We start from the raw sequence: 468,860 nt of genomic DNA, 5'->3' as shown, positions 1-468,860 counted from the left end.
AGGGGAAAAGCACATGTTTCCATCATTGCCTCTATACCAAAGCCCAAGCTCAGCCACAGGTGAGTAAGGATTCAGTTCCCAGGGACTCGGAGCAATTACAAAATGGTGTGTCCTGCATGTGGCCAGTGGCTAGTGGGGGCAGAACATTTACAATTTCAGAAGTGCTGTCCACTGTGTAAGTGATAATCTGTACTTGGTGTTATAAATCAAGATAACAGAGGGCCTAGTTCTTTCTCTGGATCCTAGATATTTCTCTTCCCCTAATCTAAACTAGTAAGTGTTGAGTGATGAAACACTTGACGAATATTCTTTAAATATTCATTTCTAATGTGCTAGCTTTTCTCTCCTTTTTTTTTTTTTTTGTTGTTGTTTTGTTATGTTACTGAGGACCGATACCAGCCCTTTGCATTGAGCTATATCCCCAGGTTTTTTTTTTTTTTTAAAGAGAATAAAACCAAGGAAAATGAAACAGGACAAAACCAATCAAAATAAATCAGTATAAGTGATACAGGACTTCAAAACCTTATGAAGTCAACAATAGTTACCATAATATCTTTGTTGTCTTCAAAATAGCTGCAGATACATTTGGAGATAGTAAAAATCGAACAGAACCGAATAGAATAGAAACAATAAAAACAAAGCAAGGAATGCAATAAAGGACTTCAAAACAAGCCAATAGTAAATACAAAATGACTACCATAACAAGTCTTGCTGTCTTTTAAATAGCTGCTCATGCCCTCAGATTTAACATAAACAAAACAAAAGAGTCTAAAACCCAACCCAACAAAACAATGAAAACGATATGGTTTTCTGGTGGGAATTGCTTCCTGGTGAGGCCTGGTTCTCTCCCTCCCTAGTCCGCAAATGGTGCTGACTCACTGAGGGAGGCTTGGCTCTGGTTGTCCCCACTCTGGCAGCAGCCTGAGCATGGCACTGGTTTCTAGGCTAGGACCACCTTCTGGTGAAGCCTAGTTCTCTCCCTCCACAGTTGTGAATGGCCAGTGTTTTTGTTTTTAATTTTAATTTTTTATTTTGAGATAGTTTTTTGCTAAGTCACTAACTTGTCGGCAGGTCTTGAACCTATGGTCTTCCTACCCCAACCTCCCATGGGGCTGGATTACAGACAAGTGCTCCTACACCTAGAGCTAATGTGCTGGGCTTGCAGAAACCTTGAATGAAGCTGATATGCAGAAATTTCAGCTGCTCCCTTCTGGCTACCAAGCAAGATGTATCACTAAATCTGAGGGCAGAAGCTGACATAATTTTGTCTTAGCCAATTGCATTTGATATGTTCCAGTTTAGTTTTACAGAAGTCATGCGGCACATGACATATCAACATATCATCGACATTCATAGGGACCTGTTTAATTGGCCAGATGTGAACTCTCCAACAGTTTCTGCACATTTGTTAGCTGTAATCCTGTAGATAGTACAGTATTCAAACCCCACCTAGAGCAAATGAAAGTTGAAAGTAAGAAGTCTAATACTGTCTGCTAATTTAAATGCCAGCGCCCAGTCTGTGTTACATTGGGAATGGAGAAGACAGAGCAGCACCTCCAGGGAAGGTGGGCAAACGGCCACAGGAAAGACAGAAATATCCAAAAGCATCTGTGGGCCTTCAGTATGTGTCATTTATTTACACAACTTGCATTTTAGAATGTGGAAAACCATAAAATCTGACAGACATCCCTAATAAGTATCAAAGCCAAAGATCTGTGGTCAGAGGGGGACTCCATGCGGGTGGTTTCACTCTTCCCCAGGTTCTGACTCACAAATTTAAAACACTCAGAGTGGAGCATTTTTTCAACACACAGGGTGTTCACTGAATAAAAGTTACTCATATGCTCCCCCAGATGTTCCACTGATGAATGCACTGCATAGAATGCCATGAGCCAAATACAATTTTACAATGTTAGTTTCATACTTAGTAGTCACTGGATCCTTTTGACTGGACTAATAATATTTTTAATACTTTTTCAGTCTTTTTTTTTTTTTTGTCTTTTTGAGACTGGGTCTCACTATGCAGTTCAGGCTGGCCTTGGGCTCAGGCTGGCTTTGTAGCCCAGGCTGGTCTCGGTTGGAACTTGCAATGATCCTCCTGAGTCAGCCTCCTGAGGGCTCAGATGACAGGAGTGCACCACCACACCCAGCTTTACTTTTTCAGTCTTTTAATCTACTAGAGCTGGGATTTATTTAGCATGGAAATATATGTATCTCATAATATTAATCAAAACTATTGGTTTTGTCTTTTTAAATTAGGTATAGTGTATATACAACAAAGTACAAAAGTCTTAACTGTGTAACAATGAAGTTTTAAGTGTACTATAGAACATTCCAGCCTTCCAAAGACTGTCATGCTTCTTCCTTGTCAGTGACCGCTCCCCACTCTCCGACATGAAATAGTTCACCAGGGGTTGCCTGGATTTGCTTTGCCCTCTGGCACATTCTCCACCTATGTACATACACGTGCCAACTTAGCCAAGGATTGAAAACAGTTTTTAACGATCGTGTCCGTACCAAACATGTACAGATTTTTCTTATCATTATTCTCTAAGTGACACAGTATACCAACGTTTTACATAGTGTTTCCATTGTATTAGGTATTAATATGAATAATTGAGAGATTATTTTTAGTACAGGAGAGGATATTCACAGGTTACATACAAATACTATACTATTAAGAGAACTTATCATCTGTGGATTCTGGTATCTGTTGAGACCTTGGAATCAATCTTTTATGGATACCAAGCAACAAATATATAGGCATCTACATGGATGTATATAGATACAGAAGCAATAATAGAATGGAAACTCTATGTTTGGCTTCCTTTGCTATACATTTTGTTAGTGCAATTCATCTATTTTATTGTATGCAAAAATGTGTACATTCATTCCTTTTTATTACGAATGGTATATCTCCTTGTATGAATAGACAATAGACTCCAACTTACTTGCCTGGTTTTTTTCTTTTTTGAGGGGAGCTGCTATTTTGTTGAGTCTGGCCTTGAACTAGAAGTGATTCCCCTGCCTCAGCCTCCCTGGTGTGTGCCTTTGATGGGCAAAACTTTGATTTTTTTTTCTTGCATATGTCTTTATGACACAAGGTAGGCCATGTGTAGCTTTAATAAATCCTGCCAAATAGGCTTTCAAAGTGGTCCAGTTTGGAGCCCCATTAGCAACACATGAAAATTCTAGTCGCTCCCTAGTGTCACATTTCCAGTAGGTGATGTCAGGTTTTGTGTTTCCTTCTTAATTAGTCATTTTACAAGTGTGTAATAGTATCTCAGTGTGCTTTGATAGGCATTTCCCTCATAACTGAGAGGTTTTGAACATCTTTTCATGTACTTATATCACTATAACCATTTGAGCATGGTCTCAGGAAATATTTCTTTCTTTTCTTTCTTTTTTTAGTACTGGGGATCAAACTCACAATTTTGCACTCGCCAGGCAAGTATTTCTTTACTTAAGTTGTATAACTGTATTTTATATAGAGCTTGTTAAATATAAACTTTACAAATATTTTCTCTCAAGCTGTGTCCTGTCTTCTCACTCTTTTTTGATGGATAGGTCTTAATTTTTTTTTTATCGGTACCGGGATCGAACTCAGGACTGCCTGCTTGCAAGGCAGGTGCTTATGCCGCTGAGCTAAATCCCCAGCCTAAATCCCCAGTCTTCATTTTTTAAAGGGAAAAAACAAAAATCAAGAAGCAAATAAAAACCAAGAATTTCACTTACGAGTATGGCTTCTAGTTACATCCATTTATCTATAAAAGCCTTTGAGATTATCATTCTTTATGGTTTAGTATTCCATTGTATAAAAATATCACATCTTTTTTTATCCATTTCTCAGTTGCTGTGTATTTACATTGTTTCTAAGATCTATTACAAACATGTATTGCTATAGTTTGATGTTTTCAATTCCTCTGGGAAAATACCCAGATGGGGAATAGCTGAATCAAATAGGACCTCTGGAGGCCCTGCGGCCTGGGCTAAGTGCCCCGCGCACTTTCCCCCAAGTCCAGCTTGTTTGGGACCCTCACGGCTTCCAGGTGCACTGGTACAGCTCGGTGGGTCTGGGGTGCCTGCATTGGTCTCCCCGTTCTCAGCTGTGCTTGGCAGACTGTGAAGTGCTAAGCGTGCAGGAGGGCGTCATCGGTTCCAGAGGCTGAGCTTGAGCCGGCCTGCTCCACTTTGAGTGACCCTCTATCAGTCCAGCAAACTGGGTGCCAGAGTCCCAGGAGCTGAGGGCATAGAAGAGGATTTCCAACAGACCCTGAGGAAGCCTTAGAATAACACTCGAAACACTTGAAACACAGAAATATAGGAAAATGACAAAACAAAAGACCAAACTACAATCTCAAATCTCCAGCCCATACAAAGAAACTTTAGGAGCAATGTGTATAGAAGAAAATATATGCAGTACACCTCAAATATTGGACATAATAGCAACTGAAATAAACAAGCAACTCTGGGAAGCTTTAAAGGAATTCAAACTCGAAATAATCTCCCAGGTAAAAGAAGAAATGATAAAAGAAATGAAAGAGATGCTGAATATATCTAAAGAAAACACAATTAAAAAATTGGAGGAACTAAACAAAAAGATAGAATGCCTAGATGAGCAATATAAGAAACAAACAGAATACATAAAGCAAATGCACAAAGATATACAGGAAATCAAAAATTCCACTGAAAGCTGCAAAAACCGCCTCAATGAAAGTGAAGATAGAATTTCAGACCTTGAAGACAGGATTGCAGCTAGTGAACAGGAAAGGAAAGATCTTTTACAAATAACAAAGAATCAGGAAATAACAATTCAACAACTGCAAGATGATGCAAAAAAAAGCAACATAAGATTGATAGGGATTAATGAAAAAGAAGAGGACAACCTAAAGGACGTCAAGAGGATACTTAGAGAAGTAATAGTTAAAAATTTCCCAAACATGAGATCGGAAACCGACAACAGGATTAGTGAAGCATATAGAACTCCAAATAGTCATAACCATCTTGTTTTGACTGATTTTACTCTGTTCTGTTCTGTTTGATAGTATCAAGTTTGAGGGTATAGGCAACTACTTTGAAAGCAATAAGATTCACTATGATGCCCATTCTGGTTTGACTAATATCTTCTTTGAAGTCCTGTAGTGTTTCCAATGTTTAGGTTTTATTGGTCTTGTTCTGTACTGTTTTGTTTGATTTTATGATACCTAATGATAGAGGCAATTCTTTTTTAGGTAGCAAGAGGCATTTATGGTAACCATTGTTGATTACCTTGTATTCTGTTTTTACATCATGTGCTATGTCTATCCTTCGTTTTGACTGACTGCTTTGTTTTGTCATACTTGATTTATTCTCTTCCAAAAAAAAAAGTAATAAGAACTATGGGAGTAGTAAAACCTAAAATGTGTAAATGTTGTTGTAAAAAAGAGAGGGAAAAAAAGTGCTCTAAAGGATACAACTGCAAGTGTGTTTAGGTGTGTTAAGATGGATGACCATATTACTGAGTTTTTTGTTGGATCATTGAACACAATTGTTTGCAGTCTCACTGTTTGAATGTCTACTTTGTATGCTTTAATACTGTAACTTGAACAACTACTTCTAAGATGACAATATGTAATCTATTAACCAGTGATTTCTTACTGTTTCTTTCTAAATTCTGTATTACTTGTACCCTTATACTGGTTTTTTTTTTCTTTAAATAAAAAACAATAGGACTTCTGATTTTAGTTTTGTTAAGAAATCTCCGCACTGATCTCCAAAGTGATTGCACCAGGCTACACTCCCACCAGTGGTGGAAAAGTGTTTCTTTTCCCCCACAGTCCCATCAGCATTTGGTATTGATTTCTTGATGTCAGCCTTTTTTTTTTCTGGAGTGAGATGATAATTCATTTTTAATTTGCATTTCTCAAATGGCCAATGATGTTGAACTTTATACATATATATATATATATATATATATTTGTTTTTCTTTTGTATTTCTTCATCTGAGAAGTGTATATTTATCTCAGATGACCATTTTTTGAATTGGGCCTTTGAATTTGGGGGGGCCTGATTTTTTTCAGTTCTTTATATGTTATAGATAGAAGTCCTTTGTCTGAGAGACAGTTGGCAAAAATCTTTTCCTAATTTGTGAGTTTTCTTTTTACTCTGCTGGTGATTTCTTTCAACGTGCAAAAGCTTTTTAACGAGATAAGATCCCAGGTGTTGATTCTTTGAAGTGCTTCCCGTGCAGTTTGGTTTTTGTTCATGAACTCTTTGTCTACCTCTATCTAGCTACTTTATCTTCCAGTATTTCTGTCTGAATATTTAGAACTTTCATCCATTTTGACTTTATTTTAGGGCATGGTGATAGGCATGGATCTAGTTTAAGTAGAAAGCCAGTTTTTCCAACATCACTTATTAAAGAGGCTATCTTTCTTCCAGTGAACATGTTTAACCCTTTTGTCAAAGATAAGGTGGCCGAGTGTGTTTGTAGTTGTGCCTGTATCTTCTATTTGAACAGGCCTTAATTGTGAATTCAATTTACCAATCTTGCTTTTGTAGTCAGTGTTTCCTGTAACCAGCTTAACAAAATCCTCATTTATCTTCAGAGGATAGGAATTTGTGACTGAATACAAGATATATAAAAGATAATCGTATCATTCTGAAGCTAGAGAGTTTGGTAGATTGTTTAGTGCTTCTGTTTCTACAAAAGAATTTTTTTGGAGACACAAGTGAGCTAATGAAATACTTCCTTCAGTTTTAGTTGGCTTAATGCTTAGGAATTATCTGACATTCTTTATAATTAGTTCTGTGTCTATTTTATACAAACATCTTCAACCATATTATAATGCTTGGGTGAAATTGCTCTTCTTTCTTATTGATTATTTGTATAATAAATATTTTTTGAATTATAGGATGGAGGCAGGTGTGGGGAGGAATGGATGGATAGACAGAGCCAAGAAAAATTTTAGGGCAGTAAAACTATTCTGTGTGGTATTATAATGACGGAAACATGTAACTGTTCGTTCATCTGAATTTAATGCACAAAATGAAACATGAGCTGGGCATGGTGGTACACACTTGTAATCCCAGCACTGGGACTCTGAAGAGAAGGATTCATAAGCTTGAGACCAGTCTGGGCAATTTAGTGACTTTGCAACATACTATCTCAGAAATAAATACAAGGATTGGAGATGTAACTCAAAGGACCTTGGGTGACCATGATGTGTCAATGTAGGTTCATTGATTACAATGAAACACAATCACTTAGTGGGAGATACTGATGATAGGGGAGGTTGGATCTAGGAAAAGGTATGTGGGAGTTCTCCATACTTTCCACTAAGTTTTGATGTGGATCTAAAACTTCTTTAGAAAATAAACTATTTTTAAAATTATACTAAAATTATTTTATACTTAATACTAAAATTATTTTATACTAAGATTATTTTAAAAATATACTAGAAAAGACTGTAATATACTCAATAAATCACTATTTATCTTTTGCAATAATAATATTACCTGCATTTAACACCTATGTACTGGTTCTCTTTAGAGCACTATGCTTTACATTTATTATATTTTGCTATCAGAGAAGTACATGTGTTTTCTCTGCATTTATAAAACCTTGCATTGGGGTAATGTATGTCACAGAACAGAACAAAAGTCCATTTATATGTCTGGTTCAACTTCTGGCTCCATCACTTAATGGCTGGATAAACCCAGATATGTTCCTTAAACTTTTCAAGCTTCACTTTCAGTTTCTGGAAAATGGGGATGACAATAGTACATATTTCATAGGATTATTGTGAAGAGTAAACAGTTAATGTATGTAAATTATATAGCACTGTTGAGCGAGGTAACACACACATGTAATCACAGCATTTTGGGAGGCTGAGGCAGGAGAATGGCAAATTTAAACCAGCTCTGGGCAATTTAGTGTCTTACTAAGACCCTTGATCAAAGTAAAAAGTAAAAAGTGACAAGGAATATACCTCAGTATGAAGGCCCTGGGTTCAGTCTCCAATCTGTCTGTCTGTCTCGCTTTTCAACAAATGTTAGATTTCATTACCACCTTAGAATGTCAAGGTTGGGTAGTTATAATGCTACTTAGTTTTAGGTAAAGAAATACTATGAAATAAATTAAACTTGTACAACCCTAGGAATAAGGCTCGTCTTTAAACTCACATCAATATTTTATGTGCTATCAATTTACAATTCCAAATTGTTTCCTATTCATTAGGCATTGACAGACCAGAGTGTGAGTAAAAGCTAATGAGAAATAAGCACAAAAAATCCTACAACTTATCACAAAGATTTTGAGTTCTATCTCCTGTGTGACTGAGTATCTGATAAACATGTAAGTGGATCATCTGTGCAAAAGAGTTGTTTCAACTTGATCCACAGCTTCTTCATGGCAGAGCAGCATTTTATACGTGATTGTATTATTCATAATAAATAGCACAGTGCACAGTGGGCATGGTGTTGATTTACTGATCTCCTCGAAGAGTGTATGAAATAATTCATTGAATTGTTACCTACAGATCCAATTCCATTTTAGATTCATAAAAATTTTGCTTATGTTTTTTATAGCCTGATAATTTTTGGCTTGCCATCCATTTTTATTTCACCTTAGAAGTGTTTTCTCATTCTAGTTTTAGAGCAACTGTGAGTCTTTACTGGTATAACAGTGGTTCTTAAATTTTGGGTCCCAGACGAATGGTGGCAGCATTATTTGAGAATCGGTTTGGTAGAAACATTCTTCAGCTCTGACTGGGACTCCAAGTCAGACAGTCTAGGGGAAGGCCGTGCAGTCTGTTTCTCACAAGCCCCCCTGTGACTCTGATACATGCTCAAGTTTGAGGGGAATGTGCTTCAGAAGGATCACTATTTTAGCTAGCCGAACATGGAATGTCAGTTGGCCTCCTTATTAATAAAGTGAACTTTAAACCTCTAGAAAATATGTCAAAGATAACCATTTTACTTCAAGTCATTAGATTTGACTATTTCATGGACTATGTATTTAGCTAATGAGAGTAATTTAAAAATACAAAATGCATGGCCCAATTAAATAATGGTCAACTGGAATGCACAGACACTTTTCAGAAGAAGTACAAATGACCAATAAATACATGAAAAAACATTCAACATCTCTGACCATAAAGAAATGTAAATTAAAGCAACACTGAGATTTTATCTTATTCCAGAACAGTGGCTACCATCAAGGAATAAAATAACAACAACCCTGGAGAGGCTGTGGTAGAAAACGGACCCTTCTCCGTTGCTGGTGGGACTGTGAATTGGTATAACCACCACAGAAATTAGTGTGGAGTCCTCAAAAAGCTGAAACTAGAAATTCTCTATGACCTGCCTATTTCCCTTCTAAGTACCTTCCCAAAAGAATTAAAGACATCATATTACAATGCTACATGCAGACCCATGTTTATAGCAGTACAACTCAGAACAGCTTAATCTAGGAAGTGGCCTGTATGTCCATCAACACGAAGAAAGGAAGTGTAGTGTTAATACACAGGGAGTGCCACTCTGCCATAACGAAAGGTAACTTTGAGTCACTAGGAGGAATAATAAATGCATAATGAGATTATATCATTAAGTGAAATAAATCAGACATACAAGCTTAAATATCACATGGTTTCTCTTTTTTTATTTAAGGAGAAGAACGAAAAAAACATAAAAAGGGTACAAGTAATACAAAATTTAAAAAAGTAAGAAATCACTAGTTAATAGATTACATATTCTCATCTTAGAAATAGTTGTTCAAGTTACATTATTGAAGCATATAAAGTGGACTTTCAAACAGTGAGAGTGCAAACAGTTTTGCTCAATGGTCCAAAAAACACTCAGTAATATGGTTATCTATCTTATACACTTAAACCTATATGCAGTTATAACCTTTAGAGCACTTTCTTTTCTTTTCTTTTGTACAATGACAATTGCACATTTTAGGTTTTATTACTCCCACAGTTCTTATTACTTTTTTTGAAGAGAGTAAAACCAAATGCAACATATCAGAACAGAGTCAGTCAAATCAAAAGGATGGACATAATAGATAATGTAAAAGCAAAATATAAGGTGATCAACAATGGTTACCACACTGCCTCTTGCTATTTTAAGAAGAATTGACAGTTATAATAAAATTGAACTAAACAGTAAAGAATAAAAGCAAAGCATTGGAGACATTACAGAATTTTAAAAGAAAATAATAGTCAACCGGAAGAAACCCAAAATGTAAATAGGGAGGGGAGGGGAAGGATATGAACAAGAATTAAGATGCATTATGTACATGTACCAACTCCCAATGAGGAATGTAATTATATAGTAAAATTATATATAATATATATATATAATATATTAAATATATATTTATTTCATGCCTGTTGGTCCAAATGTGGTCTCAGAACTCTGGAAGGCTGAGGCAGAAGGACTGCAAGTTCCAGCCCAGCTTGCCAATTTATTGACTTAGGGAGACCCCGCCTCAAAAACGAGAAGTTGGTTGGTAATATGCTCAGTGTGAAGGTCCAAGATTGAATTCCCAGTGTGAAAAAAAATATATATGGAAAAAATTTTTCCAATCCTATGTCCTTGAGGCAAACCAAGATTACTAGCTTCTTTTGTATCCTTCCAGGGCATTTTATGCAGGTCCTAGCAAATACACATATTCTTTCTTTATTATTTTTTTCTAAACAAATTGTGCCATATTGTATACACTGCCCAGATGACACCATCTTTAATTAGATTCAAATGTAGATGGTTTCAACATGTTTTTGGTGGTTTTTCCATGTGTTGCAAATGTGTATGCTTTCCAGAAACTTCTTTAAAAGCTTTGTTTTTCATTTACACACTTCAGTTTAACAAATCCTAAAGCTGCCTCCTGATAATGGCTTTAGCTGATTTTCAAATATCTCACATAAATGGCCAAATATGCAGAAATATGGTGATCACCAGGCACTATTTCCCAGGTCACACTTCCATTCTGTATAATCTACTTATTTCTCACATTAAGGTTTGAGTCATGTTAGCCATTCGATAATGGTGCCATTTATTCCAAATTATGCTGATGGCTGCTTGCTTTTGGTTTCCTATCAGATTTTGCTGAAAGTCTTTTTTGATCCAATTCCTTTTCTCCCACATCTGGCATCCTTCCAATTCACTTTTCACCCAAAAAATACAACCGTGTTCTCCTTTACTTTTTCAGCAATATTACCATGCTGACACTTATCTCTACAAAGAATCATCTAGCCTCTTCAAATCTTTCTTGAATGTTCTGTTAAGGAATTAAAGCATTTAAAATAGTCCTTTTTTGCATAGCAAAAATGTTCACAGTTATCTGGAAACATGAACCAAACGATATCAAGGGGCTTATCTTTTTTTTTTTTTTTGTCTTTTTCCTTTTTATCAGTACCGGGGATCGAACTCATGACTGCCTGCTTACAAGGCAGGTGCTTATGCCGCTGAGCTAAATCCCCAGCCCCAGAAACTTATCTTTTAAAAAGAATGCTTACTACAGTGATTCCAGATCCCTAGTTTAGCATTCAAGGTCCATGATATTTTGCTTTATTTGTACAGCTAAAATGACTATAATACTAATTGTATTAGTTCTTGGAAAAGAACAGCTAATACTCATATGATTAGATCAATTTTACATGTCTAATCTGGTAATCTAAGCAACCCTTTTGAAGATAACGATATGCAATATTATAACCACTGGGACTGGGGACTTAGCTCAGTAGCATAATACCTGCCTTGCAAGCAGGTGGTCATGAGTTCAATCCCCAGTTCCAATAAAAAAAAAATATTACAACCACTGTCAAATTCCTATCCTCTTGTGTTGTAAACCTACACAGTTATTGTTTTGGGTTTGTTGTTGTTGTCTGTTTGCCTGTTTTGTTTTTTGGTTTTTTTTCTGTGTCTTTTTTTCTCTTAAATAAAGAAATGGATGCTTTGAGCTTTCTGCTTATAACATTTTTTAAAAATTTTCTGTATCTTTGTAGTGTATTTTTCCTTCTGTAACTTCAAGGCCATTCTTAATGCTTCTCTGTCACCTTGTTTTGAACCCATACTGTGAGTTTCTACCATGTGACTGAAGAACTGATAACTTCTGATAACTTCATAAGACCGTTTCTTGTTTGCATGTGGGCATATTTTATTTTACAGAGTTTCATAACTTTGCAGTGAGATCAAAGGTTTAAGCATTGTTACCCCGTGTTACAGATGGGCTTAGAGGGCTTTACCCCCTGAATTCTTACAAGCTGCTTTTCTCACTTACCCTACGTTGCCTCCTAGTTTTATTTTCTGTGTGTGTATAGCTTAGCCCACTTCGGTTTCTTTTAAGGCAGACATTGTTCCTTGTGTTCACCTCTGAAGCTTAAACATGAAAAGAAGTCAGTAAATATTAGCTGTTTGATTTGTTAAAATCAAAGGTTCATAAAACACTGAGTTAAAAGGGAGCCTTGCAGATTATTTAATGAATACTTGTGCTTATCAGACAAGCTTGAAGTTTGCACAGCACTGGTAATCAGTACAATGTCATTCATTTTACCAGAAGATTTGATGTGAAGTTACTTTAGTATTAAATGCACTGATATATAATAGTATGGAATTTAAAATGCAGTTTTAAGGTGTGGCTAAGATATACGGTAACTAGTATTTAATATGGAACATGAAACTTCAAAGAAACCCCGGAGAAATGTCAAACCTGCAACTGACTGTTTCAGGCTATGCTAAATTTTGAGGAATGGGAGAGAGTAGAGTTGAACTGTTTTTCTTCTTTGTATTTGGTGCTATTTTTATTGACAGAGGAGAGAGGCTTGAGGTCTGGGGAGGTTAAACAAATTGCTCCAAATCACACCTTACTGTAATCAATACTGATACAGTGTCTGCTGCTAGTTATGCAAACCTCAGGGACAAACAATGAACGAAACAGATAAGACCTTGTGTGCAGGTGGAGGGGAGGGGACGATAATATTCAATACGTACAATCTGTATGAATCTGCCAATGTCTTGCTCAGCCAGCTCTCCAGAAAACACCCAGACACTGTGTTCTTACTGCACCCACAGAAGAGCTTTAACCTCCTTCCCTGTATCTTACATTCTCAGTATTTCTCTCAGCAGCTGTTTACTAATTTCTCTAGCTTTTCCTGGCTCTTTAGTCCCTTACTTTTACATTTTAACCTCCTTTTCTTCTTCTATCTACTGTAGCCTCAATGTTAGCAAAGCTAACTTCTGGTAAGAGACTTTTTAGAGGCTGTGGTAGTCAGAAAAAAAAAGAAAGAAAACTATTTCACAAACCGATTTTTGTTTCTGCCATGTTTTTGTTGGCACAGTATGATAGGCATAGAAGTGCAGAGTGCCAGGGCTGGGGCTACGGGAAACTTCTCTGATTAAGGGGCCTTTTAAGTTGAGTTCAGACAGGTAAATATGTACAGTACTGAAAGAGAGATAAGAACATTCTAGGGACAGGCATCCTAGCCGGTAAGGCCCCAGACAAGTAAGAAGCATGTGGCCAAGATACAGGGTGAGGCAGGACCCCCATTACGGAAGAAAGGCCCTGCAGACTGAGTTCAAGATGAGGCTTCACGGGGCTTCCACTAACCAAACGCAGGGACCAACTGAGAATTAATGTAAGAGTAACAGTGCGTTATAATCTACTGCGGGGCACAGTAGAATTCATTAGTCCACACTGATTTAAATAAATGAGAGGAAGGAAAGAAGACAGATGCAAAAGAGGGAAAGGGGAAAGTTGTTTAGTACACTACCAACATCAGGGAAGAAAGACTTGAGGCAAGGCACTGTGGCACATTCCTGTAATTTCAGCACTCTGGAAGGCTGAGGCAGGTGGACTGCAAGTTAAAACTTAAACCCGGACAATGTAAGGACTGAACAAGATCCTGTCTTAAAGCATTTTTTAAAAAGGGCTGTGAATGTAGATCAACGAGCCCTGAGTTGACTCTGAATATCACAAAATGAAAAAAATAAAATTTTGATATAGATTACATAGGGTTTTACAACCATATATACTCATTTTAATACCTATAGTGGTTTTTTTTTTAGCATTTGTTGTCTTGTGATTATATCTGCCATACTTATTTCTCTGTAGCTGTATTTTTGTGGAAGGAATTGAATCCAGCCTGTATATACCTGCTTTACCACCAAGCAACATTCCAACCTCATTCGGCATTTTTATTTAATTAATTAATCAATCTAATATTTATTTTTGAGACAATGTCTCACCATGTAGTTCAGGATGACCGTTGTGCAGCCCAGGCTGGCCTCAGACTTGTGGCAAATTGTTCTGCCTTAGCCTCCTGACTGCTAGGATTACAAGCAAATGCCACCAGGTCTGGCGTCATTTAGCATTTTTAATTCACATTATTTATTTCCTATTTATGTCCGCTGAAAAACATATGGCTTGGAATTATTTTTAATGCAAAATATTTTCTTTCCATTTCAGCATAGATATTTACACTTTCATTTCACAAGACAATCTATGAAATTCAGAATGATTTCTGCTTCTCATGTGACACTAGATACAGGCTGTTCTATGAATGTTAGTAAAAAATAGCCAGTTAAACTCAGTGCTTTACATGTGATTTTAGGTGTTTATTGGTGACATAAATGGATAAAAGGAAATAAGCAACAATTTAAAAAAACACTAAAGCTCAGGTGTTTTAAAACTTTTTTATATAAAGTTAAAATATATGAAAATAACATATCTTAAGTGCAGTATGATGATGCTGTTGTTAGCACGTGACTTGAGCGTTCCACAACACTTTGTGTGTTGAAATGTGATCCCCATTTTGAGTCCTGAGAGGATGAAAATTTAATGTGATATAGTGCTTAGAGACACGGTCTTTGGGAGATGATTAGGATTAGATAAATTCATCAGGATGGTTACCACGCTGGATCCTGGTGGCTGTATAAGAAGAGTGAAAGAGACCAGATACACACACACACACACACACACACACACACACACACACACACACACGGGCTTTCTGTCTCTTCCCATATAATACCTGAGACCACCTCCAGATTTTGGCAGCAGAAAGGCTACCACCAGATGTGCCACCTCAACCATGTACATCCAGAAATGTGAGCTAAAACAAATCCCTTTTCACGGTAAAGTAGTCCACCTCAGGTGTTTCCTGTAGTAATGAAAACTGCTAAGTGCTGACAAATGTGTACTTTCATGTAGCACAGACCTCCAACAATATTTAGAACATTTTTAACACTAAAAAATTCTCTTATTCATCTTCCTAATTATCACCCTTTTCAGAAGCAAATGCTCTTATTTTTAAAAATTTTATTTTAATGCAAATAAAACCAAGAAAAATAAAACACAAAAATGCCAATCAAAACAAGACAGTGTAAGTAACACAGGAGTTCAAATTAAGTTAATAGAAAATCAACTATGGCTACCATAATGCCTCTTGTCTTCAAAATAGCTGCCCATGCCTTTAGAAATAATAAAATCAAACAAAACAGAACAGAATAGAACCAATAAAAACAAAGCAATGAAAGCAATAAAGGACTTCAAAGCAAGATAATAGTAAATCCAAAATGGCTACCATAATAATGTTATCTTTGAAACAGCTGCCCAGGCCATCAGATATAATAAAATCAAACAAGACAAAATGAAATAAAACCCAACTCAACAAAACAATGAAAATGATGCAGGATTTCAAAACAAGATAATAGGGAATTAACAATGGCCACTACCTTCAGAAGGAGACCTCCCATGTATACTACACTGTATATTGTATCCTCTTAATTGATGATTAGACTACCGGCTTTGGGCCTTTAGTGTTAGTGAGACCCTAAACACTACAAGCATTAAGTTGTATTTTATCTCATTAGCTGTCATCACAGCCTGTGTTTCTCTGCAGCAGCTAGTTATTACAGGGATTGGGGGAGGAAACACTGGCTCTTCTTGCCTCCCTGGGTGCATGCTGAAAGCGGCTGGCACCTGGCTCTCCTCCAAGCAGCCCATGCATGGTGCTGACCCACAGGAGGTTTTAGTTTCTTGTTGACTTCTTGTTCTTCTCTCCTGCAGTCAGCGAATGGCGCCAACTCACAGGCAGTCCTCTATTTTTTGTTTGTTTTCATGTTACATTTATTTTTATATCATAGAATTTTAATATAGTTTTTTGAAATTTAGTCAGGAAATTTATACATATATATATATATATATATATACACATAAATCATGGAATGTGTTTATTACATCTAGCTTTTTCACTCAGCATAATAATAATAATGTCTATGAGGTTTATCCATATTATATCCATAGCCTTTTTTCAGGCGGATGGTTTTCATTGTTTCAATATGGAATGAATCCTCTACAAATTCTGAGCTGAAATAAACCTGCTCTCCTTTAATTTTCAGGTGTCAGGTATTTTTTTTTTTTGACAGCAACAAGAAATTGACTAACACAGACTTGGTGCCAGAAAAGTAAGGACGCTGCTGCAACATTACCTGACCATGTAGCTCAGAAGCCTTTGGAACTCATTCGCAGGAGGAGTTTGGGCACATTTAGAGGTGCCAGTTGGAGAAACAACCCGAGAATGCTGCAAGCCAAGCTTGATGGGAGATTATGGCCAGAGCTCAGCAGCCCAGGGTAATGAGAAAAAGACAGACAATACAAGTCCAGCTTAAGAGGTTTCAGCTGGCAACAAGGATTCCACTGGCAGTTGGACTCCAGGCTATGTGTGTTATTCTGTGGTAGAAAACATGTCTATATTTTGCTCATGTCCTCAGACATTTTGACAGTCTGAAATTAAGGGCAGTGAACTGATAAATCTAACAGAGAACATTTCCAGGCAGTTCAACGTTGAGGTTGTGGCATGGATACTGCCATGGAAAATCAGAAGCAAAAAACATTTGAAAAGATTTTAGTTTTACCAGAAACAAAATGCCTGCAAAGCAAAGGAAAGCATGCTTGTTGAAAAGACTTAATTTTAAAATAATTTTTCCATCTTACCTTGAGCAAGTGACATAAAGTTGAGTGTAATATTTCCCTATTTCCTTTTTGTTTTCTTTTAGGATGTTTATTAATATCCCTCTCTTTTTTTAGAGACAGGGTCTCACTATGTAGTTCAGGTGGTCCTGGACTCACTATGTAGCCCAGCCTGGCCTTGGTGATCTTACTGCCTCAGCCAAACCAGTGCTGGAATTACAGGCATGTGCCACCACACCTCAAAATAGCCCTCTTTAATTCTTGATATTGGCTATTTGTATTCTTTCTTGTTCTCACTGCTTAGCCTTATCTCAAGTCTATTAATCCAGTTTAGCTTTATTAATTTCCTCTATTGTGTCTGCTTTCTATATTGTCAACATTTAGTCTTATTTACACTATTCTCTGTTACTTGGATTTAACTTATCCTCCTTTTTATAGCAAACTTTCAAATCAGTGATTAATTGTAGTTACTTATACATTTTCTTCTAGTTCCACCAGCTTCTCTTTGAAAATAGAGATTTTTGGAAAGTACTTTCATTATTATTTTGTTCAGTATTTTCCTTATGATTTCTTCCTTAACTCATTCAATTTCCAAATACTTGAGAGTTCTTTTAGATATTTTCTTAATACAGATTTATAATTTAATGATAGTATGATCAGATTTCAATCTTTGAAACTTATTGAGATTATCTTAATGCCCAAATATTTAGTTCCTTCTCCAAAGAAGACAAAAATACACCTGAAGCCATTAGCCTCAGGCTACGCCAATGACTTCATGCTTCATTGATTGCATAATTTCCTTTGAAAGCAATTAAAATCATACCTGGTAAAAGCATGTATAGTTGGTGGAGTTCCAAGCAAGCAGGTGGGCGCACACTGTCCCCCGAGACCAGCCTATTTGGGACCCTTACACCATTTGGGTGCAGTGGAATGGCTGGGTGGGTCTGGGGCGCCTGCATCCGCCTATGTCTGGAGGACTGTGGATTTCTAAGCAAGCAGGCAAGCAGCACCAGTTCCAGAAGCCGGGCGGCCTGGGTTAAGTGCCCCGTGCATTCTCCCCCAAGCCCAGCCTGTTCGGGACCCTTGGGACCCTCGAGCCTTCTGGGTACATCGAAGTAGCTAGGCAGGTCAGAGGCACCTACATCCGTCTCCCCATTTGGGCTGCATTCGGAGAACTGTGGAGTTCCAAGCAAGCAGGCGGGCACACACTGTCCCCAGAGCCCAGCCTATCTGGGACTGCAGAGTTCTAAGCAGGCAGGTGAGTGCCACGGGTTCCAGAGGCCCAGCGGCCTGGGGGAACTGGGTGCCAGAGTCCCAGGAGCTTCGAACAAAGAAGTGGATTTCCAACAGACCCTGAGGAAGCTTTCGAATAACACTTGAAACACAGAAATATAGGAAAATGACAAAACGAAAGACCAAATTACAACCTCAAACCTCCAGCCCATCTCAAGAAACCCTAAGAGCGATGTATATAGAAGAAAATATATGCCATACACCTCAAATATCGGACATAATAGCTACTGAAATAAACAAGCAACTCCAGGAAGCTTTAAAGGAATTCAAACTCAAAATAATCTCCTAGGTAAAAGAAGAAATGATAAAAGAAATGAAAGAGATGCTGAATATATCTAAAGAAACACAGTTTAAAAATTGGAGGAATTAAACAAAAAGATAGAATCCCTAGATAAACAATATAAGAAACAAACAGAATACATAAAGCAGATGCACAGAGATATACAGGAAATCAAAAACTCCACTGAAAGCTGTAAAAACTGCCTCAATGAAAGTGAAGATAGAACTTCAGACCTTGAAGACAGGATTGCAGCTAGTGAACAGGAAAGGAAAGATCTTTTAAAAATGACAAGGAATCAGGAAATAACAATTCAACAACTGCAAGATGACGCAAAGAAAAACAACATAAGATTGATAGAGATTAATGAAAAATAAGGGGATAACATAAAGGATGTCAAGAGGATATTTAGAGAAGTAATAGCTGAAAATTTCCCAAGCATGAGATCAGAAATTGACATCAGGTTCAGTGAAGTCTATAGAACTCCAAATAGTCATAACCAAAATAAAACTACACCCAGACATATAATAATCACCATCCCAGAAATCCAACACAAGAATAGAATATTAAAAGCTGTCAGAGAGAAAAGACAGATCAGTTATAAAGGAAAACCTATCAGAATAACAGCAGACTTTTCAGCACAAACAATAAAGTCAAGAAGAGCATGGAGTGAAGTATTTCAGATCCTAAAGGAAAATGATTTCCAACCTAGACTGATGTACCCTGCAAAACTGTCCTTCAAAACTGATGGTGAAATAAGATACTTCCATGACAAAGAACAGCTGAAGAACTTCATGAACACCAAGCCAACCCTGTAAAAAATATTAAGAGACAGTTTAGATACACAAAGGAAAAAAACCACTAAGCAAAGCAGATAATTAAACAGAACAGAAAGATAAAGATGCAACAGCAGAAAGATAACATGTCAACAATAAACCAACATATAACAGTTATAACCATTAATGTAAATGGTCTCAATGCACTAATCAAAAGAAACAGACTGGCAGAATGGATCAAGAAACAAAATCCAAACATATGCTGTTTATAGGAAACCCATCTAACACAGAAGGATACTCACAGACTGAAAGTCAAAGGATGGAAAACAATACTTTGTGCAGCAGGAATCCAAAAAAAAGCAGGAGTAGCCATTCTGTTTGCAGACAACATGAAGTTTAAACCAACAATGACCATAAAGGATAAAGAAGGTCACTACATACTCGTAAGGGGAAAACTCCAAGAGGAAGAGATAACTACCTTAAATACATATGCACCAAATTCCACAGCACCCAGTTTTATAAAACAACTATTAACAGAAGTGAAAAATCAAATTATCAGTAACACAATTGTAACAGGAGACCTTAACACACCATTGACACCAAGGGACAGATCAACCAGATAGAAAATGAGCAAAGAAATAACAGAACTGAATCACACCTGTGAACAAATGGACTTGATAGACATATACAGAATGTTCCACCCAATAACATCACAATACACATTCTTTTCAGCAGTAAATGGGTCATTCTCTAAAATAGACCATATATTAGTTCACAGAACATATTTAAATAAATGCAAAAGAGTTGAAATCATCCCTTGCATGTTACCAGATCATAGGGCTTTGAAATTAGAAATTAATGATAAAAGATACTGCAAAAATCCCACAAATACATGGAAAAAATAACACACTCTTGAGTAATCAGTGGGTCACAGAGTAAATTAAAGAAGAAATTAAACGATACCTACAAGAAAATGAAAATACAGATACAACTTACTGGAATCTGTGGGATGCAATGAAAGCCGTTCTCAGAGGAAAATTTATTGCACTGAGTTCCCACATCAGGAAAACAGAATGAATACAAATAAATAACCTGATGCTACACCTCAAACAGCTAGAAAAAGAAGAGCAAGTCAAGCCCAAAGTCAAAAGAAGAGAGGAAATTATAAAAATCAGAGCAGAAATCAATGCAATAGAGGCTAAGAAAACAATCTAAAGAATCAATGAATCAAAGAGTTGGGTCTCTGAAAGAATAAATAAAATCAATAAGCCCCTAACCAACCTTATTTAAAAAGGGAAGAAAAAGCTCAAATTCATGCAATAAGAAATGAAAAAGTTGAAATCACTACAGACTCCATAGAAATACAGAAGATCATCAACACCTATTTCGAAAACCTCTACTCTCAAAAGTTTGATAACACAGAAGATATAGACAGATTCTTCGAAAAATATGAAGTACCAAAGCTAGATCAAGAGAATGTAAAACTGCTGAATAACCCAACCTCTATTAATGAAATTGAAAATGTAATTAAGTCCTTACCCACCAAGAAGAGCCCAGGCCCAGATGGATTCACTGCAGAATTCTACAAGAAATACAAAGAAGACCTAATGCCGACACTCCTCAAACTATTCAATGAAATTGAAAGGGAAGTAATCCTTCCTAAGTCATTCCTGGAAGCAAATATTACTCTAGTACCAAAACCTGAGAAAGACCCAACTAAAAAAGAGAACTATAGACCGATCTCCCTAATGAACATAGATGCAAAAATCCTCAATAAAATATTGGCAAATAGGATGCAGCAAATCATCAAGAAGATTATACACCATGACCAAGTGGGATTCATCCCAAGAATGCAAGGATGGTTCAACATACGTAAATCAATAAATGTAATCCACCATATCAATAAAGCCAAAAGTAAGAATTACATGATCATTTCTATAGATGCAGAAAAAGCTTTTCAATAAGGCCCAACATTTATTCATGATAAGAACTTTACAGAAAATTGGAATAGATGGTCTTTACCTCAATATAGTAAAGGCCATCTAGGGCAAACCAACAGCCAGTATCATACTAAATGGCCAAGAATTGAAAGCCTTTACTTTAAAATCAGGCACAAAACAAAGATGTCCTTTATCACCACTCCTATTTAATATAGTACTGGAAGTACTAGCCAGAGCAATTAGACAAGAGAGAGAAATAAAAGGGGTAAAGATAGGAAAAGAAGAAGTTAAATTATCATTGTTTGCAGTTGACATGATACTCTACATAGAAGACCCCCTAAACTCCATTGAAAGACTTTTAGATATAATAAATAAATTCAGTAATGTGGCTGGATACAAAATCATTACTCAAAAATCAATAGCATTCCTATACACTAACAACAAAATCACAGAGAGAGAAATAAGAGAAGCCACACTCTTCACACTAGCAACCAAAAAAATGAAATATTTAGGAATTACTCTTACAAAAGAAGTGAAAGACCTATACAGGGAAAATTATAATACACTGAAAAAAAATTGAAGATCTCAAAAAATGGAAAGACATCCCTTGCTCATGGATAGGAAGAATAAACACTGTGACAATGGCCATTCTCCCAAAACTTTTATACAGATTCAATGCAATCCCAATAAAAATACCATCAACATACCTTATAGATCTAGAGAAATCACTTCTAAAATTCATCTCAAATCAGAAGAGACCTAGAATAGCAAAGGTAATTCTAAGCAGCAAAGGCAAGGCAGGATGCATCACAATCCCTGACTTGAAGTTATACTGCAAAGCAACTGTAGTAAAATCAACATGGTACTGGAATCAAAACAGAGCCGAAGATCAATGGAATAGATTAGAAGATACAACCACAACTACAAACACTTTCAACCACCTTATCTTTGATAAAGGAGCCAAGCAGGTTCATTGGAAGAACGACAGTCTCTTTAATAAATGGTGTTGGAAAAACTAGCTGTCCATTTGCCGAAAACTAAAACTAGACCCATGCCTATCACCATGTGCTAAATTAAAATCTAAAGGGATCAAAGATCTGAATATTAAAACAGAAACACTAAATCTATTGGAAGACAAATTGGGTAGAAACCTTGTAGACATAGGGGTAGGTAGAGAATTTGTGAACAGGACTCAAACCGCATTGGGAAATACTTCCCAGAATCAATAACTGGGATCACCTCTTAATAAAATGTTTCTGCATGTCAAAAAAAATCTCCAGCATAGTGAAAAGAAAACCCACAAACTGGGAAAAGATCTTAGTGAACTCCCTCTCAGACGAGGGACTTTTGTCTAAAACATAAATAATTAAAAAAAATCAGACCCCCAAAATTCAAGGATCCAATCCAAAAATGGGCATCTGAGATGAATACACACTTCTCAGACGAAGAAATACAAATGGCAAATAAATACATGAAAAAATGTTCAACATCACTGGTCATTAGAGAAATGCAAATTAAAACCACACTGAGATTCCATCTCACTCCTGAAAGATTGGCCAGGATCAAGAAAACCAACAACAACAAATGTTGGAGAGGCTGTGGGGAAAAAGGAACTCTCCTGCACTATTGGTGGGAGTGTAGACTGGTACAACCTTTGTGGAGGTCAGTCTGGAGATTTCTCAGAAAGCTGGGATTGGAAGTCTCATTTGTTCCAGTTATTCCACTTCTAGGCATATTCCCAGAAGAACTGAAAGCATCATACCACAGTGATGTATGTACACCCATGTTTATAGCAGCACTATTTGTAACTGACAGATCTTGGAAAAACCTAAGTGTCCACCAACTGAGGAATGGATAAAAAAGTTGTGGTATTTTTATACAATGGAGTACTACTCAGCTATAAAGAATGATCACACAGAGATATTTATAAATAAATGGGTGCAGCTTGAGACCATACTCATAAGTGAAATAAATCAAACTCACATGTGTGAATACCAAATAGTTTCCCTAGTATAAGAAATGATTCAAATATATAAAAGTATGTGGTAATCATGATTCCCCATTACATGGCCTTAAAGCCTTACAAAGTTTTCACTTATTAATTGGAATGGCTTTATTCTGGGCTGCTTGATATTATTGCCTATGATGAAATGAACAGCTATTTTGAAGAAAACAAGACATCATAATAGCTAGTGCTGATTTAATATCATCTTGTTTTGAAGCCCCACCAAACTATGGCTCTTCTGTCTCCACTGGTTTTATCATGTTGTATCTTGCTGGATTTTATTATATGTGATTGTATAAACAAAAATTGGTATAGGCAAAGAGATAATATAGAAACCATTGTTCATTTTCTGTTAGCTGGTTCTAAACACCCTACAATACTTTCATCCACTTGAATGGCTTTACATTGTCTTGATATGTTTGGTGCTATAGCATACTAAGTTATATTCAAATATTTCAAGGAAGAAGACACTATGGTAACTACTATTAACTCGGGTTATTTGGTGGTGAAGCACTAGGTTGCTGAAATTGTCATGCTTTGACCTGTATTGTTATGTTGTTATGTCCTCTTTTATCTCAATCTCTCCCTTATTCATTAAAAAAATAGTTATTTTTTATTTTTTTAATTAAGGGGAAAAATCAAAAAAATTAGCAGGATATATTATAGTAACTTTTTTGATTTCCTATTAACTTGATTTGAAGTCCTGTGTTACTCCCACTATCTTGTTTTGACTGATTAGACTCTGTTCTGTTCTGTTTGATAGTATCAAGTTTGAGGGTATAGACAACTACTTTAAAGGCAGTAAGATTCACTATGATGTACATTCTGGTTTGACTATTATCTTCCTTTGAAGTCCTGTAATGTTTACAATGTTTAGGCTTTATTGGTCTTGTTCTGTACTGTTTTGTTCAACTTTATAATACCTAATGAAATAGGCGATTCTTTTTAAGGAAGCAAGAGGCATTATGGTAACCATTGTTGATAACCTTGTACTCTGTTTTTATATCATGTGCTACGTCTATCCTTCGTTTTGACTTACAGCTTTGTGTTGTCATATTTGGTTTTATTCTCTTCCAAAAAAATAATAAGAACTATAGGAGTAATAAAACCCAAAATGTGTAAACTTTGTTGTAAAAAAGAGAGGAAAAAAAGGATACAACTGCAAGTGTGTTTAGGTGTGTTAAGATAGATGACCATATTAATGTTTTTGGTTGGATCATTGAACACAACTGTTTGCAGTCTCACTGTTTGAATGTCCACTTTGTATGCTTTGATCCTGTGACTTGAGCAACCATCTCTAAGATGATAATGTGTAATCTATTAACTGGTGATTTCTTACTTTTTTTTTTTCCTTAGACTGTTTTGGTTTTTTTTTCTCTTTTTCCTTTTAAATAAATTTTTTTTAAAAAGCATGTATAGTTGTCTTATCTTCTATCTTAATATTCTCCTAAGTAGATCAGTTGCAGTTCAGAACAAGTGTCACTTGAGGCCTTTGTTAATAACGATAGCATAGACTACACTGAAAAAAACATAAAACAAATACAAACATACAACCTGATGTTATAAAGGAGAAGAAAGAAATACATTTTCTAATCATAAAGTAAACCTAAGTATCATGTAAAACTATTAAACTTCTTAAAAGCTTTTCCCAAGGACAACCCAGTAATCAATATAAAGGAGTAAAGTAATTGCTTTCCAAAAAGCACTGTAGACAATGAATATTTAATGATAGCTAAACCAATATGCTGACTGAAAGGAATAATGGCTTGGGAAAGTAGCTGGAAAGATTTGGTTACATTGGAGGATCAAGTGAATTATAATTAGACTAATGAGCTTTTAGATTTTTGCTTTAAGGCTGTTGTTCTAGTCACAGTATATTATAATCGCCAAGTGTATGGTCTATAGACCTTCCTCGCATGCATGTAGACACTACATATTCACAGTTATCAACACAGGGTTGATGAGCTTGAGGCTGAATTTCACTCTGTTTTTCTTTTTTACCTGGGGCACAAGACAAAAGGCATGTCAATAGTCTTCCTTGTTTCTAAAAAAGCATTTTAAATAGCTGCTGGCTTTGTGATCATTGGGTTCTCTGAATGAAACATATGGAATCAGATGAAGCATCAGTGAAGAGCTGCCCAGTTCAGCCTTACTTGAGATGGATTTCTTAGGAAGCTTTGCAGTCAATCTAATTGGGAACGTTTTCTTTCTTAAAATACAGTGCTAGCCAGGGATTTAGCTCCATGGCATAAGCACCTGCCTGGCAAGCGCAATGTTGTGAGTTCGATCCCTGGTACCACAAAAAAATAAATAAAATAAAATACAGGGCTAGTCCTTCCATTATTTGAGTACATTTCCAAATGGTTGTAAAATTTTATGAGAGGGATCCTATTGATTTACCTGAAACATTAACATTATTGGGGCCCAGCTGAATTCTATGAGATAGTGAGGTGTGTGTGTGTGTGTGTGTGTGTGTAATGGAGGAGGTAGCTGTGGAAAAGCAAATTTTAAATCCCAGAATATGTTTTTCTATTTCATTACTGCTTTTTCAGTTCACAGTAAAATAGAAAGGAAGACAGAGCTCTTCCATGTATGCCTACCCCCACTCTTGCGTATACCCCTCATGATCAACATTCTCATTATTATTGTTATTATTTTTAATTTTTTACCTGTTATTTTTACCTCCCTAAATTAACTTTTTAGAAAATATGACTCTATCTTCACCTTTAAAATTCTCTATTAAATAATTCATTATTTTGAAACCTTGGAACTCTCTTGAAATTTCTAGTTTTTCCTTTTTTCTTTTCAGAAGTACCTGGGGATACTGCATAGACAAGAGATACAGGCCTGGAATTTAGGGACCAATTAGAAAATAGTAAACATATAAGCTATTTTTAATTCTGTCACTCTGAAACAGTCAAACTAGGCTGTATAACTTGGAGCAACTTATTTAACTATGCTGTGCCTCAGTTTGTTCAGATGTACAACAAAGCCCCAAAATAATATAGTATTCAGTGCATGAGGTTGTTACAAAGATCAAATGAAATTAACACATGCAAAATCATTTAGGGAACATCACTCCTGTGAGCCACAGGAAGCCATGCAGGTTGAGGAAGAAGAAACAAGAAGCCAATTTGCCCTTTTCATGAGCCAACTGGAATGCGGGCTGGGAGGTAAGACCTCACCCCTGTGAGCAACTGGCTCATTAGGAAACACACAGGCTGACCTGTTAGCAACTGAGGAACAAAAACAACTCTGCTCGTATTGTTTGATTGACTCTGTGGGCCCAGAGCTGGTAGTTTGAGCATCTACTGAGAAGATAACAATATGCAGTATAGCAAATATGGGGGATTTCCTCCTGTCTTGTCTTTGAAATCCAGTATTGTTCTCAGTTTTGCTCTGTTCTATTATTTTATTTTATTCCATGTTCTGTTTTGATTGGTTTTATTTTGTTTTACTTTTTTGGTTTATTCTCTTTAAAATAAAAATTTTAAAAATCACTTAGAGGAAGATCTAGCATCTATAGTAGTAAGTGCTCTATCAGTATTGCATCTTATTGTATAATTATTTGTATTTCATATAAAATCTAATGAATATTATTACATTATTTATATAAGAAATCTTTTCTGATCTAGATCAACAAACATTGATATTTCCATATAATTTTCCATATAATATAAATTTCCATATAATATGGTCATGGGTCTAAGTTGTGCTGCTGCAACTGATATTATATAAATATATCCACATATTACATCTTTCACTTACCATTTTAATCTGTATACAGTAATGTTACTAGCTTTTGGCATCTTGTAGATTCTTTCCAGATTCTTGGTATCCTGAACAAAGAATTGGACAACAAACATGAAAAAAAAAGAGTCCTAAGAATTTGTATTTATTGAAGGTAAGAAAAGAAGTACTCTCCACAGAGTAAGAGCAGGTCACTGATGGAATTCACAGTGGCCACAAAGTTAATGGCGGGGGTGTTTTGTATCTCCTCTTCCTTGGCCTGATATCATATCTAGAGTGTCCTACCAAAAACCTGCTTGGTTCCATAACAGATGTAAATGAAAAATTGAAGATAATACTTTCTGATTAGTTCCAGATGCAGGATTGGGGAGCTGAGTTTTGTGCGTGTGTTCTGGGTGGTATCCATGAGTGTTGATACTCAAGAAACATATTTAATACAAGATATACAAATATATAAGAATTTACAAGGTTGGCTTACAATGACCACACAGGTGTGTTGAAGAATGAAAAAGGGCTGTCTGCGTGCTGAGATCCACAGAAGCCGGCTGGAATTCAGGGCAGCATCCTGTGTGGGTCCATATTGGGAGGCCACAGAGTCTGTGCTGGAGGCCAAAGGGTTTGCGATGAAAGATTATGTCTAAGGTGACTGTGAAGACTAGAGCTCCTCTAATGTAACAGACGCAAGCCTTCCTTCTTTGCTTCTCTTTTATTCTATTCAGGTAAGAAGCCTATTGGTTGGTGTAATTCACACTCCTCATGGGTCATCTGTCTTCATAAATCTCAAGTCATAGTTCCTGTTATAGTTGCTGCTACTTCTGTGTCCTAGAAACAACTGGTCACTGTGATGCATAGCTGTTCACTATAATGCATGTTATAAGAACCAATCCATAACCAGCAGTATTCTGCTTCTCTACTTCTTGCTTGCTTATCTTATGTAAGCCCCAAGTACCAAGGATCAGGGCCTGATATTTTGGAAATGATCCTAATCAGTGCCTATCAATGTAAAATAAATCTGCTTGCAAATCCTAGGTGTCATTTCAGTGTTTTTGTTTGCCAGAGCAGAGCACTATCTGAAGGCTTCAGTGGACAAACTTTACTGTTAGGTTGAGAAAACTGAGCCCAGATATAAAAAAGAGCAAGTCAGAATATTTTCTTGTCTGTTTTAAAGGGATTATGAAAGATCCAGCAATGAAAGACATTATTTTTCCATGCTATCATTTGGGAGAAATTTTCTACAGACTTTTATTTCCATAAAGCATGATGAATAAGGATATTAGGTAAACTACCAAGAGTCTGAGAGGTGTGGGCCAGCAAGATTACCCACAGTATGGATCCAGTTAAAACCAGGAGTCCTAATACAGGTTCGTAACTGAGCTGTAGTGGATCAGGGGTCATTAGTGACTCTACTTACGTGCACCCAGATCAGTACTGAAGTCTCATATTTTAAGAGAAGCCTCAGATCTTCCAGAAATTCACAGGAGTATCTTATTCCTTGAGGTGGTCCTTTCCCTCAGACAGTTCAGGTGGGGCTGGCTTTGTCTTACAAAGGTGAATCTAGCTATTTATCTGCACCACCTTTACTACAGTGGGTGTGGCAAGGATCACTGAAAAAGGGCCCTTCGATTTTGGTTTTAATTGGTCTGCAGGAAGCCCTTCTTTCCAAGTTTTAATGAGTGATTGGTTTCCAGGGAAGACACTAGGTGTTTTCCCTGGGCTAAGAGAACTTTTTCCTCTTACAGTTGGATAGCTTGTTGTACTCAGCCTGTAAGAATCTTGTGGCCTCAGAGTACACTACTGTATCAGAAGATAGGAAAGGCTTCCCGTTTGGCATCTCAAATTAATTCACGTTTAGCTCAGTTTGGGGGAGGGGTTGAAGTCTTCATGAGGACTATAGGCAATTATTAGAGCAAGACTCTGAAATTTCTTGGTAAAGTTTTGCCAGAATTCACTTTAGGGTCTGGTTGGCCTCTTTTGACCTTTCCAGAGGACTAACATCACCATATAGAGTATATTCCAGTGGTTTTTTTTTTTTTTTTTTGATAATGGGATTAAACTCAGGGCCTTGACTTGCCAGGCAGGCACTTGTGCCACTGAGCTACATCCCTGGTCTGTAGACTATATTCCTAATGACTTTGCCACCTCCTGAGTTATTTAGGAGGTAAAAGAAGGCCCAGTGTCACTCTGACAAGTGGCTGGGATAGTCCAAAACAGTGGATGGTTTCTTTGAGGTGCACCTTGACTACTTCCATAGCCCTTTCTGAATGGGTTAGGCAAGGCCTCAATCCAATCTGCAAACTGTCAATCAAGACCAATATCTGTTTAAATCTCTCACAGGGTAGCATGTGGGTAAAGTTAAATTTCCAGTCCTCCCCAGGGCATGTCCCGCTCCTCTGTGCAAGTTCTAGCAAAGGAGGTGGTCTGGGTTTGACTGGGTTGTTGTAGGCACAGAGTGGGCAAGTTATGCAAACCTGTCAAGTGGACACTGCTAGTCCTGGTCCTGTGAAAATTCAAGTGACCATTTCCCATGTAGCATCTCTTCCAAATGGTAAGAATCATGCAAGGTTTTTGTAGCTTTCCAATTCATCCCTTGAGGAAGAATTGGTTTGTTTTCCAAATACCACCAAAGCCCCATTTTGATTCCGCCTTGTCCTAAGGCTGGTTTATATTACTGGGGGATATACTGGTCTTAATGTTTACTTTGGAACTGGAACAAGGTAAGGATCTTGAGGACATACAAGGCTGCCCTTTTTGCCTATCAGCCTTTTGATTTCTCAAAGAGATTTAAGACATATCTCTTTGATATCCCTTGTAATAAATGATGGCCTCCTTCCTGAGATGATAGACTGCTGATAGCACTTACAGAATTTCTTGCTTGTGCCTAATAGATGATTATTAGTTACCAACCCCCTTTATTTCCAGGTTATTGCATGGACATTCATCATCGAAAAGCCAAATTTGGAATTTGTGTAAATCTTTAGCCTCAAACCTTTTTCCAGGATCAATGCCTAAGTAAGGGCTATGAGCTCTGCTTTTTTAGTGGAGGTCCCTGAAGGAATATGTTTGGCTTCAGTGATGTGTTATGAACTGACAACAACAACCTGCTCCTCGATGTCCTTCTTGGCCAAAGGTACTTTCATCAGTGAACCATACTTCCTCAGGGTCTTGGTGGGGCAAATCACTGATGTTTTGCATCTGTATATAACCTGTTCACAAGAGCGGTTAATCTCTAAGTCTGTAGGCATCACTGATGCAGGGGTAAGAGCAGTACAAGTCTTTGTGATCATCTCAAGGGTGTTTAGGAGCATGACTTAGTACTTGGTAAGCCCCTGCCAAATGTAAGTAAACTTTTCTCTCAAAGTTAGCTCTCAGCTAGTTTTTTCCTCAAAGTTACTTTTACATCATTTTCTGTTATTTGCTACAGCCCGTAGGTAGGGTGGCCATCCAGTGAGTCCACTCCAGGTAATTTTTTTGAAAAGTACGTAACTCGTGGGTTCCTTTCCCAACCTTTTTTAGTAATATTATGGTTTAATAGCTCTCTGAGTTCTAGGTTTCTTACATTGTTTCCCAAAGCCCAAGAAAAAAAAGAGGGTTATCCCTAAAGCCCTTTTGAAAATTGTCCAAGTATATTGTTGTTTTCCCTTTGAAATGAGATTTTCCTATTCAAGGGAAAACAATAACTGGGAATCTGGATGAATAAGAATACAAAAGATATCATTTTTGAGGTTTAAGACTGAAATCCAGTTGTGTCTTTTGGGAATTGGGAGAGGATTGCATATGGATCTGCCACTGGTGGGCGGATTAGGGTTATAACCTCATTAAAGAGGTGGAAGTCTTGTACATATTTGAGAAACCTGTCTATGGAAGGCTAGAGGCCTTTACAGACCTCTTCTATGATTGGATGTTAATTTGGGTTGGGAAATTGGCTGTGATCTTTTAATTTTACTTTAGCTCCTGGCATTCCTGAGTTTCCCCTCCCATGCATTTCATTATACTATAGCAGGATCCTCCTGTTGGCTAATTAGGTCAGATGTAGTCCCAACTGGTAAAATCCACTTTGGCTTTTGGTAGAATTGGAGAACTTTCCGCAATTTTACTGTTAAATTTCTTCCTACTAAGGGAGTAGGACACCATGGGACAATTAAAAACTCATAGTTGAGCAGCTGACTTTCAATTTGACATGTCAGAGCAGGTGTAAAGAAGCTGTCATTAAGGGTCCTCTCAACTCCAATTATGAGTATAGATCTAGAGCTGGGCCCTCTCGATCCTCTTTATCAGAGCAGGAGGTTAGGGTGTGGGCTGGCTTATATCCTCTATGGGAGCAGGGACAGTCAATCCTCCAGTTCACAAGTCAGGCACACTGGTCACCTGACACACACAGCAGGACATGAACAGTAGCTTGGTACAGTCGCGTGCCCAGTGTCCAACTTCCTTACATTTAAAGAAGTGATTCTTTCACCGATTGACCTGAGGTTTTTCCTTGGATGACTTGAGTGCGCTTAAAGCATTGCCAATTGTGGCATCCATAATTTTGGTCTTTTTTTAAAAGCCCTTCTTTTTATCTTCATTGAGATCACAATTGTTGAATACAGTAAATACCATGTCTAGCATGGGTCACGGAGGTCTGGGAGCCCATTTGAAATTTTTGTAATTGGTTTCAAATATCTGGAGGCTGATTGACTAATGAAAACCTATCCCATTAATGCTTATCCTTCCTTGCAAGATGAATTTAGGTTTGTATGTTTACAAAAAGTTGCTACTAATCAGCTATACAAGACAGCTGGATTTTCTTTTTTCCTCTGCTTCACATTTCTTATATTTTCGTAGTTAATAGGTTTCTTTTTATTGTTAATAGGTTTCTTAATGCATTCTTTTATTCTTATGATAAGAGCAGTTTATCATCTTAGACCTCATGTTTAATTCATCTCTAAAATTATAGTCCTAGTTTGGATCTGCTACAGGGACAATAACTTCCCCAGGGCAATTCTCTACTCTTGTCTGTGGCACATTATTTATCTGCATATTTCCTAACCCTTTCTAGGATTCTACTTTTCATCTGGGGTACAGCATCTGGCCAAGACAAATTGAATGTCTCACGAGAGGTCAAAAGCAAGGGTCAAAGGATTTGAAACCTATCTCCCGTCCTCTCAGTATCTTCCAAAATTTGGCCTAACTGTTGTTTGTATTTTTTTATATCAGCCACTAGCTAAAGTAACCTGGACTTGAGTTTTCTCCTCTAATCCTGGGACCTTTCTGAGGGGCAGAATGAACTCTGAGTTGGAAGAGTGAGAAGTCCCACTATGAGTGTGCTCTGTGGGACTAAAAGTTGTCTGGAAAGCATGAGGAAGGTGCAGGGGACTCTGGGTCTCTTTGGGGAGCTAGCTTCTGATGGAGTTTCTGAGTCACTTGAAGAGGATGGGGCTGATTTACTGACCTGAAGAGCCTCCTTATAAGCAGGATTTTGAGGAGAACTTACAGTGTGGTTGCTTTTGTTACACAGTGGGGAAGATCTATGTTCCTTGAAAAAGCCAGGGGGGATCTGAGGATGGGTTCATCAATGACATCCATCTCTTCCTTGGAGGTCTCTTTAATATCATATTTCTTAGACTTTCTTAGGGGAATGGTCTCTGATAAAGACCCATAACAGCCCAAACATAAAGGATTTCATACCACTTTCCTTGCCTTTTACAGAAAAGGTCTAGCTGAAGATTTGTATTATAATTTAGACTGCCATTTTGTGTCTCTCTCTTACCATTTCCTAGTTCACACTGGACTCAAACAATTTTGGACTAGAAGATAATTTTTTTCTCAGATTATCAGGGTCAATTTTTTTCCCAGTTTTTAAGGATTCAGTCTAATAGGGATGTCAGTGGGATCTGCAGGATGTTTCCCATGGTGCATCATGGGGTCAATAGAGAGAGGGGGGAAGACGAGGTCAGAGGCCCTTCTGAGGGCATTCTTTCAAAAGGACAGAGACCTGTTGAGACCCTGGGACATTCCTCATGAGTCTCAAATTGTATTACCAGATGTCCGTGGAAAAGAGAGAAGTACTTGTACCTTTTCTTTGAACCTCTCCATAAGCTAATGTCTGTTATAACTCCTTAAAGGCCAGCTAACCATTTGAGAAACAGTATCTGTCCTATTTATCCCAATGATGAAAAACTTAGGTAATTTTTTCTAGTAGAGCTAGAAATTTTTTTGAGCATTTAAGAGAGAGATAAAACAGTTTAGAACGTTCCAAGTATAAGGACAGGGTCTGAAGTCTATTGACTAAAATATTCCTGCATTGCTTTTGCATTCCCACAGCTGTTGAGTGGCCCTTCACTGCCCCCTTTGTTTTGCTCAAGCCCTCTCTAAATTAGCTGAATTTCTGTTAGAAGAAAAGAGATGGTCTTTAAGCACATTTAGAAGAGAAGAGAAGAATCTCATGTGTTTTCTGAAATTAGAGCCCACGGCTCTTATCTATAATAGTGAAATTTCCTTGTGTCCCTGAAGTCAGCTGGCAACAAAAATAGCAGACAAACATGACCAACAAACATGGAGAACATGGCCAACCCACATGGCCAAAAGGTCAATGCCTTGCCAAGGTCAGCCAGGAACTCGGCAGCCAGATGGTGGGAGGGTGGACAGGCATGGATCCCTGAGGTCTTAAACAGAACCCTGAGAAGGTGACTCACTAAGGTTACCTAGAGATAAAAGGCTGTCTAGGGAAAAATGCACAAATAAGATTTTGAGCAGGGAAAGAGGGAGTTTGAGGTAGGCGACTACTCTAGCAGATCATTTGTGGGTAGCTACTTCTCCCAAAGGAATGAGAAAATTGAACAAAGTATTGGGAAGAACAAAAATGTAGGCATGAATGAAGCATGTTAAACTTCAGCACACACACACACACACACACACACACACACACACACACACACACGAGTCTGCATGGTCTGTTTTGTGATTGGGCAGTGGCAGAAACCCTGTCAGCTCCCAGCCAACTCAGACCTGCAATGAGTGACCAAAACTGCCTGGGAAAACACAGAGACTGCGTGCTTCTCTCCCTCTTCCCACGTGGTGGGACACACCAGAGCACTGTGCCCAGGGGCCGTGAGAAAACTTTCTGAGTTTCCCAGCTTGCATTAATTTTTATCACCCTCTGGCTCTATTTCTCTCCCTGATAACTTGTAGTATCAGGAGAGAAAAAAGTTAAAGGATTTGGGTTTTCTGACAGATGAAAGCCTGAGTGGGAGAGAAGGGATAACAAGACTGGGGGTTTTCTAGTGAAGAGGGAGGAGAAAGAAAAATATTCTTCAGTTTGAATCCATAGACTTCACAGAAAGAGAAAGAAAACTGTGCCCAAACAGAACTATTATCTCCTGGCTCGCTCGCCAGGAAAATTATTGCCAGCTTTTGCAATCTAGCAAAGATTCTTTCCAGGTTCTTGGTGTTCCTGAACAATCAGGCAAGACATGTGAAAAAGGTAGAGAGGATTTACATTTATTAAGGACGGGAAGAGAAGTATGCTCTGCAGGGAGAGACCAAGCTGCAGTGGCCCTGAGGTCAATGGTGGAGGTCTTTCATATCTCTCATCCCTCAGCCTGATGATAGAGCTCAGCTGTCCTATCAAAACTCTGCTTGGCTTCGTTCATGTCAAATGTAAATAAAAAATTGAGGATAACACTTTCTGATTGGTCCCCGGTGCAAGACTCAGAAACTGTGTTCTGCACATATGTGCTGGGTCTCTGTGACTGACAGATCATGCCCACTGGCACGGTCAGTTTGCCCCACCCTAATCTCCTATTTCAGTAACAGATCACGGTTGACTTTGTGTGGTGTCCGTGACTGAACCCAAGACCTCATATATGCTTTCATTTTTTTTTTTTTTATTTTTTCTGGTACCAGGGATCGAACTCACGACCACATACTTGCAAGGCAGGCACTTATGCCGCTAAGCTAAATCCCCAGCCCTAAGACCTCATATATGCTGAACATGTGCTCTACTATGGAGCATACTTTCTGCCCATCTTAATTTTATTTATCTATTTTGTTAATCCTCTAGTTATTTTTTGTTTTGTTTAATGTGCTGCTCAGGATCAAACCAGAACTTCATGCATGCTAAGCTTGTCCTATACTCCAGTTCCTAAAATGTAAATATTGTTGGATATATGAATATTTGGCTAATTTTTCCTATTATAGGTAAAAGTGCAATAAAAATTGTCATATTTTAGTTTTCTTCATTCTGTGTGAGGAATGTATAAAGGATAAAAAAATAAAGATACAGGCAGGGTGTGCTGGTGTAATCCCAGCACTTGGGAGGCTGAGGCAGGAGGATTGCCACTTTGTTTAAGGCCAGCCCGGGCTACATAATGAGCTCGAAGCCAGCCTAAACTACATAGCAAGGCCCTGTCTCAAAAAAAAAAAAAAAAAAAAAAAAAAAAAAAATAGGGGATTTAGCTCAGCGGCATAAGCGCCTGCCTTGCAAGCAGGCAGTCGAGAGTTCAATCCCTGGTACCGATAAAAAGACAAAAAAAAAAAAAAAATTTAAAAAAGAAAACAGAAAAATAAGAAACAGAAAAAAAGGTAGACATTATACCCCCCAAACTATGTTACCATTTTATATTTCTCCTACTAATATATAAAATATATCTTCTCTCTCCCTAACCCTGACAAAGATATGTCAGGATTGGGTTTTACAATTTTTAATGTTTTCTACTTTAATATGAGTCTACATAACCTTCACATTGGTTGAATTTGTGTATATTTTCATTTGTAATAAAACTTTTATTTTTAAAAATGTGGACTTAATTTAAATTTTCTAGACTGTAAACATTTTGACCATTCAAATGGAAAGTAGTTATTGATTTACATAAGCATTGATTTCTTCATTGATTTTTGGGAGAAAACTCTTACAAGATTATGATAGTAATGTAGCTATTGTATACTATTTTTCTTTATAATTTTAATTTAAATCTTTTTGCATGGAAGTTAAAAATGTTAAATATATTTAATCCTTCTTACTTTCAGTAATGACCTCAGTTTCCTTCAGTTATTAGAAATGCTTTTTACTTCATGTCAGGAATAAATAAGTCATTTTTCAGTTTTTTAAAAAATGCTCTTACTTTTCAGCATAGTTGGAATTTATTGTAACATTTGGTCTCTTATATTTATGATTTTAAATTGATTTTTTTCAAACCTGTTAGCCAACTATTTTGCAGATAATTTGGTAAGTGGTTATCCCTTGCTATACATTTATTTTCTTTCTGTTGTAGGTCAAGATCTTATTTCAAACTGCTAACTCAAAATCATAGGATTTGATCATGCTGTAGTGTATTCAGTTTCCTAGACACGACGAATCCATCCCATTACCTGGGGTAAGTCTGATTATTGTCATCCATTTATTTTTCACAGGAATTTTAGTTGTTTCTGCAACAAATCTGTAGCCGCAGGGGACGTGTTTGGGGAAACATTTCAGAGTTTTTGTTGGTGTCAACCAGCAATAGAGTGGGTGTACACACACAAATTAAGATAGCTGCAATACCACTAGATGATGCATCTTACATATCTTATATATGTGCTCTACCAAAAGGTTTCATGACCAAGTTTTCATGGCACATGATTGTACTAAAATTTCTAAAAATTGATGTCTTTAGTCTCTTTGAGAAAATTGACATGTCATTCTTCTTCCATAAAGTTCTCATTTTTTTCTACTAAATTGTAATCATTTTAAAAACAAAATGTTTCAAGTTAAATTTATTCCAAAATAAAGCATTTTTTGATATGATGAATTCTGTCTTCAGTTGTGCATATTGATATTTTTGATTTCTTTGCTATTTTAAGTATATGGCTATGTACAATACAGAACATACTAAAATATTTAATATGTTTTAGTGTATATTCCCAGTTTACAGTGCTAGTAAAGTACCATTGCTATGGTTGTGTTTTCTCAAAGTAAATTGGTTCAGGTATTTCTGATTCTAGTTTTATTTTTACTCTTTGAGATTCTTGCTTGAATTCATGAGTTCAAGTGGTTCTCCTGCTTCTGCCTTCTGAGACCTGAGGACAACACGCTGGTGCCACTGTGCTTAGGGTCTTTTCATTGGGCAATTTGTAAACACAGATGGTGCATTTGTCTGGTCATTTTCTTCAAGTAATAATCTTTAATTTTAACATTGTATGTAATCATTGAGCTAGATATTAGAGAATAAAAATAATTCAAATGCAGAACTATAAAGAACAAAGTTATACAAGAGGAATGCTTTGGCTGGCTCAGAGTTCACACTGACATGGTTTTAATCCTAATCATGTTAATTATTAGCTATGTGATACCAGGCATATTTATAACCACACTGGGTTTCTACTTTACCATTTATAAAATGGATATAATATTACCATTGTTGTTATGAGTGCTTAAGTAATTAATACATTTAAAGTGTAAAATATCCTAAAATAGTGCATGGTGTACAATCAAGATTTAGTATTAAGTGAACTTTTAGTGGTGCAGGCCTCTAATCTCAGCACTTTGCCAGGCTGAAGCAGGAGGACTGCAAATTTAAGCTCAGGCAATTTAAGAAAGTGTGAAGGTCCAGGGTACTCAGCACTAGAAATTAAAACTTGTATCACTGTTTTCATCATCATCATAATTAACCATAATAACTCAGAATTTTAACCAAGCCATTTTTAAATTCATACTACCTGTCAAGCTACTACTTACTGCTGTCAAAATCAATAACTCCTCAGGGCTCTGTTTCTATAGCTTCTGAATTGCCTGACTTGATAATAACATCTTTATTATTAAATATACTCCTTTCACGTTTTGGTAAATACACATTTTCCTATGCTCTTATTTTTATCTTTGTCAAATTTTCAATTTTAATGATTTACCTGACCTTACTTCAAAGGTCCAACCAAAGATGATTTTTATAAAAACAAAGAACTCCATGAGGCTCACTACTGCTGAAGCAGCTGACAGCTCTGTTGCACTTTAACTGATTCCTATTGTTCCAGAGAGGGCAAATTCCAAGCTGAAAGAGCACAGGCCTTCCGATGATTTGGATCTAAATTCTAGGGTAGAAGCCTGCTGTGATTATTAGATTAAATCGAATCAAATAGTGCATGCAAAATCCACTTAAAAAGTATCTGGCACATACTAGATTTAAATAAGAAAAACGATTGCTGGGCTCAGTGTAGACAGCTTGCTGGCATGCACAAGGCCCTGGGTTTGTTCCCCACCACTGTAAAAAGAAAAAAATAAGTGGGAAATTGTTTCTTGACTTTGGCTCTTTTCTTTTCCTGCTCTGTGGCTCCTGTTTAACATCCAGGGAGAGTTCTGCCCATTTGTCTGAATGGTCACTCTCTGCATTGCTGAGGAGTGTGCAGCATTCATGGTGTGTGGCTACCAGAATCTTCTGTTTGCTGCTCACCTGTATCTGTGATAACAGATCAAAAATCTCTGCACAGCTGAGTGAAAGGACTAGCCCAACTATTTGGGAGGATAGTTGGAACCCAGCCAAGGCTTGGAAACCAGCCTGAGTAACATAGCAGGCTGTTTCGAAAACTCGGTGGACAACATCTATAACAAACTTATATGATAAGGTGTCTAGAGGACCGAAAACCACAAGTAATTGAGGATAGTTACAGACCGCTACCAGAGCAGTGTGGTATCAGCAGCTAAGCAGTACCAGTATGCAAGAACAAGTGACAATGAGGCACACTGATAGAACTGAGAATCTCAAAGCTGTCAACAAAGCTGGTCATGGTAGTGGACGCTTGTAATCCCTGCACTCAGAGGCTGAGAGAGGAGGATTGCTGTAAGTATGAAGCCAGCCTGGGCCACACAGTGAGTTCAAGGCTAAATTACAAGGATTTCTTGGAGTCTGAGGCCCAGCCTAGGGCACACAGTGAATTCCAGGCCAGCCTGCACTACATAGCAAGACTTTATGTCAAAACAAAACAAGAAAAAACAGCCAATAGGGACTTACTAGAAAGTTCCAAGGTTCAATCTGAGGACAGCAGCTAAAACTGGAAAAAGTTTTGTACATTCTACTGTCAGGGAACTTTGAAGTGTCTAGAGCGGCAGAGTATGTTCAAAACAAACCAACCAAATATTTCTGCTTTCAGAAAAGCACTACTCAGAGAAGGAACTATTAAGAAAATATTTGTTATGGTCTGTGTCTGAATATCCCCCCAAGGAATCACACAGTCTTGAGGGCAGGTTTCTAGAGTTTGTTATTGGATCATGGTCCATGGCATGAGTGCTACACCCACCCTAGGGGGGTATCATACACACGATGTAAGGGACAGAAAGTCTTCTCTCATGCTCCTCCATTGTTTTTCTCTTACTGCTTTTGTTGACTTCTGGCTGCCAGGAAATGTTGCTGCTATGCCACACCACCCTGCCTTGAAGCCAGCTGATTATGGACTGAATCCTTATAAACTGTGAGCAAACTATACCTTTCCTTCCTTCATTTTGGGCATCAGGTATTTTGTCTGAGCAATGAGAAAAAGTAACCAAGACAAGAATGATCAACAGAAGCAGGGACAGTAAAGGAGAGACAGAGAGAGAGAGAGAGAGAGAGAGAGAGAGAGAGAGAGAGAGAGAGAGAGAGAGAGAGAGAGAACATATAAAAATAAGCAAGGAGCTGGGTGTAGTGGCATACATCTGTAATCCCAGCACTCTGGAAGGCTGAGGCAGGAGGACTGCAAGTTCAGCCTGAGAAATTTAGTGTCTTAGTGTCAAAATAAAAATAAAGAGACTCAAAAAAAAAATAATTAAAAAGAACTGACGTTGTAGCTCAGTGCAAAGACTTTGAGTTCAATCCCTATATCCCTAGTATTGCAAAAAAAATCAGGAAGCTAAAAGAACCACAAAAGAGACAGGGATAAAATTGATAAGTTAGAGATGCAACTCCAGATACTGCCTGCTTCCAAAAATTTTAAGAAAATTATTTCACAGGCCAGGGCTCAGAGGCACAAGTGCCTGCCTGGCAAGTACAAGGTCGAGTTCGACTCTTGATACCAAAAAAAAGAAAAGAAAAGAAAAGAAAAAGAAAATTATTTCACATTAAATAAATGACCAAAAAATTACCAGAGTTAGATCCTAGACAAAATCACTAAATAAAAAAATGACAAGAAGCTGAATGGAATTCCTATGGACAATTGCAAAACTGTTCAAAACATCTACTTTCAGAATAGAGGAAAGTTATTATTTATTATTTTAGCATGAACTAAAAGGTATTACAGGAATCACATAAGATAGGAAAAGACCATGGGAATTGGAAAACTTCAAAACTGAAATGTTAGAATTCGAGAAAAAAGAGGTCAAAACAGAATCAATTCAGAAATGAAGAGTAATGTAAAAGTAATACGAAGAGAAACAAAATATCAGATAATTCCTTAAAAAGAACAGAAATAAAAGGGGAAAATCAGATGAAAAATTGAAGGAAAGATATAAAAAGGCTGGAGAGAAAAGGAAAAATGTATAAATAAGCAAAGATGACATAATATATTCTAGTGGATATTTCTAAAGGATGTAAAAATTCCAAAGCAAGACGCAGAATAACTACCAAAAAATCTATAGTCAAATACACATCTCTCTCTCTCTCTCTCTCTCTCTCTCTCTCTCTCTCTCTCCTCTCTCTCTCTTTCTTTCTTTCTTTGTACTGGGAATTGAGCTCAGGACCTTGTGCTTGTCAGGCAAGTGCTGTGCTGCTGAGCTGTATCACCGGCCCAGCCCTACACTTTCTTAAAATTACTAGTGTACTTGTAAGTAATTCAAAATACATATCAAAGTTTATAAGTTTACCTATAAATATTCATCCAGAATTAACTACACCAATACATAAATAAAGTTACTAGATTTTAAAGGAAAAAATTAAGATGTCCAGATATAAAGGGGAAAATACAGTTATCATGACACAGGATTCTCAATGTAGAAATTTATATAGCCTAGGCATTGATTCAGACAATAAATAACTGACAATAAATACCTAGCTCTTTCCTAAACAGCGTGAGCAACCCAGTATGAACTTCTTTAGTACTGCGTTGGGGTTTGTGAATACACTTTCCTACGGAAAGAAGCTAGAGTCTTAAAGAAATGGCTAATTCCAAGTTTGGAACAGGAAATATGCAAGATAATCCTGGAAATACCATGTTAGTCAGCTTTTCATCACTGTGACAAATACTGAGAAAATAAGCTTAATAAAAGAAAAGATTTACTTTGGCTCACGGTTTCAGGGAGCTCAGTCCATGGCTCTTTGGCTCTGTTGCCTACAGGCCATGGTAGTCCAGAACATCATGGCAGAAGCATGTATCGGAGGAGGCCGCTCACCTTAACTGCAGCCAGGAAGGGAGAGAAACAGGAAGGTGTTGGGCTTTTAATGCCTCCTACAGTGACACACTCAGTGACCTTCCATTATGCCACTTCTTAAAATTGCCACCACTTCCCAATAGCATCACAGGCTGGTGACCAAGCCTTCAGCACGTGGGCCACTGAGGAGCTGTTTAAGAAAGCTCTCAGTGGTTACTAGTAGCATGTGATAAGGACTCAGGAACCTCAACAGACAAAGGTAAGAAAAATTAACAAGTGTAATGGACTGAAACGCACACCCACATAATTTTTTATAAAACACTTATTTGGTTACTTTTGTAGCATTCTAGTACATTAGCTTTTCATTGACGTAAACAATTTAAAAGGCAAAAAGATTTATTTTGGCTCATGGTTTCAGTCTGGCCTTGCTGCTTCCACTGTTCTTAGGCCGTGGCAAGGCCAAACAGTATAGCAGCAAGCCACGGCAGAGGAAAGCAGCTTGCCTCATGGCAGCCAGAGAGTGGAGAGAAAGAAGACGGCTGTGGACAAAACATATTGTTTGAAGGCACAGCATAAGCGACCTACTTTCTTCAATTCAGCTCTGCGGCCTTGTGTTTCTACCATCTCCCAGTGGTGCCATCAGCTGGAGAGCAAACTTTCAACAGATGACCTTGGGCAGGGGGTTCGCACTGTATAAGAGCCAGACAATTGCATTCTGGGAAACAACGCAATGTTTTGTTACAGTTGGTAAATAACAGCCAGGCACACCTGTCATCTGAGCTACTCAGGAAACTGGGGCAGGAGGATCGCAAGTTCAAGGCTGGCCTGGGCAATTTAGTGAGATTCTGTCTGAGTAAAACACTGAAAAGGCTGGGGATGTAGCCAAGTGGTAGAGGACTCCTGTGTTCAGGCCTTAGCACTGAAAAACATTGGTAAATACCGGGTAAGAATTGGGCAGTTTATCTTATCTATTGGATAATTACATGTTATAAGAGGGAAAGTTTCTTTCTTTTTTTTCTTTCATTCTTTCTTTCTGGCAGGGGTAGGACGGAGGGGACAGGATCTTGCTGTGCTGCTCAGGCTGAGCCCAGACTTGTGATCTTTTAGCCTCAACCTTCAAGTAGCTGGGGTTTTAGGCACGCACCATCATGCCCAGCTTGGAAAGTCTCTTTTTGTAGATACATGTCAGCTAATAAGTGAAGAAGAAGTGATTCAGTTAGAATATCCTTGTTTCAAGCTTTCATAAATATAGGATTTACGCATCCTGTATTTTGCTGTTAGCAGCAAAAGTGAGACAGGTGGGCCTCCTGGAGAAAAAGCACAATATACCAGTGACACACTTTTCCCCGCACCAGAATCAAACCTGGATCTGTCAGGCGGGTAGGCCTAGCCACAGCACTGGAGAAAATGAGGTCAAATAATCTCTTGTACTCAACAAATTTATTACACAAAGATAAAAAAGAGAGAAAAATAGATAGATTTTTGAAAAATAACCCAAACTAGCCAGGCAAGGTGCCACGTGCTTCTCTAAGCCTACCACTCTGGGACACTGAAGCAGGAGAAGCTTAAGCTTGTGCCCAGTCTGAGCAACTCAGTGAGACCTTGTCTAAGAAAGGGCTGAGGATGCCAAGGCTCTGAGTTTAATCTCCAGTACTGCCAAAATAAATGAACAAATGGCAAAGCTGTATACTTATTATTTAGAGATGGACCTGTGGGTGACAGAATTCTAAAGACTGCAAGGAAGTTTACCAAACTACGAATTTATTTTATATGGTTTTCAGTATCTGTGTTATTTTTTACAATTAACAAGATTTCAAGAAAATTCACCCCTCTTTCTGGATGCCAGGATTAAATTAACATTTAAAGGGTGGCTTTTAGGAATGTGCATTTTAATGGAAGCCTATATGGAGTTGCCTAGAATGTCAAAACTGTTAAACCAAGCAACTCGGGGCATTTACACTAAAAGCAATATTTTTTATCTTTTACTTTTTCACTAATGAAAAATTTTGTGCACTTAAAGACCATTAAGAGAGAAATGGGATTATCTCTTGGCACTAGAGGATATCTGATGAAAAAAATATGAAATTTATCTGCCTACCAACCTACCACCTATCTGTTTTTAAATCTTATCCTTCTCTGTTTTCTGTTTTGAGATAGTTACTGTGTATATAGTGTACAACAATGTAGTGCTATATAAAATGTTAATGAATAATTAAGTATTGGGCACATGTACTCTCTCTGTATATAATTTTGGAGGCCACCAGTTTTCTTACTTGAGTCACAGGCCAGGGACAGAAGGCCCGAGATGAGGAAGGCAGGCAGGCTTTAGGGCTGGAGAAAATGTTGGTTGAAAAAGGCAAGACTTGCTTAGTCTCAGGTTTGCAGGCCAATGAGAGTAGGAGTAATAGAGTAATTCTAAACGTGAGATAATATACAAATCATAAATGCATGAACAGTAATCCCTTGTATTTTATTCTCCTGACAACACTATGAGATCCAAAGAAATAACTCTGTAACAGAAAGACTGAAATCTGGGCAGGTCAGATCCATGAACTCATATCTAGGTATCAAAACTGACCCTTTAGTTCCAGTTTCTGTGTTCTCAGTTTTAGGAGGATAATATTTTTGTGTTCGATATCTGTTAAAGATTTGCAGATAACTAATTTATAAATTTAAAGGGGTTAGCCATAATTTTCTAGGAGATAAAAAGAGATCAGAAGTAAAATTATCCAAAGTAGATAAATATTTGGTGCTGTTAACTTATTGTGATAAAGGCTGGGGATTTAGCTCCGTGCCATAAGTGCCTGCCTGGCAAGTGCAAAGTCATGAGTTTGATCCCTGGTACAAATAAATAAATAAATAAATAAATAAATAAATGTGTGTGTGTAAATAAATTACTGTCGTAGATTAGCAACTGGTCTCAGTGTTCTAGAGATCCAAAGGTAAGACTGTCTTATTTTTCTGGGAAGTCATCCAGCACTAATTGAAAATATTAGCATACTGCATGTGATTTAGACAAACATAGCCCATACTCTGTACAGAGAAAACAATGATGATAGTATTGTCTGTGGCTTTCCTAAATTGCAAGCCCATGTTTAGAAGAGTGATTGTATTTTGAAGAATGCTTATGTAATAACGCAAGGGCTAATTGCTATTTATATGGTTTATGGTTCTTCCTACATCATTACAAGTTGCAAAGGTTTGACACAGAACATTGTTCTACTTCCTTGCATACCACTTCCAAAGGGGGAAGATTTCATAGCCAACCATGAATCAGACCAAAAACCAAAAAGTGGAATGAATCAAACATTAATCAGTAGCGAGGGATGCATTCTGCCCGATCACAATAGGGCAAAACCACACCCATTGGAGGTCATGACTGCTTGCATTAGTTTCAGATAATCCCTGACAAATTAGCAAACCCTCTCAGGGTTTGCATGTGGTTAAGAGAACAAGGCCAGAGGAGTAAACTGAAAGCAAATTTAAAAAGTCTAGCTGGATTAGTATCTCAAAAGAATGAGACAATAAAAGTCAGAGATTTCTTATTGATACTTGCATGAAGCAGTAAACAGGTTGAAATCGAAAACACTTCCTCCTTTTAAGGAAAGACTCCAACTGCAGGCCTTTAGAGCAAAGCCTAACCAAGTTCAAGTGTGACACAGTTATGATTCATCGTCAAGAGTGTATTACGCAGACCACTAGTCTCTTTAGTCATACATTCTAAGCACTCAAAGTAGTCATATTCAAAGAGGTTGCATAACAAACTGGTAAGTGCTATATTTTTCTTAATTTCTTTCTAATATGAGGAGATCTGCAGCAGGATTACAGAATTTCTTTGTGTGTGTGTGAATTAAAATAACCTTGGCATAATACTACAAGAACGGTTCCTTCCACCGAGTCTATAAATGGATACTTCATGGTGTGTGGGGATGGGGGTAAAAGTTTCTTAGTTATTCTCAGGTCATTTTGATAAAAGGAAGCTACATTTCCTCACTACTGCTACTGCAATGTATTGCAATAAAAATATCCTTTTTGGAATTTTTCTTTTAGGCTGAATCCAGGACCTCTTGCTAGTGAGCCCAGGCCCAAGAAACTATTTTCTTGAGATGCCTTACTTACAAATTGGCACTTTTGCAAGAACTACCACTCTGATAGTTACTCAAGAGTCTTTTTAAGCCTCTCAGAACACTAAGAATTAAGTTTTCAGTAACCAGAGTTGTTTGTAAGTGAAGCACGGTCATGCTCTGCTCTCAAACTCGCAGTTCCTTGCTATATAGCCACTGCTACAGCTGGTCAGTTTGTGCATTTGGCCAAAATATATTCTACCATCATGGAATATGGAAAATAAAAGTTACGTGGTTATTTGTAATATACCTTTTCTTTTTACAAAAACAGGGAAAAAAGTCATTAACAGTATCACAGAACTCCAACACTCTTTGTCACAGATGACTACAACTTCTAACAATTGTTCATCAACTATGAAATGATTGGAAAATTTCTGGAATGTTGTGTGTAGCAGCTGGATCAACTTCTGAGATGAGATTTGTAGAGATGTTAGAAATTTGCCATAAGCATAGTTCACTTTCAGAGGTGTATGCAGAAGAACTGATGTCTGTAGTTACCTCTGTGGAAAGCCAGTTCCCTGATGTGCTACTCTTTTTTTTCTTTTTCTTGTCTTTTTGAGGCAGGGTCTCAGTATGCAGTTCAGGCTGATCTTGAGCTCCCTTTGTAGCCCATGCTGATATTGAACTCGCAACGACCCTCCTGCCTCAGCCTTCTGAGTGCTGGAATTACCTGCTACTCTTATAAGACTGGGATAATATTAGCTTAATCTCTGATTTGGTGAAAATCTTCCTCCAACTGAGTTTTATTTTTAATGCTTTTGGTTTGTGTTCAAAGCCATAATAAAAAAAAAGTCTAGATGAATTTTCTTATAGTATGTTTGCTTCCCCTTTGCCCCCACCTATTCAGCAGTCTTGATCTAAAATATGAGCAACAAAAATTTTTCTTGGAATTCAATAGTGAGGAAAAATCACCTTCTTTAGAAAGCCAGGGGTTGCTTTGGAAAATGGCAACTGTGTAATTAGTTGGAGCACTTTGTGACCAGGAAGCTCAGTGTTTTAATTTGTAGATCAACAGTGTGTTTATCACCTGTAATTTGCCATTCTCCCTTCTCAGCCTCTTGAGTAGCTGGGATTACAGGTGTGCACCACCTCACCCAGCTTCTTGGGACCCTATTGTACACTAAAAACATTATATTTATTTTAAAATTTACTGTCTCTATCTTTTAAAGTTATTCAAATCTTTGTTCAGTGAAACGATGGTAGAAGTCAATGTTAAAAACAAAAATCACAAAGGCATCTGGCTCAGGAACAAAAGCGAAAGTCTTCGTGCAATTCCTGCAGGATTACTTCCCTGCTACTGAAGTCAATGCGCTTGAATTTCCCCCTTGAGAATTAAGCCTGGGGTTCTTTTTCTTTCTTGACTAAATGTAACCTTGGGAAAGTTGGCTGGACTCTGCCCTGGGGAGATAAAATTCTAAGGAATTTGCTAATTCATCATTTCCACCACACTCACGGTATGTTCATTAGAGTTTTATGTATTAGACTTTTTCCCTTATAAATGAATGAGAGAAGAAATAGGGCTAAAAGCATCTTTTGAGTATTTTGCCTCCCTTCTCATTAACACATGAAAAATTTAGTCACTTTCTATTTATAAACAAAGTTAGTTGACAGAGAAACAGTCAATTCTGATGGCAAAACTTCAACTCTGAAAAATTTTGAAACACTGGTATTGATTTATTATTCACATGGTTCAAAATCCAAAAGTACAAAATTGTATGGAATAAAAAGTTTTTCTTTAAATTTTGCACACAGCTGTCCAGGTCCCTTTCCAAGATTAAGCCAATCTTACTAGTTTCTAGTAGTGTATCTTTTCAGATAGTGCATGCTAATACAAACAAAGTAAGTACACATATACACATAAATGTATATATGCACACGGATGTGTATAATTTTCTTCTATGTGATGGAAATTGAAGCATATTAGATAATTGTTTTGTATTTTAAAATTTTGCACATAAAGTATCTTGCAGATCATTTCTTAGTAGTATAAACAGCTTTCTTATTCAGTATTTAGTGTTCAAAGGGTTTCAACTTGTGATTGTATCATGATTTACCAGTCCTTTATTAATGAACATTTATACTGGTTTTCAATTTTTTGTGTGTGATAGTGGGGATTGAAGACTTACCTGCATCCTTTGCCTTTTTCTTTTCTTTTCTTTTTTTTTTTTTTGAGACAAAGTATCATTAAGTCACTAAATTGTCCAGGCTGAGCTTGAAATTGCAATCCTCTTATTTCAGTCTCTCAGTGTTGTGATTACAGGTATGGGCTACCACAACCAGCTTTCGATCCTTTTTTTTTTTCTTTCTTTTATTGTAAATGATGCTGAAATAAAACAGACTTTGAATGCATACCATTCATCATGTGTATTATAAGATTAAACTCTCATATGTACACTTACTGGCTTACTGGTAATTTTTTTGGATATTGTGAGTTGCCATCATTAGAGGTCAATATAATTTACATTCATATTTTCATTGTAACTGCCTGTCCATGCTTCCATGAACACTCAATGGTTACCCAACTTTCTACCCTTTGACAATATGACAAGTAAAAAAAATAAGTTTCTCAATGTAGTTTTTATTTTTTGTGTAGACAAAAATATGATTTGTTATTTTTAGGACCAAGAACCACAAAGTTATATGGAGTTATCATCTCATCCTTAGTATTGTTCCTGGAGTCTCTAGTAGGTCACTATTAGAGTTCAGAGAATGGGAACATGGCAACATGCCCAGAACCAAGATAGAAAGAAAAGCCAATAGGTCCCATTTCTTGAATATTTGCCTTAATATAGTCCCTGATGATGTCCCTAGAAGATAACTTCTGCTTTTATGTGGATGCAACTAGAAGCTAAGTTTCAGATTTCCCAATGCCCACAAAAGGAGTTCTAATTACTTGGCAGGTTTTTTTGTCTTTTGTTTTCTCAATTTGTATCATAGAAAAATGAAGTAAAACAGGTTCTATATTTATAGAGATAACTAAACCTCTCAATAGGACTGCGTGGAGTTGGGCCAAATCATCCAGGTCATGGGAAGGTTATAAAGATTAAATAATATGTTTAATACAAATAATATTCTGCTTAGAGAAGAGGCATGTTGCTAATAAACATAATTGTCTCATGACTTGCAGAAAAAACATCAGTGGCTTTTTTTTTAATTTTGGTGCCCGTATTTGTGTTTACTTTTGCATAAGGAACAATCATCCAATGGTGTTCATGCTGTATCTGTTTAAAATGAATCACATGCCCTTCTATAAAATCATAGATTATGTTAGTGATTGTCTTTGTAAGAGGGACTTGAGAAACAGGTGAGAGGTGTCATTACACTATGGAGCCAAAAAAAAGATTAGGAGTTAGACCTGCTGGGTTTGCACTTAGCCCTCACTGGTTGGGTGTGTGACCTTGTGCAAGTCACTGACCTTTCTAGCGTCAATTTCCTTACCTGAACGGAGATAATAATCTGACTATGTACACCTGGGTCTTATTATAGGAACTAGACCATTGTACATATAAAAAGGCTTTACTGTTATACATCTTAGTTCATCTAACATTCGTGATATAGACAAGTTTGTGAAATGCAGTGTCCTCTTTTTTTTCCCCTCAGAAAATGCTTTCTTAAAATGCTTTTTAGCAAAATCATGCCAGGTATTCAAAAAAAAAGTTGGACTCAGGTTGTGTGACATTGAATGATTCAGTGATGTTCCATCTCTCCTAGGCAGAATATCATGTTTTGAAAAACTTTCGTTAGAAATATGCCTTATTGAAGAAAATATTTTATTGGCCTAAAAGACAGCTTAGGATAAAACTTGCTGTTCAGCAAATAGCAAAGACTTTTGTGTTTGGAGAAAAGTGGGTCGGGCCTCGTTTCTCTAGTGTTCTAGTCTTCCACAATTTATTGGAAGAGCTAACAGCTGGAGGGCTCATTTCTTTAATCTTTACTAGGTGTTTGCCAATATCCCTCCAGAAGTAGCAGGAAGACAACTCAGGCCGCCAGCGAGACTCACTGTGAGACAATCACTGCTGCTTCCCGGTGAGCCCCGCCGGGCAGCTGTAAACTTTTTCGGCCGCCCACCCTTGGTGCGCCGGCCCCGCCGCTCGCCGAGGCCGCAGGGCTCCGAAGGACAAACAGGTGGCCAGAGGGCAGGAGGAGACCGCAGACCTCCCCTCGAGCCCGGGATGACCCGGGGCCCCGGCCGCGGGCGCAGCACAGCTCTGGACGCCGCGGGTGCAGCCAGGTGCGAGCGAGCAGCCCCGGCACGTGGCGCACGTGGCCGCAGGTGCAGCTGCTGCGCGGTGCTCGGGAGCGCGCGGGCGGGTGCGCGGGGCGGAGCGGAGCGCGGGGGTCTCCGGGCCGGCGTCGGGGCGCCCCGGCGGGGAGCGGCCCGGCCGCGGAGCGCTCTCCACTTACACGTTCCGGCTCCCCTCCCGGCTCCGCCCCCTGGCGGCGGGAGGCGGGGAGCCCGGGCGCTCGGCTCCGGGTTCCCTCAGGGCTGCAGCGCGCCCGGGAGCTCCGGAGGGTCGAGCCGCGCCAGGTGCGGACGCCGCCGGGGCGGCCGCAGTGGAGCGCGCCGGGACGCGGCTCCGGGCTCGGCTCCCCGCCCCGGGCGCGCGTGGCTCCAGGCGTCGCGGGTGAGCGCGGACGGGGTGCGGGCGGGGGATGCGGGGGCCGGCCGGGCGGCTGTGACGGGGTCTGGGTGACGACGTGGGCCGAGAAAGTGGGGGAGCAGCCCGGGGCGGAGCGGAGCGGAGGCAGGCTCACGTGGCTCAGCGCGGCTCCTGCGGAGGACGGATGCGGAGCTGGTGGCTGTCACCTTGAAAGTGACCCGGGGGCTCAGAAGGGGACGCAGCCGCCGGGCAGGCGGGCGCCGCCCTCAGCGGAGAGCTGCCCCCGCGCCCCCGAGCTCCCAGCACCCCGCAGCCCCCGCGTCCCAAAGCTGGGCGCTTTGCTCGGGCCCATTCGCTGCAGAAGTAATCGGGGCTGGAAACGTGGGGAAGTGTGCTTGCTGCAGGTCCGGGTCCTCGCTGTGTCTTGCTACTTCCTGCGCTTGTACTTCTTAAGTTCTGGAAAAATCCGCTTCCAACTAAGGTCACCTCACGCAGAACTCAGCAGTACTTACTGTACCTCACTGTACCCTTTTTATTCTCTTGTTCGAGATACCTGTATTTGGCCACATTATCGGTTTGATTTTGCACTCCTACTTGAGGGTGACAATGAAGAGGTTAATTTTTCATTTAGTCTTCGTAGCTGCGCGTACTCTTACCAAATACAATTTAAGTAATCAGTGTTCTGAGAAAGGAAATGTAGTGCATTTTGTTTGTTTGAATAAAACCGAAATCTTAGGCAAAACAGGAGGAAGACAACTTTTATGCTTTGCCAGGTGTTTGGAGTTCAGTCTTCCTTGTCCTGCCTCGGGAGGAGGTGGAGGATGGGAGGGGATTCCAGGGAGAGGGAGCCCACCTGGGAGGGAGGTGGTTAAAAAAAAGTCATTGCTCCCCGCCATCCAGCGCCTCTTTAAGGAGTTTAAATACAGCCAGATAGCAAACTGAATACTCTAAAAAGCCGCATAAATGGAATTGCAGTTCCTCACACTTTTCAGGGGTGCTTAATGCAGAAATAGGACAGACCTTTTAAACTAAAAGGAGGGTAATGCCCTGTTGTGTGCAGAGTTTTACAGTGTGGAAAAGTGCTTTCATACAATTTTAAAGTATTGTATTATGTAAAGAAAAAGTTCTGCCAAAAAACGTGGAGCTATTTGCTTATTCTTAGAAAATAAAACTTAGATATGCACTTCAGTTTAAAATAAGTCGTGTAATTTGCACCACCGTTTCCCATCTGTTTTCTCTGGGGCGCACCCCTCACCCAGTCATGATTGCTCCAGACCCTCTTGCATGCTAAGCACTGAGGAATGCATATCCCCTGGTCCCGCAGCCCATTGATTTTAGAACCAGGTTCATGGGAGTAAATAGTTCTTGGTAGAGATCTGCACCTTTTAATTAAATGTCAAAATTTAAGGCTAATCTTTGTAGTGTTTAATAGGATTATGAGACTGTAGCGAAATTTCTTATAGTACTCCTCGGAGACTGAAGCATGTAGAAAGTATATCACCTAGTGCCAGACGTGGTGCGCTTCTGTAATCCTAACACTCTGGGAGGCTGAGGCAGGAGGATTGCTATTTTGGAGCCAGCCTGAACAACTTAGCAAGACCCTGTCTCAAAAATAAAAGTTAAAGAACTAGGGATTTAGCTCAGTGAGACCCCTCTGGGTTCCATCTCTAGTACCACATACAAAATCTAGTTGTTTTGGCTTTATTCAGTTTTAATTCAATGTTATACCAAATTTCTCATTTTGCATATTAATACTTTTTGATTGATATGAACCTTTTATGAATTCTTAGCAAACATTCACCATTTACATTGCAAGTATTTTCATGTTGTCTTTGCCTGATAAACGTGTTTAGAATGGTGCTGGCTTACAGGAATAGTTTCAGTGTTGAATCTGTTGACTTTTCAGAAAAAATTTATACCACCTCTAAATCATAGTTTAAGAATTATACGTATATGTGGCTGTGGTAAAATACTTTTAAAAGAAATCTCATTCTTTTCAAATCCTTTACAAGTTTTGTGCCCTGGAGTAGAGATTTTTTGCAAAAGTTTGGCATTTGCTGATGAGAAATCCTTGTGTGTAGCATGTATCAAAAGGATCAACATTCTTTGAACTCAACAGCAGAAAGTTTTAAATTCCAGGGATTGTCACTCAGATTTGTTGTTCTGTGATTATATAAATTAGGCAAACAGTCCATTTATTTCCAATAATCCCTTACAGTGGGTTTTTGTTGTTGTTGTTTGTTCTGACTTTGGCACTTGCCAGGCAGGTGCTTTGCCTCTGAGCTATATCTCCAGCCCTTTTCTGCCTTTTTGAGGCACAGTTTCATTCTGCAGTTCAGGCTGGCCTAGAACTCACTTTGTAGTCCAGGCTGGTCTCAAATTTGTAGTGGTCATGCTGCCTCAGCCTCCTGAGGGCTGGGATCACAGGCATGCACTATCATGTCTGGCCTTTATAGTGGTATTCTTACAGACTTCTTTTAATGTTCATTGTTGTAATTTTGTATGCTGAATTGTTGATTTCTTTTTCTTTTCTTTTTTTTTTTTTTATCAGTACCAGGGATCGAACTCACGACTGACTGCTTGCAAGGCAAGCGCTTATGCCACTGAGCTAAATCCCCAGCCACGATTTTTTCTTGAAGTCCAGACAGATGCATGTGTAGTTTGAAGTTTTTCCCAAATTACGAATAAACTGTTTGAAGGAAACAAACCTCACTGATTTCCAAATTTGAGCTATCTTTCTATTCTCTGGACGTTTAAGTCTACCCTGTGGATTTTTAAAAAATCCTCATTGAACAAAATGAGTTTTCTATCAGAGTCCAAGTCCTTTTCTTTCATTCTGTCTTTGAAAAAGGATATATACTTTAGTTGTGAAGATGAGGGCTGTATTCAGGTGTTTGGGGCATTAAAAAATGGCCGTGAACTTTCTCTGAAGACAGGTGGGCCTACGACAAGGTAACCACTTAGCTGGCAGGTGCTTGGACAGTGGTAACTGAGACCTCCAGAGGACTTAAGCGGTAGTGACCAAGATGAGGATCCCATCCTACAAGAAAAACTGGACTAGATGGCATAGTACAACCTCAGCTTTCCTGAAATTTGGTACCAAAAAGGTGGTTCATTGTCTAGACATCTCCATACTTGGTTTAGGATATTAAATTTGTTTAGCAAATTGATTTCTAAAGTTTTATTAGAACACCCTGACAGTAGTGGGGGGGGGGGCGGGGTGAGTTGGGGATTAGACCCAGCCCCTTGCACCTGCCAGGGAAGTAGTCTAGCTTCAGGTGACTCCCCATCTCCTGACAGTTATGTTTTTAAAAATGACTTTAGTATGCTTTGAAATCAGTTATTAGTCTTTCATGGAGGCAGTTTCCTATGACACTCTTAAAGTCTGACTTTTTCTTGTTCACTTGGTTTAAACTGAAGAAAAAAGATTTCCCATTTTAGGACTGACCCATATGAAGGCAAATCTTTTTGTTTTTGTTTTTTTTTTTTTTTGGTCTTTTTCGTTTTTTATCGGTACCAGGGATCGAACTCACAACTGCCTGCTTGCAAGGCAGGCTCTTATGCCACTGAGCTAAATCCCCAGCCCCCTGAAGGCAAATCTTTACCATGTGGATAGGTACAATAAAACTGTTTTCATGTGTGCCATAAATTAATTAGCATTTTGTAAATGCCCTGCTGTGCAAGTACCATACAATCAAGGAAGAGAGGGGCTGGCTGGGGAGTGCTTGCCTGCAATTCCAGCACACTGGGAGGCCGAATGTATGTGGCTCAGTCTTCAGTACCACTAGGAAGGAAGGAAAGACGGGAGAGAAGAAGAGAAAAAGTATGCTCAGCAAATTGAGTGACGCTAGAAGTGCTTCTCTTAATAACTAGCTTTTAAGCACTTGAGGATTACATACTTTTCTATAAATCTTTGACTTAGAAACCCTAATTTGTTCATTGAAGCTAGTAGGTTTTCCTGACACTTAGTTTAAACTCTACATCAAATAGTATTGAAAGTGGTATTGGTTATTGCTTGTAGGCCCATCTATGAATTAAAAACATGTTAATTACATGTGTAAAAGTATGAAGCACAACTCATCTTGCCTTCATTGTAATTTAGAAATGGTAATTCATTCTAAAGTTGTAAAACAAGTAAATGTAATTTCTTTCTTCCCCCCCCCCCCCCCTTTCCAGTACTGGGAAAAGTAGCTTTTAAACTACACGCCCTGCCCTTTTTATTTTGAGGCAAGGTCTCACTAAGGTGCTAAATTGGCTGTTTCAGCCTCAGAGTGGTGGAATTATTACCGTGCCTGGCAAAGTAAAGGTAGCTTTAGTGCCGCTTTCTCTTGAGGAAACATGCTTGCTGTGTGATAGAGTTGACTAGACTCTTTTTGAGTGGTGACAGAGGTGCAGATCTGAATTTCTCACTAGCTGGGAAAGACAAAAGTTGCAAGGAAAGGACTTCTGGGGATACAGTTTCTCCTGAAGCATACTGATTTCATGTTTTACATGTACAGTTTCTCCTGAAGCATGCTGATTTCATGGGCTGGGTGAAGAGCAGGGCCAGTCAGTGTACCCCGAAGCCAGCCCAGTGAAGGGGAGGGACAGTTTGAGGACACATCAGCTTTCTAGGTATCCTGTCTTGGAAAGGGAATTTCAAATGATTATGTTACCTTGTTATCCTTTTTAAAAGTACAGACTTTTGTAGCTTGCAAATTAAGTGTATTTTAAGCTCCATGCAGAAGAAAATAAATCTGGTGCTTCAAGGGCAGTCATTTAAAGTGCCCTGATCTTCCACACTAACAAAAACGTTTCAGGACATTTTGTGTTCTAAATTGACACTGAGGAAGAAATCCTCTGGGACATGCATGTCTCTGTGAGACGAATAGGAAGAAGAGGTGTAAATACAGTCTATATTCTTATGCAAACAAACAATTTAAATAATATTTTTAACAGTATTCATTAAATCTTTACTACAGGAGTGTTCTATGCTTTTGCCATCTTGGAAACTTGGTAATATTTAACTCATATTATTTACGCATATAGCCATCCTGAAGGAAAAGTCAATATTTTATTTCTTTATTTTAGATAAGCAGCTCCTGTGAGTTTTTTTAGTAGTGTTTAGTGACAAAGGAGAAAGTAATTTTCTTTTATGTTTATCTTGTAGATTTCCTGATGATTGTTACAGATTAATGATACCAAGTTGAAACTACATGTCCTTTTTTTCATTGCTTTTTTTTTGAGACAGGTTTCACTATGAAGCACAGGTTGGCCTTGAACTCATTTACATAGTCTAGTCTCACTGTGGGCTCACAGCAGTCCTCCTGCTTCAGCCTCCTGAGTGCTGGATTACAGGCATATGCCACCATACCTAGCTTCACTACATGTCCTTTTAAAACTTATCTCAGTAGTTTCATGAACTCAAAATAGAACCAAACTAACAATTTGATAGCATTCAAACATAGACTACACATTTTCTCCGTTTCTCTGACAAGGTGACTGAGTTGTATTCACCAGAATATCAGTTAAATCACTGTGCTAGAAAGGTCTTATTCTTATTATATGGTAAACTATTGTAATTATTCCATTCTTAGGCACACTATGGAATTCAGTCATACTTGCCTTTACTAGTCACCTAACCCTGATACATTTCAACTGAAGTAAGGTTTGCAGAAGTCCTTGCTGGTGATAGGGTAAGAAGGATTAGGGAAATGGATTCAAAAGAATGAGTCATACCAGGAACTATTTGCCAAGAAAAATTACTTATTTTGTTAGATCCTCAGTCTAGACTCCATATGTGGAGCCAGTCCAACCATATGTGGACTTTGCTTTAATATTAAATGATGAATAAAAAGCATGTGGATAAAATCCTTGCTGTTAGGATATTATATTTGATTTTCATCAGCTCCAGCCCTGTACCTTTTATGGTTTGAATGCTGGGCGGTGTAGATGGACACAGGTGGAAAGAATTTGGCCCCAGTAGTAGGAGGCTATTAGAGTTTGTGTTGCTAGAAATATTCTCCCTAGGTTGTTAACATTGTGCCATAAATTGGAAATAGCACCTGGTGCATTGACCAAAAAAACACAGGCTGCACTGACATTGCTGGTTGTCTAAACAAACAATCACCATTACTTTTTCTTTCCTTACCAGAAATTGAGAAGCAAGACACTTAGCCCTGCAATCTGTGGCTTCACTTCACTTCTCTGGATATTCTATAATTGCATTTTGCAATCTTTCTTGTTACCTCTTGTAAACTTCCTGAGGATAGAGTTTAAACTTTATGATTCTTGGAATGTTTGTATTTTTGTAATTACTGTGACAAATGTAGCCTAGAACAAATCGAGAGCTCTGATGACATGAGAACTTGAAATTCTTTTTTTTCAGGGAATCACAGCTACTAGAAGTTATTTTTAGCCCCTATGCTTTGTCCAGTGTGTATTCACAGCACATAAAGAGGGCAAAGATGGCTCAGCCTGTCGTATGTCATTCAGAAAAGGATGCCAGTAGGAGCTGCGTAGCAGAGCTGCACGGTGCTGAGTCTCCTGCTCCTTCTGAGTTACTGCTTTGTCATGAACATCTGGCACACTCACGTGCATATACTTATACAGAATTAATTCCACTTGTGCTAACTGATTACATTCTCCATTTGTGCAGACAATCAGAAGTTGACAATTTCTCTTGGGCTGTTTTCCATTTAGAGAACCAAGTATTTACAGCTTACAGAGGAATCCAGATGGTTTTTCATTCTAAGATTGTTCTTTGTCATATTACATTTATTAAGACTTATGCCAAGGGTATGGTGTATGTTTGTAATTTTAGTGTCTGAGAGGCTAAGTGAGGCCGGAAGATTGTCTGAGGACTATTTGGGCCACATAAGGAGACCCAGTCTCCAACAATGTCAATAATAAACAAAAATTTTGTTTCACGTAGTTTTGCATTTCCATAAAACTCTTGTAGCTCACTGGAATTTCTGATTATGCAACTTGAGTTAATACCCTCATGTAGTATTGAATTTTTTGTTTTATATTTAAGAAATGTGTGTTTTGACTTCTGATGTTGCTTTGTGATGGTAATAATGCTAACTATAGAGAGGTTTTAATTCCCATCTGAAAATGAGAGTCCAGCCAGTCAAAAAAGAATGCAAGTAGGAAAAATCCTACATCGCTTTTTATGAAAAATTTTACATGATTTTATATTGCAGACTTGACTATTATTGGAAGTCCTGGGTATAGCTCACTAAGCAATGTTTAGTACAAACTTCTAACTTTGTAGATACATAATCAAGGGAAATTATCTTCTGCTTACATAGTGAGGGTTTTGATTTTGAGTGATTAGCTCTCTTCCTCATCTTTCAGTGCTAAATATTGCTTTTTTCCTCTCCTTCCTCCTGATTTTATTGAATTTGGAATAATGAAACATATTCTAGTACTTAGCTAAATTTTGCTCAACCTAATGTCAGTTATGAGACCTTGGAAACATACCTTGTTATAGAATTGGAGAAAAGGCTGTGGGTGGCAGGACACCTGGAAAAAGAATGTGATGGTGTACACACCGAGCCGTTCGACCAAGCTGGGCTCATGTGTGAGCAGTGTGAGTTGCTTTATGACCTCTATACCCAGTTACCCCATGGATACCTTAGGGATAGTACTTATCTCTTGGACTAATTTGCTAATAGGCACAATCTTCTTTTGTTTATTGTTGTAATTCTCTTTTGATTCACTGATTGGTGTTTAGGTGTTTCATGTAATTTCCGTGACTTATTTTTGGTGAAAAATGTTGCTTAAATCTGTTCCTGTTCTCTGTTGGGAATTAAAATCTAGGCACAGAAACCCGATAACTTTCCTACTTCCTTTCAAAGAGTTGGTTTTTACAGTAACATTTGGCAATATTTTAGACTTCAGTTTTGTCATCTCTTGGTTTTCTTTAGTATTTTGAAATTCGGGGGCTGCTGATATTTTGTTGTATTCAAACTATCTTTTAAAATCCAAGCAGATGCTTTCATCTTTGTGAAAGTCGATAAATTATGTTGCCAGTTTGCTCTCAGCACTTTCTAAAAGCACTTAGAGTTGAGTCATCACTTCCAACTAATGTACTGTGGATTTTAATCTATGGGAGGACTCCTAATTTCTAACCTGTAACTTAGTCCAAAATATTTATATTTAGAAGTTTCAACTGTAAAATGTTACAGTGTTACAGTGTTCATATAGTTAAATACTAAAGTGTTTCTGTGCTTTTGTCTTTCAGGCAAAGTCATATGTTTTCTGAAAGCACCTTGTAACACATTAAGAACATTCTCATTCAGTTAGCACATCAGCCCTGTGAGTGGAGAGCTCAGTTTTGTACTTAAGGACACTGAGACCAGAACTATTTGAATGCATGTTCAGTCTTATGGTGAATAAGTTAAGATACTAGTGCTATTACCCAGGTCTTATACCCATACATACATTCTCTACTCCCAATATGATGAATAATTTTAATGCCGGTAGGATCCTAAGTTATTGCTGCCAGGGTTTTCTGCGTATTGGTGCTAATGTAAAATCAAAGTCATAGAATAGTTAGGTTATATAAAAGTTTAGATGACATAGCTTAGGTTTTGTCTTTTATTTTCTAACCACGATACATAAAACAATGTTGAATGCCAGCCACTTAGCTTAGTGACACCAATGGAAAGTTGACAGCTAGTGAATTACATTATATGCAGTGCAGTCCATTTCTATAGAACGTTGTAGTTTTCAGACTTATTTTTCAAAAAAATGTAATAAAATTCTGTAAAAAAAATTATTTGAATCACTTAATTGTACAACATTTTACAGATCAGTAGTCCAAAGTCTTGTTTGTTGAATAAGGATTCATATTTATTTTTCTGAAACCTTTCATTTTTGTTTTTTGAGACAGGGTTTCACAATGTAGTTGAGGCTGGGCTTGAACTCAAGTTCTTCCTGCCTTGTCTCCTGGAGTACTGAGATTACAGGTGTCCACCATCATGGCTGATGTCTCCAAATAGTTTTTTCTATAAAATTCTTGAATTCTGCTTCCTTATTTTAAGCTGCACAGATGCAGGGAATTAGTGAGGGCAAATCTAGATGGAAAAAGAGATTGCCGGTGTCCATTGGAGCTGGGATGACACACGCCCTACAAAGGCACAGTTTCACCTGGGTCTTAACCAAATGCTTTCAAACCCACAGGCTTGTCAGTTGCCGATCAAGAAAGTGTCTTCTAAGGAATGTGCAACAGTAAGGTCTTATTTCAGGAGGTCAGCTCTGCCTTTGCTTGTGAGAGTTAGATGTGTACATACATTGTCCTTCTGTTTGAGAACTTTTATTGGCCAGTGGAAAGCCTGATCATTTTAAAGTAAATGGTACAGGAAGTTGGTGTTTAATAAAGGTTGGGAGGTACAAGGTAAGGTGCCAGTTTGCGTAACTATACACACAGAGTGACATTTCTCAATTGGTCTTGGCACGATTCAGATGGAAAATTATTTCCTTTTAGCCAAGTGGACTTTGAAGAGATGTCTGAAGGTTCCAAACAAGGAGTTGTTCTTGGTCATTTAACACTCTTGGGAAAAGATTTTTATTTAGCTTTAAACTTTGCCTTGCCACCCTGGTCTAGCCTTATTTCCTTCAAACAAACAGAGCCACCTTTTAGGCAATTTCCTTAATGAGCTGTATATAATTTATAACCAAAAAGTATGCGAAGGCTTTCCATACAATCATTTCTTTAGCCCAGTCCTTGACAGGGCCCTTGACAAGTACAGAATGTACGTGGTGGTGTGGTTTTAGTTATTTACTTTTATAAACATGATTCTTTTGTATGGCTTTATCCTGTCCTGGAACTTAGTTTTATTTTTTTGGCTTTCATAGATATTTACTGATTTTCATGAGAACAGGCTTTTTTTTTTTCAACTTTTTGAGACAAGGTCTTACTATGTGTCCAAGCTGGCAATGAACTCCTGGTCATCCTCCCTTGATCTCCTGAGTGCTGGGATTACAGATATGTAGAACCACACCCAGCTGAGAAAAAAACCGCTCACTTTTTGATGAAATTCCAATAATTATTTTTACTCTAACATAATGGCCAGTGAAACAATTTATTTGTGTTCACCTGTCAAGAGATTTTAGAATAGTACTTTAAATTTAGTCACTTAATACATTGTGGAGGGAATGCTGATTTAGATTGATAAATATGTTTTAGGTTCTTAAAAATCTGTTGATTTGAGTCTGTAGGAAACTAGTACAGGGCTTTGCCTTGATTTTCAAGGTGATTGTTTAGTTCGTGGCTACAGTGCCTTACAGGATTGTAGCCAGAGACCTACATTTGTAGGAAGGTCTGAGTGAATATATTTATGTTGTAACAGTAAAATGTAAAGATCTGAACAAATATACGAGAATGGCAGTTAATAGAACTTCAACTGGGTAGGAAAGATTAACTGGTGTCTCAATTACGTTTTCATTTCTGGGGTAAAATATCTGATAAGGGCAAGTTAAAGGAGGAGAGGCTTATTTTGGCTCACAGTTTCTAGAGGTTGCAGTCCATAGTTGGCTGGCTCCAAGGCAGAGAAACATGGCTGAGGAGCATGGCACAAGAGAGACCGTCCATAGCTGGGTAGGGAAGGAAGCAATAAGCAGCGAGCCTTCCTTTCCTTTTTTACTCCATTTAGGCCACATGCCTGTTGGTTGGTACCACACACATCCGGCGTGGGCCTTTCTGTTACCCATTATCTAGAACTCTGCTGAACCAATCAGTAGACTACATCAGTCCCACACTCATAATCTAGCATCACACTCCTGTAAACCATTGTCATTTACCCATGATCTAGTTTCCTCTCAGAAGCCCCATGTATTAGCACATTAGGCATTGGAGGAACGCCTACCATAGCTGTAAAGCCATAACAGTTGGAAAGTGGATTATAGAACAAGAACTAAGGGAAAAATATCTGTAGATTCCAACATAAAATAAGGTATATGGTCCAGAATACACACTGTTATTTACTGGTAACATGATCTCTGAAAAATAATTATGATAAAATTAGCACTATTAAATGAAATGCATCTAGTTTAAGTGTACAATTATGAGTTTTGGCAAATATCCTTTTGAATAATCACATCATTCAATATCTAGAACTTGCCCATCATCTCAGAAAGTTCTTGTGGCCAAAGGAACAAATTGTTGAGCTTCGGTTATCAGTAAATAAGGATAATTTTTAAAAACTATCATAAAAGATTGCCAACAGTTTCAACTAACAACGGTGCATGAGTTAGAAAATTTCTAAAAATTTCATTTAACTCTAAACCCTATGAGATGGATTATTATTGTTATATCAGTTTTCATAGGTGAGGAAAATGAGGTCAAGATTATTTTTGACTTACCAGTGTAACCCAGTTACTGAATCAGTTTGCAAGTTTCATGAATAATGTAGACCTTTCAGGTCTGGGTGGCTTACGACTATCTGGCTGTACAGGTACTGCCAAATGTTAGGAGATTTTTGTTGTTATGAGGAGGTAGACAGAGTTCACAATTACACATTGAGCTGTGCACAGTGGTACATACCTGTAGCTCTAGCAACATGGAGGATGAGGCTGGAGGATGCTTGAGCCCAGGAGTTCAAGGCCAGCCAGGGCACCATAGCAAGATTATGTCTCAAAAGAAAATACCCACATTTGAACTGTGCATACTGCGTTCAGTGCTGTTTATTAACTGTTTCTTGTGCAGGGATGCTTCTGGAAATATCAGGTGAAATATCTCTAAGAGGGGAGGAGGGGTGGAGGAGGGTGATTGACGTGAGCTGTCAGTGTGAGAATGCTTTGTGGACTTGAAGAGCTGTACACTGATGTTGTTATCTCTGTCTGTAGAAAAGGTAGCTGCTTACTCTCCCATCTTGGCCTCACACACTGCTAAGTGTGGGCAGAAGTGCAGTTGACGATGTGTCAGAGAGAGCGGGTCCTTGCTTGTCAGGCTTTGGTGTGCTGAACACTGTTTGTAGAGCCTTTTCTCTTGCAAGCTTCTCTGACATTCAAAAGCTTCAGATCATTTTTCGCCTCTTATGCCAGCCTCGCTGTGCAGTGCTTGTTGCCAGCTGTGTTAGAAGAGTCTTTTATTTTTTAAAATGGGAATGGTGGTGCAGGACTATGATCCCAGCACCCAGCACCTGTGCCTTGGGGAACACTGAGTAGCATCATGGCAGGGTGAGAGTTGTCTGGTCCAGGTGCTGCTTCCAGGAAGGCCTGTCTGCCTCCACTGAGCACACACTGCTCTTCCTGGGAGAGAAAAATCCTCACTCCCTTCCTACCTGCTTTAAACTCAGCTGAATTGCCATGTCACCAGGACCCACAGATCTGTGAGCTGGAACAAAGGCCCGGGTCAGGTCACTTTGGAATTTGTTGGCCACAACTGAGGTTGCCTTTGAGGTTGAAGCCAGCACGTTATTGCATTGTTTCTGTTGAGAATTTATTGCCAGGGATAATTACTAAGTTTCCGTCTTGACTGGTAATTGATTTTAAAGGTCCCCATGATTATAAAGGCTGTCATGATTAGGTTGTCTTACATATGGAACCACCCCAAAATTATTTTCATGGATAAAAGGTTTTGAGTGACACATTATCCATAGAAATATAAAACCAACAAAGCCCAATTTGTGAATTACTAAATTCTTCTCAGAACACAGCAATGTGTCTATTAAATTTTTTTTGTTTTATAAAATATTATAGCTTCTATTCCTTTATGTTTGTTAGGGAAAGATCTGGAGAGTCTTTCTTCCTGTACTCCCCTCCAAGAAAAACAAAAAGTAGCCATTATTGGAGCAGTGAGATTTTGTTCTGATCTTAAGGGAGGAGAGGGCACTTGGCTGGGTTTCTTACTTTCTGGGGTCCATGTTGTATTCCTTAGTTCTCCCAGACCACACTCACATTTAGCAATACTTGAGAAGTCTCAGCTCCAGAGTGATGCAGGGAGCATGTCTGGCAGGCAAAGATGTGTTCACCTTCAGAGCCAGGGAGACTCAGAAGCAGGTGCTCACTGCCAGAACCAAGATTCATGAGTGAATCTTTTTTATTTTTTAAACCTGCAGCTCTGAGACAAATATAAAAGCCAGTTTTGTTATCTTCAGCGTTTTTGTAAGATCTTGTATGTTATCAACAGAAATGGACAACATAAACTTGTTCCAAAGTGTCAATTCTTGTTAAGATTTGCAATGTCTTATAATTTGTAAAGAAAATAGATCAACTCTGTTATGTCAGCATGTCCTTAGAGAAAGAGTATGATGTGAATTATAAGCCCACTCACATTTTTGGAGACATTCTCTCAAAAATTTCAATTATTAAGACATTTAAGCCTAGTTTGAGGTGCTGATGCTCATTTTAGTAGTGAGATGGAAAAGCCAACCAAATATTTATCTTGAATTTATAGTTCTCAAAATTCACATTGCTACAGCATCTTTATAGAGATGCAGCAGTAGACAGATGCATTTTGTTTTCTGGAGAGCCTGTTTCAATTAGAAATGATATCATATATGCTTGTATTTATAAATAGCACAGGGAATGTTTACCTTACTGCATTCTTTGTAAGTGCTTCTTTTTTTAACGTTAGATTTTATTGGTATATTTTAAATGTACATAATGACATGTTCATGTACCTGTACATGATATGGTTTGCTCTCCCCCCAATTCCTGTACCCTCCCATCAATCCCTTCTCCCCTCTGCTCTTCTTTATTTGGAAGATGACTAAATTTTTCTTTGAATATTTTTAATATCTTTAAATATTTTATTAGTATATGTTTGTAGTATATAATTACACTTGTTTTGGAAATATATATATTATATATATTTATATGTATATTGTATATATGTATTTATATATGTATATGTAAAACTTCATATATCTATCTTATATTCAGAATCTCTTTCCAAGGCTGTTACAAAAACCTGAAATCTCAGCTTTGGTAATAGACATGCTATTTTAACAAAGAAAGTCTCATCAATGAGTTGTTTTAAGTTTTCTAGCATGTACCTCCAAGTCTCCACATATAGACAGTAAGATCTCTTTGAGCTTTGACATTTTAACCTGTTATAGTCACAAACATGATGTGTCGTATATGTGAAGTGGGAGATCAGCCTCACACATGGCCAGCTCAGGGCAGTGAGGTCAGACCTGGGTATCGTTCCTGTCTGGCTTATGGGGACGTTCTTGCTGTGTTCACAGGAGTGTACCTAACCTTTCTGGGACTTGCCTGGCTTCGAAAGACTGCCTCATTATATCTAGGGCCAAGTTAGGAATTGGAGAAGGGCTGCCAGCCTAAAAATAGTCATGGCTTGCAAAGAGGACCCGAATGGCACAGATCCACACAGCCTTCTGCTACCAGAGGACAGTCACGGAGAAGGGAAGGGTGGCCATGAGGGGAGGGTGAATTGTTCAGAGGGGTGTGAGGGCTGAGTGTTTTCTTTCTGACTTGTGTAGGGGGAGTAATGGTTTAATGACCAACTTTTAAAAAATTTAAAATAGTAAATATTGGGGTTAGTTTTTATAAATCTGGGCCACTGAATATATTTCTAGATGATTCTAATTTGCACGAAACTCTTTAATATGTAATGTTGATGACAGTCAGGAATTGAAACAGTAACATGCCTTGTTTCCTGTATACTGTCTTGAAACACAAAGTAAAGCAGTGTTTTAGAACTTACAGACAATAGGCCATTTTAACAAAGGCCTGTATGTTTAAAGCTAGCAGGTTATGGAAGAAACATTTAACATTCTTGCTGGAAACTGTTTGGATACAATATGGTACAGAATTTTTGTTGGAGTCAAATGGGCTGGAAGACTTCAAGTCATAAAGATTAAACCTGGTCAAAAGGCTAAAAGCAGCACCCATTTCCTCATAGCTTTCCAAGGACAATTGTAGAGCTCTGATTAGATAAGAGCAGGAAAGTACAATATTCTTTTGGAACTCCTTCACTTAGCAGTGAGCAGGCCCTGATTTTTCAGAGATTCAGCCATGGCGTCATTGCATCTCATGGCTGGCTGTTAAGTTTGGGCAGAGTGATACGATTTGAGAGTGGCAACAAGACCCCACGTTTCTTGTCACCTTTACACAGAGGTTAATCTGTTGCTAATTACTGTTTGCATTAGTCAGCTTTGTACCACTATAATGAAATACCCCAATTAATTTAGAGATTTGTTTTGGCTCATAGTTGTGGAAGTTCAGTCTGAGATTAGGTGGCCCCATTACCTTGGTCCTCTGGCAAGGGTGAGACATAGCAGGAGTGTGTCTGTGGAATAGTCTGGTTATATCATGAACCAGAAGCAAAGAGAAAGAGCAAACAAGCAGGGTCCCACAGTCCTCTTTGGGGGCACACCCCACAGTGACCAAGGACCTGTCACCTCCCAAAAGTGCACAGCAACTCCATCTTGTGTCCTTTGGGGGACACACATTTAAACATAATACTATGGTAGATCAATGGGTTCCTTTTTTATAGTAGCATGTTGAGAAGCTATAGATCATTTTACTTGCTAAAAGGAGATGATGCTGCATGGAGGTAAGGGAACTGATTTTCCCTGTTGGAGAGAGACAGTGGTGGCTTGAGCTAGGGGACAGTAGTGAAGGTGAGAAATGTTGCCGTTGGGATGCATTTTCAAAGGGATGCCTATTGGAATTTCTACTGGGGTGAAAGGGAAAGAGGTGAGTTAAGGGTGACCCCTGGGTTTTCCATCTGATCCACCTAGCTGCCCAGCAGTGCCTTTTGCTGAAAGTGAGAAATGTGAGAGAGTGTATGGAAAAAAAGATTTGAGTGCAGAGGAGAAAGGGAACCAGGGGCCAAGCCCGCCTCACCCTCGGCGCTCAGACGTTGGGTGGAGAAGAATCCCAGAGGCATTTACCATGGAGAGAAGGTCTGAGTTCTGGAGTGAATCTCAGGAAGGAGTAGAGCTTCTGAAGCCAAGTTTAGAGATAGATGCCCTTGAGTTTGATCCCCAGAACGTGAAGAGTTTTGCTTATCAATCACAGAACATTCTGGATAACATTTTGGTCCGTTTGTCTGTATAATCATTTAGAATCGTTGATGAGCTGCAGGAAACCTTGATAAATAAGTCATGGTAAATTCCACCAAAAGGAGTACAACAGAGTATCTTGGTCACCTTGTTGTGACTGTGACCAAAGTACCTGATGGGCATAACTTCAAAGAGGAAAGGTTTGTTTTGCCTCATGCTTTCGAGCTTCTGTTGGTGATGGGCTGGCACCATGGCAGGAGCATTGTGGTGGAGGCTGTGGTGGGCAAAGGCTGCTGGCTTGTGGCAGCCTGGAAGAGAGTGCTGGGAAAGCCTGGGAGGAAGAAGGTGGGGACCAGACGGAGTCCCAGAGATCACCCCTGAATGACCCCGCCCAGGCACGGCTGGGGCGGGCCTGCTTATTAGTAGGCAGCTTTCAGTTTAATCAGGTTCACGGTGGAGATTAACATCACACAAGCCTTTAAAAAATACCACAACATGAGCTGTAGTTATCCTTAGGTCTACCTCATTTGAAGGAAATAGGTATATACTGGTTAATAATTTTTCACAACTAACAATGGATGGATGAATCATTATACTCTAAAGATTTCTAAAATCCAAACACTTCCTTTCAGCTCCAGATACTGTCTGTAAGGTTAGCTTTTACAAGGATTTTTCTTTTGGAGGCTTCATTCTGTATCATACCAAAATATTAAAATATAACCACTTCTTATATTTAAACAGTTGAGTTGATGTTAGCTGTTGACATAATGGTATATTGGGAAACCTTAACCTGCTACTTTATACCTCAAGTCTAAACTAAAACTAGTGACTTTCAGAGATGCCTTCCCTGACCCCAACTCCTAGAAAGTGAGCAGTGTTTGTACTTGTATGTATTAACTACAATGTGTATAGCTATGCTTATTTTTTTCTGCTTAATTTTATAGTAACTCTTTGTGATGTGTCTGATATAAAGTGGATTCTTGATAGATTTGCTAGACAGTATTAGAAAATTAATTCTGAGCTGGGCGTGGTGGCTCACACCTGTAATCCCAGCACTCAGGAGGCTGAGGCAGGAGGATCGTTGTGAGTTCGGGACTAGCCTGGGCTACAAAGTGAGCTCAAGGCCAGCCTGAACTGCATGGCGAGACCCTGTCTCAAAAAGACAAAAAAAAAAAAAAAAGATTCTTAGAGATACCTTAATATTAATAGCTTTGGCTTGGTTTCCAAGCTCAGTGTCTCCTTTATTGAAATACAATTTACATATATCAAAATTTGTCCCTTTTTCATATATAACATAATTCATTGAGTTTTGACAATCACATATAGGTGTATAACTGCCAACAACAAAGAAGAGAAATTCCTGTCATACCAAAAAGTTTTCTTGTGCTTTCAATCATCTTCTCCTGTTCCCAAGAAGACATTAATCTTGTTCCTTTAGTTATGCCTTTCTGGAATATTGTATAGAGTTACCTACTATGTTTGTCTTTTTTATCTTTCATTTAGTATGTGTATTTGAGATACATGGGATCAGTTGTTTACCTTCTGGTTGCCGGGTGGTATTTCATTATATGGATTATTCTTTTTTCTTTTAGCATATCTGCCAGTAATGGACATTTGAGCTACTTCTAGCTTTCAGTAATTAGATTTTTCTTCCTAGTTATGATTAATAACAGACAAGAAATTAAAACAGCATTGATAACCCACTGTTCCCTATCCCCATCCCCATCTGCTTCTATTACTTTTTTTCAAAAAGTATTTTACATGAATATAACCATAAAACACAAATATTTTTCTTAGTTATTTGGTAAATTGCATAGTTTTTGGTGATTGTACTATATTTCATTGAGTTACTGTGTTATAATTTTCTAACTCTTTTTTGTTGATATTTAAATTGTTTCTCAGCCTTTACAGTTGTAGAGAATATGCTAAAAATTGTGATTTTTGCTATTGTTTGTTTTTGAGGTAGAATCTCACTAGTTCGGGCTGGCCTTGAACTCACTGCTGGTAGGTAGCCCAGGCTGACCTTGAACTTGCTGTGCTCCTCCTGCCTTAGCTTCCCAAGTGCTAGGATTACAGGCCTGTGCCACCACACTCAGTTTAAAAATCCTGTCTTAAAATATTCTGTTTTTGTAATAAAGTTTTGGCAATGATTTAAGGCTTGATAGGTAGGGCTGAGGATTTAGCTCAGCAGCAAAAGTGCCTGCCTTGCAAGTGCAAGGTTGTGAGTTCAGTCCCAGGTACAAAAATCAAAACAAAGCAGGACCAAACTGAAACAAGAAAGGACTTGATAGGTAATCTCAGCATTGCATAGGATAAGGCAGGAGGATCACAAATTCAAGGTCTTCTTAACTACCGAGTAAATCCCAGGACTCTGTCTCAGAAAGCAAAACAAAAACTTTGATTGAAAGTAATAGAAATCTGTTCAAGGGAATGGAACAAAATATGGAACAGTATTATACAGGTCCAGAGTAGTCATCAGAGTTTGGTGTCTGCAGACTGTCAGGAGCTAGCTCAGTTACCAGTCACCTTGTCCTGTCCTTTATTTCTACCTCCTTTGGTAAATCAGTCTCTTCCTTCTCTCGGTAGAGACCTGCTTGCCCTCTTCTGGTGCACAGAGCCTGGATTTATATGTGCTTCAGTTCCAGGCAGTTCCAGGACACAGTGTGCCTGACCAGCTGCTTCAGAGCCAAATGCTGGCAAAAGAGAATCTGATTCCATCTGAGGTAGGCATCTGTGCCAGGGTTTGTAGATCGGAGTTTACCTCAGCGAGTAGAAGGGTCTGTTCTCGGGGACAGGGGTGTATGCTGACCTGAACCCACACTCAAAGCTTTCCACTTAAAGGAGGATAACATAAAATGACATAAAACCCAATTATTTTCCAGAAGAGTGGGGTTTTTTTTGACATGGAGTCTTGCTATGTTGCACAGCAATTTGACCTCAAACTGCAGGGCTCAGGTAATCCTCCTGCCTTAACCTCTTGAGAAATTGAGACTATAGGTGTGTGCAGCACCTTACCCCACTATAATTAGGTTTTAGAAGAGGAGTGAGTCAGGGGAGTATTTACACGTCTATTTCTTTGTATTTAGGTACTGGAAAAGTTTTTTACTTCTTCACTGTGCTCTGTCACCCATGAGTGACATTTAATGGATAGCTATGGGAATCTAATTTACATTCAGTGTTTTGAGTTTTCCAACAAACTATATGATAGCTCCTTCCTTCAGAACCACGTAACCTGCCTGCGGCTTAATTACCCTGCACAAAGAACCCTTCATTGAATGGAACCCTTGAACAGAAATGTTCTGTGCAGATATAGTTGCATCGTCCTTTGACAATGAGATTAACAGTGAATGCTTTGGGACTTACTAGGCACCTTGATTTTACTCTAAAATGCCTACCCAAAATCTGCTCCTACATTGTGACTCACTGTTGTGTGTGTTGTGGTCACTTTGATTTTTAGGCCCTGGAGTCACCTGGGTTGGCTGCGTTCTTTCACCTGAACCTACACTTGAGTTCCACCTGAGCTCCCCCAGGACTTTCTGTGGACTGTGGATCTAGATGTTCCTTTTGGTAGTTTCCAAAATCTAACCAGCGATGTCTAAGAAAATCTTAGTTACCAAGCTTTCCCTGGGCCCCATGAAAGTTTACTCCTCTCTGAAGTCATTAGTTTGTTTTATGAGTCTTTTAGTGATTTTAAGAACAAAACTTGAAAATCTAAGGAACCTATCCTCCTGTGCAAATGGATTCTTGCTACGTGACTGTCCGGCTGAGAGAAGCTTCTAGCTGGCAGTGGTACAGTGCCACAGTAGTCAGTAGTGATGAGGAGTAGCCGAGGTTTCAGGTGTGCATCTTTGTCGCCTGCGCTTTGAGATACTGCAGATCCAACCTACGAGTGCTCTACTACTGAGTTTGTGGATGTGATATTTGAGACCTAAAATACTATTAATGAAGCAGACTAAAGTTCCAGGATGGGGGGTACAGTATTTTCACTTGTTCTGTAGATTGGGAAAATTGGTGTGTGAAGTCATTATTAGTTGTGGCTCTTAATTTTGCTGTGTTACCCACCTATGAATGATGTTTATTGAGTGCTTAGATCCCTGAGTGGGTCCCCCAGCTCTAATTCTACATCATGTGTTTTGGATCCCAGTCTCTACTCTGGGAATCCTAGCCAATCCATTTCTGTGGAGTTGGGTCAAAGCTATTTGTCATAAACAGAAGTAATTGAGGCAAATGAGACATCACGGATTTCTCCCTGGGTGGGCCCTGCCTGGTTTTGATCTTTCATTCACATGTAGTTTGCCCTTGTTATAGGAAGACCACTAATGCAGAAACCAGGTCCCTAACTTGCTTCAAAAAATCTCTGCACCTTTCCAGGCCATCTCTAATGACAGTGTGGCCAGTGGACTCATGAAGGTTTGCATCCCACACTGAGGTTTGCTCTTGGGACACTATAAAACAGTTTAGATGTTTGGTTCAGAGCTCAGTGGTAAAACATTTTCCTGGCACCCAACACCCTGAGTTCAACTTTCAGTACTAGTGTGTGTGTGTGTGTGTGTGTGTGTGTGTGTGTTGGGCAGGGGAAGCAGAGCATTCAGAGACATTACCTTTTCCCTAAGATTTTGTTCCTGATCTTCTTTTCACCATATATCTTGTGAAGAGAAACTAATAATTACTAAGCCTGATTAAACTCCTCAAACCCATGTAGGCAGAGGAGTGGGGTTCAGTATGTATACATATTTTGCACAGATTTAGAACTAGAAGGATAATGTTGTTCTCAGCAGATTTTTTTAAATGAACTTATCTTTGGCAATGTAATCTCTTTTTGATGCTCTAATATAGATAGTTTTGTTATGTAATTCCCAAGCAGTTTCCCTGCCAGAACTTTCTCAAGGGCACTCTTGTTCATTTTGTTTGTCTGCTTTTTATCGCTTTGAGCTTCTTTGTGATGAATCACAGGTGGCTGTGCAGTTTCAGAAGTTGGAAGAACTACTTTGGTTATTTACGCAGCAGTGGTCTGAACTGTTTTTGCTTAGTGGCTAGATCTTCTCTATCATTGAGTGATAGTGAATTATGAAAAAAAGGTTGAACGTACTGTGTCCAGTTTTTGTCCTAGTTTCTCTATGGATAAAAATTTAATCTGCTTTGTGTGACCCAGGAGAGTACTGAATGTACTGGATTCATATCTTAATTGACATCAAGGATTGTAGCCAAAAGTGTTTTCTTAGTATGACATCAGTACAGATGAAGTTGGCCTCTTCTCCTGGGAAGCAAGTCTAGGTAATTTAGTTTTAGCAGATATAACATGGCAGTCATAATTATGAATCCCTTTATCTAAATCCTCTGTTACAGTCAGTGTGGGATTATATCACAGTAGAGAGTCAGGTTTGGACAAGTGAAACTTTCACTCCTGTTTTTACCTGTAGCTTTTGATATGGACCATCTTTAGACTTTTTTCTTTAGATGTTTTGTTTTGGAGGCTTGTGTCTAGTTTGTAGATTTCCTTGGAATGTATATGATGTTCTTTGCTCAGGATTAGTGTAGGGATTCATGCCATTTCCCCAAAAGAATTATATATGGAGAGTTAAGGAGGATAAAAATTGGGGTTTTATCATAAATGCACTGTTAAATTTTGTTTTCTGTCATAGTTTTGTGAATCCAGATGATGGTGAACCAAAGAGGAGGAGGGAGATTATTTCAATCCTGATTCTGTCTCTGAATAGTTTTGTAAAGTTTTGTAAAGTTTGTAAAGTGGTGCTCACTTGGAGTTCCAGCTTCTCAGGAGGCTGAGGCAGGTATCTGACAACTTTTAGGTCAGCCTGGGCCACACAGTGATACTGTGTCTCAACAAAAAAATAAAACCTAGATAATTGTGCAGACATGAAAGCTATCAGGTTGGCTGCATTGCATAATGCTCAGGGCACCATCATCTTTGATATGAGTATGGTTTGTGAAAGGTGACTTCCCGAGTTAATGCAGCCTCCTCTGTGAAGCTTTGTCTTCTTCAGACCTGTTTTCTCATACAAAATGTGTAGACTGGATTAAATGAACTCATGTAGTCTGAACCCTGGAGGATGATTCATCAGTGTTAGTCATCCTCTGTTCCATGAGTGGGCCTTGCAGGATGGTAGAATTAGCTTTATTATGGTAGTATTCATTTCCAGCGTGTTTCTGTGTTTTAGTGTTTGTCTTCATGTGTAGACTTCTGCCTTCGAGACTCTTGGCATAAATTTCAAGTGTCTGAAACACACAGTCTGTTTTTGGACGTTGAAAGACAGCATCGACTGTGTTGTAAAGTAACAGCTTTGACAGCAGTTATTCATGTTGCAAAAAGCAGGATGCTCGCCCATAGTGCTGAGTAGATCTTTTAATTTCAGTCTCTTTGATCAGAAAAGCACACTTACATTGAATGTTTTATTCCACTGGAATATGAACATGTTTTTCATATTTTGATGTTTAAATAAAATTCTGAAGGCAGTAGAAATGTATAAAAATCCCTCTGCCTCCTTCCTCCCTCGAGGTGAGAACCATTGAGAGTGGTACAGTACATACTTTTCTTCCTTTTTCTTGTGTGTTTTATATTATTTGTTACTGAGACTAGTTGGAAATATAACTTCCTGAATTTAAGGACATGAAACTCTTTATTTGTATAGAAAAATAAAAGTTGTGGGCAGATTCATAAAGATTCTAAGTTCCAGCTGTGGTATATAGATCCTTAATATTTTTCTTTCAAAGTGTTTTCTTTTTAATTGTCCAAGTCATTGCAGTATTCTGGTTTCTTTAATTCAGAAGCAGTCATCTGGCACCAGTGATTGCTGATACAGTCTGACAAGCAAAGTCCCTCCAGTTTTCAGAGAATCTGGATAGAGAAGTAAGTTGCTTGCTTTTATACAGTTTGCCATTTTCATTTTGCTCTGAGCTCTACTGTAAGTGCTTTACAGTGTAACCAAGAAATGTCTGGATACCCTTTACTCCTATAAAAGCTTGGCAAAGTCTACAATGTTTCACTGCCAGAGAATCTAAGAAAAATTCTTTAGAGGGAAAGAAGTAATTTCACTCAGCTCTATTACTGCTGCAAGGCTGAGCTGGTCTTTGAGTGACTGGTCTCGGGAGAGGTTCATGCTGAGGTCCCTGGTGTTTGGATTTCTTTCTGTCTGGCTATAGTGTCTGCATTGTGGCATGAAAAAACAGTATCATAGGTGCAGCCAAAAGTCTGTCTTTTTTTTGTTTTGTTTTGTTTTGAAAAATAATTTGAATAAGACATCACTTTAAGCTCTGAATGCTGGTAGGATGAGGAACGTGAGTAAGCTGGGTAAAGTAGATTTTTGGTATTTGCATTACGCAGAAGCGCTGGAGTTAAGTTTTAAGTGATACTTAGTTATCTGGTCAGTTGCGCATTACGATTCCGGCTATAGTGGTGTGCGAATGTTGGTGCACACACGAGTGGACAAAGGCAATGAGGGAGCAAAGGAGGGCAAGACTGAAGAGACCAGGATTGTCCAGTGTTAAGACTTAAAGTGCTGCAGACATGAGTTTAATTTGGCAGTTGGGCTTTCATGTTATCTTAGCTGCTAGAGATGAGGGTTAGGGGAGCACAGCTTCGTTATTGACAGTGTTTTGAGATATGTTCAAAGAATGTAGAATGTTCTAAAGAGTAGTTATTTGAAAAAAGCCAATGGTAAAACATTTTACTTAGTAAGATTACTAAGTAAGTAAGATTACTAAGTAAGATTCCTAAGCTCTTAGGAATGCAGATTTTAAAAGTTTGTGAATGTGTGGGGTCTTCCTTATCCTGGTTTGAAAGTTTTAGAACGTTCTTGAGCCAGAATATTTTGGGGGGCTGGAGATTTAGCTCAGCGGCATAAGCGTCTGCCTTGCAAGCAGGCAGTCGTGAGTTCGATCCCTGGTACCGATAAAAAAAAAAAAAAAAAAAAGGAAAAAGACAGAATATTTTGGAATAAAAGCACATTTTTGGAATGAACTACAGGAATAAGAATTCTTAAACAGCAGTGGGCTAGTTAACTGACTTTCTGTTGATTCTGCATACTTAAAGCTTTTTATCAGTTGTAGTGTCCTTGGCGTAGTCTGCCAGGTGTCTTCCCAGCCTCCTCTAAGCCCAGGTCCCAGGAAGGCTTTTAGCTGCACACTGCTCACCAGGAGGACTGCCTTCACGGAAGTGGATCAGGTGTCAGCTTTCCATGCTCCGTGCTCATTACATTGTAACAAAAGGTTGAAAATCCTTACTCATGTGGCTTTAACAGTATCATTGAATTGTTAATCTCTACTAGTGTAAAGACCGTTGTTTTCCTTTGGATACTGCTTTTATATTTTAGCCATGTTTTACGTTTGCTTTAGAGGACTTTGCTGTGTTATCTATCACCAATCCCTATTTTTTTTTTTTTTTCTTTCTGTGTTTCATTTTTGTTTCCAGACAAGGTTTTCCTAAATTGCTCAGACTGGCCCTGAAGTCATGATCCTTCTGCCTCATTTTCCCAAGTAGCACCATGCCCAGCAAAACAATTTTTAAAAAATGACAACTGGGGTTGGAATGCAGGGCCTTGCAAGATTTTAGGCAAGTTCTCCACCACCGAGCTACAGAGCAGTCATCTCTCTACTTTTAAAATACTTGATCATATTTGATTAATCCTATAAAAATACTGAATTACTAAAATATAAGACCTTAATGATAAATACAAACTTAATCACTATGTGATATTGAGGGTGGGTGGAGGCGGAGGGATATAGTGTTATGAGGTAGACTTTTGTTTTCTGTTTTGCTGTGGCATAAACAGTTTCTACCTTAGCATTCTTTGTAAAGCAGTATTTTCTTTAAAAATTCTTTTTGAAAATAGGAGTCAAGGTCTCACTGTGTTCCTCACTCATGATTCTCCTGCCCCCCCCCCCAAACTAAAAGTTCGTAAATTAGGGTTTTACAAAGTGAATTGTTTTTCCTCGAATACTTAAACCGGATCTGTATTTATGTTTTCATACATTATTCATTTTAACCTAGATCTCTTGTTCATTCGTGGAGCCTCCTCTATTTGTTAGGAGAGCACAGCTTTCAGTTCCTAAACTCATGTAGTAGTATATTTAAAGAAAAGAAAAAACATAAAATTCTTCTAGTTTATACTAAAAACTTAAATCTTTTTTGTATCTAGCTAAACTGTGATACATTATTCATGCAGCTCTCTAACACTATCTGGTGTGACTCCCTTCTTTAAATATTAATACAAGTGAAGTAGACCTTTGAAATGTTTAATTGAACAGATATTTATTGGGCACTTAGTATGTATCATGCTTTCCGCTGCTCTGTGCAGATAACAGCAGTCAGCCTTGTAAGTCCCTCTGACATTTTGCCTCCATTCCCTTCCTCTGTCACCAGACTGGGTCCAAGGAGTCCCAACAAAGAGCAGGTAGGGCCCTCGACTCAGTCCACCAAGGCGGTTCTTGACAAGCCACAGAAAAGAATTTTGGGATGTGTCAGTTGAGAGACATGGGAAAGTGTTATTAGGGACAATTAAAGAAGAACGTACTTGGAGAAAATAGAGCGTGGGGCCCTCGAGGATATGGTTGGGGATCTATCTGTGTTCGTGAAGGTACGATTTTTCAGATGAGTGATCTCAGATGTTTTGCCTTAAACATGCTTTGAACCATTTGAATCTGGTTTTTGTTGTTGTTTTTTAAATCTTAAGGTCAGGTTTCTGCCCTTTATCACTGGAGTTAATTTATGGACTTCCAGTGTCCTTAAGGGATTTAAGAGGATGGGCCTGGAAGAAAACAAACAATTAAGCCTATGGCATAAAAGATATGGAACACAGATATAGATAACATGGATAACTTAGTGTCCTCAAGTTGCAGTCTTTTTAAAAGTAGTTTTAGAATTATTTTCATGGTGTCTGTTCTACCTATCTTTATTTCTTCTATCTCATCACCGCCACTATTTTTAAAGTTTGTATCCATCCCAGCAATTTCCTGCTACGTCTCCCCTCCCGAGGCTGGAGCACCTTCCTCACCTCAGCTGAGCCAGGCATCCCTGTCCACCGTCACAGCTGGCGGGTGGACTCACACAGCACACGGAACACGATCCAGACGTAGCCAGCAGACTGCTGTCCCTCACCCCGCCACGAGAGTGGAGCTTATGACTCTAGAAATTCCAGTCTCTTGGAATTCCTCTGGCTGCACTGCTGCACTCTCCATTTCTAGAGTCTTGTGTATTTTCTTCTGATTTCCCTCCGCAAACTTTAGGATCCCCTCATTTGTGGTCTGTGGTAGGTGGATCTTTCCTCTAGCAAGGGATAGCTTGCTGCTATCCTTTAAACTTTCTGCAGCAGCTCAAAAACGTAACCATGCCAAGTACATGATACACATCAAATACCTGTGTCAAATAGTATCCTTAACTAGATTCATTCTGATGCAATATTTCCAGTCCACAATTTTGATTGATTACAGATTGTAGTTCAAGATTCAAAAGCACAACAACCGCTTGTTACACTTACGGAGTGAACATTCAAGGGATTTTATTTAGAGAAAAGCAAAGCCAGACTGAAAATAAACTTGACTATTTTTTGTTAGAAGAAACTTAATTCAGTCTGGGGATATAAGTTGGTGGTAGAATATTTGCCTGGTATGTGCAAGACCCTGGGTTCAAACCCCAACATCACCACTGCCACCATGGCCACCACCAAAAGAAAAGCAGCCTCTGTGCAGCAGAATGGTTCAAAAATGATCCATGCACTTCTTCAGGGTGTAGAAGTCCAAGTTCTTCATCATCGTTGTCCTAACTTAGGCCTGAAAGACCTTCTCTTTCAAAGATCTTGTCCCCTGGCCCTGGCAGGGCACCTTCAAAATAGGGTGGGTTTGCTTCATCTCCAGGATTCTAGGAAACCTCCACTGAAATGGACATAGCCATGGGGCCGTGGGTATGAAACTCTTATTAGTGAACTGTTCAATGGAGTAGAGCATTGAGAGAGGTGAATGGCAGAGACAACTTTTTGTCCCTTGGTTCTCATTCTCCCCCTTCTATGGTGATGGAATTTTTAGCTGGGTACCAGGAGCTGCTCATACTGGCACTCGCTTCCCAGCTTCCGTTTAGGCGAGGGCGGCCGTGTGATTAAGCTGTGGCTGCTGGAGGTGCTGGTAGTGTTTTTAAAGGGAGTTACTGTGCTTGTTGCTTCTTTACTCTTTCCTGTTTAGTGAAACACAGATGGTGCTATTTTGGGCCACAGATTAAGGTCATGCATGGCAGAGGAATGTGAAAGGTGAGGCCTGAGTCCTTGATAGCTAGCTGGGGCCTTTAGTCCTACACAGCCTATGCAAGAGACAGAGATAAATGTTTGTCTTGTCTTTTGCCAGTCATTCAGGAATTTTCTGTCACATAATTAATTAGACTTTGAGTCTGAGTTCGGTAGTAAGCTTTGTACAGGATGCATCTAGATCAACAGCTTTAAGCGTTGAGCTTTGTTCTAATGAATTATCCTTTTAAAAATATCTTTTCAGTGCTGGGGTTATAGAGTGGTTGCTTAACATGTTTGAGGCTCTGTGTTTGAGTCCCAGCACCCTCCTCCCACCAACTCTATATTATGTATTTAAAAAATTTTTTTAAATTAAAAAAAATTTTTAACATCAAGTACATTATTGAAAAACAAAATTATGAAATATCTTCATGTCTTTCGTTAAGAAATTAAAAATAAAAGAATAAAACCAAAAATGAATAGAAGAAAATAAGATAACATAATCCCTTATAAAAATGTCAACATCATTTTTTATAAAGATTAAAATTTTGATTCTTATATTTCTGTAGAAATAGAAAAGACTCAGAATAGTCTAATCAACTTTGATAAAGGAACAAAATTAAAGCTCCAACCCTTCCCAATCCTATGACTTATCACAAAGTCACACCAATCATGACAACATCTCATTGACATCAAGTTTGACAAACCACCAGGATGCCAATATGAAGTCCCACAATGGACACACATGTAACAGACAACTGATTTTGGCAAAGATGCAAAAGCAAGTAAGTGGAGAAAGGATTGTACCTTTAATAATACACTGGAACAAATGGATATCCACATGCAAAAAACCCAAAATTTATAGCACATCAAAAATTTCTTAAGACATCCAAAAGTCAACTCAAAATGGCTCACAGTGGGTTAAAGTAAAGGTAGGTGTGGCCTGAGTCATTGCTTTGGCTGAAGTCATTCTCTGTGGGACAAAATACATGTTTTTTCTTTCAGCTTGTCATACTAATGAAACACAATGTTTATACATGTGAAATATATTCACTAGTATATTCTCAAGGCACATCCATTTACCTATTAAAATGTCCAGTTTATCATTCTTTATGGCTGAGTAGTACTCCATTATATAGACATACCACATCTTTCTTATCCATTCCTCAGTTGATGAGTGTTTAGGTTGTTCACAAGATCTGGATATTATAAACTGTGCTGCTATAAACACAAATGCACATATATCACTGTGGTATGATGTTTTTAATTCTGTTGGGAAGATACCCAGAAAGGAAATAGCTGGGTTGAATGGGACCTCCACTCCTAGTTTTTTGAGGAATCTCCACATTGATTTCCACAGTAGATGAACCAGTTTCCACTCTCACCAACAGTGGAGAATGGTTCCTTTTTCCCCACAGCTCCTCCAGCAGTGTGTAGGATAGATGACCATGTTACTAAGTTTCCATTAGATCAGTGAACACAGTGGTCTTCACTGTCAATGTTTGAGTGTCCACTTTTTTTTTTTTTACAGTGAAATTGGTACAGAACTTCACAACAGGTTACCGGGATGACAGTAATAGGTATCACAGTATATTTTGTTATCTTTGTAATAGTTCTTTTATTCACGTATATCAAATTGAGATGAAATATAGAACACTATAGAACTTATCAAAACAGAATATTGAATAGAGCAGTACCATTAATCAGAAAAGAGCAAAACAGTAATAAAAATATTTGCCTTCAAAGAGATGGTAGAAGGTAGTCCCCCTTATTTGCTATGGTCAACCTCCCAGGAGATGCTCAGATTTCTGGTTCCCATTTGCTAATGGGCAGTGGGGGCGGGGAAGGGGGGTAGGAAAAGTGGGATATGTGACTCTATGCCGTGCATCAGTAGGTTCACTATTGCTTAGCAGGGAGGCAGGCTGGTTTCACAGCGTCCTAAGTTCCAACATGGTGTGGATCTCAGGAGCTGCTGGTTCTCCCCCTGGAAGGGCCGCAGTCTGCCACACTGCCACCGATTACCAGGGAGGGGAGGTGCTTGCTTCGAGTGTCCACTTTTTATGCTTTGATTTTGTAACTTGAACAACTATTTCTAAGAAGACACTTAACTTATCAACTTGTAATTGTAACTTATCAACTAGTAATTTCATAGTGTTAAAATTTTTCTTTGAAATTCTGTATTCTATCCTTTTTTCTGTTTTGTCTTGTTTTTCTTTAAATAAAAACAGTTTGCATGCTATATTATTTCTAAGGCAACATTTTTTGATAATCTACAGAGTTAGGAAGGTGGTGCAGCATGAATACTGGCTCAAAACCAGTGGGTTGCAGTAGCCAGCCGAGAGGGGGATTGCCTGGAGCAGTAGCTGAGTCACTGGTTGTGGATTCAGAAAGACCCTGCTGGGTGATCGCAGCCTGAATTTCTTGATTTCTGCATGAAGTCCTTTTTTGTGTCACGTTTGGCTTTTGTTGTGGCTCAAGATTGGAAAAACTAAGCTGTTTGCAGTTTCAAAAGGGAGTCAAGGGCTGGGAATACAGCTTAGTGGTAGAGTACTTGCTGCCGAGCATGCGTGAGGCTCTAGATTTAATTCCCAGCATGAAGAAAACAAAACAAAATGAGAGCCAGCATAGGGGCTTCACTTGGTAGAGTGACTATAAATGGAAAGAGAAAATAGGATGGAGATTAGTAGTTCAGCATCCTAATTCCTTTGTTTTCTGTGGGGTGGTGGTGATGGCAGTGATAACAGGGGTTGAATCCAGTGGTCTCATCAAATTCCCAGACTGGTTCTGACTTGGAATCCTACTTGGCCTCCCAGGCCTTTTGCGATTGACGTGGAAGCCATGTTACACTCAGAATTTGTGCATTTTCCTTGCACCTAAAATCAGTGCCACGTGGATGCCACCAAGGTTTGCTGTTAGCTGGAGCAGTAGCCAGGCCTTTTGCTCTCTTGGCTGTAGGCTCAGGTGTCTGGGTCACTGGGCTCTGTGAACCTGATTGTGAGGAAAATTTGTCACTTTATGTCACCACTGTAATGGAAGCTGGTGTGGCTGCCGCCATTTTGGGAGCTCATGTGGCCTCTGTCGTCATTCTGAAGCACGGTGTTCTACAGCTTTCTCCTCTGAGCAGGCTTTCACTTTTGCAGTTTTGAGGCTGCAAAGGATGGAGACCTGTTGCTTCCTGGGATGCCCTCTGGTCATCTTTTTTCTCTGTTCCTTCTCAGCAATTGAAGTCTCAGGTCTAGCTTTACAATCCACAATTTTTTTGGAGTTTTCCTTATGGCCAAACTCACAGCGTTTTAAATTATCCTGCTGGACTCTGCGCTTGATTTGCAACATAAATGTGACTAGAAGTCCCCAACAATAGCCATGCCACTGACTGTAAATTCAACTGCCTTGAAATTTCCTTTGCCAGATTAATCAGTCCTCTGCCCTTAATGTCAGTCTCAGGCAAAGTCTCTGGACAGGAGCAAAATGTAGACAAACTTTCTGCCAAACTGTAACACACATGGTCTGGAGTCCAACAACCAATGCAGTCCTTTCCACAGAACCCTCCTGAACCTGGTTTTTACTGGCAGGCTTTTTATCAGCCTTCTGGCTTCCTGAGCTCTGACCAGAATCCCCTCTACAGAACAGCCTAAGCTATTCTAGCTCTATGCATGTAGACAATATCTCCAAACCTTTCCAAACACTGCCACAAGCCTTTTCCAAAGAGTCTCAAACTACATAGTCACACCAATGACTCCAATCCATTGGTACTAAATTCTTAGTTACATCATATCCTGGCTCTACCCCTAAGTGGGTGGAGCACTCACACCACCAATCCAAGTGCTAGATAACAGACCAATCACAAATGCATAATTGCATGAGGCTTGGGGGCCACTGACATCAACCATGACAGCATGCTTAAAAATTCCTTTAGTCACAGTTTTTTGTTTTTTTTGAGATGAAGTTTTACTCTTTTGCCCAGGCTGGCTCCAAATTCCTGGGTACTGAGTATTCTCCAAACCAGACTACTGAGGTTTTCCACCTCCTAGCTGGGTAAGTATGGCATATACTATCTCTGTGCTACAGCATCCTCATGTATAATCTGGATCTAGCACTTTATACCTCAGAGGAGTTGGTAGATTATTTGAGAATTCATAGCACATTGAATACTTGGTTTGCATAGTCATATATTGGCTATTACTAATTATTATAATCTTTTTATCTAGAAAGTTATAGTAACATGCAGTTGAGGCCTCCATAGTAGTTTAGATGAGTTTCAAGTGAATAGATTCTGTTCAAATGGAATCTAAGTAGGAACTTGGCCTTTTGACTTAACTAGATTTATACCCATTAAACTTATAAATTGAGATGCTAAAACATATTCTTACAAATGCCATAAGTCTAAGGACCTGGTTTTCTTTTGACTTAAACTCCATAGGAAACCAAGACCTCACGATTCACATCAATTAGAATTCATCCCTAAGCCAGAAATGGTACCTTTCCTACATCACATGGGACAGTGTGGACATCTGTACAGACTTAGGTTTCTGTTAGCAGGGAAGAAGGATGGATTGACTAATGAATTGCTCAGCATCTGCTCGTGTCTGACATAAGATTCAGAATTACAAAACCTTAGCTACACAGGGCATAGGAAAGGCTGGAAAAGCAGGAAGAGAGTGGTGGCTTTTGGGATGGGCCCGAAAGGGAAAGTTAGGCTTTCCCTTTTGTCAGTGTCTAATCAAGGATGGTGGTTAAGTTGGTGTATAGAGTGTACTCAGTGTGGTTCTTTGCAGACATTTAATTACTCATGAGTTGCCAAGTTTCTGTTCTTGCCTTATAACTGCATTGTACTGATAAGATTTGTTTTTGCTAATAGTGTGTACTTTCTGTTTTTTATCTTAAGATCTTTGGACAGCTGTGCCAAATTTGAACTTGTTAACAAAAATTCACCGAGTGTGTGTCAGTGTTAACTGTGCTTAAAATGACTACAGTCACAGTCATTTAGGCTTTTTATTTTCTGCAAAGTTAAACTAATGCTAGCAAAAAGACATTTTAATGTATCATTATGACTATGATAATCAACTGGAGGCTATTTGAAAATCAGGAGCCAGTTTTTGTATAATTTCTCATATTGGTTGGGAGATAGTTTAGAAGCCTATTTTACATGACTTTGTGAGTATATAGTTATTTTTTTAGGATACAGTGTTTAAAAAAATTAAAATATTAATTGTACCTGGAGAATTGACTCTGTGGTGTCCTTGCACTGAGATAACCTCTCCGAAAGAGTAGACACTTAAAAAAAAAAAAAAAGTATGTTAATGATGGTGAAGCACAGGTGACAGCCAGTATTGATGGACTAGATATTAGACTAGTCCAGAGTTAAGCAGACTGTGATGATGAGAGTCCAAATCTGGCCCAGCACAGTCTGTTATTTTGTAACTTGTCTCACTGAGACTCAGCTCTGATGATCCAGATTCATGCAGTGTGTGGCTGCTTTTGTTCCACAGCAGCAGAGCTGAATAAATGCACCACAAACCGTGTGTCCCATAAAACCTAAAACAGTAGGTATCTGGCTTTTTATAGAGCTAGTTTGCCAACTCCCCCAATTAAATAAACATGTGAGAACTTATCAAATTAAGCAAATCTGAGGAAGATTTTTGAAGACAGAAAGGAGCAGGGAGGTGGTTTCCTGTGAAAAGGATGCATTATGATGAAGTATTATTTCTTAGGACTGTTTTCCTCCATAAAAATACAGACATGTCAGACTTCATGTATGCATTCAAGGCTTGTTGGAGGTGGAACCCAAGGCCTTCTGCATGATAGTTAAGTATTAACATTGGGAGCTTATACCCTCAGCCAAAGAAGTTACTCCCCCCACCCCAGGTTAGAGAATGGATTTTCCTAGAACCTATTACTTGGGTATCTAATAGTCATCCGTGAGTAGCTACTCTGTTTCTGTTAAACCCTGAGATGTTATAGATCAGATGGATTTATAAAATCTTTTATGTCGTCAAAGTAAAAGATGACTACAGTGGCATAGTTCTTGACTATTATTTCCTTTTTTAACATTAGTTATAGTTTATCTAAGAATGTAATCCACTATAATACTCTACCCCCCAAAACTTTAAAAAATAGGCTTAAATACAATGCTAATTTATTTCTTGCTGACTGAGGGATGGAATGGGTGTCTGGGACTGGTGGACAGTGATTCTCCAAGCAATCCAGGCCTCTTCTGTGTTGTGGCTCACCACCTTTAACAGGCCGACACTTGGCTTGTGATACAAAGAGAAAGAACATGAAGGGGTGCATTCTGAGTTTTACGGTCCAGGCCCAGAGTTAGTACATTAAATGACTCCTCATATTTTGTTGCCTAAAATACATAGCATTTACCTTTGAGAAATGTAGGGAAATAAGAGCAAATGAACCACCAGCAAGTGACCAGCCAGCCAGAGTTCCTAATCATAAAAACCACTTAATGTTTTTTTTTTTAAATCTTTTTATCGGTACTGGGGATCGAACTCACGACCGCCTGTTTGCAAGGCAGGTGCTTATGCCACTGAGCTAAATTCCCAGCCCCTAAAGACCACTTAATGTTTTAAGTACAGATATTGGTGACAAAAGGGAGCCTTCACTTATTTCTCATCTGTTTTTTCTTTTAAAAGCTGTGTATTACTGATAAATAATTTTTGCTGAAATGATACCATCTAGTTAAAGGAATTACAGTGTCATTAACAAATTTTAGGGTATCTTAATTGATATGCTGTGCTATAGACTGAATTATTTTTTAATGGCACTAGATATTAAATCCAGGGTATTTACACTGAGCTGCATGCCCAGCCCTTTAAAAATTTTTTACTTTAAGGTCTGGGAATGTAGCTGGAGGGCACAGTATCTCCCTGGCAGGCATGAGGTCCTGAGTTAGATCCCAATAACCCTGCCACACCCTGTCCAATTTTTTTTTTAAACTTTAAAACAAGATCTCAAATTGTTCAGATTGTGCTCTAACTTTGATCTCTCCGCCTGAGCCTTCCAGAGTGCTGGGATTACAGGTGTACACCACCATGTCCCGCCACATAATTAACTCTTTAGAAAAATAAATTCTTCCCATATTACCTTACTGCTTTGTACAACTATTTCCAGTTCCTCCACTTTTGGGGAAAGGGACAAATTGTGCATCTCAACTTTCCAGAGGTTGGCTGTCTTCCCGTGGCCTGCTTTAGCGAGTGAATTATCATCAGAAGTGTTGTATGTCACCTCTAGGCAGGAGCTTCAGAGGGAAGAAAGGGAGTACATAGGTCTCTGAGGACTTCTCAGTGTCACAGTCATCCAGTGAAGTTTCTGTTGAATGACTGGTCAGTCAAGGGATGTGGGCAGAAGTCCCTGCGCAAACCACTGGACATTTGCGTTAAGTGATTGGAGTTCGGGGTGGCTTATTATTGCAGCGAATCCTGAGCCTGTTCTGAGGCAGTCTTCTCAAAGAGCTTTACCGTTCTGGGGCTTAAATTTCCAAATTAGCACAATAATGAAAACCAGTGTTTCCTTTGTTTTTAATATTGTTAGGAATTTAAATTATTAGTTGCTGTTTAAGCTTCTCTCAATTTAAGGATCCCTTTGGATTTATACCAACATTCACCTCAAATGTTTTTCCTGCTGCTACTCATTCTTGAAATAAAGGACTGTTTTAACTTTTGTTGTTATAAGTAGGAAGAGAAAAATCCGGAAGAAATGTGGTGTTTCTTGTTCGTGCCTGTACTAAAGTGCAGGTGTGAGCAAAGAAACCAGGATAGAGACACTGTCACCCCCTGGGTAGTGTGAGGCAGGGAAGGACTTCCTGTCAGTGGTTGGGGGAAGAATCTGTAAGTCTCCACTGCACCCATTAGAGAGAGGAGAGAAAGGTGAGTATCCTGCAAGCTGTGCCTATGATGAAGGATGTGTTGCTGACCTTTAGGGACCCAAGAGCAGTGTGGGTGCATTTCCCAAAATTGCAAGGAAGCAGAGTTATGGGGGAAAGTAACTTCCAACCTGTTCGGTGTCAGATATGCCAAGTTCATGGTCTCACATTGAGGAATAAAGTCACAAACCAAAGGAGAAAGTTAGGAAAGTGTTATCAGAAATTAGGAGGAGAAGACTAGCTCCTGGATTTCTGGGAGAGGTCTCATCTAGGTGGCTGCTGAGACTCTTTATCAAGAGTTTATACAGCAAAATTACAAATAGGTACAAATGAGTCAAACTACAATCAGCCAACAGGATTACGTGTAATCACTTAGCTGATATTGGAGTCATAACAAGAGTACATGGAAAGAATCAAGGCATTCCTGAAAAGGGATGGATCCCGATATTCTGGTCACTCACCTGTATGTCTGAGCCTGTCTGGGTTCACTGGACCAGGTGGTGCTAATTACAGTATAATCTCAAATTGCTGTTCAGCTCAGGGTCCCTTGCAGGCCTGATGATTGTGACTGCATCTCAATGCCTGGCTCTTCAGATTCACCTCCAGCCACAATCTTTGTGTCCATCTCTGCTGACTTCCTCAAAGGCCCAATCCTGCTCTGACTGCTTGTTCGTTTCCAACTTAGCTGTCTTTATAACTTTACCCCTTTCTAACTACCTTTACAGAAAAATGAGCAAAGATCCAGTCTAACAGCAGAGATGGGAAGGGTTGGTGTAGGGGAGATGACAATCAGGGCTATTCGCCAGAGAGCTAGTCTTAAAAGGCCTTAGATGGAAGTCATATGGGGCTTGGAAGTTATGAATACTCTGCAAGGTTGATCTAGTGGACCCCTGTAAAAGAGTCAGGCACATTTTTCATCTGTTCCATCTGGATGATCATTTGGAATTTGACAGCCTCTAGGGGAGAATAAACAAATTTTGCCAAGAGATTAAGGATGCATGGTCTAAACTGAAGGTCCAGTGTCAAAAGACAGATTGTGGGAAAGGAGCCAAGTCTGGATACTGTTTTTAAGGGATTGAAGTCCCAGACCTACCTGTTCATGGAGGTTTTCTCCAAGTGTGATATTTCTTTTATTGTTTATTCTTATTCCTCGTATTGATTATATATCTAAACATAACAGGTTTTATTTCTGAGCATATAAGCTCCTCTGGTGTTGGCTGTGAGGAGATCAAGACTCTGTGGTACCGAAGGACTATTCTAGTTAAGGAATTTAAAGACTTGCTCAGCTTGTATAGCTGCCACTGTGGCTTTTTGACCTCACTGAACCATTAATAGTGATAAACTACAGGTGTAGCTGGAAACTTTTAGCAGAGGTCAGTGTAGTGATTACAGCCCTCTTTCTACAACTAGTCTATATTACTATTATTCTTTCATTTATCTTGTAGATCATATATTTCTGCTAGGTGTTTCAGACCAAGTTAAAGTGAGACCTATGTTAATAAAAATTTTCCTCTTGCCATGTGTATCATGGTCAGTTAAGGCTTCTCAGGGGTTACCTTTGGGGCCATTTATATAGCCTCTTAGCTCCTGTGTCAGTGTCAGCTGCCAGCATGAGTCATGATCTTAGATGACTGTGTGACCTTCTGTGGAAGCGTGGGAGATGTTTCCCTCTTTGATGACCCTCCTTTTGAGCACACTGTTCATTGGTTGACTTCTGTCCTCTATGGCCCAGCAGTCTCTTGGCTCAGGAGTTTGGGTAACTTACCAGAGTTTTAGGCTTCTATGGAGAGGACCCCTCATGTTCTTGGTCTTTATTGACCTTACAGGGCCAGCTCAAAAATATTGGCTATCCTCTATTTCACTTTGATTTCCATTCCTTAGTTTTGTTGTTGTTTTTGTTTTCATGCCTTGGCTGTTGAACATCCAGGAGATCAGTTATACAGTATTGATATGGGAACAGTAGATTTAACCATCATAATCTTATCTGGTTATCAAGCACCTTGAAGTATAAAGTATGACCAGAGAATGTTTTTTTTTTTTTTTACCAATAATAATTGTTTTAGAAGTTGAATTCCTGTATAATGTTAACAAATAGTAATTAGAAAGTCTGAAAGGGAAAACTTAAGATCAAAGTCAGCATAACATTTGAGCATGATAATCATGACATAGCATTTTACCAAGATAATCATGACATCATCAATATGTGAGAGTAACTAGGTTTTTGTTATCTCTGAAATACATTTAAACTTCCATTTTAGTATAAAATAACTTTTTAGTCAGTTACATTTATCTAATTACAAAATATTAAATGACATAAATTTATTACTGTATCTTTTAATAGGGTACCATTTAAGTAGAGTGTACTTGTTTGTAGAGGTACTTTATAGTACTTTATAGTACATTAATAAATGTCTGATCTTTAGAGTGACATTGCATGAACCATATAGTGTTTAGGTATCTCTCATTTTTATAAGACAATTTCATGATAATTACATGAGTGTGAGTCTGAAGAGGCTTCTGCATCATCCGGCTGGCTTTATCATACTGGATTGGAATGCACGTTTCACCTCCAGTAGTTAGGACACAAGGAAAGCCAGATGCTTGAGTGTGAAAGGATTTATCATTGTAAACAACTGAGTCTGGAAGGCACCAGTAAAATCAGTTTTATTTCTTTAAAGACTTGTACACTTAACAGATGCATTTAAATAACATGAGGTTATCAATATTTAGCATCAGAACTATAAAGAAATCTTTGCGTGTATTTGGTTTTTATTCTTAAGGCAAAATTTAGACTCCTTTAACAGGTTTTCCAGGGTGTAACTATACAGACAAGAAATAAAGATCTCTTTAGAGCTCTTGTAAAAGTTAGGAAACAGTGTTAATGACAAATAGTAGACCTTTACCCACTATATACATGTATCTGTTTTATATAATTACAAAATACTTATGTAATCAAAGCCAATAGATGTAGATCAAGCTATAAACAGAACCATATTTAAGGAAATGTCAAAAATCTTGTTTACTTGCTTTTTAAACACAGGTAGTCTTAACTGTATAAAATTCATTTTAAAGTTTAGACTAATACCATATCTTTTTTTATATGTATATACATATATATTCCTAAATATACAGGTTATGTTATAATCTAAGATAATATCTATTCATTTATCCAATCATAGAATGATTATTGAAAGCATTTTATAGGTTAATATTTAACCACTCTTTAACTCTTAAAGCTTACTTTTTAGTATCCAAAAGCCTAAGCATGGAAAGCACCTTTACTTTTTAAATTTAGTTTTATAAGTTTAATCAAGAACATCTTACAGCAGTCTTTGGCTCACAAATGCTTTTGTTTATAAACAATTTGGCTTGCAAACAGAAGAGTTTGGCAAAATTTTGTTTTTCTTTGCAAACTGCATGGATGACAAACGGCCATCTTTCCAACACAAATGCAAATGTGACCATCTTTTCCGAAGTTAGAGAACAAATTAAGTTTGTGAACTGAGGTATCACTTCATCTTAAGCAAACCTTATTATTTTAGACATAGCGAGCTTAACCTTTTAATTGTAGCCAATTTAAATATATTAATTTATTAATGTTTTGGGGGTTTACCATCATAAGGCTCTGGGGAAAAAAACCTGGAAAATTCTCATCGGGGAGAAAAGTGAACACATTGATTCAGGCAGCCGCTTTTCAGCCGCTTTTTCAGGAGTTTTGTCTGGCAGTTCCTCAAGCCCAGGGATGCCCACTTAGGTACCTTAGCAATCGCTTTAGATGAGTCATGAGAACCAAACCAGTAACAGTCAGTACTTTTTCAATATATGTCTTAAGTATATACACAGACTTTGGATTTATAAAACCAATTTTTTATATTATTTCTTTTGGGTAACATGGATGGAAACATCAACTTTAAAAATACATTTTAAGGTATTTTTGTCCTCATTAACTGATTTAAATTAGCCTACCATTAAGCTATATGAACCACAAACATTTGGGCTAATACTTTGAGTATCTGTTTATCTGTAAGCCAATTTAAGTAGAACTTTTGGAGGATAATGCATACCTGAAAGTTAATACGCAGAAACAAACATGTTAACCTAAATCATATATATATACATATATATATATGTAATGTTATCAAAATTTAAAGCTTTTATTGGTAAGTCCTATGAAAGTGTTAAGCCCTCTCATGTTTTTAGGGGGTTTGGTTACCCTGAAAACCTATGTAACCAGTGTTCAGTGAAAAGCCCAAAAAGAACCACAAGTTTACAAAGGGCAAAAATAAAAGGAAAAATAAAAGTGATATGATCTTGAAAAATCTTCAATGAAACAGCCATAGGTTCTCTAACCAGTTATTAATGCAAAGTAAACAGGCAGATAAGCAAACATACAGAAAACATAACACAATTAGCACTCATTTATTTATTTTTTTGTGCACTGGGAATTGAACTCAGGACCTTGGACTTGCCAGGCAGGTGCTGCACTGCTGAGCTGTGTAACCCAGCCCCACAATTAACTTTAAATCATAGTGCACTCAGATGTATTAGTTGAACTTAATTGAACTGCAACAATCCTTTTATAGTATTAGGATTGTAACTATAAACAGGAAAGAAAAATCTCTTTGCACTGGGAAGGCAAGGACTATTTGAAGGAAGGGCCTTGGGCAGATGGTTTATCTTAATCTTTGGATAGCTGCTACTAGAGCACCAATACTGGCTCTTGGGATAATAGAGATAGGATACTAAACTGCTGTTTTTAGTAGCCACAGTTGTTTTTTATGTGAATAACTCCCTCTAAGGGACAGCCTGTTAAACGTACAGTGTTGTAATTTATATCTGTTTCTTGGGAGTTTTTTTAGGAGGTGGTCAGGTGTAGGTGTAGAAAAAAGACTAGTAACACCTCCTTGGAGCCTATTAATTACGAATTGCAAAGGGCAGAGAAAGTTGAAAATCTGCCTTGGCCCAGCCTGTCCTGCTGCAGGCATCCACCAGTAGCAGTGCCACATGGAGCTTGCCCTTTTGAAAAGAAACCGGGAGGTGGGGCACAGGAACCCTGCCCACCTCTGCTCCTTATTAAGTGCCAGTGGTGGCCAATGAGGTACTCAAGGAAGGGGCCAGAACTGAACTGCCTGCTCCTGCTGGTACCTGCACCCCTTCCTAGTGATCCCGTGACCTCCTTGACCCATACTTTGCTCTAGGCTTTTCCTTCTTCTGCCCTCAGTTAGCATATATGTGAGATTAGAATTTGATTGCCAGCCTGACCTGTCCTGGAGAGAGGTCATGGCAGGTGGAGGCTAGAGGCTGTGGCTATCGCTCCCATCATTCCTCTTTTACTTAAAACGACTCAAACTAGGAATGCTTTCTACTCTGTCAGTGAAATCATCTGAGCTGGAAAGGCCCTACCCTGAAGCCAGCCAGTCCAGCCCAAGTGGCATTTCTGAGGAGTAGGGGAAGAGCTATTCCTTAGTCCCTAGCCCTCTCCGAAGGGCAGAAAGGCCTACAAATTGAGGCTAAACTTTTTCATTCATTTTTTTTTGAGGGTTTGAGGATTAAATCTAGACCAGCTTTTTGTTTGTTTTTTTCTTTTTCTTTTTTATCGCTACCGGGGATTGAACTCACGACTGCCTGCTTGCAAGGCAGGTGCTTATGCCACTGAGCTAAATCCCCAGCCCCTAGACCATTTTTAAGAATATTGTCCAGGGGCAAGAGGGAATAGGAAATGCAAGACATGGGTCCTATGCTGATGTTTCGTCATCCACAAGAGTCCTGTAGAGTGACATGAGGTGCACTCCTCCTTTGAGCATCCTCCAAACAGAATGGTTGGCCAGCCTGTGAAAGCGAGGGCCAACTTCACTATGGAATCATGTGGCAAGCAGCCAGGGACAGTCAAACTCACCGTCCTGGAAAGATGAAAAGCCTAGCACGTTCTGGAAACTGGCAGTCACAGAGAAGAGATTGACCCTGGACAACCTGCTGCTGTCAACGGCATTATTTCTTGGGGAAGAGGCTGTGGAGAAGGGAACAGAGGAGTGATTGGTCCCATAGTAGCTCTCTGTGCCAGGCATAGTAGGAGCTTTATCTGTGGGATGCGTCACTGTTTCCCAAACCTCACTACCCAAGGGCAGGAAGACAAGACTGAAAGCTTTCTTAGCCTGAGTTTCTGGTCCTTAGTAAAATATGTCTCTAAAGACAAAAGCTACAGGTGACTCCCATTATAACAGCCCTGTATAGAAAGGTAGCCTTGCCCAACAGAAAATGAAGCCCATTTTCAAGTGACCCGATAACACTTTTCTGTTTTCTAATGAGGGGTGGTGGAAGGGAGACAGAGACAGACATAGATTATCACATGATCTACCAGTTCTGAGTATATGTTCAAAAGAAAGAAAACAGAAACCAGAACACGTACTCGCCCACCTATATTCTTAGCACTATGATTCACACTAGCCAAGTGATGGAAGCAGTCTATGTGTCCATGTATGGAGGGATGTGTGAACAAAATGTGTTAGATTTATCTGATGGATTTTTAAATTTTAAATAGAGTAAAACAAAACAGAACAAAGCAGATCAGAACAAAACAGTGCAAGCAACACAGGACTTCAAGACATGACAACAGGAAATCAGCAGTGGCTATCATAATGTCTCTTGTTTTCTTTAAGATAGTTGTTCTGTCTTCACACACAATAAGTTAATACAAAACAAAATAGTAGAAAACCGATCAAAACAAAAGAATGAAAGCATTACGGGCCTGCAAAACCAGACAATAGGAAAACCAGCAATAGCTGCCATAATGTCTCTTGTTTTCTTCAAAATAGTTATGTATGCATTCACACATATTGAAATCAAATAGTATAAAACAGACTAAAACCAATCAAAACAAAGAATAAAAGCATTATTGGAGTTCAAAACAAGATGATAGGAAATCAGCAATGGCTACCATAAGGTCTCGTTTTCTTCAAAGTAGCTGTTCATACCAACATGTAATAAAGTGAACTTTTGTAAAATCTTTAGGAGAAGTTCTAGGCATGTATAAGCCTATACATGTACATCTATCCTTTCTGTGCTAGAGGGAAAAACAAAACTAAGCAAAATGCAAGAAAAACAAAAGAGACATAATAATAATATCCTAAAACAATAACAATGCAGACTTTCAAAACAAGGCGGTAGGAACATACCAAAGGTTGTTATTTTGCATAGTTATCTTCAGAAGAGTTACTCAGATTACCAAAAATAGACCTGCAAAATTGATCTAATCCTATGAATGGTAACTATTTTGTTCTAGGAACTAATAGAATTAGTTATACAATCATCTTACTAAATTGTGTGTGTTTATTTATTTATTCTTTTTTCTTCCTTCTTTTCTCCTTTTCCCTGAGTTGTTTTTTCTCTTTTGAGCAGTTTCTTACCCTTTCACATTATTTATTGAATATTTTTTATCTTATTTACTGTTTCAGTTTCTTACACTATGGAGACAATATGTGATTTTGATTTATTTCACTTATGAATATGATCTCAAGTCATGTCCATTTATCTATAAAAGCCTCAATGTGATCCTTCTTTGTAGCTGAGTAGTACTCCATTGGATAAAAGTACCACATCTTTTTTATCCATGCCTCAGTTGATGGGCATTGAGGTTGCTTCCAAAATTTGGCTTTTACAAATTGTGCTGCTATAAACATGGGTGCACATATATCAATGTGGTATGTTTTCACTTCTGGAAATGTGATCAGAGGTGAAATAGCAGGGCCAAATGGCACTTCTAATCCCAGCTTTCTGAAGAACCTCCAGATTGACTTCCACAGTGGTTGCACTAGTTTGCATTCCACCAACAGTGCAAAAGAGTTCCTTTTTTCCCCATATCCTCTTCAGCGTTTGTTATTGGTGATTTTCTTGATCTTGGCCATTCTTTCTGGAATGAGATGGAATCTCAGTGCTGTTTTAATTTACATTTCTTTAATGACCAATGATGCTCAACATTTTTTCATGTATTTATTTGCCATTTGTATTTTTTTAGCTGAGAAGTGCATATTCATCTCAGATGCCCATTTTTGGATTTGGTCTTTGATTTTCAGGGACCTTACATTTTTAATTCTTTATATGTTCTAGATAAAAGTCAGGGATAGTAGACTAAGATTTTTTTTCCAGTTCATGGGTTTTCTTTTCACTCTGTTGGAGATTTCTTTTGACATGCAAAAACATTCTAATAAGATGAAATTTCAGTTGTTGATTCTGGGAAGTATTTCCCATGCAGTTTGATTTTTGTTCATGAATTCTCTGCCTGCCCCTGTCTTCAAGATTTCTACCTACTTTGTCTTCCAGCAGATTTAGTGTTTCTGTTTTAATATTTAGATCATTGATCCATTTTGACTTTAGTGCATGCTGATAGGCATGGGTCTAGTTTTAGTTTTCAGCATATGGAAAGCCAAGTTTTCCAGCACCATTAATTAAAGAGGCTATTATGTGATGGAATATTATTCAGCCCTAAAAAGATAATTTTGACATGATACGACATGACTAAACCTTCATGGACACAGAATTTTAGTTCAGAAACATGAAAAGTTCTGGACATGCTAATGCTTGCACAATGTGAGTGTGCTCAATGCCACGGATACTAAACATTGTTAAAATGGTGCAAAGCATGGTGGTGCATGCCTATAATCCCAGCACTTGGGATGTTGAGGCAGGAGGATCCCAGTGAATTCAAGGCCAGCATGAACTACACAGTGAGACACTGTCTCAAAAAAATCAAAATAAGTAAGCAAATAAAATAATATGGTCAAGATGAAAAATTTTATGCACATTTTCTTTAAATAAGAGGCAAACTTTACAGAACACATAGATTTAAGCTAGAAGTTAAAGGGAAAAACCCCTATGAGATACTCACTGTGATCTCTGGGTCCAGTGGGTAGCAGTCGTCTTTTTGGTTTGAGTTTGGGACTGATGGAAAAATACAGTAATGCAGGATAACTGGTATGCAAACTACTAAGCTGTCTGTGTTAGAGACTCTGTGAAGGATGTAACTGAGTGTGGGACACCAGGGCGCTGTGCAGGGCAACTTGCAGGTGCAGGTCCTCGCACTGCTGCTCCTGGAGGTACCCAGCTTGTTACCGAGTGACAGGAGCCAGCCAAGGATGCCAGGTGGTTCTCCTGAATTTTCTCATCAGCTGTGTGTCTTTTTACATTTTGATTAGTAGCAGTCCATGTTTGCAGGACTCAGTGATTACAGTCACAAGGAGTTGGTCCAGGTACATCCTCATTCTTTTTATATCCCCTTAAAGATGTATCTCCCTGTTTCCTCTTCTCTGAGAGTTTCTTTATTTTGTGTATTGAAAGTTGGTACATGTACATAATGCATCTTAATTCTTTTTTGTCCACTTCTCCCTTCTCTACCTCTGCATCCACCAGTCTCTTAATTTGTTTATTATTTTTACACACATTTTCAGTACATGATGTTTACATTCTCTGTGTTGAGTCGGTACAAAATGACCCCATTTCCTTTCTCTCCTCTTTTCTCTCCCCACCTTCACCTGTGACCTCTTCCCCCTTTAAGAAAGATCTGTCTTCGCCTGCTTCCTGTTGGCGATGTTTCATTTTACTCTTTATTTTTACTTTTGGTTTCTAAGACAGAGCACGTGATATTTAAGCTTGTATGTCTTATTGCGCTTAAAAAGGGTCCTATTAAGTAGTAAAATAAAACTAATAGGATTAGCTCAATATAACAGAAAAGAACAAGAAAGAAAAAAGAAAATAAAACAAAGAAATAGGAAAAAAGTCTGTGTACATGTGCACACACACACACACACACACACACACACACACAGACACACACACACACACACACAGACACACACACACCCCAAAACAAAAGGGGAAGCAAAGCAAAGCAAAGTTCTAATGAAGAAAAAGAAAAGAGTCCAAAAATACTTCCTGTGTTTTGGGCGTGTGCTTTCTTTCCAGGGTCTGCAGTAGTCTGGCCAGGGTCTGGCCAGAACATTTTTTAGGAGTAGTTACTCTTTGTTGTTATTTGTGCCTGCTTTCTCTCTCTGCGGTGTGAGTGTTCTCTAAGAGTTAGTTCATAAGCTGGAAGCAAGGTTCCCAACATCTAGTGATGGCGAAGTGTAATCTTGTGTGTATGTGGGGCTGATGGGGTCCCTGTGCATCACCCTCAGAAGAGATTTAGTTCTCAAGGCCCCCTAGTTAGCTCCCCCAAGTGTGGGTGGCTATAAAGAGTGATCCTGGCCCCAGTCTCTGGCTGCCTGGCCATGATCTCTCCTTGCACATGTCACTGATACGTCTTAAATTCAGCGCCTCAGGTAAATGGCTGCTTCACCTCCTCCTGGTTCTGGGTCTAAGGGGCAATTTATTTCCAGGGAAAGCAGGACAGTGCTGGGCCTTTCTGAGTGGTGCAGCTAATGCTGCCTAAATGTATAAGAACCAGTAAGTCGCCTATGGGAGGAGTTAGTAAATGAACAGAAAAATGACAGGACTATTAGGTTAATTTAGCCTCCTACTTATGCAAGGAATAAACGGAAGAAGATAGCAGTTTTGTCTGTGAGTATTCATACTTCCAGTTACCAGCTGTCTGAGAGGAAGGTTCAAATCATAAATTAAGGGTTCAAGTGTTAGGAGAGCTTATTCCTAGTTAGAGCAAGGCTGTAGGGTCACACTGACAGCCACCAATGTTAGTGAGCTGGTTAGTTACTTTCTGAAAGGCTTACTACTTTCTATTCCTGGGTGGTGCGTAGACTACAAGCTTCAGTATCGTGAGGGGGTGGATAGCAAGTGTGGAATGACAATTCATTAATCTGCTTTTTTGTTAGTAAGAAGCTCAGTTGATTTGCATGCATATTAAAGTCAGAGAAGCACAAAGTTTTAGAAGAAAAAAGCATGTGGTTTCAAATTTGTATTGCTTTTCTAAATTATTTAATGTGTAACTCTGTTGTTAACTTCCATAGCCCTCCGTTTTGCAATCCATTAAACCATCTCGGGCTTCCTCCTGTTCAGATGGCTTCATTACGGGAAATCATTATGCTTTTAAGAAACTGAGTACTAGCTATCCTTATCCTTGCTTCCTGGGTATAAGGCACCTGACTAAGTTTAGTGCCCAAGGATATCACTGAGCTTGTGGAAAGGTAGGCCCCAGGACCTAATTGAAGAATTGAAGCCTTCGCTGTGAAAAACAAGGAGGTTTAGAGGATAACTGTCTTGAATGATTTTAACATAAAACAGGAACTTGGGAATGTATTTTTTAAAAATACATACTTCTTTGTTCGGTTACTTTAGTTCTGAATTTAGAATAAAATTTGTAACTTAGATATTATACTAACATTGTCTTTTTTAATATAAAGCAAGTTGAAGATCAGGTAATACTTCAGGTTTCCAGGACTGGAGAACTGAGCTACCATCATAGTTTGTGAGTTCTTAAAAGCACTTGAGAAAACTAATGTGATTTTATCATTTAGAAGCTGTAAATTATAATCGTATTTATATATAAATATCTTAAAAGATGGTACCCATCCATTGACACAAATAAGAATAAAATCGAGTTCTATGTGACCAGAAAGTAAGAAATTTAGTTTTTATGTTGGATTTTTTAGAAACAAATTTTGCATTTAATGATTATGTGGTATAGCATATTTAACCAAATTGACTTCAAATTATAGGGCTACACATGATGGGTAATAAGATGTAGGGGACATCAACTGACTGATACATACACATTTGCTGAATTTTTAGTTCAGGCATGTATGAGCTGACATAATATACTAGCCACTGATTTGCTCCATCTTGTAATTTGTTTGACATTGTTTCCTCACATATAAAATGAAAAACTTTGAACTGGATCTACAAAATTTCTTCTACAATTAAAATGGCAGTGATAATGAATTTAATTATGGTAATTATTTTAATTAACGTGAAAATGATTCAACTTTTATATCTGTTAACTATGAGAAGTGATAAAATTTTGTCTTTGGAAAATAATAACTCTTAAAGCTAAGATTTAGAATTAATCTATATTAAAATTGCCTGTATTTTACCAAAGGCATCAAAATTACAGCTCACTGATAATACTAGTAGGTTTTGAACATTTCTTTTCTTTTTTTTTTTTTTTTTTTGTACCAGGAATCGAACTCACAACCGTGCGCTTGCAAGGCAGGCACTTGTGATGCTGAGCTACATCCTTGGCCAAACATTTCATTTAGTACATACTTAAGCAATTTTAAGGTTTTTATTTAAAGAGAAATTGCCCTATTATATTCCCAAATGTTAATATGTAGGAGATTTGTTCCCTCTTGTCCGCAGTGTTCTCGAAGATCACTTTTCTTGGGTGGTTCTCTTAAAAGGAAAACTTGATTGTCGTGCTTTCTTCTGGTGAGTAGTGTTTCTGAAAAATTTGAGAGATTTGTGGGAGAATGATCTGTTCCCAACTTTTCTTTGTCTCTAAGTCTTTGCTTTTACTTTGATAAAAATGTTTCCAAGATAGTGACTTGGAGGCTTTTTATTATAACTGATGATATAGGCATTTCTTTTTAAGATAGCAAGAGGCATTATGGTAACCAGTGTTGATCACCTTGTATTTTGTTTTTACAGTATGTATTATGTCCATCCTTTTGATTTGACTGACTCTGTTTTGTTATGTCACATTTGGTTTTATTCTCTTCAAAAAAAAGTAATAAGAACTGTGGGAGTAATAAAACCCAAAATGTGTAATTGTCATTGTATAGAAGAGAGGAAAAGAAAGTGCTCTAAAGGATATAACTGCATGTACATTTAAGTGTATAAGGTAGATAACCATACTACTGAGTTTTGTTGGACCACTGAACAGAATTGTTTGCAGTCTCACTGTTTGAATGTCCACTTTGTATGCTTTAATTTTGTAACTTGAACAACTATTTCTAAGATGACAATATGTAATCTATTAACTGGTGATTTCCTACTGTTTATTTTTTCTGAAATTCTGTATAACTTGTACCCTTTTTCTGTTTTTTTCTCCTTAAATAAAATTTTTTTAAAAATGAGGCAAAATTTGTTGAAACAATATTAATTAAGATGTAAGTTAATATACTATAAGATGGCTTAATGAGTGGGGTGAGACCACATTAAAGAACGCGTGCCTAGCTTGATGGAAAGCTTAGGCTCTCACTCGCTAGCTTTTGTGCTCTCTCTCTCTCTTTCTCTCTCTCTGTTTTGTTTTTGGAGACAGGGTTTTGTTAGGTAGTTCAGACTGACTTCGAACTCCCTGGCCTCGAACTTGCTGTGATCCTCCTGCCTCAGCCTCCTGAATGCTGAGATTATAGAAGTGTGTCACCACCATGTTTGGCAGTATTCTTTAAATAAGGAAGGAATCAACTTGTCATTCCTAAATCAAAATGGCCATTTTAAAAAAATTGTTACAGGAAGAAAACTGCTTCTGTAATGTAGATTTATTTTTGCTAACAGGAATTTGCAGTCATTAGTTTCTTTACTAACTGGTGAAGTTAGTCTTCTAATTAATCTTGGAATCAATAACTGAACTGAAAAGTCATTTTAGTATCCACATCTCTGGACCCCTAAATCAATACTCTTACCTAAAAGATAGAAAATATCTCAGTAACCTTATGTCATATGAAAACTCCTTAAATATTTTTAAAATAGCTTTGCTCACCAAATTGGAATTTATTTCAAAAAATCATAAACTAAGTGTATACTAAAAAGTCATATGAAAGTTGCATGGTTAATAGGTTTACTTTCCTATTACTCTTTATAAACCAGGGATTTACAAGCCCAAAACATTTAGCTTTAACTTTAGTGGAACTTTACAACCTTTAGAAATATTTTTATACTTCATTGACATTGCAAAATGCTCAACAAAATGTATAAGCTTTAAAAGCAAAACTTAGGTTACATATATATTATATACATGTATTAATGTATATTATAAAGAATCCAAATTTTTTTCTACTTTATAGTTTGATAATTTATTTCAAAGGCTTTAAAAAGTTATGTCCTTGGACTCAAGAATGGTTTAAAATATTTTTTGGAAGATTTTTTTCCAAAGGAAGCGATCTTTTTTAGAAATAATTGCAAAGATCGTTTTTAGAGATAATTATTGGAAACAACTCAGAGTTATTTATAGGAAAACCAGAAACAACTTAAATACTGAATAGCATGAAACAGGTGGTGTGATTTGTCCTATTATACAGTGGTACCTTGGTTCAAAACTTAATTTATTTGATGATTTTGAAAAAGCTAATCACATTTTTTGCATGGGAAGATGGCCACTGTCATGTTTGTCACCCAATGCAGAGTTTGCAAACAAAAACAGTTTTTCCAGTGCTTCTGTTTGCAAACCAAATTGTTTTCAAACAAAAGCATTCATGAACGGAGATACCACTGCATATATATTTTTAATAACTTGGAATTATTTGACATACGAATCATATATTTTGTTCATTTTTTGTCAGATTTTTAAAAGAATGTCCTTTATGTACCTTGGAAGAGAAAGCTTAGATAATAAAAATTCCATTAACTATATTTAATAGACCTGTGATGATTATGCTAAATGCTTATGTTTGTTGTGATTTTTATTCAGATTTGCTTATATCAGAACCTCTTAAATGAATTTTAGCTTTTCATGGAAGCATAAAGGTATAACATTTACTGCATTTGAGATTATACCTCATGAATTAAATTATACCTCATGAGTAAATGTGCTTTGGATTTAGACATTTAGCTTGAATTCATTTTATACTGAAGGATTAAAGCATTTACAAAGAATCCTCACCAATAAACCATTGATTTCAGTGGTTCCTTTTAACTGAAGTCACCTGGTGAAGACTTGGCTAATTTATACTTTCATCACTATAAATCACATAGCCCTTATTTTATGATTCATAATTTCTGAGTGTGTGCGTGCATGCCTCAGCCCTGTAGTTCTGGGATTGCAACCATGTACTATGTAAGACCTGTGTAGCCTTTCTTTACCCCATTAGCCTTCTTGCTGTGTCCAACAGGAGAATTGAGGAAAGGGAGTTCTGCTGTCCCTTATCATAAGCACACCAGTTCTATTGGATAAGGGCTCTACCTTCATGATCTCATTAACCATAATCACCTTCTAGGGGGGCCTTTTACCAATATTTAACATTTAGCAGGGCTGGGTTTTAATGTACGGATCTTGAGCAGACACAATTCAGTATATAGCATATGGTACCTCTTTCTCTGTTTAACATTTTGAGAAGCTCCCAACTTGTATCAGCTTTTCCCCCTTTAATTTAGACATGGCATATGTTTAAGATAGGAATGAATATAGGAAAGAGAAATGCTAATTCCCTAAGTATCCCCGATCTTTAGCTCATTTGGTGGGCCTGCATAATCACTTTTCTGGGATGTAGTAAGGGCCTTCTTGGGAATGAAAAGGATACTATTATGAATCATGAGGAAAAAACAAACCTAAGTTGGGCCTATCTTGGGCAAATTATGATGAATGATCTCTTTGTCTACCAGTCAGAAGGAAGACTTATTGCCAGGTTTAGCTTCTGCTTCTCTTTTTAGATAAAGTCCCTGGCAGTAAGGAGGAGGCGTCAGTTATAAAGTCAGTCACGGGAACTTCTGTCTCCATCTTCCATTCTGTCTCAGTCCCTTAAAATGTATCTTTGAAAGGGGATGGTGATCGACAGTGTGTTAATTACCTACCTTTTAACTGTTGTGGGTTCTAAATATGTACAGAAAGTGGTTGGAATTAGTCAAGCATGACCTATTACTTTTTCTAATAATGTACTGAGTTAAATCTTTTATTTCTTCCAGGAGACAACAAATCACTTCACCTTCAAACCATTTTAGACTAAAAAGCATTCAACTGTGCTGCAAAAGTTAGGAGATGGACAGTTTTTCCTTTCCTCTCATTTGAAACTGAAAATGAAATAAAATGGCAGAGGTTTAAGGTTAATATTCAGGATGAATGATGATAATTTGGATGAAAAGGCAGCAGATGTATCACATTCCTTATTTATCAGTGATAAAAATGGAAACACATACAACCAAACATCACCATCTGCACACAGCTCAGCTAGTCATGTGAGTTGGAGTTCTGCCAACACAGATGATATGGTCATCGATTATGAAATGGACCCTGCTGTAGACAGTGATGAAAGTATTTCTTTAAATTCTCAGTGTGAAGTACTCAAGCACCGAAAGTCTTCATGTGATTTCATTAGTCAGCGGATGTTAGAGATGCATAAAGACCCTACAGGTCAGTCTTCTGCACTTGTAAATACAGAGGAGCCTGAGTATCTGCATAGCAATTGTCCTTCCCTGGAAGCTGCCCAGGACCAGAATGTTGAACCATCTCTGCCTTTTGTGTGGAAGCCTAATGCTGATTTGGACTATAGAGACTATCCCACTACCTTGGACTTAAACCAGACGTTTAACGGGAAAGCAGACAAAGTTAACTGTACCTTTATAACACATCATGTGTTCGAAAACAGTCAGTCTTTGCATGCCCATGGCGATTTCCAGCCAGTGGGTGTGAGAAGTGGAAGTACTCCTCCTTTATCCTGTTCTACTTGGATATCATCCGATTCTGACAATATGCATGTGAGAGAAATTAGCTATAATAAAGAAAACTTGGAAAACCCTCAAGCCACAGCACCAGAGGCCCACAACACAACGTACACAGCATTTTCTGATGATGTGATGCACACTGATGTTCCAAATGTTGGAAATCAATGTCAATATTCTTCAGGAAAGGTCACCAGTGAGTACACAGATGGGTCACAGCAAAGGCTAGTTGGAGAAAAAGAGATACAAGCCCTAACACCAGTTTCTGAAGGCATTGAAGTCCCCAAAGGATTTGTATTACAAGAGCTCTATTGTTTATCTAAAGATGAACCAAATAGTGAAACACATTCACAAAGCTCATATGGTCAAAAGGAAATGGGCCAAAATCTAAGAAAGACAGTATCTAATTGTCTTATTGATGATGAATGCCCTTTACTGATGCCAGCTTTTGAAAAAAATAAAGCCAAAGTGCTGGACTCAGAGCATAAAGTCCCTGTGACTGAAGATCCAAAAATTGCTTCTAATGAGGATTTGCAAACCCAAAACAATACTGTAGAACTGACACAAAGTTGCTCACCAGGACAAAAGACAGTTTCACTATTTGAAATGTCTTGGGATACAAATGAAGTGGTTATTAACACAAGTAACACAGCTTGCATGTCAACACCCATCATAGAACCCAGAGATGTAAGCTTTACTTTTTCACCGATCAAATTAACAGACAGCTGTAATAAAGTGGAGAAGAGTAATCAAGAGCCTAAAAATGTGCTTAACTTGAAGGGGACACCTATGAGCTCAGCTAAGCCTAGTCTAGGAAAGTCAGCAACTAAAACAAATACCCCTATAGGCAGCAAATTTAGAAAAACTGAAATTATAAGTTACCCAAGACCAAACTTCAAGAATGTCAAAGCTAAAGTTATGTCTAGACCCGTGTTGCAGCCCAAAGAGTCTGCTTTATCTAAGGCCACACCCAGGCCTCAGTTGACCAGTGTCACCTCATCTCCCTCAGCAGTGTCTTCCTCAAGGCAGCTGACAGTTTTGAGCAAAACACCAAGATCTGATTTGAATACAGACAGAAAAGCAGAAATCTTAATTAACAAGACACATAAGCAGCAGTTTAATAAACTCATCACTGGCCAGGCTATGCATGTTACAACTCATTCTAAAAATGCTTCACACAGGGTTCCAAGAACAACATCTGCCATGAAATCTAACCAGGAAGATGTTGACAAAACAAGTTCTTCTCATTCAGTATGTGAGTCTGAGTCTGTAGCCGCAGTTTTTCAGAAGATCAAAGGCGTCCTCCCTGTTAAAATGGAAAGTACAGAATGTTTGGGAATGACGTATGCTCTCCACATTGATAAGACCTGCCCCGAAAAGGATGAAAAAGAAAACGAGATACCTGTGGAAAAACAAGAGCTGAAAAAGGAAGTTATGAATGAGACCTTTGAATATGCTCCTCTGTTTCTGGTAAGTGAAACTTTTTGCATGCTTCAGAGGGTGGTGGAGAAAACTAAGAGGTCTTACAGTTAATTATCTATTAATAGCCAATAATATTTCAGAATTACATGAGCAAATTTGCTTTCAGGTATCTGTCTTGTCAGTCAATATGTACCAGAATCTTAAAGGGTCACAATGTAGCAAATCTGTATATTGAAAAAAAAATCCTCAATTCAGTATTTTATATTGAGAGTCAATTTTCTTTTTTACTTATATGTTACAAGAATAAATTAATATTTTAATGTAATTAATAATTTGACATTAATAACCTGACATAACCAGGTTATATTTAATTTTTCTGAAAATAGGGAGTTTATAAACTTTCAAATGTATTGGTCTACATTTAAGAAGTGGCTAGAGAGTGCTGGTAAACATATCAACATAAAAATAACTCAGTGTCTTGCCATTGAGGAGGTAGCACTGGGAAATGGAGCCCTCTCCTATGAGCAGAAATATTCTTAATTTTACCCCTGATCAGCTTATGGGACTTTGAGCAAGTGATTTTTTCCATACCCAGAAGTGAAAAGATTGGACTGTTGAATGTCTAAGGTCTCTTGCAGCCCTCATATATTCATTTTTGTACAAAACAAATTCCATTTCGTGTGTGTTTAGTGTAAAAGCAGTATGTTTCCTATGGTACCTGTTAAACTCTTAGACAAACTCATTTAAAGAATAAAAATTTTCTTTAAATATGCATAGATTTTTGCAAAGAGCTTTAAAAGAAACTAGTTTTCTGAGTTTTAGAATTGTTTGACGAGGCTGTGCACTTGTCCTTAGCTCTATTTTTGGCAGCAGGGACTGGTATGTATTTTCAGCCCTGTGCAGACTGTCCTCAGGTGCCTGTGCTGTGGGCCAGGGAGGGAGCTGGGTGCAGGGGAGAGAAGATGTAACACAGCCTCCTGCCTCTCTAAGAAGAGAAAGGGATTGTGTGTTGCAGGAGAGGGGAGAGAGAGAGATGGCAATGCAAGGAATGATTGAGGAAAACCGCCTGGGCCAGAGAGACAGTCACTCTCCAGAATTTACAGGACATATATTCTAGATAGAGAAAAATACACACACACACAAACACACACACAGATCCATACACATACATGCATACGTGGATGGGTGGATGAATGGATGGATGGAGAGATATGAAAAGATACTGTACTCTGATTTGGAGGGCTCCAGGTGGTCACTATCATGGGAGTTGAGGCTGCAGAGCCACAAGCAGTAAGAAATAAGCTGAGGAGGATGGTAGAGGCTGCCACATCCAAAAGGACTCGATGTGACTTACAAAGAGTGATTTTATCAGGATGGCAGAGGAAAGCTGTCTGACCCTGTTTGAATGTTAGAGAGGCTGTGATCACAGGGGAATAGAAAACTACTGTAAAGCTGGTGAGACTAGAGCGATGCTGAAGCTGGTATTTCAGTAATCCTTCTGAGAAGTGATGCTGGCTTATACTAAGTCAGATTGAAAAGAGACCTATAAGAGGTAAGAGAGAGGAGCTGGGGATTTAGCTAAGCGGCATAAGCGCCTGCCTTGCAAGTAGGCAGTCGTGAGTTCGATCCCTGGTACCGATAAAAAGGAAAAAGACAAAACAAAACAAAAAAAAAAAGAGGTAAGAGAGGAAGCGAGTAGAAATGTCTTTCATTGTTTAAGGTACATGCCTGGGTGTATTGAGGTGGATATGAGAAAAAGTAAGCTGAGATGAATAGATAAAATAAGTTTAATTGTAGAAATTGGTAGTATGATAAATTATCAACCTCATACTATTGGGGGAGGTACTAGGGATTGAACCCACAGCTTTTCCACTGAACTACATCCTAAATCCTTTATTTTCATTTTGAAACAGAGCCTTGCTAAGTCACCAAGTTAGCTACTTTGTGTTCGAACTTGCAAGCCTCCTGTCTCAGCCTTCTGGAGAGCTGGGATTATAATCACATGCCCCACACTTGACATCAATAGCGTAGGATTATTATGAGTCAGTAACTGTATTAGAGTTTAGAATTGTATTTTACACGTGTAAAAGCTCTGTCAATGTCGTTGGTAAGAAGGAGGTACCTGAAGGAACTGAGTGGAGAAGTACACACACAAGTCACATAGAGGGGAAGTGACAGTGTTGGTTGGATGTGGATTTTGGATGCAGCAGTAAGTAGGTGGCAGCTGAAACAGCAATCAAGATCATGTAGGAAGAGTACACGGTGAGGAAAGAACAGAACCCTAAGTGTGGGCCCTAGTAAAACAAGTACTTAAAGATACAGAAGAACAGAACCCAGAAGCAGTAAGTAGATGCTAGGAGGGAAGCCAGGAAAGAGCACTGCTGGGCACTAGATGTCAGAGCTTCCCCAAGGACAGGACTGAACACTGTGCCTTGAATCAATTTATGTCACAAACAACCTTGAAAACAGTGTCACTAATGTACACAAAGGCAGAACATGATGAACTGAATAACCAGCTGTGAAGAGTTTCAATTGCTTCTGTGTCACTTACCTTGTCGCTGAGTCAAAATATTGGGCATTCAAAAGGGGAAGGGTTTGTCTGGCTCGCAGTTTGTAGAGGTTTCAGTTCTTAATCAGCTGGTTCTAAGGTAGGTGGCAACTGTTCATGGTAGTGGAAGATACCAAAAGCAGCAAGACAGGAGGAGGAGGAGGAGAGAGAAACCTCTTTTTATCCCTGATGTTGTATACCGGGCTGCCTACTCTAGGGAGGGTGTAGCACTCACACCTTCAATTCCAGCATTAGCCTTTGATTCGATCACAAACTAGATTCACTCACTTCCAAAAAAGTCTAAGATGGCATGAGGCTTTGGGGGGACATTCAGACACAAACCATAACAGCTTCTAATAAAAAATGAAAAATATTTATCTGCCATTTCCACTTTGAAGTTGTTTCTTTCATGTAGATAATACCACAAAGAAAATAGTGTGAGCAAAGTATTATCTGGACTCAAAATATGTTTTCTTCATAGGATTCTGCTTCCAAAACTACCACCCCCTCAGGTAGGAATACATCCAAGCCCGACTCCTGCAGTTTGCGGAAAACATCATGTCCAAAAGCCAAAGTGGGGCCAATTGTTTCCTGTCTGAGGCGGAACAGTGACACTAGAAACCTCAGTTCTGATCGAGCCTTATCGCCTCAGAGGATCAGGCGTGTGTCCAGCTCTGGTAAGAAAAAAAGAGTTCATCAAGCTCTTGGCAGCTTATGAATTATTTATAAAATTAAGCTTGTTAGCAGAAAGAGTTTTGATTATAAGACTAATGCATTGTGTCATCAAAACATTTAGTATTTTGTGGTCCAATGTCCTGTTGCAGGGAAAACAGAAAAAGAAGACAATATAGCCCTTATCTTTGTAAAGAGATTTACGTGTGTGGTTATAAGCTATTCTAGAAGGTTGCACACATATTACTGTTACAAATATAGATTATTTCATTTTTTTAGTAGATGCTTAAAGGCTTAACAATAGTTCAGTGTTATACTGTTATTTAGGAGATTCATAATCTGCCTTCACCATATGTGAAAAGATTTTTTGCTTGAATTTTCCTGAAAGCTGTATATTTACGGTGATGTGAAGGTAATTAAAAAGTTAAATTTTTCTAAAATGGACTTTTTGGTTGGTTTGTGTTTCAAAGCTGTGTTAGGATGGTGAAACCTGAGAGCGTCACTAGCAGCTAGAAAGTATCTTGCTAAATTTGGCAGATGTACAGATTTCTTTGTTATGAATCATAACAGGAAATGAAAAAGTCATCCTTGTTTTGTGAGACTAGAAAACAGTAAAGTCTCCTAGCCATTCCAGACAACTGAGAGCACTCTGTAGGGAACATTCCTTACCTGTGCAGGTATAGCTTTGAGCAAATGACAGGCATGTCAGATAGATCTAGAAGTAAGATCCCTTATAAAAGTGGTAACTACTATTTGAATGATCTACAAAATGTGCCTCTAAAAGTACATGCCTACACATGTGGGAATGCTGTAGAGAAACTAATAAAATCAACCAAAATTCCAGGGCATCTTTTTACCTCACTATAATTTAGTATTATGCGGGTTTTACTCTTCAGTCTTATCATGAGGCCACTCCTGGGAGAACCTAGTGTTGTTTTAGATTTCATGGCTTGTGGTTCAAGGGAGCAGACCCAGGACAAGATATGAGTAGAAGAAAAGGGATTTGTAGTGCATTTCTATTTCTGTCCCTGGAGGAGATTTGTGGGAGAGAGGAATGCAGTAGCTTGAAGGGTTTATCATTTGGGAGAAAAACAGAAAGGGAGAAGCAGGCATCCTTTTAGATGCTGAGAGTCAGGGCATCAGTGAGATCAAAGCTCTGGTCCTCACTGTTGCTGCCAGACAGGGCACGCAGTATTTTCCAGGGAATGGGAGGCTCCCACCCTGCTTGCATGACAGAAGTGCTCTAGCTTGATGGCATGTAGACTGTGGCCTGGTCTGTTGCTAGGAGCCCTGTGTTCTTTCTAGTAGCACTCAGTGAGCTGCTAGAGCAGATGAGTCATTTACCCTCCTTGGGAATCATCCCTACCTCTGTCAGTTGTCAGCTTGGGAATCCTCTCTACTTTTTAGTGTTACCTTTTTAAGGACAATTTAAAACTTTCTGAATTTTCTGAGTAGTGGCTGCCACTGGTATGATTCTCGGAACCATGTGATATCCTAGAAAACCAAAGAGTACACATTTTTAAGAAATTAGATCAATACCCAAGGTGTATTTAAAAATTCTTTTATGTAGTACCATCAAACTGTGAAGCATTTTAAAAGTTCTTTTACTGTGTTCTACATAGTAAAGACAAGCATCAGATTTTAAACAGAGAAAAGTAGATCTGTGTAATCTAATGAAGAGAGAGGTAAAGTTTTGAGCTTTTATTGTCTTGAGTCATTGAACTTGAAAACTAAGCTATGCATATAAAATTTTTCAGCCAGAGTTAAAAACTAAATTATATTTTACCTGGTAGTTTTCCATATGTGAATGGAAGAAAATTTAATGTAAGTAGAAACATTATGGATTTGAATTTGAGTTTTATATTTGAGCCGTTAGAAGATCTTTATGAACTGTTTATATGGCCAAATTTGAATGTGGGAGCCCTGACTTTCAGTGTGACTGTTTTGGAGCTATAGTTTTTGAAGGGATGACCAAGGTTATAAATGAAGATGGGACCTAAATGGGTAGCATTTGTGTCCTTATAAGAAGATTACATGTGAGGCCTGTCTGTCCAACACCTGAGATACGGCAAGAAGTATCCATCTTCAAACCCAAAAGAAAGCCTTTACTAGGAACCAGCTCAGCCCCCACCTTGATCTTGATCCAGGTCTTCAACTCCAGACCTATCAGAATCTAATTTTCTATTAGAACCATCCAGCCTGTTGGTGTTTGTGATGGCACCCTGAACAGACCAAGACTATGGACTATGTTATATTATGTTTTAGAAAAAGTTAATAGGGACCAACTTTTTAGGATATCCACAATAAATTGAGAGGTGTTTGTTGTGAAGGAGAGGAAATGTAATCAGCACTGAGTTAAAAGTAGAACAGAAAACGAAGGAGCAAAAACAATATGCCTTTTAGAGCACCCAGAGCCTTTGCCATTTGCTGTACAATGAAGCGTTTGTGTGTTTGAAAACTGAAACCAAATGGACATCCACTGTACGCCTGCAGTTACTCTGCTCAAAGGTGAGCAGCAGGAATGTTCCAGCTGATTAGGAGTCTTCAATAAATCCTTTCAGAAAGCTAAGTAGAAAGCAAGACCCAGAGTTTAAATGGCTGTTTCTTGAAGCTTTAATTCATTTATGCCAAAGGTTGCAATTTTTTGACTTTTTGCATGAAATTCATATATATTACTCAGAAGAACCCAAAGAACAAGAATTTGAAGAGAAAAAAAGCTTCTTTAAATGTTCTGTTGTTTGCTGGACTCCAAAAATGAAACACTAGAAAATGATAATAAAACCAATTAGGTCACTTCCTTTTTTCTTGTCAAATTATGGACATTTTATGAAACCAGATTATAGAGAGTATAACAAATCAAACCCAAAGTATTTTTGGTCCTTTGGAATGTGCTTTTTAATGCTCTCAATTGAATACAATGAGATAATGATGAAAATTCTAGTAGTTGTTATAATGCCAGTGAAAGCAGCTCACACTGTTCATGGTATATTGTTTCAGGCTCTGTTTTAAACATTATACCTAGGAATTCATATAATCTTCACAATATTTTTTGTGATACTTATTTCCATTTTGTAGATTAGGAAACTACCACTGAGAAGTTAAGTGATTTGTCTGAGATTATACAGCTGGGAAGTAGCAGGGGGTGAAATTCAGACTAAACAGTTATGGCTCTTGAGTCCAGGGTTTTAGCCTCACATTATTAATCTAAGGAAGTGCTGTTAGTAGAATCATGAGTTTTGAAAAAATTAAAACTTTTTGTACATGGCTGAACAGTTTAATAACTGTGGCCCCTTTCAAGCCCCTTACCATGAGATAAATGATTTTCATGGCAATTGAAAACTAATGTTGCGGGGCTGGGAATTTAGCTCAGCAGCATAAGCGCCTGCCTTGCAAGCAAGCAGTTGTGAGTTCGATCCCTGGTACCGATAAAAGTGAAAAAGACAAAAAAAAAAAAAGAAAAGAAAACTAATGTTGCAGAATAAATAACTGCCCAGTGAGTATGTCATGATCAATTGAGGCGTCTTCAGATTGCCTGTTACTGTCTTTCAGAGGCAGTACCAGCTCTGACCAGGTTTTAGACTTCAGAGGTACCTGTTCTCCAGACATTTTTGCAATTGCTCTCGTCAGTGACCGGCCTGTTTGACTTTTTGTAGTACAGAATACTCACGTTACATCCGTCTTCTACCCCACCCAGGGGACAGCAATGCCTGGTCATGTTCTAGCCAGAAAGTCTCAAAAAGGACTGTGAAAAGAGTTTAGAAAAACCTAAAGAAAAGAGGAGCCTCATAAAAGAGATGGTTTTTATTTGTCTTCTCGAAAAAAGGAAATGATATTTCCAAAGAACCTTTGTTTTCTTTCAGTGTATTGTGGGTTAATAAATTCCTCTCTAAACAGTAGAACACCTGAAACTTGTAAGATCTTGCCTGTTGTTACAGATTTTCTGTTCAAGCATGCTCAGTTGTAGAACTTCTTAGCTTATATACATGGATTGTTTATTTCTTTAAAGGAAACTTAATATTTTTAAAAAGTTACTTTCATGGCCTTTTCAAAATGAAAGTTTAAGAGAGGTGGTGAGCAAAATTAGAATTTTTCACATTTTAAAAACATTTATTGTTCAGAATTAGAAATTATCACTCAATAAATTATTCCTGTTGAGTCTGGTGGCACAGACCTATAATCCTAGCATTCTGGGAACCTGAAGCAGGAGGATTGCAAGTTCAAGTCCAGCCTGGGCAGTTTAGCAACTTGACCAGACTCTTATCTCAAAATAAAAACACAAAACAGGAGTTTAACTTTTAGCTTAGCTTAAAGGTTCTGGGTTCAATTCCCGGAACCTCCCCCCCCCCAAATTATTTTATAAACTGTCTGTAATATGTTGTTAATGCTTCCATACTTATGTTTAATTAAAACTCTTATTAGTGTGTTTTGGGATTTCTAGAAAAGCAGTAATAATTGCTGGCAGTCTAGAGTGCTTATGATGTGCCAGGAACATAACTTGGCTGCAGTTACACAGTTGATCACTGAAGGACACAGAAAGTGGACCAGGCGATCTGTCCCCAGAAGTTTTACTCTTATTTTCTGTTCCTTATGGATGTAGGCCACACCCTGGATGCATTCATTTTTCATTAATGGCCCTGAGCGGACTTTCATTAAAGAGTTATGGTTTAGATCTAAAATGTCCCAAGCTTCATACATTCATCAGTGGGGCTTTAGGAACGTGAATCAGGTTCTAGCTGACTTCTTGTTCGGAGGTGGGGTCTGTTTGAAAGAGGCAGGTCATTAGGGCTGTGGCCTGGAAGGATAATTTCCCTCCCTCATTCCTCCCTGCATTCTGTCTGCTTCCTGTCTGCCGTGTGAGCTGTTCTGCCCTGCCTTGCCCCATGCTGCCCTGCCTTGGAACTAGCTGACTATGGACTAAAACCTTTACAAACAGTGAGCCAAAATATACCTTTCTTGCTTTAAATTGAGAGTATTGGATATTTTTTTTTTAGTGATGAGGGAAAGTGATAAGATAGATTGTGATATCAGGAAATGGGAATGTAGCTGTGATTCTGCTTGCTCAGGGTGGTTTAGAAACCTTTGTAACTAGTTTGTGGGAATAGCTTGAAAAGATTTGGTGATGGCGGCTAGGGAAGCTCTAGAGTACTGTAAGCAGAGCTCCATGGAAGATTCTGGCTGGAGTTCAGAAGACTGGAATGCTGGCAAAAAGTCAAACAGTGAAGAGCAGGTTCAAGCGGTTTCAAGTGGGAAGAAAGATGCCATTGGTGGTTGGATTCCAGGCCATGTGTGTTATGCTCTGGCAGAAAATTTGTCTACATTTTGCCAATGTCCTGACACTTTTGGGGAGATTAAGATTGATGGTGATGGACTAACTAATCTGTTAGAGGAAATTTCAAAGCAGCCCAATATTCAGACTGTGGCTTGGGTACTGTTGGGGGCTTTTAGTCAGCTCTACACTGAGAATCAAGAGCAAAGAGCACAGCTGAGTGATTTTAAACAGTTTCAGTTTTGCCAGAAAAGAATTTCCCACAAAGATGGAGCAGAGAAGATCGTGGTTGCTGGAAAGGTTAACATTAAAAAAAAACCAAGTAATTGGTTGCTGAAAAGATTATCATTTAAAAAAAGCCAAGTACAGGACAATAGGAAAAATGGCTTGAGAGCATGTCGGGAAAGATCAAGATCCTGTCTTTTGTCCTGGAAAACTGAAAAACTTTGTTCTGAGAAGAGAGCTCCAGGGCATTCTGTTGGAGAAGGGACCCCTAGGGAATTGATTTCCCAGAAGTCGTTTTACCTGGCTGAGCAGTGCAGGCACTCTGAGACCTCTGTAACTACTAGCCAGGTGCAAATGGGCCTAGTTACTTCTATAGCTCACAGCAGACCTTGTTGTCATCCAGATAGTTCTGATTTCTCATGCATGCAAGAAGCAAGAGTTGTGGGGTTAGGGAGCCTTCTAACAAGATTCCAAAAGAAGGTCTGGAAGTCCAGGCACTGTGCCCCCAAGAAGGCAGTGCATGAAACTGTGCAAGTGAAACCAAAAGTGCATTGGAGACACCAGCAAGTTGGAGAAGCTAGGAGCATTGAACGCCAGAGGAAAACCACAAGGAGTGAGCAAAGCCAGCCCAAGACAAAAGACGTGGGAGCTACAATCACTGGTAATGCCACAGGGATGGGGCTGCCCAAAATTTTGGCATTCACAGCATGTCCTGGGTACCGTATGTAAAAAAAAAGGCATTTAATGTTTGTTCTCCTGGATTTCAGTCTTGCTTTCCCATTGGTTTCTGGCCTCCTGTTCTTCCCTTTTGTAATGGGAATGTTTATCCTTTGCCATTGTATTTTGTAAGTATGTGCCTTTTGATGTTTTCAGGGATTTATAGCCAAGAGTTTACCTTGAGTCTCAGTGGAAACTTTGGACTTGGGCTTTTTTTTGTGTATATTAATTTTTTTTTTTTTTTTGGACTTGGGTGTTTCAGCAATCTAAGCAGATTCCCAAAGCTGAAACAGGAACCTAACTCAACCTACTCAGGATAAGTTTGCAGGTTCACTGTCTGTCATTGGAGAAAAGCAATTTTTAGGACAGAAAGAGGAACAGGATGGGTTTTATTAGGTAGAAATTAAAAAGTACATGCACGTACACATGCGTGAGCACACACACAGAAGTAGAGTATGAGCTCTTGAGAGAAAGAGAGAGGCACATTATTATTTGTAGAGGGGGACATTTATGCTTCATGAGAATCCCTTGGAAAAGGTGACCCACCCCCAGGAGGTTACTGTCCCACTTTACAGATATAGGTGGCTCCCTCCTTCTTTAAAGATAGGTAATTTAAACATTCTTTATATTCTCTCAATCTTTCCTTTGTTTTAGGATCAGTTTATTGGTCTTTACCTTCTCAGTTAAGCTAATTTATAGCCTTTGAGTATTCTCAATGAATTTTGGGTGCTTTAGGTCTGGAAGGAAAAAAATGTCCAAAGTTTAACCAGGAAAATGCCAATATGGATTACTTTGGGTACCTTAACTGGCTCCTGGAAGTTGCAATCTTTTTTTTTGTTTTTGTCTTTTTTTTTTTTTTTTTTTTATCGGTACCAGGATCGAACTCACGACTGCCTGCTTGCAAGGCAGGCGCTTATGCCGCTGAGCTAAACTCTCAGCCCCAAGTTGTAATCTTTTTAAAAGTATATTTTCTAATTTTTTTAGTATTTCTTTCTTTCTTCTATTTTACCTCATTAGGACTTTGGATGCTCTTAAATATGGATGAAATGTATTTTGCATAAAGAGATGAACATGAGTCTTTGGGCATCCAGGGGCAGAATGTTGTTATGGTTTCAGCCTGAAATGTCACTCAAAGCCTCATTTGCTCATGGAACTGGAAAAGCAAGCTTTGGAAGGGTGATTGGATTGTGGCGATTTAGAGCTGACTTACCGTTAGGTGGGTCTGGTCAAAAGCAGGGGGTCCCTAGAAATGAGCCCTGGAAGGATGCAGCTTCCTTCCTGCCGCCTCCTCATGCTCTGCACTGCTTGTCTCTTGTGCCAGGAGAGCTCTCTTCTGTCCTGCTCTTTTGCTGTGTTTTCCTGACTTGGGCCTAGATGACTATGTATGGTCTGGACCTTTCCTTCTTTAAATTGAGATTACTGGATGTTTTGTCCCCAGGAAGAAAGTGACTAAGACAAAGAGCATGTATTTTTATCTGGTGAGTGCTGGCTTATCCTGAGAACTATTTTAGCATTGGCAGTAAAGCAGTGCACAAAGGACAAATTTCTTTCTTTGAGGGTCTTAAATTCTAACAAGAATAGTAAAATAAAATAAACAAAACAAGCCAGGCATAGAAGCACTGGTCTGTAATCCCAGGACTTGGAGGCTGAGGCAAGAAGATAGATAACAGTTTGAGGCCAGCCTGGGCTACAAAGCAAATTCAAGGCCAGCCTGACATACACAGCAATACCTTGTCTCAAAAAAACAAAAATAAATACATAAATATAATTGTTAGTACATAAGCTAGTAACAAGTGCTTAGGAAAGAAAGGAAATAGTGAAAGGAGTTAAACTTTAGTGTAGTTAAGAAAGGCCTCAAGCAGAGGATGACATTTCAGCAAATGCATGTAGTGGCAGGAGGGAAACACTTGCTTTCAGGTACGAGGACTCCTGGGGTAGAAGAATCAAGGCTTGCAGAGATGAGATGAGATGAAGCTGTGGATAGGGTATGAGGAGCCCTGAGGGGCTCATTGTGTGTGTGTGTGGTAGGTTCTGGAGAGGATGGATTGCAGAAAAGGGTGGAGCCAGAGCCAGCAGGCTCCTGTAGGCACCCGGGCAGGAAATACTTTCCCTTTGCTTTCTCACTAGAATCACATCTCTGTGAATTCTTAATCTTTTCCAGACATTTAGCACAATTCTCATTTTGTAATAATTCTAGAGAAAATTATCTCAGGGAAGCACTCATAAAGTGTGCTTAATATGTCTCTATGCAGTCTCTTATTCATTCCAGTAATGTTTAGAGCATCTGCTAGATGTTGGGCAGTTATTAGGTTCTGAGAATACAAATCTGATTAAGCAAATGTACTCTTCTAGGAAGTTTGCCCACCTTCTGGAGGGTGAAATGCAAGAGGGTGTCTGCAAGTCGTAATGCAGACTTCATTCCTCAAGTGGTCTCCATGATATAGTACTTTGCTTTTTCAATGCTGTGTGGTAATGATTATCTTATATGTCTGCTGCTAAACTGTGAGAGCCATTGGATATATCCAGGTCTGAGGATTTTTTTATATTTTCCAATGCTCAACACAGCATATCTGTTACATAACATGTGTTTTATAGTATCTCTGAGCTTGATTTAAATGGAGAATTATATGAAGCACTATGTGCCTACAGTAAAGGGAACCACACTAACTTAGCCTAAGGCAAGACTAGAGAATGTTGACGTAGGCTTGGAATGTGCCCATAGGAGTTTGCAAACAGATCACAAGAATGTTGGGATTGCCAGTAGCAGAGATGTGGAGTTGTGAAAGGGCTGTGTGTTTGAGAGCCAGTGGACCTGCAGTAGAACATATGTTGGAATCAATGAGAGCTGAGCTTCTGCCATGTGTTTTCTTGACATTGACAACCCCAGTCAGCATTAAGAAGAAGTAAACAGAGACAGTGTCTATGTACGTCAATGTCAAGAAAAACATGGAATGTTGTTCTAAGCAAGCAAATCTTATTCTACTCCAATTATATCTTGATTAAATATATTAAATTATATTTAATCAGGCAATTTGGATAGTTTTTCCACTTCCTGCTTCCCCGTAAGTGCTTTCAAAAGTATAGTATTTGAAGTGAAAAGTTAGAAGGAAAACAAAAAACCCACCTTAATCTTATCACCTCTAGATTTCTCACTACATTTGAAAAAAATATACTATCATGCATATATGTTTACACATATTTAATGGGACATTTTTTACTGTTTCAAAATTCCATACCTAGCTGTGCTTGGTGGCATGTACCTGTAGTCCTTAGCTACTTAGGAGTTCGAGACAGAAGATTGAACCCAAAACTTTAAGAGCAGCTTATCTTAAACATAGCGAGACCCTGTGAATGAATGAATGAATGAATGAAATCCTATACGGTAGGCACCTTTACAGAGGCACCTAATTGGTTGATGAAGTTTTATTTTTTATTTTAAAGATAGAATACCTAATTCTTAGATTCTTAATTTTTTCTCAGTAGCATAGTTTTAAATGACTGCAATATTTAATCATTTAAATGTGCTGCTGTCTTAACCTGTTGTATGTTGCTAGAATAAAATACCACGGACTGAGTAACTTATAAACAATAGGGATTTATTTGGTTGATAGTCTGGGGTTTGGGAATTCCAAGATCGCACTGCCAACATCCAGTGAGGGCCTTCTCGCCATACCATACTGTTGATAGAAGGCCTTCAATCCACTTTATAGCAAGCCTTCTCTCGCAATAACTAACCCAATCTTGCCATAACAATCCATTCTGAGGGCAGGGCCCACATGAGCTAACCACCTCTTATTAGGGGCCTTCTCCCAACACTATTGTACTGAGGGTTAAATTTTCAAAATATGTACTTTGGGGAACTCATTAAAGCCATATTTGATGGATTTCTTCAGAGTTTTTGAACATTATAGGAGTGTCCAGGTATTTTTCCCCCAGCATATTAAACAACTCTACAAAAATTGCTTTATATGTAAATCTATAAGCTAGTCAGATAAATTCTTGGATATATTCCTCTAGATGGATTCAAAGTGCGTGGACATTTTTAAGACTTTTGATACACATTGTCAAGTTGCCCTTTAGAAACAGCATACAAGTCTGTGTTCCTATTCTGAGAATTCAAGAGTGTTTTCCAAAACTCTTGCCAGTATTTTGACACTAACACTCTTTCCAAAGATCCATGTTTAGAATGGTACAAAATGGTGCCTTATTTTAACCAGCATATGCTTGGCACTCAAATATTTATTGAATGCATGTAGGTTTAGTTATAATCCTGGAGTACAGCAGGGAATATAAGATTAAAATATACCCTCCTCAAAGTTATATTGTGGCGAGGGACTCCTGCCATACATAAATAAATAAACTATATAATATTTTTGATAATGATCCTGTTATATAAAGAGAAAAAATGTTAAAGCAAAGAAGGGGATATGGAATGTTGGTGGGAGGCATGTGCATGTGTGAAATTTTTTGTGGGGCAATGGAAAGAGGATTTAAATAAGGCCTGGGGGATCCCGCCACATACCACCTAGGTGAAAACCATTTCAGTAAGAGTAAAGAATAAAAGGGAAGACCCTGAGGTGGAGCTTAGCTAATGTGCCCCCAAATAGAAGGAATGAAGTAGGGAAAAAGAAAATAGGAGGTGAGGCTGGAGAAGCAGTGAGACCAGATCATGCATAGTCTTAAAAAATAAAGACTTTGAACCTGACTGACTCAGATTTTGGCGAGATCACTCTGATAGCTGTTTTGAGAATAGATTGAATGCAAGTATATTTGGGAACAGGGAGATCAGTGAGGAGGCAGTATTGCTATAATCACAGTGGGAGATTTTTCTTTTGTAGGACCAGGTTGATCACAGATTATAGGTGTGTGTCTTTTTTTAAATTTGCTAGTGGCAATGATTGATTTTTTAAAAAATTTGCATTAATATACATTTGTATAGCCAACAGATTTGCGTAGGTTGGATGAGCAGTGAGAGAGGAGCGAATTCAAGGATGATGGTAGACATTTGGTGTGAGAGCAATCACTGTGTGGCCTTGTGGCTAAGATGAAGTGTGGTGAGAGCAGTGGGTGATGGTGCTGCCTTTGACTGAGATGGGAAAGGATGACGGAGGCCTGGGTGTTAGGGGGGATGTCAGGGTGGATGATTTGAGGTGAGTACCATATATAGAGAGGGAAAAGTAGAAAGTCTAAAGGAAGTGCATAGAAGTTTGGTTTAGGAATATATATAAGTTTGGGATTGAGCAACCCAAAGATGACAAAGCCACCAACTTGGATAAGATTGCCAAGACAGTGAACCTAGAAGGATCAGATCAGGGGAATCTCTGGGATGCTCCTAAGCTTGAGGAGGGGAGATGAGGATATGAAGAGAAATTACAAAGGAGGCCAGGAAGAATGCAGGCAGGGAGTCAGTCCAGAGTACCATCCATGAAGACAAGTAAAGAATGTCTTTTGAGGAGAAAGAAGGAATCAACCGCATCAGATACTTCTGACAAGACTGGGAGGGGAGAGGGGCAGGAGAGGAGGGGGAAATAAAGAATCAAGATGCAATATGTATGTATTAATAACTCACAATGAATATATTCATTATGTTTCACAAATATATATTAAAACAAATTTTTAAAGTTTATAATGGCCACTAGCAAATTAAAAAAAAAAAAATTGCAACAAGTGACAGAAAACCCAACTGGTTAGATTGAACCAGAAGATTGTGTGTCTGTTTACCAGGAAGTCTAGAGCTAGCCAGTGCCAGGTTTGGTGATTGCATAGTGTCATCTTTCTGGTTTCTGTTTTCTACTCCTCCTGCCTCAGCTTTTTTGGTAACTTTTCAGTTCAAATATGACCTCCAAGATTTCTGTATGCCAAAGACTGGTGCTGCTGTATTCAAAGGCTGGGTGTCAGAGACACTGTCCCAGGCAGGGCTTTCTCCTGAGCTGCTTCTGTACGTTCTTCAGGGAGGAAAACTTGTGTGCAGCAGCCCTTAGCAGTCCTGTTCTTATGTCTCATTGGTGCAGACCAGATAATGGTCACCCCAAATGTCAAGGCATGTTGAGAAACAAGCACTTGGAGTTTTAAACCTTCCTGTGGGATGTGAATGCTGGTGATGGGAATTAGAAGGCGGCTGTGTAGCCAGGAATGGTGTCAGTCACAATAAAGTTACATTTTAAAAGTTATGTGACTTATTCTTTTGTTTAGAGCTTTTGCTCACTTTTGTTTCTGGGCACATAATTCTTGTTAATTCAGTCCTGTCACGTGTTCTTTGTTTTATTATATGCCTTTAAATTTTAGTATAGGTGCTGCCGAAGCAAGCACTGTGCCTTTAAATTTTGTATATGGTGATGTTTAAGTTTTTATTTTTATGTTGTCATCTATATTGTTTCCTTTAATTTTTCCATTTTATGCATAAAAAGACCTTCTTCACAAAGAGGACGTTGGCCATCATTAATTTTCAGGATTTCATTTGTTGTTGTGTTTTTTTGGTCTGTTTGAGACAGGGTCTCACTATGCAGATCAGGCTGGCCTTGAGCTCACTTTGTTGCTCAGGCTGGTCTTGAACATGCAACGATCTTTCTGCCTCAGCCTCCTGAGTGCTGGGATTATAGACACGCGACACCATACCTGGCTTTTCATGACTTTTTTTAAAACCTGTGTTATCCAGATTTAATTCTGATGACTGGTAAGTAGTAGCTAATATTTGTATGGTATTTTGTGCCAGGTGCCATTCTAAGCGTTTTAAAATTATGAACTCATTTATCTGTCACAAGGATCTATGAGGCAAGTACCATTACAATCAACTCATTCTTACACAGAGGAAACAGAAGTGCAGAGAGGGTGAGTGACCTACTCGCAGCTGGTGTGTGGGAGAGCTGAGTTTCGACCCAGGCCATCTGGCTTTAGATGGTCCTCTGTTATGTCACTGTGGCACCACACTGCTTATGAAATTTTAGTTTTTAGAACTGAGATGTCTTGCTGGGTATGGTGGTACATACATGTAATCCCAGCTACTGAGGAGATTGAAGCAGAGGATCACAACCTGCCAGCCTGGGCCGCTTAGGAAGACTGTGTTTCAGAATAAAAAGGGGTCGAGCTGTAGGTCAGTGGTACAGCACTTGCCTAGCATGATGAAGCCTGGGGTTCAATCTCTAGCACAGCCAAATAAGCAAACAGATGAACAAATGAAAATAAAATCCAAAACCTTAATACCACAAATGAATACATTTTTGTGATTTAAATTGTTTCCCTGTCTTATCCTAAATTTTCATATTTCTGAGATTAATATACCAGGTAATTAAATTGTCAGTACAGTTGTGTGCCAGTAATAGACCACGGTTCACACACTTAATTTGTTCCATGATTCTGGGGAAGACAGTCATGGTTGTGTTTTGGTATTTGCCACCTGATGCAGAATTCGTGAATGGGAACAAAATTTGGTGAAACACTTTCTGTTCGTGAACTGAAGTATTACTGGTTTTTGTTATTTTAATAATAGGTGAATCAACTAAAGAGTTACATAAATTCTTTTTCATATTTTTTAACTCTTAAACATTATACAACTTTTAAACTCATTTTAACTCCCAAACATTATAACATATATATTATATTGAATTTGCCATTTTAACCATTTTTAAATATAACTTTCTTATGACATTAAGAAGTACATTCACACTGTTGTGCAGCTATCATTGTGACTTTCTCTATAACTTTTTTGTTGTCCTCAACTGAAATGCTTTATCTTTTACATCTTAACCTCAGGTCTCCCTTTCTCTCAGCTCTAGGCAGCTACCCTTCCACTTTCTATCGCTACAAACCTGAATATTCTAGGTATCTCATATGAAAGGAGCCCTGTTGTTATTTTGTGGCTAGCTTATTTAACTTAGAAGTCTCTTCTTGGTTCACCCATGGTGTGCCCCAAGCCACAATTCCCTTTTAAAAGGCTGAAATTCATTCATTTGCCTAAGAACACTTGAGTTACTTCTACTTTTGACTATTATAAATAATACTTCTATGAAGATGGATATACAGATACTGTTTCAAGTCCCTGCGTTTCCTACTCTGAGTGTACATCTGAGTGAGAGACACACAGTTGCTAGACCATCTGGTAAATCTATGTGGCATATTTCAGGAACTGCCATTCCAGTTTCCATAGCAGTGACACCACTTTATATCCTACTAGTAGTGTATAAGACTCCGTATTCTTCACATCCTTGCCAACCCTTACTTATTTTATAATACTCACCCTAATGGCTATGAGGAAGTATCTTAAGTGTGCCTTGGGTTTGCATTTCTCTACTGACTGGTGGTGTTGAGCATCTTTGCATGTCTCTGCTGGCTATTTGTGTAACTCTTTTGGAGAAATACCTGTTTTAAGTATGGAAGACACCCGAGTTCTCCCAGTTCTCCTGAAGCAGAGCAAGAGGTGTCAAATGGAGAAGAATGCAAATACCAGTTAGCTGAACTCTATGAAAAGTTTGTAGAGCGGATTAAGAAAGTAGATGAGTTCAAAGAAGAAATGAACCAGACATTCACAGCATTAGCTCTGATTATACCCAGTGTGAATATGGAAAAAATAAGGAAAAATTTGGATGAGCTGTTAAAAATAGTTTAAAAAATGAATGACAGATTTAACAGATATAGAATGAAAAAATGTCAGAAAATACCTGAAATAACCATATGAAATTCATAAATTGTAGAAGTGACTAGTGTGAAGACAGTGTCTGAAATTGAAGACAAAAATCATAAATTATTTTTTAAAAAGTATTACTCAAGTCACCCCCCACAAAAAAAAGAAAAAAGAACTAGAGAAGTCCATCCAACAAGTACTAAATGACAATAAGACAACCAAGGCTAATGGGAATTAGAGAAAGATAGGCAATAACACAGAACTATTAATATTTTTATAGAAATGCTAGCAGAAAATTTCCCAAATATGAGAAAAATGTGCAACATACAAATAAGACTATTAGAACACCTAAAAACCGTGATTAAGAAGGAAGTTACCAAGGCATCATATCCTTATTAAATTGCTGGATATCAAAAACAAAACAAAAAACCCCTGGACTTTTAAAAACAATCAGAAAAACAAACAATCGCATATAAAGGTAAACCAGTTAGAATTACAGCAGATTTTTCAACACAAACCCTGAAGGCCAGAAGAGCCTGGAGTGAAGTATTTCAAACCCTAACAGGAAACATCTTTTAATCTAGATTAACATATCCAGCAAAACCATCCTTCAAAATAGATGGAGAAATAAGAACATTTCATGAAAAAGACCAGCTCAAATGATATAAATGCTAAATGAGCATTCTAGAAAGTACTCAAGAGTATCCTACACAGAGACAATGACACACAGTTGAAAACTCAGATCAAACAAAAATACAAGCAAAGCCAGTGAATAAATAATGACAAAAAAAAAAAAGACAGGAAAAGAGACAGAATGCAATGATAGCAAGTAATCAACACATCTCAGCACTCTCTCTCAATGTTAAAGATGGCAATCTCCAGTTAAAAGACATAGTTTGGCAGACTGGATCAAAAAACAGAACCCAACAATCTGTTGCATTTAAGAGACTCATCCCAAAAGATATTCATAGACTAAAAATTAAAGGATTAAAAAACAGTATATTATGCACCGGGACCTGAAAACAAACGGGGTTTACAATTTTAATCTCAGACATGGTAATTTCAAGCTAAAATTGATTATAAGAGACAAGGTCACTGCATTCTACTTCAGGGAACAAGTAGAGATAACTCTTACAAATATTTATGCCCTAAACTCTGGAGTGCCTATCTTAATAAAACAAATACTACTAAACATAAAAGATCTAATAAATACTAACAGTCATGTTAGGGGATCTTAACACCCCACTTTCAATAAGAGACAGATCAATGAAACAACCAGTGAAGAAATGTCACAGCTGAACACAGCCTTAAATATAGGGACTTAGGGGCTGGGGATTTAGCTCAGTGACATAAGTGCCTGCTTTGCAAGCAGGCAGTTGTGAGTTCGATCCCTGGTACCGATAAAAAGGAAAAAGACAAAAAAAAAATTATATATATATATATATATATATATATATATATATATATATATATATATGGACTTAATAAGATACCTACAGAAAGTTTCAACCCAGTGCAACAGAGTATACATTCTTTTTAGCAGCAGGTGGTACCTTTTCCAAAACAGAACATTGTAGCCCACAAAGACTGCTTATGTAAATACAGAAGAATCAGAATTTCCCCATGTATACTGTTAGAAAAACAGAAGTTAGACATCAGTTCATTGAAGATAGAAATCAGTGATGGAGGAAATCCATTTTTCAGTTGAGTGGTTTTTCTTTTTGAGGTTGACTTGTGGTTGTCTTGTGATTTTTCTGTTCCAGAGACTTTTGACTCTTTTATCTCAGTCATTGTAGATTAAGGCTTTATTTCCCCCCAGTTCTCTCAATTGTTCTCTTAAAAAACAATCACATGTGGGTTTAGACTGAAACAGCATTCAGTTATAATATTCAGGAAAGAATGTGTACAGTTATGCAAATATTTTGGCTCCATATTTTTGTAATTTTCACTTAGATCCAGAACTTTTTTGATAAACTTACTCGTAGGAGAAGAACATAGGAGCACATGTCTTGTTTAATTGATCCGTCTTTTATTGAAAGTGGGGTGTTAAGATCCCCTAACATGACTGTTAATATTTATTTGATCTTTTATGTTTAGTAGTATTTGTTTTATTAAGATAGGCACTCCAGAATGTAGTGCATAAATATTTGTGTTATCTCTTCTTTTGTTGCTAAAGGACCTATTTTCTATTTTTTTTCTAGTGTGCAAATAAGCTGTTAATGTTGTGAGGTACATATTTTTGTTAGCACTCTATCAGGTGTATTTAAATAGCATTATACAATAAAACTCTTCTATTAGATGTTAGTGAAAGCGTGTAGCACTTCAGAGTTAACTGAGAGCAAACTTGCAGTTCCATTTGAAGAACCCAAACTATAGTCATTACTGTAAACATATTTTTTCTTTTGTATCTTAACTCTGCTTAACATTTTCTCTTCCTGACTGTACTAGTGAGTGGCTTTGTCACATGCAAGCCTTATCATGCTTTTACTTACAAACCGACCTCAGTTACCTCACTTTCTCTGATTTAGATTCCTGGTTCCCTAATCTTGGCAGGTGCACTGCCTCCTAACTTGTCACCTCAATTTCAAACTTTTCAGGCAGTTCTGTACAGCCCTGCCACATGATCAGGTTCTAGTAAAATGCTAGGAAAGCTGCAGTGTTTTTCTTCCTCATCTTTCCCCATACCCTTCCCTTAAAATTAAGGTCTAAATTTTCTAACCTGGCATTTAATGCCATCTGCCTCCCAGCCATAAACTGTCTACCTAAGCTACCTCTCATCCCTGTTTTATTTTTACTTCTCCTGGATACCTGAGTTTGCACTAAGCAATGCAAACTGTAGAACAGTATATCTTCTTATAATTAGATAGTGTCTTCTCTAGTAGAAGACAATTTTTCATGCAAATATTTGGCAGATTTTTTTCCAGTCGGATTTTATTGGTACTTGGTAGTGAGTAAGATGTCTACTCTTAAGATGTCAGGTGTTTTGCACACCAGCTACCTTGGACCTTTGTTATTACTTGCAGTTACCTTACTGGGTAAGCAAGTATTTACTTGTGGAACACACACTCTTGTGTGAATCCACTGTCTAGATAGCTTATTAAGATGAACTAAGCTTTCCTAGCATAGTTAATGTAGTCAACTGTGTATGTGTTTAACTAATTGAATCTCATCTTCAGACATCATACGTTTTATCAAATGTTAAGAGTGGCAAGTCATGTTTTCAATGGGGAGTAGTCCTTGACAACAGTTAAAAGTTTAGTTCATGCATATCTATTTGATAGTTTAGAGATGAGTATTTGCTTTGACTGATAGACTGCTCTGGAAAAGAGGCCAAATTGGAGCCATGAGATTACACCACATACCTGAAAAATCCCGAGAGCTTTCTTGTGGAGAATGAATCGTTTAATACAAGTGTCAGGACAAAGAAGTACCATTCAAGAGTTCACTCTTTGGCTTTCATTTGCAGCCTCAGGGAAAACTCCCATTATAGTATGAAAAATTTTCCAGTAGTAAAGTCACTGTCTTTGTTAGTAGCCACATAATGCATTAATTAAAGCACTATTTTATTTTTTCTTAGTAAAATAAAACAGATTGAACAGTAGCTATTCCATAGGTGCATAAAAGTGAGTATTAGAATATATTTAAATATTGATCTCATTTATCCTTTTTTGGTTCCTTTATCTGTTTCATCTTTTGGGGCGGCTTGGTTTTTTTTTATTGATTAGGTTTATTGGTATATTTTAGATACACATGCTCATCATTCATTATTGTGAATTTGAATCTACACATGATACATCCTGATTCTTTTGTTCCTGTTCCTCTCCTCCCCTTTAATCCTTCTTCTCTTCTTTATTTATAAAAGGTTTGTTTCCATTTTTTTCTTTTCTCATTTTCTTTCCTTTCCTTTCCTTTCCTCTCCCCTCTTTCTAGTTCCGCTTCCCATTTGAACATGTTCTTCCCATTTCCCAGTATCTTAATTATACATTTTGGTCTTCATTTACACTTTTGGTTTCTTTTTAATTTTTTTTTAATTGGTACTGGGGATCGAACGCACGACCACCTGCTTACAAGGCTGGCACTTATGCTGCTGAACCCCAGACCCAATTTTGGTTTCTTATACCAGAGAAACCATGTGATATTTGAACATGTATGTTTGATTTATTTCACTTAAGAGTATGGTTTCAAGGTATATCCATTTAAGTAGAAATGTCTTAAACTTATCCTTCTTTATGGCAGGGTTGTATGGTTCATTGTGCACAAAGGAGCGTGTCCTGCCAGGGGAGGCTGGCAAAAAGCTTTGTGATTCTCAATAGCACTTCAGAAATTAAATGTATATTTTAACCTGGAGGCTCTTGATAAAATGCAGACTATGAATCTGTAGCTCTAGGGTGGAGTCACAATGATTTTGTATTCAGGGTGTGGAATGGAAAAAGGCCCATTTCAGTCACAAGGAAGGCAGAAGCAGAGTAGAGTAGGTCAGTGATGGTGACCTTTCGATAGCAGATAGCTTTCAGTGATAATCAGTAGCCCTCTGTGGCACCTGTACCGTAGGTTTGCCCCTGCTAGAGTAGCCCAAACTGTGGAGAAGGGTGGGGCATACATAAGAAGGTAGAAATTGGTAGGAACCAACTTTAGGACTACTGTCATAACAAGGAAGAAAGTGTGATTCCAGTGTCTTGAGACTTCTTTTTTTTAAGGGGAGAATTAGACCTATAACTACCATAAATAAACGAGGGTGTCTGTCCAAGTTGGAACATGCAACAAGGGGTTAAAGGAATGAGAGGCACCAGGATTCAGGCAGTCAGGGTTGCAGATGATAACTTGGGACTCGTCTGTAGAGAGATTGAGTAAAGCATAAAATAAATAAAAGAATCTTTCCAAGAAAGTGAGTTTGAAGAGAATTGCGAACAAAGAATTGACCATGGGAGGTGCTGATCTTTAGGTAGTTAGTGCGAGCATCAAGATAGTGTGTTTTCAGAGATGCCAGTGGATCAGAAACATGCAGATTTCACAGGTAAGTGGAAACCCTTGTTACAGGAAGAGCTAGGATTTGAGCTGAGACCATTTAAATTTCTCAATCTATGGGGATTGGAAAAATGAAGACTAATAATATAGCACCACCTGGTGTTAGGTGTTAGATCTTCTTCAAATGATATTTTTCTCATTCAGTTGAATTTTTGTTTTGGTTGCCTTAAAATATTTTCACTGATTTTTGTTTTTGTATGATAGCCTACTGTATGCATGGAGTGATTTGCCTATTTTTGTAAATTTATTTTCATAACACTACGAGAGGGCCACTATCAATTTGTTTCTACTTTGCTTTAAGCTTAGCCAAAAGCTTTTCTCTCATGTAGTTCTTCAGATCCATATTCCATTTCAGAGATGTGTAAGTTAATTATTTCAGGTTGTAGGGTGACAGTTACACTTCTCAGAGCCAAGTTGTCTCATTGTTTCTGCTCTTCTGCCTCCAAATGGTTGGACATAAATATGTATGATCCTGAATATTCATTCTGTGTTAATAGTTTGAGTTTACAGGACTAATGCGCCAGCTTTCAAAATGAATAACAGTAAACCTTTTTTTTTTTTTTTTTTTTTTTTTTTTTTAAATCTCAAGGAAAAGCTACATCCTTGAAAAGTGTGCAACCGTCTTGGGTGAATTTGGCTAGGCCACTTCCTAAATCCAAAGCTTCTTTGAAAAGCCCTGCATTACCGAGAACAGGAAGCACCCCGTCAATCAGCAGCACCCACAGTGACCCACGCACCTACAGCAATCACTGTAAGTTGGTCCTGTCACACTGTCAGGATTTTAAAACAATAGTTATCAGAAAAAACCCAGGTTTTCTAAATAACTAGTAGAATTTCTTTTCTTTTTGCTTTTTTCTTTCTGTACAGGGAATCGAATTCAGGACCTTGTGCTTGCCAGGCAAAGACTTATGCTGCTGAGCTATATCCCCAGCAACTAGTAAAATTCAGTATTTAGGGGAAATTTTACACACTGCTTGTTTGGAAATACTTAGAAAGTTTGGAAGGATAAACAGATTTTGTAAAACAATGTTCTCTTTTGATAAACATACTATGAAATGCTGGATCAATTAATTATGCATTGAAGGCATCTGTTAAGTTTTTGCATGAAGGGCCTAATGGGCATCATTTGAACTGAAGGTATTTGGGAGTTTGTTTAACAAAAGAATAGTAACCTCAGAGCTCTTGGAGCCCAACTGGAAATCAGACTGAGAGATCACTGCAGTTCTGTGTCCTTTGTAAAACACTGAATCTTGCAAATACATGTTTTGTAACTTTTGCTTTGAATGCAAGATTCAGTGCAATATGACCAACATAACTTCACACCAAATAATTTAAAAGAATTTTTTAAAGTTTTAAATTAATGTGAACTCATCTCTTGCAATAAAGCAGGTGAATTAATTCGGCTATTCTTTTTTTTCAAAAGATGTATTTGGGTTTAGTACTTATTTTTTCACTCCCTTTGTAAATAAACTCTGAATAATTCATGACTTAAGCGGTTGTGACAGGTTCTGTGCCCCTGCCTTGCCCAGGTGCTGGGAGCAGTATACTGGGCTGTACAGGGTATAAACAAAATGGCCCTTTCTCTAAAAAGTAGGTGAAGAGAAAGATGTTAAATACATGGATGATGAAAATATCAAATGAAATAGGATGCAAGTATAGGAGGAAAGTACAGAATTGTTCTCTGCTTTATGCACAGATCAGTTTCTGCTTTCTGGCCAGACAATAGGAACAAAGCAAAATAATGGTTATTGAACATATCTGAGTGTGGAGAAGTATTATAGGGCATTATAGTATATTGTTTTTCTCTTTTGTTTTCTTTGAGTAACTTGGGATGTTACTTTGACTTGCTGTATAGGCTCAGAGACATTGCTACTAGACCAAAGTCACACAGCAAGTATGTGACAAAATAGTTTTTAGAGAATCAGGCACTGAGTTAATGACAGTTAACGAACACAAACGTGTTCTAACAGGTCACTTAGCAGTAGCTGGTTTCATATGCAGGTAAGCATCTGCATACTGACACTTTAGGAATCCTGAAATATGTTGCTTAGAACTAAATAAGACCATTATCTGCTTATTGTTTAAATTTTGAAGTTGCAGCAAAACCCAGAAGGGTTTGCATGTGACAGCTAATTCTCTGTGAATTTGAAAAGGTTCTTCACACATGTATTATTTTAAGATCATTTCCCTCCTAGCTTTCTCTGTTCTAGTATCAATTTTAAAAACAAACTCAGAAAACAGAACCACCAATGTGCTCTCAAAGCCTCAGCGATGGGCTGATAGCACCTAAGTATACACACTGTGCTGAGCCCTAACCCAGCCTTTCCATGGCCAGCCATGTTGGTCTGGCCACTGTTTCAAGCCGTGCCTGACACTCCTACGGAGGCTGTAAAATCCTTTTGTCCATTCCTTTTTGTCTGTTAACAAAGGGCTTTGCCATACACCCACAGAGCCTGTTTAGTAGCGATGTGTCCCTGTTGCAGATTAAGCATTCAAAGCAGTAAGTCTCTTTCTTAGTTTGATTTGCTAGCTGGTTTAATCTGTTTCGTGTAGTGCCGTGGAGCTTACAGATTTCCCCCCTCTATTCTAATGCACTGAGAGCAAGCATGAGGGATATGAGACTGAACATGGCTGCAGTTTCCCCTGCTTGAGCTTGCCTTGATCCTTTTAAATGACTATACCAGGAGGATTTCGCAGTTGTACAGAAACTGATATTGCTTCAAAAATCTTTATCAATTCTACACTCACCCCACCGGCTGGTTCAGAGAAGCACTATGATGCTACTTTATTGACACTGCTGGTCGTGGGATCCTACAGCCTTTGTATAATTCCTTTGTTAGCCACGTTTACTGGGAAAAGAAGTAGGTCAACGATTTCTGGTTTGATTCTTTTCTTTGTAAGCATGCTTAAATTTTAATATCAATAAATTGATGTTAGAACCTCTTGATTTTTATTTTTGCAATTTATGTTAACTATTGTATTTCTTGGACATGTTTATATTTAAGATGTGAATCTTATAGAAGATTCTTATAGAACCAGTTTTATTGTATATTTTGTGTGTTTTGGAACTCTTACTAAATATAATTTAGCATTTTCAATGTTCTTGGCACCTGAAATTGTTCTATTATCAAAGACTTTCTGAGTTTAATTTCTGATTAAATAGGAGCTTTTGTCTATGTAGCTTACATGTATAAATGCAGAATAATGCTTTCTTAGAATTAAATTGGAACATTTTACATCTTTGAGTATTTTCTGCAATTATACTGTACTTAATATACAATTCATTTATAAGTGTTGAACATGTATACATTTTTAATAACTACTTCAAAATATGAAAAATTTTGAGCTCAAATTATCCTGCTTCTAATAATGAAGGATCATGTTAGGAAATAACTTCTTTGATCTACATTACAAGATCTACATTACAAGAGTTTTGATTTTTTCCTGCTTTAAACATTTGAACAATTCTAGAGAATGTTCTCTTGCTTTGATCATTTCTTTGTGATGTGATATTGTCAGTAGCATCTTTTAAGAACTTCTGCGCTAGCATGGTGCTATTGTAATATGAGAATCTGTTCTGGTACTTCGGGATCCTATATAAATAATGTCACAAGTCGTAAAATGACCAAATGAAAGCAGTAGTATTTCTTTATTTGGGAGTTTTAACAGATTATTTGTGTGTGTTCTTTTAAGCATAGAAAATTTTGCAGGTAGAATAATGATTTCCTTTGGATATTAATGTAAAACATTGCACAGTAGTTTCTGTAGCAGGTGTGTTCATTTATAGTGGTTAAATATAAATGCTTTTGGACTCAGGTACCTAATGCTCAGTGTTTCAGGTTATTAAAATAATTGGAGAAAGAAAAATGATACATAGTAAGGTGACTAGAATGATTTATGAATCATTATACAACTTAGAAGGAAATCTTGGGAAAGTACATCATTTTGCAACATTAGCGGGATTATGAAGTCCGTCCGGAGGCTTCTTTATCCGTCCTCTTTGCCCATAAAAGCATAATTATTTTTGAGAGGCAGATGGTGTGAGGCAGTGTAAGAGATGCAAGCCAAAACTGTTTGCACTCCTTTGGAAACAGGAGATGAGAAGGCGACTGAATAAACAAGCACACCATTCTTTTCCTCCTCTTCTGTGGGTAGCCCTGCTGAGATGGGGTGACACAGAAAAGGGTGCCGGCTCATCTCAGACTTACCTTAGCTTTCCTGCTGACTCAGGGGAAGGCAGACAATCATTTCCTTCTTTTAGCCTCAGTCTTCTCATCTGGTGAATGAAAGGGGAAGACCAAACTGTCCTCAGAATCCTTGCAGCACTAAATGTTTCTGACTTGTAAATTTTCTTTATTGTAATAAGATGATGCTTAATAGCTATAAAGAAGAATGTTTTGGATTGTTCAGGTGATTAAGTGGGTGGAAGAAGGATGAGTGTCTTTTACCTTTAATTTTGTCTTTGTTTTTCTCATGGCAGGAATGGCTAGTGAGTATGGTCATTTGATAAGAAGCACCTGGAGTGTTAGTGCTTCCAGGTTCAGAGAGAGTTTGTGTTTGACTAGTGATGTCTGCTGTAGGTGAGATGATGTAAGGGACGGGCATACAGGCTGGGGGCTCTACATTACAAGATATGTTGGCACTTACGCACTTCTAAGTAGACTCTTTGATAAGGGAATATTCAGATCACTATTTGTTCCCATTCATTCATTTTTGATGTTTTTCTAGAGTGTCATGAGACAGTTTTGTTGTTACAGAGTTGAGTGAGTTTGCTTTGAAAAGTGAAAATTTATTCAGTAGTCATTTGATTTTAAGCCAGGTGGGCAAATGAGCTGGCACAGCAGGGAGTGTTAAACTGATTCATATGACATACAAGAAATGAACAGAATGTTGGCTCTGTGTGTATGCGCATAATTTCATAAACAAAACAAAAATGAATTTCAGCTGATGGCGGAATGCAGTATGAAATACTAGTTTGTAAATAGAAGTCTAGGGCTGCAAGAAGCCCTTTTTTATGCTTAGAGTTTTCTGAGAATATCACTTTCTTTTTATATTCCTTCATCTCTCTTTTTCTTCACCTGAAACACATTTTAGACTGGAGAAATACAGGAAAATAAAGATTTCAGAGAATGTGTTACGCTAGTGTAGTTGAGATAGCAAGGACTAAACATTACAAGGGGCATTTTTAATATATGTTATAACTGAGACCTAAGTAACTACAGGTGAAATTTCATCTACTGACTCCATAGATCTAACTGTCCTTAAGTGGTTGTGGTCCCTGGTGCATGGTGTCAGGATGATTCTGAGGATGCATCTGGCCTCGGGGCTGAGTACCATAGTCAGTGGTAGAGCCCGTGTGTCAACGTATGTATCATGTTTCTGTAACATCCCCCTGTTCTACAGGGAAAGGTGAAGCAATTCAGACCATTACACGTGATCACTAAGGACCAGGACTTGTGGAACCTAGATCCCATTCCATTACTTGAAACTGTTACACTTTGCTTAGTTTATTGGAATTAACTAAGGAGTTTATCATCCAAGTATAGTAACACTGGGGAAGAAAACACTTAAATATCAGGATACCAGACCCACTGCCATGTTAGGATGCATCATTCATGCCTCATAGTAATATTATGTCCTTCAAGTTGGGATTTACAAAAAAGCAATGAGAGTGTTTTGAGAATAGAGAGAAAGATTTTTGATCATGAAAAGTATGGTCAGCTTAAGGACTATTTATGCCCACCATTATTAGTAAGGTGGAACAGATGTACAATGGATAACCAGTGAATTTTGTTATGGGTCAGTGTATTTTCATATAAATGTGTATACAATATAAGTATGTATGGGTTTGTATCTGAGCCAAGTATAGGCATTTTATCTTTTCACTACAGATTTTGACTTTTGTATGTTCCCAAGTTGTTGGATCTGGTGCTAGATCTTTGCTCTGTTGAACCTGTACAGGGCCGGGAGGTAGTTTATTTCTAGGACAACATCTGTTCTGTGTATGACAGAGAGCCAGCAGGCAGAGCATGTCTCCTCATGAGAAAATGCTTTAGTCATTCATTATAAACTGCAAGGCTTTCTATCTAAAACTTAGAAAACAAAGCATGCATTTAGAATCATTCAGTTATATTTAGTTTAAAAGTTGAACTGAATTTCATTTTTCAAAATCTTAATAAGCGACTTGACCTATTTGCTACTGAATATCACAGAAATTTTCTTGAAAAGTGCAAGACTAAAATCCCTATTGTTATAAAACATAGTTAATATTATAATAACATCCATGACTTCCTTTATTGGATTTGATTTTGTAAAAACTGAAATGCTTACTGAGACCTGGTATGCATTTTATGGGAAAATCTAAAAAATATGCTGTATGAAATTTTGGTTTCGTCATTTTAAGACTGTAGTCATTCCACGTCCATCCTGTGGGAAGTTATGAAGAGCCAGCATGCTGGCACCTGCCTGTAATCCCATCACAGCAGGGAGGCAGAGGCAGGATAGTCACAGGTTCAAGCCCATCCCAGACCACTTAGTGAGACTTTGTCTCAAAATAAAAAATAAATAAGGATGGGGACACAGCTTAGTGGGAAGGTCCTGGGTTAAATCCCTGGTATCCTTTCCCTGCAAAAAAGTTATAATGAAGGGCTAAGGATATAAGGATGTGAGGCTCTCAGTTCAATTCCCTGTACTGCAAAAACAAAAAAGGGAAAGGAATAGAAGTTACATTGAATTTTGTGTTACTCGTGTCTTCAATACCATCATTTCCACTAGCTTTCTTCCAACGTTGGAAAAAACAAGTTTCTAGATTCTGGAAAAGGTTAGAATTGAAATGGACAGGAAATTGGTAGAAGTTAGTCAGCAGGAGGGAAGGTTTTGTGTTGATTTGACCTAATATAGAAATGTTCTGTGGATAGAAAAAGAATTAACAGATGGCTCATTGTTCAGGACCTGGATAAGGACCAGGAGAGAATAATACCAGGTGTGTACAGTACTCAGATGTAGTATCTGTGAGCACTATTATAGGGAAGGGGATTATTTAACCTAGTGAAAATTAGCTGTCTGCACATTTATAGTGTATTGTAAGCAAGGTAGATTTCTTGTTGTTTGCTTAGAAGTGTAAGGAAATGATTTAAAGTTGGTAAGAAATTTATGACTGTGAGTATAGAACAACCTTGGGCACTTAAGATTAAGTGTTAAAGATTATTGAGAAACAGTCTTAAAAATCCATTTGGCAGAGGGGAAATTTTTACATGGTGGTATAAAAGATTATTTTCTTGATTTAGTCAAGTTCCTCTATGCTTTTCTTTGGGGATGGGCAGCTTAGTGTTAGCACTCTAGCTTCCTTTTTAAAAACTTTGTTAGTACGTGTTTACAATTCAACAGTTTTCAGTCATCTTGGGGGAGCATTTATATGTACATACTATAGCTTGTTTCTTTTTAAAAGCCCCTTTCCCTTCCACTTACCTCACCCCTGGCCCCTGGTTCCCCAATCCTCTTGTTCATACTCGTTAATATTATTTGTCTTAGCTCATGTTATGATTATAGTGTTTAATTGGGGATATTGGGTTCCTATACATGGCACATCTTTATTCTTTATTTTCCCTTTCCCTCCTCCTCACGCCTCACCCCTCACCCTTGTTCCCTTAGACCACTTGCCTACTACACGAGCTCTGCCCCTTTGTCCCTTTCTTTCCATCCTTTAATATCACTTAATGCTGTATTTTCCAGGTGAATCTATTTTCCTACAAATGTCTCAAATGTGTCATTCTTTATAGCTGAGTAGTATTCCATTATATTCAGATACCACATCTTGTTTATGCAGTCATCCGTTGATGGGTATCCCAGCTGCTTCCAGGATTTAACTATTACAAATTAGGCTGCTATAAACATTGATCTGCATGTATCCCTGTAGTATGATATCTTAAGCTCTTTGGTGAAGATACTGAGCAGAGAGTTAGCTGGGTAGTATGGAATTTCTAATTTCAGTTCTTTGAGAAATCTTTATCTGATTTCCATAATGGCTGTATGTTTACATTCCCATCAGCAGTGCAGGAATTCTGTCCTTTTTGAGCCTAGCCACACCAGCATTCTGTATTGTTGATTTCTTAATGATAGCCATTCTTTCTGGAGTAAAGTGGAATCTTAGCATTTTTGTTAACTTGCACTTCTCTAACAGCTACATATGTGGAACATTTTTCATGTTTGTTGACCATTTGTGTTTCGCCTTCTGTAAAGCATCTGTTCATTTTTCTTGCCTGTTTCTTAACTGGGTCTTTAATTTTAGGTGGTTTTAATTTTTTAAGCCCTTTCTGTACTCTAGATATTAGTCCTCTGTCTGAGGAGTAGCTGGCAAATTTTTTTCCCATTCTGAGATTGTTTCTTCACTCCACTGATTGATTCCTTTGCTGTACAGATGCTTTTTAGTCTGATACAATCCCGTTTATTGATTCTTTCTGCTATTTCTTGTGCGACTGAAGGTCTATTTAGGAAATCCTTTCCTACACATCTGTGTCTTCAAGTGTTTTACCTTCCAGAATGTTTAATGTTTTTGTTTTATTGTTTAAATCTTTGACTCATTTTGATTTTAATTAATATATGGTGAGAGGTAAGGGTCCAGTTTCATTCTTTTTGCAAACAGATAATCAGTTCCCTAGTATCACATGTTCAATGGGCTGCCTTTTTTCCAACATATGCTTTCGGATCTTTTGTCAGAGATCCAATACTTGAGTATGTCTGGGGAGTTTCTGTGTGCTCAGTCTGTCCCAGGATCTACAAGTCTGCACTTCTGTCAGTACCATGCTGTTGTGTAGAGTAGCTGCAAGTCTGTGCCACAAGCTTTGCTTTTACTCCTCAAGAAGACTTTTGATTTGTTAGGTCTTTTCTGTCTCCATATAAATTTTAGGATTGTTTTCTCTGGATCTGTAATGCATTCCAGCTTCTTGCTTCAGCCAAGAACCAGGTCTACATTGCATTCTTGTAGCTAGTCTGGAGTTCGTCCATTATTTGCTCTTGTATCGTTAGCAATGTTGGCTGCCTGTTCTCCTCCTCATCCTCATGGACATGGATAATCCTTCTATACCTCCTTCCTGTACCTTGGACATGCTTGGACATAGGATAGGTGGTCATGTAGTTTATCTCTTTTATCTGAGATGAAAAGTGAATCAGATAAGGTGCATAAACTTTGGGTCCTGCCAGATAAACTAGAATGCATGGTCATGCTGGTTATGGTATTTAATTTTCATCCCTGAATATCCAAACTACCTTTGTATTCCTCATTCAGTAATGATTGGCATGTTATAGGTATTTAGCAAGCATTCATTGACTCAAGGAGGAATCTGTACAGAAAGCTAATACTGCATTTATAAGATAAAATATACATTTCTTTTTTGTTACAGCTGGTAATGCTGCTGTTATCAAGTATGAGGAGAAGCCCTCAAAATCAGCATTTCAGAATGGCTCAGGATCCTTATGTTTGAAGACTTTGGTACCCAGAGCTCATGTACACTTGCTAAAAACTCCTCCAAAAGGTATTGTCCTCATTGTGGATAAAGAAAGAGCAAGACTGTTAAAGTCAGTGACTTGTAAAAAGTTAAATTTTGCCAATTAAGTTTATAGTATAGTTACTAATTTTAAAAAATCTGTTGAGTAAGGAGATATAATACATTTTTACACCAAAGGAATTGTTCTTGTTCTGAGAGTCGATAGGCTCTGTGGATAAATCGGAAAGCAGAACAAGGATATCAGGTAAAAACTACAAAAATTTTAAATTGTTACAATTCTCTAGAATACTGAGAAAGAATTAGAAATGTGTGATTTGCTTCCCGTCTCTAGCAGTATTTATATTTATTTCTTTAACTATGTTTCTTGCTTTTTCTTTTTTTTCCCTGCTCTTTAGTCCTTCCTGCATCACTCACTTGGTAATTGTTGTGAATATTAAGAATAATTTCAGGTTTATAAACCTGTGCTGTATGATTTTCCTGCAGCTTCAACACTATGGGTCTGAGGTGCATCAGAAGTTTTCTTTGTTTGTAGTGCATTGAAAGAGTGTCTCGGGCTGGGGATTTAGCTCAGCGGCATAAGCAACTGCCTTGCAAGCAGGCCTTCGTGAGTTCGATCCCCAGTACCGATAAAAAGGAAAGACAAAAAAATAAAAATAAAAGAAAGAGTGTCTCACCAAAAGAATAATCGTGGAGAAATCAGCCTATGACATGCAGCCCATGTTTATATGAGAGAATTTGGAAAACAGAAACATCTGAGTCTTCCTTAATTCTATCGACCACCAATCACCATTGCATTGTCTTCTAGTTTTTTCCCTCTCCATATAAACATGGTTCTGTTTTTGTTAACAGAATCAGCAGCATAGTGCATACACCCTTTAGTGTTTTGCTTTTTAATGAATTATAGTGTATCATGAAAGATTCTTTGTTTTAAAGGGTTGTTTTCCAATTCTGTGGTTGTCTGGTTTTGTTTATGTTGGGGAATTTCCGGTTTTCATTGTAGTGCATAATACTGAGACAAACATCTTTAATGTGGTAATTGTGTCAGATTCTAATAACCTCCATGGGATATTCCTCGGTTCAATCACATGAACCTCTTTGAATGCAAGTCACTTTCTAAAAAGGGTATTAGTCTCACAGCAATGTGAGAATATATGCTCTTCAGCATTCTCCTTAATGTGTGTGTGTGTGTGTGTGTGTGTGTGTGTGAAGGATCATGTGTAACTTGAGGTTGCTGACCTACTTAATGTGTAATAACTTTTTTTCTTTACACCCAATTAAAACAAAAATAGGTGTAAAGATTGGAAAAGAGGTTTTTCTTGTGTCATAGATTCTTATTTATGAATTGTTATTCACAGAGATTCATTCAGAGATATTTCAGACTTTGAAATATCAAGTGATCCCTTGCCAGGGGGGTGATATCAGGATGTGAAATTTGGGGTTTTATTCATGATCATAAAGTCACATAATTTACACTGCAGTAACTGAAAATAAGCATTGACAAACTTAGATGCTGTAATAACTTTCAGAGAAGGAAAGTTTAGAGATCCTACTGATAATTTTGTAGAACAGGAACCTTCAGTGCTTTCAAATGGCCTCACAATTGAATTAGTAAGAGTTTTATTATCACAAAGGTTTTATTTCATGAGAATCGGTACTTTACATTTATAATGGCTGTGCCATGTACTGTGAGAGCTCACCATAGATGTAAAATCCCATAGACAGGAGACTGCAGCTAGTTCTAGCTAGTAGCCTGCAGAGGCTTATGCATTATTACTGTTTGATGAAAAGTAGAACCACTCATAGTTTTCTTTTACTGATGTGTAGCTCTGTGCCCATTGCCACTCCTGGTTGTGTTTTAGTGAATTAGTTGGGAGAAAAACCATATTTTTTTTCACTGCTGAGTAGAAATTGACACTTTCGGAAAGTTTATGCTAGCGTATGTCTTTCATAAAGTCTGGCCCCTTTCTGCCATTAGCAATAGAATAATGTGTTTGTTCATAAGTGTGTGACTTTACTACTAAAAAATGAACTTTAATTGATCTTGCCTGAACAAATTCTGTGGCATATCCATTAAAATTGATCATATTTAACTTGTGATAATAAAGCCATATCACTCTTACTATTATCATTTTGATGATATTTGCAGTATCAGTTTATACTTAAAACATATTGTAAACGTTGATTTCATGGCTGTAGTATTTCCTATCTGGAACCTAACATTTGGAGGATTTTTGATTGTTTTTAAAAATAAAGTCACTTATAGTTTGTTTTTGTGTGATATTTCTAACAAAATGTATGTGTATTTTATACATATTTCTTTCATATTCTAGGTCCTTCAAGGAAAAGTCTGTTTACGTCTTTCAATACAGGTGAGTGACCACCTTAAATATGAGCAGAGAAAAAGGAATTTTTCTCTTGCAATTTCATGCTATCATTAAAACTATTTAGAGTTATTTGTAGTGAATTTTCGTTGTTACACTTGCAAGTGGATTTCAGGTTTGAGATGTGAATGAGTACTTCTGTTGTGTACTGACAAATCATCGATAGCCGCTCCATGGCTTAGATTTTTCTCTTCTCTTTATTCTTCTGTTGGACATACTTATATCTCTAAGACAATATGAGGCTTCAACTATTTGAACCAGAGATGAAAATTAAAGCCTTTGCCTCTTTAGAAGCAAGAGTTAAAGCCTCTACGCTTTAGAAGCATAGTTACATAATGTATTCATTACAAATCCTGTATTATATGTGTAGTTCATCAAATTTCTTGGATACTGCCTACAGTCTCATTCTGTGTGCACTTATAAAACAGTTTTATGGATTCTAAATTCCTTAAAGATTAGAAGAGAGAAAGGTATGGTTACCTCATATTGATCTTCCATGACCCTGTCAGACATCCAGGATGCAGTTGAGCAAAGTGCCTTTTCTTCAGGGAATTTACAGAATAATCAAGGAATTGCTCAAATACATAAGAATCAAAACCATTTCAAGGGAAGGAATGCTGTGTGCTCCTGGGAGAGTCTTAAATGAAGAATTTGATCTACTGAGGGAAAACTGATCAGGAAATGAAAGCTTGTGAATATCCTATATAAAGAAAATAGAGTGCTAGTTACCATTCAGGGAATAACTAGTATCTTTGCCTCACTGAATGTATTCATTTTCCTCAGCTTAGAATGGCAGGGAAGTAGAAGAAATTATATGAAATTGTTAATCTTTTATAAATTCTTAAAGCTAGAGAAAAGTCTGCCATACAGAATGATTTAAATTCTAAAGGTCTCCAATAGCCTGAGTTTGAATATATACGGTTATTCAAGTGAAATTTAAAAAACAGAGTTGTTCTCTGTAGATTTAGCTTTTTATATTGTTTTGTTCTACATTTCTAGCACAGCTTAATATATAAGAAGACAAAAATAGCTCATATTCTATAGAATAGCTTTATTTTATGTTGGAAAGCCAGTTACTCATTATCAGAAAGCTGGACTACATGGTAACTCTGTATGTAACAGTTTGAGAAACTTCCAAAGAGCCCACACCACTTTGTATTCCCACCAGCATGTATGAGGGTCCAGTTTCTCCACATTCTTGCTGACTCTTGCTTCTGTCTGTCTTTTTGCCTGCTGATTATGAAATAGTATCTGCTTGTAGTTTGTTTGCATTTCCTTTCATGCTTTATGTTGAGCATTTTTCATGTGTTTATTGGCCATTTTTGTATCTTCTTTAAGAAGTGTCTATCAAATCCTTGCTCATTTTAACAACTGGATCGTTTGTATTGTTGAGTTGTAGTTCTTTAGTCCACATATTAAACCTTTATCAGAGATACGTTTGGTAGATATTTGCTCCCATTTTGTGAGTTGTTTTTTACTCTCTTGATAGTATCCCCAGAAGCATAATTTTGGTCAGATCCAGCTTATGTTTATTTTCTTTTGTTTCTTACACTTTTGGTGACATGGTTCAAAAAACATTGCCTAATCCAAAGTCACAAATATTTGTGCCTCTTTTCTCCTAAGACTTGTACAGTTTTAACTCTAAATATAGGTCTTTGATTCAAGTTAGTTCTTATAGGGTGCAGGTCCAGCATTATTCTTTTCCACTTGGACATTCAGTTGGTATAAAAACATTTTTCTTTAAAACATTTAGAAAAAATAAAATAAAATGCTTTGGCACCTTGATAAAAAATTGACTATAATTATGAGGAGTTATTTCTGGATCCTAAATTATATTCTACTGGTCTATATGTCTATTTTTGCCAAGTCTATTCTGTCGTGATTATTTGATGTAGTAAGTATTGGAATCATGAAGTATGATTCCAATTTTGTTCTTCAGGATTTTTTGGTTCTTCTGGAAACCTAGAATTCTCATGAATTTTAGAACCAGCCTATCAATTTCTATGAAGACATCAGCTGGAAATTTGATAGGGATTGCACTGAATCTGTATATAGATCTCTGGGCTCTTGCCATTTTAGCATTAAGTATTCTGAGCCTTAAGTATAGTATTTCTTCACATTTAGGTAGATCTTTAATTTCTATCAACAGTGTTTTATAGTTTTCAAAATAAGCTCTGAACACATCTTTGTTAAGGGCTGTTTTTTTGTACTTTGTAGTTCTCCTGTACTTTGGCAGCTGGTTAGATCATCTATTACATCATTTTAACCTATATTAAATATAAAACCTGGAAAGATAATCTCATGTCCAAGTCTGTAGTCATGCAAACTATGACAGGCATAACAAATGATGATCCTCAGTATATCTCTTTCTCTCCTTAGAGAAAAGCCATAGCAGTAGCTTTCCTTGTTAGGTTGTCGCACTGAAATTTTTCCTTATTTCAGTGAATCTTTACAGGTCAGATTCATCAGGATGGTAGATTAACTCCTGACCAAGTGGGAAAGGAAATGGAAAGTACTAATCGTGATGTTTTGACAAAACTTTTAACCACGAAGTAGAAATAAGGTATATGAGAGAGTTCTAGAATGTTTCAAGTTAATCACTTTTTAACACAATTTTAACCAGTGGTCACTTTTTTTTTTTAACAGAAATGGATAAATTTTAAAGAGTCACCATTGTAGATCAATTTAGATTCTGTCGTCTGGTCCTTATATTTTCCAAAAAATCATAAGCATGACTCTTCCAGCTTCTCTGACTTGGTGGTTTGTTATTATTGCTGAAGACTGAACTGATATTATGATGAGCCTGATGAGGAAAATGTCACTTTAATGTGGCTTTTGGAAAAACAACTTCCATGCTAAGAATAGCATCCCTGTAGCCAGTGACTTAAGCTGAATCTCCTAGTCCTCGATTTTTGTGTAATTGAAAAGGTTGTGTTTGGTGTCTTTTTTTTTTTTTACTATGGTATTTTGTGACAGCAGGTGACCTTGACTTCCTTTATAATTAGTTGGCAAACAGGCATTATTTCCTAAGTTGAGCAGGAATAAAATAAACTTTTGAGGTACTAGATCCTGGTACAACTCTTGGTTCTGCCCCTTTCTATTTATGTCCCAACCTAGAGCTACTTACTGAGCCTCACCACATCTCAGGTTTCTCATTTGGCAGTGTGGGAATATTTAGGGAGTCATTCCCAGGATGACAATAATTTTCATGTACTACAAATCGTTTTTTACACACAAAACCTCAAATGGTAACAACTTCTGTTGTTAGGGACACTGATGGTGGTAATCCTTTCCATTGTGCTTATGCTTCTCTTAGCTTGTTTTTAAGTATTCTTTTCCAGGAAGTTGAATTATTTTAAACCCGAAGGCTGAAGAGACCATTTAATGTCAGTATCCACCTCCTGGCATTTGTAATTTATTTAAAGGTTATGAGGTTATAAATTCTAGACACCATTGACTCTAAATAAAACACAGCCTACTGTTTATAAAGAAGATGTCACACTTTCTGCAGCATTCTATTATTACTGTGGTTCTGTTGCATTGAGAGGCTGTTTGGGATACCAGAGGCCTCGTGTTTATGCAAAGCCCTGGTTTTTCCCACAAGAGCATCAGCCCCAGGGAATGTGGTATCTGCTTTGGAAAGTACTGCTACACTGCTCTTCCTGTACCCTTTCCCATATGTTGGGCAGTGGCTGAGAATAGCAGACCTGGTGAGGGACGTTGATTCTGCTGGGCATCCTCTGCCTGTCTTCCGCTGCCACCTTATAATCATCATAACTTGCCTCTCATAATTAGAAGCAGGTGCTGTTTAGAGATGTGATAAATTTCATATTTCAAATTGGTGTGGAGGAGGGAATGAATATTTCATAAGTTCTATTGGGGCACTAGCTTACTTTTCAGCAGGAGCTAGATCTCTTCTTCACACAATTGTATTCCATATGAATTCATTTTAAACACTACAATTAAGGAAAACACTAAGGATAGAGATTTGAGCATAAAAGGCCTTTTCAAAAACACTGGTGTTAAAGAAGACATTGATTATGGCAAACAAATGTTTTAAGCTTCCCCTTTGTCAAAATCATTATAGGCAGTGTTTATTAGGAAAAGAGCAAGCTAAGACATTGGCAACATAATTACTGATTTCAAAATATATCATAAAGTTTCAGCAATTAAAACAGTGTGGCACAAAGATATAGACACCTACTCCACTGGAACAGAAGAGCCCAGAAATAAATTCACATACTTGTAAGGTATCAAGAATGTACAAAAGGAAATGATAGTCTCTTCAACAGATGGTGCTGGGAAAATGTTATCCACAAGTAAAAGAATGAAATTGAACCTTCATCTCACATACAGAAAAAAACTCTAAAATAGATTTAGGATTTTAGTATAACCAAGACATTGTTCTTGGTGATGATTTTTTGGTGGGACCCCAAAACCACAGGCAACAAAACCAAAGTTAGAAAAATGGTGCTAAATCAAACTACAACTCTTCCACAGAGCAAAGAATAATTATTTGTATAAAAGGCAGCCTACAAAATGGAAGAAAATACTTGCAAACCATAACTCTGATAAGGGGTTATTTACCAAAGCAAAATCAGGTTCTAGAGGAGAGATTTTGTTCTTCCATTATTATCATAGCTTAAGGTGGGAACAACCTAATGTGGACAAGTGGATAAAGAAAATTCAGGATATACATACAACAGAATATAATTCCTCTTTAAAGATTGCAAATCTATAAAAACGAGTGAATCTTGAGTACATTATGCTAAGTAAAATAAGCCAGTAACAGGACAAGTATGGCATGCTGCTGCTTATCTGCAGTATGTAATTAGCCAAAATCAGAAAAACAGGGTAGTGGTCACTGAGTCTAACAGGTGTGGTCAGGAAATGGCAAGTTAGTGTTCAAGGAGAATAGAGTTTCAGGTGTGGAAGATAAGGACCTGGAATCCTAGCACTCTGAAGCCCTGGGATTCACAATTCAAGCCCAGGTTGGCAAGTTAGAGACCCTGTCTCAAAGTAAAGGTAGAAAAAGAGGATGGGAATGTAGCTCAGTGAGAAGGGCCCAGGTTCAACTCCCAATGCGGAGGGCGAAACCCATGTAGAGATCTGTTACATAATGTCGTGCCTATGTTAATAATACTGTATTGTCCACTGAAAATTTTGTGAGGGTAGATCTCATGTTAAGTGTTCTTCTGTAGTGAAGAAGAATACACAAAAGAAGCATTGGACAGAAAAGAAATATGTAGGACTAAGAATCGTGAGGAAAATTTACCAGCCTAATTAAAATAATGTGTTTTCAGTTCTTACCTAATTTTTAATGATAATATCTGGTATTGGGAAAATGAGTAAGGAGGAATACTGGTGATTGAGCATAAATTAGAACATCCATGCATATAGCCAAACACTTCTACCCAGGAATTCCATTAGCAGAATTAACTCTAGGAAAGTAATTGATTTAATTATTTATTGCTTTGTACAATTACTTAAAATGAGGGCAGATTGGAAACAGTCTGTATGTCATACAGGTGTTCTCAGAATTATGATCACTGATGTTTTAATGATATTTTGAAAGCCATCAGAGTAACAGCCATGGTGGCACATCTATGGCATGTTGCCACATCTGGCTGTTTGCCATTTTTGAAAGCTCTAAAACGTTTACTATCACTGAGATGAGGAGTTATTTAATACCTTGTGAAAGTAAGTGTGAAATGTTATCAACTTATATTAAGTTTAAAAATCAGTTGCAGAGCAGTATGAGGTGTCAGTAATTCCAATTTTACAGTATTTTTATAATAATGCTACAGTGAACATTGAAGGATTTGAGTTTGTTTTTGAAAACTAACATCATACATGAAATCAAAGCAGTTCAGCTCCTAATTTAAGATCTTCTTTTGGGAACCCAAAGAAGCAGGGGGCAATTTCATTGTTCTTGAAGGCTTTCTGAAATCTTAGGAATGGTTGGGGTTTGAATTTTTTTCTAATTGTCTCATGAAATTTTTAATAATTATGAGCTATATCTTTCTACTAAGGAAGAGGACATTAGGGAAAAGGTGGGCCTTGAGTAAGAACGAATAGTGTTGCAGTTCTGTTGTGGTAAGGAAGGGAGATAAAATTAGGATTAATACTCTGTATTAGTCTAAGAAAGGTTGGTTGGATAGAGATGCTCAAATCCTGGAACAAGTCAGTTCATCTAAATTTAATCTTCCTGGTTCTTTGTGATCATGAACAATAAGCCAGCCATACTTTGAATGCGTTTATTAGCATCTGTGTCAACCCTATGCAGCATCTACTAGAATTATGTCTACAATTATGCTGCCATCGTTTTCTAAATTAGTAATTTAAAACAAAACCCAAACCGGACAGATGTCTGCCATGCAGGAGTATAATGTGTCATTCTGTTGTTTGAACATTATACTTGACCTGGAGGACCTGTCGAAGCCTTACCGTAGCTTGTACTGAAGTAGTAAAATCTTTCCCATTGCTGGCCACAATACCTGACACCTACAATTCAAAGGCGGAGAGGTTTACTTTGGCTCATGGCTCTCAGACAGAAAAGATATGGTGGGAAGGGCCCGTAGAAGATTGTTGCTCAACACATGACAGCCAGGAAGCAGAGAATAAAAGAATGGAAGTGCCTGGCACACAACTACACCTTTCCAGTTCGTGGCCCGGCGACCTGCCCCTCCAGCCAGCCCAGCTCCTAACAGCACACGAAGTACTGAAGGCATCTCTGGATATGGATCTGCTGATTGGTGTAGCACACCCCTGACCCCAACACTGGGACTTCGGGGAGACATTTTAGATATAAACTATAATAAGACTTTATGCAATTATTTTTGTATTGTTTCCCTTTACCTGTGTCATAATAGAAACTCAGATTATTTTGTTGGTTTCCTATAAAAACAATTCAGTGTTTAAAGTTATTGGGAAGTTTATTTTTTCTTGCCCCTGAGATCTCTGTTAAATATAAAAGGAAAACACAGAAATACATAACAAAAAAAAATAATCTCCCCAAGCATGGCTGAAGTTTTGGTATACAAATTTGCTTCAGTGTTTGTTCTATTTAAAGTTGACATCCTGCATTAAGTAAAAATTGAAGTAATGCTTTTATTTTTTATTTTTATCTTAGAATAAAACCAAGACAAAACAGAATAAAGCCAAACAAAACAAACCAGTGTAAGTGACACAGGACTTCAAAACAATAGAAAATCAACAGTGGTAACCATAGTGCCTCCTGCTGTCTTCAAGATAGCTGCAGACATAGTAAAAATCAAAACAACAGAATAGAACAGGATAGAAAAAAACAAAACAATGAATGCAGTGAAGACTTCAAGATAGGAAATCCAAAATGACTGCTATATTATATCTTACCATCTTTGAAATAGCTTCCCATGCCATCAGATACAATCAAATCAAAATAATAGAGAACAAAACCCAACCCAACTAAACAAAATGATACAGGTCTTCAGAACAACACAGTAGGGATCAGCAGTGGCCACTATCCGTAGATGTACACTGTGCATTGCCATCCTCTCAGTGGATGACCAGACCACCAGCTTTAGATCTGTGAAGTCAGTGAAACACTTGGACACTACAAGCATTGAATTGTATTCTACCTCAGTAGCCATCACGGAAGTCTGTGTTTCTCTGGATCAGCCCGTTGCTTACTGTGGGACGGGGTAGAGTGGGGTGGGTCTTGTTCCCCAGCCTGTGTGGGGAAGGGGCTGGGGTCTGGCTCTCGCCCAGGCCCGCGCGTGGCACCTTATTTGCAGGGAGGGCTTGCTTCTTGGTGACTTCCCATTCTGTTTCCCTGCAGTCTGCAAATGGCGCTGACTCATAGTTAAAGGCTGGCATTTGGCTGTCCTGCCAGCCGCCTGTGATGGCACCAGTTCACAGGAGGGCTTGCTTCTCGGTGACTTCTTGTTCTCTTCCCCCACAGTCTGAGAACGGCCAAGTTTTATTTCTCCGCTTAACATCCTAACATAAATTTTGCTGTATTTTATGAACCCTTATGTCTATTTTTTATACTTGTAAACTGTTCTATCTTAAGCACCACAATTTCCTTGTTTTTTTCACTCTACATGTCCGTGGCAAGCCTTGTCATGCTCACTCAAATGAAGAATTCGTAAAATAATCTGATACTTTTTTACATATTTCTTTTTAGTATAATTTTAGAAACTATAGAAGAGATGAACTGATTAATCAAAGAGCTTCTTTAAACCATTGCTGTTTTATAGTGTTATTGTCACAGTATTTATTATAAAAATAGTTGAAACCTTGAAATAACTACTTTTTGGTTATTCACATAAGCAAAAGAAACGTGTATTGTGTAGGCACAACGTTAGCTGTTCTCGAAGGCCACCAGGGGGCGGACTATATTTGTGAAAGAAATTGAAGCACGCGTTTCTTGTATCTGGGTGCACCTTTTTACCTAGATGTATTTTATTGGTTAAACAAGGATTACTTTGACTTCTGAATTTTGCTCCTCACTTACTTCTGTTCTTTCAATTTCTTGATCTGTTGTTTTTAAAAAGATCATTAATAGCATCACTTTTAATATAGCTTAGTGTAGTTTTAGCAAAAATTTTAATGACTACAATTAATGATTAGATTGCTTCCATAGTCTAAGGTAAAGGATTTCCCTTTTGACAGAGGTAATTTAGAGTTTAGTATTAATAAAGTCCCTCTAAAAACCATCCTGCCAAAAAAACTCTTTAACTGTATGGACTGTGATGTTTGTAATATCAGTGTTTAACTCTATTTATGATTCTGATGCTGATGGATGTGTTGGTTTTCATTTGGTTTTGAGGTGTAGAGAAAGATGCTACAATTTATGTTTTAATATTTGAAAACCAGAGGGAAAGATGTTTGGATTTTTAAAAAATAATCAACTGTAATAAATAACAGCTCAAGGTAGATTCTCTTGACTTTAATTCCCTGATGATTTGTGCTTTTGTTGTCATGGACACAGTGTGTTTAGAAGACTCAGGGTCTGAACATGTTGTGTTCTCACAGCAACCCTGGAAAGGTTATTGGGTTGATCTGCCACATGACGACCTGTGGAGTGCTGAGTGAAGAGGAAGAGGGCTTACTCGAATTTTCCTTTCCTATCTCCTCTCTCCCTAGTCTGGATCTTCTATGGAATTACTAAAAGAATAACTACTTCTTTTCCTGTCTTAATGGCATTTAATAAGATTGTTTGTGGTTAAGTTTCTGTATTTTTTCGGATTAATATTTTTAGCAAGTCTCGAAACAGGCACTGATCATTTTCTATTCATTGTTTTGTTGTACTGTTTAAATTAAAAAAAAATTGTCACATTCAGGCTATTCCTGGTTCAGTCGAATTAGCTTTGCTTGGGTGAGTACATTGTCAGTGTTAATTTTCTTACATTCATATGTTTATCATCTTCCAAATTCTTTGGTTTCGGCTACTGTGTTTTAATCTGCTTTTACAAACCATCCTACTAAAATGAAAGTTAATAGACGGCAGTAAAAATGCTCATACACCCTGTCCACATTCCTAGTCTCAAAAGATGACTGTAGATCGCTGATGCTCTTCCCTCTCCCTCTTGGTGCTGGAGGTCAAACCTGGATCTCATAATAGGTAAGCAGGTACTGTATCCCTGAGCTCCCGACCCACCTGATGTTCTATAAATGCAGTCTCGTCCTCACCATACTGTTTGACTATTACTCTAGAACTATTATTATCTTTGGTAGAGAAATTGCATAACTTTCTCTTCCCCAAAACTAGGGATTGAACTAGGGCTTTTGCATTAAGCTACATTCCCTGATCTTTTTTGGCTTTTGAAATGCAGTCTGGCTAAACCACAGTTTCCCAGGTGAGGTTCAAACTTGCAATCCTGTTTCAGCCTTGCAGATTGCTGGCATCATAGGTGCATGCCTCTGTGCCTAGCAGTCTTAACTTTTTATTGTTGATATTTAGTCAAGTCCTAAACACAGGACAATTAAAGCTGAACATTTTATCAATCTGTCATTAAACATATTGGAATAAAATTTCATCAAAGATGAGGAACATTTGTTGCTTGAAGGTTTTTGTTTTATCTTTATCCAGAGAGTCTGGTTTAGAGATAAAATATCTGAAAAAAACTACTCAGTGCTATAGTATGAAATATAGGATTTTAAAAACATTAAAGCAGATTAATGGAAAGAAATCTTATTTTTTCCCCTTAATACTACGTTGGTCCGTGAGGTAGTTGATTTCTCTTAGGATTGATCTCCCAGTAGCTACAGGATCTGTGGCAGTACTGGCTGTTATGTAAAGCTCCTGAGACCACCCACTTTCTCCTCCCCTTTCTCATCCCTGAGAGCAGCACAACATCTCATGTACAGTGTGATGTCACTCAGGCTGCTGGCTTCTGGATTTGCTAAGAGGAGATCTTACTCAGAGGAAGAGCATTGTTTTGGCAACATCTGGGAGTGAGGAGGAAGCCAGCAACCCTTGGATAGCTCTGCGTTGCTTTTTTCTCTCTCTCTCTCTCTCTGTGCTGGAATGACATTAGCCGGGTAGGCATGTTTCCTCTTGCTGTGCTTCTTGGCCTTGAAGAGTACCGAATTTAAAAAGCCAGCATGTGAGTGCAGGAAAGCTCCTTCGTCTGTGAAATCGTCCCACCTGCTCTGAAACATGTTGTTGTCTCCCAAATTCTCCTTATCCACCATTCACGTCCGACTGACTGCCAAAGGATTACTTCGGAATCTTCGACTTCCTTCGGGGTTTAGGAAAAGCGCTGTTATTTTCCATACAGGTTAGTGTTGCACAGGTCTCTGCCTAGTGTTGCACGGGGGACATCTTAATTAACTTGCAGATGTTTACTCGATTTCTAAGGAGAGAGATAAATGGAAAAAGAAGGCTCTCTTTAGTGAAAGAAGCAGGCTTACCTGGGGAGAAAGTCAGCAGTTTGCTCTTGTGCCCCTGCAGCCTGGTGTACTTAGACTGTTTGTAAGCAGATAGGCACACTGTTTGTGTTTATGGAATGAAGAATTGTTGCCTTGGTGTTCATAAGTGTTTTTCTCCATCACCAGTCAAATCTGTACAAAGCCAACACCTGTTAAGTTACATTTGGCTGCAGATGGTTTTGGAAATAAGGCTGTAAGTAAATGAAGAAATATTACTTCTCTTTGTATTGAAAAAGATGAGAGGGTTTCTGTAGTTTCCTATTAGGAAGTTTCTGAGATTAATCAGTTATTTTAATAAACCGTGAGATTTCTGTATTCAAAATGCTGTTGAAATAAAACACTTCCAGGTCTGTGGACCCCAAATTAGTTTTTTTTAGTCATAGTAGTAAAAATATTTGCAATTAAAATACTGCCTCCCCTGACATTTATGTTTGTATCAGCTTGTCATTTTCGGTGCCTAAGATGGAAATAAACCCAGTGTGTATTTCAGGCTCACATAAACCTGCTTGCCCACTTTTGGTATGTTTGGTAGTCTCACATTCCTGTCTCTTATTCTAGGTGATAATTAAAGCTTTGGAAAAGTAAGTAGGTTTTATTCTATGAAAACTAGGGTGCCAAGTTGTGTTTGGTTTTGAGCTGGTTAGTGCTGACAGTAGGATTGGTTAATAGGGATGTAAACAGATTCTTTTCTGTTTCATGTATTTGTCAGCTTGCATGTCTTGTTTTTCACACTTGGCACATCTCTGTCCCTGATGATTTTTTTTCCCAACAAACTGATTTTGTTTCCCCAGAGGCATCTGTTTTCTCTGTAGGGTAATTCTCATTTTTCCAGCATCCTTTCTAAAGTTTCATAACTCCCCTTGACCTGGCATTTGTCTAAGCCGACAGCTGAAAGAAAACGAGGGGAGCCAGGAAGTGAACAGTGGCTCCTCCTCTTCCAGCCCAAACGCCACTCTCATTCTCTCAACCTGAGAAAAAGAAAAAGCTCAGTGTTAGATCAGGCTCTGTGTCCAGTCTCCAGCATCTCCCCCATAGAAAGACTGCGTAAGACGGTGGGAAAAATAATAGTGAAAGAGTGCTTCATATTTGTAATAGCTTTTATGATGCAAAATAGTGTCAATTTAACTATTTTTCCTTTTGAAACAATGTAATCTGTGCTGTCTGTTAAAAAGACAGAGTGCAGAGGGTCACTAGCCCAGGCTCAGCCTTGCTCTGAAGCCACCTTTCCCATGGCTTCTTGGTGTCCTCTGGTTTTCTAATTGTATGTAACCTGTGGAATTCTCTTGTGCCCTGTTTTATTATATAGAAGTGGAAATAGTTTATATTCTTCTATAGCTTGTTTCTGTAAGACTAACACAAGAGTTTTTCATTCATCTACTTCATCTTTTGAACAGTCCTGTAACATCCCACTGCTGGGTGAGCCATGATTTGTTTATCCAGCCTTCTATTATTTGACATGCTAAGTTGCTTGTAGTATTTGTGTGAAACGGATAGCTTTTCAAGAGCATGTGAACAAAAGACACAGTTCAATAATTATGAGAGTTATAATAGTGATATTTGGACACGTTTTATTTTCTGAATTTAAGAATATTTTTTTAAAAATTAGAACAGTAATCGAGTCTACCTTATTTTCTGCGAGGGAGTCAAAGAACCAGTGAAGTGAACTGACTTGCCCACGGTCACACAGAAAGTGACAGAGTTGAGACTAAAATCCTGGGACCTCTCTGTTTAGAATTTTTGGCTTACAGGTTTTTCTGGTTGAGAGGTTCACTGTATTTCTGTAGACCCAGAAAACAACAGAAAGAATTTTCTATGGGGGAAACATTTAAAAGTTATATAAAGAATATAATTCCACTTTGCTCCATAAGAATCTCTTGTGATCTAAACCATGTTATGTAATTTTAAGGTCATAAAAATCTTTTCAAAACTGAATACTGAAGCCATTGCGTTTACTCTTATCCAGATGATCTGTGAGCTGTGATTTGTTTGTATTTTTAGTAAATGAAGTGATGTTGCCTTTAATGTCAAAACTGTTGACCTGGAATTCCAAGAGTGGGTCATAGCCTTGAATCTACTAGTAACTGGGTGAATGGCTTTGTTCATCTAACATTTCAGGACTATGGAATAAGGGAATCAGATGAGATGATTTCCAAGATACCCTTACCTCAAGTTTTATGAGTCCCCTGGCTGTGGGTTTTCAAATTGTTTCTGTGTTGGTTCACCTGAAATCCACCTTCTCTAATTATCTCCTAAATCTCATTCATTCTCCTGCCTTACCTGTTTCTCTTCATGACATATTTCTGCCTTAGCATCAAACTTAGACCTCTCTGAATTGCTATTTTTCTCATTTATCTACAACCAGTTAGTTGCAAGAATCTGAAAAGTCATCCTTTGTCATTTCTATTCAGTTTTACCCCCTGCCACTAGCCTACTTCAGGCATTTCAGTTATACAGTGTGAAATTCTCTTCTTTCAGTAAAAAAAAATGGACAGGCACTGACATCAGTATCATGAAACCCTGTTGTGCTGACTGGACTGTCTGAAGCGTTTCATGTTTGGCTCATGTCACCAGCTTTTTCTGTGCTTCTAAAAACTGCCTTTAACATTGCAAGATTAACTGTGTTTTGTGTTACAAATACCTGTTAGACATGTGCTGTGTGCCAGGCATAGGACCAGGTGCTGAGAGTGTGGTTATAACTACGTCCCACATGGCCCCTGCTTTTACCCACATGACAATTTAATAGAGGAAGAGACACAGGACAGCAGGTGATCATGGTAGGGTGTAGCCTGGCACCCAAGGAGCCTCTGTGGAGGAGAAGTGGCCTTGATCGAGATGTTCCAAAAGAAGTGTCTTCCAAGATGGGTCTTTAGGATATATAGAATTAGTGAAGAAGTGAGTAGCTGGGGAAAGCCAGGAGGTGAAGGACAGGGTGATTTCTTCAAGGAAACAAAAGAATGACAAGTATTTCTGAGCAGAAATTGTAATGAAATTACAATTCCACCCCTTGGAATATTGTTAGTGAGCAGCACCCACTGACAATATATTTTTGAGTCCAGGATGTAATTTTTTCCCCTATAAATAAAGGGTGAGGAGAAAAAACAGTGAATTTGTCAGGAGGCTTGAGTGATAGATAGTGCAGGACATCGGCACCGACGGGAACATCAGCACTGGGGAATGGTCTTCTAAGAAGCCCACAAATGACTTCACCAGCTTGACACAGAGCTGGCAGCAGTGCTTCATAATGAATATTAACCTTGATGTATTCCAGAAAAGTTCCCAACATATTAGTTCCAATTTTGTATTAAATCAGTTATAGGAAAAGAATCTTCTCAGTAGAAATGTTCCTTGCCACATGGAATCAGTTTTCATTCACAGCTGGAAATACCTATGTTAATTATTATGAATACTGACGTTGAAACCTCAAAGAGTCAACATTCTCCCAGACTCAGTGAGGGTGATTTACTACACTAAGAAGTAAAATTCTTTTTGCTGAGCTAGTTGGATTAAATGTGATTACTGTAGCAAGATGGGTGGATATAGTATTAGCAGAACTAAATATTTTCTTGTACTTAAAGCAGCACTAAAGAGAATCACTTGACTAGGTATTCAGTAAGTGTGAAGCAGAGTGTGAATAAATTTGTTTCATTAGAATGAAATGAATCAAATTATGTTCTCTGATTTGGTATTCTGTTTTCAAACTATTAAATAGGACTGCTTTTAACTGTTAAAAGGAATCCCACCTCTTAAAGCTTCTGTGTCCCCCTCTAGGAAGCAGCAGCAGTGATGTCCAGTAGGTCATCAGTATCGGGAACCACATCTCTACTGTTTTCTTAGCCCTGTTTTTGTGATTCTTCCCCCTTAATCTCACAGTGATTGCTTTGGGAAGGAAAAGAAATAGAGTGAGGTATCACCGAATCACTTAAGCTTACATCTTACTGCTAGATCCCAATTATGTAGCTATCTCTACCTACAAGGGAGGCTGGGAAATGGAAGGTTTGACTTCTCTAGACTCTGTAATACTTTCCCGTATTCTTTAGTGTTTACCTGTGAAAAGGCAAAAGAGTTACTTCTCAGAAATAGTTACTGGCCACTTGCAAATGAAAGTATACTGGTTAACAATTTAACTCTTGCAATAGATCTTGGTGTTCATCTTTTTCATATAATAGGATTGAGATTGGTTATAATTACTGTATTTCAATTAAACCAATTTATTGTTTGGACACAAGTCTTATTATTTGACTTTGGTCATTTCAATGAATTTTCCATTTAAAAATAAAGCATTGAAAAAAATGTTCTTAATTTAGATGTGGCTTTTACATATGTCTTAGTTACCTTTCTTATTTCTCAGACAAAATACCTGACACCCAAGGTTAAAGAAAGGTTTATAGAGGTTTCAGTCCATAATCAACTGGCTCCAAGGCACAGTAGCCTGGCAGAGGGTTATCATAAAGAATAGTTCATGGCCTCCACAAGATATGCTTGTGCCAAGCAACAAGGGAAGAGACAAAACTCTTTCTGTCTCTTCTATTGTATGCAGGCTACCAACCCTAGGGTAGATATAGCACTCACACCTTAATCCTAGCCAGAACTATGCCAGACTAATCAGGACTGATTTACTGATCATACACCTTTAATCCCAGCATCACACACTCTAGATTAGCCACCTTTAGCTAAAAAAAAAAAAAAAAAAAAAAAAAAATGCCCTGTGACTACATGAGGTTTTGGGGAGACATTTACACACAAACCATAACATTTCACCCCTAACCCTCAAAAGACTTATGCATATGGCTTTATGCAAAAGGTGTTTAAGTGATCTCCAAGAGTTGCCAAATTCTTAACCATTTCAGCATTGCCAAAGTCTCCTCTGAGAGTTAAGGCAAACTCTTAGCTATGAGCCTCTGTACAAATGAAAAGAAGTTAAACACTTTGAATATTCAGTGGCACATGATAGACATTTCCATTCCAAAAGCTCCATTCCAAAAGTTACAAAGAAGGAAACAGAAAGGAATGGAAACAAAGCAAGATCAAAATCTAGCAGCACAAACATTAAATCCCACAGTTTGGTTTCCAGCATCTCCAGCAATCTGTGAAAATTGTGAATTCCATAGGGCTTGTGTGGCTCTACCTTTACAGCGCTTCCAATGTTGTAGCTCCCCTGGGCTTCTGTCTGGGCCCGGGTCTGCTTCCTCCTTGTGGCTTTCCTCAGATGATCCACATTCCTCACTTCTCCAGACTTCAAGGGTTTCCATTAAACCTTCAGCTTCACACTCAGAGCTACACACATTGCCTGGCCTGCCAGGCCTTCTTCTGAAATCTGGGTGGACGCCTTCCTGATCCCACAACTCTTCCATTCCACATGCACCTAAAACCTGCACCATGCAGATGTTATCAACTGGAGCAGTAGCCGGGCTTTCCTCTCTCTTGGCTGCATGGGTCAAGTGCCTGGATTGCTGAGGACACTTAACCCAGTCCCAGGGAACAAATTTCCCTAGGCCACTGCCGTTCTGGGACATGGTGCTCTGGGACTTTCTTCCCAAAGCAGAGTCTTTCAGTTTTACAATTTTGAGACTGCAAAGAGTGAAATCCTGCTGCTGCTTTTGATACCCTCTGCCCATCTTTTACATTCTGTTTTTTCTCAGCAATCAAAATCTCTTCTGCTCTATTTTTGTAGTCTATAGCTCTAATAGAGAGTCCTTTCTGGCCAAACTCAGTGTTCTAAATCATTCTGCTGGACTCTTTGCTCTTGATTCTGGCTAAAAGCCCCAATAGGTCAGGCTGAAACCTCCATAGTAGCCATGCCATGATCTCAACCTTCAGGTGCCTTGAAATTTCTTCAAGATAAATTAGTGTGCTCTTTGTTAGTTATACATTTTATGTAAGACAGCCTGATGTCAAATGACCTTTATTTCACAATAGATTTTATCTTACCTAGATAAGTTTCCAAAAGTCAGACTTCTAAAAAGATAGCAGTGCATCTTAATCTGACAGAGTTAAGATAAAATTTTACTGCAATAAATTGTTTTAATATAGTATCTATATCATTTAAAAGTAGAAATTAAACCATAAATTAAGACTTACAGTTGGATTTGGAGTGGGATATATGTTATTTTTCTAGTATCGAGTAACATGGAAAGAATCTATAGATATAGTAAATATTAATTTAATTAGAACAATTAAAATATGCTAGTTACCTGAACTTTGGTTAATAGAGATTCATTCTAAGTAATATGTACTATTTTTATTAGCGCTGAAGCATGTTTTGGAGCTAAAATATTTCACTAGTAATATATACATACTGTTTTCTTAGGTAAAAAGACATGTGATTTTAAAAAGGCATTTAATGTTGAATGTAATTTTATAGTATTAGTCTTACATAATACTTATTTTAGCTCATAAGGGTACTTTTTATAATATTGCAATTCTATAGTGCTGGGGAAATTTAAGACTTTTTCAAAAGGAAGTGAGAGATTTGCCCTTTTCCTGTTGTTTCATGGAGATCAGTGTTGTGTTTTCCTTTTCAGTTGGTTCTCCTTTAAGTTAGTATTTTGAGAATGATATTCTTTGTATTTGCTGTTTGCTTTGTAGATATTCCTAAGGTCAAATGTTTTGACTATCTGCTTTATTTTTTCTCTAATAAGATAGTCTATTGCCTTTAATATGCAAAAATAAAGCTTTTTTTAAAATCCACTTGGGTTTGTTTTGGGGATCCCCCTGCCAGTCAGGTTACATGTCTCCGTGTGATTCAACCATGCATTTTTGTGGAGGGCCCTGCTAACAAACAGCCAGATTATAATGTGCCATGAGGATGGGGGCTACCATTTGCAGCTAGGGTCTGACAATTCACAGGGTGTGGTCTCCCTTGGACTGTTGTTGACTTCACCTGAGCTAACTAGCTCCAGCTGTAGAGACTGCAGGAAAGATGGCATTTAAAATTATAAAGTTAAAAGTGTATTGGAGGCAGTAACTGCAAGATGGACCTTAGAAACCTTTTCTTTTAGAATCAGTTACATGTGGTGATAGAACATTATTTTTGGCACTGTATTCATCCCTGTGTTAAATTAAAATGGGCATCTTGTTGTTTTATGTTGTCAGTGCTGAAATTAAAAAACAAAAAACTGGTTGCCATTAGCAGGCTTCATTATATTGAGCAGTTTTTTCTTTAAGTATCGAATAAAATCGGTTAAGTCAAAATAACTGTTAAGACAGAAGAAACAACAAAGGTCCACATGAAGTCTGACATTCTAGGAAGGGAAATTACAGTTTGTCTGGAACAAAGTGGCAAATCAAGTAAGAGTGGCCGCTGTCTTGTGAACAGTACGCTGTCCCATCAGTGGGAATTTGTGTTTATGTATTTTATTCTTTTTCTTAATTTAAAATACAAATTCCAGTTTTTAAAATTAAAAGTCATATTCTTAATGAGAGTTTTGTTACATGGTTAGAATGAAAATAGCATTGGATTATTTAATGTCAACCTAAGGTTATATTACTTCCAAATTTTTGTTGAGTTCCATTTTTAAGGTAAGTTCTTTTAGGCCTGAAACAAATCTAAATATTAACGTAGCAATATAGACTTTCAGATTATTTAGAAGCCATTTAACAGAGAGGTAATACATTCTTAAAGTACTTCTGAAGGAAGTGAATGTTTATTAGCCTTTGTTTATAATTAGTAGTTTGTTTTAGATGCATGAGAATTTGACTTTTCTGCCAGGTACATAGGAGATGCTAGAGTGAAGTTGAGACTTATTTGTTTTTTTATTTTTTTCAGAAAATATTTGTAAGCATAACTAACCCCAAACAGTAATTTTGTGTGAATATAGCTTCTATTTTATAAACTGCTTTTACAATGAAAAAATAATATTGTTACATATAATACAAGTCACTGCAACAAACTCTACTGATATACTAATATAAATTTTAAATACTATGATGTTAAATTCCCCTTTCTCCCCAATGATTTCTGGGCTGGATAATTTAAGCAATCTGAATTATTGTGCTTTGCAGAGCTTGAAATGTTCCATTTTAAATAAATGATATATCTACATAGAGATAGAAAAATATTAGATTTATCTCCTAAATTGTGATTACTATTAACTTTTAAAAACAAATATCAAAAGGAATACTAGAAGGCTTTAAGTAAATGTAAACTAATATTTGGTAACTAATAAAACATTTGGTAAGGTTGTACGGATTACCATGGACTCACTATAATATCAATGTAACTAGCAAGCCGGTATGTTCCCACTCTTCGGGGCCAGTCTTCAGGACAATAAGAGATAAAGAATAGATGCACTTGTAGAGAATTACATGGCATGTGATTAAATTTGCAAAACCAGAAAGTTTAGAATACACTGTTTTTGGAGAGCAGAAGCAGTGTGGAGAAGCTCCTAACACCCTGGTGGAGCGCCTGCCCCAGGCTCTTCCTGCTCTGCTGCTCTTGCCCTCCAGCTAGTTCCCTCCTGATGTTATTTCCTTGCTGAAAATCTGTGAGTCGTCCTGGATGCTTCTTGTTTGGTTGGGGGGGGGTCCTCCTTTTTTCAGTTTCTGCTTTTTGTTTTTATTTTACATGCTTACAGTATATAACTGCATTCCTCATGGGAGTTGGTATCTGTACTTAACTCACCTTAATTCTTTTCTTTTATGTTCTTTTCCGTGTGGTCACACATTCTTCCTGTTCTGCCTCATAGCCGCACTCCCCCTGTCCTGCCTATTCCATGTCATGGACCCCTGAATGCCTCTTCCTGGGCCTCCTCCTAGCCTCTCTGCTTCTGGTTTTGCCCCTCAAGATCTTTCTCATGTCTCTAGGACTGCTCAGCACTGTTCCCTGGCTCCTGCAAGATGCATAGCATCTTGCTGTGGCATGTATACATAGCGTATATGCTATCACCCTATTAATCTGCTTTATTTCGCTTTAATTTGGGGTTTCTGTGCTGTGAAATCCACACATCCAGGGGCTAAATGCCCTTGTGTTTGCTGGCTTCACCTCCTTGGAATGCCCTTCTGCTTCTCCTCTGCTCATCTGTCTGTCAGATGTGCAAATGTCCATCCCAACTCTTGCCTCTAGGAACTCTGCCTACGCTCCCTGCCTGTCCTCTCACCACACTGCATACAGAGCTCTAGCGTCTAATTATCAAGTCACATTGCCGCTATTGATGGTATGTCTCTATGTCTGCTACACAAAGATTACTTGCAAACAAAGACTAGTTTGTTAGGAAGGCATCGATAGACATTTACATTTCATGTCTGAGTACTTTCTGTTATCAGAAAACATACTTCCCAATAATTCCCATTTTAATATTTTGTTTTCATGGAATATCTTAATGAGCACCTGTCATCTGATACTGAAGAAACACTGACAGAAATTTGTGCATGGGTGTCCCCATTAGGGTTTTTAGATACGTGGTTTTGGATGAAAGCAGAAAGTGAGGAATTAGATATCTGTCCAAAGAACCCTTCAGCAGCTCTCAAATTCATTATCTAAGTTTTATATTAGATGACAAACATGAACTTTTGATGCATTATGCAGGGAAAGCACGTAGTACTTGGTGCCTGCACCCTTACACAGGTCGATCAATGCTGAGAGTGGACCAGCAAGAAATCCTCCTTCCCTGTGCACTGCTGCCCCCCAGTGTGATGCCTCCCCACCTGCAGGGCATTGGGGCAGGTCTGCCTGCCCCAGCAGAGCTTCTGTGATGGATGTTGGGAAATACTTGGAGAGTGAGCAGGCTAGTGAGTATGTGCTGATGGGAGTTTGCAACACTGGTTACTGAATTCTGTGCTTCATTTTGTGTTTCATGGAACCCAAGGCAAAAGCTCATGTGTCTAAGTTGATCTTAATATTTTGGAAAAACAGCATATTCAATAAATGTGTAGTTTTTTGACCTTAGGATGACTGTCCTCAGCTGGTCTTTGTAGTCATGATTCTTCTATGGTTTAATGGTGAAACCTCTCTCAAAAGTGGTTTTTGATCTTGTGATGGGGACTGATCAATTTGAGTGACTTGAGCCTAGAAAATGGACTTGTTCCTATTTAACCAATTAGTTTCTGTAAGAAGATAATAAATCAGATCAGACTTAAGATTTCTGAGCAGAAAGAACAAAGAGAGCCTAAATTATTTAGCAGTTTTTTAAGTGGGCAAATGTCTTTGATCCCACACCTATTTTGTTGGTGGAGGTTTCAGTTATTAGAATGAATCTCAGTGAGGTTGGATCAGAAGTGATAGTGATCATTACTGTACTGTGTCTTAATTGAGAGAAATCTGAACTGACATAGAGGTTAACGTGGCGTTTTAAGACTTCTGATTAAGTTGATTCTTTGAAATCAGAACATGTTCTTTTAGTAGATATAAAATAGTTCAGACTTAAATACAGCTGCATTATCAAAACAGTGATATGTAAGAATTGAGCAAAATGTGGTTTGCATTATGCTAATTTCATGTAAATAATAAATCATAAAGGACTTAAGGGAAACCCGTGGGTTTTCTCTGTTATGAAGTGTGCTGTTTCTATGTGCCTTTGGGGATTGCACATCGCTGGAGACTCTTGCATCATCTCTGATGTCTGGCTGAACCAGGAGTGGGGAGAGGGAAGAAGGCACAAACTGGGTCATCAGCTGCCATGTGCTGCAGTTCTGTCCTGGGGAACACGGAACGTGGGGCAGAAGATTGAGGTCACAACATGCTTTTCCAGATCCAGGTAGACGGCACATGGTACAGCTGGAGACCTGGAAGAACAATAAGCCAGTGTGTTCCCTCCTCCTCAACTGTAAATCTATTTTGAGCCACTAACAAAACTAGTGGTATTTAGATTCCAATACAGATTAACCAAGGACGAAGTCAGAATATTGTATTCTTGGGATGGTAAACATTACATAGGGATTTAAGTGCTCTGAATTCATTTTAGTCATCTTTTTACATTTTTGTTTTTATTTATATTTTAAATGTAAAGCAGCTTTTATACTTTTAAATCAAAGGATATTTATTCAAAAATTAAATACAAAATTTGATTTAAAAGTCAAAAATGTCTTAGTGCACTGTTTATCCATCTCATTTCTGTATTTCTTAACCTGAAAAAGTAAACATTGTTAATACTTTTATATATGTATTCTGCAATATTCCTGTCACATTTGTACACAAAAAAACAAGCATCTGAAAGATATTTTTCAAAAATGTTAATATAAAACATTGACCTCACATTTTATAAATAATTATAGCTCAACAGTTTTAAAACTGATACTGTGTTAAGTAACATCGATAGGCATAAAAATTCTGCACTCAAATATTAAGGATTCAAGAAATTACAAAGCAGTGTAGCAATGTATAAATGAACTGTTAAGGAAGTTTTGAAAGGACACTGTGCACTGACATCAGTCAACACAACAGGCTCCTGTCCAGCCTGCATATTTTTTTTTTTTTTTTGTCATTTTCGTTTTTATCGGTACCGGGGACCAAACTCACGACTGCCTGCTTGCAAGGCAGGTGCTTATGCCACTGAGCTAAATCCCCAGCCCCTGCATATTTTTTATTAGCATGTGTTTGTGGTTCATAGTGATTCCGTTGAGCGTGGAGGTTTGATACAGAGTGTGTATTGTGATGATTTTTAATCTTCTCCCCCACTGTCCTTTTTGCCTCCTTCCCAGATCCCCTTCCCATCTCCACATAGGCCTTTATTTTGGTATTTAAATCATTTGTATTTTGGGTCTCTCATCCTAGCAATATCATGAGATATTTAGCTTTCTGTGATTAATTTATTTCACTTAGCATCATGGTCTCACAGTTCATCCATTTTCCTACAGATGACTCAAAATTACCCTCCTTTGTGGCTGAATAACACTCCGCTGGGTATACATGGCATAACTTCTTTATTCCATTCATCTATTGATGGGACTTTATAACCTGAATAGCTTCAAATACTGTTTTGTGAGATTGATAGCATATTTTTAAAATTCAGAAATACATTATATCTCTACCGAATCCACTTTCCCAAAGGTGTGGGAGCATTAGAGACTTGTATCAGAGGCCTGGGGAAGTCCTTTTACTTCTGTGAGCTCCTTTTTACCTCCTTCCCTTCTACCTAGATTACAGGGAGGGTCAAAAGCGGGGAAAGCCAGATGGGTTTGCGCACAGCTCTACAGTGGGTAAGGCAGGAGGACTGATACTAGAGCTGGCCTAATGATCTCAAAAGAATAAGCGGGGTGGAGGTGGCACTTGAGAACACCGAATAGTAAAACACTGTATAATCATTGTATGGAATGTGACAAGTACAGTTTCTTAGACTGTTTAGAAAATGACATGAGATAAAGAAATACAGATTGCAGATATCTTGACAAGTTGTCAAAGATTATTTTCATTAGCATAGCAAGTCTATAGTTTGTTCTTCTGGATTGTAGTGTTGCAACACTATCAAGTTGAATATTTTCTCCATCTACCAAGGAAATTGCAAATACTGGTAAACAACTTAAAAACTACTCATAAATAATGGATAGATTGTCTCTTTAACTATTAATAAACACAAAGGATATTTCAGTCATTTCATAACTGAAGATTATTAAATATTGATACAAATACGAGTTGTCTAACCATGTAAAGCAACCATAAGAAACAAAACTTTATTCTGTTTTATAATTAGAATATATTGCATGTGTTTTGCCACTGGTTCTTGAAACAAATACTGAAGTTTCTTTTCTTTTAAGTGATACTGATCATAATATGTGTCTCCTTGAAAAATTACACAAAACAATCCCTGATGGTTTATAAGTCTTGCTTAGATCTCTTTGTTGCCACAGAAGGTGGATGTCTTAGAGAATATGTGTCAGAATACAGAAACATTTTTAAATTTTACTTTCTTGTGTTTAACCTGTTTATGTCAAGAAGCTGGGCAATTTGTTTCCTGTTTTTCCATTTCTGTGTGATATTTAAAGTGACTGAAACACTTGGAATGTTTCCAAAAGTAAACAGTTTTTCAAGGCAGAGTTCTTTTGAGGGCATGACAGCATGAGAAGTGAATAATCACTTTGCATGACACCTTACATGGGTTTGGAGTATTAGCATGTGCTATTAAAAAACATTTCACCCGTTATTACTACTTGAGGGGGAAAAAAAGGAACAGAACTTGATAGCAAATGGAATAGAACAGCCAAGCAATTGCACTCATAACCATATTTAAAGATAGCAAAATGTGAGTAGATTCTCAGTGTATGTGCTGATTTATTAGAGATAATGACACATCTGCAGTAGGAAACTTTGGAATGACCAGGCTGTCAGCAATCAAAGGATGAGATGGTTTTACAAAATGTCAAGGAAGAATGAAAGACATGGAGAGTCCAATGTTTGTGTCGTCTTTTCTGCGTATGTGATTAAACAGTCAGAATAGTAGTCACAATCCGATTTCCCTGCTAATTTAACTGGAAACTAAAGTCTATGAAATCAGCATTTTACATACTAGTTTCATGTTTCTGGGCTGTTAAACCTATTTGTTTCATATGTATAATTCTCTACCCCACATAAATCTTTAAAAGTTAGAACTAAAGCCATTATGTTTATGAATTCCAAACATCTAGACCCTTGATCAACTCCAGTTCTGGCCCATATGAGTTCCTTACGTAAACATAATTTAAATGCATTTCTGTGGCTTATGAGTTGGTTTTGAACCCATGTGGCGGTGATTATAAGAATTAACCTCACATATCTTTGTGCAACGTTAATTCCTCTTGCAGTTGAAAAGAGCAGGCAAAAGAATCCCAGAAGTCTGTGCATCCAGACTCAGACATCTCCAGATGTGCTGTCTTCTGAAAAAGCACTTGAATTGACTCAGTATAAAACGAAATGTGAAAGCCAAAGTGGATTTATCCTGCAGCTGAAGCAGCTCCTCTCCCGCGGCAATATCAAGCTTGAAGCATTAACAGTTGTGATCCAGCACCTGCTGTCTGAGGTAAGGCTGCAGCCCTATGGGGGGCGCTCTCTGAGTGGTGGGTGGGGCACCGGGGAGGAAGGCCACAGGGGTTGCACCGATGTCTTGTGAATGTGTTTGCATGAGTGATTGAAAGGTCAGGTATAGTTCATCCAACTCTTTCTGCTTATCTGATAGTCTCCAGAAATGTGCGATGGAAACATTTTCTTAGTGCTTCCTTTTCTCCCCTAGGATCTTCAATTAGAGGGTTAGTAGGGACGGGATCATTGTCTGTGGTGCTTTTTATATGCCTGTAGACCTCAGAATACCATTACTTTTTTTTTTTTTTTACTTTGTCTAACTATAGGAACAAAAACTCCAATGTTCTAAGAGGAAAACAGGGCAAGAGTTTAACTTAAGCTCTCAGACATACTTTTAAGAAGGATATGACATCTCAACAGAAGAAAATGGTTCCATTTGTCCTGTAGTTAAATTCAATCCAACAAACCTCAACTGGTTTCAGACAGGGACTTCTGTGATGGACTTTTCTGTTTAGGAAGGGGGACAGGAGGCAGTGAGGTTAGTCCGTGCCTTTGAGGACCTACAATCACTTTAGGTTAGTGTGTGATGACTGTTGTGTCGTTCTGTTTGTGTGTGTGCGATGCTGGAGACTTACCCTAGTGCCCTGTGCGTGTTTAGCAGGCCCTGGACCACTAAACTGCATGGAAGATGAAGACATTTATCTAGTTTTTGCTGTGTGGGTTTCTCTTTACTAAGTAAGAGAGAAATTCAACAGTTGGCTTATATAACAAAGTAGGTTAGCCTGAAAACCATATTAAGTTGATGGGAGGGAACATTTAGCTTTTCAATTTAGAGAGAAGCCAACTATTTTTATCATACACAGCCTAACAGCCCCACATCGCCCCCTTTGCTCCTCTTCATCCCATGAAATCAATCATTGGATCATCTAAATTCTCTCTTCATCTGATGTTGGCTATTCTGACTGGTGTCTTCCTTGTTCAGATGAGTCTTTGTGATTATCCATTTGTCTCCTATAATCAGTCCCAAGAACAGCTAACAAGTTACTGTGTTTGTGTGTTTGTTTTTGAGATAGGGTCTGACTGTAGTTTAGGCTAGTCTTGAACTCACTATGTACCTTAAGATGGCCTTGAACTTGCAGGTGGAATTGCAGACATACACCTACTACACTCAGCTGCTGCTAACATTTTATCTTTCCAAAGTATCCCATTCTGCTGATTAAATATGCCAGTGGTTCTCCATTGTCTATGGCTGATCTTTCTTATATCATTGCCACTAGTCTTAGGGAGACATTGAGCATGTGAATTGTAATCAGTCTGAATTGAAAAGTGTGGTAATTATAAAGTACACGTAGATTTCAAAAAGAATTTTTAAAAGATATAAAATGAATTTGGTAATTTTTATGTTGACTGTGATGGTATTTTGAACATATCTGAGTTCAATAAAGTAGCAAAATTTGCTTCATTTTTAACTTTAAAATTGTAGCTACTAAGAAAATTTAAATTACATGTCACATGTTTGTTTTGGATAGCTCTGGATTATAACTTGGAATATGAAGTTCTGTAATCTGACACCAACTACCTTTTTTGTTTTGTTTTGTTTTTTGTTACATTCTCTTTCCAACTGTTAAGCAGTGTATTTGGGAGATGAAGGAGAGTCAAGAGAAACTTAAGGTTTTTAAACTGTTTACTACGTATCAGATATTCTTACTTACCTTATTAAATCCTCAACAAAACCACAATGAATTGGTAAATAAGGAAACTGAGGCATAGACTTATCAGGTAACATCAAACAGCAAGCAAGAGCAAGACCCAGGACATAGCTAGAGGCTAGGACTTTAGGAACTCACACTTTCCTGTACTGTTTCATCTTTACATTATTGCTGGGCTACTGCTGTGCCATCTTGTGCAGATCTTTCTTCAGCATTATAACATAGTACGTTTGCTTAACTTACACAGATCCATTATACAGACAACCGCAGTCAATATGCAAAGTAAGTAAAGGAACCAACCCTGCCTTCTGTTACCTGTCAGTGGGCAAAGACTTAAGAACTGATCCGGTGTGAAAGATAGATGCATACTCTTCAGGCATCTTCTCAGCCTCTGTGTACCTCACGTGGCATGAACATTCTATACTATATGCAATCTTACTGTCTAAAGCACTATTTACCCTTGCAACCTGGCTCTTTAACATAAACCAAATACTTTATCAGGTGTTCATGTGGGAAAAAATTGATCCAACACTGGGTTAAAAATTCACTGGGTTGGATATACTGAGAGAGATGTGTAATATGTTATGCAGTGGTTGGAAAGACGTAACCGAAGTAACTTGAAACAATTAAAAACTTCCCTGAATCCTTTAGTTCTTTCAGAATCATTACCAAAGTACGTGTGTGTATACACAAGTACTGTATCTACATAGTATTGTCAAACAACACAGTGAATGTTTAAATTGTTTTCTAATTCAGTATAATAAAACATATATCATCATTGATCTCACTCAAAAACACTACCCCTCACTTTATTCACATCATATTCTTGCCACTTTCTGAAGCAGTTCTGGAAGAAGTCCTCTTTGGTGAGTGTCTTTGTGGGGTATGATCAAAAATCCAGTGAATGCTGTGCCTAAATGCCATCCAGTGGAAGGACAACTCGCAAAACATAACCTGTGTCCTCATCCACCATATTCACCAGATCTGGTACTGTGTGACTTTCCCAAAGTCAAAACAACAGTGGAAGGTAAATGTTTTAAGTGAATTCAAGGGATCAGTGCAGCTATGACAGTGCAACCAAAGACACTCCCAAAAGAGGATTTCAGAACTGCTTCAGATAGTGGCAGGAGTGGTGGGAAAGGCGTTAGAAGAGAGGAGGGTGTCTTGGGGGAGATTAGTGGCAATGTGTCTGTTAGTATAATTTTAAAAATTTCATCATACTGTATTTTTTGATCATAGCCTATACATGTGTTTTATAGGTGTATAAAATATGTGTAAATATGTATATCTTGTGATTGCAGACCTTTGCTAAATGATTATGAGTTATTAAATTATGGGTGAGCCTCAGACCACCAAGGTGAGCCACAGCGTGCTGGCAGTGAGGCCAGTGTCTCCAGAGGGTCCGTGTAGGTGAAACATGACTGAAGTCTTCTCCAGCCCTCTAGCACTTCTACTTCATCCTTTAAAGTGCCTGCAAAACGTTTTTTTGTTTTATAAATAGACTCTGAACTATAGCAGCATGTAATCCAAGGTGAATTTTGATGTTAATCATTTTAAGTAAAACTGTCTTAGACCAAAAACGTGGCCCCACTGACAGATTGACTGTCTGGGGGGAGGGCAGACATAGCCACGTCTGCACCATCTGATGTGGCTCGCGTGCCGCTGATGATATTCAATAGCTAACAAAATCCAGGCATGCTGATGGGACGAAAGCCAGGCACTAAGTGCTGTGTCCCAGAGACCTCTAATTATAGTGAATCCATTTTTTTTTTCTTGGAGCACTTCATATATTTAACAGATAAGTAAAGAAACATCTCTCTACATTCCTACCTTTCTCTTTTATCATACCGTAGGTGTGGAATTCTGCATGTTATTATTATACAGAGAATCAAATAAACTTGTTATCTGGACTATACAGGGTTTATCATCTAGGAAAGAAACCCTAATCTAGAAATGTCTGAGTAAGGAGGAACAGTGAATCAGTATCTAACTGACAAAATATATTTTATCATCTACAAATAAATGATAAAATACATTTAAAGGGCAGGCTACCAGGAACATCAGGCAGAAGTACTTAGTATATGTCTATTAGGATATGGCCGTGGTGGTCAACATTTCACATAAGGACCATTTTTAAACCTTTCAGTTTTTCCATTATCCTGCACTGCTTCCTCTCAAATGAAATTATCTGTTTGATGACCGAAGAATTGGGCCTGGACATTTCATTTCCACCATAGCCTTTTTGAAAGCAGTGGCCGTATCTTAAGTTTCTTACGTATTTTTTTTCAGCATGTACTGTGAAAAATGCTTGGTCACTACAGAGTAATAACTTGCCCACCAGTCCAGAAAGATAAATGTCCTTCCTAGGCGTTAAGGGAGGAGAATGGTGTCACTGACTGACATTTAGTGTTCTTGGAAGGTTTGTATAATGGGTCAGGTAAAGAAGATGAGGCGCCCAGGGATGTGCAGTTGACAGTGAGGGGGGCAGGCATGATGCTTGTGACTTGCACAGAAGAGAGGCTGGGAGTCTAAACAGGTACTGGATGACTCAGGTCCATGGTGACTCTGCCTGGTGCTGGGAGTTGGACCCAAAGCACATCCTTTGTCACTGAACTATGTCCCTCCTAGCTCTGTTTTGTGGTTTTTCGTTCACTTAACACAAAGTTCTTTATGAATGAGGGAATTTGTGTGCATGAAAAATATGGAACAATAAACGTAGAAGCCCTCTAGAAGGTGAAGAGAGCCTGTTCATTGTCCAGGACTGGGTTGGTGAGGATCATGACTAGAGTGGAGGCTAAGGGAAAAACTACAATAGATTCAGGACATATTATGAAGGGAGAATGGACTGACTTTTGCACATCCCATTGAGACAAGGAGTGGAAGGTGACCACAGGCTTCTCCTCTTGCTGTTACTGTGAATGGCAGAGACTAGAATATGTAAAATGCTTCCAAAACACAGAGGACAAGGTGGTTGTGTGTAGTGGACTTGGGGGGAATGCCTCGTCTTCTAAGCCCCTTTAAAAAGCAAAAATCTGGTCACATTTGTCATAAACCATAATGGCTTTTACCAAATTGTCCTGGAAATTACATGATCAGTAATTCTTAATTTTTTCATCTTTTTAGTTTCTATGCATTTGGGAATGATTTAATTCTCTTGCCATCTCTTCTGTTAGCTTCTATTGGAAAGAGAACTTTAAGCAAGTTCACTGAATGTGTTTTGGGATTGCTTGTGGATGTTTCATAAAGCCGTAGTCTGGCTTTTCTGTCACCTTACTGATAAAATGTGCTGCTGTTTATCTGAATTACATTATTAAGGTATAAATTTATAAAATTAAAAGAAGGGGACACGATCAATACTTCTAAATTTTTTCTTTCATTATTAGCCAGGCTGATTGTCCTTAAGCTTTAATTTTTACATTAGAAAGCCAATGACTTTTTTTCTCTTCGGACAGTGTGACTTGAACCCAGAGGTTTGTGCTCATTAACTCTACACTGAATTATACCCGCAGCCCTACTTATTATTTTTAAAACTCAGGCTCACAGGTTTGTGAGTCAGAATAATTTAAATACCATATGTTTAGAAATGAAGCATTCAGGATACCCTTAAGGTTTAAATGTACTTGGTGGTAAAAGTATTTAATAAATTTCAGTCACTGTTACTTGTTTGTACAGCAGCACTTCTGGTTAAAGCTTTCGCTACTAGTGAGACTAGTGCAAAATAGTAGGCAATAAGATACCTATAACCTCTAATGCTCAAATCAGCATTTCAAGGTTTTTTATTTAAATCAGTGGATCACGTTCTAAGCAATCAAATTAAATGTTGAGAGAAATAGCATTCATTTTATAATGACACTTAGAATTCTAAATCACAACACGCCCCTTTTTCATGCCCGTCACTTAGTTCCTAACCTCATTTAGCATATGGGTTTGGAAGAACAACTTTCCCTTTTCTACTAGTAAGTGTGATAATCTAATGACCTCAATTAGAGAGGGGAGTAAAAAGGCTCACAAATCTAAAAATAACTCCATTATCCATGCAGAGAGGTCAGTTTTTGTTTCCATTGTCCCAGTTGATATTTAAGTAAGTGGCAATCGATCAGTCTAATGTCTGGCTCTCGTTTTTCATAAATGAAGGGCTATGGCTTTAAGTAATCGCAGGCTGCCTGTGCCAAAGGCAGAAGCTGCAGGATCAGCTTCTGTGGGAGAGAGGAGTCTGAGGCTTACGGTAACCTGCAGGACGGCAGGAAGGCCACCAAGGGCCAATGGCGCTCCTCCTGGTAGAGCTTTGAATGTAGGCAGACCTGACTGGTGGGTGGCACAGCCACCTGTGCACTTCTTGGACAGTGCAGGGGGTGGGGGAGTTGGAGACAGAAGCTGGAGAATGGGCTGCCCCAGCAGCAAAATGTGCCTCTACCCTCCATGTGCAGCAACAAGGGTAATTAGTTTTTGTTTATAGTGCTTTTCTGGAAGAATGTCAGGGACTACGGCAGGCAGACGGTGTCTGGAATCCGGGAAATGCTTTGAATGACAAGCAACTCTTGCTGCAAAGGCTGGATGAATCTTATGATCTCTGCAATATGCGATCGGGATGCGGTGGGAGCTACATCTGGGGCTATCCCAGTGAGGGCATTTTCAGAGCTTTGAAATCCTGTGGCTGCCTTAGTTATGCCTGGGGCTAGGGGATCTACCTCGTAAGGAACTGTGTCTTAACTACTGTATTTGTATGAGTGTGTGTGGATGTGTGCTTTCTTAGGGGTTGCTGGTAACTTGAAAATTACTATCGCAAGGGTGACGGTTGCTTTTAAAATACTGAAACAGCTGTGTGGATTCTTTTGGTTCATTTCTCTAACATTTACCTAGCTATGATCATCCTTGAAACTGTGAGTAGCTAGATAAATCAATTTAATTTTTTCTCTAAAGGATTATATTTTTTTGCCATAGCTTTATAACAAACATTTCTTTTTTTTCTTTTATAAGTTAAGGATTGATCTTATAGCAAAACTTTATTATCTGAGACTATAAGACAAAGTATTGTAAGTGCCTATGTTTAGAACATTAAATATTTATCTTAGACCGATTAGGCCTCTATTGCCCTTGGAGGAGGAGAATGCATTCCATCCTAAGTACAGTATGCATTAGCTGAAAGGGTGCTAGGGATCAGCAACAAAGCTCTGGCTCAAAGCAAATAATTTTAAATGAGCCATTTGGTTTCTCAAAGGAAAGTTTCACAAAGACCTGAAAAAATACAGACTTTTGAAACACGGATTTCCTTCACAGCGAAGGCACATCTGTGTTTTTCAACAACACAAACTGTGTTGGCCTAAATGATTCATAACTTGGCTTCTTGATTCTGGGTCCCATTTTCCTGGGTCACCATATTTTGGTGATAACAAATGTGTACTGTCTGAAAAGAGACCCTCTTGAAAACATTAGTAACTTGATGATGTGTGTTTTCCGCAGCGGGAAGAAGCACTGAAACAACACAAAACCCTGTCTCAAGAACTTGTTAACCTCCGGGGAGAGCTAGGTAAGAGCTTTTTCTTTTTTGGTGGTGGTGGTGGTGCTGCTGAGTTTTATGGTGCAAGGGAGAAACTGGAACATTTAGAGTTCTGGTCTGCATCGAGGCTGGAGTTACAAATGGCAGTTGTTACAGCTTGCTGTCTGGTATCTCTGCAAGCACTTAACTATCCACATTTCTTTTGAATCTTGGCAGCTTGACTTCAAGTTCACAGAATTCCTGGCACTGATCTCACTAAGCCTAGCAGAGCCTCTGATGACCAAAACATGTCTCTTGCTGGAGAGAAGGGGATAGAATGAGGTTTTTTTTTTTGTCATTACGTGAATTCCTGTTAAATAATTGTATCATTTTTCCCCCCAAACCTTGTTTCGTCCGAAAGAGTGTTGAGGAGATTTCTGATAACAGTAATTACATTACCCTTCCTAGGGATGGTTTGTGAGAAGTGAGTGCAAAGTTTAAAGGGCACAGCCTGTTAGAGCAGTTCATCTGAAAACACATATTCCACGCTCGTCTAACAACTTAACTGGGGCCGAAGGTGAATGAACACTCAGCGCCACAGGAGAGCATGTGTCTGGGACCCTAAACACCTAGTGTTCCTCTCCATAGGCCAGGCTGAGTTCTTGTCTCCCCTGGAGACCCTGTTGCAGGACCGAGCAGGTTCCACCTGTCCCTCCCCAGCTGCAGTGCTGGAGAGAGCAGACTGCTGTGGGTTCTCTGGTCCATGGCAGCTCCTCTGTCTGGCCCCAGCCAGACCTGAAGTTGTTCTTTCCTTGCCCTCCGCAGCTCTCTGTGTCTACCAGCTCCTTGCACTGGAAGTGTGCATCGGCATGAGTATAAGTAGTGAATGCCAAGATAACTGTTAGAGAAGCAAATTGTGTTCATCCAATTTGAAAATACTTTGCCTGTTCTTCTATGGACCAGACCAGAGTTTAACATATTCATGATGGGGCCATAATTTGTATATCTCGCTGCTGGGTGGCTTGAACCACTGGTGGTACATATGCTACTGTCCTATATAGATCTGTACCACTTCTGCCACCAGCCAGCAGGAATGTGTTTTGGAGTTTATTACATTGCTAATCTAACTTGCTAGACTGGAGCACCCTACTCCACACCAGCCCCAGCCCAACCCGGACAAAGATCGAAAGGCCTTGCATTGGTGTCAAAACTTTCCACATTTGTCTTTTCGTTCACCTCCCAGTGGAAGACAAGGCCAAACCCTTGGTTCACTTTCTGGATTCCTACAAATACGCAAGCAACACATCATTCTTAACCTTATTTTAGGCTATGGAAATTAAAGACACTTGATGAAACAGTTTAAGGAAACCACAGCTTAGGGACACGCAGCCCAGTCCTTGGAGACGGAAGGCTTCCTGCCTGTGACTTGGCTTACCTGCTACCCTTTTGATTACCCAAATGACCAACTTAATTTGCTTTTGTCTGTGCTTTAAATATTGTAATGAATGCAGAGTTAGAAGATCAGGAAAGGGGCCTTTTGTGTGTTTTGGAGTTTATTACACTGCAGTAGAAGTAGAGATGAGCCTTCCTGTGTTTCACATTTCAGCCTCTGTCCAAGGCAAGGCCAGAACCAGAACAGAACACTGGGCTCATTCACTCTGCTTGAATGGGGGATCCTCTTTTATCTTTCAGTGGGAGGCACAGTTAAGCAATTTCAATTGGGGCCCAGGTATTCAGCACCTCCAGTTCAGCACACAGCCTATCAGGAAATAATCATCGGTTTGTACCCACTCACACCTTCCATCTGTGATAAGAGGAGTGTGTCCTGACGTGCTTTTCCTACTGCTGTCACAGTGTTAGGGCACGATGGGTAGCTGTCTGTATTGCTCTGTCACCTGAGGCTGTGCTCAGGGAATGTGTCATTGTTGCTGTTGAATAATTCCTCACATTTTGGAAAGCTGTTTGTTTTTATGTGGGTAAAGAAGAGAATCCTGGGGCCGGGGATTTAGCTCAGAGGCATAAGCATCTGCCTGGCAAGCACGAGGTCATGAGTTCAGTCCCTGGTACCTTAAAAAAAAAAAAGAGAGAATCTTTTAATGCTTGTGATGAAACTAGACAGGAGTCTTCAAGGCTTCCAGTTGGATTGTAACTTTTAGCGTGAGCTGAGATGGAAAGAGATAGGTTTTCATAGCAGAGTTCAAAACTTGTTTTAAAAATTGAAACACTAAAGTGCTCAGGATTGAGTTGTCACAGTATCCTGGCTCAACTCCCTAGGAGCTGAGTGGCATACATAGAGCAAGTCACATCGTATGTCTTTGTCCCAATTTTATTCTCTCTAGTATGTTAGTAATAATTTTCTGCCCAAGGGTGATTGTAAGAATCATATGAGATAATTGTAGAGCATTTAAGATCAAGTGTTAACTGCTATTGAATAACGGGCATTTAGATATATGCAGTTTTATAGTGTAGTAATTAACCATGTTTGCGGTTTGTAGGGCATAAACTATATTACAAAAAGTAATAGTAATTAATGGAAATATTAGCAGCTCCTTAGGACAGGCTGTTCAGACACAAATGGAAATGAGACCTGATCAATCCCTTCATGACACAGGCGAGTTTAGTGTGTGGAGTTAGTAGTCTTAAGTTTTTGTCCATTCATGCCTAGTTATCAATTACTTAAATTCTTTGAGTACAGCTTACTACTGATATGAAGTCTGTATGTGTTTTGCTGGGTTGTTGCAGAGCCTAAAATTCATAAGAAGCAACAGCGTAGGAGCTGGTCCATCATGGACAACTCCAGGAAAGAGAGCTCTCATCACTATTATCATCATCATCACTACCCCCATCACCAAGGTATCCACCTCTCCCTCCAGAGAGTAATGCAGGGTCATTGATGTCACTCTCCCATTGGGTAACTTTTCTTTACCTTCTCTATGAACGCAGGAACAGGGTTCCCAAGCTACAAAACATTGCAAATATAAGACAGCTTATACACCCAGGCATGCTGAAACCCAAGTAAAGTGTGTACTTTTGACCTCCAGACTCTCAGGGCTTCTGTTCATCCCCCTGACTGACGGTCTCATTTCCCTGATGAGTACGCATCCTACCAAAGGACGCCAGCTCCCTGCAGAGGCAGCCTGCATGCTTCTGCCAACTGAGCCACGCACCCCGGAATGATTCAGTACTTCTGCAAAACCCCTTCAAAACAAAACAAAACAAAAAACAAAAAAAAACTTCAGTCTCCTCAAAACAAAACTATTACCTCCCCTCGGTCTGGTTATCCCTTGATGTTTTAACCTGGTGTGGTTACTGATCTTTTGTCTTCAGACAGTATAAAGTGCTTAATGCAGAGATTCTTTTGGCTTAGTACTGGGAAAAAAATTATAGTATGCCCTCCATTTTCATGGGTAGTTAATAAATATTTATTGGCATTCAAAATTTTAAAGTTCCTTTTTTTATTTAAAAAACAATATATGAGAAGAAACATTTTCAACAAAATTAGCCCATAGTGCCACTACTCAGATACAACTTTCATTCACAGGGTCCCTTATCTGGGTGTATATGAATTTGTACAGCTTTATCCTGTGATGTTTTAGATTAAGGTGTAATGTACACTCAGTGAGAATCTTATTAGCCCATCAGTTGTGACAAACATAAATACTCATATAAACTACAGCAAGAAACAGAACATTTCTGTGACATCAGAAAACCCTCTAATGACCCTTTCTGTTGGTTCCTCTTTATCCCCCCAGAAGGAAACACTGATCAGATTTTTACTGCCATAGCTTAGTTTTGTCTATTTTAGAATTTCACACGGTTGGAAGTATACATTATGTTGTTTTGTGTTTGACTTTTACCCAGTGGGGTGTGTGTGTGTGTCCTTCTCATACTGACCTTGCACAGTCTCCTGCCTCTGTGCTGGGATTACAGGTGTGCACCACCAGGCCCAGTGCAACCACTGTACTGTTCCTTGGTTGCATTTATATCGCTTTATGTATTCTCTGATTTTTTAAAAGTTAACAAGTCCAGCACTTTTATGTATTGCCTCATAGCCTGCATTCTGGTCATGTTTAGTGACTGGGAAGTTCCATATACCACAGATTCACTGACCTCCCAAATAGTGTTGTAATCTGCTGTTTTCTCATCCGTTCCCTGTACCATGACTTCACACTCAGCACAGAGATCAGTGGTGGTGAACCTGTGGCATGTGTTGCATTTTTCTTTTAAGACAAAAGATACTAGTGTAGAGTAGTTTTTCCTACACTAAAACCTCAGTCTTCAGGTTTAATCGCAGCCTTGGTTGCAGTTTGGGTGCTCAGTCTCTAAAAGATTCGCCATCCCTGATACAGATGACAAGGACTTCCGGGTGAGTTTCCTAGTCCTCCCCTTCCTGCACTGCAGGGCTGTCTGCAGGTGAGCCATGCTGTGGTCAGACCTCATAGCCACACGACTCCTTGTTTCTTGAGCCCTCTGCAGTGTGTTCTCATTCAAACCTGTTTCTCAGAATCTGTCCTCAGCTTCTGTGGTGACAGTGTTACTTCCGTTACTACCTGAGTTGATGGCTGAATCATTCTCCCCTTCCTCCTCCTCCTCCTCTGCATGCACGTCAGCCTGGGTTCTCAATATTGCCCAGATCCAGCCATCCTCAGCATTCTGGCCACTTCTATTCTGATTTAAGATGCATAATTTCCTTACCTGAGAGACTGCAGTAGATACGTAGCAGATCACTTTGCCTCCAGGCCCACATTCTCTTTTCCATGTGATCCGAGGACTGTCCTAATAAGTCTGCTATGTGTCCTTTACTAGACATTGGGTACCTACGCATTGTAAACGACTGTCTGCTTTGAGGGGAAGTCTAGACATATAAAAGCACAACACTGATCTGAATAGCCGTGACCTTTCAACCTGCCGTTTTCCCTCCAGATCCCAAGCGTGGACGCATCCCTACTTCTGCCTACTCTTCTGCACGTTGTCCTGTCTGCCTAGCATGCACTCCCTCTTTATAATACCGTTCTCTTCTTGTGTCTCAAACCCTTCACTTGCTGGTTTTTAAGGCCTAACTAAACTCTTCTCTTTAGTTGAGTTTCGACCAAATCTTTCAAGCAAGTCAATTTTGCCTTTTCTTATGCACTTCAAGGCATAAACTTACTTTCTTCTTAGTTGATTGTTTTTAGATCTCCTCTTACCTTCTAATTATGAGCTTTTCAAAGGCAACGTTAACATCTCCTTCCATGTTGTATTTCTCTCACCTTCTGCCTGCAGGTACTTGGGGTTTAAACCGTAGTGAATGAGTAGATTTTGCTGAGGATGGTAGCTGGAGAAAAGGAATTTTCTCTCATAATACACTGATAATGGGTTATGTGTGCATGTTTTTCTGGGAACTATTTTAAGAATAAACATTTCTTTAGGAATGAATAATAATGAAGAAGAGCTAAATTCTATTGTGAACATATGTCCAACAATCCCACTTAGCAGCTCATGTTGAAAGTGTCAGCCTTTGATACAGTTTCAGTAAAATTTATGGTCTATATCTACAGTGAATGTTTTGCCTCTCAGGAGTAAACATGTCATTTGTTTCTAGGCCATGTTGAGTAAAACTGGTATATCAGGGGCCATTATTATGATCTTTTGGAGTTGTTATTGCTTCTTACTAACTTTAATCCTCAGACCACATTTTTCATCTAAATTAAGGAAGTCAAAGGTATTTTGTATTCAAAATTAGTTTTTAGCCATAAGAACTGACAGTTAATATGGAGCTAATGTTTATTGGGTACCTACACATTACTAACAAGCTTCTAGTAGCTTGTATTTTATAAAAAGAAAGAATATTGTATCTGTAATCTTAGCACTCTGAGAGGCTGAGGCAGGAGGATCACAAATTTGAGCCCTGCTCACGCAACTTAGCAACTTAGTGAGACCTACTTTCAAAGTTAAAATTAAAAAAAGATAGGAGGGTGATACAGTACAGTGAAAGGCTCTGGGTTCAATCTGTGGTATGAAAGAAAGGAAGAGGAAGCAGAAGGGAGGTGGAGAAAGAGGGAAAGAAGAAAAGACAAAAAGGAAAAGAAATGAAAAGAAAAATTCAGTAACTTTTTTAAGGTCAAAAACCTCACAAGCAAAGATCTTGAATAAGACCCAACTTTCCAAGTACCTGTCAGTGAAAACAGGGAAAGCTTCATGTAACTTCAAATGTTGAAATCATTTGAAATACATACTAGTTTTCACTGATAACCTCTTTTGGAGTCATTTTCTGTAATCAAGAGTTTAAAAGTACAGCACTGAGTATAGTGTTACACATCTATAATCCCACACTTGGGAGGCTGAGGCAGGAGGATCACAGCAAATTTAAGGCTAACCTGTACTACATAGCAAGACCCTGTCTCAAAAGGCTAATATGATTTTTAAAAATACAGTGTTTAAGAGGGACAATATTGTTAAATAAGAATATCTTATTATTTGCTTTAAAAATAGCTTAGCAAAAGCAATATAGAAGTCTTATAATCAAGACTGACTTACCTAGTGCCTGTGAGCATCAGACTACCTCACACCTTATGGAATGTGTTAATTCTTCCATCATTCCAGTGTGAGCTATAATTTTGGTTTAATAAGGCTGTGTATTTAAAGTAACTAAGGTTCTTTGGGTTACTTTTGAGTTACAAAACTCCAGAAGTGATTTTCTTGAAGCAGGCTTAAAAACAACAAAACAACAACAACACAAATACCTATACCCAAACAGAGCCAGAGAGCTCTTTATCTTGCTGAGTTATTTGACATGGAGTTGATAGCCACTCCAAGTTTAGTTCACTCTTTTCCTATTCATGTCTCTCCTAAATTTGGATACTGGCTGGCTGTATTTATAAGTAAAAGATCACTTTCTTTCACCTGCAAGAAAAAAAATATTACCAGTGGTATGTTTTTAAAAGCATATTATTTATTTTCTTTGTCTTAACTCGAGACTGCTGATTTTTTATTTTCCTAACCTAATGTCATTTGTCTAGAATGGTGACTTTCAAGCTTTAAATTGTGTGATGAAGTAGACTCAGTTCAAGTACAGGTTTCTGGTTCTCACACCCATCAGAAAGTGTGAGAACTGAGCCATTATGACTCAGCTGGTTTGGGAGGGAATCCAGACATCTGTACTTTCAATGATCAGCCAGGGGACTCTGACACAGGTGCTCCTGGGATTACACTTTGACATCACACTAACTGCCTGGAGTGGTCTTTCTTTTATGCTAAAAACCATGTAAAAGTCAAATAGGCATGATATGAGTAATACTGGACAGCTCCAGCCCTGGGGATTGAGTCCCATTCCTGTAAATCAGGCTTCCAAATTTTGTACATGCCAAGGACTTTTACCAGCTTTTTGGGTTTCCAGCCTAAAAATGATTCATCAGGGAGAATAAGAGAAAGACTAGTTAGTACCTGACTCAGAATCACCTTTTTACTAACGTTAAGCTTATTTTTTGATTAAAGTGTGATTTTTTTTTTTTTTTTTAAAGTCAAACTCCTCTTTCTTAAGCCGGAGTCTTGGGACATTGTTCAGTCATCTGGGCATACTTTCGTCTTTGATCTGCTTTCATTCCTTAATGCTTTCATTAGAATTTGTTGCAAAAAGAACGTGTCTTTTGCAGCCAGCCATTGGGCAGCAAGTGAGCCAAAAAGCAGCAAAGCCCTCTTAGGCCCATTTTCAGGGATGACAGAACATTGGCAGGGAGAACCTTGAAGCCCAGTGGAGACTCCGCTGGTGCTCGTGTCAGAAGATGGGACATGGGCAGACTCGGTCAGCTGACTCTCCTATCTGCCAGCAAGACTCTGTCAGGACTTGTCAGCAGAGGAGAAGAAAAAAGAGCATTTTCCATTTGCTTTCAGGACTGCCTTCATGAGACGTCAGGGCCTGGTATCCCAACAGATCCATCGTGTGTCTGAATTAACATTATCTCTTTTACATCTCAGATTGGGAAGGTAGCTGGTCGGACCCTATTTGGTAGATCATGGCATGAAACTCAGGAGTTGAGGTCCTGACCTGGGTCTGCCAATTCAGTTCCCTCTGGCAAAATGAGATTTATGATAATATTTTTTATAAAAATGTTATTATATTACATGAAGAAATAAATTGAAAAGCCCTTTATAAAGTAGGAAGTGAGTGTGAGAGGCATTTATAGGAGAAGTGATACCACAGACATTTTATAGGAATCTGTTCCTTACAATTAGTGGAGGATTTTGAAATTGGTTCATATTGATTCATGAATGTAATACCCAAGAGCAATCAGAAAACCAGTTGCAGCTAATTCTGAAATTTGGAAAGAACCTTGCTCACCACATGTTTGCCAGATTTCTTGTCATGTGAAAAAGCACCTTTGGAGGAGGAAACACTGGACCTCTTAAGACTGGGCAGCCGCTCCACAGTCTATAAAGACTTGCTAGACAAAGTACAATGATAACTCCGTATTGCACTGCATCCCCCCAAGCTTTGAGGTAGGCATTTTCCTGCATTGCTAATCAGGTCATATGTGGGCCCTGAAAGTTGGAAACATCTAATTTTTCAAATAGCCTGATTTCTACCCTTTTGTTGCTTAATAAACTGCTGCTACCTTTTCATAAAATATCATTTACTTTTATAAATGATTCTTTTGTTCAGCGATAATTGTTATCTCCACTTAAGACAGATTATACCTGCCTTAAGAGAGTCACCCACACAGTCTCTTCACAGATTGTTATGAAACAACCATGCAACAATTTCCATTCTGGTAGAAGGTAGTGTCTCCACTTGTGGTTCTGCACATGGAGTGTGGGAAAAGTAAGGTAAGGATGTTAAGAATCATCCTAAGAAGTGTGTTGACCATGCTAGTGCAGAAAGGTGGGCAGGAGCCCAGAACTCAGTGCCGGTGGCCAGCTTCCCAGGTGAACAGAGAGGGACTGAATCTGGTGAGCAGAGCTGGACACAGGCATCTCGCTTCCCTCACAGTGCAGAGAAGGGGTGCTCTCTAAATAAAGATTACTGCCCGCAGCAGCCTTGGCAGAAGCACTAGGGAAAGTGTGTGTGTGTGTGTATGGTTTTCATGTTGTTGGGGACAGATGCTTGTTAGTTTGGTAGTGATGGAGCTAGATTGTACCTAGTAATAATTATAATCTGTTATGGAATCCCAAGCATTTCTCAGGAATCTTTAAATCAGATTTGAATTGGTTAGTAATGAAAGCAAAAACATTTATCTCACACTTACTGTGGTCAGGCACAGAGCCAGGTGCTAGATAAATCTTACCTTATTTAATCCCATTGGGGAGGCACTGGTATTATCTCCATGTAAAAATAAGGCAATGTAGGCTTAGAAAGTTTAATCTTCTCTAGTCACACGGCAGATAAACTCCATAGCTGAGATTTGAATCTAAGTATTACGGCTCTGCTAAGACATTGTGTCCATGTTCTTGAGATTAAAATATTTTTCATTGTCTGGTGTGATGCATGCTGATGTAATATAAGAAACTTTGTGTCATTTCAAAAGAATGTTAATTTCAGGTCATGACCATGTAATGTTTTTCATGGTAAATAGAACTTTGATCCATGACAAAGGAAAAGGTATCTCTGAGATGGAAATAATAAGTCTAACCTTTCCCTCTTAGAAAATTCCATGAGCATTAATTGAGCAATGACTACATTTCCACTCTGCAGGGGCCACTGCTGATGGGCCTGTGGTGCATCTGGTTCTATTTCCTGAGTTTTTACTGACTGTGACGTGGTACTTCTGTGTGTCATCCAAGTAACTGTTTGGAAAGGAAAACTTAAAGCCTTTATCCACTTCTTATGGAATGTTTTTTCCTTGCTGAGCCATGGTTACCTATCAGGACAGGTCTCACATTTTTCCTGTTCTTTTGTTGGCCTAGAATTCTCATTTATCACAGGGTATAAGTACCAACTTGCGCTTTTCAGTTTTAAAGGTGATTTTTTTAAATGAGCTGGTAGGTTGTTTTGTTTTCAACTCTGAAAACTATTTTTCATTTTAAGGTACCTTAAAATGTGTGTGTGTGTGCACAAGTTAGAATCAAATAGATCTTATACAGGCAGCAGTGTCTTGATGTGCTTAATCATAATGTTATTTTTTTAAATGGACCAAAAGCATGGTTAAAGCAAGGGCAAAAGGACGCCTCTGACCTTAGCAGATAGCTTTTATATTGGTGTAGTAACTTCTTTAAATCTTGCTGCTTTCACTGGGAAGAAACTATGCTTACTTTTTCCAAAATCTTGATGGTTTTATATTTGGTTTTGGCTTTGTTGGCTGTTTGATGAGTGAAAGCAAGTAGCACTCTGGAGAGTAAGCAAGAAAAGGGTGACCTGAGGACAGTGGGAGCCCACCCAGGTGCTGTAAATCTCGCCTGCAGCATGTTAAGTGCAAGGGAAAGTCCCTGTCCTGAAACTGGGGTAGACCTCTGTGTCCCAGCAGACAGGGAGCACTCTAAGAACCTTCAGTACAGTGTTTGCATGTGGATCCTTTAAAAATAGTTCAGGGCTTCTTTGGAACTCAGATGGTTGATTGAAACTGAAGGTATTTGTGCAAGTGGTAATTAAAGCCTGGCTGTTGTGTACACAGTGCAGCCCAGCCTGGTAAACAGAGCAGAGGTCTCGCACAGCTGCAGGCTGATGTCACTGTCAGGGGCTGGGCCTGCGCTGTGGACTGTGGGAGTCATAGGAGTCAGCACCCTCCCGGCACCACCCACTGTCTGTTTCTTCTTTCCCACCCCTTTCCTTCCCTCCGTCTTCCCATCACCCCATGTGTGCTGGACAACAAAACTGCAGGCTATTTGAAGCTTGCCTTTTTTTTTCCCTTTCAAACAGGAAATGGCCTATCTGGTGGCTAATGTGGAAGGATTTCTGTATATTCTACTTGAATTAAATAGTAAATATAATAACATTAGCTTCAGCCTGCTGTCTTTCATAAATAAAATGATTGGACTGCAATGATGGGATCCTTTCTCCAAGAGTTCTTTGTGTGTATCCTGTATTAGACATTTAAAGTAGGCAATCAAAAAATACTTGTCATCAAACAGCAAAGCCATCAAACAGCTTTTTACTCAGAGAAATGTTGATTTCACGTGGCCTTTTCATTTTAATTCCTTTGGAATTTCAGATACCAAGAAAGAAATATATCTAAGTCTGAGTGAAAGCTCCTATCATTGGTAGAATAGATAGCAATAGTCTGGTCTCCTGCTGTTGCCCCTGTTGGAGTAACATTTCCACTCTTGACACCAGAATTTTTTTGTGTGTTTATTTTAAAAAGCAAAATAGAACAAAGAATAGAAATTTTACAGAATTTCAAAAACAAAAAACAGTAAAAAATCAACATTAGTTAATATATTGCATATTGTTATTTTAGAAGTAGTTGTTTAGGTTCAAGGTCTAGGCATAAAAAAATGATCTAGGGCTGGGGATTTAGCTCAGCCGCATAAGCACCTGCCTTGCAAGCAGGCGGTCGTGAGTTTGATCCCTGGTACTGATAAAAAAATAAGATCAAACCCTGCCAGCGCAAACTGTTCTTTTTGATGAACTAACAGAGATTACTAGTAGAGTTATCTGTCTTGCACACATACGCATAGTTATATGTGCATACCTACATACATACGATCTTTCCCTTTGTTCCTTTTCTCCTTTCCCCATCCCAGTTCTGTCCTTTTGAGCACTTTCTTTCCCTTTCATTATTACATCTATTGTACACTTTGGATCTTGTTACTCTGTGAGTTTTCTATTTGTTTTTTACTCTAGGGAGACAATATGATATTTATAAATGTCAGTTTGATTCATTTCACTTATGAGAATAGTCACAAGTTGCCTCCATTTACCTATAAAAGCCTTGATTACCTTTTCATAATGTTGCTTATATCACATGACTCATTTAACAGTCTGCTAGCCTAATCCAAACCACAGAAATATACCACCCCACACCCATTAGAATGACTAATAAATATATATATTTGAAAAAAAATATATGCATGCTTTGATGAGGCTTGCACCCACCCTTATTATTACATGGTGCAGCCACTATGCAAGAATGTGGTGGCCCCTCAAATAATTAAAAACAGAATTTACTATATGATCCAAGAATTCTGCTGATATATATAAAAAAGAATCAGAAGCAGGGATTCAAGCAGATATTTGTACTTCCACAGTCATACCAGTGTTATTCCCAATGGCCAAATAATGAAGTTTTAACAGATAAATACATTTTACAATGTTATATATATGTACAGAAAAATCTGATTGAGCCTTAAAAAGGTAGGGATCCTGACATATGGATGAACCTTGAAGACATTGTGCTAAGTTAAGTAAGCCATGCCAGAAAGAAAAAAAAAGGCCAGTACTGTGTAATTCCAGTTATGTGAGCTTCCCAGAAATGTCAGATCCATAGAGGATGAAAGTTAAGTAATGGTTGATAGAGGCTGGGGGTGGGGGACGGCAGGGAGATAATGGATACAGTGTTTAAGCTGGGAGAATTTGAGAGTAAAAGTTCTGGAAATGGGTGATGGTGATGGTTGCACAATGGTATAACTGTACTCAGTGCCACTGAATTGTACAATTAAAAGTATTAAGACCAGTAAGTTTTAGGTTAGGTCAGTGTTGCAAAACAGTGCTTTTGAAAACCAGAAACATGACCAAAGATGTAAACTTCCTTGGGTGCCCTTCTGGGGCCCAGTGCTGCTGGTTCTCCTGTGTCTCTGTCGGCTCAGTTAGACAGTGAGTCTGCAGGTGAGAAGTCCCCCATGTGCCTCATCAGCCTTGGCATAGAAGGCAGCACGTGGGTCATGTAACGACAGCAGTGGAGTGCAAACCGCTTACCAAAATCCAGGCCTCTGCTGTCTACTAGCTCTGCCTGTGGGCAAATTGTTTACCTTCTCTGAGGATCAGTGGATCAGATTAGAAGACACAGAAACAATTCCAAACTCTCAGCCACCTTGTCTTGGACAAAGGAGCCAAACATCTTCACTGGAAGACAGGTAACCTCTTTAATAAATGGGCTGGAAAAACTGGCTTTCCACATGCCAAAGACTAAACCATGTCCCTCACTGTGCACTAAACTAAAATTCAAATGGATCAAAGATCTAAATATTAAAACAGAAACACTAGATCAGCTGGATGATAGAATGGATAGAGCTCGTGAAGACATATGTATAAGCAAATACTTTATGAAAAAAACCCCGATTGCGCAGGAGATATCACAAGAGAAACCACCAGCAGAGTGAAGAGACAACCACAATGTGGAAAAAAACTTTTTCCAACTGTTCTTCAAAGGATTAATATTTAGAATATAAAAAGAATTTTAAAAAATCAGTCCACTCAAATTTAAAGATCCATTCCAAAATTCGGGATCTGAAATGGATAGATACTTCTCATGAAAATGTAGAAATGACAAATATATGAACAAATGTTCAACATCGCTAGACATTTGAGAGCAAATTAAAACAATGCTGAGATTCCGTCTCACTCTAGAAAGATACTGACTGTTGTCAACAAATCAACCACTAACAAATGCTGATGGGGCTATGGAGAAAAAGGAACCCTTCTCCACTGGTGGTGGGAGTGTAGACTGGTATAACCACTGTGGGAATTGTGTGGGTATTTCTCAAAAACCTAAAACTAGAGGCCCCATTTGACCCAGCTATTCCCCTTGTTGGTGTCTCCCCCCCCCAAAAATTAAAAGCATCATATCACAGAAATATATGCACACCCATGTTTATAGTGGCACAGTTTATAATAGCTGAATCCTGGAAGCAGCCTAAATGCCCATCAATGGATGAACTGGATAAAGAAGATGTGATGTGTGTGTGTGTGTGTGTGTACACACTAATCTGCCAAAAAGAATGATAAGCTTGAGACATTTCTAGCTAAATAGATGCACCTTGAGACCATACTCTTAAGTGAAGTAAATCAGACACAGATGTTTAAATGCTTCTTTGTTTTTCTGGTGTGAGAAACTGAAAGTGTAGAAAACGACCAACACCTACAATAGATACTAAGCAATGGGAAGAAAATGTTCACATGGGAAATGGGACCTAGGGAGGGAAGAGGAAGGAGACAGGAAGCGAGGGACAGGGAAAAAAGGCGAGAAATAGAAACAAAACTTTTGTAAATAAGGAGGGAGAAGGGGATAAAGGGAGGGGCAGGGGGAACAAAGAAGCAGCAAGATACATCATGTACAGGTACAAATTCCCTATGATGAGTGTGACCATCATGTGTACCTAAAATGTACCAATACAATTTAAAAATTACACACACGCATTTAGGAATCAGAATTTCTCGGGCCCTCTGGAGGGTTAGACAAGATAATAGGCATGAGACCCTCTTCCGTGCCAGGCGTGGAGTAGTTGCTTATTTGTTCAATGTTGATTCCTTTGCCTCTGAGTCAACTTTCTATTACTTCACCAAACACCTGAAGTAATTAACCTATACACAAAAATGGTTTATTTTAGCTCATGGTTTTAGGGACTTTAGTCTATGGTTGCTCCTTTTACTTTGAGTATGGCAACACTTTGTGGCAGGACTGCATAACTAAGCAAAACTCCTTTATTATTTGAAAAGAGAAAGGAGGAGGCTGGGTCCTCCCCAGGTGCCATGTTGGGGAGCAAGACTTTGCCATGCAAACTATTGCACCCTTTCAGTATTTAGGCATTTACCTTATGTTAAGGCTTCTCTTTGCGGGAAGGCATTCCTCTTGTCATTATTTTAACATTTATCTCTGAAGGACTAATCATTTGTGACAATCTGTAGTAGTTACTTCTGTTGCTACTTGGCATGTTCCCAAAGAAACAAACATATACCATTACAGGAAAGTCATTCCAGAAACCAAGTAGTTTTATATTCCTTAGAATAATTATTGACTTGAACTACCCTCCTCTGTCCTAAAATAATCTTTTGCCTTTCACAACTCCTAAAATATATATGCTTTAACAAAAGAGAGATAAGGATTAGTTTGACAGGTTTATCAGTGACTGTTTTAAATTAATCTGCTGGCACTCTGGGATATCGAGAACATACCTTCTCCAGGCAACCACAGTAGGATTCTGTTCATCTGTATGTACACAGTGATGAAGGGGTGCTGGGAGAGTTTGAAGTTAAGTTTCCTGAGACATTTGAGGTCTTCTAGCATTTTCTGTATTGGGTGTATATGTAACTCATTGTATGTTCTGCAATATGTTATGTGTAATTCAATGTTTTACAGTGGTGTGGAAGAAATAGGAAATTTTGATTTTAAATTGTTTATAAATTTTCTTTGCCTACTTGAAATATGTTAGCTTTTCTATTATATTGGATCTTTCAAAATGTAGCTTTCCCCTAAAACTTCTATGCTCTGGTGATTCATGTTCAATATATTATAATAGTTTGTCTTATTAATATATTTTTGAAATAAGATGAAATCAGTTCCAATTAATTATACATGTAAAGCCAAGGATTTAGCTCAGTAGCATAAGCGACTGCCTGGCAAGCAGAGGCTGTGAGTTCAAACCCTGGCACCAAAGTATACATGTGTGAAGTCCATTTGTGTCCTTGGTCTGATCATTTCTGCTCCTTCTGCATCTATCTTGGCTGTAAATGGTATAACTTTTCATTAGAAATGTCTCTAGCAATCTGAGGCTCTTCTTTTTGTGGCCACTACATTGACCGTGCACAGTGTAAAAGGGTGACCTTCACATGGGAAACTCAGCTCTTCCTGAGTAATTTTTTTACTGCTTAGTAGGCAGGGGTTTTCTTTGGGTGTTTTATAATTTTATGCTTTATGATTACTGCCAGTGACTGTTTCTTCGTGTTCCATTTACAATCTACTTCTGTGTTACTATATGTGAAATTCATGTCGTGTCAGTTTTGTGTTACTATAACGAAATACCTGATACAACTAGCTTATAAGAAGAAAAGGGTTATCTTGGCTCACAGTTTTGGTGGTTCCTGCTCATGATCAGTTGACCCCATTGCCTTGGGCCTATTGAATCATTGGGCCTATTGATGAGTGGCTCATCATGGCAAGGAGGGAACACATAGGTAGAGCAAACTGTCTACTTCATAGATTGAAATGAAAAGAAATTAGGGGTTATAGCCCCCTCCAAATATGTTTGAATGACATAAGATCCTCTACTAGGCCCACCTCTTAAAGATTCTACACTTCCCATTAGCATCATGGGCTGATGATCAAGCATTAATCACTGGGGCTTTGGGGAACATTTACAAGCCAAATGATAGCCCTGATCACTGAGAACTGAGACATTACTGTATTTACAACTCTAATACATAGCTGTGTATGAATAGTGTGGAATTAGGACATTGAACAAACTCAGTGTCATCTTCCCTTTCCTTTTTCATCTCCTTTTAGTTGCTGCTTCAACCACCTGTGAGAAATTAGAAAAAGCCAGGAATGAGTTGCAAACAGCATATGAAGCATTTGTCCAGAAGCTAAACCAGCAGCACCAGACTGATCAAACAGAACTGGAGAGTCGGCTTAAGGAATTTTACACTGGGGAGTGTGAAAAGCTTCAGAACATTTACATAGAAGAAGCAGAGAAGTATAAAGCTCAATTGCAGGAGCAGGTGGGTGCCTTAGGGACAGGAGCGTGTTCTCTTCAGGGCTGCTGACTTGAATTCTGATTGCTGTTCACATTTTTGATGAGTTTTTCTTAGTCCTTTAGTAGGGGGGAAAGTTTTAGTTGAAATTTTTTCTTGTGCTCAGAATGCTGTCCATATGTTGACTTGAAAAGATAAAATTTAAGACTATCCTTAATGCCCCTGTTCAGAAATAATGCCTGTGGAAGTATCTGGATATTATGCTACTATAAACCATTGGTTTGCATTTCATCAATAAAAAATGGCACTTTTAAAATAACTTCCACCCCCCCCACACACACACACATACACTGGCTACTTATGCTGTAAACTTTTAATTTCCCAGCTTAGTTTTTCATTTAGTGAAAATTTAGAGAGGGCCACTATTTAGTGCTATCACATAGTACTGCATGTGACGGGGCTGAGGTTATAGTGGACAGTGTGACAGGCATGGGGCTTACATGGCCCTGTCACTGTGAGACACATCCTCTCTCCTTGTAATGGACTCACCCGCTGCCATCAGTGACACCTGCAGAGGGGCGCTCTGTGCTCCTGGGGAGGACAGCTGGAGAGTTGGCAGGGGCCACTCCACGTTGGACTGTGGTTTACATGTTAGGTAACGCATGGACTCAAGCATATGCTTGTATGTAAAGCCTCCTAAATGTTGCTGCTCGTTTATTCAACTTGGAATTTTGTGTTGTTTCCTATTGTTTGTTTCTTATAGTTTGACAACTTAAGTGCTGCCCATGAAACTTCTAAGTTGGAAATTGAAGCTAGCCACTCGGAGAAAATAGAATTGCTAAAGCAAGCCTATGAAACTTCCCTTTCAGGCAAGCATCCTTTCTTGCTATTTAAACATAGAATGATACAATGGAAAAGCTGGATATTTGTTAAGATGGAAATGATTCATGACTTTTCCCTTCAGAGAATGCCCTGTGGCATTCGTTTGGCATGTTTTGGTTTCTTTTTGCATTGTTCATTGTTAATGGGTGCCGTTTGCTGCCAAGCAGTCAAATAATAGTTTGTTATAAATGTAAATCTCTTAGGAAAAAAGGATTCAAAAGGGCTTTTTGGTGGCGGTGGTAGATGGAGGTTGCTATTTTAGTTCCCGGGAAGTTGAAGATGACATTTTAAATCCCGGCTACATAAAGGATCCACACTGGGCACTCTTGGCACCAGCACTGCCGCGAAATGCAGACGGCACTCACTGGATAAAGAACAAACCTGTGTTAGCATCTCACCTCTCATTGCCGGGAAGCCTGGAGTGGAAAGGGAAAAACAGGAAGCTGTTCTGCCAGACCTGAGCGGTGCAGCTGCGGTCCTTTACACTAAAGCAGCTGCCTGTGGGTGTGTAGTAGGAACTGGCTGGCGGGCTGTTCTCAGGACCCACCAGGAAAATACAGCTGTGTGCTGTCGTAGATGGTGAGATATAAAGTACCTGGTGACTGGCTCAAGGTAGACATTAGTAAACACTGTTTTGCCTTCTCACTAGGCGTGTACTGAATTTCAGTCTTCTGTTTGGTTCAAGAAGTACGAACTGAAGAGTGTAGGGGCTCAGTCCATGAGTCTGAGGCCGGTTTCTTGAGACCCTGACCTTCGTTCTGTTTGCTAAGGTCTCTTGGCCTCTGTGGGCCTCAGCATACCCACTCATAAGACAGGAACCTCCACCCAACTCACTGCAAAAGCCTATTCTGAGAAGAAATTGCTCGATTTATATAGAAGCATCAGACAAATGTAAAGTAACACAGTCATAACTTTATAATCAACCCTACATGTATATCCTCCAGTAATGGTGGAATACAGTGATCTCACTGAATAGTATTACCTTTTAAAAAAATCCCTTCTTTCCAGAAATCAAGAAAAGCCATGAAATGGAAAAGAAATCACTTGAAAATTTACTTTCTGAAAAGCAGTCATCACTGGAGGTGGGTGAATGTAAACACCACTCCCCAAATCTCCTTTCTTGATGTCTGTGTGGTATTGGTATATGTTTCTGTGTCTCTCTGTTCTGTCCTTGGTATCTTCTTGTTAACTTACATGTCTCACATGTCATTGTGTTTTAGAAACAAATCAGTGACCTGAAGAGTGAAAATGATGCTTTAAATGAAAAACTGAAATCAGAAGAACAAAAAAGAATATCAAGAGAGAAGGCAAACTTAGTAAGTTTTGTTCTCATTTATCATAGTTGATATTTTTTCTTCTGCTTAGTTGCCTTTAGGAGTTAATTAAATTTCTGCAACCAGAGAAATAAAACAGGCTTGGAGTTTGCAGTCCTATGCGTGTGTGTATTTTATTTTAAAGACAAAAAAAATTAAAATAGCAAAAAGTTTCCCAACAGGTTAGTAGAGAGTTACAGTAATTAATACATTGCCTGTTGTCTTCATAGTAGTGATTCAGAGCACAAGGTGTAGACATCTTGTCCAAACAATATTAGCACAAATCTTTCTTTTCAATGAACTAAGAGCAATTAGCTGTACAACTATCTTAACTATTTTGTGTATAAATATATTTTTTCCTTTCCCCTTTTCTTCATCACAGTTAGTCTTTTCTTTTCGACAGGTTCTTCTCAATTTGCAGTGTCTGTTGTACATTTTGGGCCTTATTTACTCATTCAGTTGCTCACACAAGTGAAAAAATACAATGTTGATACATGCACATCTAATTTGTTTTACTTATGAGTTTGGTCTCAGGTTTCATCCATTTACCTAGAAAAGTTTCCAGTTTTTCCTTCTTTATAGCTGAGTAGTACTCCATTATATAAAAAAGATCAAATATTTTTTATCCATTCCTCAATGGGCATTTGGGTTGTTTACAAGATATAGTTATTACAGATTGTGTTGTTTATAAGATTTAGTTATTACAAACATGGGTGCACATATATTGCTATGGTGTGGTGTTTTTAATTCTTCTGGGAAGGTATCCAGGAGGGGAAGACCTAGGTCAAACAGGACCTCTAATCCTACTCTTTAAAAGAAACTCCACACTGATTTCCACAGTGGCTTCACCAGTCTACACTCCCACCAGCAGTGTGGAAGGGTTCCCCCCACACTCCTGTCAGCATTTGTTATCGGTTCATTTTTTATGTTAGCCATTTTTTTCTGGGATAAGATGGAATCTCAGTGTTGTTTTAATTTGTATCTCAAATGACCAGAGATGTTGAATATTTTTTCATGTATTTGTAATTTGTATTTCTTCATCTGAGAAGTGTGTATTCATCTGAGATGCCCATTTTTGGATTGAGTCTTTGAATTTCGGAGGGGAGGGTCTGATTTTGTGTGTATTTAACTAGTTAAGATAACTTCTCTGTTCACCGGTGTCTCTTTTTACATCATAAGAACTGACTTACAGATGAAATCCAATATATTTTGATTGGTCTAAGTGAATACCTATAGGAAAAGAAGAAAACTGTCATCTTCTATGCAAAGACTTTATTTTTGTTAGTAACTACTAAATTGTGATAGAATTTGCATATCAGAAGGTTCACTCTCTTAAAATACACAATTTAATCCAGAAGGTACACAACCATAATCCCAGAACTTAAGGGGCTGAGGCCGGAGAGTTATCATGAGTTCAAGACTGACCTGGACTACATTGTGAGTTCAAGGCCAGCCTGGACTACCTTGCGAGACCCTGTTTAAAAGAAAAAAAAACATGTACAAAAACTAGGTACAATTCAGTGGGTTTTAATATATTCTTAAAATTGTGCATTGGTTGCTAGCATTTTAATTCTAGAACACTTTTATCATCCCCAAAAGAAACCTCAATTCATTAGCATGCTCCCTATACCCGGTATCTCAACACGAAACAACCACTTGTCTACATTCTTTCTCTATGGATTTGCTTATTCTGGACATTTCATGAAGAAGATTGTGTAACACGTGGCCTTTCGTGATTATCTCCTTCACTTAAGATAATGTCCTCAAGGTTTATCCATGTGGTGGCACATCCCAGGACATTATTCCTCTTTATGGATCACTACTCTGTCCCCATGTGGATAATGATCTCTTTGGCAAAATACAGATTTTTCTTGTAAACTCAGCTTTTGCTTATGACCTGTACCCTTATTCTTGCCCTTTTTTTTATTGGGCGTATATTTCTTCCTGTTTAGTCTTTAAGATCACCGTTTCATTCCATATATTTGTGCTCTGGAACTGCAGAACCAAAGTATTTTGGACACTTAAAATCTGTTCTGTGGAACTCTTAGTGAGACCCTCTTATAATCAGCTCAAACAACCCTCTAGACATTGGATAAAACTAGCTGAGAGCATGTTCAAGGAAGTTTCAAAATTCTTTATTCTAGAAGAATCTTAGCAAAAGTCAGTGATTTAAAAAGAAACCTAGACTTACATACTAAGTGTAGACCTTGCTAAAGTTTCAGGGAATAGGTTAAGAGCTTCCTGGAATTCAGGTTCTTCTACTGCAGCCAGTTTTGAAAAGCTAAGGAGGAAATAGATGATGCAGGAACACCCAGTGCCCTGCCCTTCTCAGCATTGAAGATTGTAGAAAAAGAGCACAGGGGAGCAAAATCAGAAAGAGACCGAGACAGAAAAGACAGACATGCCAGAAGTACAGAATGTCAGTACTCTTGTTTACAAATGGACAGTGGAAATCATGTGGTTTCTCTCCAACAAAAATAAAGTAAGGTTTGTTATTTTCTGCACATCTATGTAAAAATACAAAACGTTTGTAAGGCTCAGAAATGATAATCTGAATGTTAGTCCCTGTCCTGACCCTTTCTGGCTATGGTACCTTTCCTGGGTAATCGTTTAACCTGTGGGCATGTTCTATCTTTCTTTAAGTAAAGGAGTTTGGGTTCTCCCAAAGAATTGGTCCAAAATGGAATCCACTGCCCAGAAGGGTAGTTTTGATATCCACATCACTGAATCTTATCTAAGAAATTCCCTCATTAAACAACTTAGCAGTAGATCTCATACTGTTAATTTGTATCAAACTTTCGATGGTTCAGTTGAATTTCCATCCAGGAGCGAGGTGGATACCTCTCTTCACAAGAGTTCACTTTGGGAAGAATCATAGTAGAGAGCATGTGCTATGTGACATGTAACACTATCATTTTTTGTTGGGGTGTCACAATATAAAATGATAGTGTTATGACTGCCCTAGTAATTGTTAAGAGTTTTCTGGTGCAATAGAGAAGCAGAAGGAAGAGGAGAGTGAAAGTGGCCATTTATCTGAGGATTTGGGGAGGAGAGGAGGCCGCAACCTGAGGGGGTTCCAGCTGGATGCAGAGCGGCAGAGGCCTCTGATCCGAAGTGGCACATGGGGTGGGCATGGATGCTGTGCGAGGAACTGATCGGAATTTTGTTTGTGGGCAAACAGGAAAGTAACAATTTGGGCCAAAGGGGAAGAAGGAGGGAGTGGCTGTCAGGGCAAGCATTCCTGCTTTGGCCTTCTGTCATGTTAGACCATCCCCGTTAACTGTGCAATAATTTACACTAGGGCAAGAACCTTTCAGTAATATGGCTAAGTTGATATAGCACTATCATGAAAAAGAATCAGACTCAAGACCTGATTACTATTTTGGTTGTTTTTGAGAGAGCTCTGTAAGTGTAGTGCTGTTGCCTTTCTGATCGGGTTCTGGCTTTGCTTAGAACCGTGGTTCCCCTCTGTCCCTGCAAACACGCTGTGAATGCTTAGACTCCAGTCAGGGCTCTCTTCCTGCACTGAAAGCGGTGGTTCCCTTACTGTTTCTGTAACATTTGATGCAACAAATATTTTTCCATATTACTGATACGAATATTTTTGTTTTCAATATTATAACCAAATGATTTGAAATTAAAATGACCTTAGTTCTTTTTTCTCATCCTTCTTTGAAATTACTGTTAAGAGAAAGGAAATTCCGTGCTAGTCATCTGATGTCTAAATACAATAAACAATTCTTTATATTAAGAATTTGCACTATGGGATTTTGTGAATAAGAGTAATTCCTTCCTGTGTTCTTTCCAGAAAAACCCTCAGATCATGTATCTGGAGCAAGAACTAGAAAGCCTGAAAGCTGTTCTAGAGATCAAGAATGAGAAGCTGCATCAGCAGGATGTCAAGTTAATGAAAATGGAAAAACTGGTATGTCTGTCTCAGGACAGGGAGTTGAGGATCTTCCCGAGCGGGTAATACTTGTGGAATGGGAACTGAGCATGGAGATTTAGAACCAGGCACTTGAGTTAGCTGCTGCTTAAAGGCATGTGAAACCCCACAAAAGGTAAAAGCTACATTTTCTTTTCCAAGTTTGTTCAAGGCTGAGTTTTTGTGGCCTTCTAGAACATTTATTTTTCAAAGACCATGTTAGAAAAGCATTCAATTCTTGGGCAAACTACAATAAACTTCAGCCTCCTGTTCAGTGGTGTGTGAATCTTTAACTAAATAAGAAAAAAATGTACGTAAAATCAATATTTTCATATACCACCAACTCTGGGCAGATTACTTATGTCCAGAAAAGTTGGATATATAGATTAATTCCACTAGAGCAATAGAATCTGTCTAAATCCTCATCTTTCTTCTGGTAAATTAAAATATAAAATGGTTATGCTTTAATCAGATTAATTCAGCTGGACAAATAGCAAACATTGTGAAAAGTATGAATAAAGTTTCATTCACAGCCTGCAGGACAGAGAACTGAAGTGTGTGTGAGACACATCTACCCAGCACCGCGTGGCCACGGCTCTTGCCGAGTGTTCACCGTCAGTCTTGGCTCGGCCTTGACACACAGCTGCTGCTAGGCAGGGCTCTGCCCACGCTGGCGAGACTGGCGAGGCAGCTTGGGTGATCCCAGGAGTTGCTGTACTTTGCCCCTGACTGTGTCAGGCACCTGGCACTATTTGCCTTTGCTCCCCAAGTTACGGGTGACTCATAGTAGAATAAATTCCCCTTTCAGACCCAGAACAATAAGGACTCTGGAAGTCCCTCCTGTCTGTCTGATTTTTTCTGTTTTTCATGTAAGGTTTGAGAATTTGATTTAGTTTGGTTTCGTTTTCTTCTAGAGATTATGACTTGTCTTTGGAGATAATAGCTAACCCACTGTATATAAATATTTCATATATATGAATATAGGTAAAAACACTTTGTATATATAAAATATATGAATACAAATTAAACACTTCATGTTATCAAGAAATCTTGTTTTTTGTTTTAAGGACTGAAAGGAACTCATGGTTGTTAATAAGCCCAACCTAGTGATGTACCAGTTGCTACCAAAGTCACCTTGTTAGACCAGTGTGATGACTCTGCTAATGAGTCAGGCAGTGGTGATTATCGTGTTAATAATTTGTTACCCCACATGCCATTTATGCACTAGTACTTTCCAGAATATCATATGCAATAAAATAGACTGTTGTAGAAGTCATTAACACGTTTTAATTTTTCACTAACCCACAGTATTTCTGTTCTTGTCAGACCCAAGAGGTATCATGTTCACATCAATCCGTATCCCATTGTTGTATGTATGTACACAAGGATGTGTTGCTGGCCGGGCTGGGGTGCAGGCCTGTATTCCCAGCTCTTGGAAGGCTGAGGCAAGAGGATCACTGCGAGTTTAAGTGTAGCCCGGGCTACATGACGGACCCAGTCTCAACCCCCCCAACAAAAAATGTGTTGCTGTGATGACGGCTACCTCCATTGTTACCTTACTTATTTGTAAGGTCGAGGCCTTCTGAAGTGCCTATGAGGTGGTCTAAGGTGGAAATGTTGGTATGAATATGAGCGCTAACTCTGTCAGTAATTAGCACTGTGATATTTTCATTTCCCTTATTTTACTATGAAAGGCTGGGCCCGATAGTATTTAAAGTCAGTCATCACCTAGTCTGTAATTTCAGCTTTTCCCACTTCATGTTTTTATTTGTAATTCCTGTACAGTTGCTGAGCGTTTCACAGTCCCTGATTCTTTTATTCTAGACTCGTTTTCTGGAATGGTGTTTCACCTGAACAGCTAGCCCTGAGCATTTGTGGATATTAGAATGTCTTTAAAATAATAGACATCTGAATTAGGCACTTTAATCAGAGTAATCGTAATAGTGCAATGACAGCACCTTAGGATTAATTCTGACCAAGCTGCAGTGTTGCCTCCTAAGTAATAAATCGTGCCTTTAGAAAGTGAGCCGGCATGGAATCAACCCTCCATCATGTCAGTGATTAAATATCTTCAGGGATCTTATCCGTTAGCTCTCAGCTGATCAAATTGCTCCCCTTGAAAGTGTAGTGTGAGCAGGAAAACAGGTGTTTTGCACTGAGCAGGAGAGCAGCCTTCCCTAGTGTTCCTTTTGTTTGATCTCTGTGGGACTTTGTTACCTTGTATCTTTGGGTGTATGGTCAGAGGTAGATACTTAAGAGTAACCCTGAAATCCAAAATGTGTACAAGGTCTTACTAAATGTGGCCAAGAACCATGAACTGTTGGCCTAGGAGTTTTCATGGGAGTTGTTGTTTATTGGGGTTTATTTTTTTTCCCCAAAAAAACTCACCTCAGGAAGATGTCACAGCTGTGACAAACGGACTGCTGTGCTACATGATTTGCTGTATCACCTAAAAAAAAAAAAAAATGGACCCAGTGCCTGGGGTCACCCAGGTAGAGTGCCAGTTCTCAGAGGGGATTCTAAAACTGTGACCTGGGTGTGTCTGCTTTTCAGTGCCTGCCATTCTTCTTGAATATATACCAATTCATTCCATGTTGCTGCTTTAAGACTGTTTTGTTGTTGTTGTGTGTTAGGGTATAAAAATCTCAATGTGCTTTTAAATTTCCCTCATTAAATCTCTTCCAAGTGTGCTTGTGTCAAGAATATATCTTAAGAAAGAAAGGAATTGCATTTTTTTCCTACTGAATAATAGAGGTCGGAATTTTTCTTTATGCCAAGGTGGACAACAACACAGCACTGGTTGACAAATTGAAGCGATTCCAGCAGGAGAATGAGGAATTAAAAGCTCGGATGGACAAGCACATGGCAATCTCAAGGTAAAAATAAACCCGTCCCATTTTCCCTAACCTGCTCCTGATGGGTTAGTTTCATACCGTGCTCCTCCACCATGTACCTCCGGGAAATGTAATCAAAGCAAGTGGCTGAAAAAGTACTAACTTCCAAATATGATGACATCTGTTCATGCTTTTATCAAAGTGGCCTGGACCAAACAGAGGCCTCAGCGAGGAAACCTCCTCTGGCTTTCTGACTGTGAATGCATTCAGAAAAGGAGCAACACAAAACAGAAAATATCCCTGTCCCAGGGGTGTGGCTCAGACAGAGCACCCCAATACCAGTCAATAATCTTTAAAAAAAGAAAGCAGGCCCAAATATAAGGGAGTCATAAAACCTGTGGTGTCCCTGTGAAAGTGCCACACACTACTACAAATTGTCCCAAAGGTGCAGTTTTTTGTGTGTGTTTTTTTTCTGTTTTGTCTCCTTCCTTGCTCAGGCTTATGCCTCAAGTATTTGGGTTTAGCATCTGGCTGGGCTTAGGCAGTTTTAATACCAGTGACCTTCTAAGGGATTCTATTTTCTCCCATTGGCATTTTGGACTTTCAAATTTAAGATGGTAAAGTTTTTCAAGTTAAGTTTTTAACTTAAGTTCACATGGTTTCTGGCTCCTTGTTGTGTTCAAGGCAACTTTCCACGGAGCAGGCTGTGCTGCAGGAGTCGCTGGAGAAGGAGTCAAAAGTCAACAAGCGACTCTCCATGGAGAATGAGGAACTGCTGTGGAAGCTGCACAACGGGGACTTGTGCAGCCCCAAGAGATCCCCCACGTCCTCAGCCATCCCCTTTCAGTCACCCAGGAATTCGGGCTCCTTCCCTAGCCCTAACGTGTCGCCCAGATGACGCTTCCTGGAAGCCGGGAGACTCTGGGCGGGCAGTTGGATGCAGGTCTGCAGGACCAACCCTAATGACCATCGTGGGAGCAAGAGCTACATTAGCTCCTGTGAATTTCTGCAGGATAACTGGAATGCGGCTACCACCAAAACCGGCTACCTAGGAGACTGGAACTCTGGAGGAAGACTTTTGACTTGGTCCAAAAGATTCCTCTAAAAAAAGATTCAGAATCAATATGGAACTCGTTGCACAAAGCACTTAAGGAACGAGAGAATCTTGTTCATTGCCTTTTTCACCTAAGCTTAAGGGGAAAAACTCTCAGGGCCCTATGAAGATTTATAACCTTTATAACATTCTTCACAGACACCTTCTTGTGATTTTTATTTCGGTCTGGCTGTGGGTGGGGTATATGAGTGAAACAGATGTGAGAGTGTCATGTGTCTTCTTTACTTCAGGATAAAAGTCAAAAGCTCACTATATCTGGGTATGTACTAAATCAGATCATAGTCAGTGTACAGATTGTGACAAAAGCCATAGAAGAAAAAGCAATAGTTCTTTAAATTACAATTCTCTACCACCACCTCTACCAGCCCTGTGACCCAGCGGAGAGAGGGTATGATGGGGAAAGCTTTGGCTTGTTGGTATCTGTATGTTTTCTCTGTCTTTTTGGAGTAACTTGTTGGGAGTTTTTCAGTGTTCACCCCCATCAGTTTAAACTAGGTAGACTTATCTGTGGGTTACATAATCCTAACACTATACGATGACCCATTTCTCAGGCAATGAGAATATACAGAATCCTAAGATTTCTGTTTATGTATAAAGAAAAACCGCAATGCCAATGGTTTGTTCTGCCTTATGTTTTTTTACCTTGAGCTAAACTACGCTTTCAGATGTAGACTCTTCTCCTCTCTCCTGTAATCCCTATTTCTCCCTTTCCTTTCTTTGCCATCCAGAGCCACAAAACCCTCTACCTCCCATCTATGCTTTCCAGAGCCAGCTCATTTCCAAGGTGCTGAACTCATTTTCCAGATAAACTGAGACCTGGATCTGATACACAAATTTTGGAAACCCTTACCATAAAATGAGAAAAAGTTCCTGGCTGGAACTAAGAAAGATAGGAGTCAGCACATACTGATAAGTAGAAGCACCTTAAGCCAATAATGCTGTGGTTAATAGAATAAAAGAGCCTGGGAAGACTTTGCTAGTTTGAGGGCACCCTTTGAGCGCTCTGTCCTTTAGAAAGCTAGCAGAATAGCCACCTGACAAGTGGAAAATGTGGCTTGACAACTCTACCAGTTATGTTTGAACTTGTTTTCACAACTTATCACCACACTCAGTTTTACACTCTGGAAGACAGGAGGACGACTGTGGCTTTTCCTCCCCTCCCTGCATGTGTCAATCCTGTGATGTCAGTATAGTAAGAACAGACTAGGAAATTAGATGTGGGTATTTGAGTTAGCAGCTACATGTGCGTTACATGGGCAGCTAGTATTCATCATGCATGTTTATTTTAATTAGTGATTGTGTTGGATGTCTTTAACCTCTGATAGTTTATCACGTATGTAACCTTCCATGTTTGCTTCTGATAAGTGGGGACATAGATTCACTGCCGGCTCCTGGGATACGTCTGCTCTCACGTCTGCGTTGTTCTCAGTGACATTAGCCAAAGTTGGGTTTGCCATTCATCCCCTCTACATAATAATCTCTCGCTACTCCCTGCTATTCTCCATACCGTTTAGGTGTCTAGGAAATAAACCTTACAGTAATTAGTAAAAATGTTCTCAGAGGGTGGGAGACAAGGAAGAAGACAGGGAACAAAATAGAGAATTTTTAAGATGTGTTTAAACCAAATGTTTCACACAGGATGCAAAATGTTGGCACGTCATAAAAATACAAATGTGTAAACAATGGTAGCTGTGCTGTTTGTAGTGATGGAAAGTGTATTTTATTTTGATCAAATAAATGATGCTGGAATATTCAATGTAAGAATCGCAGCCTCTGACCTATTTTACTTTGCAAAGTGTTGCTTGGTGTATAGCGGAGTAATTAAGAGCAAGTCTCCTAAGCCATTCACAGGAACTTCCAGGGAAACCACGAAATTCGTCATGGGTTGAATTCTGGGTCACAGCTCAAGTTAGAGCTGAACTTTTTAAAATTTAAAGATGTGTACTTGAAAAATAAATTTTGGCGGTTTTAATAAGCTATTGTCTAAATACTTCTGAGGCAGAGTCTAGACAATGTTAAATACTTCTTGGCTGTCATGACTCTTCATGGTGGCCCTCTTTGTGTCTTCTAGACCAGATGGACTTTTAGTTTTGCTTTTTCTCCCTTCCTGTTTCGTTTGGCCCACGTTCGTTCTGTAGAGCCTACTTTTCCCTTACCCCTTTACTTCTCAAGTAAATTTTTGACACCATTTTAAAAAGTTAAATATTTCTTTATTTTATGTTAAAAGTTAAACTAAAATGTTCTAGTTTTTACTGGATAGTCTAAAATTAGAACTTTACATACGAAGAATTAAATGTTTGATTTTTTTGAAACCTTTGTAAAATGACTCACATAAGCTTTAAAGTTGCTACTGATGGAAAGTGTTATGTCAGTGTTTGAATCTTAGGTCACAACTTGTAGATAAGTAGTTGAACTATGTAATAGTAACTCATTTAAAACACCTGATGTAGTGGGATTGTTACAGCAAAGAGAACCCTATGCATTGACTCAGCTATTGCTGCCAGCAAGTCTTTCTTGATGTCTTTCAAGGCAATTTAGAAAACAAGCACTTAACTCCATTTTTTTTTTTTACAAAACTTTGCTCATTTAATAGAAATGATTAAAGTTGTCAGTGTATATGCTTTTTAAGTAGAAAAAACATGGACATAGGTAAGCAGTCTAAATACATGCTTTCTGTTAGAAAAGTTAACACTTCTATTAATAAAAAATGGGTGACTTCCTTTTAGTTTGGATGTGTGGGTCTGACTCACTGGCAGAAGTTGCCACTTGGCATCAATCAGCCTCTGGCAAAGCATTAATAAGAAGCCCAGGCTGACTGTGTATACGAATGGGCTTTCCATCAGTTTGCAATATTTCACTTTCCAAGTCAGGAAAACTCAACAGTGGTAGCTACTGTAGTCTGTCCTCGGGGATTCTGAGCAGTACAGATGTAATACCCCGCATCAATGGTCTCAAAGTCTTCCACCGTGAGGACGCTCTGAGAGATTCTTGTGGTGTGTCCGAGTCCTCTGTGGATCAGCCTCCAAGTATCTTGAATTGCTACAGGCCTTTCATCCTGTTTAATGACAGCAACACAGACAAGCTGCAGGAGCAACAAGCTGCTGTGCATAGCTCCCACGCACCCAACACACAGTTCCTTTCAAAGTGCAAAGCTCATACTTATGCATGAGCTTTATGTATTTGGTATGCAGCGCTCTGGGCTCTGGAAGCTTTTACACTGTGTAATCACTCAAGGCTGCATTTTTTCCAAGTGGAGTCTCAAATTTCAGGATACTGTTTGGTGATTTCTTTCTGCCATTTTCTTCAGTAAGCTTATACTTAAGATATATTCTTTTGGAACTCTAAATGGAACTGGTATTGAGCACAAAAACAGACCAAGTTTTCCACTGCTTCCATCTTTATATTGTTCACTGACATCTCCCCAAGTGGTTCTCATTCACAGAAGTTAAAATCAGAAGCTCAAACCACTCACTGTAAATGAAGAAGAGCTCCCAGTTGCTCAGCCTTGGGACAAGTACAATTAGTCATATGTGCCATGGGACTCCAGAGGGAGAAAACTGGATAAAATGATGCCTTAGAAGATATGACATGCCTTTCTAGAAGAAGATGTTCACTTTTGAGATACTTTTGCCAAATTTGGTGATGAAAATACAGTGTTTTCTAAATCCACTTAATACTAATATTACTAAGCTAATATTTTCTGCTCATAGAAATTGACAACGTAAAAAAATACCAGCCCTCTTGGAAATCAATGTCTTCCCAATGTGGCAACACTTTTTAATAATAATTACCTCGTACTAGAGCACTGAAAAATATTACTCTTCAGGGAGAGCTATTTCCCAGTCATTACCACTCTCAGGTCAGAAGTAGATTGGCCACTGAGAAGTGAAATCTCTTCTGGCAGCAGCAGGATTATTCCATGTTGGTAGCACAGCTGTTTATTTCAGCGAGCAGAACATGCACAAAGGCTGAATGTGCCATAGTTGCTTTTATGGAAAGTCTATTTTTAAATGACCTCTGGCTTCACAGCACCTTTTTGACTGGGCCTCCACTCAGAGCTCCCATCACAGGGCATAGCTTGGAGATCAGTGTGAAGACACAGATTTGCTCCTAGTAGATCAGACTGAAGACTGAGCCCTCTTCCTTTTTCAGGCCACTATCTCTTCTTAATTAGGGGTTAAGAAAGCAAAAACTACATACAAAGAGTGTATATTGGGTAAACATTTGTAAACATAATGAAATATCTTAGACCAGTAATGGTGAACCTGCTAGGGCTTTCAGTGGCAACAGCCCACTGCGGCACACACGCCATTAGTTCATCACCACTGTCTTAGAGAAAACAAGCCCTGACCCCTGCCAGAGCCCCACACATTACTTGCACTGGATGGGTACAAAAGGGACTTTAAAAGGCAGCCTGAGACCAGGTGTGGTACTTACCTTCTGCCCTGGAAAGATCCACCTGAATTCCACTTCGACATCGGGCTCCCCTAGGACAGTGCACAGCACACTGATGTCATCCCCACCCCTCACTTTGTTGGAGGAGGCCAGGATGGTGGTTGATGGGGGACCACTGGGGACTGGAAGTGAGCAGGAGATAGGGAGTGTGAGATGAGATCCATGAGTACGACACTAAAGACAATCTACACATGAATTCTTCTCTTTGGAGAAAGATGTAACATCTTAGAGCTTCCCAACCAACACAAGGGCAGTGTTAGCACATTACTTTTGGTTTCCTTTGAAGCTGCCTCTGTCCCAGTCTCAGATGATCCCCGGGGTGGTCATCCATGGCTCCAAGGCTACTGTGCTTACAGTCAGGCAGGAGGCTAACAGGCTGGCCAGGGGTCACGTGAACAAAATGGTGATGGGGAGAGAGGTGCTTGAGGAAAGAGCAAGAAGAACGTGACAAAGGCAGCTGGCTGGTGGAATCAGAAGGGGTGGCAGGGACAGATATGGTGTGGCTGTCGTTTCTCAGAAAATAGAGAAGTCTCGGGTAAATACATGGGTTAGAAAGATGTTTCACTTCCGGGAGAACATGGCGGACAGATAGCAGCAGCTACGGAGGCTCTCCGAAAGACTCGGCTTAGAATTCAGGAATGGTGCGGAGCAAGGAGTCATAAGCAGGTGGAGATATGCTCTGCTGACCCAGGAATGAACTGGGCTGAGAGAAACCAACTTGGAATGCAGTCCTGGTGCTAGAACAGGAGCAGAGGGGCCTCAGTGTGGAGGCTGGAGCCCGCGCCATTGGAAGCCACGATTAGGGTTTCCCAACGTGTGGCAGCTGCGTCTACATCAGCTTGGCAGGGAGAGAGACGCGCGGGAGCTCTGAGAACGGGAATCGGTGAATGGAGTTGAAAACAGGACGGGCGGGGAGCTGTGCATTGACTTGCGGTGAGTGAGAGAAACTGACACTCTCCCACAGTTTAATGAGACTCCAGCGGAAGACATTCTGGGACTGGGCAGACTTGCGGGAGCGGGGCGTTGCAGCAACTTCAGCCACGTATCCCCCTCTCAAGGGGGATTGGTGAGAAGTGCCTAGCCTACGTGACGCTGCTGGTGGAGACCCAGTAGGCTAGCACAACCCAGATCCCAGAGCCTGAGTGTGGCCTGGAGGGGTAGGCCCGCATAGGCTGCCTGGTCTACAATTTCCTGGTGTGCTGCGGTGGGCAGGAACACCTAGCCGGCGCAATTCGATCAGGCTGTGGCTGACAGAGAGGGAAGCTGGGCCTCCTATATACGCTTGCATATATAAGGAACAAAGAATATGGGAAGAGGCAGCAACAAGAAAGGCTCCTCAGCCCCCAATCCTGAGAAACAGGCAATAGCAGACACCACACCAATAGACATAAAGCGCCATCTAGAGAGTCTCATAGATCAGTTCAGGAATGAAGTTATTAATGACCTGAAGCTAGAAATAAGCAGAATAGTTAGAGAAATGCTAAGCACCACCCAAGAAAAAAACGGATGGTGGAATGGAAGAACAGAAAAAGAGGGGAGAATTGTTTGATGGAGAAAATAGAGAAAGCATAGAATACGTGAAGCAGGTTCAAAGAGACTACCAGGAAACTAAAAACTCTATCGAAAACTGGCATAACAGCTTGAAAGAAACTAAGGACAGACTGTCTGAACTGGAGGGCAGATTTGCAATATGAGAGAATGAAATGAAAAACTTCTTAAAAGTAACAAAGAAACAAACAGCAATAATACAAAGACTAGAAGATGATAAGAGGATCCATAACTTAAGAATTAAGAACATAAAAGAAGAAGTAGGGACACAAACAAATGAGATACAAAAGCTACTCACAGAAATAATCCAGGAGAATTTTCCTAATTTAGCAAAAGGTAAAGATACTCAGATGTATGAGGCATACAGGACCCCAGCCAGCTACAATCCAAACAGAGCAACACCCAGGCATATAATAATAAAAATTCCAGAAATTCAATACAAGAACAGAATATTAAAAGCTGTCAGAGATAAGAAACAGACCACTTACAAGGGAACACCCATCAGAATTACAGCAGATTTCTCTGCACAAACCATCAAATCATGAAGAGCATGGGGGGAAATAATTCAAGCTTTGAAAGATAATAATCTCCAGCCAAGATTGAGATATCCTGCACAACTATCCCTGGAAATTGATGGAAAAACAAGGTGTTTCCAGGATAAAGAGGAACTAGGGGAATTTGCAACCACCAATTCAACTTTACAGAGACTACTGCAGGATATTCTAAAAAAGAAAAATACAAAGAATCCAGAAATAGTGGCAGAGAGGCCACAATGAATGGAGCAGAAAACAAAATGAAGAAGACAAACTGACAACTAATGACAGAAAAAGAGCTCAACAGAAATGAGGCAGAGAAGATTGGATGATAGGAACAGCTATTTTGGAGAAAATGACATCTTAATAATAGGTAATACTGATTTAGTATCATCTTGTTTTGAAGTCTCATCAAGCTTTTGTTCTTCTGTCTCCATTGGTCTAAACAGGTTGTATCTTATTGGATTTTATTATTTATGATAGTATAAGCAAAAACTTTTAAAGACAAGGAGATTATACAGAAACCATTGTTCATTTTCTGTTAGTTGATTCTAAATACCCTGTAATGCTGTCATTCTCTTAAATGGTTTTACATTGTTTTGATATATTTGATGCTACAGTATATGAAGTTATACTCAAAGATTTCAAGGAAAGAGATGCTATGGTAACTACTTTTATGTCAGGATTATCTTGTGGTGAAACACTATTCTGCTTAAATGGTTATGTTTTGATCTGCGCTGTTTTGCTGTTATGCCCTCTTTTATCTCAATCTCCACTTCATTATTTTTTATTTTTATCCTTTTAATTAAGGGAAAAATAAATAAAAAATAGCAGGATATATTATAGTAACCCACTTTGACTTTCCATTATCTTGATTTAAAGCCCTGTATTACTCTCACCATCTTGTTTTTCACTGATGTCCCCCTATTCTGTTTTGCTTGATAGTACCAGGTTTGAAAGTTTAGGCAACAGCTGTGAAGATAGTGAGATTCATTATGACGCCCATTCTCGTTGACTTTTATCTACTTTCGAAGATCTATAATGTCTCCAATGTTTTGGTTTTGTCAGTTTTGTTCTTTACTGTTTTGTTCAATTTTGTTATAACTGATGATATAGGCAATTCTATTAGAGATAGCAGGAGGCATTATGGTAACCATTATTGATCACCTTGTATTATGCTTTTACATTATCTATTATGTCCACCCTTTTGATTTGATTGACTCGGTTCTATTAGGTCACATTTGGTTCTACTCCCTTCCAAAAAAGTAATAAGAACTGTGGGAGGAACAAAACCCAAAATGTGTAATTGTCATTGTACAAAAGAGAGGAAAAGAAAGTGCTCTAAATGATATAACTGCATGCATATTTAAGTGTATAAGATAGAAAATGATATCACTGAGTTTTATTGGATCACTGAACAGAACTGTCTGCAGTCTCACTGTTGGTATGTCCACTTTACAAGCTTTAATTTTGTGACTTGAACAATTATTTCTAAGATGACAATATGTAATCCATTAACTAGTGATTTCCTACTGTTTATTTTTTTCTATAAATCTGTATAACTTGTACCCTTTCTCTGCTTTTTTTTCCTCCTTAAATAAAATTAAAAAAAAAAAAAGAAATACTGTAAGAAAAGAGAAAGAAGTTTCCAAGAAGGGCACTAGTGCTACTTGTGTTTGCAGTGCATTTACTTCACAGCATTTCAGAAACACATTTCTTTGTTGTTTCCTCATTCACAAGTAGTTTTCATCGTGGTCTTGAGCAAAGCAATGTGATAGAAGCTGGAATCACAGAAGCCAGCAAGACAGAAGTGGACTCTGTCCTCTGAGTGTACATTCCAGTGGAGGGACCACTAAGCAAGTCATTGTGCGTTTTGTTGAAAACTTTGACTGTGTTAAGAGCCATAGAGGAGAAGCCCAGAGTGTTCTGAAAGTTCAGAATGGTCTGAGCCAGGAAAGGCTTCCTTAAGGAAGCAAAGTCTGGACTAAAATCTCAGGGTGGGGGGCTTAAAAGACTTGGATGGGGGAAGGGCAGACAGAAATGCTTGGGTGCACGCCCATAAGGTGAGATGTAGGCAGCCTGGGGAAGAAGAGGAGTTGGACCAGGCGGCGGGGGAGGACAGAGCTGGGCAGGGCACGTGTGGCCTGTCAGGCCGCGTGAAGGATCGCGACTGTGGTCTGGGAGAGATGGGAACCTGCGGGACAGCTTCGTTAGAATTATAATCAATAACGGTGTGGAAAATGAATCAAGGAAGGAGAAAGAGGACACTCTTAGAAAGGTAATCATATTTGTCCTAGAAATAGGTGAAAACTTGAACGCTTTTCAAGTTACGAAACTGATGGAGTGAAACCATAGGATCTGAAAACAATTCAATGAGAGGAAGAATAAAGGACAGGAGGAGAAGGACACTGGCCAGTGCGCTGTCACTGAGGCAGAGAATGCAGGAGATCCAGGCCTGGGGGAGCAATGCTGATGGGCCTGTGGGGCTGCATGGCCGGTGGAGCACCTCAAGGCAGACATAACGACACATAAACTTGGTGCTTCTGGCTCTGGAACCCAGATACTCAGGAGCCATTAATGTACAGATAAGAAGTGAAGTTACGGAGATGGATGCGGCTGTCTAGGAAAAGTTCAGGAAGTGAAAAAGGGCACCTTGGGGAGCCCCACATGTAAGAGTACGGGGCAAAGGCTGACAAGGGAGGATGAGAGAGCTGGCAGGAGGATGAGCAGGACAGAGTGGAGCTGAGAGTTTGATACAGGGGTGGCGGACTCTGGTTGGATAAGGACAGACATTGCCCGCTGGGTTTAACAGCACTAGCGTCCCTGCAGTCTTGACAAAACTGTCCTGGAGGAGCACAGGGGAGGGAGCTAATGGGAGTGGGCCGAGGAGTGTTGGGAGGAAGGATGTAGAGCCGGGGAGCACAGCTGCTTCAGGGAGTCTGACCTGCACGAGAGAGAGATGGCTTTCATGTAGGGCTGAGGGTGGCCAAGACGGTTTGTGAGCTACTCGGAAACATGGAGTGACCATTCCTACAGGATAAGGCTCACAGCTGGGGACAGGAAGCATTAAAGAGCCCAAATTGTAACTTCAGAGAATGACTAGCTTTGGGACATGCGTCTCTCCACAGGGCTGCCTGAGAACCACCAGAGCAGTGGCAAAGACTGTACCCCACTCCCAGACCACTCCCGCTCACCAGGGAAGAGTTCTCAGAGAGGAGGGTCATCCTGGGGGGACTACAGGGCGTCCCCTCTCCTCTCCGGGGCATTGGGAGGAGGTTCTCCTCCAGAAAGTCAAAGAAGAGAGAAGCCCCCAGGGAGGGATCCACTCACCAGCCTGCCCCTGTGCCACTAACTCAGGGATGAAGGGTCTTGGGGGACTTGGGGGCTACCAGGAGGCCAGAGCTGACTGGCTGGCTACCGCTTGCTCTGCCATCAAGGAAACAGAGAGGACTGTGGTTAGCACAAGGAGGTTGGGAGGATTGCTAAGGGGAGGCTGGCGATACAGGGGCTGATCAAACACAGAGGCAGGGTCAGAGCCACGGGTGGGAGAATCTGGAGAAAAGCAATAGGGGAGAGTTGGGTTAGAGCCAGGGCAAGAATGCAGAACATTCTAGAAGTGGTCATTCAATAGGGAAGCCCATCAGAACAGCATTCTATGCTCTGTATTTTCATCCACAACAGAATAGCAGTTCCTGATAGGGACTCATAGGAACTAACTAAAATCCAGGCATGGGGAATAGCAGGCTTACCTTCCACGTAGAGCAGTTGGTACTTGATGGAGATCTGAGACTTGCCCCCAGCCTCTGCCTTGCAGTAGACCACCCCCTGGTGGTCAGAATGAGGGTGCAGATACACAAAGCCTCTTTTCAAGTCATAAATAATGTCTGTTCCATTGGCTGGGATTTCCTTGGCAGGGAACTCCCTATGTAGCGTGACTTTGGCTGACAACACAGTTACTCGACAAGGAACCACAGCCTGTCTGTCCGGGTTCAGGTAGACAACATCAAAATAACTGGAAGAAGGTACAAAAAGTTCTCCTTTTTCTGCAAATGGAAAGACACAGTCTCATTTACTCTGGAGACATTCGTTAAGTGCTCCTTAAGGATTCTGAACACTTGTGCACAAAGATGAGAGGACTTGCAGTGAACTCAGACTACTGGCTCCTTACAAAAACAGAGAAAGCTGACTTCTTTAGGCCTTCCATTTTTTTGGAAGAATGATTTTACTTTTGCTACAGACTTTATTATTGGAGGTCCCCGAGAAGTCTACATGTTAAAGGCTTGGTCCCCACTGTAGCACCGTTGGGAGGTGTTAAGCCCTTTAGGAGTTGGGGTTTAGTGGGAGGTCCTGGCCTGTGATCTAAGAGGGGATTGTGAGGTCCCTATTTTTTTTCCTTCCTGGCCATGAGGTGAGTGGTTCTGCTTCACTGTGTGATCCTGCCATGATGTGCTGCCTTGCTACAGGCCCAATGAGATGGGCCAATTGCTCATGGACTGGAATTTCCAAAACTGTGAGCCAAAATAAACCTTTTCTCTTGATAAGTTAATTGTCTCAGGGTTTTTTTTTTAAATTTTATTTTATTTTATTTTTTTGTGACACAAAGCTGACTAACATATCATCTTGTAAGAAACAAAAAAGGTCTTGGTTCAAACCCAAATCAGACCATAGATCACCAAACTGAGGAAGAAGACTGTCTTCTTCCTGTTAAGAGCAGTCTTCAAAGCCAGAATGATGGTACAAGTTTATAATCCCAGAACTTGGGAGGCTAATGCAGGAGAATTGTTGCAAGTTCAAGACCAGCCTGGACTACAAAGTGAGCTCAAGACCAGCCTGAACTACATAGTGAAACTTTGTCTCAAAAAAAAAAAAAAAAAAAGCAGTTTTAGACGTTGGAACAATTCCTGCTTTTATGTAGAGAAATTAGCCCCTTATCTGTAGTTCATAACTGCCAACTGGGAGACACTTCCCAGCATATGGAGTCCTGCTGGTAGGCCCAGCACAGTGACAGCATCTGTGTTCTCACCCTGCCTCATTCTCAGCTCAGAAGACCTACTGCCTGCCCAAGACAGAGTAAAGAAGTGGGCCAGAAATAGGAAGGAACCTGCTGGTCCCCAGGTCCAGTCTCTGCCTGGCTACTTGCCTGGGAACCATCAGCCAGCCTCTTATCTCCCATCTTCCCTCTGAAATGTATTCTGTCAGGTCCTTGAAACCCTAGATGGTGGCATTTTTATCCTGTGACAGTATGAACAGCTACTTTGAAGAAAATGAGAGACATTATGGTAGCCATTGTTGATATCCTGTTGACTTGTTTTGAAGTCCTGTGTTGCTTGCATTGTTTGATTTGCTTTATTCTGTTTTGTTTTATTCTCTTTAAAATAAAAAATAAAATAAAAAGAAATGGGAGAAAAAAGGACTGGCTTACCCATACGACCCTTTAGACTTCATCAAGGATCTGGGGTATACTTGTTGTGTATGGCTGTGTGTCTGTGCATGCATGTGTTTTGCTTACTTGGCATAGCACATTAAACCCTTATCTTCTGGATCATTCTATGAGGGAATATTCCAAAACCACTAAGAGAAATTTTCAGAGCTAATCACAACACTGGATACTTGTTAAAGTGTTTCTTCTGTTTCCCTTGCAATGTTTCTGAAACAAGTAATTTTTCTTAGATTTCTCCTCCACTAGCTTTCTATGTCACCACTGTATGATGTTTTGGGTTAGTCACAGGATTCCTGGAAACAACAGCAAGTGTCTCCATGAGCCAAAATATTTTTGCTGCTAGAACCAAGTTCACTAGCATGGAAGACCTTCCTCTTGACTTTACTATTAGTAAACAGTTTGTTGCAGCTCAAAGAGTCTCCATCACTGCCAGGCCGCAAATCAGCTTGAATGATTCAAGCTACTTGATGATAATTTTACTTTCAGAATTTGACAAGAGGTATTTTCTGTTATACCTAACATCCTTGCGTTCATGGCCTGGGATGTGTTACTTTATTTCTCTGTGCTACGACTTCCGCATTTGTAAAGAGGAGAATCTGGAGTAGATAATATTGAAGACATCTTTTTAGCAACAACACTAAAAGACTTTACAACTGATTATAAGATTACAGAGGTATATCCTGGTTTAAGGACTTATAACTAGAATCAATGGGCCAAGCCAGAAGAATTAAACAATTTGAATTTCAGACCACTAAAATAATACCTTACCTCTTGTACTATGATATGTGCTTTGAAATAAGTGATTCCACCAGTTGCTTTAAAATAAGAGCTGGAGGTTTAACTGAGTGGTAAACTGCTTGTTTAGTATGGGCAAGGCCTTAGTTTCTCTCCCCACTGACCCCTACACACACACACACACACACACACACACACACACACACACACTCACACTGTACTGGCTACATCCTGAATCTACTGCCTTTCAAACATGGAGTGACTTTCATCTACAACAGAAAAAGTGTGCTGAACTTCATTTTTTAAATTATAGGTAAAATATATCTCCTGCAAATGTGCTTATTCATGTAACATATTGTTATTTTTTTACTAAACACATGGGATTTTACATTTCAAAAAATGAAGGTTAATAGTTTATAAACAAAAAATCTATAAACTAATATCCACAATATGGAAAACTCAAAATCTAATAAAGTATTTACTAATGTAGTTTGCCTACATATGAGAATAATTGTTCAAGCCTTGCATTCTAAGAGAGCCCTCCTTCCTGTATTAAATCTCAGCCTTGATCATAAGGGTGTTAGTCACATGCATCTGCTCCCTGAGGATAACTTACTAGCTGTATACTGAGGATCTGAATGTTTTCCTTTATGTATGTAATAGGAATGGGAAGTGGGAAAAGGAACCTCTCCAAGAGCCTTCTGGATAAAGATGAAGAGGAAATATATATGGCCATCACTTAAACATGGTACAACTTAGTAACAACTTAGTCCCCCAAGAGAAGCTTCCCAGTGTTTTCAACCAAACTCTAGGAATGAATGGCAAATGTTCTCTACACGCATGGCTGAGAAGCATATGCTCTGAAAGAATTCAGAGCCAGCAATGGAAGCTTGGCTTCTGTAACTGCCCATCTGGGTTCCCCAAATCCATCGACAGCTGGAAGGATGAACTGCCAAACCCTACTGTGAAAGTACACCAGGACATTTAGCTTAGTGTTGAGGAATTAAACACAAGACACAACATATTTGATCACTTCTGCTTTTGACCTGGGTTTTATTTTGTTTTTTGAGGTAGAGTCTCATGTGATTCAGGCTGGCCTTGAACTCACAGCACAGCCTAGGCTAGCTTTAAACTCTTGGCAATCCTCTTGCCTCTGCCTCCCTGGGATTTCAGGCATGTGCCGCTACACCTGCCTTGGCCTGGTTTCTTTAAAGTCAAAGTGAATCTGTTTTAGCCTTCCTTTGGTTCACAAAAAAGATATCAGCAAATTAAAAAAAGAGACCTACCAACAAAATTCAAAGAGAATCCATAAATCTGATGGACTATTCTGCTCAAATAAAGCCTTCAGTCCAAAACCTGAACCAGTTTGAGAAGACACAATAGTGCTAATCTTGGCAAAAAATCTTTATTGAGCAGTTTGACATACGGCATCCACCCTTGTTTGGGATAATGGCTCGTACTTGTGTTATCTGGTTTCCTTTCCTCCTGTTGCTCTGCAGTGTGTCATATAGAGGGTACATGAGCAGTTCTGTGTAGCATATTCCAAAATGAGGGTCCAAAGGGATTGCCTGTGAGCAGTGAGAACAAGTCCCCTAACAGTTCCAGCTATTGTCTGTCCAATTACAATCTGCTTAATGCTTTGTCCTGGAGAGAGTTCAAGCAGTGGCTGCACTGGATCCTGGGTCAGAAAAAGTTTGATTCCTTATTCTGACACTGTAAGTCACAGAAAACTGGGCAAGCCACCTTGCCTTTTTGAGTATCAGAATCAGCATTATTATTTGTATAACACAGGTGATAAAAATTGCTTTTATATATTTCCTAGTGATGCTGTAGAAATTAAAGTGAGAAATTGGTGTTTCTGAATTATAGCACGTGTTGATAATGCATCAGCTGGAAAGGGCCAATTTGGACAGATACAGAAAATACATGAGAGGTTATCAAAGCGTTAATTAATGGCAAGGGCATAGGATCATTTGGACCAAATGTATAAGTCACCCTAGATCTGGAGCTGGAGATGGAGCTCGATGGTAGAAAAGCATATGTTCTTGCCTAGCATGTGGAATACACACACACACACACCAATGTCTGAAAGGCATGTGGATTCAAGATAGAACTCATAAAACTTGTCCCCAGAAGCCCAGAAAGGATCCCAGCTTCTTCTGAAATGCCCTGGACACCAGTACCAGGAAGTAGAATTTGCAAGATTCCTAAACACTGTTCCTGACCTCTGAACCTTGCTGAACTTTATCCCCCTGACTTCAGAGTTGAGGGAATCTGCAGAGGAAGGAGGCTGTGGGTAGGTATGCAGGCAGGCAGCAGAAGGAGACCTGCCATGTGTTCCCTCAAAAACGCAAGCTCTGTCTTATAAATGCTCAATTGCCACTGCAGAGGGAAACTGGGACTTGTGGATTGGCAGGCTCCCTAATTCAGGGACTGAGACGAAAGCCAAGAAGCACACATAATTTGAGAAGCCTGCCCCTATGCTCAGCTCGAACTACTCATACAAATGAATACCAGGATGTTTTAACAAAATCCCTGTGACTATGGAGGTTCCAGAAAGATCAGTACTATCCAATGGAACTGTCTGAGAGGGAGATGTTCTCTGTGCTGTTCAGGACCACAGCCACTAGATACACATCACCACTGCACACTTGAAATGTGTCTAGTGGTTTCCACAATGAACAGTACAGTTACAGATCTTAGAATCAGTTCTGTGTTCAAATCCTGGCACCACCACTTCTTGCTGTGTGGTCTTTGGGATTTAATCTCTCTAAACCTCAGCTTTCCCATGTGGGAAAAAATGATGTCTATACTTACTCTGAGCGTTGTATGACTTACATGATGTAATGGATGGAAAGCATTTAGCCCAGACCCTAAATAGTGCCTTACTATCATTTGCTATTCAGCATGCAGTAGAAATCCCAGTCGTGGGCCAAATGCGGACATTCGAAGGATTTTGCAGTAAATGCACCAAGCAGTTACCTGTAAAAAAGATGTAGGTAGAGCCCGTTTTGGCCTCGTCCCTTCGGCAGATGTAGCCATTGCAGAGCTGGGCCCAGCAGCTGAATTCCCCGGTGTCAGCCGCCGTGGAGTTGACCAGGGTCAGCTGGCCGTAGCGCTCATGCTGCTTCATGCTATGAGTACAAGAGAGGGCAGGTCAGAGCAGGACGGTCACCTTCTGCTTATCACTCTCTCCTCCACTGTTCTCAGATGTCAACACCCTACTGACTTGGGGCAGAGGTTACTCCCCTGCAGATGGCACAAAGCAAGCAGAGTATGTTTTGGGGGAGGCAGACAGAAAAGCCTTTCCTAGGAGGAAATCATTCAGGACAATTACATTTTCCACAGAGAGGAAATGCTCTGTGGCCTCAGAACAGGGGCTGTGTTAAGTAAGATCACAAATACATTAACGACTCGGCCTCCAAAGCTCAGCCAAAAGCCTTGGGCTGGTGTTTTGCTTTCAGCCTATGTTTCTAATGAGCTTTCTTAAATGCAAATAACATAAATAAAAGCACACAGGATTATCCAGTATCTAAAATCCTTTTCCGCAATAAATCTCTGAATAAAAATTTGGACAATGAAGGATGCTACATTAGCATACTAAAAATAAAATGTTTCCCTAAAGGAATGATTGCATTGGTTAGTAAGATGTCACTTCGATTTAGATCCTCAAACTCCCCACAAAAGCTTTACCTATTCAGAGGTGGGATTGTAGAAGGCGATTGGATCAGAGAGGCCCTAAATGTGCTGCGAGGGGGTGGGGGCTGGCTGGAAGAAGTGAGTCCCTAGAGAGGCGGCCTGGAAGGGTGTACTCTTCTCCCTGGCTTCTTCCTTAACTCTCTGCTTTCTGACTGCCACAGCATGAGCAGCAGCTTCCACCAGAACTTTCCAGCACGCTCTTCCTGCCTTGAGCCAGCCAACTATGAACCGCATCCTCTAAAACCTGGGAGCCAAAATAAACATCTCTTCCTTTAAATCATGGGTGTGGAATATCGTATCCCAGTGACAGGAAAGTGACTTAAACGTTGATGCAACCCGTCCTGTGGATCTTTTGCTCTTCCTACAGCCTCGCCCAGTTATTTGTACTTTTATTTTCTCTCTTGTATTTTTATATTGTTCCCTGAAAAATATATTCGCAAGACACTTCAACTCCTTTCTATGATAAGGAGAGACATATTGACCATTAAACACTAGTATTGGCCACTTGTGATTAATCAGATTAGCACGACAGGAACCTACGTGTGCCACCTTGCTCTCCTATAGCTGAGGAGTTTCAGCTCATGGGGACCCAAAATAAATAACTGTAACCAGAGGATCATCTCAGATATCCAAATGCTCCACTCCTCTGAGCTCCACATGCTCTTCTGATGGAATCAAGATTTTCCTGTTTTATGTTACATCAGTATCCCTAAAGCTGCCACTTGAAACTGAGCACATGCAAAAGATCTGGTTGGTGGCTCCTAAACAGAGCCCTGTCTGGTTCATTGTTGAATAGCTTGTTGTGGCCCCCAGTCCTGCCAAGAGGTGTCTCTGTACTCCCACTCGGCCTCCTTTACACTGAACGGAAATCTCTCCTCCCTCAGGAAGCTTCTAATTACAACAGACTCTCAGGAACCTCCCTCACTTTCTCCTCATGAAGTCATTTGCTCCTTCCTTATCTCTCCCTCTGATACCTCCGGCTTCTGGTTTTTGTACTAGCCAGGAATAAGAGAAGGGACTGAGCCCGGTGCGTTTTACATTCCCTAAGTGACAAATCTGTGCAGAGCACACAGTATAGAGTCCCCAAATAGGAGTGATTTGAAATTGAATTGAACCAGACAGTAGAAAATGGAAAGACTCTTGAACAGCAGGCATCCAGCTCTCCCTTTGGCAGATGCTGTACTTTGGACCTAGAATGCCCCTCAAAGGCCCAAGTGGTGCAGGCTTGACCCTTGGCCTGTGGTACCTTTGGAAGATGGTAGAACCTTTAGAAGGCCTGGCTTAAGGAGAGGTCTTTGGTCACTGTGAGTGTCAGGGAGGGTGAGACCCTCTCTGCCTGTTTATCTTTTTCTACTTTCCAGCTATGAAGAGAGGGGCTTTGTTCCACCATGGACCCCCACCATGGTGTGCTGCCAATGGTCCAAAGCCACAGGGCCAATAAATCACAGACTGGAACCTCTAAAATTGTGACCCAAATAAACATTTCTTTTGATTCTCACAGCAACAGAAAGCTAACTGATTCAGCAATTGAAAAAGTTGAATCGGAGACCCAGAAGTGACATCCAGAGACCTACAGCTGCTGACCAATTGAGCAAGTCTTCCTAAATGACTTGAGTACATACCAAATATTCATTAGAGAGGAAACTGCATGTAAAGCATGTCATGCAATGCGAGGTTCTGTGAATTATCCTAATTGTAATTATACATAATTATAGATTAATCATTATGGATACTACCATACTACAGCAATGACAGACAACACACTCAGCATTAGAGAGAACATAGCAAATAAAAAGTAGTGGGCTTTAAAGGGATCACAGTCTAGTTAAGGAGTTAAAATTAATATACATGGAAAGGTCTGAGAAAAATTAAAAGGATCCCTCATATAAGAATGGAAGAAGGAAAAGAACAAGAAATCAACAAAAAGCAAGCCCTCCCTGTGAACCAGTGCCATGCATGGGCCGATGGGGGGACAGCCAGATGCCAGCCTCTGCCAGCACAGAGTAGGAGACAAGAAGAGCCATTCCCACCCCCAGCCATAAATGACAGGCTGATCCAGGGCTGCGATGATAGCTATTGAGGTAAAGTACAATTTAATGCTTGTAGTGCTTAGTGTTTCACTGATTTTGCAGGTCTAAAACTGGTAGTTCAATCATCTATTCAGAGAATAATAATACTCAGTGTAGCATCTAGGAGGATCTTCTTCTGAAGGTGGTAGCCATTGTTAATTCTCTATTATCTCATTTGGAAGTTCTGCATCATTTTCATTGTTTTGTTGAGCTGGGTTTTATTCTGTTTTGTTTGAGTTATTATATCCGATGTCATGGGTAGCTGTTTCAAAGATAACAAGATATATTATGGTAGCCATTTTGGATTTATTTTTATCTTGTTTTGAAGTCCTTTATTGCATTCATTGTTTTGGTTTTATTGGTTCTATTCTGTTCTGTTTTGTTTGCTTTTACTATGTCTGAAGGTATGGCCAATGATTTTTGAAGACAACAAGAGGCATTATGGTAACCACTGTTGATTTTCTATTATCTTGTTTTGAAGTCCTGTGTCACTTACATTGCTTCATTTTGATTGGCTTTATTCTGTTTCATTTTGCTTGGTTTTATTCTCTTTAAAATACAAAACAAAGAAGGGAAGAAATTCTGAAAGGGATTCCTCTTGTAGCCTCAAGAGAATGAAGGCAGTTTGCAGAGGAGGTGAGATGAGGTGAACATTAAAGGGGAGGGAAGAGAAGGATCGACAGGCAGCAAACATAACACACTGGCTCAGGACTCCATGAGCCGCCCTGGTCTGCTGTGCTCACTGCGGTGGCCATGCTATGCAGCATGTAAAAATAGCTGAACAGTGACTTGGGAATTTCACCCATTAATTAGTGAAGACAGAAGCGGGGGGTTGGAAGTCACAGACATATTGCTCAGAAGAGCAAGAGGGGTGCATAGTTCATTCACCAAGCAACAAGAAAACAGCACTGGGGTGTAGGAGCTGGTGGGTGTGGGTGTGATCTCACACACACACACACAATTTCACTTGGCAGAATGAAAGTCTCAGGCATCTAGAAAAAATAATCAATTTCAGTTTTAAGAGTGGAGCTAGATTTCAGGGGACAAAAAGTGGGAACAAAAAAGAGAGAGAGACAAAATGAAGGTGGACGTCTCCCCATGTGGACCATGGTGTCTGGCCACATTGCTGTAGAGCTCAGACCCAGCGTACAAAACCAGCAGTTAATGAATGAATTCATTGAGCACCTCCTCTGCCCCGGGACTTGTTTACATCACGGTGACAGAATGTGTAAGATGCCATCCCACTGGGAAAGTAACTGGGGCACAGGAAAATCTAACACCTGGGAGTAACCCGACCACATCATGAAATCAGCACGCGGTATCTTTAGCAGGATTGGGGGTGGAAGGAAGGAAATGTACCGGGAAACATTCTGCATTCTCCACCCCCTCTTCTATGCAAACCTTGTAAAACAGGAATCAAATTATTTAGCAGGATTACAGTTTAATGCCTGGATAAAAGTGTCCACTGCTACTAATGGTCTTGTACATTTCAAGCAGCAAGTTGCCCAAAGGGTGGAGAGCAGACTTCAGTCGGGGGTGAGGGCTGAACTGTGTCATGAAATAGAGAAAAGAATTCATTCAGACCTACAGAGCCACTGTCTCCAGAAGACTGGGGCTTTCACTTATAACCAATGAACAACACCTCCAAAGATGGAAGAAATGGTGAATGTGAAGGATGAATGGAACAACAGAAGGTTCTGTGACCAAAATGTCAGAAAAAAGTAAAGTAAGATCAGTTAGAACTTAAATGAGCTGGAGCAGCTCTGAATATCCCAACACAGTAGCTCACACTGCACTAGCCTTCTAGCCGTGACCTCCAGAGAGCTCAGTGATGAATAAGATCAGGATTCAAAGACCATTTGCTCAAATCCTCAGACTTTGCACGTGTGTGTGTGTGTGTGTGTGTGTGTGTGTGTGTGTGTGTGTCCAGTTGGCTCCCATGGCCTTTGTTGGTATGGAATTCCATTCCCATCAGTTGCACTCTGGAGCTTCCTGCATTCACCCCAGTACAATTTCTCCTGAAGGTGGTTCAGAAGTCATGGGATAGAGCTAAGGAGGGAGATGACAGCTCCCATGGTTAGGGATCAATGTGCCTCTCAACTAGGACAATGACCAGGTAGCAGTGGTGGAATCCTCCCCCAGGCTCAGCAAGCCAAAGACAGGGAGTAAGCTCCAGGTTACAATCATTCATTAGTTCCATAAATACTTCATGAGTGCAAATTAAAGTGGAAGGCACTGAAGTGGAGAGGAGGAATGTAGAGAGGTCTAGAGCACTGTCTGCTCTCCAGCCCCTCTGTGGCAAATGCTGTGGGAATTCGGAGTCGGATATCCAGGAAAAGCTCCAGCATCCAAAGAGAATATGCATTCCATGGGAAGGAGATCTCCTGAGAGGAGACAAAAGGGGTTTGCAATGGAAGTTTGGCTGGACGGCACACATGAGCTGGCTGGACTGCTATGAAAGGTGGTGACACAGTATCTCTTTCCTATGACACCAGAGGGGGCACAGTCTGCCCAACAGCTGTCACACCTCTCCCTCTCGTTTCCCTTCATTCCCCCAAGGTTGCTGGAGGACAAATTAGGACAACTTGGCCCAGTGTCCTCCTGCCTCCCTGCAGGTTATTTCGTGGCCTCTCTCCAGGCCACTCTGATGGATGTCAGTAACAATGACTCTCCCTGACTCTGGCCGCTCTAGATGCTGCTGCCTGTTTGAAGAAGTTGTGGGCAAATCACCTCTGGATTAACATAGTGAAGACTGGGGACAGATACGAATCCAATACTAATATTCACAACCTCTCCAAGCCCCAATAAGCTGAACACATGCCTTCCTGAAGATTCCTTGGTTTTAGCCTCATTATTTTTAGGGAGTCACAACAGCTCAGGGAATCAAACAGCCACATGTCCCTGTCACCAATCTGACACCATGACAGCTATGGCTGTTTAGGATACCCTACACTGGCTCAAGGAAAGATCTGCCCTAACCATAGCAGGCTTGAATTTGAACCAAACAGTAAAACTGAATTTGAACCAATCAGTAGCCTCAGACTGGAAGGCTGTGTACTTAGGCCAATTTGGACCAATCAACAGGCCTGAATTTGGACCAACCACAGCCCACACCAGTTATATAAGCAGCAGTCTCCTTGCACTCTTCAAATTGGGGGAGGAGAGCTCCCTCTGTGCACTGACTCCTCTTGCACTGCAGCACAGGTCTTGTTCAAGTAAAGCCTCTCTCTGGTGGGCCTATAAATCTGCAATGATTTGTTTCTCAGGTAGTACAGGCTCAGAAGGGCCTATAAATCTACTTGGGAATTATCCTGAGTAGTGGACAGTGATCACTTAAAAAACAAGTTATAAACAGCAGCTGGTAGAGCTGAAACTTCCAAAGATCAGCAAGCAAGGTAGACCAGCAACAAAGAGCAGCAACTGCCAGTGCCCTGGTGGCATCTGGCATGGCTGGCATCAACCAGTGGTAGCTGGCCGTGGCACAGACCAGCAAGTGGCAGAGTTGAGTGATGGAGTCTGACATTAGTTGCTGCTGACCAGCAGCATCAGGGCCCAGAGCTGCAACACCAAGGGCCGAGGGCCATAGGTACATAAGGCGCACAGCCGTGAGCAGAGCTGCACTTTGTGGATTCAAAGCAAAAGGACCCTCAACTGATTGGTGACATTTGGTTGTCTGGAGGGGCCATGTCCTTTGCGAAGGTCCCTGGGAAGAAGGCAGACAATGCTAACGATCAGCATAGACCTCCTCATGGATGATAAGTGCCCAAGTGCTGCGGTCCTGCCCTGGCTGTCCAGGCAGTGTGGCCTTCCCCACCTGCCCAGCACAAAGCCCTCTGCTTTCTGTTGCAACTTTTGTTTATGTCTCTGTTTTCTTTTTCTCGGCCTCACAAGATGCTTCAAAAGGCTTTCTTATCAGGTGGCCAAACAGGAAAAATCATTTCCATAATTGTACGTTCTACACTATTAATTTGGAATTGTGCCTTCTGGGGAACTGACCTGACCCTCCCATATGGAGGTTCCTCATAATACTTGAAATTAAAATTTGTCTGAAATGAATCTGAAGCTGGAAACCATCCGGCTTTAGGTGTACACTAGATACCCACAGCAGGGTGAGTTAAGGCCATAAGCCTGTTTGTATGTCAGGATATTGGCTGGCAGGGCAAAGTGAGACAGTAAACAGCATTTTACCCTTGGGGGTGGACATCAACAGTAGGGTGGGCTCGAGCCATGCTGAATCAGCATCATCACCCAGTGTTACTCAAGTGCGAGGCGAGGCAGGTTGTGTCTCTTTAGTCCTTGGGAGAGTAGTTCTGTGGCTTGCTTTGGTGCATATGCATCGGACTACTGGGATTTATTGGTCTCTTGGCTCAGGGAATTATTGGTTCTTTTCCTTTTGGAGATGGATTTTTCAGGATAGGACGTCTGAGTTCCTCAGATTTCCTTGTATTTAATTTATTACTATTATGCCTGTGATTTGTGATTTGTGACTGAAACAATCTTTGGATTGTGTATTTGTCTGGGAAAGTATTGATCCCAAGGTTAACTGGTGTACTGACTATAGTCTGGTCTGTCGTGGCCTTTTCTTATGATTCTGTTTGTTGTCGCTGTGTTTCCCAGAAGTATTCGGACTGTGTTGTGTGAAGGAACTTTTCCTTTAGGTAATTGATTGATGTAGCTCTCATCCTAGGGAGCAGCAGACTAGGTAGTAAGTACAGGTTTTGACACTCAGTCTGGAAAAGCTCCTACCAAACATGGGACTTGTCACTAGGATACCTTTTAACTAATTGGTGCAAAATTTAAGGAGAATGGTTTAAAGAAAAAGAGGCTGATCAGTTCAGCTCAGTATAAAGTGGGAGATCAGGGAGGTCGAGAACACTGGCCAAAAGAATAGGTGTCTGAATTGTATACCATTTTCCAGCGGATTCGTTCTGTAAAAGAAAGGGAAGTAAGAAATCCCTTCTCTCCAGGTCACTATGAAGTTATTTGTATGAATGCAGCTCCTAAATGCCCCTGGACACAGAACCAAACAGAGATACCCTAAGAGACCCACTTCCACTGTGCACCTTGCTAGGAAACGTCTGCACCTCCTTACTCAGCATGGGGCCCAACAGCAGCTGATGCAGGGCCACTCTATCGCCTGACACAACCGACAGCTCTCTTCTAGTACCACCTCTCACCGACACCTACCCTGCCAGTCCTATCTCTGGTGGGCTTGAGATCAGGAAGCAAAGCGGCACCCCACTTTACTCAGGGGAATCTGCTCCCACGACAGGAAGTGTCAGGTGCGGATGGGGGTCGTCACAGTGCGCGTTCCCTGTTCAGTGAGAGACACATCTCAGTGTAAAGAGAGATCACGCATTTCTTAAATTTAGAAATGCATTTTATTAAGTTGAAAATAACTTTTATTCGGACTCGTGGAGGATGTGATTGCAGTATTAACTGCTGCTGCACTTGTAATGAGAAAGAAAGTAGTCACTAAAAATCTGGGACCGGGAATATAGCTCAGCGGCATGGTGCCTGCCTGACAAGTAAAAGGTCCTGAGTTTGATCCCCAGCATAAATAAATAAATAAATAAAACTCTCCCTAAAGCACCTGATGACTTGGCAGTAATACTTCAGACCACAAAGTCAAGAGGTTTGGGGACTGCACGGTTCCCACCCAGCCTCGATTCTGATCCTAAATGGGATTCTGAAAAGCCTATGCATAGGGAGAGAATGAAGCATTTTTTAACTTGCTCCAGAAGGAATGGGAAAGTAATATCTGATTAAGCCTATCAGTTATGACAGGTCAAAGAAACAACAAAGGTGGAGAATCCTGCTGTGGCCTTCTGAAAGCGTACTAAGACCAAATCAGAGTTGGCAGAAGAGAGCTCTAACAGCTATGCATTTTATAATGTAGCCTGCTTCAGATAGTAGAAGAATGTCACAAAAATTTGAGGCAGGGCCCCAAACCCCATTATTAATTCTGGTGGAAGAGGCCTTCCACTCAGAAGAGGCAAAGAAGAATAAAAGATTAGAGAAAAAGACACGACTTTGGGCTGCTTTAACTCAACTGCTGTCTCGGTATCTCACAAGACCCTCAAAAATGTACTCCACAAGGACTGGGGAGAAACAAGTGTCTGTATTGTTGGAAGGAGGGTCACTGGAGAGGAGAAGGTCCCCACAGTCTAGAATGGTCAGGCAATAATTCACTTCAAGTCCAGGATTCTCCAAGGGAGAATCCACTCCTGGGCTAAGGGGGTCCAAGGATCTTCCAGGCTTTAAAAATACTCAGAAGGTATCATCACCGTTATGCTAAAGGATACTCGGGTATGGCACATAAAGAAAAATAGCAATTTTCTTTTGAACAGTAGGACCTTTGTTACAAAAACTGCCTGGGAATGTTTTGTCCTTTGGCTTATGTAACATGTGGGTCACTAAGTTCTGTGGCCCCTTCTTTGAGCACCATTATTTAAGATCTAGCAAGCCCATTGATTAAAGGGGCTCATGGAGGCACCTCAGTGCCTTCCTGGCAATACTTGTCTTTGGCCACGTCTGGATGCCTGGGTTTATCTGACATGAGGAAATCTTACTGTCACTGTTTGTCATTCTAGTGCATAGAGGCTAACAATATTAAAGTCCTTCTGAAAGAGCAGGAGATTTCCTATGGCCAGTTCCCTACTTCTCTACACAGGTTGGCAGTGCAGTTGCCCGTTTGTCTAAAAGCAGTGGCTACCAGTGTCTTCCTCGCGGGAACATCTAGTAAGTCATCCCTTAGCCAGTCTTTGCAAGTACAGACCTCTCGCCAGGGTCAAGCTGTCTTAAAGGCAAAAAGATAACAGAGGGTGGCCAGAGACCCTGTGAGTTTCATGCTACCATCATTTCTATGTTATTAATAACAAATTGAGGCCAGAGTGGTTAAGAAACTTTGCAGAGGTTACGTAGGAAGTCCTGGAGCCCCAGGGGAATTGGAAGTTCAGTCTGAATAACTTTCCCAGGGCCACTGCACAAACCCAGATGTCTGCCTTGAACATTCAGAGTTGATTCCTTCGGCACAAAACAAAAATATGCAAGAGGTAAAGTTAAAAAGAAGGGCAATTAAATACCTATGCATATGCTTATTCAACATTCATTTCAACAGTTAATTGGTTGGCTTCTGCCACATGCAAGGAACAGTGCCAAGAATCAAGGGAGATAGAGATAAAAGCACATGAGTATTTGCTCGTTCATTTCCAACTGTTGGTACAGGGCCTGTGTTTACTCCAAGTCTTAATTTAAGAATGTGTCAGAAGAGAATTGTTCCATGATATTCTGGGAATGGAGCCATACGAACAAATTCTGGGAAACAGACATATTGAAGTCGTCACCATTTACATTTTTTAAAACAAGAAAGAAAAAAGAAATATGCATGAGAACTCATAGAGAACCAAATACACAAACTAAGGAACTTCAAAGTAAACATAGTTCCAATATTAGAAATTAGGCTAGTGGCTCTCTATCTATCATGTATCATTTATGTATCTGGTTATCATCTACCATTTATCAATGTACAAAGTGATCAAAAAGTATATTTAAATTAAAATATGTATTAATCTCCCTCAAAAACTTGCCCTCACTTAAAATATACTCATCCCATCACTCTTGCCACTTTCTGAAGCAGTGCTACAAGTTCCCTTTCATGAGTGTCTTCACTTGTTGTGATCAAAAATATGGTAAATGTGGTGCGGAGTGCCACTCAATGAAAAAACAGGCTTGCAAAAATATTTTTTTGAGTGAGTTTAGGACATTGAGACAGCCACAACAGTGTGACTAGACATTCATGAAAGAGGACTTTCAGAACTGCTTCAGGAAGTGCCAAAGTGATGGGAAAGTTTGGACCGAGCAGGACTATTCTGAGGGGGATTGATGGCAATATATATCTTACTGCAGTAATTTTAGAAATTTAAACAATCACTGTATCCTTCAATCGCATCTCTTATCTATGGTCTACTTACCTGTCATCAATTTACTAACCTATTATCTACCTATCTTCACATTTAAGTACTAGCCAAGAAAGTAATTCAAACTCTTATAATACACAGTATTTATATTCCAACAACCAGTTATGTTAATGTATGTGAAATGTGACACAGGTCTTTCTACTACAATGACTGATGCTGATTCTTCTGTATTATTGAGAAAGAAGTAACCCCAGGCCCTTTTCTCTCTCACTACACTATATAGCTGACAGTGTATCTTGGAAGTTTCAGTGGCCAGCTTTTGCTCTGTGCTTTAAAGTTTCTAAAACAAATGAGCACGTGTTGTTCTGTGATAAGAAAAACTACCCTAAAAGCCAAAGAAGTTTAACTACATACACAACTGCAGAACGATGTTCCATAAACATATTGTTATGGATGGCTCAGGCGTATTTTAAACACCTGAAGGTGACTTTTGTATCACCTCATCTTTTAAGAATGTGAATTTCCAGCAGGCAGGGCCAGCAGGCATTCCTTCAAAGGCTTAAAACATCCAGGATATCATTTTATGGTAGTTAATCAAAATAATGACTATTTGAGTGTAAAAATACTTAGCAATTCAGGCTGACTTTGTTCTCAAACAGATTTCTTACCCGTGTGGACCTCCCTAAGCTTTGCCATCTCTGTGCAGCTCAGCCTCGGCCTCCCACTCCCAGACCTTAGTGAGCCTCGCTTCTTATACTGGCTGTTCTGATCTCACCCTGTAAACCAAAGCCATTAGCACTTCTCCGTGGGTAACATAAGGTAAAGATTCCCACCCCTGCTCAGCTGAAAGCCATGGCCATGAGCTCCAGAAAGGACAGTCCGGAGGAGGCGGAGGGACAGAGGACAATGGAGCCAGCCTCTGCCACCCTTGCGAGGAGAATAAGCTGTGGATTACTGATGGGCAGGCCAAAAGCCACAGTGAGCACATTATGGCCAAGACAGAATAGTGAATGCAGAGAGTGTCTGGCGGGCCCATTCACCCGGCACTGGGAGGTGCCTGTGGAAGGCGATCCACCTCGCCTCCCGGTTATCGGTGTTTTCTTGGCACCCGCTCATACTAATGGCACTTTCTTGGCAAATCTGAACCAACAGCAGAATCCTAAAGACGTAGACTGCTTCTTGATGGGGTGTCAGGAATTTAGCTCACAGTGAGGTTACTTTATTAAAAGTTGTAAACTAAGCCTCTCATTCCAGCATTCCCGGAGGCTGAGGAAAGAAGATTGTGAGTTTGGGCTCAGCCTGAGCAACTGAGTGACTTAGCAAGACTCTGTCTCAAAAAATGAAAAAGGGCCCGGGATGTAGCCCAGCGGGAAGGTCTGGATCCAGTCCCAAGCACCATCATAGTAACAAGCAACAGCGAACAAAAGCTATAAACTTAAGACTTAGCCTCCAAGACTCTCACCCGATCATCTGTAAAGTGCAGAGTCCAGGCCAAAGACTTGCCGCAAGCTGGCTGCACACCACATCCCCTCCTTTTGCCTCTCCTCTCCACCTCCTTTAATCTTATCATCAAGAACTGAGGAGCGTTCCACGGAAAGGATGATTAGCGTTTCTAGCTAGTTAAGCATCTGCAAAAGGTTCTATCCCGGTAACAGCAATAAAAAAACCAGAAGATGTATACGTAACAGCTGCCCACTGTGAATGCACTCAGTATGTCTGGCAAACACACACTAATAGCATTTCTTTTAAAGGACTGAGGCGATCATTCAGATCAGTCTGCGTCTAACCCTGCACACAGCTGTCTTCTCTTCCCCGTCAGCTCCACACGCTCACACCTGAATGCGAGCTGTCTTAAACTTACATTGTTCTGCAGTTGTATCTGGTATCTCTTTTATCTCACCATTTCATAAGCTGCTTGCAGTTAGGAGCATTTCTGGTTTTCTTCTCATACGCCTTTCTGACATTGTGGACTGTCTTTATTCATAAAGTAGGCAGACGACATTTTTGGCACGCATTCCGTTCAGCTGAGCAGCTGCTAACCTCGAGCTGTGACACGCTTGCTGCGGTCACCTCTCCTGCTCGTATGTGTTTACTTGCTGTCATCTGCCTCTTTCCTCAAGCTTCTCACCTGCATGTGCAATGCATCATGCCTTTCCAAGAGCAATGAAGGAAAATTCATGCACGCAGGCACATTCTCCCACATTAATTTTGGCTGCAACCCAAAGTCCTATGCCCCCTGCCTTGTTCCAGCTGCCAGTTCAAGTTCATAAAGAAGACTTCAGGGAGGCAAATGAGGCACCAAATCTCACTTGGTTTTTAAAAGGTGGGGGGTTTAAGGAGAAGTCAGTATTGAGCCCAAAAGTCAATCCAGCCAAGAGTTTGAGCAGGAAGTCATCTGGTAAGTTGAGGTGACAGCGTTCTAAAGTCCCCAGGACTGAGTAGACAAGTAGGGAATGCAGGATGCAAGGTGAGATGGGAGGTCCTTGGCAGCCTCCTCAGGGCCGTGAGTTAGCAACTGTGTACCTGCTGGGGAGGACTGCAGCTTTCGGGGAAGCCCAGCACAGAGTCTGGAGGAAAACTGATTCCTGGGTCTGCTGTTTTTAATTTTTAATTCTCTGTCATTGTACACAGGTATATACCAGCAGGTGTAGAACTTAGCATTTTATAGTTTATCCTTTATTACATTTTCTTTTGCTCCCTCTTCTGATGGTTTTATATAAATTTTATGTATTAAAATACTTGGTAAAAGTGATCAAGCTAGCTGGGCGTGATGGCACATGCCTCTAATCATAGCCCTTGGGAAGCTGAGGCAGGAGAATCACAAGATCAAGGCCAGCTTAGTGATACCCTGTCTCAAGAAAAAGCACATACAACAATGTTCCACTGTGCAATAGTCTCCAAAATTATCATTGAAGGTAGTTTTGTGTCTTGGTTTCATGTATTAACTCTATTATAATCTTTTATCTGAATGCTATATAATACATCTGGAATAGTCAAACCTAGTCTTATCAGAATGCTCAAAAATGAAATGTTTTGCTTATTTAATATTCTTTTAAAGTCAGAGTTAGCAGAACACATTTTTGCCCTTGTGACTTGACTGGGGGGACAGGACTGGATCTTAAGAGTACCTGAGGACCGTTAGTGTAACATACAGAGTTACAGACTGTGCCATCACTGTGACAAAACACCTGACATAGTCAACTTTCAAGGAGGAAATGTTTCTTTTGGTTCACAGTTCTAGCAGTTTCAGTCTTGCTTGGTTCCATTTGCTTTGGGCCTGTAGAGAGGCTGAGCATCATGGTGGCAGCACATGGCGGATGAAGGCGTATGCACCTTGGCAGCCAGGGAACAAAGAGAGAGAAAGGAAAAGGCTAGTCTCCAGTGTCCCCTTGGGGGGTGCACACCCAGTGACCCGGCTTCCTTCTACCAGGCCTCCATCTCCTAAAAGTTTCGCCATCTCCCAGCAGTGATCAAACCTTGAACGCATGGGATTTGAGGGGATATTCTCAATGCAAATTTCAGCATGGGCAACACAGCGAGTTTGTACGAAACTGAGCTGTGAATCTAAATCATTCTTGAAGCAAAGTCTCAGAACAATTGCCTTTTCTCTTGTGATTTACCTCTTTAGGATTCAGTTGTGCAAATAAAAATAGCTCATCATTCCTGAGACAGCCAAGTACTTTACACGTATGACCTCATGCTCTATCCTGACAACACAATGGGACTGATTTTATTATTACCCTCCCCCACCCACATCCTGAACAGAGAACATAGCTGTGTTTTGATCCAACCTGAACACTGTCAGAACATTTTGTACCCTGGGAGAAGCCTTGTATCCTGCCACTCCCCACCAGTCCATCTCTGGGGATATGAGAAAGGCCTGCTGCTGGTGCCATCAAGTCTGGGAAGAGAGAGCTCTACCCTCAGGTTTGAATGGGCTACTTATTTTTAATTTCTGGGTTAGAAATGCACTTGCAGGTATGTGTCTGAGTTCAGTGATAGCACATGTGTCCTATTTCCCACTGCAACCTGGACCCTGACTGCTTCTCCAGGTGAGGATGAAGCCAGTGAGATCCTCACTGTCTTTGTTCTGCTCAAAAAATCAGGAAAAGCCAGTTTTGAGGGACACAGTTTGCAGTTGGAAGACACTTGCTGAACCATGTAAATGCATATAAGCGTACTCGACCACATATGGAAAAATGACTGGAGTCATTTTATAGTATGTGTATTTTATCAAAATAAATTCAGCTGAGGCGAAAAACCATAGCTTTTTCTCAAAAAAACCATTGTATGTTGTCCACAATGTTTACCAAAATTTGCACAGGTTTTTCCTAAGCAGAGGTAATCTGTTCACAAACTCTTACCATCTTTTCCTTTTAAAGCATCGCCCAGACTGTTCCTTGCCCAGGCTGCAGAGCCAGTGGCCTGGCCGTGCCTCAGTCTGCTTCCTGGGCCCGCCCTCCTTTGTGTTGCCTGTGGGTGGAGGAAGCACTTGCCAACCCCAGACAAACAAAATCCTGGATTCCTTCCCTCCTGGCTAGAAGTTATTTATTGTTAAAGGAACCAGCCAGCACCCCACTCACTCCTCCCAAATCCCAGCACTGGACTAAAAAATGGCAACATCCCACCAGACTCTACAGAAACATCCTGAAAGACGATCCCTGGGTCCTTGTTTTTCAGGGAGCAGGCCCTGGGTGCATGCCTGCATCTGTCCAGCTTATTTTCACTGTTAGGGGGTTGCTAACAACCATTCTGAAATCTGTAGTGCCGCCTTAGTGCTACCAGCACTGATTTACTGAAGCCACTGGCCAGGCCATGTAGTTTGTATTCTTTTTGTTCTTCCCAGGCTGGGCATTGTGCCCAGAATTCTCTTGCTCTCCTCTGGACGTGCAGTATGATGAGATCGAAGCAATTAAATATTTCCAGAAAAGATGGAAATGGATCATGTTGATGACCCAGCAGGAGATGATCAGATGACCTAGAATATTGTTTTAGTAATATGCATTATGTTAGAAAAATGAAAAAAATTTTAATTTTTGCAAAGGAGCACTAGGTCGAAGAATATGCTTATAAACCCCAATTCAAGGAAAACAAATATGGAGTGCATGGAGGTGAGTATCTGGGAATGGAAAGAGGCATCTTTTTGGTTTTTTTTTTCCCAGAAAAATTGACACATACTGACCCTCACGTTGGGGCTCTGCATTTTCTATGTCCATATATTTATCAAGGCTTAAGTCGACAGCTCACAGTGGCCCTAGATGTCACTAAGTCCTCAGCCTGGCTGACCAGGTGCTCAGGGTCTGTTTCCCGCTCCTCTCCCAGCATCCCCTTCCCTTTAGCCACCTGGCCTTTGTGACACACCCTCCATATTCCAGGTGCTACACTCTTGCTTCTCACTGCTAGGTGGTTCCTTTGTGCTGTTTGCTCCTGGTGTTTTCTTACCTTCTTCTACATCCTCTATTTTGCCTGGTTAACTCAATCTTTGGAGGCCACCTTGAATTTTCTCCTCTCTGGCTGTCCTTTTGCTAACAAGGCATACACACAGCAATATTAAAGTTACTTGTTTGTTTTCTTCCTGTAAGAGCAAAAGCTCCATGGAGGTAGACGTTGTGTCTGTTTAATTCGCCTTCATATTAACATCTGCCTAACAGCAGGACCTTGCACATACATACTCTATGGTTAAAAAAAAAAAACTGTTGAAAGAAGGACAAAAGTCAGAAGTTTCTTCACTATTTCTAATCGCGAAGAGGTTATGCGATCCGGGATAGACCCCGGAGGGAACAGAAATTTAAATCGGTTTCAGCCGGTGAAAATACAGAATCTCCTTATGCTACAGCTGCCCGGGACCAACCAATCAAAACAGCCCCCGAGGACTCAGAGGCAAGAGCGAATTTATTATCCATCCGAGTACCTAAATTTACATCAGACAGCCCTTCTGTTGCTGTTTTGTCCGTAAGTTAAACTTTTTGTCATTAACTGTAACTTACACAGTGACCCCTGCGTAGCCCAAAGCGATGAAGCAGCTCTGCCCCAAGGGTGCGCTTTGTACCCCCAGTTCCTGCCGCGCAACCCTCAACCCTGGCTGGAGCAGGAAGACAAGCGCAACGCAGCTGAAGCCTGCCACCTCGTGGGCTTCTAGTGACAGCACGGTTTTGCCAATGCACTGTCTAAACTCCTGGAAATGTGTGTCCTTTTCATTTCTGTCTCGCACCTTACATCTGAAATCAGATTTATTTAGCTCTAGTCCAAACTAAAAAGTAAACAGTAAATCTATGTTTCCTGACGCCACCTCCCTCGGGTCAGTAGTGACCTCGGATCTAAGTGTATCTCACGGCCGTGTCACAGAGCCCTGGAAGAGCTCTGCCTCAGGGGGCTGAGTTCTAGGACTCACAGTGTCACTGGCTACCTTGTCATCCTGAACCACCTACCTACCCTCTGCGGCTCGGCTTCCTTCTCTGAGCAGTTACTGGAGGCCAGGGAGGGTCGGAGGTGGTGAAAGGGTGCAAAGTTACAGGTAGGAGGGATAAGTTCTGCTGCCCTGTTTTGGGTGATGATACTGAACTAGATTATTTCACTGTAGGCACGACAGGATTCTGAATATTCTCACTGCCAAAAAAAAAAAAAAAAAAAAAAAAAAAACCTATAGGAGGAGGGAGATGTGCTAAATATCCTCATTTGATGATTGCATAACGTAAACATGTATGAAAACATTCTGCTGTACCCCACAAGCAGTCGTAATTATTATTATACACCAATTAAAAGCAAAAAGAAAAGAGAGGTTAAAGCAAAATAACCACAATGGTCCTGCTAGCTCTAAAATTCAAAGACCTTCTTCCCAGAGTCGCAGGTCACGTGACCATGGGAGAATGACTGCAAACCAACTCGGGCTCGTTTCCCAGCACCATTTGTTCTCTGATACACAGGGGCCCAGCAGGGTGCTGGTACTGTGCTAGATGCCCAGGAAACACCAGTGAAGAAACAATGTCTACGCTAAGAGGCCAGGCTCCTTGCAGTTAGGGCAGGAAAAACTGGGAAATCCAAGACTGTACTAGCATTACTGATGGGATGTGGAGGTGCCAAAGAGGTGGACAGGGTGATTCCCAGGCCAGGGGAGCTCGGTGGTCAAGTGCCAGTCACTGAACTGAACACACAGGACGTGACCAGAATGGAGAAAGATCACGGGTGCACCAGTTAAGTCTAAAGGGAGAATCATGAAAAATTCATCTGCTTTTTGATGAGCAGGCCTTTGAATAGGTCGGTCTGGGGCTCAGAAGAAACACTGAACTATAGCATGATAAACTGACAGCATTTGGCAGGGTCAGTGAGAAGAGAGGAGGGCCAGCATTTAACATCTGGTAGAGGATTTTAAGCTGGTGAAGGGGACCGCTGAGCCAAACACACAACAACAAAGACAATGACAATGATAATGACAAACTCCTATGGGGCATAGGCTTGTGGAACCAAGAGGAGAACACAGGACCCTGCGGAATGGGCCTGGTGGAGCAAGTGACAAGGGGACTGAAAAGGACTTGAGGGACCTTGTCGCTGTGCTGTGCTGTGCTGTGCTGGGCTGGGCTGGGCTGTGCTGGGCATGATAAGACGCTGAGAGGGTCCTGAGGCAAAGAGACAGATGGAACAGTTACAAATGAATAGGAAAAAAAAAAAAACAGGAATAGAGGGGAGGGACGCCCCTGAGGGTCCTGGCTGTGGAGGTGGACAGGAAGATGGCTGCTGGAGGGTGCATGAGAGTCAAGGCAGGGTTTGTTAATCTGATGAAGAGTTACAGAAGGATCTAGTCAAGGCTGGGGGGGTTGAAGGACGAGACCAGAGAGACGGCAAGTAATGTGTTAGAGTTCCTGACAATATGAAGTGTGACAGAAAAGTACTGTGTACATAAGTTTTTAAAATGATTACAGTAAAAGACACATTGCCATTAATCTGCCCCTGGCTTCAAATACGTGGATCCCATCATTCTTGCTATTTGCTGAAGTCCTTGTTCATCGGGGACTTTAGTTGCTCTGTCATGGCTGCCTCCGTTTCTCAAACTGATTCAAAACACCTAGCTTTCACGGTCATGTGACTCTGGGGAAGAAGTAGACACCGCACAGTGTGCGTGGAAGGGCCCATCCTCTGCGCTCCTCCATCTCTTGACCCCCTTCCAGAATTACCTATCTCCCTAATTCTTGTTATCTTTTATTTTGCACTTTATTTATAATTCGGGCTTTTCAAATAAGAGAAATCATCCAGTATTTAAGCTCATGTGTCTGATTTATTCCACTTAACATTATGGTCTCAAAGTGCATCTATTTTACTACAAATGACTTAAGTTTATTTTTGTAAGGGAGAGTAGTGCTCACTGTCCATGAATGCCACATTTTCTTTATGTATTCATCTGCTGATGGACACAAAGACTGCTTCCAAGACTTAATTATTATGAATTGTGCTACTATAAACATAACTATGCATGTGCATCTGTAACATGAGGTCTTTAACTTTTTTTTTAAGAGGTCTTTAACTCTAAAGGGAAGAAACTTAGAAGAGGAATCCCAGGGCCAAATGGAATTCTTAGTTTTAGTTTTGTGAGGAATCGCAAACTGATTTTCATAGTGGCTGCATTAGTTAATACTCTGACAGTGCAGAAAGTTCCTTTTGCCTGCAGCTTCACCAACATTTGTTATTATGTGATTTCTGTTATACTAAGATGCTGAAAAATTAAAATAATTGATTAAAAGATAATTAGCAAAAATAGTTCAAAGGATAGTTATTAGCAGTATTGTCATTCTGTACTGAGCTCATTACCCTACTAACCAAACACCAACCACATAGTTATAGATTAACTGACTGTGTGGTTATGCTCTTCTGTAAACGTCACCCCCTCTCCCCCAGTAACCTGTGTTCTGTGTCAACCATTGTTCCCTTTATGAGAGACAAATGTTCCTGGAATTGGCAGACCAAGGGCTATGCATTGGCTAACCACCCACTGTGAAATGTCTCTGACCTCAAGCAAAGGGGAACAAGGCCCACCTTATTTCTGTTTCTCATCACTATGTACTTAATGATCAATGAGCTAATCATAAATGAACTATAAAAATCAGTCAAAATTCTGACTCAGTTGCACAGCTTTGCAAATTCCATCTTCACTGTGTGGCTGGGCCAGCTAAAATACAAGCTAAAACATATACTTATGTGCTTCTTTTAAAAAGACGTCTTGCCCTGTTTATCATCTCGGGGGTCTTGTCCCATTTTTCATCATGGGGCCTTGTTTTTTGGGTGGGTTACAACAATTTCTTGATGGCAGTCATTGTTTCTGGGGGAAGATGGAATCCCAAATAGCCAGTGATGTTGAACACTTTTTCATGTATTTAATTGGCCATTTGTATTTCTTCTGAGAAGTTTCTGCTCATTTTAGCTGCCTACTTTTTAAACTAGGCCTCATATTTTGAGAGTCTCATTTTTTGAGTTCTTTATATGTCCTAGATATTAGTTCTCTGTCTGAGGAATATCTGGCAAAAAACTTTTTCCCATTCTGTTGGTGGTGTCTTTACCTTGTTGGCTGTTTTTTTCTGTTCTGCAGAAGTTTTTCAATTTGATACGATCCAATTCATTGATCCATGGCACTATTTCCTGTGAACCAGGGTTCTATTTAGAAAGTCCTTGCCTTATCTATGACTTCAAAAGTTTTACCTATTTTAACTTCTATCAGGTTGTTTCTATTTTTTTTTTTTTTTTTTTTTTTTTTTTTTTTTTTTTGTCCAGGGATTGAATTTACGACCACTTGCTTACAAGGCAGGCACTTATGCCACTGAGATAAATCCCCAGCCCTCAATTGTTTCTATTCTAACATTTAGTTCTTTGATCTATTTTAATTTCAGTTTATTACATGGTAAGAGATATGAATCTAGATTCAATATTTAGTATGTGAATAGTCAGTTTTCTCAGTACCATTGAAGACATAATATTTCCTTTTGTATGTGTTTTTGGCCACATTGTCTGACATCAAATAGTTGAATGACCTGACCTTGTTTATGCAACTTCTATTCTGTTCCAGTGATCCTGATGTCTGCTTTTGTGGCAGTACCATGCTGTTTTTACCACTGTAGCTTCGTAATATAACTTCAATTCTAGCATTGTGAAGCCTCCTGCTTTGCTCTTGTTACCCAGGACTACTTTTGTTATTCTACATCTCTTCTGTCCATCTCTTCTTACAGTCCATGAACTGTAAGATTGTTTTCTCCAGCTTAGTGAAGAATGATGTTGGTATTTTTATTGGGATTGCATTAAATCTGTATATCAGATTTTTGAAGTATGACCATTTGGACTATATTTCCTCTGCTTATCCAAGAACAGGATATCTTTCCATTGTCTGATGTCTTGTTTATTTTTATTTTTCGACATACTGTAATTTTCATTGTGGAAGTGTTTCACTTTCTTCATTCAGTTAATTCCTGAGTATTTAAATTTTTCTTGGTGTTTCTAAAAATTGCTTTTCTAATTTTTTTCATAATGAATTTATTATTAGTGTATGGGGACATGATTGATTTTTGTGTGTTGATCTTGTATCCTGGTACACTACTGAATTTGGTTACAGTATGAATTCTAGCAGTATTTTGGTGGATTTTTCATGGGTCTTCTATGAAGATCATGTCAACTGCAACTCAAATGATAATTTGAGTTCTTTCTTTCCTATATTTATCCTTTTTATTTCTTTATCATGTCTAAATGGCTCTTGCTAATGTTTTGGGTACTCTGTTGACCATGAGTGGTGACAGTGGAGTCCTTGTCTTGTTCCTGATTTTAGAGGGAAATCTTTCAGTTTTTCCCCACTTAGTATGATGTTAGCAGTAGGTTTCTCATTAAGAGGTGTTATCAGATTGTGATAAAGTCCTTTCCTATTTTCTTCAGTGTTTCTATCATAAAAGGATGTTGGCTTTCATCAAAATCTTTTTCTGTGTGTATTAAAGTGCTCATGTGATTTCTGTCATTGCTTACATTTATGTGATATATTACATTTGTTGATTTGCATATCTTGAGACATTCTTGCACCCCTGAAAGATGTAGAACACACTTCATGAAAATTCAGAAAATTGAACGCTTCTTTTAGTGTCAGAGCAAACAAGCATAGTAAGTGATTTATACAAAAATGTTTATAACTGTACTACTTACAGTAATAAAACTTCAGACAGCCACAAACTGAGAACCAGTTGAGAAGAGAATACTATATTACATCATTGGAGTTTTATAATGTTATTAAAACAATAGATCATATATAGATTTATCTAAAAACCTATATGCAATTATTGTTGTTAAAACATATACTTATGTGCTTCTTAAATACAGGTTTAAAAACTCTTTTTTTCTCAAATCCCAGATTCATAGTTGAAAGGATACTTAAGAGACCATCTTGTTTCATGAACTCAGAAACTGGATCAGCATTCACGATAAAATACCAGTGTAAAAATCAATAGACATTGAGGGATTTCTGTATCTTCTACCCCTAAAAAGATCACCTGAATACATTGTGGTGACATTATTTTATATTCTTGTTATCAAATTTTAATTACCAAAATTGTTATTTTTTAATGAATGTAGTCAAACATATTCATTCATTCACTCATTCATTTAAGTATTTAATAAGTAACCATAACAGCCCTAGAGCTTTGGGCCAATCAAACATGTATGGCATTTTCCTCTACGTGGACCCTGCTGTTTTACTTATCTGGTGCTCTACATATTAATTAGACTTTTTTCTTCTTCATAAATGACTCCTCTGTGGACTTGCTTTTATAGAATAGTGACAAGGAGGAACGTATAATGCAGTGAGGAAAGATGATGTAGAAAACAGTTCTGGACAAAACGACAACAGCTCTGGACAAAGTTCCAGAAAGCTGCCAATGCTGGTTAAAACCACCAGAGTCTGTTGGAAGAACACCTGGGAGCTTCCAACCCTAAACCTGTCACAGAGCTGGAAGGAACTAATTCCACAGGGAAAGAAAACACAGAATGAACACTTTTTGCACTGTCTGAAGGTACCATGTTCTGGGAACAATGTCAAGAGTCTGTTTCTTGAATTTCTTGTGTCAAAGAAATCATTATTTCTGGTGGTGGTTTGATATAGAGTTATGACTAGCTGTTTTTCACATTTTTACATGTTCTGTGAACTCCTTGGGGACCCACATCTATCTTTTATTATAAGGCCCCCACTATTAATCAAATAAATGCTATTTAACATTAAACAGTCAAAAATTCAGCTCTTGCATATTCCTCTTCAAATCATATTCATGCTTAGTTCACTTTGCATCTTTAAATGTTTTCAAACATATGAAACATATGTATATATACATATTATATATATATATATATAATATATATATATATATGGAATCTTGTAGTCAAACTTATAAACATGAGAGAGTATGAGAGAGTAGCATGTTGCTTGCCAGGGGCCAGGCTAGGAGGGGCGAGAAATAAGAGTTGTTCAGTGGACACAGAGTTTCAGTCATGCAAGATGGAAAAGCTCCAGAGGTCAACTGTGCAACACATGCATACATATAGTCAATAATACTGTTCTTTAGGCTGAAAAAACCTTTGAGGGAGGCTGGAGTATGGCCAGGGGAACTGCACTTTGCCCAGGAAGTGTGAAGCCTCGGGTTCCACCCCTAACATCACAGAGAAGAAAACTGTTAAGCAGGTAAATTTATGTTAGGTGTTTTTTTTTTTAACACATACGTGTGTAGCAGTGTGTATATACACAGAACTAGTAAGTCTCCAGATTTGTTCCAACAAGAGTACACATGCTCTTACACACACACAGACACACACACTCAACGGAAAACTGGCTCTCATTCTCCACGTCCCTCCCAATCTATTATACCTTAGGAAGAACGCTAGAGTTCTGTCTGTGATGCCAGAGAGTATGGTCAATACAGAAACATGAAGTGGGCCTTGACACAAGATGACTGACAGACAGACAGAGAGATAGGTAGACTGTGCATTGTAATTAATTTACTCTCTAAAATGTCTGTGGTAAAGAGAAGCCTATTGGGAAAATGAGAGGGTATCATCACTGTGAGAAAATAGACAAAGATAAATACCAAGCATTCAGATATATCTCAGTAAAAATCACAGATTAAAGAGAGAGAAGTTGGGTATGGGGACATATGCCTATAATCCCAGCATTTGGGGGGCTGACGTAGGAGGATCATCAAGTCCAAAGTCAGTCTGAGCTACAGAGTGAGTTCACAGCCACCCTGGACTACATAGCAAGTTGTACCAAAAATTCACCAATTAACCAACCAAACAGACAAAAAAAAAAAACACCCTAGAAACTGAGGTGCCGGTCTGCAGAAGGCTGGAGAGGGGAATCGCAGGGTACACTGGGAATCCAGGCCAGCCTGGTCTGCAGCACTTTCCCGGGGGGAAGCCTGGGGTGTACAGGCCCCAGGTGAAGAGGGGCCCAAACTGCTCCAGACAAGGAAGCAGCTGTTGTTTTAAAGCCAAGAGCCTTCAGATTTTGAGAATCTGCCAGAATCCTGATGCGAACACGAACACTGGTGTGGAGCCAGGGGAGGGGGCACGGGTACCCACACAGATCAGAGAGGGCTCAGTGCTGGGGGCAGGCGGGCGACTCCTGCTGCAAGGGAAGCTGTGCCTCTAAGCGTCACCGCATGGCCCTGAGGCAGGACAAACCGAGGTGCACCCCGGTTTGATTACTGCAGGATCCGGATGTGACAGGAAGTGGGCAGAGGAGAGCTCTGTGGCTCTTAACAGGTTGACTGATCTCCCTAAGACCGGAGGAGGGGAGTGAGGGGGAGAGGGGTGCTGTGGATTCCTGGCTGAGCAAGGAACCTCTGCGCCCGGCTGGACCACAATTTCCGTGAAGGTGGAGTCTGGGGAAACTCGGAGCAATCACAACACGCAAAACACACAGAGGTCCGTTTTTGTTTCGATTTGATTTGACCTGTTTTGGGGTACTGGCATGGAATCCAGGATCTTTACACTGAGCTACATCCCCACATCTTAATTATTTTTACATCCCCTTTTCTCCTTTTCCCACGCCTTTTTTTACTTTTTAATTTTGAGACAGATTCTCATTGTTACCCAGGCTGGGCTCAAACGTTCAGTCTTCCTGCCTCAGTCTCCCAAAGCTCTGGCATTACAGACGTGAGCCACCCACCGGGCCTGGCTGGACAGCAGGGTTTGAGGTGCCTGCTGTCAGCGTTCTTCCCTTCGTTCTACTCACCCCAAAAAGGCAGTTCTCTATGGTTCTCCATTATTCACAGAAAATAGTGATGAAACAGTCTCTAAGATCCTGTCATTCCATCCCCTTCATCCCCAAGATGAGGAATCAAGAGCCAAAGAATTCAGAGGCTCTCTCCAGAGATAAGCAGGACTCTAACCCCAAAACCTCCCCTCAGCCCCAGGCCAGGATTCAGGGCTCCTTTCACCTCCTCTGAAGCAGGCTCTTCTTCCCTTCTCTCACCGTTGTGTTTGTTATGAACACAAGGCTTCACGCGTCCTAGCTAAGTGCTCTGCCACTGAACTAAACGTTTCCACCGTGCTTTCACCGCCTTTGCACACAGTTTTCTTTTTTTGTTTTTTTTAGACAGACTTTCACCATGTAGCCCAAGCTGGCCCAAACGCAAGACGATCTTCCTTCTTCAGCCTCCTAAGTGCTGAATTATAGGCTACACCAGCATCCCTGGGCCTATAGTTTTCTTTCCTGTTTCTTTCTGTGTCTCTGTCTCTGTCTGTCTGTCTCACTCTTTCTGAGAGAGGGTCTTGCTATGTAATCCAGGTTGGTCTTGCGTTTACAGCAATCCTCCTGACTCAGCTTCCCAAGTGCTGAGATTACAGGTATAAACCATCTTCCCCAGCTTTACACAGTTATCATAATCATCATTTTAACTACTTTTTCTTATCACCAGCCTCCCAAAGGAACTTTGCTTGTGTGTGTGTGTGTGTGTGTGTGTGTGTGCGTGTGTGCGTGTACGTGTGCGTGTGTGCACATGTGGTTCTGGGGACTGAACTCAGGACCTTTTCTAGCCATTTCCTTATCTCTTATTTTGAGACAGGGTATTGCTCAGTTGCCGAGTTTCCCAGGCTGGTCTTGAATTTGTGCTCTTTCTGCCTCAGCCTCTCCGAGGGCTAGGATTATAGGGGTGCATCACTACACACCGCAAGGTACTGGTTTAAACATGAGAAATCTTGGGTCTTCTTACCAGTGAGACTTTATGTATTCACAAAAATAAAAGCAATCAGAAGCCGGTGAAAAGTGAAAAAGTAGTTAAAGTTGGTCTCTGATTAATTTCCTCACAGGGATCTCACCAAGGCATTTCAGATTTCATTATGATCACTTAAAAACTAGCACAAAACATTGAGTATATGATCTTTCACTAAATAATATTTTAAGTATCCATTCCTTGTGCACTACAATTTCCTATAAAATTTTATTCTTGTCCTCTGGTGTCCTATAAGACTTATCCTTTCAAACACTGTTGGTAGGATTTGCAACAACTTTTAATCACATGGAGACACAACGCCCACGGCTTTTGTTCTTTAAGCTTCCATTTTTATCACCTTCAAGGGTGAAAGGGTAGTTATCAGAAACAAGGCAACACTGAATGAAGGAGGAAACAAAAGCAAACCTTGGGCCCACACCAGGAGAAAAGAAAACCAAGCTTACCTGAGGCGGGAGTCCTTAAAAGTCTCCAGATAGGCAGGGTAGCTCCATCCGATTTTACTTCCTTTACATCGAAGCTCTACAGGCTGCCCGGCCGCCAGACTCAGGGTGGCAGCAGGTCTCTGGAAGTGACCTTTCTCCGTCACTTGCATCATGATGGACTGACTCTTCGGTGTTGAATCAGCTGCATCCCTGTCTTTTACCTTGGGAACTTTGGGGTTCACCTTTTTGTTGGTAGGTTTGATTCTGTTCTCGCCTTGTTCCTTTGGGTGCTTGCTTTTGGGAGGGTGTTGGCCAGCAGCTGTATGAATAGGAGGGGACAGCAGTGGGCGATAGCTGTGGCATCCCAGAGTCCCCGAGACCCCGTGCTGAGATCCCTCTGATACGGCCCACTTTCTCAGTCCCATTATTTTCTGTAACCCAATCACATAAAAATCCCTGTTCTCCTGATCCATTCTTTAGTTTTAAAACAATTAAAAGGAATATCCTTCATCTTTGAAGCTGAAGTATTCAAACATAGTGAAATATGCTATGTATGAACTAAAGTTTACCCTAATGCAACAAAACATTCCTCCTCGTCCACATTCTGTTCCACAGCCATCGTCCGCAGTCTGTTTTCGACCTTAGCCATCCCTGTGTTTTCACTGTTCACACTGAATCTATTCGTTAAATGCAGAGATGTGTATTCTCACAAGATGAGGCACATGAACAGCACCCAAAGTGTGAACTCTCTCACAATGAAAGTGCAGGGTGGAGTCTTGGGTTTGTCAGGGGCTGACAGTGTCCAGGTAGAATATGAGGTTTATTAAGGAATATATCCTAAATGTGTGCTAATTTAAAGCTTACGTATAAATTATCAAAACTCAGGTTAACTGTGGTAAATGGTTTAGAGTTCAGCCAAGGCAATACTTTTGGAGGAGGACTATCTTATCACCAACACTGCTAGAGTCACTGGCATACAGTGATAATAAAAGCTGACCTACTTTAAATTGGCATTTTCACTGTTCTTGCCTTGGCTACAGACGATGCACTCATTACTGCCTGCACCCAGGGAGGATGGCTCCCGTGGCTCTGCCCTTCTGCAGGTCACTGGGCTCCAAAAATCACAGGTATGCATCTGTATCCACCCAGCAAGGATGAAAGGCAATGATATATCTAAATTTCAGTTGGCTCATCTGTCCACATAAGCTCAAAAAGGGCCTTGATATCTCCCCATAGAATGACAAAGGCATTCCAACTTATAGGATTCCTACAAATCACCTACTTAAAGCCTGCAGGCTGTGGATTAAAATAATACTCTAAAAATTTTAGTCATATCACACCTATGAGATTAATGGAACTCTGGATTGATGTCTAATTTGCTAGGTTTTGTTTATTATATAAAAGAATTCAAGTGATCAAAATGTCATTCCTATAATTCCTTCAGAACTTAGGCAACCACTGCTACCTACCTGACTTCTGAGCTATCAGACCATATGTGCCTATGCTACTCAGGAACATTACATTATATGGTTATGGACAGTATGCACTCTCATATTTGCTATTATACCTGGAAAGTAATTTTGACCAAAAAGGCCCATCAGTTGATTTAACTGTGTCATTACTCCATTGGCCCAACTACAGAATTGATCAGTGATTGATGGTAAAGTCATTAAGTTAAAGAAATCAGTCTAAGGAGCTTGGGGTATATAGCTCAATGGTAAAGTTTAGGTAAGATTCTGGGTTCACTCCCCCATGCACACATACAAGCCTAATAGCACCCCAAGAGTAAAAATAGTGACCTTCAAGAGCTCTCTCAATTTTTGAAAAAGAACGTGACTTTGGCCTAAGTAAATTAGTTCTGCTATAGGGAGCTGAGTTAGATAGAAATATTGTAAGTAGTCAGACAGGGCTGGGCCCCCAAAGGAGCCAGTTCAGAAGACCAGCTATCTTGTAACCTTGGAGGAGACAGACACCTCCTACTGTGGGCCAGCCCTCAAGACAAAAGATCAAATAAATATAACTGTATCCTAAGGATTGATATTTTAAATAGGTATGGATCACCTTGAGGAAGCAGGAGTCGCCATCCCAACCCTCTACAGAAAGAGTCACTGCTATTTAAGCAAGCCTGCTTGCTACTCACTTCTCTATTTATCCCTGATTTGGTCAATTTTACCTGAACAATTAATGTTATTGGTTGACCATGCTCTGTCCCACCTCATGCCTTTCAAATTCCCATCTTTTCCCCATCTCTGACCTGTCTCATAAAAGTCCCTAGAAAAAAAGAGTCTTTGGCAACCCTTTTAGGACCCCTTCTGTCTCTCTCAGACAGAAGCTTTCTTTCTCTCCATAAATATATTCTATTCTTAACCTCTGTTGTTCCTAAATTCATTCTTCGATTTTAGAGAACACGAACTCATACTAGACAGTGGTAGGTCGAAGTTTCATTCCCCTCTATCAGTTCTATTCCTAGAGATGTAAGAATTTATATTGTAAATAAGCAAAAATGAAAATCCATCACAACTCCTTTTTGAGACAATCACATAGTATATGTCATAGAGAAACAGGTGGCAAAATTCAGACTGAAATTTTATTGACTTCAGGTTGTACTTTGACACTGACTGAATGGCCCTGGGGACTTACTTGCCCTCTAAGGTTCCCCATCTGTAAAATGAAACCAAAAGTAATAATAACTATCTCAAGGATTGTTGTGAAAATTAAATGAGTTAATACATTTACAATGCTGAGAAGAGTGTCTGGCTCACAGTAAATGCTACTTAAGTGCAACTTGACTCATGGCTATTTCTTGTGACTCCATGATAAGCTACTGGTAAAAGCAACGTATTGTAGCTATTTTTCCATTTAGAGATGCCAAGTAGTTCATCCCAGTTCATCAAGAAGGTAGTAAAAACAAAAAAGTCACATCCTGTGACTCCAAGTCGAGAGCTTGTTCTGGCTCACGTCCAGTCACTTACACATTAAAATACGATTGCAACTTCACTTTATTTGCACACATCTCAGGCAGGGCATCACAGTCCTGAGTGAGTTACTGCTTGTTACAGTTAGCTCAGCCCTTAACAACCATTCCAGGCCAAACAGACCTTGATGGTGGGGACAGCAGCACAAGGCCAAGATGATTTTCCAAGGCATATATTAGCATCTGTAAGTGAGGAGAGGCTGGTCCAAAGCTCCCACTCACAAGGCAGCAAGGAAAGCACGGGTATCACTCGACAGCAAGTGAGGAATACAATCAGACTGTTCATCTAAAGTCACCTGGCTACTAACCGCTCTAATTCCACGGAATTGGGGTGGAGGAGAAAATAAATTTGAAGACTTATTGCTGCTTAGAGGGGGATTTATATATTAATCATAGCCATTTACATCAAGAGCTACAGCTGTTTGTTTTCTCCTTCCTGAAAGGCAGTTAAGGGAAAGGCTACCCCTGAGAGCCACGTGGAAACAACCACACTAGAAACGTGAATAGTTTAGGTAAGTCTCCCAATATAGACAAAGTCAGCCACTTTCCATTTTCCTTTCTTCCACAAAGGCCTCACGGGCACATGCACACTTTTCTAAGGACAACGGTCAAAGTGCGGGACAGTGACGGGGAAGATAAAAGGTATAAAGATCAGACCCATTGCCTGCTTCCTTTGAAAACCCCATTCCAAAAAAAAAAAAAAAAAAAATCTCATTACCACTTCTCAAAGTATCATTTTGATAAAATACAGAGAAATAACTCCTTCGATCCCTGGATAGACTTTGAAGCATTTCCCAGAACATCTAGCACACAGCTGAAGACTTTCTGAGAATCTTCAGGCTCGCAGGGCATCCTGCTGTCCTGGACTCTTGCAGTCTCTCGTGGACGGCTTTTTGTCCTTGTTCTTTCCTGCCGGACCTGAGTCCTGGGGCTTGGTCTTGGCAACCTCTGACTCACCCTTCTCTGTGGTGCCTCACACTTCGGCAGTGTTTGCAAGCTGAAAGCGGCCGCACTTCACCTTGATTTTTGCCTCTGATCGCTAGGTCTGAATATTCCGTTGCTTACTCAGCACTGCCACTGCAGGGCCAGCAGGCTTCTCAAGTTTAACGTGTCCGAATCTGACCTCTGGATGCCCCTTCAGACCTGCTCCTTCCCCAGGGCTCCTCTATCAGCAAGGACAGCTCTACCCACCTAGTGTGCAGGCACGAAACCAGGCCTCACTCAATGCTTTGCTTTGTCTCCTAAGCCACATCCCATCCAGCAGCAGAGCTCTTTGGTTCCAACTTCAAAATAGACTCTGAATAGACCCTGCTTTTCCCCTTCCATCCATTGCCATTACTTTGGACCAGGATACTCTTCATCCAGAATACTAAAGCATCCAGTAGGTGCCTGGCTTCCACCCTAGCACTTTAAAAATGTGTGTAAGACCATGGACACTTCTCTGCTCAGAACTCTTCATCTAATTGAGACAAAAGTACTAAGTCTTCCTGTTCCCTATAAGGCTCTGCCTCCTCCTGTGTCACAACTAACAATCCTTTTGCTGCCCTGAGCACTGCACCAGACCACAAGGACCTGTTGCATTTGTGCCCTTGACCTGCACAGGGCGTCTCTTCTCTGACGCCCTCAAAAGTTGGTTCCTTGCCTCAGGCAGCCTCCCACTCTCCATCCACAGGATACCTTCACTCCCCTCTAGAGTCTCTCTCAGGGTTATTGATTGATCTGTGTCCCTCAAAGAGATAAGAGAAGCTCTGACCCTGGTACCTGTGAATGGAACCAGGAACACATCTCCTGTGCAGAAGGTCACCCCCAGGCTCTGATCCCAAAGGACTGATGTCATTATAAAAAGAAGAGACACACAGAGAAGAGGACACCACACAAAGACAGAGATACAAGGAGATGATGTCCAAGTGACCGCAGAGGCAGCAGGTGGAGTGAGACAGCCACGAGCCGAGGGGAATCAAGGATTGTTGGGCACCAACCAGCAGCTAGGCAGATGCGGGGAAGGCTTCTGCCAGAGTCTTGGAACCAGCCAGGTCCCCCTGCAGCTTCCATTCTGGATTCTAGACTCTGGGACTGTGAAGGAATACAGTTGTTTCAAGCTGCCTGGTTCATTTTACAGGTTGAACTCCCTAATCCAAGAATTCTAGATCCAAAATGTTCCCAAATCTGAAGCTGTTCCTGACATTGCATATAAAGTTTTAAATCATCAAAAGTTTGTAAAGGCCTGTGATTGTAGGCTTTTTTAAAAAATTAAAAACAGGGTCTCGCTATGTAGGCCAGGTTGACTTTGAACTCAAACATAACCCAGCTTCAGCCTCCCATGTACAGGAATTACAGACACGTGCCACCACGCCCATCTGGTTTTATATTTTAATGTGAAATCTGCAGTGCTTTATCAACTTACACAGTGATACCTAATCCACAGCAAGTGTGAACATCAGGTGCTGTGAGCAACGTGTGACTCTTAACTGGAGTTTTAGGCTATTTATTAACATTTTCACGCCATAGGTGTGAAACCTACCCTCCAGCTCCACCTCTGGGTGGAGAAAAATAGTATTATACTTTTAGAATCAGACAAAGTCAACTGCCGGGTTAAGACAGATGCCCACCCTCGCACGCATTTACAAGGATACATTTTCCTCTTAGAAAGCTCTCTCCCAGATGTGGTCAGGAGAATGGAAAGGCAGTGGGACAAATTGAGTCATGGCCTACAGTCTGCAGTTTGAGCTTCTGAATGCTGGGCAGGCCACATACCCGAACCTGCCAATCAGAGACGCTGAAAGGGCTTTCTGTATCATCCATTCTCATTGGTTGTTCCTGGACCCAGGCTCCCAGACAACTCAGGAAAAACATTCTTGACAGAGTTAGGACAACTGTTATATAACTTAATGAAGTCCTGATATTTCAAGTATGTGTTCAACATTTTATCCACAGTCTATACATCATATAAATATACTTAAAAAAAATAAGATCTCGATACTATCACACCTAAAACTGATCCATAGTTTCTCATAAAAGATTCAGCCTGTATTTAACTTTCTCTGTCTCTCTCTCATGTTTATTGCATGAACTCTATTTTGTTTAAACAGATGCTAATTTCTTGAGGCAGATGGTGGTAATATTTCACATGGTGTGGGTACGTGTTGGCTGAAGCCACCACTGGAACTCTGAGACTGGCATCTTGGATATAAACAAACTGAATGGACTATTTTGAAATTATTTTCTCTGGCATCTCCTGCCCTGTTTATAAAATGATACCAAATACTGCATTTCCATCATTCCGGAAGTCACATATAACCTGCCAGGAGCATTTTAATACCGCATTTTACAAACTGAGCTCAGGCTAGCTTCACCCTGGGCAAAGAATAACCTTTGCTCCCTGAAGCACTGCCTGTACATCATTAAAGCACGATCCAAGTTTAGGATCCTTAGGTTCAACTCCCTGGTCCACAACCACCCTGGAATCCCCAAACTAGAATATGGTACTTTTTGGCAAAAGATTATAGTTTCATAGGAAAGGCAGGAACTGGGCAGGATGAGCAGTGGATCAAATGGGAGCCAGGATGAGCTGGCCCAAGGAAGAGATTAAATAACAACAAACGCTGCTTTTCAGACTAATCTAAGTGGATTTGTGTCTATAGCCAACAAATTTGAAGAGAGGTCTGAAGATTTGAGAATGTAACCAGATGACAGATATTCTGTGCAGATAACTCTAATAAATAATGAAGCAAATAAGACATATTATGTGCATGCATGTATATAACAATAATACACAATGCACACACACAAACACGAAAATATCTGCGATTATGAATATATACATCTATACATCAAAAATGGACCCCGGACAGGCACACAGTTTAAAAAGTGCAGTCAGAGCCCAGTGCGGTGGGACAAGTCTGTAATCCCAGCACTCTGGAAGGCTGAGGCAGGAAGATGTCAAATTTGAGGCAGCAGCCACTTAGTAAGACGCTGTCTTAAAATTTAAGAAAACAATTCAAAAAACTAGAGATGTAGCTCAGGGTGAAGCGTCTGGGTTCAGTCCCGGGGGCCTAAAAGGAAGGCAGCGATGCATCGCCCTCACACGTGGCACAAAATGCATTCTCCTCACCGTTTTCCATCCAATCAGATGGGAAATGAAAGAAACGTAATAGTTGTGCAGTTTTGATTTCTTTTGAGGTAAAATACTTACGCAACGTCAAAGACCTAGGCGGGTCTCGAGCATTTAAGACCAAGGTTGCCCACAAAGCTGATCCAGGACCGCGGAGGGGAAAAGAACGCGGACCTGTGCACTGGAACCTGCCGGCGTCGTGCCTAGGTGGCATCCGGCCTCGGCAGCGGACGGCCGGGCGCCGCGGCGCCGAGGGGGAAGCGTGCGCCGCGCCCGCGCCACCCCCAGGCCGACACGTTGACAGAGGGCTGGAGCCTGCGCTGGCCGGGGGCGCCCGGCTCGCCCGCCCAGGGATTCCCGGGACGGCCGGAGCAGCCCGGAGGGACACCGAAGGAGGACGGGGCAGCGCGGATGGACACCGAGGGTGGACGGGGCAGCGCGATGGACACCGAGGGTGGACAGGGCAGCCCGGATGGACACCGAGGGTGGACGGGGCAGCGCGATGGACACCGAAGGTGGACAGGGCAGCCCGGATGGACACCGAGGGTGGACGGGGCAGCGCGATGGACACCGAGGGTGGACAGGGCAGCCCGGAGGGACACCGAGGGTGGACGGGGCAGCGCGGATGGACACCGAGGGTGGACGGGGCAGCGCGATGGACACCGAGGGTGGACAGGGCAGCCCGGATGGACACCGAGGGTGGACGGGGCAGCGCGGATGGACACCGAGGGTGGACGGGGCAGCGCGATGGACACCGAGGGTGGACAGGGCAGCCCGGATGGACACCGAGGGTGGACGGGGCAGCGCGGATGGACACCGAGGGTGGACGGGGCAGCGCGATGGACACCGAGGGTGGACAGGGCAGCGCGGGTGGACACCGAGGGTGGACGGGCAGCAGCGCGGAGGGCAGGAGCCGCTCCCGGAGGGCAGGTGCATGGGCCCGGGGCGAGGCGGTGCCCGGCCGAGTTACTCACCATCCTGCAGCGCCTGGTGCACCAGCAGGAGCCCGAGCAGCAGCCACAGCTTCATCGCGGGCCGACGGCTGCGCTCCGAGGCGCGGGGCGGGGCGGCGGCCACTGGGCGGGCGGGCGGGATTCGGTTTCACGAGGAGGAACACAATTTGGGGAGAAAGTCGGGAATTTTTAAAAATTCCCTGAGTGATGTGACCTCTCCTGCCCTCTGGCGGAGCGCTGAGGAGCAGCGCTGCTTCTGTGTAGGAAAGCTGATCCGAGGGCGGGATGTGCGCGACCACAGGCGCTCCTGCATTTCCTGCAAGCTCGGCTTTTTTTGCGCTAAAAGTACCAAGTTCAGCAAGGCCTGGTGTAAGCCTACGGATGCTGATAGAGTCATGCGATTATTAATTGTCCCTGTGTCGCTGCACCTGCTTAGGCAGGGTCTTAGTGTTCTGTAACGGTTGCCCCCTAAACTTCTGTCCATTCGCAGAAGCTTTCTCTCTCACTTGCATTCGCCACCTGCCCTCGGTTGTTCTGGCTACGACTCGATATCTGGTCCGGCTGAGCCTAGAACCCTGCCTGGTACTTGCAAGGCTTTGCATCCTGCCGGGTATCTGCTGGGCCCGGTACTGCCGCTGCCGCCAGAGGACGCCATACAGGGCGAGCTGTTTGCCATCGGGCCGGTGCTCTGCGGGGCAGCTCCTTGCAGGCAGAGTCCTGCAGAGGCTTTGGAAACCGCTTGCTCCTCTTGGATGCAAAATCCCTATTGGTGTATACAAGACTCAAGAAGACATTGAGGAGCGTCTGTACAGGGAAAAAAAAAAAAAAAAAAAAAAAAAAACGATCCGTGTAAGTGGAGCAGCGGTCCCCTCCCATCTTCCCTGTGGGTAGAGGTCGGTGTTCTGAGCCCCTTTATAAAGGTGGGGTCTGCTTTCTCTCAGGAGGCTGCTCAGTTCTAGCATTTGAGCTCGCTGTATGCACATTAAGAAACCCAAGAGGATCAAAGGATGCTCCTGTGGAGCCTTCTGTGTGCCCACTGTGAAAGATACAGAGATGACCAAGATGAAAAAGTAATCCAAATAAAAATACAAGGGACATTAAGTTGTATGACACACACTACTAATTCTAGAGAGGCTCACAAAGGCCGGAGGGGAGATGGGAAAGCACAGAGGGCAAAGCAAGGCTGGCCCAGGAGCCCTGGCAGAGCAGATGAGAGGCAGAGTCACTGCGAAAGCACAGTGGAGAATACGACACTGACAGCCTGGGCTGGAAGCCGGTGGGCTGTGGCAGAGCAGAGGATTTAGACATTGTGCCTCTCGGCACAGAGCTGGTTCCTGGGTTCGCAGATGCACACGATCAAAGCAGTTTGCAGGTGTGGTGATGCTGGGAGCCACTCGCTGTGGATTTCAGCACCAAATGCTACCAACTCACTTCCTAGAACAGGGTCATCTCAACATCTAAGAGAAGTGCTGTGGTGTCCGATGAGCCAGCCCTTCCCTGCCACTTCGTGCAGAAGGAACCAACATTCTGTTGTTGGTTGTTGCCTAAACCTGGCTAGGAATAAGGAAGGATCCAGGCCTCCATGCTGCTGTGGACTGTCAGTTCTTCTCACAACTCACTTAATTTTCTGGGTTTAGGAGTCTCTTGTTGGTAAAAGTGGGGAACTAGATCTGGTGGCTGTTTCAACAGATTTGCCATGTGTTTGGTGCTGTGTCTGTGAAGGTTAAGACACCATCCGTCACACTGTTAAGGTAGGCACTCTAGCCTGGAGACAGCACTTAGACTGCAGAGGGGTGTGTCCTGTTCTGGTGAGGAGCTGAGCAAAGAACTCTGGGAGTGCACACATAAGAGGCTAACTTTGTCTGGGCTGCCCTGAGATCTTTTCCATTCTGATCCTCTGAGTTACTGCACGCTCCCTCAGTGTTGGAGAATAAGACTGAGCGTCAGTCTGGACTCCTCTTGCTAGTTGCCTGGTTCTGCTTGTTTTACCTGCCGCCTGAGCTCCAAGATGGTTCCAAGAGAGCCTGGGCACCCTGCTTTTGCCATCAGCATCAGGCCTCACTGCTCTGTTGTCGCTGTTACCCTCTTCCATCCTACATGGAGCTCCAGCCTCCTGACTGATCTCCCAGTCTCTGATGTCTTTCTTGCACTTTAACTCATTCTTTCCCCAGAAATCACACTGATCTTCAAATGAAACTCGCTCAACCTACGCCCTTCAGAGGCTCTCCATCAGGCTCATAGTCTAGGTGCTTAGCCTCGACTCACCTCCCTGGCTCCTTCCTTGCTGGCCACTGCCCACCCTGCCTGCATACTACAGCATATTTCTGTTGTCCACTTGCCCCCACCGTCTGCGCCCCTGGCCACGATGTGGTTCATCACTTCTGCTGCTCCTCCTGCCCCCACTGACCTCTCCTCCATTTCACCACCTGCACACCCCCAACCCAGCCAGCCTCTGACCTTGTTCATCCCACAAGGCTTAGACTTCACTCCCTCCTAGGGGTCCTAAGCATTTCTGTGTCACTGACACCTCTGTCCTAGCATTTAGACAAGGTTCATCACTCAGCTGTGTATCTGGTTATTCTTTTCTTCTGCACTAGTCTAAGAGTTTAAGAGAAGGAATGTGTCTCATTAAAGTTTATATTTAACCAGCAGATCCTGGAAAAGAATAATTTATCAGGGATTACCTGTGTTAGAACCTTACTTTACATTTATTGTTGATCTTATCAATAGGCCCAGGAAATAGGCAGTATTTGTAATATATCCACTACACAGTTAAGAATGCTGTAGTCAAGCTCAGAATAAAACAGAACCTCGAACTTTTCAGACTCTACGACCTTCATTCCAATGGTTAACAGGAACTGTTGAATCGCTACAAATGAAAAGCTCTTAATCAGAATCTGTCTCACCCAAAGGCAGGAGAGATGCCAAAGTTGGCTTTACTGAAGTCCTGAATTTGGAGGTGAATCCTTTGTGGCTTTCCTCATAGACTTGTTAATAGACAGTTTAAGATCAAAAGGCAACCAGATGTACTAAATTATGAGCTATTCCCTGAAGAGATGGAATACACAATCTGTTTCACCCTTTACAGGGTAGCTGCCTACCATCAAAGCAGCCACAAGAATAAAACAACTAAAAACTCTAATGAATTCTTAAAAGCTAAATGCAGACTGACAAAAGTTTGGATCCTGTGAGCCTCAGACCTGAGAGACTCCGGAATCACTCAGTGGCTCTTTTCCACAAACCTTTGCTGATTGTCCACAAGAACGGCAGGATAAGAGCCCAAGAAAGCCTCTCTCAGGATGCATACGTGGAAATCTTTTCTTTTCTTGAACTTTGCTGTCATATGAAGCAAGAGCAGTAGCATAGGATGAGGGGTGAGAAGCGCTCCCACTATGGTTCCAGGCAAAAGTCATCTATCTGCTGCTAATGGAGGGTCAGGAGAGAAAGCCATCTGTCACCAAGGGACAACAAGAGACCCAGCCCAGTGGGACAGCACAGAAGTCTGCTGTTACTGGGGAGAAGGGCAGAAAGCTCACTCTCTTTCCCTCTAAGACCCTCTGCTGATATAAAACTAACTTCTGTGTCTCAGAGAGGATAGAACAGGAACACTAAGAAAGGCTCCTTGCCGAGACCCAGGCACAAAGAGCCTACAGAAGACTGAGGCAGAACCGAAAAATGATACAACCCTCTTCAGAAACAGCAACTACAGTCCCCATTGCCAGAGGCTAAGAGTGCAGAAAAGCTCCCTGGGTGGCCAGGGCAAGCGGCCAGCTCGAGTTCACAACCATAGACAAATACTGACAAAGGAGTATGATTGCTGCATTGTAGAATAAGATACTTAGTTTTTATAAGAAACTGTGGAAATGTCTTCCAAGGTGGCTATTCCATTTTGCATTCAGTTATAGCAACAAATGAGAGTTTCTGATACTCCACATCCTCATCAGCATTTGGTGCTCAGTGTGTGAGATTCTGGGCATGCTAACAGGGGTGTAGTGCTTGATACGTTTACTAAGTGGTTCCATATGCAATTTGGCATTTTTCATATGCTTACTCTCCAACTGAATATCTTCTCTGGTGAGGTAACTGGTCACACTTTTTTGCTCATTATGTAATTTGGTTGTTTGCCTCATTGTGTAGGATGAATGTTACCCAACAGAGCTGCCATAAAAGGGAGTATGGCATGGTGTAAAGAGTGCACATCACAGGTCACAGATTGTCTGAATTTACTATTTAGTAAGTGTATGGATTTGGGTGAATTTCTTAATTTCTCTGTGAGGTGGTTTCTTTACCTTTGAAAGAAAAGTAATGTGTCCTGTCTCATGGTGTAAGTCAGTTTTTTGTCACGGTGACCATGTAAAGAAGCAGAGTTACTTTGGCTCACAGTTTTAGAGGTTTAGTTCATAGCTTCTTGGCTCCTTTGTTTGTGGAGCATCCTGGTGGAGAGGGGCTGGTGGAGGAAAGCTGCTTGCTTCATGGCAGTCAGGAAGCAGAGAGTAAGTGAGAGTGTGAGAGAGGAAGGGATCAGGTAAAGGGTATTGCAAGCTTCTGCTGTGTCATGTTCATATCAGCTAAATTTGGATATTCTAGGTTTGTATTATAGATCAAATTATATCCTCTACAAATTTTGTGTTGAAGTCTGACCTCTCAGTACCTTGGAAAGTGTCACTTGGGGAAAGGGCCTTTAAAGAAATAATTAAATTAAAATGGAGTTTTTTGATTTGGCTGTAATTCAGGATGCCTGCTGGAAGTTTGTTCAGTCACTGTGGAATTGTGGAAAACTAGAGAGAGAGGGAGAATATGAGCTAAAAGCTAGAGAGAGAGAGGCCTCAAAAGAAGGCAACTCTGATGACAGCTTTCTGGCTTTCAGAACTGTGAGGAAATTGATTTCTGCTATGTAAGCCACACAGTTTGTGGTATTTTGTTATGGGATTCTTAGGAAACTAACACGAGGGTCTATATTAGGTTAGAAGCAGGATTAAAAGAAGTAATAGGAGCTTCCTGAGACATGTAGCTGCTTAAGCACAAGGCTTACTATTCTTTTTTTATTTTAAAGAGAAAAAAATAAAAACAATGATACAAAATTTCAAAACAAGATAATAGGAGAATATCAATGGTTAATACATTGTTATCTTCAAGTAGTTGCTCAGGTTACAAGACATGTGCGTGAAAAATTGATCCAACAATATAAACACAAAACTTTCTTTTCAATGAAATAATAGAAATAGTAGTATAATTACCTTAAACTATCTTGTATGTACACGTTTATTTATTTTTTTTTCCTTTTCCCATCCTTTTACCTTCCCAGTTTCTCTTTCCTTTTGAACAGATCATCTCATTTCACAATGTCTGCTGTACATTTTGGATCTTATTTACTCTTTCAGCTTTTACCGCTGGGGAAACAATGTGATGTTTATATATGTGAGTCTGATTTATTTCAGTTATAAGTGTGGTCTCAGGTTGCATCCATTTGTCCGTAAAAATCTCAAGTTTATCCTCCTTTATAGATCAATGGTACACCATTGTATAAAAATACATCTTTTTAAATCCATTTTGTGGTTGTGATTCTGTGGGCTTTTGTGTTGTTTCCAAGATTTAGCTATTACAAATTGTGCTAGAATAAACATGGGTGCAAATATCTCAGTGTGGTATGTCATTTTTAATTCTTCTGGGAAGATATCCAGAAGAGAAATAACTGAGTTGAATGGAACCTCTATTCCTAGTTTTTAAAGGAATCTCCACACAGATTTCCACAGTGGTTGCACCAGTCTATGCTCCATCAACAATGGAGAAGGGTTCCTTTTTCCCCACAGCCCTGTCAGTATTTGTTAATGGTTGATTTCTTGATGATAGCCATTCTTTCTGGTGTGAAATGGAATCTGTATTGTTTTAATTTGCATCTCTCAAATGACCAATAGTGTTGAACATTTTTCATATATTCATATATTTATTTGCCATTTGTATTTCTTCATCTTGTATTCATCTCATGTGTCCATTTTGGGTTGGGTTTTTGAATGTTTGGGGGTCTGACTTTTCAATTCTTTGAATGTTCTAGATATAAGCTCTTTGTCTGAGGGACAGTTGGTTAAAATTTTTTCCCACTCTGTGGGTTGTCTTTTCACTCTGTTGGTGATTTCTTTTGATGTGCAAAAACTTTTTAATAAAATGAGACCCTACTTGATTCTTTGTCATGCAGTTTGAACTTTGTTGGTGTACTATGTGCCTAAACTTATGTCTTCAGAATTTCTACGTACTTTCTGTTCCAATAGATTTGGTGTTTCTGTTTTAATATTTAGATTTTTGATCCATTTTTATTTTAGTTTAGTTCATGGTAGTCTTCAACATGTAGAGAGCCACTTTTCCCAGCACCATTTATTAAAGGGACTATCTTTCTTTCAGTAAACATATTTGACCTCTTTGTCAAAGATAAGGTGGTTGAATATGTTTGTAGTTGTACCTGCATCTTGTAATCTGTTCCACTGATCCTCTAGTCTTTCTCTCTTTCTCTCTCTGTCTCTCTGTCTCGGTCTCTCTGTCTCTCTCTCTCTCTCTCTCTCTCTGTGTCTGTCTGTCTCTGTCTCTGTCTCTCTCTTTTTTCTAGTACCATGCTGATTTTATCACAGTTTTGCCACATAATTTCAAGTCAGGAATTGTGATGTCTCCTGTGTTGCCTTTGTTGTCCAGAATTGTTTTTGCTATCCTATGTCTCTTCTGCTTCCAAATGAATTTTAGGAATGTTTTCTCTAGTTCTCTGAGGTATACTAATGGTATTTTGATTGAGATCACATTAAATCTGTATAATAATTTTGGATGTATGGCCATTTTCACAATCTTGGTTCTTCCTATCCATTAGTAAGGGATATCTTTCCATTTTCTAATATTTTCTTCAATCTCCCTTTTCAGAGTACTGTACTTTTCAATAGCTGTATAAGTAAAAGATCTGTATCTTTTACATATTTTTTAGATTATTTCCTAAATATTTCATTTTTTGGATGCGATTTTAAAGGTTGTGGTTTCCCTAAATTTTCTCTTAGTGAGTTTGTTGTGTATATACAAGAATGTTACTGATTTTTGAGTTTTGACTTTGTATTCAGTTGTACTATTGAAGTAGCAGTTTCTGGAGTATTCCATGTAGAATGTCACTTCACTGCTGAATAATGATAATTTAATTTGTTGCTATCCTCATTCTTTTTATTTCTCTATTTTGTCTAATCACTCAGGCTAATGTTTCCAGAACTTTATTGAACAGGATTGGTGGTAGTGGACATTCTTGTCTTGTTCTTAATTTTAGAGGAAAAGCTTTCATTTTTTGTCTATTTACTATGATCTTAGCTATGGGTTTGTCATAGATGGCTTTTATCAGATTGAGGCAAAGACCATCTATTCCAACTTTTTGTCGCATTATTACCATGAATTACTTTTGGACTTTGGCAAAAGTTCCTTCTGCATCTGTTAAGGTAATCATATGATTTTTGTCTTTGGCTCTGTTGATATGGTGTATTAGACTTACTGCTTTGCATATGTTGAACAACTCCTGCATTCCTGGGGTAAATCCCATTTGGTCATGGTATATAACCTTCTTGCATTCTGTTTGCTAGTATCTTCTTGAGGATTTTTGATCTATGTTCATTAGGGAGATTGTCCTATAGTTCCTTTTTATTGGCTGGGTCTTTCTCTGGTTTAGGTATCAGAGTACGACTTGCCTCCAGGAATGAGTTAAATGATTGTTCAATTTCATTAAAGAGTTTGAATATTGGCATTAAGTCTTCTCTAAATTTTTGTAGAATTCAGTAGTGAATCCATCAGGATCTGGGCTTTCCTTTATTGGTAAGTTTTTAATTATATTTTCAGTTTCATTAACTGATATTGGGTTATTCAGAATTTCTATATCTTTTTGATTCAGCTTTGGTAATTTATACATATCTAGGAATCTGTCCATTTCCTCTGTGTTTTCCATCCTATGAGAGTAAAGATTTTTGAAGTATGTATTGGTGATCTTCTAAATTTTCACAGAATATGTAGTGATTTCACTCCTTTGATTCCTCAATGCAGACTAAAAGAATTTTAGTCTTTTCTTTCTTTTTTGATAAAGTTAGCAAAGGCTTTATCCATTTTATTCATTCTTTCAAAGAAACAAGTCTTCGATTCATTAATTTTTTGTGTTGTTTTATTAGCTTCAGTTACATTAATTTCTTCTGGGATTTTTATAATTTTCTCCTTTCTATGGGCATTGGGCATGACTTGCTCTTCTTTTTCTAGAAGAGCTTCTTTTTCTAGAAGCTTGAGGTGCAACATTAGGTTATTTGTGCTCATTTTGTTTTCTTAATGTGAGAATTCACTGCTATAAATTTCCCTCTAAGAACTACTCAGAAGAAAGTTGTATTTGAATTTTCCAGTAAGTTGTATTTGAATTTTCCTTTGATTGTAGATATTGTTTAGTTTCTTCTTGAATTTTGTCTGTGACTCATTCATTGTTCAGGAGGAAGTTATTTAATTTCCTTGTGTTCATGGAGTTTTTGCAGTTTCTTTTGCCATTAATTTCCAATTTCATGGCAATATAGTCAGATAATACGCATGAGATAATTTTAGTTTCTTTGCATTTACTTAAATAATTTCTGTAGGCCAGTATATGATCTATTTTAGAGAACAACCCATATGCAGCTGAAAAGAATGTGTATTCAGATATTTTTGTGTGGAACACTATAAATGTCTACTAAGTCTATATGTTCACAGGTTTGTTTCAGTTCTGTTATTTCTTTGCTGATTTTTTGTTTAGTTAATCTATCTCTTTGTGACACTGACGTGTTAAGGTCCCCCATTAAAACTGTGTTATTGATTACTTGATTTTTCAAGTATAGACTGATTTGTCTATTAATATTTGTCTCATATAGTTTAGTGCTTTCATATTTGATGCATATATATTTATGAGTGTTATGTCTTCTTCTTGAAGTTTTCCCCCTAACAAATATGTAGTGACTTTTTTTTAAAATCTCTTTTGATCATTCTTGGTTTGACGTTCACATTGTCTGCAAACAGAATAGCTACCCCTGCTTTTTTCTGTGTTCCTGTCACATGGAGTTTTGTTTTCCGTCCTTTGACTTTCAGTCTATGAATTTCCTTTTGAGCTAAATGTGTTTCTTTTATACAGCATATTGTTGGATCTTGTTTCTTGATTCATTCTGTCAGTCTTTTTCCTCTGATTAGTGAGTTGAGATCATTACAATGATGACTATAACTCATATGTATTGGTTTCTTTTCTCGTGGTATTTTCCTGCTGATGGTTCCCTGCTTTTCCCCTCTAATTGCTTTCCCTGTCTGGTGGTTTCTTTCTGTTGTTGCTCTTCAACTTGTGATCATTTTTATCTCAGTTCAGCATATCTTTTAGTACTTTTTTTAGGGTTGCTTGGTAGTCATGAATTTCCTTAGCCCTTGTCATGGAAGTGTCTGATCTCTCCATTAATTTTGAAGGCTAGTTTTGCAGAGTACATCAGTCTGGGTTGGAAATCATTTTCCTTTAAGGATTCACTCCAATCTCTTTTTGACTTGGTGGTTGTGCCAATAAGTTTGCTGTGATTCTGATGGGCTTTTCTTTATAGGTGATCTGTTTTATCTAACAGCTTTTAATGTTCTGTTTTTTACTGAATTTTTGGATCTTGATTATCATACATCTGGGCACAGGTTTATTTTGGTCATGGCTAGCCAGAGTTTTCCTGGGCTTGTTCTGGGTTAGCTGAAGATCTGAGATTATATTTTGCTTCATCTTCTCTTTTTCTTTTTAAATTTTTAAAATTTTGTTTCCTATGTTAATTCTTATGAATTGCTTATTATTCTTCAATGAGAAAAATACCAGCCATATTGTTGAATGAATTTTGAAAATAAAATGGTCAAAGCTATGTTTTGATGAGTTTTAGTTCACTAAAAAAAAAAAATGTACTTTGTTCCTAGGGTGAGAAAGAATGTTACCATTAGAATCTTCATGTTGGCCATTTCTATTCTTTTTCAAATAAGTGCTTCACTGTTAGCCAATTAAAATAAGAATTATTTTGTAATTCTAAAGCAAATACAAGTTAATGCTTGCTTTCCTAAGCCCTGATTAATTTTTGAATGTTTAGCTTCTATTTGGTCACCTTAATGAACTCTCTTATTAGTCTAAAAAGTTTTCAATTGATCTCTTGGGGTTTTAGATAAATGATCATATTACCAGCAACATCTACTTTTTCTTTCTTTGTTAGCTATTGTCTGTCTGTTCCCTCTACATCATGTCAACGTTAATCTCCAGTGTTTATAGTTCACTGGTTCCCTGACCCCATGGAACTCAGAGTGGCTCTAGGATGGAATAACACTTCTGAATTAGTTACTTTCTCACACTGGAAGAGTGGAAAGTGAAAATACAGAAACATCTTGTAAAAACAGTACGCAGGAGCCACTATCACACTGGGAGGTCACAGTGATATCTAGTGCTTGAGCATTATTACCTTTCTCTAAGGAGCGAGGGCAGCAGTTTATTGCATTGGCTAAAAAATAGGGAACTAGCAAGGAAAAGAGAAGAAGTGAAGAATCAGCAATGGAAAGGTGATATAAGTGAGTGTACCCCAGGCAGGGGGAGCCAGTTGCATTTGTAGACTTGTATCTATAGAAGTATATTTCTTCTAATTTTCCTGAGAAACATGACAATATCATATATACCTGGTAGATGAGAAGCAGCAGTCTCAGTAACTCTTTAGGTGACCAAGGGTTACAGTGAAATTCCAGTTCATCCATTAAATGATTTTTCTTGTTTGTGTGTTATTTTACATGTAGTGTTTTCAGTATACATTTTAATAACGGTGATCTCTCTACTTCTTAGCCTTCCCTTTTCTTTTTAAACCGGTAAATAACTTACTGAGATTTTTCAAGTAAGCAAACATTTGAAAAAAATAAATAGGCCTATATTTTGGGCATGCCCTCCCCTATCCCACAATGAGGATACAGATATTCTTGTGGTAGATTAACTGATGGCCAACTCATAACATGCAGCTGAGATGAATCAACGTGGTTCTGGATGTGGAAGGCCCACCTGAGGATTGTTGGCAACAGCATAAAAGGACAATTGGAAGGGAAGATGGTGTGGTGTTGATTGTCCTGAGAAGCTTGTCACACTGGTCATCCTGATATGAACGTGGCTGTCTCTCCACTGGAGGAGCCTGGATCCTCCCTGTCACTGAGGATGACTGTGTTCTTCGAAGGAGACCTCTGGGCTTCACCTTGGGTGTTGCTTCCTGGCTCCAGTGCGGACCCCTCAGTCTGCTGGCACAGATCCTTCACCCCACTCGTGTCGTCTTTCTAGCTTTCACCACTGAGCTTTGGTCCTCCCCAGTGCAGATCCTTGATACAGACTTGCATGAGACATTGTCATGGTCTCCAGATCTCCATTTGGACTTGTGGAGGACACTGCTATGGACTAGGCCTTCAGCTGGCCTCATGTAGAATGTTGTTGTGGGATCCAGGCCCTCAGCTGGATTTGTTGGTTCTCTGTTGTGTAGACAGATCTCTTACACTATTCTGAATTTGACTTTTTGGATGTCTATTATAAAATAATCCTATAAATTATGTGTTTTGTATTATATTTATTCCCTTGTAAACCCTGACTACAACATTCCTTGTTTAATGAACTAGTTAAGTTCCTGATAGATCATTAAGTTAATTGGTCATTAAATGAGGAATTTTATATCTTATGTACATTACACAGGTCCTAAATCAGGATGGTCATTAACCAGGTAGGCTGTTAAATGAGGAACATATGTATTGAACTTCTTTAAATAGTTTTTCACAGAAATGAAACTGAGTTGATTTTGTAATAAAAAGTAATATTTCAAGGTTTTAGTGGGTACCTGCTTTAGTGGTTTTCAATATAGCACTCACCAAACAGCTCATTCTAACCCAGGTATTTTGGGTAACCCCGAGTAACTCACCAAGAGATACCATAGGATGGTATTCAGAATCTTAGTCTACTTGAAATGAATGAGACTAAGAAAATTACCTTCCTGTATCCAGGATGTAGCATGTTGTAAAGAGGCGTCACCTGCATGTAAGTAGCAGCAGCCTTTAAGTAGCAAGAGACAGAGCTCGGAGCTAAAATGTAAATATGAAACTTCTTACCTCAGACTTCCTTCCATTCTCTCTTTACTTAATGGTGTCTGTCCTTTCTCCTTTAGCATCTCTTCCTTGTTTTCTTCTCTGTCTACTTCCCAAGGTGCTTTTTGAAAAATGTCTACATCAGTTGTTTCTCCCTTAGTGCCACTTTAAGTCAATGGTTCTGTTTCTTTTTCTTTTTTTTTTAATTTTATTTAAGAGGAAAAAGAGAAAAACACAAAACAAAACAAAGCGGTGTAAGGGTACACATAATACAGAACTACAAAAAAAAACATAACAGTAAGAAATCACCTGTTAATAGATTACATATTATCATCTTGGAAATAGTTGCTCAAATCACAGTATCAAAGAATACAAAGTGGACATTCAAACAGAGAGACTGCAAACAGCTGTGTTCAATGATCAAAAAAATAGTTCTATTTAAAGAACACTAGTGTTTTCAGTCTACAGGGTAGTGAGACCCTTTGTGTTTGTAAGAATTATCAGGCATCAGTGAACAGGTAAGGGAAGATCTTGGCATCCTGGTGACTCAGCAGTTGGGGTTATAGGATCCTGAACGCTGACAGTGCTGCACTACTTATGGCTTAAGAGACCCAGAATAAGCAACCAGTTTACTTTCTCTAGGATTTGGGGCATTCTTAAGGGGCACAGTCTATTGATTGATCCAGTCTTCACAGCAGAGTCCCAAAGGACTGCCCCATATTCTTTTTTTCTTACAGTTTTAATTTTTTTATTAGAACACATTTGCAGTACATAATGATTACATTCCTCATGGAGAATCGGTATATGTACACAACACATCTTAATTCTGTTTACATTCCCTTCATCTCTCCTACCTCTTCATTTCCTCTCTGTTCCCTTCCCATTTGTAAAAGACTTATGTCCCTAATTCATCTTATTTTTATTTTACTCTTTATATTTTGGGTATCTCGTATGAAACCATGTGATATTTAAGTTTATGTGTCTAATTTATTTTATTTAACAATAGAGCCTCAAGGTGCATCCATGTTCCTACAAATAACTTATTTATTCCTTTTTAAAAGCAGAGTAGTATTCCAATATATATAAATGCCACTTTTTTTTTGTCTTTTTCTTTTTTTATATGTACTGGGGATCAAACTCACAACTGCCTGCTTGCAAGGAAGGTGCTTATGCCGCTGAGCTAAATCCCCAGCCCCTGCCACGTTTTCTTTATCCATTCATAAGTTGATGAACATACCGGTCACTTGCGAGATTTAGCTACTCTGAGTTATGCTGCTATAAACATGAGTATGTGTATATCACTGTACTATGATGTCCTTCACTCTTTTAGGAAGATACCTTGAAGAGAAATAGCTGCATTGAATGGAATTTCTATTTTAGCTTTAGAGACATTTCTATACTAATTTCCATAGTGGTCATTCTAGTTTACATACCCGACAACAATGCAGAAAATTCCTTGCCTTCTCACCAACATTTGCTATTATTTGATTTCTTAATGGTAGCCTTTTTTCTGGAGTAAGGAGGAGTCAAGGTGTTGTTTTAAATTTGCATTTCTCTAATGGCCAGAGATGTTAAACAGTTTTTTTTTCAAATATTTGTTGGCCATTTGTATTTTTCTTGAGAAGTGTATGTTCATTTTAGTTGTCAATTTCTTGATTGGTTCTTTTATAGAGGAGAGAAGTCTAATATTACTGAGTTCTGTGTACATTCTAGATAGTAGTCCTTTGTCTGAAAAATACCTGGAAAATTTTTTCCCGTTCTTCAGGTTTTCTCATCATTCTGGTTGTTTGTCTTGCAGTGCAGAACTTTAATTTGATATGATCTCTTTTGTTCATTCTTTGTTATTTCTTGCACAAATGGAATTCAGTTTAGGAAGACCTTTTTTACACTTATGTCTTCAAGAGTTTTACCTGTCTTATCTTCCAGCAGGTTGTTTCTGTTTTAACATTTAGACCTTTGAATTGCACCACCATGCCAGGCTGATTTTGATTTCAGTTTAGAACATGGTAAGAAATACAGGTCTACCCAATCAACTGCATCTGAATAGCCAACTTTCCAACACCATTTGGTAAAGAGATTATTTTTCCTCCATCAAGTATGTTTTGCTCCTTTGCAAATGATCAGATGCATAATATGCCTGGGGGTTGGTTCTGCATTCTGTATTCTGTTCTGCTGATCCACATGTCTGTTTTTTGTGTCTTTGCCTTGCTGTTTTTATCACTGTAACTTTGAGGTATAACTTCAAGTCTGGAATTGTGACGCCTCTCACTTTGCTTATTGCTAGGAATGGTTAGGGTCTCTTCTTATTTCATATGAATTTTAAGATTGTTTTCTCTAGTTCCATGAGGAATGCTATTAATATTTTGATTTCATCATGTTAAATCTGTATATCAGCTTTCCTTTTTCAGAATACTGTAGTTTTCACTGTAGAGATCTCTCACTTCCTTGGTTAGGTTAATTCCTAAGTATGTAATTTATCCTGATGCTGCAATGAATGTTACTGTTTTCCAAATTTCTTTCTCATCAGGTTCCTTATTGGGGTGCAGTAATGCTATTAATTTTTTGATTTTGTATCCTGCAGCACCACTGAATTTGGTTATAAATTCTAGGAGTCTTTTGATGGAGTGTTTTGGGTCTTCTATGTAGAGGATCATGTAACCTGTCAATAACAATAGTTTTACATTCTTCTTTTCCTATATGTATGCCTTCTATTTCTTTCTCTTGCCAGATTGCTCTGGCTAATGTTTTGAGTCCTACATTGAACAGGAACAGAGAAAACGGGCATACTTGCCTTGTTCTTCATTGTAGGCAGAAAGCTTTTAGCTTGTCCCCATTTAATATGATACTAGTAGTAGTTTTAAAATAAATGGCATTAATCAGATTGAGATAAGGCCCTTTATCTCTATTTTCTTTGGAGTTTTATCATGAAGAATGTTGAGTTTTGTCAAAGGCTTTTTCTGTATTGAGACAGTGATAGGATTTTGGTTTTTGCTTCTGTTTTTCGTGGTTTTACTTTTATTTTATTTTATTTTATTTTATTTTGAAGAGAATAAAACCAAATGAGAGAACACAAAATGGGGTCAGTCAAAACAAAGGGATGGATATAGTATATGACTTAAAACCAAAATACAAGGTAATCAACAATGGTTACCATAATGTCTCTTATTATCTTCAATAGAATTGCCCATATCATCAGTCATAATAAAATTGAACATAGCAGTACAGAACAAAATCAATAAACAAAACATTGGAGACATTATAGGACTTCAAAAAGGGATAATAGCCAAATCAGAATGAGTATCATAGTGAATCTTGTTGTCTTCAAAGTAGTTACTTATACCCTGAGACTTGATACTATCAAACAAAACAGATTTGAATAAAATCAGTCAAAACAAGACAGTGAAAGCAATATAGGGCTTCAAATTAAGTTAACATTAAATAAAAAATGGTTACCATAGTATATCCTGCTATTTTTGGAATAGCTGTCCATGCCATCAAATCTAATACAAATAGACAAACTGGAAAAGAATATAACCAAACTAAAAAGAGCAATGAAAGCAATATGGGTTTCAAATCATGATACAAGACTAATGATGTCTCCCTTTTTAGGTAATTCCTCCCCTTTCACTTTCACAGGGTGCATTGTACATTTTGTATCCCACTAACTCCTTTAGTTTTTAGATTAGGGAGGCAACCTGCTATTTCCCTAAGTGATTCTGAACCTTTTTACCCCTGAGCATGATCTCAAGTTGTATCCATTTACCCTCAAGAGCCTCAAGGTTTTCTGTCCTTATAGCTAAGTAGTTAGTTCTCCATCATATAAAAGTGTTATGTCTTTCCAACCAATCTGCGGGTGATAGGTGAGTTACCTCAACTTTTTCTGGCTCCCTGTCACATAGAGCATTATTTTCTCATCTTTGACTTTCAGGTTTATTATATTTCTTATATAGAGCATCTTGATGGACCCTATTTCCTGATCCATTCTGCTGTTTTTATTAGTGTACAAGGCCATCTATGTTAGTGATAATAGCCAACCTTCTCTGCCTCATCTCTGCCATGTTGTTTTTCTACTATTGGCTGTCTACTTTTCCCCTTCATTCCACTGTCTGCCCCATTGTGAGCCACCTCTGCAGCTGTCCCTGAAACCATGGTCTCTCTCTCTCTCTCTCTCTCTCTCTCTCTCTAGAATGTCCTTCAGTATTTTTGTAGGGTTGGTTTGGTGGTCATAAACTCCTCCAGTTCCTATTTGTTATGGATGTATCCTGTTTCTCTATTAATTTTGAGAGATAGTTTTGTGGGGTACATCAATCTGGGTTGGAGGTTATTGTCTTACAGGGCTTGCAATACTTCAAGCTCTTGTTGATTTGATGGTTTGTGTTGAAAAGTCTGTCATGATTTATAGTCGATCTGTTTATTTTCTCTGACAGCTTTTAATATTCTGTTCTTGTGTTGAATTTCTGGGGTCTTGATTATTATATGTCTGCGTATAGATCTATTCTGGTTATAGCTGGCTGGAGTTGTATGCCTCATACATCTAAATATCATTTCCTTTTCCTATACTTGGGAAGTTTTCTTTAATTATTTCTGTAAACAGCCTTTGTATTTCATTTGTGTTTACCCCTGCTTCTTCACATACATTTTTTATTCTTAAGTTATAGATCCTCTTGTCATCTTCTAGCCTTTGTATTTTTACTTCCTGTTTCCCTGTTATTTTTAAGAGATCTTTCCTTTCAACCTTGTTTCAAACCTGTTTTCAAGGTTTGATACTCTATCTTTAGTCTCTTTCAAGCAGTTTTGCCAGCTTTCAATGGAGTTTTTAATTTCCTGGTAATCTCTTTGAATGTGTTTCATATATTCTAGATTTTTAAAAATATTCTTCATAGAAGGTTTACCTCCTTTTTCTATGCTCCTCCATTCTTCCATCCGTGTCTTCTTGAGAGGTGCTTAGTATTTCTTTTATTATTTTCTTATATCTTCCTTTACTTGTATTAATATTTGTTTTAAGTTCTTTTACAAATTCACGAAGTTATTTCTTTATGTCAGATGCTGTTGCTTCAGAAACTGCAGGTATGCAACTCCCAATCTCTTCTGTGTTTACCTCTAGTAGGCCAGTACTGCTTGGGTTGGAGGCTGGAGACTTCCTTTTGTTTCTTCCTCTTGTCATGTTCCTGGTTTCTTTCAGACAAGTGGATAGTGGGGCCCCTGGAACTTCTTGTGTTGGTTATAATTACTCTGAAGTGAGCTGGCTAGGAATTGCTGCTTTCCCCAATTTGCTGGTGACTACTGGAATGTAAGCAGGGGTGGTACAGGCTGGCCCCTCCCTTCTGAGCTGGTTAACCACTGGGGGTCTTCACCATGTTAGTGTGTGTCCACAGTCAGGGCCACTTAGGGATAGCTTTAGGGAAACCCTGGCCTTGGCTATTGGATTGCGCACAGGGTGGGACCCATTCCAAGCAATTCTCACCAATCTGCTCTACACTAGGAGTGGTTGAATGAAGCTGGCTGCAGTTCTGGTTCTGGACTTACCCTGCCTGACTCTAAAATGGCACCCAGCCAATCACCCACTTCCACAAAAGGACTGAGTCTCCCACACTCACTGCAGCTGGTGCAGGTCTCTGGTCTGCTGTTCCCCTCTTCAACCGTGTACTCCATCCCCAGCTTCACCGTGACCATGAGTCTCTGGATCCCAGCGGCATTTCACACACAGTGGGACCAGCTCCAGTGAGAGTGCATCTGGCTTCCGTCTTCTGGTCCAAGTTTTTCTTTTCTTTTTTTTTTCACTTTAGTTTCTTCTGGGGTCAAGAAGATCCATCGCCTTCCTTCTGGTCTTCTGTAGAATGCTATATTCTGGCATATGAGCTGTTTTTCTCAGAGAGACTTTTTACTTCACTGCTTATTGATCAGCCATCTTCCCAGCCTCCTTGTTTTTACGTTTATTAACTTGTGTATATTGAGCTTTTCTTGCATCCCTGGGATGATGCCTACTTGGTTATGATGTATGATTTTTTGATGATTTGTTGCATTCTGTTATCTAGAATCTTGCTGAGGATTTTTGCATCTATGTTCATTAAAGAGTTTGGCCTATAGTTCTTTTTTTCAGTTGGGAACTTATCTGATTTTGGAACCATGAAAGTGCTAGCTTCCAGGAATGACTCTGCGAGGACTCCTATTTCATTTCAGAGTGTGAGGAGTATTGGTGGTAGATCTTCTTTCAAGTTCTTGTAGAATTCAGTGGGCAAATCCATCAGGCCTGGGCTTTTCTCCATTGGCAGGCTTTTTATTACTACTTCACTTTCATTGCCTGTTACAGGATTATTCAAGTGACACAGAACTCAGGCAGAAATGGAATCACTAAGTGGGCATCTGGGACAGGTACCCTGAAATTCTCTTGACCCATTGGTACAGGTGTGAATCAGGATAGGCACAGAAGTAGTGAGAGGCCAGAAGTCACAGAGGCCTCAAGAAGTGAAAGGAGGAGGCAGAATTATTACCATAGGGAACCAGATGAACATCCGCTATGTGCTAGTGGGCATAGAACCACAGAGGTCAGGGGTAAGAGGATTCGGTGGGAGATGCCTAGGGTGGGCACACAAGGACCAAGGACCAGATCCCCCTTGACACTAAAGCCTCTTGGGACAGTAGTCTAAGAAGAAAGTACTCTGAAGAAGAAACGAGGGTGTATCAGGCGGGTTTTCATCCTTGTGATGAAATACCTGAGATAAACAAAAGAAAAATCTATTTTGGCTCCCAGTTTCACAGAAGAGTGCTTTGTGACTCGCAGTTGCTTTGGGTCCTCACCACATAGCTGTGATGAGGTGGAATCTCATGATGGCAGGGACAGGTGCAAAGGAAGGCTGCTCATTTGGTGGCTGCTAGGAAGCAAAGATAGAGCTAAACCTTCAAGGCATTTCCTGTGGCCACATCTAGAGTTCCCAAAACCTTCCAATCGTGTCAACTGAAGAATAAAGCCATTGATGGGATCAGAGCACTCCTGATGTAGCCAATTCTCGAAAACTTCACCTCCGAGCACTGTTGCACTGGGGACCAAGTCTTCAACTTGGGAGTCTTTGGGGGACATTTCAGATCCACACAATAACAGGGAAGTGAAAACTCCTGAATTAGCCTGGAAAACACTACATTCCAATTATTGGAATGTGGGCCCAAAATATAAATTCAGGTATTCTTAAACAACCCCTTCCCAAACTGGCTCCTGATTAGACTCTATCTAATGTGCTGGGTACTGCACTGGGTTTCTTCCCCATCTCTAGCCTGCCATGCAGGAGTTACTTTTGGTGTAAAACTGTATGCTGCTTTTGCAGCTTTAGCTGGGGACTTTTCTTGAGTTAGTGCTGCTCACAGTCCACTGGTTCTTCCCGGAGCTGCCTACCCCCTGGCACCATCCTCTCTTATTGGGCATTTGCCTTGTCCACAGTCAGGTCAGCCAGACCCTCTGCAGTCCCATATTGAGTGAGCTTGGAGTGAGCTGGTGGCTGTGGCCAGGGTTTAGAATCCAGGGGGAACATGGCCCTGGCAAGTTTCAAGTGTCAGACTGACTGACTCCTCCACAGCTGCTTCCTGCATGCATGGGCCACTCATTCCCTTCCTGCATGTGATTTTATATATACACACACATACATAGACTCTTTATTCCTGTGTTTATAACATCTGAAGTCTCTGATACCTAAAAATATTTAGGAAGTAGCTACCAATTTTTTACTAGCATTTTTTGAGAGGAAAAAAAAACACAGAAAAGAAAAACAAAAAATGAGAGATATACAAACAAATTACAGAACAACAAAAAAACCGCAAAGAGTAACAATATAGGCTTTCAAAACAAGATGACAGGACTTTAACAATAGCTGCAATATTGCATATTATCTTCAAATGAGTTGCTTAATTACTAGATACAGATATGCAAAATTGATGTAAACGTAAGTGTTCACTGTTCTTTCCCAAGAAGTAATAGAATTAGTAATGTAATCATCTTAGCTATTTGATGTATACATAAACAAATTTATATCTTCTTCCCCTAAGATTCACTTTATTTTAAAAAGCAAAACAGAAAAAAGAATAGAAATGATACAGAATTTCAAAAAAGGATAAAAGTAGGAAATTGACACTAGCTAATGTATCACATATTGTTCTCTCAGAACTAGTTGTTCAGATTAACAAAATCTAGACATGTAAGTGATCAATCAATGACAGCACAAACTGAACTGAGATTAGTAATGTAGTTATCTGTCTAGTACATGTACATAATTTATATGTTTACTAACATACATATAATCTTCTCCTTTCCTTTTTTCCTTCCCCCTATCTCAGTAGTTCTGTCCTTTTGAGCACTTCCTTTCATTATTACAATATCTATTGTATATTTTGGATTTTATTACTCTTTCAGGTTTTATTATTTTTTATGCTAGAGATAATATGTTTATAAATGTGTTTATTTCACTTATGAGTATGATCCCAAGTCCTCCATTTAGGTACAAAAGCCTCAAGATTATCCTTTTTTATAACTAATATTCCATTGTATAAAAATACTACATCTTTTTTATCCATTCTGTGGTTGATGGGCATTTGGGTTGTTTCCAAGATTTAGCTATCACAAATTGTGCTGCCATAAACGTGGGTGTACATATATCACTGGATTCACGTATTTTTATCATTGAGCTGATTTTAGTTTTACCTTTCTAGTTTTACCCAGACTTTGATCTACTTTGAGTTTCAGGCAACATGTGAATGGTAGTTATTTTGTTATGTCTTTGAGAATTTTTCAAGATATTTTGAGATGAAATGAATCACTCTTTCCAAACATCACGTGATTTCTCAGCACAACTTTCCAACAGCTCACAAACTTGAAGCCCTTAGCCTGAGAAGAAAACCCAAACAACACTAAGACGATGTTTCTACCTTGCCGTTCTCAGCTGGACCTACAGCCCAGAGGCAGCTCTTGGGTTTCTACCTTGAGAGGGTGAACTCATTTCCAACACTAAGCAAGCCACTTACTACACACAGTTTTAGACTTCTACTTACCAGATGCTTTACTATTTTAGCTTAGTTTTACTAAAGTTATAAAATATTAATGTATTTCCTTCAACTTAGTAGATCAAGTTACCCATATACAAAGACATGTCAAAATTAAATGAGCTAAGAGATCTGTAATTTTAAATAAGTTAGAATCTCGTTGAAAAGCTCCTAGATTTCTCCCGGTTAGCAGGTTAAAAAAAAAAAAAGATTTTAAGTAGGTAAATATTTACCATGCTAAAAATATTTAGTTACAAATGATCATTAGTACAGGTTATGCCTGGGCAGGATGAAAACCGAGAAGGAGCTGGATGCAGATTAGAGGAATATCAAAGTGATTGGTCCATTAAATGACGGCTGAAACAAAAAGACTTCAGAAGTCTGATCTAGGGTGGCAATGTTTTTGGAAAGTGGCATACAGATACATGAAAACATTTTTTTCTTTCTTTTCATTAAAACATTTTTAACTGATAGATTTTAACTGATAATATTTTTAACATAAAAGTTATGTACATTAGTGGGATGCCAAGAGATGTTCCATACAAATATGTATTGCATAATGTTGTGAAAACATCTATTTCACAGATTTGGTAGTCATACATAGGCCAAGGTGCTAGGGGAGTATAATAAAATTGCTTTGCTGTAGACTGTACTGTACTTAGGAACTTTAAAGTTCCTGAGTAAAAAAGGTATTTAAATTAGATCAGTGCAAAATACATGCTTCTGTTTTTGTGACACATATTCATACCACTTTATTATAAGTCATATTAAAGTTTATTTTAAAATACATGGCCACATCAGAATGCATATTTTACAGAGGTTAAAAGCAGTAGTTTTTTATTACAAATTCTAAAAAAATCCACCTTCATAAGTAAAAAGGAACACCAATCATCATTGGAAACATTAAATTTAAAATCACTATCAAAAAATCTTTACATTCACACAAGTCCAATATATTTGCTGGTTTTTAGAAACACAATTTCTGCATGGTTTAGGCCCTGTGAACGATTTCTATTGAGTACAGTGACAACAAAATAAAGCAGGTAAAGAACTGGCAGCACTAGTGGACTGAGAAATGAGCGGGTATCAGCCAAGCATGGGCCAGAAACCAACCAAGCTGACAGCAGAAAAAGTTCTTTACCAACTGGGTCTTGGCCGCATCCTTGGCACCACAAGGCTGGCTGTGTCTTCAGGAAGGGCAGTGGGCCAGGGTCTGCTGTGCCAGTTCCAAGCAGCAGCCATCTCTTCTATGAGTCACAGATGTTCCTTGGTCCTTGTTCATCTTGCCGTATTCATGAGATATTGGGAGCTGGAAGGGCGGGCCTCAGATGACCTTATTTTCATTTGAAATCTCTTACATCGTATTTTACCCTGTCATTCTAAGACTCTACTATATCAGTCGGTAGCTTAAATGCTTATATACTGCAGGCTGCCTGACCCTGGAACCAGTCTTGGGTCTTGATTTTGATCTCCTTGGTGTGGCTGGATCACAGAAGGGTGTTTAAGGCCCAGAGACTGGTTTCAGCCATGGTGAATAATCCCCAAACAGAATGCTCCCAATAAGTAGTGTTATCAAGTGGGTTGAGGCATACATTTTAATAAGACTAAACTGCATACACATGAACAATGATGAGTACTACAGAAACATCTGAACCAACTAAAACAATAACAGATCAAACCTCTTAGAATCCAAAAAGCTAGTGTGCAAATATAATTACAAATGCAAAAAACTCCTCAGCTAAATAACAAACTCAAACAACTTTATTTTCACATCTATACGACTAAACAACTGACTTTGCTGGCATTATTTACTACATAAACTTCAGTACTTTCCCCCTGATATGTAAGTATTAACATTATAAAGTACAAAGAAGGCACTGTTTTGGCATTAGTGAAAAGAATAATTTCACCTGCCCCACCAAAAACCACACTAAGCACATAACTTCACGACTATTCTAATAATGCATGATGCACATTCTAAATCCAGTCTTTTGCAGGCCTCTGGAGATTATACTTTTGGTGCTAAATATCACTTGATGCCTATAATGAGAAATTATGAATAACAAACATTGCAAAGAAGGCTGAGCCAGTGAGAATCTTGGGACAGCCTCATCATGTATTCTGTAATCTTACGATATACCTAAATTTAAGGGAAGATAAGGCTCAGATATTCCCCCATCATTATTAGCATTGCAGGATAATTTCTTTTCCTTTTTCTCCCTGTTAATTGCTCAAATTAAGAAAATATTTTGTAAAAACAGGCTCTAAGTCAAACTGTTCTATGAAAAAACATTTTTTGAAGAACTACTTGCAAATACTTAGAACAAGTATTTTGCAAATACCTAGAAAATATTTTGCTAACATTTAAAATAAGATCTAGTTTAAAAAATATTTTATTCATACAAATTAAAAGAACACAGTCTCTCATCCTTCAAAAGATAATTAAGAAAGTAATTTTTGTTGTCAACTATGGTTACTAATAGTAAAGCTTTATATATCAACATTGAGATAGTCAAATGATACATTGGTCTTAGTTTTCCTGGCATTCATCTCCAGAGAAAACATGATTATGTAATAATATGCATTTTAGTATATGTCAAAAGTTCTTATAAATTTTTCTCATTAAAAGTTTTTAAATTTGAGTTTTCATAGATATCTTATAACCTTGGGGTTAGCACTGTCTTTATATGGTAATTCACAAATGGTTCTTTTTTAAGAGTACCAAAGTGCTATTACAAGAAAGTCTCACTAAAAATGTGAGAGCACAGTTCCTAGCATAACAAAAGATAGTGCAAGCTACTTCTATTCAGTTACAATTAAAAGGAGGTGTAACATGAATGTTTAAAATTTTTTGCAGAAGACTTTATGCAATTTTGAGTACTACTCAAATCTATATACAGAACATTGGTAATCCTAAGAAAGTAAAAACATTTTTTCAAAGAGTTATAAAGCTGAAGGCAGGACTAGAGAAATGGCAAAAAAAAAAAGCTGGTTTTCACTAATGAATACGAGGGCAGATATATAAGAAAGGAGGCCACAGAAACAAACAAACGGGAACACCCCAAAGTCTCCTATCCTACTCCATTCAGATTACAGAGCACCTGTTATGTATTAGGTAAGTTTATATTAGAAACATGATAAATATTTCTTAAAGAAGCTACCTATAGAAAACATACATATAAAATTGTGTATTTTAAAATAGTTTAAAACCTAAAATATATAATATAAAATATTACTTTTTCTCCATATAAGTTGAGTTTTTGTCCACGTAACAATGTCATGTCCAAAATCCATCAAGACCCAACTTACATTGATACTTGAAACATGTTCACTTACACACACATACTACATATGTAAACGTGTACATACACACAAACATGCACACTTGAGTCTTCACAGGAAAGAAAAAACAATATCACCAACAAAGCATGTCTTCATAAATATGTGTATCTGTAAAGTGTTTGAATATGGAAAAATTTTTAACTTAATTCTGCTCTTAACACACTATAATAGTTTCGGCTGCCTATCACATGCTAAAATCTTACAGTTTTTTGAGAGATTTAAGTATTCATATATGAAATTAATCATATTTCCTGAATGATGGTCCAATTCTAGATGATTATAGAATTTTAAAAGTCCTCAGTATATTGCTAAACATTTGTGATCATGCCTACAGCCCCTACCTAAATATTTTACCTTTTGCTTATTGACTCCTGTTCAGTAACACATTAAATGTGAAAGAGAATTCTGGGCTTCAGATTTTACCGTGTGCATCCTGGAAGCTGTGGAATGTCAGTGATGAGCTGTGTCAGGGATGCTACAGCACTAGCAGCCAGAAGCCCAGGCTTTCCACCGACTTACCCCATATCTCACCCCAGTACACGCCAGGTGATACAAAGTAACTCGGACTGGCTTTTTAAGGTCAGTGAAGTAACTGATCTCATAGAAAATCTGTCAGAAAACAGATGTTTCTGTTACCTTTGGATTACACAAATAAAATTAGCATGCTTGTAATATCCTGGGAATGTCACCTACATGTAAGTCTCTAGCCTCTACCTTTATCTAATAAACTATTTCTACAAAAATTTCATTAAAATACAATGAAGATAAATAATCCACTAAAAAAGTAAAATATAGCAATTAGAGAATCTTACATACCAAAATTTATTTACTCATATACAAAGGTCACTGTATTTAATATGGTTTTAACTTAATTTGGTTAACTTTTTAGCTTGCTGTTTTAAGTAATTATGTTCATAAGCCAAAATATTTCCCTACTCATTCATAGGTTATTGTAGAATACTGAAGCTTGTATTAATTGCCTTAGTGTGCTCATTTAAAAGCAAATCAAATAAAAAGCGCTAAAGATTTATGGATGGGGGAGAAAAACATGCCTGTTTCCAAGAGAACATCAGGGGCAAATTAGATCTGAATCATTTAGATTGGTCAAAGAGCTCTTGAATGCCAGGGTAGACACTTTAACATCAGAATATGGTCACTTTCTCTAACATCCCTCCATCTTTTCCTCTTTTGCACATTATAAAAATAGAAGTCACTTCTGCAGACCCACACGTCTAAGTAATAGAAACAAAGGAGTGAGAATTCTGTGCCTGATTGAGGTTAAAAAAGCTGAACTGTGATTAGGTGTTAAGTGGTAGAAGAAAAGTATGGATCATTCTACCATTGTGAGAGTGTCACTAGTTTAAATAACTTTTGAATAGAGGGATACCTGATGTCTACTTGTCCAAGCATATGCTCAACTCTTTGATTTCAAACACATCCTCATCGTGGCCACTGATACTAGTGTTTGTGTCACTAGTTTTTTTGTTTTGTTTTGGTACCGGGGATCGAACTCTTGACTGTGCACTTGCAAGGCAGGCACTTACGTGCTGAACTAAATCCCTAGTCTGTGTGTCACTCTAGACCACTTAAATCACAGTACATCTCGCAGCCCCTAGGGTGGAGGGGTACATCATTCACAGAAAGGGAAGGCCTTATATGTAAGGACCACAGGCTCACAAAGATAGGAGTTCAAAAGCATGCTGATGGTGACATGGAATGCCACTCTGTTCTATAATACAACAGGAGCAAACACTCTGATTGGCCAAAGTTTTAGCAAACTGTCATACCACCTTGGAAAGCATATTTGTGTGAACTCACCGCTGGCATTTATAACTTACAGAAAAGGCTCATTTCTAATCTCTTCCTCTGATCTCTGTCCAAGATTAGACATCATGATGGGTAACTGTACTTTCAGTCATGTCTAAACTGACACTCATGAAGCCTACAATAATAAAGAAAAGCAATTACTATTTTCCCAACCGCACAGGGCATACACAAACCACTTTTCAGTGACATATCACCAATTATGACAAGACTGGAATAATGTCACATGATAACAGCAAAACACCAACTAACTTGTAACATGCATGTTCCCAGACACACACACACACACACACACACACACACACACCCCACTTTGGGGAAATTCATCATTGAGGAGAAAACTCATATTCACTGTTTGAGGAGATGCTGGTTAGATGAGTAAGTATAAATTAGGGTGAATTATGGATGCAGCAAATCCATGACAACCTAGCACAATGATGACATCTTGTCACGGTCTACTCCATGTAGGACATGCATGTTAAGATTGTGGACCAGGTCTGCACCTACAAGCATTAGCATTCACTAGTCTTTTCATGGAATATGAAAGGTAAACTAAGATTTCTTTGGTGATGGTCATTTGATTGAATAGCCGATTTTGCTTCTGTTGCTGCATCGATGTTGTCTGAATAAGCATCTTCATCTTCTTCTTCATCCCTTGGGTTACCCTCCAGGCTGTGTCTAATGCCATAGGCAAAGTAAATCAGGAACCCTTTAGGGAGAGAAAAAAAAGTCAATATTTTACGTACATCAGGAAGAAGCTGTTGTGATATGGAAGATTTAATACAGAACTTAATAGGCTTTTCTGTGCTATTTTAGAAGAATGGAATGCAAATACAAGATTCCTCCATAAATGTTTTCCCAGTGGAAGGAGCTTCTTCATCTTTAACTCCAAAACTTTACAGAATGCATTTTTCTCTAATAAATTTTTTTCAGACAATGTTTATGTGGGAAAAGTTTATATTTATGGTCTCAAAACTCAAAGCCATACTTTAAACAAAATGATACATAGAGTAAAGACTAAAATTATATCCTAATAAATACAAGTGGTGAATTATCCATCAGAGTCAGCTGTCTTGGAAAGCACATCGGGTGTGTACAAAGAGGAGACAGATACACTTTCTATATGCTGCTATCAACACGAAAGGGCAAAGAGCTGTACACAGAACAGCTGTAATGAGTAGCCATGCAAACTGGGTGGGGACAGGAGGCACTGACTTATGTAGCCTCATAAGATGAAGATAGGTTTTAGTTATACTTTTAAACACTGGACAAGAATTTTAAGCTGCTCAAAAATGACTCATTTGGGCTTTGTTTTTCTCATCCATAAGTTGGAAAAAATAAAATTTACATGGTTCTGCATGGTTATTAGAAGATTTGAATTTAAAAAGGTATCTGAGGGGTTGGGGTAGGGTTCTAATTGTCTAACATGCCTGAGGCCCTGGGTTCAATCCCCAGCACCCCCTCAAAAAAAGGTATCAGGAAAAGTACTGAGGAATTCTAAAGATAAGAATTGGGAGAGAAAGAAACTGAAAAAAAAAAGTCTTTATTTCCAGGGAAGGGGCCAATGTGCAGTTCTCTAATCACAGTCTACGGAAGTGGAGACTATCAAGGATCTGAAAGCTAAAATGTTAAAACCCCTACCAAATGCCATCCAAATGCTGAATCTGACCCAGGTGTCTGCATTCAACTGGACCATGAGATAAATGTTCACCAGGATGCTGAATGCTGGCAAAAATGGTAAGAATGGCACCTAAGGAGAAAAAAATCTTTTTGAATGTACTCATACTTTAAAAAGACACTACTCAAATTATTTCAAGATGGTGATATTCATTTGACATACATACTTTCAGATTGTACCAGTAAGGTTGTATTCTAACAAAAAGACATCCTGAATAAAAACCTAGAGATTACTACAAGGAGAATGATATTTTAGATTATTTTTATCAAACTGAGTAACACCTACAACATCATCAGGGTACAAGGACATTTGGGGTTCACTTTAGGGTTTACTTGTATAATTCAGATACCAACAGGTCATCCCCTGGAACTCTGGACAACAACAGCCTGGGAGGTATTTCTAGGAGGCCCTCTTACACCCCAGCCTGCTCCTAGTTCTAATGGCACAGGGTTACAAAAACATGCAGAGGAAGGGCTTTTGGTGGAAACAAATCCTCATGAGAAGGTTCTAAATTTCTAAAAATAAAACATTCAAAGTACTTTTCTGATGTTTTACATTAAAGAAAATATTATTTACTATATGGTTTTTGAGAAAGGGAGTTTTTGAGCCAGCCAATAAGGAAAAAACACTGAGACATCAAAAATTTTGAAATTCTTGCTCATTGATTACTTGTGTTAAGCTTTTTTTTCTTCTCTTTCTTTTCTTTTCTTTTTTGTACTGGGGATCAAAATCACACTCCTGCATTTGCCAAGCAGATACTTCTGCTGCTGAACTAAATCCCTGGCCTCCGGTACCAGGAATTGAACTCAGGACCTCATGCTTGCCAAGCAGGTGCTGTGTTGCTGAGCTAAATCCCCAGTGCTTTTTTTGGCAACAGCTCACACACAGAAGTGTACGTCATGTTTAGGATCTCTAACCCTCACGATACACACCATAAAGGCTACTTTCTGCTGATTCTGTGGCTGCCTCCAAATGGTGAGAACAACAGCAATGGAGAAAACAAGGAACAGCACAAGAAGGGCGACGCTCCAGCCTTCCAGCCTCGAGATCGCTTGCACTCCGTAAGTGGTCAGAATACTCAGGCCCAGCACAAGAAACGCTGCAAAGTGATAAGCGTGCAAAGCAGAGTCAGCATGAAGCTTCACTTAGATTCTCCGTTCCTGGAGTCTATTCTGATTCAGCAAGTGCTTTACCTATCTACTTTGGCAAAAACAGAGTCTTCCTTTGGTCTTGTCTTACTTTCACTGTGAGAAGAAGCAGTCAGTTTCACAAGAAGCATTGCTCACTTCATTAATGTCTCAGAACTACTCTCCACACTGGGAGCTACCATCTTGCTTTCTCGGCCCATGCACCTCTGGTCCTCATTTGCTACTCTCAGGCTATATCACAGGTACTGGTGGGATGTGTTGGGGGTACATATCTTCATTTTTAAAATGAGAGACAGTAAATAGTTTCAAACTGTTATAAAGACGGACTGCTAATGCAGACAAGTTTTAGTATGTGAGTGACATCTTTTGCATGTTTCAGACAATGACAGCATCCCAAGTCTGCATCATCAAGTCTGAATTACAGGGAAACTAGCTTGTAACCAATATATTGTACCACAAAGCCTTGTGACAGCAAGCACCATACCTCTCAATGTCCTGTATTTCCAGCAGAAAGCCTGGTATCTATAGATAAGGCTAAGTAAATGTCACTGGAAATATGGATAATTGAGTAACTGTGAATGAGCCAACAAGATTTTCTATGTCCCTTCCTTGTCCCATTGGGCTCATTCCACTGCCGGCAGGTGTGCCTGGCTTATGCTCTCACACGTGGAGCACCCTAATAGCTAATGAAACATCCCAGTTATGCCCGTGTTACCTTAGAGAATTTCTTTCTTTCTTCTTCAATCATTAAGTTATGTTAAACATACCTTAACAGTATAAACATGAACTCACATACTAATGACTCTGTGGATGGAGGTTACAGGACTCAGGCTCATAGCTAACATATTCTAGGGCATCGTGGGGCCTTTGGTCCTCTTTCTTACATATATCTGCTGGGTCTTTACCACGCACGGACTGAAGATGACTTACCCAGGAATCCCACCAGAAAGCTCACAAGAGATGCTGATTGTCTTGTAGGCAGAGCAGAGGGGCTGAAGAGGGTTCGCAGGCTGAAGCCATGTCCTTGCAGCATGGTGATCTGGGACTCGCTTTTTGAGGTCACACTGGTACATGATTCCAGACCTTCTTTTTCAGGGGAATATTTGGGCTGCTCATAACATAGACCAGGCTGGTACCTATTCCCAAATAAATACCTGTGTCTTTATTCTCGGATATTTGGCCCAAATGAATCTATCACTAAGACACTGGCTGCGACCCCACAAAGTCCCAATGTGGGTGGTAAAGTGATACTTTTCATGACTCCAGCCCCATACCATGCTCACAGACTTTTTCAGTGAAGTATCTGCAACAACTATGAATTTCCTCAGATGGCCACTTAATTAGAAAGTGATACAGTAGATAAAAAAAAAGTTAAATTTTAAGATGAGGCAATGTGACAATCAAATGATCATTTCTGAAATCATCTAAGTCCAAAGGAAACACAGGACCTAAAAACAGTATGGAAACTCCAGTTAAATACGAAATATAGAATACTATAGTCTCCTAGGGGTTGGTACTCAAAGCCTCATCATACTGTGTGATGGTTAGTCTAGACAATCAGCTTGAGTAAATTCAGAAACACCTATGAAATAAGTAAAATGTATTCTTAGGTACGTCTGTGAGGATGACAGGCATGTGGACAGCAAATTAAGCAGGGAGACACGGCGCAGTGTGAGGCAGTACCACCCAGCAGGCCGTGGAGGGCCAGATGGAAAAAGAGGAGGAGGAACCTTGCCAGTGTAGACACACACAGTGTAGACTACCATGAAGTGAGTGGCCTTCCTCTGCTATGAGGATTCTACCTTGCCACAGGCCTAGAAGCCACGGCGTCAGCTGCCATGGACTGAAACCTCTGAAGCCATGAAGCAAAACAAACCTTTCCTTAAGTTGTTACAGCACTAGAAACTTTGTTGTAGCAACAGAAAGCTAACACACAGTCTCTCTATCCTTAACTCTCAACTTTCCAACCTGGCTCCTCTACTTTAATCAAAACAGGCCTGTCTAACCATTCAGCCACCTGTCATCCTTTGTACATAATTTTACTTTATGAGTTTACTCTTTTTCTCTACATCTTGTGTCAAGATATCACCTACTTCATCACCTCATATCTGTCTCAGTCTTCCCAGCATAGGCTCCTCGCCTTCTGAGCACCCTTTGCTTATTTTAGAAAGTAACAATTTTTTCTCCATATAAAAATATGCTTACTGCAGAAAAACACACAAAATTTGCAGAAGTAAATTAAAACTACCCATAACATCCCTAACTAATCACTATTTGCATCTTGGTATAATTTCATCTCGGTATATATGTATATACATATACATACTGCTTCTCAATATAAATTTGTTATTAAATTCAGATGTTATATATATCTTTGTATTCTGAAACAGAAATATTTATCCATATAATTAAATATCATTTTATTTTCTGTAGAAAAACCTATTAACTATTCTGTTATTCACATGAGTCGCATTTTTTTCGCTTGTAAATTTACCTTTCCCATGAACATCTTTTTGCCTCTTTGATTAAATCTTCAGTATAAAACCCCAGAATACAGGGATGAATAAGTTATTTGCTTTTGTTTTTTGCGGTACTGGACGTGGAATCCAGGACCTTTTACTAAACTGCATCACTGACACTTTGAAAAATTATTTTTTAAGTTGCTGAAGCTGGGCTTGAAACTCACCATCCAATTGTCTTTACGCCCTGTGTGCCACCTGGAACCCCCTTCAGAATTACTGGCAACTCACCTGAGGATGAGCACACAGGCTGCCACCAGAGAATAGGCCATCAGTGTGCCAATGGACATCATGTCTACCAGGGCTTTCAGGTCAAAGAGAAATGCCATCACAGCTATTAAGAAAAGAAAGTAAAGAAAGGTAAAATCACAGCCTCCTGATGAAATTCCACACAGTGCAATCACTTTTTAAGTCAGAGACAATTAGCTGGCACATGTTTTGTTTCAGCACTAATGGTGAGTCAAATAAAGCATAACAAGTCTCTCAACTCATACTTTAGGACACATAAACTGCTAATAAGACTTGAGAGAATCATGAGCTCTCTTGCAAATAAAGACACATCAGAAGAAAAATATTGCTAGGAAATACTGACTAGCTTGTTTTTCAAATCAAAAAAATTTCAAACAGTTTCATTACAGAAGTGAAAAATCATTTCAATTTTCAGTTGTATTAAAAGTTGTAACATAAAATCAAAAAAATTTTAAAATACTTTTGATAAAATGAAATAATGATTTGCAATTAAATTTCTGATATAATTTTACTTATTAAATTAAATTTTACTCCTATATCTTATTAAATTTTACTCTTACTAAATTAAAGCTACACCCTCTAAGTAGATGTAAGAGAAAATTTGTGATCCTGAACACCAAATGCCAATAAAGTTAGGAGGTAAACTATAATATCAACTTGGATTTTTAATTTACCACACAGCAGTCCCTATCTTAATGGGTAGGTAACACTATGCTCAGTTGATGTGGTCTTCCAGACCTCTATGCAACGTTTATAAGTCTGATCTCATCTTCAGGTCAGTGATCCTTTGAGGTGGGAAATTTCATTTTGGCTGTGTAAAATGATGCATATTTGACTATTTTTGACCAAAACCCTGACAGTTTCCCACGGTTTGGACTAATGAGAACATCCTCATCTTATGGGAAGGTTAATTTAGAAGGCTACAATCACTTGATGGAGGCAGAGTTCTACCTAAACCAGCATTTCTATGTGTACCCCTTTCACAGTACCAGATCTTTTCTTTATTCATTTGTTGCAGTGCCGGAGATTGAATTCATGGCCTCACACATGCTGGACATTTTTTAAATACACAACATGTAGTACCTTTCATTGCTAGTATACATATTAGATTACTAAAATTTTAGTATGTCTTTTAAGGATCACCTCAAGTGAGGTAGCCAAAAAAGGAAAAAAAATGATTATTATTTGTCCATTTGGGCTCTCTGGTTCAAATTAAAAACAAAGTAATAAGGTACAGGAGTACACAGCAACAAAAATATAGTGTTTTAGAACATTAAAAATTATTCTGTTATAACCATCTACTTTTAATTATTAATGTCAGTATTTTATTCTGCTAAATTTCATTCTTCCTGAAGAAGAGGATAAATTATTTTTAAAATTCTGAAAACAAAATAGTTATTACTGGGCTAGATTTTTACTGCAAAGAGTAACGAGTTTTAAGTATTAAGTAAGATGTGTAATTCTTGTCAAGAAATATTTATGAACTATCTTTAATGTAATACACTGTTTTAATCATAAAATGGGCTGTGGATCATTTAGCAGAATCTTCATTTTATGGGGACAGAAATATAAGCCTGACAAAATACATGACCTGACCTTTCAAAAACAGTACATGTTATCAAATGTCAGTGCTATTAAAAATGTTTGCTACTAAAATAAAGCTAGTTAGGTAGGTAAACATTTTCTAATCCTGAAAGACAATCCACTTCATATATAAGACATTAATTAGCCTTCTCTAATTTCCTAACACTGCAGAGCCTTAATAAAATGATCATTTTGATTTAAATTTCTAATATCAAGACTATAACATTTATATAATTATAAAGCTTGCTAAAATTTATTCTTGCTTCCTATAACAGCACCTTTAAGGCTGTTCTTTTAGTCTACAGTCTTTGAAAATTTCTCCATGCTGTGACAATCTGGCCAAAGGCATTTTGCATGAATATCAAGACATGTCAAAATGTAGGCAGTCTGAATTTTGTGAATGTAACTTGCATATCCAAACCATCTAAAGGACTACTAGATTCCCAGTGGGGCTGGAGAGGAGCAGGACGCCCAGGAACCATGGGTGCCCACCCTATTAGGAGCACTAAGCACAATGGCCAGTTATTAAGTGTCATTGGCATTTGTCATGCATGATTAAAAAGGAATAAAGTAGTCTTTTTAAACTCTCAGAGATGTTGAACATTTTTTCATGTATTTGCTGGCCATGTGTACTTATTTTGCTGTAAAGTGTGTATCTATTCATTTAATTTGCCTGTTTCTTGAGTCAGTCTTTTATGTGGTCTAACTATTTTGAGTCCTTTATATTTTCTAGATATTAGTCCTCTGAGAAATAGCTGGCAAAACGTTTTCCTCATTCTACAGTTTTTCTCTTCACTCTACTAATTAATTCCTTTGCTATACAGGATTTTAAATTTGGTGTAATCCCATTTATTAGTGCTTGCTGTTATTTCTTGTGCAATTGTGGTTCTGTTTAGAAAATCCTTTCTTATATCTATGACTTCTAGTGTTTTACTCACTCCCCAAGATGAGTATAAACTGCATGTACTTTAAATATGTACTAATAAAAAATCCCAGAGTCATTAAGTTCATATTACCAAAACTAAGTAATTAATTATTCAATTAAAATTTTCTGAATCAAAAGTAGAATTGTATGTGCTTTTTCATTTAAAAATAGTGAAAAATCTTTAGAATCTTTTGCACATTTGTTAGAAGCCCAAATCACAACAATGAAATAATAAACACCCCAAAGGATCATCAGTTAATTATGAATTTCAATACAGCAGCACCACCACCACAATTTTTGCATGTTAATTTCAATGCTCATCCACTAATTTACCCAGAATTTTGTTTTTAACTTACATGCACAGCATGCAGATCTTCTGTGTAAATCCACGCATGCGCACGAAATGTTCCCGTTCAATGTTTGCAAAGCTTACCAGAAAAGACCCCTGCAGTCAACGTGGCAGCAACTGGTGACTGCCTCTTACTCACTCTGGCAAGAAATCTAAACAGTAAACCATCCCGGGCCATGGCAAACAGAATGCGGGGTAAAGGAAACATAGAGCCCAAAAGACTAGAATAGAAAAATCCACAATCCACATGTGAGTTATATAAAGTACTATTCTAAACAGGTAAATATATAGGTACAGATTAAACCCACTAAAATACACAGCCAAAAAATTCAACATGGAAACAGGCACGAAAATTTAACAACAATCAAAACAGAAAACCACCTAACTTTCTATTTTTTTCAGAGGCCTTGAAGAAAAAGATTCCTTTTTCTTAAGAAAAGTCAACTCTCTCACCTGCCACTGCACCCGATGATAAAGTAGCAATTATTGGTGTCTTCGTTTTGGAATTGATTTGAGCTAGGCATTTGAAAAGCAACCCATCCTCCGCCATAGCATAGATTACACGAGGCATTGGGAAAATGGATCCAAGAAGACTGAATAAAAAGCAAAGACATGCAGTATGGCAAACACGTTCATGCATGATTACAAACCAGACTGAAATTAAGTGACTACATAAAAAGGAGCACGACAGTGTGATTATGAAGTCATTACTTTTTAAATGCACTATAATTGGGCATTTAAAAATATTAGCCAATCCTGACCATCATGCTACTCATTATTCTGTTGCAGATCTTTGCTCAACCAAATTATCAGTCTAAAAACATTGTAACTCATTTGTATGCACCAGTGATTATTATTGAATTAAAATAAATTAGACTTTTCAAAAAACCCGACCAATATCATCATGACATTTTTAGTGGCAATAATCCAGAAAAATAAAATTTCTAAATTAAAATGCAATCAAAGAAGAGATTAATTTTACCTCATAGTAGGTTACCTCTTTTATTCAATAATTATGTATTTATATGACAATTTAAAATCACATAGCTTGATCTTTGATCAAATTAGTAATTTTCAACATAATAAAATAATCAAAGAGGAGAAAGATTAAAAAAACTTACCATAAATTGAATACACAGAAGTAGCCAAAATTAAATGTTAGTAACAGCAAAGTTTAGTAAGATAATTTTTGCTTAAGGTGTTTTTGAATTACTTTTAATCAGTAATTAGAATTACTGAATTGGTTGCACCATGCCATAACTTAGTTGTAAAAAATTACATACAAGCAAAACAAGTAAAACATTTTATTTTTAAAAGTTTATTCTTGGGATCTGAAACCTTGGTGGGATCCCTGGCTCCCCACTGTAGGTCCAGATAAGGTCACTGCTGGCCTCAGTTCTGGCAGCAGCAGCTGCCCACAGGGAGGTCCATACCCAGCAGGAAATCTGATTTTAAAAACTCCAATTTCATCTTTCCATAAGGGTGAGTGAAGCTTGGCCACAGATGAATCTCCATCCATCACTTCTAAGACCACGATGGCACAGGTCTGCACAGTTAAGACATTTCTGTTTTGTGGTACTGGGGCCTGAGCCTAGCCCTAGCAATGAGCTAGCAGGCAAGCTTCCTAGCACAGAACTATACTGCATCCCTCCCCACCCTTGAGACAAGGTCTCACTAACTTGCCTGGGCTGGTCCTGAACTACCAATTCTGCTGCCAAAGCCTCCTGCCCAGCTGAGGTGACAGGCATGTGCCAGGGAACCTGGCTTATGGGGATAATTCCTAATTGACAATCTTATTTTCCCTAGAAAATATAAGAAATTTTGGAGAAAAAAATTCAGCTAGGTTGATGAATTATATAGTACAAGGACACATGTCTATTTTAAAATGATAGGCCATATAGCTTCTACTCAGACTGTTACTGTTTTTTTTTTTTTTTTTTTTTTTTTTTGAAACAGAGTTTTGTTATATAGTTCAGGATGGCCTTGAACTTGTGGCAAACCTCCCAGCTCAGCCTCCGGAGTGCTGGGATTACAGGCATGTGCTGCATGCCTGCTGACAGACTATTATGAGGCCTGAAGAAAATGTCAAGATTGCAGCAGTTTCAGATTGTCTGAAGCACTCCAAGGTACACCAAAGCCAGAAGAGACATACTAGAGCAAGCATCCTAAAGTTTTACAATAAACAGACATAAATATGTGTGACCTGTTCTCGTATGCGTATCAATGCTATCTATACTTATATGGAAGCTTGCAACACCAGTATCTTGAAAAATTCCCTTTTAACTGATGGGGGAGAGTTAATTTTTTTTAAAATCACTTAAGACTTTCAATGATAATTCTGGGCAAACTATTCAGTGAATACATAGCTGCATAATATGTTCCTCATGGTAAGATATTTTTAGAACCACACAAAAGCAGTTTTTAGACGCTGACTATACTTTGCAGGAACCCAAACAGTGCCTGTTCTGAAGACAATGGAATGTACCTTGTGGAGAGTGCACAGAGGGATCCGGCTGCAACCACGTATTTGGCAGGACCCCATCCAACATACTCAAACGCTACCGGAAGGGGACTTTTTTCATCAAGGAGGTAGTACGGCATCATAAGCGTCAAAGCTGCAGAAACCCCAAAATAGGCCATAAAACAAACAAGCAAAGAAGTCACTATTCCAATAGGAATAGCTTTCTGGGGATTCCGGACTTCTTCACCTAAGGAAATACAAACAAAGAAGGTGTGTGCTTAATAGCCGTTTTTAGGCAAAACAACTTACTGTGGCTCAAACTCTTTCTCTCATGCTTTTTTTCCTTCTGTTTTCTTAATGTGATTCACTTATTTCTATTACATAAAAATCCAATTCCCAGAAGGGGAAGAGAAATCATACAAGTAATATCCCCATTTCTGGGAGGGAAAAATGATGTATCAGCACTGTTAAGCAGTTAGGGACAGCAGACTCAATTCAGGTGGAAAAAGACACACCCACGTCGACTAAACGACTGCGGCGACATTTTTGACTTTCTACAATTGAACGCTTTAAAGAAACTTCTTTCATCCATGTGAAACTGGATTCTCTGTGGCCTTTTCCTAAGATTTGACATTCGAAGTACCCCAAACGTGATGAGTGAGGAGGCCAGGCAATGGCAGGAAGCTAGAAGGTGCACGTGGGGGATTCAATGGTGAGGACTTTGTTGTAACAGGACAGCATGCTTTGTCCGCCAAGGAAAAGATGGTTTAAGAACATAGTCGTTTGGGAGTGACAGCACATCCCCAGTTTAAGGACAATAATCACAAATTATATATGTAACATATTTCACAGTTTGCAAAGTATTTGTTGGATGTGTACTTTGGCGACCTTTGTGCTGCTCTCCCAGTTCTACCAATGCAGAAACCAAGGCTTAGAGAGTTTACCCAAGTGTCTTATTTTTTAAAAATCATATATAGCAGATGTCACAGAGAGCTGGAACTAGCACGCTCTTTGTCCCCAAACGAGCTGTCTTTCCTTGAGCCTCTGCTTCACACACAGCGACTCCTGCGGTCCAGAGAACGCCTTGCTTTCTGCCTGCATCCTCCGCTCTTACCACTGCTCTTACCAGTTGTTGCAATGCAGTCAAATCCCACAAAGGCATAGAAACAAGTAGCAGCACCAGCCAAGGTTCCTGCAAAGCCATAAGGCATAAAGCCACCAGCCCCATAGATACTCGTTGCATTTTCAAAAGGTGATTCTCTAAAAGACAGAGAACAAACACATTGCAAAGTCATTTTCACAGGAACATGTTCCTTCTAGGAATCTGTCTCAAATTATATGTTCTCCTACTCTTTGAACCTGATATGGGTAAAATACACACATCATGATTTCAACCTGTTTTAGAGAATGTGGTAGAACCCTCACAATCACTCTCTTATGTCACTGTCTTATTTTTCTCTCATTGCTGAGGCAAAATACCTGGCACCCAAAGTTAAAGGGAGAAAGGTTTATTTGGTTCACAGTTTGTACAGGTTTCAGTCCATAACTGGCTGGCATGGCAGATGGGCATCCCAGAGGGGAAACAGTCCACAGAGGGTAGAAGGTAGCAAAGCCAGCAAGCAAACGACCTTAGCAGCTTTTTATGCCTCTTTTATATTCTAGGCACCCCTGACTAGAGTGGTGCAAACCTGTTAGTGGGTTATCTAGTGATCACACACCCTTAACCCTGGCACCTTTAATCCTAGCATTGCACCATGAAGCAGTTACACATTGTAGCTTCAGTCTTCTCTGAAAAAGTCTACCTATGATTGTATGAGGCTTTGGGAAGATGTCTAGATATAAGCCATAACAGCCACAGACGTCCACCTAGAGGCTAGTCCCCCAGCAGCATATGGTCCCTGGCTCACCTTGTCTGCAACACAAAGGTGAATTTTGAGGACAGAGACCCCACACATGAACCATGTGCCATAACGTATGAACTTTCCTTAGTTTTTCTATAAGAATTCATTCTTCAACTCATGAAGCACAAAATAAGGGAGACTACACATCTTTAAAATTCATTAAGAAATGGAGTCACTAAGTGGAAATGTGAAAAAAACTTTGCTAGGCTTGATTAGTAATACTGAAGTTGACTATTATGTGTTAAAAACTGTACAAAATCAGAGGACTCTAATTTTTCTCTTACTAGAATGACTATGAATTACATATATGAAATATAACAAAGCAAGGTGTGGTGGTACACACCTGTAATCTCAGCCACTCAAGAGACTGAGGCAGGAGTTCAAAGATGGCCAGGGCAGCGTAGCAAGAGCTCGTCTTAAAATAAAAAATGCCGGGGTTATAGCTAGTGATGAGGCACTGGTCTGGCATATGCAAGGCCCTTAGTTAAATCCCCAATACCTTAAAAATAAATCAAACAAGCAAACAAAAAGAGAAAGACTTACAGACAGATGTACCTTACTCCATATAATTTATGTTTTTGTAACCTATTTCAACTAATAACACTCCCCAGAAGACAAAAACTGAAATTTACTAAAACCCTGAAAGAATGAAATTGAATGGTGGTCTCAAAGGAAAATCTAAAGGATGCAGATTCAAAAATACTCGTTGTTATTGAGAGGGTAAACTGGGGAACAGGGACAAATGCTTGCGGTAGGTAGGCTCTGTCCTTCCTCTCCTGAAACCCAAAGCAGAGGCTGAGGTTGGAACGAGCACAGGGATGGCTTCTCAGAGGGCTCCACAGTGAGCACATCTACGCCTTCATGTCTGGAGCAGAGAGGAGCAAGAAGCTCGAGAAGTTTGAGAACGGCTGCTCCTGCCAGAGCCTTCACGTGCTCTATCCCGAATTGTGACATTCTTTTTTAAAGGGAAAAACCTCTAAATAGTTTACCTGGCATGGGCTGATGCATTTTTGAGAAACTCTTCGCTGATTTTCCAGTTAGCCACATTTCCTTTCACAAATCCAGCAACCATGACAAAGAGTAGGACTAAGATGTTAACAGCTGTGAAGAATTTATTTACCCAAGCAGACTCCTTTACTCCAAAAGACAGGAGACCTACGGAAAAGGAAAAGGTCTGTTACTTTTTATCTACAGCAAAGACAATGGCATTTTGAAGCAAATACAGCATCCAGAATACTGTTGTATTCTGCATTCATGCATTTAACTCGTATGGATCCATTTCTAGCCTACTAATTAGTTATCTAATCGTGAAACGATGTCTTCTAAACATAACCCATTGGCTTTCTAGAGGCAGAATGAGCTAACAGGAGATTTCACACTAAGAATATGTCAGTCTAGTAACTGGCTATTACCAACGGCAGGTAAATATACAGTGATATTTAATGTAAATAGGATGCTTTACTAAAAAGCTACTTTCAGGTTAAAGATTACAAAATATTCTTCAAAGCTTAATAATATGTCTGGTACGTATTTACTGAGCACAAGAAGAGAAAATAGTTCAACTGTTATGCCAAAAGTTCTCTGTTAAATCTCTTCCTATTTCAGTGACTTTATTTATACCCTGATTGTAAAAATAATGAAGTTGAAGACATAGAAGTATCAAGAGAACAAACATCAAGCGTGGTCCTCTGACTAGAGTGCTACACACTGAAGAGCATACCCACACATTTCCACATCAACAAACATAATTTCACCTTTAAAAATAAAAAACCAAACAAAAAACAAAATAGGGTCTTACCATTTTGCCCAGGCTATCCTCAACACAGGATCCTCATTCCTCAGTCTCCCAAGAAGCTGGGATTATAGGCACATGCTATTGTGCCCAACTATAATGTCATTTTTGACAGCTGCATGGTCTACTATACGGAGATATCATACTTTAATCCTTTATTTATAGACGATTAGATCACTCTTAGGTTTTTATTTTTTAATTATAAATGGCACTGACATCACCAACCTTTTATAAACTTCTCTCTACACTAATTCTTCTTGCAATAGTTTTCTATAAGTTAATCATGTATCAAAGGAAATGTACTTTTGTACAAGGCTTTTGACTTATACTGTCAAAATATAAAGAATCTGGTCCCAATTTACATTGCCCATTTTTTTAAAATCTGGGTATTCTGGTCATATTTATTTATAAGATTTATTTATATATTAATGCTATAAGCATTACAGTGTACACTTGTCCTATTTAACATTTGCTTTTTAAAGTAACTTTATTTTTCTGTGGTATTAGGGACAGAACCCAGGCCCTTGGCGTGCTAGGAAAGTGCTGAGTTATATTCTTTGTCCTATTATGTGCTTACTGTTCATTACATAGAGAGAAAAGTTATTGGAGCCATCCACACATTTTTCCTTTTTAGTTTCTTTTTTCTTCCTGAGATGGATGTAGTCCAGATTGGCCTTAATTTCACTGTGTAGCCCAGGCTGGTCTTGAACTCATGGGGATCCTCTTGTCTCAACCTCCTGAGTGCTGGGATTATAAGCATGTCCCACACACCCAGCCATATCTCCTTTTTAGTTTCTACTTTTGGTAAGATCTCCCTTAACATTAATACTTACAATTATTATACACATCATATCAGTGTCTTTAATCCATCTAGCATAAAATATAAATTATAGACCTAACACAGTTGATGTTTTGCTGCTGGAGCAATGATTGATATGAAAGGATTATGCCACAGATTTACTGGCTTCTTCCTCATATCCATACTACCCAACATCACATAGCCAGAATTCTCCAAGCAGAGATGAGAAACATTGAATTTAATTCTTATAATTGTGTAATTCCCAGAATCACATAATAAAAACTATATTGATATGACATAAAGCTGTAGGCTTAGTACAATTACAGATAATTGTTAGGTCAAAAACCACAGCTATAGTCATCAGAGAAGCACAAAGCCACATCACATTTCACATTTTGTATTAGTTCCTCAACATCCATATGGAGATCTGGATGTACCTACTCTCCAGCCTCATCTCCCACTGCTACATAGTTTAGAGACCATAAATATCTCAACTGTGTGCTGCATATTATTCCCTGTCTCCTTAATGAAATAAAATTACATTTAATAGTTTCAGTTGACAAGAATTTGGTATTACAATGTAGTTAAGATTTATAATGGGGTTTTGATCCTCAAAGATTCTAGTAACGATGCTAATGTAGGTTTAGACTGCATTTCAAGGAAATAGACGGTGAATGAACAGGGTAATATCTTAGCTTCAGTCCTGCCATGCAATTAACAGTTCTAACTACATGTGTCAATTATGTATTTCTTAGCCTTGAGGACATACAGATAAATATTTTATTTATTCTGTCACACTTAAATAAAACATGCTATAAATAACTTACTGAGCCAGAGCTGGTGGCGCATACCTGTAACCCCAGCAGTAGGAAGCTGAGGCAGGATGACCATTGCAAGTTCGAGACCAGCCTGGGCTACAAAGTGAGCTCAAGGCCAGTCTGAACTGCATAGCAAGACCCTGTCTCAAAAAAAAACAAAATGATAAATAAATAAATAAATAAATAAATAAGTAACTTAATGGTAGCTAGATTGTTTAGAAACCAAAATAAGCAAAAATTTGATAAAAAACAATGGATGTAATTTTTCTTGATATAAAAAGCAAAATGTAAAATATTTTAGACCTAATAAGTTTTACATTCCTGTCCCTATTCTTATATAGTCTTTTTAATGAAACTTTTTAAAGAAAAATATTTTTAAAGCTGTAATTTACATATTGCTAAATTTCTGTTGGATCACTGAGCACAGTCAATGTTGGGGTGTCTAGCCATTTTTCGTGCTTTGAATTAGTGACTTGGCAACTATTTTTAGGATAACAATGTATAATATATCAACTAGCAATTTTATGATGTTAATTTTTTAAAATTCTGTATTGCTCTACCTTTTTTCTGTTTTTCCATTTTTAAAATTTTTCTTTCTTTGAAAAAAGATAACTATGAAATATAACAACCATTGTTAAATTTCTTTCATTCTGTTTTGAAAACCTATATTGTTATTGGTTTGGGTTTATTGTTGCTGTTTAACTCTTTTGCTTTTTTTCTTTTTAAAATAAAATTTTAAAAACTGTGATTTATAGGTAAACATTTCACTAAAGAATGACATTCTTGTCACACACTTCTCGCCCAGGGAGGAAATAAATAAGGCCATCCAGATAGGAAGACCAGGGACAGATTACTCAGGATAAATCAAGTAAGAAATGGGAGGAAATACAGATTTTACGCTTAGTGGTATCCTCAATGGGTTTTTAAACAGGACTGCAGACCAGAATATCTCAACAGGAGTTCAAGTAATTAAAACAAATATAGGGGACAGTAGGGACTAGTCATGTTTAGAAGATAAAAACTGTCACGGGGTGATGATTGCCTACCAAGTAAAACAATGGACTCATTTTAAGGATGAGTGAACTGAGTGATGGAGACTAAGTAAATTTAAGTTTCAAGTGTAATTAAATAGCAGAGAAAGACTGAGAATCTGCTTGCTCCTACTCTGATTCCTGTTCTTTCTAATCTCTGTGCCACAGTACTGATAACCATGGGATAATTCCAGTACCACGTATGTGTGTCTACACAATATCTGCATTAACAAATGACAGACCATCTTTTTGTTTCCTTTGCCTTTGTTATACAGATGAAATCATGGTGACAAAACTCAGAATGTCTTCTAGAAATAGTGTACTTATAAATATATTTAGTTTCATTTTAATCTGATGAAATCATGGCATGAAATTAAATGTTCCTCCTTATTGAATCTTCAGTCATTCCTGCAAACCTCCAATCAGTGTAAAACTGACGTCACCATCTTATTATTTAGTTCATGCCAAGTATCTTTGACTCAGAAGTGCTATTGCCACCACTTCATACAATTTAGACTTATTTTTGAAACACATTTATCTTGTAAGGTAAAATGTGATTCTAGCCAGTGATGAAGCCCAAAGACATCCAACAATAACTTAGGTGTAGGAATTTGTAGACGTAGTCTGGAGAACTCACATTCCAAATTTAGTAGTAACCTACTTTTCTAGATAATTAATTTAGCCTATTACAGGGAAAGATTTACAGTAATAGTTTTCTTACCTGCCAGAAGTAATATAAGGCACACAGCAAAAAAGTCTGGATACTCTGCAAGGCCAGTATAATTCATTTTGAAATATGTCTTGAAAAACTGACCAATCTGTTTGTTAAGTAATTCATCGAAGGTACCACTCCATGCTCTTGCCACACTTGATGTACCTTCCAAAATACAGAACATGCATGAAATATAAAGTCACTGGCAGAAAATTAACATCACTTTCTGCTCCATTCCAGATTACCATGACCTAGTTCACATTCAATAAAATTTGTAATCACATTATAAAATTATATGCTATTCCTGTAATCATTTGCAAGTTTGAAACAGCCTGGGCTACAAAGTAAGCCTAAGCACAGCCTGAACTGTGTAGAGACCCTCTCAAAAAATGACCAAAAAACCCTTATATGTGCTAATTTTATAATATTGTAATAGTAATCAAATGCCCAAGTTTGTAAGTACAGAATCAGGTAGTGATTTCATTAGCAATAAAGAAATTCTTATTTAAAAAACAGGAATTTCAGCTCCCTTTAAGAGACATATTCAGAGATGAAGCAGAAACCCAGAATTTATTTGCAATTAGAAAAAGTCATTTTAGAGAAAAATGAGACATACAGGAACTAGGCAATTCATTCATATGCATCCAGCAACTAAGGAATGCAGGCTACAACTGAACACCAGGGCCTGTTCCTTAGGAGTGCCTTTTCTACACAACTGAGATTTGTTTTTGAAACGTACCTATGACATAAGATAAAATGAGGTTCCAGCCAGTGATGAAGGCCCACAGCTCACCAACAGTAACATAGGTGTACAAATAGGCAGACCCAGTCTTGGGGACTCGGGCTCCAAACTCAGCATAGCAAAGGCCTGCCATCACGGACGCCAAGGCAGCGATTAGGAAGGACACGACGATGCTGGGGCCAGAATCCGCTTTGGCAACTTCCCCGGCAAGGACATAAACCCCAGCACCCAGAGTGCTTCCAACGCCCAGCGCAATGAGGTCCATGGTGGTCAGGCAGCGGCACAGCTTGGAGTCCTCTAGACTGTCCATGGTGACAATTTTTCTCCGGATCAGACATCGGGCAAAAGTGAGCACTGCTCTGCAGGGAATCATTCTGAAGGAGGTAACCTGAGCGAGAGAAAGGAGGATGTTAGAAGGTGACCTGGAGCTACCATCTCTCTTTTAGCTACTTGTTTGGAGACAAAATTAAGGCAAATGGTACCTTTTTATTTTTTCTTTCTTTCTTTTTTTTTTTTTTAACTTGTAGATAGAAGCACAGCACTAAGCAATCAGAAAAAGGTTTTATGAAGCCAAAGTCACAAATTTCCTGGAGTTTGCTCACATACAAAAACCCAATAATACCCGGCTTATTTGAAAGCCAAGGAACATCCCTGAGTGATTAAAAGTCATTTTTGTGCACTAATTACAGTTTTCAGGGTTTATAGATAGAACTACATTTTAGGAGATGGCTAACTTCACCACGAGGAAGGGAATGAAGCGCCTCATCGTCTGAATTCTCTTTCTTCTCTTTAGTCACTCATTCAGCTCAGATTTTTAGGCCTTACCAAATGCTAGGGATTATGCAAGCAACCATATTACATAGGGATGGTCTCTGGGATCATTATCCTACGGTTTTACCAAATCGGTGAAGTACTCTTTTTATTGTAAATAATTAATATGCAGCAGATATGAACATACTAGATAAAAGAATTTTCTCTTAGCATGCTTAGATTATTTCAACTAAAGCTGCTGTTCAATCATGCTCTAACTAGGAACTGATACTATAATACACATGCGTATATTTATTTGAAATTTTTAAATAAACTCAAAGTTCTGGCCAAGTATATATTCTTTTTTTTTAAATAGAGGGAAGTATAAAGACTGAAAGTTTCTTCACTCCCGACCTGCTAGTGCCCCAAACAATCTAACATTGAAAAGAAAATCAGATTACAAAATGAAACATGAATTGCAGGAAGAAAGAAAAATATATAGTATATAAATCACATAGATATTACAGTAGAAAGACCTAATGTAAAAATATAACAAACTGCTACCAATTATGTATCCAGGGAGAGGTTTACTTTTCACTACTATGCATTTCATATGATACTTTGCTAATCTATATTTCTGATTTAATTTCAATGAATATGTGCAACTTACTTGCAAAAAATATATATACATGAAAATTAAAAAGCTCCTCATGGCAAATCCTATTCTAGCTGAGTAGCATTTAGCTGAGTAGGAAATAACTGAGGAATGGGGAATATAGTGTATGCCACTCATCAGACAATACAACACTAGAAGTTAAAAATCATGTTTGCTGGCAAATAAATATATGAAAAAATGTTCATAATCACTAGTCATTATAGAGAAATGCAAATTAAAACCACTGAGACTTCATCTCACTCCTGAAAGAATGGCCAAGATCAAGAAAACCACCCACAACAAATGCTGGAGAGGCTGTGGGGAAAAAGGAACTCTCCTGCACTGTTGGTGGGAGTGTAGACTGGTGCAACCACTGTGGAGGTCAGTCTGGAGACTTCTCAGAAAGCTGGGATTGGATGCCCCATCTGGCCCAGCTATACCACTTCTAGGCATATTCCTAGAAGAACTGAAAGCATCATACCACAGTGATATGTGTGCACCCATGTTTATAGCAGCGCAATTTGTAATAGCCAGATCTTGGAAACAACCCAAGTGTCCATCAACTGAGGAATGGATAAAAAAGTTGTGGTATTTTTATATAATGGAGTACTACTCAGCTATAAAGAATGAACACATTGAGACATTTATAAATAAATGGATGCAGCTTGAACCATACTTATAAGTGAAATAAATCAAACTCACATGTATAAATACTGAATAGTTTCCCCAATGTAAGAAATGATAAGCATACATAAAAGTATGTGATAATCATGATTCCCAATCATATTGGTTTGAAGCCATATAATGTTTTCACTCATTAATTGCAATGGTTTTAACCTGGGTTGTTCAATTTTTAGTATCTGTGATAGTATGAATAGCTATTTTGAAGAAAACAACACAACATAGAAGCTAGTGCTGACTTAATATCATCTTGTTTTGAAGTCCCATCAAGCTTTTGTACATCTGTTTCCACTGGTTTTAACATGTTGTATCTTACTATATTTTACCATATGCGATAGTATAAACAAAATTCTTTGTAGGCAAAGAGATAATATAGAAACCGTTGTTCGTTTTCTATAAGCTGGTTCTAAATACCCTGTAATTCTTTCATTCTCTTGAATGGCTTCACACTGTCTTGATATGTTGATGCTATAGCATATGAGGTTACACTCAAATAATTCAAGGAAAGAGGCACTATGGTGACTACTATTATGTTGATTATCTGGTGGTGAAACACAATGATGCTTAAATTGTTCGGTTCTGACCTGCGTTCTGTTACAATGTCCTCTTTTATCTCAATCTTCCCCCCTTTTTAAATTAATCTATTTTTTCTCATTTTTTTAATTAAGGGAAAACTAAATTAAAAAATAGCGGGACATATTATAGTAAATTTTTTGTTTTCCTATTAACAAAAAAGGATTTGATCCCCAGTATTGCTCTCCCCATCTTGTTCTGTCTGATTATACTATATTCTATTTTGTTTGACAGTATCAAGTTTGAGGATATAGGCAACCACTTTGAAGGCAGTAAGATATACTATGATGCCCCTTATGGTTTGACACTTATCTTCTTTTGAAGTCCTGTAAGGTCTCCAGTATAGATTTTATTGGTCTTGTTCTGTACTGTTTTGATCAATTCTATTATACCTGATAATATGGACAACTCAATTTAAAAATAGCAAAAGACACAATGGTAACCACTTTTGATCACCTGATATTCTATTTTTGCATCATGTACTATGCCCATCCTTCTTTTCTGACTCTGTTTTGCTTAGTCACGTTGGGTTTTATTCTCTTAAAAAAAAAAAGGTAATAAGAACCGTGGGAGTAATAAAACCCCAAAAGTGTAATTGCTATTGTAAAAAAGAGAGGAAAGGAAGGTGGACTAAGGGATATAACCGCAGGTATGTTTGAGCATGTAGGATGGAAAACCATATTACTGAGCTTTTGTTGGATCATTGAACAGAACTGTCTCCAATATCACTGTATGAATGTCCACTTTATATGCTTTAATTTTATAATTTGGACAACTGTTTCTAAGAAGACAATATGTAACCTATTAACTAGTGATTTCTTACTGTATATTTTTTTCTTCAAATTCTGTATTACTTTTTATTGCTTTGTTTTTTATGTCCTTTCTTTTTTCTCTTTAAAAAAAAGTTTGCTTTTATTTCATGTACTGCACTTCAGCACGAGGATCTTTTGTCCTTCAATACTATTTCCTTCAACTTCATGGTATTCATCATCAAAACCTAAGCTCTTTAGATCACAGGTTGGCATCTTCACTTAAGAACTTAGACTTTTAGCCAAGGATTTAGCTCAGCAGCATAAGCACCTGCCTGTCAAGCACAAGGCTGTGAGTCCGATCCCCCATACAGAACAACAAACACAGAAAAGAACTTAGACCTTTATATACCAAACTTAAACTCTTGAGTACTTCTCAACCTTCATTTAAACTAGCATTAACAATTACACTAATAAAAATAAAAATTGAAGAAGATAATAAAACAATCTCTATGCCTTGTGACTCATAAGACAGACATTTCTAAAACGTGAATTAACAAGTTTCATGTTAAACCTAGTTGATAAAACTAACTTACTGAACATTATTTACATATAAGTGAAAGTTCTCAATATTGAAAGCAGCTCATTCAAGGAATATAATGAAAAATCTTAAAATGAAAACAGATGAAAAAGTTCCATGAAGGTAAAAACAAATTTTTACTCATCTTCAATTTTTTTTAGCACACCATCTAACCGAAGGCCAAAGTATGGCACTTAACAAGTACCAATATTTTTGTTGAAAAATTTGCAAATACAGATGACACAGTCAATTTTGCCAATACTGCATTCAGGCTTCCCGAGTGAAAACCTATCAAGGCTTGTATAAACCACACAGGTACCAATGCCTACACTTAGCTGATCTTTTTCTGTATGTGTGATATTAGGGACTGAACAAGGGTTTTCACACTAAGTGAAAACCAATTTTTAATTTATTTCATTTTGAAACAGGTTCTCCCTAAGTTATCCTTGTTGTGTTTCAAGATCCTCTTCCTACATCTTAGAGTAGTTGGGTTACACAAGTGGCCAGTATGCCTGGCTCAGCTAACACTTATATAGCTAGTCTTCATGTAACATAGCTAGAAGATAAGGTAGGGAAGTATTCTGCTTAAAAAGAATCAAAAAGTGAAAAGTGGAAGTTCTATGTAGAGGTCAGCTGAGGGAGGAGGGACAGAATGTATTCATTAAGTGTTACGTTTCTGTAACATGTAAGTGTTTTCATACAAACATCCATGTTCAAAGATCAAGAACTAAGGATGACTGCTATGTGAAAAAGGCTAGGAAATGGACCACTGAATTTTACTGATTCAACGTCATATGAAAATGGGGCCAATATGCCATATTCAACTTTAGGAACATCTGATAGTCAACAATACAAGGTATACTTGTTTGTTATTTAAAATGTGCATGACACAGTACTTCATTTACCTCAACTTTTATGAATAAAAGACAAATTTTACAATTTATGCATATATACAGGCAGAGAATCAGGAGACAGCAAAAGGATTTTGGGTGACCTTTTATATTTTAAGCCATCTTCTGGAATTTTAATTGTGATGATACTTGAAATGTCTAAAGGAAAAACAGCATAAAAACAAAAAATAAAACAAGTCAATTGAGTTACCCAAAATGAATATAAAATTAAATTAAATTAAATCCAGATTATAGAGGAAGCTGAACGGCTTATAGAAAATGCATCACTTCAACCAAGTTACATCAGATTTCTGCTGCTTTTTCCTTATTAAAAATGGAAGTACTTTATGTGCAGGTAATTTTCTGCATTGATCTGAGGAAATAAGACAAACCTGCTCTTTGTCAGGCATCCATTAGCTTTTGACTAACTACAAAATACACATCAGAAACTTCTCAGAATTGACAGGTCATTCAATATCCTTTGCAAACAATCTCAACTACACATAACCTTGTAAAACACTGATTATCAAAACTGAGATGTAAAATTAATTTCACAGAAATACAAGAAGATAGGAGAAAAAGAATGTAAAACCATAATTAGTCAACCTAATGAGTCACTGTTAAATATGCATCAAGTCCTAGCAGGTGTACGTATCATGCTGTATTTAATAGAAAAAGAAAAAGACAATCTTGTGCTTTTTTGGTATGTATGTATGTATGAATGTATGTATTTGAGGCAGAGTCTTGATATGTGGCCCAGACTGGCTCTGAATTCTTCCACCTAAACTTCTGGCTAATTATTGGGACTACAGGCAAAAACCATTACACCCAGTTAATCCTGCAGTTTTGTAAAATATTTTTGTGGGGACACATTGATATGTCAAAGTGGCGTGGCAACAAAGGAATGCAAAAAAATGATATCTGTGCCTAAAGTTGATATATAATTTGGTCTCTGTATATTCACAGAGTTTTATAACTTTAATTAAGTTTTTAAAAAAAGACTGTGAAATGTGAAATTTGATGTGAATATGTGAAATGGCTTTGCCAACCTTAGCTTGTTTTTACAAGACACTTTAACTATGGAAAAAAATCCAGTCATACTTACTCTTTTATGACAAATACAGAGGTGATTCGCATGGATTTGGAAGCTGATGCTATTGCCCTGGAAGGTACAGACTTTGTTCTTCCAACAGCAGACCACAGCTCTGTACCACCACACCCACAGGTACTGTCTCTATGACCAAGAACTCATATTTAATATGAAATCTGCATACATGCACAGAAGGATAATGATCTAGACCAGTGATATAGACCTTTTATAGACCAGCTGCCCAAACTGCAATCCAAAACCTAACTTATTTATTGCAAAACACCAGCACTGCAATTAAACCTGAACATCCAGTGCTTGACTGCTGGGGTGACTTGACTCATGTGCAAACAGAGAGGGTTCTGCCTGTCTGCTGTGGTACACATGCCATAGGTTTGCCACCACTGATCTAGACTCTGCAAAAAGGTCCATGTAAAACTCATCCCTATGTCCTTGGCTCTCTATAAAGGCTCTAAGAATACCTTGATGAGGTCACAGATGATTCTGACCATACCAGAACAGATACATAATGTCTTCAAAAAATAATTATTTTTAACTGCTAAAAACAGTGGCCTCTCATTTGAAAATGAAAAATGCATACATATTAGCTGAGATATGAAAGTAGAATTAACCAAAGGAAGCAGAAATGAATAGGCTCTCTGCAGAAGTTTAACAGTTTTAATAAGCATCATGGCACACGTGGCTCCTTCCTGGCCACTGTCACCTTGCTCCCAGCCTGCAGCATAACAGTCCCTGATACCTTAATCAACACCTGTGGGAGAAAAAAAAGATAGTCAACTTAGATTCCAAAAATAATACAATGTGGGGAGTCCTAAACAGAGGGAGATATACCCTCTGGACTCAGGAACAAACTAAGCTGAGAGAAACCAATTAAAAATACAATCCTGGTGCTACGATTGGAACAGCTACAGTCTCAGTGCTGCTGCTTGAACTCGCTGCCACTGCTGCACCTGAACTGGCACAGCTTCAACTCACTGGAGAGGCATTCACACCAAGGGTGGGAGTCTGCGAACCGAATTGAGAGCAGAGCTGGCAGGGAACCCGGCATCGACCTACGGTGAGTGATGGGAATAAAAACCCTCCCATAGAGAAGGGGGAGTTCGAACCCAGGACATTCTGAGACCAGGCAGACTGACCAGAACAAGAGGCTGCAGTGACTTCAGTCAGCTATTCCCTTCTCAAGCAGGATTGGTAGAGAGCACTTGACTCGGGTCACACTGGGACTGTGACCCAATAGGCTAGCCCAAACCAAGTCCCTACGCCTGACAGTGCACCCTAATGCAGTGAAGCCTTCAGAAGGTTGACTGACCTGGAGGGGTGGGCCCACCATAGGCTGCCCCAGTCTATACCTCCCAGTACACTGCAGTGGGCAGGAGCACCTAGTCAGCATGCTTCAGACAAACTGAAACCAACAAAGAAAGAAACTGAGCCTTCTATATACACCTGTATGGAAGGAACAAAAATATGAGAAGAGAAGGCAACAAGAAAGGGTCCTCAGTCCCCAGTCCTGAGAACACTGATCCAGGAAAGGTAAATGCAAAGGAGAATGAGGACAGAAAACATGCACTATCAGACACGGCACCAATAGACATAAAGCGGTATTTTCGGGACCTCATAGACGAGTTCAAAAGTGAAGTATTTAACCAAGTAAAGCAAGATATAAATAGAATAATTAAAGAAACACTAAGCACCTCCCAAGAAAAAACAGATGGAAGAATGGAAGAACAAAAAAAAGGGGAGAATTGTTTGATGGAGAAAATAGAGAAAACATAGAATACATGAAGCAGGTTCAAAGAGATTACCAGGAAATTAAAAACTCCATTGAAAGCTGACAAATCTGCTTGAAAGAAACTAAGGATAGATTATCCAAATTGGAGGACAGGTTTGCAATGTGGGAACATGAAAGGAAAAACTTAAAATAGCAAGGAAACAAGCAGTAACAATACAAATGCTAGAAGACAATAAGAGGAGCTATAACTTAAGAATAAAGAATGTGAATGAAGAAGCAGGGGTACATACAAAGGAACTGCAAAGGCTATTCACAGAAATAATTAAGGAAAACTTCCCAAACATAGGAAAAGAAAAAGATACTCAGATGCATGAGGCATACAGAACTCCAGCCACCTACAACCAAAACAGAACTACACCCAGGCATATAATAATCAAGATCCCAGAAATCCAATATAAGCACAGAATATTAAAAGCCATCAGAGAAAAGAAATAGATCACTTACAAGGGAAAACCCATCAGAATTACAGCAGACTTCTTGGCACAAAGAATCAAATCAAGAAGAGTATGGGGCGAAATAATCCAAGCCTTAAAAGAAAATAACCTCCAGCCCAAACTGATGTATCCTGCACAATTGTCTCTAGAAATTAATAGAGAAACAAGATGCTTCCAATATAAAGAAGAACTGGGGGAATTCGCAACCACCAATCCAACTCTACAGGACATTCTAAAGAGAGAGAAAAGCACCAGGATTTCAGGAACAGTGGCAGGGAGGCCCCAATGAATGGAGCAAAAAGTGAAATGAAGAAGACAAACAGATAACTAATGATGGAAAAAGAGCACAACTGAAATGAGACAGAGAAGGTTGGATATAATTTCTAATATAGATGGCCTAGATACACTAACTTAAGGGAAAACAGAATCGCAGGCAGAGTGCATCAGAAGTAGGGTCCACTGAGATGCATTTTATGGGAAATATAATTAACCTGAAGAAGGGTATTTGGACCAAAATCAAATATGAGAAAACAGAACTCAATGTGATAAGAGAACCAGAGAGTAATAGGGGTAACTGGACCAGTATTTATGGATAGGTTGAAAAGACAAGCTTTAATATGTGAAGAAATACAACTAGAGATCAAGTCCAGGAGTGAGAAAGTCCAGAACACTTAGGTAAATAGTAGGTTGCCCCCCCCCCAATATAAAACTGAGAGTTTTGGGGAGACCCAAAAATACACAGTACATCCTGGGGGAGTGAAAGGGGAGGAATAGTCTTAAAAAAGACAGCAGAAGATATTGCTAATAGTGTATCAGGACTTAAAACCCTTATTACTCACACCACTCTGCTTGGTTGGAACTTGTTCCATCCCAGTTTGTATACAAACACTGGATCTGAGGGCACAGACAGCTGACCCAAAGATATCAGGACATAACACAGTGGTCATTTTTAATTTCCTATTAACTCAATCAGGATCCCTGTATGACTTATACTGTTGTATCATGACTGATCTTAATTAAATCTGATTTGATTGCTGCTTATTATTGACAGATTTTATTCAAAACTGTTAGGTTGATGGTATCAAGTTGGAGAGTATAGACAACTATACTGAAAATGACAATGATTCACTATGATATCCACTCTGATTTGATTACTACATGTTTTTGTAGCTCTACACTATCTACAAAGTTGTATTTCTGTTCTGTAATGTATTGATATGCTCAATTTTACTTTATCTGATGATATAGCCAATTCTGTTGATGATAACAAGAAACAGCACAGTGACCATGGTAGAACTCCTTATACAGCAGTTTTTATATGTCTTTTTAGTTTTATGTGTCTATAGGAATATGTTTTGTCTGTCCTGCTTTGTTCTGTTTCTCCCTCTAATATAGAAAGGAGAGAAATACATATTAAGACTCATGCTTGTGTAAAACCTATAAACAGTTTATGAGAACTGATCTTATGATACATGATGAAATGAACAAATACTTTGAAGGAAAAAAAGGATCACTGCAGTACCCAGTGCTGATTCCGGAGTGTCATGATGTGAAATCCAGCATTACTATTAATCTTTGTTCAGAATAATTTTAATCTGCTATGTTTTGCTTGGTCTCAACATAAATGAAGATATGGCTAAATGCGCACATGTCTAAGTGTATTGGATTGATAGCCATGTTACTTAGTTTTTGTTGGATAGTTGAACAGAACTGTTTGCTGTCTCCCCGGTTGAATTCCCATTTATACGTTCCACTTTTGTATCTTGAACAATTATTTGTGGGGGGACAATATCTATACATCAACTAGTGATTTATTACTGTTTATTTCTTTTCTTTGAAAGTATTTCCATTTCTGCCCGTTTTCTGTTTTGCTTTGTCTTTCTTTAAAAAAAATCAACACCTGTGCATTTCTATCAAAAACGCTGGTCTTTCTTTAGCAACTTAGAATACCACCATCTAAAATTTCCTCAATCCAGTGCAGAATTTTAGGTTTACTAAACCCTCAGCCCTGATGATTTAACACCACAGTGAGACTTCTTTTCAGCTATCCATTGTGATCCTTCAAAATCTGCTAATTACAGTCAAAATTTGATCCTGGATTTTCACTTTAGTTCAACAGTTTGATGTAGCACTTAGCCCACAGGACTGAATCTTTGCCCTCCTGCCTAACTAAGAGAGGCTGAAATTTCAAACTTAGTCATATGTATCAGTGTCACAGGTGTTCATAATAAATCTCAAGCAGTCTCTATCAGTGACAAGTCAATGAGACAAGTGTCCCAACAAATCACAACAAATTAGCTTGGAGATTATAACGATGTTTTTCCTTCATCATTCCGATGGCTAGTTTTGCAGTGAGACATATGAAATGTATTGGAGCTCACGGGTGGGGGGAAACTAATTTTAAACCATGCAGACAGAGATCTCCACCCCATACTTTTTTTTTCTCCAGACTAGAGCTTCTGGTCTTACAATTCCTACCCGAGTACAACTTTAAAGTCCCAAGACAAAATTTCCGATAACTTTGTAAGTTAAATCACACAGTGAAAAAGACACAGACATGAATCTGTGGAATTAATGACTTTTACTCTTTTTATTTAGTTTTCTCAAAAACTGTATTAAAGTCTTATTCAAGATAAAAGATACTCATAAATGGTAACTATCCAGCTTGGGTCAGCCAAAAACCAAAATGAAGAATAAAAAACTTTTGCCTTAAAACCCAAATCATTTCTTTTTTTCTGGAAAACAAGAACATGGTTTTATACACAATTCATTTAAAGTTACCTTTTTTCTAAAGAAATTTTTCTGAACAATTTCACCTTTTGAGGTTTTCTCCAGATAGGTGAATGAATGCCAATGTAGATAAAAGTAAAAATTAAAGACACAATGGAGTGTACTTTGAAGTTATAACCCTTAGAGTGAGAATGTTTATATTTTCTCCTTTTTTATACCAAAACAATACTAGCAGGAAGTTTGAGTAAAATGTATTATTTTAAAATTGTGATATGGAATCTAGATTATGACAAAGATTTTTCATTAGGACCTTAACAAATAAACACCCTTTAAAGAATTTTGAAAAATTTGTAGTCAGCTGATGCTTAAAACACATGAATCCATTTAATAGAATAATTAAAAAGGAAAAGCCTGCATCCTTGTTCTTAGAGTGGAGAAGAAGAAAGACGTGAAATGAAGGAAGCAAAGCCCTTAGCACCTTGGAGACGGAGCAGCTGCCTGGTCAGCACTGTCCACCCCTCAGGATGAGGACAGCAGATCTGGTACCAGGCTGACGCCAACACAGCTCCTATAAGGTCACTAGCAATGTGGGCTAATAAATCACTCAACGCAAGAGGGTACCACCTGTTCTCTCTCCCCATACTGCTACATCACCTACAAACATCAGGACTAACCCTTTTCAAAGCTATTTCATACCCATCACCAATCTACAAGTGATACACTATATTTAAAAAAAAAAAAAAGTAAGGTAGCCAGGTATATAGCATAGCAGCACAGCGTTTGCCTGGCAAGTGCAAGGCTGTGTGTTCAATTCCTGGCACAAAAAAAAGAAAAAAAAAGCCTAAGGTTTGTTGAACGGTTATTATATACCTGGTACTGATCTGACAACCTCCTTTCAACTTATTTTTGCATGACATTTCACAATATCCCTATAAAATCAGGATTATTACTAATCTCATGGTAAAGCCGAGGAAAGTGTTATACAGAACAATATCACAGTCACCATGTGGTGGGATCAAAGAGGAAATCCAGCACATGTGACTATGCAGTCTTTATTCACAGCCTCTGTGTTGCACCCAGCTTTCCAGGGATCCCCATTACTGTCTACCCCCTTTCTCCTCCTCTTGGGACAATCTGCACTCCCCACAGCATTATCTTCTCACCCCAAGTCACAGACAGGCTGCAGCCAGACACCTAACTCAGGTTTATTCAAAGGTCAAGACAGTCCGATGTCTTCCAAATTGTAAATGACACAATGACTGAATCAGCTGCACCACCAGCTCTCAGGCTGGAGCCACGTGGACTGGGGCAGAGTCTGACACAGGGCAGCAGAAGCTGGACTGTGGCCATCTGGAGAGGAGAGGTGACAGAAGAAAGGAGGCACATGACCAGCTTTTCTCTTCCCTCAGGCCAGGCCTAGGTGTAGGAAATTCTCCGGCACCATTTCTGTTCTGTCCTGAACACTTAAAGCTATGTGGAGTTGTCTCTGTTCTATGAAACCTGCTCGAGCTCAAGGTCAGGTGGCACAGGGAAGGCCTGCTCACCAGCCTCCACTTTCAACTTCAAATCTGACACTGTTACCATTTCTACTGCATTTCCTCTTCCTCCTAAGGGCAGGTTTTTAGATAGAATAACTTGAAATTGTTTTAATATATTTCTAATAAGGTACTCAGAAGAGTTTAACATGTGTTAGGCCTGCCCTGCACGTACATCCAGTGAACATGACGACATTCAATGTGAGATTTCCATGCAAGGAAGTATTTTAAAAGTTTAAATCATTAAACTTTTGAATATTATCAATTGAATCTTGCTGCAGTTTAGTGATTCTTCTATTTAAATGCTGCTGAATTCCATCGTGGCCAGCTGCTGTGGTGTCCAAATTGTTTTTACAAGATTCATTCAGTTTTACTTCTCAAGGGAACTGTTTAAAAAGATGCAACCAACTGTTTTAAAAACAAGCCTTTTATTTGGGTATGCAGGCACACACCCATAACTAGCACTCTAGGAGGCTGACGCAAGAGAATTCTAAATTTGAGCTCAGCCTCTGCAACTGAAAGACTTGGTAAGGCCTCACCTCTAAATAAAAACTTTTTAAAAGGGATGTAGCTGACTGAGTGTGAAGACCCTGGGATCAATCCCTAGTACCAATAAAAGCAAAATGAAACATCTGTGTTACCAACTCTAGGACATAAAGAAAATCCAGATGTAACCTAGAGGAAGTCGTGTGGATTTTTCTGGTCACTGGACCAGCAGCTGGACTTTAGATCAGAGGTGCTAGAAACACGTGCTGAGACTGGGCAGGCTATTAGAGCACAGGAAAGAGCAAAGGCTACTAGAGCAAAGCAAAGAACTGAGAAATATCACAGGATGCTGATTTCTTTGGATTATTCTCTTTTCAAACAGAACCAAAGCATCCTTTACTCCACCACCTCTACACCTCCCCTCAGAGCTACCTAATTATTGTTACAATTCAACCACTTTTGTTTCAATAACAGGCAAAATTCCTTCCATTAGACTGTGGCAGAAAAGGAATTTAACAAGAATTCACATTCGTTTTAAGTTGAGGTTCAAGAAATACACATGGAAACCAGGTTTTGGTTTATGGTCTTGCTGCAAAGTCACTTCTTTAAAAAAAAAAGTCACTCCTGAAGCTATATTCTGAAATTTGAAACGCATGTTCTGATGTGGTACTTCTTAAATTACACACCAATGCATGGCTGGAGATTTTTATCATTAGCATCTTGGCAGATTGCTGAAACACTGCCACCGTGAAGTCCGCAAGTTCATGGTGGTTCCAAATAATTTAGAATAAGACATTCCTATTGTGTGCTCAAGGAAGCAATGAAAAGGGTGCCAGTTCTTCATCTCCATGGTTCAGAGCCACTAACATCTATATTTAAAACATACCAACTAAAAACAATTTTAAAACTTAAATCAAGTTGAGACAATAAAATCTTTAAAACTCAAGCCTCTCAGGGGCTGGGGGTTTAGCTCAGTGGCATAAGCGCCTGCCTTGAAAGCAGGCAGTTGTGAGTTCGATCCCTGGTACCAATAAAAAGGAAAAAGACCAAAAAAAAAAAACCGAAAAAACAAAAAAAAAACCTCAAGCCTCTCATTCTTGTCATATCTCTATTCTACTCATTCATACACCATAACCATAAATAATTTCTCTAATAAGTTTTTCAATCAGAATTTATCTTAGTTTTTATCTTACTTCACAGAATGAGTACGACTTACCAATTACTCAACACAGTTGACAATTTCTCTTAATGATCAAGCCTTGGAAATTACAAAAAGGGGGAAGAATAGTCTTAAATGCAGTTCCTTAAACAAAAATATTCCAGGGGGCAGAAGGACATAGGCTACATAGCTGTGGGTCAGTAAGCCCCAGGCATTACCACAACACACACGGGAAGCACCCTGTGCACACCATAGGTAAGGTCAGAGGCAGCAGGGCGCCTTTTGGGGGCCCAATGGCTAATTTGATTCTTCATTATTCCACCCCAGAATTCATGTAAAAAACAGCTGGGTATGGTGGTACATGTCTGTAATCCCAGCACTCTGGGATGCTGAAGCAGAAGGACAAGTTCAAAGGCATGCTGGGAAATTTAGGGAGACTCTTTCAAAGTGGAAAAAAAAAATACAAGAAGGGTCCGGAGTATAATTCAGCATGAAGGCCCTAGGTACAATGTCCAGTACTGCAAGGGGTGGGAGTAAGGGGGGTTCTGCTTAGCTAGTCGTTAAGGCAAAGAATGCAAAGAACATAATTAAGAAAACCAGTTTGATACTTCTAAACAATATCCATTGCTAATTGGATAATACACTCTGAAAGTAATTGTCTAAATACACTCTGAAATTTTGATGTTTTATATACAGTGACACTTCTTAAATCAACTGTTTCAATTTTTTTTACTTTAATACAATTCCTTTCCTAGAAAAAAGATTCTGAATTCTGTAAAACATTTAACTGCAGCTATAATTATTTCCTGAATATAAAAATCTTTAAAGTAATCATAAACTCAAGTAAAATTTCTTAAAAACATTTGAGTTTTAATTATGAACAGCAATAATTTAAAATTAAAATTATGTCACAACCTAAAAATTATTTGATAATCATTCATTTTAAAGTATGTAAGTAATATACAGAGTAGGCGACAGAACAAATACAATTCATAAAAATGAAAAGTATAAAGCACTGCAAACCTTGCAATGTAAACAGAAACTTTAAAAATGCACATAAACATATGTATTTGATATTACTTGTTGGAAATATTTACTTATATCTTCTTATTATCCAACAGTAAAATTCAGGTAAACCTTAACTTAGCTTTCTTTCCTCTAAAATCTTTATAATGGCTCTGTTACAGGATGGCAACTATGGACTTGCAGTGTTCAAGCATGAAGTCTGTAAGGAAATAAAGATAAATAAACTCCCTTCATACCCACATTCCTCCTGCTATCTCACCAAGAACCCTTTGATCCGACCTTCAGGGTATTCACTAAGACCAGAGACAGAAAAGTCCGAACTCTTACAACTTTGTGAGTCCTGCTTATGTCCAAGAAACCTATTGTACAGAGAGATCAGTAAATACAACCTGAACTGTATAGTTAAACCTAGTTTTAAAAAGACAAAACAAACAAAAAATTTTGTCTTTTTATTCAAATGTCTAAACAGGAGTCTTGATTTCAGTTCTCAAATCTTAAATTTAGCTTTTCAAATTTCATTTTACTCAGGATCATATTACAATATAAATCCATCAATCAGTGTATTAAGTATCCTACCTTTGTATCACTGTGCATTTGATAAGCATGTTTTCTATCAAACCAAATAAATGATCAAAATTGTTAAGGCCTACAGAGACAAGACCATTGTTCCATGAACTGCCATAAAAAATGTCTAATATGGAATCAAATCATTAATCCAACACTCTGGGGATATCATGTAACCAACTAGAAATCCACAGGTCTCTCCAGCTTATCCCAAGATTATCATAATGTATAGTACTAAATGTTTTGCTGAGATTCTATTATGTCAAAAATTCTCAAATCCAAATCTAATAAAACATGTCAAAAATAAAATGTGAATATTTTTAGGTATAACTTGTTCTTAGTAAACCTACGATCTCCTGGGGATTGGTTACTTCTTTTCTAAGTGCACACCATAAATTGCTGGAGCTGTGCTGGTGAACAGCGTCCGCCGATCTGAGTTCTAGAGTCTACACTGGTCACCATATGAAAATATACCTTTTCTTCTTTTTTCAGCTCATTTTCTTGTATTTCAGGGAGCCTTTAAGATTACAGTCACTCATTCCACACAGGTATCTACAAATTCTACAAGTATCATAAGATATAACTCATCCAAACTTGAAACTCTAAACCATGTTAGAGCAGTTAGGCTCTTTCTCACCAACTTGAACTTCAGGTTCTCTTAGTTATTTGTTCTGTCGAGTCAGGTGGCCATTCTTAGAGAGATGAAGCGAAGTAGGAAATGAGTGGCTGTGATCTTTGCCAGTCACCTGTTGCTGTACCAGTAACAGCGAACCTTTCAGAGCCTTCAATGACAAGAAACAGCCCGCGGTGGCACACATATCATAGGTTCGCCACTACTGTGCTCCACTATACAGGTTCCATCTTCCCTTTCAGCCTTTGCAACAAAATATTTCATAAAGCTTTTTTTCTTTATTATTTATCACAGATTCATTCTACTTACTTTATTCTTCTATCTTTTAAGCTGAAATTACTCAAACGACTTTCCTCTGACGGTCATGGTGAATGCTTCTGATATCTGTTCCTCTTGTTCCTCAGACTGAACAGTACCTGTTTTTGTTTTTTTCCTCTTTTCAAATTATCACCGTTTAGGGTTATAGCCATGGAGAGTTATGCATATTTTTTCTGAGTATTTCAAAATATGCCTTTTTACAGAAATGCAGAGTATATATACTGAGTCCACTACCTGCAAATTCTTTGGATACTCCCTTCCAAACTCTCACTACTTTGCCTCCCATTTCATTTATCTTCTATAAACAAAGACTAAGTTTGTTTAAGAATCTTACATAGGAAGCTTTCAATGGGAATGTCCTTGTTTGCCACAGAAAAACAATGTTTCATCGTCTGCAGCTCAAGCACCCGTCACTGAATGAACGTTAAGTGGGATTCCTACGTCGCTCACCACTAACGAGATGTGCAGTATTTTGTAGCATTAACTGTTTTGTGGAGGCATTAGGAATCAAACTCAGGATCTTGCGCTTATTAGGCAGGCACTGGGCCACTGAGCTAAATCGTTGGCCCTTTTACAGCAATAACTTAAAAGTAAAGTAGAACAAAATTTTCAGGATTATCACGTGTGCCTCTCTCAGGATTTGCCATTCTTCCTTTCCACACCTCCAAACTCCCATCCGTATAGGATCCTCTGCTTAGACATCTTTATGTGACTACAAAGACAATCTATTCAGGAATAAGAAGCCAATACTAATAATTACAACTAAGATTTGTGGCTATTTTCTTATTTCTTATTCTGAAGTTTGTTTGTATCTATATACATCGAATACAACATGATGTTTTCTATATATCTGGCCACAGTGAAATGGTTACTATATTCAAGCATGTTGAAAAAAATGCATATGAGCAGATCACAGTTACCTGTTTTAAAAAAGAATTCTAAACACTTTTTTTTCCCAGAGAATATGCTGTAATGAAAATACTTCTAATGAGACAGAACAAGAACCTAGCATGTCTGAGGCATGCAAAAAAAGATATTTACCTAAAAAAAAAAAAAAGGCAAACCTCTCCGGAGGCTACAAGGATAATTTCAATCATGCAAATATAAGGAAAATATATAGATAATATGTAAAAAAAGGTTTTTCCATTACCTTAAAACTTTATCTAGTTGCAGAGATAGAAGTGAGCTCTGAGTCATCCTTGATTCTTGCCCCAATCAATAATTTTTGGTAATTTCGTCACTACCAAAAGTTAAAGTGCTATCACTACAAACAATGAGTAAGCACTTGGAAAATTAACCACAGAGAGTAGGAACATGTTCCTGCTTGCATATTGTGGCTCTGTAGTTTTACTCCTGCTACATAACACGCCAGAAAAAAGCCCCAAAAGTCAAGGTCAGGTGAAAAATTACAGTTGCACACATAAAAGTTATAACTGCACACAAATACTTCAGTTAATTATTTCATTGATTCTTAAGGTGGTATAAATGAAAATGGGACCAATTACATTGCCCCTTTACAAAAGCAATAACAACAAAACAATTACTCCCACACATCAAGGCATCAAACAGAACTATAAGATAGCACTCATTCTAATGAGAATCAGGTGTAACTATATCGTTACCACCCATACTCATTAGATCTACACATAAAGATATAAAAGCAAGATCCTTAAAAGTAGCTCACTGGAGGGCCAGTTTGAGATTTTAGATACAGTTACATAAGTTTCTGCCTCTCAACCCCTTATTTTCAGTGGTAAAACTAAAGGAAGTTTCATTTTTTAAATAAAGTTGAATGAGAAATCTCTGCAACGTGCCCCCTATAGTGTGAGCACTAAGTGGATGGTAGTAGCTGTTAATTTACTATTTTAATATAAGCCAAAGATGTATATCTGAAAATCTTGTATTGGAACACCAAAAATAATTTGTTTATAAAAGCCATCATCTTTGATTTAGAAAGATTATAGACACATAGAAATTAAGATTAAGAGAGAAACCGACTGCTGATAACCTTTAAGGAGAAAACTAAGCTGAGAGACTTTTTCCTGGTACAGACAGTTCATGAGATTACGCTAGAACCCAGATCTGGCTCTGCCTGTGTTCTGGTGCTATGTCCTGATCCTCCTCCAGCTCACTGCCACAGGAACGCTGGGGAAGCTGAGGAGTTCAAAGCAACAGGCTGCTCCTCTCCTTGTCCTCACAATGGTCCTTAGAGATTCTGCAGAGACGATCCCTCCATGAACAAAATCCCTTATGCTTGCTGATATTAGAGTCTTCTGAAGACAAATTCAGAACAGTACAGGTTGAATATCCCTTTTTGAAGGCCTTGGCACCGAAAGACTTTCAGACTTCCAAGAGGAGGAGATCTAAAAATATTCGTACAATTTTATCAGTTGAGTATCCCTAATCCTAAAATCTGAACCTTTCTGAGCATCATATTGGTCTTCAAAAATTTTCAATTTTGAAGCATTTTGGATTTTAGGACTACTCAACCTGTATTTTAAATGTCAGGAAACTTGAGAAATCAGATGCTAAGTCTTACAAATATATGTTACTTCTAACTCTCAAAGGTGGAAGGATATTTTTGCCATATCACAAACACACATTAAAATTTTGAATTATTTTCGTACTATTAATTCTTGACAACTACATGGAAATTTGTTTCCAAAGTAGAGTGGACTAGATTATCTGAAGAGCTTTCCTACAAAACCACAATTAAATTCTGAATAAATGACAACATGATAGGGTAGCACTAAGCACAAAGTAATAAAAGGGGGCTTGAAAGGGAACAAAAGAGGGAGAGAGAGAGGAGATGGAGTGGGCAGGAGAAGGAGGAGAGCTGCAAATGAGATGAGAGCAGAACAGCCGGGCGAAAAGTCAGCGTGAAAGAGAAGGACGCCCGTGTAAAAGCCCCAGGTCTTCCTCAAGATGAAGCTAAAAACCAAACCACTGTGCCAGGGCGGGGAAAAGCAGACACCTAAGTGGCTCAGGCTGCCAACACCTTAGGATACCTAATAAAACACACTCCCATTATGTTGTATATACAAATGCAAACCCTTTCTAGAGTAAATCCTGACCAATTTGGGCCTTGAGGATTTCTACAGATATTCAACAAATTCCAAACACAATAAAATAAAGCACTACACAATGAAACAAATCACTACCCATAAGAGTCAATAGAATCCACATATTTAAGCCTCCTAAAATTTTAGAAATAGGAAATCTCAGATAAGCACATGGGATAACTCCATTCAAGAGGTTTTAAAAAATAAAAGAATAAATTTTAAAAATGAATCAAAGCAAACAACTAATAAAATAAGCAGAAATATTTTTAAAGAACCAATTTTTTCTCCTAAAAAATACAGATATTAAAAATTTAGTGAAGGAATTAAGTAGCATACTAAGGACAGTTAATGAGAGAATTGCTAAACTAAAACACAATAATTACATGTTATTACATGTAAATTAAGAGAACACTTATAGTTTATGTGCCCTAAATTCTTTATTACTTGGAAAGAGTCAGAGGACTTTTTTTTTTTAAAAATGCATGATAAATTTCAGATTTAAACACCAAAAGAAAAGTCATACACTGCATACATCTCAAATATATGGAAAAAATGCAAAAATAAACTCCAAACATTTTAATGCTAGAAAAGCAAAAAACAAATATAAGAAATGGAAAACATATAAAACATTAAGATTATAGAAATATGTAAATTATCAAGAATCACAGTTAAGTATGACTGACCAACTTTCCTGTTAAAATCAGGGAGTACCTGAATTTTTTTAAAAATTCAGTTATCACTGTAAAATAGGAAATCAAGAGCATGGAAATGCTGGAGTAGATGGAGAAATAACAAGGTCAATAATCATAACAAAGCAAACACTAATAACATTAAAAATGAAGAAAAAAAGGTAAATTCTAGTTAAAAAGAAAGAAGTAGTTACATCATGATACAGCAGACTTTATAGCTAAAAAGTCTGATAATTAGAGCTGTTAATGAAAATAAATTTAACTGATTAGCGAGAAATTAATCTAATTTGTATGTCCACATTAGCTCATTTTTTGTTATTATACCAAAATACCTGAGGTTGTATATTTTATAAAGAAAACAGGTCTATGTAACTCACAATTCTGGCAGTTCAGGACATGGCACTGGCATTGGCTTGCTCTGCTGAGGGCAATCAGGTAGATGGCATCATGTCTTTATGACAACTCTCCTACGTGGACTAATTCAGGGTCCAAGAGGAACTCCCTCAGCTCCTTCAGAGGGCAATGACCCCAGTGACCTAACCAATCCAACAAGGCCCCACCTCTTAGAGGCTTCACTGCCTTTCAACATTGACACACTGAGGACGAAGCTTTCAACCCATCAACTCTTGGCAGACAAACTATATCTATGTATTAATAAATAAAGTAGCTTTGAAATACAGGAGGCCAAAATTGAGAGAACCATAAAGACAGACTTAAAGCATGTTCACAGTGAGAAACTTCAACTTCGCTTAAGTATTTTTAAAAATGCAAAAAGCAAGGCTAGATGATGGGACTATCTCACTCAACTTGATTTAATACCTAAGTAGTAATCAGAAACTCTAGGCACTGAAGAGACAGAAGTCCTCCCATTTGTGGGCTAAGTGGGGAGACAAACAATAAACAAACAAGCAAATAGAAAAATAAATGTTTTGTATTAGCATATGAGGAACTCCACATCTAGAAATTAGAAACTGAGTCTTTCAAAGCTCATGGAACACATAAAAAGGTGGTAAAAATTTAAAACTAGCCACTAAGAAAATTTCAAAGGAAACCATTTATCATACAAATCTGACCTAATGCAGGTTGGTCAAGGCAGTTAGCTCAATCACAAATCCACTCTCAAACTCCATTTGTGGAAACCTATAAATACACTTAAGAAATTCAGAATAACTTTATAGCTTCTTAGAACTATACAGTTACACAAATCTTTCAAGTTTTCAAATGTCCCACTTTATGCAAAAAGAACTACACAAAAGATACTCTATAATAACAGTACCACATGTTTTATTACCTTTATTCTGGATTTTTTCAAAAACCCTAGTCTCTGTTTAAAACAAACAAACAAACAAAAAATATATACACTCACATATATATGTGTGTGTGTGTGTGTTTATATGGTTAGATGTGCCTAAACTTAATCTCCTTTGCTTATCCTTTTTTTTAACTACTATCACAAAATCTCATGAATTCACTGGATGGTTCACATGTCAGTGACAGAAAACCACAGGCAACAACAGTTTGAAGCAGAAGCTTCTATCCCTGCTAGCTGACTCTAAAGGCCACCTTTCTGAGCTCCAGAGACCCGGAGCACAAGCTTTTAGCTTGTTCCTGTCAACTCACTGCATGGAAGTAACCTCTTGGTCTGAAGAAGCTCTTCAAACTCCAGCCCTCCTGTCTGCATTCTAGTTAGTACAAAGCAGGAAGGGATGAGAAGAAGCTTCTGTTTTAAAGAGAAACTTCCTGCAAGTCACAAAGGATGCTTCCCTTTACTTGCTATTACCTAGAGTTACTCCCGTGGCCACGGTATGCCTAAGGGAGACTGAGCACCTAGCCCAAACTTCAGGTCTTCACCCAGGTAAAAAACTAGGAAGCTCCTGCTGACAACCAGTAGCACTCTCAATTATACCATCTGGGAAAACATGATGAAACACAGTGAGAATCCTGCCCAGTCTCTCCTCAGTCCACTTACCAGACAATACAAATGAGCAGCACACAATATACTCAAGTCCCAGGACACATACTCAGCCCTGCTTCTTGTGGCCAATAAGGCTGTCAGTGTGGAAGGCCCCAGGGACGGACCAGATCCTTTCCTCCTTCTGTGTAAGTGGTTCGGTTGCTGCAGCCACTGTGATCACAAATGCCCAATCTTAGTGATGACACTTCCCAACCTCCATTTAAATGCTTTCAAACACAGTTTTCTTAAGCATGGCCACTGGGTAATACTCCTGCGAGAGCTGCTTGACAAAAAACCTTTCACAGGAAAATGAAAGTGCAAAGAAACTTGCCTCCTCCACATTTGGGTTTGATTTCTTTCTTTTACAACTGGCTGTAAGCTAGCAGTGCATCATTCTGGGCATGGACACAAGAGCTGGGTTTTCTTCGAGGCTTTGCCTCTTGTGTTTTCTTAGCCAAACATATCCCAGCACCCCACACTAATGAGACTTGCTGCCAGAAAGCTGAAAAGAGACACAGCCCAGTGCCACGTCTCCGTCCTGTGAAGAGCCCCCTGCTGGGGTTTCTGGCTCTCCTCTGGGCTAAGTCCTTTCATGCCTGTTTGCACACAGTGATCCAGTTGGGAAACAGAATTCCAGATGCACTAGGTGGACAGCAGGCAGGGATCAGGGAGGATGAGACACAACTCCATCAGTATAATTCTTTAACCAAGAGATTTACACGAACTAATTGGACAGAAACTGCTTACAACAAGTATCAAGAACTACCAGAATCCTGCCAAAGTAGTCTGATGCAAATTCCTACAGCTCTACACTCCGTTCCCTTGCCATCAATCACAAAGAACATAGGTCATAAACAAGTTTTTTTTGGTATGGGAGGAAGATACAAAGTACACCAAATATTGCTTAACTCTACAAGTATTTCCCTCCATTTTCCTGAAATATAAACATTTCTTTGACCTTGATCAAAATATTCAGTGTCACAATTTAATATACTTTCTTTGAAGGTAAGTATTCTAAAAAAAAGACTCAAGGATTGCAAAAATAAAACACGTGAACAATAACAACAGCAACAAACACAAAAGGGTAGATAGCTAACATCAACTAATCAGTGAGAGTAAATATCATTGTTGATATTCTGTGTTTTCTTTCACTAATAGAGCATATCTAAAAAAAATGCCAAATTTGAAACTGGTTTACAAAAGGTCATTTGAGTCATGTATCTTAGCACTAAAAACTCAACCTTAAAGCAGGTAACGGAAGTGATTTGTTTTTAAGACACACTTTAAAAATTTCTATATAGCAGCTCCATTGTCACAAATCAATAAATGCCAGCCCTCCTTTTTGCATTCTATTTAGTACAAAGTAGGAAAGGATGAAGAGAAGCTTCTCTATTTAAGAGAAACTTCCTAGAAGTCACGAAGGACACTTCCCTTTACTTGCTATTACATAGTTAACCCCGTTGGCCACAGTAATGCCTCAAAGGAGGTGGAGCACCTCGTCCTAACTTCAGGTCTTCATGTACAAGTCCAGGTAAAAAACTTGGAATCTCACCCTGATAAGCAGCAGCACTCTATCATACCTGTGACAGCTGCTAGACAGAAAACTTTAAACAGGAAAATGAAAGCAAGAAGAAACTCACCTCCTCCACACTTGGGCTCGACTTCTTTATTTTATAAAATAAACTAAGATGTTATTCCATCTAAAAATACATATTCTTAAAGATTTGGAAATTTGCAAATAGGAAAATTCCGGTACTTCTGCTCATGGGCTTTATCAGGGTTACAGATTCCTTCAATCCCCTGGTCCGCACTTCCCAGGAATCTTAAGTCACTCCTTGTTGCAACTTAGGCACCTTGCCGAGGATCAAAATACACTCTTTACCCCAGCATTAAGTCACCATCATGACCCAATTTCTATTTCTAGTCCTAACTCTTTTGTGATTAAAGCAGGTAATATAAGTAAAGCATTAATGAAATGTCAGTACATAACGGGCACTCAATAAATCAGAACTGTGCAATGATTCCTTTTCCCATATACCCCTTCTAGGCCACCTTAGTCTGATCAAAGGGAATCATGTGCTACATGGCCAACAGGTCCAGAATCCTCTTCTCATGCTGTCTTCCCCTCAAGAATGTCTCCCTACTTCATCTCTACTTGCAGGTACATCCCTTTATTCCCTTCTTGTGGTCTTCCTCAAATTCTACCTGCTTGATGAAACTTTGTCTTGGTCCTCTCCAGTGGAAGTGATCCCTCTTTCCTTTGAGAGGCATCACACTTTATTGATCCCTCTGAGGAAGGCATTCATCACCTGAGCTCAGGATGAGAGCACTAGATGGTTGTGGCTTGTCTCCCCATCTTTGGTAAATGTTCTTTTGACAAAGCTGGGGGACAGAAACTGTTCAGTGTGTCTTTATGTGAACCGCCCCCCCCCCCTTTTTTGGAATTTCCTAGGTACTTCTGAGTTGAAAAAGATACTAAAATATTTTAAAATTTTGAAATGAAAGTAAGTTTGTATTCTGAAAAATACTGGTAATTTTTATTAAAGGATATCAGTGTGTGTACATATGCACACATACATTCCCATGATCCCCCAAGCTTGAAATGACTTTGCTTTGAAACATATCTTGATGGTACATATGCTACATAAGCTTCTACCTTTAAGGATTCCATCGTAAAACATGTGCAAAATGCCTCTACTTAGTCCAAAGTCAGCACATTCAAATTAGTAAAACATCGTTTTAATGTGTTTCATTATGATAATCACCAATTCCTTACAGAAAACTCCCAATTCATTGTTTAGGAATAAGACACTTCAATTAATCACATGACCTTCTAATAGACAAAGATGTTGAATCTACTCCCAGAGTTCATAGAACAAGAGGCTTGAGTGTGTGTACATATACATATATACATTCTAGAAGGCTTCTGGGATCATTCTAGAAGGCTTTCTGGAGAATAGATTTTAGAGGATGTTGTAAGCAAACAGAAAAGAGCTGGCTTGGTAAACTGAATATGAATCTTCCTGATTAGGAACTTGTCTGTCCACATTCAGAAGACCCAGAAAAACCATCACTGTTTTTACACACAAAAAGATGACCATGAAGTGAAAAAGGAACACAAGAGGGAATACCAGAGAAAAAGAGTAATAATCTGAAAGATTAAAGACAAGATCTGGAAGCCATGATGCAAACAAAAATAAGAACCTACATATAAAGCAGGATCCAAGACAAAAGAGAAGCCCACTAAGTCCATGGCCTCAGTGAGGGCTGACAGAGAAAGACACAGAGACAGACAGAGACAGACACAGACACTGTTGTGGTTTGTGTTTAAATATTCCCCCAATGCCTCATGCAGTCATGGAGGTGGCTGAATCTAGCGTTTGTGATTGGTTTGTGGTCTAGTGCTGGGCCTGGCAGTGTGAGTGCTGCACCTGCCCAGGGGTGGGGAGCTGGCATACAGTGTAAGGGAGGGAAGGAGATGCTTTTCCCTTTTGTTCTTTTCCACTCTTGTTGTTTGCAGACAGCTGCCCCTTAGCCATGCCACCTTGCTTGGAGCCAGCTAAATGTGGACTGAAACTTCCAAAAACTACAAGCTAAATAAACCTTTTCATCTTTCATTTTGGATGTCAAGTATTTTGTCTCAGCATTGAGAAAAAAGTAACCAAGACACACATAGACACAGACAAAGAGACAGATATAACCAGAGGAATAGGTTCAGGAAACTCAGCTATCCTGGGAAGGAACATAGAAGAAAGAGACTTTGATCTTGATTAAAAATAATTCAATAATCTCTTTAAAACTTAAGAAGTGTTGTAATAAGTTCCTGGGAAGAGACAGGTTCATAAAGTATACATGGATCAACCCCCATAATTACAATTTTTATTTGTTATTAGGAGGTGGGCTAACTGTATTATACATAGTAAACTACATTTTCTAACAAACCAATGAGGTAGGTTCAAAATTATCTCTAGCTTGTGAATGAGAAAATCATACCTCAGCAATTAAGGATAGCTAGTTGTTATGGGTCAAACATTTGTGCTCCACTCCCCAGTTCATGTGAAGCTTTAACCTTGGTGTGAGAGTATTTGGAGGTGGGTACATAGAATCTGCCCCATGATGGAATTAGTGGCAGTTTGAGGAAACTAGATAGTATTAAAGTTAGGATAAAAAAAGTTAGGATACAAAAATCAAGATTACAATATTCTATAACATGATTAACAAAAAAAATTTTTTGGCTTTTTTTTTTTTTTTTGGTACTGGGGATCAAACTCACAACCTTGCATTTGCCAAGCAGATGCTTGTGCTGCTGAGCTAAATCCCCAGCCCTAACTTCTATCTTTTTATTCCTGAAATTTTGATTGCTTTGCACTGAGAAAAGAGATGAGTGTGAAGTTTCCATTTCTTTCAGTGCTCACAGTTTCCCGTGATGAGTAAGTCGTTGAGGAAACAAGAATTCTCTGAACAGCAAAGTGTTTATTACCACATCCCAGAAAGCGAAGCACATGTAGTTCTCTACAAATAAATAGTCATGGTATGAAGTAGACATTCTAAACTGAGATGAAATACTATCCAGAGAGTACCTTTAGGAAAGAAATCTGTCACCAGAGCTTGGTGAAAAGCCAATGTTGGTTAATGATTACATCATCTAACTTTGTATAGTAGCTAAAGAGAAACTCAGAATGGATGGAGTTGCAGAATATTATTTCTTTTATTTATGATGTTCTGGGGAAAAACAAGCAAAAAAAAGAGAACAAGGAATAAATGTATTATCAAATGGGAGAGAAAAGATAATTTCAAAGTCATTGCTGTTCTAAGAGTTGTTTTATGCATTTTGTATAATTTTGGCTTGTCAGTCTGGTGGTTAATCAGTATGTATGATGATTACATATAAGGATGTATAAGATAAAAGATGCTGGCAAAAAAGTGACTGAAAACAGACTTATCTCACAGTTCTCTGCATATATACAAACCAATAGTCCATTGTCTTTATGACAAAGTCCTTATTTCTCAAAACCTCACATGGCATTCCACATTTTCATCCTCCAAATAACTGACAGTCACATACAAAGCAAAAAACCACAAGGTGTGTCCTCGTTATGGATGACTACTGCATAGAGCCACTATTTCGACCAAACAAATACTGACTTGGTAAACCTCTCCTAAGTGTGAAGGTTCACCTGACACACGATTCTATCTTAGTGTTACCTTTCCTCCGCTCTCTGTCTCCTTTGTCCTGTATCTCAGTGGCATACTGAATTGAGAAGAGTGAGCACAGCCATTAGCAACAGTCCTACCAAAGAGTCTACCCACGTGACATAAAAAGGAGCAAAGAAGCAAGTACGGTCAGTTAGCTCAGCCCATGCGTCAGGTAACAAAATATGCAGATTCCACGTTCACAAGGGATTTTTAAGTCTTTTTTCATAAAATTTACTATAGCATCTCCACTGCCTTTACCTCCATTACTGTTATGACTCCAGGACTTAATATAGATGTAAGCTGTAAATTAAAAAATAAAAGACAGAATCTTCATGAGGATAAGGCCCTAACTGATCATCTTTACCAAAATGTCATCAGAAAGGATGTCTAACCTAAGAAATAACAGTGGAATCTGAACAGCAAGAAAACAACATTCTATGAAGTAAAACTGAGTTTTCTTCTCAAGGCATCGAAAGCAGAAAATATGGATAACTTGAAATTGTAAGTAATCCTAAATTAGCTTTCAGGGAGTCACCTCTCACCAGGTGCTGTTTTTTCTCATCTTCCCTTTATATAACATGGTGTTCTCATATTATTTAAAAAGATCTAGAAGAAACATTTGGCTTTTCTGGTCTGAAACTCTCCATGCCTACTCTTTCTAGAATATCAGGGACTGATATTATGAGTTCTTCATAAATCTTTTTATCTGTCACTGCTCCTAACAACCAATGTGTGTTTTAAGCCACACTGTATTTTTGAAATTGACTGCTCTCTGATTTCACTACATTTCCCCGGATTCCTTACTATTCTGCACTTCCTGTTCCATTCATTTATGTTCCTTTTCTAGACCCAGAAACTGGGATCAAATCAGTGGAGGACTCTGAGGTGAAGGGAGCCTCATAAATGGCATTTTGCTCCCCAGCAATTCAATAGTGGTTACGCAGGTACTCATGTGGTGAATTAATCAATTAGCTTGTAACACCCAGCTGACCTGAATCAGCATGGTTCTTCTGGCTGTGGAAAGCCCACCTGAGAATTATTGCCAACAGCATAAAAGGACAACTGGAAGGGAAGTTGGTATGCTATTGATTCTCCTGGAAAAGCTCGTCATGCCGTTTTTCCTCAAATGAACTCGCTGTTCTCATTACTGGAGGAGCTCAGATCCTAGATGTCACTGAGGATGGCTGTGGTTCTTTTCAGGAGAGATCTGGCCCATACCTTCAGCACTGGTTCCTGGCTCCAGTGCAGATTTCTCAGGTTGGTGGTACAAATCCTTCCTCCCACTGGTACAGACTTTCTAGCTCCCACCACTGACCTTTGGGCCTACCTAGTAAAGACAGATCCTAGGTACAGGCTTGCATGAGATGTTGTCATGGGCTCTAAGACTCCAGGTGGACTTGTGGAGGACATTGTTTTGGGCTCTAGACCCTTAATTGAGTTCTCTAAGTCTCTGGTGTGTGAACAGATCTCTTGCACTCTTTTGCATTTGACTTTTTGGGTTAATACTATAAAATAATTATGTGTCCTATAATTATGTGTCCTAAATCTATTCCCTTGCAAACCCAGACTATAACTTCTTGGAAGGAATAATCAAGGATATTCTGTCTTTAACAAAAGACAAGCAAAAAAAAAAAAAAGCTTAAGATAATAAATTTTATGCCATGCGTACAACATAGTCGTAACACAAAATTAAAAAGAAAAGAATTACATAAAAAGGGTTATAATTATATAGTTCTTGTTAGCCAAGTATGGTGGCAAACACCCGTGATCCAAGCATTCTGGGAGGCTGACATGGGAGGATCCCAAATTTAAGCCCAAGCAGGGCAATTTAGTTACTTAGTGAGATTGTGTCTCAAAATAAAAATCAAAACTTTAGGGAAGGTCCCGGGTTTGATCCTAACTATCATACACACACTCGCTCACACACACACACAGGCACATGTATACAAAGATGATACATTTCTACACTGCAATCTTTCTACGTTGTTTGTGGGAATGTAAACCAGTACAACCATCACGGAAGTCAGTACAGAGAGTCCTCAAACATTTAAAAACAGAAATTATGTTCAACTTAATTATTCTGCTTCTGTGTCTTCCTGAAAGAGTTAAAGTCATGTTATAGAGATTCATGAATATTTATGTTTATAGTAGCACAATTCATAACAAAATCCTGCAAGCAGCCTATATCCATCTATAGAGTGGATGAAGAAAGTGTAGTATTTATCACAATGAAGTACTATTCTTTTGTACCTGTTTCCAACTCCACATGAGGAATATAGTCATCATGTACTGCAAACGTACCAATAAAAAACTGAAAAAAAATTTAACTTTCAAGAGCTTAATTGGGATTTGCAATTTGCAATCCCAATTTGCAAATTGGGATTTTTTTTTCCAGCTGCAGAAGCCCCAAGTTTAATGCTCTGTAAGAGTAAGTCCTTATAAAATGGCTATTACCCTTGAAAAACCAGACCTAAAGTATGTCCTGCAGCAGATATATATGTATAACAAGTTTTTAATATAAATGTTTCAGAATAGAGGATATAGAATACAAAGGTAAATAACTTGAATAACAAACCTAGGTAACAACAGTATTTCAAAAAGTAATAATGTTCATCAAATTCAAATCACATACTAAATCTTGTCTAGCTCTATTGAAAAGTTATTCACAGACGCAGTGACCAAAACTGAGGACGAAGACAGGGCAGAGAAGCCCAAACAGGCCTTTTTATGAGTAACTGAAAAGAGATCTTCCCTGCAAAATTAAATGGATTGGGATAAAGATGTTCTAAAGGGCTACATTCCTCACATTCACTGTTTTAGTTTTTTCTAACAGTCTGAAAAGTTTGTCAGTTATCCTAACATTTTAGCAGAGTCAGGAATGGGGGAAAGGCAGCACAGGACAGATAACAAGTGCAAAGAGCACAGCAAGGATGCCCCTCCTGTGAAACAGACAGATGCTAAGCGCAGACTGTGCACACCCCCCAAAGTCTGCACCACAGGCACGGAACCATGTTCTTCAAGATCCAACAGAACTTCCAAGAAGAAGAGCAGAGAGCTGGAGAGACACTCAGTGCATGGGCTATGAAACAGCTCAGCCCTGACAGTTCTGTCTGGGGAGCACCAGGATTGAGTTCATTTAGGTTCATTTAGGTTGCATTTCCAGTGAGAAGACACAGGAAGCGGAGGAAGGAAGAAGGAAGGAAAAGTCTGCCTTAATTGCTTCTCAGACCATAAACTCTTAAACAGCCGTAGGCCCAGGGACACCTCAGCTACACAGCTGGGTCCCTAACATCTGTGAAGAGCATCATCCTTGATGTGATCAGGAGAGACTACCAGAAGCTCTTAGTGGTGAGACCTTGGTGGGAATAATGCCAGAGGACAGGTTACTTTGTTCTTCAGAGCAGGAAAGGATCTTAAGTTCTCCTCTAATGCTCTAACACTCTCACCTTCTCAGGCACTGAAACAAAGAGCTGGAAATATCATTGCAGTGGTACTGAGGGTTAAGATACTGCAGAGAAAATGTTGACTTTTCCCCCTTATGATCATAGATATTCTCACTATGTTATTGCCTTTAAATATGAAACTAGTGCTATTTATGTCACATTTTGACCTTTTGGTTCTTATGTCTGTACATCTGCACAAGCAGCTTACTCTTCTGCAATATACACACCTATGTGGAATGCTCAGACATGGTTCGACTTGAAGTAATATGTAATTCACAGGCTTCTTTTGAGCCTAGAAGCTCATGATGTACTAAGGCTAGAAAGCAATATTACATATTTTGTCTTTAAAGATATGAAAATAATTTCAGTGGACACTAGAAAAAAATTACTTCTTAAAACACTGTCCTACATAAATCATTTTTCTCAGGGTAAAAATAAAGAAGAGAAACTTTTGCATTCTTTTTTTCTCCTTTTATTTTACAAAAACTTGAAAAACTGTGAACTTTTTTTACAATTTTTTTTTTTTTTTTTTGTACCAGGAATTGAACTGAGGGCCTCCTGCTTGTCAAGCAGACACTTAACGCCGCTGAGCTGTATCCCCGGCCCTCTTCTTGGCAAAAGCCTGAATTCTGAACCAGGGATATAAAAGTGGAAAAACATTACATAGTTCAACTTTATTGATTCCCCTAGTCTAATATGCAATACATTAAAATCATATATAATTAAGTAAACCCCCCCCCTTTTGTACCAGGAATCAAACTCATGCCAGGCAGGTGCTTATGCCGCTGAGCTATATCCTCAGCGAGGTCCATTCTTAAAACAGAGGATTTGAACTTTCAATTATGATGGACATGAAAGACTGCAGCTGGGGCTCACATTCCTGGCAAGCAGCGCTATATCCTCTTTAGGAACATCTCTCACCTCCTCCTTCTACCACCACTCACCCCAAGAGCTACGGACCCTGATGAGGCTGGTTATGGCCAAAATCAATGGAACACAAACATTAAATTCAACTATCCTAAGTAAATACTTTCAAAACTGGCTTTACAGAAAGAATGTAGGTAGCTCTTTGATGCTTATTTAAAGCTTAAAATCTTTCTAAAAAGTTAAAGTAGTACCATTTCCAGAAGTTTAGTGAGATAAACTGTGCCTTCAGATTTCAAAGTCATTGAAAACATGTATCATTATTAAAAGACAGACCATGCAATTCACCTAGAATTCACAATACAATAAAAATGAAAAATTACAAATAATGTATTAGAGTAATTTTTAAAATAACAATGTTAGTGTTTGTCCTTCACGTCCCTCTTGTCCTCTGTAGCAAAAAGGATCAGAACAATGTAAATATGCTATTATTTTTTAAAGTTCATATGATCTATTTCAGCACAGATAAAATGTACTACATCAGTAAAAATTTTATGCAAAGTCTGCTCTTTTTTGTTTGGCTCACTTGTTTTTTTTTTTTTTTTTTTTTAAGATAACACAATAACATTCCAAACTGAACTTGTTTAAAAACACCATTTATGAGACTGAAATCTTAATGAGTTTGAATGGGTTAGGAACTATATTTAAAATATTTTTTAGATTAAAATTACATTTTCTCATTTTAGTAAAAGTAGGCCATTTACTAAAACTGATAAAACCTGAAAAATATTCTCTAAACTATTTTACATAAACATGTTAAGTTCCAAGAAAGTTTAGAACCTGAAATGTTTTTTATAGTTGAAATTATATTCTAGTCCCCCTTTATAAGATTCCAAGTAGTTTGCTATAGTGTTTATAATTTATTTTCACAAAAGCAGAATGGCCTGATAGAAATCAGTGTTTGGATTCTAGTGTTCATCTGGTCCCTTGTCACCTAACCTTGGATGAGTTATACCTCCCTAGTCCCAAGTTCCTTCACTCATAAAAAGAGAGGTATAAAATGTCATTCTCAGAAGCTTACTTCCCTTCCAAGTTTATTTTGTACTGTGCTTGGCATGTAGGTAGTGCCAGGAACTCAGTAACTATCCATGGCCAGGAAAGCTAGAAACGAACATTGCCAAGCATCAGAAACATCCATCCCACAGAAAGTTTTAAATGTAGTGTTAAGTGTAGAGTTTGGAATACAAAACCAACTATCATAACAGTGTTATTTGTATTTTTGTTTTTGTTATCTTCCAGAGCGGGGGATCAGTCCAAGCCGTCCTCACGTTAGGCAAGCAATGTAACATTGAATAGCCTTTCCTCATTTTTGTAGTGATAAAACCAAATGAAATTTCTAAGATCCCAAGCCTTATTTATGTTATCATTCATCTAATTTAAAAAAATGACTTTGTTTTAAAGGTAAAATCTTCAGTTTCAGGAGAGTTTAAAACAGGCACCATCTTATGATCTGTTTTCACAGGGCTAGTGCTACAAATATTATCAACACTCCTTTTGTTCCTCAGGGCATGTAAATGGCTTTGTTTTCTTGATGAATAGTCACACACAAAACCTATTCCACCTACATAACTACTGTGCCACAATGGAATGAATTTAAAAGAGGGCTCTTTTGGGGGTAGCAAAACATTACAAATTCTATCCACACATCAAGAAAGTGTTGCAAAAATTAAGAATTTCAGCAAAAAAAATCAACTTTAAAATTCCTCACTTTGCCTCGCTGGTTTTCATTCGGCAAACTGTCAAACAAACATGACAAGTAAAAGGAAGAGCGTTAGCTATTTTACGCATTAAAAACTGATAATGTCCTGTAGTGACCTTTACCATAGTCTTGTGTAGGACCTTTTTAGTTTTTTTCAACCATTAAGTTATTAAATTCTAGAGATGTTCACTAAATCCCCACAAGACTCACATTGTACCAGTACGATTGGATTTTAATTGCATTCTAAAGATGTCATAATTTTGATAAGAAAATGGGATACTGACTACTCATTATTGTTATTTGTTTTGCTTTTGGTGTGTGTGTGTATGTGTGTGTGTGGTGCAACAGATGTGAACCAGGTTCTTGAACACAGCAAGTAAGTGTTCTATCACTAAGCTTTCTACCACTAAACCAGTGGTGGCAAACCCACGGGCAGCCTGATGCAGTGGGCGATCTGTATCACTGAAAGCTCTGAAAGGTTCACCAACACTTCCCTAGACCAATACTGACTATTCTTATCCATTTTTTCTTCCCATCTATGGATACATTTATAAATAATTGAGATTATCTTCACTCATTCTCAGAATCACATTTATTTCTTGGAGCCGTGTGTCCAGAAGCCATGTGGAAATCTGTGCATTTGAGAAAATTGAAAGAAAGATGGTGATGCTGGAGATGAAGGCCCAGAGTCCACGAAGACTAGGAGAACTACTTCCATAATGGCGTAAATTGGGATGGTCATCCATAGTGCTCTGACTCACACAGTGCCCCCCTCTGGCACACTCATCTCCTACCAACTTCCAGCCCTAGCTTGGAGGCCACAAGCAATCTTAAATCAGCAAGGGAGGATTTATAGGACCAAGAAGGCCCCATCCTGTCCCAAAGAATTCTCTCCTAAGACATATTTCCATTGGAATGGCTTCTGTACTGCAGGATTCTTACTCCGCTTTCCTGAAACGCTATCTGTTCACACTGGCTGGAATTCAGGGCATCTTGAACTTCCAGAAATCTTACATAAAACTGTATGGAGTTGAGGCAGATTACATGTACATAGGTTCACTCTTTTTTTTATGACAAAGTGAAAGGGGTTAAATTATGCCTGTATCACAAAATATCCATAAACCCCTTTCAAATACCAAGAAAGTCATCACTACACGCAATAGCCACTGTGATCTTGGGTTCTTCATCTACTGACTAGAAATTTAATGTACTTACCCCCCCGAGATGAATGTAAACATTATGTACTAATAAAAAAACTGAAAAAATTGTGGGTCATCTTTAGGAGAATGATTAGAAGAGTACGTGTGTGTATCTTTGAAATTTATTTCCTACATCTAAAGCTTGATAGTATGAGTAACTGTCATTCTTTCTTCTGTTTGTATTAAAAAGATGTTTTAAGGGAATTTGGAAAAAAAAGAAAGAGACCAGATTATGAATAGTAGGCACAGGAAATATAGCCCAAAGGATCCACATGTCTTGGTAAAACAAATAATGTATGTAATATATAAATGATTTCCCATCACTCAACTATATTTCAAGTTCTAGGAAACATATAAAGTGATTTTTAAAAAGTAAAAATTAATATTGCATTCAGAAAATCTGCCCCCAGTTCACATTACATGAATAACTAATGGTGAAAATTAGAACTGTCTGGTTCAATATAAAATATGTAATTGTTAATTCCAGTAGTGATTATCATCATTCTCATCATTATTTGCTAACCTGACAGGCAGGTATCAAAGCCAGACTAAGAAAAGATCCCAACCAATCTTTATCTTCTAATTATGATCACGGTGTCAACTCATGCAACATTTCCTGTCCACACAGAAGTAAAATGACTAAAAAGTGAGCTCTAAATTTGCATTATTATTAAGCATCCTTGGTAATATCAAGCTCTATGCACTGTGATCACTAGGTTTCCACCGGAAGGAAGGGAGCTTTGGCAGTAGAAGAGTGTTGTATTAGATGAAACTATACGAAGTCCTGGGAGCTATGATGAAGTCAGCAAGGATTAAGGAAAAAAGAAGATTTTCCCACAATTGTGGAAAAAACTAGTTAAGAATCAACAAGAGGCATAAAAATTCCTTGGTGTGTATTTATTGTTCACCAATATTTCAACAATGAATGTAAGGCTTTTATTGAAGACTCCTGATTCCCTGTATCAGCTCAATCCTGAAAAGAGATGCTAGAGCATGGCAACATTATTCTGTTCTTTTAGGGTGTTGCAGGTATAAGTTTTCATTTTTTATTGAATTTTAGCAGTTTATTTCTCAGGGGGACAGAGACATGGCATTAAACAAACACATGATCAATCTCAGGTGACTAAGTCCTCTGTTGAGAAAACCCACTATTTTCAATAGGGTACCCAGGAAAACACCTAGTCACAGATCTCTGAGAGGACGGAAATACACGCTAAAAGTTGAAGAACAGAAGAGACATGCCCATCTATTGAAAACAAGCCATTTGAAAGCCATATTAACTAAATCTTTCCTTCAGTTACTATTAATCACACTTACCAGCAAGAAAGTTACTACAATGCAGCAGAAATCCTTCTCAGACTGAAGTTTAAGAGTCCCTGTAAAAAGCGGCAGTGTACAGTACTCACCTCTACGGACAGCAGAGGCTGCCTCGGTTCATGACCTGAACTCGTGCTGAACTGGGAAAGACAACAGGGCTGCGGTCACAGTCCTGTGGGGAAGGCAGCCTGCTGTCCTACTTGTCACCAAGGATGTCAAGTTCTCGAATGCAGGCAAAATTTTGCCAAATGCTTCCATTCCCGAACTGAATTGCTTGTGAACAGAAGCATCCGTGAAACTTGGTATTACTGCACATAACAGTTTACAAAGGTGAGGCAAAAAACAAAAATCCTTAATAGATGAGTCATGCTGTAATCATTTTGATTCATTGCTGTCTCTCAGAAATGAATATAGCGTTGGACTGGTCCGGTTTTGTTTGGTTTGGCTTATCTTGGCCAGTGGTACCCATAACACTTCTATAGCTATAACCACTACTTCAAAAAAAAAAATAGCCACAAAGGCAAGTAAAAGGGAACACAGGAGGAGTAAGGATAAATTCACTACTACCAGCAAAATGATGAGGCCAAGCACATGTGCTTTCGAATATGAAACAATGGCATGTTCTTCACATGTGGTACAAAGTGCGTTAACCATGTGCTTTCTGGCACACACAGTGCTGCACATCTATTGAGAGGTGGTGTTTTCTTACACAGATCGACTGCAACAAAAAGTTAGTTTCAATGGAAGAACTGTAGTACTGTATAATACCTGCCTGGCAAGCACAAGGTCCTGTGTTTGATTCCCAGCACCAGAAATAAAAAATAAAATCCATTAATGGAGAATTTCCCAAGTGTGAAAATAATTATAAAATCCCTCCAAAACCAGAGCTTTGGGTTACCTTTGGGGTTACCTAGAGTCTGAAACAGAGTAGGTTTTCAATGAAAGAATAAAGATATTTGAAAACAGATCCAATTGTTGAAGTCAATAGCATTCACCAAAATAAAAACAGCAGATGATTTTGAACATGCACACACATCAGGGGACACATGTAAACTAAACAGAAAGGAGCACATTAACTAGGTTAAATAGAGAAATCACCAGAGAAAAACTATGTGGGAAAACCATTTCAAAAAGTAGGGTCAAAAAATAAAAAACGGCCTCTGATGGCTCCTTGTCTGGTCAGAAGAGCCAGCAGAAGCAAAGAATGACTCAGAGTGGGACACAGGTGAAGAGAACAGAAGGTGAGCCGAGAGCCATCTAGCACAGAAGCAGGAACTACTAGCTGAGTGTTTCTGGTGGGAGAAAAAAAAGGAAAATTCTTCAGATACACATATTCCAGTAGCAAAACTAGATGGGAATACAAGAAGGAAAACCCCAGAGTATTCTTGGACTCTACATGATCAGAAATACCAGGTCTGCCTCTCCGCTTCTAGACTCCTATATGGCTCCTAATTCTTATGTCCAGGGGTAATAACTGCGAGTGGGGACTCTGGGATCAAAAGGACTCGCAAACAAGCTAAAGACATGAAGGATTCTGCAAAGTGAGTCTCCAGATGCCACACAGCTTTAGTGTGACCTCCAAAGTCGTGGCATTCTCAAAAGATTAAATACCTTAAGGTAATGACATTCAAAAGTCAAGGCACAATGTGGAACTCAAGTGAGAAGCAAGAGAAAAAACCTGAAACGCATACTCCATACTACAGGGTCTTTCTCATTCACCTTGGAACAACCAACTAGTAACTCTTTGCACAAGGAAGAACAAAATTGTTTTCATATGTTCTGTACTGAGATCATTTCTTCATGGTAAGCTTTAGTGTGATTAGAAGAAAACAAAGATTTAACATCACAAAGTAATCATAAAGTATGTCGGTAACAGAATATTCCTATTCTGTGTATTCTCTAAAGAAAGACAACACACAATATTTCACTTTCCTAAGGTGATAATTATTATTAAGAGATTGGCTCAAGCAAGAATGAAAAGCTATCAGGCCAGAAGCCACATACGCTTCATCTCTCAGCCCGAATCCTTCCTGGGTCCAGATAGCTCTACTAAAATAAGATCTGGGATAGCCCGCTATTAAAAGGTTTCATGTTTCTGTACAAATATCTCGGTCAATCTCATCATCAGTCCAAAATGAGTCACTTCAATGCACCTTTAGGCAGCTTTAAAGTTTAAATAAGATGAACTTTTTTACTGTTGAAATCTAGATAGTTTCAAAGCTATACAACGTTCCTAACTTGCTGAGTGTATTTCTTTGAAATAATTACGGTACAATCTCTTACTACTTCGGATACACCCAAAAAGAAAAGGGGCTCAGCGGGATTTCCTAAACTTCAAGATCAAGGGCACTCTGGGTTCAGGGCTGAGGCGTCACGAAATGCGCTTGCAAGCTACAGCCCGTCACAAACGCGTTTAAAACGACACTCGTGGACTTCGAAACAGTGCGGACACCACGAGGGCCATTATACCTGCCCCACAGGTCCCTGGCAAGGTATGAAAGCCTTCGGGATTTAAGCTGAGAACCTGGGGCGCAGCAGGCGACTCCGCGTGCCCTCGGCAGGCAGCGTCCGGGGCTTCGGGGAGAGGCGCCCAGGGCCCCCCGAAACCAGTCCGACCAGAGGCAGGTCGCCACTGAGTCCCCGCGCGGGGTGCGCCCCCGACCGCCGGTCCGGAGCAGCCTTCCGAGCCGGGCGCACTGGCGAAGGGGCCAGCCGAGCCCGACCCGGCCGGGGCAGCCGCTCGCAGCGGGGCGCGCCCCTCGCCTCGGGCCCTGCGCGCCGCCGGGGACTTGGCAACTTACGGGGCCGCGCTGCGATGGCGCCGGGGCCGCGGGGACGGCCGAGCGCGGCGGTCCGGGGTCTAGAGGCGGAGACGGTCCCGGAGCCTCGGCGTCCGCGCGGAGAGGAGCGCCGGCGCCGCGCCGCGGAAAGCGGGAGGGCACGTGGGCGCCCCGCTGTGTACCGCGCCGGGGGCGGGCCGCGCCGCCTCCTCCCGCCCCCGAGCCCGCCCCCCGCGCCGCCGCCCGCAGACCGTCCGGCAGGCGGCGTCGAGCTCCGCCGGGGGGCGCCGGCCTCCGGGAGCGCGCGTGCGCGGGGCCGCGCTGGCTGCCCAGACGCCCGGGTGGGCGCGGGCGGAGACCGCCGGAAAGCCGGGGTCTCTGTTACTGTGGAGCCCCGAACCCCGGCGGCGTTTCCGAACTTTCTACTGCATCGAATGTTCAAGGATTTTGGGGGGGAAGGGAATCTATGTTTATTTTTCATTGTGACACTTGGGAAATAAAATAACAAAATGTGATAAGGGCAGATATGTCAGATGAATGTACTTTGTCAAATCGTATCACTTCCACCAATAAAATAAAAGTTTATGATTTGCGGGTGCTATGTTGAAAACTCGGCTGATGAGTATAGGTAGTCGTGGCTATTTGAGAGTGGGTTTGTAAGAAAATGACATTTGTTAATTCCAAGTAGGTAAGAGCAGAAGTTACACGATCAAGAATACTCTCATACTGTGTTATTGTTCGTTTTAGGAGTCTCTGATAAGATTAAAGCCACAATGTGAAACACTTTGTTAATTTTAATCTAAAATGAAGCAAAACACTAGCAATGACTTGAACAGTGGCTTATTGTTTGCCAGAAAGAGTTCCTTATTTTGCTTAATATTATAGTAAACATCTTTTGCGAAGTCCTGCGTGCAATGCGATACATGGGTGTCGCTTTAACAAGATAACCTAATGAATGGTGGGCACAACTCTCCAGAAAGTGGTACATGCAGAATCTGTGTTAGTTTCTTCAGAGTTCATGGTGGATCCCTTTAAAGAATTGCAAGTCTAGGGGCTGGAGGTTTAGCTCAGCGGCATAAACGCCTGCCTTAAAAACATGCAGTCCTGAGTTTGATCCCCGGTACCAATAAAAAGGAAAAAGACAAAAAAAAAATTGCAAGTCTAAATAACACTATGACTCAGTTAAAATCAATATAATAAAGACTGTTATATAAGTTTAGATTTACAGTGTAAAACAGTCTGCATGCAAATTAGTGTTAATGACATTGAATGAAATTATACATGTGGATGGTGATAACAAATCGAAGCTCACACTTATTAATCCCACACTAAGAAGGCATTGCATAAAACAAGACTTCTTTCTCTTATTGGAAAGGCAAGGCATCTGACCTAAACAATTTCAGCTGTTTTATTTTTTTAAAACAAAACAGAGACTTCTATTTTAAAGCTTGATATTTCTCCATGTATTTTTATTTAAATAACCTACATTTAATCTATGATTAAATCACAACACAATGATTTGAGACAAACAAATCTGACATTTAGAACCGTTAATTTTTGACAATTGGTATTGTCAAAATACTAATATTTGAGTTATGCAATTTATCCTTTGACTTTGGTACTTCCTGAGACAAAAAGACACTGTCGATGTGTGAATAGTAAAAGCTGTTTTATCTTAAGCAAAAATGCATAACTTCTTTCTAACAAGTTTCTAACAAGATTGTTGAGTAGTTTGTCACACCAGCAAAACTTAATATATTCTATATCTTATTTGAAAGCATCTATTATCCTGTGTCTTGCATTACATCTTCAATTAGTTCTCAACTTTTAAAATGTGTGTGGATGTAGAAAGGATAGAATGTCCACAGAGCAAGTCTCTACGATGGTCTGTGAGAGATAAGAAAAAGTAGAATAAAATTTTATAAATAAAATATTTGAAACAAGTCTAACTTGTCATATGCATCTGTCAAATTTCCTCAAGAATGAAACAAAATATCCAACTTACTCATTTTCAGAAGTATTCTAGGTGTTGTCTTCTGAATATTTCACAAACATTTGTTCATGTCTCAATTCTGAACTTTTTGTGAAACTGCAGGGAATTTCAAGGGACTTTTGTTGCTGAATGAATTCCACACCCTCTCGTCCCACACTTGCCAAATACAACCCAAAGTAAATCTCAAATGTGCAAATAATTATTGTAATTATTATCAAGACTGAGTGAGTTGATAATTATTAATTCTAACTTGTGACTTTATTATCTTCAAGCTAGTTCAGTGAGGAAAAGCTAAAGTGCCCTTATTTTTTTTTTCAAATAATTGGACACTGAATACAGATGCTTTGTGCTACAATTGAATAGGCCTCAAGGAGGAAAAAAAATTGGACAAGTGTGTAGGCCAGTACCATTTGGAGGGCTTTAAAGCCACTGCTGTTCTCCACGCCCTTTGTTCAAAACCGTGTAAAAATTTAAAGGCAATTTTCCATTGGACACATTCCCCATCTGCCCATCCTTTAAAGTAAGCAATGAAATACTGAACAAATAGTTGGGGGGAAAAATACAAGAAGTCCTTGTTATGACAAGTTATCTTTTAAATTCATGTTTTCCTGCTTCTTTTTTAATTAAGACTGAAGGATGGTTTTGCAATGATTTTTCATCCTATACTGCCCTACGAATTTCCCTACATCCTGTCACTTGGCTTCTTTCTGGGTATTCTTTACCTTGGCTGTTAATCAAGAATCACCCAGAGTTTTACCCGCTCTGTGCTGGCCTCTTGTTTCCTGCTGGGACTATATCTGCTGGGAAAAGTCAGTTTTATCAATCTAAACATCTTCATTTAGTCTGTGGCTCTAACTGGGTTTTCTTTTTTTTTTTTTTTCTTTTTTTTTTTAATTTAAGAGAAAAAAGAACAGAGAAAAAGAAAGAAAGCAAAAGAGACAAACAAACAACAAACCTAATACAATAACAGTATAGGTTTACAAAACAAGATGATAGGAATTTGACAGTGGTTGTAATATTGCATATTGTTACCTTCAAAAGGGTTGCTTAGATTAACAGATATAGACATTTAAAATTGATCTGGTCATATGAATATTAACTGTTCTTTTCCAATAGCCAATACATTAGTAGTATAGTCATTGTAGCTATCATATATATATAATATAAATTTATGTATTTTCCTTTTCCCTTCTTTTTCTCCTTTCCCTATCCCAATTACTTTTCTTCTTGGAGCAGTTTCTTACCCTGATTGTATTTATTGTAGATTTTGGACTACATATACTTTTTCAGTTTCTTACACTAGAGAGACAATACAATACATGTGAAATGATTTCTTTTTTTTTTTTTTTTTTTTTTTGGTACCAGAGATTGAACTCATGACCTCTAGCTTGCCAGGCAGGCAATTATGCCACTGAGCTAAATCCCCAGCTTCTATTTTACTTATAAGTATGCTCTGAAGTCATGTCCATTTACTTATAAAAGTCTTGTTGCAATCTTTCTTTATAGCTGAGTAATACTCCATTGTATAAAAATACCACATCTTTTTTATCTGTTCCTTGATTGATGGACACTTGGTTGTTTCCAAGATCTGGCTATTACAAATTGTGTTGCTATAAACATGGGTGCACATATATCACTGTGGTATGATGTTTTCCATTCTGGGAAAACATCCAGCAGTGGGATAGCTGGGTCAAATGGAATCTCAAATTCTAGTTACAGATAACTTCAGACATAGTAAAAATCAAACAAAACAGAACAGAGTAGAACCAATTGAAGCAAAACAATGAATACAGTAAAGGGCTTCCAAACAAGGCAATAGGAAATCCAAAATAGCTACCATAAGTTGTTCTCTTCCCCAGCAATCTGAAAATGGCCTCCTCCATTTACTCCTTATCACAGAAATAATGGTTGCTCTTGATTTCTATGAAATCCTCTTAACCTCTGCCTTTGCTATGTTAACAAAAATTATCACAGTCATCACCAGAAGTTATACTATTTTCTCAGTGTTTGTAGAACTCAACTGTGTTGGTTACTTCTATTTCAATATTGAGACAAAATACCTGACACTCCAAATGAAAGAAGAAAAGATTTAAAGATTTATTTAGCTCATAGTTTATGGAGATTTTAGTCCATAATCAGCTGACACCAAGGCAAGATGGTGTGGCAGAGGGACAACTGTTCATAGCAGCAGAAGACAGCAAAAGCAACAAGAGCAAAAAAGGGAAGAGCACCAATTCTTTTTGTGCCTTATAATGTGTATATATTACCTGCCCCAGGGCAAATGTAGCACTCATACCTATAATCCCAGCATTGGACCATGAATAAATCACAAACTCTAGAAGCCTGCCTCCAAAAAGCATCTCCACGACTGCCTGAGGCTTTAGGAGAGCATCCAGACACAAATCATAAACTAAACTCTTTCTTTTACCATGATATATTTTCTTCAGGTTATCATTTAGATCTTCCATCCAACATGATATCCATTAACTACAAGTGCTCTTGACCACTTGAGATGTGGCTAGTCCAGATTGAGATATATTGAAGTGTAAACTATGCATTGGATTTCAATGACTGGATGCAACTAAAATCACATAAAAATTAATTATTTATTCACATTGATTACTTGTTAATGTTTTGCTATATTGAACTAAGTGAGATTAAACACAATTAGAATTAATTTTACCTATTTGTACTTCTTTCTATGTGACTTGAAAATGTGACTCATTTTCTATTTCTATTGGATAGCACTGACTTAAGACAATGAACAACTATGTTTTCAGCTAGGTGCTATGCAAAAGATGAAAGCAACTTTTTATAAAAGAAACAATAATTTTGCTTCAGCAACACTGAGACTGTAGCTGTTCCAATCGTAGCACCAGGATTGTATTTTTAATTGGTTTCTCTCAGCTTAGTTTGTTCCTGAGTCCAAAGGGTGTATCTCCCTCTGTTTAGGACTCGCCACACTATTATTTTTGGAATCTAAGTTGACTATCTCAGAGAGTCTCTGTAGCCTGCTGTTATCTATCCGCCATCTTTTTTTCTCCCACAGGTGTTGATTAAGGTATCAGGGACTGTTATGTTTCAGGCTGGGAGCAAGGTGACAGTGGCGAGGAAGGAGCTTTCATTTTTATCTTTTCTGAAATTCAGTCCTAGGAGAGAGATCATGAAATAAAAAGGTACAACTGCATGTGGACATGCAGTAAAAAGCACAAATTAATCTCACTGACAGTGCTTACTTGACTAAATATGTGCTTTTGAGCAGAAAGATCCTCAATTACTTATTTCTGAAATTTCTTTTCCCCACAAAATGGGAATAATAAGGCTTATTTCAAATTTTGTAAGAAGTAAGTGAAAATAGTATGGACAAGTTACATCACTCACTAAGCTTTTACATCAGTTCCTATCTCCATCAATTTAGTATTTGATTCTCAATACACTTTACAAATAAAAATCTCTTCTAGACAAATGGGAAATAGTTGATTAATAGGCACCAAGTTACAGTTACATAAAATGGTTGATTAATAGGCACTAAGTTACAGTTACATAAAAGGAATAAGTGGTCACACTGAAGTCAAGACAAGAGGATCTATAACTTAAGGATAAAAAATGTGAGTAAATAAGCAGGGGTAAACACAAATGAATTACAAAGGCTATTCACAGAAATAATTAATGCAAACTTCCCAAGCATAGGAAAAGAAAATGATATTCAGATGTATGAGGCATACAGAACTCCAGCCAACTACAACCAAAATAGAGACATACCCAGACATATAATAATCAAGATCCCAGAAATTAATCATAAGAACAGAATATTAAAAGCCGTCAGAGAAAAGAAACAGATCACCTAGAAGGGAAAACCCATCAAAATCATGACAGACTTCTTGACACAAATCATCAAATCAAGAAGAGCTTGGGGTGAAGTATTTCAAGCCCTGAAAGAAAATAATCTCTAAAACAGATTGATATACCCTGTAAAACTGTCTCTCAAAACTAATGGAGAAACAAGATTTCCATGACAAAGAGGAAATGGGAAAGCTTATGACCAGCAATCCAACCTTATAAAAAATACTAAAGGACATTCTAGAGAGAGAAAAATAAAACATCAGGGTTTCAGGAACAGTGGCAGAGAGGCCTCAATGAATGGGGCAGATAGTGGAATGAAGGAGAAAAGTAGACAACTGTATTAGTCAGGGTTTTACTGGAGAGAACAAATATAACACAAGATATACAGATGTAAAAGAAACAACAAGATTGGCTTACGATGGTCAGCCTCAGAGTCTGATGAGGAAGCATGCAGAGGGTGTCTGTGCACTGGAGGCCACAGGATTCAATCCAAAGTCTGGAGTTCACCCTAGTGTCTTGTGCAAGTCCACATCAGCAGGCTGATGGGTCTGTGACAGAAGGCCAAAGGCTCTATGATGAAAGGCTGAAGAGTCTATGCTGGAAAACTGAAGAGTCCATGCTAGAAGCCAGGAGATGACGTCCAGACCAAAGGCAAAGACTGGAGCTTCTCCCAAGAATGGAATGCATTCCCCCTTCCTCCTTCCCTTTTATATTTCCAGGTTATTAGCCACCCTAGGGTGGGTCTTCTACATCCTTGGGTGTAGAGTTGCTAAACCTATTTAGTTAAGCTTCTAAATGTCTCAAGTTGACACAATCAATCAACCACTACAACAACCAATGGCAGAAAAATAGCATAGCATAAATGAGGCAAAGGTTGGCTATAATCTCTAACATAGATGGCCTTGATGCACTAACAAAAAGAAACACAAGTAGAGTAGATCAGGAGATAGAGTCCAGCAAGAGGCTCTGTATGGGAAATATAATTAACCTGAAAGAGGGTTTATGGACTGAAAGTCAAATATGAGAAAATAATGCTCTATGTGACAGGGAACCAGAGAGAAATAGGGGCAGCTCATCCAGCAGTGGCAGACAGGTTGGAAAGACATGATACTTTTGTGCAGTGGAGAACTACTCAGCTATAATGAAGGAAAATTTGGAGGTTTTTGTAGGCATAGGAATACAACTTAAGATCAAGCTCAGGGGTAAAAAGTTCCGAACCACTTAGGTAAATAGTGGGTTGCCCCCCTAATCTAAAACTTAAAGGAGTTAGTGGGACCCAAAATGTACAATGTACCCTGTGAAAATGAAAGGGGAGGAATTGTCTAAAAAAGGAAGGCCTAGGCTATTGTTAATAGAGTACCAAGATTTAAAATCCACATTATTCTCACCGCTCTGTTTAGATGGATTATATTCTGTTCCAGTCTATTTACTTGTACTAGATTTGAGGGCACAGACATCTATTTTAACAATAGCAGGATATTTAGTTAAGCTTCTAAATGTCTCGAGTTGACACAATCCGTGGTAACCATCATTAATTTCCTATTAACTTACTCTGAAACCCTGTATGACTTACACTGTTTCATTATGACTGACCTTATCTGAATCTTGTTTGTTAGATTGCTGTATTGTCTTGAATGATTTTATTCGAATCTGTTATATATGGTAGTATCAAGTCTGAGAGTATAGGCAACTACTCTGAAGACAACAAGATTCACTAGGATATCATTCTGATTTGACTATTACCTGCTTTTGAAGTCTTATAATGTATCCAATGTTTTGTTTTTATTAATATTGTTGTATACTGCTATGTTCAATTATACTATGCCTGATGATATAGACAATTCTATTGAAGATAACGAGAGACATCATAGTAATCACTGTATATCACCTTGTATTGTGGTTTTGTGTCTTTTTTGTTTTGTTTTTTCTAGGAATTTGTTTTGTTTTGTGTTACTCTCTAATACGGAAAGCATAGGTATACATGTAGAGATTCATGCATGTGTATAACTTCTAAACAGTTTATGAGAATTGATTATATAATGTGTGATGAAATGAACAGCTACTTTGAAGAAAAAGAGACACTAAGGTACCCAGTGCTGTTTCTGTAGCATCATGATGTGAAATCCAGCAATACTATTATTCTTTGTTCAGAGTGATTTTAGTCTTTTGTTTTGCTTAATTTCAACATACGTGAAGGTATGGCCAGTTATTTGAAGAGAATGAGAGGAGACACTATGGCAGCCATTATTGACTTCCTTATTGTCTGGTCTTGAAGACCTAAAATGCCTTCATCACTCTGTTATGATCAGTTTTATACTATTTTGTTTTGTATGAATTCACTGTATGTGAAGATATGGACAACTATTTGGAAGAAAACAAGAAACAATATGATAGACAGTGAAGATCTCTAGTTGTCTTGATTTGAAATCTGTGTCTTATGCATTGTTTTCTTATGATGTTTTGTTATATTTAATTTTAACTTCTTTAAAATAAAATTTAAAAAATAAAAATTACATAACCATGTTTTCCTTGAGAAACTCTACTTATTTGTGTGGGAAACTATACAAAGGATTTTATTAGCAATAAGACTCTGCATGATCATCAAATAGCAATCTTTTTAACTGAGTGCATATTCTAATCCTTCTGCATGAAATATGTGTATAAAATCTTCAAAGTATTGTTAGAGAGATAATATTGACTAAATTGAATTTGACAGTGCCCCTTTATCAAGTTTCAGTGTGCTTAGTCTTGGAGGTACATGTAGAATCATAGAAAATACTGATTTAAAATATAACTCCAGTATATTCCAGTGTTAGACAAAACAACTTGGAGCAAGGAAAACTGTATTAGTATAGTATAGTAATTAGTAATTAGTAATAGTAATAGTAGCTTCAACACTGGGTGTGGTGACACATGCCTGTAATCCAATTACTCAGGATGCTGAGGCAGGAGGATTGTTGCAAATTTGAGACCAGCCTCAGCTTCAAAGTGAGCTCAAGACCAGCCTGAACTGCACAGTCTCAAAAAACCAAAATATTTAGCTTCATGATCCATAATTAAGCCCTCTGCCCTCTCTCTCTTCTCTGTCTCTCTCCCTCTCCGTATACATAGGTATATGCATATGGTAGGGGTCAGATTCAGTTTGATGAACTATTTCACATAATTTTATGTTTAACAAAGCTTGGCAGTAAATCTAAGCAACTGGATTGTCCATTTTTCAAATGGATGTGGTACAATCATAAGATCTGATTGGCTGTGTCCTGTATAACCCCAGCAGTTGCCTCTGATGTGAACTAGTTTGAAAGACATCATTTGGTTAGCAACATACAGTGTAGCTTTACCGTCAGGTTTATTGAAGATTTAAGGGTTAAATAAGTTGTTCTGTATAGACAAGTTTCTCAAATTAATTTGTCTATATCACTATCCATATTAAAAGTGCCCCTGTGTATGTGTATTAGGTGTCTTGTTACTGAGACATGTTATCTAACACCCTTAGCTTAACGGCAGAAAGATATAACTTAACTCACAGCTTTGAAGAATTAATTCCATGCTCAGCTTTTTCCAAGGCAGGAATACCATGGCAGAAGAGTGTGGTGGAGCAAAGCTGCTTAATTCATGGTGACCAGGAAGCAGAATAGGGAAACGGAACCAGCATATATCTTCCAAGGTTCCACCTTCATGATCTACGTAGATGCACTCAGAAATCTGCATTACTAATCCACTAGACATTTCTTAGTCCAATGGAGTTGACAAATTAGGATTATTAGTGACAGTATGTTGGGTTTTTTTTATTTTAAAGATAATAAAATAAAATGAAACAAAACAGAGGAAATCAGAACAATTCAAGCAACAAGGACTTCACAACACGACAACAGGACATCAACATTGGCTACCATAATGTCTCTTGTTTTCACTGAAATAGTGACAACACCTTCACACACAATAATATTAAACATAACAAAATAGTATAAAACCATTCAAAAGAATGAAAGCATCACAGGACTTCAAAACCAGATAACAGGAAATGAACAATGGCTAGTATAGTATCTCATTTTCCTCAAAAAAGTTGTTTACACCATCATACATAATAAAATCAAATAAAACACAACAGGGTAGAACCAATCAAAACAGAGGAACAAAAGCATGATAGAACTTCAAAACAAGATGACAGGAAATCTACAGTGCCGACCATAATGTCTCATTTTCTTCAAAATAGCTGTTCACACTATCACACATAATAAAATCAAACAATACAAAATAGAATAAAACCAATTAAACAAATGAGTGAAAATATTATGACTTCAAAACAATATAATAGGAAACCATGATTACCATAATATACCCCATTATTTTCAAAATAGCTGCCTCTACCATCTGACAGAGTAAAATCTAACAAAACAAGATAAAACAAAGGCAAACCTAACAAAATTGTGAAAACAATACAAGAATTCAAGACAAGACAATAAGAGATTAACAGTAGATTTCATCTTTCCCTCCCAGGTGTTTCCTCCCCTATCATTCTCATAATAACTATTTTGCTTTTGGATTCCACTAACTCCTTCTATTTCTTATGCTAGGGTTCAAGTGTATGAGTTTAAATTGTTTTGCCCATGAACATGATCTCCAGTTGTGTCCATTTACCTACAAGAGCAATGAGATTATTCTACTTTATAGCTGGGTAGCTTTCCATTGCATGGAGATATCATATCTTTCTTATGCATTCTGGGCAAGTTACTCTTGCTTTTTTTCTGGTCTCCTGTCACATGGAACAATTGTTTTCTCCCCTTTGATTTTCAGTCTATGAATTTCCTTTCCAGTTAAATGTGTTTCTTGTATATGGTATATTCATGGATCTTGTTTCTTGATCTACTCCCCCTGTATTTCTTTTTATTACTAAACTAAGGCCATCTATATTAATGGTTACAACCAGTAACATTTGTTTGTCTCTGCTATGCTATCCTGTTTTTGGCCCTCCAGTTTTCCCCTTTATTTAGTTGCCTGTCTTGTTTGGCGAGTCTCCTCTGCTGCTGTTCCTGGAACCATGATCATCTTTATCTCTCTCTAGAATATTCTTTAGCACTCTCTGTAGGATTGGTTTAGTAGTCATGAATTCCTTCAGCTATTCTTCATCATGGAAGTATATTGCTTTTCCACCAATTTTGAAAGATAGTTTTTCAGGGTACAACAATCTGGGTTGGAAGTTGTTTTCTTTCAGAGTTTGAAATACTTCACACCAAACTCTTCTTGATGTGATGGTTTGTGTTGATAAGTATGCTGTAATTCTGATTGGTTTTCCTATATAGGTGATCTGTTTCTTTTCTGTAACGGTTTTTAATATGCTGTTCTTGTGTTGAATTTCTGGGATCTTGATTATTATATGTCCGGGTGTAGACTTACTCTGGTTATGGCTAGCTATTTGGAGTCCTATATGCTTCACTTAACTGCATGCCAGACCCACTTCCCATAATTGGGAAATTTTCCCACAATTATTTCTATGAATAGTCTTTAATTTCACTTGTGTTGACCCCTGCTTCTTCACCAACACCTATCACTCTTAAGTTATGCTATTTGCATCATCTTGCAGCCATTGAGTTGTTATTTCCTGATTCCATGTTATTCTTAAGAGATCTTTCCTTTCACGATCACTAGCTTCAATCCTATCTTCAAGGTTTGAAAGTCTATCTTTAGTCTCCTTCAAGCAAGTTTCCTGGATCTCTCTTTGAATCTGTTTCAGGCATTGTAATTCCTTTCTATATTCATTCAAGGTTTTCATCATTTACCTATGCTCCTCTTTTTATCTGTGTCTTTTTAGACATGCTGAGCAATTCTTTCAGTATGTTAGTGATTTCTTCTTTTACCTGAGACAATTTCTGATTTGATTGCTTTTACAACCTCATGAAGTTGTTTCCTTATTTCAGTTGCTGTCCTCTCAGAGATTTAAGATGTGTGACTTCTGTTTTCTTCCATGGCTATAGCTCCTTGTTCTGTGTGGGCTGAGGCCTCGTTCTCTTGAGTTCCTCCTAACAAACTGGTTGTAGGGCCCCATTCACTTCCCAATTGGCTGCCCCTCCATAGTACAAGGGAATGGGACAGACCCCTGGGTTCCTCTAACCCCAGATTACGGGCAGGTAGAAGGGTGTGGGGTGGGCTTCTTCAGATCTATGCAGCTACACTGGGGCTTCCCTGATGATCAGGAGTGCATGAGGTGGGGATGCTTCTCTCAGCCTGTGTGTCTACAATGGGACTTCCATAATGGTGGCAAGCACACAGGGATGTGTTTCTCTGATTCCGTTGGTGGGTGATGGCTTCCTGAAGGAATCAAGGGCCTCCAATGGTGGCCTACAGATGCACAGAGCTTACCTTGCTGTGTGTTTCTGCTTCCACTAGCCATCTATAGGAAGGGGCCTTCTGGTGGCAGCATCCAGCTGGCAGAGGTGGATCTGCTGGATCTCTCTACCCATGCTGGCTGTGCACTGTCTGCCCCACTAGGTGAACCCCCTCTGCCACAGCTTGGCTCACCAGTGGCTGTTGGCATGCACACAGGGCCAGACTGGCCCTTTGCCTACTAATTGGTTACCTGTGGGGATTTACAATGATGGTTGCCAGAGTGTGTACAGGGGCATGGGGCTAGAGCCCCCACTCCAGCTGATGGAGTACGTGCAGGTGTGGGCTGGCCACTGGTTACTGCTGGGGCACCTCGGTGATGGCTATTGGGATGTGCACATGGGTGGAGCTTAGTTTAAGTAATTTTCACCGGACTGCTCTCTGCTAGGAGCTGCTGGAGAAAGCCAGGTGCAGTTCTGATTCTGGGCTTATCCAGTCTGACTCCAAAATGGCTCCCAGCCAATCACTCTCTCCCATGAAAGGACTGAGCCCTCTGCACTCACCACCAGCCAGTGCAGTCTTTTGTGTCTGCCACTCTCCTCCACCACTGCCTTTTTCTGCAGGGGCTGCTGGGCTTGCCAGCCACCACAGTCACAGTGACCATGCCTCCCCAGGTTCCAACAGTTCCTCTCACACAGTGGGCTGGTTCTGGGTGAAGGCACTGCCAGCTACAGCCTTCTTCTTTGTTTAAGGTTTTCTTTTTCACTGTCTTTGTGGGCTTCAACTCTCACTTTAGGCTCTTCCTGGGTCCAGGGGACCCACTTCCTTCCTTCTTGGCTTCCCCATGATACTATATTCCAGCATCTGGACTGTTTCTCTCAGAGAGGCTGCTTACTTTGCTGTTTACTGCCTGGAAGTCCCCAGCAGTATGTAGCTTTGACATTTTATTTTTTATGACTCTATTTTTTTATTTAAACAAACAACAACATGAAGAACAACATAAAAGGATAAAACAGATACAGAGTTTTTAAAAAATAAGAAATTAACACTAGTTTATATATTGCATATCATTTTATTTTATTTTAAAGAGGGTAAAACTAAACAGAACAAAGTAGATCAGAAGAAAACAATGTAAGTGACACAGATTTCAAAGCTTGATAATAGAATGGCTACCGTAACGTCTCTTGTTTTCTTCTAAATAGTTGTCCATATCTTCACACACAATGAATTCATACAAAATAAAATAATATAAAACTGATCAGAACAGAGTGATGAAGGCATTACAGGCCTTTAAAGCCAGACAATAATGGCTGCCATATTGTCTCTGGTTCTTGTTCAAATTAGCTGTCCATACCTTCATGTATGTTGAAATTAAACACTACAAAACAGACTAAATGCATTCTGAACAAAGAAAAATAGCATTACTGGATTTCACAGCATGATGATTCGATATCAGCAATGGACCCCATAATGTCTCTTTTTCCTCAAAGTAGCTGTTCATTTTATCATGCATAATATAATCGATTCTCCTAAACTGTTTAGGGGAAGTTCTATGCATGCATAAGCCTCTACATGTATACCTATTCTTTCTGTATTAGAGGGGGAAAACAAAACAAAACAAATTGCTGAAAAAAGACAAATTATAATAGCAAAGAGCCCAAACAATAGGCCTTCAAACCAAGATGATAGAAACATAATTAGGGTTGTTGTTATTTTACATAATGCTCTTTAAGAGTTCCTCATATCACCAGTCACTAGCATGCCAAATTGTTCCAATCCTATGAACGTCTTATCCTTTCATTGTACTTATTGAGGATTTTGTATCTTATGTACTCTTGCCATTTCTTACACGAGGGAGACAATATGGTCTGTGAGTTTGTAGCTTTTGGTTTATCTTCCACAGATTTGTGTTCTAGAAGCTTGGTGCCCCATATAAAGATGCTGAGTTTGGTCTTGTTCTGTACTGTTTTGATCAATTCTATTATACATGATGATATAGGCAACTCAATTTAAAAATAGCAAGAGGCACAATGGTAACCACTTTTGATCACCTGGTATTCTATTTTTGCATCATGTACTATGCCCATCCTTCTGTTCTAACTGACTCTGTTTTGCTTGGTCACATTTGGTTTTATTCTCTTCAAAAAAAGTAATAAGAATCGTGGGAGTAATAAAACCCAAAAAGTCTAATTGTTATTGTAAAAAAGAGAGGAAAGGAAGGTGGACTAAGGGATATAACTGCAGATATGTTCGAGTGTGTAGGATGGAAAACCACATTACTGAGCTTTTGTTGGATCATTGAATGGAACTGTCTACAATGTCACTGTATGAATGTCCACTTTATATGCTTTAATTTTGTAATTTGGACAACTGTTTCTGGGAAGGTAATATGTAACCTATTAACTGGAGATTTCTTACTGTATATTTTTTTTCTTGAAATTCTCTATTACTGGTACCCTTTTACTGCTTTGTTTTTTCATGTCCTTTCTTTTTTTCTCTTTAAATAAAAAAAAAAGATGCTGAGAGGTGTTAGAATCTTCAAGAGGTGCAGCACTCTCAGAGGGATTAATGCTATCACAATGGAACTAGATCAGTACTAATGAGACAGATTCCTTCCTCTTCCTTGTTCCTCCTCCGTCCTCCTCTTTCTTTCTTCTTTTTGTGCCAGGGATTGAACTCACAACCTCGCACTTGCCCGGCAGGCGCTTAGGCCACTGAGCTAAATCCCCAGCCTGAGACAGGTTTTTCTGAAGTGAGTTTTCAGCTCATTCTCTTGTTGGTTCCCTTACTTCCGCACACACATGCTCCTTCCACATGAGCTGACTTCACTATGTGTGACACAGACAGGGTGGACTTGTCAGTTTGTGTTATGGTTGGTATACTGTATCAAGCTGAGAAGTTTAGAAGTTTAATTGAGAGACCCATCAGGGAGCCAGGATCCTTACTTTGTGAATATCGTCATCCTGTGCTAGAGAAGGGCACAGAGATTTTGTGAGTGCTTCACCTGCCTGGGGAGGAGGGTGGTGGCCTGTGTACAATATAAGGAAGGAGAAGAGGCTTGTTTTCTATCCCTTTGCTCTGACTGCTGCCTTGAAATGTTGTCCCAGTGCCAGCTGCCAAGGCCACCCTGCCTTGTAACTAGCTGATTATGGACTGAAATCTCCAAAACTGGAATTTCCAAAAATAAATCTTTCCTTTCCTCATTTTGGGTGTCCAGTATTTTGTTCCAGCAACAAGAGAAAAGTAAAAGCAACCAAGACAGTTTGAGCCATGTGAGTTGGTCTTTCTAGCTATTCAAATCATGCAACATAAACATTTTTTTCTTATAAAGCTCTCAGTCTCAAGTATTTTTATATCAATGCAAAATGAGTAAAGACACATGTATTTTTCAGTTAATATTTGAAATGGGTTTTTAACCTGAGTGTGAAATTTTCTGGCTTCTTAAAGAGCACAAAACAAAATTTTGTTAGATCTTTGGTTCATGATTATGAACATGTAAAAACTTATAACACCCAGGGTTATTTAAATTCCTGTAATGAATGATCACCACTACGTTGTTAATGTTTTAAAAACAGTTGTCAGTATGCTTTTAAAAGGAAAAACCATTTTCAAGGGATTTACCTTTGTTTGAGCTTTCCCAGAGACACCGGGGAACAAAAAGATCTGAATGCAAGAAATGTATTTCATAGTATAAGGGAGTAAGGAATGAAAAGAAGAGAAAAAGAAGCAAATACTTATCAAAAACAGGACTGCACAGACACCCAGGACTTAGCATTTCTTGGAGGCTGTGAAATACGGTGTGGATCGTGTGCCTCAGAAATGTCTCAGTGAGGGGAGAGGAAAATGTGGTATTTGTGTACCAAATTCCATCAACTTTGGTTGAGGGCTTCTTGGAAGTGACAAATTCACTGCAATACATAGTCATCTTAGTGAGCTTCCCGTCACTATAATGAATGCCTGACATAATCAAGTTACAAGGAAGAAAACTTCACATTAGCTCACCATTTTGTAAATTTCATCCTGTGATCAGTTGACCCATTACTTTGGTCCTGTGATGAGGTAGAATATCATAAATGGAAGAATGTGGTGGCATAAAGCCACTGACATCATTCCTAGAATGAAAAGATAGAGAAGGAAAGGGTCAGTATCTCAATATGTCCTTCAATGATATGCCCCATAAACACCCCATTGGGTTCTATCAAATTTTTCTACCACCTGCCAAGGGCATTATAGATGAGGGACTGAGTCTTTTATTTGTGGGTATTTGGTGAGCATTCCAGATCCAAACCATAACAACAGGAAAGCAGAATGGGGCAGCATGCCTAAATAACAGAAAAAGGCCATAGGAAATGCTCACAAGGCATAGTTTTCTCTGCTGTTGTCGTATAAGAGCAATTCTGTATCCTCACATAATCAGGGCAGTTAACTGGAAAAAGAAGCTGAAAATCAGAAGGGACCAAATACAACTTTAGATTTAATGGAACACTTATGCTATCCCTTTCTTGAAGGGCTCTTTTTCTCCAGCCCAGCATGACCAACAGTTGTCGGAATGGCAACCACAAATGTCTCAAGTAGTCCCCTGACCTACGATTTTGGACATAGACACTATAGCAGTCCAACTTGTAAATGGGATATGATGGGGGACCACAGTTCCTGCTCTCTACCATTCTACTCAGTAAGGAAATACAGTCAGTGGGAGCATTTTAGGGGGTTTCAATTTTTCCTTCTTCACTATGCAGGCCAGGGACTAGAGTGCATTTTGCCAATTGCAATTTTGTAATATAGCAATTTTGATTATGCATTTTGGTTGTAAAGGAATTTTTACTTGATAGGGCCATAGATTCACTGGATTCACTGTTAAATGTACCTGGGTCAGGACTTCAGATTTCATTACCATCAAACTATGTACTCTGACTCTAAAAGGTGAATATGCTGTCACTTTATGCCCACCATGTAACTATTCTGCATCCAACAACTGGGTCATAAAGTTAGTAAGGAAATTCAGAAAAGAGTGTCAATCTGCGCCTTAGTATTTTACTCACAAGCAAGGAGAGCAGAGGTACTTACCCTTCAGCTCCCTTCAGTCAAAGGTTGAGTGCTGATTCCAATGTTAACTTCTCAATGTGTCTGACCTCCCATGTGCCAGACCCAACGGGTTTTTGTGGTTAGAAAAAGCCCTCAGCTGTAGGCACTGTAGTTGGAAGTCAGTACTGTGTACACTATTGAAACAAGAACCCCGCTGCTGTTACCTGCTACTTGGAGCCAACTTTTAATTTTTTGTTGTTGTCTGTGAGACAGGGTCTCACTACGTAGTTTAGTCTGGCCTCAAACTCACACTATGTAGCCTAGTTTGGCCTTCAACTTTTGGAAATTCTCCTGCCTCAACTTCCTGGGTCCCAGCATGGGCATGCACCAACAAGCCCAGTATATTTTTATTCAATCTTATTTACTATACTTTTAAGATACCTTATAAACATAAAATTAAATATTTTGTTTATATCTCTTAGAAAACTGCAATAGCTATCATGATAGTCAACTTGACCCAATAGGAAAAGCCCAGCTGACTGGCTTAGCCTAGTTCTGAGTGTGGATGGATGTACTGAAGATGGAAGACCAGCCCAGGTGTAAGTGCAATCAACCAACAGATTCGCAGCCTGAATGGAATGAAAAAGGGGGGGGAAAGGCTTGTTTCTGTTTCTTCTGAGGGGCGCCAGCCTCTGACTTCACATTGGATGTCGACTCCTGGTTCCCAGCACAGACCCTTTGGCTTCCTGATTTAGATTCACATGGGGTTGACTGTAAAGTGAGCTCCAGGCCTTCAACTTTTGACTTGATCCTTGAGATCTCTAGCTCACAGATAGCCCCTTTGCATTCTTCCACATCTGATTTTTTAGGCATCATTATAAGCCTCTCATAAAAACATAAACACAACATAAATTTTGGAATTGAATTCATAGTGCTCAGCCACCCAGGCCCTACATCTAAGAGAGAAGGAATCCTGGCTACTGCTCAGCTAGCACAGATTTTGACATCATCCATTTGGTGCCGGTATTAAGTACATTCAGAATGCTTCCACCCAGATTTCAGAAGTCGTGGAAGGCCAGGTAGTGTGCTCCTGAGGGGGCAGTGTATGAAGCTGTGAATGTGAAGCCAAAGGTACAGTGGAGACCCGAGAATGTTAGAGAAACCTGGAATATATATCATCTGAAGAAAGAGCTACCCAAACCATCCCAAGAAAGAGGCCTTGAAGGCTATAACCACTTGCAGTGCCATAGGGGTAGACCACTGAAGCCCGTTTTGTTTCACACCTTACCAGATTGCCCTAGATGTTGGACATGAAACTATTGGATTTAACATTTGTCTTTCTGGATTTGGGTCTTGCTTTGGTTTCATTGTTTCTATCCTTCAATTGTAATTTTTGGAATTGGAATGTTTATCTTGAGCCATTGTATGTTGGAAGTATTTAATTTTCATTTATACAGGGGCTTGCAGCTAAGACTTTGCCTTTATTTTCAGAGAAAATTATGGATTTGGATTTTTCAGCAATGCTGAAACTATTAGGATTTTGGCAAGTCTTAGATGTAGGTTCATTGCATTTTAGATTAAGAGATATGCATGAGTTTCTTGGGGGTCAGCTGTGGAATGTTATGTCTTATATCTAGATGCTCCCTGAAAGTCTTACATGCTCATAGATGGGTATTTTCGGAGATGATTGTGTCATGTTTGTATGATACTGGGTTAGCCCACTGATGGACTCATAATTGTATAGTATGTGATGTTGGGAGGTGAAGCCTTGTGGGAAGAGGTGGGCCACTGTGGGCATTGCCTGGAAGGTGTGTAGATGTACATCTATCGCTTGATGGCTTGCTACCTCTGACTAACTAGCATGCTGCACTGTTTTTCTGTGTTTAGGCCCCTCTGTCATGCTGCACTGCCTTGGACTCAGCTGACTATGGACTGAAACCTCTACAAACTTTCACCCATCCAAAAGGTACAAATAGGGAGATAAAAAGGAATGGGATCAAAGCAAGACCAAAATACACTAAAATACATCTTTCTTTCTTTAACCAGTGGGTGTTATGTATGTTGTCCCAGGAATGAGAAAGTAACTAAGACATATATCCAAATAGTGAAAGAAATGAAAGAAATAAAAAATTCATATTAACAATGTTGATTTAGTATGAGACCGCAGTTGGCTAAAATTAAAATATCATGTAAAATAATGGATAGGATACTGACTGCTAAGACACCTTTTATCTCCTTATTACACATAAAGTCATAGCTTTTCCTACTGTATTTTTTAACAACTGAAAAATTGTGAACCATGACATCATTTGCCTTCACTTGGCTTGAATGCATTGTTTATATATATTTTTTCTGTTCTGTTCTTTTTGAGCTCTAGTAGTTAAGATATTATTATAGCATAAGTGTGAAAGAAAAGTTAAACACAAATACATAACTTCCAAATGCCAATTTGGACAACAGTCCTGTGTTCATCTATTAGTAAGTATTGGATACATTCTGGCAATTATGGTGATAGAATAGGAATGATATGAATCACAACAATATAAAGTTAATATTTATAAACATTTATTTTAAAATACCAAAAGTAGGATTTGGGGATGTGAAAACACAAAAGTTTAAATGTAAATGCTAATTTTATCATTTTTTACAACAAGCTTCTAAGTTTATCTTTAGGTGTCTAGAATCATCTAGTAATACATAAAAATTCTGAGTAAGATATAAAACATCTGAAAATTTCAAGAATATCATAGTATTGTCATAGTATTATAAGACTGAATATTGGTCAATCCTCTTAAAGATTTCTTTGCCTTACCTTTAAAAGAAACAATTTATAATACATAATATCAATTGTATCAATTTGTTTGGGTTTACCTATCATTTTCTTTGGCTGAATTAAAGAAAAATTAAACCACATACTATTAATTTTTAAGTAAATGTGTACCATAATCTCTGTTTTTTAAAAAAATTATCCTTTCTCCATCCTTCTTTCTTTCCTTTTTACTTTCAACAGACATAGATGACTGGAACAATATTTAGCCCCCAACTATTTGGGACTGATGAGAATTTAGGGGAATTTTTAAAATTCCTTTTCAAATTTTTAAATTTCCTTTTCAAATCTTTTCTTGAATACTTACAATTAACAGTTTTATAAAATAAAGTCTGAAAAAGAATTACTATGGAGTGCAATCAAATTTAATTTCCATTATTTCTTTCTCAATTGTTACACAACTTCTATATTGATCTACATAACTAGACACAGCTTTAAACCAATGTGCTATATAAATCAACTGATTTCTGGAAGTCAACTAGTCCAGGCACAGCATGATGGTGGTGGTGGGGTAATAATTGTGATGTTTTACTCTTCAACCCAGAAAACATGGAAGATAATTCCTTTTATCCATAATCTGTGGTCAAAACATACCACTCTTCTGTGATTTAACCCAAGGTTTAGGTCCCTGAAATTTAAGGGTATAACTAGTGCTTTTAAAATTAATAAATTAGGCTCTAATTAATAAATTAGACTATCTAAGTGATTTTTCCAGAAGGTACAAGAAGATAAAAGATCAATTATATAGTTCCTGAAATGGAGCTGGATAAAAATCAAAACTGTATAGAGGGAAAACAGAATTCTAGAGTTATATTACTTAAGTCTCTTCCCATGGACAATTAACTGTCTTTGAAGTTCAACAACCCGACTTTTAAAATACTTTGCTAATAAGTCACAAGGAGCAAGAATCACTGGGCATAGTATCACATGCCTATATTTCAAAACTTGGGAGGCTGAAGTGGGAGGACTACCATGGGTTGGAGGCCAGTCTGGGCTACATAGTGAGACCCTGTCTAAAATATAGAACAAAAAGGAGCAAAAAAATCTGTTACTAAAATACGGTTTTAGTCAAATCCAGTACTTGCCATAGCCTACAGCTACAATGCCAGCTCTTGGTTAGACTGATATTTAGATTAAATTTAGTGATAAAAGTTCACGATCAAGCTTACACAGATTCATGCCTGTGAAAAACAGCGGTAGTCTTAGAATTTCTCAATGTTAATGCTTTACCAGAGCAACATGCTGAATGAAATTTTCCTGCTGTCTCAGTACTGCAGTTATAGTTTGAAGCTGAGGGAAAAAAGAATGAGTATTTCACATTGTAAATTCAGAGACACTAGTGATTTAGCCTTGTATCTTTCTGCAAATGAGAGATTTGGGTAGAAGATGTGGGCTTTGAGAGAATGTTATATTCATTGATAGAAGGTACGCCCATCTTTCTCTAAAACCAAGGACAGAAGGGCCTCCACCAAACATTTCAAGGATCAGAATCAGGAGACATCAGCATTTAATTTTGTTAAACACTAATCTGGCCAGCAAATTTGGTGACCAAGCTGTTTGGTGTCAAAGGAGACTTAGCCGAAGAATGATGGTGTGGGTCTGCCACACTCTTTGTGTAAAAGATACAGGACAGACAGGAGCAGCACGGTGGGTCATGAGCGCCTGCATCCACCTCCCCGCTCCTGGATGTGCTTGGCGGACCCTGGAGTTCTAAGCAAGCAGGTGGGCATTGGTTCCAGAGGCCCGGCAGCCTGGTGTAGGTTCCCCGTGCACTTTCTGCTGAGGCCAGCTAGTTTGGGACCCTCGCTGGGCCCTGGACAGGGAACTTTGCGGCTTCTGGGTGCACTGGAGCAGCCTGGCAGGTCCTGAGCACCTGCATCAGCCTACCCACTCCCGGCTGTGCTTGGCAGACTCTGGAGTTCTAAGCAAGCAAGTGGGCGCCATAGGTTTCAAGCAAGTGGAACTGGCCTGCTCCACCCCCAGTGAACCTCTATCAATCCAGGGAACAGGGAGGAAGAGTCCCAGGAGCTGAAGGCATAGAAGAGGATTTCCAACAGACTCTGGGGAAGCCTTAGAATAATACTTGAAACACAGAAATATAGGAAAATGACAAAATTAAAGACCAAATTACAATCTCAAAACTCCAGCCCATCCAAATAAACCTTAGGAGCAATGTACATAGAATAAAATATATGCCATACAGCTGAAATATCAGACATAATAGCAACTGAAATAAAGAAGCCACTCGGAAGCTTTAAAGGAATTCAAACTAGAAATAATCTCCCAGGTAAATGAAGAAATGATAAAAGAAATGAAGGAGATGCTGAATATATCTAAAAAAGACACAGTTTAAAAATTGGAGGAACTGAACAAAAAGATAGAATCCCTGGATGAGCAATATAAGAAAAAACAGAATACATAAAGCAGATGCACAGAGATATACAGAAAATTAAAAAGTCCATTGAAAGCTATAAAACCACCTCAATGAAAGTGAAGATAGAATTTCAGATTTTGAAGACAAGATTGCAGCTACTGAACAGTAAAGGAAAAGTCTTTTAAAAACAACAAAGAATCAAGAAATAACAATTCAACAACTGCAAGATGACGCAAAGAAAAACAACATAAGATTGATAGGGATTAATGAAAAACAACATAAGATTGATAGGGATTAATGAAAAAGAAGAGGCCAACATAAAAGATGTCAAGAGGATATTTAGAGAAGTAATAGCTGAAAATTTCCCAAACATGAGATTGGAAATCGACATCAGGATCAGTGAAGCATATAGAACTCCAAATAGTCATAACCAAAATAAAACTACACCCAGACATATAATAATCACCATCCCAGAAATCCAACCTAAGAATAGAATTCTAAAAGCTGTCAGAGAGAAAAGACAGATCACCTGTACAGGAAAACCTATCAGAATCACAGAAGACTTCTCAACCCAAACAATAAAGTCAAGAAGAGTATGGAGTGAAGTATTTCAGATCCTAAAGGAAAATGATTTCCAACCTAGACTGATGTTCTCTGCAAAACTGTCCTTCAAAATCGATTGAGAAATAAGATACTTATGACAAAGAACAGGTGAAGAACTTCATGATCACCAAACCAACCCTGCAAATATTGAAAGACAGTTTAGATACACTTAGGAAAAAACCACTAAGCAAAGCAGACAAATAGAACAGAAAGATGAAGATGCAACAGCAGAAAGATAACATATCAACAATAAACCAACATATAACAGTTATAATCATTAGTGTAAATGGTCTCAATGCACCAATTAAAAGAAACAGACTGGCAGAATGGATCAAGAAACAACATCAAACCAAATGCTGTCTACAAGAAACCCATCTAACCCAAAAGGATACTCACAGACTGAAAGTCAAAGGATGGAAAACAATGCTTCATGTAACAGGAACTCAAAAAAGGGTGGGAGTAGCCATTATATTTGCAGACAATGTGAACTTTAAACCAAGAATGATTATTCTTGTTAGGGGAAAACTTCAACAGGAAGAGATAACTATCTTAAACATATATGCACCAAATTCCAGAGCACCCAATTATATAAAACAAGTATTAACAGAAATGAAAAATCAAATTATCAGTAACACCATTATGATAGGAGACCTTAACACACCATTGACACCAAGGGACAGATCAACCAGACAGAAAATCGGCAAAGAAATAACAGAACTGAATCACACCTGTTGAACAAATGGACTTGATAGGCATATACAGAGTGTTCCATCCAACAACATCAGAATACACGGGTCATTCTCTAAAACAGATCATATATTAGCTCACAGAACATATTCAAATGAATGTAAAAGAGTTGAAATTATCCCTTGCATGTTATCAGATCATATTATCATGAAATTAGAAATTAATGATAAAAAATACTGCAAAAACCCCACAAACACATGGAAACTGAATAACACACTCTTGAGTAATCAGTGGGTCACAGGGGAAATTAAAGAAGAAATTAAACAATACCTACAAGCAAACAAAAATACAAATACAACTTACCAGAGTCTGTGGGATGCAATGAAAGCCTTCCTCAGAGGAAAATTTATTGCACTGAGTCCACGTCAGGAAAACAGAATGAATACAAATAAATAACCTGATGTTACACCTCAAACACCTAGGAAAAAAAAGAGCAAGTCAAGCCCAAAGACAAAAGAAGAGAGGAAATTATAAAAATCATAGCAGAAATCAATGCAATAGAGACTAAGAAAACAATGCAAAGAATCAATGAATCAAAGAGTTAGCTCTTTGAAAGAATAAATAAAATTGATAAGTGCCTAGCCAACCTTATTTTTAAAAGAGAAGAAAAACCTCAAATACATGCAATAAGAGATGAAAAAGGCAAAATCACTAGAGACTCCATAGAAATACAGAAGATCACCCATACCTGTTTCAAAAACCTCTACTCTCAAAAGCTTGATAACACAGATTCCTAGAAACATATGAAGTACCAAAGCTAGGTCAAGAAGATGTAAACTACTGAATAACCCAATTTCTATTAATGAAATTGAAAACATAATTAAGTCCTTACCTACAAGGAAGAGCCCAGGCCAAGACGGATTTGCTGCAGAATTCTACAAGAAATACAAAGAAGACTTAATGCTAACACTACTCAAACTCGTCAATGAAATTGAAAGGGAAGCAATCTTTCCTAAGTCATTCCTGGAAGCAAATATTACTCTAATACCAAAACCTAAGCAAGATCCAACTAAAAAAGAGATCTATAGACCAATCTCCCTAATGAACACAGATGCAAAAGTCCTCAATAAAATATTGGCAAATAGGGTGCAGCAAATCATCAAGATTATACACCATGACCAAGTGGGATTCATCCCAGGCATGCAGGGATGGTTCAACATACGTAAATCAATAAATGTAACCCACCATATCAATAAAGCCAAAAGTAGGAATCACATGATCATTTCTATAGGTGCAGAAGAAGCTTTTAATTAGGTCCGACATTCATTTACGATAAGAACTTTACAGAAAATTGTAATAGATGGTTGTTACCTCAATATAATAAAGGCCATCTACGACAAACCAACAGCCAGCATCATACTAAATGGCCAAAAATTGAAGGCCTTTACTTTAAAATCAGGCACAAGACAAGAATGTCCTTTATCACCACTCCTATTTAATATAGTACTGGAAATACTACCCAGAGCAATTAGACAAGAGAGAGAAATAAAAGGGATAAAGATAGGAAAAGAAGAAGTTAAATTATCATTGTTTGCAGATGACATGATATTCTACATAGAAGACCCCCAAAACTCCATTGAAAGACTCTTAGATATAATAAATAAATTCAGTAATGTAGCTGGATACAAAATCAATACTCAAAAATCAATAGCATTCCTATACACTAACAACAAAATCACAGAGAGAGAAATAAGAGAAGCCACACCCTTCACGCTAGCAACCAAAAAATGAAATATTAAGGAATTACTCTCGTGAAAGAAGTGAAAGACCTATACAGGGAAAATTATAATACACTGAAAAAAGAAACTGAAGACAATCTCAGAAAATGGAAAGACATCCCTTGCTCACGGATAGGAAGAATAAATATTGTGAAAATGGCCATTCTCCCAAAACTCTTATACAGATTCAATGTAATCCCAATAAAAAATACCATCAACATACCTCAGATCTAGAGAAATCACTCCTAAAATTCATCTGGAGCAAGAAGAGACCTAGAATAACAAAGACAGTTCTAAGCAGCAAAGGCAAGGCAGGAGGGATTACAATCCCTGACTTGAAGTTATTCTACAGAACAACTATAGTAAAATCAACATGGTACTGGAATAAAAACAGAGCCAAAGATCAATGGAATAGATTAGAAGATGCAACCACAACTACAAACACACTCAACCACCTTATCTTTGATAAAGGAGCCAAACATGTTCACTTAGAAGAATGACAGTCTCTTTAATAAATGGTGTTGGAAAAACTGGCTCTCGATATACCAAAAACTAAAACTGGACCCATGCTTATCATCATGTATTAAATTAAAATTTAAATGGATAAAACATCTGAATATTAAAACAGAAACACTAAATCTATTGGAAGACACATTGGGTAAAAGCCTTGAAGACATAGGGGTAGGTAGAGAATTCATGAACAGGACTCAAACCACACAGGAAATACTTCCCAGAGTCAACAACTGGGATCACCTCTTATTAAAAGTTTCTGCATGTCAAAAGAAATCTCCATCATAGTGAAAAGAAAACCCACAAACTGGGAAAAGATCTTAGTGAACTCCCCCTCATACAAGGGACTTCTGTCTAAAACATATAAAGAATTTTAAAAAATCAGACCCCCAAAATTCAAAGATCCAATCCAAAAATGGGTATCTGAGATGAATACACACTTCTCAGATGAAAAAATACAATTGGCAAATAAATACATGAAACAATGTTCATCATTCTTACTCATTAGAGAAATGCAAATTAAAATCACACAGATTCCATTGCACTCTAGAAAGAATGGCGAGGATCAAGAAAACTATCAACAAATGCTGGAGAGGTTGTGGAGAAAAAGGAACTCTCTTGCACTGTTGGTGGGAGTGTAGACTGGTGCAACCATTGTGGAGGTCAGTCTGGGGATTTCTCAAAAAGCTGGGATTGGAAGTCCCATTTGTTCCAGCTATTCCAATTCTAGGCATACTGCCAGAACTGAAAGCATCACACCACAGAGATACATGTGCACCTATGTTTATAGCAGCACAATTTGTAATCGCCTGATCCTGGCAACAACCCAAGTGACCATTAACTGAGGAATGAATGAAAAAGTTGTGGTTTTTTATACAATGGTGTACTACTCAGCTATGAAGTAGAATCACATTGAGATATTTATAAATATATGGGCGCAGCTTGAGACCATACTCATAAGTGAAATAAATCAAGCTCACATGTATGAATACCGAATAGGTTACCTATTGTAAGAAATGATTCAAATACATAAAAGTGTGTGGTAATCATGATTCCCCATTAAGTGGCCTTGAAGCCTTATAAAGCTTTCACTCATTAATTGGAATGGTTTTATTCTGGGCTGTTGGATATTATTGTCTGTGATGATATGAACAGCTATTTTGAAGAAAACAAGACATCATAATAGCTAATGCTGATCTAATATCATCTTGTTTTGAAATCCCACCATACTGTTGTTCTTCTGTCTCCATTGGTTTTATCATGTTGTATCTTACTGGATTTTAATATATTTGATAGTATAAACAAAAAATTTTATAGGCAAAGAGAGAATATAGAAACTATTGTTCATTTTCCGTTAGCTGGTTCTAAATACCCTGTAATACATTCATCTTCTTGAATGGTTTTACACTGTCTTGATATGCTTGATGCCTCAGTATATGAAGTTATACTCAAATATTTCAAGGAAAGAGACACTATGGTAACTACTATTAAGTCGGGTTATCTTGTGGTGAAACACTATGTTGCTTAAATTGTTCTGTTCTGACCTATATTGTTATGTTGTTATGTCCTATTTTATCTCAATCCCCCCCCCCTTTTTAAAAAAAGTTTATTTATTTATTATTATTTTTTAATTAAGGGGAAAATAAAAAAAATTAGCAGGATATATTATAGTAACTTTTTTGATTTCCTGTTAACTTGATTTGAAGCCCTGTATTGCTCTCACCATCTTGTTTTGACTTATTTTATTCTATTCTCTTCTGTTTGATAGTATCAGGTTTGAGGGTATAGGCAACTACTTTGAAGGCAATAAGATTCACTATGATGCCCATTCTTGTTTGACTATTATATTCTTTTGAAGTCCTGTAATGTCTCCAATGTTTAGGTTTTATTGGTCTTGTTCTGTACTGTTTTGTTCAATTTTATTATACCTAATGATATAGGCAATTCTTTTTAAGGTAGCATGAGACATTATGGTAACCATTGTTGATTACCTTGGATTCTGTTTTTACATCATGTGCTATGTCCATCCTTTGTTTTGACTGCTTTGTTTTGTCACATTTGGTTTTATTCTCTTCCCAAAAAAGGTAATAAGAACTATGGGAGTAATAAAACCCAAAGTGTGTAAATGTTATCATAAAAAAGAGAGGAAAAGAAAGTACTCTAAAGGATACAACTGCAAGCCTGTTTAGGTATGTAAGATGGATGACCATGTTACTAAGTTTTTGTTGGATCACTGAACACAACTGTTTGCAGTATCACTGTTTGGATGCCCACTTTGTATGCTTTAATCCTGTAACTTAAACAACTATTTCTACGATGACAATATGTAATCTATGAACTAGTGATTTCTGGTTTTTTTTGAAATTCTGTATTACTTATACCCTTTTACTGTTTTGTTTGGTTTTAATAAAATTTTTTTTAAAAAGGTACAGGACAAAGCTAGAATTTCATCCCAATCATTACAGAGAGAACTAAAGTGCTCAATCCTACTGTCCTCACTAACCAGAGACCTGACTTTAAAGGTAGGTTGTGGGAATCACCAGAGCCATGGCAATATTGGGAACAAAGGTTGGACACAATACATCAGTGTGAAATAGATTTACCAGCTGTTTAGACATTATTATTCTAAAATTGAGCTATCAGTGACTATCAGGTGCTCCCAAGTGACTGTTCTTTTTCTTTTTTCTTTTCTAAGTGACTGTTCTTTAACCATTCTTAGCAAGACAGTTACCTACCAAAGTCCTTGCAGTCATCTAGGAAAAAAGATTGTAACATTCCCAAAACAGTATAAGACATCTGTCTGCCCTTATCGGGATTACACACTTACTTTGGAAAACAGTTGGACAATTTTTGCTACTGTGTATTTATCCAACAGAAACCAATACATAGGTCCATACTAAAATTTTACACACATGTTAACAGTGTGTTTGTTTTTTATTTTATTTTATGTTAAAAAATAAAACAGAATAAAAGCAATCAAAGCAAACCAGTATAAGAGATACAGGACTTCAAAATTTTATGAAATCAACAATAGTTACCATAATGCCTTTTGATGTCTTCAAAACAGCTACAGATAATTTCAGACTCAGTAAAAATCAAACAGAATAGAATAGAAACAATAAAAACAAAACAATAAAGGATTTAAAAACAAGCCAATAGTAAATCCAAAGTTACTACTTTAATATCTCTTGCTCTCCTTGAAGTGGCTTCTGGAGGGGCGTTGGGGTCTGGCCATTCCCAGTCCAGCGATGACCCATACATGGTGCTGGTTCCCAGGCTAGGCTTGTTTTCTGGTGTGCCCATTGTTCTCTCTCCCTCCAGTATGCAAATGGCCAGCATGTTTAATTTTAATATTCACCAAATAGAAGCAACTCAATTGTCCATCCACAAGGAATGGGCATAAAAATGTAGTACAGCCATATAATACTACTCAACAAGAAAAAAAATGAGTTTTTTTATTTTAAAGAGAAAAACATACACAAAATCAAATACCAAACAACAAAAAGCAATAGCAATATAAGGTTTCAAAATAAGATGACAGGAATTTAACAATCGTTGTTATATCACATATTATTATCTTCAAAATAGTTGCTCAGACTACCAGATACAGGCATGCAAAATTGATCAAACAATATGATCGCTAGCTGTTCCTTTCCATGAAATACTAGAATTAGTGGTATGATTATCTTTGCTATCATATATATATGTATCTGTGTATATATATATATATATATATATATATATATATATTATTTATTTATTTATATTCCCTTCCTTCTTTCCTTTTTCCCCCATCTCAATTGTTCTTTCCTTTTGAACAGTATTTTTGCCTTTCACTGTATCTATTGTACATTCTGGATCATATTTACTTTTTCAGCTTATTGCACTGTGGAGACAATACATTGTTTGCACATGGAAGTGTGATTTATTTCACTTATAAGAATCGTCTAGTTGCATCCATTTACCTATAAAAGCCTTGAATTTACCTTCTTTATAGTGGAATAGTATTCCTTTGTATAAAAATATCACCTTTTTTATTCATTCCTCAGCAGATGGGCATTTGAGATGATCCCAAGACCTGGCTATGACTTATAAACATGAGTATACATATATCACAGTGGTATGATGTGGTTTTTCTTTCTTTTTTTTTTTTTTTGTCTTTTTCGTTTTTATAGGTACTAAGGATGGAACTCACGACTGCACACTTGCAAGGCAGATGCTTATGCCGCTGAGCTAAATCCCCAGCCCCTGGTATGATGTTTTTAGTCCTCTGAAAAAGTATCCGTAAGGAGAATATCTGGGCTCCCCTAATCCTATTTTTTGTTTTTTGGAGGAATCTCCATGTTGATTTCCACAGTGATTGTACCAGTCTACATCCCCACCAACAGCAGAGAAGGATTCCTTTTTCCCCCACAATCTTGCTAACATTTCTTGATGTTAACCATTCTTTCTGGAATTAGAATCTCAGTGTTGTTTTAATTTATATTTCTTGAATGACCAATGATGTTGAATATTTTTTCATTTATTTATCATTTGTATTCCTTCATCTGAAAAATGTAATGTATATTTATCTCAGATATCCATTTTTTAATTGTCTTTGAATTCTGGGGGCCTGATTTTTTTCAGTTGTTTATGTTTTCTAGCTAGAAGTACTTTGTCTAAAGGACAATTGGCAAAAATCTTTTCCTACTACATAGGCTATTTTTTCACTCTGTTAATGATTTCTTTGAATATGCAAAAACCTTTTAATGATATTCCATTTGTTGATTCTTTGGGGTATTTCTCATTCAGTTTAGTTTTTGTTCATGGATTCTCTGCCTACCTCAGTGTCCTCAAGATTTCTACCTGCTTTGTCTTCCAGTAAATTTAGTGCTTCCATCTTAACATTTAGGTCTTTAATTCATTTTGACTTTAGTTTAGTGTATGGTGATAGGCATGAGTCTAGTTTAAGTCTTCAGCCTGTGGAAAGCCAATGTTTCTAGCACCACTTATTATAATACTATCCATGTGATAATGTCAAATCCTTCACATTTACTTAGGCTTATTCTATGAGCTAGTATGTAGTCTATTTTAAAGAACATCTGAGAAGCGGAGAACAATGTATATTCTGATATCTTTGGATAGAACATTTTGAAAACATCGGTTATTTGTTCACAAGTTTGATTCAATTCTGGCATTTCTTTGCTGATTTTTTGTCCAGGTGTCTCTTTGTGACAATGGAGTGTTAAGGTCCCTCATTGTATCTGTATTATTGCTTATTTGATTTTTTTATGTCTGTTAATATTTATTTTACATAACTGGTTGCCCCCATGTTTGGGATATATATATACATACACACACACACACATATATATATATATATATATATATATATATATATATAATTGTTATCTCTTAAAGTTTACCACTAAAAATTATGTAGTGACCTTCTTTACCTCTTTGGATCATTATTGGTTTGAGGTACACATTGTCTGCAAGCACTACCCTTGTTTTTTCTAGGATCCTGTCACATGGAATACTGTTTGCCATCCTTTGACTTTCAGTTTCTGAATTTCCTTTTAAGTTAAATGTGTTTCTTGTATACAGCATATTGCTGGATTTTTTTTTCTTGATCCACTCTTGTCAGCCTATTTCTTCTGCTTGGTGAATTGAGGCTGTTTACACTAATGTTTATAAATGATATATATTGGTTTAAGTATGTAATTTATCTTTTTGATTTTGGTTCCCTACTTCTCTCCTCTTTTTTAATTTCTTGTCCTGATTGTTGGTTGCTTGTTCATTCTGTTGTTTTTCTTAGAATTGTGATCATTTTTATCTTTCTGGAATATATTTCAGTGTTCTTTGTAGAGTTGGTTCGATGGTCATGAAGTTCTTCTGTTATTCTTTGTCATGGAAGCATCTTATTTCTCTATTGATTTTGAAAGATAGTTTTTCAGGGTACATCAATCTGGGTTGGAAGTTGTTTTCTTTGAGTACTTGAAATACTTCACTCCATGCTCCTCTTGACTTGATGGTTTGTGTTGAGAAGTCTGCTATGATTCTGATAGGCTTTCCTTTATAGATGATATGTTTCTTTTTTCTAGGCACTTTTAATATTGTGTTCTTATGCTGAATTTCTGAGATCTTGATTATTATATGTCTGGGTGTAGATTTATTTTATTTGTGGTTAATTGGAGTTCTATATGCCTCATTTACCTATCAGGTTCTTTTCTCATGTTTGGGAAATGTTCTTCTATTACTTCTGCAAATAGACTTTTTATTTGTGTTGTCTTCTTTTTTGTTGACACCTATCAATCTTATATTGTTTCTCTTTGCATCATCTTGCAGCTGGTGAGTCATTATTTGACCCGCCCCACGTTGGGCGCCACTTGATCCGGCCTGCGGACCAATCTATGGGTCTCACCTGGAGAGGGGATCGGGGGTGGGGGCAGGGCAAGAGAAAAGAGAGATGGAGACAGGATGCGATTCCAATCGAGTCTCGTTTATTTTTAAAATGGCTACAACTTATATAGGGTAGGGGGCTGGCCAAGGGCAGGAAGAGGGCACAGAGTGTTATCTGATAGGTCATCATCACATCCGGATATATGACATAAGCAGGAGAGGATTATGGGTAATGTAGGCAGACATGAGGATCATGGGAAATGTAGGCTGACACACAAAATGCCCTCAGGCAGGAGGGGCAGGGCAGCAGCAGCTATTCAAAGCCGCTCCCTACATCTCCTTCCTTATTATTATTTATATTTTTTGGAACATGGCAGGCCCTGGGAGGACAGCGCCTGTCTTGGGTCAAGGACTCCTCATATGAACCCAATCGAGCCTTACCCATCATGGGCCTGCAGGACAGCTGTTGGTCCTGGACCTGTCTTAGGTGGCCGATTGGCATTACATATGTGTCCTAGTTGCCCGTCTCTGACTGCCTGTCCAGTGCCTCAGGGCATCTGGGCCACAGCATCATACGGGCTGTCGGTGGGTGTTTTTTCCCGATAAGTTTGTTGTTCTGCCATTTCCAACTGATGGTAATATACCTGAATGGGCTTTGCCATAAATGTGTCAACCTTGTTATTAACATTATTAATGAGTGTCACGATCCTCTGAAAAATACAAGGTCCTACAGTAAGCAGTAACAGCAAGGCAGCTAGGGGTCCCAAGAGGGGGGCAATGTAAGGGAAGAGACCCCCTCACATGGAGGAGAAGGTGGTTGCTCCGATGCGCTCCTTTTCTCTCTCTTTGAGGTGCTCTCTCAGTTTACTCATGGACTCTTTGACTACTCCCGAGTGGTCAGCATAAAAACAACACTCTTCCTTGAGGGCTACACATAAGCCACCCTCCTTCATAAATAGGAGGTCTAGTCCTCTTCTATTTTGCAGGACTACCTCAGATAGAGACATCAGGGACGCCTGTAGAGCTGTCACAGATGACGCCTGTCACAGATGCTTCTATTTCTTTTAAATATTGATCCACTGCTGCCTGTAATTGAGCTAGATGTTTATTTCCCAACACTAGAGCTGTGGTCCCTGTACCTATTCCCGTTGCTACTCCTAATCCTAGTAACACAGCTAAGGTGAGTGTCTCGGGTTCTCTCTTAAGTATATAGCTGATCTGCGATGCCTGGAGGTAGTAGTCTCCTGGGTGGAAGGTTATGCGAGGAAGAACCTGTACAAGAACACAAAAATCTGCAGACTTGTTAAAAACAGCAGTTGCTATACAGGGTGAGAGGCCAAAATTGCAGGCCCAGGACGTTCCTGGGGGTGGAATGAGGTAATTATTTGGCTTGAATTTGGAATGAAGCTGGGCACAGAGTTGTGCTGCCAGTGCTGGTGGACGGCTGGAGTCCCCAAGACAAGTCCCTCTACCTGAGACATCAGGGAGAGTCAGCTTGTGGTGATTGTCCCAGTCACAGGGAGATGAGCTAGAAGAACTGATAAAGGTTAAATTGAGGGCCTTTCCTTCATAATATGGGGGAGGAGCAGCCAAGCATAACCAACATGAGTGGGTGAGATCAGGTCGGGTATGATTTAAAGCCATGTATGCTCCTTTAATCAAACTGAATAGGTTAGAATGTGAATATTGAGGGGCAGGTACATGATCTGTCTGGTGTAGTGGAGCTTGAGAAACCATTATGGCTGAGGGACTTACTGTAGTTATTTGAACAGTAGTAACAGGATCTGTAGTGGGCTGATTGTATTTTGGATTTGGATAATATTTTGGCTTTAGAGCAGAGTTTGGGCCTATGGGCACAAATGAAGTCTGTAAGGGAACCTTTTTTATTAGAATAAGACTTCCCCTGTCTTTACCTGACTCATAAACTCGAAGTCCCCAGGTGCATCCTGTCAGCCAACCTGGGTCCTCAGGAGTGGTGATAGTGACGTTTAGGACCTGACAGGATCTTTGATTGGCCGGTGGGTAGTCACCTAGGCTGCACCCCAGCGGCCCCCATGACAGTTTAAGGTGTTTATCGGGGAAGGCGGGTTGCCACCCTGTTGCAGCTGTTTCACAGCCCCAATAAGCACAAAAATATTCTCCCAAGGAATTACAATATGATCTGCCCCCGGTTGCTGTGGACAAAGGTGGAACTGACTTTGTTTGGGACATCGGAGCCCTGGAAAGAACCAACAGAGTGTGGGCACAAACCATGGACTTCCTGATCCTACCCAAGTCCAAACCACCTCTTGGTCTTTCCAGTGACTAAGCTCCCATTTCTTTTTTTTTTTAAACCTTGACTTGTAAGAATGGATAAGCTCCCATTTCCAGGGTAGATAGGGTGGTATGGAGAAGGGAGCGTGGCAACGCCATTTTTTTTTTTTTGTCTTTTTAAATAAAAACAACCCTACATTTATTGCTCCCAGTAAAAACGTAAGGGTAGACAAAACAATATGAACAAACATTTTATGAATACTCCCAAGGCAAACCACTTAATCAGCTGCCTTTTTTATATGGGTACACACTGTAATTGACATTTACCTTAATTGCCTGCCATTGCTTCTCACTGCTGTCTTAATTCACTGATCATTTCTAGTTGGAGACACTTTGCAGCAGAGTAATATTATCTCCTTTCAGCATGATCTGACCCAGTTGTTTTCTTGACTTGGTTTTAGAATGAATTTCTTCTGCATCATCTAATCACTGTTTTTTTGTTTTGTTTTGTTTTGTTTGTCTTTTTCCTTTTTATCAGTACCGGGGATCGGAACTCATGACTGCCTGCTTGCAAGGCAGGCGCTTATGCCGCTGAGCTAAATCCCCAGCCCTTATTTATTTTTTTTTCACCACCAGAGTCAGTATGGAGGCAGCGCCATATTGAGTATCGGGCCGTGCACGCCATTTTGAGTACCCTCATGGCCTCCAGACAAAGGGAGTGGTGGCATGTTGACATCTTGAAAAGGCTCCAGGATATCAAGGACCACAGAGCCAGGAGGGCTGGGTGCCTTAGATAAGCTGGGTGGAGTACAATTGCAGAAGGCAGATAATGCAGCCTCACCCTGGGTGAGCATCTCTGCGACCTGGGATCTGCATGAGATTGTATCAGCAGCCCAGAGATTAAAATCCAATATGAAAAAGCAGTTACAGGAACCTTTTTTGTACCAAAAACTTCATAATAGTCTTTAAGAGCATCTCCTACTCTATTCCACCTGTTTAAATTAATGCTACCCTCTAGGGAGAACCATGGACACACTGAATGTATAAACTGAAAGTACTTTATCAAATCTTTGTCTTATAACCTTAATCTCTCTAGTCTTGAGTGCCTCCCTGAGGCCAGTCACGAACAATTCGTGCTCACTGAGTGCTTGTCACATGCTAATGCCGTTCACCTACCGTGATTCAGGCAAGATGTAAGGTGGCCGTCTGCACGGATCACAGGAATGATGTCCTTGAATCAGTCACGCTGGCCAGCACTTTACTCCTGTGAATGGTCCCGCATCGTTATCCCTCGTGCCAGGTGGGGTCCCTTGGTGGTCGCCACTTGATCTGCCCCACGTTGGGCGCCACTTGATCCGGCCTGCGGACCAATCTATGGGTCTCACCTGGAGAGGGGATCGGGGATGGGGGCAGGGCAAGAGAAAAGAGAGATGGAGACAGGATGCGATTCCAATCGAGTCTCGTTTATTTTTAAAATGGCTACAACTTATATAGGGTGGGGGGCTGGCCAAGGGCAGGAAGAGGGCACAGAGTGTTATCTGATAGGTCATCATCACATCCGGATATATGACGTAAGCAGGAGAGGATTATGGGTAATGTAGGCAGACATGAGGATCATGGGAAATGTAGGCTGACACACAAAATGCCCTCAGGCAGGAGGGGCAGTGCAGCAGCAGCTATTCTAAGCCGCTCCCTACAATTATTTCCTGAGTTTATTTTTGAGAGATTTTACCTTTCATGATCACTAGCCACAATTATGTCTTCAAAGTCTGAGAGACTGACTTCAGTTTTGTCACCTTTGAATGGAATTTTTGATTTCCTAGATATCTGCTTTAATGTTTTATGTATTTGAAATGTTTCTTGTATTGTTCAAAGTTTCCATCACTTTCTTATGCTTCTCTATCTTTTTTTAGATCTGTCTTCTTTGGATATACTCACCAATTCTTTTATTATCTTTATCATTTGTTTTTACCTGAGTGGTTATTTCTGATCTGATTTCTTTTACAGCTTCCTGGAGTTATTTATTTTCATTGTTGTCATTTCAGCAATTTCAGGTGTGTAATTTCCAATTTTAACCATGTCAATGTCTCCATCTCCTGGACTTCAACTGGATAGGTTGGAAGTTTGAGATTGCATTTTCATTTTGACATTTTCTTGTGTTCCTCCAAATAAGCTGGATGCCAAGTCCTACCTGCTTCTTGTGCAGGTAGGCTGTCTGGCAGTGGGCCTCACTGAGTGTTGTTGATGGTTCCAGGTCCCTGTGTAAAGACTACCATTCTCTCAGGCCTCACAGAGAGTTCTTGGATGACTGCAAGTCACTAGGTACAGAAAGCAGTGCCTGAAGGCCTCACTAAGGGTTCAAAGATGACTGTGGGTTGCTGGGCATAGATTTCCAAGTCCCTGCAGGCCTCAGAGATGGTTTCCAGGTGTGGACAGGTCATCAGGCACAGATTCCCAGTCTCTATGGACCTCACCAAGAGTTCCTGGATGATTGTGTATTTTGGGCACAGACTCCCATTCCCTGCAGACCTCAGAGATGGTTTCTGCCTGCGGACAGGTTGCTGGCTGCAGCTTTCCAGGCCCTCAAGTTCTCACTCATGGTTCCTGGGTGAAAGCAGGTTGCTGGGCGTAGCTTCCCAGTCCCTATGAGCATCACTGCAGGTTTCCAGATGACTACAGTTTTCTGGACGCATACTCCCACTTCCTGCATGCTTCAGAGATGGTTCTTGGGTGTGGGCACATTGCTGGGCACAGCTTCTCAGTCTCCACAGGCTTCACCAATGATTCTTTGTGATATTATTTCTGATTTGATTTCCTTGTCAACCTCTTGGAGTTGTTTCTGTACTTCAGTTGCTATCATTTCAGAAATTTCAGGTGTGTGTCTCCCATTTTCCCCTATTGTGTTGTCTCGTGGACTTGTTCTGGATTGGCCAGGGGTCTGAGATTGCATTTTTCTCCTTCATTTTGTCATTTTCCTATGTTCCTCCAGACATGCTGATTGTTGAGTCCAAGGCATTTCCCTTTCTGTCCTGCAATATAGAAGAGTAGGCCAAGCACCTGGGTTCTTCTGAACAGAGGTTCCTGGGGTGACTGAAAATAATGAACAGGGCTTCTGCCCTCTCACAGCTCACTGGAGCTCCCCCAATGGTAGAGGGTCTCTAGGTAGAACTCCTCTGGAACTGTGCATCTTGCTGGGGCACTCCCCTGATGGCACCAGGAAGCTTCACTGGGCTGGGTGGGGCTTGGCTCCTACAGGACCTGTGTGCCTTGCTGAGACTTACCTGTGAAGGCTGGTGCTAGGCTGGGCAGATCTTGGCTCCTCCAGGACATGCTCAGCTGGCCGGAGTGCTCTCCCAATACATGGAAGTGAGACACTGGGCTGCACTAGGCTAGGAAGGGCTTGGCTCCTCTGGAACCCATGTAGTAGGCTATGATACTCCCTTGACTGATGACACTAGGGCACAGGGCTGGGCTGGCGCAAGAAATGGACTATTGAAGCACAGAGAATCATGGCAAATCTTAAAATGTTTATATAGAATGAAAGAAGCCAAACAAAAAATAACTGCATGCTATATAAGAAAGATAGATGTGAGAAAGTCTAGGCATGAGGGACAAAAAGAATCAAGAAGAAATGGGAATTAATGGGTCTATGTCTTATGACCACATCAAAAGTAATGGGCAACATTATTTTGACTGTGATCAGAGTTTCCATAGATGCTTCCATGCTTAAAACTTAGGGAACTATAAACTTTAAATCTGTATAGTCCATTAATGCTAATAATACCATAATAAAGAACCATGTCTTGCATATTTTGTTCATAATTTATTGTTTTCCTTTTAAATGTGATAATTGATCAACACTTACTTTAAACTCTGCTATTCTTTCTTACTCCTGACCTAGTCTGTTGATGAGGCTCTCAATTGAGAGTATGCCTTCTTGAGCTTTTCATCTCCAACATTTCTGCTTGTTTTATTTTTCAGAATCCCTTAAGTCTTAATCAAATTGGTCATTAATAGCCATTTGTATATTCTTTCTTAATTCATTCAGCTGTTTATTTGTATCCTCTTGGAATTTATAGATCATTTTTTACATCATTCTTATAGCATTTCATCCACTTTGGTATATGTGAACCAGCTACTAGAGAGCTTATGAACTTTTACCAGGAGTTATATTATCTTATTTTTTCATATTTTTTATATCTCTGTGTTGAGAATTGTGCATATATCAGGATGATTATTGCTTTCACTTTAAGTGAAGGCATCTTTAAGGAACTGCTTTCTCTTGACAGTATGCCCTGAGCTATCAGTGTATTGTGTAGTGTTGGATTTATTTTCAAGTAAACTTTATAGTATAGTTTCCCTATGGCTTCTTTGCCTGTACTGGTGGGTTCTGACACAGTTTGCAAACTTTCTTGGTAGGTCTTTCAAGAGTGAAGTCCCTGAGGTACATGAGGCTGGTATGTTGGAGACAACAAAGTATATGGGGGTACCCTTTGTAGTTACTTCTCTAGTCTTGCCTAAAATGTGCTATCTGCAAAGATACTGGAACAGCGTATGATGAGGACCACTACAGGTGTCATGTCCACAGTAACTATGTCATTTTTCTCTTCTGTTGTTATGGGGGTGAAGGCTCAGTGAATGTTTGGTGCCCTACCACTGACTGTGTGTGAAGGCTTATTTCCCTTGTTCTTTAAAAAAATGTACTCACCAAAGTTTGAGAAAGGCTAGGTCATGATTGGAGTAAGAAGAAACTCTCTCAATAGAACTGTATGTGTAGCTCAGCAGCAAAACACCTACCCAACATGCTTGAGATGCTAGACTTGATCCCAAATACCACTGAGAAAAAAGAAAACAAACAACACTAACAACCATAGCAATAGAAAAAATACATTCCCATGCACAATAACAATTTATTGAAGACCATCAACACCACAAAATTAAAAACAAAACAGAGCAAAAATTTCATTGAAGAAACCAAAAAGTTAAAATGAATAAAAGTAAAATTAATATAAAAGGAGAAATTAGGCAATGGGAGAAAAGAGAAGATTGTATCAAGACACAATTTTTACAAGTAAATGTAGGGAAAAGATAATGAGAAACAAAACACAAAAACAATAAAAGATAGACTAGGGAGAAGAAAAAGAAAAAGGAAGGGGAGAAAGCAATTCCTCCTCACTGAGGTGCTGGGGTTAGAGATACTTCGAGTTATGGCTGGTGTTTAGACATTTCCAACTAAGCCTCTTGCAGTAATTGGTGGGATTTTTTCATAGGTGGCTAGCTCTAGAGTATGTGATACTGGGATTGAGTCATGGTACAATGTAGGGTCAAGGATGGATTAAGGGTGGAGTACCTGCCCCTCAGTATCCTAGATAAGACTAAGGAATAGAAACAGTTGGGTTGTCTCTTGTTGCTTTGCTACCTTCTGCCCAGCAGGAACTGTTTCTGCTCTGCTGTTCCACCCTGCTTCGGAGCCACCTAATGATAAGACTGAAACCTCTACAAACTGTGCACTTTATAAACCTTCTTCCCTTTGACTTTGGGTATCAGGTATTTTGTCTCAGCAATGAGAGAAAAGTAACAAAGACATTTCTTTATGGGCTTGTGCAGCCTACTCCAAAGGCTCTCAGTCTGCATGTCAGATAGCATTGTCAAAGTTTGGGTGGCTGTAAGTCTTCGCTGATACTTTGGTACTAGGTGGGCTATGATTGATGGTTATATATTCAGTCCAACAGACTCCAGGTGGTGGACTTGTGGGTGTGGCAAATGTTCAAAACAGGGAACATACCAAAGATGCCACAGAGTGTATGTGGAAAGCTGTCAAGTCACAAAGTTCAAGGGGGCCAGGAGGGCACAGCTATTTGCCCTCATTGTTCTCACACCCAACTCTCTCACAATGCCACACACAACTGGTCTTGCTCTTTGTCATAGAGGGTAGGACAAGTTTCTGTACTATGCTCTGTCACAGACTGTGATTCATGTGGTCCATACATCTCAGTAGGCTAGTGTTAGCCCAATCACAACTGTGTAGCTTGACCTTTTCCACCCAGTCAATGTGTTAGGGATCCCCAGGGATGCTGAGTTCTGATTGATTTGAGGATTCTACTCTCCAGAGCAATTGGGCCCCTAAGAATTGGACACTTCTAAAACTGGCTTCTGGTTATTGATCGAATTTTCAGCGTGGCTAAAAAGATAGAAATATGAAATAAAAGTTGTGTTTATTTTAAGAATGTGGAGAGAGAACCCCACGACCACTGAGGTCTGGCTTTTCTCTCTGCCAGACACGTGATACGGGGGCATACATATAGCTTAGGTTTGGGGTGGTGCCTAAGGGGCATTACTGATGCACAGGTAGCCCATTGGAATTCATTTCACACCACGGGCAAATTGCCTAGGGGCAGGAATGTGACCTCAGGATAGAGCCCCTTGGATCCACCTCCCAGCCTCCCACCACTGCAGCATCCCATTCAGGGCAAAATCCTTTCAGTTATACCACTCAGAGTTTGCTGAGTTGATAAAATGGATTTCTTCTCTAAAGCTAGCTTGTCATACAGGAAAAGTCACTTTCAGACAAATTGTAAACTGGATGTAAAATTAGTAAGAAAAAAATTCCCCCTTTGAGACAGCATATCTACAGCCCTTAGTGGATTTGATTTTACTCCCCAGCTTGCATTATGTTTGCAGGTTCCAGTTTTGTTTTCCCTTCCAGATGGCTTTTGAAACTGGATTTTTTTCTGCTTTGCCTTTCTAATTCTCTGTGCTGTCTAAAATTCCAGTCACTTCTTTACTGGTTCCCAGTTTTTACTCAGTGTCTCTTGTTCGAATAGTTTTTCTCTTGTTACCCTGATTCTTTTTGACTGCTGTCATGTGAAGGATATTTTCTGAAAGATTTTCAGAAAATCTTGTTTTTTGCAAATAATTCTATATAAAACAACATAGAATCTATCTCCAGATGGCTAACAGTAGAGATTTTTCCCTATTTCCTTTGTTAGAAAGATATACAAAGGAACTGATTACCTAAATCAATCATAGAATGAGCCAGGTACGAGGTAAAATCTTAATCTTGGACTAATTCTACATTATTTACGCCATAATGCTCAGATACAAGCCTGGTAGGCTTTCAACTGAGTTTTCATGGTGCTGTTTCCACAGGCTTGATAAATTATCCCTACCATCTAAAGACTCACAGTCTAGCTCTGTAGACTCTCACTGAAAGCAAATTTAAAAACAAGTGCCCTAACAATTGTGTATATACTTGGACAAATCTTTACTTGCTATGTCTTGTGTGCAACATATAACATGATTTTAGGAAAGCATGCTTTTTAGAAATTTTAGATCTTTTACCCATCTCCCACAAAGCCCTTAAATCTGGAAAGTGTGACTTTGAGAAAAAAAAAAAGGAATTGAAACCCCCAAATGTCTAATTTGTAATCTACCGCTACGTAGTAATGAAGAAGATGGGGGGAGTGGTTTCTGTCTCTCCGTAGAGGTTCTGTTAATGCTGCCAAACCTCATTCTCAACTCATATCTATCATCAGCAAGTGCACTAGCGGAAACACTGCCTATCAGCATTCAAATCATTTCATAATTGTTTTCTATGTTTGACATTGTGGGAGGGTAAAAGACGTGGAGTTCAGGATTACAAGAGTAAGATGTTTGGTAATTGTACTGTATCTCTGCGGCAGACATATAAGAATTTATAGACTGAAAACTCCTTCTACTGTCAAAGTAAAAGGTGTTAAGGAAATGACACTGATATGAACTTCAACCAAATATTCTCAGATTTCCATTTTTCTTCTTGCTCCTCTGTGAGCACAAACTACTGACAACTAGTACGCAAGAAATGCAATTTGTGAGCTCCCTCTCTTCTGGTGAGCTATAGTTTAAAAAAGGAAAATGTTTGGAATTTAGAAACACAATTAAAATACAATCACACACACACAGAGACACACACTCACTCACTCACATATACATGCTCTATGAGCTAGCTTTTGTTCAGAAAACTAGACTAAGTCCATGAAAACAAATCAATTAAATGCTTAAAATAATGGAAACTGGGAATATGGTAGGAATAGCCTTTATTTAATGGTGAATGCTTGTGATCCTGGAACATAATAGATCTCCATAACTTTCTGTTAGTATTTGACATACATACCATAACATTTCTACAGCCAGGAGAATACATGGGCAATTCCTTGAAAATTTGGGACTATTGTTTGAAATTGTAAAGTTTTGCTCTTCTATTTCAGGTAAAGTTTTACCCACTGAGACCACCTGCCTGAACTGAAGTTTAATTCTTACATTTTTTTTCTTGGGTGAGATCTAAGCATCATGCTACTATTGAGGTGGAGGAGGTGGAACAGATGCATCAGGTGGAGGAGCTGAAGGTTGTTCTGTAATAATAGTTTCTGGGATTTCCATTGGTTTTTTCTTCCATAAGAAGTATAACAAGATGAGAAGCAAAAGAAGCAAAAGAAGTAAGAAAAATAGATAGATAGAAGTGGGAGAAGTGGGAGAAGGAACAGGAGGAGGGGAAGTGGAAGGAGGGAGAGGAGGAGGGGTAGTAGTGGGAAGTGGAATAGGAGGGGGACCACTATCAACACTCCCTCCATAGCCTTCTGTGGTACAGTTAGGTGGCCCCCATCCAAAATCACAGTGGCAATGATTTCTATTGTTGCAGATCCCTGACATATTGCAGGCCTCACGTGAACAAACACTACTCCAAAGTGGCATTGTGACACACTTCCTGTGGATGCACATATTTCTCTCACCACACTGTGTGCCATCTTTCACATCACCAATATCAGGCACAGGGATCCCAAAGTGATAGTCAGTGCCCCAGCAGATACTACCTCTGATTTGAGAACAATGTACAGTGGTATGTTCAGACAAAGAGGGGATTTCTGTCACATTCTCACACTGAATTCTTCCACAGAGGATGTCCTTGTTCTGACATCTTATATACGATTGACTGTTGTTACCACAGTTACCAAAACGATTGCCTTGGGTGTTCATTTCCATGTAGCAAGTCTCGTTTGCACTTCTGGCTTTGCTTCCAAAAATTTGCCTACACTGTTCATCACGGCTGAAGTTGACACATTTGTTTTCATAGCAGTGCCCACTCTCTGCACAAGACATTCCATCCAGTACATACACATCTTGTGGACATTCATGTGAAGTTCCATTGCACCACTCAGGAAGATCACATTCACCCTTCTTTTCTCGACACAGAGTGCCTGGTGGCCTAAAATTGCAGCTTTGGCAACAAAGCCCAAAGGCACATTCAGCTGAAGATTTTAGAGTGCAATTTGTCGTACAGCATGAATCATTTCCACAAGATGCTAAAGGTCCACAGTCACATTCTTCTCCTTCTTCCACGACGTTATTCCCACAGGACACCACTGGAAGTAAATTCGCTGGTTTTAGCTTATTTCTCAGACAGCTCTTTGTTATACCGGCTGTCCACATATAGGAATAACTGCAATTGCTGAATTTGGTAGACGAATTTTCCTGTGCAGCCATGATGCATTTTGACTGCCCACACCTACATGGTCCGACTTGTTCATCATGATGCATACCCAAATTATGTCCTATCTCATGGGCCACAGTATGTGAAGTCGCTGACACAGACCTTGAAAGGACTCTATCAACTCCACAACCATAATGATGACTACATACACTCCCCACAAAAGCTAAACCAAGATACCCACGAGCATAAAATTGGTGTGAAAGGAGATGTGCTAGATCATTACGTATACGGTGATTCAAGTCGCTAACCCTCCAATTGCAAAAGTGAGTCAGGACCGAGGGCATGTCATCACTTATTGTCACAAGGTCTTGATTATCCCAGATTTCAAGTCCAACTATTATCAGGTCAATACTCAGTGCATTTAAGTAACTATTTACCACATTAACAACTTCTATAACTTCTTTTATCACACGTGTATTATTATTTTGTCGAAAAACATATCGTTGATGGTCTACCACAAATACCATATCAAGTTTCCATGAGTGGATCCACCAGTCCAGATACCCACTTTGCTCCAGAATGGGAATATCAATCTCTTGAAGTGTCAACTGTTGTGCTACTTCTCTGTCTGATAATCCACATTTCAGTACTGGGGATTGGTTTTCCTCAGTGGCCATTTTATAAACCAGGTGTTCAAACGTGACAGAATGTTTTTTGGGCTTGATTTCATAAGCAATGTCTTTTATCTGTAGTGTTCCATCAAATCCCCCAGAACAGGTGCTAAGAACAACCAGGGATCTTGGATCACCTTCCACATACCCGTGATAGTAGCAGTCATCTGGAACAAAAGGGCGGTCCTCAAGAAGAACACCTTGGTCAGTGTAGGTGAACACAGGGAGGTGTCTGGACACCAAAAGCTTCTTGGTCTTCATGTGAACAATGTGTCTCTGGCTCCCAAAATGAAGACTGTAGGACACCCAGCCTGGAGGACTCATGCCTCTAAGAGTGCCAGTGATCCTCAAAGGAATCACCACTTCTGGGGGGCCAGAGTATTGGGAGTGTCCAGTCTGGGGCTGTCCAGAAAGGAAAAGAAATATGCTCAGCCAGAGCATGGGAGTGATCCTCACATGCATCAGGGCCTTGCCCACAGCCATCATGAGTTAGAGTAAGAGCAAAGTTGGGGTGGGCAGAAGCCCCCTTCTCCTTTGACTCATTTGCATGTAGCACTGACATTCGTGATCTGTCATTTATCAGAGTCAATTCATCAGATCAGCAAAACTGAAAGAAAAATACATACATACATACATAAATACATAAATACAAGGTCAGAGACAGAATGTCTCTGTTATTGTCTTTGTTATTAGCAGACAAGAATGGAGAAGAGAGACCAAGAGACCAGAATATGAGTTAAAATGGGTTAGACTTTGGCTCAAGATATGACTCCATATAGCGCACTAGATTTGCTCTTTAGTACTGGTAGAGGCATGGTAGACCATGCAGATATATGATAACTGGCTGTAGGTCAAAGCTACTAAATCTAGATGAGCACATGGTTCCTTGTACTGCTTTTTAGTGTGCTTGTGTGAATATTTCCACAATAGATACCTAAAATAGAAAATGAGCATGTGTGTTGATTTGAAATGGTGGTTCTGTATCTTGATTTGATAAGGGAATCTTGATTTACATACACCCTTTAAAAATAAATATCAATTATTCTTCCTATTTCAAGTGATAAATCATTTAGTCACATTACTCCAGAGAGATGTGTAAGAAATCACATGTACTATTTTTTTCATGGTCTTTAATATGTACTTCTGTTCAATGAATCATTACTGTCCTATATCCCTCCAATCTTGTCAAACTGTTAGTGCATCAACTGTCCTTTAAAAATATTAAATTCTATAATGGATGTCTCTGTTCAGTAAAATGGTAAACAATGGTAGAATTACATGAAGTAACTTGGGTTGACCGGTGGATGTTACTCATAGGTATTTATATTTTATTATACTTGTATGAAAATAACATTATATTGGGTGCTATGGCTATCCCTGTAATCCCAGCCACTCTGGAGAATAAGGCAGAAGTTTTGGGAGACTGAAGCCATTCTGGGTAACTTAGAGATATCCTGTCTTAAAACGAAGTAAAAGGGGCTGGAAACATAGCTCAGTGACAGAATGCTTGTTTAACCTAAGCCAGGCCCTGGATTCAGTCTCCAGGACTGCAAATATAAATAAATGAATAAATAAATAAGTAAGTATACTTCAAAGTCTTTGGTCACATAAAATGAACAGGAAATCAAATTAGCTGAACAATGACCGTTAAAAATGGGAGAATTCTGAAGGAAAACTAAAATACATTCAGTAATGAAAAGGAAATCAATGAATCTTAAAAGGAGGAGGGATAATATTAAGAAGATATTGTACTTGGTTCACAGGCATAAAAGTCTCCAACATTTTATGATTGTAAGGCATGAGCTCCTAAAATAAACCTTCAAATGGGTTTATCTATAAAATAAAAATATGTAAATATATATCTAATATGAAAGTACAAATATAAGATGTCATCTTAAAGTAGTACAATATTTTTGAAAACGAGAAGTCTGGTGCCAGCATGGTGCCAAACTTACAATAGTGATTTGCTGCTTTGTCCTTGAGTAAAATGTTAGTGGAAACTGCATAATGTGTGAATACCAGGGAAATATACATGGAAAATATAGGCCTAAATAAGTTAATGATCAAAAACATTTTGGGGGTGAAAACATACTGTGGAGAATCTGTAAAACTGCATATAAATTTCACATAAAAATGCCTAGCTTTTATTAATCTGGTGTATCTCAAGTGTTAACAAAATCATTAAAATAATCAGATCACTCGAGCAATGAGATCAAGCCCTGTTAGAATAGTTGAGCTGGGGAGCAACAGAGGAAAAAAAATCTATTATGGGAGACCTAAAACATGTTAAACCAATCCACTTGTAGGGATTACAAAACTGAAAGATGCCAGACTCAGCACCTATCACCCACCATCTCCTAGACCTGGTGTCCACTTCTCCTTAAGTTTTATTTTTATTTTTATTTTATGTTTTTTGACTCCTCTCTAAAAGTATTTTCCTATCACTTGTGAGATCTTCCTTTTATAGAAAATAATAACAATCTCTTCTCTGGTAACATTTCTTTATGGAAAACTCCGATTTCCTACTTAATTTTATGAAAGCTTGTATCTCAACAATGTGAAGCCCAAGAGAAGAGGCATTTTCCATTCACCGAAGTTTCATCTTTGGGATATTTGATCATGATTTTTTTTGCCTCCCAAAGTTACTCTGAAACTACTAAAATAGCAGCCACCTTACTAGATCATTATTTACTTTCCTCCTTCTTTTCAAACTCTCAATTCACCTTGCACGAACTGCAAAGAATAGGGTGTCTACTGCCTTCTCCTCCACCATTAATTTTATCCATACTCCCACTGTATTTGGCAAGCATGTGGACAATCTATATAGCATCTGTTGTTTGGTTTTCAATGTTGTTATTCATCTTCAATGATCATCAGCCATTAAACTTTAGCCATGTTCTATATCATATTTTCAACCTTCACAACTCATATATGAACATGTTAGTCTACCACAATTTTTATTTATCATTAAAATCTTTCTTTAAATTCATAGAAAAGTTACAAAACTCTTCTATGTTTTCCCACTTTCTATTTTCCAACACTGTGCCTGCCATCCCTACAGCCCAGCTCTAGATCCCATCAGTTCAATCATTGTGGGCCCAAATGCTCCATCCAATTTAGATTAATGCTTTTGTGTGTTTCTGGTCCTCCCCTAATACTATGGGGAAAATTGGAGCACACAGAAAAGGATAAGACAGATTTTCATCACAAACATTCATGCTTTTAATAATTTTTTTGTCTTTTTTTTTTTTTCATTTTTATCAGTACCGGGGATCGAACTCACAACTGCCTGCTTGCAAGGCAGGTACTTATGCCGCTGAGCTAAATCCCCAGCTCCTCATGCTTTTAATAATTTGTGTCCTATAGTCTATATTGTTTTTTGGCTGGCTTGCTTACCTTTCTTTCTTTCTTTTTTTCTTTCCTTCCTTCCTTCTTTCTTTTTTTTTTCAGACAGGATTGCACTATGTAGTTTAGACTAAGCTCAAACTCACTATGTAACCCAGGCTGGCATCAAACTTGCAGTGATCCACCTGCCTCAGGCTGACACTACAGGCATGCACTACTATGCCCAGCTTGGCCCACAACATTTCTTAATTTTTTCATTTTCTAAATTTCCTCATCAGTATATAACCCCCTCAACTGAAAAGGAACATTGTCATTCACAAGTTGTTCTTAGTATCAAATTTCAATAATGATAGCTTAATTAGTAAAATGAAGAAATTTTCACTGAATGATTGTTTAATACAGGATCTGATAGTTTTCTTAGTTTTGGGGTTTGTCATTGTACACAGTGGCATGGAGCTCATTTCAAACTCAACATTATCGCCACTGTTATAGTAACAAGAGTACCTTGATTGCTTAGGTCAAATATTTAAGACAAATAATGAAGAGGCTTACTTCACAAAATGTCAAGAGTCCACATAAGAACTTGAGCAAGATAACTAAAAGCAAACTCCGAGGACAATACTTCTGAGTTGTTGGTAAAATTTTATTTGCTCGCCCTGTATACCTTGATGTATATGTGGTAATTATCATGAAGTGTGAGTTTTTGTTGTGATGGAAAAGGATTGTTGACTAATGAGGTAGCACTGTTGAGAGTAAATTTTTTCATTTTCTATGATTTTGAACATTTTATACCTTGAGTGATACTTTACTTGTGATTTGTTTGCCATTGTTTTTGAAATTCTTTCAGGTTGATGTTGTCTTTCATTTGTTTCCAATGTTACATGCTGTTTCATTGCAATATACACACAACTATTTATTTTTCCATTCTACTGTTTCTGGATTTTTTTTTTGTTTATGACAAAACAGTGTTGCTATGGACATTTATTTACTTATATACAGATTTATCTTATTTTTCAAGCTTTGGGTTGCCTGTTAAGAGTAAATTTAACAATAAAAATCATCAAAATTTATTCCTAATACCTCATCTTATAAGCAAGTAATGGGAAAACAAATTTGAAAAAATAATTGAGCATGACTGTCTTATACCATGTTCCAAAGATCACAGCACCTGAAAGAATATATTTTCATTCAAAAAGTGGTAGAGTGCCACAATAGCACAGAGACCTCAAAGTTGAATGTTACAGATCCTCTTTTGTAAATTTTCCTTTTCCCACAACTTCATCAAGTTTGTTCATCATGTAGCCTAATTAACAGCTGATCCTCACTCCCATTTATAATCTAATTCATTTTTTCAAACAGTGAATAACAACACATTAAAAACAGCTTAGAGGTTTCTAGCCAAATAAATAGACCAGAATACGAAATAAAAAAGGACATCATTCCTCCCAAGGTCTGAATACTTGGGAAAGAATTACAGGGAGTGTTTGTGTGTGCGTGTGTGCGTGTGTGTGTGTGTGTGTGTGTGTGTGTGTACACATTCACATATGCAAAGATGCAATCCTTCTCTCTCCCTTAGACCTACACTCTCGAGTGACTTATAATAGATAAAGCATAGATTACCACGATCCTTTTTAATGATAGTCCTCTTCATGAATTACTTGGGACACCGCCTGATGAACAAAGATTTTGAGATGAGATTTTACATGACAAAGAGAAATAGAATATTGAATCTCATTTGTTTGAGTTCTAGATTAGTTGCCTAACAACAAGAGCCTCACAGTCTACATACAGCAACCAGGTAGGATTCCTTTCCTTATTCCTGTTCTGTTTCCTTATATACTGTATGAGCATTTTACTTCTGTATTTTTGCTCATCTGCTATCCTGCTCCCAGTTTATGTCTTCAATATCAATATCAATATTATGAAATACTTAAAGTACTTCAATTTCCAGAAAAAAACTTAAAAATCCTTTAAAACAGTTTCTAAATAATCCCAGACATTACTAACCATCTATATCTTTTTTGTAAAATCAGTGAATGACTCAGAAACATTTTAGATCTGCCTGTAAATGTACTTCATCCAAATGTAAAATTGTTACCTATAAGACAAAGAAAAACCTGAGATAGATAAGTTAAAAATAACACATAAAAATTTTTCATAGGTAAACTGAGAAGGTGGTTGTTTAAAGAAATGCCAATCTGAGAACTTGCATTTAGCAAGTTGGTTGAGGAAATAAATGTAGTTGTTTAATATCCTCAAAACTTAGCTGTAGGGTAGAGAGGCGGTTGGCAACACTCAAGTCTGTATCAGTCACCATTTTCCATTGCCCCTCCACATTAGTGAGACACATTAGAGCTCTGAACTCTTTCCCTCATCAAACTTTACTTTTTCCTAGATTTCATTACAATTTGCTCTTAAGGGACAAGATTTAACCTGATGGTTTTAATCTCTATATTTGTTTGCTAGGGCTATCATCATAAAATAACACAAATGACTTAACAGAAATATAACATCAGACTGTTTTGGAGGATAGAAGCCCAATATCATGGTATAATCAGGACTATATTTCCTCTGAATCCACTAAGAAGCAATTCATTTGAGGCTTCTTTCCAGTTTTTGGTCATTTTCTGGTTTATAGCAGCGTGATTCTAATCTTTGCCTGCTATTTTCTGTGTCCAAAACTTTCCCCTTTTGTTGGAGCACCTATTTAAATCAGACAATATAGATACAAAGTAAAAAAAATGTCACAAGCCACAAAGAAGGTCATCATATAGTGATAAAAAGGTCAATTCATCAGAAGTATATATATATATGTATATATGCACCCTGTGTCAGTGCATCTAAATAGCCAAAATAAACGTTGATAGAGCTGAAGGAAAAAATAGCAAGAAATATAATAATAGTAACATACTTCAATATTCAATTTTCAACAGTGGCTATAATATTCAGAGAGAAAGTTAGCAAGTAGAGAGCATATTTGAACAACACTACAGAATGACTGAACGCCACAGATATGTGCAGAACGTGCCCCCCACCCCTCTTTTACTCCTCTGTCTCCTTCACTCGCTCTCAGCAGCCTCCACAGTCCCTCAGTCTTCTCTCCACAGGCTGTCCTTTCATCCTTTTGCTTTAGTTTTGCTCATACTTGCTTGTTTCTACCTTCAAGAAGAAACGCCGCACTTGTCTTTCTATCTGGCTTATTTTGCTCAGAATGATGCTTTCCAGCTCCACCCATTTTTCTGAAAACAACAGAATTTCATTCACCTTTAAGAATGAATAATAGTAAATAGGCTATGTATACATCATATTTTCTTTATTCATTCATCCATTGATAGATATCTAGGCTGATTACTACAGCTTAGCTCTAATACCTCTGTAAACATAGGCAAGCAGGCTCTGACTTGTGCACGGACTTCATCGCCTTTGAATATAAACACTGTTGGATTCCTGGATGGCATGTTAGTCCTCTTTTTAGTTTTTAAAGGACTCTCCATTCTGTTTTCCATAGTGGCTCTACTACTTTACATTCTCACCAGCAGTGTATTAGTGTTCCTTTTTCTCCACACCTGCACCAGTATGTTTTTATAATAGCCATTCTAGCCGGGTGAGATGGAATCTCAATGAGTCTTCTTCTTAAATATGACATCTTAGCTGTGAATGCCTCCAAAACAGTGATCTACAGAACAATGGTTTGCAAAATGCTTAAGACTAATTTTGATAGATGTATTGATGAGTTCATTTAAAAGAAAAAAATTGTTTTAAAAAATGAAAAATTTTAAAAGAAAAGAGTCTAAGTTCAAAATAAAGTTCATATTTTCTGTATTTTAGGTTTGGCTTAGCATTGGTTTTTTTGACACTTTTTTCTCAAAGGTAATTATTGTTCTCAGAAATATGGCTCCTAAAAAGTCTGGAAATGCATCTTTATTTTTAATTTAAAAATAAATTTAAATTTAATTTAAAATTAAAAATTAAAATGAGGATCAAATTCAGGTCTTTGTGCTTGCCAAGAAGGGAGTGTGTTGCTGAGCTATATCCCTGGCCTCTGCATCTTTAGCTCATGAGAAAAAAAGCAAAATGTTCTATTTTACACCTTTCTTATTTCACCTCTTTAAGAAGAGAAAATAAACAAATTGGATGTGCTGGCACGTGCCTATAAACCCAGTATTGTGGGAGGCTGAGGCAGGAGGACTGCAAGTTTGAGCCCAGATGACAGTTCAGCAATTTGTCAAAACCCTGTATCAAAATAAAAAAAATTTTAAAAGGCTAGGCATGAAGCTCAGTGCAAAGGCTCTTGGCCCAATTAAAGAAAGAAAGAAAGAAAGAAAGAAAGAAAGAAAGAAAGAAAGAAAGAAAGAAAGAAAGTTTCCAGATCATTATACGTATTCATGAGTTGGAGAAACTTTACATTCTGTTCTAAGTTTAGCAAACTGGCATGGTCACAGGGAAACAACCTATATTATTTGCCCTATTCACTGTGTTTATGCATATATTTTTTTCACTGGGTATATTTTTAGGCATATTTGTTAATGTGAAAACATTTGAAAACATCTTAAAATCATCAATTCTTCAATAAACTTGCAAGGTTAAAAAAGAGTATATTATGATTTTGAGGCAGAGGGTTTTTTAAAAATTTTATTTAAAGAAAGACTAAACAAAACCAAAAGTAGGTAGAAATAATATATACTTTCAAAGAAAAAAATAAACAGTAAGAAATCACTACTTGATGATTATAGATTGTCCTCTTACAAATAGTTATTCAAGATACTAAAGTGGAGCATATAAAGTGGGGATTCAAACAGCGAGACTGCAAACAGTTCTGTTCAACTATCCAACAAAAACTTACTAATACGGTTATCTATCCTATACACTTAAACATATATGCAGTTATCCATATCTTAAATTATGTTGAGATTGAACAAACCCAAACAGGCTAATATCACTCTGAACAAAGAAGAATACTATTGCTGGGTGTCACATTATGACACTCCAGGATCAGCACTGGGTACTATAGTGTCTCTTTTTCTTCAAAGTATTTGTTCATTTCATCATGTGTCATTAAGATCAGTTCTCATAAATTATTTATAGGTTCTACACATGCATGAGTCTTAACATGTATTTCTATCCTTTCTAAATTAGAGGGAGAAACAAAACAAAGCAAGACAAAACAAAACATATTCCTATAAACACGTGAAATGAAAAGGGCATATAAGACCGTTGTACAAGGAGTTCTACCATAGTTCCTGTGTTGTCTCTTGTTATCTTCAATAGAATTGGCTAATCATCAGACATAGTATAATTGAATATATCAGTACCTAATAGTATTAATAAAAACACAACTTTGTATATAATATAAAACTTCAAAAACAGGCAGTAATCAAACCAGAATGTGTGTCATGTGAGTCTTGTCATCTTCAGTGTAGTTGCCTATACTCTCAGACTTGATACTATCAGTCATATTAGTTTTGAATAAAATCCGTCGATACCAAATAGCAATCAAACAAACCAAATTTAACTAAGATCAGTCATGATGAAACGGTATAAGTCATACAGGGCTCCAGATTAAGATAATAGGAAATTAAAGATGGTTACTGTGCTATATCCTGATGTGTTTGGGATAGCTGACTGTGCCCTCAAATCTAATGTAAGTAGACAAACTGGGACAGAATAAAATCTATCTAAACAGAGTGGGGTGCAAGTAATGAGGGTTTTAAATCCTGATAAACTATTAACAATATCTTCTGCCATCTTTTGTAAGACTCTCCCTCCCCTTTCACTTCCCCAGGTTACACTGTGCATTTTTGGGTCTCACCAAGACCCTTGGTTTTAATTTGGGGGGAGGGGGAAACCTGCTATTTACCTAAGTGGTTCTGAGCCTTCTCTCTCCTGGACTTGATGTCTAATTGTATTCCTTTACCTATTAAAGCCTGTCTTTCCAACCTATCCACAAATACTGGTCTAGTTGCCCCTATTAATCTCTGGTTCTCTGTCACATAGAGCATTGTTTTCTCACATTTGATTTTCATTGTTTTCACACATGATTTTTCATATTAATTATATTTACTATAAATAGCATCTCAGTGGACCCTGCCTCCTGATCTACTCCACGTGTGGTTCTCTTTTTTTTAAAATTTAATGTATCAAGGCCATCTATATTAGATATTATAACCAACCTTCTCTACCTCATTTCTGTTATGCTCTTTTTTTGCCACCAGTTGTCTGCTTGCCTTCTTCATTCTGTTTTCTGCTCCATTCATTGAGGCCTCTCTGCCACTGTTCCTGGAATCCTAGTGCTTTTCTCTCTCTCTAGAATGCCCTGCAGAATTTTCTGTAGAGTTGGATTGGTGGTCATGAATTTCCCAAGTTCCTCTTTGTCTTGGAAGCATCTTGTTTCTCCATTAATTTCTAGAGACAGATTTTCAAGGTATATCCATCTGGATTGGAGGTTTTTTTTTTTTTTTTCAGGGCTTGGAATATTTCACTCCAGGCTCTTCTTGACTTGATGGTTTATGTTGAGAAGTGTGCTGTGATTCTGATGGGCCTTTCCTTTATAGGTTATCTTTTGTTGTCTCTAGCAGCTTTTAATATTCTGTTCTTATATTGAATTTCTGGGATCTTGATTATTATATGCCTGGGTGTAGCTCCATTTTGGTTGTAGGTGGCTGGAGTTCTGTATGCCTCATACATCTGAATATCATTTCCTTTTCCTATGTTTGGGAAGTGTTCCTTAATTATTTCTGTGAATAGCTTCATTCGCATTCTTTATTCTCAAGTTATAGATCCTCTTGTGATCTTCCAGGCTTTGTATTGTTGCTTACTGCTTGTTTCCTTGTTATTTTTAAAAAGTTTTTCCTTTCATAATCCCACATTACAAACCTGTCCTCCAGTTTGGATAATCTATCCTTAGTTTCTTTCAAGCAGTTTTGCTAGCTTTCCATAGTTTTTAATTTCCTAGTAATCTCTTTGAATCTGCTTTATGTATTCTATATTTTCTTTATATTCTTTATCAAATAGTTCTCTCCTTTGTGTTCCTCCATTCTTCCATCTGTGTCTTAACTTCTTTTTTTTTTTCTTTTTTCTTTTGTTTTGTTTTTTTCTTTTGTATCAAACTCACGACTGCACACTTGCAAGGCAGGTGCTTATGCCGCTGAGCTAAATCCCCAGCCCTTCATCTGTGTCCTCTTGAGGGGTACTGAGCATTTCTTTTATTAATTGTCTTATATCTTGCTTTACTTGGCTAAATATTTCACTTTTGAAATCATCTATGAGGTCCTGAAGATAACTCTTTATGTCTACTGGTGCTGTGTCTGATATTGCATGTTTGCTGTCCTCATTCTCCTTTGTATTTACCTATCCTGGCTCAATATTCTCAGGGTTGGAACCTGGGGACTTTTTTTTTGTTGCTTCCTCTTCCCATCTTTTTTGTTATTTCCAGGAGGCCCCAGTTTCTTTCTTTGTTGGTTACAGTTCTCCTGAAGCATGCTGGCTAGGTGACGCTTCCCACTGCAGTGTGCTAGTGAGTTACAAATAGTGGCAGCATATGCTGGCCCCTCCCCTCCAGATCAGTCAAGCTGCTGAAGCCTTCACTGTATTAGTGTACGCCATCTCCCCTCTGGGTCAGTCAACCTGCTGAGGCCTTCACTGGGTTAGTGCGTGCTGCCACCATAGGGAATTGATTTCAAATAACCTATCGGGTCTCAGCCAGGTCACATACCCAGGCCAATCTCACTCCACCAATCGGGAAGGGAACAAGTGACTGAAGTCACTGTTGCTCCTTGTTCTGCCAGTCCTGCCCAGTTCCAGAATGATGTCTGTTGGAGCCCCTTTTTCTGTGCTATCATTTTATTCCTGTCACTCACCACAGGTCGATGCAGGTTTCCCGCTAGCTCAGCTCTCCACTTGGCTTGCCGACCCTTGACCACGTGTGAGGGCGTCTCCAGTGAGTCAAAGCTGCGGGATTTTGGACGGCTCAGTAAGTCGCTGCCGTGCACGTTCGGGGGGTGCATCAGGAGCACTGAACCTTTAGCTGTTCCAATAGTAGCACCAGGACTGTATGTTTGATGGGTTCTTCTCACCTTATTTCTTCTTGGGACAAGAGACTTCATCTCCCTCTGTTCGGGACTCCCCATGCTGTATTATGTTGAATTCTAAATTGACTATCTCAGGGAGCCTCTGTAGCCTGCTGTTATCTACCTGCCATCTTTGACCTCTGGAGCAGAGATTTAAGTGTGAGCAAAAGATACTGCCTTTCAGTTGACATTTTAATAGCCAAAGAGAAAGTGGAAAAGTTAATAGCTTGTCAGAATCTTATGTATAGTGCTCATTGGATTTCTGGTCACATTTCTCCTTCAATCTTTCTTATATTCATTTCTCAGGGTTGATGACTGAAATTTGAAAAAGTTTTACAAGAAACAACTATTCCAACTGAGATTACACACAATTATCTCACAATGTTTCCCCTCCCCCTCCTCTTTCTCCTCCTCTTCCTCCTCCTCCTCCTTATTCTTTTCCTTGGTCTTATGCTAACCTCAGTTACAGATTAATATGAACTGGGAGGATTTCTCTAAAGAACTAAACTTAAAAATCTCTTGCTGTGATTTTCAAGAAAACAACTTGCAACCTAGATTGATGTATCTTGCAAAACTATCTTTCAAAATTAATGGAGAAATAAAATACTTCTACAACAAATAACAATTGAAGAAATTCATGAAATTCAGAAATTCAAGTCAAATCTCTTGACTAATTTCAAAGTCTGAATTTTTTTGAACTATGAAAAACATAAAATTGTGTTTTCCTCTTAACTTACCTGCAAAATATAGATTTGCAGGTTTTCTCATATTAGTAATTTACACATTTTTGGTTCTTACTTATCATCCCTCTTCATTTGTTCAATGATAGATATATCCTTCAGTTGAGTTGAAGACAATGATATGTAGGAAGTTTAACAACAGTTTATAATGCCTGAATGTCTTAAAAATATGAAGAAAGTATATGTGATTTTCTCCAGAGGAAAAGGGCATATACCATTTACTGTCAATAAATATATCTCCTATTTTTGTTCTTCTCTTTTGAAAAAGAATTAACAGATAAAATTTTTATATGATTTTGTGGACAGGCTCCATTTGCTATAAAGCACATGCAAACAATATGAGCACTAACTCCAGAGTGAGAAGATTAAGATCTAGTATTGAAGCAAGATGGCAGAATAGGAATTCTCTACTTTCACTCCTTCCTCTAACCCCAGAAATGCAATTAGCAATTACCTGCAGATAAGGATATTGTCATGAATACTTCAGAATTTGAGAATGAGGCTGACAAACATACATTGCACTGCAGAATTGAAAACAGCAGCATGCAGAGCATGACCCAAGTTGGTGTAGTGCTCCTTTCAGAGGGTTTTCTGGGATACATAGGTTTTCTAGTGGGAAGAGAGTTTTGGAGTGAACATTCAGGGACACTTTTCAGGAGGCCTTTTTTTATCACAACCAATGAGAAACATCTGGGAGTATCAGCAGAGTTGACCATGTAAGATCAATTATTGACAAACAGAAGGAAAGGTCACAGTGACCACCAGTCCATGTATCATGGTGTTTGCTTTGCTTTCTAGCCACTGGGGGTAGGAGGTACACCTCCAGAGAACCTAGCCATAGATAAAAACAACAGAGAATCATAGGAATGAGAGAAACTTGAATGAAAAGTATAAGAAAGAATTAAACAGATTCAAGGAGATAACCAGGAAGTTAAAACTTCCATTGAAAGCTGGAAAAATTGCTTCAGTGAAACTGAAGGTAAGTTTCAGACCTTGAAGACAGGATTGCAGATAGTGATTATGAAAGGAAATACCTCTTAAAAATAGCAAGGAATTGGGAAATAACAATTGAATATATGATAAAAAGAAAAACAATATAAGAAAGATTGGTATCAATGAAAAAGCAGGACTTAACACAAATGACATTTGCAGAGGTGATAGCAAAAAAATTTCTAAGCCTGGGAAAAGAATCTGACATATAGATAAGTGAGACATAGAATTCCAATTATCCATAACCAAAATAAATCCACACCCAAACATATAATGATCAAGATCCAGAAATTTGGCACAGGAACAGACTATTAAAAGCTTTTAGAGAAAAGAAACAGATCATCTATAAAGGAAAGCCCATCATAATCATGATCAACTTCTTAACACAAATTATCAAGTCCTGAAAGAAAACAACTTGTAACTAGATTGATGTATCTTGAAAAACTATCTTTCAAAATTAATGGAGAAATAAAATACTTCTACAACAAAAAACAATTGAAGAAATTCATGAATACTGTCATGGTTTATATCTGTTGACATAAACAGGCCTCATGAGTTTGCATTGTGCATTTGTGATGGTTCATTGTCTAGTGCTTGGGTTGATGGTGTCAGTCCAGATGGTGTCAGTAGGGATGGAGCCAGGATGTGATGTAATGGCAGGAAGAAGGTGTGTCTTGCTTTTTGCTGGTTCCTGCTTGCTGTTTGCAGTTCTCCATGAACTGTGTCCCAGCCATGTCCGCTTGCCTTGGAGCCAACTGAGTGTGGACTGAAACCTCCAAAAACTGTAAGAAATAAACCTTTCCTTTCCCAACTTGGGCTTCAGGTATTTTTCTCAGCAACGAGTAAAAAGTAACAGAATTTGGTACCAAGGAGTAGAGTCATTTGCTGTGACTATACCTGACTATGGTTTTCTAGAGGCTTTGGAAATGGCTTGTGGGCAGAGTTTGGAAAGGTTTGGACATGCCTGGATGCATAGAGCTGGAGCAGCTTAGGCTGTTCTGTAAGAGGAGATTCTGGTCAGAGCTCAGGAGACCAAAAGGTGATAGAAAGCCTGATGATAAAGACCAGGCTTGGGAGGCTTCTGCTGGGAAGAAAGACTGCATTGGTTGTTGGACTCCACATGATGTGTGTTATGGCTTGGCAGAAAGTTTGTCTGCATTTTGCTCCTGCCCAGAGACTTTGCCTGAGACTGAGACAAAAGGAAATGGACTGATTAATCTTGAAAAAGCAATTAAAAAGCATTCAAACATTGAGGCTGTGGCATGGCTATTGTTGGGGGCTTTTAGCCAGCTTTATGTTGCAAATGAAGAGCAAAGAGCCCAGCAGGATAATTTGCAATACTGTAAGTTTGGCCAGAAGGAAAATGTCAGGAAGGCTGTGGATTGTAAAGACAGAGTTGAGATTTTGATTATTGAGGTGAAACAGAGAGATAAGAAAGAAGGCCCTGGGGCATCCCAGGAAGTGGGTCCCCACTCTTTGCAGCCTCACTGTGAAGAGGAAAGAATTTGCTCAGCAGGAAAAGCTGCAGAGTGCCATGCTCCAGAATAGTGACAGAGGCCATATGAGGTTCCAGAATGGCGACAGAGGCACATGAGGTTCCAGAATGGTGGCAACATAGAGAAGCTTTTCCTCATCATCAGGTAAACAGAGCCCTGTGATCCAGGCAACTGACCCCTACAGCCAAGAGAGAGAAAAGCCTGGCTACTGCTCCAGCTAGCAGCAAACCTTGGTGGCATCCACAAGATGCTGATTTTAGGTGCAAGGAAAATGCACAGATTCTGAGGGTAAGACAGCTTCCACCTTGATTGCAAAGGGCCTGGCAGGCCAAGCAGTGTGCCCCTGAGAGGCAATTTGCAAAGATGTAAGTGTGAAGCCGAAGGTGCAGTGGAGACCCCAGAAGTTTGGAAAAGCCAGGAATGTGGATGATTCAAGGGAAGCTGCAAAAAGCGAGCAAAGAGGATTTAAGAGAAAAGCTGCAGGAGTTGAAATCTCCAGAAGTGCCTTTGGGGTGGAATCACCCAAGCCTTTTGGAGCTTGCAACCAGATTGCTTCAGATGCTGAGCATGGAACTCTAGGACTTAATGTTTGTCCTGCTGGATGTTGGACTTGCTTTGTTTCCAATGCTTTCTATTCCCCTGTTTGTAACTTTTAGAATGGTAATGTTTATCTTGTGCCTTTGCATTTCAGAAATGTTTAACCTTGTTTCATTTGTATAATGGGTTACAGTTAAGAGTTTGCCATGGATCGTAGAGGAGACTTGGGACTTGGACTTTTCAGCAATGCTGAAATTTAGGACTTTGGCAACTCTTGGAGGTGAACTCAATGTCTTCTATATAAAGGATGTACATGAGTCCTGGGGACCAGTGGTGGAATGTCATGGTTCATGTCTGTGGCCCCCAGGCCTCATAAATTTGCATTGTGCATTTGTGATGGTTCATTGTCTAGTGCTTGGGTTGATGGTGTCAGTGCTACACCCACATAGGGGTGGAGCCAGGATGTGATGTAATGGCAGGAAGAAGGTGTGTCTTGCTCTTTGCTAGTTCCTGCTTCCTGTTTGCAGTTGCCATGAACTGTGGTCTAGCCATGCCTGCTTTCCTTGGAGCCAACTGAGTGTGGACTGAAACCTCCAAAAACTGTAAGCAATAAACCTTTCCTTTCCCAACTTGGGCTTCAGGTATTTTCTCTCAGCAACGAATAAACAGTAACTAAGACAAATGCCAAACCAACCCCACAATAAGTACTGAAAGATATCCTAGAAAGAGATAAAAATGGCCACAATTCCAAGAACAACAGAAGGAAATCACCAAGAAGGGCAAACAATTACATAGAGGAAAAATGTAGGGAACCAATAGCAGGAAGATAACATGACAGATGCAAACCAAAACGTATCAGTTATAACAATTAGTGTAAATGATTTCAACTCAACAATCAAAAGAAACAGACTGGGAAACTGGATACATAAACAAAATCAAACAATATGCTGTGTACAAGAAACATACTTAACATAAAAGAAAATTCATGGATGAAAGTCAAAAGATTGAAAACAATACTCCATGTGATAGAAATCCAGAAAAAAGCAGAGGTAGCTATTCTGTTTGCAGACAATGTGAATTTCAAAACAAGAATGATCAAAAGAGATAAAAAAAAAAAAGCTACTACATACTCATTAGGGGAAAACTTCAAGAGGAAGACATAACTCTCATAAATATATATGCACCAAATATGGGAGCACCCAACTACAAAAGACAAATAATAATACACATAGAAAATTAAATAAGCAATAACACAGTTATAGCAGGAGACCTCAACATTCCACTGTCATAATGAAATAGATCAGTTAGAGAAAAAAATCAGCAAAGAAATAACAGAACTGAAACAAACCTGTGAATAGGCTTAGCAGATATTTAGAGAGCGTTCCACACAAAAATATCTGAATACACATTCTTCTCAGCTGCACATGGGACATTCTCCAAAATAGATTATATGCTCACCCTTGGAACATGCTTAATTAAATGCAAAGAAACTAAAATTATCTCATGCATATTATCTGACCATAGTGCCATGAAATTGTAAGTTAATGACAAAAGAAACTGCAAAAACTCCATAAACACATGGAAATTAAATAACTCCCTCCTGAACAACAAATCACAGAAAATTCAAGAAACTAAACAATATCTACGATCAAAAGAAAATTCAAATACAACTTACTGGAACCCATGTGATGCAATGAAAGTAGTTCTCAGAGGAAAATTTATAGCAATGAATTCTCACATTAATAAAAAAGAGAGAGCATAAATAAACAACCTAATGCTGCACCTCAAGCTTCTAAAAAAGAAGAGCACGTCATGTGCAAAGCCCATAGAAAAGAAATTATAAAGACCTCAGAAGAAATTAATGCAATTGAAACTAAGAAAACAATACAAAGAATTAACAAATCAAAGAGTTGTTTCTTTGAAGGAATGAATAAAATAGATAAACCCTTACTCAATCTTGTCAATAAAATGAAAGAAAAAACTCAAATTCATGCATTGAGGGTAAAGTCACTACAAAACCTGTGGAAATTTAGAAGATCATCAATACCTACCTCAAAAATCTTTACTCTCATAGGGTAGAAAACAGAGGAAATGGACAGATTCCTAGGTATTTATGAATTACTGAAGCTAAGTCAAAGAGATAAAAATTCTGAATAACCCAATATCAGTTAATGAGATTGAAAATGTAATTAAAAACTTACCAACAAAGAAAAGCCCAGATCCTGGAGTAGCCCAGATCTTTGGAGTAGGTTCAAGTCCTAAGATTCTAGAAATAAGGGGATTTAAATCCCTACAATTTGCTCTATCAAAATAACTCTTTTGTCAGACATATTTCTAGATTATTTGAGGTGGGATGCCTAATGATAGGATTGATAAGGAAATGTCTTACATGCATAGGGCCAGTGTGAGGGAGAAAAATTCTAGTGAATTCTACAATAACTTTTGATAAGACTTAATGTCAATACTCAAACTCTGTAATGAAATTGAAAGGGAAGCATTACTTCCTAAGTCATTCCTCGAGGATATCAAAACCAAAGAAAGACCCAACCAAAAACCAAATAAAGCAAAAACAATTACAAGCCAATCTCTCTAATGAACACAGATGCAAAAACCCTCAGTAACATACTAGTAAACAGAATGCAGTAAATCATCGAGATTATTCACCACGACCAAGTGGGACTCATCCCAGGAATGCAAGGATGGTTCATCACAGGCAAATTATATTCACAGAGTCAGAGACAAAAATCACATGATCATCTCAATAGATGCAGAAAGATTTTTTATTAAGTCCAATACTCATTCATAATACACACTCTACAGAAAATTGGAATAGATGGTTCTTACTTCAAACTGATAAAAGCCATCTATGACACACTAGCAACCAACATTATACACCTATATATCACCAATCCTATTCAATATAGATGTGGAAACATTAGAGAAATTAGACAAGAGAGACAAATAAAAGGAATAATAATAGGAAAAGGAAAATTTAAATTATCATTATTCACAAATGATATGATACTCTACATAGAAGACCCTGAAAACTCTACTAACAGACTTCTAGATTTAATAAGCAAATTCAGTAGCACAGCTGGATACAAAGTAAACACTCAAACTCAATAGCACTCTTATACACAAAAAACAAAGTCACTAAGAAATTAGAAAAAACACACTTTTCACAATATCATCCAAAAAACAGAAATACTTAGGAATCAATCTAACAAAGGAGATAAAGATTTATACAGTGAAAATTAAAATACTCTGAAAAAAGAACTTAAAGACGATTTCAGAAAATGGAATGATAGCCTTTGTCCATGGACAGGAAGAACCAACATTGTGGATGGCCATAGTGCCAAAACTATTATACAGATTTAATATAATCCTATTCAACATATCACAGATCTAGAGAAAACATTCCTAAAATTTATCTGGAACCAGAAGAGAACTAGAATAGCAAAGGCAATCCTGGGCAACAAAGGCAAGTCAAGAGCCATCACAATTTCTGACTTGAAATTATGCTATGAAACTACCATGATAAAATTAGCATAGTAAAAGAAAAAAGCTCAGACCTGAATATCAATAGAACAGGATCAAAGATATAGACACAACTACAAACACACTCAATCACCTTGTCTTTGAAAAAGGGGCCAAATGTGTTCACTGGAAGAAAGATAGTCTCTTTAATAAGTGGTGCTCATAAAACTGGCTCTGCACATGCTGAAGACTAAAAGTAGACTCATGTCTATCACCATGCACTAAACTAAACTCAAAATGGATCAAAGAGCTAAATATTAAAACAGAAACACTAAATTTACTGGAAGACAACATAGATAGAAATCTCAAAGACATAGGGTAGGCAGAGAGCTCATGGACAAAAACCAAACTGCATGGGAAGTGCTTCAAAGAATCAACATCTGGGATCTCATTTTATTAGAAAGGTTTTCACATCAAAAGAAATCACCAACAGAGTGAAAAGAAAACCCCTGTTTTGGGAATAAATTTTAGCCAACTCTTCCTCAGACAAAGGACTTCTATCTAGAAAATATAAAGATGAAAACAATCAAACCCCTCAACATCATTGGTCATTTGAGAAATGCAAATTAAAACAGCCTTGAGATTCCATCTCACTCAAGAAAAGAATGGCTATCATCAAGAAATCATCCAATGACAAATGGTTTTGTGGTTGTGGGGGAAAAAACCATTCTCCACTGTTGGGGGGAGTATAGACTAGTACAACCACTGCAGAAATCAGTGTGGAGATTCTTCAAAAAACTAGGATTAGAGGTCACATTCGACCCCTATTCCCCTTCTGGGTATGCTTTCAGAAAAATTGAAAATATCATACCACAGATATATATGTGCACCCACGTTTATGCCAGTTAAATCTTGGAAACAACCCAAATACCCATCAACCAAGGAACTGATAAAAAAAAAAGATACAGTATTTTAAAACTGGATGCGGTGGTGCATAGCTATAATCCCAGCACTCAGGAGGCTGAGGCAGGAGAATCACTGCAAGTGTGAGATCAGCCTGGGCTACAAAGTGAGCTCAACACCAGCCTGAAGAGTATAGTGAGACCCTGTCTCAAAAGGACAAAACTTTTATATAATGGAGTACTACTTTTTATATAATTTTTAATATAATTATATATTTTATATAATTTTTATATAACGGAGTACTACTCAGTTATAAAGAAAGATAAATTCTAAGCTTTTATAGATAAATGGATGCAACTCGAGACCATACTCAAAAGTGAAATAAATCAAGCTCACATGTGTAAACATCATATTGTCTCCTTAGTGTAATAAACTAAAAGGGTAAATAAAAGGTACAATAGATATTGTGAAAGGGAAAGAAAATTCTCAGAAGGAAAAAACAACTGGCATACGGGAAAGAAGAACTGAAGAAAGGGAAACACACACACACACATATGCAAGACAGCTAAAATAATTGCACTACTAATTTTATTAGTTCATTGAAAGGAACATTTAGTGCTCATATTGTTTGATCAATTTTGCATGCTTATATCTGTTAATCTGAGAAATTATTGTGAAATTATTGTGACAACATGGGATATAATAACCAGTTGATCTCCTATCATCTTGTTGTGAAATCCTGTTTCATTTTCATTGTTTTTATTGTTTTTAAAACCAAAAAAAACAGAAAATTTGGAAACATACATTCACAAGAATAAAATGAAAAAGAATAAAAATTCTTATGGAAATTATGAGATGCCATTAAGAAGACCAATTTTTTAAAAATTGTATTTAAGGAGAAAAAAAGCAGAGAAAGGGTACAAGTTATACAGATTTACAGAAAAAAATAAACAGTAGGAAATCACTAGTTAATGGATTACATATTGTCATCTTAGAAATAATTGTTCAAGTCACAAAATTAAAGCTTGTAAAATGGACATTCCAACAGTGAGACTGCAAACAGTTCTGTTCAATGATCCAATAAACTCAGTGATATCATTTTCTATCTTATACACTTAAACATACATGCAGTTATATCATTTAGAGCACTTTCTTTTCCTCTCTTTTGTACAATGACAACTACACATTTTGGGTTTTGTTACTCCCACAGTTCTTATTACTTTTTTGGAAGGGAGTAGAGCCAAATGTGACATAACAGAACAGAGTCAATCAAATCAAAAGGGTGGACATAATAGATAATGTAAAAGCATAATACAAGGTGATGAATAATGGTTACCATAATGCCTCCCGCTATCTCTAATAGAATTGCCTATATCATCAGTTATAATAAAATTGAACAAAACAGTAAAGAACAAAACTGACAAAACCAAAACATTGGAGACATTGGTCTTCAAAAGTAGATAAAAGTCATCGAGAATGGGCATCATAATGAATCTTACTATCTTCACAGCTGTTGCCTAAACTTTTGAACCTGGTACTATCAAGCAAAGCAGAATAGGGGGACATCAGTCAAAAACAAGATGGTGAGAGTAATACAGGGCTTTAAATCAAGATAATGGAAAGTCAAAGTGGGTTACTATAATATATCCTGCTATTTTTATTTATTTTTCCCTTAATTAAAGTGATAAAAATAAAAAAGTAAATAATGGAGTGGAGATTGAGATAAAAGAGGGCATAACAGCAAAACAGCGCAGATCAAAACATAACCATTTAAGCAGAATAGTGTTTCACCACCAGATAATCCTGACATAAAAGTAGTTATCATATTGAAGAAGACCAATCTTTGCAAAGGAGTTTTTTGGGTAGAAAAGAGTGGTAAAAATTCCCAGAAAACACATTTTTTTGCCAGCAGATTTGTATTTATTTATTTTACAAGGCTTTATTAAGTTAATTATGATAAACATCTTAATAGACCAACATTCCAAAAGCATATAAAACAGCAAGACAATTATGGCAAATTAAAGTGCACTTTTAGATACACTGGTCATACTGAATTGTAATAACCTTTTCCCCAGACAACATATTTAAGCTAACCATGCTACAGAGTTCCCAAATCTGGAGAAAGATGACATCCAGGAATAGAAATCTCAGATTTCAAGCAAATTCAACCTAAAGAGAAATTTACCGAAATATATCATAATCGAATTATCAAAAACCAATGACAGTGAAACAATACTAAAAGTACTAAGAGAAAAGAAGCATAAAACATTCAAGAATTCATGTTCAAGGGACCACATCATTGCTCGCATAACAGAGCTCTCAGGTATCCTGGCTGAAGGTTGACATTGGCAGGAGGTAGTACCTGTCTCAAACGTGCATCTCTCTAGACAAATACAGGATTTCAATTCTTAGTACAATGTGTCCTTAAATTTGTGCTTTCATAGATCTTAGTAGAAATGTGGGTGTTCAGATAGTAATACAATCATTAGATATTTGTCAAAACCATCTATCAATAAGATAAAATGTGCCACAAGTCCAATAAAAATATAAATTTTTCTAACATTATCTACCTCCAATATACTGGTTAATTTTTATTTTAAGGATTAGGACATCTTTATGGTGAAGTTTAAGATTTAAAAGAATATTATATAAAGGAGGCAATGATTCAAACAAGATATGGTGAAAGATTTAGTAAGGCTACATTGTTGGATTGTCCTATCAGACAACCCTATGATCAGTAACATCAGGGGGTGTGTAGAGGGGTGTGGCTGGCAAGCTGCAATCACTGCTATCTGGGGTTGACGTAGGTGTCAAAAGCCAGCTGACAAGTTTGATATGTTGGGCAATTCCTGTGATAACTTAGTTCAAGCTTCTGCTCTTAGGTAACTATCTAAGTGAAAAACAGACTATAAATGTCTACTAATTGGGATACATGGGGACTATTCAATTTTTTGCTGCATATATCAGATAGATATTAATGCTAGCAGATAGTTAGGATGCATGGTGATGTATGTTTTCATATCTGTGACAAATTCTCTACTTTAGACAGTCAGGTGTAGTGTGATATGATCCTGAAAAATCAGTGCTAGCCTGATAAAAAAGAATGCCTTTGGAAACTTCATAAAAGCTAAATGGCTTTTCTTGAATTAAACCTTAACCATGGTAACTCAATTTTGTGAGAGTAAAGAGAATCCTATAGAACTCTGTAAAGAAGCTAACATATGTCAGTGCTTAAAACTAACCCTAATAAATAAATAATAAATTGTTGAAACTCTGAGATTTTAAAAAATAAGCATGAAATGATGATGCCTTGAAATTTCTCTCAGGGTAATTCCATTGATCAACCAATTAATAGAGAAGAAATATGGGTCTTTCTAAAGACCACATAAACAGATAAAAATTACTCCTAAAAGTTTCAGTTGAAACAGGAATCAAACAAATTGAGGCGGAGCAGAGATGGCATATAGATAACAGCCAGCTACAGAAGCTCCCTGAGATAGTCAACTTAGAATTCAACATAATACAGCGTAGGGAGCCCTAACAGAGGGAGAGAAATTCTCTAATCCTAAGAAGAAACTAAGGTGTAAAGAACCAATCAAACATACAGTCCCAGCTGGCCGTGCCACTGCAGCCCTGAATGCCTCCAGGCCGGCCTTGGTGCACCTTGACAGGTCATCCCTGCGCTGCTGTGCTCCAGCCGCTGCCTCAGACTCTGTCACTATGGACAGAGGCTAGGGAAGTAGAGCGACTCGGTACCCACCAGCTTCCCCTGTCCCCACCACCGCTGTCACCACTGCCGCCACTGTCACCACCAGCTCCACCACCTCCCCAGATCCAGGCCGTGTCCCGGAGGGTGCGAGGAGAAGGGCACGTTGTGGTGTCACAGGCACAGGACTGGACCTGCTGGGACACATCACCACCTTCTCCCTCACTGCTCATGCGAGGACCTGAGCCCCAAGGCGCCGGTGCTAAGGGGGCACCTGCTGCTGGAGTGCCCCTGAAGTGCCCAGGCGGGCAAGGGTGTCTTCCCTACTGCCAGGCCCACACAGCTGGAGCCCCATGGAGCCACCACTGCAGATGGAGCCCAGAGAATCTGCTTCTGAAAACACCTCTTCAGACAATAATCAAAAATGCAGAACCAGAACTTTCTGGTTTCCTGCTCGACCAGCTTCGGGGAATTGGACCTGCCTGCCTGTGCCCTGAACTCTAGACTGGGTAGTCTGGGCTGAGTGCCCCCACATGATACTGAGCCCCTGGGAGGGAGTTTAAGATCTAGCTAGTGCCAACAAAGGAATTTATGGCTTCCTGCTGCACTGAACCAGCTCAGCAGGGCTTGGACCAGTGTGCATCAACTTTCCAGTTTCCTGGGGAGTTCGGTGAACTCCTGGGAATTGGGCCTGCCTGCCTGCGCCCTGAACTCTGGACTGGGCAGCCGGGGTGAGTGTCCCTGCACCATTCTGAGACCCTGGGTGGGAGTTTCAGCTCTTAGCTCTGAGTTCTTGGTGGGAGGACATGGCGCAGCATGGAGTGGAGCCAAGACAGAGAAGTACATTGACTCCTTTCAACCTAAGTTGCTGAAGGAACTTGCAGGTCAACTGGCTCAGAGGCTTGAGGCTAGCCTGCACTGTCCCTGTGTCCCTGCATGTACTTCAGATAACAGCAAATCAGGGAGGGCAGCAAATCCCCAGGTAGCATGCTTTGGAAAGACCCTAAGCAATACGGAGAGGGCCAGAGACCCCCCCCCCAGGACACACCTATCTGAGAGAAACCAGAAACATGACAAGAGATAAAAATTTTTAAAAACTTCCAGCCACTGACCCTGGAAAAATAAGCCCAGGAGAGGTAAATACAGAAGAGAACCAGTGCAGCAATCACGTGACATTAGACACAGCATCAGCAGACATAAAGAAATACCTTCATGACTGCATAGACAAATTTAAAACTGTACTTCTGATCCAAGAAGTGAGGCAAGATATAAAAAGGATAATTAAAGAAATGATAAGCCCCTCCCAAGAAAACACAGTTGGAAGAACAGAGAAACTCAGAAAAAAAGAGAAATTTTTGATGAAGAATATAAACAAAACCTAGAATACATGAAATAGATCCAAAGAGATTACCAGGAAACTAAAAACTCCATTGAAAGTGGGCAAAATGCCTTAACGGAAACTAAAGTTAGCCTTTCAAAACTTGAAGAGAGATTTAAGATGTGTGATCATGAAAGAAAAGATATCTTAAAAATAACAAGGAACCAGGAAGAAACAACTCAAAGGCTAGAAGACAAGAAGAGGATCTATAACTTATAAATAAAAAACATGAGCAAAGAAGCAGGAGTAACCACAAAGGAACTACAAAGACTATTCACAGATTATAATTAAGGAAAACTTCCCAAGCATAAGAAAAAGAAATGATACCCAGATAAATGAGGCATACAGAACTCCAGCCACCTACAACCAAAACAGATCTACACTCAGACATATAATTATCAAGATTCCAGAAATCCTTCACAAGAACAGAATAGTAAAAGCAGCAGAGACAAGAAGCAGATTACCTACAAAGGAAAAATTATCAAAATAATGACAAACTTATCAACACAAACTCTCAAATTGAGAAGAACTTGGGGGGAAATAGTACAAGCCCTGAAAGAAAATAGCCTCCAACCAAGACTGATGTACCTGGAAAAACTCTCTCAAAATTAATGGAGAAACAAGATATTTCCAAAACAAAGAGGAACTGTGGGAGTTCATGGCCACCAACCCAACCCTACAAAAAATATTGAAGGACATTTCAGAGAGACAGAGAGGAAAAAATACCAGGATTCCAGCAACAGTGGCAGAGAGGCCTCAATTAATGGGGCAGACAGTGGAATGAGGGAGTAAGGTGGACAAATTATAGCAGTAAAGTGGAGCAGCAGACATGAGGCAGAGACCGTAAGCTATAGTCTTTAGTATGGATAGCTTTGATACACTATAAAAAGAGGCAGAGGCCATTGTTAATAGTATATCAGGATTTAAAATACACAGTAGTCTTATCGCTCTGTTTAGTTTGAATTTATTTTGTTCCGGTCTGTCCACTCATATCAGATTTGAGGCACAGACATCTGACCCAAAAATAGCAGGTTATACCATGGTAACTATCCTTAATTTCCTATTACCTTAAACTGAAACGCTGTATTACTTACATTGTTTTACTATGACTGATCTTATTTGAATCTGATTTGTTAGACCGCGGTTTCGCCTTGGCTTGCCTTGCCTTCAATTTTATTCGAATTTGATATGCTTGATAGTATCAAGTCTAAAAGTAGAGGCAACTACTCTGAAGATGGCAAGATGTAAAAGACATCCATTCAGGTTTTAATTATTAACTGCTTTCAAGTCCTACAATGTCTTCAAAGTTGTGTTTTTATAAAAATAGATATAAGTGCTATATTTAGCTATATAATGCCTGATGACGTGGACAATTCTATTGAAAATAACAAGAGAAAGCATTGATTCACACATGGTAAGAATTTCTAAACTATTTATGGGAACAGATTATATAATACACGATATAATGAACAAATACTCTGAAGAAGAGACACTAAGAAACCCAATGCTAATTCTGTAGCATTGTGATATAAAATCTAGCAATACTATTATTCACTGTTCAGTGTGATATGAGTCTAGTCTCTTATGTTCAATTTCAGCATACGTAAAGATAAGGACAGCTACTACAAAGAGAATGAGAGATATGGTAAATATTATTGACTTCTCCAACGTCAGGTCTTGAAGACCTAAAAAGCCTTCATCATCCTGTAATGATTTGATTAGTTCTATAAATTTCAGTATATATTCAATGTGTGTGAAGATGAGGAGCACTATTGGCAAGAAAAGTACAGACAATAAGATAGACAGTGAAGATCTCCAGTGGATTTGCTTTGAAATCTGTCTCTTTAAATTGTTTCCTTATGAACCGTTTTACTCTGTTTTGTTATATTTAATCTTACCCTCTTTAAGATAAAAAACAACTGTATAGGACTGATAACCATATTACTAAGTTTTTGTTGAATCATTGAGCAGAACTGTTTGCAATGTCATTATTTGAATGTCACATTGTATGCTTTAATTTTGTAACTCGAACAACTATTTCTAAGATGACAATATGTAACTTAACAACTAGTGATTTCTTACTGTTTATTTTTCTGAAATACTGTATTATTTCTACCCTTTTTCTGTTTTGTTTTGTTTTCCTCTTTAAATTAAAAAAAGGAATCAAACAAATCAGCTTGTGGAAAAACTGTATGGCAAATCTAGGAATAATACTGCATGATCTACATTCTTGGACTTTGCTTTGAACACAATAGTTGGTTTTATGTAAATAATATATTTTCTCCTACACTCATGTAACCCTAAGGGAAGCTGCTATTGTCAATTTCACTTCTATATAAAGCAATAAATCTCAATTCAGCAATTTTGTTCCTTGTATTCAATAGAAATTGATACAGAATGCAATGATCATTCACAAAACTTGAATTTTAAAATAAGCATCCTCAAATGGAATATTAAAACAAGGAAAAGTCAAATTCTACCTGTGCCAAATTTTTGCTAGAATTCATTATGGATACTAATGAAAATCACTGGGTTGGGTTGAGAAAAAACCATTCCAAGATTTTCCTAGACTGTGATTTCACACTATTTCGCCTGATTTTTAAATTCATCCTTATTATTGCATCTCGGTGTTTTGTTTAAGATCAAGTGTAGTTCATCTTTATTACAAAGCAAATGAAATCTGTACTTCTGATTTGCACTCAAATCATCAAAATGTAGAGCTATAGAAGTTACTTGCAGTTTGAGCAGCATCTGAGTCATATTTTGTCCTTATAGAATAGAACTCAAAGGAAAATTAGTTACGTCAAACTACAAACCGATTTTTAGGTTGAGGAATTTCACTCAGATCAATACAGTTTAATAGGTACTATTTCATCCCTCCGAAATAGTCAAACAATACAAATATTTAGTCAAATCAGTCCTCACTGTTTCTCCAGTCCTTTCTTTTTGTTTCCATTGTTTTCCAAGACACATGAAAAGTGCTTTAACTTGTGAGAGAAATCTGTTCTCTCCTCAAGGAACATTATGTAGGTGATTATTTTTGTCTCTGATTATTTATGTAAACAGTAATGTTAGTCAGTTACCAAGTTGAGTAATTCTGCTGCTGAATTCTTGGTCAAAGTCGTCATTGGGAGATATTGGTCAGAGTCCGATTCCTGCCTAAAATTACTTAACTGGAATGTGAGCTCCATGAAGGTAGTGAGTGTTCTTTAATCTTGTGTTTCCACACCTCACACCATACCTGGCTGTTTATGACAAACAGAAGAGACCCTTGCCACTGGGTCCTTGTTCCTCGGTAGAGCTCAAGCAGGCTCTATAATCAGTAGATCTGAGGTAGGCATGCTCAGAAACAATACAGATATGCAGTAATAAATCTGAGGTTGGATTTTCAGGATCTGCAAACTTTTTTAACTCCTTGGGTCATTCTAATCTTTAAAAATTCTTTTTCAGAGCTACTATATTATAATCAACATGGAATTTAAGAGTTATCAAATGAAAACTGGCCTTGATTGAAAAATCATTTGTGTAACCTTAGACAATGCTAAACTCTGAATTCTGTTCAATTTTGTTAACAGTAATTTAAAACTCCGAAACAATGTCAAGAGTGTCAGTCAGGGTCTCAGACCTGGTTGTGTGGTGCAGAGTACTTGAAACATAGCTGAATCCTGATGATTAATAGTTCTATCCTGAGTTCTGAGCTGAGTGAATAAAAAGAAGAAGGCAGAGAATATTGTGCTGGGGCACAGAACTGATGCAGTTCAAATCTGAGCGCAGGCTACACGACCTGCTCACTTTCTGTCTTGCTCTTCACACCTTTTCCCTAAGCACCCAGAATAACATTGTTGTTCAGAGATCCATACCTGAGCTTGCTCAAATGGATAAATATTTTAAAACTTGGGGGATTGCTATTTATTGATTTTTAGTTACAAAAATAAAATTGTATTTTAAAAACAGAGAGTAAAGAAAAAAGCCCCAGATCATCATCATACCACCATGCATACCATTCTTGCATATTTCCATTTTATCATTTTTTGCATATAGGGGACACAAACTATTATTCTTTTTTAAATAAAAAAATAAAAAAGAAGGAGATTAAGATAAAAGAGGACATAACAACATAACAACACAGGTCAAAACAGAACAATTGAAGCAACGTGGTGCCTCACCACAAGATAACCCGACCAAACAGTAGTTACCATAGTGTCTCTTTCCTTGAAATATTTGAGTATACCTTAATATACCATAGCATCCAACATATCAGGACAGTGTAAAACCATTCAAGAGAATGAAAGTATTACAGAGTATTTAGAACCAACTAACAGAAAATAAACAATGGTTTCTATATTCTCTGCTTTTTTATAAAAAATTTGTTTATACTATCACATATAATAAAATCCAGTAACATACAACATGATAAAACTGATGGAGACAGAGGAACAAAAGCTTGATGGGACTTCAAAACAAGATGATATTAAATCAGCACTAGCTATTGTGATGTCTTGTTTTCTTCAAAATAATTGTTCATACCATCACAGACAATAAAATCAAACAACTCAGAATAAAACCATTCCATTTAATAAATGAAAACATTATAAGGCTTCAAAGCAATATAATGGGGAATCATGATTACTGCATACTTTTATGTATTCTTACCATATCTTACACCAGAAAAACTATTTGGTACTTATACATGTGAGTTTGATTTACTTCATTTATGAGTATGGTCTCAATGCATCCATTTATTTATAAATATCTCAATGTGATCCTTCTTTATGAGTAGTACTCCACTGTATAAAAATACAATTTTTTATCCATTCCTCAGTTGATGGACATTTAGGTTGTTTCCAAGATCTGGCTGTCACAAATTGTGCTGTTATAAACATGAGTGCACATATATTACTGTGGTATGATGTTTTCAGTTCTTCTGGGAATACGCCTAGAAGTGGAATAGCTGGAACAAATGGGACTTCCAATGCCAGCTTTTTGAGAAATCTCCAGACTGACCTCCACAATGGTTGCACAAGTCTACACTCCCACCAACAGTCCAAGAGAGTTCCTTTTTCTCCACAACCTCTCCAGCATTTGTTGTTGATAGATTTCTTGATGCTGGCCATTCTTTCTAGAGTGCAATGGAATCTGTGTGATTTTAATTTGCATTTCTCTAATGAGTAAGAATGATGAACATTGTTTCATGTATTTATTTGCCAATTGTATTTCTTCATCTGAGAAGTGTGTATTCATCTCAGATGCCCATTTTTGGATTGGATCTTTGAATTTGGGGGGGTCTGATTTTTTAAATTCTTTATATGTTTTAGACAGAAGTCCTTTGTCTGAGGGACAGTTCACTAAGATCTTTTCCCAGTTAGTGGGTTTTCTTTTCACTATGCTGGAGATTTCTTTTGACATGCAGAAACTTCTTAATAAGAGGTGATCCCAGTTATTGAATTTGGGAAGTATTTCCCATGCAGTTTGATTCCTGTTCATGAATTCTCTACCTACCCCAGTGTCTTCAGGTTTTTACCCAATGTGTCTTCCAATATATTTAGTGTTTCTGTTTTAATATTCAAATCTTTGATCCATTTAGATTTTAATTTAGTACATGGTCATAGGCATGGGTCTAGTTTTAGTTTTCGACATATAGAGCCAGTTTTCCCACACCATTTGTTAAAGAGACTGTCGTTCTTCCAGTGCGCATGTTTGGCCCCTTTATCAAAGATAAGGTGGTTGAATGTGTTTGTAGTTGTGGTTGTATCTTTTAATCTATTCCATTGATCTTGGGCTCTGTTTTTATTCCAGTACCATGTTGATTTTACTACAGTTGTTTTGTGAATAACTTCAAGTCAGGGATTGTAATGCCTCCTGCCTTTTCTTTGCTGCTTAGAACTGTCTTTGCTATTCTAGGTCTCTTCTTGCTCCAGATGAATTTTAGGAGTGATTTCTCTAGACCTATGAGGTATGTTGATGGCATTTTTATTTGGTTGCATTGAATCTGTATAACAGTTTTGGAACAATAGCCATTTTCACAATATTTATTCTTCCTATCCATGAGCAAGGGATAAATGTCTACTTTCTGAGCTTCTCTTCAATTTCTTATTTCAGTGTATTATAATTTTCCCTGTATAGATCTTTCATTTCTTTCATGAGAATAATTCCTAAATATTTTTTTTTGGTTGCTAGTGTGAATGGTGTGGTTTCTCTTATTCCTCTGTCAGTGATTTTGCTGTTAGTGTATAGGAATGCTATTGATTTTTGAGTATTGATTTTGTATCCAGCTATATTGCTGAATTTATTTATTATATCTAAGAGTCTTTCAATGCAGTTTTGAGGCTCTTCTATGTAGAGTATCATGTCATCTGCAAATAATGTTAATTTAACTTCTTCTTTTCCTATCTTTACCCCTTTTATTTCTCTCTCTTGTCTAATTGCTCTGGCTAGTATTTCCAGTACTATATTAAATATTAGGGGTGATAAGGGGCATCCTTGTCTTGTGCCTGATTTTAACATAAAGGTCTTCAGTTTTTGGTCATTTAGTATGATACTGGCTGTTGGTTTGTCATAGGTGACTTTTATTATATTGAGGTAAAGACCATCTATTCTAATTTTCTGTAAAGTTCTTACAATAAATGAATGTTGGACCTAACCAAAAGCTTTTTCTGCATCTATAGAAATGATCATGTGATTCTTACTTTTGGCTTTATTGATATGGTGGCTTACATTTATTGATTTACATATGTTGAACCATCCCTGCATGCCTGGGATGAATCCCACTTAGTCATGGTGTATAATCTTCTTGATGATTTTTTGCATCCTATTTGCCAATATTTTATTGAGGATTTTTGCATCTGTGTTCATTAGGAAGATTGGTCTGTGGTTCTCATTTTTGTTGGGTCTTTCTCAGGTTTTGGTACTAGAGTAATATTTGCTTCCAGGAATGACTTAGGAAGGATTGCTTCCCTTTCAATTTCATTGAGGTTTGAGGAGTGTCGGCATTATATCTTCTTTGTACCTCTTGTAGAATTCTGCAGTGAATCTGTCGGGGCCTGGGCTCTCCTTTGTAGGTAAGGACTTAATTACATTTTCAATTTCATTAATAGAAATTGAGTTATTCAGCAGTTTTACATCTTTTTGACCTAGCTTTGGTACTTCATAAGTTTCTAGGAATCTTTCTATTTCTTCTGTTATCAAACCTACGAGAGTAGAGGTTTTCAAAATAGGTGTTGATGTCTTCTGTATTTCTATAGTCTGTAGTGATTACACCTTTTTCATTTCTTATTGCATGAATTTGAGATTTTTCTTCTCCTTTTTAAAATAAGGTTGGCTAGGCACTTAGCAATTTTATTTATTCTTTCAAAGAGCCAACTCTTTGATTCGTTGATTCTTTGGATTGTTTTCTTAGTCTCTATTGTATTGATTTCTGCCCTGATTTTTATAATTTCCTCTCTTCTTTGGCCTTTGGGCTTGACTTGCTCTTCTTTTTCTAGGTGTTTGAGGTATAATATCAGGTTATTTACTTGTATTCGTTCTGTTTTCCTGAAGTGGGGACTCATGGCAATAAATTTTCCTCTGAGGAAGGCTTTCATTGCATCCTGCAGATTCCGGTAAGTTGTTATTTGTATTTTCGTTTGCTTGTAGGTATTGTTTAATTTCCCCTGTGACCCACTGATTACTCAAGAGTGTGTTATTCAGTTTCCATGTGTTTGTGGGATTTTTTCAGTATCATTTTATCATTAATTTCTAATTTCATGATGCTATGATCTGATAACATGCAAGGGATAATTTCCACTTTTTTGCATTCATCTGAATATGTTCTGTGAGCTAATATATGGTCTACTTTAGAGAATGTCCCATGTACTACTGAGAAGAATGTGTATTCTGATGTTGTTGGATGGGACACTCTGTATATGCCTATCAAGTCCATTTGTTCAACAGGTGTGATTCAGTTCTGTTATTTCTTTGCTGATTTTCTGTCTGGTTGATCTGTCCCTTGGTGTCAATGGTATGTTAAGGTCTCCTGTTATAATTGTGTTATTGATAATTTGGTTTTTCATTTCTGTTAATACTTGTTTTACATAATTGGTGCTCTGGAATTTGGTGCGTATATATTTAAGATTGTTATCTCATCCTCTTGAAGTTTTCCCCTGACCAGTATGTAATAACCTTCTTTATCTCTTCCGATCATTCTTATTTGAAGTTCACATTGGCTGCAAACAGAATAGCTATCCCTGCTTTTTGGGGGGTTCCTGTTGCATGAATTATTGTTTTCTATCCTTTGACTTTCAGTCTATGAGTATCCTTTTGGGTTAGATGGGTTTTTTCTAAACCGCATATGGTTGGATGTTGTTTCTTTATCCATTCTGCCAATGGATAATTGGTGCATTGAGACCATTTACATTAATGGTTACAACTGTTATATATTGGTGTATTGTTGATATGTTAGTGATTACACGTTTCTCATTTCTGCTGCATCTCTATCTTTATGTTCTGTTTAATTGTCTGCTTTGCTTAGTGTTTTTTTTTTTCCTAGATGTATCTAAACTGTCTTTCACTATTCTTTGCAGGGTTGGCTTGGTGATCATGAAGTTCTTCACCTGTTCTTTGTCATGGAAGTATCTTATTTCTCCATTGATTTTGAAGGACAGTTTTTCAGAGAACATCAGTCTAGGTTGGAAATCATTTTCCTTTAGGATCTGAAATACTTCACTCCATGCTCTTCTTGACTTTTTTGTTTGTGTTGAGAGGTCTTCTGTGATTCTCATAGGTTTTCCTGTACAGGTGATCTGTCTTTTCCCTCTGACAGCTTTTAATATTCTATTCTTATGTTAGATTTCTGGGATGGTGATTATTATATGTCTGGGTGTAGTTTTATTTTGGTTATGACTATTTGGAGTTCTATATGCTTCACTGATCCTGATGTCGGTTTCCAATCTCGTGTTTGGGAAATTTTCAGCTATTACTTTTCTAAATATCCTCTTGACATCCTTTATGTTGTCCTCTTCTTTTTCATTAATCCCTATCAATCTTATGGTTTTTTTCTTTGCATCATCTTGCAGTTGTTGCATTGTTATTTCCTAATTCCTTATTGTTTTAAAAAGATCTTTCCTTTCCTGTTCACTAGCTGCAATCTCATCTTCCATTATGAAATTATCTTCACTTTCATTGAGGTGGTTTTATAGCTTTCAATGGAATTTTTGATTTCCTGTATATCTCTGTGCATCTGCTTCATGTATTGTTTGTTTCTTATATTGTTCATCCAGGGATTCTACCTTTTTGTTTAGTTCCTGCAATTTTTTAACTGTGTCTTCTTTAGATATGTTCAGCATCTCTTTTGTTGCTTTTATCATTTCTTCTTTCACATGGGAGATTATTTCTAGTTTGAATTCCTTTAAAGTTTCCCAGAGTTGCTTCTTTATTTCAGTTGCTATTATTTCAGGTATTTCAGGTGTATGGCATATATTTTCTTCTATGTACATAGCTCCTAAGGTTTCTTGGGAAGGACTGGAAGTTTGAGATTATATTCTGGTCTTTCATTTTGTCATTTTCCTATATTTCTGTTTTTCAAGTGTTATTCCCAGGCTTCCCCAGGGCTTGTTGGAAATCCTTTTCTATGGCCTCAGCTCCTGAGACTCTGGCCACCCAGTTCCCTGGATTGAGAGAAGGTCACTAGGGGTGGGCCAGGCAGGCCCAAACCCTGCAGAGCAGGTTGAGTGTGGCAGTAAGCTGTGAAGTTCCTTGGCTGGTGAGAGCAATGATTCCAACCTCCTGGGTTCAGGATGGTGCAGGGACAATCACCTCAGGCCGTCCAGGCTCCAGAATTTAGGGCGCAGGCAGGTCCATATCCCCAGAGTCTGCCAAGCATAGCAGCAAGCGGGGAAGCCAGTGCAGGCCGGCTCAACACCCGCTGAGCTGGTCCAGTGCAGCAGGAAGCTGTGAAGTTCCCAGGCTGGGGCCAAGCGAGGATCCTTAACTCGCTGGGCTCATGGGATGGTGCGAGGACACTCACCCCAGGCCACCCAGCCTCTAGAACCGATGGCGCTGGCAGACCCAGAACTCCAGAGTCCGCTAAGCATGGCACAAAAACCAAACTATTATTCTTAACCCTCTTGAGCCATTCCTCCTTTTCTCCCATTTCTGTGAACTGCTTTCTCATCTCCAATAATCTACCTTTTACTTTCCTGTCCTCATTCTCTTTTTAAAAAATCAGATTGTGCGTGTAAGTGAAGACATGTCGTACTGAACTTTCTAATTCTGGCTTATTTCACTTAACTTGATGGTCTCCAGTTTTATCCATTTTCTTGCAAACTATATGATTTCTTTCTTTTTTGAAGCCGAATAATATTGTTTTTGCCCCTCCATTTATTTGTTGACTAGCGTCTATGCTGTTTTCACAGCTTAACTATATAAATTGCAATAAAGGTAGGAGGCAGGTATCATCATATGAGTCATTCTTTAGTTCTTTAGAAATGTACTGAGGAGTGGTATGACTGGGTCAAATGATTTCACTACTTTTAGTTTTTTGAAATATTTCCATACTGATTTCCACACTGCTTGCTCTAGTGTACATTCTGACCAACAATGTGCAAGGGCATCTTTTTCCTCAACAGCATCCATCAGCTTTTGTATTATTGATGAGAGTCATTCTGCCTGGAGTGAGATGGAGTGGCAATGTTTTTATGATTTGCATTCCTCAAATGGCTAAAGATGTGGCACATTTTTTCATATACTTATTGGCTTATTCTATTCATTTCCACATTTATTGACTGGGTTGTCTTTCTGGTATCAGTTTTTTGTTATTTATTTTCTATATATTATATTAATCCTGCATTAAAAAAAATAAGCAGCAAAGATTTTTTTATCCCATTCTTTAGGTTGACACTTAACTTTATATGTCAGTCAGGGTTTACCAGGGAAATCATATAACACAAAATATACAAATGTATAAAGAATTACAAAATTGGCTTAGATGGTCAGCCACAGAGTTGGATGAGGAAGCATGCAGAGGGAGTCTGCATGACGGAGGCTGAAGTGTCCAGCCTAAGATCTGGAGCTCAATGCAGTGTTCCATGCAAGTACATATCAGGAGGTTGAAGGGTCTTCGAAGGGTCTTTGAAGAATCCAGACCAGAAGGCTGAAGAGTCCCAGTCAGAAGCTGAATAGTATGTACCAGAAGCCAGGGGACCACAACCAAGCTGAAAGGGAAGACTAGAGCTCCTCTGAAGAACCAGAAATCCCAAAAAAGAGGAAGAAGGAGGAGGAGGAGGTGAAGGAGGAGGAGAAGGAGGAGGAGAAAAAGAAGAAGATGAAAAAGACGAAGAAGAAGGAGGAGGAGGAAAGAAAGAAGAAAGAAAGAAAGAAAGAAAGAAAGAAAGAAAGAAAGAAAGAAAGAAGAAAGAAAGAAAGAAGAAAGAAAGAAAGAAAGAAAGAAAGAAAGAAAGAAAGAAAGAAAGAAAGAAAGAAGAAAGAAAGAAACCAGAAATCTGCCCTTCCTCATTTGCCTTTACTGTATGCAGGTCTCCCGTCCTGGGGCAAGGGATGGGGCTGCTTTATACCCACATCATCTCTGTGCCCACCTCTTGCTGAGGCTGAGGATATTTGCAAAGTAAGGACCCTGGCCCCCTGCTGAATCACTTAGTTAAACTTCTAAAGCTCTCAGATTGACACAGCGAACAACATGTTAGAGTGGTAAGGACATGTCTTCCATATCCCAGGGTCTACACTTGCTGAATTACTTAGGCTTCTAGAGTCATCAAGTAGACACAGTGTATCAACCATTGCAGTCTATTAATTGTTTCTTTTGCTTTGCAAAGCTTTTGAACTTGATGTAGTCCTGTTTGTCGATTCTTGCTACTATTTCTTGTGCTATTAGGATCCTATTTAAGAAGTCTTCTGTGCCAATGGCTTTGAGTGTTTTCAAATTTTCAAAAGTTAATCAGAGTCTTTGGTTTACTTTCATCTGATTAGTGTGGTGTGAAAGACAACAACTTGGTTTTAATCTTCCATATAGCAATATTCAGTTTCCTAGCATCAGTTGTTCAAGAAGGTGTTTTTTCTAATATAAATAAGATTTAAAAATAAAGAAACTATCTTTTCTCCAAAGTTTATCACTGGTCTCTTTGTCAGAAGTCAGATAGCTATAGATGTTTGGTTTTCTCTGTGTACTATATTACTCCATTGTCTACATGTGTGGTGTTATACCAGCATCATGCTCTTTTTTTGTTATGATGGTTTTGTAGGACCTTTTAAAATTGGGTGTCAGGTTTGTAGTAATCAACTCTTGGAAACAACCTAAATGCCCATGAACTGAGGAATGAATAAAAAAAGATGTGGTTTATGCAACAGAGTACCACTCAGCCATAAAGAAGGATAAACTGAAGACTTCTAAATGGATGCAACTTGAGAACGTATTCATTAGTGAAATAAATAAGGCAAACATGTGTAAACATCATATTGTTTCATTAGTGTGAGAACTCAAAAGAAAAAACATGTATATGTGTATGTATATGTATATAAAAATAGTTAAAATAGTTATAGTACTGATTTCTCTGAGTTCACTAAAAAGAAAGATTTGTGATGGTATTGTTCAGACAATTGAATGCAGATGTCTTGTGCTCTGGGTGAAAGATTTGGTGATGATAATGTGCAATGTATGTGCCATTGTTTCCCCCTGGTTGATGTGTTTTGAAATTTTGTTGTAGTTTTCCTCCTCCTCCTCTTTTTCCTCCTTCTTTTTCTCTTCCTCCTCCTCCTCCCCTCTTTCTTTTTACTCTGAAATAAAATGAATTTGGAAAAAATTGAGTGTCATATGTTCACTGGAAGAAAGATAGTCTCTTTAATAAATGATGCTGGAAAATCTGGCTTTCCACATGCCAAAGACTAAAATTAGACCCATGTCTATCATTATGCATTAAACTAAATTCAAAATGGATCGATGATCTAAATACTAAATCAGAAACAATCTATTGAAAGACAAAGTAGGTAGAAATCTTGAAGACACCGAGAAAGGCAGAGTTCATGAGCAAAAATCAAACTGCATGGTAAGTACTTCAAATAATCAGCATCTTCAATCTCATCTTATTAAAAATGATTTGCACATCAAGAGAAATCACCAGCAGAGTGAAAAAATGCACAGAGTGGGAAAAAATTTTCCCAACTCTCCCTCAAACAAAGGACTACTCTCTAGAACATATAAAGAATTGAAAAAAATCAGATCCCACAAATTCAAACACCCAATACAAAAGTGATATCTGAAATGAACACACGCTAAAGAAATACAAATAAATATATAAAAAATGTTCAACATCATTGGTCATTCAGGAAAAGCAAATTAAAACAACACTGAGATCCCATCTCACTTTGTAAAGAATGGCTATCATCAAGAAGTCAACCAATAACAAACGCTGGCAGGGAAAGAACTCTTCTCCACTGTTGGTGGGAGTGCAGACTGGCACAACCACAGTGGAGATCTGTGTGAAAATTCCTCATAAAACTAGGATTAGAAGATCCATTCAACACAGCTATCACCCTTCTGGGCATTTTCCCAGAAGAATTAGAGCATCACATTACAGCAATATATTTACACTTGTGTTTATAGCAGCACAATTTGTAATAACTAAATGTTGGAAATAATCCCAATGCCCACCACCTGAGGCATGAGTAAAAAGATGTGGGAGGGGCCAGGGATTTAGATCAGCAACACAAATGCCTGCCGGCAAGTGAGAGGTCACGAGGTAGATTCCCAGTACCAAAAAAAAAGTGATGTTTTTATACAATGTTGTACTATTCAGCTATAAAGAAGGATAAATTGAAGACTTTAATAGGTAAACGGATGTAACTCAAGACCATACTCGTAAGTGAAATAAACCACACTCACATGTGTAAACTTTGTATTGTCTCCCCAGTGTAAGAAACTGAAAAAGTAAACAAGATTTAAAATCTACAATAGACATTGTGAAAGGGAAAGAAACTGCTCAAAAGGAAAGAACAACTGAGATGAGCGAAAGGAGAAAAGAAGGGAAAAGAAATATATATACATATATATCAGATAGCTAAGATAATTATACTAATAATTTCTTTTAGTTCATTGAAAATACCATTCATGCTTATATTGTTTGATCAATTATGCATATCTGCATCTTGTGATCTGAGCAGTTACTTTGAAGATAACAATATGCAGAATATTAATAATTATAAATTTCCTATTATCTTGTTTTGAAATTCTGTAACATTGCTTTGATTTTTTTCTCTTTAAAATAAAAAAGGTATTGTAATGCTTCCTGCATTTCTCCTTTTTTTTAAAAAAGGTTTTCATTAGTATATATTAATATTTATGCAGTTTACAATGGTCTTGGGGAGTGGTTACATGAACACACCACAGTTTGTCTCTCTTTTTAAAAATCCCTTTCCCTTCCCTTTCCCTCCTCCTCTAGTTTCCTGTCCCAGTTTTCATTTCTGTTAATATTAATCTTAGCTCGTGTCACAACATATTATGCCCACATTCAATGATGCTATTCAATTTCTGAACATGGTATGTCTTTATGATATTAATTTTGCCTTCCTTTCTTACTCACCCCTCATCCTTATTTCTATCACAAGAGATCCATTCTCTTGCCTCCCTCTATCATCCATTATCATTCTTTGTTTGTGCTGTGTCTCACTCAAATGAAGTTACCATACGATACTTGTTATTTTTAAGAAGTTTTTCATTTCATGCTCCCATATTACAAATCTGCCCTCCAGTTCAGATAATCTATCCTTAGTTTCTTTCAAGCTGTTATACCAGTTTTCAATAGAGTTTTCAGTTTCCTGGTAATCTCTTTGAACCTGCTTCACGTATTCTATGTTTTCTCTATTTTCTCCATCAAACAATTCTCCCCGACTTCTGGGAGAATATGGTGGACAGATAACAGATACTACGGAGTCTCTCTGAAAGGCTTGGTTCAGAAGTCAGGAAAGGTGCAGAATAAGGAGACATAAGCTGGTGGAGATATGCTCTGCTGACTCAGGAACGAACTGGGCTGAGAGAAACCAACTTGGAATGCAGTCCTGGTGCTAAAGCAGGCACAGAAAAGCCTCAGTGTGGAGGCTGGAGCCCGCGCCATTGGAAGCCACGATTTGGGTTTCTCGCCACGCGGTGACTACCTCTACAGCAGCCCAGCAAGGAGAGAGACGCGCAGAAGCTTTGAGAACGGGAAGCTGCGAACAGAGTCGAAAACAGGACGGACTGGGAGGCGTGCACTGACTTGTGGTGAGGTGAGTGAGAGAAACTGACACTCTACCACAGTTTGACTCCAGCGGAGGACTTTTTGGGCCTGGGCAGTCCTGTGGGAGCAGGGCACGGTGGCGACTCCAGCCACACATCCCCCTCTCGGGCGGGATTGGTGAAAAGTGCCTGGCCTGCATGACGCTGCTGGCAGACTCGGTAGGCTGGCCCAACCCAGATCCCAGAGCCTGACGGTGGCTTGGAAGGGGCAGGCCAAGCGTAGGCTGCCTAGTCTGGAACTTCCTGGTGTGCTGCGGTGGGTGGGAACACCTAACTGGCGCAATTCGATCAGGCTGTGGCTGACAGGGAGAGAAGCTGGGTCTCCTATATAAGCTTGCATATATAAGGAACAGAGAATATGGGAAAAGGCAGCAACAAGAAAGGCTCCTCAGCCCCCAATTCTGAGAAACAGGCAATAGCGGACACCGCACCAATAGACATAAAGCGCCATATAGAGAGCCTCATAGATCAATTCAGGAATGAAGTTATCAATGACCGGAAGCTAGAAGTATGCAGAATAGTTAGAGAAATGCTAAGCACCACCCAAGAAAAAACAGATGGTGGAATGGAAGAACAGAAAAAGAGGGGAGAATTGTTTGATGGAGAAAACAGAGAAAGCATAGAATACGTGAAGCAGGTTCAAAGGGACTACCAAGATACTAAGAAGTCTATCGAAGACTGGCATAACAGCTTGAAAGAAACTAAGGACAGACTCTCTGAACTGGAGGGCAGACTTGTAATATGGGAGAATGAAATGAAAAACTTCTTAAAAATAACAAAGAAACAAACAGCAATAATACAAAGACAAGAAGATGTTAAGAGGATCCATAACTTAAGGATTAAGAACATAAAAGAAGAACTAGGGACACAAACAAGTGAACTACAAAAGCTACTCACAGAAATAATCCAGGAGAATTTTCCTAATTTAGCAAAAGGTAAAGATACTCAGATGTATGAGGCATACAGGACCCCAGCTACCTACAACCCAAACAGAGCAACACCCAGGCATATAATAATAAAAATTCCAGAAATTCAATACAAGAACAGAATATTAAAAGCTGTCAGAGACAAGAAACAGACCACTTACAAGGGAACACCCATCAGAATTACAGCAGATTTCTCTGCACAAACCATCAAATCACGAAGAGCGTGGGAGGAAATAATTCAAGCTTTGAAAGATAATAATCTCCAGCCAAGATTGAGATATCCTGCACAACTGTCCCTGGAAATTGATGGAAAAACGAGGTGCTTCCAGGATAAAGAGGAACTGGGGGGATTTGCAACCACCAATTCAACTCTACAGAGAGTTTTGCAGGATATTCTAAAAAAAGAAAAATACAAAGAATCCAGAAATAGTGGCGGGGAGGCCACAACGAATGGAGCAGAGAACAAAATGCAGAAGACAAACTGACAGCTACTGACAGAAAAAGAGCTCAACAGAAATGAGGCAGAGAAGATTGGATGATAGGAACAGCTAATTTGGGGAAAATGACATCTTAATAGGTAATACTGATTTAGTATCATCTTGTTTTGAAGTCTCATCTAGCTTTTGTTCTTCTGTCTCCAATGGTCTAAATAGGTGGTATCTTATTGGATTTTATTATGTACGATAATATAAGCAAAAACTTTTAAAGACAAGGAGATTATACAGAAACCATTGTTCATTTTCTGTTAGTCGATTCTAAATACTCTGTAATGCTGTCATTCTCTTAAATGGTTTTACATTGTTTTGATATACTTAATGCTACAGTATACGAAGTTGTACTCAAGGATTTCAAGGAAAGAGACAATATAGTAACTACTTTTAGGTCAGGATTATCTGGTGGTGAAACACTATTCTGCTTAAATGGTTATGTTTTGATCTGCATTGTTTCGCTGTTATCTCTTTTATCTCAATCGCTGCCCTCTTTTATCTCAATCTCCATTCCATTATTTACTTTTTTATTTTTATCCTTTTAATTAAAGGAAAAAAATAGCAGGATATATTATAGTAACCCACTTTGACTTTCCATTACCTTGATTTAAAGCCCTGTATTACTCTCACCATCTGGTTTTTAACTGATGTTCCCCTATTCTGTTTTGCTGGATAGTATCAAATTCGAAAGTTTAGGCATCAGCTGTGAAGATAATGAGATTCATTATAACGCCCATTCTCATTGACTTTTATCTACTTTTGAAGACCTACAATGTCTCCAATGGTTTGGTTTTGTCGGTTTTATTCTTTACTGTTTTGTTCAATCGTATTATAACTAATGATATAGGCAATTCTATTAGAGATAGCGGGAGGCATTATGGTAACCATTGTTGACCACCTTGTATTATGTTTTTATATTATCTATTATGTCCACCCTTTTGACTTGACTGATTCTGTTCTGTTATGTCACATTTGGCTTTACTCTCTTCCAAAAAGTAATAAGAACCGTGGGAGCAATGAAACCCAAAATGTGTAATAGTCATTGTACAAAAGAGAGGAAAATAAAGTGCTCTAAACTATATAACTGCATGTATATTTAAGTGTATAAGATAGGAAATGATATCACAGAGTTTTATTGGATCATTGAACAGAACTGTTAGCAGTATCATTGTTGGAATGTCCACTTTACAAGCTTTAATTTTGTGACTTGAACAATTATTTCTAAGATGACAATATGTAATCCATTAACTAGTGATTTCCTACTGTCTATTTTTTTTCTGTAAACCTGTATAACTTGTACCCTTTCTCTGCTTTTTTTTTCTTTTCTCCTTAAATAAAATTTAAAAAAAATTCTCTCCTTTTTTTCTGTTCTTCCATTCCACCATCTGTTTTTTCTTGGGCAGTGCTTAGCATTTCTCTAACTATTCTACTTATATCTTGCTTCAAGTCGTTAATAACTTCATTCCTGAACTCATCTATGAGGCTCTGGAGATAGTGCTTTATGTCTATTGGTGCTGTGTCTGATATTGCATGTTTCTCCGGATTGGGGGCCGAGGACCCTTTCTTGTTGCCCCTTCTTCCCATAATTTTTGTTCGTTTTATACAAGCATTTATAGGAGGCCCAGTTTCTTTCTTTGTTGGTTACAGTTTGTTTGAATTGCGCTGGCTAGGTGTTCCCACCCACTGCAGTGTACTAGGGAGACCTAGATCTGGGCAGCCTCTGCTGGGCCCGACCCTCCAGGTCAACCCACCAAAGGCTTCAATGCTAGGGTGCACCTCCAGGCACTGGGACCTGGTTCGGGCTAGCTTACTGGGTCTTAGTCAGTGGTGACACCCAAGCCAGGCACTCCCCACCAATCCCACTTGAGAGGGGAATATGTGGTTGAAGTCACTGCAGCATCCTGTTTCCGGCTAGTCTGCCCGGTCCCAGTATGCCCTTTGCTGAAGCCTCCTACTCTATGGAAGGGTCCCCAATCCACTCACTCACCGCAGGTCGATGCAGGGCTCCCAGGCAGTCCCACTCTCAACTCCATTCACCACTTCCCACTCTCAGAGCTTTTGTGCCTCTCTCCTTGCCATGCTGATTGGGATGCAGTAGCGGCTGCAGGAAATTCAAATTGTGGCTTCCAGTGGCGCAGGCTCTAGCTTCTACGCTGAGACCTTATCTGTTCCTGTTATATCACCGGGATTGTGTTTCCAGTTGGTTTCTCTTAGTTTAGTTCGTTCCTGTGTCGGCAAAGTATATCTCCCCTTGCTTAGGACTTTTCGTCCAGCACCATTCCTGGATTCTAAGTGCAGTTTCTCAGAGAGCCTCCAAAGCTGCTGCTATCTATCTGCCATGTTCTCCTGGAAGTCTTCCTACCATACAATATTTAAGCTTGTGTATCTGGTTTATTTCACTTCACACTGTTTTTTCAACATGCATTCATTTTCTTACAAATGTGTCAAATTTGTCATTATTCATAGCTGAGTCATATTCCATTGTATATAGACACCAAATTTTCTTTATGCAATCATCTGTTGATGGGTATACAGGCTGCCTTGAGGATTTAGCTATTTATAAATTGTACTGCTTTTTTTGCTTGAGATTGCTTTGGATGGGTCTTTGTGATTCCATAAAAATTTTATAATTTCTTTTCATAGTATGTGAAGAATATTGTTGGGAAGACTTTTGATGGAAATTACATTGATTCTCTAGATCCCAAGGGAGATCTTTCCATTCTTTAATGTCATTCTCAATTTCCTCCCTCTATGTTCTGTATTTTCTTTTACCTCAGTAAATAGGTTTGTCACTAGATATTCTTGAAAACTATTTTGAATGGAATTGGTTTCCTAATTTTTTTCTTGACAAGTTCTCTTTTTTTTTGGTTATAAGAAAACTATTGATTTTTGTGTTTATTTTGTAAACTACTGCTTTGGTGAATTTATTTTTCAGATTCAAAAGTCTTCTGCTAGTCTTCTTGTCTTTAATGTCCTTAGGATCATACTCCAACATAGGGACAATTTGACTTCTTCCTTCCCTATAAAGATCTCACTTATTTCTTTAACATAATTGCTCTGGCTAAAATTTCTAAACACTATGTTGATCGAGAAAGTAAGAGTGGACACATTTTTTTCATTCCAATGCTTTTGATATTTCTCTGTTCAGTAGGGCACTGATTATGAGCTTGTCATCTATAGTTTTTATTGCTTTAAATAAAAGTAATTAATTTCCTACCAGTTTTACTCAGAATTTTTATCACGAAGTAATGTTGAATTTTATTAAGGCTTTTTATGTATCTGTTGAAATGATACATAAATTTTATCCTTAATTCTATGCATGTGTTGTATTACATTTATTTAGTTAGTTATTTTGAACCATCCTAGCATGCCTTGGAAGAAACCAACTTGGTAATGGTATCTGTTTAATATGATATTGAAGTTAAGAATCATATTGGGGATTTTTGCATCTATGCTCATCAAGGATTCAGGTTTAGTTTTCTTTATGTTGAGTCCTTATCTAATTTAGGGAACAATTTGGTACAGGCTTTGTAGAATGAATTTAGAAGCATTTCCTGCTTTTCTATCTTATAGGAGAGTTTAAAGAGCATTAGAATCAATTCTTTTTAAAATATCTGGTAAAATCTAGCAGTAAAATCCATGTATTCTAAGTTTTCTTTATATTCTTCATTGAACATTTCTCTCATTTTTTTGTGTTCCTCCATTCTTCCATCGGTCTTCTTGAGAGGTGCTTAGCATTTCTTTTATTACTCTACATGTATCTTGCTTTACTTGAATTAATATTTCACTTTTGAGGTCATCTATGAGGTCCCAAAGATATCTCTTTATGTCCACTGATGCCGTGTCTGATATTGCGTGTTTGCTGCCCTCATCTCTTTTGTATTGACCTCTCCTGGATCAATATTTTCAGGGTTGGGGGCTGGGGACTTTTTCTTATTTCTTTCTCTTGTCATGTTTTTGGTTTCTTCCATACAAGTGTATAGTGGAGGTCCCAGCCCTTTGATTATAGTGCTTCTTAAGCGTGCTGGCTAGGGATTTCTGCCCTCTCCAGTTTGCTGTTGGTCACTGAGGTGTAAACAGGAGCGGCATATGATGGCCCCTCCCATCCAGGCCAGTCAACCTTTTGGGACCTTCACTGTGTTAGTGTGTGCCATGCATGTGAAATTGGCTTGGAATGACTTATTGGGTCCCAGCCAGGGGCACGATCCAGGACAAGCAGATCCCACCAATCTGCTCTGGGAAGGGGGCAACCAACTGAAGTCACTGCCATTCCTTGTTCCTGCCTGTCCTGCCCAATTCCAACATGTCATGCAATTGGTCACCCCTTTCCCGTGAGAAGGTCTTATTCCTTGCACTCACCAAGGGTTAATGCAGGTTCCTTGCATGCTCTGTTCTCTGTTGGGCCCACTGACCTCTAGCTTCAGCATGCATGAATTCGGTCAACTCCAACAAGTTGCAGTGGCGCAAGTTTGGGCTGCTCCAGTGAGAGCGCTGTAATGGCTAATCTTTGCTGCTCCATTGGTAGCCCCAGGACTGCATGTGTGACCAGCTGTTTTCCCTTTAGTTTCTTCCTGAGTCGAGAGGTTCCATCTCTCTCTGTCCAGACCTCTCTAGGATGTTTTATTCCGGCATCTGAGTTGTCTCTTTCAGAGAGTTTCTGTATGCTGCTGCTTACTGATCTGCCATCTTTGTGAGAGTCTCTTATTTTGTTTTCTAAACCATGAATTGATATTGAATTCTTTCAAACAGTATTTTGTGTCAACTGATAAAACCATAAAAATTTTCTTTTGTAGCCTGATGATAAGGCGCATTATATATTTGATTTTTTAATATTGAAACATACCTGAAAACAATTCTACTTGCTCATGGTGTTTTATTATTCTTATACATCACTTAATTGCTAATGTTTTTACTAACATATTAAAATTTATGGGAGCCATTGGCTTATAGTTTTCTTTTTTGTATATTCTATCTGTCTGTCTTTGGTAACAGGGTCATAATGGCCCCTTAAAAGCAATTGGGAAGCATGCCTTCCTTTTTCTGGAAGAGATAATATAAAATTGCCATTAAGTATTTGATTGATAAAATTATCCAGTGAAATTATCTGAGCCTGGAGGATTCTTGATCAGGAAGTTTTAAAATGAAAATTCAATTTATTTAACAATCATAGGACCATTTGGTTTATCTACTTCTTCTTGTGGCTAGATTCCCTCCCTCCCCCAAAGTCTCATGCATTCATAGGCTTAAGCATTATATAGTCATAGGCTTTTCAGCAATTGTTGGATCTAGTGTGTGCATTGGAATCAATTTGCAGTGCAATACTAGTCTCAAGGGTACTAGGATTGTGCTACCCAATGTAAGTAGCCAGGGTAAGACATAAGAGATAGAAAGTGCTAAGGTTGTCCCTGATTTTTTATGTTCTTTCCACTATGAACTGTTTCTCCTTTGCAAGGCCTGTCTGCCACACCATCCTGCCTTTAAGCCAGCTGATTATAGACTAAAACCTCTACAAACTGTGAGCTAACTAAACCTTTCTCTCTTTTACTTTGGGTTTCAGGCATTTTGTCTCAGGAAAGAAAAAAGTAACACGTTTTGTCTAAGTAATAATAGCTTTTGTACTGTGAGGACATAGAGAAGAGAGTATTCAGCTGACGGCAATATTACCACAGTGATAGCCAGACTGTACCTGGAAACCTCAAGATCCACATGTCCTAACAGGTCTCATGTGTTACTTACATCACTCAAAGAACTTCCAAATACACAGCCCTTCTGAGAGATCTCACATTTTCTTTTTCAGCAGCATACATGTCTATAGGCTCAGTAGAGACTGGTAAATGTGGCAGTAGCTGTCATTACATGTCATGATTACATGCATCTATCACTGCAGTGTGATGATAAAGGGTTTCCACCAAATCTGGAACACTGTCAAATTCCCAGGTTTTGTTTATTGTTACCAACTCCAAGGTACACATCAATTCATTCTGGACAGAATGAATGCCCAAGCATGTGCCACACAATGAGTGCTATGGTTTGTGTCATCCAAGTGTCCATTGTGGTTAAAAGCTGGTCCCCAGAGTTGTGCTATTGGGAGGCAGTAGGACTTTTGGGAGGTCTGATCTACTAGGTGCTGCTAGGTCACTGGTGTGCACTCTCAGGGGATTGTGGGACTTTGGCCTGTCCTATCTGTTTCATACCTGATGACATGAGAGTTTTCTCCCTCACACACACTCCATCTATGTGACTACAACTAGCAGGCATCATGTCCTTGAATTTCCAAGTCAGTAAGCTAAATGAATTTTTCATAAAATTATAGAGAATTTTTATAAAGTTAGCTGCCTCTGCATTTTGTATTGCAAAATTGACTAACATAATGGACTGATGTAGAGGAATCTAAAATACATTAAAGCTAATAAATGCTTTAAAAGTCAACTTTAATAAATCTGTTCTTTATTGTACTTCAAGATTATTGATTATAGAAAGAAAAAATGCTGACACTTGTTTCTCATAGAAATAGACCTAAATCTAAACAAAACTGTGGCTGGTTGTCTGGAAGAGTGAGTCCCCATACCATTCCTTGCTTTTAACAGTGAGAGCATTTTAGCCAAGAGTTACTAAGGACCATGGTTTTGGCTAATGGCTTTTCCAGTGTGTTCAGTCTCTGTGGCACCCATGTATCATAAACAGATTTTACTCACTCAAACCTTTGGCTTTTTAATCAGTTAGTGAGCAAGGTTGATATTTGTTGCTCACAGAGAATTCTACCCAGGGCTGGGGCTATGGCTCAGGGGCTCAGTGCCTGCGTGGCAAGCGCAAGGTCCTGAGAGTGACTCCAGGTGCCTCCTCCCACACAAAAAGACTTGGAAGATGTCAACCAAATCTAGCTTTCATATGTCAGAGTAATAGGAACTTTCTTCAAAATTAGAATAAGACAGTGATTGTTATTGTAATTTTAAACATCATACATTGCAAGCTTTGATTCTCTAATGTTTCACACTGTAAATTTTGATCTTCATAATGACAGATAAGTACTGGGCTCCACAGCATGTATTTTATTATCTTTCTGCTGAAGTATTTAAAATATTTAGGCAATAAATAAATATTTAAATTGGGGTTTCATTTCTACCTATTATTCAGACTCACATTTACTTTTTTCTGGACAGATTTTTATAAGCATTATTTTATAAACAGTGAAACACGTATCTTCCAATTTTATGAATAAGTGTATCATCTTATAAGCTTACTACAATATAAAGTGTTCAAAATATGTAGGGTCACCTGTGTGTGGTGGCTCATGTCTGTAATCTCACCTACTTGGGAGACTGAAACATGGAGATCATGAACTAGAGGTCAGCGAGTCAGTGAGACACTGTCTCAAAATAAAAATAAAGGCACAGTGAACTCTACCTAGCCATGCAAGGTTGGCACCTCACTTGGAACCTGGTAGGGCCCTACTAAGTGCCCCCAAACATTCAGGACTTTTAGATGCTGAGGCACAAACTGGCTATCCTGAGTGGTGCAAGCCAAAGCCCTGCACAGTCAACTCCACCCCACTCCAAACCCGTTATGACCCCATGTAGCATCCCCAAACACCTGAAGAGCTTTGGTGCACCATATGGCATGAGCTGAAGACCTGCACAGCATATTCCATCTGGCTGTTCAGCCTGTGTATACCACTGAGAACCTGGTAGAGTCCCTCCCAGCAACCTCAAGTAGCCAGGGAGCTTTGAAGCACTACATGAGGTGTGCCCAAGGACTACCTGGTGTACTCCCCGCATTGGAAGAATACTTCCTGATAAGGCCTCCCTAAAGATTCCCATTCAACTGGGGAAACGCTCTGCAATACTAGACAGACATCCTCAACTCAGGAAGCAACTGAGAACTTGCATTTGGCTTCTCCAGGGGAATACAGGAAAATGACAAAACCAAAGAGCAAAATGTAATTTCAAACCTCCAGCCCATCGCAAATAAGCCTATGAGACCAGACATAGAAGAAACTGAAAGCCATATACATGAAACTTCTGAAATGATAGCAACTGAAGTAAACTAACAACTCTGGCAAGCTGTAAAGAAACTCAGATCATAAATAATCTCCCGGGTAAAAGAAGAAATGGAAAACATAATAAAAGAAATGCTGAACACATCTAGAGAAAACGTAGTTTAAAAAATTGAGGAGCACTGCAAAAAGATGGAAACCTTGAATGAACAATATAAGAATGTAATAGAATGCATGCAACAGATTTTAGGAGATATCCAGGAAATGAAAAATTCCATCAAAAGCTGGCAAAACCACCTCAATGAAAGTGAAGATAGACTTTCAGACATCAAAGACAAGATTGCAGCTAGTGAACAACAAAGATCTTTTAAAAATAACAAGGAATCAGGAAATAACATTTCAACAGCTGCAAGATGATGTAAAGAAAAAATATGATTGATAGACATAAACAAAAAAGAAGGTTAAAAATGCTAAAAAAAAAAGAGAGAGAAGGTGACAACACAAATGATATCAAGAGACTATTTACAAAATAGCACAAAATTTCCCAAACACATAAAAGGAAACTGACATACATGTAAGTGAAGCATATAGAACTACAACTAGCACTAATCAAAATAAATCTACAACCAGACATATAATAATCGACCTCCCAGAAATTCAACCTAAGAACACAATATTAAAAGCTGTTAGAAAAGACAGATCACCTATAAAGGAAAGCCCAACAGAATCACAGCAGACTTCTCAAGACAAACAATGAAGTCAACAAGAGCATGGAGTGAAGTATTTCAAATCTTAAAGGAAAATGACTTACAACCCAGACTGATGTACCCTGAAAAACTGTCCTTCAAAATTGAAGTTTCAATATTTCAAAGTTTGAAATTGAAGTTTGAGAGTTTCAAAAAGAAACTTCCATTGCAACAGCTGAAGAACTTCATGACTACCAAACCAACCCTGCAAAGAATACTGTAAGATATTCTAGCTAGACGTAGAAACCAAAAGGAAACTGACAACATTTTGGTGGAACACCAACAGAAAAAACCACTAAGTAAGAAAAACAATTAAACAGAGGAGAAAGATAAAAACCAACAGCAGGAAGATAACGTGACAAAAATAAGCCAGTATATATCAGTTAAAACCATTAATATAAATGATCTCAATTCAAAAATTAAAAGAAATAGACTGGCAAAATGGATTTTTAAAAAAATCCAATCATATGCTGTACACAATAAACCCACCTAACCCAAAAGGAAATTCATAGACTGAAAGTCAAAGAATGGAAAACAATACTTTATGCCACAGGAACCCCCCCAAAATCAAGGGTAACTATTCTGCTTGCAGACAACATGAACTTCAAACAAAGAATGATCAGAACAAATAGAGAAAGTCACCACACACTAGTTAAGGGAAAACTTCAAGAGGAAGAGATAACAATCCTAAATATATATTCACCAAATATGGGAGCACCCAGCTATGTAAAACAAATATTAATAGAAATTAAAGATAAAATAACAATAACCCAGTTATAACAAGATACCTTAACACCCCATTAACACAAAGAGACAGATCAATTAGACAGAAAATCAGTAAAGAAATAACAGAACTGAATCAAACTTGTGAACAAATAGACTTAGTAGATGTGTACAGAGTGTTCCACCAAATGACATCAGAGTATACATTCTTCTTAGTAGTACATATGACATTCTCTAAAATAGATCATATACTAGTCCATAGTATATACTTATGTAAATAAAATGATTCAAAATTATCTCATGTGTATTATCTAATCATAGTGCCATGAAACTAGAAATTAGTGACAAAAGAAACTGGATAAACTCCACAAACACATGGAAATTAAATAATATACTCCTGAGCAATCAGTGGGTCACAGAGGAAATTTAAAAAGAAATTAAACAATATCTACAAGCAAATGAAAATACAAATACAACTTACCGGAACCTGTGGGATGCAATAAAAACAGTTCTTAGAGGGAAATTCATTGTGGTAAATTCCCACATCAGGAAAACAGAACACAAATAACCTGATGCTACACCTCAAACATCTAGAAAAAGAGAGCAAGTCAAGCCCAAAGCCAAAAGAAGAAAGAAAATTATAAAGATCATAGCAGACCTCAACACAGTAGAGACTAAGAAAACAAAAATACAAAGAATCAATAAATCAAAGAGTTGGTTCTTTGAAAGAATAAATAAAATTGATAAGCCCCTAGCCAACCTTATTTTAAAAAGGAAAGGAAAAACTCAAATTCATGCAATGAGGAATGAAAGGGCAAAATCACTACAGACCCTGTAGAAATACAGATCATCAATACCTACTTTGAAAACCCCTACTTTCATAGGTTCGATAACAGAAGAAATCGACAGATTCCTAGAAACATATGAATTACCAAAGCTGAATTAAGAAGATGTAACACTGCTGAATAATCCAATTTCAATTAATGAAATTGAAAATGTAATTAAAACCTTACCAGCAAAGAAAAGCCCAGATCCTGCTGGATTCACTGTGGTTCTATAAGAAATTCAAAGAAAACTTAATGCCAATACTTCTCAAACTCTTCAGTGAAATTGAAAGGGAATCAATTCTCCCTAACTCATTCCTGGAAGCAAGTATTACTCTAATACCAAATTAGAGAAAGACCTGACCAAAAAAGAGACTACAGACCAATCTCCCTAATGAATATAGATACGAAAATTCTCAATAAAATACTGACAAGTAAAATTCAGCAAGTCATCAAGAAGATGATATACCACAATTAAGTGGGAATCATCCTAGGAATGCAGCGCTGGAATCAATAAACATAATGTACCATATTCATAAAGCCAAAGGGAAGAATCACATGATCATTTTAATAGACACAGCAAAGAAAACTTTTAATAAAGTCCAACAATCATTCATGATAATAACCCTACATAAAATTGTACTATATGGTCTTTATCTCAATCTGATAAAAGCCATCTATGACAAAGAAACTGACGGCATCATATTAAATGGTCAAAAACTTAAAGCTTTCACTCTAAAATTGGGAACAAAATAAGGATGTCTATTATCACCTCTGCTATTCAATATACTTCTGGAAACATTAGCCAGAGCAATTAGACAAGAGTGAGAAAAAAGAGGAAGAACCATAGGGAAGAAAAAAGTTAAAGTATCATTATTCACAGATGACATGATAGTCTACACAGAAGACCCCCAAAATTCTATTGAAAGACTTATAGGTGTAATAACAAAATACAGTAATGTAGCTGGTTACTAAGTCAACACTCAAAAATCAGTAGCATTCCTGTACACAAGTAACAGACTCACTGACAGAGAAATAAGAAAACCACACCCTTCACAGTGATATAAATAAGAAAACCACACCCTCCATAGCATCCAAAAAAATAAAATACGTAGGAATCAATCTAACAAAGGAACTAAAAAGATTCATTGAGTGAAAATTACAATACTCTGAAAAAAGAAATTGAAGATCTCAGAAAATGGAGACATTACTATTTTTGGATAAGAAGAACAAACATTGTGAAAATGGCCATTCTCCCAGAATTGTTTTACAGATTCAATGCAATTTCAATCAAAATACCATTAATAGAACTCTCAAATCTAGAGAAGTCATTCCCAAAATTCATCTGAAACCAGAAAAGATCTAAAATAGCAAAGGCAATTCTGGGCAACAAAGGCAGGACAGGGGGTATCACAATTCCTGATTTGAAGTTATACTATAAAGCCACTGTGATAAAATCAGCATGGTACTAGAATAAAAGCAGACCTGAATGTCAATGGAATAGATGAGAAGATATGACCACAGTTACCAACACACTCAGCCACCTTATCTTGACAAAGGGGCCAAACATGTTCACTGGAAGAAAAATAGTCTCTTTAATAAGTGGTGATAGGAAAAACTGGCTTCCCATATGCTAAAAACTAAAACTAGATCCATGCTTAACACCATGCACTAAGCTAAAGTCAAATGGATCAAAGATTTAAATATTAAAACAGAAACACTAAGTCTGCTGGAAGACAAAGTAGGTAGAAATCTTGAAGACATAGGGATAGGCAGAGAATTCATGAACAAAAATCAAATGGCATGGAAAATACTTCCCAGAATCAACAACTGGGATCTCATTTTATTAAAAAGGTTTTACGTATCAAAAGAAATCACCAACAGAGTAAAAAGGAAACCCATGAATTGGGAAAAAAAACTTAGTCAATTGTCTTTCAGACAAAAGACTTCTGTTTAGAACATATAAAGAATTTTTTAAAAATCAGGCCCCTAAAATTCAAAAACTCAATCCAAAACTGGGTATCTGAGATGAATGCACAGTTTTCAGATAAAGAAATACAAATGACAAATAAATACATAAAAAAATATTCAGCATCATTGGTCATTAGAGAAATGCAAATTAAAACCACACTGAAATTTCCTCTCACTCCAGAAAGAATAGCCAGGATCAAGAAAACCACCAATAACAAATGCTAGAGGGGCTGTGGGGGACTCTTCTGCACTGTTGGTAAGAGTGCAGACTGGTGCAACCACTGTGGAGGTTAGTCTAGAGGTTCCTCAAAAAGCTGGGATTGGAAATCCCATTTGATCCAGCTAATCCACTTCAGGGTGTATTCCCAGAAGAACTGAAAACATCATACCACAGTGATATATGTGCACCCATAGTTATAGCAGGATAATTTGTAGTAACTAAATCTTGGAAACAACCCAAATGTCCACCAACTGAGGTATGGTATTTTTTATACAATGGAGTACTACTGAGCTATAAGGAAGGATCACATTGAGGGTTTTATAAGTAAATGGATGTGACTTGAGATCATATTCATAAGTGAAATGAATCAAAATCACATATGTAAATATCATATTGTCTCCCTAGTGCAAGAAACTGGAAGAGTAAATAAGATACAAAATCTTCAATAAATATTGTGAAAACATAAGAAACTGCTCAAGGGAAAAAATAACATTGAAAAGGAGAAAAGAAAGAAGGGAAAAGAAAAAAGATATAAATTTGTAAGTATACACTTAAGATAGCTAAGATGATTGTACTACTAATTCTATTAGTTCTTGGAGCAAAACAGTTAACATTCATAGGATTAGATGAATTTTGCATGTTTGTATCTGGTACTCTGAGTAACTCTTTTGAAGATAACTATGCAAAACAACAAACTTAGTTATGTTTGCACTACTTTGTTTTGAAAGCCTATATTGTTATTGTTTTGCACTCCTTATTATTGTTATTTGTCTTTTTTGTTTCTTGTTTTCCTTGTATTTTGTTTTTCCCTCTAATACCGAAAGGAGAGATTGTACATGTATAGGCATATATACACCTAGATCTTCTCCTAAAGAGTTTATAAGAATTGATTTTATTACATGTGATGATAACAACAGCTACTTATAAGAAAATAAGACTTAATGGTAACTTTTGATGATTTCCTATCATCTTGTTTTGAAGCCCAGTAATGCTTTTATTTATTCATTGGTTTTAGTCTGTTTTCTATTGTTTGATTTCAATATGTGTGAAGGTATAGACAGTTATTTTAAGGAGAACAAGAGACATTATGGTAGCCATTGTTGATTTTCCTATAATGCTGGCCTATAATGCTTTCATTCTTTTGTTTTGATTGGTTTTACAGTATTTTGATTTCTTTGAATTTGTGAAGCTACGGACAATTGTTTCAAAGAAAACAAGAGATATGGTAGCTACTGTTGATTTCCTGCTGTCTTGTTTTGAAGTCCTGTGTTGCTTGCATTGTTTTGTTCTGATCTTCTTTGTTCTGTTTTGCTTTGTTTTGTTTTAGTCTCTTTAAAATAAAAAAGTAAAAATAAACACAAAAAGTGTTGGAAATGTAGCATAGTGTCAGTAGATTTGCCTAGCACACATAAGGTCCTGGATTTGATGCTCAGCACTGCAAAAAAAAAAAAAATCTAGTGGTGATAACATGAAAAAGCTGAATTCACTTTATCATGTCATGTAGTCTGGCAAGTGAAAAGAGGCATTTCGAGTGCAGACTCAGTGTGCTAGCTTTTCCGTAATTATCTATGTTTTTGTTTCATGTACTTTTGGTTGCCCACAGTCAGATATAGTCAGAAAATACTGAATGGGACAATCCCAGAAATAAACAGTTCATAAGTTTTAAATAACTTTTATTACAATATGTTATAATTATTCTATTTATTATGAGTACTGTTAATTTCTTATTTGACTGATAGGTAGTTAAACTTCATCATAAATACACAGGTAGAAGATTGCATGTAGGTTTCAGTGATATTTTTGGTTCCAGGCATCTGAGGAGCATCTTGGAACATGTTCTCCACAGATAAGGAGAAAAAAGTATCCCTGTTGTCACATAAGCCTAAAACTACAAGAATATATTCCCAAGTTCTTCTCGTGAAAACATGTAGTTTGTCATTCTGCCCTGCATTTCAAGCTTCACAGGTGTTTCCCAGGCCAGTTCTCCGCATCTGTAATATTATGCTTTTCAATTCGGTTTGGGAAACAATGAGGTCTGTAGACAACCGACGCTTCTGACATCCCCAGGAAAAGAAAACACACCAAGCAGCAAGGTTGCTCTAGTGTTCTGTAATCTCTTAAGTCAGTGTTTCCCGAACTTCTCTAAGAGTAAGAATTTGGTTTAGTAGACTCAGGGCAGACACAGTGATCTCATTTATTAAGCTTCCAAGACATTATTATAAGACAGAGCAGTTTCAGAAGTGTTGAATTAAAGTAAGTTTTCACACATTGCTATTCTAGAACCACCTCTAAAGAATCAGAGCCACTGCAAATGTCAGCCTAGTTGGCTGTGCCAGCTAAGTGAATGGGGCTGGGCTGACATTCCTCCAGCCCTGAGGTCTGGGAAATGGCCACTGGCAGAAGCATGTGGAGATAAGAAAAGAAAACTTTCTAAATTGCTCGTGGCAGACAAAGTGGTTTTTTGTAGTTAGCATCAGATTGGTCCTGAGCAGAAGGGCCTAGGATGCTGGTTATCCCACAGATGCCTTCATTCTTACCTAATCTATTGAAACAGGATCTCTGGATTCATTGTATTTCATTTGTTTCTTCTCTTCCTTCCTTTTTTATCTTTCTTTTCTTAGCACTGGGGATCAACTGTAGAGCACTTGCTTAGCATGGCCAAGGCCAAGTGCTCTACCACTGAGCAACACTCCTGTCTCTAAACTGGCTATAGTTTAAACTTACTCCCATCACTATCATGAATTATGACCAGTTTACAACCAAGTCCTTCAAATAACAATTCCCCTGATAGACAGGACTCTGTATTCTTTTCATTCTTATCTTAGAGGTAATTCAGGTGGTACTGAACAGAAATCAGAAAAGGACCTGAAATGGTAGTGTTTTAAAAGTGGATCCTGAAAAACCAAAGTCTGTAGATCTTCAGTCTACCAGCCAGCCCCTAATATCTGGGACCTGGAGTGTAGGTATGATGAACACTACACGCTTCACACTCTCATTGCCAAATCTCAACCACCACCTTACTGTCAGGGACACACCCTCAGGACACATGGGCTTCTTTCTTGTGGGACAGAATAAACACTTCTTCCAGCTACTCACGATCCATGAAGCACTTCATGAGTTACCTACCTTTAGCTATCTGGCAACAGATATTATCTAATATTCTAAATTTCTTACCTATTTCATTTGGTAACTTGACTATCATTGCATTCAAGGCCACTGCATTTCACAAGGTGTCTCTGATTGAAATTCTATGAAAAAAAGTCAGGAAAGAAAGGGCAAATTTGAGAATCACCTCAAAACAATGCATTTCACTTCAGATTTGCTCGTAAGCCATCCATTGTGATTTAACAAGATTTCTCCCTTGCTTAGAAGAATTGCTAAAGTTAGAATTTCCTTTTGAATCTATATCTGAATTTTTTTCCTGGTCTCTCCATCCTGAAGCAGAGAATAATGAGCTGTGCTCCAAAATCTATCTACTTCAAGACATGGTAAGGGACTGTTTCCTATTTTTAGATTCCTTCTTTGTATGATTGGTCCCTATGATGCCTCTGCTGATGAAAATGAGGTCTACCCACTCCACAGTTCAGAAAGTTGTATTACATGTATCCAGGAGGTAAGATATTTCACCTACTGAAAGGTATAGTCTTTAGAGTATTTTTATTTGGCCTCTTGTTGGGAGCCGCGGCCGAGCCCGGTCGCCTTACTTGGCGGACGTGAGGCCTGTAAGAAAGAGCAAAGCCTGAGCTAGATTACCCCTCCCATCGAGTGAGCCAAGTTGGCGCCTGCTTCCTGCCCCCTGATTGCCCTGGCGACTTAAACAACCCGCTCTGTAAGATAGTCTGCCTAGCAACAACTGATGTTAGCCAGTCAGCCCGCATCGCGCGCTTTGAACTGATTGGCCACTGTTACCCTATAAAAGTGAGTGCCTCTCCCGCTACGAGAGAGAAGCACGAGAGAGATAGAGAGATAGAAAAAGTCCACCGGCGAGAAAGGGCTGGTGGCAGAGCAGAGGCCTCGCGGGGCCCACGCGGAGACAAATAAAGACAAGGTTGCACACCGTCAGAATCTGTCGTGTGTTTTTCCTGCCGGCCGGGAGCGACACCGACATCTGTCGTGTGTTTTTCCTGCCGGCCGGGAGCGACACCGACAGCCTCTTTTAACTAGAATCATAAATAACATAGTAGGAGATCAAAGCTAACTCATTAGTGGCCTAAAGGAGCTTTCCACGGAGTAAAAGAATCTTAGTTTGGGGGAAATCATCTGCTAGGAGACAAAAAAACTCAATCATGTCACAATGACTGGATGGAGCAAAGAATTCTTAATATGAGATAGCTAGAAAATGATTTCTGAAATCATTTTGGTTAAGAGTTTTGCCATCTACAAAGTGTTATTAATGAAATGTACCATTTTTCTACAGTAAAAAGTAGGTTTTAGTCTTACATACTTATTGTTTTTCCCCAGTATTTTCTCCTCAGAAAACACTGTTATGGATGAGTAACAGTGCTGGGTTTGCACATAACTTCCCTGGGCTTGAGGAATCATTTCTGACTGCACTTAACAATATCAAACATCTTGTGACACAGATGTCCTGAAGAACTTTGCTAACTCTGTGCACTTTCAGTGACCCTGAGTATGGAGATCAAGAATGCAAACAAACTTAGATTTACAGTGACATACAACTTGGAACAGAATCACTGGGCAGGAGATAGGTCTGTACATTTAGTTGAATAACTACCTTCCATAATAGGAGTGACACAGGACTTCAGGGTAGGGCGTGACTTCACAAAAGAAGGGGGTTAGGCTACATCTAGTCACAGTGAGTTATTGTCATCAGAGAAAGGGAACTGATTTGTGTATAATGCCAAATCCTCTTCTGATTCATTTCCCCCATCTGTCTCTGTCTTTCATTGTATTTAAAGCTACCTAGAAAACACATTCCAGAAGAGCATTTTGTCTCTTATTTTAAGTACAAGACAAAAGCTGTTCTCTTATTCAGATGATATGGAAGATAGTTAACACTGTAGTAATTTAAGTTAAGGTAGGGAAACAGCAGGAAGCTGTAGAACCAGGTAAACTAGACGGAAAACATGGCACCCAGTACCAAGTACTTCACTCACCTAGTATCCTGTCTGGGACAAAAGTAAATCAGAGCTCAAAATCAACTCTTCAAAGAGCAGGATTCAGAGCAACTAATCTTTGAAAAGTAGAATTTGCATTTTGAAAGTTTTGGAGAAATGACCTGAAACATCTCTTTGCTGTTTTAAGGAGTCAGCTGGGAAATAGATTGGGAGTGTTTTGGTGAAGGGTTTTGCCAGCCTAATATATGGGCTTAAGTTTTTGTTTTGCTTTTCAACTCTTGAATATAAAAGCGTATCAACTCAATCTTAGGGATCATGGAGAAGGATAGAATAGTGAGCCAACGCTCAGTGCTCCGCTAACAATTCAAACTTTACGATAAACTCATAAACATCTGGAATCCGTCAAGCTTGCCTCACTTGGTTGCGAGACAAGGTCTCGTGATGTTTTTCAGTCACTTCCTGCCCTACTCAGGACAAACATATATGAATATCTTTTCCGAGTGTGTGTCTACTTTCATTTCCACATGAAAAGACATCTGATTAGGATGTGGAGTACTATTATAAGACTGATTAGTTTTATAGACTTCTAGTAATCAATAAGATCTATTTAGTAATTTGTTTGAAATGTAATTTTAACAGAGCTTTCTCTCCCTACACGTTTTCACATATGCGTGTGTATATACACGTATGCTTGCACCCATACATATTTTGAGACTGGCATATAGTGCAATGGGGGAGCATATGCTTAGTAATTACACAGTAGGATGCAGAATTGTAAACACTAATATTTTTGTTTTAGAGAAAAACATAAAATTTATATCAGAAGGGTCACAGGACGACTTCTAAGCTATGAATGTTTGCCAATTTGCTGCGTTTATTTTTCCTCCCATGGCAGTTTACAGTTTGCTTACATCAAGTTTTATGCAGGGTTTGATTTCTTTACAAAAAAGGTATCTAAAACTCTTACTGAGCTCCCGTTTCTCATATATTAGTGTCTTCTTCATGGAGGATGAATATTTAGCCCACTTTAGCTCATTTTACAGAAACATATAAAACCAATGGTTGTAATAAAGAAAACCCACAGAAGTTCAGTGTTAGGGCCTAGTGTTGGAACAAGAGATTCATCAGTAATGCTATCAGTTCCCAGAGTAATTTCCATTTTACCACCACACTGAAATATGAGTCATAACATTAAGTCTTAAAAAATTTGACATCTTGTATTTGATAGTAGTATACAGCTCTGAGTATGCGTGTGTGTGTGTGTGTGTGTGTGTGTGTGTGTGTGTGTGTGTGTAGCATACATTCTTAAACTCTGTTCTTCTTAGTTCCTAAGGAATCCTGATGGGAATATTACCTGAGGATAAGAGAATCACAAAATGCACAAATACAGTTATGAAACCCAATCATATCTAGTTAATAAACAAAGATGCTTCTTACAAAAAGACAAAAGTAATCAAACTCTGATTTTATTTTACCTTAGATTTACTGAGTCGGAAGATTAATTTTTGTAAGGTGAAGTCTGAATGACCATGTATGCCTTGAATTGAATGCATAGTAGGTTGTGGTTAATAATTTTTTCAAAAAACATATTAAAGAATTTTGAAAACAATTAACCATCCTAATGTAGTGTATTTTCCAGAAGATAGAGCTTGAAGAAGTAATCATTTCAATTTAGATGGGAAAGAGATCTAAAAGTATATGACCAATTTGTTGGAAGCATGTTCAGCCAAGCATAAGTTACTAATTATCTATTTGTGTTGCAAGAACTGTTCTAGGCAATGGATATATAAAAATAAACAATGTGGTCCTATGGGCGTGTAAGATATTACTGTAATATATTGTGGCTACTGTGCTGGAAGTATCAACTAAGTAGTACTCTAGGAAGACAAAGAACTGGGAAAAGCACAGGAGACCTTTGCACTAAGGATGTGCAAGCATATTTCTAGCACAGAAAGAGCTGGTCATTCCAGGAAAAGGGAACTGTCTGTGCCAAGTAGTGGACTCCCACACAGCAGAGCTTTCAGAAAAGTTGGAGGTTGTAGGAGTGTTCTTTGCTTGAAGGTGAGTACAGACTAGAAAAGATACGCAGGGTAGCTTCTCCCACTATTTCCTGCATTATTCTTGTGTCCTTATTTAGTTTATAAAATTAGACTTAATGATCTTACGGTTCAAAATTCTGTTTCTCTAAAATTTGGGTCAGTCTGTTCTTCGTTGAAAGAAAGAAATTCTTTGGGGTGAACAAGGATGTAGAATTGTTTCCATAGAAACAAAGATTTGCTGCTGCTTTTTACAGCTACATTAAACTGTAAAAACAAACAAAAAAGATTTTCTTTTCCTATTCTTAGATGCCTTCTTGACATGTGCCTGAAGCACTATTTGGAAGGAAGATGACAATTTTTCTCCAAAAGCAGACATGTTCCTTTCCATATTCTTTTATTAGACTTCCTTAGCAAATGGAAAGTTTTCGTCTTCATTTGGTTCTTAGATCAAACAGTTTGGTTTTAAAACCAAGCAATCTACTTCTAAGAACAAAAAGAATTCCAATTTTTTTTCATGTAAGTACAGAAAAAAAACAGACATAGAAAATTTAAGGTCTTCCTTCTGGTTGAACTGCATGATGACAGAAAGTTTTATAGACTTTAGAAGACACTGGAGCTGAGAGGGATGACTAAACCTGATACACGACTGCAGACTGCAAGAGGAATAAGCAGAAGACAATGATTTCCTACATAATAAATAATGGCAACTGAAAACACAAAATTGAAATAAGTAAGGTGGGCTAATAAAAGACAAAAATATTTGGAAGTTATTTTTGCAATTCATCGAGTTAAGAATTACTGAGTCCTCATATACATAAGGAATAATTTGTTTATTATTTAAATAGTTGCACTTTGATTCATAAACACCATAGAGATTCATAAATCTCTATGGTTCATAGAGATTTTAACTTATAGAGAAAACTTTAGGAAAAGAAAATTACTTTTTCAAGTAATATTTCTTTAGAATTCAGTTTTACAAAGTAAAGACAATCACCTAATTTTTAAAAACTTCAATGTCAGCTAATTTCCCTTCTTTTAGTTTCTGAAGCCCTGAGAAATATTTTAAACAGTTTGATTTTTTATTCATGTTTCTTCAATACTGGGGACAGGGAAATATACATGCTAGGCAAGTGTTCTCCAACATTTTGCTTCATTTAAATTTATAATTAAAGTTTACTCATTGCTTGAACATAAGCAACTGTATCTCACTCTTTTATGCTGTCTTTAACTGCAGGCTTCTCACAGTTGCTATTTGCATTTCCCATTCTCAGGCCTGGCTTTGTCAACAGCCCACCTGCATGACTTCATCTTCCCAAAGTTTAGCCACTATTTAAGATTGGACTGGGGTCATCTCTGTAAGTTGTCCACTTTATCCTCCCTGCTTGAACAGCTGCTTGCTGCTCTAACATTCTTCATTCTCTATTATCCATCACTTAATGGGCAATTAATTGAAGCTGGCTCTTTTTTATAATTATCCTGATCTCTTGCACTACTGACTCTGAGCTTATCCGGGTGTTTATGCTGAGTCTCCTCAACGAGGGCAGGGCATCGATCTGGAAGGACAGAGACCTTTTCTTCTTGAGCTTTTACAGGGTCTCAGTTGGCAAATATTTGTTGATTTGGGTAATTGGTTAATTCAACAAACAATTATCAGGAAGCTAGCATGTGAAATGAACTAACATAGACTCCCTGTCTTTTTCCAGGGTTACCATAAAAGCTGCCAGCAAATCTGAAATAATTTAAACTTTAGAACCTTAAAACTTTATAGATGAGTTACTTATATCTATGTGAACAATTTGAAACAAATCTAGTTGACAAATTTAGTTGGTAAAAGTGAGAAGGAAAAGGAGCAAGAAGATAAAAGAGGAAAAAAAATAATCAGTTCAAATGTTTCTAAGATTTAAAAATATAAATGTTTACATTATTTTTTGTTTATTTAACAACATTGTTATTTATGTCATAGGTTTGTGGCCAATAGTGTAATGATAAAAGGGATATGGGCTGTCACTCTGAACTCGGGATTCAGGAATGCCCCCACCAAAGCTCTTTTGGACCATATATGAACTTCCATCTGAAAAAGTCCAGTGTGATATCAGAATTCAGTAACAACAATAACATATGGTCTTATCAATAACCCAAGGGAAAGGATAAGGAATGGGAATTTGAGTCAGAATATCTAATTTTTTAATCTAGTTGCATTGCTTAGAAGTTACTTAGCTATATGTCTCCTTGGAAAACTCGGAATTGTTATCATGATCATTATAATAAAGTCTGTCTTCACAATATTAGCATAGGAAATAAACAATATAAGTAAATGCAAAAAATTTGCATCCTATAACGCCCTATTAGTTGTGACAACAGGTCTTCTGTGTGCCCATTAGTCCTTCATAATTTATTTGACACATAGAAATTGCCCATATCATATACTTCCCAAATAGACGCATATTTAACTAATTATGCCATTCAGAGAATGTTATCATCATGTAATTTGTTTGTTACTTTTTGAAAAATCCTCTGTTTTTGAAGTTGTGAAGAAGGGACCTCTGGCTCTTTCCTTTCCTCATATACTAAATAAAGATTTATAGTTGCCTATTTTCTGTTGCTGTTACGAAAATACTTAAGGCTGGGTTATTTGTAAAGAAATACTAAGTTATTAACTCACAGTTCTGGAGGTCAAACAATGTAGTGCCAGCCCAGCTCTGATGAGGGACTCATAGAAGATGGCATCATAATCTGGGAACAGATGTGAGGGGGATCATATGGTGAGACAGGAAGTCAGAGCAAGATTCAAGATCCAGGCATGTTCTTTTCTAACAACACACTTTGTAAAACTCACTCCTCCAGGCAGCATTAATTCTTTCTGAATGTGATGCCCCATTGACCTAATCACTTTCCGTTAGATTCCATGTCTTAAAACCAAGTTAGATAATGTGACTTTGGCGGGCGGGGGGTGAGGAGGTGTCAAACCACCTCCAGCTCGGGCTAGAACTTAGACATGGGTATCAGTTTCTTGTAATTGATGTCAGTATAAAATGTCTTGCAAAACATAAGCCAGAGGGCATTTTTTTCTAATTAGGGCTTTTTCATGCTATAAACTATGCTGTAAAGATTAAGGGATCAAATTACCAATTAAAGTCTTACTACCAAATAAAAGAAATAAATTTATCTGGAATGAAAGGGAAGAAACAAAAAGAACAGTGAGCAAACACTATAATCAGATAAATTTCTTTCTCACAAGGGATAGAAAGTAGCAACTCTTAAATTACTATACATTTATATGATGATTGAATAATAAGTAATCAATAGTGGGTGATTTGTTTCTTTTTCCTAACACCTTTCAATATTCTGTTCTTTTGTTGAATTTTTGGAATCTTGACTATTATATGCCTTGATGTAATTTTTTGATGATACTAATTGCAGTTCTATATGCCTCACTCATATGTATGTCAAATTCTTTTGCCATGCTTGGGAAGTTTTCTGCCATTATTTCTGTGAACAGATATTTTTGTCCTTTGTGCTACCACTTGAGTTCTTGTTGACTCTGATGAATCTTATGCTATTCTTCTTGGCATCATCTAGAAGTTGTTGGATTAATTTTTTGTGATCTCTTACTATTTTTTTCTGGCCTCAACAAGTAGCAATTTAATAAGAAGTTCTTGTTTCTTGAGCTAAACATTAACATATTAATACAAAATTAATGCATGTCTCAAAAATTAATCAGCCATCTTGTGTGCCAACTCTGAACAATTTATAGATTGATTCATAATGCAATTTGCCCAGGCACTTACAGTATAATTTCACAAAATTGGTTGTATTTGTCACTTTATCACTGGCCAGCCTGATGCACAGCATGTTTAGCTACAAACAACTCTGCTGACTCTCTTTGCAACATTTGCATAATTCTCTAATATAGCTGTCTGTATTCTCAAGTCTACCAAAGGCATGGTTCAACTCTTCTTTGAGGTAATCTATCCAAAGATCAGAATCTACAGATCCAACCTCTCTCAAAGCTTTCTCATAATATGCTCTTAATATTGCCATCTTGTAGGATTCTTGCTCCTTTTCAAGCTGGAACATTTTCCTGAAAATCTCAACTGAAAATGGACAGCTTTCCTAAAAACTCTTAAACATAGCATGGGCCTTTTTGTAGCCACTGCTTTAATAAGCCCAGTCCAGGTATTTGTCTTCAGAGTTACTGTGCTGATACCCGTGACAGCTAAAATAGCTTTCTTAAAGGTAGTTTCCATGTTTTCCTGGCTTTCAGCACCTTTACTCCACTCTGCCCAAGAAATCTACCAGGGCAGATAAACCTGAGGTTTCAGGTGCATAAAGCCTTCTTTAAAATGTTCATCTATATCTGGGCTCTCTGACTCATCAGCACCTGCAGCTTCTTCTGCCACATTGTCACAGAGTCCTTAATTTATTCCCCGTCTGCCACCTTGACTTTCCATAAGGAAGTTGTCACAGCAACAGCTCAATCCATTGCTTGTAGTGGAATTTGAGAGAATTTTGAGTTCATGTGCCTTCTTGACTATAATCATTGTTTTTTTCCAACATCTCTCTTATAAGGAACTTACTACTCATTTTAGATAATCATTCCAAGTAAAAGTTGACGTAGCACTTCCATGTGGCCTCTATAGGGAAAATCTTCACTGCCTCTACACAGCACAGCTCCCTCCAGAACTCCTCCACTGCTTTAGCTTGTTTAGCTGAAGTCTGCTCTTTTGGCTGAAGATTAACCTCTAATTCTTATCATGTCACATAATCCCAAGTGAGAAGGTCATCTGTGTGCAGAGCCTGAAGGTCATCATAAGTTTCTTTTTATACGTTTTATCAAAGTCAAACTGCACAACTGAAAGTAGTGATACATGAAATTCTGAACCTTTAATCTTCCTTATAGAATTTCTGTAAATGATCCATCCATGCCATCCCACTCATAAGGATTTCTTCAGGATGATCAATAAATCCCCAATATCCATGTCAACTTTTTCAAATTCTTGCTTTTATTTCCTGAGTTTCTCACCATGCATTGGCTCCATCCTAAAGTATTCTTGGTTAAGTTTTGGGGACTCTGAATGAAAGCCAAAAGCTTGAATAAATAATAGCCTTGCACTTTCTGAAGAAAAGCAATCCTCCATTTCCCATTTGGCTAGCATAACTCACAAACCTGGCTAGTTCAAATAAATGGCCAACATGGCAGAGAATAGTTTGCTAAGTTGAACTTTATATCCCACTTCTTACAAAAAACCACATAGGATAGTCAGAACTGAATATCAACTTTCCATTTTGCTGGATCATATCAAGAGACACCTTGTAAATGCTGTACAATAGAATGCTCAATCAGATCCTTCTTAAATGAATATTTAATGCATCTTCTCTGGATCAGCTCCAAAAGATTAATTTCATATCACATATAATTCTTTTTATGTTATGGGGAAAAGGTAAAAACAAAATTTCATAACAAGATGTTAGAAGAATAACAATAGTTAATATATTGCATATTATTATCATTAAAGTAGTTACTCCGAGTGCAAGATATGGGCATAAAAAGTTCTCCAATTGATACTAGTACAAAATATATTTCAATAAAGTCTTTCTTAAAAGTGCTCTTCATTGTATTTTGTATTCTAGATCAAAAGCCTTCTTAATGATAACCTTAATCTCTGCATGACTGAACTGTCCAATGAGCTCCAGCTGTTCCAACTTGAGAATTCAATCTTCTATGCATTCCTAGGTTATCTCCACTATGAGGTTAGAACTCCACATGTTGATGGAAGATGAGACAGTGTCACATGCAGGAAGTGATCAGCTTCCTGTTGAGAGATCCAAGCCCTCTATTTGAGAGACCCTTGCTGTTCTAAAGATGCCTTTCTGTTCATGATTGCTAGTCACAAACCTATCTTCTAGATCTGATATTCTGTCCCCACATTGGTTCATTCTGCTGCATATACTTTCAACAGAAATTTTAATTTCCTAGATATCTGTTTGAATCTTTTTCAGGTTATCCGTTACTTTTCTAATTTGGGAATTCATGATTCTCATCATTTTCTAAGCCCCTCTATTTTTAAAAATCTGTATCTACTCTAGATCAACTAATCGTGTCCTTCATTATAGTCATTATCTCTAGTTATTCTTCTGATTTTTTTCCCTAGATCCTCATTCATCTGCTTTGTTACTTCTGCTGTTACCATTTCAGATAGTTCTGGTTGGTGTTTTTGGTTTGCTCCACATCACTGTCCCATGGATTTTTTCTCTTGCTCATGCTTTTCCCCTGTGCTCTGCTTCCTAGTTGATGTGAACATGAATTGAACAGCTTTGCTCTGCCATATCCTTCTGCCATGATATTTCTGCTTTTGAATCAAACTACTATATACTGAAATCATGAGCCAAATAAGCCTTTTTTATTTTAAGCTGTATTTGTCTGGCATTTGGTCCCAGAGATGGTAAAGCTGACTAATACACAAATTCATGCATGAATTAGTATTCATGCATACATTGGTTCAGCAGCAGTAATACTCCAATAGTAATAAACATACTCAGTGTCCTGATTTTGGCCTTTTAATGTGATTCTTCAATAAAAGAAAGCAGGGTTCCTTGGATAAATGGTAGATTCTTGGACTGGAACAAGGAAAATGCAAGATGAGACTGAAGCATGTTCTAGAAAGTAACAAAGATCTAATAAGAAGAAAGAGGAACAAGGAAAGTATCAAAAAGATACAAGCATCAACACAAGTAGTGACAATACTGGAGTCTAACCAAAAGATAAATGGGTATTGGTAAGTTCATATTAGTATAAATAAATAATGGAAGAAGTGAATAAGTGAAAAAGATGGTATATATCTTCCTTACAGAAGAATGTCCAACAAATCATATAGATTATCCCCCTCCGGAGGGACAGTTTAATTCATTACATTATTCTTTATCATGGGATGAGAGTCTTTTTGAAGAGACTCACTTCAAAAAACAGAAAAAGAATGAAAGAAAATAACGTTATAGGAAAGAAACTGGGAAGAGACTATCTTAACTGATTAGGTGACCAGTTACAAATCCTGTGACTCTCAGCTGCCCCCTGATTTGCTGTGAAGGAGAAAGCCCCTTCTCCTTCATGCTTTACTTACAAAACAAACAAATCTAGGAGAATCATGGCTGAAAACACATGGGACTAAGATAAATTGTGGGAAATGAAAATATCTGACCTATATGCCTCAAAATGTCAAGGTCATGAATTACAAGGAAAAAAGACTGGAAAAAAAATGTTCTAGACCACCAGAGAAACATGACTACTAAATACAATGTGGATTTCTGGATTAAATACTGAAACAGAAAAAAAGATATTTTGTTTAAAAACTCAAATCCCAGGACAGCCATAATTTAGGTAGCATTATTTCTTAGTTTTTCCAAATGTACCCTGGTCATATAAAATGTTAACATTAGAAGAGACTAGCTGAAGAGTAAGGGTACTATCTTTGCAACGTTTTGGAAAAGACATTTTCCAAGATAAAAGGTTTATTTGAATATTTTTACTTTGGGCAATCAAAAGACACTAGGTTTTCATGTATAATATAGCTCTAATGAACTTTGACAACATTAAATTAAGCTTTAAAAGCCAGTTACCAAAAGCCATAAACTATATGATTGCATTTCTATGAAACATTCAGAATCAGCAAACCCATGGAGACAGGAAATAGAGTAGAGATCACCTAGGGCTCAGAGTAGAGGAAGAAGAGTAATTGGTAATGGATGCAAGGTTTTTGGACAATCATGAAATCTTATAAAATCAATTGTATACTTACCTAATTCTGTGGATATACTAGAAATGAATTTTACACTTTAAAGAGATGAATTTGTGATGTATAAATTATATACCTCAATAATGCTGTTACTTACAAAATATTTTCTTGGTCAGGCTTTATCTATGACAGTATGTTGGGGTTCAAGAATCATTAAAGTCAGTTTTTCTCAGTTTCTTTTTCCCATTTTCCTTTCTGTTGGTGACTCCTTCAACTCCATAGGGACCCTCACTGCTCAAACTGTATTCACCTTCCAGCCCTCCAGCAACATTGCTACAGCCTTCTATTTTTTTTGGTACCAGGGATTGAACTCATATCCTATGCTTATCAGGCAAGTGCTTGAGCCGCTGAGCTAAATCCCGGCCCCTAAAATTATTTTACTGGTTCTGCTTACATGATGAGAAAGTTCCTACACCAAACATGTTTGTGTGCTAGGCCAGTGGTGGGAGAACTAAGTGGGTTTAAGTGGTGTTGACTATTATTCAGAATAAACAAACAAATATTGTTCTGTTACCAGGAAAAATGTGAGTGAATGTTGAATAGAAAATAGAATATATATATATATATATATATATATATATATAATAATTTCCTTGCATATAATATAGAAAACATTTTTAACTTTATCAACTTCATGGATTTTTCTTTAAAAAATACCTATGCTGTATTTCTAAATTTTTCTTTGTATTCATCAGGAAAACAAACAGGATCAAGAAAAAAATGTAGTAGTTTTGAGAAGCTCTGAAATATACAATACCATAATATTAGCACTTTTTCTTTGTGGCAATTTAATTAATTTTTAAAGGACAATGTTACACATCACCAATTAACTACTGACTATTTTAGGACAAGTTAAAACTGTTTGTGATCTTTGTATACAAATGTAAAGTAAAATCAAATAAAATCTAGAATTCAGTTACTTGGTTATATCAACTATATTTCATATGGCAGGGGTCACAGATGACTTACAGCTGACACGTTACACAATACATACAAAAAACATTTTTGTCAGGGCAGGACATTCTATTGCACAGTAATGGCTTAAAGCCTCATATTTATTTCTAAAATTTAACCACACTTCAGATTCTTGAAAATATCTCCTAGACAATAATTAGACAAATTCAAATTCTGAGATTATGACAAAAAACTTTCGCGTTATTACTTTTCTCTCACACATATCCAAAGGATTCCCACTTTCATAAGGTCAGCTGGATGCTCTGCAGTGGCCAGTGTGTGACATTTGGGTCCTTCATGGATGGGCCCTACAGTGTCCCCAGCAACAAGCTGCCAGTTATTCTAGCAGTTCTCTCTTCTGCCTAACAGCCTTAGGCTGTGTTTTGTTGCTATAACAGAATACCTGAGACTTGGTAATCTGTAAAGGAAAGAAGGTTATTTTGGCTCATGGCTCTGGAGCCTAGGAAGTCGAAGAGCTTGGTGATAGCTTGTAAGCTACTTTAAATCATGGAGAAGAGCAGAAAGGTAAGAAATCACATATGAAAGACACAGTGGGTCGGGCTTACTTCATAAAAGTCCATTCTTAACAGTTACCAATCCAATCTTGCAAGAGCAACAACTTACTTCAAAGGAGAGTATTAATGCACAGGTAAGGGCTCCATCCCTAGGACCCAAACACCACCCACTAGATCCCAATTCCTAGCACTGCTCCCCAGAGAAAGATTCTAACATGTGAAGTTTTGGGGGACACATCTATACAATGGCACATACAACAGGTCCCTCACAACCTCATTTAGATCACTTGGCTTTGATTATCATAGGAAGAACCTTATATCATATTGCTGGTTGGAGCCAAAATAATTTTCTCCTGGTTGCAGAAACATAGTGGCCTTTTCCATGCCACCACTGCCAGCACAAGTGTCACACTGAATCTTCTATTGAAATTGGCAGAAACACAAAAATCAGTTCCAGAGCATATATTTGGATGACCTCGGTCCCCTTTGCTCCTCTCAGTGGGCAGAGAACACCAGGGATCTCTGTGTTACAGCTCTTTCATTCTCCAGGACAGGACTTTTGTGGCTGCTTTCCCACAAGTTAGAAAGATGAGCCGAGCAGACGTAATCATGGGAAGATGGTGCCCCTCGCTCTATGAATGTGGGGCAGGGTGAAGAGTGCACTCAACTTCAAGAAAACTTGGAGTAAACACCACCCGGGCACATTCTTATTATCCACCTTCTGCTATACACTCCCCATCCAATAATCCTAGCTACTAGTGACATGCTTTTCTATCTGGACTTTTCCTTAAGAGTCTCTCTAGAATGAACAGCTCTCCTGAGTTTGCAGTTGTCACCTGCAGAACTCCACCGTGCATGGAATTACACTGAATTACATCAGACGTTTGTTGACACAGATTAGCCTTTTAGAAATCTCACTATCCTGCTTCACTTTGACAACTAAATATTTACATTGTGTAAATGTTCTTGTAAATGACAGTTGAAGAACTTCCTGAGAATAGTTTTTTATTTTAAAGTACAAGATGTGGAAATTGATCAGATTTTCCTCCACCAAATAAAGACATTAAAGGTTTTTGTACAATAGCTTTCCTGAAATACAGCTGACATAAAATAGTGCTATGTGAAAGTGTAAAGTCTGATAAGTACTTGCTTCATTATAAAATAGTCTGTATTTTCTAGAATTTTATATTAAATGAATTGTGTAGTACATGATTTTTGCTTTTTGGTGGGTGGGGAAGAGAAGAATTTTTTCATTTAGCTAAGTAGTTAGACATTCATCCATGATGCCTGCATGAATAGCTCATTTCTTTTGTATTCCTGAGCAGTAGTCAGTTGAACAAATATACCATCATTTTTATATCAGTGTTCTTGGTGAGGGACATTTGGGTTGTTCCTAGTTTAGGACTATTACAAGTAAATGTGCTATGAGCAGTCATGTACAAATATTTGTATGGGCATCTGTTTTTCTTTCTCTTGGACAAACACATGGAATGGGGTGTGGCTGTGTTAAATGTCAGGTGTATATTTAACTACTTGAGAAACTGCCAAACTATTTCCCCAAGTGTTTGGACCATTTTACATTTCCATCCACAGTGTATGAGAGTTCCAGTTGCTCAACATCTTTGCCAGTGTGTAGTGTGATTACTCTTTTAATTTTAGCCATTCTTATGTAGGTATAACGTAACAATTCATTGTGGTTCCACTTTTCACTTACTTTTTGGCTAATCATATGAGGCATATTTTTAAGCTCTTATTTGCCATTAATGTAGCTTCTTGGTGAAGTAAGTAATGAAAATTTTTACTATATTTTTAAAGAGAAAAAATAACAATGATAAAGACTTTTAAAACAAGATACTAGGAAATTAACAATGGTTAATATATCATGTATTGTTATCTTGAGCGTAGTTGCTCAAATTACAAGATATAAGCATGGAAAATTGATCAAAGAATATAACCACAAACTGTTCTTTTCAATGAACTAAAAAATATTAGGGGTATAATTATCTTAGCATATATATGCTATTAATAATATATATTTTATATATAATATAATATATATACATTATATTCTTTCTTTCCTTTTATTCTCCTTTCCCCCATCCCAATTGTTCTTTCCTTTTGAGCAGTTTCTTCTCCTTTGACAATATCTATTGTATATTTGGGCATTACTAACTCTTTGAGTTTCTTACACTAGGAAGACAATATGATGTTTACACATGTGTGTCTGATTTATTTCACTTATGAGTATGGTCTTGAGTTACATCTATTTACCTATATTACCTTGAGTTTATTTATAGCTGAGTAGTACTCCAATGCATAAAATATCACATCATTTTTACCCATTTCTCAGTTGATGGGTATTTGGTTTGTTTTCAAGATTTAGCTATTAAAAATCATGCTGCTATAAACATGGGCGCATATGTATCACCGTAGTATGATACTTTCAATTCTTTTGGAAAAATACCCAGAAGAGGAACAGCTGGATTGAATGAGACCTCCAACCCTAGTTTTCTGAGGAATCTCCATACTGATTTCCACAATAGTTGTACCAGTCTACAATCCAACCAACAGTAGAAAAGTGTTTCTTTTTCCCCACAGCCCCTCCAGCATTTGTTATTGGTTGACGTCTTAACAATAGCCATTTTTTCTGGGGTGAGATGGAATCTCAGTGTTGTTTTAATTTGCATCTCTCAAATACTGACCAAAGATGTTGAACTTTTTTGGATATATTTATTTTCCATTTGTATTTCTTCATCTGAGAATTGTGTATTCATCTCAGATGCCCATTTTTGGATTGGGTCTTGAATTTGGGGGGATATGTTCTAGATAGAAGTCCTTTGTCTGAGCAAGAGTTGCCTAAAATTTTTTCCCATTCTGTGGGTTTTCTTTTCATTCTGTTGGTGATTTCTTTTGACTTGAAAAAACTTTTTAATAATATGGGATCCCAGTTGTTGATTCTTTTAGATACTTCCTGTGTAGTTTGGTTTTTGTTCATAACTCTCAGTCTTCCCCCATGTCTTCAAGATTTCTACCTACTTTGTTTTCTAGTAGATTTAGTGTTTCTGTTTTAAAATTTAGATCCTCAATCCATTTTTACTTTAGTTCAGTGCATGGTGATAGACATGGGTCTAGTTTTAGGATTTGACATATGGAAAGCCAGTTTTTCCAGTACCATTTGTTAAAAAGGATATTTTCTTCCAATGAAATTGTTTGTCCCCTGTGTCAAGGACAAGGTGACTGAGCATGTTTATGATTGTATCTACATCTTCCAGTCTGTTCCACTGATGCTCAGATCTGGTTTTTTTTTTTTAGTCATTACTATGCTGATTTTATCACAGTAGCTTTGTAGTATACTTTCATGTCAGGAAAATTGTGGTTGCCACTTGACTTACCTTTGTTGGTCAGGATGGGCTTTGCTATTCTAGGTCTCTTCTGGTTTAAGATGAATTTTAGGAATGTTTTCTCTAGATCTGTGAGGTATATTAATGGTGTTTTGATCGACATTGAATTAAATCTGTTTAATAATTTTGGGTGTATGGTCATTTCCACAATGTTGATTATTCCTATACATGAGCAAGGGATATATTTCCATTTTATGAAATCCTCTTCAATTTCTTTTGTCAGAGTACAGTGCTTTTCAATGTGTACATCTTTTACTTCCTTTGTTAGATTGATTCACCTTTTTTTTTTTTTGATGCTGTTATGAGGGGTATTGTCTCCCTAATTTCTCTCTCAGTGAGTTTGTGTACAGGAATGCTCTTGATTTTTAAGTGTTGACTTTGTATCCATTGAGGCTGATTGAATTTGGTTATTAAATCTAGAAGTCTTTTAGTGGAGGTTTTGGGGTCTTCTATGTGAAGTATCATGTGTTCTGTGAATAATAATAATAATAATTTAACTTCTTTCCTAACCTTATTCCTCTTTGACCATTTTATTTATTTATTTATTTTAATTTTAAAGAGGGTAAAACAAAACAGAACAAAGCAGATGAGAAGAAACAATGTAAGTGACATAGCTTTCAAAGCAAGACAACAGGAGACCAACAGTGGCTACCATAATGTCTCTTGTTTTCTAAGTAGTTGTCTATATCTTCACACACAATGAATTCATACAAAACAAAATAGTATAAAACTGATCAAAACAGAACAATGATCAGAACATAGTAATGAAGGCATTATAGGCCTTCAAAACCAGACAATAAGAAAATCAAATTTGGTGCATATTTATTTAAGATTGTTATCTCTTCCTCTTGAAGTTTTCCCCTAAATAGTATGTAGTGACCTCCTTTTTCTCTTTGGATCATTCTTGGTTTGAAGTTCACATTGTCTGCAAACAGAATAGTTATCTTTGCATTTGGGGAGGGGCATTCCTGTTGCATGAAATATTGTTTTCCATCCTTTGACCTTGAGTCTGAGTTTCCTTTTGGGTTAGATAGGTTTATTGTATAAAACATATGATTGGATATTGTTTCTTGATACATTCTGTTTCTTTTAATTGGTGAATTGAGTTCATTTACATTAATGGTTATTTCTGATATATATTGGTTTATATTTGACATGCTATCTTTCTGCTGTTGGTTCTTCACCTTTGTCTTGTGTTTGTTTGCCTTGCTTAGTGTTTTTTTTTTCCTATGTCTATCTAGAATGTCTTTCAGTATTCTTTGTCAGGTTGGTTGGTGGTCATGAAGTTCTTCAGCTATTCTTTGTCATGGGAGTACCTATTTCCCCATCAATTTTAAAGGACAGTTTTTCAGGGTACATCAATCTGGGTTGGAAGTAATTTTCCTTTAGGATCTGAAATTCTTCACTCCATGCTATTGTTGACTTCATCATTTATGTTGAGAAGCCTGCTGCTTTTCTGGTAGGCTTTCCTGTATAGGTGATCTGTCTCTTCTAACAGCTTTTAATATTCTGTTCTTATGTTGAATTTCTGGGATGTTGATTATTAAATGTCTGGTTGTAGATTTATTTTGGTTAGGGCTAACTGTAGTTCTATATGCTTCACTTATATGCATGTCATTTTCCTTTTATATGTTTGGGAAATTTTGTGCTATTACTTCTGTAAATAGTCTTTTCATATCATCTATGTTGTCACTTTTTCATTTACACTTATCAATCTTATATTGTTTTTCTTTGCATCATCTTGAAGCTGTTGAGTTATTTCCTGATTCCTTGTTATTTTTGAAAGATCTTTGTTGTTCACTAGCTGCAATCTTGTCTTTGAGGTCTGAAAATCTATCTTCACTTTCATGGAGGCATTTTTGCCAACTTTTGATGGAATTTTTGATTTCCTGGATATCTCTTTGAATGTTTTTTGCATTGTTTCTTATATTGTTCATTCAAGTTTTCCATCTTTTTCTGTGTTCCTCTATTTTTTTAAACTGTGTTTCTTCAGATATTTTCAGCATTTCTTTCATTACATTTATCATTTCTCCTTTTACCAGGGATATTATTTCTGACCTGAGTTCTTTTATAGCTTCTTGGAGTTGTTTCTTCACTTTAGCAGCTATCATATCAGGAGTTTCAGATGTATGGCTTACATTTTCATCTATGTCCATGTCTCCTAAGCTTGGTTGAGATGGGCTGGAGGTTTGAGATTGCATTCTGCTCTTTTGTTATATTGTTTTCCTGTATTCCCTTAGGGAAGACGAAGACAATGTCACAGTTGTTTCTTGGGTTGAGACTATCTGTCCCTACTGCAGGGAATTTCCCTAGTTGAGTGAAGGTCATTAGCTAGGCCTTACCATGTGGCTCCTAGCCACTCAGGGTTGCTGGGAGGGGCCTTGGTAGGCCCAGAAGAACCTTCCTGTGGGTCCTCTTATGATGGACGATGCTGAGTGGTGCCCTACCAGGCTCCCAGTGATGTGCCAAGGCTTCCCTGCAGATTGGGGATTGCTGTATTTTTGGTTTGTGAGGCAGAGCACAAGTAGCTCCAGGCCACTCTGGGGTTGTCGGGCAGGGCTGTAATAGGCTCAGAATGACCTTCTGGTTGGTTTCTGGTGATGGGGAAATGCTAGAAGGAGCTCTACCAGGCTCCAAATGATATGTCAAGGCTGCACCACTGGATGGAAATCACTGTGTGCAATTTTGGTTCACGAGGGGGAGTGCAGGTGTCTCCAGGACACTGGGGGGTGGCTGGGCAGGACCCAAATAGGCCTGGCAGGACCTTCTCATGGATTCTCTGATGATGGGGAATGCTGGGCAAGGTGCTACCAGGCTCTGAGTGACAAGCCGAAGCTGCACCACAGCAAGGCTACACCATGGGATGGAAATCGCTGCACACACTTTTGGCTCACAAGGCAGAGCACAGGCGGCTCCAGGCCCTCTTTGACCATTTTAAAAATTGGCTATTTGTTTTCATATTACTGAGTTCTGAATATACTTTATATATAAGGTATGGATATAAATCTTTTATCAGTTATGTGATTTTTAAATATTTTACTTTCAGTCAATAGTTTCTTTTACTCTCTTGAGATGTTTTTGAAAGAGTAGTTCTTGATTCTAATAAAGCCCAATTCATGATGTTTTAATGAATTGTACTTTGTGTAAGATAACAGTTTATCTCAGTTCATAAAGATCCATAAAGTGTCAGAATATTACCCTGGACAGATCTAAATGGAGTTAAACCAAGTACAAGGGCTGTTGTGTCTTGGAGTTTATTCTGTTGCTTACTTCTCTTTATCTTGGTGCAAACATAAAGGAGAGAACAGCATTGGTCCTGCAGCCCACCGTATTGTGGAGATAGAAGTATCACGAAAAGAGCTGTCACTCAACCAGAATGGCCTTCTGACCCCAGCTGCTGTTCCACAGGGCTTGTGATAGGCCAGCACGTCCCCTTGTCGCCAGTGGCACATCTGATGCTCTTTTAAAAAGCAGGGAAAATATGACTGGGAGTTTTTAGTATCTTCCCATGGAGTGGAGAAACCTCTGAAGTAGCTGCAGTGGGACACATTGGGAGCTGATTCTGGGGAACGCAGAGGGGCTGTTTTCAAGGAGACTTGGGGGAAAAGCATCATGTTTTCCCTTCTGCCATATTTTTGCTTAGGAGACTTTGAGCTAATTTTTGAGTTGTGTAAAATTCAGGTCAAGGTTTATTTTTGTATATGAACATTCACTTTTTCTAGCATCAAATATGGGAAGATCATCTCTACTAAGCTGTTGTGTACTTCTGTTGAAAACCAACTGATGACACGTGCACAGGGGTATTTATGGATTCTGGTTTGTCTACTCTGTACATAGGTCAGTACACATTGTCTTGATTTTGGAACTTTACAAGTTAAGGTTAGGTAGTAAAAACTAATTCTTATTTTTCAAAAACAGTTTTGGTTATTTTAAGCCCTTTGAATTTCCATACAGATTACAAAATTAACTTTTCAATTCTATAAAAACCAGTCTACTAGAATTTTGACAAGGTTTGCACAGAATCTACAAATTAATTTGGGGAATAATACCATAATAATAGTGAGCCCATCAAACAACAAAGGCAATATAATACTTAACTGTTGTCTTTTTAAATTTCTCTCAGCAATATTTATAGTTTGCAATGGACATCATTTTTGTTAGATTTATTAACAAAATCTTTGTTAGATTTGTATTGTTCATGCTACTGTAATTGGTATTCTGTAAAGTTTCAATTTCCAGTTGTTAGCATGTATAAATATAATTGACTTTTGTATCAATCTTGTATTCTACATGTGTCCTTAGATTACTTGTTAGTTCTACTGTCCTTTTTATTTACTTCATAGGATTTTCTGTGCATGGTATCATCTCTACGGCAAATAAAAATGGGTTTACTTCTTCATTTTCAATCTGGACATTGGTAGATTCTTTTACTGGCCTTATTGCACTGGTTAGAACTCCAAGAAAATGTTAAATAGCAGTGACAAGAGTTGACATCCTTGACTCGTGTCTGCTTGTAGGTGGAAATTGTTCAGTCTCTGACCGTTAAGCATGTTATTTATAACATTTTATAGATGTCCTTATCAAGTGGGGTAAGTTTTTTCCTTTTCTTAACTTGCTAAGAAGTTTTTTTAAAAAATCAGGAATGGATATTGACATTTGTCAAATGATTTTTCTGCATCTGTTGAGATGACAGTATAGTATTATTTTTAGTCTGACAATATGGTAAATTGCACTGATTTTAAAAAAATAAGCCAATGTGTGTCCCTGGGATAAAAAGTTTTTAAGATAGAGAAGTAATCAAGTTGTAGTTGCATTTAATTTGTGGGCCTGCTTAGTATTTTAGGACTGTTTATTAACTCATAAATAATTATTTTAGTTATAATTATTCACAATAAATCTTAATGATTTTCTAATTTTTGAGCAAAAAATATTAAAACACATAAGTCATGATAGGAATTAATTTGCCAAGGTTAAATGAATATTTTTAATTTGGAATGTTTAGAAATGAGAAAATATAAGCGTCTACATTTCATAAACTGGTAGACATTTGCAAATATCTAAGTTTTAGCTGAGAACAAAGTATTTTGTGTGATTCCACCTGTTGACACAATTTTCGATTCTTGTTTTTATTTTGTGTAAAAACATGCACTGGAAAGTAGATTAAATTCCTTTTTTGAAGCATTTCCTCAAAGGAGGTTGAACGATCACTCCTTTTGCATGACCCTGGTTATCTACAAGGAAGTGGATAAAAAATAATTAAAAATTAATACCATTTACCTGCTACTCCCCCCAGAGAGAAGTGTAGGAAATGTTCAAGATCAAATTTCAGTTTAAACTCAGGCCAGGAAATGACTATTCCTACCATAGGGGATTGACAAGATTCCCCTATACCTCAGAAAGCAGGGAAGTGGGTTGTACTAAGAAAGTTGCCAAATTGAGAAGGTAGATATTGAACTCTCAAATTGGAGAGACATCCTGTTAGCCATCAGTGGTTTCATTAACCAGTGCATCTGAAGAAGTAAACTGGAAGGAATTTAAGCCTCTGGAAGGCATGAAATAATCAAGACAGTTCTTCAGGTTGTAAGGCAACACACAAACAAAGGATAGTGTCTAGTTACTTTTCTCTCATTGCTGAGCAAAATACCTGACAACCAGTGTTAAAGGAGGAAAGAATTATTCAGCTCAGTTTGTAGAGATTTCAGATCATAATCAGCTGGCTCTGAAACAGAGTAGAACACAAGATCTGTAACAGTTCATGGCAGCAAAAGTGAACAAAATCAACAAGCATCTTTCCACCCCTTTTATCCTCTATCCAGGCTGCTGGGATTAGTATCATACCAACTCAATCAGTGGACTGATCCGCAGTCACCCACCCTTACTTAATCCCACCATGAAATCACGAATCAATCACAAACTCTAAATACAGCTGCCTCCAAAAATGGCCCATCTAAGACCACATGAGGCTCTGGAGGGACATCTAGACACAACCCATAACAGCTAGTAGTATTTTTATAGTACATTTTTGCAATACAAAGGCTAATAGTGTAGGATCAAATACACTAATGAATGCAAAGGAAATTACCTGTCTCCATTTTTTGCTGAGAATCTCTCATCAGTTTTCTTATTTGTATTATAAGGTGATGTAAATAAAACAACCAGTGTATTGCTAGAACATAACTGTAAAAGAAGAAAGATGCCACTTATAACTTTAACTGGTTTCTAAGAAAGGATTCTGTTCAATGGAAGGGTGCCTCATGCTACTGAAGGCTTGCCAGCCTTGTATGTGATCACTGTAGGAGTTGGGGAGTGTTGATTTCTCTGTGCTTGGTAGAAGCAGAATGTGAAGTTTCTATGGCAGTCTTGGTGGAAAGGACAAGAAGATATGAATGGAGGAAGCCAGTAATAAAAAAAATTCAGGATGTGGCCAATGATAAACTCACCTCAGAGTGTACACAGGAGCACTTTCCATAGCTGGATGGGCAGGCGTAATTTTACAGACTTTCCCACAGGTATTAAATAGTGAAACTTTCTTCATTTCCTATAATTGAACTAGATGTTGAGATTTTTTTCACTTGGAGTGGCAAAAGTAATGTTTGGATTCAAGGTTAGTTCAGATATTAAGGGCTTATAAATCACTGAATAAAAGTTATCTTTTCAAATAATTCCATTTTCTTCCTCAGTATTTTTCTCCCTTCTGCTGATGAAGTGGTACAAGTTCCATACTGAAGGGAATTTAACTATCATCCAGGTTAGGGGAAGACAACAGGAAGTCCTCAGTCATCTTTTACTCATCTATAGCAGCTACCGACTTGCAACCAATTGTCTCAGGCTTGTGATACATGAACTACTACTGCATGTGCAGGGATGGTCACCGTCCTCACAAGGACTCTGATTCATTCAGTGGGAGGCACTCTGGATTCTCCCCACTAGGGCATGGTCTCAGATTTCTTCCTCTTCACTGATTTCAATGCCAAATCCGTTTGTCTCTCCTTTCTAGATCTATTAACTTTCTACTATCATCCTTGTTTCACCCTGAGGCCCCCTGGTTCAGCTGTTTGGATGTTTCTTTGGGGATTTTCTGGCCAGAATGGATGCTGGGTTCCTCTATGAAATTTGCATTATTTCCAGTTTTATGCCCTGAGAAGTAAGGCTAAGTCCTTTGTTCCCTTGGGTCCTCTAAAGCCATCTGATTTTCCACTTGTCTTTCCCACCTGGACCCAGCCACAGAGAAGCAAAAGGGAGGATCCAGACACACACACAGACTCACTCTTTTTTTATTCCTTTTCTTTGAAGTTCTTCTCCCAAGTCAAGAAAAGTCTTGCATCTTCTTGTGTGGCTAAAAATGGGCTTTGCAATTCCTGCTTTATTGTTGTTTATGAGTAAACTTCATGTATTTTTCCTTCAGGCCCTGGCACTTGATAATTAAAGCTATGTTCTTAGAAAACCTGTTCCCTTTCAGGTGTTGGGGCCCTTAGCTCAGCTCTCTTGCTGGTCCAAGGCTTGTTTGCTTTAGGTTCTATCTGACTTCATCTTCATTATAGATTAAAGATATCACAGCTGTCCCAGGAGAAGGAGGAAACACAATGGTAAGATAAAACATAATTTAGTAATTTTAATTCTAATGTAATTGTATTTAGGTATTTGAACTGATAACTCAACCTCTATCCATTGCCCTCATAGGTTTTGAGATTGATCTGTGTTGGATGAAGTGGCTCTTTATGGAACCTAACAACCATCATGATACTTTATATTTCCATAAGTATTTTGCTTCAGTTGTTTTATGTGAAAATAGAGAACAAAACTTGGTTTTATGTGTGAGATGACATACTGCAGAAGAGAGGCAACAGTATCTCCATTGGCCCTGGGAATGCTGTATAAACTCCCTCCATTCATATAAAACCTGCAAAAATTTAGACTTTCATATGGCAGGAACTGTGAGTTGAAGCCATTTTTATATCAGAGAGTGAAGACATCTCTGTTGACATCTGGTTTAAATAGGAAATGCTGAAAAAAATGCTAGTTAATTGTAGTAGTAGAAGTAGAAAATATTGATGAAGCTTATGTTCTAGTGCTGCCCCACTGGGAAAGAGCAACGTGAAACACAGGAGACAGCCAGCCCTTCAGCACTGCTGGGTTAGGGTCCCAGGTGAGAAAAACTGAGACTGATATGTACCCCCACCTAACACCTAATACCTTATGCAACTCATTATCCATGATAAACAATGGTGGCCCGGAGGATCTCTAAATGGTAATCAACCAAGGTCTGATTTGTTGACCTTGCAGGCAAAGCATTTGTGCACATCTGTTTAGATGAGTTGTTATGAGTGAATATCTCTGAGTTGTCTAAAAAAAAGATAGGATCAGGATAATAGAGTTCTCCAAAGAAACACGTCCAAAAGGTTATGTGTAAGAAACAGATTAAGTTATCGGGTCACATGATTGTAGGAACTGGCAAATACAGTATCTGGAAGGCAGGCCTCCTGCTGGAGTTCTAGTAAGAACTGATGCTGCATTTTGGAGTACAAAGGCAATTGGGAGGTAAATTCCTTCCTGTTCTGGGGACCTCAATATTTTCTCTAAGGGCCTTCAGCTGACCAGATGAGGCCCACACATACAGAGTAATCTCCTTTACCTGAAGTTTACCAATGTAAGTAAAAACAAATACTTTCATATCAGCAATCACACTGGTGTTAATCCAATAACTGGGTGCCATAGCCTAGACAAGTTGATGCATAAAATGCTCCACTACAATAAAGGTTTTTGTTTTGTGATAGAGCAGGAACATCTGAGTAGGGAAGATCAGCAAGACAAGAACAAGGGATAACCCGACAGTATTTGCTCACTGTCTGGTTACTCAGACAAGCTTCAGTATCCATAGAAACATGAGTGACTCCAAAGCTCAAGGAGCGCTGTGAGAAATTTTTGGAGTTTGGGCTCAAATAGAGTTGACTAAGGCTGAGACAGAAATATGTGACCCAAGATTAGGGAGAGAGGTGGCCTCCTCGTTTCAGTGGGAAATGCAGCATAGCTCTGATCCTTCAAAATAGCTAGTCTGGAAGTAACAGAAAACACCTCTCTTGACTTAGGCATTTACCTTCTCATTGAAGACCCTAATAGTAATGTTAGCAAAGTTTAAGTGTCTTACAATTGGGGTTTTCATATGTTCATACACATACTTGACTGTTGAATATATTATTGCATTTTGCAATTATTTTAATTAGAAATATAAAGATACTACTAATATAGCTAAGTAAATAATTATTGATGTAAAAATGTTCAGCTTTATCTTGATAGAGTATTTTTGCACTTAAATCTGTCATGTATGTGTTAAATCGTGAGGGAAAGAGAAAAACAGAATGTGCAAACATACCAGAAATAGATTGGTAAGGCTTATGAATCGTAGTTTAAGTACCTAAGAGTGAAAGGAAAAAATGGGTATTTAGCAAAAGGGAAGCAGACTAAGAGATGGCTTGGGGTGGGATGAGGGAGAAAAAGGATGAGAAAAGAATTAAGACGCGTCATGTATGCATGCCAACTCTCCAAGGGGGGAAGAAGTAATCATTATGTACTGCAACTTGCACTAATAAAGGAAATAGAAAAAAAAAGGAATATTGGAAGCTACAGAGTCAGTGACAGCAATACAGTTGACGATGGCTTCCTTTTTCAAAGCTCCAAGGAGTCAGTTATACAGTTTTCACTTGAAAAATATGCCAGCACAGCTACTGAGCATCCTCATGCTTTTCTGCTGAAACCTAGAAAATTATTTTTTCTAACAAGTATCTACTCCTGAAATTAAAATAAATTGCTGTTGTTTCATGTCACTGCCAAGAAACCTGAGAAAACTGGAATTAAGGTGAAAAATTACTTTAGAAAATTATTTTTGTCTCTGTATTTGGGCTACTTTTCAATGGTTAGTGTAGGTTCTAAAAAGAAGCAAATGATATCTATTTATACCACTACTAAGGATTTTGTGGTATTTAATTTTTTTCTAGTAACAGAAGTTTGATTTTTACAGTTTATTGTCACTCTACTCTCTTTCATGTTGGTTTTCAGAGGGTCTAGACATAAAATTGGGACCCTACTGGTGTGCCACTGTAATGCCAGCACCTGAGAGGCCGAGGCAAATGAATCATCATGAGTTCCAGGCCAGCCTGGGCTATCCAGTGAGTTCAATGCCAGGCTGAGATACACAGTAAGACTGTATCTTTAAAAAAAAAAAAACCGAAGAGCAGGTTCCTAAATATAGGGCCTGGGGAGTGATTTCCACTCTCCTCTCCTTATTTCACAGTTCAAAATTTAGAGTTTAAAGCAATGTTTCCCAAGTTGGACAAGAACAGTGTTAGTTAAATAGAATAAGATTAGTTTTTCTCATTTTTCAGTAAAACATAATAGAATTATCTCTAAATTTTTTTCTCCCATAAATTTTCTTGAAATCTTTTGTATTGCTATATCCCGGACCAAAATGAATAAATAAATGCTAACAAATATGGCCATAAAATTCAAAAGCAGTTGGCTGATGAAATAGAGCATTCACTGACACACTGCTGTGTTGAAATGTGTATGTAATACATATGCAATCTTAAACCTTGGTAGAATATTGTTTCATAGTTTCCAAAGACTATAGAATCTAAAGAATTTTATGCTTTCCAGGTGCTTTTTAACCTAACCACATAAAGAGGAAAGAGTAGTTTCTGGTCCTTAGGAGAAGCCCTCTTTGCAGGGGGATTGTAAATTTAAGCCTGGCTTGAACAACTTACCAACTTAGTGAGACCCTGTCTCAAAAAATAATTCCACACCATGTTGGAACTTAGGGGGCTAGGAAAGCAAGCAACCAGCTCGCCTCCCTGGTATGCAGCCGTGAGTCTATTGGTGCTCAGGCTAAGAATCAAACATACCACCTCTCCCCACCCCAAATTAGCAAATGGGAGCCAGAGGTCTGGGCATCTCTTGGGAGGTTGACCAAATGCAATATAGCAAATATGGGGGATTTCCTTGTACCATCTCTTTGAAGGCAAACATTTTTATCACTGTTCTGCTTTATTCTGATTAATGGTATTGTTCTATTCAATATTGTTTTGGTAAGTTCTGTAATGTTCTGTATTTCATTTGTTTTTGCTATACCTAATTGAAAGAACAACAATTGTGAAGATAATGAGATATACTATGGTGCCTATTATTGTTATCCTGGTAACCTGCTGTGAAGTTCTGTACCAATTTTACTACACTGTCTAAATTGGTTTTGTTTGGTCTTGTTCTGTTGTATTTTACTACCCTCAAAATAATAAAAAATTAAAAAAAAATAAAAAGAGCTGGAGTATAGCTCAGTGCAAATGCCCCAAGGTCAATCCCCAGTGCCACAAACAAACAAACACACAAAACCAGCTGTTCAGGTTACCACTGCTCTGGAATTTGGGGAAATGCCTCTTAATACTTTTAAATTACAGAGGATATTTGTCCCTAAAGTGTGAGTTTAAGTCCCTATGCAGTTTGATGTAGACAACAGTGTTAGATACAGAGCTGGATACAGTTTTAAGTACCAGCAGGATTATGTGCCATTGTTTTCAGAATGGCCCAGAAACAGTCATCATTTACAAGGTTTGAATGCTAAACAAACCACTTACATTGCGATGTGATTTTTAAGATGTAATGTACATGTAAGATGTGTGATTAAAAAATATGATGTTTAAATCTCTTTAAAAATGTACTAACCCCTCCCAAATCCCTAACCCTCACTTTGATCACATATATCCTGCCATTCTTGCCACTTTCTGAAACAGCCTTCTTTTGTGAATCTTTAATGCACTGTTGTGGCTGTCTTGAAATCCTAAATCAACTTGGAATATTTGACTTTCATGGTCATTTTGACAGAGGTCACACAGTGCCAGCTCTGGTGAATAAGGTAAAGAGGACATGTCAGGGCCTACCTTATCTTGGATAGCACTTGGCAACAGCATTTGTCATAGTTTGATCACACCTTGTAAAGACACGTATAAAAGCTGACTTTTAGATCTGCTTCAGGAAGTAGCAAGAACAATGCATTCAGCACGTTGAAAGGGGAGAATGGTATAGGTGGAAGGGAGGTAGAGGGATGATGATTTTGAGGGGGATTAATGGCAGTGTGACTTCTTTTTTAACTTCATTTACTGAAAGAATAAACAAAACAGAAAAAGGGTAGAAATAATACATAACTTCAAAGAATAAGTAAACAGTAAGAAATCACTAGTTGATAATTACATATTGTCCTCTTACATATAGTTGCTCAAGTTACAAAAGTGAAGCATACAAAGTGGATATTCAAACAGTGAGACTGCAGACAGTTCTGTTCAACTATCCAACAGAAGCTTAGTAATATGGTTAACAAGCTTATACACTTAAACCTACATGCAGTTATCCATATCTTCATGTATGTTAAGATTAAACAAATCAAAGTAGGCTAATATCACTCTGAACAAAGAATAATAGAATTGCTGGATTTCACATCATGACACTGTGGGATCAGCACTGGGTACTGTAATGTCTCTTTTTCTTCAAAATAGTTGTTCATTTCATTATGCATTATAAGATCAGTTCTCATAAACTGTTTATAGATTCTACACATGCATGAGCCTCTACATGTATTTCTATCCTTTCTATATTAGAGAGAGAAATAGAAAAGCAAGACAAAATAAAACATATTCCTATAAACACATTAAATGAAAAAGTCATATAAAACCACAGTACAAGGTGATCTACAATGGTTACTGTGTTGTCTCTTGTCCTCCATAAAATTGTCTATATCATCAGGCATAGTATAATTGAATATAGCAGCACATAATAATAATAATTAATAAAAAAACATTGTAGATAGTAAAACTTCAAAAACAGATAATAATCAAACCAGAATGGGTATTGTAGTGAATCTTGTCATCTTCAGTGTAATTGCCTATACTCTCAGACTTGATACTATCAATCATAACAGTTTTGAATAAAATCCGTGGATATCAAACTCAACCTAACAAATCAGATTCAACTAAGATCAGTCATATTAAAACAGTATAAATTATACAGGGCTTCATCTTAAGTTAGAAGGGAATTAAGGATAATTACTACACTATATCTTGCTATTTTGGGGATAGCTGTCTGTGCCCTCAGATCTAGTACAAGTAGGCAAACCGGGACAAAATATCTATCCAAACGGAGCAGTGTGAGTAATGTGGGTTTTAAATCCTGCTACACTATTAACAATATCCTTTGCCTTCTTTTTTTTAGATTATTCCTCCCCTTTCACTCCACAGTGTGCACTGTGCATTTTTGGGTCCCACCAACTCCCTCAGGTTTTAGATTGGGGGGGGCAACCTGCTGTTTACCTAAGTGGTTCTGAACCTTCTCCCTCCTGGACTTGATCTCAAATTGTATTCCTTTACCTACAAAACCTGTCTTTTCAACTTATCTGCAGGTGCTGGTCAAGTTGCCCCTATTATTCTCTGGTTTCCTGTCACATAACGCATTGTTTTATCATATTTGATTTTCCTTCTGTAAATGATTTTTCAGGTTAATTATATTTCCTATATAGAGCATCTCAATGGACTCTGCCTCCTGATCTACTCTTCCTGTGTTTCTTTTTTTTTTTTTTTAGTGTATCAAGGCCATCTATATTAGGGATTATAGCCAACCTTCTTTGGCTCATTTCGTTGTGCTATATTTCTGCCATTAGTTGTCTACTTTTCTCCTTTATTCCACTTTCTGCTCCATTCATTGAGGCCTCTCTGCCACTGTTCCTGAAATTCTGTGACTTTTCTCTCTCTCTAGAATGTCTTTCAGTATTCTCTGTAGGGTTGGATTGATGGTCGCGAATTCCCCGAGTTCTTCTTTGTCTTGGAAGAATCTTTTTTCTCCATTAATTTCTAGAGACAGTTTTTCAGGGTACATCAATCTGGGCTGAAGGTTATTTTATTTCAGGGCTTGGAATATTTCACTCCAAGCTCTTCTTTATTTAATGGTCTGTGTTGAGAAGTCTGTCATGATTTTGATGGGTTTTCCATTATAGGTGACCTGTTTCTTTTCTCTGATGGCTTTTAATATTCTGTTCTTATATTGAATCTCTGGGATCTTGATTATTATATGCCTGGGTGTAGCTCCATTTTGGTTGTAGGTGGCTGGAGTTCTGTATGCCTCATACATCTGAATATCATTTCCTTTTCCTGTGCTTAGGAAGTTTTCCTTAATTATTTCTGTGAATATCCTTTGTATTTCCTTTGTTTTTACCCTTGCTTATTCATTCACATTCTCTATTCTTAAGTTATAGATCCTCTTGTCATCTTCTAGCCCTTGTATTGTTACTGCCTGTTTCCTTGTTATTTTAAAGCAATCTTTCCTTTCACAATCACACATTGCAAACCTGTCTTGAAGTTTTTATAGTATATTCTTTGTTTCTTCAAGAAGTTTTGCCAGCTTTCAATGGAGTTTTTAATTTCCTGGTAATCTCTTTGAACCTGCTTCATATATTCTAGGTTTTACTTATATTCTTCATCAAATTTTTCTTTCCTTTTTTTGTGTTCCTCCATTCTTCTGTCTGTGTCTTCTTGAGAGATGCTTAGCATTCCTTTTATTAACCTACTCATATCTTGCTTAACTTGATTAAATATTTCACTTTTGAGCTTGTCTATGAGGTCCTGAAGATATGTCTTTATGTCCACTGATGCTGTGTCTGATATTGCATGTTTGCTGCCCTCAATCTCTTTTGTATTTACCTCTCCTGGATCAATATTCTCAGGGTTGGGGACTAGGGACTTTTTCCTGTTTCTTTCTCTTGTCATGTTTTTGGTTTCTTCCAAACAGGTGTACAGAGGAGGACTCTGCTCCTTTTCTTGTTGGTTATGGTTCTTCTGAAGCACCCTGGCTAGGTGATCTTGCCTACTCCAGTGTGTTACTGAGGTGCAAGTAGGGGCGGCATATGCTGGCCCCTCCTCTCTGGGTCAGTCAACCTGCGGAGACCTTCACTGCATTAGTGTGTGCCACATGTAAGGAATTGGTTTGGGGTCCTGGCCAGAGGTGTGACCCAGGCCAAGCATGTCTGGCCAATCTGGTCTGGGAAGGGAACAACTGACTGAAGTCACTGCTGTTCCTTGTGCCTGCTCATCCTGCCCCATTCCAACATGTGGTCCATTTGGTCGCCCCTTTCCCATGGGAAGGCCTTATTCCCAGCACACACTGCAGATAATACAGGTCCCTTGCAGGCCCTGTTCTCCATTGGGCTCACTGATGTCTGACTTTAGCACAACCGCAGTTCCAGCAAGTCACAGCAGTGGGAGTTCAGTTAGCTCCGTCAAAGTGGCGGGAGTTTGGGTGGCTCGGTGAGTCTCAGCTGCCCAAGTTTGGGCACTGTGGTGAGGGCATCATGGCCACTAATCTTAGCTGCTCCAATGGTGGCCCTGGGACTGCATGTTTTACCAGTTCTTCTCCCTTTAGTTTCTTCCTGAGTTGAGAGGATCCATCTCCTTCTGTCCAGAACTCCCCATGATGTTTTATTCCAGCATCTGAGTTATCTGCCTCAGGGATCCTCTGTATTCTGCTGCTTATACACCATCTTTTCGAGGTCTGGGACAGTGTGACTTTTACTTAACACATTTTTAAAAATTTAAACATTCAGCATATATTGTGATCATACATTATAGGTTGATTTTTTTCTATATTATTATTATAATTAGTTCATTGTTTTGGTCTCTTTTGTGTTTCCATAACAGAATGCCACAGTCTGGGTAGTTTATAAAGAATAAAGTTTACTCCCTCACAGTTCTAAAGGCTGGGAAGCCTAAGATCAAGATGCCAGTAATTTAGGGCTTCTCTGCTTACAACATGAAGCCTTGAATGCAATGCTCTCCAGAGGGTAATGGGAAATGAATGTTGTTTTCTCACATGGCAGAAAAGCAGGAGAAAGTCACTTCATAATGCTCTTTTATAATAGCTCTACCATCAAGACCAAAACACTCCACATTAGGATCTATCTAAGTTTCTAAAACAGCATATGAATTTTGAAAGGGCACATTCAACCTATAGCAATGATTATCCCTGCAAAATTGGCACATTGATCAAGAACAAAACGATGATAAACTTGATCTGCTGACTTCTACTTTGTGCAAGTTCAAGCCCCTCAATAATGGCTTTGCAGGACCAGGGATTTAGCTCAGTGGCTTAAATGCCTGGCAAGTTCGAGGTTGTGGGTTTGATTCTTGGTACCAAAAACAAACAAACAAACATCTTTGCAATAGCAAAACAGTCAGTAGTTGCCACCAAATCCAAACACAAACATGGGTGGCTCCCAGCAAGAAGTTAAATGTGGATCAAATTTGTACAGCATTTCACCATTTTGAATAAATCAGGTTCACTTATTTCCTTTAAAAAACTAGTCTCTCTGTCAAAGAAAAGAATTTTCTTGCAGAGCCAGCATTCAAAATTACTCATCATCTCCACAAGAAACCCTAATGTAACTCAAGAACAACACTTGTATCTGTTTATTAAAAATCTCAAATTGTCTTGGTGACAAAAGCCATACTTGGGGCACTTTGTAACACCCAGCTGAATGGAATCAGCATGGTTCTGGGTGTGGAAGGCCCACTGGAGGACTGTTGTCAACAGCATAAAAAAGAGAAGTGGGGAAGAGAGGGCACTATTGATCTGCTGGAGAAACTTTTTTTTTTATTTAAAGAAAGACAAAACAAAATAGAAAACGGGCAGAAATAATACACACTTTCAAAAAAAAGAAATAGACAGCAATAAATCACTAGCTGATGTATAATATTGTTCCCCTATAAATAGCTGTTCAAGGTACACAAGTGGAACATATAAATGGGATTTCAACAGGGAGATTGCAAACAGTTCTGTTCAACTGTCCAACAAAAACTAAGTATTATGGCTATCAATCCTATACACTTAGACATGTATGAATTTATCCATATCTTCATTTATGTTGAGACCTAACACAGCTTATTAGATTAAAATCCTTCTGAACAAAGATTAATAATATTGCTGGATTTTACATCAAAACACTCTGGAATCAGGATTGGGTACCGCAGTGCCCCTTTCTTTCCTTCAAAGTTTTTGTTCATTTCATCATGTGTCATCAGATCAGTTCTCATAAACTGTTTATAGGTTTTACGTAAGCATGAGTCTTAACATGTATTTCTATCTTTTTTATATTAGAGAGAGAAACATAACAAAGCAGGACAGAACTAAACTTTTTCCTATAGACATATAAAACTAAAAAGATATAAATCTGCTGTATAAGGAGTTCTACCATGGTCACTATGCTGTTTCTTGTTATCATCAACAGAATTGGCTATATCATCAGATAAAGTAAAATTGAGCATATCAATACATTACAGAACAGAAATACAACTTTGTAGATAGTATAGAGCTACAAAAACAGGTAGTAATCAAATCAGAATGGTTATCATAGTGAATCATTGTCATTTTCAGTATAGTTGTCTATATTCAACTTGTTGCCATCAACCTTACAGTTTCGAATAAAATCTGTCAATAATAAGTAGCAATCAAACAAGTCAGATTTAACTAAAATCAGTCATGATACAACAGTATAATTCATACATGGATCCTGCTTGAGTTAATAGGGAATTAAAGATGTCCCCTATGCTATGGTTTCTCTACTTGAGGTTGATGAAATTAGAGGATACAATGCATTTGGAGAAAAAAGGGAAAGATTTACTCAAAGCTGCCTCCATGGCATCATCCCTGCTGGAGAAACTTGTGATGGCTTTTTTGATAAGAACTTTTGGCTGTTATCATCAGAGGAGCTTGGGACCTCACTGTTGCTGAGGATGGCTACAGTTCTCTTCAAGAGAGCTCTGGCCTTTCCTTTGAGCATTGCTTCCTGGCTCCAGTGCAGAGCCCTCAGTCTGCTGGCACAGATCCTTCATCCTGCTGGTGCAGACTTTCTAGCCTTCACCACTCACCTTTGGGCCTTCCCAGTGCACATCATTGATGCAGACTTACATGAAACATTGTTGTGGGCTCTAGGCCTCCAATTGGACTCATACAGGACACTGCCATGGACTCTAGGTCTTCAGCTGGACTCATGCAGGACATTGCTGTGGCATCCAGGCTTTCAGTTGGATTCTTTGAGTTTCTAGTCTCTCACAGTAGTCTTTTGCATTTGATTCTTTGGGTATATATTATAAAACAATCCTATAAATTATGTGTCCTATAATAAATCATTTTCCTTGAAAACTCTGATGATAACACATACTTATATGCATTTTGCCAATATATTATGACTGACTTTATTCTTGAAAAATGATTACCTCTCAGAAGGATTATCTCTGAATTGAAATTTTAGTAAGTATATACTTGGTCTCTCAACTATTCAGTATCCAACTTAATTTTTGCTTAAAAATGTATTAATCACAAAAAGTTTTGCTTGTGTTATAACACTAAGAAACTAATGATGATAACCTATTTATTTGAAATGATTTTTTAAAATATATGTTCTTTATGATCAACATGTCATATAAATTTTTTTAAAACATGAAATCACCTGTTAACTCACTACCCAGATGTAATTATTTGTATATTTTTTTAATTTTCTCTCTTTACACACATATATACACACATGTTTTGAAACATAGATAATACTCTATACACAGTTTTATAACCAGGTTTTGGCTTAAAATTGGTTTAAAATACAAGCATTTTTAAGCCATTAAGTAGCACTTGAAAAAAAACTTTAAAGGTTGTATGTATTATTATTTAATAATTCTTTGAAAAATATTTATTTATAATGTTTCTAACATTCAAACTATAACAGGAAGTCTGGACTAGCCTAGAGCTACAATTCAGGTAATTTCCAGATTGGTAATATTTCTCCTAGGGGTTCATTTATAATTACAATTGCTTTCACAGAGCTTCCTGAACTTATTCTGAACAGGTGTTTGAAAATGTCTGAAGTATAAAGAGTCCATGATACAGGCTAGATACTATTTGTGCCCCCTAACGCACTCAACTTCACCCAAACTATCAGAGGAATTCATCACAACTGAAAATAGGATCAAACATGAAAAGTAAATTCTCGTGGCAGGGTTTGACGTCAAGGGGAAGTGGTGGCTTTGGTTGTAGTGTGCTCACTGCCTTTAGAATCTGTTTCACAGACACACCTGTGGCAACAGTGTGTAAGTGGAAAGATTATGAACTCTCAGAAACTGCCGTGGCACCAACACTAACTGAGCTGACTAACAACCCTTTAACTTTCATTTCACAAAACATCTGCGGTGGGCAGATCTTTGGCAATAGAGTGTGGTAGTCACTTTGCAATTTCACAAACATTGAACACAGTATGTTCTCAACACTGTTGGTGACAGTAAACACTGTGAAAGTGACAGTGTTATAGAAGATAAGTCCCACCATCGGACTGACACTGAATGAAGCTGTTGTAGGCTCAGCTTTCACCATGATAGGGAAAGAAAAAAACTTTTATATTCTAGGAGGCTGACATTGGTGAAGAGGAAATCTTCCAAACTCAATATAAATCTGATTTTCTAAGTCAAAAGCTGAGGCACCATTCCAGCTCGAATGAAATCACATGCTGCATATTTCCCACAGCTATAGCAGCAGGTAAAGAAGGAACAGTATATTTTAGGTCTTAGTATGTCTCTTGCAACAGACTAGGTCAGAAGATGAATGGAAACAAGATGATTTGTGCCAGCTATAAAGGCTGTCTTCCAACCCACTTGGCAAAGCAGCAAAAACCACTAGGATTGGTTGGCATGTTGTAAGGTGTACACATGTTGGTTCCCTTTTAAATATGAGGAAGATGAAGACTATATCTGAGGATAGAGGTTTAAGATGGTGAAATTTAGGTAATTATATTCATATGACTGCCTTGTAGTCATACTTTTAAAGGCTTGAAACAGTTGGCTATCATAAATATGTTGCCATAAATGTTTCTCA

At 38.5% G+C, this 468,860-nt stretch overlaps 5 protein-coding genes, 1 long non-coding RNA gene and 1 pseudogene across 19 annotated transcripts; 1 reads left to right on the top strand and 6 right to left on the bottom strand.

The window, feature by feature from the left end:
- Window positions 1-44,310: 44,310 nt before the first annotated feature.
- LOC134472580 (basic salivary proline-rich protein 4-like) lies at window positions 44,311-91,126 on the bottom strand. The gene is made up of 4 exons (XM_063234514.1): window positions 90,958-91,126; window positions 77,006-77,142; window positions 49,404-50,203; window positions 44,311-47,726 (listed from the first exon to the last, which is right to left on the bottom strand). The coding sequence occupies exons 1-4, from the start codon at window positions 91,124-91,126 to the stop codon at window positions 47,633-47,635; spliced, it is 1,200 nt and encodes a 399-aa protein (XP_063090584.1). The 3' UTR covers window positions 44,311-47,632.
- Mtus1 (microtubule associated scaffold protein 1) lies at window positions 49,497-198,362 on the top strand. 11 transcript variants are annotated; one of them, XM_013151631.3, is made up of 17 exons: window positions 49,894-50,028; window positions 72,747-72,828; window positions 97,362-97,430; window positions 100,842-103,064; window positions 106,046-106,241; window positions 126,676-126,837; window positions 135,485-135,616; window positions 137,920-137,958; window positions 162,598-162,812; window positions 169,981-170,047; window positions 186,343-186,557; window positions 187,294-187,399; window positions 188,421-188,494; window positions 188,633-188,728; window positions 192,534-192,650; window positions 195,429-195,526; window positions 196,169-198,362. In XM_013151631.3, exons 4-17 carry the CDS (start codon window positions 100,992-100,994, stop codon window positions 196,380-196,382), a joined length of 3,804 nt encoding a protein of 1,267 aa, XP_013007085.1. In that variant the 5' UTR covers window positions 49,894-50,028; window positions 72,747-72,828; window positions 97,362-97,430; window positions 100,842-100,991; the 3' UTR covers window positions 196,383-198,362. The 11 variants fall into 11 exon arrangements, with proteins under 11 accessions (XP_063090683.1, XP_013007086.1, XP_003469202.1 ...); XM_063234611.1 differs by lacking the exon at window positions 49,894-50,028 and adding an exon at window positions 68,550-68,686; XM_013151632.3 differs by lacking the exon at window positions 72,747-72,828 and having other exon boundaries at window positions 49,890-50,028.
- On the bottom strand, window positions 188,841-190,773 carry LOC134472653 (uncharacterized). Its single transcript, XR_010042552.1, has 2 exons — window positions 190,151-190,773; window positions 188,841-189,955 (listed from the first exon to the last, which is right to left on the bottom strand). It is a non-coding gene; the product is annotated as an uncharacterized LOC134472653 (long non-coding RNA).
- Window positions 198,363-199,156: 794 nt separating the features above from the next.
- Window positions 199,157-246,873, bottom strand: Pdgfrl (platelet derived growth factor receptor like). Its single transcript, XM_003469152.5, has 6 exons — window positions 246,717-246,873; window positions 238,679-238,976; window positions 212,292-212,443; window positions 206,884-207,177; window positions 201,036-201,175; window positions 199,157-199,653 (listed from the first exon to the last, which is right to left on the bottom strand). Exons 1-6 carry the CDS (start codon window positions 246,769-246,771, stop codon window positions 199,465-199,467), a joined length of 1,128 nt encoding a protein of 375 aa, XP_003469200.2. The 5' UTR covers window positions 246,772-246,873; the 3' UTR covers window positions 199,157-199,464.
- Window positions 246,874-266,442: 19,569 nt separating this feature from the next.
- Window positions 266,443-332,699, bottom strand: Slc7a2 (solute carrier family 7 member 2). Of its 4 annotated transcripts, none has more exons than XM_023564814.2 (12): window positions 332,631-332,699; window positions 291,702-292,092; window positions 290,972-291,127; window positions 286,800-286,965; window positions 285,036-285,169; window positions 283,934-284,156; window positions 281,902-282,041; window positions 278,573-278,675; window positions 276,753-276,958; window positions 275,607-275,773; window positions 274,638-274,746; window positions 266,443-273,705 (listed from the first exon to the last, which is right to left on the bottom strand). In XM_023564814.2, the coding sequence occupies exons 2-12, from the start codon at window positions 292,075-292,077 to the stop codon at window positions 273,509-273,511; spliced, it is 1,977 nt and encodes a 658-aa protein (XP_023420582.1). In that variant the 5' UTR covers window positions 292,078-292,092; window positions 332,631-332,699; the 3' UTR covers window positions 266,443-273,508. The 4 variants fall into 4 exon arrangements, with proteins under 4 accessions (XP_023420582.1, XP_063090679.1, XP_063090680.1 ...); XM_063234609.1 differs by lacking the exon at window positions 332,631-332,699 and adding an exon at window positions 330,647-330,801; XM_063234610.1 differs by lacking the exons at window positions 281,902-282,041; window positions 332,631-332,699 and adding exons at window positions 281,533-281,669; window positions 330,647-330,801.
- Window positions 332,700-373,281: 40,582 nt separating this feature from the next.
- Window positions 373,282-380,425, bottom strand: LOC134472589 (disintegrin and metalloproteinase domain-containing protein 20-like). Its single transcript, XM_063234536.1, has 2 exons — window positions 380,326-380,425; window positions 373,282-375,967 (listed from the first exon to the last, which is right to left on the bottom strand). Exon 2 carries the CDS (start codon window positions 375,844-375,846, stop codon window positions 373,558-373,560), a length of 2,289 nt encoding a protein of 762 aa, XP_063090606.1. The 5' UTR covers window positions 375,847-375,967; window positions 380,326-380,425; the 3' UTR covers window positions 373,282-373,557.
- Window positions 380,426-440,088: 59,663 nt separating this feature from the next.
- Window positions 440,089-442,028, bottom strand: LOC100733966 (U3 small nucleolar RNA-associated protein 6 homolog; annotated as a pseudogene).
- Between the last annotated feature and the right edge of the window lie 26,832 nt (window positions 442,029-468,860).

Source organism: Cavia porcellus, unplaced genomic scaffold (genome assembly GCF_034190915.1).
Source record: "Cavia porcellus strain 051 isolate PalLab524CR breed Dunkin Hartley unplaced genomic scaffold, mCavPor4.1 scaffold_24, whole genome shotgun sequence".
Taxonomy (NCBI): domain Eukaryota; kingdom Metazoa; phylum Chordata; class Mammalia; order Rodentia; family Caviidae; genus Cavia; species Cavia porcellus.
This window is presented reverse-complemented; position numbering and strand designations above follow the sequence as displayed.

What these genes read in the sequence shown, in the direction of transcription:
- LOC134472589 (XM_063234536.1), bottom strand. Translation starts at nt 375,846, where the DNA reads ATGATGGCTGTGGGCAAGGCCCTGATGCATGTGAGGATCACTCCCATG.
- Pdgfrl (XM_003469152.5), bottom strand. Translation starts at nt 246,771, where the DNA reads ATGAAGCTGTGGCTGCTGCTCGGGCTCCTGCTGGTGCACCAGGCGCTG. An exon ending in TTTAAGGACTCCCGCCTCAG is followed by an intron (nt 212,444 to 238,678) that starts GTAAGCTTGGTT and finishes TTGTACTCATAG; the next exon opens with CATGAAGCAGCATGAGCGCT. An exon ending in TACCTACATCTTTTTTACAG is followed by an intron (nt 207,178 to 212,291) that starts GTAACTGCTTGG and finishes TTCCATTTGCAG; the next exon opens with AAAAAGGAGAACTTTTTGTA.
- LOC134472580 (XM_063234514.1), bottom strand. Translation starts at nt 91,126, where the DNA reads ATGCCTGGCACAGAGAGCTACTATGGGACCAATCACTCCTCTGTTCCC. An exon ending in CTTTTCATCTTTCCAGGACG is followed by an intron (nt 77,143 to 90,957) that starts GTGAGTTTGACT and finishes TTCACTAAACAG; the next exon opens with GAAAGAGTAAAGAAGCAACA. An exon ending in GCCAGTATGAGCAGCTCCTG is followed by an intron (nt 50,204 to 77,005) that starts GTACCCAGCTAA and finishes TCAAGGTGACAG; the next exon opens with CCACCAGCTCCGCATCCGTC.
- Slc7a2 (XM_023564814.2), bottom strand. Translation starts at nt 292,077, where the DNA reads ATGATTCCCTGCAGAGCAGTGCTCACTTTTGCCCGATGTCTGATCCGG. An exon ending in CATTTTATCTTATGTCATAG is followed by an intron (nt 291,128 to 291,701) that starts GTACGTTTCAAA and finishes GTATTTTGGAAG; the next exon opens with GTACATCAAGTGTGGCAAGA. An exon ending in AGCAGAAAGTAGCCTTTATG is followed by an intron (nt 274,747 to 275,606) that starts GTGTGTATCGTG and finishes TTTTCTCCTTAG; the next exon opens with GTGCCATTCTTACCATTTTT.
- Mtus1 (XM_063234613.1), top strand. Translation starts at nt 100,992, where the DNA reads ATGAATGATGATAATTTGGATGAAAAGGCAGCAGATGTATCACATTCC. An exon ending in CTATGAAACTTCCCTTTCAG is followed by an intron (nt 187,400 to 188,420) that starts GCAAGCATCCTT and finishes CCTTCTTTCCAG; the next exon opens with AAATCAAGAAAAGCCATGAA. An exon ending in TAATGAAAATGGAAAAACTG is followed by an intron (nt 192,651 to 195,428) that starts GTATGTCTGTCT and finishes CTTTATGCCAAG; the next exon opens with GTGGACAACAACACAGCACT.